Here is a 574,444-nt window from a genome sequence, read left to right as displayed (position 1 = left end):
TCAGCGCCTAGCACAGTCTGGTGCTCAGCAGGTGTTTAGGAGATGGTAATTAACAAAGCAAACAAATGAAAGAGATACTCAGATTAGTACTGATGATGGAAAAGGAACATCCTCAATGTGGTACAACAGGAAAAGCATTAGATTGACAGGGAGGGAGTCAGAGCTCTAGCCCTGTGCTGTGTGACCTTGGGCATAGCTCCTACCTCTCTGAACCCAGTTCTTTGACTGGGCAATGAGGGCTTTGGCTCAGATGATGAATGCCCATGAGCCCCACTGATTCTCAAGCCCTGTGCTAACCCTGAAATCTTGAGCACCGCCTTCTCGGCCATGCTTCTCTGCTTCCTCTCCTGTATCTCATGCTAAACCAGTGGCATCACATGGTGGCTGAATGAAGACCTACCCCGTGCTGGGCACAGGACTGTTCTCTCTCCCAGGGTTGGGGAAATGGGGGTGCCCAGGCACTTTAGCAGCTGGGAGAGACTGACAGCTTTAGTGATCCCAGCTGGTGGCATCAAGTTGCTGGGTGCCCGGTCACCATGTTAATCTGCTGGTGGTGTGCCATTAATGTACCAATTGTGAGCAGACAGCCAGGATCAGACAGGCCAGCTGTCAGGCAACTGTGGGCAGCTCAGCGTGTGGTTTGAGTTTTATGGCTTAGGGCTGGCATTAGAAATTAATTAGCAGATTTAAATTTCTGGTGCTGCTTCTGACAGGTAGTTCCCAGGGGCTAGGTGACACCCGTTCTACCCAGTGACCCCAGCCCAACCAGCCTCCCTCGGCCCTGCCACCACCCAGGATGTCAGGAGGAGTCAATTCCGGCTGCAGCTTTGCCACCACCCTGCTGGGTGACCTGGCTGAGCCCCTTTCCCTCTCTGTGCTCAGCCTCCTTGCCTGGACCACAGAGAAGTTGGGCTAATACTCTCTCCATTTTCTCAAATCCAACCTCTGTGATTCTAATTTGGCACAAGAAGCCTAGAGCGTCATGGCACCCAGCAAGCCTCTCTGTCCGCACCCTATCTCCACCACCAATGGGACTGCTTTCCCCCCTGCACCCCTGGAACTTTTGCTGAGCTCCAGGATCCTCACTTCCAGAGACACCAGGCAATCTACTGGAATGACCAGAAACTGCAGGGCAGCTGTGTCACTCCCTCCACCAAACGTTCCAGGGGCTTCCCGCTGCCCTGGAAAGAAACACCCCGCCTGGGTTACAAGGCCCTGCCTGTCTGCATGACCCCTCTCACCCCCCCATCCCCATCGCTCACGGGGCTCCAGCCACAGCAGCCCTCTTGCTAGTCCTCCTAAGTGCCACCTACCTTCCTGCCGGCCACAGGTTGCTAATGTTGGCGGATCTGCTCATTTCCGCCTGGCAGATCCGCCTTACTGCTTCCCAGCTTTTCCCCCTTTCTTGTAGCTGGTCATCCTTCGGGTCTGTGCCCTGCTGTCCCTTCCTCAGAGGAGCCTGCCCTGATCCCCTGTTGGAGCTCCCTGTGCGATCCTTAGTACTCCTCACCAGAGTGGGCACCATTAACTCTTGGGGTCATTTGTCAGTTCACATCCATCTCAGCTCTGGTTATGAGTTCCCCTGGGGCAGGAGCGTGACTGTTTTATCAACCAGCTTTGTCAGAGCCTACTCGTCCCCCGAGGTTTATCCTCTCCTTCTCTCTCAAAGTGACAGACCACCGATGTTTGGCTGGCCTGTGTTCACCCAAAATGAAGACCACATTTCCCAGCCTCCCTTGCAGCTGGGTATGGCCCTGAGTCCAAGTTCTGGCCAATGGGATATGAGTGGTCATGATGTGTACGACTGTTGGCCGTGCCCTTCCTCCTTCACCTCCTCCCCAGCTTGGAAGACAGGTGTGAGGTGGGCTGCCATTTTGGACCACGCAAACAGGGGTTTCACTCCAGAAATGCCCAGCATCAGGTGGAGGGGGCTGAGCACCATACCAGGTGGAGCTTTGGTAAGGGAGAATGTATTTGTCAGGGGCCTCCAGAGAGACAGAACCAAACGGACATACATATATGAGGAAATTGATTCTAGGAATTGGCTCACATGATTATGGGAGCCAAGCAGTACCACCATCTGCCACCCACAAGCTGGAGATCCAAGGTAGCTGGTAGTGTAGTTCCAGTCCAAGTCCAGAGAACCAGGGGAGCCGATGGTGTAAGTCCCAATCCGAGTCTGAAGTCTTGAGAACCAGGAACATTCATGTCCAAGAACAGGAGAAAATGGGTGTCACACAGGGGCAAATTTGCCCTTCCTCCACCTTTTTGTTCTTTCCTGGCCCTCAGTGAATTGGGTGACGCCTGCTCGCTTTGGTGAGGGCAATCTTCTTCACTCAGTCTACTGAATCAAATACTAATCTCTTCTGGAAACACCCTCACAGACACACCCAGAACTCATGTTTTTCCAGCCCTGTGGGCATCCCTTAGCCCCATCAAGTTGACACATACAATTAACCATGACAGAGAGCTAATCTTCTGTCTTGTTTGAGCCACTGTCATCCTGGGTCTATGTCATACTAACGGTCCCACAAACCTAATTAGTACACCACTATATATGGTAGGCACTTAGTAAGTGAGGAAATGAGTGAGTGAGAAATGAATGAGCAAAGTATTGTAGAACCAATGCTTTGGGATTCAAAGAGCTTTTATGGTCTGACCTGGGAACTAATCAACACTATTCTCTTGAAACAACATGGTCCAGGTCCTCCGCAGGTGGGCTTGCGTATCCACAGACAGTGGCAGGGCTCGTTGGCTCAGAAACGGGGCTGCTTGATTCCCCTGCTCCTGACACAGCCATCAGACTCAAGGAGGCTCCTACCGTAGCTAACTGCGCCTCAACCAAGTATGGGGTGTCCCTTTTACTCAGAGTTCTGCCAATCAGAAGCCTTGTGAATGATGGCTAGGACATGCCAACCCCCTTAAATAATGAAAGCAAGACAGTTAAGCTTTATCCAAAGTTGTTTTTAGGGTAGGTTGTTTTTCAAGTGAATTCAAAGTCTTCGAAAACTGGTGATGTATGAAAGGATAAATAATAATTTGCCAAAGGGGCCTGTCGGGACAGACACTACAAAAATCTGGGGTAGGATTTGAAAATATCTCAGGCGATCTTCAAAATTCCCAGTGCTGATGCCTGAGACATCACCCTTTTGGGTAAAGTGACCATAGCATTTTTTGCAATGCAAGTGACTCTGGGAAGGGCAGCCTGTAAGCCATTTTCAGTGGTTTGTACCTCTGTGGGTGTGAGTTTAGGGGATCCCTGCAGCTGATCCAGAGCAGGTTTGAATGGAGACGGGGAGGGGGAAGGGGGCTGGAAAAAGAAATTAGGGAGGCCTGGACTGCAGGGAGACTTCTTCACAGGTCAGGGCCCTGATGCCCACTTTACAAGAGCGAAAAGGCACACAGCAGTCCATCCACCCCAGCAGGGACTTCAAGGTCTAGCCTTTTGTGGGGGGCACAGAGCAGTGACTCCGAGGCCCCCCCCTGGGGCACCATGGTCTCCATTGGGAAGGGTTACCTGTGGCCACTGAGGCCTCAAGACAAAGATCTTCCCCAGGCCACGCTGGGCAGATGTGCTCCAGCCTAACTTGCGGCTGCATGTGTCATTACATATCTGCAGAAGCCCTGAGCTCAGGGAGATTCCCATGGTATAAGTCCTTCCCAGCCTGCCAGCAATGCGGGGCAGGTGGGCCCGGCTGCAGAACCTGGGGGGACCAAAGTTCAGGCTTAGCTAGAAGATAAGTTAGCAGGTGATTATGTGCTTCATGAAAGTCTCGCTGTAAAGTCGAGGGGAGGCCCTGCCGGGGGAGTGTGGGGGTGGGGGCGATGAGGCTTGTTGTGCAGGGACTGAGCAAGCAGGGGCAGCCAGGGAAAGGAAACGAGCATCCACAGCCGAGAGTCCTTTGCTGCCTCACTCCTGGGTAACTTGAGGCAAATCACTGCTCTGAGCTCTGCTTCCCTCCCCGAAGAGGGTCTGGTCCCCATCACCCCGAAGGCTCAGCATGGCGTCGCAGGACTGCTTGTGAGCTGTGTGACCCTGCACAGCCACTGCACCTCTCTGAGCTCAGCCTTTGCAGCTGTGGAAAGGGAGGCACCACAGCTGTCTCCACAGCCTCCAGCGAGAATTAAACAGGAACAGTGACAGGCACCTGGAACAGAGAAGCTGGCTCGTTCAGTATAGCGACTAGGCCCCTCAGTCACATGCTGGGCTCCTGATGCTTCCAGCCACCGGGGTCACAGCCGGCTGAATCCTATCACTTAGTCCCTGTGGGGGTGGGGGGTGCGGGGTGGGGGGAGGGGGGCGTGTCTCTTGCAGAGGGTGCTGGGGGGCCCCAGGCCTCCATCTTGCCAGCAGCAAAGCTTTCTCAGCCTCCAGTCGGTGTCTGAAAGCTCAACCCCTCCCTCCCCCCGTCTCTATTTCTCTGGCACACACACACTCGCTCACACGCATGCACATACACAGACGCAGGCACACACCCTGCATTTCTGGCTTCTCTAGACAAATCAGAAGACTGGGCCACGCCGGGTGCCAAGCAGCTGTTGCTGAGTAGCTGCTCTTCCCTTTTGACAGGAGCATGGGCTCTGTGTCCCTCCACAGCACCCCCACCCCCCCAGGCCCCCTAGGTGACCTCTCACCTGGCCCCCTGCTCTGCCCCTCTGGGCCTCTGCAATCACAGCGTCCTCCTTGCTGCCTATGTTTGTTAGGCTCATCTTTCTGGTACCTTCTCTCTGCACCAGACTTCCCAAGCCCCACCCAGCGCGGAGCTCAGAGTTGGCCACTAATCCACTGTGATTCTTTGCGCTTTCCCCACAGCGCCCCCTGTGACCACCCCACGGGGCTGGCACCGGCTTCCGGACAATGCAGGTGCTCATCGTGGACTGAATCCTTGGGCCAAATGAAATTGAACCCGTGCCCATTTCAGGAAGGCCAGAACTAAATTTCTGGTCTCCCAGAGGGTGTGAGGCAGCAAATGGAAGCTGACCTGGCAGGAGAGGGGCATGGGACTGGCCCAGGATTGCACAGCCACGGGCGAGGAGGCTGGAGCCCTGCCTCTTCTCCCCATGGCAGTGTATTTGGTGGAGGCCCGGGGCTTCCCCGACCTCACTCCACCCACCGCAGGGACACGGGAGCAGGCCTTCCTCTCTGTCCCCCTCCCCTGTACGCATCTGCCCTCCCCTTCACCTGTAGCACCAGGGCCATTAGCACAAGGCTGCCTACCAGGCTCCTTTCCCAGCCCCCCTTGCACTTGGATGCAGCCATGTGCCCGAGTTCTAGGCAAAGGAACACAAACAGGAGTGAATTGCACCAGTTCCCATCCTGGGCCCTGAACACTCCCCACGCACACTGCTCCGTGCTCTGCCTTCTTCCCACTGACCAGGGTGGATGGCCAGGGTGGCCTTTGAGGCACCCACTTGAGGATCAGCAAGCTGCAGTCAGCTGGAATCCCTGAAGGACCCTGTAGAACCAAGCTCCTGCCAACCTAGCACCTCCATCCTTGACTGTGTGATGGGAGAGCGATACGTGTCTCAAAGCTGTAACTTTGGGGGTCTGTGTGCTCCAGCAGTTCAGCCTACCCTAACTGACACCACCTGCAAGGGTAGACTTTTAGTCTTGGGACGTATGATTGGCCAGGGCAATCAAGAATTTGGTTGTGCGAGTAGGCAGGGCATGGGGTAGAGGGCAATGTGTGGGGCACACGCAGGCGGCTGTCCCTCTGGCCGGTCCCCCTGCTGCCGCTGACAGAAGATCCTCACCAGGGACACCTGGGTGGCTCAGTCGTTAAGCGTCTGCCTTCGGCTCAGGTCATGGTCCCAGGGTCCTGGGATGGAGCCCCGCATCGGGCTCCTTGCTCTGTGGGGAGCCTGCTTCTCCCTCTCCCTCTGCCCCTGCTTCTGTTCCCTCTCTGTCTCTGTCAAATAAATAAATAAAATCTTAAAAAAAAAAAAAAAAGAAGAAGAAGAAGAAGAAGATCCTCACCAGACGGTGGGAGGCTGGCGTGAGGGCTCCGCAGCCAAAGTGTGGCCGGCCCACAGCCCCGTGGCAGGATCCCACTCTCCAACCCCATCACTCCCTGGCTCTGGTACTGCCCCCTCCCACCTTGTGGAGCCTGGGGTCTCAGCCTGTGCCCTGCTGCAGCGTAGGACCCTCCCCGAGCATCCTGCTCACTCTCCCCATCTCTCTCTCACGCATAGAACCCAACAACCCCTTATCTGCTCCCTAGCGTGGACACACACTCAGGCTGGTACCCCCCAGATCTTCCGTTAGTGACGGGTACCGACCCTGGGTTCCAGGACTCGGAATTAGGAGCTACAAGTTTTTGAGTCTCTACTATGGCCCATACATGTGACTATTAAAAATAGCAAAACCTGGGGGCACCTGGGTGGCTCAGTCGGTTGAGTGTCTGACTCTGGATTTCGGCTCAGGTCATGATCTCAGGGGTGTGAGATTGAACGCAGGGCCAGGCTCCCCACTCAGCGTGGAATCTGCTTGAGGATTCTCTCTCCTCTCCCTCTGCCCTTCCCTCCATGCTCTTGCTCACTCTTGCACTCTCTCTCTCTCTCTCTCTCTCAAATAAATAAATAAATCTTTTAAAAATACTAACGAAGTATGCCTTTCCAATCGGTCCTCTTTCTGGCTGCTTAGTTCCAGTGACTTCCTTTGTGGTGCCTGGGGCCCACCCTCCCCTCCGCTCCCCTCCCCTCCTTACTTGAGGCCTAGTGATGGCTTCTTTCTTTTGCAGGACAGATTTGAGGGCAACTGCATCCACGGAGGCACCTGCTTACCCTGGAGTCGGCCCCTCCTGGGGTGCTGACCAAGCCCCTCTACCAGTGTCTGTAGGATCCCTTCTCCAGCCCAGCCCAGCACCCCTCCCAACTCCATTCTGCCCCCTCCAGGTCCCAGAAGATCAGCCTACTTCCCTCGGTGTCGCATCTGTCTTCTGCCCAGCAAACCTCGTGTCCTCCATGCCAGGCCTGGTGATGGCCGCTGGGGACACTGAGATAAAGGACTTGGCCCTGCTTGCCTCAGGGAGCTCACCATCTCCAAGGGAGGTGGACGGGCGCACCAGACAGTGAAGCAAAGTAGGGCATGCAGAGAGTGCCGGGGCTGGGCTGTGGTGGGGGCTTGCAGCTTCTCCTCTCCTGAGCTGGTGTCTCCCCCTTCCGCTCCCCTGTGGAAAGCCAGCCGCAGGGCCTTTTCTTGTACAAGCTGTCCTAGCTAATGGCCAAGGGGCAGGTAGTACCAACTGAGCTCTGAGAAGTGAGAAAAGTTCCCCACCTTTCCAAGTTGGTCCAGCCTTGAGCCCTGGCCTATGTATCTGGCTCTCTCCAAAATACCAGCAGACTCACCAGCTGGGCTCTGTCACCTGTCTCCGGTCCTAAGGCCGGGGCTAATGCCACTCCCCTGGTTCTGCCAAGGGCAAAGACCTAGAGAGCCCTCATCTCTGTCCTGGGAGGCCGTTAGGGCCGGTGTTCCCTGTCTGGGAGCACAGGTGGGGCTGTCTGCAGATATGGCCCCATCATGGGCTGTGCAGGCGAAGCCTCCAGGCCACCTACTAGTACATACTGAGCCTGAGCCACATTCCAGGCCTCAAGCTCAGTGTTGAAAGGATTTACAGATGCCCAGAGCAGTCCCTGCCTTTGGGGAGCTTGTGGTGGGGGTGGGAGATAGAACACAGAGGTGAAGAGCTGGGCTCTAACAGGATGCTAGGAATCCTCGGGGACAAGATCTGTGAATGCCCCAAAGAGGGAAAGGACTGAGGACTGTGGGTGGAGAGGTAGTCAGGGAGGGCTTCCTGGAAGAGTGGGGAAAGTGCATGCATGACTCTGAGAAAAATGAGCTGTTCTTTGTGTATACACCTGCTGCCCCCAAGTGCTAAAACCGTCCCCTGACGCACATATGAATGTTACGCCTAAGCAGTATCTCAGGGCCGGGGGTTCAGCCTATCCCAGGGAGTAGCTGCAGGAGCTGCTCTCCATGGAGTGGCGTCTCTGGCCGCCTGGCAGTGGCTCCGAGGCCTGGCCATGGTCCTGGATGTCCCTGGGCCCCGGCCTCAGCGGCTGTCCCCTAGCTCCTGCTCTTCCTGCTCACCTACCCTCTGCACCCTCCTCTCTCTGCCTCAGGATCACCGCTGTCCCTCCGATGGTCTGTGCTGCCTGGTGGCCTCTGCGCACCGCCCACCCTCCGCGTGCCTCTCTCGGCTCTCTGGATCCTTCTCTGTGTGTTTTCATCCCAAAAACCCCGAATGAGAGCATCTGTTTGGCGGGACAGACACTGGGCTCCGGGCCATGCTCTCGAGCCAGGCTACTGACAGCTGCCCTGGGTCAAGGTTCCAAGTCTGTCTGGTCTGCCCAGCTGTGGCCAGAGCCTAGGGGTGCACGGAGGTGGCGGCCCTCAGCCGGGCGGCGCAGGCCCTGCGCATGTGGGGGGCACATGGCAGGCAGGGTCGTCCCAGCAATGCCGGGCCCTCGGGGCACCCTCGGCATGCAGCAGCCAGGCAGGAGCCCAGGCTGACCAGAGTTGTAGACATCTGTCCAGACGCTTTGCCCCGGGGCCTCAGTGGGGACCCAGGTGGCAACCTCACAGCCCTCGACAAACCGTGAGCCCAGTCCTCTGACTCAAGCCAGGAAGCCAGGCGCCACGAGCAGCCTGGCGCTCCCCAAACCTCAAGGCTTTTTGGGCAAAGGAGTGTTCTTTTCTGCCCCACCAAACACTCGTCCCCTTTTGACTTTGTCATTGTTCTTTCCAGGGAAATCTAATTTTAAAACAAAACAAACAAACAAAAAAACATGTTTTCTAACCAACAGGACACATTCATGTGCCAACAAATATTTGATTTGAAAGTAATTCTTTGCTCCATTTAAGCTTTGTTTTGAAGGGACAGGACAAAACATCATACCCAGCTGTCTAGAGTGTGTGTTTGGCCCCCGTGCAACCCTGCGTTCCTTTCAGCTCAGAAATCTGGCCCGAGGTGTCCAACTGAAACCCCATCGCGAGGGTCACATAGTTTCCAATCTGGAGGGTGAGGCCGGGCGGGCAGCAGTAAGATCTTCCCTTTAAAGAAGGAAGAACCAAAACATCCCGGTCTGCAGCATTATCAAGCCCGGATGTGTCTCCACACACAAAGCAGCTTGCAAAATAAAGCCACTTTTGAGTCCTGGCCAAGGGTGATGTTGAAAACAATGGAGCTAATAAGTAACCAGTTGCCGGATGAAATCAAACTGTTTTTGTTTGGGGGGGTCTTCTGCCTGGGGAGCAGCTCTGCCACCCCTGAGGGACCCCTTCCTTGCCCCCCTCTCCTCCTTCTCTCCAGAGACACTGTCCCCACAGGCCTGGGCTTCCAGGGTCGACCGCAGCGTCCCACAGGTGCACTCTGCCACAGTACGGGGACCGAGTCACACCCTGCCCCCACCCCTGAATAAGAAGAAAAAAATGCCAGGTCCATCCGGTGGCAAGAAACTCAAAGATGGGCAGTAACTGGGCGTCTGGCCTTCTTTGAGATCAGCGGCATATGAAGACAGCTGGGGAGAGCCAAGCACAGAGGCGGGGAGCAGGGTCACGTGTGGGCTCCAAGTGTGAAATGGATACTTGGCTACTGGCAGGCTGAGGCTTGGCACACATCTGTGGAACCCCTGTGGGCTTCGGTTTCCCCTCTGAACAGAGGAGACGATATTCGCGCCACATGAGGCATAGATGAGGTAAGTACATAACATCCCGTGGCAGAGGCTTTGGGGTAGCCCACCCCAGACCCATTCTCCCGCCTTTCTTGGTAACCCCAGCCTGGCATTCTGCAGGACACAGGGCCCACCCAGTATAAGTGCTGTGTGGAGTTTCTGGAAATTTCCTTAAAAGACTGGACTTCACCCACTTCTTTGGGTAAAGTGGGTAAGAGACTTGACCCACTTCTTTGTCTTCATGCCACTTGCTTGGCAGGTGGAGAGCATTCCTGGAGCTCCAGGGCCCTTGGAACCCCAAAGACCTGGGCTCATCCAGAGGATGGTGGAGCTCAGGTCCTCCATGACATTGAAGAGCCACCGTGCCGGTCATGGGCCTGCCTGCCTCTGGACTTTTTCCATGAGAGAGAAGTGTGTTTCTCTCTGTTTAAGGGTTCTCTGCCCTAGCTGCTGACCCTCCGCCTGGGCACAAGGCCTGGCACAGAGTATGTGGGAATGAACCACGGTCACCGGTCACAATGAACTGAACGTTTCTCCGCCAGGGATGGACATGGGCTGCTCGGCCTGCAGCGACACAGTGGGGCCTCTCGGTGGTACGGAGAAGGTCACCCACTTCTGTTTCTACACGGACAGGCAGGGGTAGGAAATGAGGGAAGGAGTGGTGGGGAGCTAGTGAGCCAGGACCCGTGGCCACTGCCCTGGGCCTGCCGAGTGTTCCCTCAGAGTCAGACCAGCTTTGCCCGAGCCACTGATGTTTCAAGGGAAGCTGGAAAACTTGTCATTTTGTAAATGCCCGTAGCTTATTCAGACTTGCTGGCAACAACCGTGCAGCTCCCGTGGTGGGAGTTACCTGGAGCACACCTGCTGTCCCCGGGGGCTGTGAGCCCGCTGCCCCCACCCCCCGCCATGTCCTGTGTGTGCGTATGTGGCCTAGAACCCGGCCACACAGGGCAGACTGCAGGCAGGGGTCACTGCCTCTTTGTCCACTTCTCTGTGCCTCTCAGGGTCCCTTGGGCTGCCCATTCTACCCCTGAGACACCCCACACACCCCTGAACCCCTCAGTAGCATCCATCTCTGCCTCTCCTACTATTTTCCTCACTCAGATTCACACTCTGACCCCCCGCCCCACCACACATGACCGACGAACAGGCCATTGCGTCTTTTCAAAACAAGGGGGGGGGGGGCATAGCAAACAAGTTGCTCCAACATCCATCTCCCCTTCTTGTTCTAGTAAATGACCCTCCAAGTTTAAGTTCAACAATGACCTCCAGGCTAAAGACCACTTTCCCCAGCTTCTTTTGCAGCAAGATGTGGCCCTAGGACTAAGTTCTAGGCACTCAGATGTGATGGGAGAAACTTCTGGGCCAGGCCCTTAAAGGCAAAAGGAGTTCCTTGCACTTCCTCTTCCTACATTCTGCCTGCAGGAATGTGGGTGTGATGGCAGGAGCTGGTGCAGCTACCTTAGACCTCAAGATGAAAGCTGTTTCTCAGGATTAACAGAGTCTGGGTCCCCTGACACCACGGAGCTGCCATAACAGTGCTTCATGCAGTGCGCCTGGGTGGCTCAGTTGCTTAAGCGTCTACTGTCAGCTCAGGTCATGATCCCAGGGTCCTGGGATCGAGTCTCACATCGGGATCCCTGCTCAGTGGGAGCCTGCTTTTCCTTTCCCTCTGCCCTACCCCCACCCCAAGCTTGTGCTTTCTCTCTCTCTGTCAGATGAATAAGTAAAATCTTTCAAAAACAAAACAAAACAAAAGAGTGCTTCATGCTTATAATCAGCCCATCACGCAAGGAGCAATAGACTTGGATCTTATAATTTCGGCATCTTTACAGCAAGCCTGCAATTTTACAGCATTACCCAGCCTGGGCTCTAACTAGCACTTGTGCTTCACTGCCATTGTCTTGTGTGGACTTTGTTCATATCAGTTACCCCCAGTCACGCTCATTCTTTCATCCATTTACTGATTTCCCGAGCATCTTCTGTGCTGGTTGTCAGGGCAAATGCAAAGAGAAGTAGCCCACAGTTCCCTGCATTCAAACAGGAGTTTATGGCTGGCTGTGGGAAGACTGATGACATTAGCAGCCTCAGACCTGCAAATGGACTCCAGGTGAGTGAGCCCATGTGCTTGCATATGCCTGTGTGTGCTTGTGTGTGCACACACATGTTCAAGGGGGTTCTGTTCTCATGGAAATGGATTCCTTTATCCATTAAGAAATGTGACGAGCACCTGCTGAGCATCAAGAGGTACTCAAGACAAGAGGTGAACAAGCTAAGGCCCTGCCCTGGAGGAGCCCCTGTCGAGTGTCACAGACATACCTGCTGAGGACCTCCCTGGCACGAGGACAAGAACCATGCAGATTCCATTATGCCCAGAGCGAGGGAGAAGCGTGAACACTCAGCCAAATATGGGAAGCTGCTAACTGGCTGGTGGGCATAAGGTGGAGACATGACATCAGACAGAACTGCCCCAACTCCAGGCTCTCCCCTTTCTAAGGTCCTGCCCAGCTGCAGGACCACTGTGGCAATTGTCCTTGCACTGAGGCTGGGTCTACATGAGCCATTCATGCTTTTCTCCCAATCCTGTTGTGATCGAGAGTCAGGATTCGGGCTCTACCAGAGGCCAGTGCACAAAAAATTATGATAACCAATATTACTCCTCAGAAGTATTTCCAGCCATTCCCGTCAGTTGATGGCTGGCTCTATGTACATCTCATTCATGTTCCCAATAACTCTATTATGAAGATATCTGATCCCCATTTTACAGATTCGAAAACTGAGACCCTTTCTGAGGTTCAGAGAAGTGGCTGATGCATGACTCGAGCCTGTGTCGTGGAGACCCCAAAGCAGGGGCAATCTTTAATCAGTCGGCAAACACCGATTGGATGACTGCTGAGTGTGGGTATCTGGGTGAGCCCTAGGAATAGAGCAGTGAGCCACACCCATGGAGGGCTATGGGTACCAGCTCAGCAGAGGTGCCGCATCCGGGATCCCAGTCTTCAATCTCCTCTCTGCTTTGGCTCAGAGTCAGGTGGTGCCAATCAGCAGCCCTGCAGACCGTTAGATCCACCATCCAACTCCCCTACTTTGTACCAGTGGGCACCCAGGTGGGTGAGAGGGCATCTTTCCCCACCTCCTTGGGGATGAAACAGAAACACCTGTGAGGGTATGTTTGCACATTAGCCATGTGGCTTTTTGTGTGTCTCCCAGGTCCACCATCACACAGAAGGACCGGGGGAGCTGTGTGTGCGCACAGCGCTCCCTGAGCTATAAATGGGGACACTCTTGATCACAGAGCCCTGGAACAGCATGGTGTTTGGGATCCAACTCTTCAGAATCTCTTATGACTCAAGAGCTGTTGAAGTGGGCGTTCTCTATCTGGTCTTGTCCTCTGCACCATCGGAAGCACAAAAGCACGCAGTTTAGTGCCTCTTCCTAAGAATTTTCCACCACTGGCTCCAGGATTTTCTCCCAAGTCACTGACACCCATCCTGTAAGTTTTGATGAGCATGCTTGGAAAAGACAACAGCCACCTGGCCTGACAAAGATTGTAAGATGCACCAGATTGCAAAGATGCCAAAATGTAAAAAAAAAAAAAAAGAAAGAAAAGAAAAGAAAAAAACAATCATCCAAGAGTGCATCAAATATGGTAAACCGAGGAAAGAGGGTTGGTGCCATCTTAAGGGGAGACCCGCCTGTCCGTGCTTGGTTCTCATGCTCCTCCCCAGGGGGAGTTGGGGCTGTGCCAAGAGAGACAGCAGTCTGAGGGGCGACTGGGGTCCGAGTACAAGATCTGGAGCCTACTGGCTGGGTGACCTTAATTGATCCTCCTTGGTCTCTATGTCCTTGTCTGTGAAATGGATCCAATCATACCCAACTCACAGGGTGATACCTGAGTAGAAAACATGTAGAAAAAATGTTTTGAGTGTGAACACTCAGCCAAATATGGGAAGCTGCTAACTGGCTGGTGGGCATAAGGTGGAGACATGACATCAGACAGAACTGCCCCAACTCCAGGCTCTCCCCTTTCTGGCAGTCTGTGTCCTTGATCCCTCTGCCACTAACAGGAGAGCCATGGTGCCCACCCTGTGGGGCTCTGAGGGTAAACGGAGGGAATAGACCCGGAGGAAGAGAACCTTCCCTGGGCGGTTGCCATTGACGTTCCTGCTAGCTCAAGGGCACGTGCCTCCTTCCTGGACCAGAGCCTCCTCCTCGGCTGGGTGAGCAGGCATGGCCATCCCGGGCTCCATGTCCCAGTCAGCAGGGCGGGCATGCAGCACCGCATGGGCCGTGGCCCCCCGCTGGGCCCCCTCGGCTTCTGGCTCCCTGCCATTGTTCCCAGTTCCTTCCAACCTTTCCCACCTCCAGCCCACCAGCTCGGTGAGCTCAAAGGCCCAAGGTCAGAGGCAGAAATCAAGACAAAACAGCTTAGCTATCTTAAATCACCCCATTGTTGTTGTGGAGGAAGTCAGTAAAACAAGGATGAGCTGTTAGGTCTGACATAGAAACACTGAGTATGGTGGCCCTTGGGGAGCCAGGCAGATCTAGGCGCTGTCCGGACACTCTGGGCCAGCCCCTTTACCTCCCCGAGGCCCGCTGCTGTGGGCTCAGTTCAGCAGCGCCTGTGATGATCGCTATTACTGTTCTTGTAGCCTCTTAGGTGTGGAAGCTGAGAGCTGCAGCCTGGGGCCCACGCTCATCTCTACAGCCACTCCTGAGCCGCCACCAGCTCATGGCTCTAGGTTCCCTTCAAACGCCTGCCTGATGCAGTGGGCTTCTCCCCCGAACTGCAGACGTACACCTCCACCTGTCGGCTGGACATCTGCCCCAACTCTCGTGTCCATCTCTATATCAACGTGTCCAGAACCCCTGCGGGTGGGCCGGGTGCGGGGGAGGCTTCTATGAGAAGAAGGGGGTCCTGGCCTCCCAGGAAGGGGAGCCCAAAGTTACTGGGGAAGGGAGGAGCCTGTGCAGGAACTGCTCATCTCACCCTAGAATGCTGAGTTGAAGCTAAAGTTCTGCAACGTTGTGTCACTGGACACCCCAGCCCCTGATTGGGCCAGGGAGGAAGGGGACCCCCTTCCCAGGTGGGGTCGGCCGGCTCTGTGCCTCCCACCCTGAGAGACCCTGGATCTCTCCACACAACAGAAAAGTGGGGAGATGGGAACCACACAGTGTTCTGGGGGAGGCCTGCAGGAGGACCAGCCCCCGTGGCACTCTGTGGCTTCTATTCCTGGGCTCCGGTGGCAAGTGAGGCTGCCTCCAGCCGGCCACAGTCCTCAGGCCTCCTCATCTCAACCCAACAACACCCGGGACCCAGGCTGCACCCCTCTTTAATGATGTTACTTGTTCCTTATTTAAAAATTACAATAGTACGGGGGCGCCTGGGTGGCTCAGTCGGTTAAGCGTCCAACTCTTGATTGCGGTTCAGGTCATGATCTCAGGGTCCTGGCATCGAGCCCCTCATCGGGCTCCCTGCTCAACGGGAGGCCTGCTTCTCCCTCTCCTACTCCCCCTGCTTGTGTTCCCTCTCTCACTGTCTCTCTCTCTCTCTGTCAAATAAATAAATAAATAGGATTTAAAAACACACACAAAGGGGACCCCACCACTCTTGTGGTTCTGCATCTTGCTTTTATTTTCACTTAATAAATTGAGAACACTTCTCAATGCCAGAACAGTCTTACTCTTGGCTGCATAGTTTCCTGCAAGCCACCACCTCCATGCCCCAGGCCAATGCAGTGGCTCTGCTTTCTTCCTGTGCTAGGACAGACCACGAAGCATCCAACAGCTTTGGCATTTTGCAAGGATAGGTTCCTAAAAGTGGGATTTCTGGGTCACAAGGAGCATGCATTTTGAATGTCTGCGCAGCCGCCCTCCCACCGCCTCCAGGAACCACACCCGTCCCACGTATGAGGCATTGGAAGCCACACACGCTTGCCAGTGGGGCATCGTCCCACCTTCAGTGTGCCCCCGATGCACACTGAACAGTGTTCCCTCAGAGGGAACCCTCAGCAGGGAGGAAGAGGGGCTGGCCCAGGGAAGAAAGCAGGAGGGCTCAGAAAAATGGGGAAACAAGAAGTGACCCCCCAGGATCCCAATGACCTCACACTTGACCGAGGGCACACAACTTCCATGGTAGGGGAGGGTCCCGCCCTCCCCACTGATGTGCACGTGTGCACACAGCACAGATAAACACATGGGTTCTGGGGCAGGGCTAAGCATTTATTCAGCTGTTCACTGGCCATGTACATTTCTTCTCTTGTAAATTCCCCAGTCCTCTCCTCTGCCCATTGTTTTTTCCTACTGGGCTTACTACTTTCTACTGTGTCTTACTATCTTGGCGCATGGAATCTCATTATATCTTATGATAGTAATCTGTTGTACATGCTTTAAATATTTTATCCCAGTCAAATATCTCTTAACTTTGTTTATCGTGTATTTTGACATGCCTAACCTCTTTCTTTTTATGTGGTCAAATCCATCAGGCTTTTCTTTTATAGCTTCTGGATTTTGTACCTCACTTGAGAAGCTTGTCGCTCCTCCCAGATCATGAAAATATTCTTCTCTCTTTTCATCCAGTGGTTTTATAGCTTTGTTTTTCCCTTTCATAGCCCTGATGCCTCTGAAATGGATTTCACAGTGTGACACTCCCTTTCTTGTGGTCGCACCTTGGTGCCCACGGATGCTCCAACTGCTCCTGCCTCCCCATTCCTTCCTTCCTTCTTTCCTTCCTTCCTTCCTTCCTTCCTTCCTTCCTTCCTTCCTTCCTTCCTTCGTTCACTGCACAAACATGTTTGGAGCCTTTACTATGTGCCAAACACTGAGGATACAGCAGAGAAGACCACAAGCCTGCTCTCAGAGAAATGACGTCTGGTGGGAGAGACAGACTGCAAAGGAAAAATGCACAGTTAGGTAACGCGAATTCAGGTCATATGGGGGGAAGTGGGATAAGGGGCTGGAGGTTAGCACAGGGATGATATTTTAAGGAATGTGGTCAGAAGAATCTTCTCTCAGAAGACAGCCAAAGCCAGAGATGCTAATGAAGTGAAGGAACAAGCCCTTGGCTGCCTGTTGCAGGCTGTTCTGGATGGAGGAACTAGCAAGTGCAAAGCCCTATGGGGGTGAGGGTGTGGGGGTGGGAGGAGTGTGCTTTGCCAGGTCAAGGAACAGCGAGCTGGCCATGTGGCTCCACATGGGGGCTGGGAGATGAGTCATGGGCTAGATTCTGGGTTCCCTGGGGAGTCCCTGGGAAGAGACAGCTTTTATTTTGTGTGTGATTGGAAGTCTTTGATGATGGCCTTGGCACATGGGGAGGAGGTGGGTGGATGGGTGGGTATGGGTGTGTGTCCCCCTTTGCTGTGGCGGGGGCGGGGGTGACCGGGCCCATGCTTCACCTCACTCCTTACCCCGCATTCTCATTCCTGTGGTCTTCATCAGTGTGCAGTGTGTACCTTGCTCTGTGCCCGGCACATGCTAGGCCTTCCGTGAGCATCTGGGAGTGACCCATGTTAACTCCAGCCCAAACCCTGTCCTGGTCCCCAGACCTGTGTCTTCAGGGACCCCTGATCTGTCCTCCAGGTACCCCACTGGAACCTCACACCCAACATGTGCCAATGTGGACTCGGTTCCTCCCTTCCCAGCCTCTAGAGAAGGCAATAAGATTGGATGCTGGTCACTGGCCATCCATGTGAGCCCTGCAGAGGGACAGTAAGCATGCCATTGCTTGGACTGGGGGACACTGAGCCACCAGAGGGTGGACACAGGCTCCACGCTGTTCCCTTGACTTGGGAGATTACGACAATGAGTCAGTCAGATGGGCATGTCACCAATGTCTTCTGTGGTCCCAAAGGGCTTGCAGAGCTGGCCCCGGACGAGAAGGGAGCCCAGGACCAAACTGAGCAGCCCAGTCCGGCAGCCTGACACCAATCACTGAGAGGCAGCAGACAGTGGGCACAGAGAGACCTCAGAGGGAACCCTCAGCAGGGAGGAAGAGGGGCTGGCCCAGGGAAGAAAGCAGGAGGGCTCAGAAAAATGGGGAAACAAGAAGTGACCCTCCAGGATCCCAATGACCTCACACTTGACCGAGGGCACACAACTTCCATGGTCGGGGAGGGTCCCGCCCTCCCCACTGATGTGCACGTGTACACACAGCACAGATAAAACACATGCACACCCCAGACACATGGCACACACTTACACTACTCAGACCATGGATACACACACACACACACACACATCACAGACATAGACACACAAACCACAGAAATAAACACACCATCCATCCACACGCAGACACACACACACCACACAGACACATACCATAAATCCCACCTGCATATATACACGCCGCAGACACAAACACACTGACCCACAGACACCACCAGGACACCCCCAGCTCCTACCCCCAACTCTGGTCTCATCTCACTGGCTTCTCCAGGGTAGGAGGCCCATGGTTCCAGGCTCACAGATGAGTGGGCAGGTGGGCCCTCAGGAGGACGGGGACACCCCCCCACCGCCACGGTGCTCTGGGCCCAGTTAGCCTTGCTGGTGTTGGAGCGCAGGAAGTCAGGTGGTCTGGAGGTTAGGGGCTGTACTGCCTGATGAGCTGGGATCCTTGCCTTGGTGAGAGCCGCTCCCAGGATCTGGGGGCTGTGGGATGGGGAGCACTTGGGTCCCTGGCTGAGCTGGTGAGTCTCTGAGTGGGTCCCTACCAGATCACGCTCTCCCTGCCACAGGACAGCCTTGTTGTCTGACCCCCCCCCCACCCCGCCCCATGTGTATGCTTTCATGCATTTTGCAGCCATAGTTCCCCTTTGGAATCCAAGATGGGGCAGACCGGGGTCATACATTAAAGGACGGCAGAGGAAGGCGGGCCAGGCATGCTGTTGAGTGGCCGACCCCACAGCAGGCGTACCATGTGAGTCTAACCTTAGGTCTGTCCTCTAGCTGCCCCACGAGAGAGCTGTTGTTACCGTCACTTTACAAGTGACAAACTGAGGCCCGTGGTAGAGAGAGACTGTACAGCTAGCCACCCACCCTGGGATCTGCCTGCTGCCCTGTCTGCACCGTGTCTCCTGACAACAGCCAGTGCCAGGCTGAGGGAGGCCGGCTGAAGAGCCGGCTGCCCCAAGCCCAGCCTGTCTCCCACTCTGCCGGGAGGCATGGCGGCCCTGCCCCGGTGCGAGCTCGCAGGGCCAGGGAAGGCATCCCGTTCTCCAGGCCTGCGTGCTGAGACTCCAGCCAGGCCTCTGCCCTCTCCTCTATGCCCCTTTCACTTCTTTATTAAGCCTTGTATAACTCATTTTTAGCAGTCGTGGGGCCAGGGAAGGAAGGGCAGAAGCAGCAGTAGAGGTAGACCGGTCAGGCCCCTCCTGGAGAACCCCGGGCTGGGAGCTCAGGACCCTGTGGAGCTGGGCAGGCACGCATGAGCCTGGCAGGTGCTGAGTGTGTGGGGAGGGAGCACGGGGACCGGAAAGGCCCAGGGCCAGGCCTCCTCCGTCTTGTCGTGCTTCCCATGGAGGGGCGGGGTGTGGGCCCTGGGCTGGTGTCCACCATCTTCCCCCGCCAGGAGGGCTGCGTGCAGGGGGGCACTCAGGCGTGAGGTGGTGACAGGGCCCCCAGGGCCAAACCATCCAAGCTCTGGCCAGCCACACAAGGGTGGGAGGGTGGGTGGGGGAAGGAAGGAGGGTGGAGGCAGGAGGGGCCCCAGCCCCGGCTGTCAGATCACAACTGCAGTAATTATATAAGCAGACACCTCGAAATGTTGGCTGTCTCCTGGCTCTCGGCCCTCTCAGGACTCCTCTCCCATGGTGGCATCCGTTCGTCCCCGAACGCAGACACACTTCGGCTTAGGTCTCTAGGACTCATTATTTGGGCAGAAGAGGATATAGGTGCCCCATCCTAACATCTAACTCAGAACCATTAAACCCTCCTCCAGACACCCGACCATGGTGTGTGGGGCTGAGGAGACCGGCTCCCCTCTTCACTCGTCAGCGTCAGCTCCACCTCAGAAGTCCCCCTCCCTCCCCATGCTAGATACAGGCTGTGTTATTCTGTGGCACACATAATGAACATAAAGCATTAGCCAGTGAGCGGCTTGCTTAATCCGTTATTTAGCTCCTGGTTTATGTCCATCCCCCACCCCCCACTCGCCTGTAAGGACCCAGAGGGCAGGGACCTTATCTGTCCTACCAAGCAGCTATCTCTTTGCTCAGCGCAAGGTGGCATCAGGTCTCTGTTGAATGAGGGCATGCATGCATGCACCTACTGGACACAGGTTCCCCAAGCACACACTGAACATGCCAGGCGCAGGGTAGCCTGGGTGAATGGAATGGGGTTCCCACCCGTGAGAAGCTCCTGGTGCAGGGTCCCCCCCGCCCCCGGTTGCTAGGCCGTCCCCACCCCAGAAACTCGGCCCTGACAAACAGCCTTCTCCCTTGCTTCCAAGCTGCCCTTTGTGCTCCAGTCCCCACCCCTCCAAGTCTGTCTTAATTCTGGTGGAACCTCTTGGGCTAGAGCCACCGGAGCACCCTCTACAGACCCCTTACCTGTAGAGCCTCTTCCTAAGGCCACAACCCTGATGCTCCTGGAAGCCCCGCCCTTCTCTGGCTGGCAGAGACCTTGGGTGAAACCAACCTTGGGATGAATGGCAGAGAGAGAGGCAGACTCCCCTGTGGCAACAGAGGTCGGGGAGCCCTGGCCTCTCAGGAGGGGGAGTACCAGGTTCAAGGCCCCCTGAGAGGGAAGGAAGACCTTGGATGGGAACGGTCATGATTGGAGCCGGCTGTGGACAGATGACCCCCACACGGGCGGGGCATTAGTATGAGGACCTCCAGCCTTCATCCCCTGGGTGGCCAGGGGTGGGGGAGGATCCTGGGCCCACCCTCCTTCTGGAGAAGGCCTTGAGGACTGCCGGAGTTCAGTGTTACCAGTACCCAAATCACCAAACCACACAGCTTTGGGGCAGCTTTAGCTTAGCTTGTTCATGGAATAGGAGGCCACCTGACCTCAATCTCTGTGGATTGCAAAGAAGTCAAAGGGGCTACAGGCACACAGAGACAGGAACTCAATCAGTGAGGATGATGCTTCAGCCGCAAAGAGCAGAAAACTTGACCCAAAATGGCAGTGAAGAAAATTTCACTTAACAGAACTTAAGAACAGCATGAAGGTTGACTAATTTCCTGATTCTGTGACATCATCACGGGCGCAGATTCCTTCTGTGTTTCAAAATTGTTTTTCCTCAGTATGTTAACTCTGTCTTCAGACTAGCTCCTCTCATGGCCTTAAGATGCCTGCCAATGTTGCAGGCATCACACACAGACACAACACCACTGAGAGAGACAGAAGCCATCTCTTCTTATTTGTTGATTTTAGTCAGTGGGAAACCTTTCCCACTAGCTCCTCCCCCAGCTCATTTCCCCTCACATCCTATTGGCCAGAATTGTGCCACATACCTGCCTCTAAACCAATCACTGACAAGGAGCATGGAAGCAACCACCTTTGGCTTAGAATAGTTAGGATTTACCCTTGAACCCCGGATGGAAGGGGCATGACCACCAGCAAATCTGTCCTACCAGTGAGGAGCAGGGCTGTTGGGGAAGCGACTGACCTCTAGGGCAGAAAGCACAATGTGGGGCCTTCAAAATCACAGTGTCCCAGGGCCTACAGACCCCAATAACACTGGGTTCAAGAAACACTGGAAATCCAGCTCTTGTCTGGCTAGGCCCTTGGCTTACACAGCAACACACACCTGTGACAACATGGGGCTACTGAATCCTGCTGAGTGGGGACCCTGGCGGGGGCGAGGGCTAAAAAAAGATGGCCCAAGGCACTTGCGGATCTGGTGTCAGACAGACTGGACACCTCATCCTCCCGGGCTGACGATATCTGACGTAGAGCACAGGGCTCCCTTCTCCTGTTTGGGCTCCATAATCATTTGTCAAAGGAGCACCCCCAGGAGGGAATAAAAATTGTCTGGGGGGGTTGACTCCGGCTCAGGAGCTAGAGCCTCTGCCTCTCTAGAAGGGCTCAGCCCCCACAGCTGTGGACCTCTCCCATGCTCCCTGTGAAGACAAGAGCTTTTCTGGATAGTCAGTGAGGGGAAAATCTCCACCCTCTGGGATGGCATCCATTTCCTGCCAAGGAATCATCTAGGTGTTTTATAGGCCAGCAGCTTCCCTGAGACTCCCGAGGCCTTCACCCCTGCCATGAGGCACGGCTGCATGGGAAGAGGCAGGAATGGGTTCCCCCCAGGGCTGTATCTCCCCACATCGTTAGCCACTATTGATGGAAAGTCAAATGACCCTTGAGTGGGAGGTGGTGTGTGGAGGAGTTTATATGCTTTTAGAGCCAGTTTTCCCCATCTTGTTGTCTGCTTCTGGCTCAAGGCTGAAACAGGGCTGGTCTTACCAATGCCTGGCTACAGTGTCATTTGATTTTTAAGAGGAGCCCAGGAAGGAAGTAGAACAGCCCCCTCGACAGGCAATGAATGTCGCCACCTTCCAAGATTTCAGGGCCAACTCCGCCAAAGGAATTGAGGAAAGCCGGAAGCCAAAACCTGTTTTAATTGTCGAATTTGTTTTTCATCTATGAGCTCGTGTGATTTGCTTCACAGCCCTGTAAGAGAGTTGACCCAGGGACTTCTAAGCCCACTGGACAGATGAGAAAACTGAGTGACTTGCCCAAGGTCCCTCTTTGGGTGAGTGGTAGAACAGATCAGAAGCCTCCAAGCCCTGGGCTGTTCGACTGCACCCGTCACGATGCTTCTGTGCGTGAGCAGGCCCTGCACTGGGAGCGGCCCGAGCTTGTCCCCTCAGATCCCCAAATGAATGCCCCACTGTAATGAGACTCTGTCCCAAGACACCAGCCTGTCCTGTCTCTTGGCTGAAGCTGGCTGATGCATTGTTGATTGCGAGGCAACACTTTAGACTTTTGCTGCTGATGCCATGGTTGAAATGTGAGATTGGGGCTAGGTTTCTAGCAGTCTGTGCAGAGGAGTAGCAGAAGTGGGAGAATCGCTTGTGCCCGGCAGAGGTGCCCCAACCTTCTCTTGTCAAAAGGGAGGCAAGACAAGGCCTGGTTGGCGACATCAAGAAGGTGAGTTAGCCTGCCTCTCTCCCTCTGTCCCTGTCCCTCCCTCTCCCTCCTTGTTTCAGCAAATGTTCACTCAGCTGTGCTTGGGCTGGGCTGGCAGGGGAGACACCCTCAAAGGCCCCAGTCTCTCCCAGTGACAATTCCCCACTGTTAAGGCCCAGCTGAAGCCCATCCCCACCCCATCCCGAGCCTCCTCTGATGACCACCACCCTCTCTTCCAGACCACAGTGGGCCAGCTCAGGCTTTTAACTCCCACCCATAGGCAGACTGGATGTCTCTCCTCATCTTCTGTCCCCCCACCCCCACCCCCCATGCTGGTGTCCACGGGAAGTCTCCTGGCCTGGGCCACAAAACCATGATCATGGTCGCCTCCCAACCACTTTCTCCACCTGTGTCTCCATCTGGGAGTCATCCATGACCCCCACCCCCCCAGCCCCAGTCACCACATCCTGTCCCTTCCCTGTCCCCACTGCAGCCCTCACCTCTGGTGGGGGTGGGGGAAGTGTTACTCCAGCAGCCTCCTTGCTGGCCTCCTGCCTCAGCCTTTCCCTCTTCCCAGTCTGCTTTTCCCCAGGAGGAAATATCATTCTAGATGCAAACCTTGCCACGTTGAAGCAGTCTGCATTGTCTCCAAGACAAAGTCCAGACCCTAGCAGACAGGAGGCTCCTCTTCTGGGGGGAAGAAGCTGTCCTGTCTCCCCAGCTTCCTTGTTCATGGTTGCTCACTCCCTCTGCCCTTGTACTTCACCTTCACAGCATCGACTTGCTCATACCTGTAATCTCCCACGCGGTGCTCTTTCCACCTCCCGCCTCGGCTCTGCTGTTCCCTCTGGCTCCTCTCCCTGCTCCCCTCTGCTCTTTAATCCAGCCAAGGCCACTCCTCCTGCAGGAAGCATTCCCAGACTACCCTCCCCCATTCTTTCTGCCCAGCCTGGGCTCGGAGACCCTGCTGTGTGCTCACCTCTCCCCTTGCACCCAGTGTACCTTGCTCTCCGTGTCTATTCCCAGGCCTGTCCACAGGAGCCATTAGATTATTCGTCGTATTGCCAAGTGTCTGGCTGAGTGCCTTGCTCTGTGTGCAGATTTGTCCAAAGCAGCCAGCCCTGAAACAGAGCCAACAGAAACCCTGGGGAGGTAATGAGGAGGCCCACTCAGGAAGTGGGGTGCAGCAACAAGCCCCGACACAGGTGCTTGGAGACCCAATTCTGCCTCTGGCTCACCGTGAGACCTCAGGCAAGTCACAAAATGTCTCTGAACCTCCATTTCTCTGCCATATGAGGAGAAGGATGAGCAAGACATTCTGCCCCCTGTCCGCATCTCCAGGTGAGGTTGTGATGACATGAAATGGTGGGGATGCGTGGAGTCACAGGCCTGTTAACATTCCCGAGCATTCCGAACAAGGTGTAGCCACAGGACACAGAGCAGGGTGTATTTCCCACTGGAAAACAAAGCAGGTGGGAATGAGGTTAGCAACTCCAACCCTGCATCTTCCCCCACGTGACAGGTGTAAGCTCCCTCAGGGTCACCAGGGCACAGTGCTCTTAGCCCAAGCAAAGAACACCTTCTCCACCACATAAGCACCCCTCCCGGCAAAACCTATCGCGCATCTCTGGTCTTCTCTCCCCCCTCCCTTGTCCTTCACTCTTGTATCCTAAGAGAACCCCTATGCCTCCTCCCCATTTTGAACCCGACCTCTCCCTTCTCTTGGAAACCTTCCCTGATCCCTGTTCAAGCTAAGCTTGAGCTCAGCCTTCCTGCTCCACGGGGTCCCTGCATTGAAGAGCTACCACCCGCCCCAAGGTCAAAGTATTAGGCAGCTATGGAGAGTGACTTCAGTCCGTGGCCACAGCTCAGGAAACTGCCCTGTCCCCCCCAACTCACATATGTGCATGCGCGCGCACGCGCACACGCACACACATGATTTCGGAGACTCGCCTTTTCTTCTAAACACAATCTCTCTAGTTTGGAGCCTCCATCTGCTGCAACCTGAGTCAGCTGGCACCCCCACTGTGTTCTGCAAACCCCTTCCAGGCCCCCAGGAACTGAGAGCAAGTCAGGGGTCCCAGGAGTTGGCTTTTAGTCCCTAGCACTCTCTTCTCCAACTGGGGTTCCTCCCCTGCCATCGAAGATTCCCATCCTGTGTCCCACTGCCTGAGATGGCCCCCCAGCTGAAAACTGAACCCACAGTAGTGTGCTCATCACTGCCCAGATCATGAATACTTGTGATGCTACTAGATGTGGAGAGAAAAATGCCTCAGCCCAACGGAAGGAGCAAAATGGGCAATGTGGCTGCTGGCTGAGACACTGGGGTGGAGGGAGAGCCCAGGCTGGTCCTCCTGTCAGCTCCCACATTCCACCTCTGCCCAGAGACAGCCCCTGGCCTGGGCACCAGGACCAAGGACCACAGCCCTGCCCCCTGGTCCCCCCAGCTCTGGCCCACCCCGGCCCGGGGTCGAGGCACGCAAACCAGGCCTCCTGAACGGTCTGTGCTGCAAGGGCCCTGGCTGGGGGAGGAAGAGGTTGCCAAGGCTGGAGCCCAAGGGAACCCCACGAGCTTAGAATTTAGAACTTGAACCCTTCAAAGTCTGAGTCCATTTAGACTCCAAAAAACACAACTTCCGTTCCTTCAACATAAACGGGGAGTAGTGGGTGGGGAGAGAGCATAAAACATCTCATAAAAAGACTTCCAGTCCTGCTGGACATCAAAGGGCTCTTAGGAGCCGCCTGCAGATGAGTTCAGGGTAAAGGAATCATCAGCATATGGATTAAATTCCCCATTCATTATGCATCCGCCTGAGCTCAGGAGAAAACCTCACACAGCAGGGCCCCAGTTCAGTGAGCTGGAAAATGCTCTGAGTCACGGAGGGACCCCAAAGGCAATCAGCCTCCCTCCACCATCCCGAATCTTCTTTCCACTGTGGAAAAACCTGCGCTGGAGGAAACTGTCAGTGCTCATTCAGACCATTGGCCCCAAATCCCCTCGGTCAGCCGTTTGCTCGGCTCCCTCCCCCCGCACCCTCCCACTGCACCCCCTCAGAGAACCGGGGTTGCCCTGAGGGGACTCGGAAGGCAGGGGTGTCCCCCCACCCCCTTCCAGCAAGACTCGGCTTCATCTTGCCCAGGCAGGGCTCCCCACTATGGAAGGACCCTGTGAGCCCCCTCCCTGAGTCCCAGGACCCCACTATAGGACAGAACAGAGCATGATCCTGCTCTGTCAATCACCCTTTCTGAGGTCCTCAGAGGAAAGAGGTACAAAGAAGCACAATAGCAAGGTAGCCCCGCCCAGGTCCCACGTCAGGAACAAAGGACTCATTCCCCAGTCTCTGGGGTGGCTCTGTAGTCAGCTCTCCCAGTTCTGCCCCTCCTGCGGGGAGAAAGCCCCTCAGCCAAGGGCGCACCCCTTTCCTCAGGGCCACCTGTCAACCACTGATGGATGACGCAGGGTACAAAGGCTGGGCCGCATCTTCAGAGCTCCCTTCAGGGTGGGTGGAGGCCTTTGAGGAGACAACCTGGCAGCCCGACCCCCTCCCTCTGCCCACTCTGTGTCTTCTTTTCCCTTCCATAGGTGTGGATCCCCAGAGCACTCCTAAGAAGCTCCCCACAGGCAAATCTCCATCTGGGTCTGCTTCCCAGGGACCCCCACCAGCAACATAGGCCAAACAGCAAACTACCAAAGAACCACTTTGTTAAAAACTGGCCTCTCGTCCAATGTCTCCATGCAGAGCTGCAGGAGAGCCGAGTGGTGAACAAAGTTTGGCCCTCGGGTAGGGGGAGGCTTCCAACCTCGCCCTAGACATGAATCCAGATCTTGCTAACCACTCACGCCCGAATCCATGCATTTGGTCCGCACACAGAGGAAATAAAACAGTCCAGGATAAGCCAGGGCCCCCTTCCTGGGTCAGGAGAGACAGAAGACCGCATGAGGAAGCGCACGGGATCCAGCCCCCGGGGGTTTTGCAGTCTGACCGGAAGAGTAACTGCTCTGCCCCTGAAGCAGGGCATGGAAGCAAGCAGGGAGGCCATGCGAAGCGGACGGCCTGCGTCCTCCCTCAGCGTCTGATTTGAAGCTGAGCCCAGGAGTCACCGACATGAAGTTCTGGTCACAACTTCAGAGATGATTATCAAGGGGACAGTCCCTTTATTCTCAGGGCCTCAGTTTTTCCATGGTAAGATGGCACTGGTCACGCCATCTTGCTTCCCTCAGGGAGCTGGCGTGTGGATGCACTGGGAGAATGTAGCGGCAAAGCTTAATGAGCCCTGAGAAGATGCACAAAGCAGAAGCCGACTCTCACATTGAGCTGTTTCCCCGTGAGCTGGTCTGGCTTTCCCTCCAGCCAGCAGAGCCAGCCTGGACACAGGTATGCGCCAAAGCTGGCCGGACCCATGAATTCAGGATTGCAAGACTCAGGGGGCACCCTTCCATTTTCTCCCAAAGGCCCAAAGGCACACAGATAGGAGGGTCAGCGTGACACGGAGTCCGGCCCAGCTGTTAGGAGATTTTGCGCGGCATTCCTCTCGATAATCATTTCATTCCTTTTGTCCTCACACCCACATCTTGCAAGTTGGTTTTCTGTGCCAGTTGTGGGTGGGCTGAGACTCCAGAAGCAAAAGGAAAAGGGAGCTACATTGTTGCTGTACACTGGGGCTCTGTGTACCTTACCTCACTGCTTCTTCCCAGCACCCGGGGCCACCCACTCCTCAAATATCCCAGACTGTTCCCTGCACCAAAGCCTCTAGCTGAGGCCAGGGGTTCAAATCCAGCCTGCAGTCCACCCACCAAGCCCTGTGCCCAGACAACTATGTTTTTCTCATTCATACAAAGATGCTCTATAGGTCGCCCCGTGCCCAGATATTTCAGCCCTCTGAGGGATGGTGTCACTTTACAGAGGGAGAAACTGAGGCTCAGGGAGGTTAAGTCCCTTGTTCAAGGTCACACTGCAGTTAGGTGATAGACCTAGGACACGACTTCAGGTGTATCTGACCCAACCCCTTACAGAGAGTGGGTGGCACAGACAGGCTGTTATCAGACCACACTGGGTCTTCATAAAGTAGTTTGGAGAAAGGTTTTCTCCACACGCTGGTTTATGCCTGACCCAGCCTTATAATTTGGGCATGCAGATAACCCCTTCCATGATGTGTCAGTTAAGAGTTCTTTGGATTTCAAGTAACAGAAAACAAACCAGCAAAAGGAAAAAAAAAAATCATCCAAAGAGTATTGAGAGGCCTGGTGGAACCTGAGGAAAGAACAGAAAATTCCAACAGGAAGACCAGAAGGACAGCATTGTCCGGCACAGCTCCAAAGACCCCAGAAGTGGGAGTTCATGGCCAGAACTCTATCATTGACTTGATTTGGTTTCCAGGCCCTCAGTTAAATTTCCCAGTTATTGAAACAGAGAGAACATGATAGGGCAGCTTTCTTCAGTCATTTCTTAGAGGCAGGATCCGCACGACAGTCTGACTGCTGGTGGCCCGTGGATCATGGCAGGTCGGAAGTGGTACATACCACCCTCACACCCAGCCAGACGGGCCGCCATGCTTCAGAGGGCCCCGCGCATTATAAACACACACACACACACACACACACACACACACACACACACACACGGAATCCAGAGCTCAGTGCTGGCAGATCACCCCCCATCACCCTAAACCTCCATCCCCACGGCTGACACCACTCAGGCCCCAGGGAAATACCTCTCTGCAACCTGTCCCATGTCCTCCAAATGAATGGTATCTGAATGTGTGAGGGTTTGCCCCTGCGCATGTCAGAGACAGATACTGCTTCCAAATGTGAGGAAGGTTTGAGCCCCAGAAACTCTTACCTAAGAGAAAACAAAATCATTTAACGCAACACGAATGCAACATATTTTAATAACAAAATAGTGTTCCCTCGTATTGTTGAGCATCCATTTTCTTTCTTCTCTTCCTGTTTCTGTTTTTTTTAAAGTTTTTATTTTAATTCCAGTTAGTTAACATACAGTGCAATATTAGTTTCAGGTGTATGCTACACTTCCTGTTTCAAATCATGATTCCAAAGGTATGTGATAATTAGCATATTTTTCACAATTGCAGAGTTGGTATTTTGCATGAATGAGAAATATTTTGCCATATTAAACAATTCATTTTGCTCTTTAGTTTGTCTATATTAGAAATCATATGATGAAGTATAACACCAATTCTTTATATTGACAGCTAGATAATCATAGAATGCCAGAATCATGGGTAATTTTCCTTTTATAAAAATATTGAATACAATTTACTTGAATTTTCCAAAAACTAAGTGAAATTTAAAATTTCATCGTTACTTAAATAATTTTGATTTACGATTTTAATTGTCGTTGATTATCATTGTATTTTGTCCCTCGATTGTAATAGATAATTTTGAGTATTTTAGAGGAAAAAAGATTTTTCTGAAAACATATAAATTAAAAATTCTTATTCTTATGTTTAGCATAATTTAGACTTTTTGATGAAAACATATTCAAATCTTATACACTTTAAATACATTTTATTTTTAATCATTTAGGTCAAGGCTGGCAAATTTTTTCTTAAAGGGCCAGATAGCAAATATTTAGGCTTGCAAGCAATAGGGTCTGTCACAACTTGACAATGCTGTTGCAACATAAAAATAGCTATAAATAAATTATAAGTAAACATATGTGGCTGTGTTCCAACAAAACTGTATTTATAAAAATTACTTGTTTGTATGCTGTTTCATGTGTAAGAAATTTTTTGGAATGATGAGTAACAAAACGTGTTCTTTGATCAGCTATGAGCAAAGATAGATTGTCAAATCTGACTATACTGTCCAGTGAATATTAATAATCAAAGAAGATCAATTCTGATTAAGTCATTGGCAAATTGCAGAAGTTAAGGATCAAAATTAGAAACTAATCCTCAGGGCACCTGGGTGGCTCAGTTGGTTAAGTGTCTGCTTTTGGCTCAGGTCATGATCCCAGGATTATAGGATCAAGCCCCGAGTTGGGCTCCCTGTTCAGTGGAGAGTCTGCTTCTCCCTCTCCCCCTGCTTATGCTCTTTCTCTCTCTCAAATAAATACATAAAATCTTAATTAAAAAAAAAGAAACTAATCCTCTTCATTACTGTGATGGAATATATTCTGTATTTTCCCTTTTCAAAAGTATTTTCCCTTTTTCAAAAACAAAAAATACACAGATGTGACTTAAAAGCATTAATTTATTACTTTTCTCTTCTTTTCCATTCCTCCAGGTCAGTTAGGTGCTAATAAAACCCCAGAAGCTTCCACTTTGTTGAAAGTTTCTCTTTAGGGTGGGTCTTGTTAAGAAGAGCCGGATGCTCTAGCTTCTCTCAAGATGGTTCCTTTCCCCTCTCCTTGTGGGAAACATGAGGGGATTTTTCTGATATTCACTGCGAGGACCTGGTAGAGCTCCTAGAGGTAAAAGTCACCACCCCTGGGGTGCCTGGGTAGCTCAGTCAGTTAAACACCTGACTCTCAATTTCGGATCAGATCCTGATCTCAGGGTCGTGAGTTCGAGCCCTGTGAGAGCTCCTCGCTCAGCAGAGAGTCTGCTTGCGATTCTCTTTGCCCGTCCCCCCCACTCGCACACCATCTCTCTCTCTCTCTCTAAAATAAAAAAAAAAAAGTCACCACCCCCATGACTGGGTCTTCCTGGAGTTTTTAACTCCACACCGAGCTTCCAGAAATTCTTCAGTATGTTTCAAATGTTCAGGTTGCCCTACCCTGGGCCATGAGATTTCAGCTCACGGGTTTCTGTTCAGGTGATTTGGATTCTCTGTGTCTGCCTATCAGTCTCTCCAGGTCTGGGGCTAGCAGTTTGCCCTGTGACCCCACTTCTCTGACAAATTTAAGAAGAGTTGTTGATTCCTCAGTTAGTTCAGCTTTTTACTAGTTAGGATAAAGTGAGGACTTCAAAGCTCCTTAAATGCCTTGCCCAGAAACCGTATGTCTGATTCTTTTCTCCTTTTTTTTTTTTTTACTGTATATTAATTTTATTTTATTATTTTTTGAGGGGGTGGAGGAGGGGCAGAGAGAGAGGGAGAGAGAGAGAATACAAAGCAGACTCTACGCCCAGCACAGAGCCCGACTCAGGGCTCGATCTCACCACCCTGAGATCATGAGCTGAGCCGAAATAGAGTCAGTTGCTTAACCGACTGAGCCGCCCAGGTGCCCCAATTTTATTTGTTATTTTAAAAATCTTTACCATCATGATTATAATAAAAGAAAATTTTCACTGTCTATGCTTTTTTTCTTTTTTTTTGGCCATTATTCTTCATTTCATTTGATGAATAATTTCTGAAAACAATCTTATTGCCTAGAGGAAGGGGATTTGAAAATGATCCACTCTGGGCCGTGGTGTCCTGGAGCCGGCATGCGCTGGCTCATGTGAGCCAATCGTGAAATTTCTTTCCAATTCTGTGTTCAGTGATGTCATGTTGATAGCTTGAAATCAGCCACAGTGGTTGTGTTTACACTGTGGGAATCTGGAAACAGGACAAACGAGGGCTCCCCCATCCCCTGCCTGAGAGGGTTTGTTGTTAAATATTTACCAGTACACCTCTGACTCTGGGTGTCAAATATGCTAGGTACACCCCTGACCTTCAGGACCTACGTAGGCCCAGTGTTGTCTATACCCCTTTTACGTAGTGATGGAATGTGGAAGGCCATGTTCAATTTTATGGTTTGGTGGAGCAGATAACACCCGGCTAATAGGAGGAAACTCAAGTTTGCATGACTATCTGACATCTTCTAGTTGGGTATACCATTTCTCCGCCAGGCCAAGATCTACTTGTCAAAAAAAGAATAGTTGTTTGCTGAACAAATCCTAGCTTTGCGTCCAAATCTTAAAGTTTCTGCTGATTCTCCAATCAATGATCTACTATAGAAACCTAGCACCATTGGACCTATTGGCTTATAAAGCCCAAAGAGCAGAGCTGCGTACATCATAGCCTGTTAATTAAGAGCTTCTCTTGCTCTGTGTCTCACCCAGGACTGGGAGTCTTCTGGCTTACTCAGTAAACGAATCAGGAAAGCTCAACCAAACATCATGTTTGGTTCTTTCTATGTTCCTTCCAAAGCCGGAAGGAGTTCACAAAGCATACCTCCTTCTGTGTAGTAGGGGATAAAGTGAGTCAGTTTCTCCTTCACTTTGGCGCAAATACCCCAATATGTCCCAGACACCCCAATCTCAGAAACTTCAGGGAGGTGGCCAAGCCCTTGTATTTTTATGGGATCTATTGCCTAGCTTGCAGCACACATAAATCTTACAGAAGCATGTAAGTACCTGTTACTTTCTACTCTCCGTGACCTGTTAGCTTGATGTCAGCAAAGCAGTAGGCTAGCATTACATCGTGTGGGGTGATGAGACAATTAGATCTAATTGTGTCATAGAGCCAGAAGACTGATGTAATCCAGAGAGCAGATCGTGAAGATATATTGCTGCCCATTTCAGGTGAAATCTAACTACTGAATTCCGGATGCCTTTATGCTTATAGGGGTTTGAAAAAAAAGAAAAGATTTGCCAACTGTGATGCCATGGGCTGTGTAAATTTATAAAGATACCTCATTTAAAATAACGGCTGAGCTTAAGTTGCCGCTTAAATAAGTTCGCAATTACCTGTGGTTATTCTCCAAGATTGCTCTGTCTTCTACATCAACTAAACAGGCAAGCTGTGTAAGAGTATGATAGAAATCACTATTGCTGCATTGTTTTCAAATGTTTGATGTTGGCAGTAATATCTGAAATTCTCCAAGGATGTAGAACTACATGGGCTAATAACTTTGATAAGGAGGTAGAATTCCAGAGGCTTCCCGTTTGGTCCTTCATTTCTATAATAGCCATTATTGCACAAAGAATCAGCAGGGAGATTTGGTCAACTCCTAAGTGTGTTCAATCAAACTATTTACTCAAAACATTGGCAAATAAACAAAGAATAAGTTCTGGTTCCCACTGCCTTCACTGAGGTGGATTTGAGTCAAAACTATCACTTCAGCCTCAGAATCCTCTAGCTGGTAGACCAGTGATGTTTGGGGCTTTCGGGCATAAGGCTTAGCTTAAAGCCAATGTTCAATAGTTCTTTCTCCAATGCAGAATTGCCTGCAAAGTGGCCCAGATCACTGTGGTAGGCCAGGAGGAAGATTCACCTTACTGCAAGGCCCTGCTTTAAGGGTAATGGGTTCTTTTCATGGGTTCTGGGTTTAGGAATCGTATCAAGTCTAGGGATTGGCGAAGAAGTCATGACTTTCTATCATGATAAGTCCGAACCAAGAACATCTTAGTAGACTACCTCTATTTCAGTCCTACGGACTCTAAAATCAAAGAGGCATAACCTAGATCCCCATGGGTCAGACCACCATCACTCCAGCCCAACCCTCTCTAACGCCACCACATCCACTGTCTCTGGTGCTCAAGCACCTTGCCTGGACCGTGCCCCTCAGCATCTTCCATCCTTGAAACCACATCATCCCTGACTTATGTCTCCGGCCTTCAGAGAACAGCCATTACAGATCTTTCCAAAGATGCTAGTACTCCCCTCACCAGAGGATTTGTGGTGAAAGGAGTGTCCTCTTGGGGGAAGAAATTAGGAGCAGATTCAGGTGTAATAAATTCACTCCAGAGCTGTCATTTTTCAAGGCATGTCTGGCCTTTCAATGTAGGTCAGTTTCCCATTGACCAGTCACAGGAAGATGAGAACTGCCTCCATTTGCCCAGGCTGCCCATTGAATTCAGCATATCCAGTGTGGGAAGGACCCCCATATTGCTAAACCCCACCTGCTCCAGAGCCAGTTGTTTTGAAAGATGCTTAGAAATAGAATTGATAAGAACATGCTGATAGACCCGAGGTGGAAAGTGAAGAAGAGAAGGAGATTTGAGAGATGACTCCCAGGATTTGTCAGGAGCAACTGGTAGAGGGCAGTGTCATTGAGTGACATGGGTTAAACCAAAGGGGGCGTGGGTTTGGGGGAAGTGCTCCCATTATTCCCACTGGGCAGAACTGGTTAAGGAAGTTAAGTGACTCTCCTAAGGTCACACAGCTAATAAGTGACAGAGGGCATCCTGAGTCTAGAACCTGGGCTCTACCACCTTGCCTCCCTTCCTGCTCTCCTGCTCCTTCCTTCCACCTCCTATTCAGGGCTGCCTGGAGCCTTCATGAGGCATTTGGAGCCTTCCACGCTGAGCACTTTGCATGCCTTTTAAAACTTAATTCTCTCAACACCTCTGTGAGGTAGATTCTATTATCCCTGATCCTACAAATGAGGGAACTGAAGCTCAGACAAGTTCATTAGCTGCTTATTGATTGCCTAAGTTGACCAAAGGACCAACATAGTGCTTATACTTTATCTTACCAGCCTATTAAGTAGATCAAAAGGGAAAGTATCTGTGGTAGTCCTTGGAAAAGTTAGCGTCCCCAGGTATTTGGGCAAAAACCAGTTTTGCTCCTCCTGTGTGGAGGAAAACTCAGCTCTTCCCTACTGTATGTCTCTTTCCCCTGGTTTCTGCTTTACCACACACAGAGCACACTTCAATTCTCTGAGACATGGTCTGGGTATCTTACAATTTACTCAATTCTGCCATTATCTACCCAGAGATAAGGTTCAGGGCTTGGTCCTACAAGACTGCCCCCCCACCTCCAACCCTCCAACACACACTTCAAATGCCAAGTGCTAGGCCAGCTTATCACATGTGCTTCTAATCTACCGGCTATAGACTGGGGGTCCCAGTGCCCCCTCCGTGGGTTCGATTCATTTGCTGGAGCAGCTCACAGAGCTCAGAAACACTTACATACTTTTACCAGTGTATTATAAAAGGATCTGATAAGGGATACAGATGAACATCCAGTTGGAAGACATAGGTAGGGCACGGCGTGTGGGAAGGGGTGCTGAGCTTCCTTGCCCTCTTCAGGCATACCGCCCTCCCAGCAACTTCACGTGTTCACCAACCCAGAAGCTCTCTGAACCTTCCACTTTGGGGATTTTATAGAGGAGTCATCACACAGGCATGATCAATCATTAACTCCATTTTCAGCCCTTCTCCCTTATCCAGAGATCCAGGGAATGGGGAGGGGGGGGGAATGCAGAAAGTTTCTAATCATGGCTTGTTCTTTCTTGTGACCAGTGCTGAACTACAAGCCCACTCAGCATCTCCTCCTATCACCCAGGAAGTTACAAGGGCTTTAGGAGCTCAGTGCCAGGCACCAGGGACAGAGGCTAATATATATTTCCTATGATCTCATACCTGGTATAATAGAAAGGTAACTGTCTATCGTACTTTCTGTTGCCGCTCTTTGCTTGGGGGCTCAGCACACCTTGGTGAATTATTATATCGAAGGGGACTTTTCCTGTCACTTAGGAATTGGTGACCAGACTCCACAATATGAACACGAGAAGGCACTAGCCTTAAAGAGAGCTGCCAATAACCGTGGCCAGACTCCCGCTGCCCGGGTTGACCCGGGAGTGAAAGCTCTGGGCCAGCTACCATCACACGCCACCTTCTGCTCAGCCCAGTCACCTGAGGAGAAGGCCGGGCAGAAGGGAAGGGGGCAGAATCCAGGAAGGGTTTGTGGTGGAATGTTTCTCCCGCCACCCCCCTGGAGAAAGAGGTTTCCCCTTGTGATGGTTGATTTTACATAGGATGCCCACAGAGCTGTTAAAACGTTATTTCTAGGTGTGTCTGTGAGGGTGTTTCCAGAAGAGATGAACACTTGAGTGGGTAGACTAAGGAAAAAGAGCACTGTCCACAATGCAGGTGTTAGGATAGAACAAGGGAGAGGAAGGGCAAATTTGCTTTTTCTGCTTGAGCTGGGACATCAGAGCTCCTGGTTCTCGGGCCTTCAAGTTTGAACCGAACTATACCTCCAGCTTCCCCGGGTCTCTGGCTTGCAGCTGGCAGATCCTGGGACTTTCTGGCTTCCATAATCATGTGAGCCAATCCCTGTAGTAAGGGAGGGAGGTGCGGGGAGAGGAACCCTCCTCGGGAGAACACCATGCATTGGGCTGAAAACCACCACATCAGCTCGCCGCCAGACACAGACTGAAGCGGGGAGGCTTCCCGTCACCAGCATGAAACCTAGGTTTAGGTTCTTGGGACAACGTCTCCCCTCTGTCCTTCTGTCCTGCCCCCATACTTGGGGAGCCATGTCCCAGAAATGGGGTGGGCGGAGGTGGGAGGAAGTAAGTGTCTAGAAGAGGCCAATCCTCTCCCCACTTCAAATCCTCCCTGTTCCGAGGTCAAATCTCAGATGCATGGAAGGTTTAAACCAGGCTGGGATCATTTATTATTTATTTATTTATTTATTTATTTATTTATTTATTTATTTATTTGAGAGAAAGAGAGAGCACAGAGTGAGAGAGAGAGAGCACGAGCAGGGGGAGGGACAGAGGGAAAGGGAGAAGCAGACTCCCCGCGGAGCAGGGAGCCCGATGCGGGGCTCAATCCCAGGACCCTGGGATCATGACCTGAGCCGAAGGCAGACGCTCAACCCACTGAGCCACCCAGGCGCCCCATAGACGGGGATCCTTTAATAACCAATAGTTATTTGATCCACTTGCCATGTTGTTCAGGATTCAGCAAAACTTGCTGGCACTCAGGCATGGGTTAGAGAGTTTAACCTCTGCGAACTGACCCTCCTCCATGAAACTCCCGCTCAGATCATCTAGAACACAGCCTGCCCAGGTGGACACTGCTTCCCATGGCCCTTTGCAGTGCCATGTCACTCCCTGTAGTGCCAGGGTCCCAACACACCCCCACAGCAACGCCTCTGAGCCGGGTCCTGCAGCCAGTGCCGAGAGGAAAGGAGGGATGCTGACTCATAGTCCCGATGACAGCACTCCTACCCCTGGTGACAGCGACCAGATGGCGAAGCCCTGTCCTGAGACCACCCGGCGCTCCCAGCCCGAACGCGCCTGTCCATCAGAGAGGAGCAGATTAGCCATGCGGGGCTGGGGTTTTGAGGCTTGCTTATTTAAGCCAGGGCTCTTGTCCTCTCAGTGGGCCCCTCGTTCATCCTTGATGGGTTTGGAGAACAGAACAAATCAGCTTACCCAAGCAGCACAGGACTAGTCAGAGGTTGATGGGTTTGGGAGGAATCTGCAGGCTCCTGTGGGCATCTGCCCAGGCCGTATGGCCGATGCCCTGGATGTCATGGCCAACACTGTGACCATAGCCACCTGTAGTCAGTGCCTGAGGATGGAAACGAGGCCTCCCACCTTTAAAACCCGGTGACGTCGGTCTGCCTGTTCATCTGCCGGGAAAGTTAGAAGCGGTCCTCAGCAGCTTCTATCCCTTCTGTCTTTAAGTTTTGTGTGGGGTGAGGGTGCAGGGGAGTACACAGACAGGCTTTCCCCCAGCTCTGCCCTATCTTCAGGCCCAGCCCTCCACTCCCTGTGGGACCCACACAGGAAAGGCCTCCAAGCCCAGGATCAGAGTGGGGATGGTACAGGAGGTCAGAGAGAGCCTGGAGCGGTCTTGGAAAGCTCCATACGAGGGACACTGAGTCCCGAAGAATGCTAAGGCTCGGGGCATCTGGGAGGGGTAGGCAGGGCACCGCGGGCACAGGAGGGAGCTCGCTGGGACCAAGGGTGAGATTCACTAATTTGGTTGCTAGAACTTCGAGGAGGTTTCCTGCGTAAGGGTTTTGTGCTATAGCTGGGGACCAGACCACGAAGGGTCAGCGTGACTGTGCCCTCCAGGGCTTTCTGTCTAAGAAAACGCAGGGGACAGAGCAGCCTGGACCATCGGAGTGGTCCCAAGCAAGCACCCGTGTAGGGTGGAGTGGTCAGATGGCTGCAGGAGGGACCTGTGTGCCTGGAAGGTTCTGGAAGAGGCCGGCCTCCTTCTCTACATTGTCCGCTGTTCTAGCCTCACCCTTTCTTTCCCTTCTAGCCAGGAATGAATTCTCCCCACTCCAAAGCTTCATTCTTTGGTGCCTTGGCCAGCACCCATCCCCTGGGCCTAATATGCTCTTCCTCATCTCTGTCTGGCCAACTCCTGCTTACCCTCAGCCTCTGTGTGAACCATCCCCTTCCCTGGGCTCCTCACCAGACTGCATGGGGGGGGGCCCTCTTCTGGTTTCTCCAGAACACCAACCTGAGTGTAACACGGATATTAGATATTAACTATGTTATCTTCACAATAACTCTATTAGGAGACATTATCATCTTCATCTTAACAGATGAGGACACTGAGGCACAGAGAGGTTAAGTAAGTTGCCCAAGATCACACAGCTACTTCCTCTAGGGCAGAGAACTACCGTCATTGTTTACAAGTCTACATCCCTTCCTGCCCAGGGGGGGTCTCCAGATGCAGGCAGGCCTTCTCTCTCCTCACCGTGCTCTTCTGGGCCAGAGTCCAAGGGATGTTTGTCCACCAAAGAGTGTGTACCTGCCCGTGAAACAAACAGCCATCCCAGAACCGCCCCCCTCCCCGTGCCAGTCATGCAGGTCACATGACATTGCTTCTCCTTCCCTGGCTGCTACCCTCCCTTCCTAGAGAGAGGGGGAGGTGACAGCAGGGCATAGGCTCCCGCAGCAAGAAAACAAACAGCGTCAACCTCACCGCCTCCCACCCGTTCTCCTCCAACCGGGATGCCCTTCTGGCTATCGGGCGTGAAGGAATTCTTCCAAGACCAGGGAGAGGCAAGAGCGATGCAGACAACAAGGGGTGACAATGGGAACATTCACCAACCCTCATAAACCATGCTCTGGATCTTTGCCCAGATGTCAGCCACCTTCACCCAGTTGTCACCAAGCCTGGACTATGCAGGCAGGTGGCCAACCCCACACTCAGGGACCAGGGAGGCTCGGTTGTCAGCGCCCGCCCCCTGCCCAGCCCACATGGCTTCCATCCTCAGAATAAGCCAGCTTCTCCTTCTCTTTCTTAGGTCCCAAGGTCTGTTTCTCACTAGGGCACCTTCCCAGATGCCTGACTTCACAGAATTCTTGCAGTTAGGCACAGGTCACAGAGCCAGACTGTCAGCATAGTTCTCCATGGGCCGAGTGCCTCTCTGCTCCCGTCTCCCTCTCTTCTCTTTACACAGGCATCAACCACCGGTGGGTGAACACACTTCATGGCTCCTCCAGCCTCTCTGCAAACACAGGCAAGCACACACAGAGCTCACTCACAAGCACAAACACACGTAGGCACAAGTAGGCACACACGGGCTTAAGAGTTCTGAGTCTCCCAGTACTTTTGATGGGTCCATTCTTCACACAGCACTCTGCACAGCAAGACTGGGGTGAGGACCTTTTGGAGACGGGCTCTCCGTTAGTCGTGGATGGCTTCCCCAGAAGCCGCTGCCTCTGTATTCTACGAACGGAAGCTCAAGGTGCCAGCAACAGTAAGGCCCATCATGGCCAGTCAGTCAGCATCAGGGTCAGCCAATCAAAATGGCTTCAACCAGTGTTGCTCGATCTTTCACAGGCATACAAAGCATGTGGGGATCTTACTAAACTGAAGGTATTCACTGAGTAGGTCTGGGTGGGACGCAAGATTTGTACATTTCCAACAAGCTCCCAGGAGATGCCAATCCTGCTGGTTTTTGGAACACACTTGGAGTAGCAAGCTTAAATAAGATAGTTTATTTCTCCCTTGTGTTCTTGAAATCCAGAAGGAGTCAGTCCAGGATTGGCGTGGCGCTTCATGGTCTCAGAGACCTCTGTTCCTTCTATCTGGTTGCTCTACCGCGTGTGATTTCCATTTCTGAGGTGATTCTCATGACCCAAGATGGCTGCTGGAGCGCGAGCTATTACACTGCATTTCATCCAGCCCCTTTCCCATAAAGAAGAAGGGGCAGAAAAAGAGCTTGCCCCTTCCCTAGAAGAACACATCAGGATTTGCACACTTCCCAATAGCCACAGTGAAGCCACATGGCCTCATCGTTGCCCATCAGTAAAGGAGGCTGGAAAACCATCTTGTTTGTCAGCTTACCATGCGCCCTGCTACAAATTGGGAGTTCTATTACCGAGAACTCAGGTAAGGAGCACTGGGAGTCAGTTAGCAATCTCCGACAGACAGCAAGCTGAGACGAAAACATAGACATTTCTCAGCCTTTGTCAGCAGAGCCGAACATGAACACAGAGCACACTTCTGGCCCCTCGGGCATCTCCCCACAACCTCTCAGTCCTCCTGAAGACAAGTCTGATAATACCAGCAGTGCACGGGCAGCCCCAGAAGCAATGGAAGCCCGGTCAGGCCTCAGGCACTGGAGGCAGACTGCCCAGGTCTCCTCCTTACTGGCTGTATCATCTTGGGTAAGTTACTTCCACGCTCTGTGCCTCAGTTTCCCCATATCTAAAATGGGCATGATGCAAGTATCTCTCTCAAAGTGTTGGTGTGGGGGTGAGATGAGCAGAGCTTGCGGGCCATCCTAGGGCTCTCTGCCAGCCCATCTTGGATCACACCCTGTGCGGCGCTGTGTGCACAGAAGTAAAGAGGAGGAGACCCAAGGCTATCCCGGAGGAGCTGACAATCCATAAGCTGAATTAATGATCTTGGACCCATGCATCGGAAGGCCAGTCATTTATTTGTAGACAATCTCAGTTTGCTAAGAAAATTTCAGGATGATTTTCTTCCAAACTGTGTGCTTTTTTTTTTTTTTTTTTTTGGAGTTAATTTAAGTCATCTCTACACCCAACGTGGGGCTCGAACTCACAACCCCAAGACAGTCGCTTGCTCCTCCAACAGAGCCAGCTGGGAACCCCTCTTCCAAACTGTCTTTTAGTGAGTTTTTGACAGAACAAGTGAATTATAATCATGCTGCAGTAGCTGTGTGATGTATCACCTTGGCCAGGTTGAACTCCCTGCCCCAGGATTCCTCCCCCCGTGCATTTCTGCTGGCGGTGGCCACAGGGGAGGTTGTCCCACGAAAGGGTGGCAGAGGAAGGGACAAGGCGGCAGTCATTCTGGGGGCATGCGCAGTAAATCCTTGCAGCGCTCCTCTGCTTACTTGCCCCCCCAGCTGCTGGGCCAGAGGTCCCTGTTAGACGGAGGTCCCCGTTAGACGGAGGCTCCCAGCTTCCACTGGATTCTTCCACCTGCAAGGTCAGAGGCAGTGAGAACAGTCAAGGGTTTCAGTCCCATCCTTGGGGGGGAGGGGGTCCTGCACGTGCTCTGGGGGTCAGGGCCTGCTCTAGAACTTCCCTTCTGACTGCTGTCCTGCGGACTTCAAGCTCCAGGATCAGACCTGGAGATGGTTAACCAGCTCCCAGCGTGTGTGTAAGCCAATTTTCTGGAATAAATATTCTATCTATGTATCTATCTATCACTTGTCTATTTCTCTAAAACCTCCCACTATTCCACTGGTCTCACTCCAGGGATCCTGTGGCTGAACCCCACACTCACTCACACACTATGAGAAATGCAGAGGAACTTTCTGGTCCCTCAGCCCCCTATTTTGCAGCTGGGAGAAGGGAGGCCCAGAAAGGTGAAATGCTGTACCTGAGGCCACCCTTCAAGCCAGCGACCAAGGAAGGACCAGAACCTGCTCTCCTCACCCCCTGCTCCTGTGCCCTTGGCACAGACATCTCCAGCCACGCTCGGGCATTCACAGAGCAGAACATTCTGGGCCCCTTCTGCCTCCCAGCTGCCAGGTCTGCGGGTGGGTTGGGGCCATATCACATGCTTAGCATCCCCTTGTTCTCCCTGTCCGTGCCCCCTGCTCCCCGCCCAGACCCCAGCCTCCTGAACACCCCGTCTGGTGCTGAAGCCTCTGTCTCTGACCAAGATGGACTGATGGGCAGTGAGGAATCTGGCAGGGTTTCTGAAGGGCCCCACCTTCTCCACTTCTGCCTTAGAGGCATCTTCAAGGTACTTTTTTCAACAAACCCTTCTGGAGACTGCCATGGGCTCGCCATTGTCCTAGTCATTGGGGATCCAGAAGCTCACGAAGCCCCAGGCCTTGCCTGCCCCCACCCACTGTGGCCAGCCATGACAGGCATTTCTAAATCCTGCAGTCCTTCCTGGCCTGGGGACTCTGGGGAAACACAAGGACCCCAGGGAGGGGGCAGCCCTCCCCAACTCACAGGTCACATCAAAGCACTCTGGAGAACAAACACTGTGCTCCTTGGTGACTGATGTGGGGAAGGCAGAAGGGGGTGGCAGTGGGGAGGGACCAGAGCGAAGTCATTTGTCCCTGTTTACTCACTCCTGAGCCAGAAACTCTCTGAACTTACTGAAAAGCTCCTGGGACTTTGTTTTCCTGAAACGATACAAAAACAGGTTGGACTTCTCCAGTGTTTACTCGAAGACTTAATGACCTAATTATGAGCCAGGTTGCCTGGCAGGATAGCAAAGGTAAAGGTGGGGCAAATGTATCTGCTTCTCACCTGGGCTCTGAGAAGTCCTGGGAGGTGGGCTTCTCCCCTCAAGACAGAAGCAACCCAGAGGAGGAGGGGGCGAGGGGAACCTGGAAGAGTCCTGGCTATGGAGTAGGACAGAGTTGGTAGAATGCTGTGTGGCTTTGAGCAGCTTACTTAACCTCTCTGAACCAGTGTCTTCACCTGCTAAGTAGAAATAGCAAGACTTCTCTTGCTGGATTTTGGAGGACTAGCAGAGGTTGCCCGATACCCAGTACCCAGGAAAAGGCAACTGCTGTTCTTAACAAAGTCCTCATTTGGTCAGGCTGTTGGGGATTCAGATGTTCTGAAGACTTAGCTATGACCCTCAGTCCCCTTCACAAATGGATTCTATCCAAGCATGTATCCTCACTGCCCACCCAGTGTCTCCTCCCAGCCTCACTTCTCCCAGACATGGATGGTACGGCCTCAAGATGGCGGGTGATGAGCTGGCAGATAGGAAATTGCCACCGACAATGTAGAAACCCTCCTAGCTGCTGGGAGAAGGTTCTCCCAATTCAGTCCTGTTGTGTCTTGACTCAGTTTCCCTCTGCTCATGTGTCCTGAACCCCCAAGGAGCCACGTTCATGCCCTGTGCCCTGATAGCTCCTGGCTGCTTCTTTATTCAATCTCCCATGGCCATCAATATTTTGCTCTTGGATTAGAAAGAAACACACACCTGAGTTGAAATCTCCAGTGGGGACGGGGAGCTATGTGGACATGCAGCTCTGCAGAACACATTTAAATGCATTTTTAGATGTTTCAAAATGAAATTCTTTAAAAATTCTCAAGAAGCTGCTGACCCCAACTTGAGACAGTCTGGAGTGGGGTCAGCAGAACCCGAGGCAATCCCACCGGACCTTCTTCCCAGCCGGTAACACCTCTTGCCCTCCACGCCCTGGGCACACAGGAGGAGCAGTGGGTGCTGGCCCAAAGCCAGTGGTGTCCGAGGTAGACTGCAAACAGCGGCGGAAACATTTACTCTTCCCTGTCTCCAAGTCCTTGCAGTGACTTTGCAGCTCTTTCCTCGGGCGGGGGTGGGGGGGGGCACGGGGGGCGCTGTCTGTTCCCCTGCCCTTGAATCCAGGCTGGCCTGATCCAGCAGAAGTGTTCTCAGAAGTGATACTGAGCCAGGCCCCCAAGGCCAATAGGCTTCCCCTCTCCTAGTGACCCCTGGTAAGTGGACTCAGAAATCAGAGCTGCTTCCCTCCGTGGGAGACAGCACCTTGGTCCTGCGTCTCACAGAGAGAGGCTGTGGCGTGGGTGCAAAGTAATGCAGAAAGTGTTCATGTCTCCTGTTCCGAGTTGGGGGAAAGGGAAACGCAGTGGCCTCCTTCCTCACTGGAGGAGAAACTCTAGCATGCTGGGAAGCTAGTGCTAACGTCCTGGCTGCAAGGACGCCCGGGACAAGAACAATGTGCCTTGTCCCCCTGCATTGTGGCTGATCCCCTGCCCCCAGCTCAGGAGCCCCCACTCTTCTGGAAGCAGCTGCTGTTAAACTGTGTCATTCTGCAGAAGGGAGATGCCAAGCCCAGAGATGCTGCGTCCTTGTCCCAAGCCACAGAGCGAGTGAAGGGCAGGCTGAGACGGTCTCCTGGTGGACCCATTCTCAACCTCTCCCCGGGAAATGCAGGCCCTGCTGCTTGTCCTGCTGCTTGCCCTGCCCCCTGCTCCTTCCTGCAAACCCAGCCCAGATCGGAGATCCTCTCTTAAAGATGAGAGTTCCTTGAGGGCTGGAGTCCTGTTGGCTTCATGTCTCTATCTTTCTGGTGTCAGGTGCTAAATCGGGGGCCAGAGGGGGAGCCAGGACAGGGTTGCGGAAGGAGCTTGTCTGACTCCCCATCACTGGTTGCCAAGTTCAAAGTCTCGTGGCACAGCACACATACCTCTCTCTGGCGGTACTTGAAGCATGCCTAGAAGTGATTATTCACATGTGTGTGCACATTTGTGCATGTGAGCGTGCGTGCATACTATCTTTGTCCGTTGGATTGAGAGCTCCTTTATTTTATTTATTTTATTTATTTATTTGAGAGAGCACAGAAGGAGAGGGAGAGGGAGAAGCAGGCTCCCCGCCAAGCAGGGATTCCGATGCGGGGCTCGATCCCAGGACCCTGGGATCATGACCTGAGCCAAAGGCAGACACTTAACAAGTGAGCCACCCAGGGGGCCCTGGATTGAGAGCTCCTTGATGGCATCAGCTCTGAGATAGATAGATAGATAGATGATAGATAGATAGATAGATAGATAGATAGATAGATAGATAGATGATAGATAGATAGATAGATAGATAGATAGATAGATAGATAATGGACAGACAGATATCAGGTGGGTGGATGGATAGGTGGGTGCGTACACGGACGGATGGATAGATAGATGGACGCAGAAAGCACAGAAGGCAGGCAGGCAGGATGCAGGGCAATGCTTGACCCCAGAAAACCAGAGCAGCCAGGAAAGACACCCTGCAGCTGCCAAGGCTCTGAGTTCGAAACTAGAGGGCCCAGTGTGTTCTTAGCCATTCGATTTCTCTGATCTTCAATTTTCATCTATAAAAAGGGAGTGGTCTGCCCCTCAGAAACAGATGAGAGGATGAGCCAAAAAGAACATGCTTCAGAGGTTCACAGAGCAGACAGACCCAGGGCCTTGAACTCAGGCAGGAACCGGGTCCAGTTCCAGCTCTGCCACATATGAAAGGCTGGACCTCAGGGATATGGCTTGACACCCCCACTCCACCGCCCCAACCACCCCCGCCACCCCTCACCACCACCACCAAGCCTCAGCTGCAAAACCAGGGGAGGAAGTTGCTCCTTGGCAGAGGTTTGAGAATACGAAACAAGTTCTGTGTTGGAAGCAGGTGCACAGCAATGATCGCTTGGCGGCTGCGGTCAATTTCCTTCTTGGAAGGCCTAGCTCCACCCCTCCCTGCAGGGTTTGGAAGATCAGAGAGACGCAGGTGGGAGCTCAGCCGCTCGGCAGTGGCCCTGCGCTCGCTGGAGAGCAGGGCGAGCGGTGAAGGCTCCGCAGACGGATGGGGGGCGCACCTTGGAGGAGGTGGGCCGGATTTGTGAGGAAAACCCATTGCTCCCCAGCTGACTCCCAGGGAAGGGGGGCTGTGGGAGGGGAGATGTTGGCAAGGCAAAAAGAAGAGAAATATGTTTAAAACAAAATAATGACAGTTCCTGGGGAGATGCCGATATCAGCTAACCTGAGGACATGCTCTCTCGGGAAGGCTCAGGGGCCTGGCCGCTGGAGACAGCTTCTGCCACACCCGGGGGGAGCGACCCGGCTTCCTCCGCGGAACTGTCTCATTAGGAACGAGGTCTCCATGACAGTGGGGAGAAAATGGGGTCTGGGGCGCTCCCCCCCCCCCACACCGGGCAGCCCAAAGCAGGCAAATTGAGCTGGGGCAGCTGGCCTCCTGGGTTCTTCTGGTCTAGTTCTAGGTTCTTCTCATTCCTGCTGGAGCCTGAGATCACTTAATTCCCTTTGCCCCACTGTCTGTCCACCTGTGAGGCCAGCTCCACACCATCCTCTCCCTGTGTTGGGAGGGATGGTCCCATCCTGCTGGCCTTCTCCGAGAAACTGGCCGCCCCTCACCCCTCCACCGGAGCTGTCGAGGCTGCCCTTCCTCGCCCCGTTCCCCAGACTGTGGGTCAGAAGCGGATGCACCAGGGAGGCTAATCCTCAGGTGACTGGCGCCCAGCAGTGGTCACTTAGATGCTCTTTTCCCTGGATCTGAATTTGGAAAGAATCTTCCACCTCTTGGAAGAGACAAAAGGCTGGGAGCAGAGGGGCTGCCCATACTTAGCAAAGGGGTGATGACTGGCGGAGGGAGGACACGTGGACTTTTCATGGTAGAGAAGAGGAAGTGGAAGAGGAAGGGGAGGAGGAAGAGAAAGAGTCCAACCCCCCCTAAAATACCCTCCACGGGACTCCAACCTCAGTCCCCACAAATCCTTGCATTAAAACCTTTCCTTGGGACGCCTGGGTGGCTCAGTCTGTTACAACTCTTGATTTCAACTCAGGTCATGCTCTTAAGGTCTTGAGATGGAGCCCTCTGTCAGGCTCTGCGCTAGGCGTGGAGCATGCTTAAAATTCTCTCCCTCTCCCTCTGCCCCTCCCCCCTGCTCAAAATCCTGTCCTTTTCAAAAAATTCATGGACTTCATTTTTTCAGCCTTTTATATTTTATTTGATTTTATTTTTTGATATTCTATTTTTTAAGTTTTTATTTAAATTCCAGTTAGTTAACATACAGTGTAAAATTAGTTTTGTGCATACAATATAGGGATCAACCTTTTGTATTTTAAAATATTCATATAGAGAGAAATATGTGTTAAAAAACAACCATACAGCATCAGCTGGGTGGCTCAGATGGTTAAGTGTCCAGCTCTTGGTTCAGCTCAGGTCATGATCTCTGGGTCGTGGGATCCACCCACATTGGGCTCCACGCTCAACGGGGAGTCTGCTGGAGATTCTCTCTCCCCCTGCCCCTTCGTCTGTCAGCATGTGCGTGTGCTCTCTCTGTCAAATAAATAAATAAATCTTGAAAAAAATATAAGCATACAATGGAACAAACTCTTAGGGACTAAATTATAGGCCAGTCTGAGAATCAGGACTGCAGCTTCCCAAAGAACTTCCCACTCACCACCTCCCTTCCCCCCGAAGTTGGCCAGTATGAGAACTTGTGGCTTTGCTTTATAATCTGTCCCAGCCAACTAAGCATGAGACCTTAACCACTGTAATTTAATTTTGCCTTTTAAACTTTGCCTTTTAAACTTTACATACATGGAATCATACCTACGTGTTCTTCTGAGTTCAGCTTCTTTCATTTAATGTAATAGTTTTTGAGATTAAATCATGTTTTGCCTGTCGTTTAGGTCATTCATTCTCCTTGCTGTTGATCACTCCACTGCATAACCACGCTTCAGTGCAAACATCTGTTCTTGGTCATGGACACTAGGATTGTTTCCAGGGGGAGACTAGTACACATAACCCTGTCCTACCACCCAATTTTCTTTAAGGGTCCTAAGTACATCTCTGATTTTTACCTCCAGTGAGTGACCTGAACATGGGGACAGAGCACCCAACTTGAAAATGGGAAAATCCAGAGAAATCTGAGCCCTTATGAAAGGCTGCGTCCTGGACTTCTCAGAGAATGGACGTTCAGAATCGTTTCACTTTCTGGGTCAGGAAATCAACGAAGAATTTTTTGAGTGGGTAGAGTCTGAAAGGAGGTAAGGACAGGCCCCGACGCATGCGCAGGAGGCCATGAAAGACAGCACCTCGGGCTCTGAGGTCAAGGCAGCCTTCCAGAAAGAATCAGTCTTTGAGAGGCTAGGAGGAAGGATTCATTTAGAGTAAGCTGGAAATTATTTAGTTTAGCCCTTTCTACAAAAACCTCTCCAAATGTCTGAGTCTTCTGGCTTCCTTGTCTCCCCAGACCAGGCGGGAACAGGGACCTCCTCCATCTCTGTCCACAGGAGCGCCTAGCTCACACTAGTCTGGACATTGAAGTCCACTGTCCGCACTTGGAGAGCAATGGGGTACCAGTAGGAGGGGACTGCGCAAGATAGGAGCTTGTCACAGAGCAGCCTCTGGGTGAAGGTGGTGGACAAAACAAGCCAGCTTACTTCGTAGAACAACACTTTCCAATGGGAGTCCTTGTAAAGGAGCGCTCGGGTTCCAAAGATGGGAATCAGATTGTGTTCCCAGGCAGTTCACAGCCTCAAAGTCTGGACTATGCTGCTGCTATGTTAGCCTTCGTGGGATGTGGTCTGCACCTCTATAGAACATGGGAAAACCCATGTGCCAAGGTGTTCCAGCAGGGCAGAGGAAAACATTCAAGAGGTTATCTGGATTTGGATCCCACTGCAGACACTGGCTTGCTGAGCGATCATTGTCCTCTTTGGGTCTCTGCTCCTCTATCTGTAAAATGGGGAGCCAGACAAGGAGACAAGGAGACCTCTAAATACCACTTATCCCCCAACATCCTATGGGTCTACACATGCTCTGGGGAGGAGAGGGCATCATAAATGAGATGTACAGCATTAAAGGACTGTTAGGACCGGGGTCAGATGTTACAACCCGAGCCTGTCAAGGAGACCCACTGTTAGCAAGGGTTTGGTTGGGAGAGCCCAAGTCAACTCCAGGCCTGTCTCTCCTCCCTGTGCATAGACCGCATTCAAGAATCGCAAATGGTTTTTGCTACTTTAAGAAAACACACACACACACACACACACACACACAGATACCAGACACCTTACCTTTCACTTTGTATGTCAAGAACATCTTTGCCAGTGAATATGGATAGCTCGAACTCATAATCCATGGAATGGACATGAAGTAGTTTATTCATCCAGTCCCCTAGGAATGTACATACAGGTTGTGTCCAGTGTTTTGCCAACAGTGGTGTGATCAACACCCCGGTATGTACATCCTCCCATACGGCAGTTTTTAACACACAGCTGAGATCATGTCACTCACCTCCTCCAAGATAAAATGCAAACTCCTTTCCTGGAGCTTCCAAGGCCTGCATGATCTGGCCCCGTGCCTTCTCTGAGCTCACCTTGGAACGCTCTCCCATGCCCACTGGTGCCAGCTCCGGTCGCAGGGCCGTGAACTGGCCAAGCCCAATTCTGCCTTGGGGGAATTACACCATCTCTTCCCTCTCCTAGAACGCTCTTCCTTGATCTTTAGTGACTTCTTCCTCGCCACTCAGAGCTCAGGTTCAATGTCACCTCCTCTGAGAGGCCTTCCTGTTCATCCAAGTGCAAGTAGCCACCCTCACTCTGTTATTATCTTATATCAATTCTCTGCATAGCCTGTCGGGGGTTGAGTTGTGTCCTCTAAAAAGATACAATGAAGTAACTCCCAGTGCCTGCGAATGTGACCTTATCTGGAAATAGTCTTTGCAGGTGCAGTCAAGTTAAGAGGAGGTCATACTGGGCTAGGATGAACCCTAATCCAATGACTGGTGCCCATATAAAAAGAGAGGAATTTGGACAAAGAGACACACAGAAAGAAGAGAATGCCCTGGGATGGCAGACTGCAGTGAGATGTCTAGAAGCCAAGGGACACCAGGGATTTCTGGCAGCCACCAGAAGCCAGGAGAGAAGCAAGGAACAGATTCTCAAACCTCAGAGCCTCCAGGAGGAACCAACGCTGCCAACACCTTGATTTTGAACTTCTGGCTTCTAGAACTTCGGGAGATATTTTATTCTATTATTTTAAGCCACTCAGCTTATGGTAATTTGTTACAGCAGCCCTAGGAAAGGAATACGCAGCCCTAATCCCCACCCAGTACATTTCTAGTTTCTCTATTTCTTTGATTCTTTGTGACCTGCCTCTCCCATTAGAACGTCAGCCCCATGAGAGCAGGTGCCTGCTCAGTCCTATTTCGGGCTATACCCTTAATGCTTGATACACTGACATTTTTTGAATGCAGGGGCGATGTGTTATTCCTGAAGGAAATAAATTCCTGTAAGTAGGATTGCAAAATTAACATGTAAGTGTATTTTAATTTTGATAGCCCAACAGATTAGGTTCCCCCAAAAGTTGTAGCTACTGCCTTCCTCGCAGCAGGCCACAGAGTGCCCATTTCCCACGTCCTAGTCAGCCCTAGAGGGTGTTAACCTTGTTCACACTTGCCATCTGGAGAGTGAACATGGGATCGCATTGCTGTTCTAACTATTATTTTCTTGATTTTTGGGAAAAGTAACCATCTTTTCATAGATTCGTGTGCTATTGGCACTTTTCTTGTGAATTGCTTTCTTTTCTGTTGGTATGTGTGGTGGGCAGAATTAATGCCCCCCTAAATTTTCCGTGTCCTAATCCCCAAAACTGTGAATGTATTAGGTCACATGGCAAAGGGGAAGTAAGGTGGTGGGCGGAATTAAGGTTGTTAATCAGCTGACCTTGAGATGGGAAGATCACCCCAGATTATCTTGGTGGCCCCAGTGTAATCACAGGGGTCCTCATAAGTGGAAAAGGGAGGCATAAGAGAGAGAGCCAGAGAGGGCAACACGGGAAGGACTCAGCCTGACACTGCTGGCTTTGAAGATGGAAGAAGGGACCAAAAGCCAAGGACATACAGACAACCTCTCGAAGCGGGAAAAGACCAGGAAAAGGACTTTCCCGAGAGCTTCTAGAAGACGCAGATCTGCCAACACTTTGATTTTAGCCCGGTGAGACTCATTTTGGACTTTTGAACTTTAGAACTGTAAGAACAAATCTGTGTTATCTTAAGCCACTAGCTTTGTGATAATTTGTTAGAGCAGCAAGAAACTAGTACACTATGTTTGAATTTTCTTGTCAATTCGTGAAACAACCACCCAGCAGGTGCACCAAAAATGAAGAAGGAGTGAAAGAACAGATGAGCTCCAGGAATCTCTTTGCATTCTATTATTCCTGCATCCCTCCCCATCCTTGTGCCCTACAAACACCTAAGCTTCAGATAATGGGGAGACCCAGGTATTGTCCCGTTCCTTGGCCCTGTCCCTCACGCTTAGCTCGGAGGTGAGGTTCATCATAAATTCCCCTGCGCCTCACTTCCTGAGTGGGTCTGGATAGGGAGCAGGACTGGAAGGAGCATCTGCACACAGCAAAATGTGAGGCTGCCGAGTTGAATGGGAGGTGAGCACAGACAAAATGGGGAGGCTTCCCGAATCCTCAAATACTCTCCAGCATGTCACAGGCTGCAGCAGGACACGCTCTCATGAGGACCAGAATGTGACTCCATTGTGTCGTTCAGCAGAACTGGAGTGGTCTGAGTCTGGATGGGAGGGAACATCACCTCCCATATGAGATTATAACCGACTGTCTTGGACTCTCCCAATCTGTTGGATTTGGGAGAATCCACATCATGAGCACCCCACGGAGGGGTCTCTGTAGCAAGGACCTTCAGCTCCGAGCCAACAACCACATGAATGAGCTTGGAAGCAAATTCTTTTGCTCCAGCTGAGCCTTGAGATGTCTGCGACTCCGTCCCCCCAGCTGGACACAACCTCAAGAGCGACCCTGAGCCAGAACCACCCAGCTAAGCCCCTCCTGAATTCCTGACCCTCAGAAACTGTGAAATAATAACGTGCATTGTTTTAAGCCATTAACTTTTGTCATGTAGCAATAGTAACAAATATTGTTGGAAATCCTTTTCCTTTGAAGTTTTGAAAGCCACATTCTAAGGCTACGGCCAGTGTTTCTGTTGGGAAATCCAAAACAGCTCTGATTCCCGATTCTGTGTGCCCAAGCCACTTCCATCTGGACGTTCTGACGTCTGGGCGGAAGTGGCTTCCCTTTAGCTTTACCCCACGTGTCTGCCTTGCTGGGTCCACATTTCCCATCCTCCCACCTCCTGGTGGGCTGCAAATTCCTTTCTTTCCATTCAGGGGAATTTTCTTGAATTATTTGATTGACAATTTCCTCGCCTCCATTTTGTCTAGCCTCCATTCCTGAAATTTCCTTTTATTAATATTTTGGGGCCCCTGGACTAGTCTTTATGTTCTTCCTCGCTATCCTCTCTCCCACCATGTTCCATTTCTGTGTTTTGTACTTTCTGAGTGATTTCTTTATCCTCTAATCCTTTAGTGAAGCTTTTTATTTTATTTTTAATCCTGTGTTCTCTTTTTTTGTTGTCTTTACTGAGGGCTCCCTTTTCAGGGCATCTCGTTCTTATGTCATGGATGCAATACCTTCTTTTATCACTCGAAGAGTATCAACACTAGAGCTTTGGGGGAATTTTTTGGTTTGTTTCTTTAAAAGGTTTCTTCTTGGGGTGCCTGGGTGGCTCAGTTGGTTAAGCATATGACTCTTGATTTCTGCCTAGGTCATGATCTCAGGGTCGTGAGACTGAGCCCCAGGCCAGGCTCTGCACTGGGTGTGGAGTCTGCTTAAGATTCTCTCTCCCTCTCCCTCTGCCCCTCCCACCTCTCTCTCTCTTTCCCTCCCCCCCCCACAAAAAAAGTTTTCTGTCTGCATAGTCTCTGTTCTGCCAGATTGTTTTCTTTATTTAATTTAATTTAACTTAATTTTATTTTATTTTACTTTAATCTCTTTCCCCTTGAGTGTTTCCTCAGATGTCTGGAATCTTGGTTTTCCTGTTGATATTTAGAAGTGAACACTGAAGAATTGACTGGAAGGTCTAAAGCTTTATTGGGTTGAATTTGTTCTCCTGAGCCTCACTTAGGCAGATAGGATCGAAGTCAAGTCCCACCTGTGTTTAAATTCCCTTCCATGAGGGAATTGTGATGAGCATGGGTGTTGTATAAGGGATGAATCTCTACATTCTACACCTGAAACTGGTATTACACTGTATGTTAACTAACTGGAATTTAAATTAAAACTTGGAAAGAAAAAAAATTAATAAAAATAAATTCACCTCTGTAAATGGGCTCCTGATGGACAGGTAGAGATAGGGGATCAAATGAAGGGCAGAGGGACAGATGAGAGCCTTCCAGGTGGGGGGCTGTCAGCCAGCCCCCAGTGGGCCTCACCAAGGCTGGGCCACCCCAGCACTCAGCCCCACCCTGACTCCACAGTCCTGACTGCCACTTCCCACCCTTCCAGCTCTCTCCCACATCTTCAGGCTAGTGCAGAACACTCGTGATGTCTCTCTTGCCTATAATGAGAAATTTCAAACTACAGAAAAGTGTAGAGAGCAAAATGGCACCCATCCATTTACCACCTCATCAGCAGTGATAATTTTTAAAAATTTGCTTCCCATCATCTTTTAAAGACATAAAACACTACAGGTATAATTGAAGGCCCATGCAATTCCCCCCCCCCCCCCCGCTTAGTCTCTTTACTCTCCCTAGACTTAACCCTTCCACCCCTAGAGGAAACCACTATCTGCATTTTGGTGTGTCCAGGATTCTATTCTTTCTACTTATGCGTGCATCTTAAGTAATAGATAAGGTGTTTCAAGGGTTACATACATGATCCAAAGCTATTTATAAATTCACTGCAATCCCTGTCAAAATGTCAACAGCCTCTTTCACAAAAATGGAAAAGCTGACCCTTGGATTCATATCCATATGAATTCCAAGGGGCCTCAGAGAGCCAAAACAATTCTTGAAAAAGAAGGTCAGAGGTCTCACACTTCCGGATTTCAAAACTTGCTACAAAGCTACAGTATTTAAAACTATGCTACGGGTATAAGTCCATCAATAGAATAGAGTAGAGAGCTCAGAAATAAACCCTCCCCTATGCGGTCAGTTGATTTTTGACAAGGTTGTCAAGACCATTCAATGGGGAAAGGACAGTCCTTTCAACAAATGGTGCTGGAAAAACTGGTATCTTCATGCAAAAGCAGCTGGACCCTTAGCTAACAACAGGCTCAAAAATTAACTGGATATAGATCAAAGACCTACACTTAAGAGCTAAAACTTTAAGTCACCGAAAAAAACACAGGTGGACACCTTGACACTGAAGTTGGCAACAATTTCATAGATTCCACACCAAAAGTACAGGCAACAAAAGAAAAAATAGATAAATTGGATTTCATCAAAATTTAGTCTAAGTTTTTACACTTGCTGGCATAAAGGTTTTAAAACCTTTCTGTGTGATTTCTTCTTTGGCCCATAGGTTATTTATAAGTGTTCTGCTTAACGTCTGAACATTTGAGGTCTAATAATCTCTCTTTTGTTCATTTCCAGTTTCATTCCACTTTGGTCAGAGATCATACCCAGCATGATTTCACCTTTTGAAATTTGTTATAACTTGCTTTATGGTTCAATACATGTTCTATTTTGGTAAATATGCTCCTGAAGAGGAGAACGTGTATTCTCCAGTTGCTGGGTGCAATGTTCTATAACTGTCTATTAAAGTCAAGGTGATTAACTCTATTGTTTATATTTTCTATATACTTACTGGTTTTTTATCTGCTTTTTCTATCAGTTGCTGAAAGAGATTTGTTAAAAATCTCAACTATGATTACAGATTTGCTTATTTGTCCTTTTAGGTCTGTCAACTTTTCTGCTTCATATTGTGCAGCTCTATTATTAGGTGCGTACAAATTTATGATCGTTATATCTTCCTGTTGAATGGGCCCTTCTATCACTATGAAATGTCTCTCCTTACCTTCCTCACTACTTCTGACTATAAAGTCTATTTTGTTTGATATTAATAGAGCCACACCTTTCATTTGGTAAGTGTTTGCATGCTGTAATTTTTACCACCATTTTACTTTCTGTTTTTGTATGTTCTCTATTTAAAGTGTCTCATAGGGGTGCCTTAATCGGTAGAGCATGTGACTCTTGATCTCAGGGTCATGAGTTTGAGCCCCATGTTGGGTGTAGAGCTTACTTAAAAAAAATTTAAAGATAAAGTGTGTCTCATAAACAGCACATGATTGTTTTCTTTTTAATCCAGCCTAAAAATATTTGTCTTTTAGTAAGAGTGGTGAGTGGAGTTTAGATCTACCATCTTGTTTCTTTTTAAAAATTTATTACACCTCCTCCTTAAGCTTTTATTTCTCCTTTGGTGTGTATTGTATTTTACATCTTCTGTTAAACTTTTAGTTGTATTTCTATTAATTTTTAGTGGTTAATTCAGATGCATCATTGACTTTTGGAGTCTACCTTAAATTGGTACCTTTACCATTTTACAAACAATAGAGGAACTTAGGCAGGTGTGTGTCCATCCTCTCTTTCGTACTACTGTCATTAAATTTTTTACTTCTACATATGCTATCAGTCCCACGAGCCATAGTTATTATAGTTGCTTCAGTCAATCCTCTTATAACCACCACATATTTGCCTCCTGGTACTGTCTATTTCATCCTGCAGTTTTGGATTTCCATTTGGGATCATTACCCTGTATTTCTCCCAGCATGAGTCTGCTGGTGATAAGTTCTTTCAGCTTTGTTAGTGTGAACCTGTCTTTACTTTGCCTTCATTTTTTTCATTGTAACCTTTTAAAGCTTTGAAAGAATCACAAAGTTATGGAAAAGTACAAAGCGTGGTACAAAGAAATGTGTTTTTTTCCTGAACCATTTGAGAGTATTTTGTCAACCCAGTATCCCTGAATGTTTTAGCATATGTTTCCTATATTTTCTGGAATAGAGTACAACCTTCAAAATCAGGCAGTTAATAATGATGCATTCTCATCTTATCCAAGACCCCATTTAAGATTTGCCAGTTGTCCCAATAATGTCTTTAGAAAAGGAATCATGCGTCAGATCAAATATTTAGTTGTCATGAGTTATCGTGCCTTTTAAGTCTCCTTCAGTCTCGACCAGCTCCTCAACCTTTCCTAACTTTGATACTTTTACAGATTACAGGTTAGATATCTTACGGAATGTCCCCCCCCCCGCCATGTGTATTTGTCTGATAGCCTGATTTGTGAGCATCACATTCAGATTATGCATGTTTGGCAGGAATGTCACAGAAGGAGTGCTGAATTCTTCTCACTGCATCTCATCAGGTGGTACCCACACTGGTGATGCATACTTTGGTCATTTGATTATGGTGGGGTCTGCCAGCCTTCTGAACCCTGTAAATTATTCTCTTCTCCCTTGTAACTAATGAGTATTTTGTGGGGAGGGACTTTAAAACTATATAAGTAGTCTTGGTCCTCGTTGAACTTTACTACTTAACTATTTATTTATGTAGATATGTGGTTTCTTATTTTATTCCAAGGATTACAGTCCAATTTATTATTTATTTTTATTTTCAGGTTGTCTCTGATTTGATCGGTGGGAGCCACTTCAAGACAGCTTCCGTATCCTTTCGACGCGTCCTCATCATTCTTTGAGCACTTCCTTGCATTTAGGCACAAGATGTTCCAGATTCATGTTATACTTTCTCTACCCCAGTGCTAGAATCAGTCGTTCTCCTAGGATCCCTGGCTTCTTTCTTAGAAACTATTATTTAGTGGAACCCCTGGGTGGCACAGTTGGTTGAGTGTCTGACTCTAGGTTTCAGCTCGGGTCATGACCTCAGGGTCGTGGGATCAAGCCCAAGTTGGGTTCTGCACTCAGCACAGAGTCTATTTGAGACTCTGTCTTCCTCTTCCCTCCTCTAAAATAAATAATCTTAAAAAAAAAAGAAGAAGAAAAAGAAACTTATTTAGAAACCAAAATTTAGGTGTTAGGCATTTTCCTTGCCAATGAGGTGTATCTTCTCTTGGCTTTGTGTGGCCAGAGCTAAAGAATATGTGTGTGTATGTGTGTAATACATATACAACATTTTAATATCTATTATATATACACATATATTATATATATGTATATGTGGATGAATCCATTCAGGTACATTCTATTCCAAACAAGCATCACAGGGTTTGTTCTAGTTTTCTCCTTTTCTAAATTTGTAACTCTCTGGCTAAACCTGAACCTCCTCTCCACAAATGGGGATGATCTCTTCACTGTGCTCAAGATCTGGCATCCCACATCTGGCTTCCCTTCCATGGAAATGCCCTTCTCATCCTATCTGGGCTCTGACATCCTGCTCTGGGCCACCATGGCTTCCTCTACTCTCCACAATCTTCATACAAACACATACACACCACACCTTGTTCTACCCCACCTAATGGGTTTAGAACTAAGTTGCTCAGGAATGGAAGAGAAGAAAATGGAAGGGAAAGAGGAACCTGAATTGCCTTTATTTTTGAAAAAAAAAATTTCACAGAATATAGAATGTTTCTACAGTTAAAAATGTCATTCCATTGCCTTCTGGATTTCATAGTTGCTATTGACAAGTCAGCCAAAACTCACTGTTGCTTCTTTGAATGTAATGTGTTCTATTTTTCCTGGCTGCTTTTAACATTATCCCACTGTCTTTTGCTTTCACCTATATGTAGTTGTCTTTGTATATCTTTAACTTGGGATTCACTGAGTTTTGTGAATCTATGAAATGATGCCTCTCTCTGATTTTGAAAACTCTTGCCCTTTATCTCTTCAAATATGCTTTTCTTATTCTTTCTTCCCCCCCTTTTCTGAGAATCCAATTATATACGTGATCGATCTGAAGACTGTCCCAATATGTGCCTTATACTCTGATCTGTTATTTTCATTATTTTCTCTCTCTGTGTTTCAGTTTGAGTATCTTCTATATACATGTCTTTGAGCTCATTCATCCTATCATCTACTGTGTTTACGGTGCTGTTAAATCCATTCAAAGAACCCTTAATTTCAAATACTAAGGTTTTTTAGTTCTTGAATCTCTATTTGAATTTTTATAGATTCTAATTCTTTGCATTAATCCTCCATCTTTTCCTTCATTTGTCCATCTTTTTCTATATATTCTTTTATTCTGTTTATCATAGTTATTTTAAAATTTTTGTCCGATAACTCCAATAGCAAAATTATCTGAGTTGTGATGGTGGGATGAATACCTCCAACCAAAATTTGGTTCAAATGTCAAGACTGATGACATCAAGCACACACCAAGAAGATATAAGAAGATTTATTACTCACATATGAGGATTTCTGGGGAGAGCCTGAAAACCTCCCAAGCAGGTCTAAAAATGGCTTGAGGGAGCAGAGAAAGGAGACTGGCTTTGAAGTCATTGGAGAGTGGGGCTAGAGGCAAGTGTTTCCATTCGTGGACCAGGGCTTGCATGGTTTAAAGTCCCTGCTGAGACTAATGGAGGGAGCACCTAGGCTTTCTTATGAGCTGGCCCAGGTCTGAAACAGAAGGGAAGAGGGAGTGGTGGGGCTTAAAAGCTGTCAGCATTCAAATATCAAAAATGGAGTCAGACTTTTTACTATAAACTGTGCTATGGACTGAAAGTTTGTTTCCCCCCTCTCCCCCGCCCCTAAATCATATGCTAAAGCCTTAACCCTCATTGTCATGGTATTTGGCAGTGGAGCCTTTGGGAGGTGATTAGATTTAGATGAAGTCATGAGGGTGTAGCCCTCATGATGGGATTAATGCCCTTACAAGAAGAAGAGATAGCAGATCTCCCTCTCTCCACCATGTGAGGACACAGCAAGAAGGTGGCCATCTGCAAGCCAAGAAGGAGACTCTCACCAGGCACTGAAGGTGCCTTGATCTTGGATTTCCTAGCCTCCAGAACTGTGAGAAATAAATGCCTGTTATTTAAGCTATCCAGTCTGTGGTATTTTATTATGGCAGCCCAGGTGACTGAGACACTCTATTGGTCTGCATCTATTACATTTTTTTCTCATGCTTTTTGGTCATGATCTCTTATCTATTCATGTGTCTTATAATTTTTTTAAATTGAATTTCAGATATTATATATAAAAGAATCATAGAACTTAAAAATCATTATTCTTCTTCTCCAGAAAGAATTCTTCTCCTATCTCCTTTTTGGCAGATAAGGGGCAAATCACCTCAATCCAATCAGAAACTGAATTGGGCTGGAGCTGGATTCCAGGGTTAGTGTACCTCTGGTTTCAGACATCACAAGGGTGAGACATGGCACGCGTTTCTTGCAGCTTCTTCCTTCTAGCAACTTTCTCTTTCTAGAGGCTTCCTTCTCACGCATGGTCCTCCTGAGTTTTTTATATTGTGAAACTGGCAATTCTTTGTCTCCTTGGCCTTGAAAGTTCTGCTCTTCTGAGTTACTGAGCTTATCTCTTTACCTCCCTTCACATGCAAGCAAAATATCTTCCAAATGTTTTAAGGTGGATACTTTCCATGTTTCTTGAAGGCTTTTTCCTCTAGTTGTATTTTTGCTTTTCTTTCTTTCTAAAAAAAATTTTTTTTAAAGATTTTATTTATTTATTTGACAGAGAGAGAGAACACAAGTAGGCAGAGCAGCAGGCAGAGAGAGAGGGAGAAGCAGGCTCCCCGCTGAGAAGGGAGCCCGAAGTGGGGCTCAATCCCAGGACCCTGGGATCGTGACCCAAGATGAAGGCAGACGCTTAACCAACTGAGCCACCCAGGCATCCCTGTATTTTGCTTTGCAAGAACTAAAAAACTGTGCCTTGATAGCCCATCCCACCAGCATCTTTTACTACCCCAGCACTCAGTGTTCTATGGGGAAAGTTTGGAGCTTTGTATTCTCTAGTCATTCAGGATAGTCCATGTAGCTGTCAAAATCCCTGATGGTTTCTCCTTCCGCTAGTGCCCAACACTCAGTCTGGACACTGACTCAGCAAATGGACTCATGGAAGAAAAGGCTTAGTAATCCCAACTCACCTAGGGAGAGTTTTTCCTTCCCACTAGGTTTGCTGCTACCTACTGCATTCTACCCAAAAGTAGAACCTCTCTGGATGCTTCATTTTCATTGCTACCTATCACAAAACTATCCTTACAAAGAAGGTGGAGAAATGCGAAAATGTGATCACAACAATAATACAATTCAGCAGATATTTTGACTAGTTGAATAGCTCCAGTGGACTACCGAAGTATTTTTCTTTCTCTATCATGCTAAGGAATTAATGCCTTCCTTCCATACAGGGAGATTTAAAATTTAAGATGATCACGGCTCAAGCAATGTTTTACTCAACAAAATAATTGTCAATACTGGTGCTTCAGCCATCTGATATGAGTTGAAGGGAGGAAAAAGGTATGTTTGGGCATGAGATCTTAATGTCACCTTTCGATCTTTCTGACTTAGCAACTACTGCCTCCATCTGTTTTTCAGGTTGGCTCAGGATCTGAAGGAACAGTAGAGTAACTGAAAGGCGGTGAGTTTGGATCAGGTAAAGGCTTCCTTTTAAATTCCTGTGTCACTTTCAGGAAGCTACTTAACCTCTCAGGTTCTGCTTTCCTCCTTTATAAAATAAGACATGCCTACCTCCTAGGGCTGTTGTAAGAATTATATTAAAGTACCCCAGACACAGGACACAATCTACACGTTGTCCTCATTGGTCTTCACTGGTCCCCAATTTACCCTTATGCAAAATTAAGATGGTGCCGACCTTCCAGAATTGTTTTGATTCTGCAGTGAAAAATGAGACCATGAAGAAGGGATGTATAAATGCAAAATGCTGTGCAAAGAGATTTGGTGTCCGTGTTAGAGATGGCTCTTTGGGTGGCTGAGCCACCAAGTGACTGGTCTCATAGCAAAGTCCAAAGGCCTTTCTGGTTAATTTTTGTTTCTAGGGCCTCTTCCCTGTCAGTGCATCCTCAAGTCCACCTGTCTTCAAAGTGTTGCAGGGTGCCATCTCCAAGTGGGAAGCCTGCTCGGAGCTGACCAAGCTGGGACCTAGTGTGCTGGTACCTCAGCGCACCCTCAGGGCCCAGGGAGCTGCCGCTGTCCACCTAATCACGAGGACATGCCCACCCAGTCCCATTAGGTTGCCACTTGGTGCAGTGCTTGGAATCACAAAACGCAGCAATCAGATCCCACCTCTGCTTGACTACCTGTGTGATCCTGGGCAAGTCCCTTAAACTTTCCGCCATCAATTTCCTCATCCATGACCCAGGGATACAATAATACCTACTGCTGGACTGTTGTAAAGACTAAAGGAAAATAACAACAGGAAGCCTGGGGTACATAGGAGATACCCATGATTGACAACTGTCACTTTGACCGGGTCCCTGGCACCTCCTGCATCCATGTGCCCAACTCTGTGCTGGCTCAGCGCCAACATTCCACTTTTCCCGGGGGCCGAATCCCTTTCCCGGGCCCACGCTCCCTAAAGATGGCACCTCCCTGCTTCCCCACCTCCCAGGCAACAGAGGGCGCCGCTCCCGGGGGGCCGGCAGAGCCAATGGGAGTGCGGGAAGGCGGTGGAGCGGCCAATGGGCACGGGGCGGGGCGGGCCAAGCGCTCCTCTCTGAATGCCTGGAGCGTCGGGGCTCCTGGCCCAGCCTGCACTTTCCCGGCCGGGCTTAGGCAGGGCGCCAGGGCTGCCAGTGGCCTCCACCCCGCTTCCCAGCCCGGAGAGCGTTAATAAATTAGGCTATTCTTAGTAGGGCCTGAAAAGGAGCCCTTTCTGTCTAATAAGAAAGACAAAGTTTTGTCAGTATCTGTTTCTCAAACCCAAACAGTACGGTTATGTGGGTCTCCGGGTTCTGCGGTGGGGGAACCCTAGCAGCCAGGGGTGCTGGGTGCCCCAAGGGGCCACTCGGCCAGGAACCAGGGGGTCTCTGCTCTGCTAGGCTTTGGAGAGGAGAACAGATCATCTCTGGGGTCGGGGCAAACAGGCGTGTGGGCCGCAGGAGCCTGCCTATGGAGGGCCCGGCTCGGGCCTCCATCGGCCCCCACCGACCTCAGGACATCTGCCCCCACCCTGCCTGGGCCCCGGCTAATTCTGGGCCCATTGGGCCACCTCTGTGCACTCTTCACCCACCGCCCCTGCTTCTGGCCTCATCTCTGCTCCTCACTCACACCCAGCCCCCACTCACCCTGTTTTCCCACCTAGCTGCTCCTTCTCATCCCTCAGGCCTCTGCTTCCCTGAGCACCCATCTGCAGGAGAGGTCTCCCTCCCCATCACTCTCCATCACATGGTCCTGCATGTCCTTCACAGTGCTTATCCCACCATGAAATCATTCATTCATCTGGTCATTGTCTACTCCCCAACCAAGGGAGGTTGTCCACTCTACCAGGGCGGAGAGCATGCCTCTGGTTCACTCGTGTACCCGCAACACAGAGTAGACCCTCAACAAATTGATGTTGATTGAGTGAATCCAAATATGGTCCTTAAATGCCCAAGACCCTTCTGGGACTATTCTTGTTGCAGACTGATGAGTCCAACCAAGGCCTTATTCTCCACACCCTCCTGGAGAAATACCCATGGTTGGTGGAAGAGGTAGAGGGGGATCCTCTACTAAACACCAGCATGAGAGAGGCTGGGGCCCAAACATGTCTGTATGCTCTCTCTCATACAAGGAAAACAGGGGAAGCTCCGGCCAACATCTCAGAATTTGGGAATTTTCTAGAGCTGTTGTGAACTAGGTGCTCAGAAATCCCTGAATATCTTATTGATATTTTGTTGAGTTGAGAGAGTCTACACCTGGCAAGATAATATAAGGAAAATGACCCTGATATATTGAGTTCCTGTACCAGGCATGTTCCCTGTCTTAGCTCAGGCTGCTGAAATGAAATACCACAGGATGGATGGCTTAAATAAGAGACATTTATTTCTCACAGTTCTGGAGGCTGGGAAGTCCCAGATCAAGGTGCTAGCAGATTCAGTTCCTGACGAGACGCACATCCTGGCTGGCAGATGGCCACTTTCTCTCTGTGTCCTCACATGGCGAAAGACAGAGAAGCAAGGTCTCTGGTGTCTTTTCTTATAAAGGCACTAATTCCATCACGGGGGCCCCACCCTCATGACCTCATTTAAACCTAATTATGTCCCACAAGCCCTACCTCCAAGTACCATCACATGGGGGGTTAGGGTTTCAACATATGAATTGGGTTGGGGGGGGACACAAGCACACAGTTCATAACCCTCCCTACATCAACTATAATCTCTACAGAAATACCACAACGTGGGTGATTAATCTCATTTAGGAGCACTCTGAGGTGCAGGGAGGCAATGGGGGAGATTTACTTGAGGTCACACAGTGAAACCAAAGGTCAGTGGCCTCCTTCTGTAGTAAGCTGCCCCCCCAAAACCTGCTAGCTAACCCCTATCACACAGAGATCACAGAACAGGCCCTGGGGTCTGGTCGGCCTGGCCACTAAATAATAAAAGTTGTTGCTAAAAAAAAAAAACTCAGAAAAATAACATCCTGGATTGGATGGAACCTTATGCCCTAAGCATCCCATTTTGGATTTGCTCATTTATTTCTCCGTCCTACAAAGATTGGTGAGTATATAGCAGTGAGTATATAGCACTGTTCAAGAGAGCATGACCCACCTCTGGCAGGGCTGACACTGGGTAGGGAGTAGACAATGAAGAAACAAACTAATAATTCCACATGGGGTCAAGTATCATAAAGGAAATATACAGAGTGGTGAGTATAGAGCAACGAGGAGGGGGGGCTCCCCTGCATATGGGTGGTCAGGAGGGCCCCTAGGAACAGGTGACAGGACAGACTCCTAGAGGGACAGAACTTGATGACTCTCAGCACAACTGCTCCTGAATTTCAGAATCACACCTGTGGAGCCTGAGACCCTCTACTCGGAAGGGGACTCCAGGTGGGCCCCACAGCACAAGGCCCAGCAAGACCCCAGCACCTGCTGCTTCTGTGCCCACAGCGCCTCCCCGACCTCCACCTTCCCTACAAGGGCCACCCCCCCACACACACACACACCTCCCCTTTGTTTCTTTATTTACTTTACCACATCTGAGGAGTTTTTAATGGGAGAAAAGGCCTAGGAATGGGGTTGTCTGAGGACAAGGAAAAGAGCCACTTGCTGTGATGAATGTTCTTGAAAAGCAATTTCTTTTTTCACAGGTAGCTCTCTGGGCTTGGGAACAAAAGTGCTTTGGCTGCCTATCAAATACTAACAGAGGCTAACTGTTTTCTCGGCACTTCTCTCTCCCCACACACGCACACGCTCACTCAAGCCTCTCCCGATGCATGACAGAACAACATCAAGTTCAAGGGCTCTGGGGGGGGGTCTCCTCTCAGGATAAAGTGGCAGCTATTTTCGTGGTGCCCAAGGACCTTCCTCTTGCCCCCTCCCCCATTCTCTGCTCATTTTTTCCCAAGCAGCGACCACACTGCAAGGACATCTTCTCTGTCCTGCTGGGAGGGGAAGGAGAGGCTCCCCAGGAAATCAGAGAGCAGGTGGGAATCCTGAAAATGCTAACGCCATCCACAGTAGCCAGGAGCTCACACGGGGTCTCCCCAAAGTTTAGCAGGAGGGGAAATAATCCTGCACCTTTGCCCCCGGGGCTCCAACCACATCCCCCACCGACCAGAGCCACCATATTCACATTGTGAGGCCTCATTTCTCGGTTGTCCTCAGTTTACCCAGGCAAGATCTTTTCCCCCTAAGGATGGACTCTCAGGCCTCATAGTGCATCTGTGGGGAACACCTCCCAGATGGTGCCGACATAGAGGCCACTGATGCTCCTAAGTCGCCAGAACCCTGCTTTTGCCAAATGATGGTTGTGCCTGGCTATCTGAGAGACTATTTTAAATCCTTGGGAAATATGACAGCTAAAGCAAAACAAGAGATTAAGTTTCCAGCTGGGCCCACGCAGAACTGGTGAAAAATTACAATGTCTGAAACTGACTGTTATAAGAGTCGGAGTTTCAGCAATAATTCCAGGAAGCCGGAAGTCTCCTGCTAGTGCACATCCTTGAAGGAAGATGGGACCGAACTCTACCTCTCTCTCCTGCTCCCCTTTAAGTTTAAGTTGACTCCTGCTTTTAAATTTATCAGAGGGACAGTCATCAGTAACAAGAGGCTGGCTGGGGGGTGACTCAGCCTGGACAGGCAAGTAGACTTCACTGTCTAATCATATTACAGGTGTGTCTGGAAACATGACTTCACTTCCGCAGCAAAGTGCTGGAATTAGGGATTTGGGTTTGTTCTTCCGAAGAGGGAGTGACATTTCTCATCTCAGTCATAGGGCAGAGGCCTCTATCCCCTACAAAAAGAACTTGAGACAAGTAGCAGGGTGTGGGCTTCCTTTTGCCCACTCTGTCAGCCCCGATTCTGGAGCTTGGACAGGTCTCTAGACTAAGGCCCCCAACTCCAAATTCTGACAGTGGCTGAAGAGGCAGGGCAGGGAACGGTCAAGCCTGTGTTCTCCTCCTTCCTTCTGGGACCGTGGTAGCCAGCCTCCAAAGACGGCCTCCAATGAGCTTCGTGTCCTTGCGACTAGCTTTTGACTAGTAGAATGTGACAGAAGCAATGCTTGTACTTCTGAGGTTAAGTCATAAAAAGCCTTGTGATTCTGCCAGGGTCTCCCAGGTTATGCACCTGGAAGTAGCCAGGCTCCGTGTAAGAAGTCTGACTTCCCCGAGACCGCCACGCTGGGAGGAAGTCTACACAGCAGGGCCACGTGGAAAGACAGCTGCCCAGCTCGTCCCCATTCTCTCAGCCACCCAGCTGGGGTACAGACAGGCTATGTTGGGTGACCTGTCCAACTGAGCCTCAGCCCTCCAGCTCAGGCCACCCTCCAACTTCAGCCACAAGAGAGACCCCAATAGAAAATGGCCCAGCTGAGCCCAGTCAACTCATGAAAGAAAACAAATGCTATAGTAAGCCAGGAAGTTTCAGAGTGCTTTGTAATGCAGCAAGAGAAAGCCAGAACAGAGATCCTGGCATGGCTAAAGAAGAGGTTTGCAAAGAATTTCCCAGTCTAGCTGACCAATGGTTCAAGCACTGGTTTTCAAACCGGCTCAGCTAAGGAATCTTCTGTCCATTGAAATCATAATCAGAACAGTGATATGCAGCAGAAATAAAAGCACAGTGGCTCTCTTTTTGATAAGGAGGGCGGCCCTAACCAATCTCTCCTTATCTCACATGCCCCTGCAGCTGCCCCTGGGAAATGAATGAGACCCCCTCCTAATCCCCAGGTGAATCCCCAGGACTCTCATTCTTATTCTCCTTTCTTTCTTTCCTAAAAACTAAAGACAAAAGCAAAACAAAACAAAAAACAAAAACAAGGAACAAAAAACAACCCACAACAGACTTTCTTCATCCACACTCCCCTGGTCCAGAGGGGATCCTGGCCACACCCTGGAGTTGTGCCCACGGTGGTCTTGATGGGCCTCCTAGACCTCTAAAGGTTACACACTCTGAGGACCTTCCTTTTCTCCGCAAGTGGGAGATGCCCCCAGGTGGCTCCAGCATCCATGTTCCCTGGCAACAGCCTGCCTTCCGTCACCAAAAGACACCAGGGTCATGGTCTGGCTGGCCCTCCTTAGATGCTAGGACACCTCTTCTGCCAAAAGACATGGTTATCAAGAGACATTGTATCACCCTCTGCTGCCAACCCACCATTTAGGTAGAAAAGAGACAAGTGTATACCACTCTATTGTCCTAATGGAGAAACTGAGGCCCAGAGAGGTTCACCCTCTCTGTAAAGCAGGAGTAGAGATCTCCACGGCCCCAGTCCAAGCCTCGCTTCCCAGCAGCATTAGCTGCTCCACCACCCCTGTGTGCATGAAGGCAGTGGCCGTAGGCCTGAAGGGAGGGTACACTTCTCCTCCAAAGCCAAGCCAAGCTGCACCCCAGCTCTTCCTGCAGACCTCACCAGGCACGGCCCCTCCCCACCTGGCTTATCCTGGCTGAAGCTGGAGCCTGAGAGTCCTTCCAGGACCAGGCGATCACCCAATAGCCAGCCCCACCCCCACCCCGAGACGGTATGTACTGCATAGATCTTGTGCCCTTTTCCGCATTATCACCAGTGCCCCCAAACTCTGTCTTCTCATCTTCTCAGGGAGAGTGAGCACTTGCCTAATAAGCACTTGACTGATCTACAAAGCCAAGGTTTGTTCCAATGGGTTTGACTTTCAACCTCCCCATGTCTCCTTGAAAAGACGAACCGCGCTTTTGTACCACAGGACATGCCCCAGGAATAGCTCACGTAGACTGCTTTCGAGAGGGGGGTTCATGAGGAAGAGGCCACAGAGAAGGCAGACATCTGAAAGGTGCCATTAAAATGATGAACGCCTTTTTCCATGGTGCCTTGGGCAAGGCGTTGAGCTTTATTACTCATCTCTTCCACGGGGAGGTCACAGTGTGAGAGTATCCTGTGCTCCTTTGGCCAGGACGCGTGCTCTGGGCCCACACTCGCATCCTTGGGAATGGAGGAGGGAAAGCAGGGCCTCAGAATGCTCTGTCTCTGGCGAGCTAACTGCATCCCCGCCCGAAAGCAGGGCTTGGGCAAAACAGACCAGGGTCCCTTGCAGGCCACTGTGGCCATGTCACAGCCACCGTACCCCCCCCACCATCACATTTCCCCCAAGCCCGCAGATTCCCATGCTCCCTTCGGCAGCACATATACGAAAATTGGAACGATACAGAGGTTAGCGTGGCCCCCAGGGCAAGGGTGACACGCAAGCCAGCAGATTCTCCCCGTGGTCTGCCACTTCCCATCAAGGGAAAAATCCCAACAGCTAAGCCAGAGTTCCGACCAATTTAGAAAGATCTGAACACACTACACGAACAACAATAACGACCGATGACCCAGTCACTGTAATGACCAAGGGCTGTGTCAGGTGCTCGACATTTCCTGCAAAGCGGTGTTGGCCATCTTGCTTGCCCAGAGACTCAGAGAGTTGGGGAAACTTGCTGCTGTGTAAGTAACAGCAGAGCTGGGATTGGAAACCATGTCTCTATGGCTCCAAAGCTCACCTGGCCCTTTCCATTAGTGACATTGCTCGTGTGATCGAGAGGGTGAGACTTTGCTGTGACAGAAACAAGAGGCTGGATTCAAGGCCTGGGAGGAACTGGGTCAGTTTGAACCAAATAACGGGGTGGCACCCTCTGCCTCCAAACCAGCATTCCCTGGCAGGCCCCAGGCAGATGTGGAGGAGGAGGAGCCTGGGCAGTCCTTGGGGAGTCCCCAGTGCCCCCTTCTGGGACCAGTGGGGGGAAGGGAATTAGGAGCTGAGGCCCTACTGTGATAGGACCATGGCCGTAGGAACTTGGTGATCCTTAGAAAAAGCCCATGAGATGGGTATTGCTTCACCCATTTCACAGATGGGGAAATAGAGGCTCAGCAGGCTCAAAGAACCCAAAAGATGTGCAGAGTCCATGCCAGACCTGTTAACTGCAAGGACTGTGTTTTCCCACTCCTACCCCACGCTGCCTCTGCATGGAAAGAGGCTGACTTTGACCCCAGCGGGACCCAATTTGCTGTTAACCAGTGCTGGGTATCAACCTCTCGAGGCATTGACCAAACAAGACCAGGTGATAGCTGGCTTGCACCTGAATCACCTTCCGGATCGTATGGTATCCCATGGGCGTGATTTTGTGATCGAAAAGAACAATTTTTAATTTTCTCAGTGTCCAGAGATGGGTTCGGCCGCTGTGCTTAAAAACTCCTTTTTCCTCTTTTCGTATGTTAAACCTCCCCTGAAATATTATAATTATCCATGTTTACACTATCAGCTAGCTTTTTAAGGTCTTTCTGTGTAAATACAGCAAAGATAAATTTCAGGCAAACTCCCGTCTGAATTATTCCAAGCCAGAAATGCTGCGGGGTCCATGTGAATAGGCTTCAACGGTACCGTGAGTCTCGAGAGGAGGAATACATTACCCCTGACCTTTCCAAGAGCAGCTCCATGGCAAGCCCCATCCACTGGGAAGCTGTCTGATTGGACGAGGCTCTCCACGTCGCCCACCCGGCTCTGTGACCCGAGGCTCGCTCCTGGAACCTGGAGGTGAGCTCGTGCTCCAAAAATGGCAGACACATGCCAGAGCCTGCTCCCGAATCTGTGCTAGATGTCTTCAGTTCGCAGCCTGGGGCCTCCTTTCGCTCACCCTGCTCTCTGCCCTGGAACAGAGCCCTGTCTGGTTGGAACCAACGGGTTGGGTTTGGCCATGGGAAGCCTCATCGGGAGATGGGAGGGAAGACATTGAGATGAGGGTATTTCTTTCTCGTGGCTTCTGTCCCAGCAGATCTCGCAGGCTAGCAATGCTCTCCACAGTCTCATTGACTCCCTCCCCTCATCCCCCCTTCTGGGTGGTCAAGGCCCCTCTGACCAGCCTCAGGCTGTAACACTAATCCTTGTGGTTTCCCTACACGCTCTCCGGGCTTCTGCGGCACCTCTGGTAGACTCTCCTTACGGTGCATTTGCCATCCCTTTCCTGACCCAGGCGGGTCTTTGCCAAGGAGCACTGCTAATAGTCATAAGAGCTAACATCTACAGAGAGACTTCTGCAGGCACTTTACCTGTGTGCCTCAGCTTCATTCTTACAGCAACTCTCAGAGGAAGGTGTCCCCACTCTTCAGATGAGGAAACCAAAGTGGCAGAGGCTAAGTAACTTATCCCATGTGCTGGCTGGTGAGTGAGGAAGCAGAGTCAGAGACAAGCACATCCTGCTCGGAAGCTCGAGCGTGTTCTGCCAAGCTGCACGGCCTCCCGGTGGAACCATGGTCACACGTGGTAGCCTCACAGGGTCCCGTCACAGCCGCCACCCCTGTTGTCAACCATTCTCATCCAAGTCCCAAAGTGATACTCCTCTAAGCACTGCTACTTCAACTCAAGATGCCTGACCACCTTGGTCTCCCAAGACAACAGTCACCATTGTGCCCCGTCAATGCCACAGTTGAGGCCCCTCACTTGACCAAAATTGCTGTCCAGCGAGGAAGCAGGACATTCTGAACCCAACCGTCTTGGCCTCCTCTCCACTTATGTTTCTGGGCCTCCCTCTCTCTCATTTGACCTTCTGGTCTTTTCCTCTCATCACAAGCCTCATACTTCTCTCTCTTCCCCTATGTTTCTCCATTTCACAAAATTGTTCATGAATTTCTGATAGATGAACAAAGAAAAGATATACCTACCTACTTTTTAGAGAATTAATAAAGACTATCAGCCAGTAGAAATAATCAGCGCAAAGTACATCAACATCAACATAATCAGCACTGGAGGAAAAAAGTATAAATGACTAACACCTATAACCTTCCTTGTGAAGTTTGGATCTGCACCATTTCCAAGAGAAATTAGAGTTGGTAAAATTAATGGCTAAACACACACACAATAACAGAAGAAAAATTATAAATGGACAAAAAACTGATCCGTGAATTAGTTGTAAAATTTTGTTATAAAAATTAACCAGAAAAGAACTTATTTTGGGGCGCCGGGGTGGCTCAGTCAGTTAAGTGTCTGTCTCTTGATTTCGGCTCAGGTCATGATCTCAGGGTCATGGGATTGGTCCCCTCAGGCTGGGCATTGAGCCTGCTTAAGATGCTCTCTCTCTCTCTCCCTCTGCCCACTGCCCCCCCACCCCTGCTCACATGCTCTCTCACTCTCTGTCTCTCTCTCTCTCAAAAAAAGAACTTATTTAACTAATATAATCTCAATAAAATAAGAAAAAAATAACAGAAATGATAATTGTACTATATAAAAACCTACAATTAAATTGGCATGGTATTTGGTCTGAAAAATAGTTTCACAATAAGATTACATCAGTGTTTTGCATAATCCCATTAAAATGTAAATACCCAAAGAGTTTATGGGTCAAAATATCCTCAGTATTAAAGGGGCAGAGTCAAAATGTCAGAGCCAAAAGGCTAAGAACATAATGCCCCATCTCACCCCCAAAGGGCCCCACGTACCTTGCATGGCCACAGCTTTGGCCTGGATCTCTACCCCAGCCCATTTCCTGCACCCTGGCCTGTTCCCCAGCCATGCCCCATCCGGTGTCTGACCTGCAGACCATTTCCGCTTCACAGCCTCCTCTCACCCTCTGCCTCCCAGTGTCTCCCAGTTTTCCTGGCCTGGACTGGTCCTCTCCTCTCTTATTGTGATTGGAGCACTCTCTTGGCCTCTTACCACCAACTGCTCAGGCCCAGGCAAGCCCCAGCGACCTCCAAGAGATGTTAGCCCAGAAATCATGGTTCCCGCCAGTCTCCCTCCCAGCCTGGCCCACTCGTCACTGCCTCCAGAAGCCTCCTGGATGTCATGCACACAAAATCCCAGAGACCCCTCCAGGGCACCAGAGCCACAGTGACAGAGCCACGAAGACTCTTCGAGAACATCAACAAAAACAAAGCTGCATGTCTTGAGTACCTACCACATGTTAGACATTCTTAAGTACATTCCATGTGTTACTTCTAAGCTTCAAATAAATCCTGCAGTGAGTATTAACCCCTTCTTTCAGAGAGATAACAGGGGCTCAGAAAGATTGAACAATTGCCTGAGACCACCCAGTTATTAAAAGATGGGGTGAAGGTGAACCCATACCTAACCGGATTCGGAAGTCCATTATCATCTCCACTTTGGTGATGGCAGACTCCTGCTGAGAACAACCAGCAAAGTGGAGAGACAGAAAGTAAACATCTGTCAGAAGGCTTCAGAGAGCTTCCAAGCAGGGAGGGCCCGGGGTGCCAAGACTGAGAATGGAGGGGAGCCCAGAGAGGTGACCCCATCGTGGGGCCACTCCCCTCCAGGAGGTCCTAAAGACACTAAGAGCATGAGTGAGATGTGGGGTCAAGCTTCACAGAGGTCTGGTACAAATATTGGAATTCTGGGCCCACGAAGGATGTCCTGGTAAACATCCCAGGCATCCCAGGCTTTGAGCCCCAAAGGACTACACCCTAAGATTATTTCCCACTCTCATTGAGTCTGAAGCCCAACATTTGTTGGGTTATGGTGATCCAGGATCGTGGGGCCCCTAGCCTCAGAGGCTGCCACAACCAAATATAAATCTTTCCTAAAAAATTATAACATCATCCATGATGAATACGCTCTAGAGATCTGCTCTACAACACTGTGCCTGTAGTCAACAGTACTGTATTGTACACTTAAAAATTTGTTAAGAAGGTAGATCTGATGTTGTGTGTTGTTACCACAATATAATAATTAAAAAAAAAATTGTAACCTCATCCAGGGTCTCAAATTAACACTGTTTAAAAGGCTGTGTCTGAGGTGGGCACCTGGGTGGCTCAGTTAAGCATCTGCTTTCGGCTCAGGTCATGATCTCAAGGTCCTGGGATTGAGCCCGCATTAGGCTCCCTGCTCAATGGGGAGCCTGCTTCCCCCTCTCTGGCTCCCCCTGCTTGCGCTCTCTCTCTCTCTCTCTCTCTGTCAAATAAATAAATAAAATATTTATAAATAAATACATAAATAAATAAATAAAATATCGTGTCTGGTGTGGAACAAAAAAAATAATGAGGTTTTGAATAGGTCAGATGACATAATCAAAAGCTAGGAGAAACAATTAAGAAAACAGACCCACAGTAGATCCAGATGGTAGTACGATCGGACACAAAGCTTAAATTTCTGTTTAATATGCTTAAGAAAATGAAAGATTACATTCAATTTTCAGCAGAGAATGCAAACTATTAAAAGTTGAAATTCTAAAACTGAAAAAAAAAAGGAAATTAAAAGCACACTGGGTAGATTTCAGAGGTAATTAAGCATAGCTGCAAAGCGGATTAGTGAACTGGAAAATACAATGGAAGAAAATACCCAGAGGAAGGCTCAATGGGTGGAACAAATGGAAAAGAGAATAAGAGAAAGGTGGGATCTGGTAAAGAAACCAGGCCGATAACTGGAATCTAAGAAGGAAAGAAGAGGGAGAACGGGGCAGAGAGCCATGTGAAGAGAGAAGAGCTGACAATTTTCCCATTTGTGTGCTCTTCCCATTTAATCCATTCCAAATAATTCAAGTTTCTGGGTTCTTTTGTCTTTGCTTTCCCCATACTATTTCTCTTTTGTTCCTAATTGGTACTTCTTGAGAATAATTATGGCTCAGATATTGACCATATGCAACATTAATAAATCAGGAGGCAACATTTTCTGGGAGCTTCTGGAAACTGTGGGAAGGGATGATCTCTCTTCTCCTGGACAGTGAAGTGTGAGAGCCAGAACCGCAGCAGCTATTTTGTAAGTATAAAAGAGTAGTCTCTGAAGAAAGGTGACACCACAGACACAGAGAAAGTGGGTCTTCTCTCATTAGATTACACAATTAAGTCATGCCTAGAACCAACAGTGCGCGCGTGCGCGCACACACACACACGCGCGCACACACACACACACACACACACACACACCCCTCCCTGTGTGATTATTGGAGGCAATAAATTCCCTTTTAAACCAGTCGAATCATGGGGTGCCTGGGTGGCTCACCCAGTTAAAACATCTGACTCTTGGTTTCAGCTCAAGTCATGATGTCAGGATCCTGGGACTGAGCCCTGCGTTAAGCTCTGCTCTGTGCACGGAGTCTCCTGGAGACTCTCGCTCTGTTCCTGCTGTTCCCCGTTCTTGCTCTCCCTCTCTCTCTAAAATAAATTTTAAAATCTTAAATAAATAAATAAATAAACAAACAAACAAACAAATCGGTTGAATCAGTCTGTAGACACTTGCAACTAAAGCTACCCTAATTGAATTAAAATTTTGGAAGTAAAACTACTTTCCAGAAAGTGTGAAACCATATCTATCCTGATGTGTATGCAAGGGTTTCTGTGTCTCCCCAACATTTAGTGTTGTCATTTTGAAATCTGCTTCTGATAGGCAAAACATTCAAACTTTATCTTTAGTTTTCATTTGCCTATCTCGGATGTCCAGTGCAATTGACTATGTTTATTAGCATTTTAATTCCTCTTATGTGCTCTTTCTTTATGGCTATGACTTACTAAGACCTTAGGTTTCCACTTTTCCCCCTTGCTTCCATTGCTCAATTTAATTCAAATAAACAAATGCTTTTTCACAAGCCTCACCAGACTAAGGGCCAGACAGTGTGCTGCATGGGGCAAGAGTCATGGAATTGAGTCATGGGGCAATAGTCTTCTGTCCTGGGGGCTGATCCTCTCGTAGTGGTGGAAAGACATGGATGCAAACATCTGGACCAAAGGCTAATGACAGGCATGCAGGAAGAGGTATGAGGCTGCATTCATTTGAAGTCTCTCACATTTTATGACAACTGAGTTATTTGTTCCTTGGAATTATTTCCACCGTGTAATCTTGGGCTTACTTTGTATTTTCTTTTTTTCTTTTTCTTATCTTTCCTTTTTTTCTTTTTTTTTTTTCCTTTTCCTATCTTCATTGTATTGACTGAGATCTCTTTGTTCCACTCTGTTCTCCTAATCCACTGGTTTGAAAGTTATACATTATATTTCTATTCTTTCAGTGCCAACCCACTACGGTTAACATGTGTATCTGGGACTGATCGGGGTCTCTATCCCTCAGCCAAATGATTCACAGAGTCCACCATCATTAAACCTCAATCAACCATTTAACACATATCACAGTATTGCTGCACACTATTTCACTTCTACCTGATTTTAAACCCTTTCCACAAATTAGGGTTTTTGTTTGTGGTTGTTGTTGTTGTTGTTGTTAGTAATGAATGCTTTTTCTAGACTTATCAACACGCTTACTATTTTCTTTGTTACTTTGATATCCCTTCCTCTGGATTCCATTTTCCTTGTTATTCAGAACAATCCTTTATGATTTCTCAAATTTGAGGCTGTGAGTAATAAACTCATTCAATCTTTGTTTGAAAACTGTCTCTCTCATCCCTATTCATGAATGATTGTTTTGATGGACATCAATGATCAGGTTGACAGAATTTTCTTCAGTTCTGCGGCGATTTTATCCCACTGTCTCCTGGAATCAGTTGTTGCTGCTGAGAAGTCTGCTGTCAGCCTAATTATCATTCTGCTTTCATTACTCTGTCTCTTTACTCTGTCTACTGTGTTCGTTGTTTTACAATGACATGTCTAGGCATCGATTTATTTCTATTTCACCTGTTTGGAACTTGATGTGCTTCTTCAGTCCTTCATAACTATTTTCTCTTTCTGGAGAGAATGCGTATCTGGACCACTTTGTCCACAAGTCTCTCAATATCAACTGTCACATTTTCCTTCTCCTTATCTCTTTTGTTGACGTTTTCTCAAACCTACCTACCAACACCCCACTTCTCTCTGCTTAAATGCTCCTCTGAGTTGTTCATGTTAATGACTACATTTGTTATTTCATGAGATGTATTTGGCTATTGTTCAAATTTCTCATTTTATTTTATGATTGTTTTTCTCATTTTATCTTTTTAAATGTTTTGATCATACTTATTTTCATCTATTTTTGTTCAATTCTAGATTATTTTATTATTTCTAACTCTCAGAATGGGAATCTTCTCTTCATTGATTCTGTTCAGGACTATTTTTAATTGTAAGGACAGAAAATCCCACAAAAAACAGACCTAAACAAAAGTAAGTCCATTGGTTCATATAACTAAAAAGTCTAGGGTTTTATTGGCTTTAGTCACAATTTGGTTCAGGGCTAAAACCTAGGGCCTAATTTCTCTCTTTTTCTATCCTTTGGACGCACTTCACCTGTGTTGGCTCTATTCTCAGGCATATGACTCCTCATGGTGTCAAGGTCTTCCATCCTCTCAGATTCAGACTGAGCCATTAAGAGAAGAACTTTTTCTGCCAAAGCTTCTACAAAAGTCCTGAGACTGATTCTGGTTGGTCAAGTTCAGGTCATGTGCCCACCTCTGTGTCAGTGACTGTGGTCATGGGAATGAAATATGCTGATTGGTTTGGCCTGGTGTGGAACCCCACCAACCAACCTCCTATGGAGGAATGGAAATCATCAGATGGGACATGAAGGAAGGAAGAAAAAAATAATGGATGCTGGGAGGCATAGTGTGTGTGAGTTTCATTAAATGTTGAAAGGCTAAATGAATTTAATCTGACTTTTATCTCATTCATAAGCCCCCCTTTTACATGTGTCCCCCCCCACACACAGCATGCACGTACATATACACGCGTATGTACATGAACATCCAGCAAGATAACTGCCCCCTCCCATGGACACACAGCTCCATCTCTTGTCTGATAGACGAGCAAGCCCGGCTCAGAAAGCTCCTTTCCCGCGGGTCCTCCCTACAGTGCAGGGGAGGATTCTCTGGCTGGATTAGACCCTAGGCCTTTCCTTGGACTCAACGTGCATGGTCATTCTGCCTGGCCGTGCCTGAGTCATGTCCCTCCCCTGCAGCCATGGCAGGGGCAACCCCACAGAGGCACACAGTCTGAGAGTACAGGAGGGATGGTCCCTAAAGGAGGTGGGGTGCTCACACCAGAAAAGGGGGACAGATATGCCAGACAGAAATAGCAACCGTCCTCTTCAAAGAAGAACCCACTGATTCCCCAGGCCAGTGGGTTCTCAGGGGACAACTCAGACTGCCAAGCCCAGATCAGCTTCCCTGTGCACCCGCCCCAACAATGTCACCATGCCACAGACACTCATAGTTTCTCTGGTATCTCCTATCCATAGATTTATTTCAAAACTTTTCTCTAATGTTAACCTATGTCATCTTATAATATGAGCAAAACTGTGACCAAAATGTGTCACCCACTCTCTAAAGTAAGACTTTCTTAGTTACCGGTGTCACTATTTCTCACTGGGGCCTCTTTGGAGATCCCTGGTCTAGAATACGATGGATTCCATCCTCCTCTGATCTAATGCCTTAATGATTCTGGACCTCAGACATGGCCCTCCCTTCTAGAGATGAGGCATCAGCATTTGATTCTGTTCTCGGGACACAGACCATCCTCAGTTCAGTGACCTGGCCCCTCACTGTGTTGTCAGACAGACTGCTTCTGATGCCGAAGTGGTGAGATTTTCGGTGATTTACTCAACCTCTCTGAGCTTCAGTTCCTCACCTGCAAGATCAATATAACGATGCTCACCTCCCAGGGTCAGGGGAGGAACCACTGGCTGGGCAGCCCAGGCACATGGCCTAGCTCAGCTTTAGGCCCCTGGATGGGAGCTCTGCCTTCTCTCTTCTCACTGACCATGGCTCCTTTTTCAAGGCCTTACTGTTCCTCAGCTACTGAACTACTCCAGACACACACTAATTGATCAGTCCTTGGCCTCTAGGTATTAACAACCACATGTCTCTGCCTTGGTATAACTGCCCATTTGACCTTTGATCCCTGACCTATGACACCTGCCCTCCCCCCCACCCCAAGATTTCACCATTGGCCCATCCCTTCCTGTGACCCCTGACCCATGAACTCCAGGTGTGGGTGCGACCCCACGGGAATGGGGTTGGGGGGAAGCAGGAGCCGATGGACAGGTGACATGGAAGAGGTGCTGGAGGTCACAGCAAGTGATGTCCCTGGTCGTTCTTCTCTTTCATCTTGAGAGAACATCTGTGGCTTCCACGTTGTCACAAAACAAACAGAAGTGAGTCTTGTGTTTCACAATCCATGCAGGTAGCTTCATGGATCTTTGACAGTTCTTTCATGTCCTTGACAGTGGCAAACTTTTTCCCCTGGGAAGTTAGGGGGCATGTGCCACACCTCCCCACCCCGGCCCCCCTCACCCTAGTGACGTTATGCTGGCACTCCCAGGCTGATGACACTCTGCAGCTACCTTTCATGTGTGGGCAGATGTCACTGCATGGGTTTCCAGGTAGCCACACAGTGTCCCTGCCGCCTCCCCTTCAGCCTCTGGAGGACCCCTCTGACTCACGGGCCCTCCGCCCACGGAGGGCTTCCTGCTCTGCCTCTCTTGGGCAATCTTCCCAGTTTTGAACTAACTTGCCTTTGCATCCACAGCCTTTCCTGGGGCCATGGGGCGGGGGGTGGCGGGGGCAGGACTGCCGGGATGGGGAGCGGGGAGTGGGATTGTCACGCTCTTGCTCTGGTTTGAACCGCTGCTCGCACATTCCCAGGTCTGCCAAGGAGGTCCTCAGACCATCCCTTGATCCAGGACTTATTTGTGTGTCTAATGCTCACTTCTTTTTTTTTTTTTTTAAAGGTGTTCTGGAGTTTTTGTTTTTTTTTTTAAGATTTTATTTATTTATTCATGAGAGACACAGAGAGAGAGAGAGCGAGAGAGAGGCAGAGGGAGAAGCAGGCTCCCAAGGAGCAGGGAGCCCGATGCGGGACTCGATCCCAGGACTCTGGGATCATGACCTGAGCCGAAGGCAGATGCTTAACCATCTGAGCCACCCAGGCACCCTCTAATGCTCACTTCTGGCCCCCCACTACCCCAATCCCTTCCCACGACCGCCCCCTCTCGAGGAACTGCTTCTGGTGACAGTCCCTTTGACAAAGCTGAGCCCCATGAGGTGAAGGGGCTGTGGCAGGAGCTGCGCTCACCTTTGCCCCATCTGTCCCCTCACCCGCTTCCGCTACACTTCCCGCCCCCCTGCTTGCAAAGCGTAGTGGAACCAGCGATAATTTGGAGCCAGAAAGGGCCCTTTCTGATAGGGCACAGACCTTAGCTGTGAAGCCCCAGCTTGGGGCTTACTCTACTTGCCCAGCCATAAAATGGGTCCGGGAAGACCTACGGCGGGCAGCCAGGGCTGGGAGGGCCGCAGGAGGAAGGGCCCGTCGGTGGGTTTCGCGCCCTTCCTGGCTGCCGGCTGTCCTCATTCCCGGGGTCAGTAGCACAGGGCAGGACCCCGGCCCCGGGCTCTGCCATGCAGCTGTCGGCAGCTGTCTCTGAGCCTTCATTCCCTCATCTGGAGAGTGAAGACATTAAGACCCACCCCCAGGTGACAGTGAGGGTTAAATGAGAAAAGCGGTACAAAGCGATGGTTGACGATAGACCCTTCCTATACTACAAGATAGCGACGGCTAGCGTGTATGACATGCCCATGGTGTGCCAGGCACATGCTACACACATGACCTTCATCTTCACTGGAAGCCACAGGACGACCCCACACGATGCCCATCCTACACATGAGGAAGCCACTGCCCAGAGAGATCAAGTACCTTCCACAAAGTCACACAGCTGGGAGGCGGTAGGGCTGGCTGTGAACCCAAGCGTTACCCCTTTCCCTCCAGGAAGAGGTCACCCCTATTTCTTGGAGGACATCCCTTTCCTTCTTAAGGGAACAGGAGGTGCTCTGGTCTCCAGAGGCTCATTATGCGCCCGTGGCTGGTCTCCCCGGTCCCCATCGCCCTCCCGGTTCCGATGGCCACCCTGACTGGGAGTTCGCCTGGGATGAGCACTCACTCCCCACTGGCAAGGCGGTTGGCTCAGGTCCTCAGGCCTCTGTTGAGCAGATCAGGGGCTGAGCGTCTGAGAAGGAGGTGTCCCAGTCAGAAGTGGGACAGGGGCCAAACAGTGGCTCTTGGCTTCCGCCTCCCCCAGACAGGTGGCTTCAGCCTTGGCCACTGCCCGGGAGCCCGCGGGAAGAGGCCGTGCGCGTCCCCAGGCTGGCCCCCGGCCCACAGGTGCTCCCGGGGGACCGCGTGGGAAGGAGGGGCAGGGAGCCGCGAGAGGGGCGCCCGCAGGCAGAGAGAAGGTGTGTGCTGTTTCCTCCTTCATCTCCGGGAACAATTCTCCTTTTGAGCTTCTTGGCGGAGGCAGTTGAGAGAGTCTTTCTCCAAGGCCTCTTCTTGACAGATTGATTTATCTGTTTCGGTAACTTGGCCTTCCTGCGAAAGGGAGGCTCCGTGCCAGGGCTGGCGTGGGGACCAACCTGGGGGTGAGTGAGGGGCCCCATTCCCCCATCCTTGCCCACAGCTGAAGGGCAGAGCCCGGGGCCGGGGTCCTGCCCTGTGCTACTGACCCCGGGAATGAGGACAGCCGGCAGCCAGGAAAGGCGCGAAACCCGCCGACGGGCCCTTCCCCCTGCGGCCCTCCCAGCCCTGGCTGCCCGCCGTCGGTCTTCCCGGACCCATTTTATGACTGGCCAAGTAGAGTAACTGATAACCAATGGCCCAAGGGTGCAGTGAGCAAGAGGCTGAGACCAGATGTGAAGGCAGAACTCTGCCTCCTTCACACTGGCCCTCCTGCACCTGAAGAAAGGACCCTGAGCCGCGATCCACTGGGGTGCTGGGGCTGGGATGCTTGAGGCCTCCCCGGACGCAGCAAAGTGCTCCCTCACTGGTTCCTGCCTCTGCTGGGCTTGTCCCCCGCAGTGCCCACAGCCGCACACTTTGACCTCTGTCCTAGCACAAGTCCCCGTTCACTTCCTGTCTCCCGATCGGACTGCCCTTTCCTCCAGGCGGGGACCCCAGGGCCTCACCCGGAGGGGGGCTCCATAAATGTTTGAAGATGGAAGGAGGGCGGGGGAGAGGTTGGGATGGGAGGGAGGGAGGGTGGGAGGGAGGAAGGAGGAAAGGAAGAGGGGCTTTGGGAGAGAGGGAGGACTGAACTCCCCGTAGGGGATGCTTGGGGGCCCCAGGGCCATCGTGAAATCCCCGTGCAGGCTGTGCCTTCAAAACCCAATTGAAATAAAGTCCAAGCTCGCCTCACTAAGAGCAGTTTCCTCCCTGGGCAGGGACACTGGAGCCAGGCAGCTGATCTTCAGCCAAATGGCACAAGGCTGGTCCTGGACCTATAGGAGCAGGGAGGACAGACCCACAAGGCTGAGGCTACCAACCGGGATCCGCAGCCTGAGCCACCCAGGCTCTGCCAGGCTGTGTGCCCTTAGGTTTGTCTCTTCTCCCCACTGAGTCTCATTTCCCATCTGTGTAGGGGTGGGGCGGTAGGGGTGGGAGTGACAGGGGGTCAACCGAAGTATCACTTGAGATTACACCTCCTGCCTTGTTTTGCTCCTCCTTGCAAATCACTGAAGGGCCTTTCGGGAGCAAGACAGGAATTCATGGGTAGAAATAAAATCCTGTTGGATCGGCGGCCGTTGCTGGTCCCGGTTGGGGTTTCCCTTTAGGTACTATTTCAGTTGCTTGAAGTGACCTCAGGAACCCACTGCTTTCTTTCCGGGAGAGGCTTCCTGCCCACTCCCAGGCCGTCTGGGGCGCGCCAGGCCTCCTGACACAGACTGTGTCCCCCTCAACCATGAGGTTGCTCAGCTAGCCGCCGGTGGCTCCAGGGTTCTGAGCTGCTCCCTCCCTCGGTGAGGGGGTCTAAATCTACCATTTAACCGTGTTTAAGTGTGTAGTTCAATGGCATTCACACGGCTGTGCAGCCATCCCCACTGTCCATCTCCAGAACCTTCTCAACTACTCGAACTGCAATTGTCCCTAACGGCCTGTGGCCCCCGTGCCCAGCTCCGGCCACCGCCATTGTACCCTCCCTGTATGGATTTGACTGCTCACCAGCGGAATCCTACAGCATTGAACTTCCTGAGACTGGCCTGTTTTCACAGAGAATAATGTCCTCAACGGGCGCCTGGGTGGCTCATCGGTTGGGTGTCTGCCTTCGGCTCAGGTCATGATCCCAGGGTCCCAGAGCGCTGGGATCGTGCCCCACGCCGGGCTCCCCGCTCATCAGGGAGTCCGCTTCTCCCTCTGCCCCTCATCCCGCTTGTGCCCTTTCTCAAATAAATAAATCAAATCTTAAAAAAAAAAAAAAGAAGAAGAAGAAGAAGAAGAATGTCCTCAAGCTTCGTCCGTGTTTCCAGCCTGTGTTTGAATTCAATTTCTTTTTAAGAATGAATGACATTCCATTGTGTGGACGTACCGCACTGGGCTTAGCCACTCATCCCTCCTCACCTTCTGTGCTTTAGAACCAGGCTGCGAGCTGGACCCTGCCCGCTGCGTGGAGCCCTCCCAGGGGCCAGCCTGCCCAGCCCTGTCCCCGTGCCGCTCCCCACCTGCCAGACCCCAGCCCGGCCCTCCTCCACCCTGGCCTTTCCCAGCAAAGGGAGACTGCTGGGGTGAGGCCCCTCCTGTGCCCTTGGCCCTGTAGGAAGTCGCTGCTGGGGGTTATTGACAGGCTTTCGTCTGCCTGTTTTCCTCTTCTCCACGAGGCCCCAGCCCACCCGGGGTCCTCCTGCTACTTTCTCCCCCCACGAGCCCTGAGTAGGATGTTGGTGCTCTGACAATTTTGTCTTCTCGGTAACACATGTGGAAGAGGGCACAGGAAAGGGCCATGCAACCCCTGAGGAATTCTAGAAGTGGACAGAGTAGCCGGCAGGGCTCCACACCCCAGAGGCCTGGACCAGCACGGCGGCCTCACACTGGGCCTCCCTCCAGTGCCGCTCCAGTGGCTAGAGGCCCAGGGCAGTGTGCTGGGACACACTGACCTTGAGTCCAGCCGAACGGGCCGGAATCCTGGCCCGCCATGTACTGACTGCCAGGCCCTGGTAAGCTCCCTCTCTCCGAACCTCACTCTTCCAGCCATGGCTCGCAGAGCCGATGTGCAGAGAAGCCAGCTGGGGCCTGCCCTGGCCGATGCTCAGCAAACACGGGTCTGCTGCAGCCTCAGGCCGGACCCAGGACCCGGGCCCAGCCAAAGTGGCCTGAGAGCAGCGGGGCCTTTGAGCCTCAGCAGAAAAGAGTAAGAAGGAAGAACAGGACCTGCACACCGCACCCCTGCAGGAGAAGTTCCCCAAAGCCAGGAACAGAGAACGGCGGAGTGCCCTAACCACCTGCCCACTCAGCCCAAGAGGGTGGTGTGTGCACAGGGGGCCCTGGCCAGGCGTGCAGAAGGGTAATCCCTGCTGGTGTTGTGCGGGGCAAATGTCCATCCGCCAACTTCCGGGGAGAAAAACCCTGATTTGTGGCATCGGTCATTTCAAGCTACTTCTGTGCCTTCACTGAACGCAGAGACATAGTCGCACACATCAAAAGGTGTCTCCCCGCCCCCCGCTCCCCAGTAAACAGGCGTAAGGAGCTGCTAGAGCCTAGACCGCAGGACAATGTAGTTGGGTGACCAGGATGCGCTGAGCCTGGAATATTGATGGCCTTTGTTTTTCATGTTTATTTAATCCCTTAATACAATTTAATTTGTAAGGACAACTCTCAGGATTCCTGCATATTTAATGACAAGTCACTACTAGCCACGCCCAGCACACCACTGCCCACCCCCCAGGTTGCTGAACGACCCCCCCCACCCCCAAACAAGGGTTTTCAGCCAGGCCTGGCCTCACCTGTGGGCACAGGAGGAAGCTGCTCTCTCCAGAGGGGTCCCCAACTCCCAAGGTGGGTGATGAGTCAGACTTGCTCTCCCTTCAGCCTCCAACAGCCCTGTCCACTGGGCACTGCCCCTGTGCCCATTGCCCAGATGGGACCCAGAGAGTCAGCCCTCAGCCTCACATACGGGGTGCTCTGGAAGGACCATGCTACCCCTGGGTTCGACTGGTGTCAAGGGTAGGTCCTGCTGAAATCTGTCCCCTGGGAGGGATCAAGGGGCAGTCAGTGAGGTCTGCCTGAGCAGTACCCAGCCCGGCTGTAGCTGACAGAGGGCAGCCCAGGCCCCAGAGCCCCACACCCATGGGATGGGAGTCTTAGGGCCATGACCCTTTGATCCTTCTCTACTTGCTAAGGTCTCACTCACCGAACGGCCTTGGAGTGTCACTTTCTCACACTAATTTCCTTACAGGGAGAGTCTGGGCCAGCCAAATTCGAATCCAGGTCCTTCGCAAAAGCTGTAAGTTATTAAGGTGGTGGTTGGGGGGAGGGGGTCAAACCAGTAGGTCACAGTGATACGCCTCAAGCCCCCACATTCTAGAAACCCATGGAACCAGCAGGTAAAATGAGTGTCTCCCTCTGGGGTGCCCTGGACACTCTCACTTTGGCTAACGTTTCCCATTTCAGACCTTCCCAGTGTTGTCCTCATGGAGCTTCCACTCTGAAGGGGAAAAAAAAATAAGGCTGGAAATGGCGTCCCGAGGCTGGGGGCTGCCTGATCAAAAGTATGTGATCAAAGAAAACACACATATCCACTTAAAAGGGGGAGGCTGATCTTGATGAAACTTAGGGCCGTTTAGAAAGTTTTGTTCTTATTTTATAGATATGTTTGACTTTTTCTATAAAAACCATTGTCTCACATAGGCGTCTGCAAAATAAAAATCAATTCTATTTGGGTTTTTAAAATGTAAGACGACCCAATCATTCTTTATTGAAAGCAATAAGTTGGAACGCCTGGGTGGCTCAGTCGTTAAGCGTCTGCCTTCGGCTCAGGCCATGGTCCCAGGGTCCTGGGACCGAGCCCCGCATTGGGCTCCCCGCTCAGCGGGAAGCCTGCTTCTCCCTCTCCCGCTCCTTCTGCCCCTCCCCGCCTCCACTGGTACTTTTGCGTGCTCTCTTGCTCCCTCAAATAAATAGATAACATCTTTTAAAAAGCGGCAATAAGTTTATAGTCCTGACATAAGCCAATCCCTTCACGTGCCAAGCACAGTCTGCATGAAACCAGATTCAGGGGAGAACAGGAGAGCACAGGGGAGTGGAGAGAAGGATTGGCCCAGGAGCACCAGGCTGGCCACCTGCATCATTGTGCCCTCACTCCCCAGGCCTGTGTGAGCACTCACCACAGGTGAGATGCAGGTCCCGCTGACGTGGGTGCAGGCATGTCCTTGGAGAGCAAGGAGGAAACCCCGTTGCCAGGCCCAGGTAAACAGAGACAAGCACAGGCAGAGGAGAGGCTGGCGTGGCCCCAACGAGACCAAGAGCGAGTTTTCTTGCGGTAACATCCCCCTCTACTGGCCGTCTGTGATATCGCAGGCAGGAATACTGAACTCGTTGCGATTTCACAACAATAACTGATAGGTAAAAAACGGGGCTCTGCTTTCGCCCTACGGATTGGGAAGGATAAAAACAAGAAACCAAACTTGAATCTGACCAAATCTCTAGACATAATTATCAACGGAAGAAAAGACGGGGACAGAGGAACCTGTTCAACGCCACGGTGGGGAAGCAACTGGCAAAATCCAGACTGTGGGAAACAAGACAAACTTCTCCGACACATAAGTTGTGCAGGAAAAGTAAAAAGGTGAAAAGAAGCACTGGACTAAAAAGGGCTTGAGAAAGAAGCCATTTCCAGGTGACAGTGTTGAGTAAAAAGAGCCAAGTGTCAAAGAGTGTCTGTAGCACACTACCTTCTGTGGACGAGAAAATCAACATGGACCTGCTCGTTTGTGCAGAGGAAACTCAAGAAGGATAAACCTGATCCTGGGAGAGCCTGGGTGGCTCTGTTGGTGAAGCATCTGCCTTCGGCTCAGGTCATAATCCCGGGGTCCTGGGATCGAGTCCCCACATCGGGCTCCCTGCTCAGCGGAGAGTCTGCTTCTCCCTCTTCCTCTGCCCCCTCTGCCCCACATGTGCTCTCTCTCTCTTGTTCTATCTCAAATAAATAAGTTTTTTTTAAAAAGGATAAAGCTGACCCTGATGAGATTGGATATGGAGCGGGTGGAGGGGCCCCTGGGTGTAAAGAATGGGTGATGGAAGGGTAGAGAGATCAAGGGAGTGCCACCTGAGTGTACCGATTTGAATAGTTCTGACTTTTAGAATCATGTTAACATTGCATTCAGTCAAAACATTTTCTAAATCGGCAGGGATGGGAGGAAACCCAAAATGGAATACAACCAGAAATAAATGAAACTAGGAGTTTCACACATGAACAATATACCTATGCTGAATGGGAGGGAGAGGGGAGCTAACCTAAGAAACTTTGGGAAACAGTATTTTTATTCTTTTTCTAAAGATTTATTTATTTATTTGAGAGAGAGAGAGAGCATGAGTGGGGCGGGAGGCAGAGGGAGAAGCAGATTCCCCTCTGAGCAGGGAGCCCGATGTGGGACTCGATCCCAGGACCCTGACCTCATGACCTGAGCCGAAATCAAGAGTCGGAAGATCAACCGACTGAACCACAGATGCCCCAACAGTATTTTTATTATATCCTGTATGACTGAGGACAGAAGGACTGGCATACATCTATTGCACCCGAGTTAGCAGGTGTGTTTTTCACTGAGATATGGGAGAGCAATGGTGAAACTAGTTTATGTGCATCCTAGAACTGAGCAAATGAGTAAATGAGCACAACCAGCACCCAAGCTTGCTTTCTACAAACCATTCCCAATAAAAGAAACCAGGGCTTCCTTAGAGAAACAGCTCATTCCAGGGCTGGGTCAGCATAAGCACAAGATGAGCCTGGAACATAGTGTGATGGCAGAGAGCAAGGAAACGCTCAAAAGATAATAAGGACATGTCAAAAAGGACATTGGGAAACCCACTTGGAAGATGCTCCCAATGGCCAAATCTGGAACACTTTAAATAGTAAACAATGATAGGAGTGGCCGGTAAGCCATAGATTAAAATAAGAATCCATGAGTTACACAGATATAGATAAATGAATAAATACATAAGTGGGGGAGAAAAGAAAATACTCCTTCACAAAAGAAATTTCAAGTGTTAAATGCAGAAGGAACGACAGAGAAAAATCACTGGTTAGTGAACACTTCAGTAGCAATCATTTCAAACAACAAAACAATGGATGCTAAAACCAGTAGGCGAAAATACGATGAGAAATAAGACATTGACAGAGTCTCCAATTATCTCCCCACGGGCACTTAATTACAAAGGGGAGACATAGTAACTTGATAGTAGAGCAACCGGGCCTTGTGTGCCCCCAAAATGACGTGCCGAAAGATGTAGCACCCCTTCTGTGGCATCCCTGCCCAAAATGCTTCACCCAGATTTAATCATGAGAGAACAGAACACAAACCCAAATTCTACAAAACAACCAGCCTGTACTCTTCCAAAAAAAGATAAAGCAAGACAGAGCAACACTTCCAGATTAAAGGAGACAATCAAAGTGGCAAAATTTAAATAAGGTCTGTGCATTAGATAATAGCATTGAAAGCAGGTTAATTTCCTGATTTTGATCATTGGCCTGTGGTTATGTAACAAGGCAATGCTCAAAGAATCTGGGTGAAGAGGATAATGGGGAATGCTTTTTTGCAACTTTCTGTAAGTCTGAAATTACTTCAAAATGAAAAGTTAAAAAAGAAAAACAGGAGACACCCAGAGGCACCTCACACTGTCACCCTGGGTGGGGAGTGGCTTCTTTGGGTCCTGACTCAAACCACAAAGGAGATTCTGCCCCCTCACGGGTAACTGGAGGGTTCAGCTGGGTGTTGGCTGGTGCTGGCGTGGCCCTGCCCCCTGTCAGAGGTGTGTACTGAAGTATTCTCGGATGAAGTGATATGATGTCTGAGATTTGCTTCAAGATGGAGGCGGGGAGTGGGTGCGGTGTGGCTGGGGGCAACGGTCGATGAGGCTGCAGGGTGACTCTTAGGGGTTCCTTATACTCCTCTGTCTACTTGGCGTAGGTTTGAAATTCTCCAGAATAAAACGTGCTTTAAAACACTGCCCAGGGCTGGCTCAGTGGGTTAAGCGTCCGACTCTTGGTTTCAGCTCAGGTCGAGATCACAGGGTCGTGGGATCCAGCCCTGCATCGGGCTCTGTGCTCAGCGGGGAACTGACTTGAGTTTCTCTCTCCCTCTACCCCTCCCCACCACTCACTCGAGCGCGCTCTCTCTCTCTCTCTCTCAAATAAATAAAAATAAAATACTGCCCAGAAGCAGTTCTCAGCCAGGCCAGGGGTAAAAAGGAGGAGGCACTTGGGGATCACTGGTATCTCTCCCTGCTGAGTTCTCAGATCCTTCCCTTCTCTGTGTCGGCAGGCCAGGTCATTTGGGACCTGTTCAGACACCAGGCCGACCCCGCTGTGCCCCCCTCGGCCTGCCCACAACCTGATTTCTGAGGTTCTCAGTGGGAAGTCCCTGCTCCCAGCAGCCTGACCCCACCCCTCAGGAGAGCCGACTGCAGACCTAGGACCATGCCACGTCTCCCCAAAGCAGGCCCTTGCCCCACCCTCTGATCCCCCTCTTGTCATTCGGAAGCACAGCGTGTTTTAACGATAGTTCACATTTGTCCTTTCTATTTGTCCTTCCTCTTACTCCAACTGGGGAGGGATACTGCAGGGTGGAAAGAAAGTGGCTTCTGGTCCGGCGGTCCCCCGATGGGGGCCCTATGGACGTTGAGTAGGGGCCATCTCTCTGTGTACGGGACCATTGTCTGTATTACGGGACGCTTAGCACTCCTGGACCCACACTCAAAAGGCCACTCATACCCCCAAGTCTGTCACCCCCACAGCGCGCCCACACCATCAAGGGCCGCCATGTTAGTCTGCCTTGGTCTCTGCCTTCCTGTCACGGGAGAGCACATGGCTGATCAGGTAAGATGCTGGAGGAGAATATCCTCCCTTTGACTCTCCCACCAAGACCAGAAAATGGTTGCCCAGGCTGAGGAGAAGATGAAGACAGAAGGACAGATGTAGAGTCCCCATTTGAGAAGCTCAAGGTGCCCATTCAGGACCCGAGGGCAGAGAAGCCCTGAGCCCACCGCTCATGGAGAGCTCCACGGAGGGACAGGCTGCGTCCTGTGCCCGCAAAGAAGCTGCTCTGTGATTTCCCTGTCCTCTCCCCCTCCAAGGGTGCCACGGAAACCACAGGGAGGCCTTGGGACGCTAAGGGGCCTGAGCACAGTGACAAGGAAGCACCACTCAGTGAGCCACAGATGGTATCCAAGACCAGATTCATTCTCCCTCACACACACACACACACGCACACGCACGCACACCCCACTCAGACTCAAGTTCACCCTCACACTTTAACTAAACTTAACGCCAATGCCAGGGACCCGTGGCCAATCAGGGGCATTCAGGTCCAGCACAGATGCAGGAAATAGAAACTCAGCCGAGTTGTGGAAAATAAAGCAGGTGACCCATCTCGCAAACCTGAATTTGTACTTATAAAAGATTAAAGAGTAAGAGAGGGTGGCAAACCATGGAATGCCTGCCATGCGGGGAGCTCTGCCCTGCAGGGTCCATCCAGCGCCTGGAGAACCAGACAAGCAGCTGGGAAATAGAGGCTGTCCACCGGGGTCCGCGTCCCACTCCCGGGCACACACACGCTCTACGCCATTGGACCATGCAGGCAGCTGCTGGTGAGTTGAAGCGTACACACTTTGATTGAGAGAAGGTAAAAGTATATAACTGAGTTTTTTACTATTTTCTCATAATATCATGCCTTTTGAGTGTCATTTAATGTGTTGGAGCAGAGGATGGCTAAAAAGTGTTGAATGGTGGGGATCTGGGAATATACTGAACTTTTAAAATTAATTCTTACTAAAACAATCCCCCCATTTTAAAGCCTCCCTACTGCAAATTTCCTGGAAGTAACTGGAACATAGACCACCGCAGATGGGCTCTCTGTACTTCATATCTACACTTAGTGCTGTGCTGGGATCATGTTGGCCCAAGCCTCAAATGCACATAAGTCACTGGATAAGGGCTTGGATTAGGTCAGATGTACAAACCCTGTCTTCCCTGGGCCTCCTCCCTCCCCACCTTCCAGGCAGCTCTTGCTTTTCTTCTGAATGAGGATCTTCCAGGGGATCGGGTGTCCCAACTGTGGCATCCGGGCGCCACCTGGTGGTCAATACACACACAGTTTGCCCCAAACCATCTGCTCTGTGCGTGCGTGCGTGCGTGCGTGCGTGTGTGTGTGTGTGTGTGTGAGAGAGAGAGAGAGAGAGAGAGAGAGAGAGAGAGAAAGAGTGAGTGTGTTGAGGAGAGAGACCACAAGGGGTGGCCCAGGAGCAGCTTGGGAGGGGGTAGCCTTTATTGTCTAGAAAACCGAGTTTCACACTTGATCTTAGCCAAAAGGCCGAGAAGCGATGGAAAACCTAGTTTCAAATCCCAGCCCTGTTATTTGCATAGTAATTGACCTTGGACAAGTCATTTAAATGCTATGAGCTTGCTTCTTGTCTGGAAGATGGGAATCCTATGCCTCCCCTTACAGTTGTTGGATGAGCGTTTGTGGCCTATAGGAGGCTGGTCATAAACTGAAGCTACCACTGATGCTACCCCTAGTCAGCAGTGATGCTTCCACAGGAGATCAGCTCTTCCACTAGCTGCCCAGCCAAGTGTCTGCTCCCCACACCCCACTCCACCACCCAGAGCAATACACAGCAGGGGTTCAGTGAACGCCTTTGGATACCCATCTTCAGCCCAGCACAATTTGTGGCTCCTGAGCTTGGTCTAATGATTTCTTTATTTATACTTTAACTGAGGGCTGCTGTCTCCATTTGGAGCTGGTTCCATGTCAAACAGCATTAAAGGAAGCTCACCAAGATAGAGGGCAGAGCCAGCCCAGGGTGAGGGGCAGGTCTGCCTGACCAGCACCTGGATCATGCCCTCAGGGGCTATCTGGGACTCTTGTAGATGCACAGGGCAAGGAGAGGAATAGGAAAGAATCAGCCAAGAGCAAAACCTGGAGGACTTGGCGGGGCTGGCCAGATGAGTCACCTCCATTTATTGGGGGGCTGGACTGGGGGTTACTGCCAAGGGGTGATCAGTAAAAATGGGCCCTGACTGCAAGTTGGGGGTAGAGTCTCCTTTCCTGGCCAGCCTCAAGGCCCCCTTTCTCACCCACAATTATTTCTCATTAAAACTGGAGGAGATGTCCAGTTATATTTGGGGGAGCAGAGGGAGGGGTTTTCCTTTGGGAAGTGAGAGTAAATTTGTTCACCAGAAAGAAGGAAGTAGCCCCATAGTACTGGCCAACCAGATTCTACAGCTCTTGCAGCTGCCGCCACCACTCAGCCCTCCACTAACTTCCCAGGAGGATGCTCTATCCAGGTCACTTTGGGGACCTCACATGGTTGCATCCTTCCACACAACACCTGGTTCCGTACCCAGCAGCTGGGAGGACGCTGCCCCAGAACAGGGGTCTGCAGCAGAGGAGGTGCCCGCAGGCCGAGATGCGGGGTGCGGGTCCCACAGGGAGGGAATCTCAGGGGAACAAGGGGGAGCTATGGCACTCTTGAGAGGCTGTAAATGATACGGTGCCAGGCACCTGCTCACGATTTCTGTTCTCATCTGCCTGGGGGATGATGCGGCGAGACCCCACAGGTAAATTTGATTGATTGCTCTGATTGATACCATGTGACTGTGGGGCTGTGGCTCTCGCAGTGTTAGACCCCATCAGTGAGAGTTACAAGTCAGCTTCTTAGTTCTGGCCCTCGGTTCCTGATCTTCAAATCTGAAGTCCAAAAAACTCCCCAAACATTCCTTTAAAAAAATCACTTGTGGGGGCGCCTGGGTGGCTCAGTTGGTTGAGGGTCCAACTCTTGGTTTCAGCTCAGGTCATGATCCCAGGGTCCTGGGATCGGGCCCCATATGGGGCTCCCTGCTCAGCGCAGAGTCTGCTTCTCCCTCTCCCTACCCCTCTCCTCGTCCCCCTGCTTGCATGCACGCATGCTCTCTCTCTCAAATAAATAAATAACATCTTTTTTAAAAAATCGTTTGGCAGCAAAACCTGCCCTGCCCCCACCTGAAGCTACATCTGGCCTCTATTGATCCACACTGTGTGAGGCCATCCATTTGGGGACAGAAATCTTGGTGAGTTTGAGGAGGGGTTCTCCCCACACCCTTCTGAGGGAGTCCAATAACAGCGTGTTGTTCAAGATCTGAACATTGGATTCCAAAGCACGGCTAGCCCCGAATTCTGGGTCAAGGATTATGGGCCTGTGGTAGAAACTGAAGGTATCTCTAGGACCCCTCAAAATTCAATTCCTAGAACTGGGAAATCCACGTACAACTTTTGACATCCTCAAAACTTCTCTGCCCTGCCTCCTCGATTCTTTTTTTTTTTAATTTCAGTCTTTTTTATTTTATTTATTTATTTGACAGAGAGAGAGCACAAACAGGGGGAGCAGCAGAGGGAGAGAGAGAAGCAGACTCCTTGCTGAGCAGGGAGCCCGATGTGGGGCTCGATCCCAGGACCCTGGGATCATGACCTGAGCCAAAGGCAGACACTTAATGATTGAGCCACCCAGGCGCCCTGCCTCCTCAACTCTTGACAGGAAGCCTTACTGATCACATAAACAGTCACTTAACATGTATGTGTATGTTATATGTAGCACATACTATATTCTTACGATAAAGTAAGCCAGAGAAAGGAAAATGTTATTAAGAAAAGCATAAGCAGGGGACACCTGGGTGGCTCAGTTGGTTAAGCAACCGACTCTTGATCTCAGGGTCCTGAGTTAGGCCCTGTGTTAGGCTCCATGCCCAGTGTGGAGCCCACTTTAAAAAAAAAAAAAAAAGCATAAGGAAGAGAAAATACATTTACAGTACTGTTCTGTATTTATTGGAATGTGGACCCATCCAGTTAAAAGCCATGTTGTTCAAGGGTCAACTCTACTTCTCCCCTCTTCTCAAATTCCTGCACTATAGTGCATTCTCATTTCTAGTTACACATTTACACAACTTTCCCCAAGTTTCAGGTCACTGTCAGAGCACGTTTCTTTAGGCTAAAGCTTTGAGGTCAGTCTTTGGCCTAAAACAGCTCAGAAGGGTCTTCCCTTTCTGTCTCTTTCCCCGTCCCAGGCTGGGCTGCCCGCTCCTCACAACCAAACGACTGCGGTCACTTCCCAGCATCCTCTGCCCTCCCCGAGGAGCCTCAGCCTGTCCTGGGTCCTGGGCCTTTCTTCTGGTCCCCTGTGTGGGCCCATGGAGCCCTCCCTCCCCAGGCCAGGCTCTTTAGATATCACAATGATAGGGCTTCAAGGAAAACAAATGATACATGAGAACAGTTGTCAAAATCTGTCAAACCCTGGTGATCTTTGCATATCACAAGACCTTTACTTGGAGAAGACAGGGAAGGGGATGGAGGCTGACCAGCAGCGTCAGACGTAGCCAGCAAGGCTGGTACCTAAGGCCGAGGCCAAGTACGGGTGCCAACCATTCGGGACTTTCGGGAGGCAGTGGGGACAAGAGGGGACGCTGCCCAGGGCTGGAGGGGGAAACAGAGGCAGCAAGTGTGGATTATGTCCCAAGAAGCTCAGTGGCCAAGAGGAAAGCAGAGAGGGTGGGAGCCGGCAGGGAACAGGCCCACAGCTGAGCAAGGTCTCTGCGGGACAGATGAGCCCTGAGCATGTTGTCTGAGGAGGAAAGGGCATGTCTCAAGTTTCCCTTGGAGGAGGTGAGAGAGGAAGCTACCTGGGCACAGCCTATAGGACAGGGAAGGACCAGGACAGACGGCAACAGCAGAAGGCCCAAGATGCAGAGCACACGGGGGTGAGCTATGTCCCACCCCGGGAGGGCCAAGTGGTGTGCAGGACCTGCCAGCGCAGAGCTGGGCAGAGGGGCCCCTGCCCTGAGTCTGTTTTGCCCCCACTGTGCACCACGTACTGGTAGGGGCTGGGGTACAAAACCACTAAGACACACACAGTCAGTGCCCTCCAGGGGACCACAGGGCTCAGTCCCAAAGAGCAGCTTGAACGCGCAGTGCTGGGGCCGTGTGACTCAGCTGGGGAGGTCAAGGAGGATGACGCAAGGCTGAGATCCAGGAAAAATCAGACGTGGCCCAGGAGATGAGCATGTCCAAGGCCCTCTGGTGAGAAGGCTGAGCACTCCTTAGACCCCCGTTTTACATTATAAGCTAGAGATCTCACTCTGCCTGCTGATTTGCTAATGTGACCAAAAGCTGCTGCCCAGGTCAGGCACACGCTGCACATCAACATGGTAAGGGCTAAGCCAGAAAGGGTCATCATTTGATAGTAGAAGGCAGTAACCAGGACTTCCCCGCATTCTGGTGATTTTACATTCTTTGACATTTTCCCACGCTGTCAGCTCCCCACCTCATCTAGGCCTGCCTCCCTGTTGGACAATTCAGTTGAAATCAGTTTCTTCTCCGTTACCTGAGATTAGCGTGCTTTATTTTGCAGGAGTTTACATGACTTTCTGGAAAAACGGAAGCATGACATAAAGGAACCCAGCTGAATTATCGAGCATGCCAAGATCACGAGCCCTTGCACAAAACAGCAAGAGGGGGAAAAAATGTTCACTTGGCACAAATTATTTCCCTACCTTCCTCCTGCAGCTAATGAACAAAACACAGCCCAGCCACACATTTATGTGGTTTCCTATTTCATCCATGTCTGTTGTGCCTCTCTCATCTTGAGCTACAAGTGAATTGTCATCTTGCTGGAAAAAAAAAAATCACTTTATAAATGTTGAATGGAAAACAGGCAGCATTTTTAAAGTGAAAATGTTTACCTTATGAATGGTGATTTTTACTCATTTGTCTGTTGACACGTGAGGAGTTCCAGAACATTCCTCCTCAAAGGAGTCACCTCTCAGCAGACAGACTGATCTGGAGGCAGCGAGTGGGGGGAGGGGGGTGGATTTCCCAGGCCTTGTGTCAGGAAAGCAGAGCAGGAACCATGACACCTGGGGACCTATGACCAAACAGAGGCAACACCGTGTGAGCCCCTGCACGGCCACACCTTCCTCCTCCCCTCCCCACTGTCGGCCCCCACACGAGGACAACACGCAGACCAGGGGCCAGGGAGAGGCTCGGGGGTTCGTTGGGTCCAGCAATCACCTTTGTCTTTGATATTCCTGAATTCCTGTCACCACCCATGACCAAGGTGGGCGCAAGTTTAGCTTTGGGCTTTGAAGGTCCAAGGCCACCGCATTTTATCAGTGGGGGGAAGGGAGGGCCAGGTGACAGTGGAGGGGACAGCAGGGTCCATCTGAGGGCCAGAGAAAGACCCAGAAGCACTGCACGTCCATTCACCAGGGCCAGTGAACAAGCAAAGCCCATTGGCTCCCCTGTCCCTTTCATCCAAGTTGATGGCAGTGCTCAGCACAGGGCCCGGCACACGGGAGCACTCCGCAGATATTGTCAAGTGGACGCGTGTCATGGCAGGGCCTGGGGGACCCAGGGCCGAGAGACAACCCCCCGCCCCCGAAGAACGTCAGACCCTGCAGCCTCTGCATCTCAAACCTCAGCTCAGATCCACTCAACAAAGAGTAAAGTGATGTCCTGGCTCATTTAGCAGCGTGGCTGGTGACACCTTCCCTGTCCCTTTTCTGCCTGTGCAGAGGCAGGAGGCAGGGTGTGAGCTTAGAGCAAGAGCTTCTGCACCGGGCTTGGTCTCCCTCCCCACTGTGTGGCTCTGAGGGGACCCCTTGCCTCCTGGGCTTCAGGCCACCCTAGCTGCCAGTGGTAGGGAGGTCTGGAACTGGCTATGGAGCCTGGAGCATAGGAGGAGCTCAAGATGGGTGGGTGCGTGGGGGTGACTCCACCAGTGACTCCATGGGCTCCCATGCACACAGAAAGCACCCCCCTTTGCACACACTGTGTCCTAAGGCCATTTTATCCTCTCTGTCCTCTCAGGCCATCTCAGTGTCCCCAGGTCCGAGGTCTGCTCCAACCCCCGGCTTTGCATGGTTCTCAGCCCAGGACACACCTCGTCAGCAACCCCCCCACCCGCCGCGCCGCCAGCCCCATGAGCTTAACCCCGTCCACACGCGAGGACACTGAGGCTCAGAGCAGTTCCTGCCCTGGCCCAGAGTTTGCCCGTTCAGAGCAGGACTCACACACACTGCCTGCAATCCCGCCGCCACTCTACGGCTCCCAGCAGCTTCCCCGAGGCCTGACCCCTGCAACGCGACACGTCTCGCTGACCAGCTTCTTCGGTCCTCCGTCTTGGCTCCCAACCCACACTCATTGCTGCCGCTTGAAGATGTCCCTTACAATGGCCCTTTTTTCTAATGACAAAAAGCAGTATGGGGTCATCTCGTGAAAAATTTTGGATAATACAAACAAAGTAAAGAAGGAAACAAAATTCACCCACTGTTACATTCCATGTCTCGTTCTATTCTTTGCAAAAGCTCCAGCCTGGGGGCTGGGGGGGGTCCCAAAGCCTTGCCCTCCAGGGAGATGGCAGCGCTGCTCCCAGCTTCTCTAGAAGCATCTGGCAACCCAGATGGACCGGCCGCCTTCCTGCCAGACCAGAGGGGCTGGGAGATCCGGCCAGAGCAAGACAATCCCTTCACCCCACTTGCCAACCCCCCACCCTTCCTCTTCTTTCCACCCCTTCCCAAAGCACTCTTGATCTCCTGATTCCTCTTGGCTTGAAACGGACCAGGCAGGACGCCTGGGTGGCTCAGTCAGTTGGGTGTCTGCCTTGGGCTCAGGTCATGATCCCAGGGTCCTGGGATCAAGCTCCGCCATGTGGCTCCTGGCTCAGCGGGAAGCCTGCTTCTCCCTCTCCCTCTGCCTGCCGCTTCCCCTGCTTGTACTCTCTCTCTCTCTCTCTGACAAATAAATAAAATCTTAAAAAAAAATTGCAAACCATTGTGGATCTACCACATGGTACAAAATACATATAAAGCTCACACATAAGGGTGATGGTGTGTCCACTCATGCCTGAGCTCAGAGGGAATTCCAACTGGTCTTATGGAGACCAGGAAGTGGGGCTTCCCTCCCCACTGCCCTTACCCGATGGGGTAGCAAGCCATCCCCCTCCCTTGCCTTCAGCCCCTTCTCCTGGCTCTCAGCCCGGGTGCTCCAGGGAAGGCACTTGGCTCAGGCTTGGCCAATGAGAGCCCTACGTCCCCTTAGACATGGTGATTGGCTCAGGGAAGGATACATGATCCAAACCAGGCCTGCCAATCAGAGGCTTCCAGACGGAGAAGTCAGGCAGCGTCAAGACCCAGACAAGCGGGCTGCTCAGAGGGCTCCGGGGTCCTAGCTGATCGTCAGTACCCTGCACCTCCTAATCAGAAACAGGGTGTTGGTGGTACTGCATGGCCACAGAGTTCTGGGGCTTTCCCCCCGGGACACAGCTTCCTCCATCCCTTTCTTTCCTGGCCCAGGTCCCTTATCTACCTGCCACCATTTATTTGGCCTTCAAGAGCATTCCCCACCTTAGTCAAGTCTCCACAGAACGTGCTTCACAGCCACCTCCACAGGCTGGCAGGGAGAGAACAGGCTCCAGCCCACGAGTGAGAGAATGTGGAGTGTGCAGAGGAGGAGGGAGAAACCCGGCCCCAAACGGTGGGAAGGTTATTGAAGAGGAATTACTTCGGTTTCCATTTTGGCCAAGTCCACAAAAGGAGAGACGCCTCATGCTTAGGGTGAGGTGCAGGAGCTCCACAAAGGCCTTGCAAAGGAGGCATCCAAAAGCAGTTTAGCAGTTTAGAGAAAGTAGAGATCAGGGAGAGGGGAAGGGGATTTCTTTGGAAACCATTGCAGGGTGGTGACCGCACCTCCCTTCACCAGGAGTGGACCGTGAGGGGCTTTAGGAGAGAGCGCGGGGAGCTGCAGTCTGGGGACAGTGGACGGGTATCTGCGTCACCTCAGGAACATGAGGGACGAGAGGCTGCTCCAGCTCAGGCCAGAAGGCAGGTGCGCTGGCTGCTGTGTTGGGCTCAGCCACACTCACACTTCGTGGGGATAAAGGCAGCTGGTGTGGAATCCCCATAGCTCTGGTCTCAGAAGGCCTCTTGGAAGGGCAAAGAGGCCTCAAGCCAAGGAACCGGACACAAGACTGGAGGCTGGGGTGTCTGGTAATGATAAGCACACCAGCACCTCCCTCTTGGGTTTCCCACTTGGAGCCAGGCCTCCTTGGAGAAAAGGCTGGTTCCAGGTCAGAAATGGAAGGTACAAAGTGAATCTGGAACATCTGGTACTGGAAACAAAGGAACTACCAAAGGCTACTTGGGGTCCTGTCAAAAGGGTCTAGGGGTTGGTATGGAGGGTTTCCACTGACCATTTGGGGCCATTTGAACATCAAAAATGGGAATGATGGTAATGGATGAGAACACATTGATCTGGCAGTCGCCACCCTACCCAAATGATGGCACTCAACATCACTGTTAGTGGGTCAGCCTGGTATCAAGTGTCTCCTGAAGCGACACACGAAGAAGGACCCCGGAGACCCACACAGTATTCTTACAAAAAACATTCACCCTAATCCTAGTCGTGGGGAAGAAAAGATCTGACAATGCAAAGTGGAGAACTTTTGGCAAAATAACTGCCCGGATGCTTCAAAAATGTCAAAGCCACAAAAGACCAAAAAAAAAAAAAAAAAATATTGTTAAGCAAACCTTTGCAACTAAAAGGGACTAAAGGTAACGTGCAAATGGAATGTGTGCTCTTGATTGCAACCTGGAACAAAAAAATCAGCTTTCAAAGATATTTGGGGACTAATTATGAAAATGTGAATATGGATTTTATATTGGATATTATTGAATTATTGTTAATTTTCTTAAGTATGATAATGACACCATGATTGTATAGGAGAACACCCTTATTCTTAGGAAGTGCCTGTTGAAGTACTTAAGGGATTTTCCAAGTTCAGGCTATAACACCATAGACTGGGTGGCTTATAGACAACAGACATTTCTTTCTCATGGTTCTGGAAGCTGGAAGTCTGAGACTAGAGGCCAGCATGGTCAGACTCCGGTGACAGCCGTTTTCCAGTTGCAGAGGGGCCAACATCTTACATGGCAGAAAGAGGGTGACAGAACCCTCAGGGCCTAACCCCCATCCCCCAAAGGGCCCCCCTCCTAATACCATCAAAGGGGACATCTGGGGTTAGGCCTTCCACAGATGAATTTTGGAGGGACACAAACATTCGGTCCATAAAACCGGTGGAATGTCACCAAGTCTGCACCTTTCCAGCCATTCTGCACACACGGATGAGTGTGTATCTGCAGATTTAGATCTATCTACCACTACATCTGTATCTATACCAGTATCCACCCCATCTATGGAGAGAGATGGAAAGAAACCAAGTATGACACAATATTAGGACCTGGTGAATACAGGTGACAGATAGAGGAGTGGTTATTGAATCACTGTTTCAACTTTTCCATGTTTTTTGTTTTGAGTTTTTTGGGGGTTTTTTCGTTTGTTTTGTTTTTTTGGTTTTTGTTTTCAAAATAAGAAGCTTTGAGCAAAGCCCATCCTTCTTCCTTTAGTTCTTAAGTAACAGTTCCCAAAGGTAATTACATTTGGTAATGTTGTCCTTGGGAACAGGGTAAGTTCATTAACAGGACATCCTGGCCATGAGGCTCTGCCCTCGTTACCTGAAAAGGGCTTTTGACCCTGAGGGGGTCTCAGGGGGACAGACCTTCTTCCTTGGGCCACATCAGGGTATGGGCTTGTAGATTCTTCCCTAGGGTCCCTCTACACACACACTCCCACTTCCTTCAGTTCTGGGGGAATCTTCTGGTCATTATTCTGACTGAGGGCACATGCATCTCACATGTGAGGCTGGTGGATCCAGCCTGACAAGCGAGTGCCCAGGGATTGTGAGTGGCCACTGTCTCCTGGTCCCCACACACTGTTCTCACCACCCACCGCTCCAGAGAAAGGGTCCTAAGAGATAGCAGAGACTTGCAGGCTCAGGTCCAAATGCTGCCTACAGGGCACTAGCCAAGAGCATCCCAGACCCCGAGATGCACCAGATGGGCTGTTCCCCTGCTAGCCCCTCTGAGAAGGTTAAGGGGGGAGCAGTTCCCACCTCTCCACAAGTGTCCGAGCCGCTCCATTTCTGTTCTGGGGCTTAAAGAGCCTAGGACCCCGTTGGGAGGCTGAGTAGAGTTTCTGTGACCTGAAAGAGAAAGCTCCAAACCAGGTAGTCAACTCCCCCACGGAGGACAAGAAGGCTCCCCTCCCAGGAACCCATTAGCCCCCAGGTCAGGGCTTGTCACTCCTCCAGACCCACCTGGCCCCTTCCCTTCTCTCTTCACTCTTCCTCCTGGTTTCTGGGCACAGAAAGCCCACTGAGGAAGCACACTCCCACGTGTTGTGGTATAGACGCAGCCTCACATTGTGTCTAGTCTGCTGGGGCACATCCTCAGGACTTGGGGGGAAGGGAAAAAGCACTGGAGGAACAATTGAAATAATTAAGTGGGTGGTGAGGGCCTGGGGACAGAGTGATGCTCTGACTCCCACTTTTTTTTATTTCTTTCTTTATTTTGGTAATCTCTACACCCAAAGTGGGCCTTGAACTCACAACCCCAAGACTAAGAGTGGCATGCTCCTCTGACTGAGCCAGCCAGGCGCCTCTAACTCCCACTTTTCGATTGTGCCTGGGAGGACCTTGAACTTGGGCCCCACCTCTGGGAATGCAGCTCAAAACTGCACCAGCAGGTGGCAGGGCAGAATCAAGAATGGAGCGCTTCCTCAGGCTGACGCGGGCGGGACCCCACTGCCGTGGGGGCAGAATGAGCCCAGCTTTACTCTCGGTGAAGTCAACGGGACTTCACAGCTCCGGGCCCTCTCTCTCCATACAGGGAAAATAACCCGGCATTTATGGCGCATCTTCAGTGTTCAGACGCTATGCCGGCCCTGGACAAGCATGAGCCATTCACACCGGGCAGCCCCGTGAGATGGCATTTTGAACCCCCATTTTGTAGCCAAGGACACTGAGGTTCCGTGGAGGCTGTGTCGCGGCTGCTGAGCCGCACAGCCAGAATCGAATGCCAGCCGTGGGCATTTAAAGTACTTAAAGCGTTTAAAGTCCTCCTGATACATTTTGTTGTCCCCCAAAAAAGCACAAAATGACGGAGGCTGCAGCCTTCCCCTTCCTGGGCCCCAGGGGATGGAGCTGGAGCCTAGCAACAAAAACCGTGCTGGAAATGTGGAAGAATAGCTAAAGCCCATATGAGGAACACACCCCCAAAGCAGTGACGAAGACTAACAATACAATAAGGTTTATGATGTATCTTACTTGGACACTTCAATTTATCTCCTCCCGATCTAACCACCCCCATGTAGCCTCCCATTTTAAGAAAGAGCAAATTGAGGTCCAGATGGGCTGAGTCCCTTGGGCAAATGCACAAAGTCTCAAACTTAGGCCATCAGCCACAGGCCCTGATTCATAGCCTTGCTGCTCTTTTACTACACACTGTATTGCTTCCCTTGGTCGGTTAAGTCAGGGTGGGCATCACTGAGTCTGAGGAGAACCTCTGCTCCATGTCCTCCAGTCAGTGAGTTCACACAGCAGGACAGGGGCCGGGCTCGGTGAGAGATGAGAAGAGACACACGGAAGGAGAGGGGCTTCCAAGAAGAACTGAAGAAATTTTGATTTATTTTCTTTTTTTTTTAAGATTTTATTTATTTATCTGAGAGAGAGAGAATGAGAGAGAGCATGAGAGGGAGGAGGGTCAGAGGGAGAAGCAGACTCCCTGCCGAGCAGGGAGCCCGAGGCGGGACTCGATCCGGGGACTCCAGGATCATGACCTGAGCCGAAGGCGGTCGCCTAACCAACTGAGCCACCCAGGCGCCCCTATTATTTCTTTTTTTTTTTTAAGAGAGAGAGAGAACGCGTGCATGCACATGAGTGGGGAGGAGGGGTTGGATGCAGAGGGAAAAACACGGGGCTTGATCCCACCATCCTGAGATCATGACCTGAGTCAAAATCAAGAGTCTGACACCTAACCAACTAAACCCCACTGAAAGAGACTGGGCACTGGCGGGCCTGGGTTTGAATTCTGACACAATCACCCACCAGCTTCGCCACTCTATTTAGTTTTCTTTTTTGTAAGACTGAGGATGATAACCATAGTTTGTGTCTCAAGAGGTTTTCCTCAGGATTAAATGTAAATAAAATGTATTAAATCACTCACACCTAGTAAGTTGGCTACTGCCAAAAAAGCAGAAAATAACAATGTTGATGAGGATGTGAAGAAATTGGAGAACTTGTGCACTGTTGGTATGAGTCTAAATTGGTGTAGCATTTATGGAAAAGAGTATGGAGGTTTCTCATTAAATGAAAAATAGAATTTCTACACGATCCACCAATTCCACTTCTGGGTATACGCCCCCAAATAAAAAGCAGGGGCTCAAAGAGATATTTGCACACCCATATTCATAGCAGCATTATTCACAGTGGCCAAAACATTGAAGCAACCCAAACTGCCCACCAACAGATGAGTGGATAAAGAAATGTGGGGTATATGTACAATAAAATATTATTCGGCTTTAAAAAGGAAGGAAATTCAGACACCTGCCACAACATGGACAAATCTTGAGGACATTATGCTACGTGAAATGAGCCACTAACAAAAAGACAAACACTGTATGATTCCACTTACATGAGATATCTAGAGCAGTCAGATTCATAAAGATGAAAACTGGAATGGTGGCTGCCAGGGACTGGGGGAGAGTCAGGGAAGGAGAGTTCATATTTACAGGGAACAGAATTTCAGTTTTGCAAGATGAAAAGAGCTCTGGAGAAGGATGGTGGTGCTGGTTGCGCACCAGTGTGAATGTGCTTGGTGCCACTGAACTGCACGATTAACAACAGTTAAGATGGGGGCACCTGGGTGGCTCAGTCGGTTAAGCATATGCCTTCGGCTCAGGTCATGATCCCAGGGTCCTGGGATCGAGTCCCGTGTGGGGCTCCCTGCTCACTGGGGACCCATGCTTCTCCCTCTCCTCCCCACTCCAGCTCTCTGTCACTCTGTCTCTCTCTCTCAAATAAATAAAATCTTTAAGAAAGAAAGAAAGAAAGAGAGGGAGAGAGAGAAATGGTTAAGATGGTAAATTTTATGTTATGTATATTTTACCACAATTTTTAAAAATTAAAAGTTTAAAATTTTGACTATGTGATGAATAAACAATAAGAGAATAAAAATAAGACAATAAAAATATATATATATATATATTTAATCAGCCTGTCGGGTGACTTGATTCAGAACTGTATGGTCTCTGGTGTGGCTGCTGACTCTTTGAGAGTCAGTAAGGTCTATAACCTGCCCTTGAGCTGGACTCCAAGTGGACTTGTGACTAGCCTGTCACAACAACAGTGTGAGACAGAAGTGACACAGATTAACTTCCAAAACCTACGTCAGAAAAGTCCATTTGGCCTCTGCCCTGTTTGCTGGGCCACCTGTGTTTGGATGCTTGAGCTTCTGAGCAGCCCCGAGGTGGCCATGCTGTGAGGAAGCTTCCGGTCCCAGACTATTCATGGGCAGACACTCTGGCCATGTCCTGGTCACAAGTGAGGTTCGGACAGCACAGGCCATCCCCTGCCGGGCCCTGTCTGAATGCCTGACAGCGTCCACAAGCCTGATAACCCACTTCCCTCGAGCTGCGAAATTTCCACGTTTCAGCTACTCTGCGGCAATAAAGTGACCAGAATGCTTGCACTTAGAACACGTTGGGAGTGGGTGTCCCTTTGAAGTAGTGGAGCAGAGAGCATACTCTTCCCTCCCCCACCCATTTCTCCTGATTCCCCCTCCAGCCTCCCTTTCTGCAGAGATACAGAAGAAGTAAATTTTTCTGAGGTGACCCCAGATTGGATTACCAAAGAACATTCTAGAATTCTGTTCTGGAAATGTCTCGGAGTTAGTGCTTGAAACTGAAGTTAGACTCACCCAACTTTCTTGGGAACGTTGTACATAAATTCAGAGTTCTGTCATCAGAGTCTTCTTTTCTCACTGATCTCTGCTCTTGTTGTGGAGATGTGATCTGTTCATTGGGCTTTTTCAGGTGAAACTCCACTGAGCAAGGACTTCTAGAAGCTCAGCTTTAAGCATCTCTCCCCTTGGCCCTCTGGAAAGTTAGGGAAAGGATCCTGGCCCTTCCCAGGAAGCTTGAAATCTCTCCAGGAGACATGGTGAGCTGCCAGACCATGGGTCACTGTGACGGTTCTGTCCTGTAGGGCATAGCCAGGAGGCAGTATTGGGAGCAGACACAGGGATTCTACTCCCTGCCCTACCACACACTGGCCTGGTCATCCTGGGGAAAGTCACTGAAGCCCCAGGCCTCCCTGCATTTGCCCCTCCTTCTGCTGTGACCCAAACCATGAAGTGACAAGCACCAACCTACTCAAAACGCCTGACAGTGCCTGACATGCATCATTCACCTGTCAGATCCGACTGTTTATAACTTGGGCTGCTGAAGGGAACAAAATAGGCCCACACCCTGCCTTCTTGAAGTTTAGGTGCCCGAGGGGCAAAGCAGATGATCGAAATCAACCAAATAAATAAGTCAATTTCAGAGGGACTTATGGCTGAGAAGCTTCCCCAGGGAAAACAGAGCAGGGAAGGAGGGGCTTGGGCACTCTGGGATGGCGGTCATGTCAGTGAGTGAGAGAAGGTGGGCTTGGCAAAGATATGAAGGAGGTAAGGAAGTTAACTATGCAGAAGTCTACAGGTATCAATATTTATCTGGCATTTTAAAATTATGATGATGGGAGGGGTGCCTGGGTGACTCAGTCGTTAAGCGTCTGCCTTCAGCACAGGTCATGATCCCAGGGTCCTGGGATTGAGCCGCACATCAGGCTCCCTGCTTGGCAGGAAGCCTGCTTCTCCCTCTCCCACTCCCCCTGCTTGTGTTCCTGCTCTCACTATCTCCCTCTCTGTCAAATAAGTAAATTAAATCTAAAAAAAAAAAAATTATGACGATGGGAGCCCCTGGCTGGCTCAGTCGGTAAAGCACGCAACTCTTGATCTCAGGGTTATAAATTTGAACCCCACATTGGGTGTAGAGATGACTTTAAAAAAAAATAAAAACTTTATTTTTTTTAAAAGATTTTATTTATTTATTGAGAGAGAGAGAGAGAATGGTAGAGAGCATGAGAGAGAGGAAGGTCAGAGGGAGAAGCAGACCCCCTGCTGAGCAGGGAGCCCGATGCGGGACTCGATCCCGGGACTCCAGGATCATGACCTGAGCCGAAGGCAGTCGCTTAACCAACTGAGCCACCCTGGCGCCCCAAAAAATAAAAACTTTAAAAAAAAGTTATGATTATGAACAGTAATAGAAACAGACTGAGCTGACCAGCCAGCTCTTCTATCAGAATCAAAGTTCTGCCCCGGGATTTAACCCTTATCCCCTCATCAGCACTGATATTTTCTTGCAAAGCTCATATATTATGGTAAGAATGAAGTGATCTCTAAATGATCTACATCTTCTCAAACTCTACACTGTGGGTGGAGCCTGAGAGGGCCTCCCATTTATGTGTCTGCTTTCCTCTGCTCCGTGGGGGCCAGAAGGTCACCTCTCCCCCTCTCCCCAGGGTCACAGAAGTGGTGGATCTGGCATGCGCCTCCTTATAGGGCTCCAGTTTGGGGAACCTTGTAGGTGTCAGCCCTTTCTGCATCTGCCTCTCCTTCCCCTGCCCCGTGGGACAGTTCTTCCCAGCCTGGCCCAGGAGTGAGAGCTCCTGAAAGCTCCTGAGGCTTCCTGGGGACAGAGTTGGGGCCAAGCTCTGCAGAGCTTTGCTGGCCTCCGGGTCTGTGCAGGCTCAGGCTGCTGCACGCGGACTGCCAAGACCCAGGGCTCCACTTAAGCTCCTGGGCCAGTGGCCCTGTCCACTCTTCGTTTGAACCCCCTCACTCAGAAGGAGGACTAGACTTTTCCCTATCTGCTATTACCGCCTCACTGTGAATGAAGCGCCCCCCACCCAGCGGGTGTGACACCCCAGAGAGGGGCAGTTTTGAGGACTTTCACACTGCACTTTTCATTAGGGTAGACACTAGCCACCTGTGGCTATTTAACTTTAACTGAAAATTAATTGAAAATAAATAAAATTTAAAATTCAGCCCTCAGTCTTATTCAGTAGGCACATATTAAGTGCCCAATAAGTCATATGTGGCTAGTGGCTATCAGACCACAAATGTGGAGCACTGCCATCACTACAGAAAGTTCTTTTGGACAACATTGCTCCCAAAGGAGTCCCTGCTCATCCTGCAGACCTAGAATGGGATGAAAGGAGGCAAAGTTCTCCTTCCCCTGCCCTGCCTTCCAGGTCCTTCTTCTCCCAGGCTCACCCTCCCTGAAAGGACAGAAGGCAGCCCTTTTTTTTTTTTTTTTTTTTTTTTTTTAAGCCAGGCTGTAATCAGCTCTTCCTAACTCAGGATTTCTCAACCTGGGTACCGTTGGCATTTGGGACCATGTGATTCTTTATCAGGGGAGGCCTGTGCATTATAGGATGTGTGGCATCATCCCTGGCTTCTACACACTTGATGCCAATAAACCCCCCTCCCCACTGTTATGCTAACCAAAAATGTCTCCAGATGTTGACAAATGTGCTCCGGGTAGGGTGGGAGGGACCACAATTGCTCTGATTGAGAACCACTGGTTTAACTACACAGACCTGTGCTAATCCTCCAAATGGAAGGCTCCTTTGGTGGGGAAGGGTGCAGATTAGACTGTTTCAGGCATTAGCATCTTCCTGGAATTAACTGCAGAGCCAGCATCGTCCTCCCTGTCCCCCATCAGGCCTTGAGGCAACGGACCTTGGTCCTGTTGGGGAGCTCTGATGGGGAAGGGGTAGCTGCAAGAAGGTTTCCACTGGGGAGGGGCTGCCAGGGAAGGGGAGAAAATGTCGACATCATAAATAACCCAGGTTACTGACCTGCTTTGCGGGCCCGTGTCCAGCCTTGACATTGACCTGGTCCTGGTGGCTGGAGCCCCCGGTGCATACGTTAGAAGGGGAAAGAATGCAGAAGAGCACCAGGCCCCCACTTATTTCCCCCTCAAGGGGTCATGCTCTGAGACGCTCAAAGTTTCTGATAAACTCTGAACACCCACCTCCCTCTGTTCCTTTGCTCAGTGGGCTGGCTCTGTGGCATCATATATCAGAACAGAGGCAGGAGAGAAACGGTTAAACGTGCACCCACAAATAATTCCCAAGTGTCCACTTTCTGCTCCTGCAGAGCCATCATCGGCTGCCACCACAACAGATGGCCATAACAGGAGCGCCTGCAGTGACCCGGCCGCCAAGCCACCATTGCCGAGCTGTGGATGAGTGAGGAATGGTTCCTTTACAGCCTAACAATTCACCGAGTTAATGACCTAACATCGCTCCTCTGGGAACTGGGCCCAAGAAATATATTTTTGCAGGTAACGGCAAATAAGAGCCAACTCGGCAAAGACTGAATAAATCTCCCTGCCCCCAGGGGAATTCACACATTTTGACAAAAGCAATCTATAAGCACTCTACTGAATCTGAAGTACCCGAGGTGGGACTGGGAATGATGATCATTGCCATGCTCAGAAAGCCTAGAGGAGGAGGGCGCCTGGGTGGCTCAGTTGGTTAAATGACTGCCTTCGGCTCAGGTCATGATCCTGGAGTCCTGGGATCGAGCCCCACATTGGGCTCCCTGCTCAGCGGGGAGTCTGCTTCTCCCTCTGACCCTCCCCCCTCTCATGCTCTTTCTATCTCTTCCTCTCTCTCAAATAAATAAATAAAATATTTTAAGAAAAAAAAAGAAAAGAAAGCCTAGAGGAGCCCAAGGGAGCCAGAAACCTGTCCCTCCCCACAGATGACTGAAAAAGGCAGAGGCTGCCCCCATTCTTCTGCTCCAAGTGGGGTGCTCCAAGCAGGAATTTAGGTGTCTTGCTGAAATTTAGAGGTCTCTGAAAGTCCAGTGTGAATTTCCCAGGTGGTGTGTGATGGGTGGAGACCGGGGAGAGCAGGAGGAATAACTTCGCTCATCTGCTTCACTGTTGAACTCCTATTCATCCTTCAGAACTCTGCTTCTGAGTCCCCTCCTCTGTGCAGCCCTCCCTGAGCCCTGGCTTTCCCCACTCCTCAGCTGAGTCACCCCTGATGCCCCAGGTTCTCCAGCCTGAAAGGTCACCCTTCCCTTTAATGCTCAAGGAGCAGTGGGCTGAGGCCTTAGGAAGACCAATCATGCCTACTTTCTCTCCTGGAGCATTTCTAAGGAGGTCTTTGTCTTCAGGCTCCATGCTTCTGGCCACAGGCACAGGATCCTCCGTGATTCCCCAAAATATGGCTGGGACCAGGAACAAACTTTTCCAGAAAGGTCTGGGAATGGTAGGAGGGGATTACATTGCAGAAGAGAAAAGCTTCCTATGGGCCAGGAGCCCTCCTGCACTGTGGGCTGCCCGCTGGACCCCCCTTGCCAGCTCACAGGGAACTCTCTGGTCCGGTCTGCTGCCCTGTGGCTGGGACCAGCCAATCATCTGGTGCCCACCTCCTTGTGAGCAAGATTCTCCACAAAGACCTGGCCCCCAGCCCTCCTTCGGCCCCATGAGGGCAATAAACTGTCTGTCTCCCGCCCTCTGATAATTGGCTCTTTTTCCTTATTACCAGGATCACCTTCTCAGAAGCAATTCTGCTCCCAGGAAGAACAACCCTTCACAGTTAGGAACAGGACAATTTAGCTCACAGGCAAAAATTCAGCTCAAAAACAGATTTCTGGCTTTAATTTTGAAGTGGTTGCCCCCAAACAAAGACCAGTTCTTTCCCAATTATGAATTAGAAGCTGTCAGAAGCTTAAAATGGGAACATCCCTGGAACCTCCTCGGCTTCAAAAATGTGGGGTCCAAGCTTATGTAGAGTACTTGGTCCCCTCTTAGGGAGTGTATTATATGCTAGTACAATTGCCTCTCAGTCCCTTTGCCAAACTCTGAGTCTCTGGAGGGCAGGACAAGAAAAACAAATGTTTACATTGTTAAAAAACAAGACTCAGGGGTGCCTGGCAGGCTCAGTCTGTGGAGCATAGAGCGTAGAGCATTGGACTCTTGATCTCAGGGTCGTGAGCTGCATTTTGGGTGCAGAGATTACTTTAAAAAAATAAAATAAAATCTTTAAAAAAAAAAAGGTCCAAAATAGAGTCACTTATGCTAAATGCCAGTCACCAAACCAAGGCTGAACTTAATTACAGTGTTGGCTCTCCCAGAAATGGAATGTTAAGCCAGTCAGGAATCGCTTGAACCAGCGCTAGTGAGGTAATCTGCACCATAGACCCCTGCCCTCCCCTCAGGGAAAATGACCTTGCAATACCCAATCTGGTTTTTTGTTTGTTTGTTTGTTTGTTCCTACTAGAACTTCCTTGCTCCTCCCTCCTTCTGCCTGTAAAAGTCTTTTGTACAGCTCCTCAGTTGTTTGATATTCTGTCTGCTAGATTGGATGCTGCCTGATTCAAATCCATTTTTGCTCAAATAAACACTACAATTTTCAGTATGCCTCAGTTTATCTTTAAACAAAGTATTTGCCAGGCACTGTTCTAAGCATGCTATACATGGTAACTCACTTTATCTTCATCACAACCCTATAAAATAGGTGCGAACACACCTCCAGTTACTGACGGGGAAACTGAGGCAAAGAGAAACTGAGTGATTCGTTGAAGCTCCCAGAGTTAGCATGGGGCCAAGATTGGGCCCGGACAGAGGCTGCACATTGAACCACTGCATTCCCCGCCCTCCAGGTTAAGCACGCTCCTGCCTTTACCTTTGCACTCCTAGAGTCTGGGACAAGCTGGCTATGGTGCAGGAGAGGGGAGCTTAGTTTTCACTGGGCCACTCTGAAAAACACCAGGTCACCGGGGTCTTTGCCAAGGGTCTCTCAACGACCCCCACAAACCTTACGCAGCACCTCTGCTGTGTGCTGGGTCAGTCTCCAGGGTGGTGGGGGAACAGGGACAGGTGGATCAGAGCAGGGGCTGACCTTCCGGCAGCGCCTCATCCAGTGAGGGGACCGATTACCTCAAGTCCTGCAGGGTGACACAGTGCCCAGGGTCTCCTGCATTCCGAGGGGCCGAGTGGGCTGCCCAGCAGGGCAGCAAGTATGGGTGGCCCAGCTGAGGAGGAGGTGAGGGGCTTGGAGGACCCCCCGGGTATTCTGAGGTCAGACACCTAGAAAGGTTTTCTAACGCCAAGCCTCTGAGAGGCTAGAGAAGGGTGAAGGGCCCCGGATGAGACCCTGGCTCCATCCTCACAGGTGCAGGACCTGGGCAACTCGGCTGCTCAGATGGACAGCTTCCTCTGCTGTTTAATGGGCATGTCACCCTCGGGTTGGACAGCTTTGAGCATGAAGGGAGCCGATGTACGTGGAGAACTAGCTTAGTTCAGGGTGTCAGATGGGTTCTGCAATGGGGTTTTGAAAAGCTCTAGCCTAGCGAATTTGGAAAGCCTTGCCATCTTTCTCTGCAGAAAGGTGAGCAGTGTGGGGTGCTAGTGAGGGGCAGCAAGTGTGATGGGCGCTGGTGCCCACTCTCCTGCCTGTTTGGTTGCTCCAGACCCCCCTCCCCTGCTCCCCCTGATTCTGCAAGGACTAACGGAGCACACAGTCCTTGGCCCTGCATTGCTAGGGGCTGGCTGCCAGAAGCTGGGCCTCCTGCCCCCATCATGCCCCCACCCCCACTCCACACTTGCCCAATTCAAGGCCACTGTCATTTAATCCTAGCCCCATCCCAGGAACAAGGGAGGAATTCAAACTATCCAGAGGAACAGAAACCCAGTGATTCTGTTACCCAGGGTTGATGCCTGGCTCCTTCCTCCAAGCCGGAGGTCAGTTGGGGCCTCATGTCCCAGTGTAAATGGAGGGAAGCTTTAATATCATAAATCAAATCCTGTTACTCTATCTATCCTTGCTACAAATTCTTCGGTGGTTTCCCATTGCTCTCAGGGTACACTTCAAAACCTAGGGGATCCAGCCCCTGCCTACCCTTGAGCATCCTCTCTCCCCACTCTGTGTTCCTTCCTACTTTGGGGCCTTTGCTGGGAACACCCCCCTCCGTGCTGCCCCCTCAAATCTCTATCTGTATAATGACTCTGCACCCCAAAGCCTAGTACAGTGCCTGACATATGGAAAGCCCTTGGTCATTATCTTACGAATGAATGGATTGTTAATGGCTGGATATGTGAATGTCGGAAATAAGACTCTGGGCTACAGCCATTGTTACTGCCAGCCACCACCAGGGGCCTCACCTGCTACACCCTGTCACCACCGGCAGATTCACACGCACGTTCTCGGGGCACCTGCCACTTCCAAAGCCACAGGAATAACAAAACGAAACAAAGAGCAAGTCAAAACCCCAGCGGGTCGATCAACAAAACAAAAGGGTTTTTCATTAACTACTAAAGGCCTCGGGTTCCTGCTCTCCTCCGCATCTCAGATGGTCCTCCGCATCTCAGATGCCCCCCCGCCCCCCCCCCCCCCGTCCCCCGCCCCAGAGGCTTTCTGGGTGCCGGAAGACCTGCGCGCCTGGGACCAGCAGGTGGGAGGGAGGAGCCCTGGGAGAAGGGCCGCCCCGGGGCTGCCTGCAGGGAGACCCTGCCCAATAGGTCTCTAGAAAGGACGTGCCAGGGCTCAGTTCCACAGGCCCTGGACACTGGTGAGGGCCCTTTCACGGGTGGTAGAAGTGAAAACAGGTACTTAGGTTCTGGAAAGCACTTTGGAATTTCTTTTCAGAATTTAAAGTGAGTATATACCATCTGACCCAGCAACTCTACCTTCATTTTTCTTTTTTTTTTTTTAACTTTATTTATTTTAGAAAGAGAGAGAGAACGAGCAGGGGTAGGAGCAGAAGGAAAGGGACAAGCAGACTCCATGCTGAGTGCCAAGCCCATTGGGGGAGCTCGATCCCAGGACCCCGAGATCATGACCTGAGCCTTTGAAATCAAGAGTCTGACGCTTAACAGACTGAGCCACCCAGGTGCCCCTCTGCCTCCGGTTTTCTTTTTTTCTTTTTTAAAGATTTTATTTATTTATTTGACACAGAGAGAGAGAGAGAACACACAAGCAGGGGCAGAGGGAGAGGGAGAAGCAGACTCCTGCTGAGCAGGGAGCCCGAGGCAGAACTCGATCCCGGGATCCTGGATCATGACCAGAGCTGAAGGCAGACACTTAACCGCCTGAGCCACCCAGGCGCCCCTACCTTCAGATTTTTATCCCAAACTATTCTTCCCCACCTGTGCAGAGATGTGTGCACAAGAATGTTCTTTGCAACACTCTGTAATGGTGAAAGTGGGAACAGCCTAGTGTCCGTCAGCAGGGGAAGCATCCAATCCCACACCATACAGTCTGACCATGGGATCGATAGTAGGAAGGTCTCAGAACAGTGGTCAAGATAAATGTTGACAAGGAAAGGCAAGTTTCAGAACAATACTTAAAATATCACCCAGTTTATGTCTAAACATATTTTGAAAGGATGGCTGATTCTAGAAAGTGAGGGACAGGGGCGCCTGGGTGACTCAGTTGGTTAAGCGACGGCCTTCGGCTCAGGTCATGATCCTGGAGTCCTGGGATCGAGTCCCTCATCTGGCTCCCTGCTCGGCGGGGAGTCTGCTTCTCCCTCTGACCCTCTTCCCTCTCGTGCTCTCTATCTCTCATTCTCTCTCTCTCAAATAAATAAAAAATCTTTAAAAAAAAAAGTGAGGGACAAGCTGATGGGCGGGGGGAGCACATAGAAGGGGACAGCTCCTAAGAGGGCCAGGCATCTGTCTCAGCTGACAGAGGAGGGAACAGGGACAATGGAGAGGAGGGTGCCTAGTCTAGAGGGTAGAGGTGTGAATGCTCGGAGGTGGGAGCCTTGCTGGGGGAGAGGGGAGTGTTGCCAAGGCCAGAGAGGAGGGCAGGCAGACAGGCACGCTGGGGTCACCTGGGACCCATGAGTCCTGCGAGCAGGAACGGGCCCCCGGAGACATTGTCAGTGGAGGAAGGAGAGGGTAAAAAGTGCAGAAGCACTTTCCCTCTGGCTGGCTGGACAGGAGAGCATGAGTTGTTAGGAAGACGGGGCAACTCCAGGTGGGTGCCAACACCCCCATCCTGCAAGGGGCACTCATTTCTGCTGAGGGTACAGTGTCTGCAACAACCCGTGGGCCTGTGGTCAGTCTGCTCTGCAGGGGCATCAGTGGGCGGACTTGGCAGTGGAAGAGAAGAAAGGCAGGCATGGAGAAAGGCAACTCAAAGGAGCAGAGGTTTGTCACTGAAATGAGGCAGATGGTGCTTTTCTCGGGGGAGGCATTTTGCAAGAGAAGCCTTCTCCTCAGGGGGCCCGATTAGCTCTTGTTCCCTGACTAAACCCAGTTCCCCCACCACTGGGGGGAGGCTTCCCCCAGCACGGACTCAGTATCAGGACATCCTGTTTTCCAGGCGAGAAAAGCAGACACTTTTTGTGCCACAAAAGTCACCAAAACAATTCATGCCCCTTAGAGTACCTCTCTGAAGACCAAAGCAGGAAATTCTAGATCAGTACGGATGGATACTGAACTTGCCCTAGAGGAAGACAATAAGATGCCACCCCTGGACATTTGCACGTCCCTAGGTAGCGGAGAAGGACGCAGAACACACTGTTGGCAACTGGTCGCCACCAGCCGTCCTGAAGGACAAAGAGGCCTTTAACACATCAGTGTTTCACAATGAGCACGTGTTACTTTTATAATCCAAACTGCAGTAAAATTTGACCTGAGCAACTGTTTCAACACTACCTTTTCTAATTCTTTGTCCATCTCTGGGACGCCCGGCCCCGGGGCCAAGCTGGAATGGCTGAGGGCATGTAGACTCTCCTAACCCCCCCGCCCCCCCCCCCCACCCAGGGCTAAGAACAGTAGTCTTCCCAGTCATGCGCTTGAACAGAATGTAGTTCATTCTCAGTTTTGTAAAGATTTTATTTATTTATTCCTTTGAGACAGAGAGCACCAGCGGGGGGAAGGGCAGAGGGAGAGGGACAAGCAGACTCCGCGCTGAGCACGGAGCCTGACACGAGGCTCGACCCCATGGCCCCCGAGATCACAACCTGAGCCGAAACCAAGAGTTGGACGCTTAACTGACTGCACCACCCAGGCGCCCCGATTCTCAGTTTTCATATACGTACTTCATATGGTTTAGGATTCGCAGGAGAACTTATGGACTAATTTCCTAGTCCAACACAAATATGAGATCATAGTCATAATAGGCAATTTCCAGAAAGGATGAACCGTGTGGCAGGCACTGGGCTAGGCGCTTTTTGTGGATTCCCTGATAACAATGGGGGGTAGGTACATGACCTACCCATTTTACAGATGAAGAAGCTAAGATGCAATGAGATATTGCCACTAAATCCTCTGAACTTATTTTAAAAAACAAATATATTTTTTAAATCCTCAAAGAGAGGCGCCTGGGTGGCTCAGTCGGGCAAGCGTCTGCCTTTGGCTCAGGTCATGATCCCAGGGTCCTGGGATCAAGTCCAGCAGAGGGCTCCCTGCTCAGCGGGGAGCCTGCTTCTCCCTCTCCCTCTGCCCCTCCCCACCCCCGCTTGTGCTCTCTCTCTCTCTCTCTCTCAAGTAAATAAATAACATCTTTAAAAAAAACCTTCAAAGAGTAGGCTATATCAACTATGATACTGATCTAATGCTGAACACATAGTATCTGTGCTGGTATCCATCAGACAGGCAAGCATTTATTTGAAAATTGCTCAGGGCAATGCAATGGTTCTCAAAGTGTGGTCCCCAGACAAGCATCACATGGTTTTCATCACTAGAGACCTTGTTGGAAATGCAGATTCTCAGGCGCCACCCCAGACTTACTGAATCAGAGACTCTGCGGTGGGGCCCGGCCAACTGTGTTTTAACAAGCCCTCCAAGGGAGTCCAATGCAGCTAAAATCTGAGAACTCCCCTGGTTCAGGCTTCCATTAATTGTCCCTGCCTGAATTCTCAGGGGATCTCTGAGAACTAGTTGATTCCTCCAAACACTTGGAGCTACAGGCTAGTTCAGTGCTTCTCAACCTTGAAGATCCACAGAATCACCTGTGGGGTTTGTTAAAACAGACTGTGGGCCCAGGCCTCAGAGACTGTGAGTCATGGGGTCTGGGGTGCGACCTGAGAATTTGCATTTCTAACAAGTTCCCAGGTGCCGCTGATGGTACCAGTCCCTGCTGGTCCGGGGATCACATCTGGAGAACGGGTGAAGTTATAAATGCCGAGGGGAACCTTGGCAAATTCAGAAGGCCTCCTTCACACGAATCCTGTTTTTACTTTTTTAATTAAGAAACTGAAGGGGGTCCTGGCTGACTCAGTCGGTAGAACATGTGACTTGCTCTCAGGATCGTGGGTTCAAGCCCCACATTGGGAGTACAGCTTACTTAAAAAAAAGAAAAGAAAAGAAAAGAAACAAACTGATATTTGTAACTGTGAGACTGCCATCTTTGTCTTTTAAAAATATTTATTTATTTTAGAGAGAGAATGTGCGAGTTAGGGGAGGAGGAGCAGAGGGAGAGAATCTCCAGCAGACTCCCCACTGAGCATGGAGCCCCACGCGGGGCTCGATCTCACGACCCTGAGATCATGACCTGAGCTGAAACCAAGAGTTGGACGCCTAACAGACTGAGCCACCTAGGGTCCCCGAGATTGCCATCTTTAAACTGAAACTGGAAGGCAATTGCAAAATAGGATTTGATATATACGTGTGCAGCAAGAAGAAATATATTTGGGGCCCAAGTGGAGGGTGGGGAGTGACCCTCCGCGGGCTCCTTTTTCCAAGAGCCCTGCATGTCCTTTGAGGTGATATTCCCTGCCCACCTCAGGCTCTCTCTGGGGGAGCAGACAGCGTCCCAGAGAGGCTGGTCTCCTGTGCAAAGGGCAGGGGGGCGATGGTTTAGGGGAGTACTTCTGGCATCTACAAACAGCCGGGAAATGACAAGTCCATAGGGGCTTTCCTCGTCATGCCCACACACAGATGGCAGCAGTAAAATGGATAAAAATGCCCCTATGGGCCTATGATGTGTTAGCCCCAGAAAGGCCACAAAGTGCCCTCCAGCGGGGCTCATCAGCGTGCTGAGGACAGAGGGTAAGTGCCTCGCTAAAATCACGCGGCAGACCCTGTGCTGAGTAGACCTGCACGTCAAGAGACGAGCCATGGGAAAGACACCAAATGAGTGCTGAAGACCTAGTAGGTGTTAGGTGCTGGGGCCCTGGTCCTCCTTTGAGGAAGATGCAGGACCACAGGTCCTGCCTGGGTTTGTACCTGACAGAGGGGACTGGCAGGCAGGGCTCTTGGGAACAATGGATTCTTGAGCTGAGCCCAGTTAGGGGAAGAGGGCCAGGAAGGGGGTGATTAACGGGGCGGGTGCCCCAACAGGAGCCCTGGTCCTGCTAGAGAGCCTTTAGCATTTCCCACAGCCTGAGAGGAGTGGGATTGCGGGGGGCAACTGGCTTTTGCACTAGTGCCGTGGGCCTGGAGTGGCACGGAGCAGGGTGGGCCCAGAGGGGGCTGGCACAAGGAGCCATAAGGCAGGGAGAGGCTGAAGGACTGGGGAACTAATTGGATGTGACGCAGAAAGGAAAAGAAAAGCACAGGATGGCAACAAAGTGCATGGGACTAGAGAGTATGATGCTAAGTGAAATAAGTCCGTCAGAGGAAGACAAATACCATATGATCTCACTCATATGTGTAATTTAAGAAACAAACAAAAAGAAACAAGCAAAGGAAGAAAAGAGAGGCAAACCAAGAAACAGACTCTTCGCTATATAGAACACACTGCTGGTTGCCAGAGAGGAGGGAGTGGGGAAGGGGGGGAAATGGGTGATGGGGAGGAAGGAGGGTGCCTGTCGTGATGAGCGCAGGGTGATGTATGGAAGCATTGACTCACTATGTTGTACACCTGAAACTCATATAACACCGAATGTTAACTATACTGGAATTAAAAATAAAAACTTAGTATTTATAAATACACACGTACATACATAAATATGTGAATAAAAAATAAAATAAAAATTTTTTAAAGCACAGGATAACTCTTGAGTCCACTCATCATTCCACGCCTACCTCCTGAGCTCCTGCTGCACCTCAGACCCTGGGTGGCAGCACTGGGTTTCTATACTGGAAGACTCTAGAACTGCAGTCTGGCCGAGAGGTATGGCTAGGGGACTCGTCTTGAAGCAAACACACTGTTTTATTTAAATTGCCTCTTTAGGGACGCCTGGGTGGCTCAGTCGGTTAGGTGTCCAACTCTTGACTTCAGCTCAGGTCATGATCTCAGGGTCCTGGGATTGAGCTCCGCGTTGGGCTCCCTGCTCAGCGTGGAGTCTGCTTAAGGATTCTCTCTCTCTCTCTCTCTCCCTCTGCCCTTCCCTCCACACTCTCACTCTCTCTCGCTCTCAAATAAATAAATCAATCTTTTTAAAATAAATACATAAATTGCCTGTTTATTTGGGGCTGGGGGGGAGTGTGCATGATGGAGATAACAGAGGTTTAGACTCTCAGAAACTATCCCAAGCAGGTCCTATACTAGGTCTTAGGGATTCTAAGAAGATTAAAATGTCCCCGCCCTGAAGGGCCTCACCGTTTAGTGAGAGAGACACACCAAGAGATCATTAAAATGTAAGTATGTCAAAGAGACACACACATGATGGCATGGAAGTCTTGGATGGCATGGAGGGCTATCTAACCCACGGGAGGATGAAAGTGATCAAGGAAGGCTTCCTGGAGGATGTGACACTGGAGGTTTTTTTTACAGCTTTCTGCCTTAGGCATCCGGGGGTGGGGCTTGGCTGATGGTGGGCCATTTACTGAGGTGGAGAATGCCAAAAGAAGAGCAGAATGGGGAAGAAAGGTGTCAAGTTCAGTTTTGGACAGCTTGAATCTGAGGTTCCTCTGCAACCCCAAGGATTGATGCCCCCAGTAGATATTGGATACATGGGTCTGTGATGCTATCATTCCCATTTTCTAGATGGGAAAGTTAAGGCACAGACTGATAAGTACCCTAGCAACAGTGACACAGCTGGTTAATACAGAGTTGAGCTTAAAAACCCAAGCCAAATGGTGCCCAAGGCTGAGCAGCTGTCCTGTGGCCCCTGCGGGGACAGCACTTGACTTGTACTTACTGGCCTAATTAGCTCTGTGCCAATCGGTCCAGAAAGGCCTTTCTGAGTGTCTCTGAAGATGATCAACAGAAAAGAGGATTTAATTGATAGGAACCAGAGGGCAAAAAAATTACTTCTATTAGAATGAGCTCAACACTCTCTCGTCTGATTTCCTTTCTGATGATGAGATAAGACGGAAAAATGGCAGAATTTCAAGTTACACCCAAACTACCAGGAATCCTTCCTAGTCTCCAGTACCCACAGGCTGCCCATTTAGCCCCAAGCCTGCCTTGGCCCCCCACAGCGTCCCTCCACCCTGCCCTCCCACCAGTACTCCACCCTCGGGGACCTCCCCAGCCTCACCCTCCAGGACTCGAGCCAGCAGGATCTCAGAGAAAGGCCTTCCAAACAGCTACACCCAGAAATGGTGAACTGAAAGCTTTGAGACATCCTGTCCTGCTCCAGCAACATGCGTGTTTTGAGGAGAGGGAAACTGAGGCCTGTGTTAGGGGGAGTTAAGTTTGGCACAGCCAAGTCTCCATGCTATTACGGGCCTTGCTCTTTCTCAGGGCATCAGCCCTCCGTATCAAAGCAGGACAGATACATCACGTATGCCAATAAACAGAGCCATGTGATGTGGCCAGGAGAAGGGATGAGGGTCCAGGAGGCAGGGAGCAGAACAAGCAAGGACCTTGGACGAGTCAGGTGGATGAACTCTTGTAGACTTAATTATTCCCCTCTTGATAAACATTTAGCTCCCCCAAATTAACATTAAATTTTTAACAAAACCCCAAATTTCTTTTTCTAATGAGTTTGCCAGAAGATTCTTCTTCTCCATTTTTCTCAGGGATCTCTGGCTTTATTAAACAATGAGACTTCTAGGGGACCCTGTGTGGGGCTGGCATGGTGGCCACTCACCCCTTCTCTTCAACAGGAGACTGGCTTCTCTGCAGGAAGTTTGTGTGAGCTCTTGCTTGGCACACGTGCAAACCACCGGGCCCCGATCCTGCCCCAGTGAGAGTGTGGGGACCACCCAGCTGTCTCCCCATCAGCCAGAAGAGGAGAATGGGTAAAGGAGGGTGTCGAAGGGGCCATTGCCTTGGCAGCTGGAGCCGATTTCCCACCCTGATGTCCTGTCCCTGACAACACACAGAATCACCCTGCACATCCCCAGATCTTGGTTCAGAGGGTGGGCTCTGGCCTTCAACCGGCCCCTGCCCCCCCCAGTTTCTATGTGCTCACTCTTAACATTTTCCTGCCTGATGGAACCAACCTGCCCTCCTTCCCCCTGTCCCCTAGTTTGGGTTCCCAACCCTAGACAAAGACTGAAAGGCAAATACTTTATTTGGCCAGTCTAGAAAATACCACCATGGGGAAGAATGTGTTTGTTAGGGTTGCAATAACAGTACCACAAACTGGGGCGGAGGGGAATGGGGGGCTTAAACAACAGAAATTTATCATCTCACAGTTCTGGAGGCTGGAAGTCCAAAATCAAGGTGTCGGCAAGGTTGGTTCCTTCTGAGGGTGAGCTTCTGGCAATTTCCTGGCCACACGTGGCATCGTTTGGTTTGTAGAAGGCTCGCTCTGGACTCTGCCTTCACCTTCATCTAGGATTCTCCCTGCGTGCATGTGTCTGTGTCCACACTTCTCTTTTTATAAAGACACAGTCACGTTGGATTAGCGCCCACCCTACTGACCTCATCTTAAGTAATTACGTCTGCAGCAACCCTATTTCCAAATAAGGTCCCATTCTGAGGTACTGGGGGTGAAGATTTCAACCTCTGAGTTTTGGGGGGGACACGATACAGCTTCTAACAGGGGTCGAGAAGCGAGACAGGGAGGGAAGGAAACCAGTACGGAGCATATTCTCCAGCGGACTTCCACTCTACAGCCAGAATCCTGTAGGGAGCTCTGGGATTCTACCCGATCCCGACGTGCACGGGCCCTGGGGATACTTATCCACCTGCTCCTCTTTGTCAGCGCTGGAGGGGCTGCTCCCATGGGACATACTTCCCTGGGACTCCCAGCTGGTGTATGAGCAGGGTAGTCCTAGTGTCCAGACAGACCCTGAGGCCAAAAGACAGAGGTGCTGGTGACGGAAAATCAGGCCCAGGCTGGATGCACAAAATGGGAAGGGTGAGGGTATGTAGGTGGGGCGCCAACAGGTCAGCCTCCAACTTTCAAAGCCTTCCTGGTCACTTGAGTCTGTGAGCACAGCTTGGCAGTCTGGACCTTTACACTGGACTTCAGTGATGATGCGTCCATCTGGGTCCTCACTAGTCCTGTCCAGATCTGATCAATATTCGGTCTGCTATGGCCAGAGCTGGTGCTCCAATTTCTTGAGGGATGCTGTGTCCACAGAGCACCCTATGGTGCAGGACAGAGTGGTGGGACCCAGCTGCTGGAGTGTTGGGATTTACAGAAGATAAGGGCGGGGGATGGGGCGCACGGTAGCGAAGGCTGACCCAGGCTGCCTCAGGCCTCAGTCTACATGGTAGCATGACCAAGATGGCTCCCCAGACTTCCCCATTCCTCAGCTGCCATCCTGGCCAAGCCTGCAGGGTGCCTCGTGAAGACAGGCAGGGGCAGGCCTAGGAGGGTCTAAAATTCCGCCAGCCCCATCTTTCAGATGAGGGCCCCCAGGCAGCAGGCAGCAGACCAGGAACCAGGCCCCTGGGTGCTACCATCTCAGCATCAGCCTGTGCTTGCTGTATGCCCACCAGCCTAGGAAGAGGTGGGGAAACTGAGGCAACTCAGGATCTCAGAGAGAGGCCACACGCCAGAGATCATCCAGGGCAACCTGTTCGTCCCAGACATGGAAAGGGGCCCAGGGAGAGAAGTGAATTTCTCTCATCCTAATAATGACTTCATAATGATTTTATTATTGCTATAATTAAAAATAAAACAGTCAAGGGGTGCCTGGGTGGCTCAGTCGGTTAAGCGTCTGCCTTCAGCTCAGGTCGTGATCCCGGGGTCCTGGGATTGAGCCCCGCATGGGTCTCCCTGCTCCGCGGGAAGCCTGCTTCTTCCTCTTCCGCTCCCCCTGCTTGTGTTCCCTCTCTTGCTGTCTCTCTGTCAAAAAATAAATAAAATCTTTCAAAAAAATAATAAAAAAAAATAAAACAGTCAATATAATATACCAGGCATTGATGTATTAAAGGCTCAGAAAATTTCTGATTTTTATCATCATAACAACCCTTTGAGGTAGGTACTATTTACTATCTCTGTTTGACAGATGGGGAAACTGAGGCTCAGAGAAGACACTCGCCCAAGTATGGCTCTGAGCTTGTGAGGGCACTTCGCTCTGAGGAAGGGGCTTGAGCTCCTACCTAGGCCACCTCAGGATGAGGTGCTCAGCTTGGGCAGGGTGGGGAGCCCCAAACCACACAGGCCTCACACATTCCACCTTGGCTCAGTCCCAGCGACAGGAACAGACAGGGAGCACCCCAGGGCCTGTCTGCGCTCCATCAAAGGGTGAGAAGCCGCCCGCGCCGGTGCTCAGAAACCAGGCACGCAGAACAGTAGGGTCCCAGCCAGGGAGGCCCCAAAGGTGCCCCGCTGAAAGCCACCTCACCTCCCCAGACCCACCAGGGGCCTACCCTTCCACAAGGTGCCCCAGCAGAGGGGCTGAGAGGCGGGCACGATGAGGCAGGAGGGACTCAGGAGTTCTGTGTGCCCTCCCCAAGCTTCCACGTGCTCCCCCCACTCCACGTTCAGGCTGCCAGCAAACCATGCAGCAGTCTGGAAACATCCCGGAGCAAACGCTGACCTCTCCTTGAAGGGCAGGTGCAGCGAACGCAAAGCACAGCCAGCCGACCCCAGGCAGAGCCTGCTGGCAGCTCTGGGACAAGGAGGCCTTGGGCTCGTTCCCCTGAATATGCCCCTGCCCTCACCCCCAACCGCAGTAGCCCATTGGATGAAGGAGGATGGGAGTCCTGTGCTCTTCAATTATTTATTTCTTTTAGTTTTATCTTTCCCATTTTATTTGTATTTTTTAAAAGATTTTATCTAGTTATTTGAGAGAGAGAGAAAGATTGAGAGAATGAGTGGGAGGAGGGGCAGAAGGAGAAGCAGACTCCCCTCGGAGCAGGGAGCCGGACCTGATACTCGATCCCAGGACCCTGAGATTGTGACCTGAGCCAAAGGCAGATGCCCAACCGACTGAGCCACCCAGGCACCCATATTTCCTGTTTTATTGAGATATAATTGATACAGAACATTGTATTAGCTTCAGGCACAAAACCTGATGAGATTTGTATATATTGTGACATGATCACCACCACGAGTGTAGTTAGCATCCATCACCTCATGGAGTTATAATCTTTTTTCTTGTGATGAGAACTGTTAAGATCCACTGTCTCTCTTTTTTTAAGATTTTATTAATTTATTCATGAGAGACAGAGAGTGGGGGAAGCAGAGGGAGAGGGAGAAGCAGACTCCCTGCTGAACAGGAAGCCCGATGCGGGGCTCGATCCCAGGACTCTGGGATCATGACCTGAGCCGAAGGCAGATGCTTGACTGACTGAGCCACCCAGGCTCCCCAAGATCCACTCTCTTATCAACTTTCAAATACATAATACAGAATTGTGAACTCTAGTCACCATACGGTATATCCTCAGCACTTATAACTGCAAGTTTGTATCTTTGGATCACTTTCACCCACGTTGCCCACCCCCCACCCCTCACGGAAAGCCACCCATCTACTCTCTTTCTAGGAGTTTGTTTTTTTCGATCCACATTAAGTGAGATCATACAGTATTTGTCTTTTTCTGTCTGACTTATTTCACTTAGCATCATCCCTTCAAGGTCTGTCCATGTTGTTGCAAATGTCAGAATTTGCTTTTTTTATGCCTGAAATGATATTCCATATATATATATATATATATATATATATATCTCCCATATTGGCTTTATCCCTCATCCATCAATGTGTACTTACATTGTTTCTCTGTCTTGGCTATGGTAAATAATGCAGCTGTGAACATGGAGGCACAGGTATCTTTTCAAGATAGGGATTTTGCTTCCTTCAGGTATATACCCAGAAGTGGGATTGCGGGATCATACGGTAGTTCTACTTTTAATTTTTTGAGGAAGCTCGGTGGGATCCTGTACTTTGCAGTGGGGAAAAAACTCTTCCCTCTGCAAAATTCAGGGCCAGTAAAGTACACATGCCAAACAGAGCTTCCAAGCTGGAAGGGGTTACGAGGTCACCGCTGTCCCCCATGGAAGAACAAGCCCAAGAACCAAGGGCTCACCAAGGGCACAGAGACCCCTGATGGTAGAGCCGGGCCTAACCACCATGGTCTCCCCACAGCCTGTGCTCTGTTCTTGCCTGTATTTAGTTTCTACAGCTGCCGTAACAAATCATCACAAATTTAGTGGCTTAAAAATGCTGTCAACAAGGCTGTGTCCTGTTCTGGAGGCTCTGGGAGAGAATCTGCTCTCTGCTTACTCAGGTTGTTGGAAGGATTTCATTCTTGGTGGTTTCAGGACCAAAGTCCCTGTTTTCTTGCTGACTGCAAACGGTGAACAGTCTCTTGCTTCTAGAGGCCACTGTACTCCTTGCCTCATGGCAAACGTCCTCTGTCTTCATAGCCAGCAGTGGTGCCCAGAATCCTTCCCAGATGCATCTCTCTGACCCCATCATCAGCACCCTCTTCCACTTTTAAGGACTCATGTGATTAGGTGGGGCCCACCCGGATAATCCAGAATAATCTCCCCATCTCAAGGTTCTTGACTTAATCACATCTGCAAAGCCTTTTTCGCCATGTGAGGCAATATCATCACACGTTTCAAGGATTAAGGCGTAGATATCTTTGGGGGCCATTGTTTTGCTTACCATATTGCCCTGCTCAACTTCCTTCCTTCCTTCCTTCCTTTCTTTTTTTTTGTGATTTTTTTAATTTTAGTGTAGCTGCCACACAATGTTGCATTAGTTTCAGGTGTACGACATAGTGATTCAACTTCTCTAGATATTGTGCTGTGCTCCCACAAGTGAGGTTGCCATCTGTCCCCATGCAACTCTATCACAATACCATTGACTATATTCCCTATGCTGTGTCTTTTATTCTGTGACTTTATCATTCCACAACTAGAAGGCTGTATCTCCCACCCCCCTTTGTGCCCTGTTCACTTCCGAAACAACCGAAACAGAGTCGATGGCCAGCTTTGCCAAGCAGCTTTGTGCAGCCCCAGGGGAGACATCGCAGGATTCATCATGGAAACCACCACCCTGCTACCCCACCCAGGCTCTGCCTACAGGAAGCTCCCTGCCCTCTGCCAGTCGGCTGGCTGTGATCCAGCAAGTGGGCTTTTCCATCAGGAAAGAACCACACGAATGTTAAAGAAAGTTTGGAAAATACAAAAAAAGTACAAGAACAAAAAGCCCCAGCCCCCCTCCCCCAAAAGACACTGTTACTATGTCACTGAATTTCTTTCAAATCTTTCATTCTCTGCATGGGTTGAGTTTGAAGACTAGCATTATAATCATACTACACAAATAAAATTTCATTTTGCTTTTTTCTTAGAGTATTGTTAGACGTATCTTTGCCAAATTGAAATAAATTATTTGTTAAACCCATTTTGATGGACATCATTTGCATAAAGCTTTACCCAGATTGGAGATACATTTCCTAGAAGGACTATTGGATCTAAGAGCATGAACCCACTTTAAACTTCTTATATCCTACATGGAGGGTGACTGCCTATCTCGGTTCTTCTGGGACAGTTTCTATTCCCACCTGTTGTCCTGACATCATTATGGAAAGCACTCCCTTCCACTCTGGTTCCAGTGTGGGGAATAAATCATATGGCTACCCCATCCACAGGCTTTGGGGCAATGATGGGGGCAGCTGGGGACTGTGGTCCTTTCTAAAGGGCGGGTGCTTTTTTTTTTAGGATTTTATTTATTTATTTGACAGAGAAAGGGGAAGGAGAGCACAAGCTGGGGGAGCAGCAGAGGGAGAGGGAGAAGCAGGGACCCCAATGCGGGGCTCGATCCCGGGACCCTAGGATCATGACCTGAGCTGAAGGCAGATGCTTAACCGGCTGAGACACCCAGGTGCCCCAGGGCAGGCCTAGTGTTGCTAGAACCTCTGGATTTTTCAGGGGAATGCAGAAAACTCCTTATACATATTGCCTTATATCATACTATGTCATATCATATTGAATACCCTCATTTTTTAAATATTGTCAAGAAATTAAAAGTAAAAGACAACTGTTTCCGGTGCCCAGGCCTAGCCAACCCCATCTGTGGCCCAGGTTCAGCCTGTGACCTTCGAACCAACCCAATCCACTTGTGTGTCACAGATGGGGAAAACTGAAGCCTGGAGGGGCAGGGGCTTCTCTGATCGTGGAGGGAATTGGCAGCAGGGCTCTATTGACCCCACACCCAGTGCCCTCCCCTCAACACCACCCCCTCTCTATCAAAGGCATCCAAAGGAAGGGAGGGGGAGAGTTGGACCCGAATGGGGACAGGCGCATGGAGTATAGGTTGCCCATTTCGCTCTGCACAAGGGAGGTCCTACGTCCCCATTTTTCCTAACGAAGAGCCTCCGGTTTGGAAGGATGAAGGGATTGGCTTCTGTTAGCCAAATGAACTGCTCAAGAGCACAGACCTCCCTAGAAGGTGGCTCAGGGCCTCCCCAGGGAGGGAAAGCTCCCCTCCGCACACCCCCTGGGAAGGTGCTGAGTGCAGGACAGAAGCCCATCAGGGACTTACATGCAGCTCTGGATGTCCCGTAAATCTTTCTGTTCCAGGCACTATGTCTCCGGTTCCTTCAACTTTTGGCCATGGGTCAGGGTTGGGGGCCTTTCTCTTGCAGGTCAATCTTGGGACACTTTCTCCTTTGTTACTTTATTCTTGGAATGCAGCCCCTTGCTGAGCGCAAGGACCCTGGCGGGATGAGAGATGAGCCAGGGATGCGCACAAACATTTTATAGTCGGCAGTTCCGCGTTTATGTTTGTATGCCTTGTGTTTATGACCAGCACACTAGTCTTATTTATCTAGACTTTCCTTTGTGAGGAATTGAGTTGACCTAAGGGCGACCAAAAGCAAAGGTGGTCTGTAGTCATGGCAGACACCATGGTGATGGGCCACTGCTCTGGACCACAGCCATCAGCTTTTGTGATAGCATGTAAAAGTTTGGGCTGAATTGAGCACTCTCAGATTTTTCTTTTGTTTCTCTCTCTTTCTTCCACAAGCATTGCTGTTAAGCTATAGCTCTCCATTCTTTCCTAATAAGATGGGTTTTATGGTGGCACCTGGGGGGCTCAGTCAGAAGAGCATGTGAGGGGCACCCGGGTGGCTCAGTCGGTTAATCATCTGCCTTCCACTCAGGTCATGATCCCAGGGTCCTGGGATCGAGCCCTGCATCAGGCTCCCTGCTCAGCGGGGGGGTCTGCTTCTCCCTCTCCCTTTGCCCCTCTCCCCCACTTGTGCTCTCTCTCTCTCTCAAATAGATAAATAAAATCTTAAAAAAAAAAAAAGAAGAGCATGTGACTCTTGATGTCAGGGCCGTGAGTTTGAGCCTCCCATTGGGTGTAGAGATGACTAAATGAAATAAATAAACTTAAAAAAATAAACATAAAAAAAGATGGGCATTGTGAAGCTCAAAATCTTAGGTATATTTTGCCAGTTTCTTCTCATGCTTCGAGGTTGATGTCTTATCTTTTCAAATCTTGATTCTGCATCTCAAGCACTAGGTTCCAGCTTTGTGTCATCCCCACTCCCAGTTCCGATCACAGCCGTGCTGTGTCTTTGTGTAAATCCCTAACAAAACTGCAGTCAGGCAGGGCTGAAGACAGAGTCCGGTGGCACTCTGCTTCGCTCCCAAAGCAGGAATTCCCAGCCAGCACTCACCACCCACCACTGTCAAAGCACCCCCAGCTACAAATCCACCAACGAGTCTCTCTGGTCCTTCTCTCCACCAGGCGTGAGAACTCTGCTTACCACCATCGCTCCATCCTGGACCTGCACCATGCTTTTCACCAAGGTCAGTCGCCGTCGGAGTCCACTTTTTCCTGGTTTGCTGAAACAGACAGCATTTCCCCCGGACATATATTCTGTTTTCTGGTCCTTTCTCCGTGGCTTCACTCCTCCTAGAGAGCAGCAGGGTGCAAGTCTGCATTCACTCAATGCAGGTTCTTACAATACTGTGCGCTGTAACTTACCTGGACTTGGGAACCAGATCTTCTCCAACCTGGTTCGATTCTCAGCCACATGGGTCAATGTCCTCTTAACCATATTTTTTCAGGCCCCTTCCGGGTGAAGTTCATCACTGTTCTTTAAAACTCTGTGACATCAGAATCAGATCATTCCACCCATCATGGAGTAGGCACTGGGGTCCATCCAGGAAAGAAAGATACAAGGTAAATGATACAATGTCCCTGCCGGCAGGAGCTGCTGGCCCTGGAACTGCCTCTATTCCTTCCTTATTATTATTAATAATTATTATTAATGTTGTCATCCTCAGCATACTATAATAAAGCACTATTCCCTGACTTTGGAATTTCAAACTAGGGTCATTGCCTATGAACCCACTATACCAAACACAGCCCACCTGTGAAGAAAGGAAGTTTTCCACATCAGGGTGGAGCAAGATGCAACAGGGCTGGATGCATTAAACATTGCAGCCAAAGGAAGTAGAGAGCTGGAGAGGCCTGTGTTCAGGATTGAGGGGGCTGGTCAGGGTTTACTCAGCATGCATGGAGAGCCTCCCGGAGTGGTAAGTGTTGTCCTCCCAGCTAGAGACCTGAGCTGAAAGCTAACTTGCTTTCTGAGATCAAGTGGGGCAGTGGAGTGGGGGAGGGTGGGAACAGAGCCCCTGGATATCAGTAGCACAGTGTTGCTATAATCACTTCGAAGAGATGGGGACTGCCTCACTTTGTCGCGCGGAGTCAGGGAAGGCATCACAGAGGAGGGGAAGAGCAAGCAAGGTTCTGATGGATGCAGAGGAGCTCTGTACTAGACAAGGTGGTGAAGGGCTTTCCAGAGAAAGGCAGCACATCCTCAAAGGTGTGGGGACAAAGAACCCCCAGTGTGCTGCAAGAGAGAGCTTGGACTCCATTCTGAAGTGCCTTGCATGCCCCGCTAGAGCGCTTGGAGCAGGGGAGTGACACTGGCAGGTGGCCGTTTAGGAGGCTGCAGTGGGGGAGGGGTGGTACCACTGTCAGGGAAGCCAGCAGGGGGCTCGGCAGACCCTCAGCTGTGTGTGTTCTTTACTCAAACCCCGACTCGTTCTCATTGCTTCTTTCCCCCCCCCGGAATTAAAAAAAAAAACCTTTTTATTATTGAAAATATCAAACATTTCAAGCATAGGGAGAACAAGGAGAAACCCCCATGAATTCAACAATGATCAGTTCCTGGCTGATCTTGTCTTACCTCTATCCCCACCCACTCCCTCCAACCCAGCTCCTTTGGGAGCCAATCCCAGACATTATATCATTTCACCTATAATGATTTCAGTATGTATCTCTAAAAAATAAGGACTCTTAAGAAAATAACCTCAATATATTATCAGATCTCAAGAATCAGTAGTAATTACTTAATATCAACGACTCTCCCGTCAGGGTTCAAACTCCCTGTACTGTCTTATGCCTTTTTTCCCTTTCAATTTTATATTGTTCAAATGAGGACTCCAACAAAGGTCCTCACTGCAAGTGGTTGTTACGTCTCTTAAATCTTTTATAATTTACAGTTCTCTCTCCAATGTTTGGTCCCCCCTCATAATTTTTTTTAAGATTTTATTTATTTCCTTTGACAGAAGAGAAAGAGCACACAGAGAGAGAGTGGTAGGCAGAAGGAGAGGGAGAAGCAGGTTTCCCACTGAGCAGAGAGCCCAATGTGGGGCTCGATCCCAGGATCCTGGGATCATGGCTTGAGCTGAAGGCAGACGCTTAACGACTGAGCCACCCAGGCGCCTCTCCCACCCTCAAAATTTATTTGTTGAAAGAATTGTGCTGGTTCCCCTGTAGTGTCTCACTGTCTGGATTGAAACTCTCTGGTGAAGTTTAGCCTGGACCTCTGTCCCCTAAATTTCTGCTAAATAGTAGTTAGATTCAGAAGTTTGATTAGATACAGGTTTGAGGTTTGTTCATTTTTTGTTTTTTTTTTTAACAAGAATTATAGTGTCACCATCTACTTCTATCAGGAGACACATGGCACCCACTATTGGGATGTCTCTCTTTGTGGCATTAGCTGTCCAAACCATCACTTCATTAAGAAGTACAAAATGAGATAATTCTGATTCTGTCATTTTTTTTCTTTTTTTTTTAAGTAATCTCTATGCTCAACACACGGCTCAAACTCACAACCCAGAAATCAAGAATCCCATGCTCTACCAGCTGAGCCAGCCAGGTACCCCCTGCCATTTCTTCTTTCTTTCTTTCTTTTTAGAGATTTTATTTATTTATTTGTTTGAGAAAGAGAGAGAGAATGCACGAACAGGGGGAGGGGCAGAGGGAGAAGCAGGCTCCCTGCTGAGCAGGGACTTGATCCCAGGACTCTGGGATCATGACCTGAGCCAAAGGCAGACGATTAACCTACTGAGCCACCCAGGCACCCCTTCTTCTTTATTTATCAGCTGGAATGCTTCTAAAAAGAGAAACTCACCTCCATCACTCTTTGGTTACTCTGAGGTACAGTTAGGATAGGAAAAGCAGAACAAACACTTGTTTTCTTTTCCCCCGTCATTTTCCATGTATCAACATAACAATAGCATCCTTTAAGGTAACCCTTATGCAACAGAAATAAAATGCCAGCCATAAATGTAATTTAAAATTTTCTAGCTGCCCCATGAAAAAAGGAAAAAAAAACAGATAAGATTAATTTTAATAACATATTTTATATAACCCAATATTTTCAAAGTATTACATTTCAACATGTAATCAACATAAAAAAATTCATGAGACACTTTACATCATGTTTTTGGTAGACTGTCTTTGAAATCCAGTGTGTATTTTATCCTCTGTTAAATTTTCATCTTAAACACTACTCGACCTGCAATCAGATTTCCCAAATTTATAGTGGAAAATGTTGATTCACAAACCCAAGTTGGTCCAAACACACTTAAAAGCTTTTCAATAGCTGAATTAAGTATCAGATTTCAAACTTAAAATTTCATAAATCTTAAACTTTTGTCCCTCAGTTGGACTAGACACATTTGAAGTGCTCAGTACCCCGGGATGGCTAGTAGTTACTGTAATAGACAGCACAGCTTCAAGGAAACCAATGAGGTAGGTTTTTTTTCAAGTATATTTATATATGCATGGATTTAAACATATTGATGTGTTTTAACCCATTGCTGTTATTATTCTTACTGAAACTCACATGTTGCCTATTTGGCCAGGAAGCTTCTTTATTTGGTTGAGTCCTTTGACGCAACTTTAGGTGGCTTTGACAGTGGCCTTGCTTTCTATAGGTATGATATGTTTCCTCTTATTATGGTTCCTCCCAGACATTTTCTTCCCAAGACCTGGAATCAACCACTCTCCAAATGGCTCTAGTTCTTTATGGTGGGAAATGAGATTTAGAAATCAAGTCTAGTCCCTTGGGCTGCTCATTGCTATTGGATTGGTCATTGTTTTCAGGACTTTCCAATGGGCATAGCTAGAAAACATGATTTTAAAAAAAGCAATAATTTACATTATAAAACAAATTTTCATATGAATTCATAATTCATAACATGAATTCATAATATTTCCAACTCAAATTCAGAACCATAGATTTTACTTAAACTTATTAATATTATGTTTGTATTGGGGCACCTGGCTGGTTCAGTCGGAAAAGCAAGCGACTCTTGATCTTGGGGTTGTGAGTTCGAGCCCCACATTGGGTGCAAAGATTACTTAAATAAAAAAAAATTTAATATTACACTTATATCTCCTTTCTTCCATGCTGAAAAATTTCAGTTGTCAATGCCAACATAATTATTCATTGGCATTATTTCTTGCTATATAAAGTATCTCAAAGCAGTATCAGCACTCCTCTAATATGATTACTGAAAATAATGTGTTTTTTTCCCCCCTAGTTCTTTTTGTCCTAAAGGTCTATCCCTCCTTGGTTGTGCAAATTATTGTTTTCAGGTCATATGGAATATTCTGTCTCTTTGTAGCTACTAACTGGACACATATTTACCTTCATTTGTTACATTTTACTTTCAGTTATAGGGACTACTTTTTTTTTTAAGATTTTATTTATTTGACACAGAGAGAGAGACAGTGAGAGAGGGAACCCAAGCAGGGGGAGTGGGAGAGGGAGAAGCAGGTTTCCCACCGAGCAGGGAGCCCGATGTGGGGCTCGATCCCAGGACCCTGAGATCATGACCTGAGCCGAAGGCAGACGCTTAACGATTGAGCCACCCAGCCGCCCCAGGACTACTTTTTATTTTATTTATTTATTTATTTATTTATTTATTTATTTATTTTATTTTTTAAGTTTTTTTTTTTAAGATTATTTATTTATTTATTTGAGAGAGAGAATGAGATAGAGAGCATGAGAGGGGAGAGGGTCAGAGGGAGAAGCAGACTCCCTGCCGAGCAGGGAGCCCGATGCGGGACTCGATCCCGGGACTCCTGGATCATGACCTGAGCCGAAGGCAGTCGCTTAACCAACTGAGCCACCCAGGCGCCCTCGGAACTACTTTTTAAAAGGGAATTTTGTTCTATAATAATGTAATATACTTTCATGGTTCCAATGTCAAGCCTAAAATCCAAGGTGTTTAAAAGAAGTCTAGCTTTCATCCCTGTCCCCTCCATTTTACTCCCCCCTTCTCCTGCTAGATAATTTTAGAACATTTTTATGGTTTGTCTACTTAAAAATATAAACAAATCTTATATACGTGTCTGTGTACACATGGTGTCTCACTCTTTTCAAGATCAACAGTAGTATACCATGTACACTTTGCCTCACATAATTTCTTCCACTTATGGATGTATATAATAGCTTAAGAAATATGCCTCCTCTTTCTTATAGCTTCTTTTTTTTTAAGATTTTATTTATTTATTTGAGAGAGCAGGAGTGGAGGGGGTGGATAGGGGCAGAGGGAGAAGCAGACTCTCCGCTGAGCAGGGAGCCCAACGTGGGACACGGGGCTCAATCCCAGGACCCCAGGATCATGACCTAAGCTGAAAGCAGCTGCTGAAACCTCTGAGTCACCCAGGTGCCCCCTTTCTTACAGCTTCTTATAGCTAATATTCCATTAGGAGGATGTACTTTAGTTCATTCAATCTGATCTGACATGAAGATATTTGGGTTGTTGCCAGTTTTTTTTGATGTTATAAATAGTGCTGCCATTCTGTCTTCTGCATATGCCTTCTTGTATTGTGTCTGGGATAGATACGTGGCAGTGAGATGGGCAGGTCAAAGGGGTAAATGTACATGCGATTTTGCTAGATAGTCCACATTTCCCTCCTTAGAGGTTGTCCATTTTGCATTCCCACCAGCAATCTATGAGAGAGTGCCTGGTTTCCCTGGAGCCAGAATATGTTGTCCAGTTTTGGGGTTTTGTCAGTCTGTTAGGTGAAAATTGGTATCTTGGTCTCGTGTTAATTTCTAGTTATCCCGCTACAACTTCTTAAAAAGTCCATCTCTCACCCCCTCGTTCATGGCGCCACGTTAGTCAAAATTGAATTTTCCATACCCAGCTAGGTCTATTTCTGGATTTTGTATTCTATTCCACTGGTCCATCTTTTTATTCATTCATCAATACCAAATTATTTCAGTTATAGAGGCTTTAGGTTTAAATATCTGACAGAGCTGCCTACTCCCCCCGCTCCCTCCAATTGCTTTTCCTTTTCAGGGTTTTTCCTGGCCCTTCTTGGTTCTTTCTCCATCTAAATGAACTTTAAAATTGTTAATTTATCTAGCCCTGTTTTCCCTCTACCCCAAGAAAACACCATATTTTTATCTGAATTGCAACAATTTATACATTAACTTAGGAAGAATGAACTCCTTTATGTGTTGAATCATCCTAACCAAGAACACATATCTTTCTATATTTTCACATCTAATTATATTGATTCTGGTTGTGTTTTGTTTTTTCTCACACAAGTTTTGGGCATTTCTTTTAATATTTAAACCTAGACAGATTTTACTTTCTTCTTTGCTATCATAATTGGGGTCTTCTGTTCCATCTTATTTTCCAACTGCTTTTGCTTATTTATATGAAAATCTTTGACTTGTATGTTAATTTGGTAGGGGGGCGGGGAGAGGCTTGCTGTCCAATACACCCTTGTGGGCTAGCCTCAGCTACTGGACAACTCCAGCCTTTGTGAAGCAGTTTCCTGCTTCTGCTATGCTGACACCTTTCACCACACAGCCTGACAGGGGACAGTCCCCATGCCATCTCTTCCCACCTTCAATTTATTCAAAGGCTGTGGGAACTTGCATCTCCCGGATGACTTCTGGCAAAATGAGGCTCACCACGTAAACCAGGTACAAAACAAACTCCTGACACTGAGCGTTTACAAAGACAAGGTGAGGGGTGCCTGGCTGGTTCGGTCAGTAGAACATGGGACTCTTCATCTCGGGGTTGTAAGTTTGAGCCCCACGATGGGTGTAGAGATTACTTAAAAATAAAATCTTTAAAAAAACAAAAGAAGACAAGTTGAAACGTTAATAAAATAATGGATAACAGAGGAGGTGTTGAAGGAGAGAAATGACCTATACACAAGTTTAAATGTTCCTTTAATGAAGTCCACAAGGGGCTCCCACATTATCTTCTTTCTGAGGCAGACCATGAATAGAATGGAGGGAGGCCGAAGAAGTGGATATAGTAGAAGCTGGTCATCTCCCACAGTCTCTCCACTCTTTCCCGGTGACTCCCACGAGAGGCGACTCGAGTTAAGCTAACTATGATACATTGAGGGCACGGAGAGCCTATCCTTGAGATCACTGTGTAAGTCAGTCTGGTATCGTATAATAATTTCATCACATTTTAATTATGTGTCTTTGAGAATTTTTTAAAAAAATTGTCTTGAGGGGCACCTGGGTGGCTTAGCTGGTTAAGCATCCGACTCTTGATTTTGGCTCGGGTCTTGATCGCAGGGTTGTGAGTTCAAGTCTGCATTGGCCCCATGTTGGGCGTGGAGCCTACCTAAAAAAAAAAAGGAGGAAGAAAAAATGGTCTTGAAATAATGGCTTTCATTATTATGTGCTTAGTGACAACTATTGATATTTCTTAGTCACTAGCCGCTGGGAGACAATGCGATCTTTTTCAGTTTGGTTAAGAAACCCACAACGTATCTTGAGAAAAGTTCTTGAGAGGGCTGGCCCTGAGGGAGAAAAACATCTTGACAAACATCCATTGGATCTCTAAGCCCTGCTGATTTTGCTGCCTTCTCTCTCCTTCTCAGGCTGGACTCTTCCTCCTTCCTTTTCTGATCTACCCTGCACATGGCAACCTCCTCTATAACCCTCACTACTCTGAGCTGACACAGGGGCCTGGCGGGGGGGGGGGGGCACCACCCAGCCAGGGACTAGCTGGTGGAAGGTGAGGACTGTATCTCATTCATATCCTTTATCTCTAAAGTGCATGGTAATAGTAGGAGCTCACACAGGAGGGATGAATGAATGTATGAATGAATGAGTGTATGTATGTATGAATGAATGAAAGCATGGATGAATCCATTAGCCAAAGAGTTTTGGTCCTTCTGCACTTGAATCTCTCCCAGCTGGGCCCTCTAGGGCAGCTCTGAAAGAGAAAAGGGTTTCATTGGTTGCTTCTGTGGGGAGGGGTTCCTAACATCTTCCAACCTTGCACAAATCCCGTGTGTGTGTCTCTATATCATCTTCCCAACAATGTTGTCTGGAAGAGGGTTGAAGATTTGCACTGAAAATCAGATATATGTGTTCGTCTTTGTCCTGCCTGGCACGACCCCCCCCCGCCCCGTGCACCTGTCCTTGAATAGTTCCACAGGTACCATCCTGATGTTTCCCACTCCTAGATGAGCTTATTCTGTGGAAAAAATCTACTAAATTCACTCAGTGGTAACGAGTGTCCTATAGAAACATTTTGTTTTGGGTGTCCCAAGTATATTTGCATTGTAATAAAAGACACAGCCTTAAGTTTTAGGAGTGACTCCGGACTTCACAGCGTAACTGGTCCCAGAGCCTGTGGGAGGTATACTGGGAGGGACGGGGGCACTGAGGGTCATCTCAGGACTCCTGAAAGAATAACACATCATCAATCCGCTTTGGGGACTGACACTTACTGCCGTCCTCCTTAGCCACTAACCACTGTTTGTTCCACTGTCCTCTCCTCTCTGCCACAGCTCCACCACTCACACCTCACTACGCCATTTTGTGTCTTTCCTTTTTTTTTTTTTTAAGATGTTATTTTATTTTTAAGTTATCTCTCCACCCAACGTGGGGATCGAACTTACAACCCTGAGATCAAGAGTCACGTGCTCCAAGTACTGAGCCAGCCAGGCACCCATCTTTGTGTTCTTCTACTGTGGCCACATTTGTGTCTGTCTCGATGAGAGTGTAGATTCCTTGGGGTTAGAGATTGGGTCTCTCCTTTCTGGTGTTCCAAAGTGCTTGCTACCAGGGGCTTTGTAGCCAAGCCAGGAAACAATACACCTGGTAGGCTACCTCAGAGCCTTTTCCCAGTCTTCTGTCTCCGCTTAGTTTTGTGTGGCATACTTTATTTCCAAAAATAACCACAGCACCATTTCTGTCCCCATATGCTCTTTAGAATCTTGCCATTCCCCATCAAGAGGTAGAGTCTATTTTCTTGCCCCCTGAACCTAGGTAGAACTTTGTCTCCATGAACAGAATGCAGCCAAGTGATGCTGTGGCTTCCAAAGCTTCTAAAAAGCTCCTCTTTGGTCTGCCTGGCATCCCCGCTTTATGTAACTGTCCCCCCAGAATTACCATCTTTATGTTTCTTACTTCTTCTATAGAAGCCCGCTCTTTGGAAGTCTTTCACCTGGCTATCTCTTCATAAGCTCACCCTTGAAACCTAGTTACCACCACGCTATGAGGAAGCCCAAAGTAGTCTGAGAGACCACGTGGAGAGGTCCAGACAGAAAGGAACCAACACCCCCCCCACCCCAAGCCAGTAGCCAGCATCGAGTGCCAGCCATGTGAGTAGGCAAGTCTTCAGATGATCCCAGTGCCAGGCTTGAGGTCTTCTAGCTGAGGCCCCAACACTGGGGCAGAGACAAACCTTCCTTCTTATACTCTGTCCAAAATCCTGACCCACAGAATCTTCATGTGTAGTAAATGGTTGGTTTCTCCCACTGTGTTTGGGTCAATTTTTTACACAACCCTAAGTAACTAGAACACTGCAATAATGGACTAGCACTTCTCTTTGGGACTGGACTTTATCACTCAGGCTCCTTGTACAGAAAGAGAAAAGGAAGCATTGACACGCTGTGATCTCTTCCCTCTCCCAGTTAACCCGCCCTCATTCCTTCTACTTTCTCCCCAGCTTTATTAAAGTGTAACTGGCATATAAAAGTTGCACATAGGGGTGCCTTTGTGGCTCAGTCGTTAAGCGTCTGCCCTCGGCTCAGGTCATGATCCCAGGGTCCTGGGATCGAGCCCTGCATCGGGCTCCCTGCTCAGTGGGGAGCCTGCTTCTCCTTCTACCTCTCCCCCTCCACTCATGCTCTCTCTCTCACTCACTCTTTATTTCAAATAAATAAAATCTTTAAAAAAATAAATTAAAAAATAAAAGTTGCACATAATATATAAATAGAGTGAGCTTGGATATATGCATTTATTTGTGTTACCATCCCCACAATCCAGGTAATAAATATATCCTTCACTTCTACAAGTTTCCTTGTGTCCCTTTTTTTTGGCGGGGGAGGGGGTAAGAACACTTCACATGGGACTTAACCTCTTCAATTTTTGAGACTGTAATTTTTGACTACAGGTGCTATGCTGTACAGCAGATCTCTGGTACTTGTCCTTCTCGTATAACTGGAACTTTATACCCGTTGAACTTCCCAAAGCCCCCATCCTCATCAGCTGGTGAACACCCTTTTATTATCTACTCCATACCTCTTAATAGATGAATCGAACAGTATTTGCCCTTCTCTGACTGACTTATTTCACTTTCCATAATTTCCTCCAGGTGGATCTCTGTGGTCACAAATGGCAGATTTCCTTCTTTTTTAAGGTCGACTAGTATTTCACGGCCTGTATATTCCAAGTTTTCTTTCTCCCTTCATCTGACGATGTGCTTTGGGGTTGTTTCTAGATCTTGGTTATCATGAATAATGCTGTAATGAACACGAGAGTGCAGATAGCTTCTCGAGACCCCAATTTCAGTATTTTGGGATATCTACTCAGAAGCAGGACTGCAGGATCATATTCTCAGGTTTTCTGAGGAACCGCCATACTGTTTTCCATAATGGTTACACCATCTTGCATTCCCATCCGTGCCAACAACAACGCACGAGGGTTCCGATTTCTCAACAACCTCACCGACCTTTGTTATCGCTTGTCTTTTGGACACTAACCATTCTAACACATGCGATGTGATAGCTCACTGTGGTTTTGATTTCCATTTCCCTGATGCTGAGTGAGGTGGAGCACATTTTCATGTCCTGTTGACCAGCTGAATGTCTTCTTTGGAGAAATGTCTATTTCGGTCCTCTGCGCATTTCTTCACTTGGGTCATCTGTGTTTTGTTATTGAGTTTTAGGAGTTGCTTACATATTTTGGAAATTAACTCTCTGTCAGATAGATCGTTTGCAAATATTTTCTTCCATTCTACAGGAGGCTGTTTCATTCTGTTGTTTCTTTTGCCATGCAGCTTTTTGGTGTAAGGTAGTTCTACTTTTCTGTGTATGCTTTTGTTGCCCTTCATCCCTTCTTCATATTGGTGCAGCTTCATTTCCTCAGAAATGCCCTCCCATACCACCTCCCATGCTAGCTCAGGTCGCCAAGCACCAGCTTAGCACCCTTTACATTTTTTTCTTCACCCAGTTTCTGATCATCCATTTGTTTGTGGTTATTAATGAAACATTAAGCTCATAAGGGGAAGGTACTCCCCAGTTTGGCTCACAGTGATGTTAGGCCACTTAGCACATCACCGGGCACAAAGAAAGTTGCCAACTGAATGAGCTGGGACTTGCCCACAGTCCTACATTAAGTATTAGATCTGAAACCAGAACTTGGTGTCCTAATGCTCAGATGGAGGCTTTCTCTGCTATGCCATTTGCCTCCACTCCAAACCTTGTTGCTTTTTTCAGTGCCAAAACTTCTGACCATCTACAGATTAAGGCATGGTGTCTATAGCCTCTCCTCAAACCAAAAACATTCCATCTTCATCTCAACAGCCACCTTCTTGCCAAAATAAGCCAGGAAAGGTTATGGGAGTGCCTGGATTCCAGCAGGAATTGAGCTGGTCTGAGAAGAAAAACAAGAGAAAAAGGAAATATCCCAAATTGTTGATTTGTTTAAATGTCTCCACAAACTTAACAACACAAGGAAACCAACAGAGACAAACTTATAATGAAGTAATCAGCAGATGAAGCTAATATTCCAGTAACATGACTTGATTCCCCACATTTCATGGGGTAGATATGAATAGGGTCATTAAAATATGGCCATTGAGGGGAGGGAGAGTTTACTTTTTCTGTCTCCTTGGAGTCTGTGTTCTGAAAGCTCAGCAGGAATTTAAACAAATAGCATGGAGGAATGAATGGTGAATCCAATCATATTTAAAGAAAAAGCCCCTCTCAAACTTTTCTTCCCTTTAATAAATGCATTGGCTTCTGCAAGTTTTGCTTTTTAAAAACCCTGTGGGTTTTTTTCCCCCATCTGGAGAACCTATTTGTGAAAAACAAAATCAGCATCAAATTGTTCTAATATTGTTCTGCACATTTTTTCTCTAGGTCAGGAAGAAATTATTAACTTCTCTCATATAAGTGAATGTAAGGAGAAAGGAAGGAAGGTAGGGTGATAGGGAATGGGGACCATAATGTCCCTTCCCTCTTTGATTAAAACGTGAAAAATAGAGTTAGGGAAATTGTCAATGGTATCTGGAAAGAGCTACTGACTGAAAGGGATTGTATCAGTAAAATGGGTTTGTGAAGGTCACACCCCCAAGGGGAGTGTAGAATTGCCTTTCTGAGCCCTTGTTTCTCCTGCATTCCAGACAAGATTCAACAGTAGGAAGGGAGACTGAAGGGAGAGATGCTCCCACTCCTCTTAACTGGGCCAATTTAGTTGAACTAATGGTACAACCCACTGAAATTCACGCAAGATGGCGGTTCAGCGCTCTGACCTTGGACAAGTTACTTAAATTCTGTAAACCTCAGTCTTCCCACCTGTAAAATGGAGAACCAAACTCAGAGTTTGGTAGGTTAAATAATATAAAGGAATTACTACGTGTCACCTAGCACATAGTGTTTCACAAATGTTAGGAAGAAACATCAAAAAATCCCCCAATGAGGCACTCTTTGGGTGAGAACCCTCAGCACAGAGAGAATGGTGGCCCCCAAGGAGTTGGGGGACACTTTAACCCGCTGCTCCCATGCTCCTGAAACCAGGCAGCTCAGTTCTGGGGATTGGTGTGGCTCGAGGGCCCGGAGCTAGTCACCCAGTTTGCTTAAGCAAGTTCTTTCACACACACCCCCATATATACTTTGGCCCAAAATTCAGTGAGGTTTTTTTCTTCCTTCCTCCTCTGTTGTTGGGTTCTGATTACTTCCATCTGGCTGTGGCAGCTAGAGTGGAGTCTCTAAAAAAAAAACAACAAAAAAAAACACAAAAACAAACAAAACAAACAAAAACCCTCCCTACAAAACACACATGCACCAAACCTAGAAGGCTTCTCGCTTCTCGCCTGCATGCGCTCAGATGGCGACTCGTGTGAGCCACGGCGCGGGGCGCGATCAGGACCCCCGGCACCTGCACGCGCTGCAGGCTGGAAGAGGGTCCGCGCGGAGCCAGCCGCCGCCCCCCCCCCCCCCGTTTGCCTCCAGTTCCCGGCTTCCGCTCCGGCGCCCGGAGAAGCGGGCGCACTGGGAACTGCGACCCGGGCATCTCCCGGCGGAGGGGGAAAAGGGAGGTGGGGAGGGCGGGTGATTTTAGAGATTGAAAACAGAGCAGTCCCTGCGCCTCAGCTCCGGAGCTCATCTGACTTGAGTTAGCGACCCCCCACTCACCCACCCACCCCGGCGCCTTAAAAAAAAAAAAAAGTGTTGGAAACTGGCGCGTTCTTTCGTTCCCTGCTCGAACTTTGTTCGTAGGTGTGCTTTCTCTCCCCGGCGCTGGGGAGGAGGGTCCTTGGCCGCCCCCTCCCAGCGCCCCCTCCCCCCACGCGTTCCCCGGTTCCCCCCGGGGGCGGGTGAGCGCGGCGCGGGCGGGGGCGCGGCGCCCGGGTGTGCTGCAGCCGTGCGCGCGGGGGCGCTGCGCCGTCCGGGCGGCGCTGATGGATTGCAGGAGTGCCGGAGCTCGCCAGCCGAGGCAGCACGGCTCCGCGGACTTTTTTTCAAACTCCCATCAATGAGACTTCGAGGAGGAGCGGGAGGCGGCGGCGGCGGCGGACGCGCAGGAAGGCGAGGAGGAGCCGGGGGAGCCGGAGGAGCCGGAGGAGCCGGAGGAGCCGGAGGAAGGAGCGCGGGCCGCGCGGCGCGCGGAAGCCTAGGGAAGCTGCCGGCTCACCGGCGGTAGGGGCTCCTGGGCCCCCGCCCGCCTCCCGGTCCCCTCCCCTGCCTGGCCCGCCCCGCCCCGGCCTGACCGAGCCCCGGGTCGCCGCGCCAGCCAAGTTGGGATGGGGTCCCGAAGCCACCGCCCGGCGACCCAGAGGCCACCTGCGTGCTAGAGGCAAACTTTTGTCTCCCTCGGTAAAGTTGCATTGGCCTTCTTTTGCTTGCTTTGCGTTGCGAAGTGCCCCCTACCCCGGCCGAGTCCGGGCCGACCGGGATGCTGCGCCGATTCGGAGGGTCCCTCGGCCGGGTACCCGCGCCACGGCACGGGGATCGGGGCACCAGGCTTGGGGGGCCGGGGGCTGGCGAGGCGGCCCCGCCTCGGGCTCTGACCAAACCGTGCAGGGACGATAGAGGGGTCCGGGGCTAAGAACTCGTGACCGGGGGGGGGGGGGCGATTTTGCATCCCCCTTACTACCTGGGGGAAGAACCTGTCCTCTCCGGGTGCACAGCCTGGCCGGCCCCCACCCCGTCTTCACCGCGCCCTAGCTCCGGGCTGTTTTTGGGGAGGTGGTGGGTAACACCTCAGCCTGGGATGCTGCGAAGCTCTAGAGGTGGGCAGTGAGAGCGTGTCTTAGGGGAGTGTGCTGTGTGTGGAGGGGCTGCAGCCAGCCACTTGTGAACTTCTAACTGCACTTCTCCGCTCTACCCGTCGCGGAGCCCTGCCTTTCTTTCTTCCTCGCTCCTTCCTCCCCGTCTTTGGGCCCTGCTGCCCCCCCTCCCCCTCGGTCAGGCTCTCCTCTTCGGCCTCCCTCCTTGCTTCTTTCCTCCAACTCCTCCTCCTCCTCCTCCCCTGCCCTCCGCCCCAAGAGCCGCTTGACTTCTCGAAGGGATCCGCACGTAATCCCTGGCCCGGTCCTCGGGTCCCCCCAGCCCTCACTTTCATCCCCGCCCCCACTCATCATCTCCCCCCACCCCCCAAGGGCCAATCTCTCAACAAGTATATTTGCTGAGGAATTTGAAAAATCCACTACTGCAACTTGATCTGTGTGTGATGGATGGGGAGAGGCGCGTAGAGAGTTGGGCGCCAATCCTATTAAGGGTTTAGAGAGGGGAGCGTTTTTCCCGGACGGGGGCGGGGGCGGGGGGGGTAGGGAGGGGTGGAGGAAGGGAGCGTGTGCGTGTGTGTGTGTGTGTGTGTATGAGTGTGAGTGCGCCCACCGCGTTGGGGAGCTGGAAGTCCACCCTACTCGGCGCCTTTTCAGCCCGGCAGTAATTGCTGTCATTTCCTAGGAAACCCGACTTTTACCGCGCGAGGAGCTCGGGAAGGAGCCCGCGCGCTTCACCCCGGGTGACTGGCTGCGGAGGCGCTTGCGGGCCTGGAGCCCCCTCCCCCCACCCCGTTTCTAGGGTGCCTCTCTCTCTCCCCGCTCCCCTCTCTTCTGTATAATTTTTTATATGGCTCTCTGGGTAGATCCCCGCTGGAAAAGTAGATCCTTCCCAAGTCTGGTGCCGGGCCCTGGGGGGTGTTTTATGCGCTGCTCGGCCCTCCCGCCCGAGCATCCCGCTGGGTGCACGGCCTATGGCGCGGGCTTTGCAGCCCGGTGGCCCCGGCCGAGTCCTGGGCCCCCGCCCCGCCGCCCTCGCCGGGCGTGTGAAGGTTTAATCCCGACAGCTTCAGATAAAGGGAGCAGTTGTAAAACGCTCATATGCTGTTTGCAGACGAGGCTCTGGGGGATGTTGGAGAATTTGAAAGTAAACGTTTCCCTCGCAAGCGGCATAAAATAGTGTTTAAACAAATATTGTATTGGCATGCTCAGGGGGCTCCGTGCCAAAAAGTAAAGTAAATAAACTGTGAAATCCAAAATATACAGCGGGGGAAAGCGGAGGAACAGGCGGACTTGTCGCAAGTCCCTCTGATGAATTCTGTTTGTTCAGGCCACCTCACCTACGAGCCCCCTCCCCGCCCATTTCCTTACCTTAGCTGGGAGTTTCCTTCCCTTAGCTTCCCAGTGTCTGGGGCCAGGCCTCCCTGGGCCTGGGAGGGCTTTGCAGTGGCTCCGTTGGGAGGGAATTCATTGTGTGGCTACCTGGGCTTGTCTCCCCCCCCCCCCCCCAGGGGAGGGGAGGGTACCCTGGCCACGCTTGGCTGCTTTTAATTTTGATGTTCTTTATTTAGGCTTTTCCCAGCTTCTGGTCTGCCCTGGGGCAGCAGGTCTAGAATGTAGAAGGTATACTTGCAGATGCGTACCTCCAGGCCTCCCTCCCTGCTGGTGTCTCTGACCTCACTCCTTGCTCCTCTTCGTTCAGCTTTCTTGCTTTCGTTTTCCTGGACTTTCTGCTTCTCCCTCCCATGGCTGAAGGTTACAGGAAATCGTGGAGATGTTCTCTCCCGGATTTAAATTCCATTCAAACCCAAACAGAAGGAAGGTTGTCACTTGTCTGAGAGTTGCAAAGTTAAGTTAATGTTTTGTAATCTTTAGGATGGTTTTGTGTTTCCCTGCTGCTTAGAGAAATCCGCTAATTTCAGGAGGTTATTTAGTGGTTCCGGGGGGATTTACACTAATGCGGGAAGATTCCCACGGAGGTGAGGAGCCCACCTGCCCAGGAGATAGCCCTCGGGTGAACCGGCCAGCTCTCCGTCTGGCATCCGAGAGACTTTGGTCAGAGCAGTCTGTTTTCAAAGTCAGTGGGTGAGGCTGAGAGGGAGGAACCCCCCCCCCCATACCAGGGCTGGAGAGGAACAGGGTGGGACCAGTAAAGATGTTTTTATCCTCCGTGGGAATTGTTCCGAGGGGAATTTGCAGTGTTCAGACTTCTCCAGCAGAACCCCCCCCCCCCCCCCCCCCCCCCCCCGCCTCCTCTCCAGCTCGTACTAACCCTGGCCTGGCCGTGGCCTTGGAGGGAACTTTGGACTTGGCCCACCTTGAAGCGTGTGTGGAATTAGATGAGGCCCTTGCGGAGTGCCACTCCACTTTCTCAGGGGTGCTCCAGCCCACTTGTGGGGTGGGGGGGAGCGTCGGACAGAGGAAATTCTTCTAGTAGCCTGGTCGGAAGAGGGGGCCACAAGTGCCGCTGGTCAGCGCCTGGCTGGGGGGTTCTTGGAGGCTGTGTACTGTAGCTGGCTTGTTTGCACTGCCGACTGAAAAATACACAAATACTTCATGCTTTTTGTACTCCCACAAGTGCCCTGTACACAGTGCAGTCCGTAGGGCTGGATTAGCAAATCAGGGGATTCAGCAGGCCGGCAGACAAAATTGGATATTTGTCTAATAAACACCCTTCTTCCATCGGGGCCTCCCTCGGCCACCCCGGGGCTGGTGGGGGGGGGGTCTTTGCCCCACAGATGCCAGCAATTCCCTCTAAATGAGACCAGGAGGTTGTCGTGTGCACTCTGAAAGCCCGTGTGACCCCTACGCACCCTGCTGGCTTGTTAACGCTCCGAGCAGAGCCCTGCATCCTTGTGTACCCTAGGGGTAGGGCAGCTTGCCTTTTCTTGGGAAAGTGTGTGTTCAGCAGGGCTTACTTTCATCTGAGTGACGCTCCCTTGTGATGCTGGCTTGAGGGAGATGGAGCAAACCCGTCTTGCTTCTTTAGGCTGGGGTGGGGGGAGGGTCCTACCTGTGTCAGGGCCCATTCCCGGCTGCATGGGTGGGTGGGGGGGTGACCAGGCCAGGTGCGCCTCGCTGTGGACAGCTGCAGCTGTTCCCCCCTGGGCCAGGGTGTTTTGAAAGGGAACCCCAGGGAAGCAGTCCCCCCACCCCTTTCTTCTTTTCAGTAAGTGTCAGAGGCACGGACAAATGAAACACGTGAAGAATGCCAAAGAGAGAAACTATTCTCAGATTCCAGAAAATTCGGAGGCGGAATAGGGGTTTGTACCGACCACCGGAATATGCAGCAATTTCCAGTGAACGAGGCTCACTGGAGTCTAAAGACCTCCGGGAGGGGAGCTACTCTGTAATTGTTTCCTCAGGCTTGTTTAAAAGACCCTAAGGGAAGGGGACATTGGTGTTTGGTAGTGTCCATTGGAAAAGGGCAGGAGCTTTGTGGTTTTCAAATAAACACAGGACACCAGACTCGAGATTACTCATTTTCTCTAAAATTAATTTGAGTGTTTGCTCTGGAATATAGGATTCAAAAAAAACCAAATCATTGTTCATTGTTTTTAGATTTCGAGGGTGACAAAAGCATCCTTAACCTACAAAACTATGTTGAAAACTCTGAAAAAAATGCACCAACAAGAACAGTATATTTTCTTTGGATTTAATAGCTTATGTCTCCCAAGTCCTTCACGAACAAAAGCATCCTCAATAATCCTGTTTGTGTTCTAATTCTGGTTTCTTTAAAAACATGCAAGTGGGGGAACATAACTCAGTTAAGATGTGACCAAAGAGTACATATTAAACCATTTTTGAGATTTTCTTGATTTAAATTGAATAAGTCAGTGTGGTTTTGTGTGTGTGCATGTGTGTTGTTAAAAAAAAAAAAAACGTTGCTGGGAAGTGTGTTTTAACTGTGAGTGCCCGGTTTCATGCATTAGCATAAGAAAAAAGTTTTAGTGCATTTACTATTGTCTTGAATGAAGAGTTTCAGCAAAGGGAAGGAAAGCCCCAAAAGGGTGATGGTCCATTGAGATTCGTCAGCAGCCCCCAGCTCGTCATCTGCCGCTGAAATCTGTGATCGGATATCACTTTTATCTCGCTTTTCCATTCTCTGGCCTTTTTCACACGTTCACTTTTGTCAAGGTTTATTGATTGTTTTCTTCTCTGCAAATCTGTGGAAAATTTAATGAACCAAAAACAGCAGTGAAATAAAGGGGACTTTTTATTCATTAGCACGGGATTGATTTCCCCCCTTGGGCCGAGGGCCCCTGGCCTCCTGCAAGTGAGGCGGGGGAGGAGGGCGGGTGGCCCTGCTTCAGGCTGAGGCGGGGCTCCCCAGGCCTGTGGCCTCACCACTGACCAGCACTGGGGAGCCTGGGACTCCTGTCCCAACTGAACATTCAACGCTTGGAGGGGATGGCTGTTCCTGGTCAGCCTGAGTCTACCACGCTGCAGACCCCAGCCTCAGTCTCCCAAGATTTCTGGCTCAGGGCGCTTTGGGCAGGGGGCGGCTGGTCATGGGATATTTGTATTCCCCAACCTTACAAACCAGTTGAGTGCCTGCCTAGGCCTTCCTGGGGACACAGTTAAGTATCTCTCTTCCTCCAGCCCGGCTCTCAAACCTGTAATTAAGCAAAGCTCCTGGTGTGATTACACTTTGCTGACTCGGCTGGGTTTGGAACCGCTTCCCTCTACGAAATAGATGAACTCTTGCTCTTTCCAGAGGCTTCTTGGGCAGCCTCTGGTACAGTTCTACAGCACATGTCTGTCTCTCCCTGCCCTACTCTTCTTTCTCCCGTGCTCGCTCTCCTCTTTGTCTCCTTTCTATCTTTCTCCCCGCTCTTTCTGCTCCCTCCCCCACCTTTTTGCTTTAACATCTCTCTTCCCCCATTTCTTCTTTTGCAGCTTTCTTTCTCCCCCTCTCTCTTTTCTCCGTCTCCCAGCCTCTTTGTCTCTCTGCCGTCTCCTTTCCCTTCTTTTCCCTTCTCTCTCTCTGCTTCCCCCTCCCGTCCGGGTCCCCCCCCCCCAACCCCGCCCCCTCCACTTGCCGCGCGGCCGAGGGCTGGCCCGGGAGGCGGCGCGCCCAGGCCGCGGGGACCGTGCCCGCGTCCGGGGGACATTCGGTGCCCCGACTGCCCGCGCGCCGGCCGCGCCGCCTTCCTCCCACCTGCCCGCCGGCCTGGTTTGCGGCACCCGAACAATGGCCACATTGTCCCGGCGGCGCACCGGCCGCCTCCGGCGAGTGGCGGCAGGCCGGACGGTGCTCATGGCGAGTCGGGAAGAAAGCCAGCGGGCCAGATCCCAATGGGCCCGCGCCGCCGCCTTTGTCGCAGGGCAAGAGCCCCAGAGCGCGCGGGCCCTGCGGCTCCGCACCTGGGAGGCGAGCCGTTGCCCAAAGCTGTGGCCCAGGCCCAACCTCCCTCCCGCTCCCGATGGGCCCGTCGCCCTCCCCTTCCCGGGGAAAGGGGCTCGAGGGCAGTTCAGTTTGCAGAGTGGGTTGAGATCATTTCCCCAGAGCCAGGAGACAGAGGGACCATGTTACCCAACTTCTGGTGGCGTCAGAAACTTTTTCTGCAAGGCATCTGGGAGACTGACTACACGTAGGGAAGCATCCCGTTGCCCTGTCCCCACCCCAAAGGCAGGAACAGAGTGGTGGTCTCTCAGAATAGTCCGCAACCCTCCCCCCATTCGTCTTGACCCTTACGGATGCAAGACCTCTTAGTTCAGAAAAAGAAAGATCTCTGAATGCTTAGGATGTTAAAAGAGCATCAGTCTCGAGGTCCAAGCAGATGCTTAGCAATGCTTCTTTGTGCGGTGGACAATGCAATAAGTCAGCCCGACTTTTGAGCCACATTTATAAGGAACTGTAAGGGCCGCTCAAGTACACTTGTGCTAAGTTGAATTGATTGAAATTTAATGGCGGTTAGTGGCGATGAATGGTAATGATTTTCCAGCGTATCTTTGGCATACTTGACATTAATAACCGGAGAGTGTGTGTCTATGCTCACCGAGAGCCTGCCACACACGTGAGGCATAGCATTATTCATTTCCTTCGCCTCCTTCCTCTGCTCAAATCTTTTTCCTCCTCACCATAATTCAGTTGTTCGGATGATTTAAAAAAAAGGGGGGGGGAAAGAAGGAAAAAGAAAAATCTTTCTCCATTGAGCGTGTACGTCATGTCAACATAATTTTGAGCTCATGATTTTTTTCAATTCCTACATAAATCAGCTTCTAATATACAGAATGTGATGAATTTGTTTTAGCTGCCATCATGAATTAATGTTATGCAAATAGAAGCTTTGCAGGTGAAATGATTTACTAAATAATTTCAACTTCTAATATTTAAACTCATTCATTATGTTGGGAGTTAAAAAAAAAAGAGTCCATATTTTTAAACCTGAGATGGGGAGATTAATATGTAAGTATTTGCAGTGTAAGGCAGACCTTGATGGCCAGAAAATAGCTCTTAATTTGTTGATTCTTTCTTTGAGAATCTGCAATTCACCTAGCAGTGGCTCAAGAAGAAGGGGATAGAAGTCTTACCGAGTTTCTTCTGGGGGAGGACGGAAATGCATTTAAATAAATCCAACATGACTAGGAAGGTAACATATCCCATGGGATTTAACTAGCTCTGCTTTGGGAACCAAGAGGGGCTTTCCTTTTGAACTGCTCTTGAAAGAGGAATATGACCCAAGCCAGGTGGAGAAGGGTGAAGGGCCTTTGATGTTCCCTGCCCCCATCTTTGTCACTTGCTAGTTAAGACCATTTTTTAAAAAATTTTTTATTGTTGAAGTATACATGACATACAATGTTTTATTGGTTTCAAGTATACAACACAGTGATTCGACAACTCTATACTAGTTAAGACCATCTTAAGACCAAGTCATTGGTACCTGCCAAAGAAGATGGCAGAGGTATAGAAAATTAGACAGAGGACCCCCCACCCCCCATCTCCCATTCCACCCCCCCACCCCCCGGCCATAACTGCTAGGAATCTTTTCTTTTATACATCATCTTTCAGGCTGTTTTCCTCTGGAAAGAGCTGAGGAAGAGAGTTATTGAGATGGATGAGTGCATATGAAGAAAAATTAGCCCAAACACTTGGGGTTACCTTGAGGGAGAGGAAGAGCGGTCTCTCAAGAGCTGGTTGACCCCGTGCAAGTTGCTTTGACTCTGGAAGGAGGGCTGTGGCAAAGGTGAGCTCAGATTCTTTGGCTTCAGAATCCTGGGAGCCAGGACACCCCGTCTCTCACCACCCATCCTAAGAATCAGACAGCAGGGAGGGTGGGAAGACCGGAATCTGGAGAAAGTGGGGGGTCTCTGTCACTGCCTCTGCTTCTGGGGAGTGTGTAGTGAGGTGCTGCTCAAGGACTATGCCCCACTTTCCCACCAGTCACTGTCCCTAGCCCACGGCAGAGCTCGGGCACCTCTGGGATATGGTCAAAGCGTGAGCATAGAGGGGGGTGGACTTGGGGACATTGGAAGGTGGTGGGAGCGGCGGGGGCGGGGCACATGGCTGGGAGAGCCTTTTCAGACTTTCTTGAAGGCTACAGACAAGCTGAAGGAGGGATGACACATAAATATTTCTTGGATCTCTGAAGATAAGGATAGAGTTTTGACTTCTTCAAAAATTGAGGTCATCGTGGTCCGATGACAGGTTGAAGGCACATCACTCAGACATTTCCGCAGACAGGGATGGGTTGTGCTGTGGCGATACATTATGTGTCCAAGCTGTGACAGTGTATTTAGGGCTGGCCCTCGCTGTCTGTGGAGATCAAGGTGAAGGGACGTGTCTGGTGTCCCCAGACTGAGTGTGTGTATGCATTGCCTTGTTTGTGTAGGGAAAGGAGAAATCAGGCTCCACCGTTACACAGCGAGGAATTTTTGGGTTTGAATGTAATTCAGATGTTTTCATCTATGGAAAACGTGTATAATATAGTCTGTTGTTCGCACATGTGATATAGTATGTCAAATTACTCTTCCCGTTCAGTGTGAATGCGGGATGTGTGATATGTATATATATTTATTCTGAAATACATATATATCAGTAAGTCTCTTAACTATCAGATCCTTTTAAGAATGAGATTTTTTTTTTTTCTCCTAAGATGCACTTCTACAAAAAAGAAATAGCATAAGAGAATGAAGTCAGAACTGGAAATGAGTTTAGAGGTAAATCTGAGAATAAGGCCTCAGGTACCGTTAAGGGGGGTTCCTGAGACTCCTGGATGAGGTTCAGATTCAGGTGGGAGGCTTGTTAAATATGCAGATTTTCAGGCCCCAGGGAGTACGTAGTGAATGAGAGAGAATTCTTGCGGAGAGGGGTCCTGAGATCTGCATTTTATGGAGGATTTTTAGGGTGAGGTGATGGGGATCAATGATTTCTTTCTGTGATGGCCCCGGTTCCTTGGTGACTTTTGAATTGAGAAAGGGATAGCATTGGCATCTGTAAGTCTGGTTGGACAACCCGGGATGGGTCTCAGCAGATTGTTAAGACTTTTAGTTTCCTGATCAGCTCGTGCTGGACTGGAGTTTGGGGCAGGATGGCCTAAAATTGAGCTGTTCTGCTCCAGAACATCACAGAGTGGTGTGGAGTCTAAGGCAGAGGCTCTGTTTCATGGAACAGTGACAGTCACCTATTTTGCTGTGAAAGATAGCTTTTAGCCCCCAGGAGAAACTAGAGCTTAGTGAGCTTATTAAGTGTATAGTTCTGGCCTGAGGGTCGCTAGGATGACTCCTTTTTTTAAAGATTTTATTTATTTCAGATAGAGCAAGAGAGAGAACACAAGCAGGGCAGAGGCACAGAGGAGGAGGGAGAAGCAGGCTCCTTGCTGAGCAGGGAGCCTGATGTGGGGCTTGATCCCGGGACTTCGGGATCATGACCTGAGCCAAAGGCAGACGCTTAACCGACTGAGCCACCCTGACTCTTTTTTTTTCCCGTGTAAGAACCCTCCTGTGCATCATGACAGCTAATGTCTCAGTGCTCATGGGTGAAGTGGCCTGAAGTTGGACCCACTTGGGGCCCAGTTCGGTGTTTCATGGTTTGAGCAGACATTCTGGAAGTTCCACTCACACTGCGGTTTGGCTGAAAGGCCTACCTTGTGGGTGTCTGTGGCTTCCGAAGGAAGGTAGGACAGAGATAGTCTGGCAGGAGTGGGCGTGCAGAGAGGAGCCGGTGGTGGCTGCCCTGCCCGGAGGGGAGGACGGGCTGTGGAGCGAGTCTCCCACCTCCGCCCTGCTCACATGCGCCCGTGAGGTCAGCCTGCCGCCCGAGCGCGCCGCAGTGCCGCCTGGCACCCTGCCCCCGGGCCCAGCGCCCGGTCCCCGCACCCTGGCCCTGGCCTCAGCGTCTTTCAGGAACATCCTGTCTCACTACGACTTGAGTCGTCTTCAGAGGACGAAGGCAAAAAAGAGCCTGGAAGGAGTCTGGTGAGTGCGGGGCAGCTGATCATCAGGACAGGCCTGGTTTCTCTCAGGCCCTTGCTTTTCAGCTCAGAGTGGGCGTCCTGGCGCTGCCTCACTGGTGTGTTTTAGTATTCAATGGGGCTCCACGTGGGAGCCCAGCAGGGGCCTCGCTCACGGTCAGGCTCCCGGGACTGGTGGCCTTTCCTGTCACTAAGGCCCCGCTGGCCTTGGAAACTCGGGCCCTCACAGGCCTCTGGCTCTGGCGTGGGCCAGCTTCTGGGCACTTTGTGGTCTGTAGTGTCCTGCACTGCAGACTGGTAGCTTTGTGTGGATACTTCAAGTGCACCTGGGCAAGGACTCCAAGAGAGCCTGAGCAAAGAAAACTTTGACGCATCTGAACTTGGGACGTGTGGACTCCTCCTCATCCATTAGGCAGTTGGGTCAGACAGAGGCCATTGGGAGGCATTTGGCGGGTCTGAAGGTGCCGTATTGTTTCCTGGCCACGTTTGCTCAGCTCCTCTGAGTGGTCCACACTCCCGAGGGCGGGCTGTAGAGGAGGGTGAGGGCACGCCCTTCCACGGCTCCCCTGGCCCTGGGCGCCCCGTGGGTAGTGGGATGTGGGCTGGTGGCATCAACCTCTCCTCTGGGGCTCTGCGGTGCAACACCCGGCTGCCAAACCCTCCAGATCCAGCCCTCAGTCCCAGGCCCTGCAGGCCCCTCAGGCCCCCAACACTCCACCCAGTTGTCTTACTAGGAAGGGCTGAGCCCCCATGCTGTAGTGTGGTGCTTCTTCAGTTGCCATCCCCGGCCATCTTCAAGGGGCCCACCTTGATTGGGTAGTCAGTGGCAGGCAGAAAAGCCAGAGGCAGCTTAAGGCCAGTGGCACCTTTGGAATCTGGCTTGGAAGCCTGGGTGTGCTGAGCTGGAGGGTCCTGACTGACCGCCTCCCCCGCCAGGACCCCCACCACCCACCTGTGGTATGAGTCCTGTTCTTGCTTTCGATGATTTCAGCTGTGAGAGCCAAGCTCCTAGACCAGTGCTCAGTGACGGGCATCTACTAGCCAGCTTCACGGAGCCGGCTGCCTGAGTGAGCACTCGTGTCTCCCGCCATGCCCAGCCCCTGGCCCAGCCAGGCAGACAGAGCAGCGCGTGGGGCAGGCCTGGGTCTCACCCACAGCCCTGCCAAGCCCAGCTCACCCTGTGGGTACCTCAGGTTGTTTACGAGTGCCCTCGGCCCTGTTGATCTCTCTGTTTCTGTTTCTTTGGGTCTCCCTTTATTTAGGCTTAAATCCTTTTCTTTGCATGGCTAGGGGCTCCGTATTCAAGGTCTGGGCTTTGATTTAGCACTTGGGGATTCAAGCAAAGCCTTCTCTTCTAATGTAAGAATATTAAAAACAGCAACAAAATAGTTTCCCCACAAGATCTTAAAACTAAGACATGGTTTTTTTTTTTTACAAAAAAACCCTTGTGATCTAGGGAACATCATTAAGAGGGAAATTTCATTAAGTATCCTTCCAGTCCCTTTCTATTGTCTTGTATGAAATAATATTTTTGCTTTGTATTTTCTTACAAAATTGAAGTTACATTGTGTACAGTCACGTAACTTGATTCACTCAACATTATATTTAGACATGTTTCCATGTTTATTAATGAGTAATTTCTATTTATGTGGGGTTTTTTTGGCAACGTAATACTCCTTTGTCTCTATCATATTTTTACTTTACTCTCTTTACATGGTTGGATATTTACATTGTTTCTAATTTATTATTTATTTTTAAAATTATTTTAAAATTAAGGCTCCCCACTGAGCCTGATGTGGGGCTTGATCCCAGGACTCTGAGATCATGACCTGAGCCTAAGGCAGATGCTTAACTGACTGAGCCACCCAGGTGCCCCTTGACTGTTTCTAGTTTTTGTGATTATAGATAATGCTGGAATAGATGTCTCTGATGTAAATGTTTGCCTGAAATTCTGATCATTACTTTAGAATAGATTCTGAAAAGTGGTCCAGCTTGGCCAAGGTATTTGGACAGCTATGAAGCCGTCATTAGGCCTTAGTGGATTTCCAGTGGTACCTTCCTAGCTTTTGGGGAGAGATTGAAGATGTTGGCTTGAGGTTTTCAGAAGAACTATGTACAAATCAAGGTAAAACAGCTAATTGAGTGCCTCTGCATGCCCAGAAACATGCAGGTCACTTGCAGACTATGATCTCATTTTGTAGATGGGTAAACTGAGTCTTGGAGATACTGGATAATCTCTGTGTTTACCTGGCCGTTGGGAGGCAGAACCCTGAGCAGAGTGAGATTTATTCTCCTGAGGCGTAGGGCGATTTTCCCCCAGGGGTCGTTTGGTTGTCACAGCGTGTGCGTGTGTGTGTGTGTGTGTGTGTGTGTGTGTGTGTGTGTGTGTGTGTGTGTGTGTGTGTGTGTGTGTGTGTGTGTGTGTGTGTGTGTGTTACTGGTATCTAGTAAGTGGAGGCCCGGGATGCTGCTTAACCTCTTGCAATGCACAACTGCAGCCCCCACAACAAAGAATGATCCAACCCCTTGCAATGCACAACTGCAGCCCCCACAACAAAGAATGATCCAACCCCAAATGTTACCAATGCTACAGTCGGGAAACCCTGGGGGAGATGTCACCAGCTAGGCTTTCCTCCCTGACCCACACACCAGGCGGCAGGCGCCTTTTCACACCTCACTCTCACACCGGCCTGGAGATCTTCAAGCCTCCTTTCTGTGCCTTGAATTGGAAACAGTGGGGCCGCTGCCATCACGAGGAATTCCTGGAGCAATCCATCAGTCAATCAGCTAGCACTTACTGGAACATCTGTTATGTGCCTCGGACTTATTAAGCTCACACCGGAAGTACACACCTTGCTAACTTGGTTAAGTGCCTCCGGCCTCTGAGATCCCGCGAGTGTTCTCAAGTGCACATCTTCTTCTGAGAGTCTCCATGCCTAGCGGGGAGGCTACTTTAGGAAAGTCATGAATTGGCCAGCGTGACCTCAAAAGACAGCTACAGTGGAATGTTGCCAGGAGCAGGGATTGCCCTCAACCGTTGTCGGAGAGAAACCGGCTAGGTCTGTTTTTCCGGCCCCAGGCTGGTAGGTTTCTCACTTCACGATGAATTTTGGTACCAGGCTCTTCCTGGCAGCTAAGAGTCAGGGACTGCGGGGTCCTGGGTCAGAATAATGGGAGATCCTGGGGTGGGGGCCTTTTGGCAGTGGCTCATGTATTCAACCAAACAGTGGTGCCTGAGCAGTCCTGGAAGGCTTCTTCCAGGAGAGGTCCAGACTGGGTCTGGGGACTTTGCCATTGGAGGGGCAGGGGAAGGAAGGACAGTCCAGGCAGAGCAACTCAGGCGAATGATGGACAGAACATGGCATTTCTGGAACCTACATGGGGTCAGTGTTACTTGGAGGGTGAGGTGTAGGGAAGGGCTCTGGCAGTCTGCAGAGGGCCTCTTTATGAGAGTGTGGGGATGCTTTGAAGGGGTGGCTCTGTGATCCTAAGGATGGCCCTTGTTGTTACCCGTGGGTTAACTTCAGGTCATGAGGCATAAGCTCACAGGAACCCAGGTTCTTTTGGGGGATGGGACATTGGGCAGCAAAGTGATTCTCTGCCTCTTGGGTTTGGGCTGACTCAGTTTCTCCAGTTTTTTCTCTGCCGGGGAGGCCAGGCACAACAGTGGAAAAGAGGGAATTCCCAGCAAATATGCACATACCTCTTCTCATTCTAGTAACCTTTGCCCAACTGTAGGCAAGAGCTTTGCCTATTCCTGACCTGACCTATTACCTTCCTCCCTGAAGATAACTCCACTTACAGGGTCACCTCTTGGTGACCCTGATGGCTGGTGGAAAAAGGAAGAGAAGGTGAATCTGGTTCTCAGAACACTTTTCACTATGATCCTCAGGAACACTTTCAGTGCTTTAAGGGTAGTAGTGGTTATCCATCCACCCATTCATCCTCCATCCACCCATCCATCCATCCACCCATCCATCCTCCCTCCCTCCATCACTCATCCATCCATCCATCTTCCCTCCTTCACCCATGCATCCTTCCTCATCCACCCATTATTCGCCATCCATCCATCCATCCTCCATCCATTGACTACAAGGATGTTAAAAGCTTTTGTTTTTGGTCCTTGGTGTATCTCTCCTCTCCTATCCACGAAGCCAATAACTCAAGGGTCACCTCCTTTGTGGAGTCTTTCCTGCATCAGACCTAGGCTCCCACTTGTCTCTGGAGTTTCCCTTGCTTGTAACACTCATTAATATTGTCTTGCAGTTGTCTGTTTATTTGTTTAGTAAATGTTTGTTGATAAATCAATTCTGGGAGATTTTCCAGTGGGAGAGAATGGCATTTGTTCAGTGTTGTTCGACACCTCTCTCAGGAAATATAAGTCAACCAAGCCGTCTCCAGATTGGTGACCTTGCTTTGAGAGAGTAAGAGGAATTGTTATAAAATGATTAGTTTGTAATATAGCAGAATTGCATTTTTATATAATTTAAAAACGTGTTGTATAGTTCATTTGGGCTCCACACGTAATTTCTTTGTACAGTATTTTTACACCCATTTGAGGGATGTTTGGTGGGAGGCAGGTGGTTTTGGTGGAGAAGTTCTTGGAGATGTGGTGCGGTAGCCAGGGTTCTAGCCTGGCTTTGCCTGAAGTTAACGAAAGACCCCCTTGGGCAGACACGCCTCCCCTAGTTTATCCCTTGTCAGTCAAATAAGGCGGTTGGGATAGATCTAGCCATGATATTCGGTGCCTGGGGTCACAGTTTCTCTATTCCAGCGATTAGAAAGGGTTGCATTTGGGGTTTGTAAACTCACAGATGGTCACTTCACTGATATACTTGAGGAAGGAAGCAGCCCTTGACCTTAGCATTGCCACCAGAAGTGCTCTCATCTTTAAACACTCTTACACCGTCTCAAGATGGAAAAGCCGTAATGTATGGTGATTAACATAACAATAAAAAAGATGGAAAAGTCTTCGAGACCATGTACTGCTTTAGCAAACACCACCACGAGGTGTGGGACAGGCACTTGGGGCCTGCTGGGATGACAGCCCGATCTGTATGGGAGGAAATTTCGTTTGCATTTTATAGGTGCTACGGAGGCTTTCTGGTTTCACTGGAGTCATCCAAGTTCCCAAAGGAAGAACAGTCAGGGTCATGGCTCCTCTCTCCTCCCTAGGGTTGGTTTCCCATCCACAGGGGGCTCTGCCATAATCTGTGGAAGGAGGAAGGGCACAGCCTTTGTCTCGACAGAGACCCCCTCTGCCTGGGAGGCCCCTCCGTGGCAGCCTGGACAGTTGGAAATGTGGCCCCACTGTCAGTCCCGGCCTGCCTGCTCCATTTCCCGCTCCGACCGCCCCTAAAGGACGTCTGTCCACTTGTTGTCCTTTCTGTGGCCCCCAGTTCTCTGAGGGAGGACCGTGTGTGTTTTCCCTGCGCTCGTTCCTTCCCGGGCTGGCCTCCACCCCCTTGTTATGGGCCAATCCGGGCCCTCTGTGTTTCATGTGACCCAGCTTACCATCTCTTTGGCACCCTGGCTTGGAAGGGGACTGTGCAAATGGCTGTAGCATGGCCATGGGGAAGGGATGGGCAGATTAGCCCTCAATTTGGAAGGTTCGGTGGAGCAGGGGGTTGAGACCAGGTGCTGGAGATAGACTTCACGTCCCAGTTCTGTGCCTCTGTTTTCTCATCCGTCAATAGTTGTGGACCCATGTCCTCGGGGTATAGTGAGGATAAAAGAGTTCATAGATAGGTAGCTTGTCCCTGGTGCATAGTAATAAATCTTGTTATTATTAATAAGGCAGCCCAAGTGGGCACCATGTATTTGGCAACTATATCATGTAGCAACTCATTTAGGCTCCAGTCAACCCAAATCCTGATTCTGATTTAGTGTGGGCTGCTGGTTTAAGCCCGAGCCCCCATCCTGCTGGGTTTTACTGAAAAACATCTTGGTGGGAGCAGACCCGGTGCTTACTAGCCCCTGCACCTCTGGCCAGGAAAGGGATCCGTTTGTTGGCAGGGATATTTTTTAAGAGGTGCCTGATTTTGTCCTGTCTCAGACCCACAAGGCACCGACGAGACATTACCTTTAGGCTGCCAGTGGCTGCCCTAGGCCAGAGGCCAGTCACCTTTGCCCTGCTGTGCTCTGGAGCTTTCCATAGTGGGTCTTCCAGCCACATTCCTCCAGAAGCCGGGATAGTGACCATGCACTTCAACTCATGGACCTGTTCAAGGGCAGGTGGTTGTGGGTGGAGAAGAGACAGCTTCCTGAGGCTTGTGCGAGGCTCCCACAAAGTAGCCCCCTATGGCTGCTCAGGGGCTTCTGCTGGACAAGACAGCTGGAGTGAGGCTCCCTTGCCTAAAGTTGTCCTGTCTCCATTCTCACCTCAACTTAGGCATCATGGTGGCCCAAATATTGAAACAACAGATTTGCTGTCTTGGATTAAAAAAATTTTTTTGTCTACTTAATTCTAATCTTTGTTAATATCCCCCCCCCCAGTATTTTACAGATTCAAATTCAAGATTGTATAGTTTATAATTTGCATCCTGCAATTTTTACTTAATACTTTTTGGTAAGCATTTGCTGTAGGCTCTGTCAAAATATGTTTGTTGTTGCTTCTTCTATTTTGGACATAAAGGTTATTTTTTTCATGATCATAACTAATTCTTCTAAAAACACCTTTATCTATAAATGCTTTAAGATTATTAGTGTATTTAGCTTCCTTTTTTTAAAAACCCAAAACATTCCATTTGTAAGCTAGTTAAGAAAAAAGATTTAAAAAGAAGAAAGTAAAAGCCACAGAGACCTGAGGACCACATTCCCCATGCTCTTTGTGGAGAACCCCCTTAGCACCTCAGTCCCTTCTAGACCTTTTCTATTTATGTTTACTAGTATTTTCTACACTCACAGGATCACATCTCATAGATTGTTTTGTAATTTACTTTTGTTGATTGCGACCACATTCACTGTGTGTTTTCCCACAGATGTAAATCTTTGACTGTAACTGATCGCATTCTTTGGATAAATTTCCAGAGGTAGAATTCCCTATCAAAGGTGAGGTCATGTTTAAACTCTACTCATATTTCTAGGCAAGTGGTTAAAAAGAAGTTAACTGGCCCAGGGGAGGGCAGCCTAGAAAGCTCTTTTTTTTTTTCTTCTCACTCTGTTACAAACTTAATACAAATAAAAAAGTTTAAACATTCAGAAATGGATAATGCAGAATAAGAAGTTCCCCCCTAAATCCTACTACCTAGAAATAACTACCAACCACGGGTATGCATGTGTTTTTCAACTGACATAGACCAATAATTTATTGTCATTACTTAGTTTTTACCCAAATGAGATCATATTACCAATAGTGTTCAGCAGCTTACTTTCTTTGTGTTTACTTAGCAATATGTCTTGATGTTCTTTCCACATCTGTCCATATAGATCAACCTCACTTATTTTTCACTTACCTGTAATTTTTATGTATCCTTACTTATTTAGTGAATAGTCACATACCCACATGCTTAACAATTTCAAAAGGCATAAAGGGTTATATATACTTTTATGGGAAGTCTTGTTGGCACTGCTGTGGCCCACATAGTCCTCCCAGGGCCAATCACTGATGCTAGTTTTTGTGTGTACCCTTCCAGATATAAACAAGTAGCATTAAAATGAATAGGTAACCTTTTCCCCCTTCTGTGCCGCAATGGAAGCATAGTATGAAACCTGTATTATAACCTGCCTTTTTCACTCACCATTCCATGTGAGCCCATAAAGAGCTTCTTCTTCATTCTTATACGTGGGACATGCACCATGTATGGTTGGTTCTATCAGAGTTGCCTTTTTTTTTAGTCTAGTCCCTACTGATGGACACTTGCCACTCTAAACAGAGTTGCATTGAACAACCTTATGTCATTTCACGTACATGAGCATATCTTTGTAGAAAACCTCCTAGAAATGAAATTTCTGGGCAGAAGTGTGGGATTTTTTTTTTTTTTTGGCAATATTGGTAGATATTGCCAGATCACTTTCCATGGAGGTTTATACTCCCACCAGCAACTTATAAGAGCGCCTGTTTGTCCATATCCACGCCAACAGTGTTGTTATCAACCCTTTTGATCTTTCTCAATCTGATAGCTCAGTGGAGCTTTTTTTAAAATGTGAAATTTAATAAGTTTTGACTTATGCATGCCAGCTATCACCACGATCAAGATAGGGAACGTATCCATCATCCCCAGAAGTTTCCTCCTGTCCTTCCGTAATCTGTTCCTCCTGCCTCTTCACCTTCCCTAGGCCACCACTGCTCTGCTTTCTGTCACTATAGATTAGTTTGCATTTTCTAGAGTTAAAGGGAACCAAACAGGTTGTGCTTTTTTTTTTTTCCTGTCTGCCTTCTTTCACTCAGCACAGTTATCATGAGATTCATCCATGGTGTGCTTATCCATAGCCCCTATCCTTTTATTGCTGGCTGAGTAGTATTCGATCATGTGGGTATACCACAATCTGTCTGTCCAAGCGCCTCTTGATGGACATTTGGGTTGTTTCCAGTTTGGGGCTATTACGCACAAGGCTGCTGTGAACATTTCTGTAGGAGTCATTGTGTGGGTGTGGGCGACCTTGTCTCGGGGAAATATTGAGAAGTGGAATGACTGGCTGATAGGGTAGGTGTGTCTGGGTTATGAGGTTGATATATTTGACTTTTTAGGAAACTGTAAAACTGTTTAACTGAGAGGATTGTACTATTTTATATTCCCACCAGCAGTATAGGAGAGTCTCAGTTCTGTCACGTCCTTGCCAACACTTGGAACGGTTAATCTTTTGAATTTTAGCTACTTTGACTTTAATTTAATCATTGTAGTTTTAATTTGCATTTTCCTAATGAATGATGTTATGCTGCTTTTGGCATGTTTTATTGCCATCGGCATATACTCTCTGGTGTAGTGTCTGAGCAACTCTTGTTCCATCTCTGTCTTTTTCTTTTTTTTTCTTAACCTTGGTTTGTTTGTTTTTTAATTATTCAGTTTTGAGAGTTCTTTATATATTCTTGATACAAGTCTTTTATCAATTATATGCTTTGCAAATTTAAAAAAACAGTGTCTGTTATAGAATTAAAAAATTTTAATTTTGAGGAAATCCACTTCATCAGTTTTTCTTTTTATAGCTCATGCTTTTGGTATTGGGCCTGAGAAATCTTTGCCTCAACTGAGGTCACAAAGATTTTTTCTCTCATGTTTTCTTTTTAGGAGTGTTAAAGTTTTAGGTTTTACATTTAGGTCTGTGATATATATTGCGTTAATATGTTAACATCAGTATATAGTACAAAGTATGGATCAAAGTTATTTATTTATTTACTTATTTGCACTAGTTGTTCCAGGGCCATATTTTATTTATTTATTTATTTATTTTAAGATTTTATTTATTTATTTGACAGAGAGAGACACAGCGAGAGAGGGAGCACAAGCAGGGGGAGTGGGAGAGGGAGAAGCAGGCTTCCTGCTGAGCAGGGAGCCCAATGTGGGGCTCGATCCCAGGACCCTGGGACCATGACCTGAGCCGAAGGCAGACGCTCAGCGACTGAACCACCCAGGCGCCCTCCAGGGCCATATTTTAAAAGATTATTCTTTCTGCACCAAGTTGCCTTTGCACCTTTATTTAAAAAATGTTTCCCATATACACGTGGGCCTATTTCTGGACTTTCTAGTTCATTCTTTTGATCTATTTTTCTTTGTTAACACCAACATCATACTTCCTTGATTACTAAGCTTAATTGTAAGTCTTGAGACCAGGTAGTGTTAGCCTCCAAATTTATTCTTTTTTTAAAAGTTGCTTTGGCTATTTTTAGATCTTTTGCATTTTTATATGAATTTTAGAATCAGCTTGCAAATTTTTCCAAAAATCCTACTTTTACGATCTTGATTGAGATTGTGAGGAATATAGATAAATTTGGAGGGAAATGACAGCCTAATAATGTTGAGTAATCTGGCCCATGAACAGGGTGTATGTCCCTCTATTTTTTAAGTCTACTTTAAATTCTCTCAGCAGTGTCTTAGAGCTTTTAATGTACAGGTATTGTACATCTTTTCAGATAGATCCTGAGTGATTTTATGTTTTTTGAAGCTATTATAAGTGGTATTTTAAAATTCCAATCTGCTAGCATTTCAAAATTTGATTTTTGTGACTACTGTTTAGTAGATTCTATCTGATTTTGTACATAAATGATCACATCTGAGAATAAAGACAGTTTTATTTTTTTTCTTTGCAATCTGGATGCCTTTTATTTATTCATTCTGCCTTATTTATCCTGGCTGTGGAGTCTCCAGGACAGTGTGGACAACATGTGGTGAGAGCAGGCATGCTTGTCTTGTTCTCCATGTTGGATAGGAGAATATGGTGAATCCCAGTAATTGGGCTTTCAGATGTTAAACCAGTACTTTCTGGTTTCACTTCATGTATTTTTTTTTTTTTAAGATTTTATTTATTTATTTGACAGAGAGAGACACAGCGAGAGAGGGAACACAAGCAGGGGGAGTGGGAGAGGGAGAAGCAGGCTTCCCACCGAGCAGGGAGCCCGATGCGGGGCTCGATCCCAGGACCCTGGGATCATGACCTGAGCCAAAGGCAGATGCTTAATGACTGAGCCACCCAGGCGCCCCTTCATGTATTTTTTTTTTTAATTTTAAGTGATTTCGGGGCACCTGGATGGCTCAGTTGGTTAAGCATCTGCCTTCGGCTCAGGTCATGATCTCAGGGGTGCTGGGATCAAGCCCTGCATCAGGCTCTTTGCTCAGTGGAGAGTCTGTTTTTCCCTCTCCCTCTGTGCTCTCTTTCTTGCTCTCTCTAACTCTCTCTCAAGCAAATAAATAACATCTTTAAAAAAATAAATTTAAGTGATCTCCACACCCAAACATAGGGCTTGCTCGACCTCACAACCCTGAGATTAAGAGTTGCACACTTTACCTACTGAGCCCACCAGGTGCCCCTTCATGTATTTTGAAGTTGTGTTGTTAGGTGCATAAACATTGAGGATTGTTCTATCTTGAACTCGCTCCTTTGTCATTATGAAATGACTTTCTTGATCTCAGGTAATCATCTTTGTTCCAGTTGCTTTTAAGATTTTGCTTTTGTAGTTTTCATTACATTTCGAACATTCTTAGCCATTATTTCTTCAAATATTTCTTCTTACCCCTCTCTCCTTTGGGGACTCCAATTACACATACATTAGGCAGCTTGAAGTTGTCCCTCAGCTTTTCTTCTTTTTTAAAGATTTTATTTTTAAGTAATCTCTATACCCAACATGGCTATCAAGGATTGCATGTTCTACAGACTGAGACAGCTAGGCACCCCTCACATACTCTTTTCTTTTGTAATTCTTTTTGCCCCTGGTTTTCATATTTGATAGTTTCTATTGACATTTCTTCAAGTTCACGAGTCTTTTTTCTGAGGTGTCTAATCTGCCAGTAACCCCATGCAGTGTATTTTACATCTCTAGAAGTTTGATTAGGTTTTTTTTATGTCTTTGGTGTCTCCACTTGAATTTTTTTTTTTAAGATTTTATTTATTTATTTGAGAGAGAGAGTGTGAGCGATGGGTGCCAGGGATAGAGGGAGAAGCAGACTCCCCAGTGAGCAGGGAAGCCCGATGTGGGGCTCAATCCCAGGATCCTGGGATCATGACCCAAGCCAAAGACAGACGCCCAACCAACTGAGCCACCCAGGTGCCCCTCCACTTGACTTTTTGAACATGTGGCATATGGTCATAATAACTGTTTTAAGGCTCTAGTCTACAAATTCTAAATCCCTGTCTGCTCTGGCACGGTTTGGATTAATTGATCATGTTCCTTATTATGGGTTGTCTCTTCCTGCTTTCTTTGGCATGCCTGGTAATCTTTGATGGATGCTAGATATTGTAAATTGTCTCTTGTGGCACGTTGAAAATTTTTGTTTTCCTATAAATATTCTCAAGCTTTCTCTGGGGCATGGCTGATTTCCTTGGAAGGTTTAATCTTGCTGTTAAGATTCGTGAGATGGGCCCGGAGCCCAGGGTAATTATTCCTCACTGTTGTGGCAACAACCTCTGACTTCTTTTCCCAATGCCCTTGACTTTGGAGGTTCTGCAGTCTGGCTGGTGGGCCCAGTCCCTGGCCCTGTGGTTGCTGCAGCACTGTTCTCTCTCATCCTTCTGGCTGGTTCTTTCCTTGGCTCTGGGAAAAGAACTCCATGTCCCTGTATTCTGCAGTTTCCCTGGGGGGAGCCCTGCAGATCTGCAATGTTCTCTCTCTCTGTTCGGCTCTCCCGTCTTGGCATTCTGTCACGCACACTCTACCTGCCCTGGTCTCCCTGGACTTCGGCCCCATCTCTGCAGCTCAGGGAAACTGCCAGGTTCTGCTTGGGTTTGCCTCCCTGCCCTGCCTCCAGCCTCCCCAGCCCGTTTGTTTCTGTCTCTCAGGGACTACTGTCCCTTTGATGCCTGTCCTTCAGTGTCTTAAAAATCACTGTTTCAAATGTTTTGTCTGGTTATTTGGTGGTTTTGGGTGGGAACCTACAACTAGTCCCTGTGATTCCATCTTGGCTGGGAGCAGAAAGCTGAGTTTGTATTTTTCTCCCTCGAAGGACCTTTCCCATTCACAATGGTGCAGAGAATTCTGCAGCACAGATAGTCCTTTTCCTGCACGTGCTCACGATCTGCCGGGACAGTCTGGCTTGTCCAGAGGGTGGCCTGGTGCTGAGAGAGGCAGGGGCACCGCACCAGTCCTCCTGGCCGGGCCGCCCTGAGGGAGCGCGGCCTCCGAGAACGTTTGTGTGGGCCGGAGTTTTGTGTGTTACTCCTAGCACCACACACAGTCTCGGCGGCCTGTCCAAGGGCTGTGTGCACAGCTGAGCGTGGGAGCCGCGTCAGGGCAGAAAACCCCAGAGTGCTTGGGCTTGCCAGCAAAGGCACTCGTTCAAGATGTTGTCATGGGGAGAAAGGGGAAAACGGAAGTGGGAAGGGCCTGGTGTGAATCACGCTGGCTGGGAGGCCTGGCTCCCCCTGGACTGGGCCTCTCAGGCCTGGATGCAGGGCCCCGGGCTTTGTCTCACCCTTCCCTGTGATGGAGTGCTGGTTCCTAGGCACAGATGTTTGGCCTGGGCCTCCGGCCTGCCTGTGTGTTCAGGCGATGGGAAGCCGGCGTGAGGCCCAAGGCCCAGGCCCAGGGCTCCTTTAATGTCTGCACTCAGCTGCAGCAGTGGAAAATATCTGCTGGGTCTACAGCCTCGGGAACGGTGGCTGGATGAGGCCGTAAATCATCCAGCAGTCCCGGAGAGCCGCCTCTGCCCTTCTTGGCCTGGGGAGAGGGCCGTGGGCAGGCCCTGGGGAGCCTACCGTCCAAAGGCCGGGCCAGGCCGGCCGTGGCCTCCCTGTGGTGCCACCAACCCAGAGGGAGAGGCAGAGTGAGGGTATCAGGACTTAGAATCCAGTACCCCCGTTGTACAGAAGGGGAGGCCAAGGCCGTGTGGTGGCAGTGGCTTGTCCGGGGACACACAGCCTGATCCTCCAAAGCGGAGGCTACCTCTGGCCTCCCCTCCTCCTTAGGAGAAAGGGGGAAGTAAGGGGGGCACAGAGACTGGGGGCCGGGCCCTTTCTGTGCCCTATCTCATGTGATTCTCCCTGTACCCTGCCGCACTGGCAGGTTTCCCTCTTGACTACCAGACGTGCCGCTGGTTGTGTGAGGCCGCTTGGCCAGCAAGTGCAGTGACAGAGCTGGACAGTCCAGCCCGTGTGCCCTCAGGTGAGAGACCCTGAGGGGGCCCTTGGATGAGTGAGGGGACTCGGTCCTTGGGCTGAGGTCTCCGAGGTGCTCCCGTGGCATTCCTTTCTGGGCAAAGATGGGTCAGTGTCTGAAGGGCGGGGTGAGACACGCTAGGTGTGTAACTTGGAGGAAAGTCCTTGCCTCTTCCGGGCCTGTTGCTGCATCTGTCCCGTGAAGGGGGTGTGCTGGATCCTCCCGGGGCCAATACCCACTCTAGAAATTCTTGGAGGCTCCCTTTGCCCTGGGGTTTGGGCTGTCCTTGGGATGCCAACTGCGGAGGGGCCCCTAAGGGGGCTCTGAGGAGGGTCTGGGGCTTCCCAGAGGGCGTGCCTTTGAGGGGATGCCTGAGGGTCTGACTCTTCCCAGGACTGGAGGGACTCCCACTGGAGATGGCGTGGGACCCCTTCCCCAGGGCCCGGAGTGGCCTCTGGATGTTGTGTTGGGAGATTCTGGGTTCTCCCTTTTGGCACTCGCGTGGGAGGGCTTGTCTTCAAGTTATTCTGGGGAGGTGACGGCATTTCAGTCATCACCTGAGCTCCTCGGTGACTTGTCCCTGTGAGCCCCACCAGCAGCCGCCTGCCTCCCATCTGAGCCAGGGATGACCCCCGGCCTCCTGCCTGGGTCCGCTCTCGCACCACAGCAGTCAGTCTTTCCTTCTGGGCAGCTCTCAGACCTCACCCCTGTCTCTTTCTGCTCTGTTCTCATGCCCTGAAGTTCTGTTTGCCTCCTTGTTAAAAACCAAAACAAAACCGCCATAATGTTTCCAGGTCCTTCTGGAACCCTGCCCTTCTGTTCCTCTTCATTAGACATACTTTTCTCTAAATCCTGTCCTGGGAAGTTCTGACCCGGAATGCCCTGTTGTGCAATCCGACAGGCGCTGGGAAGTCTGTCGAGACGGGCCTTGTCCTGCTCTGGGAGAGCAGGGTGGGAGGGGGAGCGGACGGCCCAGACTGGGCTGCACCTCAGCTTCGCTGCAGCCAGTGCTGTTGCCATTTTTTCCCCACCTCATTGCTGGTTTGGATCTGGGTGTAATTCCACTGGTTTTCAAAAGGGAGGAGAATGGGGTGGCAGGAGAAAGGCAGGTCGCCAAGGAGAAAGCTCACCTGTGTCGCAGACTTCACCGGCCTCTTGGAGGCTGGCGTCTGGGCCAGATGAGAAAGCTTCTTCGGGAACTGACCTGGGGAGGGAGGCTATCAGCTGGGCTGGGGCTGTGGGTGGAGGAAAGAACCAGGGAGACAGCCTTGGGCTTGCGGGGGGGATCCTGGATTCTCGGAGTGGGGCATCGGGACCGGGGGTCCTCAGCACTAGGCACTTTGTCCCTGGCCATGCTGCCCCAGCCGGACGCTGCTCCCCTCCCCTGCCTTTCCCCCTCCTCAGATGGGCTCTAGTCTGGGCAAGAAGAGATTGCAGCCAGAACCCAGTGGAAGGGTGGAGACAGAGAGGCACTGCCTCCTCTCCTTCCCTTGCTCTTCCATCTTCCCGCCTGCGCCCCTTTCCCCAGTTTTCTTTTTTTTTTTTTTAAGATTTTTTATTTATTTATTTGAGAGAGAATGAGAGATAGAGAGCATGCGAGGGAAGAGGGTCAGAGGGAGAAGCAGACTCCCCGCTGAGCAGGGAGCCCGATGCGGGACTCGATCCCGGGACTCCAGGATCATGACCTGAGCCGAAGGCAGTTGCTTAACCAACTGAGCCACCCAGGCGCCCCCTTTCCCCAGTTTTCACCGACAAACTCCGTGTGGGCCACATGCCATGCCCTCCCTGGGGTGGTGTCCCTGCCTTGCAGAGGGCTGACCCGTGCTGGGTGCGCCAGAGCCTGTATAGCTGTTGGCCCCCTTCTGAACAGTGATGTGGGTACCAAGCTGGCTGGAGAGCCTTCGGGGTGGCGCCTCCACTCTACGGTCTCTGGAAGGTTCAGGACAGTCTGGGTAGCACATTCAGCCCAGTGTCTGCCCCATGGGGGCATCCGTCCTGCTCCAGTCTCCTCAAAGGGGACATGTACATGTTGGGCGCGGGGTGACCCCAGGTCTGGGCAGGGATCCTCATCACTGACCAGGCCCGTGCTCCCTCTGGCTCTGGAGCTTGAGTTGACTCTAATGTTTTTTTCTAAAACTTGGGGCTTTTAGGGACCATAGTCTCTGCCTCTTTATCCTTGGGGCATAGAAGGGAGCCTTAGAGGAAGCGCCGGCCACGTCTGAGGTCTTTACCGTCACCTCTGTTGGTCCACTACCCATCAGCCCTCTTGCTGGCATACCTGACCTCCGTGTATCGCCGTCACCACGGGGCACTGCAGGTGAGGGAGGCAAAGGAGCACGCCCAGGGCCGTGCAGGGATGGGCAGGACGGTCAGCGCTCTGCCTTCCCAGGGATGCCCTGCCCTCGCCAAGGCTCTGTGGTGTCTCGTGCCCAGGACAGCCATCTTGGTGTGTGGGGGGGCGGGCGCTCGGTTGAAGGAGTGATGGCAGGGGGCACCCCTGTCGGCCAGGAGGCTCTCCACCTTGGCCTGGACTGTGGTACCCTCCCTCAGCCAGAGAGCATGGCCTCCGGAAAAGTTGGTTTCTCCTCTCCTGAAGGAGTAAATTAGAAAATTAGTTAAAACATTGGAGTAAATCAGGCCCCGGTGCTGTTTCTGCAAGCATAGTTGATGGCAGAGACTCAGGTAATTAGAGGTGTGCACAGGGGTACCCCCGTTGGCTGTGTCAGCCTGGTGCCACACGTTGTTGGAGGCAGTTGTCACCTGCACCTGGGACCCTGCTGAGAGCGTGTAGCCCACGCTGGCGGCAGCCGTGGCCTCGAAGAAGGGTTGTGTGGGTTAGGCTGCTCCATGTGGAGGGGTCCAGCCCTGGGAGGCCGATGGCCCAGAGGCTGGCCAGTTCAAGGGGTACAGAGGGTGCGCGAGACTTTACCTGCATTTGTCACGGAGTGATCTGGGCGGCTCCTGTGGATGGGAGTGTTCTAGAGATGGAGAATTGGAGGTGCCGTGTCTAGGAGGAGCCTGCCCGAGGCCACGCAGCGATTAGCTGGGATTTGAACCTAGGCCTGCTGGTGCCAGAGGGTTGGCTCTTTCCCCCTCACCATGGTCTCCGGCTGAGTGATAGAGATGGGGGTGAGGAGAACCACAAGAAGGGAGCAGGTGAAGAATCATGTGAGGGTCTCAGGAAAGCAGCAGCCCCAACACCTTACAGTGGGTGAGGAGCATATTCTCATCTGTGAGTGACTCAGCCACTGTCTTCCGACCTGTCTGTCCCTCCTCCTCTTTTTCTCCTTTCTCTGTCTCCATTCATCTGTCCATCTGTCCATCCATCCAATGAACATTGATTGAGCACCACTGGGAGCCAGCACTGTGCTGGGTTTTGGGAACATGACATCGAGTAAGATCTGGTTCTTACCCTCACAGAGCCCCCAAGTGGGGGAAGATGGACACAGGAACCGACCCTCAAGGGTATCAAGGGTCACACTGTGCTGGAGGGGGCACAGGGAATGGGGGAGACTTCTCCCTAACATGGACACAGAAGCTTCCCTGTGAGGGGCTGTGGAGGGCCTGTGGCTTGTTAAACTCCGCACAAGACTCAGGCCTCCCCCAGCTCCCTTCTTGGCCCTGTCTCTCCCCAAAAGGGGAAGGCATGCTGAGAAGCAGAGCCCAGCTCCTCTTTAGACCATGGTTCCTCCATCTGGGAGATAAAGGTGTGGGGCTCGAGACACCCCAGGGCTCTCCCTCTGACATGAAGTCCTAAGCTGAGGGTCTTGGGCCTGGGGGGCTTCCAGGAGGAAAGGCTTCTTTATCTGGGGATTGGGGGGGGGGGGTCTTGAGGCTAAGGTTAAGGTTTGATCGGATGGAAAGAGGGGCAGGGCATTTCAGATGGCACACTGCCTAGGCAGAGCTTTGGAAGGTTCTGGCGCCTGGCATTGAAGGCCTCAGGCCCTGGCCATGCCCCTTCTCTGGCTTCATTAGCCATTGGCACCAACCTCCTGCTCCACCTAGACTGGCCTTGGGTTCCATGAATGTACCCCCAAGCCCCTACCCCGTCACAGGCCCAGTTGGCCACACCTTCCTTGTGCCTCCCTGGCCCCGGAAGACAGACCCCTGTTTGGCCATTGTCACTATTTTGATTGATTGACTGGGTCTCAGATCTCTGTGTCTTCTTCACTTGGCACTGGTATCCATGGGCCATCATCAACAGATGCTGAAGGAAGGGAGAGAGGGATGGAGGGAGGGAAGACGTGTTTGTTGGGTTGAGGGAACTTGAAGGCCTGGGAGGACCCACTGTGCCTGGGCTGCCAGCAGACTTTACCAGTCTGAGGGGTAAAGTCTGAGGGGAATTAAAAGAACTGTCTCTTGGTGAGGATGTAATTTATGAAGGCCCTGAGCAGGGGCTCTGTGCCGCAAGGCCTGGCACCCAGTGGGAGCTCAGGGGTCTTGCCACCGTTGGGCCCCCGGGGAGAGCTCTCCAGGAAAGCACGGGGAGGGGCCAGCGTGCAATCCCCGCAGACGGAGGGGACTGCCTTCTAATTATAGCCCTGTGGGCCGAACGACAAGGAGCCACGCTCTGTGGGCCGGGCCTGGCGTGTGCCATCTTGTCCCCCGGAGGAGGCTCTCATGGACTTTTGGGACCGCCTTTGCTAAAGGAGCAGAGCATGGGTTTGGCATGTCAGCAACGTGTCTGTGCAGTGGGGCCGTGGAGAGCAAGTTGGGGCCAAAATCCAAAATCATTTTAAAAGGTTTGGGGGCAGGTTCTGCTGTAGGAGTGGGTTCTGTCAACAAGAGGGCCTTTTATGTGTTTCCAAGCCGGCCGTCTGGCCAGTGCTTTGCAAACCAATGTCTCCTTGTCCCGGGAGATAATCTCACCATGCTGTGAGGACATCTTGCTCTACACAAGATTTCCTCTTGTTGCTCTACACAACACTTTCGTACCTGATCCCAGGAAAAGCCACACCAGTGATGTGGACCCTCCCTGTTTCCCGGAACTTTTGTGCTGGGCAGAAGTCACCTGGGTGTGCCCACCATCATCGGGGCTTCGGGGAACACAGTCCTCTGTGCCCCTTTGGCACTGGGCCCAGACAGGGGTGCCGACGAGGTGCCAGAGCTGATGTGTGGTCTATGGTGCCGGGCTTTGGTGTCAGCTAGGCAGGGCAGAGCCTTTGGCCGAGGGCTGCAGTGAACCCCATTCATGCTGGACGCCGTCCCTGGAGCCACCCAAGGACATGCTGGGGAGGGGGTGTCCCAGGCGCAGGAGACTGGCCAGAGGAGAGCCAGGAAAGGACAACACCTCCCAGGTTGTCCAGAGCACGCTTCTTGACAAGATTCTTGGATGTGTCCCCTGCAGTTGGCTAATAGCACCAGATACGCTACAGCTGTTTATGAGAATGTTTAATTTTTTTTTTTTTAAGAACTGATGGCTTCTAGGTTAACTTCTTCACGATGTCACCCTCACTCACTTGTACCCCGGACCCCGAGTGGGAGTGAGGGACTGGATCACAGCTGGGCGTCGGGCTGTGGGCCATCATCGGGGTGAGCCCAACTCAGCATACTTGTGCCCACTGTGGTCGGAGGGAGAAAGGCAGGAACGTTCCCCAGAGTTTGCTTCCTGCAACTCCGCTTTGTACAAGCTCCTGCAGGCCGAGAGGGCCAGTGCCCAAGGGAGCATAGGATAAGCCACTTTGTGGATTTCTGGGTTCTTCACAGTGCGTGATGTTATTTTGAAGGTTCTGGTAAGTCCTGCACTAAAGAAACTCAGTTAATGCAGACTCAGCATTTCTCAAACTCCCGGAGTGTGGAGCCATTGTTAACCAAAGAGCGTTTGTTTAGCTGTTTCTCCCATAAAAGGCTTCAAAGTTAGCTCTGGTTTGGTTGCTTTTGTGTCTGTTGAGGAAATGAAGAGCTGTAACATTTATTCATTTGTTCATGCAGCAGATGCCTGGGGGTGGTAGCTGACCTTCCACCATCCGATGCGTAGTGAGCAGTGCCTTGCTTCTAGGCACTTGGTTCCTGCCTGCAACAAGGTCTGTGTCTTCCCTTGAACCTCCCTCCTCCTTTGGGACTGAGGGCTCCGATCTCCCCGTCTCACTCTCTCTCCAGCCATCTCAGCCTGGGACCACTGGGCCTCTCCTGGGTGCCCTCAGGTCCAAGTCCCCATTCGTACCCTGAACCCGGTCCTGGAGGCCACTGGAGAAGGTCGAAAGTGACCTTAGAGTGGCCTGTACCTTTTTTCTTGCCCCTTCCCTGAATAGCCCATCGCTGACTTTGGGGGTGGTCTTTCATGCGAGGCATTGAACTGTCGTGCCTCATGGCCTTGCCTTTGAGTGAGGCCAGTCCCAATGGCTGGGATGAGGTTTTGGGGTGTGTCGGGGGGCATGTACATTGTGCCTTTAGAAAGCTTCAGAATTGAGGTGCCTGGGTGGCTCAGTCTGTTAAGTGGCCGACTCTGGATTTCGGCTCAGGTCTCAATCTCGGGGCGGTGAGATTGAGCCCTGTGTCGGGCTCCCCAATCAGCGGGGAGTCAGCTTGAGGATTCTCCCTCTGCTCCCCCGCCCCATGCCCACACTCTCTCTCAAATAAGTAAGTAAATCTTTAAAAAAAAAAAAAAAAAGGAAAGCTTCAGAATTTGCAGGTTTCATGTGTGTAGTAGGGCTTGGCAATTCAGTAACATGCGGTCCTCTTGGCAATAAAAATGGACTTTCCTCTAGTGTACCAATAATACTGCACACTTCTCTTTGCATACAATACCGCACGTTTCTACCTGTCAAGACTCCTCATGCTTGGAGACGCAGTGTCAATGCTGCCTCCTCCAGGAAGCCTTCCCTGACAGCCCAGGCAGGCTCCTATATAATAGTGCCTGCCAACCTCTGTATCTCCCCATTCCAGGTAATCTGTGAGGCCACCACAGAGCCTCTTGCAGCTGCCAGGGCCTGCACTCCGGGGTGGGCCAGGTTTGCTCACTGCCTGCGGTCTGTGTGGGGCCACACGTCTTCTTGGATCCAGCGTGACCGAGGCGCAAGTGAAGGGAGCGCATGAGGGTGGGTGGCCCTTCCCCTTTCCCTGTCTCAGTCACCTCCCAGCCTTTCCCTCCTCCCTGCCCTGCCTCTGTTTGGGCTCCTTGCCTGGAGGTCAGTCTCTGGGTCTAGTCTTCCAGCAGCCTGGGGGCTTCTTGGGGCAGGACAATAGCATCACAGCTTCTGAATCTGGTAGCAGCCAGTGGTCCTGGGAGTGGAGGGTTGGTTGGGGCAGCAGAAAGCAGAGGAGAGAGGACAGGGAAGGATTAGAGCCCCTGCCTCCAGGCTCAGTTCAGTGTTCGTTCATCTCAGGCATCACCTCCTCCAGGAAGTCTTTCCTGCTCTCACTCTCCGGGCTTCCAAAGTGCCCCCCATGCTCTGTCCACTGCTGCATCTTCATTTTCTGCATTCCCCACTGTCTTCCTTGTTGCTTTTCGGCCTCCATCAGTGTGCTGTGAGCATCTGGAGTCCTCGGTCCATGTGGTGTATCCACTGTGTCCTGAGCATTGGTGCCAGGCACACAGTAGGTGCTTGGTAAATGTGAACAAATGGGTGGTTAAGGGGAGGGTTGGCTGCAGGAGCCAAATGTGGCAGCAGGGCCAAGGCAGTCATGGGAACCAGAGTCGGGAGAGAAGCCAACGTGGGATGGAGGGAACATTGAGGCTTCGAGGGAGAGGGCCTGGGATGGCCTTGGGGCCTACTGCAGTGTGCGGGGCTGGCTGGGCAGTGGGCCGGGAGGACCCATCGGGGCAGGGAGGGGTGGGCCTGAGTCTTTCCCCTTGTCCGTGCTGCCTGGGAAAACTCAGAGCTGTCTTCCCTCCATTAGGACCCAGTAGGGCTTGTCTGGGGAACAGGCTCTGGGGAGACGAGAGATTCTGCAGGACGACATGGGTCCTGCGGGTCCAGCAAAACTCCGGCTCCCATTAAGTCAGTGTGGAGATGAGACCAAGTTCATCAGGTGTCTTTGAGACCCACGTCCCCTGTGCTTTTGAACTTCACTGCTTGGTTCCCTTTTGGCGTGTGCCGGCCAGTGTGGGCCCAAGGAGACCCAGGACTGCTGTAGGACGTGTGGATGGGGAGAGAGAATTTGGAATTTAAACAGCAGTAGGAAAAATACTCCTGGAATCCAGACAGCATTTGTCACAGTGATAACGCCTGTTTTCCAAACAAAAGTCCCTCTGTGGACAAGGTCTCGGGGATGTCTGGGTTTCCTGCCCAGCTCCTCTCTCGCGTGGCGGGTCGCTGTTTCCTTACATCACGGCGCAGAGGGTCAGAGGGTCACGCCGGCAAGGCTCGGGCTGGGATGACTTATTCCTGCTGTCCCTCAGCACGTCTGGAGCCGGCTGGCCCTCCCTGACCCTCCAGCCTTCAGTCCAGCTATGGTGCCTCAGTCTGGACACAGCAGTCGCCCCAGGAAACGCAGCAGGGGCACGTCACTTCCCGCCCCCCCCACCCTGGGCCTGCCCTTGTGAGCCTTGGCGGAGACAGGCCCACATGATGGGGATGCGGAGGCCCTCGCTCCCCTCAGCCTCGGAGCTCAGGCTCCTCACCTGGGGAGGAGTGTGGGTCCTGGACCACCTCCCAGTCAGTCTAGGGAAGATTTAGGGAGGAGCCCTGGGGCAGGAGGGCAGGGAAGCTGCCCTCAGCAAAGAAAAGACAACGGTCAGGAGGGACTCCACCTCAGCAGTGGGAGAGAAAGTCCCAACCCCTGGGGTGTGCAGTTCTATGTTCATCATAAGTATGAGAAAGCCAGGGAGGCGAGGAGGTTGGGGAGGAGTGTCTTTATTCTCACCCCGGCCTGGTGGGATCAAAGGCTCCTGAAGACATTTGTTCCTCAGTGTCCACACCTGTAAAATGGGGATGTGATCACCGCAGAGTGATTTTTATGATTCTCTTGGATAACAGGGCATGACAGAGTTGGCATCTAACGAACCTAATGGCCATCATCATTATATTATTATATGGATAGATTCTAAAAAGTTCCAGTGACATTTCTGGGGCTGGTTCTAGGCAAGGCCTTACTCACGGGAACTGGCTGTGTGGGACCGGTTTCCAGGTGTGGAGTGTTCACCCGGCCATGAGAAGGTAGTGGAGCTGGAAGGAGCCAGGGTGGGAAGAACGTCACACCGAGGTGTCACGCCTAGGAACGTGCTCAGCTGGCGTTCACTTCTCCTCACCTGTCCGGTGGGCGTAAGCCTGCCCTCTGTGGGAGGTTTTGCAAGAATGAGATGCAGAACTGGCTGAAGGCCTGATAGACATCCAGCAAGCTCTAGCTAAGGGCTGAGCATCTTTTCCTTTCCTCGGCCGCGGGTGCTGGGCTTGCCACCTCCAGGCAGTGGCCCTGGGCTCTGTGGGAGCTGCTTCCTTGGCTGGGCGGCTAGGCCTGGCTGCTTGGGAGCAAACTTCCTCCCTCCGAGGGGTCAAGCCTGGGCCCCTGAGGAGGTGGCCGAGGCGCGTGGGTCTGAGCTTACCCAAGTTTGAGCAGAGTATGAGGCCAGGTCCTCGGGTGCGCTGAGCAGAGCATGGGGCGCAGAGGGGGGCTGTGTCAGCCTGCGCCCAGCTGCTGTCTGCTGCCGGGGGCCCTGCACGTTCAGCGGAGATGTTTTTATCCTCGGTCGGCCTCTACGGAGCCAGGCCCCCCCCTCCCTGTCTGCTGCTGGTGAGGGGGTCAAACAATTTACGGGTCTCCTCATTTCCAAACCAACTGGGAAATTAAGTCGTATCTCCATCAGAGTGCTATTAGTAATTTTCAAGAAAGAAGTAATTGAAAAGAAACTTTTTAATACCCTCACCAAATTGGCATGGGGGTGCGGGAGCCCCGGTAGCTTCTCCCCATCTTCCCCCTTTGCCCTCTGCCCCTCCCCCTGCTGGCCTTCACTCCAGCACCTCCAGCCGGTCCCCGCCCCTGGCCCCAGTCACCCGCCCTGTGCTCGGGCTCCACCACTTGGCTTTAGCCCTGGCTCCTGCCCGGCGAGCTGCGTGACCCTCAAGTCCTCTGGTTCTTCATCAGGAGAAGGAGGTTGTCACCGGGGCCTTGGGAGGCTTGAGGGGAGGGGATCTGTAGGAAGTGCTGGCCCAGGTTGGACACATCAGAGGGCTCGATGCTTGGTGGCTGAGACTCTCCCAGTGACGTTGGCACCACTGCCCAGAGGCCTCCCACGGGCATGTGCCAAGCCCGGCACCTGCAGCTTCCCTCTGCCCTCAGTGGGAGGCCTGGCTCTGGGAGGAGGCAGGGGCTCTCTGGAAAGGTGGTCAGAACATCTGACACATGGGCAATATACCCAGGGAGCTAAACAGGTGTCTCCATTCTCCGGGCTCTTCATTCAATCCGGAAATTGGAGGGCTTCTCCTAGGCTGGCGGGCCTTATTCCTGTGGCTTCTCAGTGACTCAGAGATGTAATGAAGTTCCTCACTGGGAAATGATCCAACAGCACGACACTCGGTGACAGGAAGTAGCTCTTCCCTCCCCCAGAGGCCGCCGCCTGCCCCCAGGATCCACTCTGACTTTGGAGACCCCCCCTTCTTGGCACTCAGCTGGGTGTCTGGCGCTGGCCCCCACCCGCAGGGTTGATTCACTGAACGGATGGATCCAGAGATGGAGGAAGGAAGGAAAATCAGGAGACACTCTTGGGCCTTTGGACATTCACTTGGCACTATGGGCTTCTTCAGTAACATGGGTAAAAGCAAACATTTCCCTGGCTTGTAGGCAAGCCCAGGGCCATCACTGGACAACCAGCGCTGCCTGAGTCCAGTGGGTTCTCTCTGCTGCAGAGCGGAAGATTCCAGGCTTCCCTGGCTGCCCGGGGCCTGCAGGTACCCTCAGAACCTCGTGACCCGGTGCAGTTAGCCCCCTCTGGGAAGTCATCTCTGCACAAAGCTCCCTCCAGGCCTTAGAGTCCTGGCCCAGCCCTCCAGCTGCTGGGGGACACTTGGAGCCCGACTCGGGTGGCTCAGGTTTAACACCAGGGTCTGCTGCTGCTGAGGCAAATGTACTGTGTGGACTCTGAGGTCTGGAGCTCCCCTTCTGGGAAACGATTTCCCCGTTACAGAAGGCAAGCTCAGGGACCTGTCTGCCTGTGTCAAGCATGTACATGTTGTGCTGCTGAGTGAGAGCCTGTGTGTGTGTGTTTGGTGTGTGTTTGTATGTGGCTGTGTATTTGTGAATGGAGGGGTGTGTGTTATGTGTGTTCGTACGGACCTGTGTTGGTGTGTGAGCGCATTTCTGACTGCATGTGTTTTGAGGGTATGGTTCTGCATGTTGGGGAGTGATGTCTGATTGTGCATGGGTTTGGAGTATGTGAGAGTGTGCAGAAGTTTGCACATACACACTGTATGTGTGCGCGTGCACATGCTCAGCCTCTACAAGTGCACATGGCTGGACAGGGGCTGGCTGACAGGTGGGTGTCTGCACTTCCTGCCCCTTCACTTTGGCCCTGCAGAAGGAGGGGACTGCCCGTTGCACACTGATTCCAAACCAGCATGGTCAGGGTGCCTGGTGGTGGTGGGTCTTAGAAACCTAGGAGGGTGAGGTGCTCAGGACTTGGCTGGAAGCCTTGAGAGCTTGGCCTTTGATATTTGATCCTCCTTGGGGCCTGACAGAAGCAGCATTGCTAGGGTCCATGAATCCTTGGGGCCCTGTAACCCTGAGATGGAGGGTGAAAACATTTCATGAAGCCTTTCCAACTCAAACAGGCTCCGCTCCGCAGGCTGTAGCCCCTTGAGTGGTGGGACGCCAGGCACCATTCATTGTGTATTCTGGTTGGAGCCAAATTCACATAGAGTAGTTTGGCGCCCCCTGGAGGTGTGCAACTTTGTGGTCCCGTATAAGGCTCTCCACCCTCAGCTTCCATGTTCCCGCCACACCCCCAAACACCCGCTGATGAGGTTCTAGATGGTCACCTGCTGCTTCCAACCTCTTCATCTCCAGGCCTTTGGCTGGCTAGCTCCTCCTGCTGGAATGTTTCCCTTTCTATCACTATCCCGCCATCACCCCGCCCTTCCCTGCCTTGGGTCCCCCTGGGCACAGCTCCAGTGTTGGTGATGGTTTTCCTGTCTGTCTTCCCAGCTGGACCACAGTGCACTGAGGATGGGGAGCAGTCCTTGTCTGGGTCCGGCTGGGTGCCCGGTGCAGACATAAAAGCACTCAGGGGTGACTGGGTGATACAGAAAGTGGTCTGCACCGGGGACGTCAGTGCTGGAGGATGGCCACGTGCTGCCTGCTCTCTGATGGCCAGGTGATTTGAGACAGGATTATAGGAGGTGGCACCTGGGTGCAAATTCTGGTCTGCCCCTTCCCTGCTCAGTGGTCTTGGGCAAGGCAGTAAGCCTCTGAGGTCCTCGGATTCTCGTCTCGAAAATAGGGCTGGGAGTCCTCAGATGGTTGTATGGGTCAGGAAAGGCCACCCACGGGACGCACTCAGCAATGTACTGGGCACCTGGCAGGCCTTCCCTAATATTACTACTAGTCGTAGTCATGGTGCTAAAAGCTGGGGCTCAGCCACGCACGCTGGCTGGCTCCACCTGCCTGATGGGCTGCAGGGATGGCATGGAAAGAGGCCTCCTCTGTAAGCCCACCACACGTGTCCACACCCCTTAGACTCCCACCTGCTGCGTCTGAGTTAATCTTTGGAGCCCAGACACTGGTTATGACATCCATCTCTGTCCCGCTGGCCCAGCCCAGGCCCAGGGCCTACCAGGAATCCCCATGTTGCCCAGCCACACGTGGCTCCACGGCACCGAATCAGTCTTTTGAAAACCATGGCTAAGCGAACACAAAAGGGCAGCCGCCTGATCCTGATCAGGCCACCACTGAGGGACTCTGCATGAGCCCTGGCTCCATCGGCTCTTAAGCCTGTCCCTGAGTGCTCCAAACGAGAAGGCGGGCTGGTCCAGAGGATGGTGGCCAGCAGCCTTGGGTCCAAAGCTCGGGGTAGGGTGTCTGGTCCTGCACTGCCCTTCCCTGCATCCCTCGGCCAATCAGTGAATATTCAGTGGGCGCCTCCTGTGTTCAGCATTTGCCGTGGGAGAAGACTGCACTTGGGACAGACTCTGGCTTTGCCTCTTACCAGCTCCGGGACCTCGGGTAAAATGGCCCCAGATTTCTGAAGCTGGGCTTCTACCTTTGTAAAATGACCAGGTGATGCCTGGTGGTTTCCAGGGGGCCCTTTCTCTTTCTCAAAGACGTCTGCAGTGTCCTTGAGACAGTAAGACATGTGCTGTCAGCAGCCATGTGCTCTGGAAGAGCAATTCGAGTGAGTGTGGCTCAGACCACCCTTCTGGCTGGGAGGCTGGGAGGCTGGGAGGCTGAGAGGCTTTGGGCAGGTGCCCGGGGCAGATCTTCTGCCCATCTGAATGGTAAGCTGCCCGATGCAGACCTTCTATGCTTTCAGCTGCTCAGCCACATGCTGTCTTCTTCCTTCCAGAGGGGCTGCAGGGTTTGCTGGGCCCGGCCTCCTCAAAGTTAGAAAGAGGGAGGGAGCTGGCATAGGAGTGGGCCATGTGGCCCTGCTCCCCTCTGTCCCTGTCACCTCCCCAAGGAGAGCCCCCACCTTGCTTGTGAACTGCACACTCGTAATTTTTGCTTCCAGTGCTTGGATTTGTACACCTGTCTCCTGCCTGGTCTCCCTCCTGCCTAGTCACCCTTGTTTCCAGAGTGATCCATGTCACATGTGGTCGTGACACTCGCTTGCTTAGACTCTGTATGACCCACACACACAGGTGGAGATTGGGTTTCTCTTCCGTGCCAGGCAGTTTGATGGGGAGAGGCAGTCTGATGTCTTGTATGAGAAGGATCCCAAGGGCTACTGGAAAAAGTGCTATGATTGATTGGTAATGTCTGTCGTGGATCAGGAAGGGCGTTGATGATGTTGGTCTTGTGCAAACCCTAGTACGGGATAATATTCAAATTTTTTTTTTTTTTGAGAGAGAGAGCGAGCGAGTGAGTGTACGAGTTGGGGGAAGGGGGCAAAGGAAGAGGGAAAGACAGAATCCCAAGCAGGCTCCATGCTCAGCACAGAGCCCTACCCGGGACTTGATCTCACAATGCTGAGATCATGACCTGAGCCGAAATCAGGAGTCAACCGACTGAGCCACCCAGGTGCCCAGTGTTCAGATTTTTTCATAACACCCAAGGCCTCCTTTCCCTGGGAGATCTCCCTTCTCTTCCCCAGCTCCCAGAGACTCCGGTCCTATTCTGCAAGTAATTACTGGTCTCCTTGATTTTTGCTCCCACTAAGCAAAGCCTTCTGAGGTACAGACCACATTAATTTTGTTAACCGCAGGAGATGGTGTGGCATGTAGCACCTAGCGTGCACTCAGTAAATGGCAGAGTGAATATTTTATTGGAAAAATTTCATTCTGGGTCCCCAAGAACACCCAGAGTGGCCAGTTGCAGGCTGAGCTGTAGGAAGGAGCCATGCTGGGTCCCCCAAGGCCCAGCCACAGGGTCAGAGGCTCCCAGTTCTGGGTACCTGATACCTGGCATGTGGTGGGAAGGAGAGAGTAATATCTTATGCTGTGGACAAATGGTGTAGAGCATATTTTTAAAAATTATAAACAAACTGGGGTGCCTGGGTGGCTCAGTCAGTTAAACATCTGACTCGGTTTTGGCTCAGGTCATGATCTCAGGGCTCTGAAATTGAGCTCTGCTTCAGGCTCCATGCTCAGCGGGGAGTCTGAGATTCTCTCCCTCTGCTCCCCCCCAAATCACGTGCACATGCTCTCCCCCTCAAATAAATAAGTCTTTAAAAAATTATAAACAAACAAAAATTATATGTTATAAACCATAATTATAAACAAATGCTCAAAGTGGTAATGTGGAAAGTTCAGGAGAGTGTAGATGTAGAAAACAACCCCTCGATGGTGCCATTATCCAGCAACGAGTGGTGACAGGTGCATTTCCTTCTAGGACCCCTCCTCCAGTGTTCCACCCTGGTGAAGACACCTCCATGCTTTTGCCAGTTTGTATCCTGGATTGTATCACTTGATATTTTAACATAAGCCCTTTCCATGGTATTAAATAAGTCTGTAAATATTATTTTCAGTGACTAACGTTTCCCCCGTTCGCACGTGCTGTGATTACTTAACCGGCGCGTCTTTGGGACCTTTTGGAGTTGTTTTCAGTCTTTTGCTGTTCTGCATTTTCCAGTGACAAACAACTTTGTAGGTAACAGCTGTTGAGGTCCCTCTGAGGAGCAGATTACTCGAAGTGGAATGAGTGGGTCAGAGTGGAAATGTTGTTTTGGCCTGAATAGAGTTGTTTTTTGTTTTTTTTTTAAGATTTTGTTTTTTATTTTATTTTATTTTATTTTATTTTATTATTTTATTTTATTTTAGAGAGAGAGCATGCATGCAAGTGGGTGGAGGGGGTTGGGAGCGGCAGAGGGAGAGGGAGAGAGAGAATCTTAAGCAGGCTCCACGCCCAGTGCAGAGCCTGATGTGGGGCTCAGTGTCACGACCCTGAGATCATGACCTGAGCCGAAACCAAGAGTCAGATGTTTAACAGAGGCCACACAGGCACCCTCAAAGATTTTATTTTTAAGTAATCTCTACATCCAACGTGGGGCTCGAACTTACAACCCCGAGATCAAGAGGCGCACACTCTATCGACTGAGCCAGACAGGCGCCCCCTGAATAAAGCTTTTTAGGGTAATTTTGGGGAAAAGGTGAGAGATGGTCTTAGAGTGTTTTTCTGTAGAGTCAGTTACACTGTAAGAATATTGGTGCGCCAGGCGCCTGGGTGGTCATGATCCAGGATCCTGGGATCGAGCCCCGCATCGGGCTCCCTGCTCAGCGGGGAGCCTGCTTCTCCCTCTCCCACTCCCCCTGCTTGTGTTCCCTCTCTGTGTCAAAAAAATACATAAAATCTTAAAAAAAAAAAAGAATATTGGTGTGCCTGGAGCTTTTTTTTGAGTGAGAGAGAGAGAGAGAGGGAGAGAGAGAGAGAGAGAGAGAGCACGCGTGTGCATGGGGGAGGAGCAGAGGCAGAGGGAGAGAGAGAATCTTAGGCCGGCCCGATCTCACCACTCTGAGATCATGACCGGAGCCACAATCAAGAGGCAGATGCTCAACCGACTGAGGCGCCCAGGCGCCCCGAGACTGCTTTCTTGAGAAGGAGAGACAGGGTCTGCAGCTTGGGTGGGGGCGAGTCCCATGTGTTATGTGTGGCATCCCGTCACCTGTCGTGGCAGCTCGGGCAGTTGGGGCAGGGTGCTGCTTGTCAGGTAGGAGAGTTGGCGTGTCTTATTCAGGCTGCTCAGCCTGACACGCTGGCCCGTTTCTGTGTCCGGCTTCCGGGTGCTGCACCAGCCCCCCACTGCTGTCTGCCACCACACTCACCCCTGGCAGGGTGCTCCCTGTGCCAGGTGGTGGTTGGTTGGCACTAAAGGGAGGCGACGGGCACCACTCACCCATTGTGCATCCTCTAGGGGCCTCCCAGGCTTAGCACCTGCCTTCAGGTAGCTCCCAGTTGGCTTAGGGTGGGGGGCAGCGGCTACATCAGCAGAACCGCATGCGCTGGGCTGTAACCGCTGTGATGCAGGTGGGGCTTTGGGGCTCAGTGTGGGGCTTCTGCCTCCGTGGAGCAAGAGACACATTGGAAGACCCCGGGGGGCTTGCTGGGGCTGGGCTCCTAACCAGAGGTGCCTCACCTTCCTTCCTTCCTTCCTGGCCTCCTCCCTCCTTGCCAGCCTCCGTGATAACGATCTGGTGATTTCCAAGAGCATCATAAGCTCTGTTGACGTTGGGTGGGGGGCCAAGTGCTCCCCTGCTGTCTGCCCAGCTCCTCACCCCGAGCCAGCCTGTACCGGGCCCTCAGGGGACAAGTCTGAAAGACAGGAGCGAAAGACCGCTGGTGGGGAAACGGGCAGCCGTTGGGTGCCTTGGAGATAAAGACCAGGACTTTATTATTTTTTAATAACTACTCTATTGACATATACTTCATATACCATAAAATTCGCCCTTTTCAAGTGTACAACTCACAGAGTTGTACAACCATCACCACAATCTAATCTTTAGAACATCTTCATCCCCTCGAAATGAAATCCCATGCCCACTTAGCAGTCTACTTTCTAAAATGACAACCTCTATAATGTTTTATATTTACAGGAATTTTTGGATGAATGGTGAAATATCGATAACCCTTAGGTTAGGCATACTCTGTTTTAAAAACTCAGGACATAGGAAATTAAACACCCCCTCCTTGACTCTCTTAGGAGTCTAGAACACTAGACCGCCTCCTTGCATGGCAAGAGCAGCTAGCTGGAGGGGAGCAGCGGCTGCCTGCTTTCTGCAGTGGGTATGATGCTCCGGTCGGCCCTGGTGCTCCTCAGTGCTCCCTACTTCCTCCGGCCTGGCCCGCTCCTCTGCATGGCCAGTAGAGATGGGATTTGGCAGTCCTTGCCTTGAACCTTTGCTTCCTCCAGTGGGTGGCACGTTGTCAGCTACCTTGTGACCTTTCCACCCCAGACCCTGTTCTGTTACCCGGCCCACTGCCCACAGGCAGGGCTCCCTTGAGAGCTCATGCCAGGCTGAAAATCTCTTTTCCCAACGGTGGGTCTATATGGGTGGCAGTTCGAGGAACCACCGTCCAGGCCAGCTCTGCACCCGAAACGCTGTCCCTTGTGGGGCCTGGCAGGCAGCGGTCCGTAACACCTCGCTGCCATCCTGCCGCGCCACCTCCCCTCCCCTTCCGTGACAGGTCTTGTGCACCACTCTCATTCAAGCTTTGTGTAGACGTGAGCCCGCTCACCATCTCCAGGCATGGAACCTGCTGCGATCGAAACTGTGGCAATTAAGTTTTAATTGAGATGCACGCTGCTTAAGCAGACACAAGACAGCTACAGCTCTTGCTAATTAATTTTCTTCTGAAATGACAACATTTAATAATTATGTTCCGTGACGCTCACGTTATTTATATACTTTCCCTCTCCCGGAACTGTTTAGTGGTTTCCACGCAGAGGTGGCTGGTGGTGGTCTCCTGCATGCCTACTGTGACAGCTTCAGGCGTGAGTTGTGCCCCGCAGCAGGGCAGGAGTGCAGTGCCTGGTGCTTGTGGGGAGCACACTGCTGTCTGCCTGGGGGAGTGCCCCCCCTTGCTCCCCTGTAGCCTCACCTGCCTCTCCAGTTAACAGATCTGATCCTCGGAGGCAGGAGAGCAAAGGGATTGAGAGCTCGGGATCTGGACTATCCCATAGACTGGGATTTTAAGTGTGAACTTGAGCAGGTTGCCTCTCTCTACTTATCTGTAAAATGGGCATAGTAGCACCTCCCTCTGGGGAGGCTGCGAGGCTGGATAGCAGAGCTCGTGTATGCAGTCAGCCCAGTGTGGGTCCAGGGAGCCCAGAGTGCGGCTGTGGCCGAGACGGAGACATGCCAGCCCGTGGAATAGCGGACCTGACCCTTTTCCGGGGCTCCTGTCACTTTGCCTTCCATGGCCCCTGGCTCTGTCCCCTTGTCTCACATTCTCGCCCAGGAAGGTATTGATTCCTGCTCAGCTCTGCCCAGGGGCTAGGACTGTCCTGTTAGCAAGACAGGGTTCCAGCAGACCCTCTGAGAGGGGCTGGGGCTCAACTGGGTGCCAGATTTCCCTCATCAGCAGCTCCTGAACCCAGGCCACCCCCATGAGATGCCTGGGAAGGTGAGGGATGGCATGGGGGTGGGGCAGAAGCAGTAGCATTGCGCACCTGCTGGGCACTGGTCTTGACATACATTGACACATTTAATCTTCCCGACGGGGGTTATGTTATGCTCCATTTCCAGGTGAGGGAAACAGGCTCCGAAAGGTTGGGTTACACAGCTTGTAAGATGTACCATTAGCTTTGGAATCCAGTTCTGTCTGCCTGCTAGCCTGACGCCTTCCACTCTGTTACATTTCAAGGGGAGGACTGCTGGAGACCAGGAAGGCCTGTAGCCTCAGGCTTTGGGAGGGGAGGCTGGGCAGGGTCAGGGCCCCCTGCTGTTGACAAGGTCAGACCAGGTGCACAGGAGTGGGGGTCAAGGTTTCTAGAACCCAGGACTGTGGTCCAGGACAATTTCTGCGGCAGCGGGTCATGGAGATGCTGGTGAAAGCCAGGCCCTGTTCCCGGGAAACATCCCATGGGCCGTGTGCAGGCATGTGTCCCAGGCTTGGGGCTCTCCCGTCTGCCTCCCAGGCACCTGCTGTGCTGGAGTGTTGGCCATGTTCTTGCCCCTTTCTGGGTGGGAGAGGCCCTCAAGTGCCTGTGGCTGTGTCCTGGGGGCTCACCTGACAGGTTGGATGGTGATATGGTGATGAGGCCTGAGGGTCTTGGGATTGGGCGGTCAAGCCCTGCTCTAGACCCCAACCCACCTTTCATTTCCTTGTCTCCCGAACTATCCCAAGCCCTGGATATGCTGTGACGGGAGGGCTTGGGCTAGGAGTAGGCAGCGAGTTCTGGTCTGGCACTGCTGTGCAGCATTGGGAAAAGTGTCTTCCCCTGTCCGGGCTTCAGGTCCTTATCTGTAAGATGAGGGGTTTGGTGAGAGGCTCCACAGGTTCTCTTCAGTTGGAAAATACTGTGCAGTGAGCTGGGAGTGTGATGTTGAAGACAGAGGGAATCATGGGGCATGATGAAAGGAGTTGTGAGCTGAGATGTGTTCTAGGATGGGAGAGAGACCCGTGCATTCGTTCCCTCAGAAAACCTGAAGGAGGCGTCCTCTGTGAGCCTGCCCGCCGAGCGGTCTTTGCTGAGAGTTCAGAAGTGACCAAACCCGGGGTGGCATTCTGGGAAGGTTGGCCGCCTGTCAGGTTCCCAGATGTGCCGCTGCCTGCTCACTTCCCAGGGAAGGCTGACGGGAGTGGGGACAGCCCTGGCCTGCCCGCTTGCCCCAGCGTGTTTGGTGGCTGGAACAGGTGGGTATTTTTCCTTCCAGTTCCCAGCAGACTTCTGGCCCTCCTTAGGCCCTGGGCCTGCTCCCCTGCGCTAGACAGGCTTGCGTGGGGCAGGAGAAGGGAGTCTGGTGTTGTGAGCACCCAGTGCATCTTGGCTGGAAGCTGGTTCTGTGGATGGAGACCCTGGACTTAACACTGGTCTCTGGTCCCCCGAGTCCAGCCCACCTCTGTGTGAGCTGAGGGAAGGGTCCAGCCAGTTGGGGCCTTTGGAGGGGACTGGCGGCCTAGGGGACTGTGTCAGGAGCGCTGAGCAAGAGGTTCTCCCTCTGCCCCTGAACCAGCGCCTCTCCCACCCGGGCAGCCCATCCTGTCACAGCCAGGGAGTGTCCCTTTCCAGAAGGACCTTGCCCTGCCACCTCCCCCACAGCGAGCAGAAGCACTGTTGGCAGGGAGGGCCCACGTGTCCAGCCCTGGGGGTAGCACTATCAGTGGGGTGTGTGTGTGTGTGTGTGTGTGTGTGTGTGTGTGTGTGTGTGTGTGTGTGTGAATGAGCATCTCCCAAAGTGTGGCTTTGAGAGGGGCTGGGAGGCAGCCAGGGGTCTGGTGTGCGGTGCCTCCCGGGGATCAGCAGACCTGCACCCTGCACAGCCCGGGGCGGGGGGATGGGGCAGAAATGCCAGGGAGTACAGCAGCTGCTGGAGATACCACTTGGGATTCTGGGTGGCCGTTTCCTCCACGTTGGTGCCCTGTTTGGGGGAGCAGTGGTGAGTGCGTCTGGTTGTAGACTGGGGCATCTGAGCCCAGCGTGGACAGGGTGGAGAGGTTGGAGACTCTTGGGGGGGTGCAGAAGCTGCTGGGGGTGTTGGGGGGCAGGCAGCTTTCACCGGGTGGGGGCATAGCTTGGCCAGGTGCAAGCTGGTGGCATTGAACATGAGGTTGGCTGCACGCAGTGGCTAGCGTGGTTCTGATGGCACCCACGGGTTGGGAGGAGGGAAGGTCTCTAAGTGCCCAGTGCAAACAGAGCCGCGTGGCCGCCTAATTGATGGGTTCTCCTCCTGCAACCTCGAGGCCTCCTGGGCCAGACTTTCCTCACTGAGTGAAGGATCCCTGTGATGGTCTTCAAAGCCCAGTGCTGGCGAGAGGTGCCCTGGCCTCCCCGCTCCCAGCCTTCTCCTTGGGTCGTGAGGCGCTCCTTTCTTTGGCAGCCCTGGGCTCCCTGGCCTGCCCCGCTGTCTCTCAGGACCCACGGTCACCTCCTTGCTGTGTCCCACCTCTCCTATGACTCAATCTGCGCCCCTCATTGGTCCCGATTCAATCTCTAGCTCATGCCACGCCCGCGCAGCCAGAGAAAATAATTAGGGGAGCAAAGTGGGCTGTCTGCCAGGTTCCCAGGGCAGGTGACGTTGGGGCTGGGCTGAGCCCTGGTCTTGGGAGGGTGGTGACAGGCCTGTGAACGGCGTTGGCTAGGAGCCCTGCCTAGGTTCTGGGGCATCTGAGGTAAGGCAAGTGGGAGACTCTGATTCTGTGCGTGGCCAGAGGAGTGAGACCAGGGTGGGGGAGGCATTACTTCTGTGCCCTGGCTATGGAAAGTGCTGACAGACAGATGGACATGCCTCCGTCCTGTGACGTCAGCACGATGATCCCTTCATGCTACAAATCCGGGAACTATGGCTCGGGGAGGTTGAGCAGTTTTCTCAAGGTCCTATCTGGAAAGGTTGCTGGCCCCATCGTCTCCCAAGACAAGCTGTGGCCTGTGACATCCCTCTGGCAGCGGGTCTTACACAGGGGAGTGTGGGAGACCCTGGCCAGGGCCGAGCACGGGGCCAGGCCTCCCCCAGCCCGTCCCTGGCCTGCCAGGCCCCTGTGGGTAGCCTTGAACACGGCGGGCGTGGAGCAGGGTGGTGCCTGGTAGAGAAGAGCTGCAAAGTCCAAATATCAGACTTGGAGTAGGAACTGGGATGGACCAGCCTGGCCTGGGAGATCCAGAGTCATTTTCCGGAGGGCCCGGGTCCAGTGTGTCTTCCATTCTCCCTGCCAGCAAGAGGATTTAGCCTCCTGTGGCTGGCTCAGTATGGGTCACGGTCGCCATTTGCTGGGTGCTGTTTTGGCATAGCAAGTCTGCAATCTAGCTCACCGTTTACCAGGGGAAGCTGGCGGCCAGGGAAGTTAAGTAGCTCCCCCAAGGGCAACACAGCAAATAGGGGCAGGGCAGGGGCTTGGCTCCGAGGTGGCCTGACCCTAAGCCTTGCTCCTGACCATGGGGCCGTCCTGCCTCTCCAGGTCACGACCTGCTGTCTTGTGCTCTGGTTCCTTTCCAAACGCAGGTCTGGGCTGTCTCGGGGCAGAGAAGGTACATATGTGTGCATGTGTGTGTTTGCAGGCAAGAATGCATGTGTGTTGGTGTTGTGGGTGTGTTTGTGCCCAGGCAAATGGGGAAGGAAAACAACACCCATCTGTTTTTTCAGCTCAGTAGACATCACTGCATGATGAAGGAATGTGGATTCGGCAAAACATTTCTTTCTTCGTAGTTTGTAAATACCTTTGGGTTTTGCAGTTATCAGAAAGGCATCTCTCACTCTGGTCTTACTTAGCAGTTACCACAGAAAAGGGAATCCTGTTGTGAATGCATGCAGACACACATGCACGCAGATGCACAGATGCGTGTGAATACACGTGCACACACTCATGCATGAGCACGACCACACGCGTGCACACACGCCCTTTAGCAGCCTGAAAGCGGACTCTCCGTGAATTCGGATGAGGCAGGCGTGTTCAGACCAAGGTGTAATTGCTGCATTCTGGCTAGGGGGTTGGAGGCCGCTGGCCGACCGCATGCAGCCTAACATTCTTTGTTTCTGATAAGCGGAGACCACCGTCTGTACTGACAGGCGGGGCCCCGGCTGTCTGTCCCACTGCCGGGCGGGAAGGAAGGAGGGCAGGGAGGGTGGTGGGGGAGGAGAAGAGAAAAACAGGAATGAAAGAGAATAAGATAAGGCAGAGGGAGACAGATGGACAGACGGACAGACGACAGCTCAAGGCAGACCCTGCGAAGTCTTTGCAGGGCCTGGGGGTGGCTGCCATCCACTCAACTTTCCCAGCAGGTCCCAGCAGGCAAGTGGCGTGGGGTCTGAGGGGACGACGAGTGGGGAGGTCCGGTGCCCCGTGGAGTGGATTGTGTCACTCAGCCACAGACAGGAAGCTGCCACGTGGTGAGGGGAAGCCTCCTGCCAAGCTTCCCCCTGCTGGTGAACCGCAGTGCCAGGCCCGGGAGCCTCGTCGGCCTGACCCTAGTCAAGCTGTCCCATCCCAGGAGGACGATGCTGTTCCCTTGGTCCAGGTCCCCATGGCCCTCTCTGAAGGTCCCTCGCAGCTGAGCCTCTCCCACGTGGCTCTGGAGGGAGCAGCGAGCCTCTAGCACCCGGAGTGTAGATGACCCTGCCCTTCCTTCAGCAGGAGTCGTGGTGACGGTGACATTTGCTGGGGGGCCTGCCTTCCGGCCCACCCTGGCTGCTGGATACCTCCCGCAAGGTTCAGAACCTGCAAGGTTAGGGGCTTGGCCCAGGAGAGGTGAAGTGTAGGGGTCTTGTGGGGGACCCAAGGGCCATCTGGAATGCGCCATTGGTTGGCCAGATGCTGAGGAGCGTTTGTACCGTGATGCAAAGCCTTGCTGTGTAAACTCATGTTGACCCGACCGCGACCTGCCGCCCTTGCTGTGAGTGCTGCTGTGTGCAGGGCCGGGCTCTGGGGTGGCAGTCTCCGGGGCTCCTCTTTCTGCCCCCAGGCTTGGCCCTCACACCCGGAGACGTGCCAGGGACGGACCTGGCCGCCGGGGCCCCGGCTCTCCTGGTCCTTCCCCAGCTCCCGCAGGCTCGAGGGGGCTTATCTCTCAGCCCTCTGATTTCCATGGGCTTCCAGCAGCACCAGCCCATCTCCCCACCCCTGCTCTGCTCGGCCGCTGCTTCCCTTCATTCGGGACCTCGGTTCCGGCATGCAGACCCCAGCTGCAGGGGGGCCTGGAAGTCATTCACTCAGACTCTCACACTTGCACACGGAACCGGCCCAGACAGGGAAGTGAATTCCGACAGAAAGGGTTACAGAGCCTGTGTCCCCCTCCCAGCGAAGTCCTGTGTCAAGCTCTCTGGAGGGTTTCTGGCCTTTTCTCGGAGGTTAGTGCCTCGACCCGTGCCCCACTCCCCCCGTGGCTGGCGAGCTGACGGTCCACCGCAGCCGTGGCCTCCCCCTTGTCCCGGGGCCTGGAGTTGGCTTGCCATCTGCCCCGATGCACCTGAGTCCTGAGGGTTGTCGGTGATTCCCTCACGCCTCTCTTGTGCTCCCCACTGGCCCTTGGCACGACCCTCTCTTTGCCACGATTTCTCCGTCCGCCAAAGGAGACACCGGCTGTGCCCATTTCTGGGGCTGTTCGGGAGAGGAGAGAAAAACAGAAGCAAGTGCCCCCAGCTGCTGCCGTCTGGCCCGGCCCTCCCTGGCCTCCCTGCCATCTCTAGGGGGGTCATTCTCATGAGTGGGGAGAACGTGGGCAAATGGCCTCTGACAAGGTGGGTGTACTGGCTCCCAAGGAGAACAGGGCTGGAGCCAACCCTGATTGCACCGGCCCTGGCTCGGTGTCTCTGGGCAGTCTACTGCTGTTCTCTCTGGGCCTCAGTTTACTGGCCTTTAAAATGGGGTCATTAAAGAACCCTCCTCATGGGATGTCAAAGTGCAGGAGAGGTAGAAGTGGGTTGCTGTGTGGGGGACTCCAGTATGGGAAGGGGCTCAACGGGTGTTAGTATCCCCACCTCTGTTTTCCTAGGGATATCTCAAAGATATCCCCATTTTAACTTGGAACCAGGAAAATGGAACTCAGACCCTGGGTGGGGGGGACATACTGGGGAGCACAGGGAAGGCTTGGCCTCCTGGAAGGAACATCCATGCTTGCATGAGGGGGTGGGGGTTTGAGGTGGGATGTCACCCGGGTATGCTGCTGGATCCTTCGGCACAGTTTCTTAGCCATGAGGTGGGATAGTTGCATCTCCCTGGCAGGTGCCCAGGAGCCGTGGATGGATGGGCCCTGGGGTGCTGTCGGTTTTCTTGGTGGGGGCTCTCCTTTTACCCTCAATGATCCTATCATCCCACGGGGAGTAAGAATGCAGGCTGTGACCTCATTATTCTTCTTGGGACCCCCTCATCGGGTCTGGGAGAGGTGATAAGTCATGGCCAGTCCCCCTTGGAGGGAGGAAGTAGGTGTTTATAAGAGAGGCTCCTGCCTTCTCTTCCCCAAATCATCCCCGCTTTGCCTTTTCCCAGTCTTTTGCTTTCTTTCTAGGCCCTTCCACGTCCAGCACTCTATGGCTATTCTCTCTCCGGGAGGCAAGGAGGAGGTGCTGGAGGGAGAGGTGGGCAGGGGTCTCTAGGGTCCGCTTCCGCTTCAGGGGGGGCTCAGCACCTCCCCTGGTGCACCCCAGGCGTCATGGGGCCTCAGCCGCAGGCAAGGGTGGCTCCGTGGGGCTGGCTCTGGTGTTCTGAACAAGCAACAGGAGAAATGAAGCAGCTAGCACAATTCTCGTCCTTTACACACTCTTTGGGGCTGACTGGCGTGGACCTTTGGTGGGAGGGTACATAAAGAGGGAGTAGCTATCTTTCCATGTTGTGGGGAGACAGATTCTGAGAGTTTTTTCCAAATATATATATTTTTTGGTTAGTTAGCATTTTTTTCTAGTAATCTCTACACCCTGTGTAGGGCTCGAACTCACAACCCCGAGATTATGAGTCAGATGCCCCACAGCTGAGCTACCCAGGTGCCCCCCGGAATATTTTTGATAAATTAATTGGGTGCTCCCCAGTATTTGGGGCTGGCCTGGGGCACGGCCTCCGAGTTGCTGCCTCATCAGGAGAGAATCCTTCAGCCCAGTTTCCTGGCCTCCAAGGGAAGGGTCCTCACTTAGGACGAGGCCGCAGGCGCCCTGGTGGATGCCGGGCCCCATGGGGGCTGTGGAGAGCGGCCTGGCCCCCAGGCTGTGCGTCCAGTTCCTCACTTCCCTCACTCCTGGTTTCTCCTCTGTGAGCCGGCGTGGTGACACTTCAGAGTGCATCTGGGAATGCAGCTTGCTCTGGTGGATGCCGCAGGGGGTCTGCTCTGCGGGCAGGGGAGCTGGGCCTGCAGACCTGCCTCCTCTGCCCTTGGGAGTCGGGAGTCGGAGCTCTGCAGGTAGCAGCCCCCATTCTGAAGCCCCGGAGCCTCCCCAAGGAACTGGCCCAGGATGTCATCTGAGATTTCTCCTGTACCTTTTTTCCTCATGGTCAGAAGTAAGGCTACATTTGTAGCTTCCCCTACTATATTCTCTATAGTTATGAGTAAACAGTATTTTAAGGGAAAAGCAGTATAACCATGATATTAAAGAACATTTTTGAAAACGCAGCATTACCCCAAATCCCGTCATCCTAACACAAATTTTTTTTCTATCTGTTGTCTCCCCTTGTACATACGGTTGATTCTCCTAGTTGCACTTAGAGGATGCATTCAACTTTGTTTTATTTCCATCTACCATATGATCTTAAACATTTCTGTATTTTTTTAAAAGATTTTATTTATTTGAGAGAGAGAGAGAGAGAGAGAGAGAAAACACATGAACAGGGGGCGGGGCAGAGGCAGGGGGAGGAGCAGGCTACCCGCTGAGCAGGGAGTCCCATGCAGGACTGGGTCCCAGGACCCTGGGATCGCAACCTGGGCCGAAGGCAGACACTCAACCGACTGAGCCACCCAGGCGCCCCATTTCTGAATTTCTATGTCTTTATAACAATGACCTAAAATAGCTGCAGCACTTTTCCACTGTGTTGCTGTAATACCAACATATTCAAAATGATTTCTTTCCTGTGAGCTCGGAGGATGCGGCCAGGGTTTTGCAGGCATAGGTAACCCTGCCTCGCACACCTTGTACATCCCTTATTCATGACAGTGTCGGTGAGGCAGGCCAGGGACTTCGCAGATGGTTTCTGGCAGGGGGTGGACTTCCAGCCTTCACTGGCATAGCTGTAGTCCTGCTCTCTGGTATATTCTAAAATCAGATACCATGGAGCAGGTATCCTTTGGTGTAAGTGCCTCCTGTGTGTGAGGCGCCGTGCTCGGTGCTTTGTGGTCATGAAGTCATTCATAACAGCCCTGGAACATCCCATTCCTGGTTCCGTTTTCCATCAAGGGGTCCTGAGATGAGAGGAAACTGGGTCATTTGCCCATAGCTTCTAGCAAGAGGCCGACCCAGGCTTCAGATCCAAGGCTTCATTGCACTGCTTCTCCTTACAGCATAAGGTAGTGAGCTCCCCATCTACGGGGACTATTCAAACAGAGGTTGGAAGACAGAATGTCTAGAATAGTCTAGATAAGAGTTTCTCAATCTCGGCATCATAGACATTTTGACCAGATAATTCTCTGTTGTTGGGAGCTGTCCTGCCATTGTAGGATGTCTAGGAGTGTCCCTGGCCTCTACCCACTCACTGCTAGTAGGGCAATATAGAAACAATAACATACGTCTGTAGACATTGCAAAGTGTCCCCTGGGACGCACATTCGCTCCCAGTTGCTCACTGCTGCTGTAGGGGATTCCTGAGTAGGATGGGAGCTTGACTACTGGATCCCTGGGACCTCTGTGAGGCTCCCTGTTGGGCAGGATCCTTTGGCCGACTGTGTCTCCATCAGTGGGTGGCTGGTTGGAAGGATTGGGCATGGTGCCATCGTGGAAGGGAATCCTGGGGTCCAGGCTAAGGGGAAGACCTGACTGCCTCTTCCATGTGCAGACCCCACAGTCACCAGATGTGCCCTGGGGCGGGGAACCCGGCTCCCCATTTAACAACTGTGGATGACAGTCCCATGACCGAGGGCCACCTCAACCTGTGACCCCTCTGCTTCTGGCCAGTTTAGGAGACTCCCCTCCTCGGAGGAAATTGGCTGTCACTGTGGCCTCTCACGTGGGTTGGGGACATCCTTGAGCATCTTCCCAGGGACAGCCCTGGTCGGGGAGCCCACCCACGGCACCCCAACTTGCAGATCAGGCCTGCGGGGACAGGGCTGGCAAGGAGACTGTGATTTTGCAGTGCTGCGTGTAGACTTGGGCTTTAAAGAGTGCTCTCATTTCCTCTCCGGAAGCCTTCAAAAGGCCCGGGGAACAAAAGGGGCTTGATTGAGTGTGCCTTGGAGAGCTTCATCGAAAGAAGGGAAAAGAACAAGCAGCCCACAACTACAAAGCCACTTAATTTTGCATATGGTGTCATGCCAAGAAACGCTGAAGTGCAGGAACAAGCAGAGAGACATGTTCCTTTTATCAGGAGGGTGTGGACTGGCAGTGAGAGCCAAGGACAGCCGTCAGCAAAACAGTGCTGGGTTTTGGCACCCCGTCCCCACAGTTTCTCCCCTTACCCCCCTCCCTCTGGCTCCCTCCAGCCCTCTCTGTTCTGTCCCCCTCTGCTTAAAGAAATGAACTTTTTGTATCCCAAGCACTTAAGGCCTGACCTTATTCCAGGGCGGTTTGCATTTTAATAGGCTGTGCTTGAAAGTGAAAAAGCATCAAAGAAGTGACTCTCTAATGGTGTAATTTTCAAGAGTGAGTAAGGGTGGTGGTTTTTATTTATTTATTTATTTGGCCAGTGAATTCTGTCTGGCACCTTCTAAGCTACAAGCAACCAGCTGGGCTGCATCTTTCAGTCAGGCTCTCTGGGGTCCGTTAAATTACCATGACCAGCTGTCTGCTGTGGGGGACGGTTTAGGAGACAGCTGACTTCAGAACACTGGGGTCACTATGACAGCTCTCACTGCACGTTTTTGGGACACTATGTGCCAGGTGATGTGTCAGGGGCTGGGAGTGAAAGCCAAAGAGCCAAACCACCCAGGGGTAGGATGGTGAAGCAGTGAGTTGAAAGGTCTCCCTGAATGCGGTGCCGTGGGATGGCCAGGCTGACAGGGGCTCTGCGGGAGCGCTCTGCCAGTCTCGGGCAGGAGGGCCGGGAAATACTTCCTGGGGGACGTGACACTGGCCTTAGCCTTAAAGGTATAAGCCGGAGTTAATTGGGCAGGGGTGTTTTGGGGAAGGGAAGAGCATGAGCTCAGAAGCCTGACAGGCACTGGTGATCACAGATTTCTGGGGTCATGTAAAGGGTGAGGTCCAAGTTGGTGGGAATGAGGTCCAGGAGACAGGGAGGGCTGAGGCCTTGGGGGTTTTGTGTGCCCTGATGTGCAGTTTCCCTTAGGCAGTTGGAGCCACCATGGGTGAATGCTCACCTATTTGGACATCGACCTTCAGGACTCAGCCACAGGGCCTCTTGCTCGCCCTGCATCCTGCTAACTGCCCAGACACTGTCTTCTTTATCTGCTGTAGTCCTCTCCCTTTTAGTAGACCATCCTGGATCTGACTTGTCCTCCCTTAGAAAATGTGTATTCACTCCTTCCTCCAGGAAGCCTTCCCTGACTTCCCTCAGGCTAGCCAAGGCTCCCTGAAGCCCCTTGAGTTTAATCCCTCTACCAGAAAGCTTGTTCTTGTTGTCACTATCTCTTTCCCTTTTTTTTTTTTTTGAAGATTTTATTTATTTATTTGAGAGACAGTGAGAGAGAGAGAGAGTACATGAGAGGGGGGAGGGTCAGAGGGAGAAGCAGACTCCCCGCTGAGCAGGGAGCCCGACGCGGGACTTGATCCCGGGACTCCAAGATCATGACCTGAGCCGAAGGCAGTCGATCAACCAACTGAGCCACCCAGGCGCCCCATTATCTCTTTCCCTTGATGACTGTCTCCCTGCTTGGGCTGGGAGCTCTGGGAGAGTAGTACTGTGTTTAATTCACCTCTGTAGTCACAGTCACAGCCCCATGCATGGCACACAGTAGGCCCTCAGGAACAGGTGCCACATGCATGAAGAATCTCATGCTTGTGCCCAGTTATGGAGCCCTTAGAACTTCCCTGGCCTCCTGGAGAGGGCGGGTGCTCAGGCTGCAGCCGACACACACAGGGCTGGAATGGGTGTCCGTTTGCTGGGCCTCGGGGCCCAGACACCTGGTATAGGTCGGGATGTGTGACTGCCAGGAGACAGGAAGGTGTGTGAGAGCTAAGGGGCTCCTGGGAATGCAAGAGGAAGTGGGAGGCCTGGGAGAAGTTGGAGTTGGGCAGGGCTGAGGGGGCAGCCTAGCAGGTGGGCCTGGGATGCCCTCCTTCCACCTCAGGCACGAAGCTGCCAGCCAAAAAGGCAGGCCACTCCTGTTGGCTTCACTCCTTGGGGTGGTGCTGGCCGTTCGTTCCTGGCAGAGCCTGGGGAAAGCCGGTGGCTGAGCCTGGAAGAGGCACAGACAGAAAAGCCGAGTGAGGGCATCGCCTGGGAGGTGTGGGGAGGGCCGTGGCTGGGCAAGTCAGAGCAGAGTGCTGCACAGACCGAACCAAGAGATGCCAGGCCACCCACCGGCCTGGTTCTCCCCAGAGCCTCGAGAGGCAGGGGAGCTACTCTGGATCTGCAGCCAGCCCTCCCTGCCCCTGCCCTGCGCCCTACCCCAGGCCCAGCACCACCTACTCAGGAATGGAAAGGGTGACCTCTAGCTTCAGAGATGGTTGGTGTTCAGCAATATGGTGGCTGGTTCTTGGATGCAGGTGGCTCGGGCCCGTTTGATTGGATCCTGTCTATACTCCCCACATGCCAGAGTTCCTGTTTCCTCCCAGTTGCAGCATGACATGCACTCCTGGGGGGTGCCCGGCGATCCTCTAGAGGCTGTGATCCGGGTGATGACAGGAAGAATGTGGGAAAGCTGCCTGCACCATGTCACTGACCCCAAAATGCACCCCCTAACCTGCAATTCCACTGCAGAGAAAATAGCCCCTTTGAGTGCGTAATGGCTCAAAAAGCATGTTTTAAGCAGAAAGCACTTGATTTTTTACTTGTCTTGAAAATGGCATGTGCCTACACACAGTAGGTGCTCAGTAATTTATAGACTTGAGTGCAAAGCACTATGCATAGCAGTCTTTGTGCTCAAGGAGTTTGTACCTTCCCCCCCGCCCCATTGGTTGTCACATGACCCTTTATTGAGCTCTTTTCCTCTGTAGTTCTTCACTAGCTGGCCACTCCAGCTACTGTTGACGTCATCTGTGACGGCATGAGGGTGGTGGCCATCCACACTGCAGCACACAGACCGGGCAGTCCCCGGGAATGCTTTGGTGGTTCCAGAGAGTTCTCAGGCTGAAGAGCGGTGCTGAGTCTGTTGGGCATGGTTGACAGACTCGTCAAAAGTGGTATTTTCACTGTGCTTCTTGTTTTTCTGCTTCTTTCTGTCCCTTGGCGGTTCCTTGAGGGCTCTGACAATCAGGGCAGAGGCAGCAGGGAACCCTTCAGCCTGGGCCTGTCTCTTCCGAATGGTCAGTTTTTCACGGTCATCCTCAGACGCTTCCAATCACCGGTTGCCTTGACGACGCCATCACCAACCTTTTTGGGAAACAGCCCCAGGGGGCCGATCCTCGGGGCCAGGACAGGTGTGACACCGACTTTGTCACCGGTGCACCTCAGGTACACGACTTTGATCACGTTGGGGTCAAACTTAGGTGGCGTGGTGGAGGCGGCTGGTGTCGATGAGCCCGGATTCAGGATGACCAAAGACCGTTGCACTTTCGCCTCCTCCAGGCCGAAAGCCAAAAAGCTCAAGGAGTTTATACTTCGAGGGAAGGGGTGCATTTATAGGCCAGTAGCAATTTTGCCCCGAAGACCTTCCCAGCAGTGCAGGACACCAGTGCCTGTGGCAGATGTGACAAGTTTTTTCCAGCACCTGCCCCTGACCTGAGCCGACCCTTTGTTTGCCCTCCATCTGACCCTCAGCCCCTCACCCCCAGAATGCTGATGGGTCCCGGGAGCAGCCCTGACCTCGTGGGGATCGAGGCCTGAGGGGAGGCCAAGAGAGGAGAGGGCATTCTCCGCAGGGATTCGGTGCCAGAGAGCATTTATGTACTGAGTCAGGATCAAACGTGGAGGAGTCTGCCTCTGGGGCGAGCATAAAGGGAAGCAGAGGCGGAAACAGGTACTGAAAACACAGTGATACAGAGCTTGACCTCAGGGGGCGTGACTTTGGGCTGACCCCTAACCTGGGTGGTATGGGGCTCAGCCGGAGGGGCTTTGGGGAAATAGCACTGCAGGCCCCGGAGATCCCAAGGTGGGGGCCTGGGTGGGGATTTGTACCTTATCCCGTAGGCACCTCCCGCCTTTTAGGTTCTTTTTTTTCTTCCTTAGCTCCCCCTCCTTCGGGGATTTACTGCACTGGCTGGGCCTCTGTCCTTGCCTTCCCTCCCCGAGTCTTGGGTGAAGGGGGCCCTCGCTGCCCATGATGAGCCTGTTCCCGGTCCTGCCCTCTAGAGCCCTGGGCCCCGGCAGAGGCCTTCTCCCCTGCCGGCAGCCTGCCCAGGGCGGTCTGTTTTCCCCCCTTAGGGCAGAGGCGAAGCTTGTTTTTCTTCCCGGCTCAGGAATTGCGCCTCAGAAACACACAATGCAGCTGTTAAAATATCTGGGTCTGGCTGGGCGGCCGCACAGCGGGCCCCTTGTTCGCCTCAGACGGCGGCCTCCTCGCGGGAGCCGAGTTGGGAGCATGCTTCTGCTGGCGCTGTGCTGGCGGGGGGCGTGAGGCAGAGACCCCGGTACTCTGGAGCTTCTGAGGCTTTGGGGGGTTCTCCACGGAGGGCGGGGGCGGACGGCAGGCCTTTGCCGTCAAGCAGGATGGCATGTTTACAAGAATGAGGCACAGGCCCTTGGGCGGGGAGAGGGAGAGGAAGGGGCTGGGACGGGGCTGCCTTGTCCAATCTTGGACAGGCCTCTTGTTGGTGCCTTGGCCCCCTCGCACTGCCCGGGACAGGTCTTCCTGTCCCAGGTGGGCAGGCTCACCCGGGCTGCCGTGATCACGCAGCGCACACTTGAGCCCAGGCACGCCTGGGCTTTTAATCCTTACCATGATGGAGGTGCTGTTGTCAGCCCCATTTTACAGATGAGAAAACTGAGGCACAGGGAGAAGTTTCTTCTTGTCTGTAGCTCTAGGTGGAGCTGGGATTCTAATGTGGCCACCTTTCTCCGGGGTCTGCACTCAGCGTGCTCCCTCTGAGTCTGCTGGCTGCTGAGAGGACCAGGGAGTGATGTAAACGTTTCAGAAGTGGCACAGGGAGGTCATGGTTGGTCCGAATAGGACCCTGGGTGGGAGTTCATAGGGCAGGCTTCCTGGGTTTGAAAGCATGGCTTCCGTGGGTAGGGCAGAGAGGAAAGAATGTTCCGGGCAGGAAAGCATGGAGATGATGTAAGGGCAGGGGGCATGGACGGGGCCTGGTGTTTTCAGGGAATATACCCCGGTGCAAGCGAATGGCCGTTCCGATGCCATCTGAAGTGTCAGTCATGAAGTAGCTCTTACCCATATCCTCCCAGAAAGAAAAAAAACAAAAAACAAAAAACGGGAGGCCTCTTGCCCAGCTCCAGTCCTGATACCCATCTCCCCTTATCTGAGGCTGGCTTCCACAGCAGAGGCCTTCATTTCCCATCGGGGCCCTCCCTGGTTGCTGTTCCGGCCCAGCAAGTCAGTGAATTAGGGTTAATGATCTGTTTTCCGGCACCAGCAAGCGCAGGGCCTGGGCAAATTAGGGAGCTTTCGTACTTGGAAAAATCAATTCGAGGAGTGATGAAGAAGCAGGTGCACCTGCTAGGAGAGAGATTTTTGCATGGTGCCGGACCCTGGCCACAGTGGGAGAGTGAGGGCTTTGCCCCCTGCTTTTCAGGCCTCTGGTCTGAAGCTCCTGGAAGCAGCTGGGACTGTGGGAGCCAGGCTGGCTGGGTCGCATGGCCAAAGTGTGTTCAAGACCCAGGAAGTGAGGAAGTTCCTTCTTCCTAAACCCATCTCCCTCTGACCTGCCCTTCCCAGAGACCCTGTCGGGGCCCGCAACTCCCCCCCCCCCGCCAACGTGGTCTGTCCCCTGCTCCTTTCTCCCTGTAAGAGTGCACTCCTTTCTTTTCCTCTCTGCCCGCAGTGTGCCAGGGGTCATGCCCATGGCATTCCCTACCCCTGTTGTGCCCTTCCTTCTCTCCTCTGCAGGCCAAGTTCAAGGCCTTTCACTCCCTGTCGTGAAGCCACAGGGCAGATGGGTGGTCATCTGGAAGCCGCCTCTGACGTCCCCAGTCCGGAGCCCTCACTCCCTGAGCTTCCATGGCCATGAAGTCTCTGCTTCTGATTTGACTTTTAGCATATACTGACTGACACGTCAGTGAACTCTAAACTGTGGTTTATGCTTTTTGACACCTCTTCGGTATTCCTCCCGTATGACCGGCATCTACATATTCAGTAAATTTGGTTGTGGTCGAACATGTGTGGGCCTCAGAATCCAGCGGACCTGCATTGAAACAGTAGAGCTGCTCCATGTTAGTGCTTTAACTTTGGGCAGGTTACTTACCCTCTCTGGGCCTCTCTGGGCCTCTGTTTCATTGTAAAGCAAGGATCGTGATATTGGTGTCACATGGTGTGGGCACCTGCAGGTGCTTGAGGCTTCTGATCTTTTCTTTGTCTGGTAATGAGGCTCCCAGTATGAGGGACCCTGCTGGGCAGAGCAGGGGCCCAAGGAGCGACGGAGACATTTGAGGGACTCTTCTTTCTCTGGGTCACAGAGGAATGAGAGCCCCACATTGTATATCACGGGGCAGGGAGTGTCAGACGAATGCTTTATTTTTTTCCAGATGTGTCTCCCTTTGTTGTCCTTACGGCGCTGCGGGCAGCAGGCCAGGCAGCGGGCCATGTGCCAAGCCCACATAGAGACAGAGGTGTCTGTGCTGGCTAAGGAGCGGCTGCCCTAGCCAGCATCCTGCACACACTGATACATGTAAGGTTCCTCTTCACCTTGGGAGGGACCGTACAACCTCTCACTGTCCATGGGTCAGGGAGCTGGGACCCCATGGTCCGGCCTCTTATCCCGTATCTGAGCCGGCCAGGGTCTCCAGGGTCTTCCATAGGCTCTGATTTCCCATCTCAGGATTGCCCTCCCCCAGGGGACTGTGGGAACCCCTGCCAGAGGGGCTGGCCCAGACAGGAGTGTGTGGTTCTCCTCCCATGTCAGGTCACTGGAAGAGGGAGGAGCCGGGGGGACAGGGCAGTGACGTGGCTCTGGTGGTGGAAAGTCCGTCATATCTCCTCCAGCCCTGCAGACCCTCCAGGTCTGGAGCCCCTTGTCTGGGTTTTGCTGGAGACGGTTTGCTGCTGGGCCCTAGTGGGGCTGTTTCACATAGGCGTTGATCCCACACACAGAGACAAGGCAGGTGGACAGAGAAGCAGCTGAAGCCTGAGGTCCCGCAGAGAGGTGCATGTACTCATTAGCCCCACCTGTCACCCTGGGCCCCCGCAGGCAGGTGACCTTTTCTTGGAGGCAGGTGCCTGCCTGCCCAGGTTCTCCCGCCTGGCCAGCCCTCAGTGGGGACCCGGCGTTGGTGGGCTTGCCGCCGTGATGTGTTAACAACCACGCCGGGAATGTTGACTGTCCTCTCAACCACCCAGGGAGGCTCCGTGTTACAGGGGAGGAAACAGAGCCTCAGAGAGGGGCAGTAACATGGCCAAAGACACACAGCTGATATGGACTGCACTGGTCCAAGCATAAGCACATTTCACACTGGAAGAATAAAATGGATACGTTTTATAAAATGGAATTCTTTTATCCCCTGGGATGAAGGGCAAGCAGAGTTCCCCAGCTTGGTGTAATCCTGGGGAACCCTCACCTCATCCACTTCCTCTTCCCCCGCAGGGTGGAGGAGTAAGCGTCAGTTTTGCTCCAGGTGAGGCAGTGGGGCTGCGTGGAAGCATATATCTGCTCCCTCATGCCTCTGACCTGGAGAGTCAGACCCCCCGATTCCTGTTTATGTGGCTGGCCTCTGCACCGTGGTGTTGGACTGGTAGCCCCTCGGTCGGGAGCACCCAGTAGAATGTCCACTTTCCAGATGGCAGTGCTAAGGTGCTGGGAGATGAAATGATGGGTGCCTGGCCACTCGGCAGATACAGGACGCGTCCTCAGGACCCTGGGGCCACAACCGGGGAGGGGAGGAGTCTGCTGCTCTCTTCTTCATGATAACTAGCTTATAATGATCATTAACTTTAATCTGTGGTGCACTGACAATGTGTTTTTCACCTTAGGAAATTTCACCTATTTTATCTCATTCGATCTGAAAAACGAGTCTGATCAAGGCAGGGCGGGTGTTTATTATCTCTGGCTGTATTTGTGTGTGTGTGTCGGTCTGTATCTTTGCACATACACGATCGTGTGTGAGTGTGTGCACGTGGCGTGTGCCTCTGCATGTAACTCTGTGTATGTGAGTACACGTATGTGTGATATGTGATCGTGTATGCACGCGTGACCGGGTATACGTGCACGTGCATGGCATGGTGTGTTGTGTGTGTGTGCATGCACATGTTTGTGACTGTGTATGTGGTCGCGCGTGTTGTGTGCGCTCTGTGTGTGCCCATGCGTGTCTACACGTGTGGGGCCGGGGCACGCATGCCGCTCGGCTGAGATCAGAGGAGGTGAGAACACCACGGCCCCGAGGAGGCTGCGAGGACCTGGAGACGAGGTTTCATCTCTCTCCTGGAGAACGATTTCGCCTGGGGAAGACGCTCTAATTCCTGTGACTCACTCGTTAGAGGAGTTCAAAGCAGCCAGGTGGCGGGAGGGTGTCTGGGATTGCAGGTTTCGGAGTGATTCGCTCATTCTGCTCTGATTATTAATTCATTCTTCAAACCAGTCCTTTCACTCAGAGTTCTTAACCTTTTCTGTGCCGTGGACCCCTCCTCAGAATGATGCTATAGACGCACAGGGTAAAAACGCATAGGATTACGAGAGAAACCGGGTGTATTGAACACAATGATCAAATGTTAAAGGCACTGATTGGTGCTGTAGGAATGCGTGTGCTTCTATGTTGGCTCAGGTTGAAAGGTCACTCGGGGTCTAACAGTGACCTTAAGCGGGATGCCATGGGGAGCACAGGTGAGGCTCTGTGCCGTGGTGTGAACGCATCTGTGACTTACGCCTTGGCAGGCTCAGAGGCACGGTGGCTTGTCCATGTTCAGGCCCGAGGGAACACCAGTTTCCAGTTCCAACTTAGCCAAGAGAAAACGTGTTTTGTTTTGTTTTTTTCCTTTGTGTTATGCAGCCTTGCATTCGCTGGAACTTGTGAATTACTTGGAATAATTTGTAAATGATCAGGAAGTGACCTTGTAAAGTGGCATCCCGTGAAGGTTTTCCTAAACCTGCCTGTGTATCACAAATCCCCGTGGGACATTTTTAAAAATGGTGATATTTTGTCCCTGACTCTCTGCCTGGACCTCTGGAATCCGAATCTCCAGGAGAAGGTCCAGGAATATCTGCGGGGGCTCTTGGTGCTGCCAGGACCTTCTGGAGGGCCGGTGACTCTGGGGTCTCCTAATGAAGACAGGCTCCTCCTGGCTCCTGGTGCGGTGCTCCCCCTTCCCTGAGCAGAACCTGGGGAGTGCATTTGCATCTCCTCTCGGGAGTTGTCTGGACATGCTTAAGCAGTGTGAGTTCCCTAGGTGAAGTGGGGGTGTTGCCTCTCCTCCCCCCGTGAGTGCTGTGTTCCCAGCCCCTCCTGTTCTGGAGTCTTTGGAGGAGCCTGTGGGGAATATTTCAGCACAGACCCTCACAACCCCCAACCGAGGTCTGGGACCCCGGAGCCCGGCACCCCCCCTTACTGCCCCCAGCTGGCCTCTGGGGGCTCAGGTGAGGCTGCTGACAAGGCTGAGGCGGCTGCCTCGGAGGAGCTTCGGGGAGTGAAAGTGCCTGCCTGGGACCCTGGGCGCCTGGTGTTTATCCAGAAATTGTGCTAATCCCACTAATTCCCATGCTTTACGCAGCCTCTCCGCTCTGTCTCCCGCCTTCCTCCTCTGGCAGGCGAGGGAAGTGGTGGGCAGCGGCTGATCTGCAGGAGACCGGGCCTGTGGAACGGTGGGTACTGCACGGACCCCCCTCCAACCCCCTCACCCCCCAGCTGGGCCAACTCCCCACGGGCATCCATGGGACCCCAGTGCTTCTGGGTGCACACCTGTTCCTCAGGTCACAGAAAGCAGTCTGCGTAGCGGGACTCTGATGAATACCCTTCCTCCCCGCACTCCATTCGCCCAGGTCCTGTGGTGGCATACCTTGACGCTTCGGGCGGCATGACTGCCCTAGGACCTGGCTCTGGACCTGGCCCTTTTCCCTCCGTAGAAAGTGGCCTGAGGGCAGCTCACTTCCTCCCTTGTAAGGATCGGGTTGATGACACCGCTCTGACAACATCACAGGGAGGGGTGCTGGTGTGAAGGAGCCGCGGCTACTGTTCTGCAAGAAAACCCCCAGCCTTTTCCTGCTCGTCTTTCCAGTCTCCTCCTGTCCCTTCACAGAAATTGTCACAGTCTCTTGAACCTCTTTCTTTCCTTGGCATCCCTGATACGAAAGTCTGAGGGTTTGGACTTGTTGGCCTCAGTTTCCCCATCTGCATTTGGAAAGGGTTGGATCCATGCCTCAGGAGTCTGCCAGCCCCTCACTGGGGCTGGGACTGGGGTTTGGTCATATGTGCTGACCCTGTGGGTGTCTTGAGTCCTGCGCTGGTTTCTGGTCCACCGAGCCCTGTGCCTTCCAGATGGGGGCCTGGCTCCCTGGGCACACCTTACCCCTCGGCAAGGATTCTGGACATCTGTTCAGCTGGGCCCGGGGACCTAGGGGTGCAAAGTCCCAGCCCTGCCCTGGAGGAGATCACAGTCAAGCAGGAAGCCAGGTGGGGGTGTCGCAGGTTATGACCATGCTGTGTAAGAGGTGCCACGGTGGTGGGGGAGTATCTAAACCCAGGGCAAGGGCACCCATTTCACTTAGGGGATGTGCAGAGCCTAGCCATCTCCAGCCTAGTGCAGTGTGAAGCGTGAAGCTGATTGTCAATAAAGAATTACTGAGGGGAGCTTGGGTGGCTCAGTCGGTGGGGCAGCCGACTCTTGGTTTCGGCTCAGGTCGTCATCGTGGGGTCCTGGGATCCAGCCCTGAGTGGTGTTGGCCTCGGTGCTCAGCGGGGAGTATGCTCAAGGATTCTCCCTCTCCCTTTGCCTCTCCCCCTGCTCGTGCTATTTCTTTCTCTCTCTCAAATGGATAAATGGATCTTAAAAAAAATAAATAGGAATTACCGGATAAAGAGTTAGTGAATGAATGTACAACTGCCCTACCCCAGACGGCTCCAGCAGACAGGGGCCCCTGCCTCATCATGGTGTTTGCAGGCAGCTCGAACAGAGCCTCAGCTTTTGCCTGCCCTTGATGGGTGGTCTCCTTCCACCAATCTTGCTACCTGGGAGACAGCACTAGAGTAGGAGCCATGCCCAATCCTGCTTCTGGGATTGCCTGGGCTCCTGGCACGGTGCTCCCCATACCTGCAGGGCTCACCAGTTAGTAACCTTATGCCTGCCAAGGGATTCCAGGGTAAATCCCTTAGCCCTGTGGGATCCTAACATGAGGGACAGCTCACTGTGGTGCTTGAGAGTCCGGCTTTGGGGCAGATAGCCTGGACTCAAGTCCTGGCACAGACACCACTAAGTGTGTGTCTTTGGGCAAGTTACTCAACTTCTCTGAGCGTCTCTTTCTTCCTTTCTTTTTCTTTTTTCTTTCTTTCTCTTTCTTTCTTTCTTTCTTTCTTTCTTTCTTTCTTTCTTTCTTTCTTTCTTTCTTTCTTTCTTTCTTTCTCTTTCTTCTTTCTTTTTTCTTTCTTTTTCTTTCTTTCTTTTTTCTTCTTTCTTTCTCTTTTTTCTTTCTTCTTCTTTCTTTCTTTCTTTCTTTCTTTCTTTCTTTCTTTCTTTCTTTCTTTCTTTCTTTCTTTCTTTCTTTCTGTCTTTTTTTCTTTCTCTTCCTTCCTTCCTTCCTTCCTCTTTCTTTCTTTCTTTCTTTTTTCTTTCTTTCTTTCTTCCTTCCTTCCTTCCTTCCTTCCTTCCCCTCTTTCTTTTTCAAAAAAAGATGTTATTTATTTGAGAGAGAGAGGGCACAAGTGCAGGGGGAGGGGCAGAGGGAGAAGCAGACTCCCCGCTGAGTGGGGCTCCATCCCAGGACCCCGAGATCATGACCCGAGCCGAAGGCAGCCGCTTAACTGACTGAGCCACCTAGGCGCCCCTAAGCGTTGGTTTCTTTCTATGTAAAATGTTGTGAGGATTAAATGAGATCACTCCCGTAAGGTGTTTGGCACCCAGTAAATGCTTATTAAAGTTTTGTTGTTCCAAGTGTTATTTTTATTTTTCTCCTTACTTCCAAATTTGAGGTGGGTTTCAACATCGGGCCTGAATTCCTTTACCTGAGTTTCTTGGGAGGAAAACGCAGGCTGTTCACGAAATCACTTGAATTTCAAAGAGCCATGGTTTCCCTGCCGCAAAGGTCTCTTTTCTTTGCCAGACATTCCTGAGCAGTTGGTCTGTACTAGCTTGACCTGGAGATGACGGTGAATTCAATATGGGGGTGCCGGCTTAGTACAGAGCAGCCTGCTCGAGAGGCCCCTCTGGGTGAGATGTTTTGAGAAAGTGATGGCAATCCCAGCCCATCAGATGTTGAAGGAAAATGGGGAGGAAGGAGATGACCGCAAAGGTGCAGCTCAGGTGGCCGCGAAGGCAGGGCAGGCATGAGCCAGGGTGCATTGCTGGTGAGCCGTCCACCTAGGCAGAACCTTAAAGAACAGATTACATACACAAATAGGCTGGAGGCCAAAGGAAAGCCCATAATTCACCAAAATCTGCAGGGAGGTTTCTCTGTCCCCCAACTGCCTTGGGTTTCCTTGATAGGGAGTTTCGAAAGATTGTGGAAGTGGGACAGGCTGGTGTATGCAGATGGAACCAGGGGGTCCAGGACTCGGGCTGTTTGCTTGGCAGGCCAATGGGACTGTGCACCGTCCATGATGCCTCACATCATCGTCCTTGGCCCTTCCCATTTTCTACTTAGAAAGACACGAGAGTTTTGTGTGGGTTTAACAAGATGAAATTCTGGACCTGCAGATGTGAATTTGACCTTGAGGCCCCTGGGGATGGGGCTGACCGCTACCTTTGGTTTCTGCCCTGCTGTGACCCGTGGGCTCCCTTCTCACGGGCCGGCAAACTGGCCCACCTGCTTTCTGACACAGAAACCATGGAGGACTTCTGGACGCTCCGGTTGTCCCGTCGTTTTTTGCTTCTTCTATGGAACTTGCAAATTAGTCGGATTCCCCGACTAAATTGTTTGTGCCTCTGTTTCTCCCACTTCCACTCGTACCCTGACCCCCCACCCGCGCCCTGTCACCACATGCAACCGAAGCTGGTCAGCCCTCAGGCCTCACCGTCTCCAGCTCTTGGTGGCTTGGGAAGGAGCTGATTGTTCCCCTTCTTCAAGGCGTTTCACTCCTGCCTTGGCTTCTGGCACCCCAACACTCTCCTGGTGGTTTTTTTCCTTCTCCTTCCCCCACTGGCCATCCCTGCTTACTCTCCTTGGCTGGTTTCCTCTCTGTTTCCTGAAAATGTTGGAATGCCCCTGTCTCAGATCTGGAACTTTCTCTTCTTCGCTTCCACCCTCTCTTTTGGAGATCTTGCCCAGTGGCTGCCATATTCCTGTCTCCATCCTCTACGTCTCCCCTGAGCTCTGAACTTACATTTCCAACAGTCTCTGCGTGGCTTAATAAGCATTTCCAACTTAACATGGCCCGGACTGAGCTCCTGATTTCTGCCCAAACCTGCTTCTCACCCGCTGGGCTCCATCCCAGCCAGTGGCACCACCGTTCATTCACCCAGGTCCTCAGCCAAAAATAAGAGCCATCTTTGACACTACTACTCTTCTTTTAAGAAGATTGGCTTTCCCATTTCTATTCTGTAACTTGATACAAATAACCGGTTATTAGCAGTATCTGTGAGGGATGAGGCATATTGGTGAGAGGCTCCCTTGTGACCCAGCACTCAGCTGCAGACGGAGCTCAGTTACCTGTGCCCTGCATCCCCCAGGGCTCTCCCTCTTTCCACCACACCCCACGTCCAAGCCCTAGAAGGTGTGTGATCTCTGCATTCCACCACCACCCCCTTAACCCAGACCACCATCATGTCTCCCTGGGTCATTCCGGTAGTGCCCCCTTCCCCCCCCGGACCGGCTCTCACACAACAGCAGAGTGACCCTGATACACTGTGAGACCTGTCGTGTCCCTCTTCCGCTTAGAGCGCTCTAGGACCTGTACTCACCTTGCTGTTCTTCAAACGAGCCAGCCTCCGCCCACCCAGGTCCGTGGCTCGTGCCTCTGCCCTCTGGCTGTCACGGGCTCCCTCAGAGTTTCACGTGGCACCCCATTCCATCCTCAGAGAGGCAAGGCAGCGGCCCCTCAGCCCCTCCCACCCCACTCTGTCCTACCACTTGGCTTTCTCTTTTTATGCTACTTCTCGCTAACTGAAACTACATATTTATTTCTCCCACTCTTCTATATGATCCCTTTCCCAAGTCGAGTGTAAACTCTGTGGACTATAACTTCAACACCAGGCGGAATGCCTGATACATAATAGGGGCTTAGAAATGTGTTGACCGAGTTTGCACCAGTGAGTAAATGATGAAAATCTGTTGAATGAATGAATGAATGAATGAATGAATGCACACGTGCACAAATAAATGAGAGGTGGATCCTTGTGAGTAGGGAAGGAACAGGAAAATGAGGGCTTTCCTTTGAGGACCACTAAGTCCTTGTTACTGTATTTATCTTTATTTTCCTGTGGTCCCGAGCTGGAGGCCGTTACTTCGGACTTCATTTCTCGAAAGTGGTCCTTGCTCCTCCCCACTATGGGCGGGAACTTGGGGCTCAGATTTTAAAAATCTGGGGTAGGGGGCAACGACTGTGCTGGGCTGGCGTCCGTGAGGTCATTCCCAAGACCAGATGAGTCTCAGAACTAATAATTCTCAAAATTAATTAAACCCTCCTTCCCAATTAGAAGAGTATTAAGTTGGCTGCTTCGGTGGCGGGTGGCGGCCGGGAATCTGGGTCGGCGGATCCCGGCTGGATCCAGGGGGCAGTCCGTGTTGGTGAGCGTCTTTGTCTTTTCCTCCAGGGCTGTCACCCAGGACTATGAGCAGCTAAGATGGAGACGTCAGCCTCAGTCACCAGCACGGAAAAGAAAGACGCCAAAAGTGGGAGCCTGGAGGGTACCACTTTCCCCGACCCGGACAGGAAGGCCTCGGCTCTCGCAGTGGCCACGGCAGTAGCTGCCCACGGAGGTACTTTGTGTTCTGCACGCTTGGCGGGCAGCAGGGGTGTTTTTCATTAGCCCGTTAGGATTTAATTAGACTGGTGGCCGATGTCATCAGGCAGGCATGCTGGGTTTATGGGGGGCGAAGAGGAAGGTGCCCCCCCCACTCCCGGGGATCCCAGGCCCCGTGATGTTTGCCGGCAGGTTTCTCAGGGGGTCTGGCCGCCCTCAATCTGCCGGGCGGCCCCGGGTGCGTTCGCTTGGCACATTCGAGATGTGCCAGAGACACGGCTCCTGGCCTCTGGCCCGCCAAGGACTATTTTGGAAAGTAATTGTCTCCTGATCCCTTCTGGCTGTAATTAGCGGGTCAGGTACAGAATTTAGTATCCTTAGGTGAATTTCTGGCCAACTTAATTATAACAGAAGGACTACACGAGCCACAGCCTCTCATTTACTGCCCCGAAGAGAAATAGTCTCTGGTTTCCACTGGTCCGTGCCAGCATCCCGTCGGGAAAGTTTGGCGGGAAGGCGAGACCTCCCCTTGTGTGCGCGCAGTCCATCTGGAGGCCGCAGAACTATTTCTGTCTCTGAGGAGTGGAGAGCCTTAGATTGCTTTTCTTGCCCTTTTTATTCAAGTGCATTTAGTCATGGCCTGTTGCTCCCGCCGCTCAGGCACATCTCGGAGAGCAGCAGGGGCAGATTCGCCCTCACGGGGGCCGGGCGTGCAAGCGTGGGTGGGGCCTCTCACACTTGGATGCGCTCACACACGCAGCCGGGCTTGCAAGGTGGGCGGGCGCGGCCGAGTTTCTGCATTTCCCACCGGAACTCAGGTGATGCTCCTGCTCTTGGCCCATGGCCGGCCGGCGGACAGGGCGCAGCTGGGGACTGGAGCCCAGGGAATCAGGCAGACCCTCGGAGGGGGAGGAGGGAGTTGGTGTTTCCAAGAGTGAACGGGAGGACCTCTGGGTTGTTGTTACTACATTTATTTTTATTCCCCCACCCCGTGATTCTCAGTTGGAGGTCATCATCAGGGCCATGTGGCCCAAGGCAGGAGAGGGAGATCCGAGACCAACCTTCTTGCTCCCATGGGGAGGCGGGCGTTTGGCCTCCTTACCTGGGTGATGCCCCTCGACCCCTGTCCCTCTTGGAGATGAGCTCTCCAGGCCCTCCCTGTGTGACCAGCTGGGGCGGAGGAAGGAGCTGAAGCCCAGGGTGGACTCCCCACACAGGGGAGGGCAGGGAGGAGCGGGGAGGGGAGGGGACGAGTGGGAGTCTGGAGGTAGCTGGGAGGCCCTGTGGCCTGGTCCCAGGGCTGGCTCATCCTGGGCCTGGCTATGTCGGCATGTTGATCTGTTCCTTCTCCAGGGCTGACCCTGTGCTGTGGACACTGCTCAGGCTGTCCCTCTCGGCCTGACGGCCAGACATGGGTCTCTGTGGCCTGAGGGAGCTATGGCAAGCCTGGGCCTCCGTGCCTCTCTGGCCTGCCCCTGGGCCCTCTGCTCTCCCTGCCTCGGCCTGGGTCAGCCTCTCCCGAGCCATGAGTGGATCATGAACTGCTACGCAGTGAGATTTACTGCCATGCCGCAGTAGCAGAGAACAGACCTAGGCAGTAATTAGACAGCGATTAGGCTGTAATTGGGGGAAGCCCCTCTAGCGTCAAACCTGATTGTCACCAATGCGCAGTAACAACTAATGCTGGAGGGGATCTCCATCTGCGGAAACCCTCCTACCCATCTGGGTAGGAGGCTGGGGTGGCAGGCACGTCTGCTTGGGGTGCGGTAGCTCCACGGAGGCATCCAACACTGCTCTACCCCACCCGCACCCTCACTCTAGGATGCTGACCCTGCCCACCCCTGCAGGGCCCCATCCCCTCATTCCCTGACCCCAGAGGAGCACTTGGCCGATGCGGTTCCAGCAGAGGGTGGATGCGACCTGTCTTTGGAATGAGTCTTGAATCAGGCGCAGAGGGTACGGGGAGCCTCCTCACCACCCCCCCCCACCCCCCACCCCTTGTCTGCACAGCTTATGGTGAAAGGCCCTCCAGGAGTCAGGCAGGAGTAGTTGCTCTTGCACGGGGGCAAGGCCAGGGGTATCTTGGAATGGGGGCGCCGGTGCTGGTGGGCCATGACACTGTGTTCCATGGATGGGGTGGGGGAGGCCCAATGGTGCAGCCCGGAGGGGGCTGGCCTGGGTCCTAATTGCAGCCACATCCCCAGGGCTGTGCCCTTTTCCATTCTGGGCCCTGTTTTCCCAGATGTCATCCAAAGTCTTCATGATCTCATGACAATCTTCTGTCATTGAACACTAGTTTTTGGTGGAAGGAAATGAAATCTTTCTGCCTAAAGAGGTATGCTCATTCTTAGAACCAAAGCCATACAATCCCAGTGGTGGGATTGAAGCCCCTGGAACCGGGAGGTGAGGCAAGAGGATCGGATCGAGCGGTCAGAAGGTGGCCTGGAATATAGGCCCCCCCTCGCCCCCCGCCGCCGACACACATCTGGACACCTTGCAGCCCTGCCAGTTTGTAGGATCTGGTCCCTTTGTCATTGCTGCTGGTTGCTCACCACAGTGCTCCTGACGTCCTCAGACAAGACTCAGCCATCCCTGGACCAACGTGTGATAAGCCACAAACACTAAGCTTGTGCGTTCCAGGAGAAGAGATCGATTAATCAAACTATGGAACATTTGTTGAATAGAACATTATGTAGCCACTGGAAATGTTTATCAAGACTTTATAATAATGTGGCAGAGGGGATGTGCCTATGTTCTAACAGTAGCTGAAAAAAGCAGAATACAAATCATATCTTACCTCTGTCACAACTTTTAGATTACCTGGAAGTACCATTAGCAGTGGTCGCCTAAATGGGACTCAGGGTGATGGATGATGCATCCAGGAAGCTCATCCCTTTGGTTCTTAAGGACCTTCAGCCTTCTAGAACCTTCTATTAGAATGTAACTTCTCTGAGAACAGGGGTGTGCTGGAGCCAGCCCCTGCTAATTTGGGTGAGTGGAGTGTAGACATCTTCCAGTTCTGCTGCCCTTGACCTTATGTTGGTAACTAGAAGCTGGCCACAGGGTGGGTAGTTAAGGCAGGAAAATTGGCAAACGCTATAAATCAGGGTGGTCCGCTCCTGCTGTCTTCTGCCAGAGCCTGTTGTCGAACATCTCCCAGCCCACGGAGCTGCTTGGTAGGAGGCTGGGGTGGCAGGCACGTCTATTCGTGAGTGCTTGGAGCCTCTCCATTTTGTAAATGAGACTGAGACGAGGTAAGGAAGGGACTTGCCCAAGGTCACCCACTGCTTTAACAGAGAACAGGGTCTGAGGCTCCATCTTGTCCCTGTCACATGGTGAGCGTCTTTTTTTGGTATTTGCTTTTAGATGGTGATTTTAGACTGTTGGTGAGTGATTTGGGCCTTAAAGGCCAGCCCACTGATACTTGATGGTAACTGTCCAGTCTCTGCACCAGGCACAGCAAGTCACTCGTCTGTCCAACAGGCTGACGGCACCTTCTCACTTCCAGATGGCCAGTTCTTTGAGACCTGGGGCCATGAGTTACTTGCAGAGGGACCTGAAAAGTCACCTGGCCTGCCTGGCCCCTGTTGCTTGACCTCCCTTAGGTGTCACGAGGCCGGACCTGCTGGGGGCTGGGCGTTTCCCCTCGGAGTCGCTACCTCTTGGAGACCGTGTGTGCACAGCAGAGCAGGGCGGTGTCTGAGCAGCACTGTGGTCAGACTGGCGGCAGGTTCAGTGAATCACCTGTCTGGCGGGAGGAGACGGCAGAGGCCCAGGCCGGTGGGTCCCTTCCCAGCCTCTTGAGCTGTGGTGCTAACACTTGGGAGGCCATAAATCTTTTAAAAACACATTTTGGCCCAGAGCTTTTTTTCCCCTTTAATTTTTGAAATGGCGTAATTTTAAAGGCAATTTGATTCAGATGTTTTTCATTGCTTTTCACTGAAACTGCCTAAATGCTGTCGTATTTTCCTCTGCAACAGTGGGTTTTCTTTCCAAAAATATTTCTGAACCTGTCTGTGTGCCTTAGCTGAGCACCAGGGACCCAGCTCCTCCAGGCCTCTGGGGCTGGGACGATTGGAAAGTCTGGAGCCATAAAACTTGGAACCAAGTCTTGGTCAGAGCTTTGCTCAGTCCTTGAGGTCAGAGTGCCAGACGGGCTTTAGAAACCCCGTGAGGCGCCCACAGTGACAGCACCTTACTGTCGTGGAGCGCCCTCTATGTGCTGGGCCCGGGCCCTCCCCCTGTGGTCTCCCACCAGCAGCTGCAGCAGCATCCCTGGGAGTTGGGCCCCCCCACCCCAAGGCTTCCAAGAGCACTCCTTCCGGGAGTGGGGCCCAGGAAGTTGCGGGGATTCTGATGCCCTCGTAAGTGTTGGGCCCTCCGCGTTCTAGCTGCATGAGGCAGGGCGAGACTTGCCATACCTAAAGTGGGAATCACATGCAGAGCTGCTAGGGGACAATTACGGGAGATAGCATGTGCTCAGGCTGGCCTGGCACAGGACACCTCGCGGGGGGGTGGCTGCCCCCGCTGCCGCTCTTCTCCCAGGCGGTCCAGAGAAGCAGTAAGAAACAGCTCAGACTCTGGAGCCACATCACAGGGGGGTTAGGCCCCAATCTGCTGACCTTGGGCACGTCCGAGCCTCCATTTCTACATCTGCAAAATGGACACAGTAATGATCCCTACCTCACAGTGTCGTAAGAATTACTTGAGGCGGCAATGTAAAGTGGCAGGCTCTAAGTTAGCTCTGTGTGAGGCCCAGGTTAAGTCTCTGCTTTATGAACCATTGCTAGTTTTCCTTTTCCAGGCCCTGGAGGCTCTGCCTGGCTTAGAAAGTCTTCCCTTCACTGGTGACTCTTGCTGGTTGACTTGTTGAGGCTGGACAGGGGTAGGAAGACCAGATTTCTGCTGTCTTCCTCCTCGAGAGTGGTGGAGGGAGCCCTGGGCTGGAGATCGGACCTGAGTCGCTGTCCTGCTTTGTTTCACTACCGCAGGCTGTCCTGGGTAGGTGACCTGAGTGGGTCCCTGGCCTTGCTCACTCAGCCTTCACTCCTGTACGCCAGAGGGTGGGATCAGACCAGAGGTTGCCGAACGCATCAGCAGCCCCTGAGACAGCTGTAATAAATGCAGATCCCCAGGCCATCCCCCAGCCGGGGCCTGGGCGTGGGTATGTTTACACGGGTTGCAGTTGGTCCAAGGCAGGGAGTGCATCCCTGGAGGGGGCGCGCTAACTGGGTGCAGCTGGTTTGTACTGGCCGGGCGGTGACCTGCTTGTCCACCAGGCTTGAGTACTGGGTGACTCTCGGCACTTGGCTCCTTGGTTCGGGGGGCTTCTGTGCCCCCACTGCCCTGGCCACCCCATCATTTTGTCTGCTGGCCCTGCTGGCTTCTCCAAAAGTTTCTTCCAGGCACGTTTTTACGCAGTGGTGAGGCATCCCTGTCAGTCTTGGAATACTGCGTAAATACCAGGGTCTGTAAACGAGTCAGGTGGTGAGCATTCTCGCTGAGGTGCCAGAGTGAGGAAATGTACCCAAGTCCGCTGGACCTTACTGTGCCCTGTCACTGATAAATGCCTCTGAGTCCCCGGTGTCTTTGCCCTCCCTCCGTCTCTGGGCCATCCCCCTAGGATGCCCTCTGGGCAGGGCATTGTTCACCCCCAGCAAGGCAGACACCCAATAAATGAATGGGCAGGGAGGGGAGTCTGACACTGTCATGCCAGTGGGCTGGTGTGGCCTGCTGCCCCTGAGGTTCCCAAGGGCCAGGGTCAGTCGGGCCCCGGCTCCCCTCCTGAGGCCCTCTGCAGCTTGCCAAGCGGACCAGCCTCCCTGGCCTACCCGAATGGCTCCTCTGGGGCCGCACACTTTCGCCCTGAGCTAGAGGATGCGCTCAGGTGTGACTAAGTGGGCAATTATTCTTATTTAAGTGATTTTCAGGACGGCTGTTGTCGCTGCTACTGAGTTTGTTTTAATGGCCCGGCCACATGGAACAGCCAGTTCCCATCAGGCTTTATCTAAGAGCAGAGCTCAGTCCTCCCCGACAGCTCCGCGCACTCAGGAAACGGGATGCAGTGCGACCACCCGGGTGTTTTCCGGGGTGGAAGTGGGGGGCTCTGAATGACTTAACGACGCCCGGGCCGGTGAGGTCTCAAGTGCCAGGGCTGTGCTGGAGGGTCGGGGCACGTGGGGCCGAGGGGAGGGTTGGAGACTCCTTGCGGCCCACAGGGAATATGGTAGGAAGGACCTGGGCTATTCCTAGCTCCCCACTGTTAGCTGTGTGCTCTGGAGCAAGCCAGCTCACTTTTCTCAAGTGCATAGAGTGGAGATGGTCATGGGCACTACACCTGGCTCTGGGGAGCTGAAATGGGCGAGTGTTTAGAGAGTGGCCATCAGAGGGTCTGTGTAGTGATGAAGTAAACGTTAGCGACACGAATCTGAATGCCCATTCCTCTTGCGTTTTGTGGTCTCATGCCACCCTGAGACCTCATGCTCTGAAGGCCTTTCTGAACGTCACTCAAAATAGCTGCCATCCAGGGGCGCCTGGGTGGCTCAGTCGGTGGAGCATCCGACTCTTGGTTTCGGCTCATGTCGGGATCTCGGGGTCGGGAGATCAAGCCCCGGGTCAGGAGATCGAGCCCCACATCGGGCTCCGTGCTCAGTGGCGAGTCTGCTGGAGATTCTTTCTCTCCCTCTCTGAAAATAAATAAATTACAAACAAACAAACCAGCTGCCATCCAAATCGGAGCAGATGCCCCATTGGCCCCAACACAGCAGCCCCTGCCCCACCTCGGCTCAGCGTTCAAGGCCCAGCCCCGGGTCTGTGCCCTGGGAGCCTTCCGCCGGGCCACCTGGCCTCTCCCCGTTGGTTACAGAGGCCGGAGCACACACATTTCCACTTCAGATCTGCCTTGTGTGTTTCTGTCTGGCTCATGTGAGCTGGTGAGCTCTGCCCACAGGGAATAGAAGCCCCCGAGGGCCGTCCTGGTGGCTCAGGCTCGTTTCCTCCCCTTCCCCTTCCGCCTGGCAGACATGGCCTCGCATCTTGTGGTTCGTTGTGCATGTTTAACTGTTGCAGAGTTACAGAACGGGGAGAAGCCTGAGAGATCATCTAGTTCAAATCTGTTCATTTTACAGATGTGGAAGCCAAGGTCCAGAGACCTGAGGCACCCAGGGTCATGCGATGACACCCCTGGGACCGGAAACCGATTGGGCAGGAATTGCCCGTGGGATGGGACACAGCTGCTCCTGGCCCTGCCCCTGTCCTGTCCCAAACCCCAGCTTCCCAAATTGATGGTGTTTATGTTGGAAACATTTTTCTGACGTTTGGTTCTGTCAAAACTAATTTTAGCATTTCTAAAGCTTGGTAAAAAATACAGTCTCATTACTTTGATGTCAGTGCATAGTTTACTATTAGTATATTCTGGGGTTTATCATTTTAGTCATGTTTAACACGGCTGCACCAGGCATGCACTATTAAATCTGGCTTATTTTACATTCCTGTCCGGAATTATTTATTTGTAACAATTTCCTCTCTATCAAAAGACACAGCTAATGCTGTGTTTTAATGTGTTATTTACACACAAAATAACCTATTTACAACTCAGTGTGCGCCGGAGGGAGAATGGATGGGCCCCAGTTTCCTGCGTTCTGTTATATCAGAGTTTAACAATCTGGTTTGCTAATAGAACCATTTATCATTGGTGTGGGGAGATAATTTATTTTATGTTTGTGGCCAGGTCTTACCGCCTCTGATCTTGGGAACATTTTGAAGATAATGAAGTCAGGCCTGGTGTTCGGGGTGGAAGCGGGGTTCCCGAAAGAGGAAGGAGACCCTTGGCCTACCAGAGGTGGCCTGGGTGCCTCTGCGTTCCCTGAGCTTGTGAGTGCATCCTGCAGATGGTTCCGGAACACCAGTCTGAGATGGGGTGATGCGGAAACCCTGTTTCTGCCCTTCAGGAGCTCCCAGTTGAAGGCATCGGGGGACAGAGAACAGAGCACTATGGCTCTCACCTCCCTCTGGGGACACTCGGGAGATGGTGACAGATCCTGCCCAGGAAGCTTCATGGGGAGGCAGCATCGGACCTGGGCATTGAAGGATGTGCAGGGTTTCACCAGGTGAAAAGAGGCAAGGGTGGGCGGGAGGGGCAGCAGAATGGCCTGGTGGGAGTGCAGGGGCTTGGCGAGGCAGCATTTGGCTTATGTAGCTCTAGGGTGGGCCTGAGAGGGGCTCCTGCCTCAGTGGCCGGTGGGGTATCTAGACTCTCCCCTCGCCCCCAAGCCTCAGGGAACCAGTCACAGAGGTTTAAGGCAGACCCCTGCCACGTCAGAGTCTCAGTGTCCACTCGAGAGGGCTACCTGCAGTGAGAGAGGTCTTGGGTGGAGAGACCAGACACAAGGAGTGCAGGGAGGGGTCCCTGGGTCTGGCGGCCAGGTATGGCAGGGATGGACAGTGGCATCTGGGACCAGTGGAACGAGGGAAGGACTGCTCGGGAGTGAGGCCTGGGGGGTGTCTGGGGCTCCTGCGTGGATGCGTGGCCACTCGACCACACAGGCTGAGGTCCTGTGGCTCTGTTGGAGCCTCTTTAAGTCCACATTGATGGGCTAGGAGGCCAAACAGTGCCTCTGAATGAACTCCTGCCCTCGAAGAAGCCTGTGCCAGCACCAGAGGGGGCAGGTAGGAGTGAGGGAGGGGAGGCATCTGAGAAGCCGGAGCCCTAGTCTTTGTCCCCGGGAGCTGTGGTCCCATGGAGAAACCACGCGCCCCCACTCGTGAGACAGCTGTGGCTGTTACCTGAGGCCTGGAGTGATCAAAATACTTCAGGGAAGGAGTGGGACATGAAAAGGCTCTGATGTCTGAGTAAGGCCCTGGTAAGTCCACGGCCTGTAGCCGTGTGGCCTCTCTGACCCAGGGGCCTACAGGGAGCAGCTGCACACTCAGATCACATGGTTGGGGAGAGGTTACCACAGTGGCGCTCTGGAGTGTGGCAGGGCTTAGGGCAAGCCACGGGGAATGGCGCATGGAACAACCAGCTCCGGGGTGGCCAGCATGATCTGGGGGCCGAGGCTCAGAGTTGGACGGACAAGGTTCCAATCCTTGCTCTGCCACATCCTGGTTGCGTATCCTTTGCTGATCTGAACCCCAGTGTCTTCACCTTAAAAGTGGACAAAATACTCTCTTTTGAGGGCTAGGATTACAGATAAGCAACGTGAGGTGCTAGGATAGTACCTGGCATATGGTGAGCCTTCTGTATCTAGTAGTGGGTGCTTCCAGTATTATTGCTATTGCTGTTATTTTGATTATTCTAGAACTATCTCTGAGAGTAGCACATAGGCATCCAATAAATATTTGAGAGTGAGTGAATGAATGAATGAATGAATGCACAGGTATCTGAGCAGAATCTTCACAAGGAATAGCCGCTTGCCCATGATGTACAAGGGGGATCGGCCTTCTAGCCCGAGGAGCGGCATGTGCAAAGGCCCTGGGAGCTGAGAATGGCCTTGTCAGCCCCTTGGGGAAGGAAGGACTCCCTTTGCTCTTCAGCCCCCCAGCACAAGCTGCTGTCCTGGGACTGGGAAGCCCCGTGATACCGTATTCAGAGGCCCCTCCTGGGTCTGTGTTCTGTGGAGGCTGGAGGGCCAACCCAGGCCAGCTCTGGGTGCACGTGGCTTGTTTAGACCCTGCTCCAGGTTCAGCTGGTCTCTCCTCTTGGGTAGGCAGGGAGGAGGAGGCTGGAGGGGCTCTGTCTTGAGACACTGCCCTTGGCTCTGACCCTGAGACTGGCCTGGCTGGCCCTGCTCCCCATGGGCATGGGTTGCCAGCTCGTGTTTGTGGGGACCGGAGAGTCTGAAACCTTCACACCAGGTAGCAAGGCCTCTGGTCTGAGGAGGGCCATTTCTGTGTCTGGTTTCCATCCCATTTTGAGTAGTGACCTTTGAGAGGAGTGTTTGGGTTTTGTGTGGGGTTGGGCAGAGGACACCAGGTGTAGGCTTGACAGCTTCCTCAATCCCTGCCATCGTGGACTTTCCTTCATTTCCACGATGGCAGTGCCCGAAATTCACCCGTTAGCTGTCACCTTGCCTGCAGGTTTGTGCAGAGGCTGTGTTGTTCTAGATGCCTCTGTGTGGCCTGGGTTACCAGGCCCCAGGCCCCTGCCCAGTGACACCGTGAGGGCACTGGCGTCCCTGGGGCTACGCACGGGAGAAGGGTCAGAAAGGGAGGAGCCAATTGCCCAAGACACACATTGCTCCCTCTGCAAGTTCTGAGGCTGGACGCAGGTGGGACCTTTGTCCCATTTGTGGTCCCCAGAGTCGACACACTGGTCACATCTCCCCTGGCTCTGTTGGTGACAGGGAAGGCAACAGGTGAGGCCCGCAAGCAGGGGTTCACGTCCAGGTACGAACACGGGCTGCTCTCACCTCCCTCTGTGAAATGAGGGTGATGAAGCCCCTCTGGCCAGCAGCGTAGGGCATGAAGGTCTGCCGCCCATGTGGGTGACAGACTCCTGGCGTCACCTGCCCGAGACGGCCTGGCAGCTCCTGGCCGTATTGTCAGCGACCAGAGCAGTGCAGGACTCCCCAGCCGCCCATAGCAGCGCCAACGTGCCAGGCCCTAGCTTCCCCAGCTCCAGGCCCTGGATGGGATGGAGAAGAGGAGGAAGAGAGGAAGACAGCGATCCACACTTAGGGACGGACCCAAGAGAACTGGAAACATAGCCCACACCCAAACCTGTATACACATGTTCACAGCGACGCGATTCAGAATAGCCCCTGAACGGAAATAACCCAGAAGTCCATTAGCTGGCTAATGGATGAACAAAATGCAGGATGTTTGCATATGGAACATTATTCAGCCATAAAAAGGAACACAGTACGGAATTGTGCTTCAACATGTATGAACCTCGATGACATTATGCTCCGTGAAAGCAGGCAGACACAGAGGGCCGTATATCATAGGACTCCGTTTATGTGAACCGTCCCAAACAGGCAAATCTATAGAGGCGGGAAGTAGAGGGGAGGAGGGAATCGGAGTGACTGCTAATGCATGTGGAGTTCTTTTTTGGGTGATGAAATGTTCTGGAATTAGATTGTGGTGATGGTTGCACAACCCTGTGAATATAGTAAAAACCACTGAATTGTATACTTTCGAAGGGTGAATTTTATGGTATGTGAATTATATCTCCATTTTAAAAAGGAAAGAGGGAGGGAGGAAGGAAGGGGGAAGGAATGGAGGGAGGGAAGAGGGGAGGGAGGAAGTTAGGACGAGGGGCCGTCCTGGCCGAGGCCTGCAACCCCAGCGTGAGTCCTCAGGCTGCATGAGCCACACTGTCCCTCAGGGGACGACCCGGTTCCCTGGCCAATGAGCAGCCTCCTTAGCCAATTCTATAGGCTCCAGAAACTCTAAAAATAATTGGAGTGGAAGGAGGGTGTTTAATGACAAAGTAAATAATTACATTAAGGGTGTGAGTTTGGAGGGAGCAGAGTAAATCACTTTAGAAAGAGCACAAGCCTCCAGCTAACTTCCAGTCCTTTATCACCAGATCCCGTCCTCCCTCGGACTCTGAATAATTAATTGTGGCAGGCATTGTGGGCCCAGCCGCAGCAGGGGCTGCTGGGGTCAGGCAGGGCCGGGAGAGATGGCCAGCCGGCAAGCCATGGTGCCCCACCAGCCCCACCTGCTACTCCAGGTCCCTGTCCCACTGGAAATCAGATGTTTTGCTGGGAAGGGCCAGGGCTCAGGGGTCGGTGATGCCCCTCAGCTGAAGAGGGCCAGATTTTTCTGTGCTTCTGAGAAGGAAGAGCTTCAGGGGGCCATGTGGCCCACTGAGGCCCAAAGAGGGAATGGTTAGCTAAGGCCACACAGTGAGCAGGTGACAGGTCTGGTAAGAAGCAGATCTGGGACACCCAAGCCAGGAAGCTCTACCAGCCCTGGGGCGGGCACCCGGATTGGGTGGGCCCTAGACAATCAGTGGTGTCCCCAGCCCATGAGGGATGATACAGGCCCTTTTCAGAGCAGTGTCGGCAGAAGGGGGTGCCAGGCAGGTTGTGGCTCCTGGGAAGTGGCATAGCTGGCCAGGGTTGGCACCATGAAGGGTGTGGTTGTCTGGTGCACCCTCCTACCTTCTCTGTCCTGGCCCAGAGGCCCCAGTTTGCTCCTTCCCTCCACTGTCCTCTCTCCCTCGACCCTGTGGCCTCACCCTGTCCTCAGCGAGTCCCAACCCATGGCTCTGGGGGCCCCTTTTCCTCTCCCCAAGCTTCTGCCCATCCTCAGGTCGGCTCTCAGCCAGAGGCTGTGGAGGTTGGGCAGGCAGCCAGACTTAATTTAGCTAAGCCCCAAGAGGGACATTTGTGATGTGTGAGGCTCTGGGAAGACAGCTGTACTTTGGCCAGGAAGGATGGCTCTTCTCTGATGGAAACCGCGTCAGGATGCTCAATTGCAAGGGACAGAAACCCACTCAGACCTTCCGAAACTGCATGGATCTCGTGGCCTCCCTAACTGGGCAGCCATAACCAGCTGAATTCGAGATTCCGATGATGCCTTTGGGACACTGTCTCCTTTTCGCCATGCTCTTGGTCAGCTTGCCCCTTGGTTGGCACGCAGGCAGCCTCTCCTCACAGGGTGGCGAGAGCTGCTGTGGGGGAATGTGGGCCTGGCACCCTGAGCTCTCATGGGGCAGGTCTCCTTCTAGGTGACTCTAGTAAAAGTCCAGGGCCTCTTCTCATTGCCCTGCCTTGGATCCCTTGCACCCTGTGACCCAGTCCCTGTGACCAGGCTATGTGCTCTTATGGACACCTGCTGGTATGGGGAGGGTCCGCCTCCCTGACCAGTAGGGACCATGCATGGGAGAATGGGCCCCATGTGATGCTGGGTAGGCCAAATAAAAATGTCCCCTTCACTTCAGCTAGTTGGCAGGAGGGGGGGGACACTTTGGGGGCTCTGGGTGCCCATAGACACTCGCCAGTGAATGGAGTTAGAACTCTGGCTCTTCAGAAGCAGGGAGCACTCCTCTGGTCCTCCCTTCCCTGGACCTCCTCCTCTGGGTTGCATTTGGAGTGCCCAGGTCTCTCTCCCTTCCCTCCTTGTCCTTTTGAGCTCCCTATGGGGGAACATGGAACATGAAGTGTTTTGAGAAGTACCAGGGGAGAGCCTTAGAGAAGTGACAGAAAGTTCCAGAGGTAGTGCCACTAAGGAGGGTTTCCTAAATAAGGAGAGACATATGGGAGAGGGCCCTGAGAAGGGACATGAACACTGGAAAGGGATGCAGGGTAGGGACCAGAGCACCTGCTTGAGAGGAGGCTTCACACAAAGGGGTAGGAGGAGAGATGCAGTTGGAAAGGGAGTTTTGAACGGCTGTGGGGAGCCTTGGACACACTGCAGGGGAATTTGGACTGTGGGCAGTAGGGAGCCATGAAAAGGCTTGGAGCAGGGGAGGGACATCTGGAATAAACTCACTCTTCTGCTAGTTTGACTTGCATCCTGTGACTTGAAGCATTCCATCCCCACCAACGAAATGCAGATGATTCCTGCGGGATTGCTCTGCTTTTCAGATGTTCCTCCCACCCTCCCCGCTTCCCTCTCTGCCACCCTGCCTCTCTTCCACCTTTACACGAATGTTTTTTGGGGCTTCGCATGTGCTGAGCAGCGTTCTAGCCACTAGAGGCCCTGGACTTTTGCTAGTCACCTGGAAGGAGACTCTTCTCCACGTGAGCCGTGTCAGACCCACGCTCACACACAGCAGCTCTGAGCAGGCAATACACAGTCCATTTCTTCTGGAACTGCGACAGGAAGTACCCGGAGAAGTGACCACGTTGTGAAGAATGTCGTCTGGGTTCTCCGGCGGGGAGACAGGGCTGGCCTGTGTTTCCCAGGGCTGTGAAAACCGCTGCCTCTGTCAGATGTACTGGGGAGGTAGAGTGGAAACCACTTGCTGGGGGAGGAGAGGCTGATGATCTGGCCCTGGTCATCTCCATGCCACGGGGCAGGGCATCTCCCTGCCATCCCTGTGTGGGGAAGTCGGGATGCAACAGGTGCAGCTGGGGTGCAGCCCGTGGGGCGAGACACCGGGGCTGTGCGCGCTGTGGGCGCAGGGGCAGCTCCTTGGTCTGTCGCATGGGGCGGGCATACCCTCCCTGGTGGGGCTGAGCTCAGGACTGAGGCAGAGGCCCCGCCACAGAGCTGTCCTCGTGGGGGCTCTGGAAGGACCGACTCAGTACCAGCCTGGGGGACCCCTTCTCTCTGTTTCTGGGCCATCACCCCAGAGTGGGCCTCTGGGGCATTTCCAGCTCTTGGGGAGACCGTGGGGGAGTCCATCCTGGGGACATCACCCTTCCTAGTCCTTCAGGCTGTTGGGATCCCCTTTCCCCTGGCCCCATCCTTGACATGCAGTCTCTGTCCTCTCTCCCTGTCTCTGGAACGTTCCCTCCTGGGCCGTCCCACTCAGGTCTGGCCCAGCCAGGCGCTCTCCTCACCCCGGACCCGTCTGTGCATCCCGTCTTCCACTCTTGCACAGCGATTAGGGTGAGCATCCCCTGTCGGGGGGAGGCCGAAAGCCGTGGCCATTGTTCTTGCCGTAGATTGCTGGGCCTGAGTGAAGGTGTGGGAACACGTGGCCTTGTTCTGTTGGGGTCTCTGAACTCAGAGACACACGGGCCCCCGTTCCTTGGCAGCCCCCACCCCCCGGGAGCACTGGGAGGTCCTGAGGAGGCTGCCACCAGTCCGTGTGCGACATCTGGGAGTGTTCGGAAGTATGCTCGGCGTGCCGCGGAATGGAAGGCTCTGCCCCTCTGTCCTGTCGGTGCCTTCGAGTCACTAACGCTGACCAAATGTCCTGGCAGGGCCGTGGGTGGTCAGACATAGTTTCTGTGCATGTATCCCCAAGGAGGAATCAGAAGCTTCTGGGATCTTAAAAAAACAAAACAAAATGAAACGAAAAACAGAGTCAGCGTTTCCCTCTGCCCCGATTCTAGGAACTTCATTGCTTTGGGGCTGTGGAGAGGGCAAGAGCGGCCTTTGAACGTTTTTCCCAGAGGAGGTGGGGGTGGAGTGGGGACCACGGGGAGACGTGGCCCGCATGTCCTTGAGCTCCCCCATCCCAGAACTGGCCCACCAGCTGCATACGTGGAACAGCCTGACCCACTCAGCGGGGTTGGGTCTTGGGACGGAGAGAACCAAGCCCAGGGTCAGACTGAGACTCTTGGTCCTGCTTTTGCAAGAACTTCTCGGCTGGGTGGCTGCCTGGGGCAGATAGGCACCCCCTTCCCAAGTGTGCTGGCTCATTCCCTTGTCCGTGGTCTTGTGTGCACGGATGCATCTGGGTCCTTCATCCTCAGGTGCCCCCTCCTCACCCTGGCGCCCACGGTGCCTTGCGTCTCTTGAGGACAGCCTCCTCCTCACCAGATCACCAGGCTGTGCCAGCCCCCCGGGGCCACCCCGTCCTGAGCAGAGAGTCACCCCCAGCCTCCCCGGCCCTCAGACTGTGCCCCTGATTTGAGGTTCCTTGCACACAGGACATCCTACTTACAATGCTTAGAGGCTCTACAGTGAGGATTCTAGCACACATGTTCTATTTGAAGGGGTAAGGAGGGTCGGGGGAGGGGAGGCAGGAGAGGGAAGGCACCATAGCAAGCCAGCTACTACCAAGAACTCCTGCACTTTCACCCCAGGGGGAGACTCCAGGAGCCCGTGTGATCCATCCTGCCCAAGGGGCAAGAGAGCCAAGGTCTGAACACCACCAACCCCTGTCAGCCCTTGCTTGAGGGCTGCTCTGGCGCTTCCGGCCTGTTCAGTTGTCCAGCAAAGGGGGCTTTGGAAGCAGAGAAAATCCGCAGTTAGTCACCGGTGGTAGTGACTGGAAGTTGGGCGTGTGTGCACCGAAGTAGGAAGGGCGTGAGGGCATGAGCATCTGTTCTATGGAGACTGAGGTGGTGGATGCTTAAAGGGCGTACTTTCTGGGGGTTTAGGCATCCTTTTCTGTGTCCCTCTCTGGGTGTCAGTGTCCTACAAGGGGTACTTCCAAGGCCGAGGCAAACAACTTGACTGTTGTAAGACCTGAGCGCCTCCGTGGGAATGAGTTTATCAGATGCTGTGTTGAGAGAGTAGGTTTGATGGGGGAAGAGCACAGGAGGAAGGGAAAGGGGCTGCTGCTTAGAGAAAGGGCCAGAAACGTGCCCGAGGGACCCAAAGACGCCCCCGCCCTGCTGTGTCACCAGAGATAAGAGCCCCGTGTCCTGCCTTCTCGAGGACTGTCAGTGCCGGAAGTCCTGAGAACCAGGGACGGTTCTCCTAGCCTGGCCTTCTGGAATGGAGGAGACCCCAGACCCCAAGCCCCAGGAGTGAGCCTGATTTATAACCAGTCACTAAAAATATATACAGTGGAATGAAAGCTTCTGTTACTGAGCAGGCTCTCTCCGGCCGTTGTAAAGATAAGTAACGGCAGTTATAAGGCCACTTAAACCCTTACCTTTGGGGTATAGAGGGGTCTCTGCAGACAGTAAGTCTCTATCGGGAAGTGTTTACTCATAAAAAGCACAGCGAAGCCTGGGAGAGAAGGCATCTCAGCCATCGGGCCTTCCACCTTTGTGGAGCCGGGCCCCTTTGTAACGGGAGTCACAAATCACTGTGGCCCAAAGTTGGGGGTGGGACAGAGTTAAACCTGATGGCCGCCCCCCGGGCCACCACCATCCACCCCAGTTCCCGTCCCCCATCGGTGGAGGGGACCGTCGTGGTGGGCGGTGGCTCCCCGGCACCACAGGCCGAGTACGAGTCCGAGCACCGGGCACATGTGGCCCCCACCTGCCTCTCGGGTCACACAGGGCCCCTCGCCTTTGTGTGGCTCTCCCTCTGCCTGGGATGCCCTCCTCTGCTCTCCTACTGGGTTGGCTCCTGCCGGTACCTTCAGGGGCATTGACACCTGTTCCCCGAGACACCCACCGCCATCCCAGTTCCAGTCCGGATAGGGGAGCAGAGCCACTGTGAGCGACACGGGACAAGGGTTGTGATGCCACCGGCCGCATCCAGCTGGGACATCTGGCTGGGGGAGCCCTGAAATCTCCCGAGGGCTGCGGCCTCTGCATCTGGTGCTGGGCCAAAGTCAGCGTAGGTCAGTGGGGTCTGCAGTGGGAAGGAAGGCCAGGTGTGACATGGGAGAGACTGTGGACAAACAGGAACCGGTGGGGACAGTCGGAGTGTATGTTTGTCTCCCTCTGCTAGCTCCCAACCTCACGCTGGACGGAATACGGGGGAGCGGTGGTAGGACCCTCTGCGGGAGCTATGCTTGCTCTAGGAGCTCCATGGGAGTTGGAGCCGTGGGGGCTGGAGCGGTCGGCTCTGCCCGCCTTGCTGGGCGAGCCACAGATTGGCCATGCAGGGCAGAGGCTGAGGGTGGCCCGCCTGCCGCCCTGCATAGAGGTTTCCCAGACTGTCTAGTCCCTTCAAAATTACCGAGGACCCCAAAGAACTTCTCTTTATGTGCGCTATCTCTATCAATATTTACGTTACTAGAAATTTAAGGTGAGAACATTTTTAAATGTTTTCATTTTTAATCCATTTAAAAATAACACCGGTAAGCCCCTCATTTTTATCAACAATAACTATTCTCCAAAATAAGAAAGTTAGGGAGAAGAATGGGATTGTGCTTTTGTAAATCTCTTTCATGTGTGGCTTAAGGGAAGGCAGCTGGATCCTCCTATCTGCTTCAGCGTTTGTGTATCTGTTGCAATATGTTGTTTGGCTTGAAATATGCGGAGAGGATCTGGCTTCCCATAAAACATACTTAGAAAAGGGAGGGATGTTTTAAAAGACTTTTCAGCTTGTAGATATTCTTCAGATTGTAGATATTCTTCTTTGATACTATGTGGAACCTTGACACAGGGTTGTTTCTTAAAGTTACTTGCAACAGGAAATCCCAAACACTATCAAAGACTTTTCCGTTTTCTGTTTGTTAAGATCTACTGGTCTGTCTTGCACTTTGAATGGCTTTTTTTTTTTTTTTTTTTTTTTTACCCTGGCATTATTTTGTGTCATCGTTTGGAAATACTGGCTTCTGTCTTTGGGAACCATTGGCTCACGGAGTGGACAGCACTGTGAAAGAATGAGGGAGAAAGACTGATCACGGCTTGGTGTGTAATGAAAACACTGTGACTGTCCCCCTTGCCTTGAAAGAGGACCATGCTTCACCCCATCCTTCCTCCAGACCTTGAGGATTTCAGCTGTGGTCAACCCGAACCTGGAACCACACCAGGAAGGGAGTTCTTGGCAATGACGTGTCTGCTTAACCACATTGCCATGGTACAAAGCCACCCCAACACCTCCACGGGGGTCTGTCCCTGAAGCCCCCTCACCCCTTGGTCCCACCTGCCCTCTGGCTGCATTTTCTCTCTTCCCCTTCCTTGACGGAGCTGTCTCTGCTCTCTGTCTACAAGCCGCACCCCTCAGGACCGTGCCTGTCCCTTCATCCTGATGGCTTCGTGAGGTCCCCATGCTGCTCGGTCCCCGTGCTGCTGAGTCCCCATGCTGCTTGGTCCAGTGGGTAGTCTTCATGCCTCCTTTTATGGACTCACCAGTGCTTGGTCTCACGCCCCCGGTCCTCTCCTTCCCTGGTTTATGGACGCCATTCTTCCCTGCGTGGTCAACTGCCCCCGCCCTTCTCCCGTGGCCCAGAGTCCCAGGGGTCTGTCCTCCACCACAGGCCACCTCCATTTCACTGTGGGGTCCCACCTTGTTAGCTGTCTCTGCCCCATGACTCTCACACTCAGACCCACTTATCCAATGGCCTGCCTGTCATCGGACTGCTGGATGCATAATGGTTCCCTCTCACCCACCTCCAGACCCACAGCCCCCCCGCCCCAACCTCCAAGTGGACAGCATCATCAGCCCCCCACTTATATATGACAGAAACTTAAGGGCCCTGTGTCCCCACAAGGTCCAAGATTCAGGGTGCCACGGGACCTACGATGGATGCACCTTCCTTTTTTTTTACGATGAGATTTTTAATTTTTATTTTTTATTTAAATTCAGTTATTTAACACTATAGTGTATTATTAGTTTCAGAGGTAGAGGTCAGTGGTTCATCAGTTGTAATGACACGCAGTGCTCATTATATCCCATTAATGCCCTCCTTCATGCCCATCACCCAGTCACCCCATCCTCCCCACTCCCTTCCCCGCCAGCAGCCCTCAGTTTGTGTACTAGAGTTAAGAGTCCCTTATGGTTTGTCTCCCTCTCTGGTTTCGTCTTGTCTCATTTTTCCCTCCCTTCCCCTATGATCCTCTGTCTCGTTTCTTAATTTCCACATATGAGTGAAACCATATGATAATTGTCTTTCTCTGATTGACTTATTTCACTTAGCATAATATCCTCTAGTTCTAGCCATGTCGTTGCAAATGGCATTCCTTTTGATGGCTGCATAATATTTCATTGTGTATATATACCACACCTTCTTTATCCATTCATCTGTCGATGGACATCTTGGCTCTTTCCATAGTTTGGCTATTGTGGACATCGCTGCTATAAACATTGGGGTGCAGGTGCCCCTTCGGATCCCTACATTTGTATCTTTGGGGTAAATGCCCAGCAGTGCAGTTGCTGGTTCATAGGGTAACTCTATTTTCAACTTCTTGAGGAACCTTCATTTTGATTTCCAGAGTGACTGCACCAGCTTGCATTCCCACCAACGGTGTAAGAGGGTTCCCCTTTCTCCATGGATGCACCTTCCTAAAGCCTTCGTGCCCCCCTGTTATACACGAGACCCAGAGGTGACCCCCATGGGGTCACCATGAGCAAGGAGGGGGGACTAGAATCTGACGGAGTTCTGGGTTCAAACCCATGCTCCTCGCCTGCCCTGTGCCTCCTCAGGTATCCTGCCCTTGATTCAAATGACCCCTTGAGAGGTCAGAGCTGCTTTGCCCTAGGACCCAACCCCTTGCAAAAAGGTGGTAGTAAGAGCCAGAAAAACTGCAAAGAGCCCCAGCATCCATCCCTTTGGGGGTGGCAGTGCCTTCTAAGCCTGGGATGGTGGTGGGGGTTGACAGCACCTTCCCTGGGACTGACAGGTCTGAGCCTGACCGGAGAGTTAGTTGCCATTTGGTACATCCAGGACTAGTTTTTGTTTTTGTTTTTTTTCCCTTCTATCCAAGAAGAAATCTCTAAGAAGAAAACAGATCTGCCTCCCTAAGCAGTCCTTGGGGAGGAGCATGTAGGGGCCATAGGCCCAAAGCAGAGATAAGGGTGTGTGCTGACCTTTTCAGCTGGCTAGGCCCTCTACCCCTGCTGGATGTGTCAGGCGTTTAGTGCAAAGCCAAGAGCTGGGCCAGGTCCTGGCACTGCTATCTGCTTCCAGAGTTGGGGCTCTGCAGATAGGAGCAGGAGAGTCTCCTGCTGCAAGACCAACATGATCTGTTAACATGCACGCCCGGCTCTCCTTGCTCCCCCTGCTCCCTCCCCGCACCCCCAACCCAAGCACAAAGCACTTCTGAGCCTCCTGAGTTTGTCTGGCTCCCAGCAAGTCTCTGCAGGGGACCTCTCCCACCCCACCCCCATATTTTCCTCTAGGCCCTCTGCCTCTAAATCCCAAGGCTCCTTCTGGGCCAAATTGAATTAGTCAATTCTGTTTAATTCAAAAAGCATTTGGATGTTTATGGAAGGCCTACTGGTTAGCATGTTGCCAAGGCCACCCGGCTATTAAGTGGTTCAGCCAGGACTTGAACTTGAGTCTGTCTGAGCCCTGAGTGTAGGCGCCTCTTCCTTCGTGGTGCTGCCTCCTCCGCCGTCTTCTGCTGATAACTTGCTTATCTGGAGTAGCCAGAACTCCCTGCCTTCTTTAACTTATACCCACTTCCAGTTGATGTGCTGGGAAGACCTGTACGTCCGTTAGAATTGTTTCTAAGCCAAGAATCCAGGGGCACCGGGGAAGGGCTCAAGAGGCTCTTCTATGGACGAATTATACACTGCTTGGTGCAGGGCCTCTGAGGTGGAGGATTGGGGCCCAGGGGCTGCTTGTCCCTTTCTGGGCTACAGTTGGTAGAGATTGCCTAGCTGGTGAGTGACCTCCAGGGGGGTGAGATTTGCACCACACTTTGAAAGTACCAATAGTAGATGATGCTGAGTCATAGAATGCGGGTCATCGAGACTGCTTTTGTAGTGCCTGTCCACCCCTTCTTTTTTTCTGCCTCTGCCATTCTTCTACCAGCTGTCCTGATGGCAGGGACATAGACTCCTTTGCCATGAGACTTGGTCTCAAGAATAGTAAATCTTAGGGACTCTGAGACCAGCCTTTTCTTCATCCAGTTGCAAGTACTGACCGGTCATTGTGCCAGTCGCCGTGCAAATACCTCACCATCCAAGCCCCCAGGAACCCACCAGCCAGGAGGAGGGACTGACAGGCACGTGGTTAGGGTCTCAGTATGGTTAAAGACTTTGAGAGAGGCCTGCTGTAGGTGCTTCTTCCTGTCCCCAAGAGAGGAGAGACAGGGAAGGCTTCCTGGAGGAGGCATGCCTGGGGCTTGTGTCTTGTGGGATGAATAGGAGTTCGTTAGGCAGAAAAATGCGGCATCGAGACGAGAACTTGAGCATAAGCAGAGGGAAGGGTGGCGGCTGAGATGCTGTGAATCTTAGCAGTGCTGAATGTTTTGCTGGAGGAAACCTCCTCCAGCAGCTTCTCCTGAAGCATCCCACCCTTGAAAGACTGGGGTTGACAGAGGCAGGCGAAAGAAAGATCTAGGCCGGTCCCTTATGCCTTCTGTCTGATTTCCTCAGCTGAGTTTACTACGTTCCCTCTGGCTCCCTGAGAATCAGGACAGTGGAATGCGGGTGGGTTTTGGAAGTTTCTCTTTCTCTTACCCACTCTCTACCCAGGCGCAGGAGGGAGCGCCTGCTCTCTCCTCTCGTGTGAGCTCTCGGCTGTTACCCTCATAGTTGCTGAATTCACAGTGGCCCAGCTCTGGGGCCCTGGGTAAGGGGGACTGTGAGCTTTCCTTCCAGTTGGACGCCCTGGAAGCCCGAGAGGGTTAAACCACCAAGCCAGCTGGTGAGCATTAGTCCCCTTCTCCAGGCGCTAACGTCAGAGGCTGAGCAGGAGACGAGGAGCTGGTGGCAAGAGGAGGCAGAGGGCTGCCTCGAGGCTCTCCCGGGTGGGCTCCCCACCCCGGCAACCCCCAGGTAGGCCGGCTGTGGACACGGGGGCCTCAGGAGGACACGCGGAGAAGGCCCCCCCGCCCCGGGCCAGCAGGCGGACATGAAGGGTGTGAGGGCCCGTGTCTCTCTCTGTGAGAGTTCTTGTGCAGTGGCAGAAACTTCAGTGGAAAGGAAAGGGTGTGCGTTCTGGGGAGGGGCGCTCTCCTTATGGGGGTGGGGTGGGGACTGACTTCCTTAAACAGCTGCTCGAGTGTCCCGTCAGCAGAGCGGCAGGCAGGATGGGCCTCCCTGTAGCTTCTGGAGCCCCAAGGAGCTGCTCCGTCCTAGCCCTGCACACCTCAGGGCTGTGTGCAGCCCTGAGTGGCCAGGGGAGCCACTCGCCGAGGTGGCTTCAGTACATGTTTACTCGGTCTGCCTGGGGCCAAGAGGCCTCTCAAAGGGGTTGCCATATGCCGACTCAGTGACTAGTGTGTGGCCTCCCCGTGGTTTCAGACGCCTCGCCAAGACCCGGGAGCACCCCGCCTCCCCCTGGGGAAATGGGAAAAGTGTGTGCGCTCCTTCCTAACTGGCAGCCTGTCTTGGTGTGGCCTGCCCAGCCTGCTGCTGCCTGGATGTGACAGGGATGCATTTCCCGGGGGCGTCTGTGCAGGGGAAGTTCTGCGGGTTGCATGGCTTGCAGAGGTGCGGCCGGCCCAGTGGTTAACTGGCTCCTGGACTTCGGGGATCGCATTTACTAGGCCTGGTATGTGATGTATTTTCCTATTTTGACTGCATGTGGGGAGAAAAATATCCAAATTAGGTGTGGGCCTGTGGCTCAGCCAAGCGGCATCATGAGTGGCCTTCTACCGTGGGAGAAACTAGTAGATCCGACAGGCGTTTCGGGTGACCGGGTGGGAATCTCAGCATGGCCTGGGCCATCACACCCACAGAGGAGCACTCGGTGGGGTGTCCAGCGGCTGGGCCCGTCCGACCGCCAGCCTCACTGTGGTGGGATCAGCCTGGACGCCGGGCTGAGGGCCGGACATGATGAGGAGGAGGGGAAAGTCCGGGTAGTTCTGGAGGGGATGTGCACGCTCATCTGACCCCAGGCAGTCTGGCCCATCCCCGCCCCAACTCTTCCTCCTTCATTAAGTGGAGGGAAGGCTGACTTAGACTATTAACAGCTACTTGGGAAAGGCCCTTTTTCTGCTTTACCCCAATTGTCCCTTTACAAGGCTACTTCAATCTGCGCCGTGACTCCCAGAGGGAGATGCAATTCCATTTTACCGGTGGGGAAGCTGAGGTACTTCCTGTCTGGTGACCTGTCCAGGACTGCCCAGCTGGACAGCAGAGGCGCCCCTAGGTGCCCGGTGGCTCTTCTTGGGCTTCGGCTCCACAGGGCAGGTGAGAGAATGGCCTCAGGGAATCGAGCTGCTGGTTGACCTGGCTTTGCTGTATCCCACCCCTTCAGCCTGGAGAGGCGGCTGCTGTGGCTAAGGCCCAGCTTAGTTCATATTCCCACTCCGCCCCTGACCAGCTGGATGGGACGTGGAGCAAGTGGTGTTGCCTCTCTGGGCCTCAGTGTGGTGGGTGAGGGTAGCCTTCCAGAATGCCACTGGGCCCCGCACGTGCCATGGATGCAGCACCCTGCATACAGTAGGTGCTCTAGAACCGCAGGATTGTGGCTACGGTTCAAGGCACATGGACAAAATGGCCCTTTGGAAGCATGTTGGTATGCTTTTGGGTAGGCCTCAGGACTTCAGAACCCTTGTGTCCTCCCAACGCCTGAACCTCGTTTCTATCATGAGGAACCACCCCCCCCCCCGCCCCCGTGCACACTTGGATGAATTGGATGAATGCAGCAAAGCACAGGGAACATTCTCACATTCTTCTCTGCTTCCACGTCACATCATTTCCATGTTAGCTTGTCTTTCCAGTTCTTTCTTTCTAGGCAAAAATTTCTTTTTCAGTGTTAGGTTCAAATGAGGCAATTAAAGAGCAAAACCCAAACAAAACAAGAGAAGCAACTCCCTGGGCTTTTAGAATTCAGAGCTTCCGAAGAAATGGTACTAATGCAACCAAAATGGCTAATTTCCTGTTTGGCTTTATTTTTAATACACTCCAAACCCATCTTCCGCCTCTCACCCTCCCTCTTCTGCAGGTACCCCCACATTTGCCCCTTTCCCCAGAGGGCATCTCCATGGAGTGGTCTAGGAGTGGCAGGTCGAAAGGGTGTTGTGGGAGCCACCTGGCCAGGTGTACTCAGTCCGCAGTGAGAGGCAGGTGAAGGGCGGGCAGGTGGTCCTCCCAGGAGGGACCCCCGCCTGCCCCCGCTGGCGGCTTTGTGTTTCCAAGGTGAGGCAGCTTTTGACATGAGGCAGGCTGCACACCATCTTCGGTATGCCGTTTGGTCCCTGGACTTAATGAGTTCTGCAGGGACGCTCCGCTGTAGCTAAAGATCATTTACCTGAATTGCTTTTTAATTTCTGCCGGGGGAAGCTGCCCCTGGCGCGGTGTAATTACATTATAATTTACAGCAATCCCAAATCTATAAATTTAGCCATACTGTGGGGGGAAGGGACGGGAGCTGTGTGGGGGCTGGAGGAGAGTGGAGCCCCCCGTCATTAAATTAACCTCCATCTCTGGGTGCAGTTTCCAGTCACTGGACAAGCGGGAAGAGGTAGAGAGGGACACCTCTTGCCCAGTAGATGCTGACGTTTGCTTTAACACCAAGGAGTGTTTGGTCATGAGCTGGCTTCCGGAAGAGACTCGTGTGTAACCTAAATCCCCTCTGATCTGCCGGCTTGTAGCAGTTTTGCTGTGGGACTTGGGGAGCACACCAAAGTGGGTGGCCTGGGGACGGCAGCGTAACACCTGGCATTGGGAGGCAGGGCACAGAACGCTTCACGGATTCTCTTACCGGAAGGCCTCCCTTCCCTGCTCCCTGTCACCCCCTACCACCTCTGTGGGCTCTGGAGAGGAGACACAGGCCCCAGGACAGAGCCTAGGGAGTGTCGGGGGTTAACTGGCTGGCTGGGAGCTTGGTGAGTGCATGGAAGCAGAGCCCCACGGGATTCTTACAGGCAGGGAGGGAGAGGGCCGTGCCGGTGGTGCAGGCTGAGGAGGACCTTCCTCTCCGGACCCACCTTGTCAAGACCCACCGTCTGCCCCCACGTGAGGATTTACACATGCAGTGGCCCTTCGCTTTCCACGTTGCTATAGAATTCGCCCCGTTCCTATGAAAACCACATACAGGTGAAAACATCCCTATCTTCTGTGCACCAAGGCAGTTAGTTAACTAATGGAATTCTGTGGTAAATTAACTTTATAATAATAAAGAAAAAATAGGCTTTTCTGATTTATATAGGCTATAGAAATCTAAATCTTCACATCTTGGGTGATTTATATTGGGATGACTTTTTATATGTATATATCACAGTGGGAGGCCATAATGTAGCAAAACCAGTAGTGGGACTTGGGTTCAGAGAGGTTAACTCATTTACCCCAAGTCCCATAGCTCGTGGCGGGGGGGGGGGGGGGGGGGGGGGCTGGGTAAGGCATGTGAATAAGGACGCTGAGAATGTGAACACCTCCGTTTACTCTCAGGCGGTCATGCAGGAGAGGTGACTCTCTGGCCAGAAGGAGGGAGGGATAGGGGAGTGAGAAATAATCTGTCTTTTTCTGGAGCCCAGAGGCACAGTGATGGAGGCAGTGAGTAAATGTGAATCTTGATTGTTATCGGCTCCCTCAAAGGTGGGTGTTTGGGGAGGTGTCTCTGGCCGCAGCCCACCCCCGAAGCTATAGAGCCCCTCTCTCACACGTATGGCTGTCCCCCGAGGAAGCCGGTGGTCCCAGGCTGCCCTCTGAGCTTTGGCTCTCACACCCGTGTGTGCTGGGGCTCCCAGATGTCAAAACTGTGTCTCCAGAGCGAGGCTCCAAAATGCTGGCCTCTGGCCAGTTCCCCTCACTCTCTCTCCGCCTGCCCCCGCCCCCTGGCCTACACCAGCACCTCCCAAACTAGCTCTGAGGAGGTGTTAGAGGTGATCCTTGAGAATTTAAGCCCGCCCCGGGGGACCTTGCTGGGTGAAGTAAGATGTCCCCACAGCATGACGTCTGAACCACAGTGACACATCACGACTTGAACTCCCTTGTGAGCCGCGCCTCCCGAGAGAGATGTCCGCACAGCATTTCTCGTGGTGGAGTCCATAAGCCTCTCGCACCACCTGCGTGTGATTTAGGGGTTCGGGAAGAATTTCAGCCACTGCTTAGTGTCTGAAAGAGTTTATTCCCTTTAGAAAGAATCTGTTCATCGCTCAGGTTTTAGAAACAAAGGATAAAGCCCAAGGCCTGGCCCTGTCCCCCCTGTGCAGCCACTCACATTAGACACCTCTTACCTGAGAAGAGCCGTGCGGTTACTTCAGCCCTGAGGCATCCATCCCCATCTGTTGCCTGCCTCCTCCAGGAAGGCTTCCTTGATTATAGCCCTCCACCACACGCCCTTCTCTGGTGCTTCCCGCCGTCCTCAGAGCTTCGTGTGTCCCCGTCTGGTGAGTCTCCTCCATTAGCCAGAGCTCAGCCAGGCAGAGCGTGGGCTGTGTGCTGTCCACTGGGCCTAGCCCTGGCTGGCCCCAGGCGGAGGCTCACAGGGATGCCTCCTTCCTGTGTCTGCTGGTTCACAGACGTCCCCACACGAGCCTCAGCAGCTCAGGGCGTTGCACTCCAGCTGTGGCCCAGCAGTGTCTGGCGACAGACAGGATGCCGGGGGTGAGAACCCCACCGGCCTTCGCTGCTGGGCATGACCGGAGGTGGCTGCCGTTGTTATGACAGAGCAGAGCCTCGGGCCGAGGCCAGGCTCTGTCCAGAGACAGCTGTGGTGCTTGCAGCCAGCCCAGCGGGGCGGGGTGGGGCGGGGCAGGAGGGAGCGCGGTGGCCGGCATGCACCTGCGGGCACCCAACTAAGCAAACTCAGCTCGTACGGGAGAGAGGGACAGACGGGGGCAGAGGGGAACCGTGCATGAGGTTGAAGCAGTGCCCCTGCCCGCCCTTGCTTGGCTGGCTTGGCGTGGAGGTCGGGTGAGCCCCGGCTGCTCTCAGGTCATGTTCATTTCTGCTTCCTGTGTCATGAGTTCTCGAGCCAGAGTTTTAATCCCAGCTCCTGCTGGCTCCGCACCTGGAGTTGTCACGCACGGGCCTCTGAACGCAGCCAGCTCTCTCTGTTGCTTCTTGGCTGGGTGTGGGAGGCTGCGGGAGCAACGTGGATCTTCACACAGAGGCGCCTGTGAAGTGGACTCGTGAAAGAGCGAGCCTGCCTCCCCGTGGGGCCTCCCTTGAGGTGTGCAAGGGTGGATTTGGATATTTGGGTTTTGTTTTTTTTTTTAATCTTATGTACAGACTTTAGTCTCTAACCCCCTGCAAAAGATGAGAATCCCCTGTATTCCCATTTTACAGGTTAGGGACCGGAGACCCAGAGAGAGCATCTGCCCCAGCTCACACAGGTGGGAGAGGTGGAGCTGGACCCAGGTCGGTCGGATTTCAAAGCTTGGAGCCTCTCCACCACACGTGACCCAGGACAGTGATTTGAGAATCAGGCAGATGAGTCTCTCTGTAATTATTGTCCCCAGTGATACCCTTTGGAACCCACTTCAGATGAACCCAGGCAGCGTTCCCCAGTTTCTTCTGTCCTCCCTTCAAATGCTGGGCACCTTCTTCACTAGGATTTCCCTTCGGGCTACATCTCTCCACACTTCAGTCTCATGAGCCATGGGCTCCCTCCCAGGACAAGTGGGGCTCCCACCATCTTGCTTTCTCGTTGTGAGTCCACGAGGGACCATTGTGTCCCCAGCTCCTAGAACAGCCCCTGTCTCTGTACGTGTCAAATGGTTGTTGAGTGAATCAGTGATCACATGCATGCTTTGGGGGCTCATCTGGAGCCAACCCAGAAATGCAAACCTGTGGCAGACTTGTCCTGGCCCCATTGCCACCATCTTTCAAGATGGAGTGGCCCAATGCAAGTTTTTGCTGATACTTCTTCCTAGGTAGTGAAACCAGTTCACGTGAACTGCGTCCTCTGCTTGCAAGGTGGTAATGAAGAGTCAGTGGGAACTCACACCCACTAGGATGTCCACTATCAAAGAAACACAAACCGTAGCAAGTATTGGTGAGGATGTGGAAACTGGAGCCCTTGCGCACTGCAGGCGGAAATGCAAAATGGCACAGCCACTACAGGAAATGGTATGGCGGTTCCTCAAAAACACGGAATAACCATATGATCCTGCAATCCCACTTCGGGTTATTTACCCAAAAGAATGGAAAGCAGTGTCTTGAAGAGTTATTTGTACACCTGTGTTCACAGCAGCGTTATTCATAGGAGCCAAAAGGTAGAAGCAAACCAAGCATCCACCAACGGATGAATGGATAAGCAAAATGTGGTGCATACACACAATGGCTTATTATTCATCCTTAGAAAGGAAGGAAATTCTGACACATGGTACCACGTGAATGGACCTTGAGGACGTTATGCTCCGTGAAGCCAGTCGCAAAAAGACAAATACTGTATGATTGCCCTCGTATGGGGTACCCAGAGTAGTCAAATTCAGAGACAGGAAGTAGAATGGTGGTGGCTGGGGGCTAGGGCAGGGGAACCGGTGAGTTATTGTTCAAAGGGGACAGACTTTCATTTGAGGAGGGTGAGAAGGTTCTGGAGATGGACGGTGGCGATGGCTGCCCAACCATGTCAATGTGCTGAATGCCACTGAACTACACGCTTAAATATGGTTAAGATGGCAAATTCTGTGTTGTGTAAATTTTACCACCATTTTCCAAAATTCAGTAATTTTTTTAAAACTCAGTGGGGAGCAGGTCCAAAGACCCCAGGACTTTCCAAGCTGAGAAGGACCTTGGGGGCCTGGTCTGACCACTCCCTTGTTTCACAGAAGAGGTGAGCCTGTGGGGACGCAGCCCCGGGCTTCTCCGAGGAAGACTTCCCTTGGCCCCGAGGCCCCTGTTCCCCGAGGCGGCCACCGTGAGGACAGCGTCTTGTCTGAACCCCTTGCCCCCAGGGCTCCACACGTTGGGTCTTTCAACCCCAGACAGATGCTGAGGGTGGGACCCTGCGGAAAATATGTTGGTTTGAGAAATTCAAGTCTGATTTTTTTTTTTCCTTCTCTGTGAAAAGAATGAAAATCCAGCATAAGCCTATTACGGGCGGGCTGAGGTTATTTTGGGAAGCAGCAATTAAAGGTTTTATACTTTTTCTCTCCCTTTTGCCCTTGCAGCTCATACAGGTCTGTGAAGCTATTAAACCTTCACCCAGCCCACAGCCCAGAGGAGTCTGCCCTGCCCCATTTCTCCTCCAGTTCCATGCCTTGGGAAAGAAAAGAAAGTTAAATTCATATTAATTACAGCTAAATCCGCTCAGTAAGCACTTGCTGAATATGCTCCGAGATGAGGTTTAAGCTCTCCTCCAAACAAAATGGTAAAATGAAAGGAATAATTTATTTGCCGACTATAATTTATTTGCCAAACTATAATTTGCCACGTTATTCCACTTCTCTTGTTGCTAAAATGGATTCTCTGCCGAGGCCGTGGCTTCCAGCTCCTAAAAAATCATTGCCTATGGTCACTATTCCTTCCCTTAGCCTCCCTCAAATGTCTGCCTCGCCCCCCCCAACCCAGGCTGAGGCCGGGCCCAGGGCTCTCAGGGGAAGCATGCAGCCCGCACTCCTGCACCCTCACACCCACACACACCCCTCACATGTGCACCGTCACCCACACTTATACACACATGCACATGCGACAGTCACACACACACACGCTTACCATAGTCACACACACTATCACATACACTCACACTCAGATATTGACACACCATAGTGACACCATCGTGTGCACGCACACCCACACTCACATCCCTCACACACAGTCACACGCACTTATACACACATGCACACACACTGATGGTCAGAGACCTGTGCGCATGTGCATGTGCACATACCCACACTCATAATCACACACAGCCACACATGTGTATGTCTTTGGAGCACAGAATGCTTCAAAGCAGGTTAATAGCTCAGTAAACTGTCTCTTTCTCTGTGTTTTACAGCGTGGGCACGTTGTGGGAATCTGAGTGTATTTCTGACCCAGTTTGTGTCTTTATGAGGCCAATTTACTCAAAGGTGGTTTCGTGATTAGGACCACAGACCCAGGAGTTGGACAGAGCTAGGGTTGAGCCTCAGTCTGGCCACTTACCAGCTTTGTGGCCTGCAGCTTGTAGAATGAGCCCCAGCCTAAGTGGGGATAACAAAGTGTTGCTCCCATGGGTGCGTATGAGGAGGAAACCAGATGGTGCACAGTACCTGTTTTCCAGGAGCCTCTTATCTGCATTGGCCGATACTGCCAAGTTGTCACATCCCCAAAATGCTGGAGGTCCCCTCCCTTGCCGAGTTGCCTCTGTGGCTGGGGCTGTGCACCAGGCCAGGGGTGGAGGAGAACATGCCCCTTCCGGGGGGGGGGGGTTGGTTGTGTGAGGGAATTGTGTGGGTTGGAGATCCTGCCAGCTAATCAGGATTCCTTTCCTCTGGGGTCTCCTTCCTGGGGGCTTGAGGTGCGGGGCCGAGTTCCTGTGAGTACCCTTGAGTAAGCACTGTGCTGGGCATCCAGATGGAAGGGGGGTTGTGGGGTGATTGGTGCATGTCTTAGGGAAGTTGCGAGGTGTGTGTGTGTGCCTGTGTGCACACATGCTTGCTTGCAGGAGGCAGATTTTGAGTGGAAGTCTCTGGGTGACAATGAAGGCAGGTTTGGAGGTCAGTGTTTGCTGTTATCTGGACGGGAGTCTGGTGGTGGTGGGCAGTGGTGACTTTTCCAACTGGCGCCCAGACCCTGGCAGGTCCCAAGTCCGTCTCCATCCTCAGCCAGAGTGCCTGCCGTCCTGGAGGGTAAGCGTCAGGTGGGACCTCTGTGCGGCCATAAGTCTTATGTCCCTCCTTGTTGCCGTGTTTGTTTTAGCAGCTCAGCCCCCTCTGCCCTCGGAGGGTGCCACCCTGCTCTCTGCCCACGTGCTGTGCCTGAGCCCCCAGAAGCCCTCAGCCCTTGAGTGTTGGTTAAGCAGGGAGAAGGCTGGGCTCTCCAGCAAGCTGCGGGTTTGCTGAGTGTGTGCACATGTTTGGGCTCATGCAGCCATGTATACAAAGACACACACACACACACACACACACACACACACACACACACACACACGGCACCTGTCAGCCCCCAACCCCATCCATACGGAGGGTGGCACAGTGGTGGTGCACGGGTCCCCATGTGATGGCACTGGCAGCCCAGGGCGGCCCTACCAAGGGAGGCCGACAGAGCTCAGGACAGAGTGGGACAGTGGGCTTGTCTTCTGGGGCTCCTGAAGGAGAGGCCGGTGCCACGGGCCTCAGAGTGGGCATGCAGGCAGTGGGTGAGCTCCCCCTCCAGGACCATCCTGGCCAGGCCAGCCTGTCTCTGTCCCCCGTTCTCTGTCTCTGCACACTGAGGTCCATCCTGGCTGGCGGTGGGCCCCCGTCTCCATGCCTGGGCCTCCCTCTGCCGGGCCTCTGGAGCAGACTTGAAGTTCCCCAGAGGCCGTCAGTCGGGACCCGTGGGAATTGTTCCAATCGGGCAGTTGGCTGGCGCTCCTCCAAGGAAGACTCTCATGGTACAGTGACCTCTGCGGTGTGGGGACAGGTGTCCGGGGCGGCCATAGGGCCTGCCAGGATGCCGACCTAGGCCAGGGGAGCACCGGGGTTTTCCAGGGTGGAAAGGCTCAGCTGAGAGTTCTTTTATTCCTTTTTTTTTTTTTTTTTTTGGTTGGGAGATGTTGAGCAGAATATTAGTTTCTGTTCTGAGAACATCTTTAGTGTGCACCTATAAGCACAGAACCTGGGAAAACTGCTTACGTATATTGTCTCTGATTGTCACAGCCCCTTGGGGTACATTGTCATTGTCCCATTTCAGACTGGCGGCGAGAGGGTTGGCAGGGGAGGTGGTGCGTGTGCTCTGGGGGCTGGGAGCACGGACTTGAATCCCACTCAGACACTTGCTACATCCGTGAACTTCTCCGAGCCAGTGTCAGCATGTGTACGTGGGGTTCCCTGTGATTCCTACCTGACAGGGCTGCTGTGGGATTAAATGAGGCCATGCTCATAAAGTTCCTGCTTGTAGCGAGATGAGCAAAATGGGAAGATCATGAATATTAGTGCCCAAAGTCGGCCTAAGTGGCCCATGAGATGGGCCTGTGCTGGGCTGCACCTGCCCTAGTACCTAGGAGATTTACCACATATAGAAACCACAGTGAGGTCTTGGTTGGTTCTCTCAACCAGCCATAAAAAACCAGGAACACAGTGTGCTCTTTGCTTGGTGATGGGGAATCAGCGTGAGTCGGTGAGGCCCTAGTCCGTGCCCACCTAGTCCAGGGTGGGATACTAGTCCCACAGGGTACTTGGGACTCCAAGGTGTGGTCTCCTCCAAGTGGCTGATGGAGCCCTCGTGCCAGGGGCAGTCAGCTCTGTGAGCACTGGGAAGGCAGACCAGGTGCCTTCTCCAGCAGGGCACTCAGGGACAGACAGCGGTGTCCAAGCAGAAACTTGGCTCTCTGGGGATGGCTTCTGTGTCTGCCCTTGCAGGGGCGCCTTCTGGTTCTAGCCTGGTTTGAGCAGTTCTTGGACCCCGGGGCCACCACCCTTGCCCTTGGGGTGCACCTGGCTTGTGACTCAGTTGGAATATGTTTAGGCAGTTGGAAAGTTAATGACTTTCTGAAGAGAGCCAGAGCTAAGCTGGAGGACAGTTCTGCCCTTTCTGGCTGTGTGACTTGGGCCGGTCAGTTCAGCCTGAGTCCCAGGCTGCTGCGCCCTGGGGAGGTCATGTGGGCTGTGTTCGGTAGTAGAAGGCCAGGAGGAAGGGTCCTCCACAGGGTGGCAGCTGGCAGATTAGAGGCTCCTGAAGCTCTGTGTCCTCACCCTCTAGAAAGACAAGGCTCTCCTCCCTAAGGCATGGTGATGTGCTGGTGTATGCTCAGGAACCAGGTCCCAGGAGAGACCACCTCTGTTGTACCCTTGCTGTGTGACCTTGGGCAAGTCATCATACCTCCACAGACCTGTGTCCCCATCTGCAGAACCAGAGAGTCAGGCTGCTTCTGCAGGGCTGTCTTCGGAATTTGACTGGAAGCCTCATCTCCCCCACCCTGGATAAGCAGGTCCCCTTATGTGCGCTGCTCTCCTTGGAGTCTTGCCAAGACGTCCAACAGCTGCCTCCCACCTCAGAGGTTACCTCCCCTCACCCTGCTTGCTGGTCCCCAACGGGGAGCTCAGGACCTCCAAGGCCCCTGGGCTAAGAGGATCCTTCCGCTCCCCAAACCTCCTCACGGGCAGTTAGGACACATGCAGGCCATTTAGGGACACTCAACATTTGAATTTAAGATTCTTTCAGCAGAATCCACAAACCAAGGTTTAAAATTCAGTTGGAAACCAATCCCCAGGCCTTTCAAAATCATGTCAGTGCTGTTCTTACAACTCAGGAGTAGCACATAGAGAGTCTGTAGTTGGCTTGTCTGGCTTGGCTGAAGTCAACAGTGTGTTGGCCGGTTTCAAAGTGACCCATGAATGCTGCCGCACAGCGTGGGGGTGTTCACGCCCCACCCCATCATGCCCCGATCCTCTGCATCATGTACAATCATGTTTTAAAATGTAGATGTTATTATTATTCAGGTATGGTGAGGCCAACAGATGGGAAACGATTGTCACTAAAGAGATAGTTTGTTACTCACAAATTGGAAGAGGAAGGGTACGCCACACCATATGGGGTGTGCCCGTCGTCCAGGAGGCAGGAGCGAGGGGAAAATGTGGGCAGGAGCCTTGACTGTGGTTTTTGTGGGAAGGAACGGGCGAGGCAAGGTAAGCAGGTTTCGGATTGGCTACTCCGAAGAATTTCAGCAGGCTCTGGGGTGCAGGGCTCTATCTCCCCTTCTGCTACCTGGCCTCGGGATGATCAGGGCAGAGGAATATGCCAGATAGAGAAGGTGGTGGAGTCTGGGCTCTGCATTGGTTGGTTTGCATATGAAAGGCACTCCCCTGCTAGTCCTTTGCTATCTTTTAAGAATTGACTAGCTCTAAAAACAAATAATAAAGAATTGATTAGCTCTCCAAGGAGCAATCTCTCCTGCAGTGAGGACCCAGATGCCAGAGCATCAAGAACACAGAAAATAGGGCGCCTGGGTGGCGCAGTTGGTTAAGAGACTGCCTTCGGCTCAGGTCGTGATCCCCCGGAGTCCCGGGATCGAGTCCCGCATCGGGCTCCCTGTTCTGCAGGGAGTCTGCTTCTCCCTCTAACCCTACCCCCTCTTGTGCTCTCTCTCTCTCTCTCTCTCTCTCTCACATAAATAAAAAAAAAAAAAAAATCTTAAAAAAAAAAGAACACAGAAAATAAGAAAAAACAGTTAATACAGAGAATCAGGAGTCATGAGATAGGGGTCTAGATCCCTGCAGGCCCTTTCGCTCACAGACCTTTTTCTGGCCCCCTTGGCATGCAGTTCCGGTGACTCTGTCCCTGGCTGTGCAGTCATTGCTACCAGGCATGCAAGGCATCATCAGCTTGCTGCAGGGGCTCCCTGTGCCAGGCCTTTTCCCGGCGGCGGCCTGCTTTCCAGGGCTGGGAGAGCATGTGCAAGTGAGGAGCTTGCTGTGCACTCCTCGTATGGGCCTTTCGGTGACTCTGTGTCCCAGGTTTTCGTGGGTAGTCCCGCACCGGTTTTCAGCTCATTTTCCTCTGGTCACCTGTGTGCTTGGCTGCTGTCGTGACCAGGCCGACGTTTTGCAACAAACGTTCTAATTCTGGTGGAGTGGTTGTGGGTTATGATCAACCTACCGCACCAATGAGAAACAAATCTCTTTGAAGAGGGGAAGGTTGGAGGCCAGGATTTGGGGGCAGCGGGGGTGAGTTGATGGTGGTCTTTTAACTGCAGGTGGCTATGGCAGAGTGAAAGGGTCCCACCCGGAGTCAGAATTGGAAGGCCAGGTGCCAGTGGTAGTTGTGACATGTGCTAGCGAGGTGACCCTGGGAAAGTGACTTAGAGGGTCAGTTTCCCCATCAGTAATGGGGATGTTGTTCCCAACCACACAGAGGAAACCAAGGAACGTGCCTGGTGTGTGGTGGATCCAGTGTGCCTCCATCAGCCACGTGGAATGAGACCACACCTTGGAACCCCGAGTACCCTGCATCCCCGGTATGGACACACCCCCTTCTCCGGGCAGCCCTGAGGCTTCCCTGGTCAGCAACAGCCAAACGCTGGGCTGCTCCACGAAAGCACCCTCCCCTTTCATGTGTGTTGTCCATGCCTCTGAGATCGGAGAGCAGGTACTGTACCCATTGATCAGACAAAGAAGATGAGGCAGGAAAGGAGAGTGAAGGCAGGATCTCACAGAGCTGCCCGGGAGCTGACTGACCACAGCCACATGAGGCTGTGGCCGGAGCCAGTCAGATGTCGTGTTAGAGAACTGTTGACTCAGGAATTGTTGCAACACTCAGATGGCTCTTCTGGGTAGGCCTGCCTGCTGGGCCTTCCCGCTGCCGACCCCAAGAGCTGTCAACCAAGGCCTCCCTGGCCCCAGCTAGGCAGGTTCCAGGCCGTCTTGACTTACCGTGTACTGGGGCTCTGCAAACATCTTATCTTGGCTCGTCTGGTCTTTGGAAAAGACAGGCAAATATAAATATATAAAATGTATGTATATGTTTTAAGCACACAAAAATGGTGTAACCAATACCCATACAGCTTACCCATACATTTTTTTTAGAAGATTTTATTTAATTAATTATTTGATAGAGACCACGAGAGGGGGTAGGAGCAGAGGGAGAAGCAGGCTCCCCACTGAGCAAGGAGCCCGATGTGGGGCTCCATCCCAGACCCCGAGATCATGACTTGGGCCGAAGGCAGATGCTTAACCGACTGAGCCACCCAGGTGCCATTTAAATGATTTTTTTTACTACAAAGACTGTCACGTGTCAGTTTCCCTTCTATAGATGTAGGCTGTTCCTGGCTCCTCAGCTCTGTTCCACCGGCTGGTGAATTTCCCTATATGCTTGCACACTGTCTTAGTTACTGTAGTTTCATATGTATTTTTTTGAGATTTTATTTATTTATTTGACACAGAGCGAGGGAGGGAACACAAGCAGGGGGAGTGGGAGAGGGAGAAGCAGGCTCCCCACGGAGCAGGGAGCCCGATGCGGGGCTCGATCCCAGGACCCTGGGATCATGACCTGAGCCAAAGGCAGACGTTTAACGACTGAGCCACATTATAGCTTCATGTTAAGGGTAATACCTCATAGGGCAAATCCCTTCCTTTGTTCCTTTTTCAAAAACGTCTGGCCTTTGCTTTACCATGAGAATTGTTGGATACATTTTTTATCCAAAATTTCCCTGTTGGAATTTTGACTGGACTTGAATTGATTAATTTGGGGGAAGATTGCCATCTTTGTCCTATTGAATTTTCCCCACCTATGATCATGATCTTTTCTTAATGCCTCTTTTATGTCTTTTAATTGAGTTTTATAATTTATATCATAAAGCTTTTACACATTTTCTGTTAAATTTACTCTGAGTTCCCTGCAGTTCTGTTGCTGTTGTAAATGGTAAATATATATATATGTATATAAATGACAGTTTCTAATTCTTGACTACTGGTTTCATCAGTCTTGATGATATCTTATTAAATGTATCCACTAGATTTTATAGCTATTTTATGTAATCATGTCCTTTACAAATTATGAAAGTTTTCTTCTCTTTCCAAATCTTGTATCTTTTATTTCCCTTTTGCATCTTGCCGCTGTGATGTCTTGAACATCACTGTCCAGTGGAAATACGATGTCAGCCTCTTGTGTGATTTAAACATCTCTGGTGGCCACGTTTTAAAAAGTAAAACGAAATAGGTGGGATTAATTTTTTTTTTAAAGATTGTATTTATTTATTTATTTGTCAGAGAGAGAGAGCACACAAGCAGGGGAAGATGCAGGCTCCCCGCTGAGCAGGGAGCCCAACACGGAACTCGATCCCAGGACTCTGGGATCATGACCTGAGCTGAAGGCAGACACTTAACTGACTGAGCCACCCAGGCGCCCCGGGATTAATTTCAATAACATAGTTTAGTTAGCCCAGTATATCTAAATAGTATCATGTCAACATGCAATCAATATATAAAAGATGATTGAGATCATTGATATTCCTGTTTCATCTAGTCTTCAAAATTCGGTGTGTATTTTACACTTCGAGCACACCTCAGTTTAGACCAGCCCCATTTTGGTGTTGAGTGGTTACCGTGCTAACTGCACAGACTTAGTCTTCAATTCAGTTTTGAACCGAAGTTCTGTGAATGGGTCTCCTTTTCATGTTCCTGACTTGAAAGGGAATAATCCTGAAGTCTTAACAGAATAATCAGGTTTAATGGTGTTTGGTAGATTTCCTGTAACAGGTTTAAAATTCCTTTTTCTTCCTATTTTGTTAAGGGTCCCTTGTTGTGAATGGTTGTGATTTTTATCAATGCTTTTTTGCAAGTAATGAGATAATCATAAAATTTCTTCTTTATCCTCTTATTGGGATGGTTTTTATATTAGCACATTTCTCTTATGTTAACATCATTGATTCTGGGGATAAACAATGTAAACCTGAGTTTACATTGTTGGATTTAATTGGTAATATTTTCACGGACGTTTGAGTCCATATTCAACAGTGAGTTCAGCCTATAAATTTACTTTCCTTCTGTCCCTGTTTAGTTGAATTAAGTATCCACCAAATGAGCTTCATAACATGTGTTAAGGAATACTTCTCTCAAATAGTCAAATATTTGTATATGTTAGGGATTATCTTGCAATATTTGTATATGTCAACATATTTGTATAGGTTCACATTTGTGTATGTCAAATATATGTTAAGGATCATCTTCAGATTTTTGTGTATATTAAGAATTACCCATTCCTTGGAGGTTTGGAAAAATCCAAACTATAAAACTGCCTCAGCCTGGTTTTGTTTGTTAGAGTTGGTTTTTTTTCTTTTTCAGCTACTAATTAATTCAGTTTGTTTAACAGTTAGAGGTATTTCCAATTTTCTACTTCTTTTTGAGTTGTCGTTCATTAAATCGATCAATTTCTGTCTCCTTAGGAATGTGTCTGTTTCTCCTGTTATCAAATGTATTGACAGTGTGTGTACTTAGGGTCTTTTCTTTATTCCTGATGATGTTTATGTCTGCCTTCTCCGTGTTTTGATCGGCCTTAACAGAGGTTAAGTGGCTTTCTTAGTCTTTCGGGTTGCTTGAGTCCTTCTTGTTGCTTTGTTTCCTTTCTCATAGATTTCTTGCCCTATCCTGTATCCTTACTCTTCTTTGAGGTTTACATCGGTATTATTTTCCCAGTTCCGTGAGTTGGGCACCTGGATGATTGATTCCCACCTTTCCACTTTTCTCCTGTCCCTAGCTTAAGCATACATCCACGTCCTGCTTCCAGTACGTGCCAAGAGTCCTGATATGTAGCACTTTTATTATTTTTAAAATCTTAGTTTCTCTTCAGTTTTGGAAAATCTTTCATTATCTTTTTCAGTTGTGCTTTTCCCCCTCATTGCTATTCTCTTCCTTCTGGAACTTTCTTCATGCAACTTTCTCAACCTATCCTCCATGTCTTCTTCAACTCTTTTTATATTATCCATCTTTTCCATCTTTCTGTTACGCATTCACTCATCTTCTCTTAAGCTGACTTTGATGTTCTTGGTGGTATCTGCTGACTCTTGCTCATGGAGGGGTGTGTGTGTGTGTGTGTGTGTGTGTGCATTTTGTGATTTTGGATTGTGACTAGAGGTGTATCTCTAAGAATCCAGTGTGGCTGGAATTGAGGTTCTCTCCCTCCACGATGGTTTTCTTTATGACTCTGCCAGGTTCTTCAGGCCTAACACAGGCATGGGAACGGGTTCATATTCTTTTCATAGCGTGGAAGTTCCTGGAGCCCGCAGAGACAATAAACTCAAGCCCTCACCCAGTGAGAAGGCAGGCAGGTGGTTACAAACACAGTAGGGGATTTCTAGAGATCCTTCACCCACTTCCCAAGCAGAAGTATAAGCACCCAGGCATTCTTGTTGGGTCCCTGTGCTGGTGGGCATTGAAGGGTGTCCGTCCTTTTCCCAAAGCTGTAGCCTTGGGTGGTCTTGACTGCACATGGGGGTCTCAGTTCCCACTTCTCATCCTTTACGGGCTCCAGGTCTCCCATCCTCCCCCTAGTGACCTAGTGGTCACTAGAACAGGACCACTAGGTGACAGAGATGCTGCCCATCCCCTCAGCATCGGTTTACCTCCTCCTGCTTCGGTCTTCGGATTCCCTCTTGGTTTTCTGCCCCCGGGTGGTCCTTCTTTTCTTGCCAGCTCATATGTGAACCTAAATAGGTATTCTATTTATCGAGCAAGGAGAACTTTTAGCTCACCTTGTCAAGTCACTACGCTGTTGTTTTTATATGCAAAATTAAAGGTAGAAAATGAGGTCGATGGGGAAAGAAACCCATATTTTGGGAAAGAGCTGTAATTATTATCCACTCCAGGCAGAAGACCCGTGAAGTGGTCGGTTTTCAAGAGAGGAAATCCTTGGCATCTGCCTCATTCCCAAATCCACTGGCTAAGTCACTGACTGACTAAGCCTTCTTGGACAGGGACCAAGGCTCCTACACACCACACCAAGGCCCAGTGTTTGGGGTTATGATGGGGCCTGGTGAAGAGCAGGGAGGGCCCGTATCATCTAATTTCAACCTCTTGCTGGGCCGCCCTTGTTGCTGCTTGCTCAGACATCCTTGTGGGTCACTTGACCGTTCTGTGAGTGCATCCTCCTCTACAAACGAATATCTTGGTGACAGTGATCCCCCAACCCTGAACCAACCCTGAATTCAGGGGCCTAAGGTGAACTGAAGTTGGGCATGGTGATTTCGTGATTATTACTTCCTGGCTTTCCTCTCTGTCTTCATTCATTCAGACAGTATTTACTGAGCATCTGCTGTGTGCAGGCGCTGTTCTAGGCACTGTTTGAAACGTTTCTTCATTACCTTTGCTCTGCCAGGTGCTAGGAAGCCAGAGGAGGACTGGACTTGCCTCCCGGCCTGTCCAGGATGTGGTGGGGAGGAGGGGCCATCCCCAGCAGGAAGTGTGCTAAGGGGGTAGGGGGTGGGGGAGTGGTCTCCAAGGCCTGCGGTGGGGAGGAGGTTAGTGACAGATCCAATCAGGAGGGAGTGTGTGTGTGTAATCTGTGGTGGCGACACCGCTGGTGGGGCCTGGGGAAGATAAATGTAACCCCTTCGTTCTTGCTTCATTTCACCCTTTTATCAGTGACGGAGGGATTTGGTTTTCTGTGATTTATTCATTTTATCAATGCAAGCAGCATAGCTTTCATGATTCAAATTGCAGTAGTTACGGAAGTGAAAAAAATCTCCTTCCCAGACCTGTCTTCCCGCCAGCCAACTGGTTTCACTCCCTGGTGGCAACCGAATGTCACCGGCTTCTTCCATATCCTTTGCAAGATATTTCAGATGTAGACACGTAAAAAATATATGTATTTGTGAATATTTATCTGTGTGTGCGTTTCTATAAATTTATACACAGGCATACGTATATATGTTTTTTAATGCAATCGTCGGCATCTTGCTATTTTGGCTTTTGACAATGCATCTTGGAAATTGGTCCATATCAGGCCTGGGACGCTTCTTCATTTGTTTTTACGACTGTTTGGTATTCCATTATAGGGACGGATCATAATTTAATGAGTCCCCCTCTGATGGATATTTAGATTTCCAGTCTTCTGCTATTTTCAAACAATGCTGCAAGAAGTCGTCCTGTGCTTGAGTTATTTCACACATTTGAGAACGTATTTGTAGGGTACAGAACACAGCTTACAGGGAGCTCCTAGGATGGGAGGTAGTAATTGTCCGGGTTGCGGGCTGCCTGGCATGGGGCGGGTGGGCCTCTGCCTCTTGGGCTTCCTATGGGCTGAACCTATAGTTACAGAGATTTTCCTGAGACCCTCTCCCCAGACGTGCGATGTACAGTTTCTGACTGAGTGAATGGAAATACTTATACTTCAGAGAAATTACAGGCAAGAGAAGGCCTGGGAAATAGTTTTGTTCGCTTCACAGATCATCTGCAAAGGAATTCAGAGAAGGGTTTTCTAATTGTTTTCGAAATGAACACGTTCTGTGAGAGCTGCTTCCTTAGACTTCAGTGGTCGAGGTGGAAATCAGGTTGAGGAATCATTCACCATGTTGTAAAGGTTGGCTCACCAAATTAAAGATGGTAAATATGACACTAAGGTAACGTGAGTGTTATCTAACACAGGACAAGACTTTTTCATTATAAGCTGCTGCATGTTCCAGGGCATACCTTTATTTATTTATCTTTACTTTTATTTTTGTAAGATTTTATTTATTTATTTATTCATTCATTTATTTCACACACACACACACACACACACACACACAGCACAAGCAGAGGGGGCAGCAGAGTGAGAGGGAGAAGCAGACTCCCCACTGAGCAGGGAGCCCAACACGGGGCTTGATCCCAGCACCCCAAGATCATGACCTGAGCTGAAGGCAGACCCTTAACCGACTGAGCACCCAGACGCCCCTCTTTATTTTTTTAAAAAAGATTTTTGGGGGGAACCTGGGTGGCTCAGTCAGTGAAGCGTCTGCCTTTGGCTCAAGTCATGATCCTGGAGTTCTGGGATCGAGTCCCGTATCGGGCTCCCTGCTCAGTGGGGAGTCTGCTTCTCCCTGTGACCCTCCCCGCCTCGTGCTCTCTTTCTCTCTCTCAAATAAATAAATAAAATCTTTAAAAAAATATTTTTATTTATTTATTTATTTATTTATTTATTTATTTATTTAGAGAGAAAAAGAGCGCAAGCCAGGAGAGAGGCAGAGGGAGAAGGAGAGAGACCCCCAAGCAGACTCCCCGCTGAGCATGGAGCCTGATGTGGGGCTCGATCCCATGACCCCGAGATCATGACCTGAGCCAAAACCAAGAGTCAGACGCTTGACCTACTGAGCCACCAGGGACCTCTAGAGCACACCTTTAAATAAAGGTGTGGAGTTTGTTCTTATATTCCAGTACACAGTGACACGGAACGATTGTATTTATTGAGCTAGTGTTAATGGGCCAGCCCGATCCTCCCCCAGCTCTTGGCTGGGACGCTGTCCTTCAGTCTCCCAACAGCCCTGTTTTCATCCCCACTTTGCTGACATACACCTGTGGCTCTGGGGGTATGTAACTTGCCCAGGGTCCCACGGGCACCACTCATGCCCAGGCTTCTGGCCCACAGTGCTGCACTATGGAGAGCTGAGCTCCTCACTGTGACTCCCCAGGCATGCACAGAGCCCACGCATCAGGACCAACCCGAGATGCCAGGTGGTGGGTCTTGACTGGGATCTGTCTATACTTCTACTGTTTATACTTATTCCTGATCCATACTGTGTTGTCCGTAAACGTAATTCCAAACAGGGCATGGGAAGTGCTACTTAAGGACATTAGCCCCCCCGGCCATTTCATTTTGAAAAGGAAGATGAATCCCCCGTCCCCAGTTAGGGTCAGCATAGTGAAATGACAGGGGAGCCGTGGTTCTGCGGGTCCCTTGCTCGTGGCACTAGGGTTTCAGAGAGCTTTGGAGCAGGAAGGAGCATCCCGTCTCTACGAAAGCCTCCGGTGTGATCTCGGGCTGGGTCTGTCTCCAGCTGTGACGTGTGGTGCAGTCCTATCTGATGTCACAGAAGAGCCCCGAGTAACCCCTGGCTGGGTGTGACTGTCATTTCCCCTGTTCTAAATCAGCAGTCAGCGTGCTTGTCCTGTCAAGGGCCAGATAGTAACTATTACGGTCTTGGCAGGCCGTGCATGTGGTCTCACGATGGCTCACCTCTGCTGGTGAAGTGTGAGAGCACATAGACGGCATGTGCATGATCAAGCAGGTTTGTGTTCCAATAACACACCAGGGGCGGTAGATTTGGCCCTCGGGCTGGAGTTTGCTAACCCCTGCCCTGATTGACAAACGACAATATACTGAATCTCCCTAAGCTACTTGAATCCCGCCCCACTTGGGTACAATCTTCATTTCCTGTGTCTTCGTGGTGGGTGTGCAGGGAGGTGTGGAGGGTCTCCACCCTCCCTGCCCCAGAACTTCACTACCAAGTGCAGTGGGAGAGTGCCTGCTGGGGAATCAGATGACCTGCCTCTGACTGTGTAGCCTGGAGCAGCCATTGTTGCTCTGAGCCACTTTCCCCATCTGTGAAATGGGACGTTTGACTGATTTCTCAAAGGTTCCTCACAGCTCCAAAATGTTCTGATTTTAGTTAGAAAGGAATTGAATATTCTCTGCCCTGGAGGTTGTGCCTGCAGTTTGTCTTTGGTCACCAAAACAAAGGAGATAAGATAATTTGGTGTTACAATCTGTACCTCAAGAGGAATTTACCCTCCGGGCCACCCCATCTTAGCAGACCGTTAAGCCTGCAGGAGCCCATTGGATTGGGACAGTCGTTGGTGTCTCCTTGGCCCACATACATAGTGTCTTTTTTTTTTTTTTTAAGATTTTATTTATTTATTTGACAGAGAGAGCACAAGCAGGGGGAGGGGCAGAAGGAGAGGGAGAAGCAGGCTCCCCGCTGAGTGGGGAGCTGGATGTGAGGCTCGATCCCAGGACCCTGGGATCAAGACCTGAGCTGAAGGCAGACGCTTAACCGACTGAGCCACCCAGGTGCCCCTTGGCCCACATGGTGTCCTGAACGGTTGCCTTCTGCCTGTGAGTTTCTGGGTGATCCCACATGCTATTCCCTCTCTCACTTCCCACCTGGAATTACCCCCTGCAGACACGGGCAAGGGAGGAACAAGTGAGAAAAAATAGGGAGTACAAAGAGCACGGGCTTTATTTTTCGCCGTTGTCTGTCTTTTGGTTGTTCTGCGGGAAGCTCTACCGTCCTGGGAGGAAACACGCTCACTTCCACTCAAGAGGCTAGAAGAATCAGGCCCAGGAATGCCTGGCGGCCACCCAGGCCCCAACCTCATGCCGGTGCTCACGCACTGCGATGCCAGCTGGCCTGTGAGGCTGTCTCGTTCTCAGGCCCCCCACCCAGCCCTGGGTGGCCCGGGATGGGCGGAGTGCTCCCTGAGAGAGCTGGAAAGGGACTCGCGTGGCGGACGGGGGCCCCAGTCGGCTTCTTGTGCTGACTTAGCCCATTCCACCACTAATGAACTCAGGGCCTCGATTGGACTTTGGGAGCTTCGGCTTCCTGATTGGAGTCATGGGCTGGATAATACCTGCAGGACCCCCCGGGTTTCCATGGTGTAAATCATCCACCTTGTAAACATTCATTATTTATTAGGTTCCAGGCTCGGCACCAGGGTTTCTATGACAGTATGATAGATATTATCACTAAGGTTGCCCTAATCGCCAGACAATGGGCTAAATATGACACAGATTAGCTCATTGGACCTTCACAGTGACCCTCTCCGTCTTCCAGGTGGGAAAACCGAGGCTTAGCGATAACTATCTAAGGTCACACAGCCGGTTGAAGACAGAGCCAGGATCTGGGCCTGGCTGACTTCCAGAGGGTGTCATTGGGAGACTCGGTGTTTTTCCCAGGTCAGCTGGGGGTGGCGTTGTTGCGGCCCGAAGCACAGACTAGACCTGCCTGTGTTTTGTCATTTCAAGAGTGTGCACGTTTTAGATTCTCCCCAGTCAGTGATTTGCTCTCTTGCCGTGGATTCACCTCCCTTCTGCCTTCCTGAAAGCCCCTCAGCCCTGGGTCATTCCTCTGGGTCTCTGGATGGAGCTAGTTACGCTAGGGTTCTGGGCTCTGGACCCTTGGTACCACAGCCATCAGCAGAGAGAAAGGTTGCGTTCTGGGCCCCCAGTTTCTGGCTGCTCAGCAGAGAGGCTCTGAAGAGGTTTTGTAGAGACCTGACTGGCTGGGTCTGGGGGAGCCCCGGCATCTGCACTGTTGGGAGAAAGCACTTTCTAAGGGGCTCCCTGCGGCTGCTGGGTGCCTGGCCTCCAGGTGGCTTGGTGGCCACCGAGTGGGTTCTAGGTGACAGCACGGGTTCTTGCTCTGCAAAGGGCGGTGAGTGAGGGGTCAGCGCCTCCGCTGGGCCGTGCTCTACCACCCCCGGTCTTGCCAAGGCACCTATCCTGCCCAGAGGCAGGAACAGCAGGAATGTTGGACCCCCTGAAGAGTTTGGGCCTTGCAAAGCCATGGACCATGCAAACAGAAGGGTCAAGGCTTGATCCCCGGCCCCCACTCCCTTCAAAGCCAGTGAGTGTGGGAGAGTCAGTTCACCTCTCTGCAATGCTTTTCCTCCCCTGTATCTCAGAGTTGCCCCGCAGATGGAGGGAGGGACAGTGGCCCACGCCGCCAGTCCAGGCCGTGGATGGAGCTGGTGCTCCAGAAGTGTTGGTCCCCAGCTCTGATCCACGAGCCTAGGCCTTGGAGCAGCCGTGGGTTGTGCTGTGTCCCTACAGCTCCTCACCAAGTCCTGACCCATGGCAAGGGCTCGGCCCACTCCTGTTCACTTGTGGTGGTTACTCTGTTCTTGCTGTCCACACTCCGGGGGGGGGCGGTGCTCTGGGCCCGAAATGGGAAGGGCAGATAGGGTGACCAGCCATCGTGGTTTACCCGAGACTGAGGGGGTTCCTGGGATAATTCTGGGCCAACCGGGATGAGTTGGCCCCCCCAGCACAGGCTGGCCCTGGGGTCGAGCAGGAACAGGGTTGGCCTCTCTTAGGCCCAGCTGGCATGGTGCTGAGGGCCCACAACGCAGGTAGGGGCCCACAAGAAATGTCTTAGCTTTCTTTAAAAAGACAAGAAAGTAAATGAGTAAGATCCAGCCCAGCATAAGATCCAGCCCTGGCTTATATTCATCTTTAAACCAAGGCATTTGGAAAATAGAAATGTGAATGTGTTTTGTGGAGGAAGGGGCCCACAAAGGCAAAAGGGCTTAGAGCCACGACTGTCCCAGTGCAGCTGTGGGGAAGACCGCTGCACCCCACCCCCCAGGACCCCCTGGCCTCCAGGTCTCTCTGAGCATCAGGAGGAGGAGGACGCAGCCAAGGAGAAGGGGGCACAAGGGCACCAGGCACCTGGGGCAGCGGGGTCCCCCTGAGGTTCACGGTGTTGTAAGGGAAGCGATGCCTGTGTTTCGGGGCCTTCCAAGCCCCAGAACTTGGATGGGAGGTTGATGGTGGGGTGGCATGTCAGTGTTGAAAACCGCCGCTCGCCCTCCCGGACTGAGCCAGGAGATTCTGGTCCTCAGATGCTCCTGTGTCGGCTGCGTGGGGGGCAGGGGTGGAGGTCCCTGTTTGGAGCCAGGGAATTGATTTAATCCAGCTGAGGCCAGGACCCAGCATGGAGGCTCAGAATGCAGCTGGGTCTCCGCCAACTCCCCTTCCCCCATCACATGTGGCTCCAAAGCCCAGAAAGGGGGAGACCCGCCAGGGGGTACAGCAGATGTCGCCATCCCTGCACGGCGCTTCTTGTTTATCTTTTATTAATGGCAGGTGCTTAGGCGGGGGCAAGGCTTGGAGCAGGCCCTAGGAGCGGGCTAGGCAGCAGCTTTCTTCAGAAGCCAGGGGGAAGAGGGAGAGGACATGAATAATACAGGCTGCATCTTGATGGAGCCTGCTGGGCAGCACCGCACAGCACACCTGAGCAAGGCTTTGGCGCTCCTGGCCCCTGAACTTGGGAGGAAAGCTTTTCTTGGCTCTAGGATGGGACTCACTGAGTCCCCTGATGGAACAGACCTGGAGGGGGAGGCCCCAGTCCCGGCCTGTGGCTTGCACCAGCTAGGACTTGGCGCTCCCCCAGAATTTTTATTCTGTGATGTCTCGAGTTACGGAGCCCCACCCCTTATATCATCAGAAAGGGGACTGGTGTCCAGGACTAGAAGGGTCACATGGCGAGGTAGCAGCCGGGTGGTACCCGGCCCCCTGTCTCTGGTCTCCCCAGCCTTTCATTTTAGTTTGGGCGGAGGCAAGGTATTCAGGACAGAGAGGAGAACTTAGGTCTGTTTTTCATTTTTCATCCTATTCTTGGCAAATTTGCAGAGGGATCTGGCAGGAAGGGGACGTTGGAGAGGAAAGAGTAGAAGGAGAAAGAAGTCTACTTGGCTCCTTTGCCTTTTCTGCTAAAAATGGTGGCAGTTCTGCATTTCCACTAAAAATAGCTAGTCCTCTGTCAAGGCCACCCACACCGATGATCTAGAGACTGGGGAAAATGAGATGGGGGCCTTGGGCCACACCTTCTGTGGAGAAGTCTGAAAGCTCACTGATGGGCGTCATTGAAAGAGAGGGAGGGGGAGAGGGGAAGGGTCTGAGTGCTGCGTCTGAAGAACTGAGCCTCATGTTTGCCTTTGTGTGCTGAGGACAGGGCTGGATTCTTCATCAGACATTACTCTAGGTTGCTTTAAGAGAAAATGAGCGACAGGCTCAGTAGGTTGAGTGGCTGACTCCTGATTTTGGCTCTGGTTATGATCTCAGGGCCATGAGATCGAAACCTCAGACTCCATGTTCAGTGTGGACTCTGCTTGAAGATTCTCTCCCTCAGCCCCTCCCCCCATACTCTTGCATGTGCTTTCTCTCTCTCTAAAATAAATAAATAAGTCTTTTAAAAAAGAGTAAATGAGTGACAGATGAATGGATAAACAAAATATGTTAAAAACACACAACGCAATATTATTCCGTCTTAAAAAGGGAGGAAATTCTGACACCTGCCACGACAGGGATGGACCTTGAGGACATTGTGCAGAGTGAAATAAGCCAGTTTGTCACAAAAAGAGCTATTGTGTGAGTCTACTTATATGAGTTACCTAAAATAGCCATTCATGGAGACAGAAAGTGGCGTGGTGGTTGGCCAAGGACTGGGAGGATGGGGGAATGGGGAGTTAGTGCTTCATGGGAATGGTGTTTCCGCTCAGGAAGATGGATGGCAGTGATGGTTTGCACAAGAATGTGAGTGTACTTATTACTGGGCTGTATCCTTAAAAGTAGCTCAGATGGTAAATGTTATGCATATTTTATAGCCATTAAAAAAAAGTTTAAATAGGAGTTGACTCCCCTCTTCCTCTTCACTCCCCTTTGTAGAATGACTAGGAGAGGGTGTTTATCTTTCATGCCAGTAGTGATGATGATAATAATTGGATTCTTCTGCAGAGAAACAAACCAGAGTCTCTTTGGTCACTAGGACAGACCATGTGGATGTTGGGCCAGAGCCAAGCCTCATGCACTTTGGAAGGTAGGGATCTCCCAGTGGAATAGCTAAGGCTTCCACTAGACAAGCCCCGCTCAGGTATGCAGAACTTCCGGAGAGGATTTTCGTCTCTTATCTTTAAATATGAATGGGCATTCAAAGTTTTACTGACATCTGAAGGAAGTGTACTATATGGAAGAACAAGGTCAACATGGACAATGGGGCAAGTATAGTCCCAGAAGAAACCAGATTCCAGAAGAGATGAAAGTGTGAGTGAAAAAATAGCCCTCTCATTGGTATCCTCAGATAGATCTGAGGAAGCATTACATTCATAAAACAAGAGCAGAATGCTACAAAATAAGAAAAGAAAAAACCAGCTTTAGATTAAAAATACGATGGCAGAAATAAGAAGTTCATTAAAAGGATGAAAGATGACTCATGGAAATACCATGGAACGAAGAATCAAAAGGCAAAGGCAAAGAGAAATATGAGAGGAAAGTGGAGGAAGCTAGAATATTAATGCCGGTGATTGACCGTGTAACTAAATGGAAGTTCCAAAAACTGAAATAGGAAACAGATGAGAGAAAAATGATAAAATAATTAATACAAGAGGGGCGCCTGCGTGGCTCAGCTGGTTAAGTGTCTGACTCTTGATTTCAGTTTAGGTCATGATCTCAGGGTCCTGAGATGGAGCCTCAAGTCCGGCTCCACAGTCGGCACAGAGTCTGCTTGAGATTCACTCTCCCTCTGCCCCTTCCCTTCTCACATTTGCTCACGCACCCTCTCTCTCTCTTTCTCTAAAATAATAAAAAAAAATACAAGAAATTTGTCTATATCTGAAGGACAAAAATCCTCACATAAAAATAATCTTCAGTGTGCCTCGCTCTTAAAAGAAATTCCCATTTAAACATATTTTTGTGAAATTTCAGAAAACCAAGGATAAAGAAATGTACCTAAACATTTTGAGAGAATGGAAAAACAAACACAAACCCAGGTCATGTACCCAGGCAGGAGGATTACACTCTACACCTGTCTTCATCAGCAAGAGGCTGTGTGGGAAGACAGTGATGGCACTGGCAGGTATGAGGGAAATACCATGGTCATGATCTCAGGGCCATAAGATCGAGCCCCACTATTGATCAGACTGTCAGCCTGATTGTCACTCGGGGCTGAGGGACATTTTCAGCCATACAGGAAGGACTCAGAACCTTTTCCTTCCACATATCCTTCTTAGACATTTACTTAAGGGTCCTATGATGCAAAGGAGGGGGGTGAATGAAGGGAGGGAAGACTGAGGACCCCAGGAGGGAGAACCCCAGAGGGTCTTGATGGCAAGGCCCCACCTCCTGAATCAGTGCAGAGGGCCCTGAGGATGGGAGAGCCAGGGGGCACAGGGGAGAGGCTTCAGCAGAGAGTCTACACCTCTGCCAGGGCTGAAGGTCATGTCATCACTACACTGGGAGGAAGTGGTGCCCTTACACACAATCCTGTGCATGGCAGGGGAGGCTCAAGTGAACGGAGTCATCCTCCATATAAATAACTCATCAGTCAGAAACATTGTGCTCATAGGATTAAAGCATCAAAACACACTGTTTTAATAGATCCCTTGTATAGATCAGATAGGCGCCAGAGGAGCTAAAAGTAGAAAAAGTTTTAAAACATAAAACATGGTTGCCCCTGGAGCACAGGGAGGGGGACTGTGCCTTTTTTAGAGGCCCTTCTGTGCTATTTGATTTCTTAAAAAGCATAGGCAGAATTGCTTAGTCTTTTTTAAAGCCACACACACACACACACACACACACACACACACACACACACACACACACACACACACACACACACGTGCGCGCGCGCGCCGTGAAAATTAACATGAAACAGTGTGAATGAACCTCAGCTTGCTAGGGGAACTTGCTGACTCGGGGAAGTCCAGGATGGGCTGTGAAGTCCCTGGTTTGAACACCGTCAGGGAATCAAAGGTCTGGCGAGGCTCATCCGAAGAGAGGAATTTTCTTTCTTCCTCCCTCCCTCCCTCCCTCCCTCCTTCCTTCCTTCCTTCCTTCGTTTTTTAAGATTTTATTTATTTATTTGAGAGAGAGAGAGCGAGAGCGTGAGCATGGGCAAGGGGGAGGGGCAGAGGGTGAGGGAGAAGCTGACTCCCCGCTGAGCAGGGAGCCCAGTGGGGCTCGATCCCAGGACCCTGGGATCATGACCTGAGCCAAAGGCAGACATTTAACTGACTGAGCCGCCCAGGTGCGCCCCCAAGTGAGGAATTCTCAATTGTTACTTTGTCCTGGTTGGGTTCATTTTGGAGGGAAACAAATAGGCAAAAACACAGATAGCACAGGTCCGATGTGAGTCCAGAGCCAGTGAAATGGCAGTGGCCTTGCTCTTGGACAGGCCCGGTGGGCACTGTGTCCTGCGGTGTGTGCCCCAGTCTCCTTCGAAATGCAGCCTTGCCCAGGAGGCCTCCTCAGGGGTTCTTTAAGAACCTAGGAGGACCCCCAGATGGGTCAGGCCTGTTCCTCACCCTGGGGGCCCATCTTACACTGAGCTAAGGGTGAGTCAAGGCGAAGCGAGAGGCCCCACCTTGGGCATCTTCACCCAGTCCCTGAGTAAGGAGGAGGGCAGCGAATGCCCCCCTGGCCAAGGCAGTGGCTAAGCCACTGTTGTCCCTGCTTCCATGCAACCCGCTTGCCTGTAGTGGGAAGTAGACACGCTCCCGGGGAACGCACAGGAGACAATTTCAGCAGGAGGGGCTTAGCAGGGAAATAAACAGAGTAAGGTGTGGGAGAGAGACACCCGCCTCTGAGGAGGTGACATCTGAGAGCAGAAAGCTGTGATGGAGCAAGATTTAGGAAGCAGAATCCCACCGGAGATGGGCAACACCGAGCAGAGCCCCACGGGATGTCCAGTGGGAGGGGCAGGCTGGCCAGAGTGGAGGAGCATCCTTCCCCTCTTGGGGAAATACGCCGATCCGTTTCAGAGTGAGCGAAGACTGGGAAGGCAGGTCAGAGGGCGCCCGAGGAGCCTTGCACTCCAATGGAAAGAGGGAGAAGCCCCAGGCGCAGAGCGAGGGTATAAAGCCGCACAGGGAGTCCTGGCAGCTCTGGGACTAGCGCCTGCTCCCCCTGGAGCCTAGATGACATTCACCTGTTTGGAGGGCCCTGGTGGCAAACACTGAGCTTGGATGCCTGGAGGGTGTCGTGACAGAGGAGGACAGACTGCAGTGTGTGAAATCATCCCTACTTTGCCTCGGCCGATGCAAAGCAGAGATGGACACACAAGAACCTTTTCCCATGCCGCGAGCATCCTCCTGGGCCTCGTTCATGGGACCAGCTCTGCACTGGGCCTGGCTGGGGCCGCTTCAGGCCAGAGGAGGTACCGGAACCTTACCTCACCTCGGGGCTGGCAGGCCCTGCCTTCCAGGAGCCACCCCTGGCTCCACCGTGGGCGCCCCAACCTCAGATGACATGCCGTGTGGGCACCAAAGAAGCCAATGCAGGACCGAGGGACAAGTGCATTTCTGAGGGATGGCATGGGGAGCCGGTACCAGCCTCCCAGAGGCAGGGCCACCCGTACACACAAAGGAAACAGCTTCTCTGTGGTTGGTTTGAGGAAAGTTTCTCTTGCCCGCGGACACCTCCTGGCCTCCCCAGCCCACTTGGGGCTGAAGCCTGGAATTCCACCATTACGGGTTCATTCCTTTGGCTTGGGATACCGATGTCCCCTCGAAAAGAGGACCCTTGAGCCATCACTGGTACCGAGGACCCCATAGGCCGTGGCAGACCAGCACTCCTTGTGCCCTTGCGTGTCATGCCTTGTGTCCACCCGCCCTCTGCAGGCAGACGGACGCAGGCAGGGATTGTGAGCATATGACGGGGACTGTGAGAGGGAAGTGACCAGGGGTGGAGGCAGCTGGGAGTGGATAGTGCGCAGGCTGACAGCCTTCTAGCCCAGCCTCCCCCTCCACCTCGCTCTGTGTCCTTGGGCAACTTGCAAACCCCTTATTCTCTCTGTGCCCCCGCGCGTGATCACTCAAGAGTGTGATGGCCCCTGCTTTTGCAAGGTGGTTGAGGGGTCAGCACCAGCTGTCCCACAGAGAGTGCCCAGTAACGGTGATGATTTGCTGTTCTTGTGGGGTTAAGGACAGGCTTTCTGGAGGGGAGGTACCCGTTAAGCCGAGGCTGAAAGAATGGCCGGGTGACTTGAGGCATAGGGGCTGCCTGGTTTGATCCAGGACAGAAGCAGCCGATCTGAGTTGGGAAGAATTGAGCTGCTGTCTGGCTGACAGGGACTGAGGCCTGGAGAGGGAGGAGGGAAGGCATAAGTGTGGTGGGGGTGGGGGGCAGGGCAGAGGTCCTACAAGGAGAGGCGGGCCCATGGAGTAGGAACTTGTGACTCAGTTTCCTCATTGGGCCTGGGGAGAAAAGCCCCCTGTAGCCTGGCTGAAGGCACTCTCCTGGGCCTGGTTAGAGGGCGGGCCTGGACCCCAGTACTGTGCTAGCTGGGGGGGGTGTGCTCTGTTTTTTCTTAGTTTGTCGAGCCTCTAGGCCCTTGTCTATCAAGGGAAAGAAAAGAGGAAAAGCTATAAGATGCCATTGTCACATTTTTTCTACATTTTCCAATAAACGTTTCCCTTTTGCTTTTCCAAGTGGTTGAAATTGGAAGAGAGAGGAACCTCTTCCCTGCATGCGTGTACCAAGCTCCTCTCCACACAGTCCCGGGGGGAAGGGTCTCCCTTCTGGGCCATACGCTGGGATTCTTCCCTCCTGGCACCCGTGAGGGATGCTGGGTGGCACGGTCACAGGTGAGGCTGGCTCGGGGTAGGGTCCGGGGAGCTGCAGGTGCACGATGCTGGTGGTGGTGGTGGTGATAGGGATGTGTGGCCCCCCCAGGGTGGGTCAGTGTGGCCGTGACAGCAAAGACACATGGGCACTTCCTGCCCATGATGGCCCGTGGGGTTCCCTGGGCCTCTTTCTGCCTACCCCTTCATTTAGCCAGCATTTATCCAGTGCCTACTGTGTACTGGAGACTACAGTGGGGGCGTAAGACAGATCCCTGGTCTTGGATTGCTCACAGTCTGGTAGAAAAAAACCCCAGCCAGCTATGTCGACAGTTACAGTGCAGGGATAAGAGCAAAGGGAGCTAAAAGAGTAGCCCAGGGCGTGGAGCGTGGAGTCAAGGAGGGCTTCCTGGAGAAGGCAGAGCTGGAGTTGAGTCTCAGAGGGTGAAAAGGAGTTTCCCAAAGCATGGGAGCGTTCTAGGCAAAGGGGACAGCAGGTTCGAAGGCCCGGGCACGGCAAGCATCTCTGAGAGTTCTGCATGAGGCCTCATCCTCCAGGTGCTGCTGGGGTACCAGCTCCAGGAAGGGCTCCCTGGCAGCTCCTGAGGGCCAGGAGGACCTGTCATATTTGCTGCACAGTTCTGCTTCAGAGGAGTTCCCAGTCCGTACTGAGCATCTGGCTGTCTCCTCCCCCCCAGGCTGTGACAAGCAGATGAAACCAGGGTCCCTGAGCCACCTTGGGTGTCCTGATGATCTACAGCTGTGTAAGGGTCTCCACTATGTCTGTTCTGAGTTTTTCCATTTTTTTGCGTTGAGACACATCCGAGGACAAGAAGAAACCAGGAGGAAGGTGTATCTACCAGAAATGACTTTTTGAATGCCTGCCGTTTGCTTAGCCACGGGGGGTTCTCAGATTTTAGTGTGCCATAGAATCACCCAGAAGGCTTGTTAGAACCCAGGTTTCGGGCGCCTGGGTGGCTCAGTCAGTTAAGCTTCTACCTTCAGCTCAGGTCATGATCCCCGGGGTCCTGGGATCGAGCCTGGCATTGGGCTCCCTATGCGGTGGGGAGCCTGCTTCTCCCTCTCCGTCTGCCCCTCCTGCTTCCCCTCTTGTGCTCTCTCTCTCTCTGTCGAATGAATAAATAAAATCTTAAAAAAAAAAAAAAAACACCTAGGTTTCTTGGGTCCGCCCTGAATTTCTGATTCAGGAGGCTTGGAATGGGGCTTGAAATTCGCATGTCTGAGAAGTCCCAGACGATGCTGGTGCTGTGGGCCTAGGACCACACTTGGAGACCCCCTGGCTTAGCCCGATGCTGGGCAGTCCGGGCCCTGGAAGGGCCAGGCCCCCGTCGTGGACTGGGAGAAGCAATGCTCACAGTCCACCTTGGAGCCACTGGAGCACGACCCTGATGCCCTCGTACCAGAGGTTTATTGATGCCAGAATTTTTAAAACATAACAAATCAGGAGAGGAAAACATGGAACCCATCAGAGAGGCAAACTCTCAAGGAGAAACAGTTCACAGCCAACCAGGGAAGGTCCTATAGGAAGGAATTCGTGCAGACCCTGCTTTTGTAAGAAAACGGGTCTCTGGGAGCTCCTGGAGAGGTCGGTGGGTCCAGGCTGCCCGTGGAGGCAGCTCTCAGCCTGCTCTGTTGTGGCTGTTCTCACCCTTGGAGTCATCATCAAAGCCACTGAGGGAGCCACTCAAGGAAATTGGTCACAGCCACACTTTGCTTCTTACCCAGATCGTCAGCAAGTGTTCTAGGCAAGGGCTATGATCCAATGCTTGCAGGTTTACGGGACAGATAAGGGGGGGAGCGAAAGGCACTCTCAGAGTGCCATTCTTTTCCCATCCAGGCAGCACCCAGGGAAGGCACGGAGCCTCCGGGGCAGACTGAGATGATAAAAATACTGTGAGCTAATATTTCTTAGCGTTCCAGGCATGGTTGTGTTTTACATGCATTTGCATGTGTAATCCCTCCCCCTCTCCCGCCCTACCCCCTGCCCGTGCACGCAGTACTGGAAAATAGTGTCATGATCACCGTTGGGCAATTAAAGAAAGAGAGACCAGAGGGGTTTTGTGACTGGCTTGTGGGTCCAGCAGTAAGTGGTAGCGCCAGGCTTCCAACCCTGGCAGTCTGACCCCAGCCTCCAGCTCTTACCCTCTGGGCTGGACCACCTCTCCTCTCATTAAGGCATGCGTCCGTTCTATTAAGTTCATTAAGGAGACTCAATTATGTTATTTAGAGCAATAACTGCTCCCATTTGTGCACCGCCTACTTTAACCTGCCTCATCCCAGGTGCTCTTGACACTAGGGGAGTCACTGTGTTCATCTCCATTTTTCCAAAGAGGGCAATCCAGGCTCGGGGAGGTGGGTTACTTAAGCAGGGCTGGGTCGTTTGAACTCAGCCCTGGGCTGCTGACTTCAGAGCCTGGGCTCCCCGTGTCATCCCTCCCTTCTTTCATCCCATTCTGGATGAGAAGTGGCTGCCTTGGCTTCCTCAGGGCACCTGCCTCAAACATCACCCATGGTTCCACCTTTCCAGCTTCTTCTTGCCAGGCCCCAGGTCAGGATTTGGGCCACCCATTATGGTGGGTTTTGGAAAGCTGCTCCTGGGCCAGAAGGCGTGATGGCCCATGGTCAGTAAGGTGGGCCGGGGAGGGATTTGGACAGTCAGGAGCCTCACTCTGAAATGGACCTACTGCCTCCCTGGATCTCTGCTGCCCTCAGGCTGTGCAGTGCTTGGGCCCAGCTGCTGTGCAAGGGAACTGGCCCGTAGGACACCCCCACGGCACCAAGAATCCCAGGAGCCTTTGAGCTCCAGGGTACTGAGGTCCTGAGCCCTGGGCCATTATACCTGCCTGTCCCCCATGCTCCCATTAATCTGCACCACCAGTGTTTTCCCAGGATGCTTCTGTTGGCTGTCTCGGTGCATTCCTCAGGGGCATCTGAAGCAGTCTCGTGTGGCTGGAATGGGGATAAAACCCCAGCCAGAGAGGCCTCTGATGGGTAACTTGGACCGTTGGTGGACCTGGCTTATTTTCAGGCCTAGAGGGAGTAGGCTCTCTTTGAGTTGAACTGGGCCCAGGGGCCCTTGGATTTCTATCAAGGTGGGAGCTGCCTAGGCAGGCCGAGGTAATAAAGGTGTGGGCTGAGGGCTTGTGGGAGATGGGGTGGGGGAAGGCTGAGAGGAAAAGCTCATCCCTCCATGCTTTTTGGCAATGCTAGTCTGAAGACCAAGGGAAAACTTGGTGAGGCACTCCAAGACATGCAGGGCTGTGAGTCTTTGAAGACACTGTCCATTCTCTGTGGGCACTGTGGAAGATTGAGAAGATTTGAGCTAAGATGGCTGTGGAAGAGAGGAAAAAGGAGTGAGGTGAGGAAGAAAGGGGAAGCCAGAAGAGGAAATGCCCTGACTGTAGAGCTTCTACCGACCCTCCCATCCATCCATCTACTCAAACATCCATCTATCCATCCAACCACCCATCTATCTACCTACCCACCCTCCCATCCATCCATCTACTCAAACATCCATCTATCCATCCAACCACCCATCTATCTACCTACCCACCCTCCCATCCATCCATCTACTCAAACATCCATCTATCCATCCAACCACCCATCTATCTACCTACCCACCCTCCCATCCATCCATCTACTCAAACATCCATCTATCCATCCAACCATCCATCTATCTACCTACCCACCCCCCTACCCATCCATCTACTCAAACATCCATCTATCCATCCAACCATCCATCTATCTACCTACCCACCCCCCTACCCATCCATCTACTCAAACATCCATCTATCCATCCAACCATCCATCTATCTGCCTACCCACCCCCCTACCCATCCATCTACTCAAACATCCATCTATCCATCCAACCATCCATCTATCTACCTACCCACCCCCCTACCCATCCATCTACTCAAACATCCATCTATCCATCCAACCATCCATCTATCTACCTACCCACCCCCCTACCCATCCATCTACTCAAACATCCATCTATCCATCCAACCATCCATCTATCTACCTACCCACCCCCCTACCCATCCATCTACTCAAACATCCATCTATCCATCCAACCATCCATCTATCTACCTACCCACCCCCCTACCCATCCATCTACTCAAACATCCATCTATCCATCCAACCATCCATCTATCTACCTACCCACCCCCCTACCCATCCATCTACTCAAACATCCATCTATCCATCCAACCATCCATCTATCTACCTACCCACCCCCCTACCCATCCATCTACTCAAACATCCATCTATCCATCCAACCATCCATCTATCTACCTACCCACCCCCCTATCCATCCATCTACTCAAACATCCATCTATACATCCAAACATCCATCTTTCTACCCACCAACCCATCACCCATCCACCCATCCACCCACCCATCCACCCATCCTTCTATCCATCCACCTGTCCACCCATCCATCCAACATTTTTTATCAATCACCTACTGTGTTCCAGCCATTTCCATCCAGGCCACACCATCTCAATGCAGTCCCCCGTGGACAACTGCACCCTATTGTTTTTTAATCTCTTTTCAGCACACCCAGCCTGCTCATGACTCTTGCCCTTGCAAACCCTCCTTACCATTTTCTTATGATTCGACTTCTCTTCATGACTCACTCTGAGCTTCTAAGCCTCCTTCACTGAGAGCCATGGTTGGTTGCTTCTAGTTCTCTTGCACCTCTCTTAGAGCTCTCCTTGGAGGAGGGCCGACGGAAGGCTTACTGTAGACACCTGAACTCTTTGAGATTGGATTGCCTGGCGTTTGTCTGCAGTGGTTGAACTAGGAAGGGAATTCACACTTGGTGAGCACCTGCCGAGTGCTCAGGGTGGGGGAGGAGGGGTGCAGAGCATGTTGCTGTGGAAAGAGCCCAAATTTTGGAGCCAAGCAAAAGTGGCACTGACTCCTGGGGCTGACAACTTTGGACAAGTCACTTAGCCTCCCTGAGACTCAATGTCCTTATTTGTCAAGAAACAAGATATAAAACAACCTGTGCAGTTAAATGTATGTGTAGGCATTCCACAAGGTACCTGGCACGTGGTTGGTGAGTGATGCCCCCCTCCTCCCCTGTGTCCGTAGATTGGCCTCCTTTGACACCCCCCACCTCCACCTTGTCGAGTTGGAATGGGCAGAGCCTGATGAAGCTTCCTGAGGACATAGGACTTCCGGGGCCAGGACCAAGCTGTGAAAAGCAATGGGCAGTCTTTGCTTCTGTGACCATTGCCCTCTCCTGGCCCCACCCTTGTCTTGTTGAATCCTGCCATCTTCCCTCTTGGGCTCTGTCGTCCCTAGGGTGGGACAGGGCAAGAGACAAGCTGCTGAGTTACTGGAGGGCAGGGCAGCTCGGATTCAGCCTGGCATCTTGCTGGGGGCTCTCTGTGCACCCTGGTGGCCAGTGGGTTGGTTCTCAATACCCAAAGATGTGGTGGAGGTGAGCTGGGCTGAGAAGGCATAAGGAAGGGAGGGCAGGAGGCTCAGCCCTGGGGAAGGCATGCAGTGTTGGGGGCCGCGGGCATTTAATCAACCGAATACCCTCTGCCCCCTCCCTGACTCCATTTATTAGCTATTAAATAATTATCTCATTTGGAAAGTGTTTCTTAACGCAGAGCAGACCCCACCTCCCGAGGCATGGGTTTTGCAATGGATTGTCTCCTGCATGTTCCGGGCTCAGGCAGGACCAGAGCATTCTTGCCCTGGCTCTGCCTCTGCACGAGGCTTGGGCCTGCGCCAGGCTCTGCCAAGGCACAGCAGAGTGGGGTGTCGCTTCCCCATGCCCCAAGATACCCTGGCTAATAGCTTCATTACTGGGCCGTTCTTCCTCACTCTTCTAAAGGAGAAGGCCTGAGGCTGGGTCTCCCGAGGGACTTGCTATTTTCTGGGACCCTTCCCCTGGGTCCCCCGAACATCTGGCAATGTCAGAGATGGGAGGGACCTTTGTCCCTTTCTCTAGGTGAGGCCATTCAGGCCCCACCCTGAGGTCTGACTGAGTTGGTGGCAGCAGCAGAAGCCTGGGCCTCCTGCCTCAGAGTCCGGAGCGCTCTCTGCTCCATCCTTCCCTCATCTTGCGTGTCACTGGCACGGAAATGTGACCTCTTGCCCTCTCGTAGGAAGGGGCCATTTCTTGAAACAAGAGCCGGGAGCTGTGTTGGATGAGTGAATGAGTGATGAGTAAGACAGCTAAGCCTCACAACAGCTAAGCCTCACAACAACGGTGCAGATGATCCCCCTTTATTGTTACTAAAAAGTTGCACATACTTCCTAGAACATGTGCAAACAGTACCAAAGCCCAGACAGAAATGCAAGCCCTGCCCCACCCTGCCTGCCCCTGCAGGTCGCCCTGGCGGCCGGCTGTGGCACATAGAGTGGGTTAGCGAGGACCAGGCGTTCGGAGAGTGTCGCGCCCATCCTCCAGGCAGGAGTCAGTGGCAGTGGTCCAGGGCGGTGTCCAGATGGAGCTCCTGATTTACAGGTGAGAGTGAGGCTGGCAAGGTCCACCGTTGGCGGGAATTTCTGTCTCCTTCAACACCACGAGATGCTCCAGGGCATGGTTTTGTTACCAGTGCCACCAAAGAGCTGTGTGAATGTTGGCACTTCACACCCTGCCTTGCTTAGCCTGGACAGTGGGGCTCCTCATCTTTGCCTTGCCTTTATCACAGGCCCTGAGCTTCACAAAAGCCCCCGGCCCAGGCCCTGGAGCTGCCTGACACTGCCGCTGACACTGTCATTTATAGAAGCTCAAAAGGCTCCCCTGGGACTCAGCCCACTGTCAGGATTCTGGGAGTGGAGCTCAGCGGCAGTCACCGTGGTCAGGAGTGGTCACAGGACGCTTTGGACGGATAGCCCGGTTTGAAGGATGAACAGCCAAGGATGAATGTGGCGGGACCACATTTCAGGTAGCCAGTGGGTCAGAGGTGTGTAAGGGGCCTGAGTGTAACCCCTTGGTCTTGGAAGACAGTCTTATGAGAAAGGCAACCAGGGCTCATCCTGGAGCCTGGGCTCTGGCTGCATTGTTAATAGGGAGCCCTGGTGGACTCTAGAGTAGTAGAAACACAGCACCAGTGGGAGCCACATGGGAGTAAAGATGGAGTCAGGCTCCGTAACTCGGCTCCCCGAGGCCCTGGACGAATTCCCCACTTCTAGTCCTGTAGGGTTTAATGTACCTGCTCCTAGGATGGTTCTGACAGTTGGGGCTGATTCATTATAGCCCCTGATACAACCTCCACACGCAGGACGCACACCGTGGTGGTGGTGCTGGTGTAACGGACTCCAGCAAGGCCGGGCCACTAGGCCCTTACAGTCTAGGAGCCCCAAGACCCGTGCTCCCAGAATGACAGCTGTCATTGATGGTACAGCAGTGGGGTGATGGATGATGGGCTCAGGCTCTTAAATACATGATCTCATTTCATCTTATCTACATGAGAGGCTTCATCACCCATGGTGCAAATGAGAAACCTCAGGTTCCTGATGTCCCTGAGGTCACTAGCCGGTGAGTGACAGAGTCTGAATGCCATCCCAGGGCTGTCTGTGGTCAAGGCCACCAGCCTCCAACATTGCCTGTAAAACACCACAGTGGACATAGGACCCTATATGTAGTGAATGTGGAAGTGAGTATAGGACAATGAACGCACTAGCAGGTCTATGGGAGAAGCCTGGGAGGCTTCCCGGAGGTGGCATCTGCACATTACCCTTACCAGGGGCCTGGCTTCCCTGTGATTCAGCTGTTGGTGAAAGGAGCTGAGGAGGGGGTCTTGGTGCCAAGCCTAGGGCTGGGGACCAGCCACCAGGTAGCCATCTAGGCTCCTGTCAAGTCCTTTTGCTCACTTACTTCCTTTTTTTTTTTTTAAGATTTATTTATTCCTTTGTGAGAGAGAAAGAGAGTGAGCACTTGTGAGCAGGGGGAGGGGCAGAGGGAGAGAAACCCAAGCGGACTCCATGCTGAGCGCAGAGCCCGATGCAGGGCTCAATCTCAGGACCCAGAGATTATGACCTGAGCCGAAACCAAGAGTCGGACGCTCAACCGACTTGAGCCACCCAGGTGCCCTTCACTTACTTGTTTTTTAAGACAAAAAAGTGGTTTAGTCTCCCAAGTCTGGTTGGGTCTCAGGCCCCCTTGGGTAAATGATGTGGTGGATTTTGGAGCCATGGCAGGATTAGCTCTCCACAGCCTTGCTGACCTTGGGGAAACTGGGGCCCACCGAGCTGAGCCCCTTTGTTAATGCAGATGAAAAAGGCACTAACCTGCTGGCCCTGGGCCGCCCACCGTGGAAAGGTGACTTGCCTGCCTGCATGGTATGTGCCAAGACACTCACTAGCTGACCCGTGCACCCCACAGACTCATTACCACTGGCCCACAGAGGAATTGGAGAGCGAGGCAGGGGTTGTGTCTGCAGGCTCTGGCAGCTCGATGGATTTCAATGAGATGATCGCTTGTCATTTTTTATTAATGAGCGACTGCCTGATTCATTATACATCTGAGGGGCGCGCCACCCCAGATGGGGAGGAGGAACACAGCGATGCGCGGCCGCCACGGAAGGGGTGACGTGGCCCCGTGTGCTGGTTGTTTCTTCCTCTTCTTCCCCAAGGGGAACAAGTAACAAAAGGTGCCCGGCTTAGGCAGGCAAGCCGGCAGCGACTGGCTTGTGATGGCAAAGGGAAGCCGTCCCCAGTGGCCCTTAGCTCAGGGGCCACGGCACTTGCGGGATTCTCTCTGGTCACTTTCCCCCATCCATCTCCAACACCTCCGCCCTTTTCTTTGGCTCTTCAAAACCTCTTGCTTACAACGGTGCCTTGCGGCATGAGCCCGTAGAATCTGGGTCCCCAGAGTCCACGGCTCTCCATGAAGGGGAGCCACAGAGGCAGCCAATGTCTGTGGTCTCAGAGGAGGTCTCATGGGAGACCTGGAAGGAGCCCGGGCCCCAGAGGCGTTTACTCAATGTCCGTGGGATGAATAAATGCCCAAGTCGGAGATGCCACCTCACAGAAGGACGCGATTTACCCGGCACTCTACCAGTGCACCATCTGCGTGCCAGGCCTCGTGCCAGGTGCGGGGGACACGGGCGTCCTCACTCTCCGGGACCTCCCAGCGGTCCTGGGCCGTGTCTGCCCTGCCACGGAGCTGGCCCAGTGATTTCAGCACTCCTGTTACTGTGTTTGGGGTGGGGGGTGGGGTTGCACTGGCAAGAGCTTTGAGCTGTGATGGGTCTGCTGTGAGCACTTAAGTGGGCAGGTGGGCAGGCGGGCCAAGCCCTCTGTTCTCAGGTCTTTGAGGAGCGGCATACTGCCTTATTCCTCATCGCTTCACCAGTGCCCGTGCTGAGCAGGCGCGCCACAATTATGAATGAACGAGGGGGTTGATGACGGGGTGTGGGCCCTGGCTCAGAGAGGGCAGTGGACTCAGGCCGTCTTGGAGCTGGGAAGGTGAATTGTGTTTGTGCTCTCTGCTGGCAGCCCGTGTCGCCCCATCCATCCCCACGCAGTGGAGAGGCCACCCCCCCACCCCCACCCCCCGCTGTCTGTGGGCATGACATGTGAGAGAGCTCCAGGAGGCCGTCCTGTGGCTGGTTGTCAGCTCTGCCACTTGCCAGAGTGAGCTTTGGTTTGCATCGGGGCTAACAGTTACCGGCTTCCTCGCTTTGTAAAGTGATGGGAGCCCCATAAGCAGCCTTTGCTGTGGCTGGGCCTTTGGAGGACCTGGCTTAGACTGCTCACAACTTGGCCTTCTTATAGGTGAGGGCTCTTCCAGCATCAGGTCAGCAAGCCAAGGAGAAGACATCGTGCCCGTTAGTGTGTTGAGAGGGGCCTTCGGAAGACCCTGGAAACGCAAGGCTTGCTTTGAGTTCCCCTGAGAAGAGCTGTCACAGATACTTCTCTGGCAGGCCCCAGCTGCTTCTGTGTATCCCTGACCCGCCTAGGCTCCAGCCAGCACCCATGTGGCCCCCTGGCCTAGGACTATCTAACCCATCGGTGCCTGCCCCTTCCCCCACCCCAAGATTACACAACCCACTGTGGAATCCACCCAATCCAGCTTTGCTTTTTATGATGAGCTTCTGCTTTGCTTCAAGCACTGGGACTCAACATAAATAACACACCAGTCTTTATTCTGTTCTAATCAAACGCTCAATGGCTTTCAGTCTGCTTAATTGCTAGTATTGTATTTTCAAAATAGAGGTTTTAACTGCAAATATGTAGTATTTTAGCCCCATTCTGGGTTACCTCTGCAGTGGCAGGCTAACCTGGAAACCTACCCGTGATATGTTATTTTATAGGAGGAAAAAAGCATTGCAATTTCAAATCATCGATTTACAACAGGCTGAATTTTGAGAACGCAGCCCATTTATGAGCAGGAACTGCCTGTGTTCAGAATAAAATAAAGGGTCTGATATGCCACGTGCCTCTAAGGCATGTAAGCCATACCGAGGGTGAGGCCAGGCTGGCCCAGCCAGGAAAGCGGGAAGAGGGACCAGGGCAGGAGGGAGGGTTGTGCCGGGCCTGCAGGCATCTTAGGGTGAGTGAAGAGGCCAGTTGGGCGACAGAATGACCCTATATAGGGGGTGTCTGAAGAAGTGGAGAGATTTCCACAGCTGGGGACAGGATTTGGACATCACGTACTGGGTTGTGGTGAGCCCAGGTTCTAGGGCGTGGAGAACTGGTGTCCCCATGAGAGCCTGTTGGAGGAGGCTCTGTGAGGGTAGAGCGGGGACAGGAGGTCAGTTGAGGACCCTCCTGTGGGGCCTGCACATACGGGAGGGCTGGGGGGTCGAGGGGGAGGTTAGTTCTGGGGAATGCTATCGTGGAGGTTGTGCCCAACCGGAGAGAGCACAGAGGTTGGCTGTGGCCAGACTATGCTTCCCACTTGCTGTCTCTGCCGTGGGCTCACTTGGGCATCTTGAAATGACCCTCTGGGCTTGTGAGTCCTGCTGTGTGGAGAGCTGAGTGTGTCTGCATGTCTGAGGGAGAGGAATGGGAGGTAGGCTGCCTGGAGGTGTCTCTCCCCCTCTCTTACTGGAGACAGGCATTAAAACACAGCGTGCCTTTTGGTCCCTCTGGGGCACCACAAATCACAGAAGGGGATTTCTTTAAACTCCCCCAGAACCTGGCCAAAGAGAACCAGCTGAGAGTCATGGCTGCGTGTGGAAGGCCTGACCGGAAGGGGCACACACCTAGGGAAGGAGCGTCTCTGGAGATGGTTGGGGGTGCCGGCCAGGAGCAGCCTCTTCCATCCAGTGATACCCCACTCTGGGGCCCTGAACATTCTCCTGACAAAACTGAGGCGAAGGGTGACCATGTCAGGGATTCTGCCCCTTCAGGCCCCCCTCACTTCTGTCTTGGGAGTGGTATCAGGAGTGGGCGCTGGGAGGCGGGGAAGGGATAGATGCAACCTGAGCTTCTAGAATGCCGGAAAGTGCGATGGAGTACTTTTGGAGGCTCCCGAATGACCACATGCCCTAAATCGAGAGGCATCTCGCTGGAGGAACGTGCAAATAGCAGCTAGCTCGGCCGGTTCTTAACTGTTTCCATATGCCCCCTGCCCCCACCCACACAGTTGCTACCAGACTCTTGTTGGAAGGGTCAGGATTCTGCGGTGTCCTCACCACCAAGAGGGAAGTGTGCACCCTGGGCAAGGGTTCCAGCGAGACAGGGACGAAGGCTCTGTTCCACTAGCCTCCCGCCTCCCTGGGCCCTTTGCTCCCCCGAGACAGAGGCAAAGTTTGGGTCACTTCCCTTGTTTTCCTTTTGTGGGCTTTGCGGTGCCATCTGAGGCATTACCACCCAAGAAGGGGTCTGCTTTTCAGTTTTGCTGACCCAGGAGGTTTGGGGATGAGCTCTTTGTGTAATCGACCGAAGCAAACCTCTGACCCCTTTGCAACTCCAGAGTAGTGTCTGCTTTGGCCATCTCCTCCCCAGCTTTCCCGTCCCGGGACGCAGCCTTGACTCAGCCCGGATGAAGTGTGTTGGGCTCTCACATAGCGCCGGCCTGGGATCCAGAGGCCTGGGTGCCACCCAGGCCCGGCTCTTGCAGCCCCTTCTAGGCGTGGGGCCTGGCCCTGTGCCTGTCGCTCACGCCCACGGTCGCCCAGGCAGGGCAGACCTCCTCCCTAGACCCAGCACCCCCTCTTTAAAGGAGGAATAATGCTGAGGGGCAGGCCTGCTGAGTCCAGCCCGATGCCCTGTGCCCGAGGGCAGAACTGCATGGACTTGGAGCACTTTGGTATTTATGGGACTGACTCCTTGTTCCTTATGCTGAGGGATGCGCCAGTGCATTCAAAATCTGTGGGAGGCCATTGATGCCTCGGCTGCTTTCTGGCTTAGAAGTGGGTCCCCTAAGCCCCACCGCCTCAGTAGGAAACTGGTCTTGCTTTCAGGCCCTCAGATTATACTCCTGAAGGTGTGTGTGGGAGGGCACAGAGCGTCAGGGAGCTGTGAAGAGGACTGGGGCCAGGATGGGTCTAGGCATGGAAAGGGGGTGGTTGATTCTAGAGCTTTCCTCTTACAGGTCAGACTTGTCCTGGAGTAGATCTCAAGCATCTTGTATTCACGTTAATTACTTAAGGCAGAGCCTCCCTTTTGGAGGACAGAATGGCTGCTCTCATATTCTTGATGCCTTGAGATCCAATGGGAAGAAAGAGTACAGGATGTCACGGGGTGGGGGGGGCGGCAAGTGGTAAAGATGACAATGATATGGACCCTTCCCCACCCTAGTATTCCTCTTCTCACTCTCATAGCAGAAAACACACTATCCTACTGGCTCAGCACCTGGCAAGAGGGGGTGGAGGAGGAGGTTGGAGACTGAGCGGGATCGGCTGTCCTGGCACACCTCCCCTGATGAATCCATAAGCCACAAAGTCTAGCAGTGAAGGTTCCAACCTTGTTTGATGGGCACTCCTGTCCCCGCGTACTTGCCACGTCCTCTCCTCCCTGTGCAAGGGAAAGGAAGGGTGGGGAGTGATTTTCCGCAGCCTGAAAAGGATTGCACATTCAAAAGACCGGAACTCAATTAGTGAGAGTTCGGCTTGTTGGGGATGGGGTCAGATCCTCTTGGGACCCCTGCACGGGGGCGGGGGGGCCGCCCCTGGCTCTGTGGCTCTCAGTGTCTACGGGGGAGCTGTAGGGAACCAGGTTACCTTCCAGAAGGGGCAGGGGATAGTGTGGTGGGGGGGACGACAGCAGTCACGTCTTTCTCACAGCCTCACTGTGGTCCTTGGGCAAGCCATCCCCCCCTTCTGTGGGCCTTGGTTTCCCCTTACCCAGCAAGCGCTGTAATCCAGATGTCCCTAAGGTCCCGCCCTGCTCCCGCTCCCCCTCCGGGGGTGGCAGAACTGTGAGCTCCAGGCACCGAGGCACCCAGGCTTTGGACCGTCGCCCCGGGACAGCCCCTCCCCGGAGAGGAGGAGCAGGTGGGCAGCTTCTCCGGCTGCCGCCAGATCCCCCAGCGTTTGCATTAGCGAACGTTCCCAAACCCTCCGCCGGCCCGGTCATAAATGATTCATGGGCCCCACCTCCCTCCCGCCCGCCCCCCTCCCTCCCGGCGGCGGCCACTTGATGTTCCCTCCCGCTGCTCCATCCCGCGCCTCCCTGCGGCCTCCAGACCCGTGCCCTCCCGGCACTGCTGCCCCATCAGGCGGGTCCCTCCTCCCTCCGGGCCACACAGGGTAAGTTGAAGGAGAAAGGTGGCTTTCCTGCGACGGTTCAAGTGGAAATGAGGAGGCGGCCGCTCTTGTTTGCACAGGCCAGGCCTGCGCTTTCGGCTCTTTTGGCTCGCGGTGCCTTGTCCCAGTCTGCTGTGCTGCAAGTTTGAAGCTGGAGAGGTGGTGGGGGGGTGGCTCGCCAGGGAGGGGGCGCTGCGTGGCGGGAGCCAGGAGCTGGTGCCCCCAGCGGGGAGGGCAGGGGAGGAGGGCGGGAGGACCCGAGGCTGTAAGGACCGCCGGGGAGGAAAGTTAAGTGACTCCAGCTGCCAGATGGGGATGGACGAGGTCGCGGGTAGGGTGGTGGGAGAATTCACATCATCAGCCCCAGCATTTCTTGCCCTGGCTCCGCGCTCCTGGCAGACGCTCGGGGGTGCCAGCCAGAACTTTGAACTGGGAGTTTCTTCTGAGATGTGGCAAAGCCGAGCTTCTGAGAGCTCAGTCTTTACCACTTCAATTCCCGGTGGTCTTAGCAGCCGGGAGGACTCGCAGACAAGATTCTTTATTGTCTGCGGAGCCTCAGCTCTGAGAAACCCGTGTGTGTTAAAACTGAGCTTCCCTGGGGAAGATGCTGTTTTCGCATGAGGAATGAATTTGGGGAAAGTTGAGTGTAGGAGAGAAGGAAACAGTCATATTCAAAAAGAATGGTCTAGAGACTTGGCAAAATCTGGAAGACACTTTTTTTTTTTTTTTAAATCATAAATCATAACTCCCTCCCCCTCCTCCTTTTTTTTAACATCCTGTAGCATCTTCATTCTTGGGGCTTCCCAAAAGCCCTTACCCTGGCCCGGCCTTCAGGGCCCCAGGGAGGAGGACCTCAGGGGTTCTAGAAGTGGGGGGACTTGTTCCAGTGGGGGTGGTACTGTCCCTAAGGCAAGACAAACTCACACTCTCAGGGAAGGACAGTCAGGGACAGAGGCCCCCCTCAGCCCCGGTCCTTGTTGGGGCTGGTTCCTGGGACATTTGTGTTTTCCTTTTGCCAGTTGGAAACAAAGTCAGGTAAGGTGGCGAGGCCTTCCTGGTGGCTGCCTCAGGGGGAACCCGGGACAGATCAAATCAGAGAGCCACTGTGCTTAAGGAGAAATGGCGGCAAACGCTCAGGTAGTGGGGTTGAAGGGAAACAACAGCTGTTGTCCTTCCCTGGATTCTAGAAGGGAAGCCATTCCCCACCGAGGAAGCAGCATGTGGGCATCCTCTGGGGGTGGGGGAGGAGAAGTCAGGATCCTGGGACCGGTGAGGGGCAGGGAGACAGGCCGAGATAAGAAGAGAGAGGAGATGGCATGTCGGCGTGTCGTAGGCCGTGAGGGCTGGGGGACCGATCCTCAGAGCAACAAGAAGGATATGACCAGGTGGTAGTGTAGGAACACCCCTCTAGCTGCCTTGTTGAGAGAGGACTGGAGGGACACGGCAGAAGGCCATGGAGGGGGACCATGACAGGGCCTGGTAGAGATGACAGTGGCCCATATTGGAGAGGGGGGAGGGTGGGAGAAGTGCTTCCTCTTCGGTCAGGCCCTTGGAGAGACCTGGGGAGGGCTGTGGTCAGGGGGCTGGGCCCTGGGACTGAGGCTGCCCCAGCATTTGAGTACAAAGTGCCATTCGGTATAATGGACACAGCTCAGTCTTGGCCATTTGTGGTTTTTAAACAAATCATGATCCCCACCTTCCAAACAATTTAGGGTTTTTTTTCTAGCCAGCAACATCACAAACTTTTGAAGCATGAAATGAATTTTGCTGGCCCCCGCCAATAGGATCCTTTCCCTAGATAATGGATTTTATGAAATGGCTATAATCCTCCCAGGTAATGAGTGAAAGCTACACTCTCCATTTGGACCTAGCATTCCTCTTCCTGATTTATGATATATTGGTTAAAATAGTAAACTGATAGCACTCCCGAAACAGTCATCAATCACCAACCAGTGTTGCTTAAACCGTAGCAAGGTTTCCAGAAGTGAGATGCTGGAAACCAGCGAAGGAACAATTTGGCAAACCCAAAAGCATAAAGCACCGTGAAATCAAATCTGGATTTGTATTTTGAAGTCAGAGGAATGGAGCAGCTAAAGAAGGAAGGAAACGCAAGCAAGCCTATTCCCGGAGGTCAAAGGACAACCCCCCTCCCCCCACCACCGCCACCTGCATTCCACCCTGCAGGGCCCCATGGGCTCTCTCTGCTTGGTTTAAGATTTTGGTTCTCCTTCTAAGGTTTTGGAAAATTTTCCAAATCCTAAAATGTGTAAGTATGTTGGGCTAATAATAAGTAATATTGAGGGTTTTGTTTTGTTTTGTTTTGTTTTTAGTAATATTGAGTTTTATAGCAAAGTCTATCAAAAGTGTCAGTGGCACCTGGGTGTGTCAGCTGGGATTGGATTGCAAAAGCAACAAGTATTAGCTGGTGCTGGAGAGATTCCTGCTCTTAAGGAAATCTTGAGGTTTGCAGCACTGTTTGCCTGGAGTGGCCTCCGTCCTAATGAGTGATTTTAGAGCTGTAGATTACTCGTATTCGTTGGGTGAAAGAACGCATGAATGATGAGGACTCCAGGGATGGTGTGTAGTGTCTAGGCTACTCCCCCATTCTACAGGCAAGGAAACTGAGTTCTGTAAGAGGGAGCAGCTGGGCTTGGGTCCCGCGGGATCGGAGTGGGACCCTGGCCACCGGGAGATTCGCAATGACGTCCACCAGAACTTGAACTTCACAGGTGACTCTGACTCACTCCTCTGTCAGCTTAGTGCTAGGTTATCACAGGAGGGTCGGGTGAAGGTCGGCAGCCCTGCACACCTCTGCCCTGCCCCGGGTGCTGCTGAGATGACCCGCTTACCTTGACTCCTCCAAGCAGTATGCCACGTGCCTGCTCTAGACCCCGTTCCTGCCAGAGAGCCGTCCCCAGCTCCCGGAGCCCCACAGCCAGGGTCGGACTGCGGCCTCTGCCATCTCTAGAGTGTGATTTTCCACAAGCCATACAATCCACTTGATGATCACGTCCCTCCACTGTCACACCAGAGACTCCTACAGAGTCTGACAGATAGCAAGAAGGGGCTGCTCAGGATCTGGGACACAGCTGTCAACCCCGTCCTTGAGATTAGGATTCCCGAATTGAGAAGGCAAATCCTTCCCCAAGGAACTTGGAGAAACAGATTGGAAAGAAGGATCGTGGCCATATCAGTCACAAGCTAACAGGAGAACAAGGCAGCTCTTTCCTTAGCCCTTAGTTCTTTCCTCCAGGCCCTGGCCCCTGGGCTTCACCACTAACTCAGGTGACAGCTCCTATGGGAAGCCGACCCCGGCATCCACAGCCAAGGCTGGTCGGTGCTCCCAAGGCTCCCCATCAGAGCCTTTCTTATTCCAAGGTCATGGCTTTCTTCTCAAAGATAGAGTCCCCCTGCATATCCCAAGTCTGAGCTGAGCTGGGCACGATGGGCACTCCCTAAGCCTTTGCTCCCTGGACACACAGCATGGGCTGGCTCCTTGGAAGGGGGCGTGAGCCTTTCACTCCAGGGATCCTTCCAGAGCTGGAGAGCCCGGCTCCTGGAGCCCGCACATGCCCAGGCCTCCCGCATGCTCCTTCTCCCCAGTGCCATTCTGCACCCAGCCAGCCACACCCGCCCAGGACAGAAACTTTTCTTTCCTTCCCTGCACCTGGGCTATCAGAAGGTGAGTGCTAATCAGGGGCTGATATGTGCTCTTATAGGTGCAGGTTTGCAAAGGACGTCTTTTGTTCTTGTTAGAGTAGCTAACCTCTAAATCTATTTAATACCCCTTCCCTGGTTGTCCATCATTATGACACATGATTTTCCAAAGGATTTACTATTAGTTAGCAGCACGGGGCTTTCTCCCTGGGGTAGCAGCTACTTGCAGTGAAGAAAATGCATGTTCAATGTAGCAATTTGTCTTTTTTTATATATTTATTATAAGAGTAAATGAGTTATTGTTGGAGACTTCAATATTATTGCAAATTAGGTGCTGCACATGGAGCTGGGCCCATTTATTATGTTTCTCAACTCCCACAGCAAGCACACCGGTTCAGGAATCAGCTTCCAGGGTGAGCTCGGGGGGACAGCATTGCCCAGTGCCAGACGCAGAGGAGACAGGGAGCCTCCTGTGCAGGCAGGAAGGGAAGCACCGTTTGTCATTGTGGCAGGTGGTCATCAGTGGGTAGACTTGACTGCTGGGGTCAGCAGGCCGGAGGAGGTGGTAATACACCTGACCTGAAGCTGTGATACCCGCCCCCATGACCTCCTCCCAGCCCATAGCTGTGGTCACGGAGGTGAGGTTGGGGACCTGTGCCTAGAGTAATGCCTCAGCCATGACCTTGCATCTGGAACAATGGCTGGGTTCTGATCTGCGGTGATCTCTTTCCCCCCAAAAGAGAGTGGTGGCTGGAGTCAGACTCCCCTAGGGGCCATGCACCCTGATAGACCCCCTGCTAGGGTGCTATGACTGCTTGCTCCTGTCCATTAGTCACCTGCTCGGTCCAGGGGTGGGCATAGGGGTGCAGGATGCAGGTAAGAGAGTTGGGTCCTTGCCAGCCAGAGGTGAAGTGCACATGGCAGGGTGAGCAGGCCATGTGCTATCGGTGCCAAGGAACAGCGGACGCAGGCCCTGGCACACAGCCATTCCCTGAGGCTGGAGGACCTGCAGGGAAGACCGGCCCCCTAGGCCAGTGGTCAGGAGCACGGGCTTCTGGTGGCCGACCAGCCCAGATTGGAGTCTTGGTTTTGCGTCATCTGCTATCTGCATGACCGTGGACAAGATGCTGAGCCTTGCTCTGACCTTCAGTTTCTCTTCTGTAAAATGAGGCTGATAATCCACAGCTATCGTTGGGGTGAAATAAACCTGCATCCCTGAAACGTGCAGCCCAGTGCCTAGCCCATAAGAAGGGCTTAGAGGTGTTACTTGTTCAGTGACTACTCTGTGGGCTTTTCAGAACATGATAGACTAAACTTGAAACATTAATACTGCACTCCTTCTGATTGCAGTAGTAACATAGGTGAATGACAGACAAGAAGTACCACCCAGAGAAAGTTGCTCACCGTCTTCTGTGTCCGTATGTTCTATACAAAGGCCCATGTCCTTTTTTACAGAATGAGATTCTATTTGTTACTGCAGACCAATGCATCCTGCCCACTTAAGACCTCTTGTCGTTCAAGTTCTTGTATAACTACCATTCTCAAATCCCTTGGTCTTGGGACCTCTATACACTCTTAAAAATTATGGAAAACTTCAGGGGCGCCTGGGTGGCACTGTTGGTTGGGTTTGGGCTCTGGTCGCGAGCTCGGGGTCATGGGGTCGAGCCCCTCGTTGGGCTCCGCACTCAGTGCAGTGTCTGCTTAAGACTCTCTCTCCCTCTTCCTCTGCCCCTCCCCGCCTCTCTAAAATAAATAAATAAAATCTTTTTAAAAAAATTATTGACATCTCCAAGAGCTTTCCTGGGGAGCAGGGAATTTATATCTCTTGATATTGATTTATTGGTATTTAGAAATTAAAACTGAGAAATTTAAATGATATGTAAAGTCAATTTGAGAATAATAGTAATAAACCCATTTCACATTACTGAAAATAACACATAGCACATTATGAAAAATATTTTCCCCAACAACAAAAGCATTATAAGAATGTCATTGTGTCTTAGTTTTAAACACCTCTTTACTGTCTGGCCTAGTGAAAGAAACATTTGTTCTGTTCCCTGGTAGCCTCACCATCCAAATAACATCTTAGTATAAAGATAGTTTTGACTTTGTGGACCTCCTGAAAGGGTCTTGGGGATCTTCGGGGGTCCCCAGATTACACTTTGGTCCCCTCTTTAATGCCTACAGGGTGTTTTTGGACATTTCTGCCTGAGGCTGGGCTGTGAACATCCCTCCAGGGTCCAGGCTCCCTGGGCCCCTCATCTGACCAGACCCCCGCCCAGAGAGGCTGTACCAACCAGTGCATCTCCCTCCCCCTCACTGTAACACGAGATGCACAACCTGTTTGCAGGCTGGGTGGTCACTGAGAGCATTTTCATACCTCCCCACAGGCACCTTTGGGTAGCCTGCCCGGGGTCCTCGGCTGCCCCAGCACCTTGCCCAGGTCACACAGACCTCTTTGTCCCAAGGTTGCTCCACAGAAGAAGGGGCTGTTGCCCCGAGGATTGGCCTAACCCACCCTGCGGCCCACTGCCTGCAGACCCCGACCACGAGGGGAGCATCCCTCTCCTGCGTGTCCCCACTCCAGAGGGCTCCAGGCTGCGGGCCGCCATCCCTACTGGCACCCTGAGGGCTAGAGTAACTGTGTGCAACCCTCAGTGCCTCCTTCCCCGAACCGCCCCTCAAGCCAACAGAGCCCAGCTTGTGCGGCTCCATGGGTCTGTGCAACGGCCCGTTTGCCTTGGCTTCTTTGGCCTCGTTTCTCAACTGGCTCACCAGCTCTTTTCAGAAACTGGCTGGGGCGTTTTGAAACTTTATTTTCCAAAGAGAAAAATTCCTGGACCTGTAGCAAGGAGAAAAAAAAAAGTTATAATAATAAACGAAAGAACCAGTAGCCAGAGTAGAAATAGTGAGAGTTTGAAAATATTGAAAGTCACCAGAGTGTATAGCTCACCCGTCAGGGGAAAGGGCTAATGACGGGGGGCTGGGAGCTGGGCCCCCCACCCTCGTATGTGCATGTGTGTGTGCACTTGCACGTGTGTGTGTGTGTGTGTGTGTGTGTGTGTGTGTGTGTGTGTGTGTGTGTATAGCCCAGGCTGAGCCGGCTTCTTCCTGCGTCAGCGTTTGGGGAAAGACGGATGTGCCCGGAAGCAGGCCTCACTCCTGTCTGTGTAAGCAGGGCCCACGTTGAACGTCTGCGGGTGGCATCTATCATCCATGACCTGTAGCATTGTGCTTGTTGTTTATGGTCTCTTGGCATGCATTGTTTTCTCGAGGCTGAAATATAGCACGCTAATGAGGTATCTCTCTCCTCGGGAGGATGCAGGCAGCTCGGAAAGATGCCTCGGCGGCGTGCTGACTAGCTGGTCAACAGCCACACGCTGTGGCAGCAGCTGTCTTTGCAAAGAAGAAAGAGGAGCGAGAGGTGCTAGGAGACACCCCAGCTAGGGCCTAGGGGTTTGGTGCTCGGGAGCCTGCGGCTCCTGTGCAGGGTCTGCCCTGGAGGTGACTTTCTTGGAGATATTTGTAGTTGCCGGGGCTGTTGGCCCCAAGGCCGGTCATCACGAGGAGGCATGGGGCTCACGGGGGTCAGGCTGACCTGGGTTTGGGTCCCAGCTTCTCCGCTTTTGTCCTGATGCTCTCTCCACTCTCAGGGCCTGTTTCCTCCTCCCTACAGTGGGGGAGGTGAGACCCACCATAGTGGGTACTATGAGACTTGGTGTAACTGGCAACAGGCAGGCTGCTGGTGGTGACTGTGCCTGGCGTGGTGGCTTAACTTGGTGCGCGCAGGCTCCCCTCCGAAGCTGGGACCTGGGCACAGGCAGGAGCCATACACGTCAGCATACGGCGTGTGAGCAGGGTAGAAGCAGAGTCAGTATCTCTCCCTGACAGGCCCAGGGTGGACTCAGGAGCCTGGAAAAGTGGACCGAATCTGGAGGGAAGGCTTGAGGAACAACCTCAGGCTGGACATCTTGGCCTGGGGACTCGAGCTCTGGGTGTGAGAAGGGCCCAGTGCTGCCTGCTCGTAGGGAGGGTATATGGAGAAGGAGCTAAGGGACCAAAGTTCCTTTTGTGGGGACATGGCCCACGCAGAAAAGGGGATGCACTTGGAAGCACTTTGAAAACCGTTTTCAAGAGAGAATGTTTCCTTGGACCAGAAGAGATGGGATGGAGGCAGCAGGTCCCGGGTGGACCGCCCCCTACTTGTAGCAACAACTACAGTAATAATAGCTCCTGTTTATTGACCGCTAGCTATGGCTCAGGCCCTCTTCAGACACTGTCTTTCCTTTCCTCACAACCCTACGTGGGTTATTACCTCTCAGTTCTGTGCCATCAGTCACGATCCACATCCCAGGAGGATTCTAACGGCATTCTCCGAGCTGATTGTAAAATTCACATGGAGGAGAACTTAACTGCAAAGAGCCACGATTGCTTTGCGGAAGAAGACAGTAATCAGGGGTGAGGGTAGAAGGCCTGCCCTACCAGACGTTAAACCATGTTATAAAGCTGGAGGGATTACAGCAGAGCATTGGGTCAGAAATAGATAAAAGTACAACTGGGAATTTAGTTTTGTTTTTTTTTTTATTAAGGTTTTATTTATTTATCTGAGAGAGAGAGCACACACTGGGTTGGGGGAGGAGTAGAGGGGGAGGGGAGGGGGAAGAATCTCAAGCAGACTCCACGCTGAGCACTGAGCTCGCAGCCTGTCACGGGACTCGATCCCACAACCCTGAGATCATGACCTCAGCCGAAACCAAGAGTCAGCCGCTCAACCATAGGAGCCACCTAGGCACCCCAAATTTAGTTTGTTTTTAACTGTCCTACAGGCAGTATTAAGACAATATGTTATAGAGAGAAAATATTTAAACCCATACTTCATATGCTTTATAAAAAAAAGTAGGTTGAAAATGGATTCAAGAACTGATTTTTTTTTTAAATCCAACTTAGGAAAGGGGCGCTCCTTCAATCACCCCAGCGCTTTGGTTACCACGGGAATTCCTAAGCAAGACACGGTGTGAAAGCCACACAGGAATAGATGGACACATATTCAGCTATACCAGAATTGCATACTTTTCTTCTGACCTTTTTCTTCTGAAAAGTTTCAAATGTTGAACAGAGCCGAGGACATTTTACATGGAAATTCCCGGCTCCTCATTCTGTCATTAACATCCCCCAATCCCTGTTCCGATCTGTCCGTGCCTCTCAGTCCCTGGTCCCTCCGATTTTTGATACATCCCAAAGTAGACCATGGCCGTCGGTGAAATTGTAAACTTCTGTATGAAAAAGATGCCGTCAACAAAGTTCAGACAGGTAAGAGACTGGGAGAGAGTGTGTCCCGTGTCTGTAACACAACGGGAGGACAGAAACCTTGATGAAACAAAGACAAAGACTGCCCCATTAAAAAAAAAAATAGAGGGCGCCTGGGTGGCTCAGTTGGTTAAGCGACTGCCTTCGGCTCAGGTCATGATCCTGGAGTCCCTGGATCGAGTCCCGCATCGGGCTCCCTGCTCGGCAGGGAGTCTGCTTCTCCCTCTGACCCTCCCCCCCATGTGCTTTCTCTCTCTCTCATTCTCTCTCTCAAAAATAAATAAATAAAAAATCTTTAAAAAAATAAAATAAAATAAAATAAATAGATAAAATACGGGAACAGCTAATTAATAGAAGATAAACATAAGGAAATGTAATTTAAATAGGAGAAAAAAGCCCCTCGGGGCGCACGTGGGTGGCTCAGCCCGTTAAGCGTCCGACCCTTGATTTCGTCTCAGGTCCTGATCTCGGGGTCCCGGGATCAAGCCCCAGGTCGGGCTCTGCGCTCAGTGGGGAGTCTGCTGGAGATTCTCTCCCCCTCCCTCCGCTCTCTCTTTCAAATAAATAAATTAATTTAAAAAAGGAAAAGAAAAAAGCCCCTCAACCTTCCGAGTGTTTACGGAGTAGTCGTCAAATTGGCAAAGACTTAAAAGTTTAATGAAGAGCAGGATGAGTAGAAGTGGACCTTCTCCTGGATTGCGGTGGAGCGTCAGGTGCTCGGTCCTTCCAGAGGCCATTTGACAGCGTGTAATAAAAACTAGAACCCCTTGATCCAGCAGTTTCCCTTCTCAGGATCTAGCCGGGAGGAACAGTTGCACACGTGCCCAGGGGGACATGCGTGGAAAGGTCCCTTATAGTGTTGTTGGTAACAACAAAAAATTGGGAACAACCTGAAAATCCAGAAATGGTTAAGCAAACTATGGCATTTCCACTTTGAGGAATAGCACGCAGCAGTTAAAAGTGAATTAAATCTGTTTGTTCCGACATGGGACCATCACCAAGAAGCATTGTGAAGTGAAGCTATGACTCATGCAATGAAGCGTACGGAAGCTTGTAAAAATGACAGCCAACGTTTATTGGGTCCTTGCTGTTTCAGACTCTTTGTGTCTGTTACCTCTGTTCCTCAGCGTAAGTCTCTGTAGCGCTGTTATCCCCATTCTACAGATGAGGAAGGTGAGGCGAGCCTCGCCAGGATCCACGCAAGCTCCACCTTGCTCCAAAGCTGTTGCTCCTTACAACATGTTCCCTTTGTCCAGACACAAAGCAAAATCGTACCTGCGCACCGTAATTGCTCAGACTTGATTCCCTCTCCGCTCCTGGTTTTCAGACATTGCGCTTCATTTAAATTGTAGATTGAAAAGAAGGCGCCCTTGCAGATCAAACAAACTGCTTAGTGGCAAGCCGGGAGGAGAAGGGAGGGAAAAGGTCAGAGGCAATAATGCTTTGCAAAGAGGTGAGTGAGTGTTCGGGGCTGCTCCTCCTTCCTGGGGGACTGGCTGGAGGTTACCCAGGATGCCTCGCTCTCTGTGCATTTCTCCAGCAGAAAACACACTCCTCGGGGCAGTGTAATGGGAGGCTCTCCCCAGTGTCCTGCTGGGCATGCTCTGACCTGAGGGGTTCACAGAACAGCAAACTGGGGCAAAGCCTCGATCAAACAGCCACGCCTCCCCCTAAAGCTCCCCAGGACACTATCCTGCTACAAAGACACACAAGATCTCATCTCAGCAGAAGGAACGTCCCTTCCTGCGGTTTGAAGCATTCACCAGAGCGGGGCTGGCAGGGCTTGTCTTCTGAGGGTTTATAGCTGGCTGCGGAGGAGTGGGGTGGAGGAGGGATGCAGGCGAGCCGGAGGGCAGAGGGAGCACCTTCTCAGGAATGGCCTTTCTCCGTGGGGCCTGTGTGTGTCAGGTCTGGCCGGCAAGCAGGGAAGAGCAAGGCTCTGCTGGCTCCAGCTGAGGTGGGCTCTGGAAAGCCCCTGAGGTCAGTCTGGGGTGGGCCAGTGTCCGGGGGCAGGCCCCTGGGGTCCTGGCCAGTGTAGACCCACTCAGTGAAGTCTTGTGCTCTAGGGCCCTGTTTGCGTGGCCCCGTCCATGGCCTTACATTTACTGGTAGATTCGTTGCAGAGCCCCCTCCCAAACCGTACAAGCTTCAGGGCCCGTGGAACCCGAACCTGCCATTCATACAGCGAGCCGTAGTATGTCGGGAGCAAGAGGTCTGAGAAGGCCTGGAGGGGCTCGGGCATGTGGCCTGGGACCCTGGGCCCCGGGTATACAGGTGATGCACCTGCCCAAGGTGTGACCCCGCCCCCACCCACAGTGTGACCGTGGCAGTTGCTTCCCCAGCAGGCCCAGCATGGGAGGCCTGCTCCTGAACACTGCCAGGCCCGAGCGGGGGCCCACTGACCCCTCGTCCGTACTGTGTCAGCAGGAACTTTCCAAGGTTACACGGCAGACCTGCTGGACAAATCCTGCATCGCGTCCAGTCTTCAGGGCCTTGCACACAGACACTTGAGAAATTCTTTAAGTAAACTATTCGGATGAGGCTTAAAAATGACCATGCATCCTTCAAAAAAGCTATTAGGATATAGTATGCACACAGTAAAGGACACATCTTAAATATACAGCTTGGTGAAGTTTCAGCGTTGGAACACACTTGTGGGAACCAGCACCCAGATGAAGAAACAGACCATGGTCTGCATCCCAGAGCCCCTCGTGCCCACTCCCAGTCTCACCCCCCCGGGGGCAGCCGCAGTCCTGACCTCTGATAGCATCCCTTGGCTTTGCTTGCGTTTGTGCTTTATATAAATGGAATTATGCAGCGTATGCACTTTTGTGTCTGGCTTCTTTCTTATGTTTGGGGGATTGGTTCATGTTGTTACATCATGTCGTGGTGTGTGTATTCTCATTGCTGAATATTCCTTTTTTGTGAATATAGCACAATACATGATCTGTTTCAGTGTCAATGAACATTTGGGTTGTTTCCCGTTTGGGACTGTTCTGTGCTGCTTGTGAACATCCTTGTGCAGTCTTGGTGAACATAGGCGCGCATTTCTGCTTGGGACTTACCCAGGAGTGAGACCGCGGGATCTTAGGTATGTGTGTGGTCAGCCGTCATAAATACAGCTTGTTGTCCAAAGGCGCCTCGGTTTTGATACTGGAATTTGTTACTAAAAGGTTGTTTGTTTAATTTTTTTTTTTAATTCTTCTATATTAACATCTAGGAAGACTGTTCAGGTTGAGATAATACGTTAAAATGTTGGCTGAGCCTGGGTCTCTGTTGGGAAGTGAAAGAATTATAACTCCAGAAAAATAGACGGAGGGGGGGAATGTTCACTTAGAAACTGACTCACTCACCTATTCGTTCTTCCTTCAACCACAAATATTCACTGTGGGCTGCTCCCGCCAGGGGCTGGATGAGAAGGAAAGAAAGAATCCTTTTCCCCTTATGATATTACACTCAAGTGTATTAGTTACTTTTTGTGGCCAATAATGGCTCTAATGAAGGAAGACCGTCTCTTTATACAAATAATTAAGACCAAGGAATGCTGCATAAACAGAATCATGGGTGTAGTAAAGTCACTTTATAGTGTTTAAAGACTTGGCTGAATAAAGGGGAAAGTTTAAATAAATTAATCTCCGTGGAACGAGACAGCATGAGTGCGCTAAAATGATATTTATGAAGAATCTTAATGACATGGGACAATGTAAAAAACTAAATGCGGAATACAGAATTATCCACATGGTATGAAACTGAGTTTTAAAACTCCTGTGCTAGAGCAAAAAGAGAAAAAAGCAAGCTTGGTTGAGTTTTTCTGGTTTTCAGAATCTTTTTTCTGCTTGAAGCCCTCCAAGCTGCCGACTTCTGGTGCAGGGATTTCACTTGTTAAAGCTTCTGTGTGCCCCTGTGCCCAGCCCCGTGCCCTCCCATGGCCGGCTTGGGCTTGGGCAAGAGGCCTTTAGCTGGACGCTGCCCTGCCTGGAGGAGCTCACAGAGAAAAGAGGGAAATGGCAAAAGATCTGGTTTTAGGGAGAGCCGAGAAGGGCCAGAGGGTCAGCTGCAGCCGGGACCGGAGGGGCTGTGGACCCCGCCTGGGAGCTCAACAGTTGGCCCGGGAGGGAGAGGGTGTGGTCAAGTTTGCCTGGTTCTCACGCTGGTGGGGAGGGAGAAGCCTGTTAGGACCCTGTGGCAGGCTCTCTGCAGGCCAGAGATGACCCGTGATCCAGGGTGATCCAGGGTGATCCAGGGTGATCCAGGGTGATCCAGGGTGAATGGGGTTCCCAGCAATATGTGGGGAGAGCCAGCATTAGTCAGCTGGCCTCAGTAGGCTGGAAGGTCCTCTCTGAGGACGTCCATGTCCACTAGCTGGCCTCTGGCTGCAGCCCTGCCAAGGGCTCCCCGTCTGCGAGATTATCAGGCGGCAGTCACTTAACAGCCTGGGCTGTCACCCTGCAGTAACCCATAATTACTACTTAGGAGTTTGCGGACGAAAACCAGTAGATTCCAATTCAGTGTGTTAAACTCTGTTTGCACGCGCCCACACTAATGAGGCGCTTTTAACCCACCAGAGCCACCCGGCCACGTGAGGGGGACCCTTCAGCCAGAGGAGCAAACCAATAATTTTTTTCAGCAGCTAGCTCTGCTTCCACAGGCGGCCGTTTTTCAGCATTTAGGATTTTACGGGCCACTTAAAATGCCCAGATGGAGAAATGCGTGTGCATTTTCCCATGTCTGCATATCGTGCGGGAGATGGGGGGGTGGGAATACATTGGAGCACCCAGAGATCCCGCTCCAGCTCCCCGCACCCCATCTGCGTGCACGGCATGGAACAGACGGGATGATCCTGGCTTTTCCACCTTCATGCCGTTGGGGGTCCCTTGAGGGGCAGGGGAAAGGGCTTTCTTTAAGGACGCTGAGTGCGAGGGATGGGAAGGCAGAATATGTTTCTCTCCACAAACAGGCAGTGCTGAGTGAATTCCAGCTCGGAGTCCACTGCCTGCATCCTTGGTATCCTCACCATGTTTTTACGTGAATTTCTAGCACCCAGCCACAGGGGCTATGCTAGGTGGGAATTTTAATTAGAGACCTGGCCAAACGTTAATTGCTTTCCATGCAGATTTAAAGCAAGGGGCCTCTTTGATTCCCCCCCTAATCTTTTCCGGACTGGGTGGGGCCTTCTTATCTGGGTCCGGCTCCACATTTCTCCTGGGCGCCTGGCATTCTCTGTAAGTCCTTCCCGCCCTCCTAAAATCGATCCCTGGGCCCCCCAGCTCTGCCCTCAGAAGGGGAACTCAGGTCACATAGGTGGTGATTCACAAACAAACACGAACCTTGTTATGCTCCGCTAAGAGGCAAAGCCTTTGGTTTCCCCATCCAGGCCATGGAACACGTCAGATGCGGGTGGGGGGTGGGGTGGGGGGATGGAGAATAAGCCAGAAAACAGCAGGTCCATTAGGTCAATGGAGAGATGTTTGCATGTGAGAGAAATCATAAATGGCCAAATTATGTCTTTCTCAAGCAGAATTTGATATGTACTGATTTTGAAAAGGAAAATTTGGGTACTGGAGATGAAGTTGAGCACAATTTCATGTTAAATCACTGTTTTTGGCTATCGGGTGGTTCCACAAAAGACCCAGCACAGGTTCTACTTGGCTTCCTGGACCGAGATACTGATATTTCTACCCCAGGGAGCAAAACGTGAAACTAATCTTTTTTTTAAACCAACCTTAAAAGACAGCACCTGATGATGGGAAAAGCTACTTGTGTTACCGTGGTAACGTGACCACTCAGAGCCTCAGTTTCTGCATCTGTAAAATGGCGCCAAGGCATCAGTGTGTAGGATGTTTAGTAGGATTATCTGAGCAAGTGCCTGTGTTGGGTGTACAGAGGTCCTACTGGTGGTGTCACTTCCTCACTCAAGACCTTGAATGTGATGCTTTCGGGAAAAGCAGCCCAAATTCAGAACTTCTGGCCCTACTCCCCAGTGCCCTGTTGGAGTTACCCATGCCACACTCGGAAGACTTGAGGCTGGGACAGTGTCCAGCTTGTGGAAGTCCCAGCCCTCTCTGCTTCCCGGAGCCCTCCTGGAAGGGAGGAGGGGAGAGGGTGGAGGGGGGACAGGTGCAGCTGGTGTCGTGGCAACGTGTAGTCACGAGGGAGAGCCCGGAGCCCCCAGTGACCCAACACCCAGACACAGCTTTGCTCAAATGTTCTAGCTCTTCCTGCTTAGTTTTGGGAGATTATGTTTCTAGGAATTTATCTATTTTTTTCTAGGTTGTCCCATGTGTTGGCAAGTAGTTTTTTATGATAATCTTACAATAGTTTGTATTTCTGTGCTGATGGTTATTTCTCCTCTTTCATTTATGATTTTTGTTTATTTGAATCCTTTCTCCGTTTTTGATGAGTCTGGCTAGAGGTGTATCAATATTGATCTTTTCAAAGAACTAGCTCCTGGTTTCATTGATCTGTTCTACTGTTTCTTTTAGTTTCTCTATCATTTATTTCTGCTCTAATCTATTATTTCCTTTCTTCTGCTGGTTTGGGGTTCTGTTATTCTTTTTCCAGCTCCTTTAGGTATAAGGTTAAGCTGTGTATTTGAGGTTTTTTTTTTTTTTTTTTGCTTCTTAAGATAGGCCTGTATTGTTACATTCTTCCCTCTTAGGGCTGCCTTTGCTGCATCCCATAGGTTTTGGACTGTTGTTTTTTCATTTTTGTTTCCATGTACTTGTTATTTTTTTTAGTAGGCTCCACGCCCAACTCAGGGCTTGAACTTGCGACCATGAGATTAAGGGTCCCATGCTCTAATGAGAGAGCCAGCCAGGCGCCCCTGTTTCCATGTACTTTTTGATTTCTTCTTTGATTTCTTGGTTAACCCATTCATTGTTTGGTAGCATGTTATTTCACCTCCATGTATGTGTGGCCTTTCCAGATTTTTTCTTGTGGTTGATTTCTTTTATTTATTGATTTATTTTTAAGATTTTATTTGTTTATTTGAGAGAGAGAGAGAGCACAAAGGGAGAGTGAGAGGGAGAAGCAGACTCTGTGCTGAGCAGGGAGCCCGATGTGGGACTCGATTCCCAGGACCCTGAGATTATGACCTGAGCTGAAGGCAGACGCTTAACTGACTGAGCCACCCAGGCGCCCCTCTTGTGGTTGATTTCTAAGAGCCCAAGTGTCCACTGGTACATGAATGGATAAAGAAAAGGTAGCATATACAGAACATAGAATATCTAGAATATCTAGTAAGTATACAATGGAATATTATTCAGCCATAAATAAGAATGAAAATCTTGCCATTTGCAGCAACGTGGATGAGCTAGAGAGTATAATATTAAGTGAAATAAGTCAGTCAGAGAAATGCAGATACCATACAATTGCACTCATATGTGGAATTTAAGAAACAAAACAGATGAGCGAAGGGAAGAGAGAGGCAAACCAGGAAACAGACTCTTAACTCTAGAGGACACACTGCTGATTACCAGAGGGAAGGTGGGTGGGGGGAGAGGGGGGAAATAGGTGATGGGGATTAAGGAGGGCACTTGCTGTAATGAGCACTGGGTGTTGTATAGAAGTGTTGAATCACCATATTATATCCCTGAAACTAATATCACACAGTATGTTAACTAAATGGAATTAAAAAATGAAATAACATAAAAAAAGACAGCCTGCCCGGGGCCAGGTCCTTGGGGATAAAATGTCATAAGGGACCAGGAAGGCCCTACAGATTGATCTCAGACTGCGCCACTGTTCACGTACAGAGTGGGGGACGTATAGCTTAGAAATAAAATAATTCAGTTTATTTCAGGGGTTTTACTTGACCATGAGTTTACAGTGGGTCTTTCGATGGATGTGGCTGCCCACAGTGAGTCTGACCCTGGGGCCTTCTCACCTCTCCAAGGAGGAAGGGGGGCAGCTCCAGACTTCATTCCAGGAGCCACACTTCCGGAGGAGCCCCAGACGGGGTAGGGAGGTGAGCAGAGTCAGGCATCCCAGGGTGGGAGCTCCCGGTAGGCCCTAAGACACCTTGAGAGGAAGGGGTCCAGGCACCAAAGGAGGAAGCCAGGAGAATGATGCTCAGGTGCAAAGCACCTGACTGGGGACGAGGGGGGCCCAGGCTCCATTCCAGTCTCACCTGTGAAAGGCAGGTGTCCCTGAAAGTCCCTCTGGAGCTCTGTGAACCTGTGACATACAGCCAGAGGGAAGAAGAGAAAGCCAGAGAGGGGGTAGGGGCTCCAGTCACAGTGCAGAGCCCCCCCCCCCGCCCCCCCCCCGCCCAGGGGAGGCCTGGCCCCTCTTGCCTGTCTGTCATCTCCCTTGGTCTTCTGCTCCCTTCGGGGAGATTGCGATCCCACCGCCTTTTGAGACATTCCCTTGTGGGTCTTACTGACACTCTGCTTCGTTCTAGACCCTTTCTCACCTCTGGCACTGAGACACCTGGTCTGGCCTCACACCTGGGCTCACATCTGGCCCTCACTGGCTTTTTATTTCTTTTTCTTCTTTTTTTCTTTTTAAAGTCAGAGTTATTGAGGTATAACTGACATACGGAAAATTGACATTTTTGAGCTTTATAGTTCTGTAAACTTCAACACGTGTGCAGTGTGTAGTCACCACTACAGTCAACATCTAGAATAGTCCCCTCTCCCCAAAATGTTCAGCCTGTCCCCTTGCTTTCGCTCTCCTACCTCTCACCGACAGCCCCCCAGAGCAACCTCTGTTATGTCCTGTGTCCCTGAAGTTTTGCCTCTTGTAGAATATCATTCCTACAAATGGCATCATAAAGCTTGTTGAGCTGGGGCTTCTGAGGGAGCAAGAACGGGTCCCTCCGATCCCCACGAGGGGTTGCATCTGCTTTAATGACAAAGCTCACACCCTTGTCAGGACGAGAAGGTAAGCTTGAATGTCAGCCTGTAAAGGAAGTTGTAATGTTTGCAGATAATTGCTGAGCATTTGCCACTCCTTAAATCCCCACACCAGTGGTAGGAGGGTAGGTATCATCATGATCCCATTTAACAGATCTCGGAAACAGTGGCTCAGAGAGATTCGGTAATTCACTAACGTTGCCCAGCTGAGATTTGAACCCGGTTCTGTCATCTTCACTGTCTGTGTGGTTCTTGAGCTGTGTCTTGGCCAGATGCTACCTACTCGTGACAGGTAAGGCTCTGGCACCCGGTGGTGGGGGTAGAAGGAGGAGCCTAGACCTGCGTCTCCAGTCCCTTTCTCTCTGGGTGGTGGGCGGGGGGTTCCTTCCAGGTAAATTGTCTGTGCTCAGGCCCTCCCTAGGAGATGGACATGCTTCCGTAGGCCACCCCTGTGTTCCGTGTTGTATGTTTGCAAGGCCGCCACCTGAGGCCCGGGGTTGGGGGCATGCCAGGGAACACGGGCAGCTCACAGGAGGCAGCCGGCCAGGGCTTTGGGGAGAGTGAGGCCGTTCACACAGATGGTGTGGCAGAAAGAGAGAGGCCAACAGGGCAGAGCGCCGCATGTACTGGCCAAGGGGAAGGCTCAGGTAAAGGACAATATCGCAGTCCTGGGACCAAGTGCCACTAAACCTTATGGGTAATGGGTTTTTCATCCCCTGGGTAATAGGAGACACCAAAAAATGAGGACATTACTTAGTGAGTCCCTCACCTCTCTGGCCCCATTCGGCAGACTCGGAGGAAGGACATTGCCCAGCATCGAGCCGTGTGTGGATTTAATGGGGTTTCCAGCTAAACCTTCCATCAAATTTATGGCTGCGCCTGTCTCCTGACCTTCCCCCTCTCACACATTCTTTTCGGAAATGAAGCTGTGTGCAGGCTGTGAGGTGTCACTTCCCCCACGTGGGAGATATACAGCTATGGGCCCGGGGGGAGATGCTGGATTTAATCAGGCTGGGTCCCCCCCCCACCCCACCCCGTTCACCCGCCCCGAAGCCGAGTGACATTAGAATAGCCATCGGGGTCCATCTGGAGTGGACAGCGCAGAGTCAGGAGTATTTATCCCTCCAGCCACACGGCCGGGCCCAAACCTGTCCCACTGCCCTGGAGTGAGGCCCAACGTCTGCTCACCCCACCGGGCCAGAAAAGAGGAGTTGCTGCACCCTTTTCTTCCTCCTTTCCCCAACCTCTCTCCCTGTTGCTGCCCCCAGCCCACGCTCACTTTGCCTTTCTCCAGTTCCCATGCTGCTCCTCAGGTCCCTCTCTGCCCATTTCTGGCTCACCCCTGAATGCCCCATCCCACCTCTGCCCATCCAAATCTAACTGCCCTTCAAGGTCCCGCTTAAACATCACCACCTCCAGGAAGCCTTCCCAGATTCCCCTTTCCCTAGCGGGAAAGATCTCCCTTCTGGGAACTGTGAGAGCACCAAAGGTCAAAGCCACAGGTGCGGGCCCCTCGAAGCCTGCTGCCTCTTAGAGTCTGTGGCTCCAAGTGGACTGGGCCTCAAGGGCAAGCCTGTGTATGTATATCCAGTTGCTGCTGGGCCTGGTCTACAGAAGGCACCCATGATTATGGACAGTGCCATTGTCATTGCCATAGCGCTGTGTCATCAGACCCCAGCCTCAAAGAGACTGCCAATCCCATTGGGCTTTGTGAATGCCCCCCATTGCGAACGGGGCAGGCTCGCGTCTCAAAGACAGCCCCGCCTCACAGCCGGGAAGCCAGCGTCTGGGTTCTAGAATAGCCGCTCCCCTGCAGGTAGCACGTCTGCGCTGGAGCTGCTCCAGCCTCAGAACCCCACCCAGACCTTCTGACCGGGTAGGCAGTAGTATCTCCTGCCCCCCTGCGTTTCCTCCGGGTGTAACATGCGTTTTCCCGGCCCTTCCTGTTCTAACCCCGTGTTTGTCTGACCGGCTGCCTCCGAGGGCTGGGTGGAGGCCATAGCAACAGGCAGCTGATCCAGCGCCCACTTAGACAGGCAGAGCACGCGAGGCGGCTGCTGGCCCAGGAGGACGTCGAGCAGGTGGGCAGAGTGACTCAGGCTTGCGGCCTCGGGGGAAGATTAAAAATAACGGTGTCTCTGCTCCCTGGAAGCCGAGGGCCTCTGCTTTGCGCTGGAGGCGGAAGAGTCTGGTGGCACAGAACTCCACTTGGTCATGCATGTGAGGGAGGGAGGGGGGCCATTGTCATTAGCATTCAGGTAATCGTCACTCTCACGTAGGAGCACGAGCTAAAACTGTACTCTTCTGTCTCTGTAACTCTAAGACAATGAAAACGGGAACCAGTCCTGTTTGCTTGAGTCCCTATTGTATGCCGGATCTTTTTTTTCTTTTTCTTCTTTTTTTTTTAAGTAATCTCTACCCCCAGCACGGGGCTCGAACTGCCAGATCTTTTTAATATACCGATCAGTACGTGCTCCTCAGACCGACCTCGTGAGGCAGGGATTCCTCGTCCCATTTTGCCAAAGAGTTTATGAAGGGGAGGGATGTGATCAGACCTGTATTCTGGGAAGCTTGTGCTGGCCTTCCTGACGGGGGCACAAAAGTGGGGCGGGGGCCAGGCGTGGCGGGGCCAGGAGGCTGCTCAGGAGGCCGCGGAGTCTGACCCAAGAGAGACGGAGGCCTCAGCCACATCTCGAGGCCAGGGAGGAATCCAGGAGGACCCTGGCCGAGTGGATAATGGTGCCTTCACCTCCCAGATGAGGGGACCCTGCAAGAGAGGGGATGCGGGGAGGAAATGCCGAGCTCTGTCTCTGTTGGACTCGTCCCATCCCAGAGGCACGGGATTGTACGGCGCTCAGAAGAGAGGTCTGGTCTGGGCCAAGACGCGGCTCCAGAAACACGTGGAGATAGATACATGTGCGCGACACACCCATGTTTTTTTCGCTGTGGGAGTCAGTGACCTTCCAGAAAGAGGCCTGGCCTCCCAGACGAGCCTCAGAAGCTGGCCCCAGTGGATTCCTGTGGTCACTGAAAACAGGTGGCTGGATGCCCTGTCTGCAAACTCCCGCATCGCACTCGGTAGACAGTCCCAGCCACAGAGACAGTGTGAGGGGGCATCCCATTCTGGGAATAGACAGCTCAGGGGCGCCCCGGGAACGCTCCCCGACAGTGACCCTGAACTGGTGCTCACCAGATCAGGTCGATTCCAGCCAGAGCCTTTAACCTGTGATTATCACCCTCTCCAAGTGGTCTTTTCCTTGCCGGGCTGGGTGTGGGATTTCCAAAAGCCTTGTAATCAACGGTAGCAAGAGCTATGCATAGCCAGCTCTCTGCGCTGACGAAGCCCGGGAAGGCCACTGTTTGAGGTTAGCTTTGAGTCAACTTGTGCCATGTACTTGGGAGCATTTCAAAGGAGGCGGGTGCACACACAAATCATTATGAGGCTAATCAGAAGTTTGGGTATTTAGTGGGCTGTGTACACAGCAATCATTGTTGCAAGGGCCCTTCTCCCACAGAGGCCATTATTCCGGAGCAGGGTGCTGTTTGCCTGGTTTTGTCTGGGCCACAATTTGCATTCACTTGATGGATTGTCAGGGTCGGGGGTCTCCTCCTTGGGAAGCCGTGGAGTGGCTGCTGAGCAAACCCTTAAGAGGAAGAAGAGCGCTAATACCAGCGTTTGCCCAGGTCCTTGAGAGGCCCAGGATCCTAGCGCAGTGCTAGATCAATATGACAGGCGGCAAGAAGCTTTGGATATGCATTCACAGACCCCTTTTATTGCTCACTCGGACAGGGACCCGGGAAGTCCACTCCAAGGCAGGGAGCAGCCTGGCGGCTGCGGCTTAAGCACAATCAGTACGACCTGGCCCGCGGGCGCTTGGTCATTTGCCAGCTACAGTGGCCCGCGCTCGGTTCAAATTTGCCAAAGCGATTTGGAGTGGCCTTCCTCCAGTCCCTCCCTGATGGGCCCCCTTAAGCCCCTGCCCCATCACCTGCCTTCGTTCTGTCTGGCTGGATGCTGAAGAGAAACTTCCAAAGGAAGAGTGTGGGACGTGGGGTGGGAGGGAGGAGGGGTGTTGATCCACTGCGGGGAAGGCCCCCCCACCCCGTCGCCGGGGTAAACACTTTCAGCTGCCAAAATTCCCTGCAATCCAGTGCTGTGGCTGTCTTTTTTGGCGAGGTGGGAGATGCTTTTGGTTTTATTTTTGGTGTTTTTCTGGGACATTGGTGGTGCCTGGCCACTGCATTTGCTCTCCCGATGGGACGGCATTGACGAGCCCTGGGAGCTAGACCCAAGGTCCTGGATTCTCGGTTTGGAACAGCATTACCATCACTTTTATCTTCTTATTTTCCATTGCTTTATTTTTCCTCTTGAGACAGAGACGACCCTGTGCTGTGATCCAGGGGAAGGTGGGCAGCAGTCAGAGACACACAGACCACGGGGCCACACTCCCCTGAGAAGCCCGCTGTTCACTGTAGACGTGTGCCTGCCATTGGGGTTTGGTTTGGGTGTGTGGAGGGTAGTGAGTTGTTGTTTTTTTTTAATTAAAATCTATATTCAAAACCATCATGGATTTCCTCTTGTCACCGTCAGAACTATGACATACAGGTTGATGACAGTCACTGATACCCGTCTTTCTCAAATGGGCCTCTATTCAGAATTGCCACTTGGAGGAGGTCTAGTCAGGGCCAGGGGTCACAGCTGGGGCCGGGCTTCCCTGAGAGGTGCCCGAGGTGACCCAGACAAGCCAGCCTTGGCCGAGACCCCCATAGCAGATCCTTTTCTTGAAGAGAACCCAACAGTTCATGGGCTTGTTGGTTGGCAGGTGCCTTCACATTCCACCTTCTCTCCATTTCCAGTTGAATGGAGGTAAAGGATGCCAGCCCAGCACCAGTTGGGGACCAAGTGTCCCTTCTGCCAAGTTGGGGGAGGTACAGTGAAGAGGGCGCATGCTAGGTGGCTGGGAAGACTTGGTCCAGGAAAGAGACGTTCCCTGGGTGAGGTCAGTAGATCAGGTGCCCTAGGACCTCACGGGGAACAGAACCTGCATTTTTTTTTAAAGATTTTATTTATTTATTTGACAGAGAGAGATACAGCGAGAGAGGGAACACAAGCAGGGGGAGTGGGAGAGGGAGAAGCAGGCTTCCCCCTGAGCAGGGAGCCCGATGTGGGTCTCGATCCCAGGACCTTGGGATCATGACCTGAGCCGAAGGCAGACGCTTAATGACTGAGCCACCCAGGCGTCCCCAGAACCTGCATTTTATACCTGGTCCTCGGGAAGCAGGGACTTGGGGGCCACAGAGAAAACAGATTTTTTATTTCAGCATTTTCCAAGTCCTGCCCATCATAAAAGGCTGTTGAAAAAGGTCAGTTGGAAGGCACTTCGGGCTAGTTAAGCATGTCAAGATGTTCTAAGGAACCAGTCCTCAGAAAGTGGGTGGGAGGCACACGGCTCAGCAGGTGAACAGGGAGAAAGGGTACTTCCCATCTCAGAGAGTGCAAGCTCCTTCACCCTAGGAAAGGATGAGAAATCGCAACACGATATGGATATAAAATGAAATGAAAAACTTTCAGAAAACAGCCTTCACAATCTGGGGCCAGGCACAGGATCTTGACACCAAAACCATGATCCACAAAAGGAAAAATTGGTGAAATTAGACCTCACCAAAATTACAAGAGTGTGTTTTTCAAAAGACCCTTAATTAAGAGAGTGAAACGACAGGCTACAGGCTGGGAGAAAGTATATGCAAACCACATATCTGATAAAGGACTAGCACCTAGAATATATAAAGAGTTGTCAAAACTCAACAGTAAAAACAGAAACGGTCCAATTCAAAAGTGAGCAAAAGATAGAGAAGAATGTCACCAAATTGGGGCGCCTGGCTGGCTCAGTCAGTTAAGCATCCAACTCTTGATCTTGGCTCAGGTCGTGATCTCAGGGTCGTGAGATGGAACCCCACATCGGGCTCCACGCTCAGCATGGAGCCTGCCTGAGATAATCCCCGACGCCCCCTGGCTCATATGCTCTCTCAAAAAAAAAAAAAAAATATCACCAAAGAGAATGCATACAGATGGCAGACAAGCACATGAAAAGATGCTCACTTTCACTGGCCATTAAAGGAATGCAAGCTAAGTCCATGATGAGAAACCACTACACGCCTGTCAGGACAGTTAAGATATGACGTTGGTGACCCCATTCTTCCTGATGGCTTTGCAGGGAGGGGCAGAGCTCAGGTGCCTCCCACGGGGAAACTGGCTCCCATCCCTGAGCTGCTGGGAGTGGAGGGGGCCGTCCTTGCTGTCTTGACCAGAAGAGCCCCGCTCCTTTCTCTCTCCTTGTGACCAGCCCCTCCTCTGTGTACGTTGACTCCACTTGGAAAGTAGCAGAAAGGGACTTTGCCCACTTGGCAGTCCTCAGGTGCTGAGAATAGAAACCTTGGAGATTTGGGAGAAACCGGACCGACAAGAGTCCTGGAATAGAGACCCCTCTTTCCACTGCACCCCCACGCGTGACCAGCGCCAGACTCTACTGAAGTACAGTGGGCGAAGCCGCCTCCCCTGCTGGTCCCGTCACCTCCTTGGGCTGCTTAACTGAGCACTCTGAATAGGCGGTCATTAAAAGTATTGTCTTATTGTCCCCTCCCTGCCTCCCAAGTGAGGGTTAAAGGAAAAGGAGGGGAGGTAAGATCTGGTCTCTTTGTTCAAGTCACAGGCATGTCTTTTCCTTGTTTTGACCCTTTGACGGATCTCCCGGGTCACAAGGAGAGGTTTATTTCAGGAGAGGTTTGTGCAGGTGGTGGGCTAGAGCTTACTCCCCTACCCCCACCTCGGGTCTGGGAGGGCTGAGATCTGAGCCGTGGAACCACGTGGTCCATGGTCCACTCAGCAATGGTTTTGCTAGGGAGGAGAGTCAGGGAGGCCTTGGGGAGGGCACAGGCCTCTATTTGCCCCTCAAGAAAGCGGGTGCATAAAGCCCGCTCTATGCCGCACAACTAGAAAAGGGCCCCAATAAGGGGAGAGTTCTAGTGTTCATCTGCCAGCTAGGCACTGTCACGGTGAGCTGCAGAAGACCTTGTACCCCGTGCTTACTGCTGCCTCCTGACCACTTCGGTGGGTCCTGGCCCCCTCTTGTCTGTGCATGAGGGCTTTCTCTTGCTGTTGCCAGGGTTCCAGCAAAGTAACCCCCCAAATTGACAACCTTACTTAACAAATGGCATTGCAGAATTGGTGTATTCATACCCCAGCTCCCTCCCCATTGGTTGGGTCTACAGTGGCCCCCAGGGTGTACCTGCAGTGTTAAGCCTACTTGCCCAGAGTGGTAGGGAGTATGCTACTGGTTAGCCTCCTGCCCTTGCTTGCCCCTGGTGCCCTACAGGTGGTCTGTCGCCTCCAAAATAAACCCCTTGCCCTCACATCCTTCTTGCCCAGTCTGCCTCTGGGACACCCAGACCAAATGGGGTTGATGCCACTTCCCTGGCAGAAACCGTGAACTTGAAGTCAGGTGAGATAGGCCCTCACTAACAGTGGAACACGCCTGTCTCCCGTGCCTCAGTCTCCTCGTGTGCAAAGTAAGGACGATGACCCCTGCCTAGCTAAGCCGGTGCCCCCTCCCCCACCCCCAGCATGGATAGTTATTAGTTTTCTGACTAAGGTGTCTTAGAGCGGTAATCTTAGAGATTTCGTTAGCCCTACCTGTCCCCAAGTCGTTTAGAGGGAGGCCGGGTTGCCATGGCAGGTGGGGGCTTCTGTTACATGTTTCTCTTCTGGTTTTCTTCTTGCTGATGGACAGAAACAGGGAGAGCAGGGTGGGCTCAAGGTGAATAACCAAACCCCTCTCCCCAAGAAAGCGAGCGTTGTTTTCAACTCTCTGCCCCTTGGCTCCCCTCCCCCACCTGGGGCATGTGTGTGGCACTAGGACAATTAGGATTCTTGCTGGGCGCCCACAGCCCGCCCTCCCCCCCCCGCCCCCAGCCTGTCTTGAAGGATCTTCTGAGAACTGGTTCCTTTCTGGGAGCGTTTATAAGAGATTTCTCATGGCTCAGTTCCCCTATAGAAAAGTGGGAATTGTAAGTCTTACGTAGCTCAAGAAAGTAAAGGGAGTGAGTCAGAGCCAGACAAGAATAAGTTAACAGTATTCATGGCAGTGTCTTGGGAGGAATTACCAAAACAGAAAGAAAAGCTAAACACAAAACCAACCAAACAGAAAAAAGGGAAACTTGAAGCAGACTAAGAAAAGACGGACAGGAGACAGCCAAACTCCCTGGCTGGGCCGTTGAACAAGAAGGCAGGCAGTTTTCTGGCTCTCTGGATGCATTCTGCCTCCTTCGCCGGGGCCTTTGTGGGACCCGTCTGGGGGAATATTTAGCAAAGCTGTTTATTTTGCATAAACCCGAGTAATGGCCGAGCCTGAGGGAAGAAGAATTGTGTGGGCTGACAGCAGCGTGATTTAATGGCCAGCCACCTGACCCCCTGCACCTCTCAGCCTCCCCCACAGAATACAATCACATTCCTCTGCAGCCTGCTGCATGTTAATCACCTAGGAAGGCTGAGCCTGAGGGAGGCCCATTGTGGGGACAGAAATCTTGAAAGTGGGGGCTGGGGTCCTCCTGGGTCTTTGTGGTGACCTGCACTGAGTTTGGGGTGCTCATTCATGTTTCCTTTCTTTTTATACCACTTAACTGAAAAACCCAACTTGCTGGCAAAGGTGTGAGTTTTATTCTTGAGCCTTCCTGATTTTTCCCCAGCATTTGCCGATCTCCCGAATCTGGGCACTTTCAGAATGCAAAATTCGCTTGTTTATTTTTTACCGAAGTTTTGGTGGCAGGTGCCAGCCCGCTTAGAAAAGAGAGCTTCCTGGGGCCCACGTGACTGCTGGGGTGACACAGGGGCTGGGTTTTAATGGTGCCCTGGACGACTTCAACCTCTAGCTCTCGGAAGCGCCTGGTCTGTTCCCTCCCGTCTATTCTGTTCCCCTTCATGCTGTGTCAAAACTTAGTCAACCCTTACTGCTAGAGCGCAGGGACTCTGGGCTCCAGGCACATCGATTTCGGTGCTTCTCAATCTGTGCTCTGGTAAGGATTGGACGGGGAAGAATCGCAGCATTGGCCAGGGAACGAGAAAGGAGAGAAGGCGCGTGGGGGACTCAGCTTCAACCCCACACGCAAATCAATCTGCACTCCCCCAGTTTGCTGCTTTCCTCCAGAAGAGGCACAACTTGCCTGCTTTCTGGCGCCTCAGTGGGCACCTCCCTGAAAGTGAGGCAAGGGCTCCCCAAGTCGGGGCTTTGGCCACGAGTCTGTGGACACCCACCCCCCCCCACCCCCGCCCCAGGCTGGCCCGAGCTCCCTCTGCTATGAGGCCAGGAGCTTCTGCCTCCTGGGAAACAAGGGAGGAAAGGACAATAGAGACCACAAAAAACCCCAAGAAAACTGAAAAATGCAAACCTGGCTGGAAATATGGAACAGTAAAGTTTTGCTTGGACTTGACACTGAATGAGCTTCTGGAAGAAAAGGGCAAACGTTAGGAGGAGAAGATGGGGAGGTTAAGCGTTTTCTTTTTGGAGGTAGGGTAACAACGTGATCGATAAGAAGTACACATTTCTCACATAAGTTGCTCAAGTTCCACGAGAGAGGATGGGTCTCGTGGAAGCCGTGGGTCTGGGCGATGGGGACGTGCTTCTACTTCGTGGTCTTCCCCAGCCACTTACCCCTTCCTTTCCTCTTTTTAAAATGTGGGGGGGGCATCTGGCTGTCTCAGTCTGTAGAGCATGGGACTCTTGATCTCAGGGTTGTGAGTTCGAGCCCCACGTTGGGTGTAGAAATTACCTAAAAATAAAATCTTTAGGGGCACCTGCGTGGCTCAGTGGGTTAAACATCCTACTCTCCATTTTGGCTCAGGTCATGATCTCAATGTCCTGAGTTGGAACCCCATGTAGGACTCCGCTCTTAGCGGGGAACCTGCTTGGGATTCTCTCTCTCCCTCTTCTTCTGCCCCTCCCTCCACTCCACCGGCCCATGCACACACACTCACTCTCTCTCTCTTTAAAATAAATAAGTAAATCTTTTGAAAAGATTTTTTTTTTAATCTTAAAAAAATAAGTAAAATGAAGGATTCACTCCCACTCTGGGTGCTTAGGTTTTCTGACTCTGACCCTTGATATTTGCAAAGGGCTCTGAAGTCCTGTGCGCCCTGTTCACTGTGGGCGCACACACAGTGAACATCGGGAGGGTGAACTGTGTGCAGGTTCCAGGATTGTGGTTCCTAGCAAGCAAAGAGCGACACTGTCTAATTTTTCCTGTCCCTCATCTCTCCTTCCCTGAGGCTGGACAAAGTAGTTCTCGCTGATGTACTTCTCAGCATTGGGTAGAGCTTCAGATTTCTCCCTCCCTTCCTGCCTTCCTCCTCCCCAGCCTCCCTCTCTGGCCTCTCCTGAGGACACAGCCTGGAGGCAGCCTCCACCCCCATAGTCCCAGACCTCAGGAAGCCGAGGTTGATGGGGAGAGTCTATAGGATGTCACAGGGACATGGGGTCCAAAGGGAACCCTGGACCCCATATCTTCCCTACCTAAGATGGGGTGAGGTCAGGCAGGGCGCAGGCAGAGGAGGGACGGAGTCTCGACCCATGAGCGTTAGCCAGGCTGACCACGTTGGGCTGGGCTGTGTATGTACAGAGACACGAGGGAGGTGGCCTTCCTTCTGAAGAACAAGATCAAAACTCTTAAGGCAGGTGATGCCAGTGCCCGATCACAGCAGTCCACGTTTCCAGGGAAAAATTGCACCACTACCAATTGGCATTTTGTTATAAAGGTGGGAGTATTAACAGGTCTCTGCTTCCTTTGAAACTCATACATACAAAACTCTTTTGAAGCCTTGTTCCTTTTTCTCTCTTTCTTAAGGAATCCCCAGCTTGGGGATTCATCACTCAAGAGTCACAAGAATGAACTCTTTTGGAGAGGTTTGTTTATTCGTTTTTATCCTATGCGGTTCTAGAGGTGGCCTCCAAAAAAATGCATGCCGTTTAATAGGGTCAACTAAAAAAGAGACCAGAGTAAAGAAAAAGGTGAGCATAAAATAAAAATTAACAAGTCAAATTGAGAACCAGTGCTTGTGGGGGGTGGGGGCTGGGGAGGAAGGTATACCCCATTCCCTCCCAGATGGCCTGTGTCAATGATTGGGGGGGCACTAGGGTGAGAGAGAGTCTCCGCCCTCATCCTGTGGGCAGAGGCCCCAGAAATGCTCTGGGAGAACAGGACTCTCCTCCTGAGGTTACCCCAAATATGGGTGCTCTCCCCACAAACACCTCTCCCGTTGAGACCCCATCATGTATCAATAACATACAAATACATCCAGACTTCCTGATCTTTCTGTGTCAGCCTCAGAGGGAGGGAACTCCCAGAGTTTATTTCTGGGGACGGGAAATAGGGCTTCATCTTTTGGGTCCTAAATCTGTCTTTCCGTCTGGAATTTGTGTGGGCTCTGCTCCCTCGTTCTGCCCAGATTCCTCCTGGCTGGAGTGAGCCACGTCTTCTCTCTCAGCCTTGCCATCGCATGCTGAGGGAGCTCAATGCTCCCTCTTGCCTAATAAGAAGTAAAAATACAGTTTAAAAATATAATAAGGTCCATCAAAATGTTATTTTTGTGAGGAAGGCATCCAAACTGTGGGCACAGGATTTCAGCAGGGAGGGTTTCTGTTGGGTTCCCAGTCTCCTCGTGAAAGACACCTGCTCGGGATTTTGGGAGCCTTTCTTGGAGGAGCTTCTGGCTTCCCTTTTCTGCAGGAAACAGTCCTCCCCAGCCTCAGATCCTGAGGGCGCTGTATATTACCTGCTCAGACACCCACGCATTCCCATAACTCTATTTTGGAAAACCAAAACAAAACAAAGAACAAGGGAAATTTGCTGTCTCAGGCTTTGCCGTTCACATCTGTGATCTCAGGCAGATGACATCCTGGGGTCTCAGTTTCCCCTGTCGGGACGATGAGTGGGTTTGACTGATAATCTCTTAGGGCGAACTGATGAAGTCCTTGATCCGATACATATATAACTCGATCATCTCTTTCAGGTCCTGAAATGTTATGAGACTATTTTCACCCCGTTTCACAAAATTGTCTGATAATTCACCCATCGGAGCAATATTATATTGTGCATTCGACGTCACCACCGTGTCCAGTCGGACTGCTGTTGGTGACCACCAGTCTTTGGGGATTTTACCTTTCCAGCTTCCACCACTCAGAGGAGTAAATGCAGGAGTATATTCCCTGTGAGGACCCCTTTCCCTGCTGTCTTTTCTTATGGTTCTTGTGTAATGCAGTTCCCACCCACGCCCCCCCCTCCTTCCAAATTACAGTAAAATGCAATGGCATTATGCACTGCTATGGTAGATTTAAACAAACCAAATGATTGTCATAAAAAAAAAAAATCATACCAGTCTTGTGAATTTGGGATTATATTTTCCCCAGACATTTGCTGTGTTTACAGAGAAAAATAAATATCTCTGTAAGCGTATGTTGTATTTACAGTGAAAAATAAAGATCTAAATAAATATCAAGCTTTGAAAATTGGAGCACTCACAGAAGTCAATGCAAATGGATGTAAGCAAGGGTTTCCCTAACTCAGGGGCGCGCGTTCCCATATTCGCTCTTAACTGTGGTGTGTTTGTCTTTCTCTCCCCAACCGCCACCCCCCCCCCCCCGCCCCATGGAGCCCGGAGCCCGGCTGTAGGGAAGGGAAATGAACATTTATGGGGCGTCCACTGTGGGCTCGACACTTTACACAGAGAGCTTCGTTTTATCACCACCCGACCCTGGGTGGTAAGAATTATTACTGCCAGTTTTAGGTGAGGACGCTGAGACTCAGAGAGGTAAAGTCATTTGGGTCAGATGACACAGTGATCGGTCGGCGTAGCTGGATCTTTCCCTGGCCCAAGCTGAAAGCCCCAGGCCCGGGGCCAATGCACCCATGCATGCCAGCACAGCATTTTTTTAAACCCAGAACCAGGCCGTTGTGAGCTCCTGGCACCTTCAGACACAGGGCCAACTGAAGGGTGTGTGTGAGAAGGGCAAGAGTTGCTGTCTTGCTCCCTCAGGCCCAGGACGCCTGGCTGCTCACACATTTACACCTCTCCACCAAACACCGGGGCCTTAGCTGGAGCCCCGTCCAGACCAGACGGCAAGCCTCCCGTACCCCGCCAGGATGGCTCTCTCCTTGGGCTCATTGTGAGCAGAGCTGCAGCTGGGCCTCATTTGTGCATTTGAGTTTTACAAGCCGGCGTCTCGGTGGGAGATGGGTTTTGCAGAGCCCTGTAATCTCGAAGAAACACGGTAGGAGAGGAGGGAGAACACGTTTCTCACTTTCGGCGTTTGCTTCTGAGGGCTTCCTTTTTTGGACATGTGTTCTGTGTGTGTGTCACACACACACACACTGCACACACATCCCACACCCCACTCCATAGCCCCACAACTCCCCAGGCTGCAGCTGTGGAAGAACAGCCCCCCGTCCCCGAGTGTGCCTCTGGCTGGGCCGGTGCAGGCTCATCCCCCCCTCAAGGGGTCCAGGAGGCCTCGCTGGCCATGGGGACATCTTGCGGTGGACTGAGAGCGAGTGTGTGAGCCCCAGCAGAGACGGGTGGCTGGGCGCTGGTGGCCCGAGGACCCACTTTCTGCTCAGGCCCGGACTGGACCAGTCGGTAACGGGCCTCCGCCTCCCATCTTAGATACCCCTCTCTTGTGGCCGCCCGAGGGTTAAATGAGGTACTGGATGAAAATATGCTTTAGAGACGAGGTCTGCACAGTGAGTACAAATGCAGGCTGTTTTTCGTACGGGTATCCAACCCAGGTGTGGGCTTGTAGTAAATTCTAAGTGGCTTTGTGAGGGGACAGTGGCCTTTTGTGGGAGTGTGCACTGTGGCTCTCTAGCACCTTAGCGTCACCGGAAAGCCTTTTCTCGTTCCTTCTTTAACAGAAAATATCCCTTAAACCAGTGCTTCTCAAACTAACCGCCCCAGGATCTGGCTTAAATTCAGTGTCTGAATCCATAGGCTGGGGTGGGCCCAGGACACTTTCGTTCTCAATACATACCAGGTGAGCCAAGGCCGCTGGTGCTTCCGCCACACTTTGAGTAGCAAAACCCAGGACAGGCAATTTCCAGATCTGAAGGACACTTCCATTTGGTGAACCCAGTTGTCACGTTCTCCATGAACTCTGAAAGCAACCGACCAACGAGCTGGGTGACCCTGCGCCCAGGAACTGAGCAATCCACTGCCTCGGTTTCCCCTCTGTATAGTAGGGACAATAAACCCAATAAAGTCCCATGAGGGTCACGTGGATTCAACAACATGGTGGACAATGCCTATTTCCTTCCAGGCTCTGGATACACATCATCTGCTGTCCTTCCTCCGACTGCCTTTTCCTTTCACAGCCCCCAGGTGGGAAATAGCCAAGGGATGTGTCTGGCGACAGTGGTTGTTTCAAAGAAGTGGAAGTCAGCACCGTTGGGCGGTTTGCTTGGGCTGGTAGAGGAGGTCAGGGCAGGGGGTACCCCACGTCTGCTGCTCCCCAGTTCAGGCTCAGCATCATGCCTTTGTAAGGATGAGGAAAGACCCAGCAGAGCATCTGTCTGGTCACTCACATTCTTTTGGACTTTTCAAGAATTTGAAATGACTCGTATTTTTCTTTTTTAGGTAAAAAGGGAAAACAGGACCTTTTTGCCTGATGGGTAGAAATCTGAGCTTTGGGGGTTTGTATCAGCACGAGTCCTTTCTCACACACCCACACACTTACCTCATCCCCCACTCCAATCTATAAACATTTTTTAAAATGTGTATTTTCTTTCAAAATAAAGCCATTTAAGTTTTACCAAAATGAGCTGCTGACATGAAATTCCCATTTGGCAAACCTCTGTCATCCGTGTTTTACTGAGTGTGGACTATTGTAAATTAAGTGAAGTCGGTGTGTGTGTGTGTGTTTTTTTCTTCCCTTCAAACGGTTATGGAACTGGAGCTGCTCCTAAGTAAAAGATAAATTACGGCCGGATGTAAAGAGGCATCATTTAAAAAGTGTCAGGATACAATTGGGTTCTTAAAAACCATGCAGAGCTGCTAAATTCACATGAAAATTGAATGGTGCGGGATTGCCCGGGGTGACAGCGTCCTTGGCATTGATTTATCCCATCTGTTTGGCCAACCCATTACTTCGGGGCTCTGGTGGAGAGGTGGCGCCCACCGGAGAGGGTCCCCACATCCCCCGTGCCCGGCTAGGCCTCTCGTGAGCGCAAGGAAAGCAGAGGTCTGCAAGAGAAAGACAGTGCGCATTGAACCCGACTTCACAAAGGAGGCATCGACAGTGAGCAAGCCCTTTCTCTTACCATTTCTGGTAAAATCCTGGCAGTATGGTCTTGAAGGTTGACTTTAGACTTAATTTAACCACTCCCCTCTTGCTGAACCTCTAGGTTGCCTACCATCATTTGGTCTTATGGGGTCTGCTGTGATCAAAATCTCAGCCCCAACACCTGTCACCACTTAGGTGTTTACCCTGGAATAGAGCAAAAGGTTAGGTCATGGATTCCGAGGGTGTGATTCTTGTGATGCAGAACCAAGTTCTTTCTAACAGTGATTTCCAGCAGGATGCCACATAATGCCATTTCCAGCACCGAGTATTCTCATTAAAAAACATTTCTTGCTAATTTTTTCAGGTGGAAAATGGTATTATTTAACTTGCAGGAAATCAAGACTTTTTTGTCCCTTTTTTTTTTTTTTTTTAAAGAATCGCCTTGCTTTAAGGAAGCACTGGGGATTGTGGAGCCCCAATTTGGCTGTTTCTTGCCAGAATCAGCTCATGTCAGCTCATGGGAGCCATTCTCCATATTGGCCAAGGACAGGTTCAGTGATCGCCAATTGGCAGCTTGAAATCAGTCGCAGTGAGAACATTTACACCATGGAAATTGGCAAATGCTCTAAGCCAGGGCTCCTGCCTCTGCCCAAGAATTGGTGGTCAACATTTATCAGCACACTACTGCAGCCATTTAACACTTGCTTATAGAGAGCTTGCCGAGAAAACACATGATTTATAAGCAGAGCCCACAATCTAATTAGGAGTAGTGCTGGTTAATCGCAGTTGTCACTCTGTGATCAAGGGCTGTATCTTTGCAGGACTGCTAGTCCCTAAGTGGGAGGGGACATGTTTCCTGCAGGCTTGAGTATTTGAGGAAGGCTTTGAGGAAGAATTAGAGCTTAAGCCAGGAATCTGAGGGTATGCAAAATCAGGAAGGCGTGAAGGCTGGGAGGCAGGGTGTGTTTGTGGGGCTGTGGGGAGGCCCTCATTTCTTGTCACGGGTGATGACTAAAATGGAAATTCGAGCTGGTGCCATGAACCTGGGCTATGACATTAGTCAGAGCCCCCTGGTCCCACCCACAGGGGTCTGTGCTGCCCACCCCGGCTCTCTCTCTTGGTGAAGGGCAGTGGTGGCAGGATGCCTTGCACCTCTAGTTCCTGGCATCTGGTTCCCATTTCTTCAGAGGTTGGAGTTCACCCTCAGCAATCTGTGGCACGCATGCATTTCAAAGGAAATGCTTAATTGGTCCCCAATGCTGGATTTGTTTTGGTTTTTTTTGGTTTTTTGGTTTTGGTTTTTTTTTTTTTTTTTTTTGCATCTCCCAAGGAGAAATGTGTTTTGTTGTCTTGATGGATGGGGGAAGATAGGCGGAGCTTGTGAGTATATTTGGAAGTTGCAAAAGTTGTTCATTTTGAGACTCTGTGTGTAATAAATGGTTCAAGGGGGGCCAGACAGCCAGAGGGGAAATATTCAAGGTTTGGCTTGGTTTGGTTTGGTTTGGTTTGGTTTGGTTTGGTTTGGTTTGGTTTGGTTTGGTTTGGTTTGGTTTAAAAAGGCAATTCCGACAGTTGCCTTCAACTGTTCACTGGCCCTTTGGTAGTGGGTGCTGGCTGCTGGTGACCCACCCCCTCAGGGGCCTCAGTGAGACAGCTGGGGTCTCAGTTCTGCCACATCATCCCCAGAATCTTCTGCCTAGAACCTTGGACCGTGGCACAGCCTGAAAAGACGGGTCGGCTGAGGATGTGTGAGACGAATGAGCCCGCCTCAGAGTCAGACTCAGCCCTTGCTGGTCCTTTGTCGCCTGCCTGTCTCCCTCTCTGCAGCGGGCGCTGTTTGGGGCATGACAGAGCCTCCAGCCCCACTCGAGGTGCGCAGAGACCTGCGCACAGACACCGACAGAGCTGGCTGTAATGGCCAAGTGAAGATGAGCCTTCCAAGACCCCACGACCCTCCCTACTCCTTGCCTCCGGCCGCTCTGCTCCTCTTTCCCATGCTTCCTCATCCCAAAGGACCCAGAGGGATTATGACAAAAGAACCTGCGGGAGAGGGCTGGCAGGAGATGCTCCCGGGGAGACAGAAGTCTGACTGGGGGCGCTCCCAGGGGCCAGAGAAGTCAGGGGCTGCCAAGGCAGGTGTGCGGGTAGGGCTGCTGGGAGGTGAGGTTGGGGAGAGGGGTGGCAGGTGGTGGGAGAGCATTGGTGGGGGGAAGCTGCCCTCCTCAGCTCATCTCAGTCCTAGGAGCTGTGAGGACAGCTATGAACAATGGGCCCGGCTCTGCTGGTGGTGCCACAGCGGCCAGGAGGACAGATGGAGGCCCTGCTTGCCTTGAGTTCTGGAAAGTTCTAGGATCTTCCAGGAAGTGAGCATTTCGGGAACACCAAACGCCATCCTTACCTGTAGGACACTGGGGTGGTGGGATGAGCTTCCTGTAGGTAGGAGCCATTCATTGATTCATTCATTCACTTGTTCTTCTTCATTCCTTGAACGCTAAACTTTGCCTGCTGTGAGGCAGCTCTGGACCATTCTTCCACCCAGATGTTCATTCAAACATGACTCATTCAGATGGAAAGGGTGAGACCTGGGCTCAGCGGGTGTGCTGGTTCCTGGCTTTCTGTGTGACCTCATGACCTCTGGGTTTGGTTCCCTCACCAACAGATAGAGAGACACACACGTCTGCCTGGCTCCTCCTGGGTGCGGGACAGGGTGTCCATGTAAGCATGCGTGAGCCATGGCGTGGCTGCCAAGGAAAGATCAGGCTGTGACCCAGGGCTTGCCTTCCCAGAGGAAGTGAAGCTGTTCTCCACACCGCCGCCCAGTGGAATCCCCAGGGGAGCTTTTACAAGGCTGATGTCCTGGAGTCCACCCCAGAGATTCTCTCAGTCGGTCAGAGCTGGGCTGGGTATTGGCCTTTTCATTCCCTGGTGTTTCTAGTATGCTGCCAGGGCCTGTGATCCTCTGAGGTTGAGAAACAGGGGTTTGGGGAGTGGGGGTGATGCCATCCCCGCATCTGGCTCTCTGCCTGGGCCTCTGGCCCTGTGGGGAGATTGGAAGGTCAGCCGTGGCGTGGGGCAGGGAGGTAGGAGGACGGAGAGCTTCTGAGCTGCAGGCTTTCCCTCAGCCATTAAAAGTTTATCGTTGCCATGGACAGTGATTGAAAAAGGCTTTTTGCAGGACTGAAATGTGAGCAATGAAACTTGCCAGTTGATACCGACACAGGGCACTTATCTCATAAAAATATCCTCCGTGTCAAAAGGTTTCAGTAAATGTGCCTGGAAGTATTAGCAGTCATTTCTGCCAGCCTCTGGCTCCCCCGGGGCCTGCATGAGGGGCTGTAAAAGGGGGCTCTTAGTTCCCTCAAAAGAGGAGGGAGGAGGGAAGGAAGGAAGGAGAAAGGGAGGGGGAGCTCCACCCCGGCCTCCTATTACTGGTCCCTTAACGCGGCACCCCACAGTTTAAGCCGGTGGGTGCCTGTCCCCTGTGCATCCGCTCGCTGCCAACGTGGAGGGTGGGAGTGCTGCTTACAGGAGGGGCAGCTGTGTTGACAGCCAGCTCGGGCACGAGGTTACATTCCTGTGAGCTCATTGGCTGCTCCCAGTGACCCTACGAGGGAAGGAAGTTACCTAGAAGGACACTGAGGCCCAAAGAGGTCGTGTGACTCACTCAGGGTCACACAGCTAGTAAGGGGCAGAGTCGGGAGGAGCGCCCAAAGCTGTCCCGTTTCAGGACCCCCAGAGTCTGGGTGAGTTCTCGCTCTGGGAGCTGGATTGCCGTCGGAGGCCCAGGCTGATCTGGGGAGGCCTCGATCTTTGGCACTGTGTCTGCTCCAGCGCCTGGGCTTGGGGCATGGTTGAGGCCAAGGAAAGATTTCATGCCTGTATCTGGAAGCCTCTTTGGTGTGGGAACACAGGTTTTCAAGTCACGCTCAGGCTTCTGTTGCCCCTTTTATTGCACGGGAGACCCAACAGAGAGCTGAACACACAGTAGGTGCTTGTGAATTGGGTGCTGGCTGCCTCCCCGAGGTCCCCGGGGACTGCTGAGGGCGTGGGCTGCACCGCCACATGTACCGCCCCAAGTTTCTACGCAGGCGCTCAGTATACCCAGCTCACCCTGCCTCCTGCCCTTTGCTGGGCTCTGGTGACCTACTGAGCTCCCTCTTGGCCTGAGTGGAGTCATGTCTCCCAGTCTCCAGCTCCCTCTCTCTCTTTACACACTGGTCTTGTACAGCTCATCCTCGCTCAGGGCTCCGCTCCCCAGATCAACCCCCCCCTTAAGGACTGTCCCCCAGCTCTGGCCTCCTCTGTACTACTAGTCCCTGGATGTGGCCACCTGAAGTTCCACGGCATCTGAGGTCAGAAACCACCCATTTTCAGGTCCTCCCAACAGCCTTTGTCTCCTGGGTCTCGTCTCCTAGTTGTGGACACCATCACCCACTTCAACCCCAAGTTAGCACCCCACCTGGGATGCTCAACCGGACCAGCTTCTCTCCTCATTCATCCCACATCAACTCGGCACCCAGTCCCACGGGCCTCGCAGCCCACATTGGTCATGACCCATTCCCTCTCTGCCACCACTGCGGGGGAGGCCCCCCTCCCCTTGCCCCCCTTCCTTCCCTCTGGCATCACCCACACACCACCCGCTGTGTGCCCTAGTAGTGTAAAATGCAAACCTGAACCTGTTGCTCCCTGGCCTAGAACCTCTTTGTGTCTCCCCACCACCAGCAGGCTAAAGTCTGATATCCTTAATGTGTAAGAAGGGGCACGCTCTGGCCCCTTCCCTTCCCCGCTGCCCCCACACTGTGCCCTGACAACACAGAGCGCTCCCGCTGTTCCTCTTTTTAAATTGAAGTACGGCTGACACACCATATTATATTAGTTTCAGGCATGCAGCTTAGTGATTCGACCGTTACATACATTACAAAACGCTCACCACGGTTAAGTGTCGTCACCATCTATCTCCATACAACGTTAGGATGATATTATTGGCTCTGTCCTCTATGCTGTACTTTTCATCCCTGTGACTTATTTAACTTATAACTAGTGGTTTGTGTCTTTTGATCCCCTTCACTTATGTGGCCTGTCACCCCACCCTCCTCCCCTCTGGCAAGCTTCTGTGCCTTCCTGGTCCTTTCCTCTGCCCACCTGTCACCTGTTGACCTGTATGTCTCCTGCTGCCTGAGAGAGCCTTGAGAGGGGGACAGGATATTTTCCTTCCTGCATCTCCAGAGCAGAGCCCGGGCCCAGGCCCTGAATGCATAGACTGTAGTCTATGGAGAAGTAGTACGTACTGTAGTACGGAGAAGACAGAACTGGGATCTTGGTGACTCCCAGCAACTCGGAGCAGGAGTGGCCTCTCCTGGGAAGATCCCATAGCACTGACTTGCACAGAACCATGGGGAGTGCGTTTTCTGCAGCCAGGGACGACGGCTTCTCCACGTTTCCAGCCAGCCACGCTGTAATAAGAAAGCAGTCACCACGGATAGACAGCCTGGGAAGGTGATTAAGCCTCAGGCTCTAGAATCACAGATGAGGGTTCAAATCCTTCCCTGCCGGTTATTCTCTGTATGATCTTGGATAAGTTACATACACTTCGAGACTCGGTGTCCTCAACTGTAGAATGAGGTCGTGATAGGGCCCCCCCCCCGCCCCCCTCTATGGTTGATGTGAAGAGCAAATAAATATGAATATCAAGTGCACAGAATTATGCCTGGCATCAGCACTCAAAAAATGTTTGTCATTTTATGTCATTCTATAGATACTCTTTTTCTTTTCTCTTCCAAAGTTTTATTTAAATTCTAGTTAGTTAATGTATAGTGTAATGTTGGTTTCAGGAATAGAATTTAGTGATTCATCACTTACATATAACACCCGGTGTTCATCCCAACAAGTACCCTCCTTAATACCCATCACCCGTCTAGCCCATCCCCCACCCACCTCCTTCCATCACCCCTCAGTTTGTTCTCTATCATTAAGAGTCTCTGTGGTTTGCTTCCCTCTGTCTCCTTCTCTTTTTTTCCCGTTCCCACATGTTTATCTGTTTTGTTTCCTAAATTCCATATATGAGTGAGATCATTTGGTATTTGTCTTTCTCTGCCTGACTTATTTCTCTTAGCATAATACACTCTAGCTCCCGCCACATCTTTGCAAATGGCAAGATTTTATTCTTTTTGATGGCCGAGTAGTTTTCCAGTGTGTGTGTGTGTGTGTGTGTGTGTGTGTGTGTGTGTGTGTGTGTGTGACATCTTCTTTATCCATTCATCTGTCAATGGACATTTGGGCTCTCTCCATAGTCTGGAGCTGATAATGCTGCTATAAACATCAGGGTGCATGTACCCCTTCAAATCTGTATTTTTGTATCCTTTGGGTAAATACCTAGCAGTGAAACTGCTAGATCATAGGGTAGTTCTATTTTTAACTTTTTGAGGAACCTCCATACCATTTTCCAGAGTGGCTGCCCCAGTTTGCATTCCCACCAACAGTGTAAGAGGGTTTCCCATTCAATAGATACTCTTAAGGAGCGCCTGGCTGGCTCAGTTGGAAGAGCGTGCGATTCTTGATCTTGGGCTTGTGAGTTCGAGCCCCATGTCAGGTGTAGAGATTACTTAAATAAAACAAAACAATACTCTTGAGTTTTTACCACTGGGCTGCTGAGCGTGGAAAAACAATATTACTAGCGTGAACAATATGCACAAGGAGGCTCAACCCCCTCGCGGGCATTTATTGCTCTTCTTTCATGTTCTTGGGATGGGAGGTAGCTAGATGGCTGGCTCGTATTCAGGTGGGCTGCTGCACAGGGCATTAAACCTGCCCCACGGCACAGTGAGGTGAGCAGAGACTGATCACAGTGGGACATCATCCAGTGGTGATAAGGGTGGTCCTTCAAGCTCTGGTCTGATGGTCTGTCCACTCAGCTTCAGCTTGACTTCAGCCTGAACAGGGCTGGGCGTGGGAGCAGGGGTGCCCAGGGCCAGCCAGAACATGGAGCATGGACATGGGGTTCCGTGTGACTTGTCCATGTGCAGTTGGGTAGAATAAGGAAGTGACATTCCAGCTTCCTTCTGGTTGGCAGCACTGTGGGAGCACCTTTCCAGAGCCCTTGTGTGTCAGGGCCCGTATCTTTGGAGTATATGGTCTACTCCACCCTGCAGGCTTGTGCTCTGTAGATTGTTCACTCAGCGTCCCTCCCCGACCTCAGAAAGAGAAAGGAAGCCAGGGCCCTGGGTTCAGACTCCGCATGTTCCAGAACTGTGGGGCAGGAGGGCCCTGTGGCCCATCTAGAATGTGGAAGAAGGCCCTGTTTCTGCTTCCCAGGAGGGAAGGCTCCCCTACCCAGATCTGGCCCACGCTTGGCATCTGCCCTGAAGCTGTGGTTAGGGGGAAACCAATGTTATGGGAACAGTTCCTGGCTCTGGCTAGTGTCACTCCAGCCCAGAGGCCGATTCAGGGTGGGTGGCTTGGTTTGGGAATCTTCTTTTGCCCGGAAAGGAAGGGGAATCAGTTCCTGGGTAGGGCACTGGTGGGGCAGACTGTCTGCAGAAGTGAGGTGCAGGTGGACAGGGGTTTCAGATGTGTGCCAAAGTTCCCCTCCCCCTCTGCCCTTAAGGTGTGTCTCTGACCCATTGTGGGGAGTCGAGGTGCACTGTCGTCCGTGGCTTGTGCTGAAGATCTAACCCCCAAGAGAGTGGCTACAAGAGTCCCCCAGCTCTGGGACCCTGAGTCCCCAGAAGCTAGAGGATTACGGCATGATCATTATCATTCCTTCTCGAGAGTGAATGCACCCTTCACCTTTTGACCCACAGGGAGATCACCTGGAGGCGCCTCCCAGATTCAGGGAGCCCACCTGATGCTCCCAGCCTGGCTGGGCCCTGGTGGCCTCTTCCCAAATGTGGCCCTACCATCGCCCACTTTAAGCTCTGCTCCCCCTCCCCAGCTGTCCTTCCAGGAGTCACTCCCTCTGGCCGGCCTGCCCCAACCACATGCGGCTCTGTCTGTTTCTGTGACTTGTCTCTTCCAAAGTGCCATCAGGAGGGGAAGAGTATGAACAACTGAAGAGCCCTGGAGAGGGGACATGGATGTCACGGCCCCAAATCTGGGAACCGAATGCTCGGAGGCATACAAGTACAAACATCCACGTATGGTGGGGCTGCTATTAGGTTGTGCAAGCCACCTCATTTAAACCCACTTTACACACGGGGATCCCCGCTCGTCCCAGGTCACCAGGGGGTCCCGCAACCTTAGGAGAGGCAGAGCTTTATGAAATAACTCATGACTTTAATGACAGCAGCTTCTCCACGTGGGGCATGAAGAGGGTGTGCATGGGCACCGGTCTAGTCGTATGTGGGTCTGCCCATCCCATTTCCCTCTGGGTCCTCTCAGGACCACTGATGATATATGTGCAGCTTTCCTACACTGGAGTTCTTCCTCCAGCTCCCCTGTCCCAATCCCGACCCCCCACAGAGCATCTGGTCACCCTTGCCAGTGAGCCTCTGCCCATCCCCGAAGTTTGTCATGCTAACATGCAGCTTGGGGTCCCCCAGTGGCCAGGGGCCCAAGGTACGGTGACTACGGGGCCCTCAGCCACCCTGGCCTCCCTCGGCAGGGCTTCCTGGGGCTTCTCATCCTAAACAAGGGCTGCGTTTTAATTTATGCAAATGGGGGAGGGATGGTGGCGGGGAGTCACAGACATCCATCACCCCATTTCCCGGCACCAGTCATTCATCAGTGGGGCCTTAAAGATAATACACTTTTTGTTTAAGGCAATTACTTAATCTTGACAAACTCGTGTGTTAAGCAGGGCTATTAGTGGGGCCCATCATTAATCAGTACAAAAGCAGGTGGGTGCTTTTTCTGAACTGCAATCGCTCTTGGGGACCCAGGGTGGGCCCTTTGCCATCCTGACTGCCCTAATTACACAAGCAGCATGCTAACAATGAGCATGCTGTGTGTGTTGTGGGGGCACCGAGCCACGGGCAGGAAAGGGGCCCATTTTTAACGCCAGTCAGCACGTTTTCCGAGCCAGGCAGAATGATCCATGGGGGTTATTAGCAGGCACCAGGAGCACAGCTGGGGAAAACAGATAAAACCCCTCCCTCGGGTCCCTCCCCGACTTGCCTCCAACTTTACGGATCCCTGGGCAGTATTTAAAAGCTGTGGCGTGAAATAGCCCTTCTGTTTGGGGGTTTGCGTTCGTTTTTGGGAAGGTCGAAAACAAAGTGGAAATACCAAGTCCAGCCGTATGTCTACTGGAGTTCGTTGGCTCTGGGACTTCTCCTTACCCCGTCCCATGTGCTTCTCCCTCGCCCATCACATACCTGTGGCTCCAGTCTCTCTGAAGCCCTCTCCCAGGCTGCCTTGCAGGGGGCGCTGGGCACCCAGGACAGGAGCCTAGCCTCCTCCTTGGCCTCCCATACTATCTTCATCATCCTAAAGAAGCTCTCACTGCCCTGTCCCACCTGTAGGAACGTGTCTTCAACTCCCATGGATGTCTGGGAGGCCCAGCTCTGACACTGATTAGCCATGTGACTGCCCCCGGCCAGTTCGAAGAACTTCTGTGCCTCAGTTTCCTCATCTGCAAAATGGGGATCATCATCATCATCATCATCATCATCACACACTCCTCAGCAAGTGCTATGAGGCTTAAATCACATGCCCAGGAAAGCTCCAGCATATGGGAAGGCTGATGACTTTGCTGGGAGAAGCACTTCTGTTTGTAGTCCGAGGAGTGTCCCAGCTGCTGAACTGAGTACTCTTTGTACGTCTATCAGCTTCTACTGCCCTATACTACTCTGTGCACTAGGATTTTCTCTCCTAGTCCTCAGTGAGTTTGTACAGAATGTGGGCCACTCCTACCCACCCCTCATAGCCGCAGGGTCTCTTTTCCAGCACTCAAAAAAGATTCACCCACTTACGCATTCACACTCACTCGGCACATATTCCTCGCTCCCGCAGTGCCAAGCACTGGACTCTGGCTTGGAGGAAACAGAGCAGAGGGCATATCTCCTGCCTAATTTGGAGAGGGGGCAGAAGAAAAGTCCAGGAAGCATCACAGATGAGGCCAGCATGATAAGAAGGGGAGGGGCTGGCTGCGGAGGGGCTTTCCAGGCAGGGTGAGCACTGGCAGTGGGCTGGGAGATGTGAAACAGTGGGAGCTTTTGCTGTCCATCTGATCCTGGGGGGCAGTCTGTGGGGCAGGATCAGGAGAGCGCTAGGGCCAGGCTGGGCTTTGCACTCCATTCTGCAGGCTGCGGGAGGAGCCGGGAGCCGCCCGTTGAACAGTCGGATCCCTCCTCCGGGTCCCCGTTGCTGGGGTGGAACTGGATCCACAGAGCAGGGCCGCTGCCCACGGCACCTTGCATGGGATGAATGGGCCAGGCTGCCCTTGGTTTGTGGAAGGGCAGCTCCGGTTTCTCCGGGCCCGGGACACATTGTGTGTGGGAGTTTGCCCCCAGATTTTAAACCCTGTTTATTTTAAAGGAAGTAGACTCCATCTGCTTCTAATTCACACACTTAGCTCATCAAAATATTGTTTTGCAAGAGGTTTTTTTGATGTCCAGGAAGCCTTTGGAGTTTTTTTTTCCCCCTCTCTCTCCCTCGTCTGTCTTACAATCTTACTCTAGGAAACAAGATTCTGGGCCCTGCTCAGGGCTGGTGGGGTAGGTCTTGGGACCGTGTTTTCTGTGCCTCAGTTTCTCCACCAGCATAATAGGGAGAAATGGGAAATGGGTTTTTCCCAGGGGTTCTGTGGACTGACCACTAGTCCCGCCAGGTGGATCTCCAGTGTCCCCAGTTAAGGGAACTGCTGTTTCCAGCAGCAGCAGGGCGCAGCCATGGGCTGGAGTGTGGGGAAATGGCTTGGGCTGGGACCTCTCTTGAAGAATTGCATGGAGCCCGTGCTGCTCAGGGAGCCAGGCTTCTGGGAGTCTTACATGGCTTGGCTCATGTTTCCCCAGGGCCCTGCCCCACCTGACACCCTGCATGCGCTTTGCTTCCTGGGGGACTCTCTTTTTTGTCAGAACGTCTTAGGAGCCCACACACCCACCGCCTTGTTCGAGGACGCCTGCCCAAGCCTGCGGGGAAGGCGATGGGCAGCGATCCAGGGCAGAATTCAGCGCTGCTGCCCTGCTCTCTTCTGCCCTCGTGGGTCAAGGGCGTGGAAGGACAGCCCTGGGAGCCCTTGTCAGTTAGATGGATGGAAGCGAGGGAAGGGAGGGAGGGAGGGAGGAAGGAAGGATAGAAAGAAGGGAGGGAGGGAGGGAAGAAGGAAGGAAGGCAGACTGTTAATGGTTATTTAAGTGACCAAATAGAGGTTTTGCAGGGAGATAAGCTTCAGAAGGAAAGAAGGGCTTTTGGAAAGACACTCTTCGCCATACTTTAGGTATCAGTAAGACTTGTATTAACCTAGACTAGAATTCTACGTAAAGAGCCAAAGTTTAACTGATAAGACAGCCACTAGCCACATGTGGCTGCTGGGCACTTCAAATGTAGCTGGCTCGAATTGAGATGTGCTGCAAATATAAACTACACAACCAATTTTGAGGAAGCAATACAAAAGAAAAAATATCAAACATCTCATGAATGATTTTATTTTGGTTATATGTCAACAGGATACTATTTTTGATATCCTGGGCCAATGAAATTGGATGATTAAAAATATTACCTGTATCTTTTTAGTTTTTTTTTTTTTCCACGTGGCTACTGGCAAATGTAAAATACCATATGTGCCTTGCAACGTTATGTCACCTGGCCAGAGCTGCATTTGAAGGGGGGCTACTTAGAGAAGAAACCAGTGGTAGCGATTGTCTTAAAGAAGAGAATCCCCTTGAGTAACATAATCCCTGGGACCAGACCGACAAGGGGCTCCCGAGAAGTGGTCCTTGAGAGACCTGCTTCGGCGAAGCATTTGTAATTGGCTGTCGAATGCAGAGAAGGAATTAAGTGTAGCCCGTGTGCTCGGAGGTGCCTGACCGCTGTGCTCACCGCAGATTCCGCTGCACGGTTTTGAATCTCACAGACTGGCTTTGGCAAGCCCCAGCTCAGAGCACTGAGAAAGGGGTGTCCTAGCTAGCCCGGGAAAGTGTCACCAGGGCAAGGTGGAGACTGAGTGCCGAGGTCCCTTGAGCACCACAGTGGAGTGACCACGGACTCTTGTGGTGCTCTTGGGAGGACAAGAAGCACCGGACTGGGGAAGCCTTTTGCAAGAGCTCTGCAGAAAAGGGACCAGATGCTGGTGAAGGAGGCAGGGTGGCAGGTGACACCCGGGGGACCCAGGTGGAGCAGGAGACACCCTCCTGAAAGTCTAAATGGCCATCCTCCCTGACCCCCATGACAAATGGACTTTTTAGACAATGACGGGACGGCTGCTGGTGCAGGTTTGCAAGTGAGTCTGTGAAGGGTGACGCGACATGGGGGGATGTCCGCGCAGGTAAACCTGAGCAGTGCTGGGTCCACACGGGCGTGTTGACATCCGGCCCGGGACACAGGCACCAGCTTGTGGGTGTCACTCACTCCCCAAGCCCCTGGGCTGGATCCGTGCTTTTGGCAGGGTCCCTTTCAGGTCTTCAGGGAACACTTTCAGGGCCACGGTCTCCCAGGCCTCAAAGCTGACATAGATTTTAGGGTCTCGCCGACTGCTTTCTTTGGAACAGATCCTGTGGCCAGGACAGTTTTCACACTTAATCAGGCTTGACCTTCTCTGAGGTCTCTTTTGGTTCTAAGATTCTCTAGTGTGAGACCCCACTCATGCACCCCGACAGGTGGGCGATCCGTCCCATTCCGTGCGATGGCAGGACTCTCCCCTTACTGAAGGGGCAGGAGGTCCGTGGAGTTGGCCACACGGGCCCTGGCACACACTCTGGATGCATGGTATTTCGTTCCTGCCTCCCAGCCTCCTTCAGATGGGCGTCCTGTCACTACCCTCGTTGTACGGATAAGGGCACCAAGGTGCAGCTGCCGTGTCGGCTGCAGCCTCTGGCTCGTGTGGCCTGTTCCCCCATCTTACTGTCACCATCCCGGGAATCTCAGTCAGGGCAAGCGGCTCTCATAAGAATACCATGCACGGGAGGGCTTCAACCACAGACTTTTAGTTCTCTGGGAAGTCTGAGATCACGGCACCAGCGCATTCGGTGTCTGGTGATGTCCGCCTTCTTCTCTGTGTCCTCACATGGCGGAGGCCTTTTATGAGGGCACAGATCCCATTCACAAGGGCTCCACCCTCTTGACCTAAACACCTCCCACAGGCCCCACCTCCAAACCATCTCATCAGGCATTACGATTTCAACCTACGAATGTGGGGGAGACATAAACATTCAGTCTGCAGCGGGGGGCAGACCCCAGGACTGCCCCGGCTCCCATGCTGTGAGGGCCACGTGGCGTTTGGCCCGGCACCCTGCTAGCCCTTGGAGTGTGCACCCCACCCCAGAGAGCGGCCTCCGGGCACTGCCCTGCATGGAAGGTGGGGGGGGGGGCGGGCTGGCCCCGGACCCAGCCCAGGGCTTCCCCTCTTTCCAGCAGTGATTTTGTCACATTTTGTCAAGCAACACCTTGTCGGACAGGCCAGCCCGCGGCTCTGGGGTGGGCGGTGTGCCCTGGTGGGTCTGGCCCGGGGCCCTGATCCTGGCGAGCTCCATGTGGGGGCAGGTCTGACTGCATGAGCAGCAGTGGGCCTCAGCCTGCCGGACACCAGCCAGCTAGTGGTGTTGGAATTTCCTGTCTCATTTTAACTCCCCCCACCCCGCTCCCCCCAAGTGAGACAGAAACGCTTTTTAATTGCATGCTGCGGAGAGTGCCATTCAGGATATTATTATTCTTATTAAGTGCTTCCTGTGGGGTGGTGCCTGGGCATCAGGAGGGGCCTCTTGGAGGCAGCTTGTCTTGGGGCTTATTATTGGGAATAATAGTGCCATTTGCATAAATCCCGGAAGTGGACTTGCCTGGCTGCTGGGAATGAGGCTTTCCTGGACTCTTCCACAGTTTCACACCCCCTAGCTCTGATGCTTTGGCCACTCCTTTGTTCCCACTGGGAGAGGGCTTGGCCATCTGAGTCCACACGTCTGAGGGGCTGGCCTTTGAAACTGTCCAAGTTTCCAAGTGAACTGAGGCCACCCCAAGCGAAGGGAGGAACGCACATATACCATCTCCCGTGGCTTCTCCCAGCCCTGGCGTGCACCTCCACTGCATTCCTCATGCTCAAACCCTTTGCCACCGCCACTGGTAAATGGGCTGGCGTGGTGGTCACCAGGATTTGACCATCACACCCAAGGCTGTCTCAATCATCAGTCATGCTGAGCTTCTCCAGATGCGGACATTCACCAGCTAGTACAATGCAGAACAGGCATGAATATGAGAAATAATTTCCTCTTACTTCCCAGTGCAAGTGGGAACTCTGGAAGTATAAAAAGTTAAGGTAGGCCAGTGGTTTTTCAAGTGTGGTCCCAGCTAAGCTGTGTGAGCATCACCTGGGCACTTGTTATAAATGTCAATTCCCAGGCCCTGAGCTCTGGGGAGGGAACCTAGCAACAATGTTCGAACAAACCCCCCTACCAGTGATTCTTGGGTCTGAGAGGCACTGATGTTGGTACCTAGTAGGTGTTCCATAGTGGGCCTCTTGTTATGGGTCACACATCATCTAGGGTCTCCAGGAGGACCCTAGAAAGAGGCGTTCCTAATCCTGTATATACAGGAGAGGTCACAGGGCTTGACTAGGAGTCATGTTCTGCACAGCTCTGTGCCCTGAGCACAACTGAGTCCTCTGGACTCCGTCCACACTGCCTCTGAGCCTGAAGAATCTGTCATCTTCCCCCTCCTTCCAGCTCCCCCAGTCTTCGCCACTAGGGCCCAGTTCCAAAATCGCCTCTTCCAGGGAGGCTGCCTGGCTCCTCTAGGTGCCCTGACTCTGAGGCCATTCTGGCATTCTGGAGCCTGCTGAATCACAGGGGGTCCAGCCTCCAGCTCTGCGGATGGCCCCTGCAGAGTGCCCTGGTGCACGCCTGACAGGCAGGGATTGTGCTGCTGGACCCTTCTGCATTGGCTTTGTGGGGGAAGCCTTAGGTAGGCTGGTGGGCCGAGAGAGTGCCCTCCATCCTCTGGGCTGTGTAGGCCAGGGATTGAGAGCTTTGCCCGGAATCCTTACAGATTCTGCAGAAGGCTGAAGAGCTGGACCTGCTGGGGCCCGAAGCCTGTGCAGATCAAGTCCACATCAGAGGGGAGGCATGTGTCTGAGCTGCATGGTGTCCCAAAGCCCCCCCCCCCCTGCAGCGAGGGGAAGGGTCATGCCATCTCTTCTTAGGAGCTGGTGTTACCATTTCTGGTATTTCCTAGGAAGCCGTTAGCTCCAGAATCCCTGAGAAGTGGGCCCAGGATCTCCACAGGAATGGGAGAGAATGTACTAGTCCTGCCCTGTGGGATTTGTGACGAGCCCAGCTTCAATGGCTAAAACGTAGACTGTAGCCGTGCAGGCAGCCAGCTAGCATCCAGCATCTGCTGAAGGGTGGCTAATCACCCGGGGCCAGCTGCACAGAAAATGAGGGTGTCAATCATTGTCCCTTCCCTGCACGATTAACATTTTTCATTTTGTAGAGCATCTTCGCATTTCTGTTCACGGAAGGGTTAAACAGTTCAACTGACCAAGTTAGGTCTTTAGGGTGGAACCAAGAGTAGCATCCTCTCTCTCTCTATTGGGATGGGAGAGGCCTCCCCAAAGGTGCACTTGTCCAGGCCATCAATGCCCCCTTGCTTCCTAGTGGGGGAAAGGTAGGTTTGGTTTAAGGAAATGGGATCATACAAGGGGTCCCATCTTCGGAACCGCCACCCTCCCGTACATGGGAGGTGTCACCTGCCTGGGACGCGATCACACCTGCTCCTGCCTTGGGCTTCCCCGGGGGCTGACTTACCGCTGCAGGGCAGGGTGATGGGGCTAAAGGCAGATGAGGAGGGGATGCCTTTTTTTAAAACCCACCTTTAAGACAAATTTCCCAGTGCTGTTCACTGAACTCATCAGGCCACCTGCAGGCCCCCTCGCCTGTTTTTTGGTTTTGCCAGCACCAGACAGACACTAGGGACAGAAGGGTGGGAAACAGTGGAGTCGGGAGTAGAAGTCTGAGTCTCAAGCAAATGTACCGTGTGGAAATCGGGGTACAGTCAGCAGGGATCCGTTTGTGGAAGACCTTTTTGGCAATGTTCCTGAGCCCATGACCCATCCTCTCTGCCCGTCCCCACTCTGTCATGCAGTGAATCGGGGAGCATCAGGTCCTATGGGATGCGCATCGAGCAGTGGATGCCACATCTGAGTGCCTGCCTGATGCATCTCGGCGTCCCTTACACCAAGGAGTAGGGCCCTTGCTCGAATTTCCTCTGAGACTCACAGTGGTGAGGGAGGGAAGTGCCACTTACTGATATTTTGCTCTGTGCCACACTACAAACATGCAGTATAACAGCGAGGGTTGGTGTCGTTCCCATTTTACAGATGAAGACACTGAAGCCCAGAGTGCTTGTCACTTGTTAGCAGATGACAAAACCGGGGTTCACACCCAAGTCTGTTGGGACTTATGGCTCACGTGCTTCTTACCCCATCCCAAGCTCCGTAGACCATGGGGACATGTCATCCCCCTTAAGACTGTCGTTTGACTGATGTGCAGCTCAGGAACAATCTGGATTTCAGTCTGACTGTAAAGTACACCGTGCTGGTCTTCAAGCCTGCTCATGTGCCCATTTCTCTTTCCTCCACGTGAGCACCTTCCTTCTCCAAAGATGCAGGTGTCTCCAGCTGCCTGGGTCCCTCCATTAAAGGGAAAGCGACCTGGTGAGTCATCTGCACTTTAGTGTGCATTTGTTTCTGTGACTTTCCCAAGGTCTGTTTGCTTTTAAGAAAATGAATGAAACCGTGACACTGGATATTACAATGCAAGGAATTGTAAGGGAAAGGAATGAAATCCATTAATCTTTAACCAGGAATCCCAAGGAGAGTCCCCCATGGTGCAAGAGAAATTGGAGGCCAAGGAGCCCTTTCCTGGCCCCCTAGAGGCATGCCAAATTGGAATGCCTCCATTTCAGCTTATTAGAGGCGGCCTGGAGCCATCAGGGCGTCTGTGATATAGCCGTGGGGCACGGGCCAGCTGCCCAAGAAGGCTATGGGGATCCACACCCTGCCCTGGCCCCTGGCCTCCCTCTCAGGGCCCTGGGGACCGCAATGACATGTGTTTCTGCCTCGCCGTAACTCGGACCTGTGTTGTGCTAGGACCAGGTCTCCTTCCAGAGACACCTCAGTCAGCACCAGCGCAATGCAGCCCTTCGTGCAGAAACCTTTTGCGTCTCTGGTCCCAGGCCCAGAGCATGCTGGCCCATGTATGTGCTCTGAGCTAATTGCCTTCTGTGGTCTTAATGGAAATGACCACAGGAAATGAAGACCATGCTAATCTCTAGGGAGCGGACAGCCCAGAGGGCCGGGTGTCCCTAATGCGTCCAGTCTGTTCTGGAAGATGGCTACTTTCACCTCGCCAGCCCCTTTGGCTCTGGGTCAGCCTCTCCGGCCCTCTCTGAGCTCAGTCCTCAGGGCAGCGACTCCGTGTTGTAGCAACACATGACTTCATCCGAGGAGAATTCCTCAGGCTGCTGACGCAGCTGCCCGGTCATGTTTCGATGACCCAGTTTTCCCGATTCTGTGTCTGAACCCTCTGCTGACCCCTCCCCATCCTCTCTGGCAGAAATTCACCAGAGTCACTATTAATGGGACATTAACTAGACTAACACAGGGGGTCCTCTGTGCTGCCTCCTGTTAGACCAAGGACAACGCCAAGGCCAGTGAACCCTCACCCCTGGGACCACCAGGCAAGGAGCATCTGGCTTTTAAACCTTAGCACAGAAAGATTCTGGGTTTAAAAATAAAAGTCCGGGCCCCACCGTCCTCAGCTTCCCAGACTGGTCGTCTTTCTGTGTAGGATCAAAAACAAATGTGCATTTTCTTCAGAGGGGCAGGGGTGATCCATAGAAAATTCCCAGCTTAGGGTTTCTTCCCTAGAAACTTAAAAAGAGAGCCATTTCTTTGAAATGACATATGGGATGTGTGTGTGTGTGTGTATGTGTTTTTCCCCCAAACCCCTTGCCGGAAGGACATGATTTAGTTTGGATTTTTTTTTTTAACTTAAAAAAAGAGCCCACAATGAAAACAATGTGTGGAAGGATTTCATTCAATATGTCACTTGAAGGCAGCTCTTGTTCTTTATGTGTATTTTCGTGTTCCTTGGGTGCTGCTGACGGCCTTTGGACGGGGTGATTTCTTGCCAGAGTCCAAAGGGGAATTTCTCCCCCTGCAGCCAGGCGGAAGGGCTCTGAGCAAAGCGTTCACTTCTGAAAGAGGGGCACGCGGGGACGGTCCATGCTGGTCTGAAAGGGTCCTGAGACCTCAGATGGGCCAGATCAACCTTCACGCTTTGAATGGCCTGGGGTGCACAGTTGGCCCCAGAGACAGCTGGTGGGGACTCAGGGATAATCGGGCTGGTGGGCTGCGTGCATCCAGAAGGGTCACTGGTCCCTAGTAGTGAGTTGTATGGATAGAGCCACAGTGATGCAGTCATACCTGTACCCCAGAGTTCCTATGCCCTGCTCAGGGATCCCTCCTATGACCTCAACGTGTCACTGGCTGGGACAAGCATGGCTCTTTCTCCGGGGAACAAGTGACCATTCACAAACAGCAAGACTGTCCTAGTAGGAAGGAACTTAAAGCCCATTTAATTCCCATTGTACAGACGGGTAAGGTAACGCCCAGAGAGGAGACACGATTTCCCCAACGTCCCATGGCCTGGCCTGCAGCTCTGAGTTAAGAGAAATCCTCTTCCCCTGGTAGTCTCCACAGCCTGCACCCCAGCGATCAGGCAGAAAGGGGGGCGTGGCCTAAGCTGCAGCAGGACTCAGGGTGGCTGTGTGTCTTAATGCCTCTTCCCAGAAGCCCCAGGTTCCTCCTTCCCCATCTCTCTCTTTCTCTCTCTGTCTCTCTCTCTCACACACACGTACGCACATAACACATGCACATGTGCACACCGCACATACACGGCCCCCGGCTTCAGCCTTGGTATCACCTGCATTTCATGCTCGCCTGGTAAACGACCATGAGCATGTCCTTCCTGCAGATTTTATAGCTCTTGAGACCTGGGTGAAGTTGCATTAACCCTGAGAAAAGCACTCCTAGCTGGTGAGGTCGAGGGGAAGGTCTGGGCCCTGCGGGCATTTAGGGGACTGCCTTCCGCTTCTGCAGGGGGCAAGAGGAGGGAAGAAAAGCACACGTGGGTGCTGCGGGACAGCCAGTGCGAGGACTAGGAATTCTGGGGTGAATGCCCCATGGGGTGCTGTGAAGAGCCAGGAACTGATACCTGCAAAATGCTAGGAGTGGGTCCAGTGCTGCATGAGCATTTGTTAAATATAATACATACTCAAGGTGAGACCAGGAGGGCCCCAGGGATCACCTTTGCACCCACGGACTGCCTCTGAGGATTCGTTTTGGCTGGGCAGAGGGAAAAGCCCATGACCAGCTGTCCTGGACCTTGGATTCTCCTCCAGGTTCTGGTGTTTTTCAGCTTTGTGACTTTGGGCTGAAATCACCCATAGCCTCCATTTCCTCATCTGTGAAATAGGCACAGTAACACCTACCCTGGCTGCCTCGGGGGCGGGGGGGTTTGGGTATGCAGGAAAACATTCAGAAACACACAAAGGCAAACTATTTTTATTTTATTAATAATACTATAATCTGGTCTGCCTGGCCACATTAAAAAAAAAATACCCAAAGGCCCTTTCCTAAACACCTGGGGAGCTGGACACGGCTTCCCTGCTGATTCCCCTGGGGGCATCTTGTCACTGCCACCGGAGTCACACCCAGCCTCACCTCTCAGAGGACATGGGCAGACCTAAGGGGATGGGGTGGTCATTCCAGCAATCACCAGCTCCGCAAGTGAGGGCCCAACCAGAGGGACGGGACAACATGGCTGCTATATCGTGTGTCCCCTTGGAGCCCAAGATTTGTGGAATCTGTGTTTGGCAAACTGATTTAATCAGGGTGAGAAGATTCGTTTTTTGTTGTTGTTGTTCTCAGTACTCATGGAAGGTGCCAGTTTTGTGGAACTATGAAGATAAATTTGAGTATGTGAAAATTAAGGTTAAAATTTCAGGGGGAAAATTTTCTTTTAAGAATTCATGGTGGCTCAGTCAGTGGAGTGTGAGACTCTTGATCTTGGGGTTGTGAGTCTGAGCTCCACGTCGGGTGTCGAGATTAGTTAAAAATAAAAAAAATTTTTTTTCTTTTTAAGAGAGGGAGTATGCACGAGCAGGAGTGGGGAGGGGCAGAGGGAGAGAGAGAATCTTAAGCAGACTCCACATGCACTGTGGAGCCCAATGAGGGGCTCCATCTCACGACCCTGAGATCATGACCTGAGCTGAAATCAAGAGTCGGATGCTTAACCAACTGAGCCACCCAGGTGCCCGCAAAATTTTTTTAAAAATCTTAGAAAGAAAAGAATTCATGGTGTTCAACCCAAGTATCTGTTGACAAGTGGATGGATACCAGACCAGGAATACATCCATACAGTGGAATGTCATTCAGCCTTAAAAAGGAACTTCTGACACATACTATACCAGGTGAACCTTGGGGACATTATGTTAAGTGACATGAGCTAGACGGAAAAGGACAAATATCGTACGATTCCACTCATATGAGGTATGTAGAATAGTCAGATGCATGGCAACAGAAAGGTGAATGGTGGTTGCCGGGGGGCCAGGAGAGAAGAGGAATGGGGAATTCGTGTTTAATGGGGACGAGTTCTGGAAGATGGAAAAGTTCTGGAAATGGATGGTGGTTGCCCCCCAATTTGAGTGTATTAATGCCACTGAGCCATACACTTAAAAATGGTTCAAATGGTAAATTTTATGTTACATATACTTGACCACAATAAAAAAAAAGAATTCATAGTGCTTATAGGACAGTCCCAGGACCTGTTTTCAGGGAAACCGGTAGCAGAATTATGTGTCTGCATCCCTTACCGTAGGCTGGGCAGTCAGCTGACCTGTACGCACGAGAAACAAACCCATCCCCATCTCTTGCGAGGATTCTGCAATTCAGATTCCACACGCACGCCTGCTGGCCCGTGGCCTTCAACCCCAATAAGAGTTGACTGAGAAATCTCCACTTCTTAGCCCTTTTCCCGGTCTAACTACTTTTTAAAGAGGCTTGTTTTCCTAAAGCCTGTAATTATGTTTGCCTCCAGGGGACCCAGGGATTTTTTTTTTTTTTTTTTAAATAAGCAAAGAGCATCCTACAATTATCATGATGATTTGTTGAGGGCAGGCCAAGTGCAGACGGGAGGCTGACATGACTGGAAGCGAGGCTCACGTGCTGGCGTCTGCATCTTGGAGGCACCCTCCAGCTCACTTGGGGGTCAGTCATTAATACGAAGAGCTGGAGAATTAACAGACCCAATAGAACGGGGTAGGCGGCTCGGCGGGGTTGGGCTTTCCTGAGGCGGGCTGCGCCGGGAGCGGGCTCTGGCTTCACAGATGGTTCTAGGTAAATATTTCCAGCCAGGGTGACTGCAGCACCCGGAGCCACACGTAGCCCAGGCCGAGATGGGCAGCAGTCTGCCGGCTCTGTCAGCCCTGATTTGCGGCTGAGCCTGTAATCTCCCCGAGTTCAAAGAGCACTTAGCTGCTTGTCTTTGTCAAGAGCGCGGTTGGGGATCTTTTATGTGAAAGATGTAGGATCCTCGGGCTGCCTTTGATTATTTATTCATCCCCCTCCGTGGGTGTGTGATAGCCAGGGCACCGCGCGGAGCCCCCTGTCCTGGCTACTCGGGCTCTGAAATTCACTGAGCTTTAAAGCCCTTTGAAAATTGCTTTTGGAGGGAGGGGAAAAGTTTTTGAAGGCCTGTTTCTCTCTCCCACTCCACAGTGCCGCAGCACCTTTTGCCACCGCTCCATGCTCCCTTACCGATTGACATGAGACACCAGGAGGGAAGGTACCATTATGAGCCCCACTCTGTCCACGGCATGCACGGGTAAGTTCTGCCCTCCGCCCACCGGCCCGGCGTGTGGTCACCTGCTGCGGGGGAGGCCGGCAGCCTCAGCCACTTGTCCTGCTTCTGTCTGTCTTTCTGGTGTTCCTCATCTGCACTGTCCTAAGCCAGCAGTCCTCCTTGCCACCAGGAGTGCGCTGACCCAGGACCCCGGGTGAATGTGTAGGTGGGACGTGAACACCCAGCTCCCTCTGGTTACCTGAGAAGGAAGCCCTGCTCGGCTCGCACATCCCCACTGCCAACGCTGAGGGCTGTCCCTGTGTATTCATAGCACCTTGGGGCTCTGTGTGCACCCATGCAGTGGGGATTTCTTCCAGGCCAAAAGTCCTATACAAGTACGGTGACCTTAGGGGCACCCGGGTGGCTCAGTTGGTTAAGCATCTGCCTTTGGCTCAGGTCATGATCCCAGGGTCCTGGGATCGAGTCCCGCTTCGGGTTCCCTGCTCAGCGGGGAGCCTGCTCCTCTCTCTCCCTCTGCCCTTCTCCCCGCTCGTGCTACCTCTCTCACTTGCTCTATCTCAAATAAATAAATAAAGTTAAAAAAAAATAAGTATGGTGACCTTAGTTATACATTGTCACGGTATATTATACCAAATTATATTATATATAATTCATAGCGCCCTTTTTACGTGTCCCAGTTTAGGCACTATACTATAGAATCACCATCCTGATAAGGACAAGGTCCGTGTTACACTCTGGGGCCTCCTCCCTTGAGGCCCCCACGTAGAAGGATGTGTGCCAGTGCCGGCTCACTAAGCTGAATCTTGTCCCTCTTCGTTCTCACCGAAGGCCTCGAAGCCTGTAGCTAATGTCACTTTTCTTGGTCTTTATGACCTTAAGACTGGGCCCCGTGCTACCCCATCCATTCTGCTTCCATAGGAGAGGCTGAAACTTTTGCCCTACCCCCACATCTTTGCCGCTCCCCACACCAGCTTGGAGGAAACCTACTGCAAAGGATCGACCGGGCCCAGGGCCCCTCTGGACCCAGCCACCTCATCTGTCCATGCCAAGTTGCCGTTCAGGGTTCTAACACACACATTCCAAGAGGAATGCTCCTGTTGGGGCACCGGGGTCCCCCACACTGAGTGGGGCCCCTTCCCCGGAATGATCTGTTTTCCCACCTTCCCCCCAGCAGGCTCTGAGCTTCCCTCTCCTTGCTGCCTTGCCAGTGGCTGACACAGAATAGGTCCATGATCAGTGTTTGCTAAGTGAGAGCGCTCTCCACCTTTTGAAGACAAACCCTACTTCCTGCCTCTCCCAGCTCCTGGCTGAGCACTCCCTATGTTCAAAGCCAGCACTGTGCCTGATGAGGAGGCTGGTGACTGAGAAGGTCCCAGCCTCCAGGCAACCCCTGTTTCTGGGCACCCATTGCTGCCTCCCCAAGGCAGAGAAAATCGGGGACTTTTTTTTTTTAAAAAGCATCTTTCACTTTGAAATAATTTCAGACATGGAAAACAGTTGCAAAAATAGCACCAAGATTTCCATGATCCCCTCCGCTGGGCTCCCCCAGGGGTCACATCCTACGTGACCGAAGACTGATACAGGGTCATTAAGTGACTTGTAAATTGTATCCACATTTCCTCAGTTGCCCCACTCATGTCTGTTTTTCCCCTGTTCGGGATGCGGCCTTTGCATTTCGTGGTCAAACCTCCTTTAATCCAGGCTCATGGCTGGATTAGTTTCTCTTGTCTTTCATGACCTTGACCTTCTCGAAGAGGACAGGCCAGTACAAAATGTATAGGTGTCCTCGATTGGGGACACTTGCCTGAATTTGCCTCATGATGAAATTCAGAATAAGCATTTTGAGGAATAATACCATAAAGGTGGCGCTGTGTCCTTCCTAGTGTGTTATGTCAGGAGACACACACAATGACAATAGTTCTCATCACTGGAGAGGTTCATCTTTCTCATCGCTGCAGCTCAGTTAGCTAAGGTGAGGTCTGCAGGGTTTCTCCATTTTAAAGTTGGTCCCTTTGTCACTAATAAGTATCTTAGGGGAGGGGCTGAGACTTCGGCAATATGTAAATATCCTGTGTTTTATCAAATTTTTACCTCCTTTCACATCCATCAGATGGTTCTCGACAGAAACCATATTATTAGTGTTTTCCAAATGGTGATTTTTTTGTTTCCATCATTCTTTCTGCATTTTTTGCCTGGAATTCTCCTGTAAGGAATGGTCCCTTCTCCCCACCCCCATGTCTTCCTTTCTTTGATTATTTATTTATACCAAATAAATGCATGGACAGGCGTATTATTCTGAGTTATACTCTATTGTCGTCACTATTTGTGTGTGGTTGAAATGGTCCCAGATTTGCGCATTGGGAGGCCCCGCAAGTTGTCTCTCGGGGCCTTTCAAATGTTGGAAACTTCTCATCTCATGTCAGTGTCTGTCGCTGGTTCTCCCTTGAAGAGGGTCTGCTGCTGGCACCCTGTGCCCACCTGGTAGGTGATGGGGCCCTTTCAGGCCTCTGCCAGGCTCCCAGACCCTCCAGCTGCAGGGCCTGAGACCACAGTGGGGGGGTGCACGTGCTTGGAGCTAGTGGATCACCCGAAAATGGCTCAGTTGGCGGCATCTGAGCCCTGAAGGAGAATCAAGGAGCTGAGTCCCAGTTTGGGAGGGGATTAGAATTGCTGACTTTCTGCTCCTGAGAAATGCTGGGCTGGTTCAGTGACAGAGATCCTGGGCACAGCACACCCGCAGGGAAGGGCCCCCTGGAAGGGGCCGGGTGCTGGTCAGAGACGTGGCCGGTGCTGATCTCTCCCTGGAGGCACAGTCCACACAGGATGGCATCACTGTGAGGTGACTGTCTTGGCTCACGTGTCCCCACATGCCTAGCGATCACCACAGAGCTAAAGTAGACCCCACCATTGATGACTGCCATTTCTCCTAATCGTTCCCACCTACTGACCAGGCTCTGTTGTACGGACTTCACGTACCTCATCTCCCTTAACCCTCTCACAACCCTGTGAGATGGGCATTTTGTATCATTCCATTTTACAGAGGAAGGAACTGAGGCAGCAAGGAGAGGTGAAATATTAACCACCGGGGTTGCCTGCTTACAGAGTGGGAGGGTTAGAAATCTAATTACAACCCCCTGAGCCCAGGCCTCTCCCTTGGGAGCACATGGATGACCACCGGTCCCCTGGGAGCCTGTGAGGAATGCAGATTCTCCAGCCGCAGGCCCAGTTGATGAGTCAGCAACACCGGGGTGGGGCTCATGTTTGGGATGCTGCTGCAGGCAAGGCCCTGGCATTGGATAGGGGGCCCTCGGTGCTGTCCCCACCTTGGGCTGGTGGAGAGCTAGGAGGCAGTCCCTGAGTCTTCTCCAGGCTGTGCTACTCACCAGCCCTGGGTTGGACACGAGTCATGTCCCCTCTCTGGGCCTGCTTCCTTCCTGGCCAGTGAGGGATGGGGTATAGGCAGAGCACCCGGAGAAATAGAAAGCCTTCATGGCAGACAGCCGGGAAGTCTGGCCAGGCGAGTGGGCCTGTGGAAATGGCCTTGTCACTCACTGGCCCAGATGACTCTTGAACCCGACTTGATGCCTGAAGGGCGGTGTATCAGTCTCCTCTCGCTGCTGTAACAGATTCCCCTGTGGTTTAAAATGATACTTAACTCTCACACGGTTCAGGAGGGCAGAAGTCTGAAATAAGTCAAGGTGTTGGCAGGGTGTTGGTTCCTTCTGGAGACTCTATTTCCTTGACTTCCCTAGTTTCTGGAGGCCACTTGTGTGCCTCAGCCGGGAACCCATGCCTCTGGTCACGTAGGCTTCTTCCCACCGCACGCCCCCCCCCCCCCCCACCACCTGCTTCTGGGCTCGAATCCTTCTTCCTCTTTCGTAATGCTTTTCTCCCTCTGCCTCTCTTCTAAAGGGCCGGCGATGGCTTTGAGGGTCCACCCAGATAATCCAAGATAATCTTCCTGTCTCAGGATCCTCAACTCCATCACATCTGCAAAGTCCTTTTTCCCCTAGAAGGTTACGGTCCCGGATTCCAGGGATTCAGGCAGGGACAGCTCTGGGGCTTATTCGGGATCACCAAGCCCCAGTGGCCAGCGTGACATCACCCAGTAGAATACAACAAAGGGTGTCAACAGCGTGTGCAGGGCCTGGGGCAGCCGGGCTCTGCTGGGAGGCAGGTGTGCCTTGTTGACGGCCTCGTGAGCGCAGGTGCTGGGCTTCAGAGAGGCACACCGACTTGCCCCGTGTCATCCCCGCAAGGCGGGCGTGCAGGCCTCCCCTCCCCAGCCAGGGCCGGCCTGTCTGGGTTAACACCCAAGTGGTGATGGGCCGCAGTGCTGTGTTCCCAGAGCCCCGCGCCCTGCCGGGGTGGGCTCCCAGGGGCTCCCCATTAGCCTCAGGATGGTCGGTCCCCACCTGGCCACAGGGGGACATGGCGAGTGCTTCGGGACCCTTTCACCCTTCCCCCTCCGTGCCTCAGATGGGAAACAGGGCAAGGCCTCTAAGAAAACAACGGCCCCGTGGCTCTGGCTTGTGTGATTAATGCGAGAGGAGCCCAGTGGAGTGCCCAATCCGTCAAGCCCCTACTGTAGCCCACGCCTCCTCTGCGCCGCCTAATGTGTCTAATTACACAAACGTTGCGCAGCAAATGAGGTGCGGTGTCATCTCTTGTCAGCCCGAGCGGGAGCCTTGGTTTACCGCTCCGCGCCGGGGCCACCGCCCATTGGCTCTCGTGGTCCTCACGGCCCAGGGATTGGGCGCCTTGTGCACAAGGGCTCCGCGTGCGGTGCTCCACCGTGAGCTGGTTGTGCTCGCCACTGGAGCCGTAGGAGTGATCTGTCACCAGCCCTGACCCGCTAGCTGGCCTGGAACCCTGGCTCAGAACTTGGGAGAGCTTACCAACCTGAATGAATAAACCTCAGTTTTTCCATCTGTAATCGGGTGTCGTGACAGTACCTACCCCATCTGTGGAGTTACTTTGAGGATTCAATGGGATCATATAAATAAAGCAGTGAGATTAGTTTGGAAACATTGAGTAGATGTTAACAATGATGATTCTGACGGTTGCTATTTGCTTATGAGGGCGGGGGTCACGGCAGGCCCAGGCACCTTGTGGCAGAGGCAGGCCATGGCATGACCTTTGAAGAAGATTCTTTCTTGTGGCTGTGACATAAGAAGGTGGAAAACAGGACAGAAGGAGTACCACTGGGGATAGAGAGAGGAGGGGTCTTTTTTCTCCCAGTTGAAGAATTTGGACTTTATCCTCTCGGCAACCAGGAGTAAGAGGGAGTGGTCAGATTTGGTTCCAGGACACCTGTAGGAGCAGTTAGGGGAGGGGTAGGAGAAGTGGGGGGAACACGGCAAAGGTCCCAGGGTCCAGGTGACGGCCCTCCCCTCCCACAGGCAGCCACACAGGGAAGAGTGGGGCATGGGGTGCAGCAGGTGGAAACTCAGCCAGCACGCAGAGCCGGCTTCTTCATGGATGCCCCGCCCCCATCCTGACAGCCACCTTCCCGTGTCTCCTAGAAGTACAAACCCACAGCAGGGTTTGCATAGCTCGCTAATGCTCAGGTGGTTCTAGAAGAGTAGATGGCACTGCCCGTGGACTCCTGGGGCAGCATTTCTTATGTGTAAACCACACATGTTGGAGAGATAAATGGGTAGAGGTGTCGTTCTTGTTGGTCAGGCGGGGTTCTCTTGTGACCACCCCCAACCCCATGAGGTTATGATCCTGAGGGTCCAAGAGTCCATTCTCAAGGGCGAGAAGAGAAGGCCAGCCAGGGGATGGGGGCAAACACTCCCTGCAGACTTTCCATAGCCTTGCAACTGCTGTGGGAAAGGGGACCTCTTTGGATCCCTTGCTGGCCCCTGCCCCTAGGAAACAGGATTGCCGGGTGTTGTGGGGACAAAGGCTGAGGCATGGCACTGTGGGGCCCCCAGCTGGAGCTCTCCATTTGCCCCGTGCATGCAGTCACACAAGCAGGAGTATGGGCTGCCCTGAACCAGGATTAACCCATGTCCTATTGGGGAAGGTAGAAGTTCAGGTTCCTGGTTCAGGAGGCTGGGCTTGCCCTTCGATTCCCCGTGTTGCTTATGGGGTCCTTCTCATCCCAGCTTTGCCCTGGGGCTTCAGAGCAGACCAGTTCCAGCTGCTTCCCACCCAGAGGGGTTACCGAGACCATCTCGTGCTGCTGTTCTCAAACCTGGCTGCCAATCTGAACTCGGCTGTGTCTTAAAGATGCATGTTCTTCGGTCCAGTCCCAGAAGTTCTGGCTCTTTCAGGCTAGAGTGAGGACTGAGTATCTGCTTGTTTACCTACAGGCCAGAGTCTGGGGACCACCGCAGGCCACCCTGCTTATTTTATACCCAAGAAAATAGGCCCGGAGGTGTTTGTTGCCTTGCCAGAGTCATCAAATCAGCAGGCTGTAGGGCTTTTTCTCTCAATGATAACGACTTCGAAGTATGGGGTGTTAAAAATCCCCTGGTTCCTTTTTATCACCCATTCACAGATGCAGTGCCCACAAGTTGACCTAAAGCTGTCCATATTCTCAGCTTGTGAAAGGGGATGAGCATATGGAACGAAGACAGCTGCAACGTCTCAGCCACAGGAAGGACAGTTCCCTTCTCTCTCCTCTTGCCTGGTTCCATACCTGACCTCTGACCTCCATGACCCGCACCACCTGCCTAGGCTCTAGAGCTGACCACCACGAGTCGCTCCCCTGCAGATCACTTGATCTTGAGCTGTAGTTGGTGAGCAGGGTTCCAGCGGTCATGGCCCAAGGCCACCCTGAGAGACAAGGAGAGAGGAGAAGGGGGTCCTGCTGGGGACAGATGGCTCTGGGGCTTAGCTATCAATTCATGCAAAATCAACATGCTGGCCCAGGTACTTTAAGAAAAGAGGAAACGCCAGCTGGTGGGTGCGAGGACCTCCGCCTTCCACCATCATCTGCACACTTTGTCGCGCGTGCAAATTACCCAGAGTCCCCTGGGAGAGCCGTTAAGGATGTCTGAAGCCACCCCGTCCTGGTGACTGCATATTAATGGGGATGTTTAGCCCCTCTGTTGGTGCGCTTCACTTAAGAAAGTAGTGCTGTTGCTGGCTGAGCTCCTGAACTTTCTAATCTGGAGGGATTTGAAGATGGCTTTTCCCAAGGTCAGTGTTAAATAAAAACTGCACCTGCTCGTCGTGAGATTAATAAACACACAGCCTGCGTCGTCCTGGGTCCCTGAGAGCCCTGTCCTCAGCCAGTCACCGAGGAGCAGGAAGATAGTAATATTTTCTTCTTTATTCTTGGCACCACACAATTAGGTTCATGGTTCAGAGAGGACTGGCTTTGTGTTTCACAAAGAACATTCTCTTCCCTCAGCAAATATGCGCACTTCTGTTCAGAGATCCATGGAAGAAAGAGCGGGCTGAAGGGCCTCTCTGCCTGGCTTCTGGGCTGAGATGCTGGGTGGGCCCAGGGCTGCCCACCAGAGGCCTTGTTCTCCTCCTCACTGGAGTCCGAGTTGGCCTTTTATCTCCAGTGAGTGCTCCTTTAAACCTGCTGTAGCCGACCAGTTCTTCAGAGCCGCTAGAGAGCGGGGAGACACGGAGCCCAGAGAACTCTGGGACTAGGGAGTTTGTAGGGCAGCTGGCCTTCCTCCCTTAGCTGTCTGAGGACTGGGTGGCAAATAGGTGTGGAGCCTCGGCTCATGGTGATGTAAGCGTGCCTTTGAGACCCCTGTGGGCAGCCGGATGCTGGGGCCAGGCTAACTGAGGTACAGTCCCAGCAGCCCGGGGCCAGCCCTCTGGATTATACCACGTAACCCTCATCAGCCCCCTATGAGGAAGGCAGCATCGTCACTCCCACTTGCTAAGAGGAGAAACTGAGGCACAGTGCGGTTGCCTGCTTTCGCTAGCGACATCCTCCTAGTAAGTAGCAAAGCTGTGACTGGAACCCAGGCAGTTTAACCCTAGAGGGCCCCTCTCCGCACTGACGCCTGTGCTAAGGACTCTCCCGGCTCCGAGGTCTTCAGATTCCCAGCTCCGGGAACGTGCTCTGCGGTGTGGGACAGACAGCTCATTTATAATGGAATCTGGCCTGTAAAAGTTTAATGAGGAGCGTGTCTGATAAGCCGGCCCGCTCTTTGATCCGTGCTGAACGCCAGCCCCTCGCAGAAGAGGAACTGCCTGGCTCTGGGCTTTGGAGAGAGCCCATGTGGTCAGCCTAGAGCAGCAGGGGCCCCGGGAGTGAAGCAAATCTTGATGTGCAGAAATGAGGCGGGTCTGCAGTGGGGGAGGGCATGCAAAGCAGGTGTGGGGAGGGGCTTCCTGGTGGAAAAGTCCTGCAAAGTTGAGAGGTGGTCTTTCTGGTTCTTCTCCCGTCCCGCTGGGCCCCCATCACCTTGCATAGCCCGTCCCACACCCCCAGGATGTGGGCAGAGTGGGGTAGGGCCAGGGTTCAAATCCTACCTATGCTTTTTATACCCTCTATGTTTGGGCTGACAGTTTAACCTCCCATGAGCCTTGGCTTCCCCACCTCTAAAATGGGGATACAAGAGTAACCCATGGGGTGGTTTTGAGGGTAAGGTGAGGGAGTATGTATAAAGCACGTAGAACAGCCCCTGCTACGTAGCGAGCACTGGACAGTGATTTGCTCTTTTCACCCTTGTGTCGAGACCAGAAGTAAACCCACATTTCATTCCAGGCACCCTGGTGGGTGCTGGGCAAATGGAGTCATATCCAGTGCCCCCCAACACCCTATGAGGTAGGTGATATTCTCCCCATTTCATACAGCAGAAAACTCGAGGTTCCCAGAATTTAAGAACTTCCCAAGATCACTCAGTAAGTGAGAACTGACCCTTAATCCTGAGCTTTTCTCTGTGCCGTGATTGTCCTTGGAGAGGAAGTGGCATCTCCTTGTAAGTCTTAGGGCTACAGGCGGTTATCCCTGCCGGCAGACAAGGGAACGGAACAATGATCAATCCAAAGGAAATAATCACTAAGAGTAAATTTTCAGTTATGGGATAGATTGGCCTTTGAGGTGGGGTCCTCTCCCAGTGCGCATGTCTGGGGTGTCCACTCTGGGTGGAAGCTGATGCCAGGGCCCAGAATGCATTCATTCAGCCCAGTTCCTGACTGCTGGATTTACCGTGTCCCAGGGGCTGTTGCTGGAGGTCACTCCTACCGGCCTTAGTCAACACCTGTTGGGATTCTTGAGCGGTGCCCTGCCCCCAAGGCTTGCTGCAGTTAGCACTGCTGCGTCGCTTACTTGCCCTGGTGCCCACGGAGATGAAGAAATACGTTGGGCACCGTGGGAGCCCCTTCTCCCATTCTCTCCTGCCGGAGCTGCGTTTCTGACACATGAACTTGACCTGCCCTGCCCAAGCAAGTCAAGTTTAGCTGTTGCTTAACTCAGGTGGGGAAGTTCTTAGTGCTTATTCCTCTGACGTCAACCACCCCGTGCCTAGGAGGGGCCAGCCTCAGGCCAGGTGTTGGGGATCCAGGCCCAAGGAGGCCCAGCTTTGCTGCCCACACATATCTTATGGTCTTGGAGGGGAAGGAGGAGAAATGGGGCAGTTACAGAGTGGTGTGCTAGAAAGGGGGGGCGGGGAAGCCCGGGACACTAGGAAGCCAGGAATGGGAAACGTTTACCAGGAGGAAGGCATGGGAGGCCTGTCTCTCCCGATCCCACCCCTAGCCCCAGCCTGCCGTGGGGCTCCATGGTCTTCTTGGGGTTACCCCTGTTCCAATGCGGGGCCTCCACTCCCAGGCCGACACAGATGCCAGTATGAAGAGGAGCCCTTTCCATTGTACCCACTAATGGACTCAAAAGTTTGGTAAAAATCAGCCGCACACCCACCTCTAAGAAGACTTTTATCTAAACTATTTGAGATTATCCATCTCGTTTTGACAGGCATCCAGGAAAGGAAATTCCACAACCACTTTGGCAGGAGAGGCCAGAGTTGAAGAATTCTCACTGTGGAGGAGTTTCCCTGTGTGTAGCCCGCCCCCCCCCCCCACCCCTGCCTGGACTTTTCTCATGGCTTAAACCCAGACCCCGAGGGCAGTGTAATGAAACCCCTCCTTTTCCTGAAGGCTCCTCCTGCCCCAAGACCACATGTCTCATTCCTTCCATGGCTCCGGGTCCACCCCCTTTGCATTTGCCCTGTGATAGGACAGTCCCCATAGAGCTGTGACTTTCTGGAAGCTTCAGCTCAGCTATGCTCAGCCAAGGTTGGCTGTTCTTACAGACAAAGGCCTCCCATCCCCAGAGGTTAACCCACACCACAGGTCACTTGGAGAGGGCCTAATCTAGGCCTGGTTCCCCCAGGGCCTCTTCCTTGGGGCCAGCTGTGTTCCTGCCTCACCACCCCCCAACACATGGCTCACATCCAAGGTCTCTCCCCAACCCCAGCACTGTGCAAGTCATCACTTTGCTAGGAAAAAAAGTCTCCTTGATAACTTCCCTCTTGTCTTTTATGCTTTTTTAGTTTTTATACTTGAAAAAGCCCATAACCTTCCTATCCTTCTGTTCCAAAGGGACAAAAATGTGATAAAGGGTGGGCAATTGAATTAACCCCTCTTGCCTGTGTGGCTAGATCTTAACCAAGTCCATGTGTATGGCCTCCTTTGTAGGCGCAGTTTTATAACCTAATTTCCCTACCAAAACATCAGTGTTTACTTAGTAAGAAATCTGCTCTTTGTCAGCTGAAAACAGTGATTTCTTTATTATGGCTCTGCGTAGGGAGTGACAGCTGAAAGTTGGCGCTCGGCTAGGTCTGCTGGAGTGTGCGGGTCTGTAATGGGAACGGGGTGAGCGGAGGGTCGAATGGACTGCCTGTGTATAAAGACGTGTGTCGGCCGCAGAGCAGGCCTGTCGGACGGGCTGGGGCTGGCCAGCAGGGAGCCTGGGCAGCAGACGGATGGAGAAGCCAAGAGGAGCCCACTGGGTGGCAGGGAGACAACCACTGAGCCCCCAAAGGCTTCCCAGCAGCCCACACAAGTTCACGACCAGCCCCACGGTCGCTCTGCTCCCCACCACAGAGCCCCCAGTCCACTCAGCCAACTTCGAACCAGAAGCCAGCCCTCCTGGCTTAAAGCTTTTAAGCTTTAGGCTTATTTACTATTGAAGACACACAAAAGGAAGAGCGGAAGCATGGTTAAGTTATAGAGAGTAATGATATCATACACTGTCATTCCCTGCCTGGCCTAAGGACTGGGGACATGCCGGCACGTTTGGGGTCTCCACGGTCCTGCCCCAGGGGCTCCCCCTCCTGCCGCGCTCTGGGATTTGGAGTTTCTCATCCTCTTGCGTTCCATGACAGTTCCACCTTATGTCTGACTCCCCTAACAACACATTGTTTAGTTTTGCTCTGTGGGCTGGGTATAAACAGAATCATTGCAAGCGGATTCGTTGGGAAACTACTTTCATGGGTCAAATTATGTTCCAGAGATTCAGCCGTCAATGCCTGAGACTCTTATTCATGAATTCTCACTACTCTGGGGCAGTCTGTATTGACAGGCATCTGGGATGTGCCTGTGTTTTGGCGATTTTTTTGTTTTGTTTTGGCGATTTTGAACATTATTGCAGCGAATGCTCTCGTACCGTCCTCCAGGCCCCCTGGACAGCTGGCTGTTCCTTAGAGTAAATGCGTGTCCAGGAGTGAAATCGCTGAGTCATGGGTTATTCACATTTTACCCCCAGATGTTGGCAGACTTTTGCTTGGCTGGTTTTGCCACCAGCAGGGCTTGAGGGCTCAGCTCACTCCACATCCTTGTTACCAGGGTAATGTCAGCAACGTTTAAATGGTTGCCTCAATTTTGGTATCTCCTGTGATTTGGATTTTCTATTTCCCTGATTACTGATGAGGCTGAGCATCCTTTCCTGTGTTTATTGGCCAGTAATGTTTCCTGCTTGCAAAGTGCCTTTGGAGTTATTTTGCTCCTTTCTGTTTGGAGTTGCCTTTTTCATATTGATGTGAACAAGCTTTTTATATATGAAGGCCACTCATTCCATAATTAGTTATCTGTGTTGCAGATATCTTGTCTCAGTTTGTGTTTGTTTTCTTCACCCCCACAGTGAAGTGTCTGGATGAAGAGAAATTCCTTGTATAACCCAGGTCAGGTTATCAACATTTCCTTAAGGTTTTTCCCACACATTCCTCTCCCATCAGCTGTGTGGTCTGCCTTTCAGCTCCTGGACTCTGGTAGCTATTCCCCGATATGACCTGCTCTTTGTTCAGCTGTCCTCCTGCCTCGGAACACCAGGCCTGCACCACTCACTGCCTCCTTTCCATTTCTCTATAAGAGTTGAGACCCAGTTTCAGATGCCACCTCCTGCAGGAAGCCTTCTCAGATTGCCCCAACAGAGTGAATGAATTCTTTCCCTCCCACCCTTCTTTCTGCTCTGGTACCTTGTATACTCTTTGTAGGCTACAGTTAGTGTCCACTCTCCTCCATGACCCCAGAGGTCCCAGACCCATGATTCTGTCAAGGCACTGAGGTGAACCGTAGGCTCAGGGGGCTGTGATTTCCTGAACTCATGGCTGGATCTGGGGTGCTCCCCCAGGATCATCACCCTAACAGCTTGTCATCACCACAGCTTCGTGGCAATTGATGCACTCTGCTGGGATCAGTGCGTGTATGGGTTTAAGTGAGCCCTAGGAAAGTCAGAGTTGACCCAGACACACCTGGCGCAGCACTTGTCAGTTGAGTTTTTGAATTCCTAGGTGTGGGGTGCTGGCTGAGTCTTCCTCAGACCCCCAGCTCCCCCACCTGATTCCCTCAGGGCCCACGCTCAGTGAACGTTGGCCGACCAAGGGAATAATGCTTGAACACACAAACAAATCAGTGAATGGCTGGATGCTGTGGTCCCAGGCCCTGTTTACAGTGAGCCTTTTTGCTGATTTACAGAGCCTCCCCACGTGGGCAGAGTGCAGCCCAGATGCATAGGAACATGCCGATGGTCGCAAAAAAAAAGTGAATTGGGCTCTGATTCGAGAGGCGCGGTTCTCCGGTGCTTTCCAAAAGAATTCAGTGTACATCTCTTTCTAGTTGCAAACCCCCTTGGTGCATGTTGAAAGGGGCTTGATTTCTGGAACTTTTAAAATTAATATATGGAAGGCGTGGTGAGCAAGCTTGCCAACGTACAGTTTCACATACCGCAAACCAACCAAACAAACAGAAAACTGAAAAACAAAACCCAAACCAACACAAAACCCTTGCTGAAGAGATTGAACTCCGCCCAGAGGAGATCCTTGGAGCTCTATCCGCTAGTAGGCCTAGGGCAGCGGGCGCTGACCTTGCCCTTCAGGGATGCCCTGGAGAAAACAGACACATGCTTGCCCTGCTCAGCCAGGCCTGGTGCTAAGGAGCCCCAGTTTGAGGAGGACAGTAGCTCAGAGCAGGAAGGCCAGCTTTGGGGTATTTATTTCCCCTCTAGCTGATCAGCAGGCTCAAGGCCAACTGCCTAGTGTTTCTGAGAAAGTGGGTGCCTGGCCCCGAGCAGCTGGGCAACAGCAGAGGGGTCACCGCCTCCCCACTCTGAGCCCTCTGACTCCACCCATGGCCCTGTGATCCTGGTGGGTGGTAGCCTCTCAGCCCAAAGGCAGGATGAGGGCATGTGAGCCAGCAGTCCCTGGGGCAGGAGGGGTTGGCGTGTCAGGGCCGTGTGCAGGGCGCGTTCAGCTATGGGGAGCCAATGACCGTGTAATCCGGGCAGCAGGGGGGAAGGCACGCTCCAGAGCTCTGCGAGCATGCTCAGAAGCCCTCCCAGCATGGAGGGGACTCCCCCCTTCCCTGCCAGCTTGCCACTGGTGGAGCACCTCCCGGGGGCTAGGCCACTCCAAGGAATGACACACAGGCCCTGCTCCCTAAGAGTTGACCATCTCAGAAGAAAGGCAACTGTAATAATGATGGTGATGTCAGTCCCTCCCAAGGGCCTCCTCCACACCAGCACAATATGCTGTGCATACTGGATTAGCTCCCAGCAAGTTGCCACGAGCTCGGTGGCTCAAAACAACAGGAATATATTCCCTCACAGTTCTGGAGATCAGGAGTCTAAAATCAGTACTGTTGGGTCAATACTGCAGAGGTTGCTTCCTCTGCAGTGTCTAGGGGGGAAGCCATTGCTTGCCCCTGCCAGCATTCCTTGGCTTGTGGCCACATCCCTCCAGCCTGCGTCCCCATGGTTACACAGCCTCCTCCTCTTCTGTGTCCCTCTGCCTCTCTTTTGTAAGGACACTTGCTCTGGCGTTTAGGACCCCGCCGATAATCCATAATCTCCTCATTTCAGCATTCTTACCTTAATCACATCTGCCAAGTATTTTCTTTTTTCCTAATATAGTAGAGTTAACAAGGGATCAGGGAGGACATGGATGCATCTTTGAGAGGTCAAGGTCAGCCTGCCAGACTTGCCTCCCCTCTGCTTCCCACTATAAGAGCACCATTGCCATTGCTTTTTGTAGCTAAGCTCACAGGTTCAGAGAGGCGTGTGAATTGCTCCAAGCCACAGAGCTAGGAGTGAGCTGAGCTGGAACCCAGGCATTCTGCTGCAGTGCCTGCCTGCTGGACATACTCACTGCTTCATTCGTTCATTCTTTCAGTCATTCGTGCAGTGGCGGCACGTGGAGCATGCTCTCTGAGCACCTGGTGGGCACGGGAGCAGGTGCGGGGAGAGCAAGTGAGCAGGAGCTGTGGACCCAGAGCTTGCTCCCTGGCTGTCCGTTCAAGGGGGAGACAGGCCCCGAGTGAGCTCCTCATGGCAGGTGCCCCGTGCTCAGCCAGGATGGATGGGCTCAGGGTCCAAGGAAGGAGCCGTCCTCCTTAGGCGTGTCTCATGGGAGCCCCGACCTCCACGTGGGGTTGGGAGGCTTCTGGAGCAACCCTCTGAGGGAGATGTTGAGGGTTAGCTGGGGACAGGGACAGAACCTGACCGGAGGAGCGGGTGTGGCACCTGCCCAGAACCGGAGCGGAAGCCATGAGGTGGCATACAGTGTGTGAGAGAGGCAGATGCATGACTACACAGGATCTCTCCTAGTGCCACTGAGGCCTTCGGTCACCCCAAGAAGCAGGTCCGAGCTGGAGTTTGTAGGCCTGCAGCCCTGAGTGACTGGAGCCCCCCTTTCTCATCCTCAGCAAAGGCCCCTAGAGCAGGCCATGATAACACGGGGTCCCAGGCTCAGTCCAGCTGTGCCACCGAGCTCACCATCGCTGTGCCCTTGCTGCTTTGGGTCTCAGTAGTGCTGTCTGTGAAATGGGATGCAAAGTGTCCATTCCTGCCCGTTTCCGGCCCGACTGACCTGCACAGAAGGTCTTGGAACAAAGCCATCAGGAGCCTCTCTGGGTTGCCAAGGGTCCTTCCTTCTGGCTCCTGGCCCCCGAGGTGGGAGAGTCTGCCCCAGTGGCTCATGCTGAGTCTGGATGAGTCAGCACCCCTCAGCTCTGCATTGTTCTGCCTCTACAAACAGCACCATGGGTGGGGTACCGGGGCCCCATTTCTGCACTTCCTCCCCGCCTCTCGCCACAGTAAGGAGCGCATTGGTTCCTGCCCCTGCGCCCTGGCTCAGGCTGCACTGGGGGTCAGATGCCCTCCCTGCTCCTCCTGTCAAGCAGAGTCTTACCTTTCCAGCCCTGCGGGAGCCATACACCCTCAAAGGCCACATCCCCATCCTACCAGCTCCCCGGGATGGCGCCCATAGCCGAGGGTGCAGGCATGCTGGCTCGGGCCCAGCCATTTTGGTGCTGAGCCACATGTGGCCGTGTGAGGTTCTCATGGCCATGGCTTTGCCTTTCATCTGCGTCCAGAAATCTTGAGCCAGCATTTGAGGAAGGGGCCAGGACCTGATGTTGAAAGATTGGGCTGGGTCCACTCCACACTCTGCAAGTCTTCCCTTTGCTTATCCATTAAATCTGGAAAGGACATGGGGAGCACCAGGTGGGCATCTACCGGGCACCCGGGGCTGCACTCCGCACGGAGCCCATGCCGTCCCACCACCACCCTCAGGCAGGCTCCACCGCCCCATCCCGCAGGCCAGGATGCAGAGGCTCCAAGCAGAGAGCACCGCCGTAAGTGACAGAGCCATCATTCAGACCCAGGAAGCCCAGGCTCCGGCTGCAGGTGTGAGCGGCCCCCTTCGGCCTGTACCCCACCCCAGCTAGGGTGGGCAGGAGGGCCAGCGGAGGGGATGTCCGCAAAGGACACCGAGCTGACCCTGTCGAGGGCAGAGACAGCGGAGGCAGAAGCTTGCCTTTGGGTGAAACGCGGGCGATGTCCAAGCGCCGTGCCTGCCCTGGTTGGGGCAAAAAGGCCAGCTTCCGTTCCTTGCTGCCACTTAGAGCTCTGCAGCCTTGGGCAAGTCTCGCTTACAGCCTTGCACCGCCGTTTCCCTCTGCACTGAAACCTGCCTTGCAGAGTTGCGTGTGCTGCATGCCGTCAGCGTCCAGTGGAGGCTGACCACCCCGGGGGCCGCAGCTTCCCCACCGAAGCGGCGCGTGAACCCGGAACAGCCACCGGCCAGTGAGGTCGCCGCTGGCTCGGCCCATTCTCTCTGTCCTCTCTCCCCCTGCCTACCATCCTGGTCTTTGGGCCTGGCCCTGAAATCTTGCCCAGGGGCTGGGCCAGGCCCCCCTCCCGATAGGGAAGCGAGGGGAAAAGGGTCGAGGAAAGACGCTGCTCTGGAGAGGCCCTTTCGTGGCCCTGCCTGCAGCCTTCGGGGAGGAGGACGCTGGCCCGGCCATGCGACAGCGCCCGTATTGGGAGGAAGCGCGGGAGCCCTCGACTGCCCAGGAAGCTGGGCCCCGCCACAGGCCACTGCTGTTCGTCCCCAACGTGTGTGCACGTGCACACGCGCGCACACACCTGCACACGTGGAGACGGGTGGCCATTCCTCTTACCCAGAGCCCCCTGCTTCTGCCTCACGCCCACACGTGGAAGGGCCCCCACAGCTGCCCTCAGCAGCCTCAGCGGCCCCGGGCAGGTCATCTGGACCCTCTCCTTCAGTCCTGTGGGCGGGGACATGGGCAGGCCCCAGGAACGATGGCTCCGATCTGCCTTGCAGAATGCTGGGCCCTGGATCGCTCTGGGCAGGGAGGGGCTGTGTTTGTTAAGGTTTGCCTTGGCAGTTGCCTATGATAGAAAAACTCAGCTCAAACAAACAAGTGTATTGGCTCAGATGACTGAAAAGGCCAACGCAACTAGCTTCTGGTGAAGCTGGGTCTGTACTAGGGCTCAATTCAAGAACTGGAGCCCACATCTTCCAGCTCTGACACTCTGTGTATCATCTTCAGTCTTGGCCTCTTCCCTTATGGTCCCCGGAAGCTCCAGGCTTGCATCCTACCTGCATAGCAACTTGTGTGGACAGAGAACCCTTCTTCCCCAAAGAGTCCAGCCAAAGCTGCTGTCTCAGGCATATACCCATCTATGAAATGATCACAGTACCCAGGAACATGGAATGCGCTGATCAGCTGGGCTCAGGTCACATGGTCCCTAGCCCCTGGAGAAGAAGAAATGAAGTGGGTCCAATATAGACCCAGCCCCAAGTGCTCTGCTCCCCCATCCAGGCATAGCCTTTGCACACATATATCCTTATACAGCAGCCTTTCTTTGTGCATGCTGCTTTCCTTTCTTAGTGTCATGCAGTTTCACACAAACTCCTATTGATCCTTCAGAACCCAGCCCAAATGTCACCTCCTCTGAGAAGCCTTCCTTTATGCTTACATGCAGAGTTAGATCATTTTTTTTCCTCTGCCGGGACCTTTATCAAACTGTCCGATGCTTACCTGACCTGTGGGTCTGCCTCTTACTTCTGGGCTCCGAGCTCCATATAGGTCCTGGGCCCAGAGCAAGTGCCCAGGACGACTTTGTCAGGAATATGAACCAACAGACCAAGGATGGTAGAATCAGGCTCAGATGAGCTCAGAGTCGGACCTCAGGGGAGAAAGCAATGCATAAGGGTAACGAACAAGGGAAGCTGTCGGTAGCAAGGCTGGCTTGGCCAGTCCAGTTGATGGCAGCCGGCAGGTGTGTGAGTGTGCATGCATGATACGCCAGAGGAGAACGTGAGCATCTATTAAAATGAACTCACGCAGTTGTCCCCTCCTCTCACCCTCAAGGCTACCTCCTCGAGTCTCTGCCCAGTTGCCAGAATTCAAGGCCAGGACAGGCCACGGCCGAGACCTGGGTTGGGCACCCACGGCCTATGGTGTGGACAGGCAAGAAGAACGGGAAGGGGTACCTGGGGATCAGCCTGAAGTGCTGGCTCAGATTTCAGCAGCAGACATCTTTCCTGGGGTCAGCTGACCAGCACCGGCAGCACCCAGCATGCATGGAACTTTCAGCTGGGCCCTAGGATGGGCCCAAGCGGAGCCCTGTTCCCAGAAGGACCTGTCTTGAACGTTGGCAGAGTTCGTGTGATGGTCGGGGCTCCTGGGGAGCTCCCTGCTCCCCCACGTGTATTAACGATGCTTGGAATTCTGCCATTTTAGATTCATTCCTTTTGCTTGGTTTGGTCTGTCAAAATGATAACCTCTTGGAACATTTGTGCCCCCTGGATCCTTATCAGTCATTGACAACACAGTGGGAGGGAGAGCTTCCAACTCCCTCCTGAGGGCTGGATTGGCTTATGTGCGGTGATGGAGCAGGAGTGGAAAGGAAGACAGAAAAGGAAGCTGAAACAGAGTGGGGAGAAAGCTGTTCTGCTCTCAGGTGTTGCCCTTGCCTGACCCTGCACCCCCGCCGAGCCCTGCTCATAGGAAACCACAGTCATCAGGAGCACCCATTTCTCTGCCCGGGGGCATGGGGGCAGGCACAGCATAGGCTGGGGCCCAGACCCACCTGGGTCGGTGGTGGTCCCACTACCTTCTAAGTGCTCTTGGGCAAAGAGGGACCTAGCCTCACAGGCTGTGTCCTCATCTGTAAAATGGGCATGAAGCACCTTCTTGGTGACTTTTTTATTGAGATTAGCCTTCCCGGAGGAGGTGTCTGGATAGTCATCCACGGCTGTGTTGGCTGAAGCTCCTGTTGTCCTGGGTACTCGGTGTCCAGGTCAGTAGATACTCCACCCCCGAGTTGACTTGTTGTAGAGAAGGGAAGGGAAGGGGGTTAATGCTCGCTAACTCCTTGCATGTGCCCCACCCCGGGAGGCACCAGAGAGGGGCAGCATGCTGACCGAGGCCACCCAGCTTAGGTGGGAAAGATCAGGGTTCGCGGGAGAACCGGTGCTTTCGAAGGCACAGGCGGTGCCCAGATGCCAGCCCTGCCCCACTGCTTCTGGGCCCTGGGTCCCCCCCATATGGCCTCCAGAATCCAGGCCTGCTCTGCTTGTGAAAGAAGAGCATTTGGTTGTGCCTCCATGACAGACTCTGCCGGCCTCGCTGCCACAGCTCCCAGGCCTAGCAGTGACAGCATTCGTGGCACTGGGAAGAGCAAGGGGCTGTTCTGTGTACTCTTAATCAACCCTGGGAGCTGGCCTGTCTCACCAGCGAACCCTATCGAACCTGCTTTGGTCAGGAGGCGGTGGCCTTTCCCAGCTCCGTGCCCAGGGAAGCAGGGAGGCTTTCGCACTGTTCTCTGTGGGGGTGGGGCAGCCCCTGGGATGAGGGGAGCACCAGCCGGGGAATGAGGCAGACTCCGGTTGAGTCTTGGCCTGTGTCTCTCTCTGGCCACACAGCCTGGAGGGGCGACTTCCCTCTCTGGACCCTGAGTCCTCCTGGGAGATTGTTGGTGTCAGAGTTTTCACAAATCTTCCAGATGGACACACAGCCCATGCTTCCTTGGTGGCCAGCTGGGCGCCCCTGCCGGGAGCTCCGGAGGCTCCCCTCTGAGCCCAGGGTCTGAGACGGGGCCCGGGGTGCGCTGGAAGAATGAGCTCCCTGTTCCCCTGGTGACCTGTGTTGGGAAGAGAGCCGCAGAGTTCACTGTCCCCTGAAGGGTGATAACTGAGGTATGAAGACAAACGTCCCAGTTCCTCCATGTGGGGACCTCCAGGCCCAACTGCTAGGTTGGGTTGGAGTCCAGCCCCGGCCAGGGCAGCCCCCGTGGTGGTGTGCTTGGTTGCCATGACAACACGTCTCCAGCCTCCTGCTTTGGATACTCATCTGGCCAGTGGAAAGGGTATGTCCCCTTGGACATACCAGGGCTTCTGTGTGCCCTAAATATGTTCCTTTAACTCCCCATGTAGTCACTGGTTTGTCTCAGGAGGCTCAGCTGTTATCAATGTGCCCTACAGGGAGACCCTGGTGCCAGACAAGCTTGGGCAGGCCGCTTAGGGCCCCTGGCTTCAGTGACCACAACCCTGGCCAGTGTCCTGTAGGCCCTGGGAACCCGCCCTGCCTCAAGGGTTCAGGGGACGACTAAGGGGTCTGAGGACAAGAGGTGCCTCATGCTGTTCTCCAGAACAATCTGTGTTACTGAAGTATGCTCAGCCTCCTGGAAGTTTTACCTTCAACCCCAGATCTGTGCCCAGGAGTCAAACAGACTCCCTGCCCCACAGGCCCAGCCCATGGGTGTTATTCTCCGAGTATTGTCTTCATAGAACACCTGTCCTGTTGCAGGAACACGAGTGTCCATCCTGCCCCGGTCAGCATGCCCGAGGCAGCGAGACAGACCCTTGGTGAGTAGGTGAATTAGTCTGGTTCTGTTCCCCCTCACCTACCCTGAGACACATAGCGCCCCTGCCTAGAGCGAAGCCGTCCCTGAAGCCCCTTGCCCTGAATGCAGTTCCCTCTCAGGTGGGCTGGCCTTGGAAGGCAGCCTGTGAGTGAGAGCAGCTTGGGGCTATGATGCATGACTTATCCCAAAGACTCCCTTCTGCCAAGCTCAGTGGCCGGAAACAGACGTGTGGCCATCACTGCTTTTGAAAATCCCTCTGAGGGATTCTAGTTCACTACCTGCCAGGTGGTAGCGTGTAGAGGTACCTCAGACAGAACCCAGTTACCTGGGAGATGGACCCGTCAACCTCAGACCAGAAGCAGGCACCTCCCAGAGGTAGCAGGGAGGAAGGCGCCGAGAGCTTGTGCCAGGACAAGGGGCTTTAGGGAAGGTGTCACCAAAGCCGCTCCCTCCCCTGGGCTTACAGGGCGGAGAAGGGGTTTGCCTGACAAGGTAGAGGACGCGGGAAGGCCCTCGAGCCCAAGACTCCGCGTGTGCAAAAGCACAGCAGTGTGGAAGAGCGGCGTGGCCGGCTTGTTGGATCTGCAAGCCCATTGCAATCACATCTGCAAAAGCGAGAAAGAAATGTAGCAGAATGCTCACATCCTCTGAGCGGAGAGTTTGTGAAACCCAGATGTAGAGACATCTGGATGTCACCTGTTTGGGTTCTGGCATGCCCCGTGTGGTGGGCACGTGTTTCGAGCACTCTCCCACATAAGCAGTAATGCTCTCTGGTTCCTCCAGCTGGTGGACAAACCATCCCCGCTCTGAAGTAGTCTAACGCTGCCCTTGCCCACATCCAAGGTCACTCCCGTGGGGCGGTGTGGAGGGCCTCCCGAGCACATCTGGGTTTTGCCCACCAAGTATGTCGCTAATGCTGTAATAAGAGCTCTGGGCTATTAACGGACCGCTGTGTCTCATGCACCATTTGGGGGACTTTCCTCCTCAAGGAAGCCCCAGGAAAAAGGCACTATTATCTCCGTTTTACAGTTGAAGAAACTGAGACTCGCAGAGGTTAAATGGCCTGCTCAGCGTGACTGAGCTGGTAATGGCTGAGATCCTAATGCAGGTTTGTCTGAAACTCCTTTCTTGGCACTACATCGGATCACAGAGAGACCCCGTTTTCTGAAAAATGAAAATTATATCTTGGTGAATCTGGTCCCCAGTGACTTAGCTGTGGTTTCATAGCTACGTCTCCTCTAAAGCCTGATTTTTCTCTGATGGGCAGGTTTGGGGGTAGATGACCTCAGAATACTCTGGCGCTAACATGCTAACAGCTGCTTGGAGACTCCGAGTGGGCAGGCCTAGTGTAAAGGCCCCATCGTTGTGCTGACTGGAGCCGGTGCCCCCTTGAAGGCTGAGCAGGGCACATGGGGGTGGGCCGCAGCCGTGCCGGCTCGGGCCACAGGGACCAGGCCAGGTGCATGCCTGACCACTGGTGGGCATCTGAGAAGGCAGGCTCTGTTAGCATCAAAAGGAATTCCATGTAAGGAGAGCTAAAGGGATATTCTAGAATTTTAGTTACAGCTCATCATTTGAGAGCTCTTCTTGAATCCTGCTCTGTTCCTTCCCAGCCAGTCCACAGCGGCGACTGTCCAACTAAACCCCCAATTCTCTACTTTCGAGGCCTCTCCCGACCCCTCTCATTCTCTCCATTCTGTTAGGAGTACGAGCTCTTTGCATCTGGCCCTGGTACTAGTGTTTTCTGTTTTTCATTCATGTAGAAGGCATGCCTCTGTTCATTTAACAAAGATTTGTGTCGCTGCCATTTGTCCAGCTTGCGCCGACCCTGGGAAAGCTCGGCACATGCATGTGGCCCACTGAGCCCGTGGTCCCGCAAGTCCGACCGTGTGTGCCGAACACTTCATCGCCAACACCAGACCAGCGGGCGGCCCCAGCAGCCTGTAGGCGCCTTCAGCCTGCGTGCACTGGCTAACGTATGAGAATTCAGACGCATGAAGGGTGCCCGCGTCCACTGCTCAGCAGGGCTCCCCGAACGCACGTCCTTCTGCAACAGGCCATGCCTTCTGACCCCGCTCCTTTGTCTCTGCAGGCCTCCTGCCCTGAGTGGCAGCCCTGTTATCTCCGACATCTCATTGATCCGGCTTTCCCCACACCCCGCCGGCCCTGGGGAGTCCCCCTTCAACGCCCCCCACCCATACGTGAGCCCCCACATGGAGCATTACCTCCGTGCCATGCACAGCAGCCCCACGCTCCCCGCGATCTCTGCAGCCCGGGGTCTCAGCCCCGCTGATGGTGAGTAGAGCTTGGGGTGCTGGGGGAATCGTGCCGCTAACTTTAACACTGTTGACTCCCCAGCCCCCCGTCCCCCGGGATAGTGAGCAAGTTGACATTCATCCCCACCACCCTGAACAACGGGTTTTTCCATAAATGAATGGGGAGAGCCAAGAGGATCCGCAGAACATTGGTTTTTGTGCTCATTAAAGAGCTGTTCGGAAGCACCCTTTTGCATGCAAATTATATATAATAATAACGATAAGGTATGTTTATTCATGTAGGCCTTAGCTTAGGTGAGAATTCTTTGGTCGCAATAAACCCAAATCTGCTTCTGGTTAAGTAAAGGGGGTGTTGGATCGAGGTGTCGCCTGGGCCCCCAGAGCAGCGGGAAGGCAGAGCCGGGCTGGTTTCTGCCTGCATCTGCTTTATGTGCCCCTTGTAGGTCAATACGTGGCCTCCAAATGGCACCCCAAGGCTCCACGGATGAGCACCGGGGGCTCACTTGTGTCTCTCGGCTCAGATGCTTGAGAGAGAATTGATTGGCCCAGCTCAAAGATCAGATGGTCACCCCAATCCAGTTAATTTGCGACAAGAAAGGGCAGGTCACTTAATACAAATAGGGTTTTCAGGTCTAAAATTTAATACGTCAAAAAAAATTTAATACTTCCAGCCCCATCCCCACTCACTGATACACACATGCGAACATACTCGCACTGGACGGTAGTGAGTGCATTCGGGAGCTGGCCGTGCCCATCCTGTCTTCCCGGGAAATGCTCCCACCCCACCGTCCCATGCCACCCCCCACGGTGCCCTATAGCCACTTTCTAGTGCAATGTTCAAAAGCAGCCAGGGGGCACCTTCTCAATCTGTCCACTGAAATTGTGCCTCTTGGTCCAGGCACTTCTAGAAGACATTTGCACTCCTGAGCCCATGGGCAGAGGCTCCAGGAAACATGATCCAAGTGGGTCCCTTGTCACCACCTCCGGTCCTCACCAGGGGGAATGTGCCCTCCCCCACTTCGTGGCTATGACCAGGAGCTGGAGCCGAGTCCTGGACCTGAGAGGCTCAGGTTGGAGTTTCACAAGGAAAAGGACTCTGGCCTCCGAATGGACAGAAAATCTCCCTGAGGCATCGGGCTCGTCGTCCTGAAATCTGTGTGGGTTTTCTGAGTGGCCTTGGCTGAGTGAGGGTGCCCTGAAGGGTCACGCCGCCTCCACACTGAGCCACCGACTCCGGAAAGTGGGCCTGGGTTTCTGCACGTCATCTCCTGATGACCCAGCCAGCGTCGGACTGGCCCAAAGTGTGTGGATGCAGGCCAGGATCCACATACTGTCCTGGCCTTGAAGCTCGCACGTGGTGTCGTGGGCTGGAGGCTGCCTTCCCCCCGGGAGAGATGTGTCCACGCCCTAATCCCCCGAACCTGAGAATGTGGCCTCGTTTGAAAAAAGAAGGCCTTTGCAGATGTGATTTAGTTGGGGATTTTGAAGTGAGGAGATCATCCGGAAATGTCCGCACGGGCCTTAAATACAACAATAAGTGTCCTCACAAGAGACATAGAGGAGAGAACTGTGCAAAGATAAGAGTGATGTGGCCATAGGCCGAGGAAGCTGGCAACCCCCAGCCGCTGGAAGGAGCACAGGACCGATGATCCCCTAGAGCCTCTGGAGGGAGCTTGGCCCTGTGATACCTTGATGCCGTATGTGTGGCCCCCAGACTGTGAGAGAATGAAATTCTGTTGTTTGAACAGCAGCTGGCTCCACGTCTGTCCTCACTCGTCATAGCAGCCCAAGGAAACTGATACGCATGATGACGGGGTTCCTACGTGGGACGTGGCAGTCCTCCCGAGGCGGGGGTCAAGGGCCCTGAGAGATGTCTCTAGAAAAGACAAGGACACTGTAGTTTGAGCTGACAGCGGCGTAGCCCGTGAAGAGCTAAGCGGTGAGACCGGGCTGCCCTTGAAGAAGAGACTTCCATTCGTGGAGCACTGATTCTATGCCTGATTTCTGCAGAAACATCGCTCGGGCTCCTCTCTCCACCACAGTATCCTAGCCCCAGCCCCTTGACATAGCGGACACGGGTTCAGCACCAGAGGGCACTTGGCTAATTTGCAAGGCCCTGACCTTTGCAGGGGATGGACCTGATACCTGATACCCGGAGTCCTCGCTGGCCCCGAACCAAGCCCCCAGGTGGCTAGAGACGGCATGTCAGGCTCAGGCCACAGCTGTGCCAGCCCCAGCTCCCTGCCCACATGAGGCCCAGAAAGTTCCTCAGCCATCAGAGGCCGTGTCTGCCAGACCGTTGTGTACTCTGAGGACAAACGGGCCCTCCAGGGAAGGCTTCAGGGAGCAGGGGGACAGGAGGGCATTTCAGGCATGGACAGGGCAGGCAGGGTGGGGCATCACCCTGGCTGCAGGCCAGGCCTCTCTCTAGCGGATGCGGCAGGAGAAGGGGAAGGGCAAGGGGAGGAGAAGGAGAGGGGTGGCTGCTCGCATTGACTGGCTTCTCTCTGCCCAGCGCGTGTGAGATCTTTGCTATTTGCCAAGACTAATAGCAGAGAGCGCCAGAGTCCTCATCTGCCAGTGGGGGATGGTAATGGTGGCCCTCTGCTCACAGTGTGTGGGGATAGTGACCCTGAGAATGAATGTGAGTCCCTCGCCCAGCAAGTGCTCAGCATGATGCTGGCTGTCACTCTCATTTCTCATAGAAACTTGAGTAGTGAGTATTATTCCCCCCATTTTATGGATGGAAAACTGAGCCCCTTCCCAATTTTGCACCACTGGTAAAAGCCAGGCCTCTGATGGGTTTGCTGGGTTCCAAGCCCCACCCTCGAGTGCCAGGCCTCCTCCGGGGGCCCCGGAGTTCATCCTCCCTGCCTCCTGGCCGAGCCTGGGCAGGGGCAGGGCCGGGTGCAGGGTTGGAGGCGGACAGCCCCGGGTTCTGCAGCTGCAGGCCAGGCCGGGAGCTTTATCTGGCCAGGTCCCCACGATCTCGCCTTGAATGCTCAGGCCAAACTGACCTGGCCCAACTGTCGACCACCACCCCGCCTTTGTTTGCGTCTTCTTTTCCTTTGAAGACTCTGCTGGCCTGTGGACCCTGTCGGCCTGCAGCTCTGGGCTCCTGCGTGCAGCTCTGGGCTCCTGCGGGGCCTGGAGGAGGAGGAGGGAGCGCTTGTTTACAGCTTTGAGGAAACGGAGGCCTGTGGGCTCTGGCTCCCCGTCAGCAGGAGCACTCCCCCCACGTTGTCTGCTCAGTGGGGGGAGGGGACCCAGGGGCAGAGGACCGACCAGCAGGCACTGGGGGGGTGGGGGTGGAGGGAGTACACAACTCAGGCCATGTGCGTGTTTCTCTCTTTTTTTTGGCCACATCCTGACGGCTTCTCTCTCTTTCCCTCCCTCCTGCGCACAGTGGCCCACGAGCACCTCAAGGAGAGGGGACTGTTTGGCCTCCCCCCTCCAGGCACCAACCCCTCAGACTATTACCACCAGATGACCCTTATGGCGGGCCACCCTGCACCCTACGGGGACCTGCTGATGCAGAGTGGGGGTGCCGCCAGTGCACCCCATCTCCACGACTACCTCAATCCAGTGGATGGTGAGTGCTGGGCCCGGGTGGGGCCAGGGAGCGGGACGGGAGATGGGGGCTGAGGAGGGAGCTTGCTGCTCCTTTCGGGGGTGAGGAGCCCGAAGGGGGGATCTGGGATCCCTGCCATGACTGCTGTCCACAGGGGACCGAGTCTGAGCAACTCCCACAAATACTTAGTGAGTCATCACAGGCCAGGACGCGTTTTAGCAATTGCAGATTAGGGAACAAAACACGCTCATCTCTGCCTTCATGGAACTTACAGCACAATAGGGAGAGATAAACAAAGCCAAGAATGGGGTAGGAAACCCCAGGTGGAGTGGGGGTGCAGTCGTGAATGAAGAAATTGAGAAATCCTCCCTGGGAAAATGATATTCAAGCAAAGAATTGAAGGAGGTGAGCAGTACAGAAATATGCGGGAAGAAGGATCCAGGCAGGGGAAATAGCAAGTGCAAAGGGCCTGAGGCAGCAGTGTGCCCTCTGAGCTCCAGAAAAACCCAGGAGGCCAGCGTGCCCAGCACGCAGTGAGTGAGGGACAGGAGTAGGGTGCGGCCAGAATTCCAGGGCTGGTCGTGCAGGCTGGTCGGGGCTTGGTAGGATTTTGTTTGGCTCGAGCATGATGGGGGCCCTGGAGGGGGTTGGACAGAGGAGTAATGAGGTCTGACTTATTGTTAAAAGGAATCCCACCGTGTCTGCTGATCTGAGAGTAGGTTTAGGGGCAAGGCGGAAGCAGGAGGTCCAGTTAGTAGAGGTGGGGAGAAGTGATCACGTTTTAGATAGAGCCACAAGATTTGTTCCCAGACCGGATGAAGAGCTAGGAAGAAAGAAAGGCATCAGGGACAACACCAGGGGCTTGGGCCTGAGCAAGCAGAGGATGGTTGTCAGTGATGGAGCTGGAGGCTGCAGGCAGGGCCCGGGGGCAGGCGGGAGATCCAATGTTCTGGGTAGATAAAGTTCTTGTTGCCCATAATATACCAAGGCTTCCCCTCCCACCAGATACTACCCTTATTTCACAGGGGTGCCTGTGGCCCCCTGACCATGAGCCCCTGGGGACAGCATGGAGCCCCCCCCACCTTGGAGGAGGGAGGAGGGGAGGAAAGGTTAAGTGCCCGCCTCCCCCAGTTAGCGCCACTCCACCTGCTGTTGCTGGAGCCCGGCCCAGAGATACCCAGGGATCCAGGCCAGGCGGTGGAGCTAGGACCCCAGCAAGGAGCGGGCAGGAGGCTTCGGCAGATTTATCCTCCATCCCTGCCTGGGAGGGCTTTCCCACTCCCTGATGGTAGGGAGCCCTCGGGCCTGTGCTGGAGCAGGGGGGCCGGCGGGGGGGGCGACGGGCTCCAGAGGGAAGTCCCAATGCCTGCCAGGTGACATGGCTCAGGGTGGGCCCCTGCGCCCCTCAGCCTCCTTCCGTGTCCCCCAGGACTTCCTGTCCACCTCAGCCCCGGCAGCTCCACCTTACTGGCTAGGGCGGAGCCAAGCCCCTCCCTTCCTCGGGCCTGGCTGAGATTTTCTCCTCTGGGACATCTCCCCAGAAGCCTTCTCCCTCCTCTCCCCTCCTCTGGATCCTTCTTGTCTGTCCGCCCTACTCACCTCGCACGTCCAAGAGCCACCTCGCGTGGTTCCTGAACCCCGCTGAGACTTCTCTTCCTCTCCCCCACGGGGGAAGAGCACTGGGGTCCTCCCAACACCGGCTCTCATCCCATGTCACCCTCGTCATGCCCCGAGGGCTGCCGTCGGAATCTGATTCCCTGGTCTGTCCTGCCCCTGTGCCTTCCCCAGGATGGAGTTCAGTCCAGGGCCACACACAAGTGTGGGGTGTGAGAGAAGGCCTGGCCCCCTGAGCACATGCCCTCCTCCTCTCAACAGCCCCCTGCTGCTCCCCATAGGGAGTGGGGTGAGGTGTCAGCGGCTGGTGAAGCTGTGTGTATATGCCACTCGTCCAAATTAGAAACCAGACAACGAGTACCATATAGTGCTCAAATAGCCACGTCCGAATGTTGCACCCTCCCACGCAGGGCCTGCCCCACAAGGCCTCCGGGTGGCCGGCACCAGGCCGGCGGAACAGTGGGCAGACACAGAGAAACCACAGTCCAGGGGTCTGGTCAGGCAGGTGTCTCCCGAAGGCAGGAGAGGCCGAGTGAGCAGACGTGAGCCCCTGCTGTGTGCATGTGTCAGAACCATCTCTATCTTGTGCCTTTCCATACATTCTCTTCCGTGACTCCCCTCAGCCACTTTCTGAGGCTGGAATTCCTATCTCTACTCTCAGAGGAGCAAACGGGGGGCACGTGAGTTGCCCAGACTGTGAGTTGGGGCTTCAAGCCCCGCAGCACCACACGTCTGACGCCCCGAGAGCCGTGACCTCAGGGGAGGGCCTGCAGGACCAGTTGCGTTCCAGCTCAGCCCAGAGCAGCCGCGCCGGAGCGGGGGTGCCCCGAGGGGTGGCCGTGGGAAGGGAGTTTGGGTAGTGAGCCTCAGGCACGTCTAGGCCAGTGTCACCTCTTCACGCGTCCCCACTGTGGGAGCTGGCTCAAGGTGGTGGGGACACTGGATGGGGTCCGGACAGCGATTCCCAGCCCCGCGTGCTGGTTGAACTAGACACACTGTTGAGTAAGATCAATGCCTGGCGCGCAGTAGCCACTCATCAGTACTCGTTCCATTCTCTTTCCTCGAGTAGTCTTTTCCTTCTTCCGCATCTTCCCATCCAGCAGGACTTTTGTCTCTGTCCACCCCGTGCTTAACCCAGCGCCATGACTCCTCCTGGCCACCGCCCCATGCCTCCCATTGGTCCCAGCCCCAGGTCTGCCACATCTGACTTGTCAACCCGCCACCCTCCCAGGCTTCCTGTGATTTGCCGCCCTCCCCGCACTGCCGTTCAGCTCAGGCTCCCTCAGCCTCCAAGCTGCCTAGCAGGGATCCTGCATCCCCTCCACCATTCTGCGCCCCCATGGCTTCCAACACCTTCAGGGCAAGATTCAGGCTTTATAACATGGCTTAAGTGGCCTTCCCCTCCAGCCTTGTCTCCCCCGCCTTGCACACCACCTCCCACCGCCCCGCTCGATCTGCAGCAACCTGGACAATGGCCTGGCACCTTCTGCCTGCAATGCCGCTCCCTCCAGCCTTGCCCAGCTCGGCCCTGCACCCAAATCCAGCCCCAGCTCAACCACATCCACTCTTGAGTGCTCACGCTCCGGTCCTTTCCTCCCGCTGGGTGCTGCTTCCGTGTTAACAAACGGGAGAGCCCTCCACGTCCTGGAGCTTGGCTGCCAAGGAGCAGGCCTCCGTGTTTGCAGAGTGACTGAGTGAGTGAGTGGTACTTATTAAAAACCTTAGGATGGAAAGGTGCAAACTGATTGGGGAAGATACTGTGCTGGGGCAAGCAGCTGCTGGCTTGCAGGGAGCCCGGGAGGTGGCTGGGAACACGGCCGCTTTGTTCTCAGGGGTGCTCAGCATTTGGCACCATCTGGGGCTGAGCCGGAGCAACGGGAGATGAGCTCACCAGTGGGCGTGAGAGCGTCCAGCTCACGTCGGACTCATCACACCCACCCACGATCCTTTCTCCACCTCTCCTCTCGGGAACGTGATTGGCTCCAGGGTGCAGAGGGAAGCGTCCATCGTAGGCCCGAGCAAGCAGATCAGTTTCGAAGGCTGAGGCATGGGGTGGGGCTAGGGGATTTTTCTGAACCCTGAAGGATTTCAGGGAGAGATGATTCTTTTCTTTTGGTCCCAGTCACTTATGATCCAAGCAAATCAAGAGTAGTCCAACATGATATCCTGTATGTGTCATTAGTTAATACAGTTTTTCTTTTCAAACCGGTTTGAACTACTACCAGAAGGTTTGCTTCTGCTTTTACAAATGTTTTAGGCATTTCTGTTCGGCTCTGATGCCCACGTGGATGTGCGGTTCACGTGCCTCCCTAAGAGACTCCAGTGCTCATAGCCCAGGCCTGCCTCTGGGCTGTCCCCAGCCTCTCCCCTCCTGTAAACTAGGGAGCAGGGAGAACCCACCAGCCCTGGTGCTTTCTGCTCGTCCCATCTGCCTGGGTCTGGGGAGAGACCTTCCCATCGAGTTTCTTTTTGCTCAGACTCTCCCAGAGAGACTTGTGCAAGCTCAGAGCCCACCTGTGGAAGGGTCCTGAGACTCTCTGAGGACAAGTGTGTTCATGTTAGGAAGCCTCCCATAAACATGGCTATGACATGTAAGCTCTGTGCAGGTGTAGGGGCCCTCAGCGTGTGGGAAGTTGAGGAGACTAGCCCTTCCTTCTCTGTGTGTTTCTCTCTCTTCCTCCCTCTCTCATTCATTCTGAAGGTATTTCTTGAGCACATCCTATGTGCCAGGCATGGTTCTAGGTGCTAGGGATGCAGCGATGCATAGCATGCCAAGTCATGCGCTCAGGGTGCTCCTTGGCAGGACAAAGAATATCGATCCCCAGGCCACCCCAGCCTCCTTTCTCAGCTCCTTCCCTTCACGTTCCAAGAGGGAAGAACTTTCCAGAGGCTTTGAATGTCAAGCTGGGGTGTGGAGGCCAGGTCTGCCGGACTGTGTGAGCGACCTGCAGAGAAGGTGCAGGAAGGCCACCTGGGTCCACACCCACCAGGGCAGGTGTCCCCTGCCTGCTCGCTGACAAACCACCACCACCGTTTTTACCTGAGCCAAGTGCCATTGGCACGATTCTTTATTTAATAATACATTTTTAATACGCTCACGTTTGGGGGTTAAATAAATAGATCTTAAAATAGAACTGGTACTTTTTTTCTCATATGGGAAACCTGATCATATATGAGGAAGACATCCACGTCCCTGTCTCCATCAGGCCTAAAATAACCTCGTCTGGGTCGAGTACACATCCTACGTTGAGGAAAACCCCCACGGGGGTGGGGGAGAGTCCGGGGGAGAGAGAGGACTCTGATGGGGCTCTAGCTGGAGTGCAGATGCAAGCCCTGCCCTCCTCCCAGGGCACGGGGCCGGGCCGTGGGCAGGACCCAGGGCATCTCCCGTGTCCCTCCCTTGCCGTGGGCTTCCCAGCCTCCCGGTGGTCGATGAAGGCCCGCTGCCTCCTGTTTTTAAAGGAGGCTGATTGATAACAGGAAGAGTAGGAAGTGAGGCCGCTCAGGGAGGTAATGGATAACCGGTCAGGGAGTCCAAGGCCATCACTCTGCCTCCCGGTTCTCTGGAGGGCGGGGGATTTGCTGGCTGTCACCAGGGCCTTAAAATGGAATCTTCTTGTTTTATGCGGTTGAATATTGGTGATTTAACAGCAGAATGGTAGCTGCCACAGCCTCACCCCCCCTTCCTCCCACCACATTGAGAAGATTGAAATGTTTCCGATTGAAATGTTGTCTGTTTACAGCCCATATTTCCTCCGAGCTGTATATTTTATTGTCATATTGACACTAATTTGACTTGGATGTCACCTCCGTTCTGACGCCCGTTCTTTATGCCGCCTGTGGGTCCAAGGGGGTTTTCAGAAACCAATTACATTGATCACACCACATAGAGGCAGCAGGAGCTGCTGGAGGGACTGTCAAAGGCCTCAGTCGGGCAGGGAGGCCGTGCCCAGCCTGCAGATGGGAGGGAGACTGAGGCAGAGGAGACCAGGCCGCAGGGCCCAGAGGGGTAGGACCGCCGTGTGGGTGCAGGCCCAGGCTGAACGGTGTACATGGCTCGTCTGGTGAGCCTGCACACACAGTCCTGAGAGACCAGCATTATGAAGTCACTCTACAGGCCTGGAACCTGTGGCCCTGCGCCCGAAGTTTCTTTGTCTGCATCACAGAACTAGGAAATGGTCAGCCTCTGGACTCCAAAGCCTAGGTGTTCTCACTTCCCCCGTAAGAGGGGGTGAGGGGGCTGTGGACAGCTCAGTGTAAGGCAGGTTAAGGTCCTCTAGCTGGGTTTCCTTAGAGCATTTCCTCAGCTGAGTCCAGAAGATAGTGGTTGGGGCAGGGACATGCAGGAATGCTCCGGAACCAGTGAGGATTCAGAGCCCACGAGCCAGGCCACAAGGCTGGGTCCTGCTGTCCCCAGGGGAGGTGTGTCCCAGCCCCATGCTCAGGACAGCATCTGGCCCAGAAAAGTCTCCTGGGGTGTAGGGCTGGGGCTCAGCTCTCTCCATTGCGGGTGCCACACCTGCGCTGACCAGGCCCTGTGGAGACTGGTCCCTGCATCTCTCCTGCTGCCCTCAGCCCTGGTTCCTGGGTCCTCGGGATGTCCACCGGGAGTTTGGGTGGTATGCTGCTCACTAGCCGTAGCAGTAGCCAAAGGACCTGAGGTGGGTCCTTTGGGCCCATCTTCCAGGTGAGGAACCGGCTCAGGGAGGTCCAGTGACTCGCCCAAGGCCACCCAGTTCGGAGCAGTCAGGCACGGTCAGAACGTGGTCTGCCGGCCCAGGGCCTGTTCTCAAATCTCCCGCCTTTCCCGGCTGCCCCCGGGAAAGCAGCAATGTCCCTGGGCACTCTGGACTTAGCTAAGGCAACCCCAGGCACCTAGCGAACACGGCCTAGTACTGTGACTACTACTTTTATCACTCCCCTGGACAGTGAGCTTCACAGAAGACCAGGGCTGAGGGTCCTTCCTGCTTGCAGCCTCCGTAGTGACCAGCCCTACTCCTGGCACGCTTTCAACACTGACAGGGGCCTGATGGGGGAATGGACTAACACACGAACGAGCAAAAGAAAGACCTAGTGGATGAAACAGGGTCCAGATGCCAACGGCAACAGGAGTGGGTCGTATCGGGCGGCGTCTGCCCAGGTGAAGGCCGGCTGGTGTCCGGTCACTTGGCGGCTGACAGAAATCAGCACAGATTCATCCACAGATGAATGGATGCCATGACTCTGCCTTTCTCCAGTCATAAATCACCGGAGAAGCCACAGGAAACGAGTGCCAGGATTTTCTTTCTGTTTAGTAATTTATCAAGGGAAGAGGCACATTAATAAACATATTTCCCTTGAGGGGTGGGTATAACAGAGATGAATATCACTGTCAGATTTGGCCTGTTTCCTCTTGTTAGGGGCACAGGAGAGGGTGGGTATCCAAATATTAGCCACAAAATCTTTTTTAAAAAATGTCTTACACAGACAAGTGTATTTCTTCTTTTATATGACGTTAGATCTTCCCCCACCTCATATTTCTCCATTTGCCACTCAGTCTGTAAGTAATTGGAATCTTTGGGAAGATTCACTTTTGCATCTTTGATTTTCCTTCGAAGTGAGGATTGACAAGGAGTGAACTCAATAAATAAGAACAGAGAAGCCTAAAGGAGCCCGAGTAAATGGACAGATGACTGAATGCTTTAGTCGTGGGTGTGCTGCTGTGTGGCCCAATCGTGTTTTCTAGACGTGCTGTCCTTTACTGCAGCATTAGCATTAGGCTAACCCTGCCCATCGAAACCATGCTCCTAGCCCCTAAAGAAGCTACGTGAACTCTCAGTTTCATTTTAGAAGGTCCGCTGGGTTTTAGGCACTTCCGTGGTCTCCGGGTGGTCCTCCCAATAACCCAGCAAGCCAAGCTGCACTGCCCCCACTGTACGGATGGGCAAAGAGAGGCTCAGGGGGCTGAGTCCTGGGCTCCAATGCAATCACTAAGTGTCGGGTTCGGTGTGGCTGGCTAGCGCAGCTGTGCGTCCCCACATGGTGTGTATGTGTGTCTATCCAGCCCAGCCCCCAACCCTCCAGGACATCCTTCCCCAAAAGATGCCTCACCTCCCCACCCTGGGCAGAGGCGGTGTGCTGAGTGGTCTGGCGGCCAACTACCTGACCTCCAGTCCATTTTTGTACTTTCCCTGGCTGCACGACCTTGGGCAAGCCACTTGTTTTGTCATTCATAAAATGAGAGTAATAACAGCCCCTTCCTTCTAGGGCAATTTTACACGATTTTATACTTCAGAGATTAAACAAGTTAATACACTTGAGTGCTTAGAACAGTATCTAGCACCTTCCAGGCGGTCCATAAATATTGACTCTCTGTGGCTGTGATTCTGCTCTCCCTCACCACAGCATGCCTGTGCGGGTGGCTCAGCTGTTACCATCTCGCACGTGGGCTCACCGCTGAGCCCGCTGTCTGTGCGTGCGTGCATGTGGAGTGAGGGGGGAAGGACGCCAGGCCCTCGTGCCTGAAGGCCGGAGAGCCAGAAGCCATCAGAAAACCACACCAGCAGATGCGGGCTTGCCGATGGGACACCTGTTTGGATTGGGCCGGGGGAACCTTCCCAACAGAGGCTGTCAGGATGCTTTCCCTGGGAAGGTGGTAACCCGCTGAGGTCTGAGCACAGAGAGGAGGGAAGAGCACCTCAGGCAGAGGAATCTGCATGTGCAAAAGCCCTATGTGGAAAGGCAGGTGACCTGAGGGGGAAGCTGGAATGTGGCTGGAGCAGAGCCTGGGACGTGGGCAGGATGAAGCTGAAGAGGCGGGGGCAGGGGACACCCACAGAGCTGCCAAGAAGCCACCCTGAGGATTTGGGCCTTTTTCCTAATAGCGCTGGGGAGCTCTGGAGAAGGGGGCACAGGGACACGATTCGATTCCCACATTAAAGAGCTCTCTCAGGCTGCAGTGAGGAATGTGCCATCCACATAGCAATTAGCTAAGGGCTCAAGGAGGACCAGGGTTAGTGGTGGGCTGGAGGGAGTTGGGAAAGGGTGGGAGGAAGGGGACCTGTCGGCAGCTTTGGGGGCAGACTCAGTCGGGAAGGAGGGGAGGATGCGGAGGCATCAGGCCAACTCCCGCGTTCCCTGGTTCCCGCTCTGCTGCTGTGTGGGTGATGGGTACCCCCTGAGCTCAGCCCTGCAGGATACCCCTAGTGAGCTGGAGCTACCTTTCAGACAGATTCTGGGGCCTCATCTGTCCTCTGCACAGCCTCGGAGGGTGTTTATCCCAGTGGCCCAGGAGGAAAGGGGCTTCCCGGGCTTGCCAGCCAAGGGCGAACGGCTGGGTGGGCGCCAGGCATGGGTGTCCCCAGGGCCCAGCAGTGGAGGGGTTGGGGTGGTGGGGGAGTGCCAGGGCGTGAGGTGGTGGGGCCGGAGCTCTGCTAAAGCTTCTGCAGGTGGTAGTCACAGGCTGTGCCCTCACACAGGCTGAACATGCCCTGAGCCTTCTCAGGGGCGGGTCAGCACTGGGGATGGGGGCTCAGAGATCCACAGGCCATCAGCCCTGCCCTTGGTGCCCCCACAGCTGTGGGGACAAGGCACCAACACACCAACCCTGCAGCCAGGGTAGCCTGCTGCCTTCCTGGAGGAGGGGGACCTGTGAGGTCCGAGTAGGTCTGAGCAGACAGAAGGGAAGAAGGACCGCATAAGCCTAGGAACAGCCAAGCCCTGGATACTAGAGCTGTATCCAGACAACCCCTCCAGCCCAAAGGGAACCAGGAGGCCCCTGAAGGGGCACAGAAAGAGGTGTCAGTACCAGGTATCCAGAAACACAGGACCATGGCCGTGCATTTGGGCGCCCCGGCCGTGCATTTGGGCGCCCCTGCCGTGGGGCAGGTGCTGCTCACACACATCACCTACTCTCCTCCTCACCACAGCCGGAGGTTGGAACCAGGAGACCCCTTCACGGAAAAGAAACCAGGACTCAGGGAGGGTCTAGACAGAGCAGAAACCAGCATGTGGGACTTGCCCCGTTATGCTGTCAGACCATTTCTAGGCCACTGTTTGTCCAGAGGAAAGACCCAGAACCCTGACTGGGGGCGGGGACTGTGTGAAGGAGCAGTCTGGAACCATGGAGTGTGACCCCAGGATGAAGGCAGCCCCATCCAGGGCAGGCTGTCCCCCCTTCTCGCAGTTCTGTATGGGTGAGGGGTGAGAGCTTCCGCAAGGGGGTGGTATGCCTGCACATCATGAGTGCTGAAGGTGACAGGTTTCCGAAGCCTCGGGCGACTCCTGGAGCCCAGCATAGGGGCTGCCCTCGGGGTGGGTCTGGAAAGGTGCCGGCCACGCCGTTTCTTGACTTGGTGCTAGTGTCACAAGTGGGTTCGCTTCATGAGAGGCCACCAAGCTGTTCGACGCTTATGGTTTGTGTACTTTGCTGCCATGCCTTGGGCGTTGCTGAGTCCAGCCCTTCTCTCTGCAAAACTGATAGTAAAGGCGCTAATTTATGTTCAGTGAGCATATTCCCTCACCCAAGCACTGACCTGCGTTTCTCCCAACCTCACCACACCGTGTGCGGGTCCATTCCATTCTGCAGAGAAGCCAACTGAGTTTGAGACAGGCTAGGTCCCTTGCCCAAGAGCCCCCGGCAGTTCTCATTAGACCATCCTCAAAGGCTCTCCCCGCCGTCCCCCACCACCCAGTGCCGCTCCCCTGATTCTATGCCCCTACAAGCACAGTGACGCTTGGGGTTGGCTGTCCCCACAGTGTCGCGTTTCTCCAGCCCACGGGTGACACCCCGCCTGAGCCGCAAGCGGGCACTGTCTATCTCCCCACTCTCGGATGCCAGCCTGGACCTGCAGCGGATGATCCGGACGTCCCCCAACTCGCTGGTGGCCTACATCAACAACTCCCGGAGCAGCTCAGCGGCCAGTGGCTCCTACGGGCACCTGTCGGCAGGCACCCTCAGGTGAGCCCCGGCCGCCAGCGGGAGGCAGGCTGGGGGCCCCGTGGGGAGGGGCCATGCTTTCATCCCAAGGAGAAAGACAGGACCTGTTGCTGCATTTGTGAATCAGTGCGCTTGCAACTGGTTCAGGAATTCAAAACCGATAACGAGGACTTTGAAATGCGCTGACGTTTGAGTCTGGCTCCATGTGCTCCTTCAGCCCCCCGACACACTTTCTGGTGTGAAAAGTGACGCTTAGCAGCCCTGGCATGAAAGATTCCATCATGGAACCAAAGGTGGCTTTCTTAGTATTTCAGCAGGTGTTGTGGAGCAGCCACGGCTGTTGGTCGGCACTGAGGACCGCGCGAGGCCTGACACTGACCTGGGTCCCTCCAGGTCTTGGGCTGGCCGCAGGCCTCCCTCTGTGGTCACGGCATGGCACACCCAAACCTCATGGACACCATTCACCCTTGTGTCCATCCCCCCCACCCCCACCGTGCAGCCCAAGGCTGCTTTAGGACTCAGACCCAACCACCTTGACTGAATTCATGTCAAGGTGGCTCGCTCACAAGGCCATTGGCAGGAGCCTTATTTCTCGTGACGGGGGCCTCTCTGTAAGGCTGCTTGAGCGTCCTCCCGCCATGGCAGCTGGCTCCCCTCCCCCGCCCCCAGAGTGAGTGATGCAGGAGAAAGCAAGGAGGAAGCCACAAGCCACCCGTGTATGGCTTAGGGTCAGAGGTCACCCTTATTCCTTAGTATCCTGTTCTGGAAAGAGTGGCCCATACGCCGACGATAGGAAGGGGCCTGGAACCCCAGTGGAAGTGGAAGAAGAGAAGGGACCACGTGAGCCCGAGGGCCCAGGACACCTTTCCTGGACAAGGGGGCATCAAGACCGGCCTCAGGGGCCCAGGGGGGTTCAGATAGTCCAGGAGTGATGGTGCAGGGGTGCCTCTCAGGCGTCAGAGTGGTGACGGGCCAGGGTGTGAGGATGAGAGGCCTGGCTCCTCCTGGGGGCCGGCCTGCTGGAGTGAAGGCTGCATCATGGGGCAGGGCCCGGGGGTGAGCCCAGAAGGGGAGGCCTGAGGTGGCAGGCAGTGGGGAACCACTGCTGGCTCTTGAGCAAGGTAAAGCCCTGCTGGCAGTGAGATGAGCCACACTCCCCTCCCAGGCCCTGGCAGGGTGCTCTCTGCCCCCACCTCCGTCCCTGATTTGTCTGCTCTTCTTTGCAGCCCCGCCTTCACCTTCCCCCACCCCATCAACCCGGTGGCCTACCAGCAGATCCTGAGCCAGCAGAGGGGCCTGGGCTCGGCCTTCGGACACACTCCACCCTTGATCCAGCCCTCACCCACCTTCCTGACCCAGCAGCCCATGCCCCTCGCCTCTATCAATGCCACGCCCACCCAGCTCAGCAGCAGCAGCAACTGTCCGAGCGACAACACCCAGGTAGATGGGTGCAGGGTGCACAGGGTGGGTCACCGGGCTCTTGGGACCCCACGAGGGCTGATCGTTGCCCTCTCCCACCGGGAACTTGTGGAAGGACTCTGGGCACAGGTCTAGCTGGTGAGATGTCTGCTGGGCAGAGGCCATGGGATCAAAAGGGCTGGATGCTGGGTCAGGAGACCGGGGCTGGGTCCTGACACCCTCACCTTTCCTTGGCAAGTAGCCAGCCAGTAAGTTCCACAGGCACCTGTCTAATCAACATAATGAGTAGACCACAGAAAGTCTAGAAGTCAGAGCCTGGCAGACAGAGTACTCTATACAGTTTAGTCTTAAAGCTCAAGTTTACAGAAGACCATCCTATTTGACCTTTCCAGCAGGCCTTTGGTGTGGCGGGGCATGCTGGTATGGTGCCTGTACACAGTAGATGCCATTAGTATTTGGTGAGGGGAGCCCCATTTTGCAGATGAGGAAATGGAATTATAGAGACATTATTGGAGAATGGAGAGGCATAGTCTTTGGAATCAGTCCTACTGTGTTTTGGACCCTGACTCGCCGAAAGCTCTTCCAGCCTGGGCTAATGCATGTGCCAAGTGGGGCCTGCCGCCTAATTGGCTCATTGTGCGCATACATGAGCTCATGTGCACAGAGCCCCGTGTAGACCCGGATCCTGGTTAACATTCACGATGACAGTTCTTGAGGTAGAGGGATTGTCCAGGCCAGCCACCTGGCAGGGCACAGCCCAGATGTGACCACGTGCTGGGAGGAAGGCAGGACTCCCCCCTGTCCAGAAAAGCCCCTCTTCCAGGACGCCCTCTCTCTCCACCCCAGGACTCCAGGCGGCCACCTAGGGCCTGCCCCCAGACAGCGGCTGTCAGCTCTTGTCACCACCTGACACTGTGGCTCTAGCCCCTTTCTCCCGAGGAACTAGGCCCTTCTTTCCCGCTCCCTGGGCTGGCCAGGCCCTGTTCTCCACAGACCCCGAGCTGCCCCTGCTCTCATGCTTCAGAGGGCTGAGTAGTTGAGGCTGTTGGAACAGGAGTGATGGTGCCCAGCATCTCCCAGAGAGAGTTTCTTTTCCATTCCCATGGAGGTGGGGGGTTGGAAGACCAAGCTCTGGGCTCTCTCTGGCTGTGCCCCTGGCCAGAGGACCAAGTACGGGGAGCCAGCTTCTGAAACTTCAAACACCAGTGTTGGCCGAGTCTTTGTGGGTTGGATCCCAGAGGTAAAGCCCAAACAGAACTTGGCATGTCCTCGCCCTGCCCCTGTGTGATGGGCTCTCCTACACTCCTCCTCCAGAACAAGCCGAGCAGCGAGTCGGCTGTGAGCAGCACCGTCAACCCCATCGTCATTCATAAGCGCAGCAAGGTCAAGACAGAGGCCGAGGGCTTGCGGCCAGCCTCCCCATTGACCCTGACGCAGGTAACCTGCTGGCTGTCCTGGCCACCCTCCAGCTGGGTCAGCGGACCTGGGACCTCAGCCCTGGTGGCAAATGGATGAATGGACAGCTGCCTGCATGAATGAGTGAACCAGAGTGGGTGGGTACACCGTGAGCTCAGGGAGGACCAGAGCTGTGTCCCTGGCACCCCATATATCACATGCTCATCAAACATGGGTTGCGTGAAAGAATGGATGGATGCATGGATTGGATGGATGGATGGATTGGATGGGTGAGTGGATGGATGGGTGGGTGGATGGTTGGATTGGATGGGTGAGTGGATGGATGGATGGATGGATGGATGGATGGATGGATGGATGGATTGGATGGGTGAGTGGATGGATGGGTGGATGGATGGATGGATTGGATGGGTGAGTGGATGGATGGGTGGATGGATGGATGGATTGGATGGGTGAGTGGATGGATGGATGGGTGGATGGATGGATGGATGGATGGATTGGATGGGTGAGTGGATGGATGGATTGGATGGGTGAGTGGATGGATGGATGGATGGATGGATGGATGGATGGATGGATTAGATGGGTAAGTGGATGGATGGATGGGTGGATGGATGGATGGATTGGATGGGTGAGTGGATGGATGGATTGGATGGGTGAGTGGATGGATGGATGGATGGATGGATGGATGGATGGATTGGATGGGTAAGTGGATGGATGGATGGGTGGATGGATGGATGGATTGGATGGGTGAGTGGTTGGATGGGTGAGTGGATGGATGGATGGATTGGATGGGTGAGTGGATGGATGGATGGGTGGATGGATGGATGGATTGGATGGGTGAGTGGATGGATGGATGGATGGATGGATGGATTGGATGGGTGAGTGGATGGATGGATGCATGGATGGATGGATGAATTGGATGGGTGAGTGGATGGATGGATGGATGGATGGATGGATTGGATGGGTGAGTGGATGGATGGGTGGATGGATGGAAGGATGGATGGATTGGATGGGTGAGTGGATGGATGGGTGGATGGATGGATGGATTGGATGGGTGAGTGGATGGATGGGTGGATGGATTGGATGGGTGAGTGGATGGATGGATGGATTGGTTGGATGGGTGGGTGGATGGATGGATGGATGGATTGGATGGGTGAGTGGATGGCTGGCTGGATGGATTGGATGGGTGAGTGGATGGATAGTTGGATGGATGGATGTCTGGGGCTGCAGCCATCTCCACCCAGCAACTCACACAAGCCCCGGTCACACTTCCTTACTTGTGGCCCCTGTCCCGTTGCCCCCTCTTCCCGGAATTCCACCCCCCACCCGATCCCCCTCACTGCCACTGCACCCTTTCCTGATCCTCCTGGGCTCCTGCTCAGAGCCCACCCTAGCACCTGCACTGCACTCTAAGCTTTGGAGAGGGCAGCCCTTGGGAGAAGTGCCTGATTTGGCTCCACATCACCAGGGTTTGCACAGGGACTGGTGCCAAGTCGTTATGAAATTATATTTTCTTTCTTTATTAAGATTTTATTTATTTATTTGAGAGAGAGAAGGCACATGCATCCGGGGGGGGGGCGGCGGGTAGGGAGGGAGAGGGAGAGAATCTCAGGCAGACCCCACGCAGAGCACAGAGGCTGATGCAGGACTCAATCTCCTGACCCAGAGATCATGACCTGATCGACTGAGCCACCCAGGTGCCCCAAAATAATATTTCCTAATGACTCAATGCACATTTGAGGGAGTGAGTGGCGTGGTGAAGAGGGAAGGAAAGGAGGATGATTCTTGGCAGAAAGGTGAGGAATGGAGCAACCCAGAGCCCGGGACTGGTCTGTTGTGGGGCAGAAACCCCTGTGTAGGTCCCTTTGGAGATCCTGCCCCTTACTCCGACACTCTGAGACAGCAGAGAGAGACAGGCCCTGTTCTTGGAGCAAAGGCCTGTCATGGGAAGGGCTTGGTGTAAGTGCTGAACCCACCGGTGAGCCTCCCGCCCCCTGGCCTCTTACCGTGGCATGGTCTCCATCTGTTACTCCAGAATCACCAGCTTTGACACCAAGGATGCAGGGGACCTCCTGTCCCCATCTCCAGGACATCTGCCAGACCATCCTTTATCAAACCTGTAAACCATCGGGCATGCTCTGGGCACTTAATTTTTATGAAATATTGGGTCCTGTTATTGTCAGGCAAACAGAGAAGCTGGTGACAAATTCTTATCCCCTCGCTGACGCCAAAGCATCTCGGCATGATGCATGGTTTCCATGAGGTCGGCCATCATCGGGGGCCGTTGAAATTGATGAGGACGGCACATATCCAGGGGAGATAAACGTGCTGTAGCAGCGAGGACAGGCGCTGAGCCCCCGGGAACCCCTGCCTTACCCCTCTAACTCAGAAAGGCAGCACAAAGCCCTCCTTCCTGCCCGCCCTGGCTCCTCAAACGTGTCAGTGGAAAGAAAGCCCTTTATCACGAGAGGTTGTCACCGTGTCGCTCAGTGTCCTGATTCAGTGACCTGGCTCATTTGCAAGGTGGACACTTCCCCTTGGCAGGCAGTGCAGCATAATGAATCTCCACTCTGCTTAAGCCCTCCAAACTGTGGGCGAGGATGATGCCCAGCTCCATCTGGAGGCCTGAGTGTACCCATGGCCCCTGCACCGTCTTGCACTCACATGTCCATCTGGCAGCTCGTTCGAGAGTCTTCTTGGAAAAGGGTGGGACATGCGGCTTATGAAATAAGAAGTCTGTTTGCAGTTTTTCTGACCATGCAGAGCAGGTGTAGGAGGGCCACGACCCTGCAGACCTCCCATAGCTAAAGGTCCCGGGCAGGGGCGCTCCTGCAACTTCCTTGTAACGTGGACCCCGCGCCGGCCCATGAACTTAGGAAACCACACGTCATCGTTTGCCTTTTCAAGGCAAGTGCATTAATTGAATAGCACTCTGAGAAGCAATCAGAAGCTCCTCTGAGAGGAGCCCTTTGCAGCTCCAGTGGACAGTTAGTTAGGGCCCTGAGTCTGCGGCCAGCCAGGGGAGCCGTGAGGCCGATTTCCCCATGCCCAGAAATGGACTCAGCAGTAGTAATGAGGCTAATGGGCGAGCTGCAGCCTCCGCTTCGCAGTCTCTGGAGCAGGTGGGGGCTGGGGCTCCTGATTGTGGGGGAGGTTTCCCCCTTAGTCTGAGCTGTAAACGTTTTCCCCAGGGGCTCTTCTGAAAGGCAGACTATTCCTGCTGTTTGATAGATAGTGTGAAATGGAAAGCAACTAACATCTGCCTCTTTGCCTGGCTTTGCTCTGAGCCTGCCTAGCGAGCCAGCGGAACACTGGGGAGGTCCTCACTGGGCCTTCGTCCCAGCCTGGCACATCTGTGCCTCCCCTTCTCCCCCCAACTCTCAGCCTGCCCCCTGTGTCCCTTGCCAAGAGGCCGCCCCTGACCAGCTCCGCGTCAGCATCAGCTGGGGTGGGGCTCCCTGTGGGACAGATGCTCAGTCTCTGGCTCTTCTGACAGTGACAGGCTTTGTGCTCTCTGAAAGGAATTCCAGGCACCTGTGATCGGGGGAAAGCCTATCTTGGGGGCCTTTCCTCTGCTGCCTTGAATGGGGCACACGTGGGCCCCATCCTGATGGGGCGACTAGAGTGCAGATCTAGGCTGTCACGAAGTCACTATGCTCTGCAGAGAGCAAGGTGGCCTCTCCCTAAACCCGTTTTCCTGGCTGTGGTGCACGAATACAAACGCCCACGCATCTTAGGCTGTCGCGGGAGAATTTGCCGCAGGACGTTCACTCCACCCTGAGCCTGACTCGGGGCATGCTGTGTGTCCCTGGGAGGAGGGGGCCACGTGAGAGTCAGTGGTCTGAAGGGCCAAGCCAGACGCATGTTGGCTGTTCTCGTGCCTCCGTGCAGGACCCGACCTCGTACACACTCGAAATAAAAACGCCCCCACCCTGATCCCCTGGGGCCCACCCCGGCTTCCCCCCGGAGGAAGCCAAACCCAAGAAGCAAAAGTCCCTGCCCTCTTTTCTCCTGTTCTTCTTGCCAAGTCAGTTGACCCAGGATATGATGGGACACTTTGGTGATGACAAGCCAGCAGGAGAGAGGAAGGAGGGGCCCCAGGACAGCTGTGTGGACAGGAGAGGGCTGGGTGGGAGGCAGCTGAGGAAAGCGGCTAAGTGCATACATGTACATATGCGTGCACGCATGTACGTGTCCTTACGTGTGTGCGCATGTGCGTGCATGCATGCGTGTGGCCCTTGGCACAGACTGCCTGGGGCCAATAGTGACCTTTGGTCAGGGGCAGGTGGCTGAAGATGGCTCACCTTGGGTGTGCTCTGCTCCCCCCCCCCCCCCAGGAGCAGCTCGCTGAGCTCAAGGAAGACCTGGACAGGGATGACTGTAAGCAGGAGGCCGAGGTGATCATCTACGAGACCAACTGCCACTGGGAAGACTGCACCAAGGAGTACGACACGCAGGAACAGCTAGTGCATGTAAGCTTCCGAGCCCCAGCAGCCTGCCCCGGCGGGCAGAGCTTCCAGGCCCTCTGCTGGAGAGAAGGGCCTGGACGAGGCAGCTCCTGGAGATGCCTGAGCCACAGCCTCTGGAAGTGGGAGGTGTAATTATTTATGTGGGCCCCACCTGCTTCTAAAAGGGTCCTTACAAATGCATATGTCCTAAAAGAGATTAACACAAAAATAAGTAAATGAGAAAATTCAGAAGAAAGGAACAGTAAGATGAAGCCAGGAGTAGAATGTATTTTAAAAAATAAAGTGCTCTGGACTATAAGTCATATAAACATCCTTTTTTCGAGCTTCCTAGCAGCCAGTGCAAAGAGGGTAATAAGACCAGTTAAACCAGCCAGCATCTGCAAGATCATAACAAGCCTGACCCTGAGACCCTGAAGAAGTTCCTTCCATGGAGGGAGGAATTAGTAGTTTCCTCTGGGAGACCATTCCCAGAGACCCAGTACACACAAGGGCCGATGGGGTGTTGGTACCATATCAGGAGGGGGGCTGCTTAAATGTGCCTGGATGCTGACAGGCCATGGGACCTGGGTGCGCCTTTCATGTCATGTCCCTTGGTCCCCACTCTGAAGTCTTCTATAACAGCATTCACATGACGGCAGTGAGGGGGTAACCCGCAGTGGGAAGAGCAGAGGCTTCAAAGCTGGCTACATCACAGCTAGCCAGGTGGTTCCGAACAAGTCACTTAACCCCCATGAGCCTCAGTTCTTTTTTTCTCCTGTAATGGCAGGTGAAACCTACCTCGCGAGTGTGTGAAGGTTATAGATGGAATGCCCACATAAGTGTGTAGCAGGTGGCATTTCATACGTGGTGGTTCCCTCCCACCTCTTCCTCCCTGTTCCCCACACCAGCCTGAGCGAATCTCTCTTCTGCATCCAGAAGAGAAATTGACTTCAAGAATAACCCTCCCAGCCACCCCCACCCCTGCACACAAACACACACACAATTCTTGGGGACTAAGAGTCTGTAGAGATGAGCCCCACACCAGACTAGCAGCTTGATCGCTGGGTAGGGTAGATACACACACTGTTCCCATCCAGAAGCCACCCCAAAGGAGCTTGCTTCTCCCCAGCCCTGTGCACTCAGCAGTTAGGACACCACCCACTCCCTCCGGTCATGAGAGTTACTCTCAAATATTGGAGGTTTCTTTTGCTCTGGGGATCTGCCCCCCTCCCGCCCCGATTCTCACGTAGGAGACCAGGATTTCCCAGCAAACCTGTTGCCACTGACATAGCACTGGTGGAGCAGCACTGCTGTAATCCCTCCTGGAAATTGAGCATAATTTTTCAACCTGTACCACGTCTTTGGGTGGAGGAGTCCAAGATGGAGAAGGGGCCACGGGGGCTGTGAGTTGTAGGACGGATCAGATGAGATGAAAGGTGAGAGAGGACGGCACGCGGGGCCGGGAGGGGGCCGGCAGAGAGTGGAGATGCAGACATGAGAGGTGTGCTCGGTGATGAGCGAGCCGGGCCGCCAAGAGCAGGGAGGGAACTCCTCCAGTAAAGGCATCAGGGGCAGGAGGCTTTAGCTGCAGGCTTCTGCCTGTGCCCAGGACTGTCCCTGCAGGGTGCAGGGGAGCGCTGCTGCCTGGCCCCAGAAAGAGAAGGCCCCTATGAGAAGAGAGCCAGCCCCTCGGCCCAGCTGTGTCTTTCTCTCCGCTCCCTGGGAAGATGGATGGTGGCAGGCACACAGGCGAGCCGGAGCCCCCAGTCGATTATTAACAATTTGTTGCTAAGTAAACCAATAAGAAAAAAATGAAAGGCATTGTCAGGAAGCATTTTTATCATTTGAAAGGCTTTAAAAATGGAAAGTGAGGCTAATATGATAAGATTTCCCTGGAAGTTCAAAGCGCTGTAGATTTTACTCGCTCCAACACTGGCATTTGTATGCACGACAGCTGGGCCCATTTCTCGGGGCGTGTGGGCCTGGCGGCTTGCTGTCCCTCTGGGTCGGGCTCTCCAACAGCCCTGCAGCTTACAAAGATCAACAGCGGAACCGTCCAGTAGAAAGACACCGCCAGCCACAAAGGCCCACCACGCATGTAACTTGACATTAACCTGGGAGCACGTTTTAAAAAAAGAGTAAAAGGAAACAGGTGAAATTCATTTGAAAAATAGATTTTATTTCACCCAATATATCTGAAAGGTGATCGTTTTGACGTGTAATCAACATAAAGCAGAATTATTGGGATATTTGACATCCTTTTTTTTTTTTTTTTTTTTATTGTCCCTCTTGGAAACAGCCCATCCCAGTTGGGACCAGCCACATTTCAAGGGCTCAAATCCACAAGGGGCGAATGGCTACTGCGTTGGAGGTGGTGGTGGGTGGGAGGCGGGAAAGCAAGAAGACGAGCGGAGAACAGAGAGAAGAGAGGCGGTGGGGCTGGAGAGAACAGGCAGCCAAGACCTGAGTGTCCCACCCTCCCGTCCCCCTTGGGGGAAGCAAGCCCAGCCTGATCCGCACACAGCACACGACCTTGAACCAAGAGGGAGGTGGAAGGGGAAGGATGGGACCTTGATGGGGCACAGGGAGGCTCCCCGGTGGCCTTTAGAGAGAAGCCCGAGAGGGAGAGGAAACACCCAAGGTCCAGTATACTTTTTCAGTCCACTGTGTGAGTGACTAATACCACCTGTTTTCACTCCTCCAGATAGATAAGCAACCTCAAAGCCTAAGGACATAAAAGTCTGGAGGCCCCACACATACCCACACATCCTAAGCTCAGAGCTAGTAATACCCCTGCTCCAGTGAGTGTTGCAGCCTTCAGTGAAATAATCAAAGCAAGTGACTAAAATCCAAAGGGTCTACCCAGGGCAGCTTGCTCTGTTCCCTTTCTGTCAAAGGGCCTGTTGCTCCATATCAAGGGAGAAACTACTCAAGGCGACACACATGTGATGAGCCTGAGGCAGAAGCTGGAAGGTATGAGGGCGGGGACCGGGGAAAAGAAGAAAGTCAGTGTCCCATTCCCAGGCCAGGGCAGTGCTGCCTGGGATGCATCCTGAGGACCCCTCCTCCATGAAAGGCTTCTTGTCCTTGCCCTTCCCAGCTTCGCCTGAGGTGGCCCCGCTGGCCCTGGGATGCAGGGCTCCCCGGGCCATGCCTCGAGATCAGTCGTGCTGTCTTTGGCTGACCTGCTTTCCCTTCCTGGGCCATTGTGTGCCAGGGGACAGCCTCAAACAGTGCCCAGAGCCCAGCATCAAGGTCAGAATCGAGCTCCGCCTACCCTTGCTGCCTGGGCCCTGCCCAGGCCACCTATCGATCTGGGCCTCGGTGAAAAGGGGTGGAGCCATCACCTCATAGGCTGCTGTCAAAAGTAGAGATGAGGATGCTTTTATGTTTCCATTATGGTAAAAAGTGTTATTCAGGAATTCCTGGGACAATAGGGGCAAGCTTGGGAGAAGCTTCCCATGCACCAACCATGTGCATGTCAGCCTCGCTACAGTTCATTAGTGCCTACTCTTTGCAGCCCAGGAGCATCATCATCCCGACCAGAGCCCGGAGCCCAGCCTGGGGTGAGCGGGATGCCCTTGCCCATCACGGATGGTCACTTTGATCATTGTCTAATTGGGGAATGCCGCTGAGATGAATAGCACACAGTAGATCTGCAGTTAGTGGCAGCTAACGAGAGCTGTTGAGGAGGTGTGGCCTGGCACACAGGCGGTGGTCTTGTCGGGCGAGGGGGGTCTGCACGTCGGAGGAGGGGTCCTCAGGGGCGGGTGGCCGGGCTCACGGCCGTCCATGTGCTTCTTCCCGGCAGCACATCAACAATGAGCACATCCACGGGGAGAAGAAGGAGTTTGTGTGCCGTTGGCAGGCCTGCACGCGCGAGCAGAAGCCCTTCAAGGCGCAGTACATGCTGGTGGTGCACATGCGCCGGCACACGGGCGAGAAGCCGCACAAGTGCACGGTGAGTGGAGCTTCCCGTGCCCCACACTCCCCCCGTGTTGTCCGGAGCTTCCGGTGCGGCCCTTTCCCCCTTCTGGGTCTCCGGAGGACAGCCGCGCCCGTGGCTGATGTGGGCTGTGATGGGCGTGGCTGGCCATGGGGAAACGTGGGTTGAACAGGCCACAGCAGCATCTCGGGGACCCACCTCCAAAATGTGTTGTCGTCTGTGCTCCTGCCCTGGGCCTTCTGTCCCGTGGGGGATTCTTGAGTCCCCCCATCTGTCTGTTCCCCAGAGCTCTGATGGACTCGGACGGTGCGTGCATCTCGGTAACTGCAGTGGGGATGTGCTGGTGGCTCTGTAGTTGTGTCTGTGTGTCCATGAGCCCCACGGTACAGCTATACCCCTGCAGTTCCCTCGGCTGGCAGACCCCAGACACAGGTGCCAGCCCAGTAGCACCCCCTAGCCTGCCCCTCCCAGCCCCTCTACACACAGAGAGAAAAGCTTCGCTGACCAGTCAGAGCTGGAGCAACATCCCTTTGGTTGAATTTCTTTATTTTTTGTATTTCTTTTTTAATTTTTATTTTATTTAAGATTTTATTTATTGCAGAGAGAGAGAGAATGGGCAGGGAGAAGGGGCAGAGGGAGAAGCCTACTCTCTGCAGAGCAGGGAGCCCGATACAGGGCTCCACCCCAGGACCCTGGCATCATGACCCGAGCCGAAGGCAGACGCTTAACCAACTGAGCCACCCAGGTGGCCTGAATTTCTTTTTTTAACGTAGACACAAAAATAAGACCTTTTAGACAGTTTCCCTTGAGATGTCAACAGAATCTGTGGCTGTGATTGGCAAGACCTTTTTTTAACACACAACTGCTCCCTCTTTAAAAGGGCCACTGCTGGACCAGTGATGCACTGATGTGGTTGCAGCTAAAGCCTCTGGGAACTCTCCGTGAATTACCTTATTTTATAATTCTGAGATAGACATTTTGTTCTCATTTTAGTATCTCTCAAATCAGGCTGTCTTAAAATTGGTGTGACCGGGATTCAACGAAATATGCTACCTTTGTCGGCAAGTTTTTTTTAATTGAGATAAAATTCACATGCTGTAAAGTTCACCGTTTAAAAAATGTACAAGTCAGTGATTTTCAATATGTTCACTAAATTGTGCAACCATCACCAATAGCTAATTTCAGAACATTGTCATCACCCCCAAAAGAAACCCCAGACCTGTTTGCAATCACTCCCTGCCCTCTTCCCCCCTACTCCCTAACACTAACTCCCTAACTAATCTGCTTCCCTGTCTCTATGAATTCCAGATAATTCGTTCAAACAGAATCACGTGATGGACAGCGTTTGTGTTTGGCTTTGTTCACTCAGCATGTTTTCAAGGTTCATCCATGTCATAGCATCTATCGATACCTTGTTTCTGCTTGTGGCTAAGCAACAGTCCATTGTATGGATAGATCTTACTATTTTTATCCATTTACCCAGTTGATGGATATTTGCATTGCTTTCGCTTTTTGGCTATTATGAAAAATGCTGCTCTGGACATTAGTGTACAAGTTTTCAATTCTCTTGTGTTTGTACCTAGAGTAGAATTGCTGGGTCCTATGGTAACTCTGTGTTCAACTTTTTGAGGACCAGCCAGACTGCTTTCCAAAAAGGCTGCACCATTTTACATTCCCACCAGCAATATGTGAGGGTTCTGATTTCTCCACGTCCTTGCTAACACTTGCTAACTTGTCTTTTGATGACAGTCATCTTAGGGGATGTGAAGTCACATCTCATTGTGGTTTTGATTAGCGATTCCCTAATGACTGATGATGTTGAACATCTTTTCATGAGTTTAGTAATCATTTGTATACCTTCTTTGGAGAAAGGTCTACTCAAGTATTTTGCCCATTTTTTAAATTGAGTTACTTGTCTCTACTGTTGGGTTGTAGTAATTCTAAACCCTTATCAGATATATGACTTCCCAGTAGTTTCTCCCATTCTGTGGGTTTCTTTTCATTTTCTTGATAGTTTCCTTTGAAGCATCAAAGTCTTTAATTTTGATGAAGTCCAACTTTTTAACTGCTGGTGCTTTTGGTATCATATCTAAGAAACCATTGCTTAATCTATGGTCACAAAAATTTACCCCTATGTTTTCTTCTGTGAGTTTTATAGTTTATAAATATATAATCTTATACACACACACACACACACACACACACACACACACACACACACACATATGGTTTTATAGGGTAGCTCTACCATTTAGGTCTTGAATCCATTTTGAGTCCATTGGGTATACAGTGTGAGGTAGGGGTCCAGCTTCATTCTTTTTGCATGTCGCTGTCCTAGTTGTTCTGATGCATTTGTTGAAGAGACTGTTCTTTCCCCATTGAATGGCCTTAACATCGTTATTGAAAATCACCTGACCCTAATATATGAGTTTATTTCTAAACTCTCACTTCTAGTCCATTGATCTCTATGTCTGTCGTTATGGTAGCACCACACACAGTCTTGATTCCTGTAGTTTTATAGTAAATTTTGAAATTGGGAGTGTCAGTTCTTCAAATTTGTCCTCCTCTTGCAAGATTATTTTGGCTCTTCTGGGTCCTTTGCAGCAAGTTATTTTTGTAACATTCTGAGTTATAGCAAACCATAGCCCTATGGTACGAGCTGTGAGTTGAAGAAACAGATCAATGTACCAGATATACTCAGACTGGTCAGGAAAAAAGGGGAGGATGCAAACAGTGTGCCAGTTTCTACTGGGGTCACTCTGAGGGCAATTTTCATAGGAACATTAGATGCTATTGCAGTATCTTGGGAATAGGTTTAGATCCTCCTACAGTGATCCATCCTTCCCTCCTCTCTCCCTCCTTCTCTGCCACTCTTTCTTGCTCCCTCCTTCCTTCCTTTCCAAAAATGCTTCTTGAGTGCCAAAAAAAATTTTTTCATCTGATATTAAATACTAGGAACACAAAAATGAACATGATCCAGAAGGTACCTGTTCTCTTGGAGCTTGTTTCCTATGGGAAGGCCAGATAACAAAATGATGAAGATTATGAAGTGTGGTAGGAAGTATAAAGCAAAAAAGGTAGTCTTATGATTAAGAAGATCAGAGAAATTCTTTTAGAGGAACTACCTTAAGACATTGAGAGGGAATGAGCCAGGCCAGAATCCGGCTAGGGTTCTAGCCAGAGAGTACTATGTGTGCAGAGGCTCCATGCGGGGAAGAACTTAGTGGGGCCATGGAACTGAAAGGCGACCAGCATGACCAGAGCGAAGGTGAGGCCAGTTCACTCAAGGATTTGGAGAACACTGGATTGGATTGGATTGGATTGGATTGGATTGGATTGGATTGAAGTAGGCTCCATGTCCAGCATGGAGCCCAATATGGGGCTTGAACTCACAACCCTGAGATCAAGACCTGACTGAGATCAAGAGTTGGCCATTTAACCAACTGAGCCACCCAGATGCCCCTGGATTTTATTCTCAGCACGTTTTAATGCACACAAACATTCTAATCAAGGAGTAGCCCTGGAAACAGTTAAAAGAGTATTTTCAAAAAGTTTTTAATGATACGGGAAGATTCTCACCATGTACCATTGATTTTAACAAACAGAATATGTAACTAAATACATGATATATTCCCAGTTTGGGTTTTTAAACATTTGGGATGAACTACAAAGTCCCCAGAGAGAGACTTACCTGGATGTTGGCAGAGGCTGTCCCTGGGCAGCTGATGGTTTTCATTTCTCTTTTTGCACTTTTCCATCCTTTCCAAGTTTTTTAGAGTGGTCTTATGTTGTTTTATAGTCAGAAAGCAAGGTGGACATTATTGTTGAAACACACACTCCTGGGTGCACCTGCGGGGTGCAGCGGACGGGGGTTCTGGGGAGGAGGCAGCCGGGGCAGCCCCTGAGTTCGGGTTCCCCGTGTTGGATCTGGGGCACTCTCACTGACCGAACCCACCTTTTCCCAGTTCGAGGGCTGCTCGAAGGCCTACTCTCGCCTGGAGAACCTGAAGACTCACCTGCGGTCCCACACTGGGGAGAAACCATACGTGTGTGAGCATGAGGGTTGCAACAAGGCCTTCTCCAATGCCTCAGACCGCGCCAAGCATCAGAACCGCACCCACTCCAACGAGGTACCCGGCCAGGGTGTGCACAGCGCATGCACGTGGGGCCCCATCGACATGTGCATAAATGCATCACCCCATGGCTTCTAGTAGGCCGTCAGGTACCTAGGTGCCTGATGCCCTTCGCCCCCTCCGCAGCCTACTATCTGAGCTCAGCACGCATCGGCAGGCCCCTGCCCCTCCACCCCGCGCAGCTGGCAACGACATGCTGTAACCGCTACTGCTGTCTGAGTGACCGGAGCTGTCAGCCCCCCACTGATAGGGCACAGAGCAGCCTTTGTCTCCCTAGGTAGCCAGAGCCCCTGGCAGGGCTGACAGAGCCCAGGGAGAGAAGTCTGCTGTATCTGCCTCCCAGTCCAGGCCCAGACATTCAACTGCTTTTGCTCGGGTAGACTCAGGAAGGAACGTTTCTAAAAGCTTAGCTACATTTTAGATCCCAAGAGGATTTCCTGGTAGGAAATCAGAGGAATTCCCAAAGGAATCTAAGTCCTTCAGGGTCTCTACAGACAAGAGCTAGCCTTGGAGAGGGGTGTGTTTATGTATGTGTGTGGATGTTTCCGTGTATGTGGATGTATGTGTGTATGTATTTTTTTTTCAGCTTGGTGGTTTCCTCTTTATTGATGTGCCTCCTACCCTCCGCCCCCCACAATTTCAGTCCCTTCCATCTACCCCCAAAAAAGAAGGTAGTGAAAGGAAGGGAATGTTGGCGTTCTGAGCCCCTTGGGCAGTTAGAAAGGGAACAGAAACCAAAACAATCACTGGATGTGACAGAGATTGACAATTGAGAAGTCTAAAGCAGAGTGGGAAAGGTGGTAAGAGCAAGGGGAGAAAGGAGAGGTCCAAGAGGCCACCTCCCCCATGAGCCCTCCTGCTTAGAGGGGCTGGAGGAGAGCCTCAAACATTAGGAAGTGCAGGTCCTATAGAAGGGATGTGGTGGTTGAGCCCCGAGGAGGAGTAGGTCAAGGAAGGGGGGGGCCACCTCTCTCTTTGTAGAACAGGAGCCCCCACCTCAGGGGGAGCAGCTTCACAGACCGTAGACACTTTCCTCACTGTAGGTGATGGATAGAAAGAAGTCCTCTATATGGTGTTCCTGGTATAGCTGACCCACTGTGGCACTGGTGGGTGGAATGACATTGTTGACAAAGAAAAACAAGGCATCCTCAGCTTGGAGATGAATGCGTTTCCGGATCAAGAAGTAGAACTGACCAACTGTGAGATCAGAAGGCACCAGATCTTTCTTTTTGTCCAGGTCTCCTATCTGAGCTTTGGGAGCCTTTTCTACTGTCACCGGAACCTGGCCCGGGTATTTCTTTCAGATCTTCTCGCCCTCAGAGCGGCATTTCTCAAACGGATGCCCCTCTTTATACATGAACTTCATCCTCCCGGGAACCAGGCTGGACCGGGGCTGGGCTGAGGGAACCTGGGGTGGGGAACCAGGACAGGCGGTGGCGACGGTGCTAACGTGTGGGTGGACTCAGCGGAGTGATCCCGGGACTTGCGCCCAGTATGTGCGGTTGTATTATGTGGGTCTGTGTGGATGCATATTTGTAGGATGTGTGTTATGCACTTGTGCACATGTACATGTGTATATGCATGTGTGCGTGTATGGTGTGTCTGCGTGGACATGTGTTATGTGTGAACATGTGTGGAGGGGTACAGGGGAGTGTGTCTACATGTAGATGTGGGGTATGTGTGTGTGTGTGTGTGTGTGTGTGTGTGTGTGTGTGTGTGTGAACTCAGGACTGAGGTTCAGAAACCCTGGGTTTTCGTCCCATTCCTAAGTGGCTTTGAACCAGTTTCTTTGCCTCTGTGAACCTGTTTTTCCTCATCAGAGAGATCAGGGTGTTAATGCTGTCTCATGGGTATTACAAAGTAATACACTCCTACTGATATCAAAAATCCCAGTGCCCTGGTCCCTGCGGAGGCGGCATTACAATCACACCAAGCTCTGGGTCCCTACCACCTCCAGAGTCTCTGATCTATGTCCCCAGCTTGTGATGAGGGCTTCCTCAGCCATGTGCTGACCCACATGAAGAGATGGCAGATCAGACCAGTGGGGCTGAGCTCCTGCAGGCCCTGGAGCTGGCATGCCTCCATCCAGGGTGCCCTGAGGTCCAGCACCTTCTGACTATGCCAGCCAAAGGACGTGGCATGGCTTTGGGAGAATGTGGAGTGCCCCCACTCAGAGTCTCCTAACATAGGCTTGCTCCTCTCCCCAGAAACCCTATATCTGCAAGATCCCAGGCTGCACCAAGCGATACACGGACCCCAGCTCTCTCCGGAAGCACGTGAAAACAGTACACGGCCCGGATGCTCACGTCACCAAGAAGCAGCGCAATGACGTGCACCTCCGCGCCGCCCTGCTCAAGGAGAACGGGGACAATGAAGCCAGCGCCGAGCCCGGCGGCCGGGGCTCCGAGGAGAGTGCCGAGGCCAGCAGCACCAGCCAGGCCATGGAGGACTGCCTACACGTCAAAGCCATCAAGACCGAGAGCTCCGGGGTAAGCAGAGCTGGGCAGTGGAGGCCCCAGTGCATGCCTCCCAACCCCCAGGAGATCAAGCCCAGCAGCATGAGGGCCCAGAGCCCCAACTGCAGCTGGGGGCTCTGCCTCGGTGTCCCCCCGCAAGCGCACGATGATGTCTTCCTCTCTCCAGCTCGACTTCCCTCCCTTCACGACCTTGGGCCTCTCATAGAACCTGTCTTGTGCCAGGTCCCATTCTTCTGGGCAGGGCCATGGGCCGCGGGGATGCCTGCCCCCACGCGGTCAGTCTGTGGGTGGTTCCTGGGGTCTGCCTTTCCAACCAGCACGCGAGCGCTAGTGTTGGTCCCCTCCCCTCTGTCCTGTCTCTGCGTCCTTGCCCCTTGGCCTCCACTCCTTTTGTTCTAACCACCTGTTCTTTGTCTCCGCCTCTTTTTCTCGACTGTACCTCCCCTAAGGATAGACGGTACTGAGGTGAGCAGAGAAGCCCGGCCGGGGTGTGGGCGGGCTGGCACGCTGAGGGCGGGCTGGGGTGCTGGTCCAGGCCTGCTGCCTGGGTGCAGACTGACGTGTCAGTCCAGACCCCTTGGGAGCCCGGTAAAGTGGGTTTGGATCAGTAGGCACCAGGCACTGCAGGCGGAACCCCTGGGACAGATACAGGCTGGTGGGGCAGGAGTGAAGCTGGCAGATACAGGAGCGAACTGTGGGGACCAAGCCTCCACGAGGGACAGGGCTGAGTGGAGGCGTGAGTTCAGGGCACAGAGGAGGGAAGGACCAGCCGACGGAGGGTCGGTGCCAACGTGAGAAATGCAGGTCATGCCACGGCAGAAGGAAGCATTGGCACTGAAAATTCCAGAAAAGTCTAGAAGTTGGGGGCATGTGGCCTGGGAAGGAGCCCACAGGGGCTGTATCTGAAGTGAGCCTCAGCCACACTCAGATCCCAGGTCCCAGTCGAGGCAGCCCAGGTTGTGTGGAGTCCTGCATTGTACACACGAGCCATGAACTCTCTGCCTCCCTCCGTTTCGACCCAGAATGGGGACGGGTTTGGGGTGGCCCTTCAGGCAAGGGCTTGCATCCAGCAGGTCCACCCTCCCTGGTCTTCCTGGCCTTTCTGACAACCTGCCTCTGGCCTGTTGAGAAGGCACCAGGTCAGCAGATCTCCACTGTGTCTTGCTTCATTACATGGCACGTCCCTGTTGTTGGGAATGTTGAGCCGCCCTCTTTGATGTCAACTTCATGCAGCCGTGGCTGCCTCTGTGGGGCACAGACTCAAAGTGTCCCCGCACGCTGAAAGGGAGCTCTGGCCCAGACGCTGGCTGGGGGAACTGAGTGGCAGGAAGCAGCGTAATGTGGGGCTGTCCGTTCCCCGGGCACCTTCTGCCTTACCGGAGGCTTTCCATCTAGCCACTGACACTGTCCCAGAGGCAGCTCAGGTGCATCTTCTAGTTGGGGAAACTGAGGTTCAGAGAAGTGAGGTGACTGGGCCACCTGCTGTAGATAGTGATGCTCAGAAGCTCCTCTGCATGGCAGCCTCCTTCCCGAGTGTGCAAGGGCATAGCGTGTGTGCGGGCAGGGGCACAGGCCCAGGGGGTTTCTCGCACCCTCTGACCCTGTGCCTTCTCACCACACCCCCCTGTAGCTGTGTCAGTCCAGCCCCGGGGCCCAGTCGTCCTGCAGCAGTGAGCCCTCTCCCCTGGGCAGTGCCCCCAACAATGACAGTGGCGTGGAGATGCCGGGGACAGGGCCCGGGAGCCTGGGAGACCTGACGGCTCTGGATGACACGCCCCCGGGGGCCGACGCCTCAGCCCTGGCCGCTCCCTCTGCTGGTGGCCTGCAGCTGCGCAAACATATGACCGCCATGCACCGGTTGGAGCAGCTCAAGAAGGAGAAGCTCAAGTCACTCAAGGATTCCTGCTCTTGGGCCGGGCCGGCTCCGCACACCCGGAGCACCAAGCTGCCTCCCCTCCCGGGAAGTGGTGAGTGGAGAGCCCGGGCGTGCAGGCAGGGGCGGGACAGGGCCTGGGGCAAGCACCCACTAGGTTCACCTCTATTGAGCGCCATGTGCCGTCTCACCGGTTGCCCACAATAGGATAGATCTTCCCAGCCCATTGCATAGATAAGGAAAATGAGGCTTAGAGAGGTCAAAGTGCCCCACTCAGCTCAGTGGCAGAGCTGAGTGAGACTCCGCCCAGGCCCAGGTGGCTCCAAGCCCGTGCTTTTTCAGCTACACCATGCCTCAGCTCTGGGCGCTGTGGCAAAGGCCCTAGGGAGGAGAGCACTATAATCCCAGTCCCTGTGGTTAGAAGGCCATGCCAAGAGATGCACACTGGCCCGGGGGAGGAGCCGGGGAGTGAGGACAGAGCTCGGGCTGGAGCTGGGCAGAGGAGGGAGACAGCACATCAGCTGGGGAAGAACAGGGAGGACTTTATGCACGAGACAGCCTCGGGACATGCTGGCCAGGCCTTGAGCTGCATGGTGTCCTCAGGAGCATTTCCTGAGTGCCGACTCGGGGCCGGGCAGTGAGCTGGGCCCACAGCCCTTGTGGTGGACACTGAGATGCACCACCCAGGTCTCCCTCGAAGGGAGGCTTTGTTGCCCCAGCTGTTGCGGGAATTGCAGGCACATGGCCTTCCACTCTCCGCCTCATACAGAAATCGCCTGGGTTGCAGACAGCTGCCTTACCCGAGGTCACCCCTTCCCGGGGTGGCCCCCATCCGGTGACTGATCACGGCAGGAGTGTAAGGCCATTCAAGGCCCAGAGCTCCCTGTGACATCAGCTGTCGTGGGGTCTGCGTGGCCGCACACTTCTCTGCCCGCCCCTCCCCGCATTCTGGCGCCTACACTCCCTTCCATGCATGTGCATCTCAGGGGGCTGCCTATAAACCCAGCCCCTGGGGAGCCAGCCTGGCCACAGCCAGGCCCAGATGGTGAAGGTGCAGGGAGGCAGTGGCCAGGGCCCTCCCGGGCTCTCAATAACCGCCTCTTGTGGAGAGGCACATTTTATCTACAGCTGGAGAAACTAAGGTTCCGACAGAATGAGAATTCAAGGCCCGCCAAGCAATGGCAGCTAAAATTGGAATCAGGCCTCCCGACTCCCACTGGGCCATCATTTATTCACTTGCTGTCCCCCCTTCCCTCCTTTCATTTAGAAGTCACTAGTTGAGCGCCTGCTGTGTGCCGGGCCTGGTAGGAGGGTCCAGCAGCCGCAGGCTCAGCTCGGTCAAAGGCAGAGCAGCCGCGCCCTGTCCGCGGCCGCTGACCCCTCTCCTCTCCCGCAGGCTCCATCCTGGAAAACCTCGGCGGCTGCGGTGGGGGCGGCGGGCCGGCGGGGCTACTGCCCAACCCGCGGCTGTCCGAGCTGTCTGCGAGCGAGGTCACCATGCTGAGCCACCTGCAGGAGCGCCGCGACAGCTCCACCAGCACGGTCAGCTCCGCCTACACCGTGAGCCGCCGCTCCTCCGGCATCTCCCCCTACTTCTCCAGCCGCCGCTCCAGCGAGGCGTCGCCCCTGGGCGCCGGCCGCCCCCACAACGCCAGCTCGGCCGACTCCTACGATCCGATCTCCACCGACGCGTCGCGGCGCTCGAGCGAGGCCAGCCAGTGCAGCGGCGGCGGCAGCGGCGGCGGCGGCGGCGCGGGGCCGCTCAGCCTCACGCCGGCGCAGCAGTACAGCCTGCGGGCCAAGTACGCCGCGGCCACCGGCGGGCCGCCCCCGACCCCGCTGCCCGGCTTGGAGCGCGCGAGCCTGCGGACCAGGCTGGCGCCGCCCGTCCCCTGCCCCCGCCCGCTGGGGCCGCGGCGGGGCAGCGACGGGCCGGCCCACGGCCACGCGGGGCCAGCGCCCGCCTTCCCCCACGAGGCGCCTGGCGGCGGGGCGCGGCGGGCCAGCGACCCGGTGAGGCGGCCCGACGCCCTGGCCGCCCCGCGGGTGCAGCGCTTCCACAGCGCCCACGACGTGAACCCGACCCCGCTGCCGCCCTGCGCCGACAGGCGAGGCCTCCGCCTGCCCGGCCTCGCGAGCGCCGACGGCGGCCTGGCCCGCGGCGCCTACTCGCCCCGGCCTCCCAGCATCAGCGAACACGTGGCCATGGAGGCCTTGGCGGCGGGGGCGGACGGCGCGGGGCCTGAGATCGGCCTCGTGCTGCCCGACGACGACCTCGTGCTGCCCGACGACGTGGTGCAGTACATCAAGGCTCACGCCGGCGGGACCCTGGACGACAGCCCCCCGCAGGCCTATCCCCCGGAAAGCACCTGCTTCTCTGAGAACCCCAAACTGCCCAGCCCGGGGCTGCACGGCCAGCGCAGGATGGTGGCTGCGGACTCCAACGTGGGCCCTGCCGCCCCGGTGCTGGGAGGCTGCCCGCTGGGCTACGCGGCTCCCCCCAGCCTGAACAAAAACAGCATGCCGGTGCAGTGGAATGAGGTGAGCTCCGGCACCATGGACACCCTGGCCAGCCAGGGGAAGCCTTTGCCCTTTCCGCAGGGCAACCTGGCTGTGGCACAGCAGAAGCCGGCCTTCGGCCAGTACCCAGGCTATAGTCCGCAAGGTCTGCCGCTGAGCCCCGGGGCCCTGGACACCGCCCAGCAGGCACACTTTCAGCCCTGCGGGGGCGGCCCCTCCATGCCTCGGGTAAATTATATGCAGCAGCTGCGGCAGCCTGGGACAGGTGGGCAGTGTCCCAATATGACAACCACCGGGAGCCCCCACACCAACTATGGGCAAGCCCACCCCCAGCTGAGCCCCAGTACCATGGGTGGGGCCCTGAACCAGTACCCCCCATCCTGCAGCAACATGGCAGCCAAGCCAGTCCACCTGGGGCTCCCCCAGCAAATGGAAGTTGCTCCCGAAGCCACCATGATGGGAGGCAACCGCAGGGAACTCGGAATCCCCAATACCGCGGTGGCTGGGATGCCACCCCTTCACTCTACCCAGAGCTACCCACAGCAGAGCCATCACCTGGTGACCCCCATGAGCCAGGAGGGCTACCGCCAGGGCCCCAACCTTCTGCCTTCCCAGCCACCCGGCTTCATGGAGCCCCAGCAGGGCGCCATGGGGGTGGCTGGATCCAGCTTTGGCCTAGTGCAACCCCGGCCACCTGCTGAGCCCAGTCCTGCTGGCTGCCACCGAGGGGTGCGGGCTGGGCTACAGCTGGCCTATGCCAGGGCCACCAGCCACGCCATGGCTGCTGTGTCGGCCAACCAGGAGATGGCAGATGGGCCCAAAGGAGCGATGGGCAACATGGTGTCCCGGCCTCCTCAGCCACCCCCACAGGACACGGCCGGGGCCCAGGACCACAGCATGCTCTACTACTACGGCCAGATCCACATGTACGAACAGAACGGAGGCCTGGAGAACCACGTGGGCTGCCAGGTCATGCGGCCCCAGCCACCGCAGCCACAGGCCTGCCCAGACAGCATCCAGCCCCAGCCCTTGCCCTCGCCCGGGGTCAACCAGGTGTCCAGTACTGTGGACTCCCAGCTCCTGGAGGCCCCCCAGATAGATTTCGATGCCATCATGGATGATGGCGATCACTCGAGCCTGCTCTCGGGTGCCCTAAGTCCCAGCCTCCTCCACAGCCTCTCCCAGAGCTCTTCCTGCCTCACCACCCCCCGGAACTCCCTGACTCTGCCCTCCATCCCCACGGGCATCAGCAACATGGCTGTTGGGGACATGAGCTCCATGCTCACCAGCCTGGCCGAGGAGAGCAAGTTCCTGAACATGATGACCTAAGGCCCCAGCTCCTGGCCCTCAGTGGACTCGGAGGAAGCATCATTTCCCAGAGCGTGGGGCTTCCGTCAATTTTGTCTTTTTCCAAAAAAGTATTAACTAGGTCTGAGGGAGTGTTGCCAGTGGTCAGTTCAGACTACAAATGCTTTAAGGGCAGGTTTGTGTGCATCCTGTCTGGTCTTCTTTTGGGTTATTTTTCAGAACACTGAAAAAAGTCTCAATGGGAAAGGCAAGGTAGAAATGAAAAACTCGTTTGCACAGTGCTTCCCAGGCTTTGGTGTTTATAGGACCAAGTTGTTCTAGCGTCTTCACCTCTGTCATTTGGCTAATGAGGGATCCCGTTGGCCAAGGGCTTTCCAAGTACACGAGGAAAGAAGGTAGAGGGAACCACATTTGGGTTTGAATCTGAAAGCCATACTGGATATTCCAATCCAGGAAAATAAGCTTCTCATTCCCGTACCTGCGAGGTAAAAGAATTCTTCTATGAAGCTTACTTCTTGAGGCCTCTAACATCCCCCATGCTGCAGAGGAAGAAAAAAGATTTTTACCTGGATGATTTGGAAGCACATCCTGATTCCAGGTTTGGTAGCGCCGGCACGTCTGCCCCCACAAAGCCGAGTTTGCCACTGGCAGGCTGTCCAAATGCATATGAATGGATAAAGTATGGAAGGATTGCCAGAGAAGAAAAGAAAAATTGTAGTCCTTGGGGCAAGCCCAGAAGCTGCCCTGACTTCTCCAGACCGTGTTTACAGTGCTCATGCATGTCGAATGTAGCCTTTCCTGGAAAGAACACTTAACTTCTAAATACCTCGGGGCTGCTGGAGCTGCTGTGGGTTAGGGATGGACCCAGGTGAGCCAAAGCCTGGCACGGGGCCTCGAGAAATTGGGAGAGCACCAGGGACCCAGCCTCAGGCCCCCCTGGAGACCACCCGTAAGAAGAGGAAGTCGTATGTTTACCCAATCCTGTTTCTCCAGTGCACTGTCCACCCACTTTACCATGGAAAAGCCCAGGACTTGACAGCAGCCTCTGCCCGGGCTACCCCCGGGCTGTGTTGTCTGCTCACCCGCAGTCCAGTGGTCTGGGCCGAGACACAGCATGCAGTCCCGGGACCTTCTGGATTCCCTTCCCTTGGTCCTCCTGCTCATTCTGCAAAGTACGATGACCTGCATGGTGTTTTTGGTGGGGGTGGGAGGGTGACAGGGTTGATTCTTGGGACTCTTGAGGGACCATCACTGAATTTTCCTGTTCGGTGTGACCCAGCCCCACCCGGAAATGGAATTTGGAACTGGCATCAGAAGACATCGCTCCTGAACGTACTGTCGGGTGACTTGATGCCTCCTCCCCACCACACACACGTACACACACCGCACACATTCCCAGCGTTGAATTTGTGGTGACCTTGCCAAAACCAACCGCACCACGAGCCTGATACTGTGACCCTGGCCTCAACCAGGACAGGGCCAAAACCTTACCTGGGCCCTCCGCATCCCAGAACATCAGATGCTTTGTTAGGGTCCAAAGACAAAGCCAATGCCAGATAACAGCCCTGGGACGCCTCCGAGGGTCTGGGCTCTGTGGTGGTTTTCATTCGTTCCCTGCGCTAGGATTTCGCCAGCCATTCCCAGCCTTTGTATAGTCTGTACAGAAGGCGTCATCCCTGGAAATACTGTAGGTGAATCAGCCAGCCAAATTTATATCTCCAAAATATTTAGCTTTTTCTACATGCTATGAATTGAGATGACACGCTCAACTTGTAAATAAGTCTTTTTGTACATTAAAAAAGTAATTTTTTCATAATTTATTTTGTCTATCTGCTTCAATCCTTGACAGTAGTTAATGAGAACCTGAGCAGTAAATTTGGTGCATTTGAACAGAAACTAGGCTGTATTTTTTCACAACAGTGTCAAAATTGACTGTCCCGCCTTCGCCGGGAAATGTTTAATGCTGAGGCATTTACTGGCTGTTTTGTTTGTTGTCTCTGGGGGCGAGGGGCAGGCAGGGTTTGACGATTTACGGTGAATATCCGGTGGTTGTTCCTGGCGAGCCGATCTGAACATCTAAGTTGGTTTGTCGAGAACCTTGTGTACCAGACCCAGGTATATCCCCAAGCACTCCTCGGGTCAGGATCCCCTCTCTGATGGGTAATTTGATGAACGCTCTTAAGTCAGGGTGGAGGTCAGGGGAGAAGATGGACCCCTGTGCTCTGGTGCTGGCAAAAGGAGAAAGGACAGCCAGATGGAGCTGCCTGATCCCCAGCAGCCAGCCTGGGGCGGAGGGGCCCACGGGGAGCGGCCATGAGCTGTAACTCTGAGCCCTAGGAGGTGGCCCTGGCAAGCACACAGGGAGCGCCCAGGTCTAACAAGCCAGCAGTCAGTCATTAGCAGTGATGAGGCCACTACACGGAACCTCGGGGCCAGTGAGTAGGACACACAGACTGAGATGGTTTCTGGCACAGGAGAACAGAGGGGAGGGCCTGAGACTGTGTTGGAGGGGCTAGAAGTCCCTTTCTGTAGGGCCAGGCACCCTGGGCCCCTGAACCCCTTCCTCTCCATGAGAAAAACCTTGGCACCTGCCTCAGAGTGTCCGGGGCCAAAGCCATGGAGAAGGCATTCGGCTCTGCAGCGGGTGACCAAGTGCACTGAGGCACGTAAGAAACCCCCAGGGAAAACAACTTAGCAGCAGGTTTCCTTTCCGCAGGGCACCCCAAAAGTCTTCCCTGTGTGTCTGGCCATAGTTTCCTGCTGGAAAGACTTACAGCTGGAGTCACACTTCGGGGCCTCACTCCTCAGCGAGGAAGACTCACTTAGCTGATGGCACCCTCAGGAGGAGGAACCGAGCCTAGCTGCCGGCGCCCTATGTCTGCCGCCTTCAAAGCTTATCTTCAGGCGTTGTTCCTCCTCTGCCTCACCACATGGTAAGTCTCTGGAAGCAGCTCTGCCCTGCTTTGGGGGCAGAGGGAGGCCACAAATTTTTCAGTGCTCCCTGAGACTTGATGAGTCACGGTATTAAGAAGCCCATCCTGGCCCCATGGCCCCATCAGCTAACCACGGCCACAGTCGTGCTGCGTACCAATATCCACGAAGCTTCAGCACGATAAACCTCTACTGAACTTCTGAATCTGGGCCAACTGAGGGTTGGCTGATCCAGGTTGGGCTGGGCGGGGCATCTCTGGGGGCCGCTAATCCGGTCAGCTGGGCTGGAGCAGTGACTCTCCTCTTGCTCCCACGGCCGGGATGCTGGCCTGGCCATTGCCTTCTCACAGTGACAGCTCAAGCACAAGAGAAAAAAGCAGAAAAATGAGGTCCTCTTTAGGTGTCCACTCAAAACCATGGAACACCTCATTCTTCTGGCCAAAGCAACTCACGTGGCCAAACCCATCATCGGTGATGTTGGAAAGTGCTTTCCTCCTATGGAAGGGAGAGGGAGAGAGTAAATATTTCTCAACGATCTATAATCCACCACAGTCTGCCCTCATAAAGACTGCGATGCATGTCCCTCCCACGTGTAGAATATACTCACCCCAGACCCCCAGAAGTCTGTGCACTCGATTGTCAGGCTCAAAGCCAAGGATCTTGTGATCAACACCTGTTGTGGATGGGGCTTTTCTTGACCCAGAGACTTAGGAACTAGAAAGAAGCTCTCAGCCCACCATGCGTATGTGCATCACAACATACAGCGGTGGCACAGAGTTAGATTCGCTGTGGTTACCACTCCCATCTGGGTCATTGGGCCACTGTATCTGAAACCCTGCTGAGCAAGTGGAATTTCCTTGAATGGCTCCCCAGTCCATTGTGCTCCATGGCCCTGGCTTCCTCCACTGGGGCGATCTTCCCTTTGACTCAACCCTTCAGCTTCTGGAGAGGGCATTGAGAAGCATGCCCTCCGTGAAGGTGCAGTAACTCTTCAACCTCTTTCTGCCTGCAGGAAGTTAGGAGCCTGCGGTCCTTTACGTTTCCAGCCCCTTCCATCTCCTTTAGGCCATGCATTTGCCCACTCAGCTCTCTCAAACGTTGTGGGTTTTCTGCATATTTGATTCCAGTCCACTCTGTGCCAAAAGCCTCACCCACATCCCTTCAGTGACACGCCTCGTCCTATGTTTGGTGACTGGGACCTCACACCATACTATGTGGGGCCATGCCCTGACTGAAAGACTATTCTAGAACCACCTTATTCCTTTCCAGGACTGTAAAAACAAAGAGCATTAGAATTAAGGGCACATCCTTGACTTTGTCTTTACTCTGAGGCTGTCCTTCACTGGAACTGCCAGGATTCTGTATCTGCCCCCACCCCCAAGCCAAATCTGAAGCTGAAGGTCTCTTAGTGGCTGGAGAGACTGTAGATGAAAAATAACTTCATTTTTCAAATCCTGCTTTAAACTGGCCAGTGCCGTTCTGAACCCATCTTTCACTTGTAGTACCTTATCATTTACAGCTCAAAAAAGCTCATGTTTACAGTCTTCTGCCTGGAAACCAGCCTTCCAAATTCCACAAATTCATAGGAACGTTTTCTCCCTCCCAAACTAGCATAGGCAATAATCTTACCAAATATCTCTTCACCACATGGCACCCAGGTCACCATTTTTCTGGCCATTTTTCCAACCTCTTCTAAATTTCCGCACTGTCCAGTTCCAAACCTACACTACATATTTTTGGACTTGGTTACAGCAGTCTCCCATTTATGTACCAATTTCTGAATAAGCTAACCATGGCCCAAAAATCCTGTCTAACAAAACCCACAAAAGCCCCGAAGCATAAAACAAGCAGTCACTTAGCTAAGAAGTCTGCGCATCAGCCCAGGGGGATTTACCTCGGCTGGGCTCACCGACGCAGCTCAGCTCCACTCCTGGGCCCCCTCCCCTGGAGCCAGAGCCTTGCTTGGACATCTACTGGCGATGGCACAAGTACCCAAGGGCAAACAAAAATGTAGGAGGCCTCTTAAGGTCTTGGCTTGGAACAGGAAGCAAGTCACATGACTGAGCCCCGAATCAGTGGAAGAGGGAAGAATATGCCTCCTGTAGAATAACAGCAGGCAGGTATCCTAACAATAACCCAACCTATCATGTCTCACTAGCTCTGATCATAACAAGATTTAACACCGTAGCCTCCATCTGTCTCCTGAGTCTGTATCTCAGTTGGTTCTAAACTCAAAAAGGGAAGACAGTGGGGTCATCAGCTGGAACTTTGTAACCAATGATGTGCCAAAGCCAGCTCTGGAGCCTCTTAAGTGCATCTCTCCCCAGCTCTGCCGCTGACTTCATATTGATAACTTAAAGTTGGCTGTGTTGGGAGAATTTACGCCATGGAGATCAGCAAACACTACAACTTTGGGCTTCCCCATCCTGTCCCCCAGAGAGACATTATTAAACATTTGCCAGTGTATCTGTTAGCATACTCAAGTACTGTGAGTTGTCAATAGCCTGATATGTCCTGGGGTCTTTTCTAAGTATATACGGCAACAAAACCCATTTCGTGGCGACTGTATGAGTCCAGAGTGCCATGAGCATGGTTACCTTGGTCATCTAGTTTAGTGGCTTTCAAACCTTAAAAGTCATGCAAACACTGGGGCACCTGGGTGGCTCAGTTGGTTAAGTGTCTGCCTTGGGCTCAGGTCCTGATCTCCGGGTCCTGGGATGGAGCCCCGCGTCGGGCTCCCTGCTCAGAGGGGGTCTGCTTCTCCCTCTCCCTCCTCCTCCACCCGTGCTTGTGCTCTCTCGCTCTCTTTCTCTAACTCAAATAAATAAAATCTTTAAAAAAAAAGTCAAGCAAACATTGTTCACTTGAAATTGGCTGTGTAAAGCAAAGGACACAGTTAAAAGTGGAGTTCATCCGGCCGAAGTTGGGAACAGGAGATCCAGAACCCACACACATTCCACATCTCCCCTCCCAGCATCCCCTGCACCCAACCAGCAGCAGCATAGCTGTGGGTCCACAGAGTAGAGTTTGGAAACCAAATATCGAGCTCGGGACCAAATTAGCTGAGGCCCAGAAAAGTTGTGAGCAAGTTATAAAAGAATTTAAACCCCTGTTTCTAGAATCCCAGAAGCCAGTTGGGTGCCCCTGCCGTCTGTGAGCTCTTCGAGGGCAGGCGCTATGCCCAATCTACCTGGTCTCCTGTGTCCAGCACATGGAAACCCATTCTGCTGAGTTTGTTTCCAAATTAGGTGGTTCTAGAAAGCTTCATGGAGGAGGGGGAAGTGAGGAAAGCTTTGAGAGGTGGGAGGAGTTGGATCTTGAGTGGCCCTTTCAGAACGTATTTATTTATTTATTTTAAAGAGCATTTTTAAAAAAAAATATTTATCTATTTGAGAGAGAGAGAGACAGAGAGAGACAGAGGGAGGGGCAGAGGGAGAGGGGAGAGGAAATCCCAAGCAGACTCCACACTGCATGTGGAGCTAGATGCAGGGCTCGATCCCAGGACGCTGAGATCACAACCTGAGCCAAAACCAAGAGTCGGATGCTTAACCAGCTGAGTCACCCCAGCGCCCCCAGAATGTTTTTAAGCATAAGGCCACATCCACAGAAGTCTACAAGAGAATTCTGAACACAGAGATGAAGCTATGGAAACAAAGGCTGTCCCTAAGAGGTTTTAGGTTTTGTTTTTTATTTTCTGGGTGGGGGTGGTGGGAAGAGGCAAGAAGAGACAGAAAAGGGAGAGGAAGAAGGCTGCAATCTGGCAGGCTGGAGGCTAAGCCTGTACCAAAGATCTGGGGGCAGAGTCTCATGGTAGAACCAATATCTGCCCTGTTACTGTGAGCTGAGGGTCTCTGACGGGCCCTTCCAGCTCCAAAATGCACTCCACTAGCCTTCCAGAAAATGTATCAATCACTAAAGCGTGTTTCCTTTGGGTGCAAGCATTGAGGTCCACTGAAAAAGATGCTAAAGTTGAGCAGGACCTTCAAACCTAATGAATAAAGGAATGAGCCCACAGGAACATCCTAAGCCCTTTCCCAACTCTTTCTGGAACCACCTGGCAATTTCCTGCAACTGGGTGGCCATGGAAGACCCACCTGTGTGGTTGCACACTGGCTTTCTTCCATACCTAAGACCCTTGTTTCTTAACTAGTTCATTTCCAGAAATAGTCTCTGACTCAGGGGTCCTCCGAGGTTCCTGAAAGGTCTTCAGCTTCTTCTTCTTCATCTTCTTCTCCTCCTCCCCGCCCTCCTCTTGCTCTTTCTCCCCCTCCTTTTTTCTTCTTTTTTTACTCTTTCCTTCTCTCTATCTCTCTGTGTCTCTGTCTCTAGCTCTCTCTCAGCTGGTGGACCTGACAGAGAACAAGTGGGTGAGCCTGATGTGAGTTTGGATCTATCACCGCTGCATGGAGCGTCTGTGCAGTGATGTCACACAGAGGAAAGAGTGACCAGCTTCCGGAGGGGGGCAGGCGGGGGCAAAGAAAATCCACATGGTTTAAATGGAAAATAGGACCTGATCCAGGTGTTGAAGATGAACAGGGGGTTGTCTGAGGGGATCGGAGATTTCTCAACAGAAACCACGGAGACCAGAAGTAAATGGAATATTTTTTAAATGTGGAGAAAAAAGAACTGTCAACCCAGAACTCTGTATCCATGAAAACCTCCTTCAGGGATGAAGATAGACGAGATACTTTCAGATAAATAGACACTCTCAAATGGAGAAAAATGACGAGAATTCGCTGCCAGCACATCTGTTCTAAAGGCAGAAAGGAAACGATATCAGAAGAAAATTTGGAGCATCGGGAATGAAGGAAGAGCAACAGAAATGGTAAGTATCTGGGTAAATATAGTAGACTATTCTTCCCTCTGGAGTTCTTTAAACGTGTTTAATAGTCGAAAGCAGAGAGCGCAACACTGTTTGACGGGGCTTCCAATGTATGTAGCCGTCATGAGACAAATGTGTCACAAAGGTGGGGGGATGGCTAAGGGATCTGTATGGAGGTAAAGAACATTCCACTTGAAGTGCTGAAGTACTGAGTCTAAACAGACTGGGGAAAGTTCAGCATGTATGGTGTGATTCTTCGTGTGATCAGTAAACAGAACTCTACAAAGGGAGGTCTGCCAAACCATAATAGAGAAATTGAAATGGAATGCTAAGAAGAATGTTCAAATAGCCCAGAGGAAGTCAGGAAAGGGAAAACAAGAACAATAACACACACACACACACACACACACACACAGAGAACAGAATAAAATGGTAGAACTAAGTCCAAACATATCAATAATTACATAAAATGAAAATGGCCCAAAGGCATCCCTTAAAAGACAGAATACAGTTAGAGCACTTCCTCTACTTGATTTTAAGACTTACTATAAAGCTGCCATAATCAAGACAGTGTGGTGTTGGTGACAGGGAAGACACAGATCAATGGAATGGAACAGAGAGGGGGTCGGCAAACAAGGGCCCAAAGGCCAAATCTGGCCCGTGGTCTATTTTTGTAAGACCCTGCAAGCTAACAATAGTTCTTACATCTTGAAAGAGTTATTTTTTTAGAAAGGGATATGAGACAGAGACGATAGAGCCCACAAATCCTAAAACATTTACTATGTGGCCCTTGGCAGAAAGGGTGTGCCAATCCCTGGCACAGAGAATCCAGAAGTAAACCCACAGAAATATGACCAATTGATTTTTGACAAAAGAGCAAAGGCATTCCAATGGAGAAAGAATAGCCTTTTCAATCAATGGTGTTGAAACAATCGGATACCTACAGACAAAAACAACCTAAAAACACCGCGACCAGAACCTCACACCTCATACAAAAATTACTTCAAAATAGACCATATATCTAATATATAATATAAAACCATAAAGGATAAAATCTTGTGATTTTGAGCTTAGTCAATGAGTGCTTATGGGGGCACCTGGGTGGCTCAGTTGGTTAAGCTCTGCCTTCAGCTCAGGTCAGGATCCCAGGGTCCTGGGACCCAGGCCCACATCAGGCTCCCTGTTCAGTGGGGAGCCTGCTTCTCCCCCTGCCCCTCACCCCCGCTCATGCTCTCTCTCGGACAAATAAATAAATAAACAAATAAATAAATAAAATCTTTATTTAAAAAAAGAGTACAAATGCACAACATTAAAACCATGACCCATAAAAGAAAAAACTGAGAAATTATACTTCATCAAAATGAAAACTGTGTTCTCTGCAAAAGACCCTGTTAAGAAAATGAAAAGACTAACCACAGACTGGAAGAAATAATTTTTCATTACATATCCAACAAAAGGCTTTTAGCCAGAATATATAAAGCATGCTCAAAACTCAACAATAAGAAAACAAACAACCCAATTTAAAAATGGGCCAAAGACTTGAACAGAGATTTCACGAAAAAGATACATGGAGGGCAAATAGGCATATGAAAACTCCATTCAACATCATTATCCATCCATTAGGGCAGTACAAATTTATTTTTTTTAAGATTTTATTTATTTATTTGACAGACACGGACAAGCAGGGGGGAGCAGCAGAGGGAGAGGGAAAAGCAGACTCCCTCCTGAGTGGAGGGCCTGATGAGGACTCAATCCCAGTTCCCTGAGGTCATGACCCGAGCCAAAGGCAGCCGCTTAACCGATTGAGCCACCCAGGTGCACCAGGGCAGTACAAATTTAAATGCAACTAGATATAACCACTCGATGATTAGAATGGCTAAAATGTTAAAATACCAAGTTCTGGCAAAGATACCATGCAACTTGGAACTCATGCACTGCTAGTGGGAACACAGAATGGTCCAGGCTCTCTAAAAGAACAGACTGGTCGTCTCTTACAAAGTTAAGCATGGAGTTACCAGCAAGCCTTCTCCTGGATAAATTACCCTCGAGAAATGAAAATATATGTTCACCCAAAACCCTACACACAAATATTTATGGAAGTTCTATTCATAATCATCAAAAGCTGCAAACCCAAATGTTCGTAAGCGGATGAACGGATAAACAAACTGTGGTACATCCATCCTCCGGAATCCGTGACACAAAGGTAGGAACGAGTGATACATGCAACACCTTGAGTGAGTCTCAAGGGCATTCTGCTGAGTCTCGAAAGGTTCCATACTGAATAATCCAGAATAATCCATTTTGTATCAAAAGCTATCGTGCTGCAGAGCAGACCAGTGACTGCCAGGGGTTGGGGTAGTGAAAGGATGTCGTTACAAAGGAGAGTGCAAGGATTTTTTTTTTTTTATTTTGGAATCAGGAAGCTCTTTTGATTGTGGTGGTGATGACACAAGTATATACAGGTGTTAAAACTCATATAACTGTATACCAGAAAGAAACAGGGGGAGCAGAGATAGAGAGGGAGGGAGGGAAAGGGGGAAGGAGGGAGGGAGGGAGGGACGGAGGGAGGTAACCTGGTTCTTCAAAAAGTTGGGAGCTACTACTTTATATTTCATTCCCAGACTAGATCTGAAGGGGCTGTTTGGACCAAAGTCAGAGAGGCCAACTGGGAGGCTATCACCTTGGAGACAGAATAGGAAAGGTGGGACAGAGGGTAGGAAATAGAGGTAGGACAGAGACGCTGCCCTCAAAAAGTTGGTGAGCTTGCAGTGGAGATCCATCCAGTTGGGTGATGACTAAGACAACCATTCTGGCTGCCCGTCTGGGTGCCAAACAGGAGCCAGAGATATTAAGTGCAACGAGAACCTCTAGGGCTGGGAGACACACACATCCATCCTTATGGGGATGGACGAAGGCCGGTCTCCCTCTGGTTCCTCCTCTGGAGGCTTCTAGCCCCATCTATCCATGTGATACTAACAATGTGGCCTGTTCTGGGCAGCATGCTCAAGGGCACATAGGCAAGGATTGTTCCAAAGGACCCCAGAATCCAGCTGGAGCTCCACAGCTACCTGCCCCTTTGCCCAGCCTCAGTGTCTGTGGCTGTCAGTGTTTACAGTGCTCACAGATGCCTTCCAGAAACTGAAGCCTCTAGATCTTCTCTCTTAGCAGCTCAATGGGAAAAAAACACTAAAACGCCTTGGCCCTTACTCCCCACCCAAGCGGGTGGCACACACCACTGGCTCTCTTTCCCTTCTAGCAGAACCCTGATTTTGTTGGGGCCACAGTGTGCCTATTGGATCCTCACACTGCAGCCCTCTCTTCCCTGCTCAAAGGGTGTCCTATTACTTACCTTTTGTGGGGCCTCCTTCCAGACCCAGAGCCAGCCTTCTGCTCTTCTCCAATATACAGTGAAGATAAATCTTCACTCCCCTTTGGACCTCCAGACTGCCTATGGGAAGACATAAGAGGCCATGAACCCCAATTTCCTCATCCATTAGATAGGTTTGATAAATTTCCCATCTCCAAAATTGTTTTGAGGATTAAATGAGACACACGTTGAAAACACCTGGCCCTTGGTGGGTGTTCAACAAGCATCACCTCCTCCACCACACCCCAGGGATGTCACCATCACGGAAATAGTCCTTTGGCTACTAGGCTTGCCGCAAAACCCCCCTGGAAAAGAATACACTCACCATTGTGAGAACTCATTTAATCAGTGACTTCTGTGCTAAGAATAAGTCTGAGGGGTACTTATGAGGTGTGGTGGTTTTGAGGTCCCAACTAAGCGAAGCTTCACTACACTTCCCAGCATTCCTTGTCCTGGGGGGTCTCTGGTTAGGATGGGTCACAAGAGAGATCGGTGTGGGAGATCCGGCAGGTGGAAGGGTAGGGAAGCGGTAGGCTTTTCATGGTACATTAGCGGCGTCGGCCACCCACCCCTGCCCCTGCAGCCACTCACCGCCCCGGGGACCGTCTCTAACCTCCCCCACACGAGGGCCAGGCCTGTGACATTCCTGAGCTATGCAGCCTGGGCTAGGTGAGCCTGCTCCACATGTGGGGGGCCTGGGCTGAAGGGGCAGCAGTGACCCAGGGGAGACTCTTTCTGGGGCAATGGCCAAAGCTCAGGAGGACAAATGGGAGTTGGCAAGGTCTCTGAAGGCCTGGACTCGGAATTGGCATACTGTCACTTGTGCCCCATTATTCCATGGGCCAAGGCAAGTTCCATGGCCAGACCCAACATCAAAAGGGCAAGGAAATTCACTTTGGCCCCAAGGAGGCCAAATCAGGGCATGGAGGCCAGGCGGGATGAAGAACTGGGGCCAGTGAAAGAGATTCTGTCAGCCACCCGCAGTGTTTTCCTCAAGCACTGTGACAGGCACTTCCAGTTGGCTGAGCCCTGTAATCCTCACGACGACCCTACAAGATAGGTTTACTATCATCGCTAGTGAAGTGAAATCACTTAGCCAAGAGTGCACAGCCACTGAGTGGCCAAAAGAGATTCAAATGCAGACAGCATGAGCCCAGGCCCTCACTTCACTGTGACGAGACAGTGGTTCGCAAAATGGGGCTCCACGGCGTGTGGGGGAACCGGCACGATCGAAGAATTGTTCAAAGAGAAGGACAATGGCAGCTGTCAGCATCGTGAAGAAGGGGAACACACCCTGGGAGACGACACAGTGGGCAGACCTGGCCAGAGAGGTCGGGGAAGACCTGTCCAAGAAAGCAGCGACTGAGCCTCCTCAAGCGGCAAGAAAAAGTATTCCAGGCAAAAGGGAGAGCATGTGTAAAGGCCCTGAGGTAGGAGGGAGGGAGCGTGGCTCAGAGCGGGACTGGAGAAAGGCTGGTGTGGCTGGATGAGGGTGAGCTGTGACAAGCCTGAAGGGGTCAGGAGGGAGGTCCACCGTGCCAGGCTCTCGCAGGTAAGGGTGAGACTTCACCTTTCTCCTGAGATCTCAGACAGCATGAGCGAGGTTTTTGCAAGGGCATGTCATGAGAGACTCACGTGTGGGATGCCTTGTCTAGCTGCAGGATGGAAAAGGCCGGCAGCATGTACAAGGGAACACCAGGAGCCCAGGCCCAGGCCGCTGGAGGTGACCAGGGAGGGATGGTGGCAGAAATGGACAGTGGCAGGTGCATTCAAGAGTGACCTAGGAGGTGAAACCAGTAGGACTTAGCAAAGGTTTCCATGTGAGCAGTGAGAGAAAGGGAGGTGGTAGGAAGTGGTCCCTGACCCCAACGTGGGGAGATTCAGGTGAGGGCCGGTGTGACGGGGTGGGGACAGTGTGGGCAGGGTGGGGTGAGCTCATTGTGAGCTCAGATTTGCACAAGTTGAGTTTGATGTGTTTTGAGGCATCCAGGAAGAGAGACATGGGGAGCCCAGAACAAGCTGGGGACATGACATTGGTTTGTGGGCCCGCTGCGAGGAGATATGGGAGCCAAGGAGCAGGTCACCTGGGGCATGGTGGGGCCCCAGAAAGAAGGGGAGAAGCCCAGGAATCAAAGGCCAGAGCCAGGAGGGTGAGGCTGCCGGGGACTCCCGAAAGAACAGCAAGGCGCAGAGGAGAAAGAACAGATTGTGGAGTGCCCCCGAATCCCAGGAAAGGGCGTTTCCAGGAGTGGGGGCCCCCCACAGTGAATGCTCCTGCTTGTCTGGACTGGACCTCCTGCTGTCATCCTGGGCCCCTGGCTTTCTCTAGAATTCCACATCCAGCCTGGTCAGGAAATCCTTCTGACTGTAACTTCAGAGAATATCCAGAATGTGTTCACTTTTCACCAGAAACCCGCTGTGCTGTGCTGGAGGCCACTGGCACCAGCTTGCAAGGAATCTGCCAGCCTGTTGTCAGACCACCGGCGGTGTGACTCTACCACGAAGGGAGTGTTTCTCGATGAAACGATCTGACCCGGGCTTTCTGTGCTCCCTGCTGGAGAGCTGGGTTCCCAGGACTCGGTGCCACTGCCATATTCCGGTCTTATCCCAAGCCTTTCTGCTGGCCCACCTGCTCCCACCCTTGTCTCCTATAACCTAGTCTCACTCCCTAGTTGGAACAAACTTTCAGATCATGTTGCTTCTCCACTTAGCACTGACCCTGTGCCCCTCCTAGCCAACCAAGTCTTGTGGCCCCCAAAGCTCCTTTGGGTCTCATTGTCTTTTCTCCCCCATCACCCCATCTACCCTGACTTCCTTGCCGTTCCACATATACAACCAATACACTCTGCCTCAGGGCCTTTGCACTGGCCATTCCCACTGCCTGAATGCTCTTCCTGAGATAGAAACGCAATTCACGCCTTATGGAGATAAGGCCTTTGCTGTCCTCACTTCCCTATTTAAAATGAAAAACCCACCTCCTTACCTGCTTTGTTCTTTCCTCTAGGGCACAAGTGAGCTTGCACTCGCTGTGTAGTTTATACTTGCTGAATGAGCTCATGGGTGACAGGAGCAGAAGCTGGGTTGGGGATGAGCAAGGAGAGTGGGAGGTGGGAAATGAAGAAAGCAGTTAGAGACAACTCTTTCCAGAAGTTTGCCAGTGGAGGGAAAGGGAACGAGAGAACAATAGCTGGAGAGGGTTGGTTTGGGATATATGATATATATTTTTTAATGGATAAGACAACTATGTTGGAAGGTTGAGAGGATCCAGTTGAGAGGAGGAAACCAAATAAACAAAGTGGGAGGACCTGAGTGTATGGTGGGAGCCCAGGTGGGGGGTGGGCAGCAGGGCAGGGAGGTCTGGCCTGAGACAGCAGAATGGACAACGTCCCTGTTGGGACAAAGGGAGGACACAGGAGAGCAGCAGATGGAGCTAGGCTTGTGGATTTGGCAGTGGGCAGAATAAAGACCTGTCTTTCCCTCGTCCTAGGAGTGGAGGCCGTCTACTCGGAGAAGCATGATCAGAGGCTCAAGAAAAGGGCAGAAGGGTTGGGACATTAGTCACGAGGGAGTGAGTTGTCCCTGAGGACCCTCTGCGGGCGATCCCCGGTTACTGGGGAACCATCGGCCTTGGGAGTCTTGTTCCAGCAGGGCTGCGCTGCTCGGGGGTCTGGACAGAAAAAATCGAGTGGGGGTCATCCACCTCGGCAGTGGCCAAGATGGTCTGACGATGGGCCGAGCAGCAGGGCATTCGTGGCAGCAGCGAGTCTTACAGAAATGAGCCCCAGCTACACATTGTAGGGGGGATGCCGAAGACCCCAAGATGTCACTTTCCTCTGACTTGGGCATTTTGGATTCCCGCTCCAGCTTGGGATCTGGGGACAGTGCCTCTTTCAAGGGGCTGCTTCTCTCCCTGAAAGCCATGGCTCCAGGGGCAGGAGGAATGATGTCTAACTGCAGTGCTTTACAAGGGGGCGGCGGGGGGGGAGGACCCATTAGGCCTGCTGCCTTGGTCCCCGCAGGGCGGCCAACTGCTGGAGCGCGAGGTAATTCCCCCGCGCCCTTTATTGCCTCCGCTCTGTGGGAGTGACACCGGGCCCCGCTTTATGAGCTGGCAGCCCGGCTTCTACGAGTAGACCTGCTGTCAATAAGAGCTGTGTTTTATATCACGGGTGGGACGATTTATGGGCCGCCCCAGCACTCGGCAGACAGCCATTTGGCCAGGGAAGAAAATGACCTAACCCTTAAGAAATTTGGAAGCCAGAAAACAGTGGGGGGGGGGGCGGGGAGGGGTAGTGCCCGTGTGTTTGTGTGTCTGCATGGTGTGTGTTCACACACACATGTGTAGCCATATTTGCTCATATCTGCTCAACGTCAGCAGCCTGACTTACTGGGTATTGAAACACAGGAACAACTCTGTTCAATACGTTGGTTATAAAAATGAAATGAAATAAAATGACTCATTTCCTTCTGGATGGGCCCTTTGCATCACACATTGACAAGGAGGTTTTGGGGAGAGAGAGAGGCAGGTCACCAGGAGGTGGTTGGCTCCCTCAAAGCAACCTTTCTCCCTAGGTAGGTCTAGCTTTCAGTAGAGAGCATATGGTAAAGTCTCCCATGAAAGAATTTGCCGTATTTTAGTGAGATCCCCAATTAGGTCTGTCTTCCCGCTAGACTATAAGGTCTTAGAAAGCAGGCCATGCATGTCTCCTTTGGCTTTGCATTCTTAACTCCTTTCATTGTACCTGACACCATAGTTTAATCAATGGCGATTGAATTCCTGCTTGAATAAGTGAGGGTTACCTACCTGGGCACTGAAGTGGTCTGCCAACAGTGACCTTCTCATTTGACTGTGAGCCTCTTGCTGGTAAGTGCCCTGTCTTTAACACATTGGAGGCACTCAACAAAGTGTATTGGACTGGGATGGACTAAGCAAACCACAGAACCGGGGCGGGGCGTTGCTGGGGGTGTGGAGAGGGTGGGGGTGGATTAGATGCCTATCCAGTTAAATGGATCCCCCCATCTCAGACAGTGTTGAAAACAGGAATGGGTGATAGCCTCAGGGCCATTCCTTCATGATTTTGTTGCTTGTTTTTCATCCCACTGAGCTTTGAATGGTAGAGGGTCCCAGGCTCATTGCCCAGCCTTTTCCTTTGCTTCTCTCCCTTGGTGTGCCCCAGCCACCTCCAGGCTTTAAATACCATCTATGCACCAGTGACTCTAAATGTATACATTACTCATGAACTCTGGATTCCTTTTTTTTTATAATGTTATGTTAATCACCATACATTACATCATTAGTTTTTGATGTAGTGTTCCATGATTCATTGTTTGCGTATAACACCCAGTGCTCCATGCAGAACGTGCCTTCTTTAATACCCATCACCAGGCTAACCCATCCCCTCTAGAACCCTCAGTTTGTTTTTCAGAGTCCATCATCTCTCATGGTTCTTCTCCCCCTCCAATTTCCCCCCTTCATTCTTCCCCTCCTGCTATCTTTTTTTTTAACATATAATGTATTATTTATTCCAGAGGTACAGATCTGTGATTCCACAGTCTTGCACAATTCACAGCACTCACCATAGCACATACCCTCCCCAATGTCTATCACCCAGCCACCCCATCCCTCCCACCCCCCCACCACTCCAGCAACCCTCAGTTTGTTTCCTGAGATTAAGAATTCCTCATATCAGTGAGGTCATATGACACATGTCTTTCTCTGATTGACTTATTTCGCTCGCATAACACTCTCCAGTTCCAACCACGTCGTTGCAAATGGCAAGACTTCATTCCTTTTGATGGCTGCATAATATTCCATTGTGTATATATATATATATATATATATATACCACATCTTCTTTATCCATTCATCTGTCGATGGACATCTTGGCTCTTTCCACAGTTTGAACTCTGTATTCTTATGTTCAACTGCCGGCCTGGCATTCCCTTGAAAGTCTCATAGGTACCTGGAATGTAATATTCATCTCCAAACTTCCTTCTCCCCCAGTGTTCCTCATCTCAGTAAGTGGCACCACCAGTTACCAGCTGCCTAAGGTGAGAACCCAAGAGCCATCTAAGATGGTTAATTTTATCTGTCAACATGACTGGGACACAAGATGCCCAGACATTTGTTTAAACATTGTCTTAGTGTGTCCGTGAGGGTATTCCTGGATTAGATTAACATTTGAATCAGTAGATTAAGTAGAGCAGATTGTAGTCCCCACTGTGGTGGGCCTCATCTAATTTCAATAGAACAAAAATGTGCTATAAGGGAAATTTTGCTCTCTCTACCTGCCTGCCTATCTCTGAGCTGGGAAAATGGTTGGCTCTGCCTTCAAACTCAGACTCAGACTCTACCTACACCACTGTTTCCAGTGGGTCTCTGGCTTGCTGACTGCAGATATTGGAACTTCATATATATACATGAAAATATATATTTCTCTCTTTTTGCCTACATTTATTAATGGAATTCATTGTAAAGGAGAGCTGCCTCTTTGTCTTACTTATTTATTTATTTATTTATTTGTTTGTTTGTTTGTTTTTATATATCAGTATGGGCATGTGGATTTTATTTTATTCTTTGCGTTAAAATCTAGTACCATAATTTATTTTCTTGCTCAAATTTTTCTGGCTTTGATCACTGTGGGCTCCTGGATGTTGGCTCTTATGGATTTTTTTTCCAGTTTTACTGAGCTAAAATTGACATATAGCATTGTATCAGTTTTATGTGTACAACATGATGATTTGATATGTGTGTATATTATTAAATGATTACAATAATAAGTTTAGCTAGCTAGCAGCTATCATCTCACAATTTTTTCTTATGATGAGAATTTTAAGATCTACTTTCTTAGCAACTTTCAAATATACAATACAGTATTGTTTTTTGAGTTTCTTTTAAAGATTTATTAATTTATTAATTTATTTTAGAGAGAGAGAGAGTGAGCACGTGCACATGCATGACTAGAGGGAGGAGCAGAGGTAGAATATCTTCAAGCAGATTCCCTGCTGAGTGGTAAGCCAGCACAGGGCTCAACACGGGGCTTGATCTCATGACCTGTGAGATCATGACCTGAGCTGAAACCAAGAGCCTGATGCTCAAATGACTGAGCCACCCAGGAGCCCCTCAAATATATAATACGGTATTGTTAACTTTAGACACCATGCTGTGTGTGTGTGTATCAGTGTGTGTGTGCGTGTGTATGTATATATATATATATATATATATATATATATATATATATATCAGTTTCTTTATCCATTGATGGACTCTTAAGGGTTTTTTTCATATCTTGACTATTGTGAATAATGCTGCAATTAAGATGGGGGTACATAGATCTTTTTGAGACAGTGATTTCATTTCCTTTGGATAAATATCCAGAAGTGAAATTGCTGGATCATATGATAGTTCTATTTTTTAATTTTTTGTAGAACTGTCATGCTATTTTTCATAGTAGCTGCACCAATTTACATTCCCACCAACACTGCACAAGGGTTCCCTTTTCTCCACATCCTCACCAACACTTGTTATTTCTTCTCTTTTTAATTACGGGCTCTATTTGCATTTCCCTGATGATGAGTGACGTTGTATACCTTTTCATGTATCTGTTGGCCATCTGTATGTCCTTTTTTGGGAAAAGTGTCTATTGAGTTCCTCTGCCCATTTTTATTGGATTTTTTGTTTTTTTGCTATTGAGTTGTATGAGTTCTTTTTATGTTTTGTAGCTTAACTTCTTATCGGATATATGGTTTGCAAATAATTTCTCCCATTCTGCCAGCTGTCTTTTCATTCTGTTTATGGTTTTTCTAAAACTAAAAGCAGAGGCTTTTTGGTTTGGTATAATCCCACTTGTTGATTTTTGTTTTTGTTAATTTTGCTTTTGATATCATTTCAAAAAATCATTGCTAAGACTAATGTCAACGAGCTTACCACCTATGTTTTCTCCTAGGAGTTTTACAATCTCAGGTCTTATATTCAAGTCTTCCATCCATTTTGAGTTGATTTTTGTTTAGGGTGTGAAATAAGGATCCAGTTTCACATTTTGCCTGTGGCTGTCCAGTTTTCCCAGCACCATTTATTGAAGAGACTATTCCTTCCCTCTTGTATATTCTTGGTAACTTTATTGTAAATTGATTGACCACAAATGTGTGGGTTGATTTCTGGGCTCTTATTCTGTTCCATTTATCCATGTGTCTGTTTTTATGCCAATACCATACTGTTTTGATTACTAGAGCCTAGTGATACAGTTTGAAATGAGGAAGCATGATACCTCCAGCTTTGTCCTTTCTCAAGATTGGTTCATATATTAGGGTATTTTGTAGTTCCATAAAAATTAAGATTGTTTTTTCTATTTTTGTGAAAAATGCCATTAGAATTTTGATAGGTATTACATTAGATCTATAGATTGCTTTGGGTAGTCTGGACATTTTAGCAATACTAATTCTTCCAATCCATGAGTAAGAAATATCTTTCCATTTATTTGTATCTTCTTCAATTTTTTTCATCAATGTCTCACAGTTTTCAGTGAGTGTGTAGATCTTTCACCTCCTCGGTTAAATTTATTTCTAGGTACCTTATTCTTTTTGATACAATTTTAAATGTGATTATTTTCTTTATTTCTCCTTTTTATAGTTCATTATGATGTATAAAATTGATTTTTGTATATTGATTTTGTATCCTGAAACTTTACTGAGTTTATTTATTAGTTCCAATGCTTTTTTTGGTGGAGTCTTTAGGGTTTTCTATAAATAATGTCATGTCATCTGCAAATAGAGACAGTTTTACTTGTTCCTTTCCAATTTAAATGCCTTTTATTTCCTTTTCTTGCCTAATTGTTCTGGCCATGAGTTACAGTACTATGTTGAATGAAAGTGGTGAGAGTGGACATCCTTGTTTTTTATCCTGATCTTAGAGGAAAAGCTCTCAGCTTTTCACCATTGAGTATGATGTTAGCTGTGGGCTTGTCATATATGGTCTTTATCATGCTGAGGCACAACCCTCTATAACAGGTTTGTTGAGAGTTTTTATCATGAATGAATGTTGAATTTTATCAATACTTTTTCTGCAGCCATTGAGACCATAATATGATTTTTATCCTCAATTTTGTTAATGTGGTATATGATATTGATTGATTTGCAGATGTTGAACCATCCTTGCATTCCTGGAATAAATTCCACTTGTCCATGCTGTATGATCCTTTTAGTGTATTGTTGAATTTGGTTTGCTAGTATTTTGTTAAGGATTTTTGCATCTATGTTCATCAGGAATATTGGCTCATAATTTTCTTTTCTTGTAGTTTCTTTGTCTGGTTTTGATATCAGGGTAATGCTGGCCTTGCGAAATGAGTTTTAAAGTGTTACCTCCTCTTTTTTGGGGGGGAAGAATGAGAGAAGGATAGATATTAATTCTTCTTTAAATAGTTGGTAGAATTCACCATTGAAACCATCTGGTCCTGGGATTTTCTTTGGTGGGATGTTGTTGATTTCTGGTTCAATTTCCTTGCTAGTAATTGGTCTGTTCATATTTTCTATTTCTTCATTATCAGTCTTCATAGGTTGTATGTTTCTAGTAATTTATGTTTCTTCTAGGTTGTCCAAGCTGTTGGCTGGTAATTGTTCATAGTAGTCTCATAATCCTTTGTAATTTTTTTAAAGATTTATATTTATTTGAGAGAGAGAGAGTCCATGCTCACACATACGTGTGGGGAGGGGAGAGGGAGAAAATCCCCAAACAGACTCCCCACTGAACACAGCCTGATATGGGGCTTGATCCCATGACCAATGAGATTATAACCTGAGCCAAAACCAAGAGTTGGACACTCAACCGACTGAGCCACCCAGGCACCTCAATCCCTTGTATTTTTGCAGTATCAGTTGTAATGTTTCCTGGTTCATTTCTGATTTTATATATTTGATGCCTCTCTCTTTTTTCTCGTTAAGTCTAGCCAATGGTCTGTCTATTTTATCTTTCAAAAAGAAAAAAACAGCTCTTAATTTCATTGTCCTTTTCTACTGTCTTTTTAGTATCTAATTTATTTTTGCTCCATTTTTTATCTCCTTGCTTCTACTAACTTTGGGTTTATCTTGTTCTTCCTTTTCTAGTTCTTTGAGGAGTTCAGTTAGGTTGGAGTAAAGTTAGGTTGTTTATTTGGGATCGTATTTCTTTTTTTTTAAAGATTTTATTTATTTGACAGAGAGAGACACAGTGAGAGAGCGAACACAAGCAGGGGGAGTGGGAGAGGGAGAAGCAGGCTTCCCGCCGAGCAGGGAGCTCGATGCGGGGCTCCATCCAAGGACGCTGGGATCATGACCTGAGCCCAAGACAGACGCTTAAAGACTGAGGCATCCAGGCACCCTGAGATCGTATTTCTTAATACAGGTGTGTATCCTGTAAACTTCCCCCTTAGAACCTCTGCATCCCATAATCTTTGGTATATTGTATTTCCATTTTTATTTATATCAGGATTTTTTTAAATTTCTCTTTTGATTTCTTCTTTGACCCACTGGTATTCAACAGCATGTCACTTAATCTCCACATATTTGTGAATTTTCTAGTGTTCTTCTTGTAATAGATTTTTAGTTTTATACCACTGTAGGTAGGAAATACACTTGCTACACTTTCAATCTTCTTAAATTTATTAAGACTTGTTTTGTGGCCTAATGTATAATCTCTCTTAGAGAATGTTCCATGTGCACTTGAGAAAACTGTATTCTGCTGCTTCTGGATGGAAAGTTCTGTAAATGTCTGTTAAGTCCTTCTGATTTAATGTGTAGTTTCAGTTCAATGTTTCCTTATTGATTTTCTGTCTAGATAGTTTCTCCATTGTTGAAAGTGGGGTATTAAAGGCTCCTCCTACTATTATACTGCTATCTGTTCAGGTCTGTAAATATTTGCTTTATATGTTTAGGTCCTTCTATGTTAGGTGCATAAATACTTACAAATGTTATATCATCTTGTTGGAGCAACCCCTTTACCATCATATAATGACCTTCTTTGTCTCTTACTATAGTCTGTCCTAAAGTCTATTTTGTCTGATATAAGTATAGCTATGCTGCTTTTTTTTTTGTTTCCAAGTGCATAAATATCTTTTTCCATTCTTCACTTTCAGTGTGTGTGTGTGTGTGTGTGTGTGTGTGTGTGTGTGTGTGTCCTTAAAGTAAATCTTTTGTAGGCAGCTTATATTTGGTTCTTTGTGTTTTTTTATCCATTCAAACTATTTTATGTTTTTTGATTAGAGAATTTAGTCCATTTACATTTAAAGTAATTATTGATAGGTATGAACTTATGATTTTATTAACTGTTTTCTGACTGTCTTATAATTCCTTTGTTCCTGTCTTCTCCTGCTGTCTTCCTTTGTGATTTGATGATTTTTTGTAGTGGTATGCTTAAATTCTTTTCTCAATTATTTGTGTATCTACGATAGGTTTTTGCTTTGTGGTTACCATAAGGTTTATATAAAACATCTTACATTTACAACAGTCTATTTTAAGCTGATAACAAGTTAAACACAAATGAATTTTAAAGCTCTGCATTTTTACTCTCCTTTCCCACATACTATGTTCTTGAAGTCACAGTTACATCTTTTGTCCTATATATCCATTAGCAAGTTATTGTAGTTATTTTTACTACTTTTGTCTTTTAACCTTTACACTAGATTTATAAATAATTACCCATCACCATTACAGCCTTAGAGTATTCTGACTTTAACTATATATTTACCTTTACTAATGATATTCATACTTTCATATGTTTCCCTGTTACCAATTAGTGCTATTTCATATCAGCTTGAAGAAGTCCCTTTAAAGATTTTATTTATTTATTTGAGAGAGAGAGAATGAGAGATAGAGAGCATGAGAGGGAAGAGGGTCAGAGGGAGAAGCAGGCTCCCCGCTGAGCAGGGAGCCCAATGTGGGACTCGATCCCAGGACTCCAGGATCATGACCTGAGCCGAAGGCAGTCGCTTAACCAACTGAGCCACCCAGACGCCCGAAGAAGTCCCTTTAACATTTTTTGTAATATTGGCCTAGTGGTGATCAACTCTTTCAACATTTGCTTGTCTGGAAAATTTTTTATCTCTCTTTCAATTTTGAAGGACAACTTTGTGAAGTAGATTTTTCTAGGTTGGCAGAATACCAAGAAGATCACCTGTATGACTATGGCTGGATGTATACTCAGAAAAGATCTGAGAAAACCCTAAGCTTTCCACCTCTGGCTCCATACAAGCAGGAAGTGGAAGCTAAGACAGACTGGTAAATAGCCTGGAAGTGTCTCTATACAAAGCCAATCTTAGAGACTGTGAAAGTAGTCTTTTTTTTTTCTTTTTCTTTTATTTCTTTGCTCCAAGAATTAAAACAAACAAACAAACAAAAAAAACTAACAAAAACTGTCAAAATACTAGTTGACCACTAAACTAATGGAACACAGACTTCAGGGATCACCAATGACAAACAATATAGACCTTACGAAAATAGTTTTGAAAAGTCACCAAACAAGCACACACAACAACCTGATGAGCAACAACAAACCCTGGGGGAGAGAATGAGATTCTGATTTCCAGAGTGGCCAACAAATCTTTACTTTTCAACCAAGACTTATGAGGCATGCAAATAATAAGAAAATTATAGTGCATTTGTGGAAAAAAATTAATAGAAACTGTCTATCAGGAGGCAGAGGCATTGGATTCACTAGACAAAGATTTCAAATAAATTATCTTAAACATGTTCAAAGAACTAAAGGAAATCAGGAGAATCATATCTCACTAAATAAAGAATATAGATAAGGAGACAAACATAGCAGGAATCAAATAGAAATTTAGGAGCAGAAAAGTACAATAACTGAAATGAAAAATTGAGTGGTGCAGTCTGCAACAGCAGATTTGAGCAAGCAGATGAAAGAATCAATGAATTGAAAGATACGTCAATTGAGATTATCCAGGTGAAAAGCAGGGGAAAAAAAAGAGTGAAGGAAAATGAACAGAGCCTAGGAGACCTGTGGGGTACAATCAGTTATACAAATATATGCATAATTGGAGTCCCAAAGGGAAGGAAAAGAACAAACTGGGAAGAAAGAACATTTGAATGATTAAATAATGGCCAAGAACTTTGATTTGATAAAAGATAGCAGTCTACACATTCAAGACACTCAACAAATTCCAAGCAGAATAAATTCAGAGACCCATGTTGAAAGACAATGTAGTCAAACTGTTGAAAGACAAATACAAAGAAAGCATCTTGAAAGCAGAAAGAGGTAACTGATTATCACTTACAAGGGGTCCATAAAAAATAATTAACAAGTTTTCTCATCAGAAACTTGTGTTGGCCAGAATATGACATAAAGTGCTGAGAGAGAGAAAATAAGCCAACCAAGAATTCTATATCCAGCAAAACTAACCTTAAAGAATGACTACAATGGGATGAAACTAGAAATAAATAAAGTAGAAAAATGGAAAGTTCACAAGTATGTGGAAATTAAACACACTCTTAAACAACCAATGAGTCAAAAAATAAATCACAAATGAAATAAGAAAACACTTTGGACGAATGAAAATGAAAAAAAAACATACCAAGTCATATTAGATGTATGAAAGTAGCGAGGAGATGAATTTATAACTATAAATGCATACATTTAAAAAAGAAAAATGATTCCAAACCAATAACCTAAATTTACACCCTAAGGAACTATAGAAAGAAGCAAGGCTAAACTCAAAGCCACTAGAAAGAAGCCAAGAATGAAGATTAGAGCAGACATAAATGAAATAGGGAAGAGTAAAACAATAGAGAAAATTAAAGAAACCAGAAGTTGTTTCATTAAAAAGATCTACAAAATTGGGAGGAGGAGGAGCAAGATGGCAGAGGAGTAGGAGACCTGGATTTCGTCTGGTCTCAGGAATTCAGCTGGATAGGGATCAAACCATTCTGAACACCTACGAACAGGAGATCGAAGAAAAGAATAGCAACAACTCTCTGAACAGAAAAGCGATCACTTTCTGGAAGGTAGGATGTACAGAGAAGTGAATCCAAGGCGATATTCGGGAGGATAGATGACGGGGGAGGGGGCCTCTGCCAGCCGCTTCTGGCAAGTGATAGAGCAGTGGCACAAAATCGGAACTTTTAGAAGTCAGCTCCGCTGAGGGACGCCACTCCAGTGGCTAAGCTGGGGGTGAAACCCTCGCAGGACTGTGTGGTCTCAGGAGACCCTCAGGGTCACAGAAAGACCGGGGGTGCCTGAGTGCAGCAGAGTTCCCAGGTAGCAGAGCGGGAAAGCCGGCTGCAGAGACGGAGCCAAGGTGAGGGCTCTCAGCTCGGGGTTGCCATAAACTGTGATGGGTGACACAGTCGGGCCACTGCTCCTCCAGTAGGGACCCAACAAGCGGCAGATCTGGGGAGACTCCCCTTCCTCCCCCAGGAGCAGTGGCATGGGAGCGCACCACAGGGATCTGCTGGGTTTGGAGACTCCACACCGAGTCGGGTGCCAGAGATAGAAACGCTGGGTCACAGGCCGGGTGAGCACGGAGTGCAGCCGGAGACCAGGGAGACGGGAGTGATTGACTGCTTTTCTCTGGGGGCGCACTGATGAGCAGGGCCCTGAGTTCTTGGCTCCTCCAGGGCGGAGATTGGGAGGCTGCCATTTTCACTCTCATCCTCCAAAGCTGTATGGAAAGCCTGCAGGGAACAAAAGGTCCAGAGAGCAAACCCGAGCAGATTATTTAGCTGGACCCAGCAAGGTCGGGGCAATTCCGCCTCCAGCAAAGACATTTGGGAACCACGGCAACAGGACCCTCCCCCAGAAGATCAGCACGAACAGCCAGCAAGCCAGGACCAAGTCTACCGATCAATGAGAATGGGAGAACTCCAGCGCTAGGAGAATAATGCATAGAATTCATGGGTTTTTTTCCCCATGATTCTTTAGTCTTTCAAAGTTAATTTTTTTAACTTTCTTTTTCTTTTGAATTTTTCTTTTTCCCTTTTTCAACCAACAACTTATCAATCCCTTTTTTAAAAAATCTTTTTTATTTTTCATTTTTAGAGTCATATTCTATCCCTTCATAGTAGTTAACCTTATTTTTGGTACATATATATAAGTTGTTCTCTCTTTAAAATTTTGGGATACAGTTTCTTCTAACAGATCAAAATATACTCTAAATCTCTAGTGTATGGCTTTGTTCTAGCCTCCCGCCTGATCACATTCTCTCCTTTTTTTTAAAAAAAATCCTCTTCTTAATGAAGTCCTCTGATCAAGTGTGAGCAGACATCGAGCGGAGTGCAGACACTGGGGTTGCCTTATTCACAGCTGTGTCCTCAGAATTTACCTCAGTGCCTGGCACACAACTGATATGCAGTAAATATTTTTTTAAATGGAAAATAAATAAATAAATAAATAAAAATCCTCTTCTTTCTTTTTTCAACCAACTTCTTATCTTATCAGTTCCTGTTAAAAAATCTTTTATAATTTTCATCTTTACAGTCATATTCCATCCCTGCATTGTATTAGCCCTTATTTTTGTACATATATTTTTTTCTTTAAAATTTTGGGAGGCACTTTCTTCTAACAGACCAAAATACACCTAAAATCTAGTGTGTGGCACTGATCTATGCACCAGCCTGATCATATTTGATCATATTCTGGTTTTTTGTTTTTGTTTGTTTGTTTGTTTGTTTTTATCTTTATCTTTTTTTTTTTCTTTTTTTTTTCTTTCCCTTTCTTTTCCCCCGGTTTTGGGTCTCTTCTGATTTGTTTAGTGTATATTTTCTGGGGATGTTGTTACCCTGTTAGCATTTTGTTCTCTCATTCATCTATTCTCCTCTGGACAAAATGACAAGACAGAAAAAATCACCTCAAATAAAAGAATAAGAGGCAGTACCGACTGCCAGGTACCTAATCAATACAGACATTAGTACGATGTCAGAACTAGAGTTCAGAAAGATGATTTTAAAGATACTAGCTGGGCTTGAAAAAAGCATGGAAGACATTAGAGAAACCCTTTCTGGAGAAATAAAAGAACTAAAATCTAACCAAGTCGAAATCAAAAAGGCTATTAATGAAGTGCAATAAAAAATGGAGGCTCTAATTGCTAGGATAAATGAGGCAGAAGAGAGAATCAGTGATATAGAAGACCAAATGATGGAAAATAAAGAAGCTGAGAAAAAGAGAGATAAACAACTACTGGATCATGAGGGCAGAATTCGAGAGAGAAGTGATACCATAAGACAAAATAATATTAGAACAATTGGGATCCCAGAAGAAGAAGAAAGAGAGAGAGGGGCAGAATGTATGTTGGAGCAAATTATAGCAGAGAACTTCCCTAATTTGGGGAAGGAAACAGGCATCAAAATCCAGGAGGCACAGAGAGCTCCCTTCAAAATCAACAAAAATAGGTCAACACCCCAACATCTAATAGTAAAACTTATGAGTCTCAGAGACAAAGAGAAAATCCTGAAAGCAGCTCGGGACAAGAGATCTGTAACCTACAATGGTAGAAATATTAAATTGGCAACAGACCTATCCATAAAGACCTGGCAGGCCAGAAAGGACTGGCATGATATATTCAGAGCACTAAATGAGAAAAATATGCAGCCAAGAATACTATATCCAGCTAGGCTGTCACTGAAAATGGAAAGAGAGATTAAAAAGCTTCCAGGACAAACAAAAACTAAAGGAATTTGCAAACACGAAACCAGCCCTACAAGAAATACTAAATGGGGTCCTCTAAGCAAAGAAAGAGCCTAAAAGTAACATAGACCAGAAAGGAGCAAAGACAATATACAGTAACAGTCACCTTACAGGCAATACAATGGCACTAAATTCATATCTTTCGATAGTTACCCTGAATGGAAATGGGCTAAATGCCCCAATCAAAAGACACAGGCTATCAGATCGGATAAAAAAACAAGACCCATCGATATGCTGTCTGCAAGAGACTCATTTTAGACCCAAAGACACCCCCAGATTGAAAGTGAGGGTGTGGAAAACCATTTACCATGCTAATGGACATCAAAAGAAAGCTGAGGTGGCAATCCTTATATCAGACAAATTAGATTTTAAACCAAAGACTGTAATAAGAGATGAGGAAGGACACTATATACTACTTAAAGGAGCTATCCAACAAGAAGATCTAACAATTGTAAATATCTATGCCCCTAACATGGGAGCAGCCAGTTATATAAGCCAATTAATAACAAAAGCAAAGAAACACATCAACAACAACACAATAATAGTGGGGGACTTTAACACCCCCCACACTGAAATGGACAGATCGTCTAAGCAAAAGATCAGCAAGGAAATAAAGACTTTAAATGACACACTGGACCAAATGGACTTCACAGATCTATTCAGAACATTCCATCCCAAAGCAACGGAATACACATTCTTCTCTAGTGCCCATGGAACGTTCATCCAACGTCACAAATCAGGTCTCACCCAGTACCAAAAGATTGGGATCATTCCCTGCATATTTTCAGACCACAATGCTTTGAAACAAGAACTCAAACACAAGATGAAAGTCGGAAAGAATTCAAATACATGGAGGCTAACGAGCATCCTACTAAAGAATGAATGGGCCAACCAGGAAATTGAAGGATCAAAAAAATTCATGGAAACAAATGAAAATGAAAACACAACTGTTCAAAATCTTTGGGATACAGCAAATGCAGTCCTGAGAGGAAAGTATAGAGCAATACAAGGCTTTCTCAAGAAACAAGAAAGGTCTCAAGTACACAACCTAACCCTACACCTAAAGGAGCTGGAGAAAGAACAGCAAATAAAGCCTAAACCCAGCAGGAGAAGAGAAATAATAAAGATCAGAGCAGAAGTCAATGAAATAGAAACCAAAAGAACAGTAGAACAGATCAACGAAACTAGGAGCTGGTTCTTTGAAAGAATTAACAAGATTGATAAACCCCTGGCCAGACTTATCAAAAAGAAAAGAGAAATGACCCAAATAAATAAAGTCATGAATGAAAGAGGAGAGATCGCAACCAACACCAAAGAAATACAATTATAAGAACATATTATAAGCAATGATATGCCAGCAAATTAGATTATCTGGAAGAAATGGATGCATTCCTAGAGATGTATCAACTACCAAAACTGAAACAAGAAGAAATAGAAAACCTGAACACCCCTATAACCACTAAAGGAAATTGAAGCAGTGATCAAAAATCTCCCAACAAACCAAAGCCCAGGGCCAGATGGCTTCCCAGGGAATTCTTCCAAACATTTAAAGAAGAATTAATACCTATTCTTCTGAAACTTTTCCAAAAAAATAGAAATGGAAGGAAAACTTCCAAACTCGTTTTATGAGGCCACCATTACCTGGATCCCAAAACCAGACAGACCCCATCAAAAAGGAGAATTACAGACCAATATCCTTGATGAACATGGATGCAAAAATTCTCACCAAAATACTAGCCAATAGGATCCAACAGTACATTAAAAGGATTATTCACCATGACCAAGTGGGATTTATCCCTGAGCTGCAAGGTTGGTTCAAAATCTGCAAATCAATCAATGTGATACAATACATTAATAAAAGAAAAGAACAAGAACCATATGATCCTCTCAATAGATGCAAAAAAAGCATTTGACAAAGTCCAGCATCCTTTCTTGATCAAAACTCTTCAGAGTATAGGGATAAAGAGTACATACCTAATATCATAAAAGCCACCTATGAAAAACCCACAGCAAATGTCATTCTCAATGGGTAAAACCTGAGAGCTTTCCCACTAAGGTCAGGAACATGGCAGGGATGTCCACTATCACCACTGCTATTCAACATAGTATTAGAAGTCCTAGCCACAGCAATCAGACAACAGAAATAAATAAAAGGCATCCAAATTGGCAAAAAAGAAGTCGAACTCTCACTCTTCACAGGTGATGTGATACTTTATGCGGAAAACCCAAAAGACTCCACCCTAAAATTGCTAGAACTCATACAGGAATTCAGTAAAGTGGCAGGATATAAGATCAATGCACAGAAATCAGTGGCATTCCTATACACCAACAACAAGACAGAAGAGAGAGAAATTAAGGAGTCGATCCCATTTACAATTGCACCCAAAAACCATAAGATACCTAGGAATAAATCTAACCAGAGAGGCGAAGGATCTGTACTCAGAAAACTATAAAATACTCATGAAAGAAATTGAGGAAGACCCAAAGAAATGGAAACACTTTCCATGGTCATGGATTGGAAGAACAAATATTGTGAAGATGTCAATGCTACCTAGAGCAATCTACACATTCAATGCAATCCCTATCAAAATACCATCCACTTTTTTCAAAGAAATGGAACAAACAATCCTAAAATTTGTATGGAACCAGAAGAGACCCAGAATAGCCAGAGGAATGTTGAAAAAGAAAAGCAAAGCTGGTGGCATCACAATTCCGGACTTCAAGCTCTATTACAAAGCTGTCATCATCCAGACAGTATGGGACTGGCACAAAAACAGACACATCGATCAATGGAACAGAATAGAGAGCCCAGAAATGGACCCTCAACTCTATGGGCAACTAATCTTCGACAAAGCAGGAAAGAATGTCCAATGGAAAAAAGACGGTCTCTTCAACAAATGGTGTTGGGAAAATTGGACAGCCACATGCAGAAGAATGAAACTGGACCATTTCCTTACACCACACACAAAAATAGACTCCAAATAGTTGAAAGACCTCAATGTGAGACAGGAGTCCATCAAAATCCTAAAGGAGAACACAGGCAGCAACCTCTTCGACCTCAGCCACAGCAACTTCTTCCTAGAAACATCACCAAAGGCAAGGGTAGCAAGGGCAAAAATGAACTATTGGAACTTCCTCAAGATAAAAAGCTTTTGCACAGCAAAAGAAACAGTCAACAAAACCAAAAGACAACTGACAGAATGGGAGAAGATATTTGTAAATGACATATCAGATAAAGGGCTAGTATCCAAAATCTATAAAGAACTTCTTAAACTCAACACCCAAAGATCAAATGATCCAATCCAGAACTGGGCAGAAGACATGAGCAGACATTTTTCCAAAGAAGACATCCAAATGGCCAACAGACACATGAAAAAGTGCTCAACATCGCTCAGCATCAGGGAAATCCAAATCAAAGCCTCAATGAGATACCACCTCACACCAACAAGTCAAGAAACGACAGATGTTGGCGGGGATGCGAAGAAAGGAGAACCCTCCTACACTGTTGGTGGGAATGCAAGCTGGTGCAACCACTCTGGAAAACAGTATGAAGGTTCCTCAAAAAGTTGAAAATAGAGCTACCATACGATCCAGCAATTGCACAACTGGGTACTTACCCCAAAGATACAAATGTAGGGATCCGAAGGGGTACATGCACTCCAATGTTTATAGCAGCAATGTCCACAATAGCCAAACTATGGAAAGAGCCAAGATGTCCATCAACAGATGAATGGATAAAGAAGAGGTGGTATATATACACAATGGAATATTATGCAGCCATCAAAAGGAATGAGATCTTGCCGTTTGCAATGACATGGATGGAATTGGAGGGTATTATGCTGAGTGAAATAAGTCAGTCAGAGAAAGACATGTATCATATGACCTCACTGATATGAAGAATTCTTAATCTCAGGAAAGAAACTGAGGGTTGCTGGAGTGGTTGGGGGGGTGGGAGGGATGGGGTGGCTGAGTGATAGTCATTGGGGAGGGTATGTGCTATGGTGAGCCTGTGAATTGTATAAGACTGCTGAATCACAGACCTGTACCTGTGAAACAAATAATACATTATATGTTAAAAAAAAAAAAAAGAAGATAGCAGGAAGGGAAGAATGAAGGGGGGGAAATTGGAGGGGGAGACGAATCATGAGAGACTATGGACTCTGAGAAACAAACTGAGGGTTCTAGAGGGGAGGGAGGTGGGGGGATGAGTTAGTCTGGTGATGGGTATTAAAGGGGGCACATACTGCATGGAGCACTGGGTGTTTTATGCAAACAAGGAAGCATGGAACACTACATCAAAAACAAATGATGTAATGTATGGTGATTAACATAACATAATAATTTAAAAAAAAGAAGAAGAAGACATCCAAATGGCCAACAGACACATGAAAAAGTGCTCAACATCACTCAGCATCAGGGAAATACAAGTCAAAACCAAAATGAGACACCACCTCACACCAGTCAGAATGGCTAAAATTAACAAGTCAGGAAACAACAGATGTTGGCAAGGATGTGAAGAAAGGGGAACCCTCCTACACTGTTGGTGGGAATGCAAGCTGGTGCGGCCACTCTGGAAAACAGTATGGGGTTTCCTTAAAAAGTTAAAAATAGAGCTACCCTATGTCCCAGCAATTGCACTACTGGGTATTTACCCCAAAGATACAAATGTCGTGATCCGAAGGGGCATGTGCACCCCAATGTTTATAGCAGCAATGTCCACAATAGCCAAACTATAGAAAGAGCCTAGATGTCCATTGACAGATGAGTGGATAAAGAAGATGTGGTATATATATACACAATGGAATATTATGCAGCCATCAAAAGAAATGAAATCTTGCCATTTGCAATGATGTGGTTGGAACTAGAGGGTATTATGCTAAGCGAAATAAGTCAATCAGAAAAAGACTATCATATGATCTCACTGATATGAGGAATTTGAAAAACAAGACAGAGGATCATAGGGGAAGGGAGGGACAAATGAAAGAAGACGAACCCAGAGAGGGAGACAAACCATGAGACTCTTAATCTCAGGAAACAAACTGAGAGTTGCTGGAGTAGAGGGGGGTTGGGAGGGATGGGGTGGCTGGGTGATGGACATTGGGGAGGGTATGTGCTGTGGTGAGTGCTGTGAATTGTGTAAGACTGATGAATCATAGACCTGTACCCCTGAAACAAATAATACATCATATGTTAATAAAAATAAATAAATTATATTTAAAAAATCTACAAAATTGAAAAACCTTTAGTTAGACTGACTATGGAAAAAAAAAAACCTCAAATTACTTAAATTTAGAATGGAAGTCGGGGGGAGTGGAGGGTGGAAAATCTGATCCTGTAATTCACATGGAATTCCAAAGATCCTTAAGCAGACAAAAACAGTCTTGAAAAAGAAAAACAAAGTTGGAAAACTCATATTTCCCAATACCAAAACATTACAAAGCTACAGTCATCAGAACATTGCAGTGCTAGCAGAAGGATAGAGATATAGATCAATGGAATATAACTGAAAGTCCATAAACAAACTCCTACATCTATGATCAATTGATTTTTGATAAGGGTGCCAAGAGACTATTCAATGAGGAAAGAGTCTCTTCAACAAATGGCAGTGGGACACCTGGATATCCACGTGCAAAAGAGTAAAATTGGACTCCTACCTCCAAACACAAGCAAAACCTGATTCAAAATGAATCAGACCTACATGTGAAAGCTAAGACTGGAGAACTCTTAGAAGAACACATACAGATGAATGACCTTGGATTTGACAATGAGTTCTTAGATAGGACACAGAAGCACACAGAAACAGAACAGAAACAACCGAACAGAAGTACACATGGAAACAACAAAATGGATAAATTGAACTTCATCAAAATTTTAACACTTTTATGCTTCAAAAGACAGTAGTAAGAAAGTTTAGGGGCTCTTGGCTGGCTTAGTTGGTGGAGTGTGTGACTCTTGATCTTGGGGTCATGAGTTGGGACTCTACACTGGGTGTAAAGATTACTTAAATAAACAATCTTTAAAAAAGAAAGAAAGAAAGAATTTTTAAAGAAATTTTAAATTTCTCCCCCAAAATGGGAGAAAATATTTACATATATCTGATAGAAGTTATATCCAGAAGATATCCAGAACATATGAACTCTTATAACTCAACAGAAGGACAAGAACACATTTTTTTAATGGGCCACTAACTTGAACAGACATTTTCCTAAAGATCTACAAATGGCCAACAAGTATGTGAAAAGGTGTTCAATGTCATTAGTCACTAGGCAAATGCAAATCAAAACTACAATGAGATACCACTTCAGACCCACTAGGATGACCAAAGTCAAGCAGATGGGCAATAACAAGTGTTGGTGAGGATGTGAAGAAATTGAAACCCTTTTACACTGTTAGTGGGAATACAAAGTGGTGCAGCCCTTGTGGAAAACAGTTTGGTGGTTCTGTTGAGCAGAGAGTTATCATATGACCCAGCAATTCCACTCCTAGGTATATAGACAAAAGAATTGAAGACAGGCATTCAAATAGAAACTTATTGGGGTGCCTGGGTGGCTCAGTCGGTTAAGCATCTGTCTTTGGCTCCGGTCATGATCCCGGAGTCCCGGGATGGAGCCCCGAGTCGGGTTCCCTGCTCAGCAGGGGGTCTGCTTCTCCCTCTGCCTCTGCCCCTCCCCCCTCCACTCATGCTCTCCCACCTTCTCTTTCTCTCAAAAAATAAATAAAATGTTAAAAAAAAAAACAAATAGAAACTTATCCCTGAATGTTCACAGCAGCTGAAAGGTAGAAACAAGCCAAATGTCCATCTACTGGGGAGTGTGTAAAGGAAGTTGGTATATCCATACGATAGAATACTATTCACCCATAAAAAGAAAGGAAGTATTGATACATGCTATAACATGGATGAACCTTGAAATCATTGTGTTAGGTGAAAGAAACCAGACACAAAAGGTCAGATATTATGTAGCTTCATTTATATAAAGTATTCAGAACAGGTAGGCCCAGAGACAGAAAGAATATTCATGGTTGCCAGGTGCTAGTGGCAGGGAGGATGGAGTGTGATTGCTTAATGGGTATGGTTTTCTTTCTGGGTGATGAAAGTATCTGGAACTACGGTGATGGTGGCATGACAGTGTAGATTCACTAAATGACACTGAAGAGTATACTCGAAAATAGTTAATTTTATGTTATGTGACTTTTACCTCAATAGAAAAAAAAAAGGCTCATCGTTCCCAACTCATACCTGTGGGATCTAAATCCCTGGGGGTGGAGCCCAGGAGTTGGAATTCTTGGAAAACCGCCAAGGTGATTCTGATGGCAGCTGGGTCTGAGGTGTGCTTCCTGGGAGGGCCAGCTGGGGCCCGGAGCATGGTGGGAAGAACAGGAGGTCAATTTGGGAAGACCAGTGCAGCCAGCATGTGGAAGGAGCTGGATTCTCCTCTTTCTTTAGTCCTGCCCTGGCTTCTCTTTGTTTTAGAAAATCAGATCCTCCTCCTTTCTGGTAACTGGAGTCCCTGGAGGCTCCTGTCACTCCTCGAGAGGTTACTTCTTTCCCCAGGCTGTGATTATAGAAGCTGACTTCTCTTGACTGCACACCTGCCATGGGCTCTTGCATGTGTTAGTTCTTATCTCACCCCACAAATCTGAAAGGGAGCTATTACCAGCTGAGAAATAGGAGCTCAGTGATGGCCAGCATTTACCTAAGGTCACCCGGGCAGAGTGGAGAAACCAGGTCTGCCTTATGCCGAAAGGCAAGCCCGCAAGGTCTCCCATCAGGCCCTGACCTTCTGCTTCTCTCACACCTCAACCGGCCGGGGTTTGGAGCTGATTTCCTGGGGAGTGGCTATTTCTGTTCCCAGACAGAGAAACTGAGGCACAGAAAGGTTCCCCTGGTTTTTGCAAGGTCACTCAGTGAGCCCAGGCTGCCTGGCAGGGGGTGGGGGGTGCTGAGTGCTGGCTTCTGAAAGCCTCTGTGGGACTTGCCAAGCGGTTTGACTCCTGGCAGGTCATCTGTGACACCTCCGTCTCTATACAACGAAACCACTTCTGATATAATCATGTAACGGGAAAATATTGATAACCAGAAAAGAACACTGATAGTGAAAGTTTCCTCTTATTGAAAATTACAGGGGCACCTCGGTGGCTCAGTCAGTTAAGCGTCCATCTCTTGGTTTCAGTTCAAGTCATGATCGCATGAGCTGTGAGATCGAGCCCAGCAATGGGCTCCTCACTCAGTGGGGAGTCTGCGAGCCCAGCAATGGGCTCCTCACTCAGTGGGGAGTCTGCTCGAGACTCTCTCTCCCCTTCTCCCTCTGTCCCTCCTCCCGCTCCTGCTCTCTCTCTCTCTCAAAATAAATAAATCTTTCTTTTAAAAAAAGAAAATTACATATGCACACACATGCACACGCATGCACACACATGCACAGGCACATAATGATTCAGGTAAAGAAAATTTCAAAAAACTTGAAAAGAAATAAAATATTACAGTATTTCAAAGAAAAAAATCAACTGTTTATTTAGCATTTTTTTTAAAGATTTTTATTTATTTGAGACAGAGAGAATGAAAGAGAGAGAGAGCACATGAGGGGGGGAGGGTCAGAGAGAGAAGCAGACTCCTTGCCGAGCAGGGAGCCTGATGTGGGACTCGATCCCGGGACTCCAGGATCATGACCTGAGCCGAAGGCAGTCGCTTAACCAACTGAGCCACCCCGGCGCCCTATTTAGCATTTTTTATATCCACCTCGCAGTTTGAACTTTGATTCTTTAGTCTCAGGCTGAGGTAACAATATTTTCCATAAATAATTGTCTTAACTCAGGGGTGGCTTTTAATAGAATAAAAACATCCGCAAAGGGTACGACTTAGATATTTACAGACTCAAACAGTGACATACTGTTTTATTTCCCTGATTTATTATTTAGCTTTAAAATGACCAATGAAGGGTGAAAATATAAATTTACGTTTTCAAGGTCTTATTCAAATTCTGCCAATTTTTTTTCACATATGAACTAAAAGCTGTACTCACTGACCAAAAACATTTCATTTCCCTGCACTATATCAATGCTTTGGATTTTGGATCCTAAGTAGCACTTCACGTTCCAAGATTTGGTTTCTACAGTCAGGTGCTTGAGCAGTTCACCCCAGCAGGAGCTGGGCTGACCTTGAATCATGGGAGCTTACCTTTGCAAGGCAACTCCTATAGCTGAGTCCAAGTGCCAGGGGCTGACTGTGTGATGGGGTCCTCAAATCCTCTTCCATGTAGAAACCGATGCTTATTAAAGCATAAGGAATAAAAGTGTGCTCATTTGAAGCTTACATGTCTAGCATGACCTCATTTCAGACTCAACAACCTTTTAGGCAGCGGGGTGCAGCAGGTCAGTGTCCGTTCCCCCACGCACCAGGTAATAAAGAGGCCCTTGTAAGGACTAGAAGGTTCTCCGAGGACAAGTGGGGGCACCTCGGGGCATTTGGAACCCACAGTGGTGGTGTTTCGAGAGCCTCTTGGCCTCCTGCCTCCTCTTCCGACTGGTCCGTTCTCTCCCCTGCTTCGCTCCGGGCCCCATCCCCTGCCTGCCAGCAGCCAGCCTGTGTTCCCTGCATGGCCCCAGCATGGCCTTCTCCCTCTCAGGGTCCCCTGCTAACCGGCACCTTCTCTTGCTTCAAAACCCCAGAGAAACAATTCAGCTGAGAGTTGCCTCTGCTCAGTCTGCACCACGTGGCCAGGCCATTGCCCTGGTAGGGGTTCCAAGGGCCACGCTGGACATAACTGCCCTGTCTAAGGCAGGGATGTCCTATTATGATGTAGAGACATAGAGAGGTTCAGTAACTTGCACCTGGGCCCGCTGAAAGTGCCTCCCAGCGTTGCCCCAATCCCCCACCCCGACCTATGCCCCTGCAATCCCCACACCGCCCCCCTCCCCGGCCGGGAAACGAGTCCCCTGGAGGTTGGCAGCGTGTGGCTTCCTGGTGCCCGGTGCTGGCTCCCTCTGGGTGATGTATGCCCTTGTGGTGAGACTTAATAAGCTATTTGAGGTTGTCAAGGGAAACCACCCGGGCGTAAATATTAACTCTGTTGGGCAAAATACCTGGAGTGAGATTTTATTTCTGCTGGGCATTATTATGGGTATTGATTTGAGAATCTGAAAATTCAATAAAACAGATTAAACCACCCAAAGAATGAGCGCGGACCACCGGCCTGTGTCAGGGTGAGGCAGGAAGGCGCGGTGGGTGGGAACAGACACAGCAGGGCTGTGGCAGGCGCAGAAGGCCCTCAGGGACAGGAGCGGGGCCCAGCTCAGTGGGGACCTCCCCACCCCCACCCCCGGGGCTGCCCGCTGGCTCTTTGGCCCTGTGCTACCCAGTCCCCCTCCTGCCCCTGGTGCTGAGGACACAGGTGACTAGAACACCATCCCTCCCTCTCTAGGACACCTGGCCTGGCTCTGCAGGAAGCCAGCGACATGGGAAAATGAAAGCAGGAGAGTTTGGGATTTTAGATGAAAAGAGACCAGAGAGATCCAGCAACCAAAAGTCAACCTCGCCTGAATCCTGGTTCAAAAGAAAAAAACAAAAACAGGCAAACAAACAAAAATCAGCTATAAAGGTCAGTCCTGGGACAACCGGTGATAGTTGAACACGCACTGGGTCTTAGAAGATATTAGAGAATGATTCTTCACTTTTTAGGTGTGATAATGGTTTTGTAGGAAAATGTCCTTAATTCTTGGGAGACACATCTACAGATGCTTTTGGTGGTCACAACTGTGTTGCTACTGGTATCCGTCAGGAAGAGGCCAAGGATGCTACCGAACATCATGCAACACAAAGGACAGGCCCCCACCCCACAGCAAAGAAGCCTCTGGGGCAAAAGGCCAATGGTGCCAAAGTTGAGAAACTTGCCTTTTACTGATGGTAAAAAATAAACAAAAGAAAGAAGTAAGTCGGGGGTGGGAGAAAGAGCCTCTTGCTTATAGTCGGCCACTGAGTGACAACTGGTAGCTTGGGGAGGGTCCCGGCGATGGAAAATCATCAGTGTGCAACTCTCAGGGCTATGATGGGTTCGGGTAAGAATCATCGATGGATGCTAAATCGGAGGGGCAGGGAATGTTGATGAGGAGCAGGAAATTTGCATGGTCGAGAGGGCCCCCCATAGACTGCTTCTTGGTTGCCAGGGGGTAGAAAACCCATAAAGTAGAGAACTCGGGCCACATCTGGGGTTGATCAAAATGTCACCACGAGGTACAAAGGGCCAGCATGCGCCCACAGCTCTGACATCCTAAGAAGAACACACCGTGTTGTGGTCCAGTCGGAGTCCCATGACCTGCCCCTCGCAGAAAAGGAGCAACATCCTATTTTTTTTAAAAGGCCTGTAGTTTTTTCAAAAATGTCAACTTCATAAAAGGCAAAAATAAACGCTGAGGAGATCCTCCAGATGAAATAAGATACCAAGACATGACCACCAAATGTCATCCTAGACTGGATCCCACACTGTAGGAAGAATAAATCTATAAAGGATATTCCTGGATCACTGGGCAAAGTTGAATGTGACCGCAAAGTATTGCATCTATTTAAGAATTCTTGATGTTGCTAATTATACTATAGTCGTAAAAGAGAAAGTTCCTTCTTAGGAACTCTACCCTGAGGTATTTAAAGATAAAGGGGCAATGATGTATGCAATTTACTTTGAAATGGTTCAGAAGAAAAGCCTGTGTGTGTACTACTCACTACACACACACATACACTCACACACACATGCTGTGGCAGGCTGAATAATGACCCCCCAGAGCATCCATGTCTTAATCCCTGAAACCTATGGATGTTATCTTCTATGGTAAAAAAAAAAAAAAAAAAAAAAAAGGCTTTGCAAATGTGATTCAGTTAATGACTTTGTGAGACGAGAAGTTTGTCCTGAATTATCTGGGTGGGCCCTAATGTAGTCAGAAGGGTCCTTATGGGAGGGAGGCAAGAGGTCAGAATGAGTAGCAGGAGATGTGACCACACACCCAAGAGGTTGACATGAGGAAGGGGCTTCCAGAAGCTGGAAGAGGCCAGGAAATGGATTTTCTCCTGGAACCTCCAGAAGGAACCAGCCCTGCTGACACCTTGATTTTCAGTGAAACTGATTTGGGGCTTCTAGCCTTCAGAACTATAAGGGAAGAAATGTATGTTGTTTTAAGCCACCAAGTTTGTGGTAATTTGTTATAGTGGCCATGGGAAAGGAACATATACATATGTGCCCACGTGCGTGTGTGTGTGTGTGTGTGTGTGTGTACACATCTATAAGCTGACCCTTGAATAACACGAATAACATGGGGGTTGGGGCACAAAATTCGCCCCCACCGCTGCACAGTTCAAAATCTGTATTCAACTTCAGATCCCCCCAAGAACTTACCTCAGAACCTACTGTTGTCTGGAAGCCATACCAATAACATAAACAGCTGATGAACACATATTTTGTATGTTATATGTATTATATGCTGTAGTCTTATAATAAAGCAAACCAGACAAAAGAAGATGTCATTAAGAAAATCATAAGGGGAAAAAATCATAAGGAAGAGAAAATATATTTACAGCAAATGGGTGTGTTTATTGAGAAAATCCACTTGTAAATGGACCCATTCAGTATAATCCTGTATTGTTCAAGGATCAACTATACACACACACACATAAACATATGTCCACCCACACAGTAAATCCTCATTGTCACAGATTCTGTATTTGCGAATTCGCCTACTCACTGAAATGTGTTTGTAACCCCAAAATCAACACTCAGCCTGGTTTTTGCAGTCACTTGCAGACATATGAAGAGTGGTGGGAAATGCGAGTCACCAAGGTGCACGGTCCAGCTGAGATCAAACAAGGTCAACCTCTACTTTCTTGTTTCAACTCTTCCACTATAAACTAGTGTCTTTTTTTTTAAGATTTTATTTATTTATTTGACAGAGAGAGAGACAGCGAGGGAGGGAACACAAGCAGGGGGAGTGGGAGAGGGAGAAGCAGGCCTCCTGAGGAGCAGGGAGCCCGATGCGGGGCTTGATCCCAGGACCCTGGGATCATGACCTGAGCTGAAGGCAGACGCCCAACAACTGAGCCACCCAGGCACCCCGTAAACTAGTGTCTTTTTTAATCTACTATTTAATGCTATGTTTTTCACATTTTTGTGCTTTTTGTTTGTGATTTTGCTGCTTAAAATGGCCTTTATTTTTCTTAAAGATTTTACTTTTTATTTGACAGAGAGAGCAGGAAAGCACAAGCAGGGGGAGCGGCAGAGGGAGAGGGAGAAGCAGGCTCCATGCTGAGCAGGGAACCCGATGCGGGGCTCGATCCCAGGCCCCTGGGATCATGACCTGAGCAGAAGGCAGCCGCTTAACCAACTGAGTCACCCAGGCGCCCCTGAAGATGGCCTTTAAATGTAATTCTGCAGTGCCGTCTACACTCGCAACTGCAAGAAAGCTTACAGGGAAAACACATGTGTTAGGTTGGCCGTATCCAGTCATAAGCTGCAGGGCTGTTGCCACGAGTTCAGTGTTAATGAATCAATGATGTATATCAAATAAGGAATCTTTAAACAGAAACAGAAAACAAGGTGATGTGTTGATTAGTTGAATAAAACATGACCAGAGGCTGGAGGGAACCTCACCTGGTATTTCCCCAGGAGCAATGCTTCAGTGTTCACTAATTCAGCGTTCACGACCACTTTATAGAATAAAATTATTGGGTATAATGAAAATTGACGATAGGTAGATGATAGATAGATGATAGATAGATAGATAGATAGATAGATAGATAGATAGATAGATAGATGATAGATAGATAGATGATAGATAGATAGATAGATAGATAGATGATAGATAGATGATAGATAGATAGATGATAGATAGATAGATAAAGGAAAGGAGAGAGGGAAGGAGGGAGGGAGGGGGAGGGAAGGGGCGGGAAGGAAGGAAGGTCACAAGTGATAAAGCAAATGGGGCAAATGTTATCAAAGGGTGAATCTGGTTTAATAGTATATAGGTGCTCTTTGTATTATTCTTGCAACTTTTTAGTAAGTTTGAAATGATTTCTGGATAAAATGTTCAAAGAAAGAGTAGCTGTGTCAAATGTCTGCGTCCAAATGTGTCAGGTGAAGTCAGCGCAGCACGCCCTGCTCTACAAGGTGGTGTGTTAGGGAAAGCCCCGTGGTGGCGCCAGGGCAGGCTCCCCAGAGGAGCCGGCCCCTGGGAAAAGGCAAAGTGGCCTCCACTGCGGCCACACTGTGGGTGGGTCAGCAACCACAGGTGAGAAGTTAAGAATCAGGGCACGGAGGTTCCCGATGGAGCAGAGCTGCACCTGTGCTCATGAACGCCATGGGCGGAGGATCAGCCCAGCAGGATCCTGTCCCCCGGGGCAGGAGAAGCAGGAGCTAGCTCAGCCAGCATCACCCTCCTTCTGAGGTCCCATCTAACTAAAGGGCTCCATCGGCCACCCAATTGCCCCAGCAGGAAACATACCCCCGAGCCCTGTGCCCTCCTGCTCCCTGCCCCAAACACAAGCCCCACAGTCCCTCATTCTCTGCATGTGCTGACATGTTTGCTTTCCTAATCTCATCTCAAATACAACATGTGCAGAAGCGGATCCTCAGCGGCCCCCCCCACCCCTGAACTGGCTCTGTCCCCGTTTCCCTCATTGAAGTCTGTGCCCAAAAGTTTGGAATAGTTCTCTGGCCTCTGGGTTTTTTGTGTTGTGTTTGTTATATTGCTTTGTTCGTTTTCTGGTGAAATTAACTTATAGTAAAATGCACAGATCATAGGTGTTAAAATTAATATATATATTAATATTTATTTATTTAAGTCATCTCTATACCCACCATGGAGCTTAAACTTATAACTCCAAGATCAAGAGTCCCATGTTCTTCCGACTGAGCCAGCCAGGTGCCCCAAATTTGATATATTTTAACACATGTATACACCTGTATAACCAACATCTCAGTCAAGAAATAGTTTCATCACTCCCTTAAGATCTTTCATCTTTCCTTCCCGCACCTCTCTGATTTTCAAATGTTAAACCAATATTTATGTTAATGCATTCCTATGGTAAATTAAACTTAATCATGATTACTACCTTTTTATATATGATGAAATTTGCTTTGCTAATGTTTTGTTAAGTATTGTGGTCAATTGAAGAATGGTCCCCAAAGATATCCATGTTCTAAACCCTGGAACCTGTGAATGTTAGCTGATGTGACAAAAAGGGACTTTGAAGATGTGATTGAATTAAAGGTTTTGACCTGGGGAGATTATCCTGGATTATCTGGATGAGCCCTAAATGTAATCACATGGGTTCTTATAAGAGGGAGGCAGAGGGAGATTTCACCTCAGAAGAGAAGGTGATGGATGTCACCATGAAGCAAGATGCTACATGGCTGGGTGGCTTTGAACATGGAGGAAGAGGCAAGAAAGGTGGTCTCGAAGCTGGAAAAGAAAAGGACATAGATTCTCCCCTAGAACTCAAGGGAGTTTGGCCCTGCTATTGCCTTGATTTCATTCAACCCAGTGAAACTGATTTCTTACTTCTGACTTCCAAGATTGTAAGAGAATAAAGGTGTATTGTTTTAAGCCACCAAGTCTGTGGTGATTTGCCACAGCAGCAATAAGAAACAAAGACAAGAATTTTTTCTCAAAGATTTTATTTTTTTTAAGTACTCTCTATACCCAACATGGGGCTTGAACTCACAACTCCCAGATCAAGAGTCACATGCTACTGACTAAGCCAGCCAGGTGCCCTGCAAATAAAAGAATTTCTGTGTCTAAATTCATAAGAAATGCTGGTCTCTAATTTCTTTTTCCTTCGTGCCTTTGTCAGATGTTATATCAGGGTTATTCTGGCTTCATAAAACAAATTAGAAAGTATTTCCTGTTCCTCTATTTTCTGAGTGTGTATCAAATTAGTATTGTTTCTTTCTTAATTGCCTGGTAGAATTCACCAGTGAAACCATCTTGACCTGGAGGGGTTTTTTGCGTGTGTGTGTGTGTGTGTGTGTGTGAAACAATTCTCAAAGTATGAATATACTTTATAATATATGCAGGGCTCTTCAGATTTTCTATTTCTTAATGAGTCAGTTTTTTTAAAGATTTATTTATTTATTTTAGAGAGAGAGAGAGAGAGAGAGCACTCGAGCTCAAGAGCAGGGGGAGGGAGAGAATTCTCAAGCAGACTCTCATGCTGAGCTTGGAGCCTGTCTCGGGGCTTGATCCCAAGACCCCGAGATCGTGACCTGAGCTGAAATCAAAAGTCAGAGGCTCAACTGACTGAGCCACCCAGACAACCCTTAATGAGTCAGTTTTGATAAGACATGTCTTCCAAGGAATTTGTCCATTTTATCTAAGTTGTCAAATTTATTGCCATAAAGTTCATAATATTTCCTTTTTTATCCTTTTAATGTCGGTAGGGTATGCAGTGTTATTTCCTTTTTCCTTTCTCACAGTGGCAATTTCTATTTGCTTTCTTTCTCCCCTTGACCATTTTTGCTAGCAGCTTATCAACTGTATTTATCTGGTCAAAGAATCAACTTTTTTTCTTAGCTTCTCAGGTGAGAACTTCATTCATTGATTTTAAACTTTTCTTTTTTCTAATATATGTTTCTATGTTTTTCATAGAAATTCCCCAGGGGCACCTGGGTGGTACAGCTGGTTAAGTGTCTGACTCTTGGTTTCAGCTCAGGTGGTGATCTCAGGGTTGTGAGATCGAACCCCACTTTGAGCCTTCTGTGGGGCTCTGCACTCAGCCCAGAGTCGGCTTAGGACTCTCTCTTCCTCTCCCTCCAAGCCCCCCCCCCCCACTGACTGTCTGTTTCTCTGTCTCTCTCCCTTCCTCCTTCCCTCTCTCAAATAAATAAATAAATAAATAAATAAATAAATCTTTTAAAAAAAGAAATTTCCCTTTAAGTACCGGTGTAGCTGCATCCCACACATTTTGATGTCTTTGTTCAGTTAAAAATGTTAGATTTCCCTCATGACTTTTTCCTTGACCCACAGGCTATTGGTTATTTACAGGTATGTTAAAAATCCAAAACTTGAGTGATTTTCTATGGTTTTTTGCTTTTTGTGTTTTGGGTTTTTTGTTCGTTTGTTTGCAAATTCTATTGTTGTCAGAAAACATAATCTATAAGATTTTAATCTTTTGAAATTAATTGAGACTTATTTCATGGTCTAGCAAATGGGTCTCCCTTAGTGAACATTTCATATGCACTTAGGAAGAACATATATTTTGCAGACTGCTCAGGCTCGAATCCAGGTCTGCTACTTATGAGTTGCGTGAGTGAAACATATAACTTCTCTGAGCCTCATTTTCTCCAAATATAAAATGGGAAGAAATGATGATATTACTGATCTAAAAAGGTTGCAGTGAGAATGAACTAGAAAGCCTTGAGCACACTGCTGTTCTCCACTTCCTCCTCTTCTTCTCATGGTTGTCATTACTGTTATGACCATAATCATTATTGTTACTACTGTTATTACATAGTTGCCATCATCTTTCATTGAACTTCTGAGTTGCTATTATACCCTGTCCCCAGGAAAGGAGTTGCCGGTGGATTATTTTACAGTCAATTACGGAATTGTTCTTGCCACGATGATTAGTCTTACCCTCATAATTAATTCGGGTGCTTATGTTTATCCAGAGGGTATTGTGGAAGGCGGCACCAGCCCCATCTAATTCTTGGAGCCACAGCGCTGTGCCTGGTACAAAGAGGTAAGGTTTGCTGAGCTGCCCAGCCTTCTCGGGACACCTGGTGTTTAATAACACAACCTTCTCATTCCTGAGTTCTGTGATTTGGTACTTTTGGCATGGCCTAGAGGGCGTTGCTGTGGCTAATGATCTCCGGGAGGGCACCCAGATGGGAGGTCTGGAGCCCTTGCATATTAGAAGGCGGCTTTCCTTTCCCTTCGTTTGTGCCAGGTGATCTTCTGTGACATCTCAGGCTGTGAACCTTCTCTTCCAAAATTGCTTATCCATGGCTCCGTTGCCTTCTGGCATTTGAAGGAACGGAAGAGAAATCTGAGGCTCGACCTAGCCTCGTTCCTTGAGAGGTAACTCCTATTTTTCTGCCTAGTGGCTTGAGAATTTTCCTCTTCATAATGTAACTCCAAAAGTTTTGCAAGGTATGAGTATAAACATCTTTCCTGATTGATTGGTTTTCACTTTTGAATGATTTTTTTGGGGGGGATCCACATACACACTCTTTGGCTGGGAAATTCTGAGACTATATTTGATCCCTACTTTTGTACTTTCATTCATCCAAAAACTATTGAGAACCTATGTTCCAGGTGCTGGGAATACAGCAGTGAATAAGATAAAATTCCTGCCTCCAGGAGCTTACAGATTGTGGGAGGAACAGTCAATAAGCAAGTGAAAACAACGAACAAGGGCTCCAGGCAGTGTGCAGCATTTGGCAGGGCTGTGGAGAATAATAAAGCAGCGAGAGGAGGTGAGGAGGATGCAGGTGGGCAGGGAAGGTCTGACTTGGGGGGGATTTCAGCAGAAGCTCCTTTGTTAGGAATATCTATTCTACTTCACGATGAAATTGGCTCAGTTCTCTGCCCTCAACATGCAGTTTACTAATTTTTTATCACTTGCATCGATTTTCCCCCGTTTTTCAACAATCTGGGAGAACTTGCCAAGTTGGTCCTCCACACCATCAATTCCATTGCTCTCCCTGTCCCCTGTGCTGCCCTGGGAAGGTCTGTAATTCGCCTTCCACCACACCTTGACCTTGGTCACAGCCCCTCCCCACTTCCAGGTTTCCTATTCTTGTCTTGTGGAGGCCATGGCCCCTTGCATCATCTTGAGACTGCCAGACAGTGTGCTGAGATTGTATCCTGACTCTTGCAATGAACCACTTTCGGGAGCCTTCTTCTTCTGGGTCTTCAGAATGATTTTGACTTTCCCTCGCTCTGCAGTATTTTTCCATTGGTCCTATAAAGGAGTCTGCCTTTCTCAGCTCGCCCTTGAATGTGGGTTATGAAGTCCCTCTGTGTCCCCTTCAGTGATGGCCCCTGGCAGGATGGAACACTGCCCTTGCCCCACCGTGTTGGATGCGCTGCAGGGCTGGTAAATCCCCCCAGGGCTGACTGGCTGGTGCAGGTGAGGGACATGGTGCCCAGACCTAGCCCTGGGAGCTCAGGCAGCAGGACAGCTCTGTCTAGAGACTCTCTGCTGCCTCACACAGTCACACCAAACAGATGGCGCCCCTGGAAACTCCCAATGGCCAGAAAGCTCTGCCTCCAGGATTCCTATCTCTGCCCTGAAGCTAGGACTTGACTGGTGGGAGAGAACTCAGAGGGGCAGATAATTGCACAAAACCACAGACTGTTCTGCCTTGAAGTTTCTCTTCCCGGAGCCCCCAGAAGCCCCACAGCTGGAGAGGTTATTTATATTAACCTCCTATTTAGAAATTAAGCTCTGATTTGGAAATTAAGGATTGTAATTTAGCATTAACCCAGATGTCAAGATATAATGAGACACTCTGTGGGGGAAATTGAATTCCATATTGCCAAAGACCCATTTTATTTATAATAACCAGCCACTCACATCATGCCAATATTGATGGATCATATGTTTAAAATTTTGATAGCTCATTCATTTCTATAATTACATTTATTTTGAATTAAATAAGTCTCGCACACCCTTGATATACAAAGAGACAAAATTAATTTGTGGATCAGAATTAACCTGCCATTCAACCCCCGGAACTGTCCTTTCTGGAAGCCCTTGGAGAACTACATTCTGCCATTTCACAGAAGATGATTTGCATATGAACCTCTTTTAACCTGGAAGGGCCTTCATCCTTGGGCTAGGAGGGAAGTGTCATTGCAAAGGGGACTGGGTGGGGGTGGCCTTGCCCATCACTGGGCTCAGATACAAAGATGGGGACGCTGGCCAACAGAGCTCATCTGCTCCGAAAACAGCAGAAGCCTTCACAGAGCGCTGCCTGGTGTCACAAGGCAAGGAGTGAGCATCGTCCCCAACCCACTAGTTTTTGATGAGTGACCTTGAGCAGGATTCATACAACTGCCCTTTTCTGAGCAGGGTGATAGGAAGACCCACTACTTCCTGCCTGCCCACACCCCTTGCCCGGCCACCACTGGCTTGACCAAGAGTGGAGTCATGGACACATGGGGCCCATCAGATGGGCATGGAGACCCTGAACCACTGGATGTGTGGGTGGTGTTGAGGGATTCAAAAAAGGGTTGACTGCATTTTTTTAAATAAAGATAAGGCTGTCAACAAAGAAATATTTGGGGGTGGGGGGACAGGAGAGACGGCCTTGGATCTGGGGGGAACTAAGAGCAGGAACTTAAAATGATTCTGCTGTGCAGCCAAGACTGAGAGGAGTGAAACCCACAGGGCCTCTTGTGACAGATGGAATGTGGGAAAGAGTGGCAGGGAAGGACCCACGAGTTTCCATGGGCAGGTTAGCTGTGAGAGCAAGTCCATGGGACCTGCCAGGGGTCTCAGGCGCAAAACCACAGAGCGGTGCCCGGGAGATGGAGTGAGGGCTCAGCTCTATTGCAGGACTATAGTGGGGGGGGGGGCTCAGATTGGAAGGAACGCAGGATAGGACATGGCACGTCTTGGTCCTATTCAGGTTCAAGCCAGATGAACTCTGAGAAGTGGAAACATCCTCACTCAGAACATTTGCTTAACATCCCCTCCCTCCCAAAACTCAACCTGGTCCCCGGGGTTGGGTGTGCTGTCTGAATTGATGAAGTTTTAGACCCACAGTGGCTAAGAAATTACTGATTTTGACTCAGGAAGTAACTAGGATCTGTCGAACAGAACTGGGGGCTCAGCATCAGAAATTAAGTGATACCAAAAATGGAGATTCGCTTTTATGTACTTGAATCTGTGAGCATGACACTTAGCCCCTGGAACCTGTGTTTCAGGATAATGAGGGACCTCAGACAGCACTTGAGAACAACATGCAGCGGGGGAATGCTCCGCGGGGCACAGGACTGCGGTCAAAACGTTGGAGTTGGCCCATGGCAAACAGAACCGGTGCCATCTTTTTGGTGGACCAAGGTGTTAGCAGTTCTGGGAGCCGTTCTCAGCTCAGGCTGAGAAGAAAAAGGTTCCTGGCCGGGTGGTCCCCCCAATGGGGGATGACCAGGAGTTAGGGGCTACAGAGAAGAAAGGCACGCCCTTATGTTAAAGTTCGGGCAATAGCGTTTGTAAAGTTCTCTTCTGAGGGATGCCTGGCGGCTCACACTGAGCTGTTGTCCTTTGTGGGGCTCTAGAATGGAAAGGAGTGAGCAAAATCTAAGGCCAGTCCCTGGGGACTCCCAGTGACAAATATGAAAAATTTTAAACCACCTTGGGACGCTGAGCCCCTACAGGAATCAGAATTGGGGGGGGGGGGGAAGGGTACTGACGTTCCTTCATTAGCTCATGTGATCTCCACAATAATCCAGTGATATTGGAGGGATCATTCTGGTTTTACAGACAATGGAACCCATTCAACGGGGCATCATTAACCTGCCTAAGGTTATACAGTTAATAAGTAGCAGAGGCAAAGTGACATCCCATCCCTCCTGCCCTTCCCAGACATTCCAGACCTCTTTAAACCACCTAAATTCTAAGAAAGAAAATTTCAGAAAACCGAATTTTAAAATCTCTTGATTACATCCCACGGACTTCAAAGAGAAATCTGTGTATACATCAGCACAGATAAAGCCTCTGCCGGCGACAGGCAAACGCCCAGCTATTTTGGCATGTTTCTGCAGCACCTGGAACCCCACTCTCTGCACCTTTCCTCCCCCAAAGTTGCCTGCTCTTGGTATTGTATAAATATTTCAGAGCAGTCAGACCTGCTGAAGGAAGAGGAAAAGAGCTTCCGTTCTTGTGTCCCCCAGCGCCAGGTCTGGGACACAGGGGATGGGGTGCTGGGGACCTCTCACCTGGCACACTGTCTCAGCGGGCGATTGATCTGGGGTTCCCGCCCATCTTCCGGGTGGCTCAGCCTAGGTTGTGGTAGTCCATCCGGGCTGAACCATGCTGGCTTACTTACCTGCTAAGCACTTGTGGCTGTTACTTAGAGATACCATTTAAAATTCAGTGCTCATGGAGGGCTCCATGCACTATAGACTCTGGGTAAAGGTTGCCTATGAATTCCAGAGGGAAAGAAGCAGTAGAATCTAGGATGTCTTGCCCATGGGAGTCAAACAGAGAGCCCTGGGTGGGGCCAGGGGACCATGTGTTCTGACCCTGACCTGCCTCCTGACCACCTTGTATCAGATGGGGCCACCATAGTTCGAGCAGCAGACTCCCCAGGAGCCGTGAGCACTTAGGGGAAGTGGAGGGAGGCACCAGGTTTGGGGGCTGCAGATCCTGTGTCTATCGGGGTCACCCAGACCCAGGGCTTTGGCCAATTCAACAGGGAAACAGCTGTTGTTTCAAACAATTAGATGACAAAAGTCATCCCCCATTTCTTGCAGTATCAACTACTCAGTGTGATAAAAACCAGGCATCAAAAATGACCCTCCCTGGATGGAAGCAACCAGAACAGTTTTGGGGGCCCAGATTCTCACAAGGGATAGAAGGAGAGCCCTGTCCCCATAGCACAGGCCTGGGGAGGCGGAGTTCCTGGGAATGATGAAACAACAAAGCTCATGACATGGAACTTATCACAAGCAACTTGTCCTTGGTTCTAGCACCTTCCCCAAAGGCAGTACTTTGGGAAAGAGGTGTCAGTGAGGGTACTTTTAGCTATGAATTAGAGAAACTCCAGCTCCACCTAGGTGAGATTCGTTGGCCCCTACCCCAAATCTGATGGCTTAAAATAACAGAAGTATATTCTTTCACAGATTGGAGGCTAGAAGTCCGCTCGAGGTGTCAGAAGGGATATGCTCCCTCTGAGACTCTCCCTTCTGTGCCTCTTCCTGCTTTGGCCGCTCCTGGCAACCCTTGGCTTGTAGCTGAGTCTTTTCAATCTCTGCCTCCTCCATCTTCCCCGTGTGATGTTTTCTTATAAGGACATCAGTAATATTGGATTTAGGGCCCCCTCTGATCTAATATGACCTCATCTTAACTGATTTCGTCTATGAAAACCCTATTTCCCAACAACATTCTGAGGTTTCAGGTGAACAGGAACTGGGGCGGGATCAGGGGAGACACTGTTGGTCCCGCTCGGGTTGCCTGCCCTTTGAGATACAAGACAGGTGTAATAGCAAATGGGTGACATCCAGGTCTCTTTCCCAACTATGGAACAAAAGCTCTAGGGTGGATTTGGGGGTGCTCTCCTCAAGTCCCCTGGGATCCCCTTCACTGATTCTCCATGTCCTTCCTTTTAACTGCCTATACCTAACACGCTTTGTAGAGCTTTGACCTTGAATCACTGGAGAGGCTCAGCCAAAGAATTGGAGGCGCTAGAGAGTAGACATTCCCCAGGGGTTGGGGGGGGTTCTTTGCCAAAAGTTTCCTAGTGTGAGTTTTGGAAACCCAGCTCCCTTGCTTCAGGTGAAGTGTGATCTGTACTCTCAAGCTCCCCTGTTGAACCAGCTCCCTTCTGCAGTACCTTACCTGAAATCTCGACCTTGCATGGCTTCCCGATTCCCTCACTGATCTCCCCTGGGAGAGCTTCCTTAATATGCCCCCTGCACGGGAATCCCCATTTCAGAGTCTGTGTCTGGGTAGGGTTGCCAGTTTCAGCAAATAAAGATACAGTTAATAATACTAATAACAATAAAATAAATATTAGTAGTAAGTAAAATAAAAATACATAAAAGCTCCGTTAAATTTGAATTTCACCGAACAGCAAATCCTTTTTAGTGTAAGTATGCCCCATGAAATATTGGGGACATACTTATACTTAAAAATGATTTGCTGTCTACCTGAAACTTAAGTTTAATTAGGTGTCTTGTATTTGGCAACCCAACTTCTGGGGAAATGTAATTTAAGCAAACTTAGCTGTGATTGGAACAACTTAGAATATGATTTTGATTCCAAACCAAATCACTGTGACAAGAGGGATAGGACAGCAAGGATTCACTTTGACCAGTGTGGGTCCAACCCTGTATCTGGGGGTAACATTAAGTCCACCCAAACTTTGGGGCTGATTGTTCCACATGTGGGAGGGAGGTGTGGATGTTGGGGAAGCAACCACAGAAACTACTACTAAATATAAGTAACTAGAGTTGGTTCTCATTATTCGAGGTAGTGATGGTCTGTAATAATGTCATAGTGAACACTGAATTATTGAACATGGAACCATTGCTCCCAGGAGAGAAGACAGGATAGTGTTCCTGTGCGTCTCTCGTCCCAACATTTTGTCAACCAGTCAATGAATAACTTTGTTCTATGAGTGCTTCTCTTTAAAGACACCTTGGCTAATATCTCCCGTCGATTCATTTACACCTCACAGCCCATAGACCCGTAACTCACAACTGCACGAAGCTTATCTAACACATGAATTTTCTCTGAATCATGGCATTCCTGTGCCCTGGAGCACCAAACAGCACATCAGCATCTCATGGCAAGGCCATTTTAAACAGTGAAATCACCAACAAAAAGCACAAAAACGTGGGAAATGTGGCACTAAATAGATCACAGAAAGGACACTTGTCTACAGGATGGGAGTTGGAGCAAGAAGGCAAAGTCACCTTGTTCAACTTCAATTGGGAACATGCGCATTGAGTGACTCAAATTTTTGCCACTCTGCACATGTCTACAAAAGACTACGAAAGCACTGTACTGATTTTGGGGTTAGAAATAAATTTTAGTTGAGTTCACAAATACAGGATCCACGAATACTGGGGATGGACTGTCTGCAAAGATCCACTAATGCCCATGTTTGCAGAGCTACCAGCGAGGGTTTCAAGTTGACTCAGATTACGTTTATCTTTCAGAGAATCCCCTACTACAAAAATTGAGGAGCTGGCTAGATAAACACAGAGCTTGGACAAATAGCCCCATGCAAGGAACTCTGTTTGCATAGCTATGAACATGCAACCTTTGCTTGCTATGTAACGAGCGCAGCTAGCCATGTATTTACAGTGTGAACACAAATAACTTAGTACAAGCCACCATATTTGCCCAGCTATTTAGTACCGGTGTGATGTGAAATTCCTGAACTCAGCCCCATGGCTGAGTTAATCTGTAAATAGAGCTGCTTGCTCTTTAAAGCAAGGGAAAAGCCATGCACTAAGCCACTTGACACATTGCTCCTACTATTTACACAGCCAAATGCTATCAGCTCTTCTCACACATCCAAGGTCCTGGCAAGACTGTTTCACCAAGTGCCGTTATTTTAAGTGTTGGGAAGGGATCATCCACTAAAGCTTTTATTCATCTCTTGAAAAGAGATAAATTTTCTTTCAGATTGACAGTTTGCCCCAAACAATCAAAACATCAAAAAAGTTTTTCTTGGCGAGAGCTGGTGGTCTCCTCCCCAAAAGGCTCCAGTTGGCTCTCCCTCTATTTTCCCAGGCGCCAGAAGGATAGGTTGGCTGACTGGGATGGCCGGGGGGTAGCATGATCTGATAGTTTCATGGCAGGCCTCACACAATATGGTATTCATAGTTTTTCATTTCCCCCAATTTTTAATTTTAATTAATTTCATTATTTTAAAATCAATTTTATCTTTTACCAAAATCATATCAGCACACAGTTTTTGAAATCAGCTATTACTTAAAGGCTTATACAGTGGTCTTCTAACCCCCTTCCCACCTCCTGCAAGGCAAGTGTTTTTGTTTCTTGACACTTACTGTCTCTTCTGGTGTTGGCAGCCTTATTGTTAAACTAGGTGCTTCCACCTAGTTTCTTGATTGACCCATTTTAACATTAATTGTTGATTTCCTGTTAGAATAGCTAAGTTTTAGCTCTCTCCCACACCCTCTACACATCCCCTCCCCATCTCCTCAATATAATGATATATTATTCCTGGTTAGGTTAATGGTAGTTATTTATATCATGATAGTCCTGTAAATATTGTTTGTTACTGAGCAACAATTTTGTTTCCTTTCTTGAACACCTTTTATTTTTCTTTAATAATTATTTTTTACTAGCTTATTTTTCTATGATTTATTCCTGTTTCGGTTTTTTATTTTTTCATATACCCCACAGGCCTGTCATATCCCATTAAACATATTTCTTTTCAAACTTCAAGCCCAGTTCTAACATTGCCTTTCTAGCTGGACCAGACATCCTCCAGGTGTCCTCTCAGCTGTCATCCTGGGACACCCCCTTCCCATCGCCCCCCGGTTTTGTAGAGCTTATGGCCTCCTCATTCTTAGTCTAGACTCTTCTTTTGCCAAAGTACATATTCTGGTTGTTTCCTTTGAAACAGTGGCTGGGAACTGAATTTTATGAGGACTTCAGGGCTGACAATAATTCTGTTCTACCTTCATGTCTAAATGATCATTTAGCTGGGTATAGAATTCTAGGTTGAAAATAAATCTCTTTCAGAATGTTGAAGCCACCACTCCATTTTCTTCTAGGATAAGGTGTTGCACTGAGCAGCCCAATGCAGGTCACATTCCTGGGTGTTTGACCTGGGGTTTTTAATCTGGAAGTTCCAAGAATCTTCTCTCTTGTCCTTAAGGATCATGAATTCCCTCATTTCATTGTCCAGGTGAGAAGCCACGGTCCCAGAGAAGAAGACTTGCCATGCCATGCCCCAGCCTGGATTAATGCAGACTTCCTCCCAACATGTGTTCTGCACCACCCTGATGCTCCTTGAGCACCTTCTGCCTCAGTCTCACCTGCTGGCATTTTGCAGCCAGGGCTCCAGCCTTGGGGACACAATCTTGCCACCTCGGAATCTATTTTATAGAACATGAAGCCAAGTCAGTAGGCCCATTCCAAAATACGAGGAGCATGAAAGCAATGTCAGCAGAAGGGTGAAGGTACTGGAAACTGAGCCCCAGGCTGGGCCTGACCTGAGCCTCCCCAGGGCTGGGAAAGCTGGCCCACCACTGTGCAGCCTCTGTGCTCTCAGCATAGCCAGGCTGGATTATAGTCCCCAGAATGCCTTTCTAGTATGCTTCTGATTACATTGGGCCACCAAGGGAAATTCTCTCAGAGATTGGATGGCGACAGTAGCCATTTTGTAGCATTCACACACCTTTTCCCAATTATTCCATTACACACCCATCTAGGTGCTGCTGTGAAAGGGTTTTGTACATGTGATTAAAGTCCCAAGACAGTTGACTTTGATTGTTGACCTTAAAAGGGAGATTTTCTTAGGTGGGTCTGACTTAATCAGGATATATATATATATATATATATATATATATATATATATATCTCCCACAGTTCTGCTTCTTGAGCCCTGATGATAATTCAGTGAAGGATCAGTGAAGGATCCTCATTCCCCTGCAAGCTAGGGTACTGTTGTGCTCATGACTTCAGTGTATGGCTTGGTTCTCAGGGGAACCCCAGGTGGGGTGCCTCTCTGGGGCTAGGTTCAGCAATGGCCCAGGGCAGTGGTTCCTTTTTTTTTCCCCCCTAGGGCAGTGGTTCTTAAACTGTGGTCACAGCCTATTGGCACCAGCATCACCTGAGAACATGTAAGAAATGCAAATTCTCCACCCATTTCCAGAAACTCAAGTTTGAAAACTATCATTCCTGAGGAAACCCGGATGTCCTGCCCTCTGTTGATCTTTGTTCAGGTACTCAGGGAAAAGAAGCATACTGAGCCCACATGGGAGGAGCCAACTGGACTGGCCAGGCTAGATACACTCTCAGACCCTCCTTCTGATCTGGGAAATAGCCCCGGGATCTACTCCTTAGAGCCACAAATTTTAAATGGAGCTCTGGCTCTGGAGTTCAAACTTGACCCTGGCTCTTCCAGTGTGAGCAGGTACATCTGATAGTTCTCAGAGTGAGACCGACCCCATGGCATCATGATCTGACCAGCCTCCCCAGCTTCTCACCCGCCCACCCTGCTCCAGTCATGTTGTCCAGCTTCGATTCCAGCTCACCCAGAGCGCTTCTCCCAGGGGTCTTTGCACACGCTGCCCTTCTGCCTGGGGGCACCCCATTCCACTCCCTTCACCTGGGCACTTCTGCTTGTTCTTCCCTCCCAGCCCAATCGCACCCTTCCAGGCTGTTCTTCATGATGGATTCTCACACCATCCTGTGCATTGTCATAGCATTCACCACAGTGTGAAATTATACATTTATTATATGCACTCATATTCTTATATCTATTAGCAGCCATCTTCCCCATTGAGTCTAACCATGAGGATGGAGACAGTATCCACTGGCTCACTAGAACTCCCCCGTGCCCCGTGCAGTCCCTGCCACCTTAGGATGCATTTCTTGATAAAAGTATGCTAAACAAATAAATGTCCCTAGCTGAGGGACTCAACATGTCTGAGATTCATTTTTTTTCAGAGGGAACTGGGGCTGACAACATCCACCCTGCGAGGCTACTTATGAGGATTGAATGAGATAGTCCCAGGCCCTGTGGGTGGCCTGCAGTGGGTGCTCAAGAGGGATAGCAGGTGTTGCTGGTGGCGGAACCTCAACTAAGGTCCACCACAGACTAGAGGTGCCCTCTCCTCCGTGCCTGCTTCTCAGCTCCCCAAATTGTCTGTGTTTCCATTTGTCTCCGCCACTCGTCCATAAGTCTCTCTTGCTCAGGATCTGTTCCTTCCTCATTCCTCCATCCCATCTCAGGTTGTGGGGCTGCCACAGAGGGACCTTCACTGTCTTAGGAGGGGGTTCCTAGAAGCAGGCCTTAGGATGTGGGCTCCTGAGCAGGGATTTATTGAGGAAACGCTCCCAGGAGAAACCAGCAGGGAAGCCAGACAATTGTCAGAGGGCAGGGAAGGAGACTGAGCCAGGGAGGAGCTTCAGCCTGATCCCGTGGGAACCCTGGAGTGTAAACTTGGCCTCAGACCTGTCCCAGCCCGAGGCCACAGATCTGGCCTTTCATTCCATCCGTTGGTTAAGGGTGTGAGGGCTGGATAGGGGGTCAGCTCCCAGGCAATTTGATTCTCTGCCCTGGAGCCGAGGGACTCCAGGGGGCTGAAAACAGGCAGTCCATCCAAGAAGAGCTGCAGGTGCAGGTTGTAAATACAAAAGTACATGGCAGGGGTGGGGGTGGGTCCTTCACGGTAAAAGGACTCTGAGAGGGGCCTGGTAGAGCACTGTCTCTCCTGCCGTACTCAGCAAAATTTCCTCACACTTCCCTGAATGTTTGCCTTGAACACAGAAGGGGTTTCTTGAAGAGTGCAGAGGGTCGGCTCTATTTCTGATGCTTCTGTCAGTGTGGCCCACAGAAGAGCAAACCCTGCAGGGGCAGCGAGTCAGCCTGGAGCCCTGGCAACCTCCAGGGGTGCCAACTGCAAACTCAGCTTGCCCCGAGGCCCAACTTGGCTTCTGGGGGCTTCAGGGGCCCTGGCAGGTGCATGGGGAGAAGGGCTAAGGCCAGCCTCTCCACTCCCCCACAGCCTGAGAAGTGACCACCACTGCTTAGGTTGGAGAAAACTTGGCAGACCCTCCTTCAAGGAGAGGGTGGAAAAAGCCAGATGGAAAATCCTGACTTGGGCAATTAATACGAGCAGCAGGAAAATCCCTAAATTGGTTCCATAACAACAAATCTCTGTTCCCAGGTCCACGGGAAGGCAGAAAAAATGCATCTCACGTGAGGGAAAATTGAAGTGTGCCCAAAAGTTCATCAATGCTTTTCTGTCTTTCCTCGCCAGGTTCCCAGCTAAAGTTGTTAGAACATGTCTCCCTGTTTAAGCGAGGTAATTTGATGCGGGCAATAATAATCATAAATATTCATGGTTTTGCCTTAACATTAAGATAACATCTGTTTCCAAACATCTGCAATCTGTTTTCAATGCTTCAGTAAAATGTAAATTAGCTATAACTAATACAATAAAGCACTAATGGGGATAATGATAATGAAAGACGCCCATTAAGGCGGGAGTCCAGCTCCATCTCCAATGGCCAGTTTCTGGAGTTCCCCAGAATTTTGCTTTCAAACTTCTTTCAAATGAAAGGGGCTTTGAAAAGTCTCTGCTGGCCCCCTGGTTTGCTCCCTAAACCAGGAAGCATGTCCTTGGCCAGGGTCCTTTCTGTGCCTCACCCTTCTTTGGAGGATGCACACAGATCTTTCTAGAAGGCACGTCCACCTGGGCAGGTCCCATGCATGGAACCCTCCACTTCCTGCAGAACAAGGTCCAACCTGTTGGCCTGCAGGCCAGACTTGCCACCTCCCGCAGCCCCAGCATGTCCACAGCCCTCAGTTTATCCAAGTCCCCCCAATATCCCCTCCCTTTTTTTCCCTCTACTGCTTGGTTATTGGCACTGTACAGAGAGCCCCCACAGCGCTGAAGGAAAAGGCCAAGTGACCAATTACAAAACGGACTGGGGAGATGAACAGGACATTCACAGAAGAAATACTAATAGCCGAGAATTTCACACTCACCAGTCATAATTAAAAGCAAATGGAAACAATGATGAACAATAAATAATACTATGATCAGATGGCTAGGTGAAATAACTAAGTTGCAAAAACAATTTGTGTAACATGATCCCACTCTGACTTAAAAATATGTATACATATTGGGAAAAACTCCCAGGAAAATATGGATGCAAATGCATCTCTTAAGAGACTCGACTGTTCACCAGAGTTACTTTGAGATACAAAACTGGACAAGGCGCCTCTGTTTTGTTGCTTGCATTTGTTACAAGGAATATGCATTGTATTGTATTTTTAAAAGCACACCCACTTACTCATTCTAAAAGGCAAAATAGCAACTTGTTAGTGGGCCAGTCTGGAGGATATCCTCTTAACCAAGTTATCAAAATGAACGTGACCTTCAATGGGACAGGTTTGACATTGCGTGCCTCCTGATATGATGCACTTGGAAGAACACAGCATCCCTGCTTGTGGTGTTCCTGACAAAATGCCGAACTGTGGAGAAGCATCAGACATCTGGTTAAGGAAAATTCCACAAAATAACTAGCCTGTGCTTTTCAGAGATGATAATGTCACGAGATGCGTCACTGTCCCAGGTTACACTGAAGAGATGAGACATAAGATCCTGGATTTTCATTTGCTTTATTTTTTAAATTTTTTTAAAGATTTTATTTATTTATTTGAGAGAGAGTACAAGTGGGGGAAGGGGCAGAGAGAGAGGGAGAAGTGGACTCCCTGCTGAGTAGAGACCCAGATGTGGGGCTCAATCCCAAGACCCCGGGATCAGAACCTGAGTCGAAGGCAGACATTTAACCGACTGAGCCACCCGGGCACCCCTTCATTTGCTTTAATGGACATTTTTGGGGCCATTGGTGAAATCTGAGTAACTTCTATAGATTATTTAATAATATTCTGTCTGTGTTAATTTCCTGATTTTGATAACGGTTCTATGATTCTGCAAAAAAAAAAAATTCTTGTTTTTAGAAATCCACATGATGCATTTCATTGGAGAGAGAGAACTTTAGCCTTAATGCTATGGCAGAGAACAGCTGTAGACATGCAAGGCCACCCAACTGGCAAGGTACACACATGGTGGACAGAGTGGAGCAGGCTTGATTATTATTCCTTCACCTGGTGAAAGTCTGAGGAAGAGGAGTGAGGAGGAGCCCTCAGAAGGTAGGAGGCAGGACTGTGGGAAGTGAGGAGAGAGCAGGGAGAGGGGGGTTGCTGAGAGAGGACCCACCCCAGCCCCCAGGAGTTCCAAAGTCTAAACTTCAGAGCTTGGAGCGGCTTTGGCTTTGGTTCAGTCATTCAGACATGCACTGAGAATATGCTTCAGGGAAAGGCCCATGGAAGCACCCAGAACAGGCAGAGGAGGGATAGTCCTGGCCTGAGCAGAACGGAGAAATACTGACCCTCAGCAAGGAACTCCTCCCCGTGGATCACCACCCAGCCCTGGCCTCACCTGCGCCCCCTGCAGGTGGCTAGAGATACTACTCATAAGCCGAGAGAAAAAATGTCTCCCGGCTCCCCCCCCGCCCCCCCCGCCCCGGCTCCCCTCACTCCCCACAGTGCACAAACAGGGTGTCACACAGGCAGGAGTAGAGGAGACATCTGGGTACAAGAACATCAACAGTGTGAGTGAAGGGTCCCATCGTGTCTGGGAAACAATAGTGCCTGGAAAAAGTAGTTGATTTTGTTGTAGGATTGTTTAGAAGGCTCTGTGGCACTGGAGCTAGAGTTTCCCAGGGAGAGAGGAGAAATACTCCTTTCTCTTCCTTCCCTGCTAGGAAAAAAGACTGTCATCCACCTAGCCCGCTCTGCCAAAGTGGGCTTCCTCCCTGCTCCTAGGGCTAAGCCCCACGGGAGATGCCCGAGCTCAGGCCCTCAGGCCAGCCTGCATGTATTGGGGAGGGCTCCTCCCCCTGCGACAGTTACTGGGGGGCGGTGCACAGGACTGGGCCAGTCATGCACCGAGGGCAAGGTGGGAGTCTCTCTTCCAGCCCGGCTGCTGTCCAGGAGAGCCTCCTGCCCCAGAAACACTGCTATACCTTACTGGGAAGCACTGGGGCACAGGGAATCGGCAATCCGGGGCCCTGGACCCACAGAGAGCTCTCTGTTACACATATGCCGACTTTTCCTGACTGGATCTAGCTTTGGAACAATGGGGATTTAAAAAATGAACACAGGGGCGCCTGGGTGGCTCAGATGGTTAAGCGTCTGCCTTCGGCTCAGGTCAGGAACCCAGGGTCCTGGGATCGAGTCCCGCATCCGGCTCCCTGCTCCTTGGGAGCCTGCTTCTCTTTCTCTCACCGCCCCCCCCCCACCCCCGTCGCTCATGGATAAATAAATAAATAAAATCTTTAAAAAAATAAAAAAAAATGAACACATAACCAGTTAACTCATCTGACAGCTAGGTGATGAGGATGGCAAAAGACCATAGCTTCCCAGAATGTCAGAATGGCCTCGAGTGCCATCTTCCCACCCATAGAAGGTCAGGTGGGTGGCTCACTTGGTTCCCAAGTGCAGGATCTGAGAGTCATTCCCCAGTCATGGAATCTTCCATGCGGGGTTACCCACAGGTTGGTGCTTCTTCTTCTTTTTCTTAAGATTTATTTATTTATTTGAGAGAAAGAGTGTGCGAGTGGAGGGAGGGGCAGATGGAAAGGGTGAGGGGAAGCAGACTCCCTGCTGAGTACGGAACCTGATGCAGGGCTCTGTCTCTGGGAAGGGAGATCATGACCTGAGCCGAAACCAAGAGTCAGTCACTCAACCAACAGAGGCACCCAGGCGCCCCTGGTCGGTGCTTCTGGGTCACCTGGGAGCCCCCAGGCCACTGGACCTGACTGCCCAGTGCTGGGACCTATCCTCAGCAAGCGTGACTTGGACAGGTGTGGTGGTGAGAGGCATGCTGGGCCACGGACCGGCCTTCCCTTTGGCAGGACAGCTGGGGGTATGAACACCTGGAGCCATTTTTAGGTGCAGGGCAGGGCTCACCTATCAGCTTTCCATTTTAACCTTGTGGGGGAACTCAGACCCCCTGAGCACAATGTTACCTGAGAACCACATGTGTTGGGCCCACAGACCACTCTGCAAATGGTTAAACTTAGTTCCAGCTTTCTCCACTGGAAATTCTGTTTCCCACTGTGGACATCCTTTCTTAGCCTCCCCTTGGGGCGCCATAAGTCATATCTGCAAGAAGGACTGAGCAGGCAGGAAATGGAAGCCACTTAGACCCTCATTCTGGGGCTTTCCCCTCCTTTGGTCCTGTCCCTACACCTCTTTGAAGGGCTTGCACCCTGATCCCTGGCACTAGGGAGCCTGGGGGCTGAGGGCCGTTGGCCAGCCAAGTTCTTCTAAGTGACAACTGGAGTGAGGGGTGGTCTTGGCTTTGGCCCAGCCGCTGAGCCATTCCAGGCAAGTTCTTTTTTTTTTTTTTAAGGTTTTATTTATTTATTTGACAGAAAGAGAGAAGGAACACAGCAGGGGGAGTGGGAGAGGGAGAAGCAGACTCTCTGCTGAGCAGGGAGCCCGATGTGGGGCTCAATCCCAGGATCCTGGGCTCATAACCTGAGCCGAAGGCAGATGCTTAATGACAGCCACCCAGGCGCCCCTGGGCAAGTTCTTGATCCTTTCAGCCTCACGTTCCTCATGGGCTCCCATGGGTTAAGTTGTCATGGTGCCCAGCAGTCTCTGGCACATTCTGGAAGCTCAACAATCCCTTATGTACCCCTTATCTCACCTCCTGTTCTGGCCAAGATTCCCCAAAGCAGTAATGATGATGCAAGGAGGGACAACTCTTTTCCTCAATTTCAGTGGTTAGTAAAGGAAAATATGCTTGCATTTTGTCCAGCATTGCATGTTTGAATTTTAAATGATTTCATTCATTATTAAAACTTAAGTCACTAAGGACAGTTTTTTTTACTTTTAAAAAAATTTTTTTAAAGATGTTATTTATTTGACAGAGGGAGAGAGAGCACAAGTAGGCAGAGAGGCAGGCAGAGGGAGAGGAAGAAGCAGGCTCCCTGCTGAGCAGAGAGCCCAATGGGAGGTTCAATCCCGGGACCCTGAGATCACGACCTGAGCCGAAGGCAGACACTTAACCGACTGAGCCACCCAGGCGTCCCAAGGACAGTTTTTTTAAATGGCGGAAAGAAGTGCTTTAGTGAATGCTCCCCGTGGGAATTACCAGCATGTCATGAGGTGTATAGACCTGTTAGTTATGTTACCTGCGTGTCTCATGAAGTCAGCGTTTGGTTCCTTTTCAGGTATGATGTGTGTGAGCGAAATAGCACCTGACTCTCCGACATCTAAACTTAATTTCTGTTTAGAGCCCCTATTCCGCTGTTGGTGTAAATATGAGTTCAGTCCATTCAGAACCCCTGTCCCTTTCCTGGAGCACAGAGTCACCGCCAGCCCACTCTGGCCTCAGCGGGGACATCCTAATTCTGGCTGCCATTGGGTTGCCGGGCTGGCCTGGGAATGCCCATTCCATAGCTACTTCCTTGTCCCTCTCCAACAACAAGAAACACCACAGCTCCCTTGTCTCCTGGGCTCAAGAAAGCTCTGTGAGCTCATGCCAGACCCATCTGCCCATGCAGACCTCCTGAGTAGCCATTTCCCTGTGGCATTGTCACCTCCCTGGAGCTCTGCCTGGGAAAGGAAACTGGGTGATCATTAGCTCTGATCCCCAAATGCTTCTAGTTTTTCCATGCATGAGACAGGGTTGTACTTCTCTGCCCCCTTGAAACCAAGGGTGGCTTGTGACTTCCCGTGGCCTGTGACTTGCTGGCTAAATATTGTCCTGTCATGTACGCAGGCCCTGTACGTCATCAGGGTTGCATAAAGTAAATCCTTTGTCATCTTTTGTTGGCTTCATACAAGCCCAGCTGTGGCTTGCCCAGATGGTCTCTGTTCCGGCTAAGCCACACCACTCCCTCTTGCTTGATTTCTTCTCCCAGCATTCCAGCCTTCTGAACCCTTGTGCCTTCTTCAGGCTCAGGATCTACCTACTTGTTTGGAAAACCCAGATGAGCTACTTCTTTGGCTTCTGCTTCCCCTCCTGGGGTGCACCCCTGTCCCTTCCTTCTGCTTTCGTTCCAACATCCCAGCCACTCCCAAGGGAGAGGCCTATCCTGCCACCCCTGTCTCAGGAATGTCACCCCTTCTTCAGGGCCCCCCTAACCCCACTGTTTTCTCCCTGTGGGCCTATCTAAACACAGGGCAGTGTGTTCCTGGGTGCATTTCCTGTTCTGTGGTGTTCTGGTTGTCATTCCTGGAGACCCAGGCTGGAACCCCCCTCTCTCCCATCAAGTGACTTTGTAAATCTTTAATTCCCTGTATGAAATCCCTTTCTGCTTAAAATACCTAGTGTGTTTTCTGTTCCCTGCACTAAACCATCTCAGTAAGGAGCCAGAGAACAGCTGAAACAGGCAAATTCTAAATCAGAATGACCGTCTGGGTATCTCGAGAATATAAGTTGCCCGTGACCCCAGTGATTTGTCCTGGGAGTAGTGGCTCCTGGCCTCGATTGCCACTGCTCTGCAGAGCTGGCCTGACAGACACCTGCCTTCATTTTATGTAATGGTTTTACAGCTCTTCAGAATTCTGGAACCCCAGAATACAGGGGTCAAGGAGCCCAGGCAACGTCAAACACTGTAGCTGGCTAAAACAATGGTTTCATTTTGTTTTGTTTTGTTTTGTTTTTACCAAGGCTACATTCAAAGCAGTAGTTGCAAGGGCAAAAGTTATGTCCAAAACGTGATGTCAAAAGTACACGAAATCGGCCACATAAAATTATGAAACACAAGTCACAGTTATATTGGTGCTGCCGGAGTAGAAAACACGACAATGTTTTTCATCAAGATGGAAAAACTGCACGAAGACTACGGGTGCGGTGATGGATGGTCTCCTTTCCACCTGTGACCCCGGCAGGCGCTCCCCAGCACAGCTTGTTGGCTGTCGTCCACACTGCATGGTTTTGCCTGCCCTGCCTTACATGCACTTTACTCTCCTTCCAGGATTCAGTGATTCCAGGACAGAGAATTCTCTTTTCTCCCCAAGGAGTAGCAATTATTTGGAAATCATGTCCCGGTAAGCGCACTTGTATCCCTGTGGCGATCTCCCTAGAGTAATGATTTCCAAGAACCTCTGTCCATCTCTCTCTCCCACTTTTCTGCTGAATATTTAGTGGACACTGTTGTGGGTTATAAAGTGAATCCTTCCCCCAGAAAAAGGTATGTTGGAGTCTGCTAACCCCCAGTACTTCCAAATGTGACCTTATTTGGAAATAGAGTCATTGCAGGTGTGATTCGTTAGGATGAAGGCCCCTGGGAGTAGGAGTAGGGTGGGCCCGAATCTAATATGACAAGTGTCACAAGAAGGTGGCCACGTGAAGACAGGCACACAGGCAGAAGGCCAAGGTAAGGACAGAGATTAGAGGGATGCGACTATAAGCCAAGGAATCTCAAAGCTTGACGGCAACCTCCAGAAGCTAGGAAGACATAAGAAAGTGCCCCCCTTAGCTTTCAGAGAGAGCACGGCCCTGCCAACACCTTGATTTTGGACTTCCAGTCTCCAGAAGTATGGGACAATAAATTTCTGCTGTTTTACACCACCTAGTTTATGACACTTGCTATGGCAGCCTGGGTAAACTAATATAGGCACCCACCATGCACCAAGCAATAGTCTAGGAGCTGGGGTGACAATGGGGAAGGAGGTGGCATGGTCTCCGTCCTCCAGGAACTCATGGCCTCTCCTGCCTTCCCACCTGTGTCAGGGCTTCCTTCTTCCCGTCTTCCCACCGCCCCTTTCTTCAACCCCTCCGGGGGAAGGATGGGTAGCCGTTTTCAGTGTCCCAGGGTCAAGAAACCAACCAACAAGCCAATCGTCACTGCTGATTTAGGACCAGGGGCCACAGTCCCTGGCTCATTAGCTATGAGCAGGATATTTTAGTCATGCTCTGGTTCTAATCAAGGTTCCTAGTTTTATATGTGGGGAAACTGAGGCCTGGGAAGCTGAAGTGTCCTGCCTAAGAACAAGTTAGTCAGTGCTGGAACTAAAGTTAGTGCTGAGGTGCCCAGATTCCCAGTCTTGATGTCCCGACCCTGCTGAGGCCCAGGGAGAGCTGAAAGCAACACCTCCATCTTCCCAGGGAGCATCTGTCCTTGGTCAATGGCTCTCTCTCCAGAGGGCCCTGTTTCCAGAGCAGTGTCTCATGGGTGACAAGCCCTGCGTTCTTCCTATGCCCACACATCTGGACCCCACCAGCCCTTGCTAGCAGCCCCCATCCACTGGTGCTCCCTGACACCCACTCTAAGACGTGTCCCTCCGGGCTGGACATCCACACACTGAGCCAGGTGGGTCCCGCCTGGAATTCCGTGGAGGCCTGGGCTGGGCTGGGAAGCCCGAGTCAGCCAGAGCACACAGCTGTGCACCCGGGTGATGTATGGGTGCGCTCGTTCATGCCGCAGACAGCCTGGCTCGGACGCATGCATTCAGTACATCAGCACCTCCTGGCTTGTGTGGGGTCGCAGGCCCTTTAAGAATCTCATGAAAGTTTTAAATCCTCCCTTATGAAAGTTAACATTCAGATATACACAGAGAACCCTGCAAGCGATTTTTCATGGGGGCTTGCTAGCCACTGAAGCCCACTTATGTCCTCTTCAGAGGTCCATAGAATCCAGGTTAGGACCACAGGTGTGCGATTACAGATCTGTGCACAACACGTCAACAGACACATTCACGTATAAAATATGTGGTATGCATTCTCTGTGGCTTACCTTATTCATGAATACTTAGAGCTGGATATCTCTAACATTATGTATGTTGAGTGAAATGAAGAGAACACAGGCTTTGGAGGTCCACAGACCAGGGATAAAATTTCACTTTGCTTCTGTCTGAGCTGTATCACCTTGGGCACGTGAATTTGCTTCTCTGAGCCTCAGTTTCCCTAAAGTGTAAAATGTGGGTACGCATGAAGTTGAGAAATAAATTTAAAATGTCTAGTAAAAGAATAGCCAGCAATTTGAAAACTATCAAAGAAGTCCATTATATAGTGAACCCTTTCTCTCTCCCACTCTATCTATATATAATATACCATATACATCTTAAGAGATATTCTCCCAAATGCTACCGTTGCAGAGATTTGGGTGGAACTATGGATGATTGAATGTATTTTTTTGTATTCAACAGAGAACATGTATTCTTTTGGTATACAAAAGGAAAAAAAAGAAATGTTATTATTTTTTCAAATCAAGTGCCTAAGACAGTGTTTGTCAGAGAGTAGATGGCCAATAAATAACGCGGATAACTACACTGATGTGTTGCATGAAATGTGCTTCCATATCATATAAAGTATATTATTAAAGAATCACTGGTATTCATTCGTTCATAAAGTATCCGCGGAGTACCTACGATGTGCATCCAAGGCATTGTCCTGGATCCGGGGGAGGTGGTGGGAAGGCAATGAGGCCAGGCAGGTAACTGCTGTACCCCACACAAAGTGCCAGGTGCCCGGACAAGACTCCAAGATTGCTTGGAGAGGGTGCGTGTGTGCAGGGGGGTGAGGGAGAGGAGACGGAGCGTTGCATAGACAAGTGCCATTTCAGTGGATCTTGAAGGCAGGATGGGGAGGGGAGATTTCCAAGAAGGAGATGGAAGGAAAGAGGAGGTCCCAGAGGGACGAATGGAGAGAGGAGCCAGCAACAAGCAAAACCCTCGGACCTGGGGACACAGAAGGTGGGGGGGGATGGACCACAGGCCGTGAGTTCCAGGTTAACACATTTTGACTTCATTGGACAGAAGATGGGAGTCACTGAGCTGCCTCTTGAGCAAAGAAGTGGTCTAATCAGAGCTGTAGTTTATGTTTTCAAGTTATGACGACAGTCATTTGCAAGTAGCAGAAACTGGACAGCAGTGGCTCAACTACATAGGGCTTTTCTTTTCTTTTCTTTTTCTCCATATAACATGGAGTCTGGAGGTCGATATTCTAGATCTGGCCCCCTAGGCTCTACTATGTTATGGATGAGGCAGGTGCCTTCTACCTTTCTGCTCTACCATCCCCGGAGTGTGGCTTTCATTCTGAGATTGTCTCATGGTCATAAAATGGCTGCTACACCCCCCCAGCCTCATGCCCACATTCGAGGCAGGCTGCGGGGGCTGGGGGTGGTGGGCAGGAGAAAAAGGAGGAAAATGTGGAGGAGGAGGTGGAAGGAAGGGAAGAAGGAGGAAGTGGATCCTATTCATATGAAAATCTATAGGAGGGAAATCTATAGAGACAGAAAGTATTTTAGTGGCTGTCAGGGGCTGGGTGGTTATTGGAGACATAAAAGGATGATCGCTAAGGATACAGGGTTTCCTTCTGAGGTGATGAAATGTTCTAAAATTGACTGTGGTGATGGGTGTACATATCTGTGTATATACTAAAAACCACTGCACTGAATATACACTTTAAGTGGATGGTGTGTACGGGGTGGGAATCTCCGTAAAGCCCCTCCATACTGCCTCTCCTAGAAGGTGGCGTAGACATGGAGAACAGACTCAGACCCTTCCTGAGAGCCAAAGTGGGGAGCCAACAGGAGGCCCCTTGGGAATGGGGAAAGGATGGTGCAGAGAGATGGAGAGGACCAGATGGGTCTGAGGACACCGAGGCAACCGCAGACCCTAGAGGGCATTCAGGTCCAGGTCCGTGCCAGGCAGGCTACAGCATCATCTTTCAGGTGACATCTAGACAGACAGATGCCTGACTGAGCCCTGCTTCCACCTGCCTCAATTCATGCTCTCAATGGCCCTGAGCAGCCCGTCATTCATTAACTTGTTCACACGTCTGCTCATTTAGTCCCTGATTCATTCGCCTAGCAAATACCCACTTGCCATCTCCTTGGTCCTTCCAAGAGTCCCATCTCCCAGCCACACAGATGCCCTCTTTCTCACGGCTTCATTCACTCATTCCACAGATGTTCAGTGAGCGCCTACTAGGTGTCAGGCACGGTGACAGGTGCTACGGCACAGGTGGATGGGACGGACGAAATCCCTGCCCTCTCGGGAATGGACAGACTCTTTTTTTGTTTTTTTAAAGTGAATTTGCTTTTGGAAGCTGTCTTTTTCTTTTTAAGATTTTATTTATTTATTTGACAGAGAGAGACACAGCGAGAGCAGGAACACAAGCAGGGGGAGTGGGAGAGGGAGAAGCAGGCTTCCCGCCGAGCAAGGAGCCTGATGCGGGGCTCGATCCCAGGATGCTGGGATCATGACCTGAGCAGAAGGCAGATGCTTAACAACTGAGCCACCCAGGCGCCCCACGGGCAGACTCTCTTGAAGAAAAAGAAATTCTAGTATCTTACATTATATTTATTATAATTTTTCTTAAATAGGAGCACATAAAACTAGGTATAAACTCCTTATGCTTATAGTTCTTATGGACCTATAGAACCCAAAGGAATTACCGATGTAGTGTGAATAAAACAATAAAAACCAATAACAATATAAATGCTTTTCTGCACCTAGATTCAGACTTGTGGTGTAAGTGTGAGCCCTGTGAAGTCAGTCTTCCACATTTTCTGCCTAAAATCCTGCTCATGATGTCAATTGGGAAGAAAGCTTGAGAAGCGCCAAGGTCTGAGGACTCACGGGGACTGTGTCTCCGAGCTGGGGGAGACCCTGACCACGTGGAGGAACTGGGCTTCATGGCTGGCTGTGGGGAGAAGCTACCACATCAGGCCCAGAAGCTGAGTGTGTGAATGACAGGGTGGGGACGAGCCTTTGGCATGGCTGGGCAGGGGGTGGTCTGGCTGCAGGAGGAGAGCCTGACAGCCTGATTTGGGGGAGCTTGGGCCTTGCCCCTCAGGCAACGTGGAGTCCCCAGAGGGCTATGATCACATTTCTGTTCATCAGGGCCACACCGGCCACCGTGTGGATGGCAGATGGGAAGACAGACAAAGAAGGTTAGTGCCATGGTAGGACGTCCAGGTGGGAGGTCACGGACGCCGGGCTGAGCCCAGGAGCCTGGGCTGGAGACCAATCTGGCCATCAGCAGTGGTGGCCAGGAGCGGCCAGGATGGACCTCAGCTTGGGCATGGGAGAAAACAGGGGAGGCTTCAGGGAATTGATGCAAAGGGGGTCCTGACAAGAGAAGGGCCTGGAGGGCCAGTTGCCCCAAAGTGGAGGAGAGGAGCAAGAGAACCTTGGTGGGGTCTCAAAAGGAGGACGCTCAAGGGCTGGGCTGGGTGCTCGGCAGTCATCAGTGCTCCCCGGGGCTCCCTGGCCCTTGACAACCCCGTGAGCAGCCCTTGCTTCCTGGTCAGGAGCCCTGGGACGAGGAGTGGCCAGGGCAGTCCCCAGCGTCAGGGATGGGCCCAGGGCCCAGAGGAAACAGATGCCCACCTTCCTAGACCTACTTTTCATCCCAGCGCCACCATAAATTGCCTGGAGCAGCCCCCACTCCCCCCACCCAGCTGCTGTTTTGCAGTCGGGGTGTATCAGTCATGATAAGACATTACTTAAAGCAGTGGTGACGGGGCCTAATCAGTCTTGTGAAATATAGACTTCTCCCCGCACGGCGGGCAGGGCCGACATTAATACACATTTATGCAAAGCAAGAGCTGTGGCTGTCGGGGGCTAATCTTTACAAGTATGATAAATGATGTTTATTTTCCATGATGGAACGAAACACCCCAGCCGACAGTAATTGTAATAAAAAGGACAGATCAACTTCTATAAAGTGATTGAATTACCCTTCGATTGCATTAATGTCCACACTCGGTTGTGTCACTGGCTTCCTCGAGGTTCCGAGGACAGTGAGCAGGACAATTTCCCCTTCAGGTCAATGTCTGCCCTTCACCCGGGCTGCTGGGGCCCAGGGGCTGCCCACTGGCAGTGTGGGGTTGGTCTCTTCCAGCCCAGAAGTTTATCTCCCAGCACGGGAGGAAGTTGAGCTGGGGGAAGCACGGGGACAAGTATCAGCCTGGGAAGCCTGCGAGCGGCCAGGATGGAGTGACCCTGCATGGCTAGCCTTTGGAGCAGAAAGCAAGGTGTTACATCCAATTGCTCCCATGGCCCCGAGGGGCTATTACTATTCTGTCTTTGCAGGTGAGGAGGTAGGGGCTCAGAAAGGTTAAGTGGCTTGGCCAACGTCACATAGCTGGTGTGTGTCAAAAATGGTGTCCAGGGCGCCTGGGTGGCTCAGATGGTTAAGCGTCTGCCTTCGGCTCAGGTCATGATCCCAGGGTCCTGGGATTGAGTCCCGCATCGTGCTCCCTGCTCCTTGGGAGCCTGCTTCTCCCTGTGCCTCTCTCTCTCTCTCTCTCTCTCTCTCTCATGAATAAATAAATAAAATCTTGAAAAAAAAATGGTGTCCATGCCCAGTCCCCACGGGACTGCTACTGAAGTGTCTGAGGGGATCCCTTGCTCCAGATCTTCCTCTGATGTGTGACCAGCTACCTGACCAGCTCCACAGTGACCCAGAGGACTGGAGTGGCAGGTGGCTCCACTTTCCGGGGAAGAGTCTGGACACCAGGGGGCCTAGACCAGAGATGCTGGGTACCATCTTCCAACATCACAGCCTAGGGAAATGTACGGTGTTAGCGGGCAGTTGGGTTGGAATCTCTCTCGAGACCTCAGTCTTCTCATCTATAAAATGGGGATAAGAAGAGCACCCACCTCACAGAGTTGGTGGCCAGTTCAGTGAGAACAGGGTCTCATGAAGTCTCAGCTGGGTCGTCCCCTAGACTCAGCTATCTCTTGGGAGGTCCCATGACCCTATGGGGATGAGGGCTGTCAGTAACCTCAAGGAGGGGAAAATGGCATTCCTGACCTATGATCCAAGGGATCGTTTAATAAAGTACCTAGGCTCTTCTCACTCACTTGCCTAAAACCTCCAATGGCCTCTATTGAATTCAGAATAAAACGCCTGATCCTTAACCCACACAGGTTTGTCCCCAGGTATATTCAACATCATTCAAGCTACCCCAATGGCGATTGCCTAGGAGCCCATTAAACAGCAGTTTGTCCTGATTGAGCCCGGTTCTGGATGCTCCTCACTTACTCCTCAGCACAGCCTATTATAAGTAGGTTAACTGAGGCTTGCGGAGAGCAGAGCACTTACTGGTTGCCCTGGAGCTAGTTAGGGACAGAACTATACCAAGGAATCTAGCTCGGATGCGTGTTGCAACATAGACGAATCCCGAAACCATGATGCCAAGTGAAAGCAGCCAGACACAAAAGGCCACCCGTTGTATGATTCCATTTATATAAGATATCCAGAACAGGCAAATGCACGCACGGAGCCAGGAAGTATTGACTGGTGGTTGCCGGGCTGGGGAAGGGGGAACAAGGAGGAACTGCTTCCTAAGTACGTCTCTTCCTCTGTACTTCCTTCCTTCCTTCTTCCTTCCTTTAGGGGTGATGAAGCTGTTTGGGGACTAGAGAGAGGTGGTGGTTACAAAACATGGTGAGCTCACCAGTGTCACTAAATTGTACACTTCATTTTTTTTTTAAGCTTTTATTTATTTGAGAGAGAGGGAGAGACAGAGACAGAGCATGTGCAGGGGGGACGGGCAGAGGGAGAGGGAGAAGCAGACTCCCCCTCTGAGCAGGGAGCCGGACGCGGGGCTCTATCCTGGGACCCTGACATCATGACCTGAGCCAACCGACCTGAGATCATGACCTGAGCTTAACCAACTAAGATAACCGGGCACCCCTAAATTGTACACTTTAATTGCTAATTTTATGTTATATGAGTTCCACCTCAATTACAAAAAAAGCCCCACAGCTTGCTGGGCACTACCCCCAGTCTCTGATTCAGGAGGTCTGGAGTGGGGAGCAGAAGTACCATTTCTTTTTTTTCTTTAAGGCAGTCTGTCACATGCGGAGCCTCATTTGGACGTGTCTGAAGTCTTGGAAGCTTGACCACCCTACGTTCTCCTACAGATGGACCTGGAGAGCTTGTTTGGAGGTTCTAGCAGGGGAGGGCAGCTACTGTATACCCTTGACCGAAGAACGGTCCTCCTCTATCGGGGAAGGCCAGCAATGGAGCGTGCAGCTTTGGGAGGGACTCGCGTGGAGCCGTGAGGGAGGAAGGACACCTGCCTAGCCAGCCGGATCATGGAATCAACCCTGGCCATCAGTGGGGTGACAGATGTCACGGTCAGACTGCCCTCACATCCCAGAAGTACCGTTTCTAACAAGCTCCCAGGTGCTGCTGATTCCTGGACCACCCTTGGAGAACGGCCCAGGAGGTAATGCAGAGCCTCTGGGCTCCCCGGGGGGCCTGGGTGAGCCTCAGACTGGGGCCATTTACTAGCAGGACTAAAGGATAGTCTGTTCATGGAGGTCATCGTCCACTTCCTGTGGATCGTTTCAGGCTGCTATTTATTCCCCTTTCAAGTTTTCAATTCATATCCAGGCTCCGAGTTTTTACTTGTTTTGAATATCCCTCATATTTTAGCTAAAAAACAACCGTCTTCCATATGAGTGTTTTAAAAACAGGATTGCTTGTTTGTAGCTCTGGTTTGGGATATGCTCCTCTCTGCTGGGACGTCAGTGGGAGGCAGGAAGGTGCTAGAAAGAGAGAGATGGAGTGAGGGCCAGGGAGCATGTGTGAGTTGGGAGCCCAGCCAGGTGGCAGAGCCCTGGACCCCCGACTCTCTCCCTGCGTCAGCCCCACTGGCCTCATCCCAGCTCCCAGCTTCAATCCCGGGGACTCTCTGGGTGATGCCACAGAACCCCACGCCCTCTGCCTGGAGACCCCTCGGCCAGCATCGTCCTCAAACCTGGGCCTGCCCAGGCTTCCCCTCTACCTTTTGTGTAAGTCAGGCAGTCAGAGGGCATCCCCAACTCTGCCTTTTCCAGAACCTCCCTAGCCAGCCCACTGCCACTGTGGGCAAGGTTAGTGCGAACAAATTTCTTTTCTTTTTTTTTTTAAAGATTTTATTTATTTATTTGAGAGAGAGAGAATGGTAGAGAGAGAGCATGAGAAGGAGGAAGGTCAGAGGGAGAAGCAGACTCCCTGCTGAGCAGGGAGCCCGATGTGGGACTCGATCCCGGGACTCGAGGATCATGACCTGAGCCGAAGGCAGTCGCTTAACCAACTGAGCCACCCAGGCGCCCAGTGCAGACAAATTTCTTAACGTACCCCCCTTACCTCTCACCAGGACAGAGGTAAGAGAGTCCCGACTTGTCCTCTGCACCTGTCTTGCCCTCCTATGGTTCTCTACCCCGCCGCCAGCAAATCCGATCAGGCTTCCCTTGTACCTACCGTAACGGCCAAATTCCTACAACATCCTCTGGGAGTCCACTGCCACCCTGCTTCCCATCAATCTGGCCTTCAGGTCAGCTGTCTCCAGCTGGACCCAGGGCCTCGGCCCAGACAGTCTCCTTTCCCTGGAACGTCCCTTCCCAGTCCCGCTGCCCTCGATCAGGGTAACCCTACACATCCCCCAGCCATTACTTCAAAAGTCACTTTGTCAGGGACAACCTTCCCTGACCCAGACAGGGACAGGCCCCTGCCACACTTTCCCAGAACACAGACACACTCCGCCCTTGCACTTGTCCTGGTCCATAATTACACTTTGATTTGTGTGTTTGTTTAACGTCTAGCCCTCTTTCCACCCTGGAAGGCTCACATGGGTCGAGACGGTGAGCGGTTTGCTTGCTGTTGCATCAGCCCCTGGCCTGGTGTGGACACGGAGCAAATGCTCAGAAAATGCCCATGGGATACATGAATGATGAACTCCTTGCTGTCTTCTGGGAGGACAGGGGCTTTGCCACAGATATTGAGTGTTTGAAAATGTTTCTGGTGCCTGAGTGTTTGCTACATGTGGGTATGCACGTGTGTGTGTGTGTGTGTGTGTGTGTGTGTCCACACACGTGGACACTTCCCCTGCCCCCTGGGTGGAGATGAGCCAGCAGGGGCAAGCCTCCTAGGCATCTGGTTCTGGATGCATGATCCTGTGGAGGAGAGAGATAGGGAGGATTCTTCTCGTTCCTGCATTCCAAGGGGGAGGGCCCTCTGTTTACCTGGGACTCAAAAGACCAACCAGCCAGCCAGCCAGTCTCGAAGACGTTTTCATCTTCATTGCGAGCTACCTGCACCCAGAACAAACCCTCACCAGACTCTTGCCCTCCACCTCTTGGGTGGGAAAAGGGAAGACTCAAGGCTTCCCCTCTTTGAGGACTGGAAGGACCAGAAGAGACCTCCCAAGTGAAGGGGGAGCCCTACCCCTCATCCTACTAGCCTCCTGTCGTCAGACCGGCCTGCAGATCACCTTCAAAGACCATGCAGACCCAGACATTCTACAGAAAGCCAGGCTGCTCTGCCCCCGCCCATGTTGCTGCCCCAGGAACATCGCCAGCCTTCTGCCATAGCAGTGCCCCTTGGGCTCTGGCCATCTCCAAGAGTGGTGCAAAGCCTTTGGCCCCATCTCTGTTGTGGGTAAAGGCCATGTGTAGCTAATGTCTTCAGGAAGGGGAGCATCAGTGACCACCCTTGAACCTGCTAATTCTAGGAGCTAAATTTCACTCCTGCTAGCATTTAGCCAAAGGGAAGATTTTAAGACGTTAACATTCTGGGGGCGCCTGGGTGGCTCAGTCGTTAAGCGTCTGCCTTCGGCTCAGATCGTGAGCCCAGGATCCTGGGATCGAGCCCCACATCGGGCTCCCTGCTCCGCGGGAAGCCTGCTTCTCCCTCTCCCACTCCCCCTGCTTGTGTTCCCTCTCTCACTGTCTCTCTCTCTGTCAAATAAATGAATAAGATCTTAAAAAAAAAAAAAAGACGTTAACATTCTGTTTATTCCTGAAAGTCCTTCTCCGAGCATCCTATCCATCACATAGATTCATTCAACAAACCCATAATCAGGGGACCTGATGCCTGGCACTGAGCCCTTGGCCTCAAAGAGACAAACAAGAACCGGACAATGAGAAGTCCATCCAAGAGGCCATGAGAGGGAGCCCAAGGCGGGGCGTCTGTCCCTGCCACCAGAGGCTGTTAGGAAAGGCGTCCAGAGGAGAGTACATGGAGCTAAGTTTTGGGGGGCTGAGAAGGGCTGGCCGGGTGAAAAGGTGGGCGACAAGGAAAGGTATTCCCAGGGGAAGAACATGGACCCGAAGGCCTAGAGGCGGGCTTGCTCGTGGCTTTCCGGAGTAGAGGTGGTAGCAGTGTTTGGTTCCTGATTACACCTCCTCCAAGCTGCCCCCCAAAGCCCTTGAACTCCCAGGAAGCACCAGCAGATGTTCGTTAGTAGGCGGGGAGCCGGGGGACTGGTGCCATTTGCCAGGGCGGCGTGTTCGGAATAAATCTCAGGCGATGCTGTAGGGGCCCGGCCGGTGCTCCTGGTCCCGAGCCAGTTTGGGGGCTAGGGGGTGGGGGGCAGGGGGAAAGGAGCCTAATAGGTTGTTCCTAATTATTATTATTACTTTTTATTAGGAGGCCCGGCTGCCCAGACCATACGGACGTGTGCCCCTACCTCTGCTGGAGCATCATTAGGGGAACATATTTGGGTGAGACTAATGAGGTTGGCTGAGGTAAGGACCGGAAATCAATGAGGGGTGCTGCTGGCTGGTGCCAAGAGGGTTCAGGCCACACTTTTCTTTTGTGGCAGCATATTGCTGCTAGCTGAGGTTCTTGCTAATGTGCCCCAGCCAGCTCTGGGCTTTGGGCTCTGAAATGCTACAATTTATTATGATTATCAGGGCCATGATGTAGGGAGGCTGTTTAGAATTTCCACCCCGATAATGAGGAAGGCAGGCGATGCCATTCTCGGGGGCCATTTGCCCTCAGCAGCGCTGGAAGAGGGTAGCCCTGGCCCCGTGGTACCTGCAGATATCCCCCGTGGAATGCTGGTGGGAACCATGGTGGGGTTTGCAAATGCCTTCTCCCTTCTCCGTGTGGCTGGATCTCTGTCCAAACAAGGCCTCATCCAGCCCAGTCCAGCCCATCCAGAGAAAAGAAACTTCTGTTCCTAATGAAGACTTGCACAGCTATAGAACAAAACCACTACCCTCACTTGAAAACTCTGCTCTGCCCCCACCTCCTCCAGGAAGTCTTCCCTGAGCTATGCCCCCGTTAACATCCATCCTCTGTTTGGAGTACCTATATGGAGGGTGGCCCTTGTCCTACTCCGTATCACTTACTTGTCACGTTATCAGCTTCTCTGAACAAGAGCATGGTGGTGTGAGAATAAGCAGCACATTGAGGGTCTCTCCATGAGAACTTCTCTGTGGAGCTGAGCAGGGAACCCTCCAGTGGGCTAGAGTCTTCCCGTGTCTCCCAGATCCACTCAGCCCTGCTCCCTCCGATGGACTCTCTCACCATCCAGCTTTATTTGGCTTCGCGCAATGGGAAGCCCAGGTGTGTGATGTGAGGAAGGGAGAAGGAGGCCGGGGTGCTTATTCCCCACTGACCCTCTTCATTGGGGGTTGCTTCAGGTCATGATTCAATGCAACTCTCCCCTTTGGGGTTCCTGGCTTCTTTAGTCAGAGGATGTAGCAGCTCCTCTGTTGTGAGTCCTAGAGTATGAGCTAGCTTTGGGCTACCTCTCAACTTCCCACGCCTGTGTAGCTAGCCCCGCTATTAACCCTCCTTGCTCATCCCCATGTGAGCATGCCAATGCATCCCCTGTGGCTGGACAGTAGGATGGGGTGGACAGGAGAGAGACGCAGACATTTAGGTGAGGAGTGGATTATGCGAGACAGCCAACTTCCATCCGTTGTTGGTCTTGCCTGACACAGTGTCCTGAAGAGAACTCCGAAGCCACCTCCTGGATTAGCAGAGGGAAAGCTCTGTGATCGATTAGTAATGCCTGCTGTGGGAGCAAGGGTTGGAGTGGTGGTGTGTGTGCTCTGTCCCCTACCACCCCAGGACTGATCCCAGACAGCTTTGAGCTGCAGGAAAAGGGCATCGGACTGTATCCTACAAGCTTTGGTGGGAGGGAAGTTAAGGGTCATCAAAGTCATTTTGAACAGAGAAGCACAGTCCCAGGATTTTTCTCTCCTGTGGCGTGGCATTATGGGCAGTGGACCAAAGGGAGGCCAACAAGGAGGCCACTGCCATGGACCCGAGCAGGTGAGAAAAAGGGAAATGCAGAGCATGGAGAGGCAGGGAGAGGTTTGGGAGGGGAAGAGAGACTTTGAGGGCAAATTCTTAGGACTTGGTGGCTTCTAGCTATGAGGGTTGACAAGGAAAAAGATTGGGATGAATCCTGTAACCAGGATATTGGGAGGGTGTAGGTGCCATAATAGGAAGAAGAGAACACAAGGAGAAGCTGGATGGGGAAGAGGTGGGAGGGAGAAATCAGGAAAGTATAAGACGTCCTTATTGTCTTAGAAGGAACCTTAAGCCCTAAACCCACTTTGACAAATGGGGGCTGGGGTAGGCTGATGGGCACCACACAGGCTCCAGTCCCCTCAGCTGGCCAGTATTGAGGCACCTCTAATTGGAAACATGGCAGTGGCACCATCTGGCCTCCAGGAGTGAGTGGCAGCTGGGGGAGGGGGCGGCAGCTGGTCAGGAAGGGGTGAGGGGTGTGCACATGCCACACAGTTGCCTTGGGTCTCTGCCTCGGGGCCAGTGCAGAAGCCACCCTGGGAGCCCCGTCCCTCCAGTGACACCACTCTGGCCTTGTCCCCTTACGCCTGATCTCCCCAGGGCGAGTTTTCCTGATTGGGTTATTTCTTCTTCTAATTTTAAAATTCACATCTGCTCATTGTAGAAAATTAGAAAACCACAGCGCCCTGTTAAGAAGAAAAGAAAAACCAGTAGAACTCCACCTGCAGAGAGAGTTGCTGGTAAGAGTTGGTATATTCCCTCCAGACAGTTCTTTTTTCCTTTTCTTTTCTGCTTTTCTTTTTTCAGTATGTATGATGGGGAAACCCCTCTGCCTGCCACCTTGGGTCTGCAGGAAACAGCATGTCACTTTGGGCTGTCACTCAGCCCAACGTAGATTCTGAGCTGTCAAGCCCTGAGTCACCTGTCACTTAATGTTTGTCCACATAAGTGACCCCAGAGAGTCACCGGATCTGCATGTGCGTCTCTCTTGGATGTGGGGATCTCCATGGGTTTGGAAACTGGCACCTTTAGGAACATTCCTTAGAGGTTCCCTGATGTGACCACTGATGTCTGCGGCCTTCCCTGGGGCCTCTGGATCCCCTGACCTCCCCCCGTCCAGGCCCAGAATCTCCCCCTTGTCTGAGAGGAGCCCCTCCCAAACCCCACTTCTCCCTGCCACATGTTCTACCCTGTTCCCTCCTGATGGCCTCGGAAGGGCCCTGAAATCCAGAGGCTAAGTAAATCACCGGTAATCAGAAGCTAGTTCCTCTTACCCAAGGGGCAGGGGGGCTGAGGCAGAAATCCTCCCAGGAGGTGAAGGAAGATATTCGGGCACAGAAAGAGAAAATGAAAAACACCATAAATAAGTCTTCATCATAAAGCCATCCAAGCCAGTTGTGTCCTAACAAAAGCAGACACATGGACTTCTCACACAAAATCGGGATTATAATGTAGCTCCACGGCTTCTTAGTTTTTCACTCAGCATTACACTGTGGGCATTTTCTCACGTCATTTGAAAATGTGATTTTTGATGCCAGCTCCTAAGGTTAATTTAGTAAATGAACTGGAACCAGAGGGCTTTGTGGGTTAAAGATCCGTCACGGATGCGTGCAGACTTGCATCAATCACCCATCTCCTTTTTGCTCCTCCCCAATCTCAGCCCCGGCCCTGCCACTCCCTCACTCAAGAAGCTACTATGGTTCCCTATTTTTATCACATCAAGTCTAAACTCTGGCACCATGACCAACAAGCCCCTTCTTTCCTCTGCTCCCCATCCTTCTCTCTGTGACTCAATGCCCCAAACACTCAACCCTGTCTCCTCTGTCTAGCAACTTCTTCCCCCTACCCCCAATGCTGCTCATCTGGGGCCATCAATCCTCCACCCCCTCCAGACACCCCAGGGCTCTCTCTGCTGAGGATGCAAAGTGCTGCCATCCTTGGGGAAATGATGAGTTCTTAGGGGAATAAGGTCCTTTGCTCTCCCTGAGCCTTGAGCCCAGGCCCCTCAGGGGGTGGGTGGGCTTGGGTCTGACGAAGGAGTCCGTGAAACTGGCATCTCTCCCAGGAAGGGCGGTGGCCGCTGCCGGCCTCAGGTGACCGACCTGGCCCTGCAGAGGACTCTTTTGCTATCCAGTGCCAGCCAGGAGCCAGGCCCAAGCACCATCTGCCCCGAGGGTCCTGGGTTGGCAGAATGTGAAGCTTGGCCTCAGGGTCTGACTTCTCACCTCAAAGGAGCACCTGCCACAGTGTGGGGAATTCTGAGGAAAGGCCCAGGCCCCGCTGCAGACCTGGGCGGGTACCTGCTTCCTCCCCTCCCCCGTTTCCCCAAGATGTGCCACCCCTCGCCAGCAAGAAGGAAAGGGAGGCGAAGTCACCCTCACCTCATGCTGAGCACCCCCAGTCCCAAAAGCTCACTAAATCTTTCACCAAAATTGTTCTTTCTGCTCTGGCTCAGCTGGGGTTCAAGGTCAGCCCTGGAACCTTCCCAGAGTCTCAGTGTGGTTCTGAAAGCCAAAGTTAAAGCTACAGTGAATGTCTCCAAGCGGCTTTTCCGAAGCCTGTTTGAAATTGGATCCCGAGAGAATGGTTTCTAATCCAATAGAAGGGTCCCACAGAACCGGGAGGGGTGGGGACACGAGGTCCTGCACCAGCTCACCAGCGCCCCCTGGTGAGAGCCGACTTGTCCTGCGCAGCATCAGTGGCCTGCGGTGGGTGCATGTCAGTGGCAGGGGGTGCGGTCTGGCTCCCGGCGCCCACGGGCTTCCCAGCCCCGGCCCTCAATTTCATCCCAGAGGCTGCGAAGCCCTCCACCCACTTCCAGCCGTTCACCCATGCTCTGCACCTCACAGAGGAGAAAACGAGGCCCGGCAGGGGCCCAGGTCACAGTGGACACTTCCAGAGGGGACCCTGCTGTTGTGTCACTTGACCCTCACCCCAGCCTGAGGGAGACAAGGGCTCTGACAAGGGCCTTGCCAGAGACATACAGCTGGAGAGGTTCAAGGCACCAGCGGCTGGACTGTGCAACTTCAGGAGTTCTGGGATTTAACCGAGCAGCCAAGGATGAAACAGAGCCTGGGTATCAAGTGAGAGAGTGGCGGAGCATTCAGGGCCGGCTTCCTGGAGGAGGGTGGCGGATCTGCGCTTGACAGGATGGGAAACACTGGGACCTGGACAAGAAACCATGGGGAATATTCTGGCGGGGGGACCAAGAAGCCATGCCTGAGAAATAAATTTGCTTCTCCAGCTTGAGAAAACACAATGGTTCTGCAAAGAAAGTCCCGGGTCGAAGTTTTTCTTTTTAAAAATATAATAGTATATTATTCTTAACCCATTTTTGTTGGGGTTCCCAAGACACCCTCCTCAGGTTAGACGATTCACTGGTAGAACTCAGCATACCCAGGCTAAGATTTTTTTATTTGACGGCCAAAGGGTCCAGAACAAATCAACAAAAGGAGAAGGTGCATGGGGTGAGGTCCAGAGGAAACCAGACAGGCTTCCTAGAACCTCTCCTGGATGTGCTTACTTCCCCCTGCAGCAAATTACGACACCGTATTTGACATGCTGTCCACCAGGGAAGCTCTGTAGAGTCTCAGTGCTGGGGTTTTTTTACCGGGCCCTGCTCATGCGGGCACCTCCACCTGGCGCATCCCCAAATTCCAGCCTCCCCAGAAAGAGGAAAGCAGGTGTTCCACATAAGCCACGTTGTTGTACAAACAGCCTAGGCACAGTGAGCCCCTCTCATCACTTAGGGAGTCGTGGGAACCCCCAGGCCACAGGTTTCTAACAATCGATTCTTACTCTCATACTACTCCAGACTCTGTGCCATTAGATACAGAGCAAACCCCTCACCCTCGCTTCCCTAATTCCCCCCTCTGTCTTGCTGGCTATTCCCTTTGGATCTCTTTGCTGGTTCCTCCTGCCTCCTTGACCCCTAAATGTTGGGGAGCCCTGGGCTCAACCTCCCCACCCCCTCCCATCGCTCTCTCATCCATCCTGGGGACTTTAAATACCATCCGTCCTATGAGCAGACGATGCTTTCCCGTCGGCCCTCCCCGCACCCCACGTGGATGTCAAATTGGCATCTGGAACCTAACATGACTTTGTTACCACCCCCACACCTCTCCCCCCAACCAGATTCCCATCTCCATCTGCAGAATCACCGCCAACCCAGATAGCAAGCCATATGCTGGGGCTGTCCTGGCTCAGCCCTCTTCCCTCACATCGGTGCCGCTAGCAGGACCTGTCACCATTACCTCAACCTGTGTCCTTCTGTGCCGGCTCGCGTCACCCCTGGGTCCCAGCCACTGCCTCTGGCCCAGAGCAGCCATCCTGATCTTTCTGATCCATCTGCCTGTGCTCCTGTCCCCTGACAGAGCATGGTCTGCACAATGGCCAAGGGGGCTCTCCAAAACGGGCGTCATCGCCGTGTCCCTTCTAGCATCTTTCTCCAGCCACAAGGCTGGTGGGACCCAGCCCCACCTGCCTCCCTGGAGTCCCCTTTACTGGTCTCCCCTTGCTCGTTCTGCTTCGGCCAGCCAGGCCTTCTGCAAGCACCAAGCTCATCCGACCCCAGCTCTTCGGCCTTTGTGGTTTCGTTTCTCTGAAGATGTCTACACCAGCTTTCCCCTGCGGCTGTGGGAGCAGGCTGGCCTAAGCGGGGCTATGGCTGCTGTGTCTGGGGCTCAGAGCCCGCAGGGCAGGCCCCGGGGAATGGAAGATGGCTTGAGCAGGGGCAGCAAGCACACGCAGGACTGGACATGCCGAGCTGGAGTCCAAGAGGGAGGACCTGACCTCGAGTCCATGGGTCCCTGCCTCTGAGCCTACATCTTTGACGATGGCGTGACCTGCCAGAGAAGCAGGTGTCTTCTTCATGGAGCTAACCACACACTCAAACCAGGAGTCAAGAAGGCTCAAGAAGGGTCTGGCTGCCCCGGCACTAAATCCCTCCTCTGCAGATCAGCCACAATCGTGAGTGCCCTGCACTGCCTTCTGCGTGTCCAACGTACACACCTGCTTCTCACCTTCCACCTTCTCACTGTGTGCAATCTCTCTCTTGGGGCCCACGAGAATCGGAACTATGCAGCGAAGGGACTTCCAGAAACTGCGGTGTTAGCTTGGCTAAGAGGACTGCGTACAAATCCGTCTCCCCACCCCAGAACCTGACATTGTGCGTCGCCGTGAGGCTGCGTCAGAGCTGCGGGCATGGGTCCTGTCTCCAGGGAACCCATCATCCCTGGAAAGAAGGACAAGTCAAGAGACTAGTAAAACACCACTTCATACACACTTTAGAAACTGTGGACAAGAGCCCCTGGGGACCTGAGGGGGAGGACTTGTCTCTGGAAGGAGGGAAGCCTGGAATGGCCCCCAGGGAGGGACATCTGAGCTGGACGCCAGGAAATTCAGAGGGAGGCTGACTGTGCAGGGCCAATGCCCTGGGGGAGGGGACAGCCAAGGCAATGCTCAGGATCTACACTTCTGGGCATTGGATGGATGGGTCGGAGGGTGCTCCCCTCGAAAGGGCAGAAGGAGGGTGGGCAAGGGGCAGGCTTTGGTGTGTGATTGGCCCGGGAGATTGCCCCAGGGGTGATCCTTGACCTCGCGGAGCCTCACATTCCTATCTGGAAAATGGGGTTGGGAAATACAAATACTGCTCTGTGCCCAACCCCCCCACCCCAAAATGAGGCATGTCTAAAATTGATGCTGTCTTAGATCCTGAAAAATCCGAGAGGAAGATGACATTTCCTGTTCTTCCAGCAGGCACAGCCTCCCTTGAACTTGGAAGTCACCTCGCAGTACAGAGAGGGTGGGGCCCAAGGTCTACGGAGACACAAACAGGGCCTTCCTTCCGGGGTCTCCTCCGACCCCTATTCCAGTCCTGCCTACAGTACTTCATTCCCCACGAGGACCCGCAGCCGGCTCCTGCCATCTGCCATGATTTATAGAAAAGAGGCCATGATTAATCAGCCAGTCAGCACCCAGTGCAGCCACTTTCTTTCATTTACCTGCCCCCTGACCCCCAACACAGTCCCAGGCAGCGCTGGGCAAGTGTATTAATCATGCACATTAAAAATATTTGAAGGAGGAGCTGGGCCTGGAGCAGAGTCTCCTTTAATGGACTCGGTTTCAGCAGAGGGTGAGTATGCTAATTAGCAGATAAAACAAACTGGCTGTTTGAAATGCAAATGAGCTGGTGGAAGTGCTTCTGGTCCCTTCCTTCCTCGCTGCCAGTTTGGAAGGCTAAATCTTACTTCTCCCAGCCACTTCCCGCCATCGATTTCTAACCAAAAAGGATAGTGATGAATTCTAACGCTGAGGGCTGCTCGGTCTTGCTTCCTCCCTGCCCTTCCTCCTCTGTGAGGATCGAGGAGGACAGAAGTCTCCCATCCGCCTGTGTTTGGAGAAACCCAAGCCAGGAAAGGAGCCCCCCCAGCCCCCACCCAGGCCCTCCTCTGCTTTCCCTCTGTCTTGGCCTGGATCTGGGTTTCCCCACTCCTCTCCTGCCTGCCTTCCTGCCTAGTTAAACCCTCTCCATTCTGCAAAAGCTGCCGGCGCCAGCCTCCCAGGCGCAAATCTGAACATTTCCCAGCCTCCAGGCTTTCCAGGTGACTTCAGCCACCCCTCCTGCCCACCACCAAGCCTAGACTCTGCCTCCAGTCTGGCCTCCCCCTGCCCACTCCACCCCAGCCCGACCCTGGCATGCCGTGCCCCCCCTCTCGTGTTCCTGCCCACCCCCCACTGCTGCTCGTCCTCAGGACTTAGGGCAAGCGTCACCACCTCTCAGATCTCCTCCTTTTGCCTTTGCGGTCCCAGGATATGGCATCTGCCTTGAGCACAGCAAAACACCTCTATGTTCATGTATCTGTCGCCCCGGGCTGGGTGCTCCTTGGCACGGAAGTTTTTCCCTCCCCACCACGCCCCGCGCCGGCTGGCACAAAAAGCTGGCATTTAGTAAAACCATATTGGGAGGTCCATGAGCCCGTTTTATCCACAGACAGTCCCCGGAGAAGCACACAGGCTCCTGCAGACAGACACCTGGACCGAGTCCCCCCCGGGCCCCCCCGCCAGCCCATCAGGCAGGTCCCACTACAAGTGTCTGTTCTCCTGGAAGACAGGAGAAGCGGTTCTGCACCCCAAGACGCCATCCAGACACAGCTTGTGCACGTGCCCTGCTCTGCCTCCGGGGCAGCACAGGTGCCCTGCCTGGCTCCCTCCCACCCCCTGTTTCTCCTCAACACTCTCAAACCCCAGCCGCTCAGAATCTGGCCTCCACCTCCCCAGGTACAGCTGAAGGATGCCCTGTAAGAATACGAGGGTGTGAAATATTATCTTCCGTTACCCACCCCCCCCAAGTCTAAATTCTCCCCGCTCTGCCCAGTTGGCTGGGGTTCTCACTCTTCCTCAGCTCCTTGTCAAACTGTGTCTCAGGTTGGAGTGTCCGGGAAGCAGACACTAAGAGGAAGGGAGGGCACAGAAGTTTGGGGGGGGCGGTAAGGGGAGGGCTCTCGCCTATGAAAGGAGGGGGAAGACGCAGGGTGGACAGAGGAGCTTCAGACTGGGATGTAAGACCCCCCAGCCTGTGCCTGCCCAGCAGTGGGTGCCAGAGCAAAGCGTGCCCAGCACAGGAGACCTGCCTTGGGGGACAGGGCCAGGCCCTGATGATGCTCAGTCAGTCATTGCTGGGGCCACCCCAGAGCAGTGTGACTTCGGCTCAAAAACTGACAGAGCTAACATCTGTCAGGTAGACACGCTGCTCATGGGTGAGCAGCAGTCCTTTCTCGAGGGGGGTGTGAGCAGCGACTCTTCCTGGGCCTTAACCTTGGCTCCCCTGAGAGCAGATCCGGAGACAACAGCTGGTGCAGGCAGCAGGGAAGAAAGCTGGAAGGTAAGGAGAGCCAATGCCAGAATCATCAATGATTATCAATTATCAGCCAACGAACTATCAAGTTGACCACCCACAGTGACCGGCACTTCGGTCTGAGACGTCCCGAAGAGCATCGTGAGATGCATCTCAGAACCAATGCCTGGGCATGAAGGAGGGAGGACCCATCCAGCCACTTCTGCCCCCACCGGACAAGGGTGGCCCTGCGGGTATTAACTCCCCCCACGCTTCGAGGGGGTTCAAGCTCGGATGCTGAGCAGTTTCGCCAACACCTCCTACCCCGTGTGGACTAAAGGCACGGACAACACTAGATGTTGTCCGGCTGTACCCGTGTAAAGGTGGCCAGAGCAGCATGGCCCTGGTCACCGCAGCCAATGGGGATGGTGGAAAGCAGGTTGACTAGGGCTGGGAGCAGCGAGAGTTTGTTCTGAGACCCTGTTAAATTTGAGGGGTTTCTATAAACATCCAAGAGAAGAAGTCCCATAAGGACAGATATTTACTCATCTCTAGTCCAAGGAGACACTGGCCTGGAGACATAAATCTGGGAGCCGTCAGTTCATGGACCACATGAAAAGCCACCGACTGCATGAGCGGACGTGAAAAGCTCACCGGAGGGGAGAAAAGAGATACATCCGAACTGAGCCCTAAAAGAACTCCCTCAAGCTGGGAGATGAGGAGGACCAGCAGAGGAGACCAGACGGTGCTGCCAGCAGGTAGGAGGGAAGTGGGGGAACGGCAGACCCTGTGGTGGGGGTACAGGGGGAGGGTCTTAGATAGGGGTCCAGACAGCACAGCCACTTTAACGGCAGCAAAAGTGGAGGATCTGGCCAGCCAGGTGACCTTTGGTAGTGGCGAATCTGTTTCCCTCCAATTGCTTTCTTCTCGGTGTCCTGAGAAACAAAGCCACAAGTGGAGAATTTGGAGAAGGTGGAGGCTGGTGGGGGTTTGAGGAGACCGTGAAGATGAGAAAATCTGCAGAACAAGGTGACTGGTGGATGCTTTGGGGTTTTTCTTTCAATCAACCTGAGTGTGTGCGTGTGTGTGCATGCATGTGCGTGTGTCTATCCCAGGGTGTCTCACTCATTTGGGCCCCCACAGGGTGTATGTGTGTCTGGATGAGAAGCCTGGGGTAGAAGGTTATTCCCAGGTTGGGGGTCAGGGTGCAGGTAGGGTAGTATAATGAGGCTGAGGGGTGCAGTTTCGTACGGTAGAGAGAATCTAGGGAGACATCCGGTCCTGGCTGTGCTGCTCACTGAGACAAGTCAACTCTTTGTGCCTCAGTTTCCTCACCTGTAAAAGGCATGTGCTGGGCTAGGTGGGTCTGTTTTCATCTTTGCATGTCTAGGAGACCAAATGCTCGAATGCTGTCCTAGCTTTGATCATAAACGGTGCTGACGGCAACTGTTCTGGAGCTATTCCCCCAAGCAGCTTCCAGAGAAACCAGAATCCTTCAGAGATTGTGGGAGGTTGGCAGGGAGTGATTGTGGCTGCAAAGCTCCAACTTACTCGGACTGGCAAGAAGGCGCCACCAAGCACCAAGGTGGTGGTTTCCTTGCCTCCTCACTGAAAAGCTCCCCCAGCTCCAGAAGGCAGCACACCCACGGGTTAACTGCTCATTCTCCCCAGAATGGGGGCGTTTGTCTGATTAATTCCAATATTGGAAAAGATGACTTGGGCCTGCGCACTGCATTTGTCCCCTTGCAGCTCACAAGTCCGGTGGGATAACCATCCGGGTGCTGTTTGTCGAGCGTCAGCACGACACAGTGCTGGGCACACAGGAAGTGTTCAGTGCCCGATCACACAACCACTGAACGCGGGCAAGGTGCCTGGGGGGTGATGCTGAGTACCTCCCTGCTTTCTCTCTCTCTCTCTCCCCTCCCTTTCTCTGGTCTGTTCAAGTACATTTTGCCCCATCGCTCTGATGAATGGCCAGGTCCCTCGTGTGGAAGGAGGGGCATTTTCAGGTCACTGCAGGGAGCTGTGTGAGTCTTGTTCTGCCTGACACCTTTATTAATCGCTGGGCCGGGAAGATACACAGCTTGTTAATTAAATTTGCAGATGTTGCTAAATTGGGAGGTGTTCTGCTTGTTCAGTCCCAGGAAGATAGAATGGTCCTGCACTGGGCCTTGGAAAGGTCAGCTCGGGTGGGGCCAGGAAATGGGCGGCTAAACTGCGTGCGTAATAGTAATAATAGTGGTCAGCATTTGCTGACTACGGACGCTGTGCCAGGCACTGCGGGAGCCAGGAACTGGGGGTCTGGTTTCCATCTACTCACATGCTGGGGGCCTTGAGCAAGCCTCTTTCCTTCTGCCGGTCTCGATTTGCCCATCTCTGCAAGACGGGCTCCCTCCCAGCTGGGGCATTTGTGCCTAGGGTGTGCGGCCCTCACTAAGTCGAGGGAGAGGCGTCATGTCCCAGTGCAGGGGGTGGTCAGCACCCACTAGCCCAGGACAAAGCTGCCTGAGAGAGCCTCTGGTGGGAAGTGGCAGCAGGGCACCTGAATCTTGGTGTGGGAACCTGGGGATCTGCTAGGTTTGGGGAGGGTTGCAGACTGGGGGTCCTACAGCTGTTGGTAGGAGAGTGAAGGTCTAGTGGGACTAGGAGATGGGGAGAGGTCTTGGGGGGTGTCTGATAGTTCTCAGGAAACTGGAGTCTATGGAGTCCAGAAGGGTCTAAAGATAGCAGGCAGTTGGTTGGGGTTTGTAGAGTCTAGGGGTCTGAGGATGTGGGGAGTGAGGAGGGCCTAAGAGGCATTGAGGCAGGGTCTGAGGATCAGGGTTTGGGAATGCTGGAGGTGCTGGGTGATGTGAGAAACAAAGGCAGAAGAAAAATTATTAAATTTCCTTACTACCTACAGCCATTGACAAGTCCTTGAAACAGGCAGAGTGACATTCCTCTAGGGACTCAACTGCCTCGATGTTAATACTTTGCTAAGGGCAAAAGGCAATCCTAGCCTGACCCCCACCACCACCCCACCAGGATCTCGTAAATCTACTTTAACGTATAAAAATTCCTTTGGAAACTTCCTTTATCTCTAAACCCCCCAAGCATATGACCCACCGATATACATCTGAAGGGTCTCATGCCTAAGGTTTTATTAGACGGTAATAAATGACCTTTTCCCAATAATAGCTAGCCCCCTCAAGGTCCTGGAAACCTTGCAAAATTCCTGAGAGACTTACCCTATCCCTAACCCCCTCCCATCTTGAAAGCACATAAGGGGCCACTCCTCATGACCCCGGTGCATCTCTTTCTACCCACGGGTCCTGTCTCCATGCTTTAATAAAATCACCTTTTTGCACCAAAGACGTCTCAAGAATTCTTTCTTGGCTGTCAGCTTCGAACCCTAATAACGTCTTTCCTACATCACTAGGGGTCTGGAAGATGTGAGTCTGAGGATTCGGGGGGCGGGGTTAGAAGTTATGGATCCCCAGGCTGTCTGAGGGTGAGAGTCTTAAAGGTCTGGGCTCTGGGGTGGTTTGAGATTTGGGAATCTAGCGTTTGCGAAGCCAAAGGGTCTGAGGGGTCTGGAACTTAGGGATGTGGGATTCTGGGATATGGGGATCTGAGGTGTCAGATAGTCTTGGGGGTCCTGGGAAGTCTGAGCTCTGGCAGAACTCGAAAGTCTGGAGGTCTGGCGTGAAGACGGGCTGGAGTGGAAAGCTGAGTGTGGCCCGATACCGCCACCTAGTGCACCTGCCTCCACATTACAGTCAGGAAGGCCGCGGAGGGAACCAGAGCTTCTCGAATCCTCCCGGAATCTCCTCCCCAGTCAAGGCCTGGAACCTCCCAGGAGCTTAGAGCACATCCGGCAGGGAGGAGGCAAGCGAGTAGATCTGTGGGTTTACAAACAGGCAGTGTCATGCCCTCCTCAGCGGTGGGGAGTGTGTCCGTCTGGCTCACCGCTGTGACCCCAGCGCACAGAACAGCGCCCGGCGCACATGTAGCAGGCATGCAATACGCGTCTGTTGGGCCCGGAAAACGGCATTTTAAAAGCAGTTCACCTGACAAGGGCAACGGTAGCAGCACACACCTGCACGTGTGCACACAGACACACACGTGTCCCCCAGCAGCTGACATTGTCGAACGCTCTTACATCACCCAAAGCAGCCGTGTGACGCAGGTGCAGGAGGTTGAAACTCCAAAGAGGGTGTCGTGCACCCAGGGGAACTTCGGGAAGTATAGCTCTGCACGGTTCAGTGCGTGCGGCGGCCACTTGCCAAGGCCACCTGCGGAGCCCTTGAGCTATGGCTGGTCCACACAGAGACGAGCTCCAGGGGTAAGACACACCGGATTCCAAGGACTTAGTATAAACAATGAAAAAGATTTCATGAACAACGGTTAATGTTGCTCGCATGTTGAAATGATCATATTTTGGATACGCTCAGCTAAATAACATATGTTACTGAAGCTAATTTTACAAGTTCCTTTGTACTTTTTTTTTAAAAGATTTTATTTATTCATCTGAGGCACAGAGATAGAGAGAGAGAGAGAGAGCGTGAGCAGGGAGAGAGGCAGAGGGAGAGGGAGAAGCAGGCTCCTTGCTGAGCCAGGAGCCCGATGTGGGACTAGATCCCAGGACTCTGGGATCATGACCTGAGCCGAAGGCAGACGCTTAACCATCTGAGCCACCCAGGCGTCCCTCCTTTGTACTTTTGAAACTACGACTGCTAGAAAGTGGTGTGACATTTATAGCTGGCATCCTATTTGGTCTGGACAGCACTGGTTGAGAGGGAATCACCGGTCACCAATGGCTCAAACTCAAGGTCTCTCCAGGTGGGTGGATGGGGGTGCAAATGGCTCCAGGGACCAGGTGTAAAGTGCCTCACGAGGGGCCTGGTACTAACAGGTGAGTAATAAAGATCTACCTCTGCCTCAGTTTCTCTCCCTCTCTCCTAACCTGGGCCTTGAGGACAGGTAGAGCGATGGATAAGGGCAAGTCACTCCAGGCAAAGATGTGGGAATGTGTATGACCTTCCTCAGGGAGGGGACACTTCCCTTAGGTGAGGAGTGATGCTGGCCATCCAGGAGGGTGGGGCAGTAGGGGTGAAAGACACCTCGAGGCCTTGAGGCCTGGGGAGAGAGGTCTGTATTCAGGGCAAGTGATAGTCGTGAGCTCGAGCTGCATCACAGAGGGGCCACGTCGTTGGTGCTTGGGGCCTCCATGCTTAACCCTGCAGCGTGGTTGAATCAGGGTCCCCGCTCCCACTGCTAGGTCCAGAGTGTGAGCCCTGCGCTCCAGGGAGGGGTTGAAATGTCTGCTTGCATTGTGGCCCTAACATTCTGCCTTGATTAAGAACTGCCGAAGAGGTAATGCCACTACCTTGTCCCAGGGTGTTTGCATCCAGTTGAGTTCAGAGCCTGTGGCCCCGAGCTCGGCTCACATGAATGTGACAAGTGTTAGTTCAAGTACTACTTCCTGAATCTCTCTCCCCTACACAGGACCTGGGCCTCTGCCCCCCAAACACCGGAATGAAGGCAAACCTCGATCCTGTCTCGGAACAGTTCACGGGCCAGGGGAGGAGACGGGAGAGACCTGCAAGCAAGGGCCATCCTGCTGTGTGATCTGGGCTGTGAGAGGGTCGCACTTAGGCCACATGGAGGAGAGCGGGGTGGAACTGAGGGCACCTGAGGGTGACATTTCCTCTTAGGAGAGGCAACACCAGAGCAAGAATGTGCAATCAGAGAGAGGCTGGGAGGCAACAGCGTGAGCAGGGACTCACTTGGAGTCACACAGCCTGCAGAGCGGTGCTGGGAGTCTGGCCAGCCCTGAGCATGAGGTGGGGAGAGGCAAGGGGCAGGAGATGAAGCTGGGGGGAGGCAGTGGGGGATGGGGAGATGTGACTGGAGAGTTCCTTTTTTAAAAAAATATTTTATTTATTTATGTGAGAAAGAGAGAAAGCAAACACAAGCAGGAGGAGGGGCAGAGGAAAGGGAGAAGCAGGCTCCCCGTTGAGCAGGGAGCCCGATGCGGGACTCAAGCCCAGGACCCTGGGTCATGACCTGAGCCGAAGGCAGCCGCTTAACCGACTGAGCCACCTAGGTGCCCCCAGACAGTTCCTTTAGAAAGAGTCCCAGTGGCTGGGCAGGAAATGGCCATACCAGGGAGGCAGGATGCAGGGCCAGCCCAGGGAGGCTGTGGCATTTGTCTGGGGAGAGATGACAAGGTCTTTAATAACAGTAATAACTCGAGGTTTTTGAGTGCTTATTGTGTGCAGTGTATTAACTCATTTAATGCTTTCAGCCACCCCATATTGTTGTATCAGAAGCACAGCGAGATTAAGTGACGTGTCCAAAGTCACCAGCTCGTGGAGCAGGGTTTGGCCACAGCCTTAATCCCCCTGTCTCCTGAGGTGTGAAGAGGAAGGGACACTGGGGGTCCCCTGCAGTTGCCCTGTGGCCCTCCAGCATCTGCATCCTAGACTTCTCTTCTCTTCATCACGCCTGCCACCTCTAAATTTCCTACCAGGGGATCAAATCCTCAGCCTTGTACTCAGAGGCATGCTTAGAAGGACCCGCTCTCTGTGGGTGCCCAAAGCCCCCCTCTCCCGCTCCTCCTGGACTGACAGGGAAGGCCGTATTTCATAGAGCAGTGAGGCCAGCAGCCATCTCTCTGTCACACAGGACAGACTGGGGATGGCGGATGATTAAATTTCTATGGGTGTAAAGTGTAAAATGCAAGTTAATTTCCTCCAGGAAAGGAAATCCTTGACACTTCAGCCAGATGATGAGTAGGGCTCTAAATCCCAGCGAGGAGGGAGGCAGGGAGGGTGAGCTATGACCCGCGCGGCAGGGAGCGTGCTGGGGGAGAGTTATTGCTGCCTCAGCACCTGGTCGTGGCCCAAGACAGACTTTCCAAAAGGTGGGACACGTGGGGAGGACCACAGACAGGAGATGTTGCTGTCAGAGACCCCCACGCTTCACCCCCGCTTTTTTCCGGCTAACAACAGCTGTCGTTGGCATGGCCTCTACAAGATGGAGTGACTTAGCCAGGGTGCTATGTGGGCTCCAGATGACGCACAGGAAGCAACTGGATTTTCCAGTATGTAAGAAGCACGAGGGCATAACAGCCCACTGATTTTACATGAAAATATTTGGGGGGAATAACATTGATTTTAAGAACTTGTGAACGTGCACATATTGCAAATGTTTTAAAAATTGTTCAGAGGAAAATACAATATTTTCTTCGTGCAGATATGGTGTACAAAATTCTTTTTTTTAAGATTTTATTTATTTATTTGAGGGAGAGAGAGAGAACGAGAAGTGGGGAGGGGCAGAGGGGGAGAGAGAGAGAGAGAGAGAAGCAGACTCCCTACTGGGCAGGAAGCCCTAGAGCTCTATCCCAGGACACTGAGATGGTGACCTGAGCCGAAGGCAGTGGCTTAACCGACTGAACTACCCTGGCACCCCGCTGTACAGAATTCTTAGGTCCAGTAAGAAAGCACAGCTTTTTGATACACATACAATTGTTCAGATCTTGTTCAGGTTTTGGAACAAGACCACGTGAAATGTTCATCTTTACAGTTGCTATGCCCTGCCGCTAGAGGGCAGCAGCGTGCCCAGGCCTTCCGTCCATAGTGTGGGTGCCAGGATTTGGGGGAGATTTTGGAAGGGAGGCCAAGAGAGTAATGCATCATGGATACCACCCAAGATGGTAGCACGTGTTCTTCTGTGCTACAGGACCTTCAATATTTCATTTAAGCATCATCATAAGCTCAGGAGGAGGGGATTTGGAGGCTCAGAGAAGTTAAGTAGTTTGCCTAGAGTTGCTTAGCCAGTAAATGACAGAGCTGGGATTTGGCCCTGTGTCTGTCTGACTCCGAGGCTGCAGCTCTTCATTGCCCAGGGCACTCTGCCCCCAGGGTCAAGGTCAGAGCAAAGATCTCTGGATCCCTGGTCTTTCTGCAATGCAGTCTTTTACTGTAATTTAATGCAACTGTGCATTTCATCTCTCCTCTTGCCACCACCCTGATCCCAGGACCCAGCTTGGCAGCATCAGCAAGATCTCTGAGGAAAACAGAAGCCAAAGCAAGTTGTGGAGAGCAAATGCAATTCTATCTTTTCTCCTTTTAGCAAACCAGCCAGAACTCTGTTGACAGTGCCACTGGCCTGTGGGCAAGGGGTTCTCAGGCTGCACTGCAGGCTGCTCAGGGTGGATCCCTTGTCCTGCTCTAGCAGCACCAAAGGGCCACTTGCTGGTGGGATTGAGATGAGAGCAGACCACAGTTCCCCCCCACACACAAAATAAGGAAATGATGTCAGGGTGGAGGGAATTATTTTTCAAGCCCCCTTATTCGAGTTTCTTGGTGCGTCCCCAGTTTCTGTTAAAAGCAGCCTCCACCCTCCGGCTGAGTGGCCTGAGGAGAGAAGCCAGAACGGGGGCATAGGCAGAGCTGGGGGAAGGTGTGTTCTGAGCGAAACACAGTTCACACAAGGGCGAACCTGGGAAGGAGCATGGATGGAAGAGAATGAGGAGGAGCCAGGAGGGAAGAAAAGCTCCCTGCGGGAGAGATGACAGCCACGTCTTAGGAACATGCCTTCTGGCAGGTGCCGTCCTGACCACCTCTCCCCAACATTTGGGATGGATTATCCCCATTTTACAGATAAGAGTACTGAGACTCAGGAGGACGAGTCTCCAGGTCACACAGCCGGCAAACGCCCAAGGTGGGGTTCACACCCAGGTCCGGGTGAGGGCCCGGTCGGTGCCAGTGCCCCTGCCGCCTCTGGGATGGCCCGACTCCCACAGACATGCTGGCAGCAGGCCTGCTGGCATCCTGGCTGTGTCTGGCCGGTCGTGGCCTCTGGATCCAGCACTTCATTTCTCTGACGGGCACGGTCCTCCCCAGAGAAACGGGAGGAACAGTGTGCCTGCTCCGGGGCACTGGGCTTGTGAAGATGAGATAGCCCGGGCAGCAAGTGTCCCACGTATGGGACACTTGTCACACACGCAGTCCCGGCCCCTCCCCTGGAGGTTCGGACTCCACGGCTGGGGCCGGCCTGGAAACCAGAATTTCAGTATCCCCAGGCAGCTCTCTGATTAGACATCTGGGTCTGGGATAGAAGTAAAGTGTGAGGGGGACCACCCCATCTTCCAACACAGTAATGTCCACGGGGACATCTCAATAGGATGTCAGCCCCCACGGCCACATGGGGGCTTGTGCTCCAGCCCACCAAGGCACCCCAACTGAGGTCCGCTGTGGGTTCCTATGTCAGCGGATCACGGCTGACCACTCTCTCAGGTAAGCACCACACAGGAGGGATAGACTGGGACATACACGTGGGGTGGGGACAGAGAGCCACTGCCTCTCACTTCTCCTCTCCTACCTGTCAGGCTATGGTCCTCAACCAACCTAGGGCATGATGCTCTCTCTCCCTTTAGGGTCAGTTCTTTCCAGAAAATTCCTCAGCCCTTTATCTTAACTGATCTTTGGTGAGCATTTTAAACACTCCAGAACATCTCCAAACCTGAGGAGGAAGGAGACACCTAAAGCTGATGCTGGGTCTCCCGTTTCAAACCTCTCTCTCTCCCACTCCATCATCAGACCATCTGAACTGCCTCCTGCCAGGATGGGAGCTGCAGGGCCGGAACTGGCCACCCAGGCCACCAGGGCTCTAATTAGTCTGCTCTGAGGCTGGGGCCTGGGGCAAGGGGCTTGAGTGAGAGCTCTCCACAGTGGTGAGGGGTTCAGTGAAGTTTGGCCATTAAGACCAGGGCTGAATCGTGACTTTCATGAACCCCAGTTAATTTAAATAGCAAACATTGGGGCACCTGGGTGGCTCAGTTGGTTAAGCGTCTTACCCTTGATTTCAGCTCAGGTCATGATGTCAGGGTCATGAGATGGAGTCCTGTGTCAGCTACTCGCTGGGGGTGGAACCTGCTTAAGATTCTCTCTCTGCCTCTAGCCTCTCCCCACTCTCACAAGCTCTTTCTCTCCCTTTCTAAGAAGAAAGAAAGAAAGAAAAAGATAGAAAGAAAGAGGAAAGAAAGAAAGAAAGAAAGAAAGAAAGAAAGAAAGAAAGAAAGAAAGAAAGAAAGAAAGAAAGAAAGAAAGAAAAGGAAAAAAGAAAAAGAAAGAAAGAAAGAAGAAAGAAAGAAAACATTGTATTTTAAGACTGCATTGGTAGAAATGCAAATAGAATCCAGGTTGGATTCACTAGTATATATTCATTATTATTACCTTTTTTACTCTGATTTAAAATACATTAAACTTAAAACATTTTCAGGGGCCCCTAGAAGTGCCGTGACCCTAAGCCTGTGTACGCAGTGGAGATGTCAGCCAGCCAGAACCCAAGTGGCAATGGGCAAGGACCCGAGGTGTGACGAGTCTGTTTGGGTCCTTGGGCACCTGGCTGGGGCCACAGCCCGGCTGTGTGGCAGGTACAGCCTGGGTGCATTTCTTAGCCTCTCACTTTGTGAAATGGGTTCATTATGGCCACTAGATAGGTTAGGATGGAGGTGACGGGAGGGGTTGAGTCACAGGTGGGCTCAGTGACTCCTACGACCCTTCCCGGCCCCCTGCGGAGGAAGAAAGTGAGCTGATGGCAGGAATGTTCTTTCCCTGCAGGACCTGGCAAGCTTGGGTGAGTGAGGTGGCTCTGGACAGGGGGGACAGGCATGTACCAGGGACCTGTTAGAGCTCCCACCGGGAACTGGCAGTGCTGTGCCCTCTGCAGATGTGCGGCCAGTTGTTTGCTCCTCCTGGCCACCCCTCAGTGGCCCCCAGGGGCTCCCTGGAGTCTGCCCAGCTCTCGGTCAGATTTCAGGCTGCTGTAGCTTCATCCATCATGCCACTCCAGGACACGGGCTCTCGGGGCTGCTCAGGCCAGAGGCCCCAGGTCAGGCTCATGCGGGAGGGAGGCTGAGATGGGCCTCAAGTGCTGCCTCCACAGGGATGGCATTTGGTCCAAGCAGACCAGGCTCAGGGACCTGTTTACATCGGGGTTCTTCGTGCCCAGGCCAGGAGTCGTCTGCCCCTCACCTGGAGCCTGGAGTCTGGGCAGCACCACACTGACTGTCCTATTGAGAAGGCAGAAACTGGGAAGGGGATCCTGCCAGAGGCTGCAGTCCTTCTGAGGAGGAGCAGCTGCTGTAGCAACAGGAGCCTGTCCCTGGGAGCTTGGGGCTCAGGGATGGGGCTCTGGCTGGGAGGGGCTCTGCAGGCCTGCATGGAGGGGGTGCCTGGGGTGGGTGTGGCAGGGTCACTGGCCTTAGCCAGCTTACGTCCGGGCAAAAGCTGAGGACAGAATAAACCAGCTCGTTAGAAACCAGGAATCAAGGAAAGCAAAGCTGGCAGCTTCACAATTCCGGACTTCCAGCTCTATTACAAAGCTGTCATCATCAAGACAGTATGGTACTGGCACAAAAACAGACACACAGATCAATGGAACAGAATAGAGAGCCCAGAAATGGACCCTCAACTCTATGGGCAACGAATCTTTGACAAAGCAGGAAAGAATGTCCAATGGAAAAAAGACAGTCTCTTCAACAAATGGTGTTGGGAAAACTGGACAGCCACATGCAGAAGAATGAAACTGGACCATTTCCTTACACCACACACATAAATAGACTCCAAATGCTTGAAAGACCTAAACGTGAGACAGGAGTCCATCAAAATCCTAAAGGAGAACACAGGTAGCAACCTCTTCGACCTCAGCCACAGCAACTTCTTCCTAGAAACATCGCCAAAGGCAAGGGAAGCAAGGGCAAAAATGAACTATTGGGATTTCATCAAGATAAAAAGCTTTTGCACAGCAAAAGAAACCGTTCACAAAACCAACAGACAGCCGACAGAATGGGAGAAAACATTTGCAAATGACATATCAGATAAAGGGCTAGTATCCACAATCTATAAAGAACTTATCAAACTCGACACCCAAAGAACAAATAATCCAATCAAGAAGTGGGCAGAAGACATGAACAGACATTTTTCCAAAGAAGACATCCAAATGGCCAACAGACACATGAAAAAGTGCTCAACATCGCTCGGCATCAGGGAAATCCAAATCAAAACCTCAATGAGATACTACCTCACACCAGTCAGAATGGTGAAAATTAACAAGTCAGGAAATGACAGATGTTGGCGGGGATGCGGAGAAAGGGGAACCCTCCTACACTGTTGGTGGGAATGCAAGCTGGTGCAACCACTCTGGAAAACAGTATGGAGGTTCCTGAAACAGTTGAAAATAGAGCTTCCATACGATCCAGCAATTGCACTACTGGGTATTTACCCCAAAGATACAAATGTAGGGATCCGAAGGGGCACGTACACCCCAATGTTTATAGCAGCAATGTCCACAATAGCCAAACTGTGGAAAGAGCCAAGATGTCCATCGACAGATGAATGGATAAAGAAGAGGTGGTATATATACACAATGGAATATTATGCAGCCATCAAAAGGAATGAGATCTTACCATTTGCAACGATGTGGATGGAACTGGAGGATGTTATGCTGAGTGAAATAAGTCAATCAGAGAAAGACATGTATCATATGACCTCACTGATATGAGGAATTCTTAATCTCAGGAAACAAACTGAATGTTGCTGGAGTGGTGGGGGTGGGAGGGATGGGGTGGCTGGGTGATAGACACTGGGGAGGGTATGTGCTATGGTGAGTGCTGTGAATTGTGCAAGACTGTTGAATCACAGATCTGTACTTCTGAAACAAATAATGCAATATATGTTAAGAAAAAAAAGAAGAAGAAGATAGCAGGAGGGGAAGAATGAAGGGGAGTAAGTCGGAGGGGGAGACGAACCATGAGAGATGATGGACTCTGAAAAACAAACTGAGGTTTCTAGAGGGGAGGGGTGTGGGGGGATGGGTTAGCCTGGTGATGGGTATTAAAGAGGTCACATTCTGCATAGAGCACTGGGTGTTATGCACAAACAATGAATCATGGAACACTACATCAAAAACTAATGATGTAATGTATGGTGATTAACATAACAATAAAAAATTTAAAAAAAAGAAACCAGGAATCAAACAGTGGGCCTCAGACAGCCAATAAACCGATGATAATAATACTAATAATAATAGTTACTGTTTATGCATCATGCACTATGTGCCAGATATGTATCAGGCCCTTGGTACATTTTCTCTCGTTTGGTCCTGATAATAATGACTCGATGAGCAGGAGGCTCGTTAGTGTGCCCAACGTCAGACAACTTGCACATGGCAAAGTCAGGGTTCTAGCGAGGCTGCTGGCACCCCTGTCCCTAACCACTGCCCCCCATAGCCTCTGGATCTCTGGAGACAGAGGGAAGGAAGCAGGGAGACGGGATGGAAGAGAGAAGGGGAAGAACAGGAGAGAGAGTAGCAGTGGCTTCAGGAGGAGGAGGTTTCCCATCACCAGATGCTGTAGTAGAACCTGGGGGGCAGGGACTGAGAAGCAGTGGGTGTCTGTGACCCCAGGGATGACCATCTCAGTCATCCCTGATCAGCCTCCAGCTCAGGGTTGAGGGATCCTGGTGGGAGCGGGAGGGAGATGCTCACACCAACATCCTGCTCAACTCCCGGGGAGACAACACGGAGGGGAGGAGGCAGACCTGGCCCTGGATTCTCCTGGCTGCCCCCCACCCCCTTCTGCAGTGCCACCAGTGCTGGCACCCTATCCACAGGCCAGAGAATGAAGGTGGACCCGTATGGAACACCACACTCAAAAATTAACCCCAAATGGGTCAAAGACCTAAAACCAGAAAACCTTGCGAAGAAAACATATGGTGAAAGCTTCACGACATTGCTCTTGGCGATGACCTCTTGGAGATGACACCAAAGGCACAGGCAACACAAGAAAAAATAAACAAATTGGAATTCATGAAAATTTTAAAAGTGTATACATCAAAAGACAAGAGCAACAGAATGAAAATGTGACCCACAGAATGGGAGAAACTATTTGCAAGTCATGTATCTAATAAGGGATTAATGTCCTGAGGATATAAAGAATTCCCAAACTCAACAACAACAACAACAACAAATAATTTAAAAGTGGGCAAAACACTTGAACAGACATTTCGCCAAAGAAGACATAGGAATGGCCAACAGACACATGGAGGGATGCTCAGCATCACTCATCATCAGGGAAATGCAAACCCAAACCACAATGAGGTACCACCTCACACCCACTAGGATGGCTACCAGTAAAAGATAAAACAGAGAATCACTAGTATTGGTGAGAATCTGGGGAAATTGGATCTCTTGTGCACTGTTAGTGGGAATGCAAACTGGTACAGCCGCTGTGGAAAACAGTTTGGAGGGTCGTCAAATAATTAAAGGTAGAACTACACATGATCCAGCACTCGCACTTCTGGTATGTGTCCAAAAGCACGGGAAGCAGGGGCTCAAAGAGGTATTTGCACACCTGTGTTCACAGCAGTGTTATTCACAGGAGCCAAAAGGTGGAAGCAGCCCAAGCTTCCAACAACAGATGAGTGGATAAGTGAAATACGGTGTATATGTATAATGGAATATTATTCAACCTTAAAAAGGAAAGAAAATCAGACACGTGCCACAACATGGTTGCAACTTGAGGACATTATGGTAAGTGAAATGAGCCAGACGTAATAAAACAAATACTGTATGCCTGCACTTATAGGAGGTACTTAGAGTGGTCAGAATTGTGGAGACAGAAGTCAAATGGTGGCTGCCAGGGTCTGGGAGAGGAAGGATGGGGAGTTATTATGTAATGGGGCAGAGTGTCAGTTTCATAAGATAAAAAGCTCTGGAGATGGATGGTGGGGGATGAATGTACAACATTATAAATGTATTTAATACCAATGAACTGTATTCTTAAAAATGGTTAAGATGGGGGATGCTTGGTGGCGCTATCCGTTAAGCATCCCACTCTTGATTTTGGTTCAGGTTATGACCTCAGGGTGTGAGATCGAGCCTCGAGTCTGGCTCCACACTGGGCGAGGAGCCTGCTTAAGATTGTCTCTCTCCCTCTCCCTCTGCACCCTCCCCCAACCCGCTCTCACTCTCTCTCTAAATAAATAAAAAAAGGTTAAGATGGTCAATTTTGCCACAATAAAAAGAATTGGAAGGAAAAAAATCAAGTCACGATGTCTAAAAGCTCTGAGGGTGATAAAGGGACAGACCACTTCCCACTCAATACTGAACAGTGACCAGAAGGCGGGAGCGTAAGCACAGACAAGTGAATGCATAGCAGAAGAGGAATCCCAACCAGAGGATCCCCAGGGAACAGAGAGTAAAGGAGAAATCAGATAAATAGTCCTTCATATTAAAGACAACATAGTTTCTTAGGAAAAAAAAAAGTTTCAAGTAGATATGAAAGAGATTAGGGCAGAGATGCAAAGCTACGTCAGCAGGAGGGAAAACCAGAGTACCTCAGGAAAGAATCGAAAGAAAAATAAAACTAAAGAGATAAAAACCTGGGCGCCTGGGTGGCTCTTCAGCTAAGTGTCTGCCTTTGGCTCAGGTCATGATCTCAGGGTCCTGGGACTGAGCCCCGCATCGAACTCCCTGCTCAGTGGGGAATCTGCTTCTTTCTCCCTCTCCCTCTGCCCCTCCTCCTGCTCCTGCTCTCTCTCTCTCTCTCTCAAATAAATAAAATATTTTTTTAAAAAAGAGATGAATCAAAAATGAATTCCAGAACAGAGAGGCTTTGGTAGACACATTGTGGTATGTAGTAAATAATTTAACTTTGCCTCAAAAGAGGTGATCAGTAAGCTGGATATCCCGCCTGATAGGAGTGTCCTTGTCAGCCCAGGAGTCTTGGGGAACACTGGACAGTCTAACAATGTGACTTCAGGGGAGAATGGCCACAGCTGATGGTCACAGGGGTCTCATCAGCAGTGTGGTGGGGGAACGGTGTTTGGGGCACACCGGGAGCGGGGCTGGACAGGACCCTGAGAGAGGCCACGTAGGCGATCGGTCACTCCTACATAATGGAGCCCCAGTAAAAACTGAACCCCGAGGCTGGGGAGCCGCCTTGGTTGTCAGTAGTCCTGAGCATCGTCACATGTCGCTGCTGGGGAGGCAAGGCGTCCTGACTCCACAGGGAGAGGACAGCAGAAGTCCCACTTGCATTGCCTCCCAACTCTGCCCGAGTTGCTCCGTTCCTTGGCGGATGCTCGTCTGTGCCCATGCATACAACACGAGCCTAACAGCTTTCTGCGAGTTTAGAGTCTTTCTGGCAAATTATCAAGCCTGACGATGGCTTGGGGGAACGCCCCCCCAAACTTATCACTGGTGTGGGAAGGGAGGCTGGTCCCCTGTGTGGACTGTGATCCCCCATCAACACAGTCGTTCTAACTGTGTAACTCTGAGAGTAGCCAATGTTTATCCGCTTCCGTACCAAATTAGGGCTTGCCTTTGGGGCAAAAATCCCAAAGCACATACCCAGACATGACGACTGACATAAAAGAAATGTGATTTTAAGTGCCTACCTGAATGTGTGAGAAAGCCGGGGAACCCCCAAGGACCCAAAATGAAGAGGTGGCTGAAAGCAGCGTGGTCGGGGATCGTTGAAGCTGTGGGCTGCGCTGGCGGCATCTGGAAATTCCTGAAACCCACAGGCACTGGTTCTCGCAGCCACTCAGCAGAGAGAAGGCCAGGCCCTGGGCCCCTAGGGACAAGATGCAGTGTCAGCACTGAAACCTCTGGGAAATGCTAGAATCCTTGAGGAGCTATGCCCTCAGTGAAAGGTGAGGTGGAAAAGAAAACGGTCTGTCCTGGCCCCCACTTTGTGTAAAGGAGACAGAAAGTGAGGGGAAGGAGGAGGGATTTTGGCTCTCCCCCACCCCCTGAAAATTTAGACACAGAAACCCATCCTCCATGGATTTTGGGTCTGAGTTTCCACTCCCCAAACAATATCTAAGCTGAGAATTATTTTAGTGTGTTTCCAAGACAACAGCTATCCAGAGACTCCTTCTAGAAAGGAGCACAAGCCTCTGCAGAAGATTCACCCCCAATCCAGGCCTCTTGGGGTTCCCCAGACCCACGTCAGCCAAATAGGACCTCCCAATGAAAAGTGGCCAAAGCATGAAGAAATGATCGATTGGGAGCAAGTGTCTGCAGAAACAGCAACTGATGGGATTACCCCAATCACACAGGTCGAAACACAGAATGATCGGGAACAGAACAAAAAGCCGTGTGTTTGAAATGTTTATGGAAACAAAAGGAGAACGTCGAAAACACAATCAGGGAACGCAAAATGATCAAAAGTGCCCAGATTTCACAACTAACAACAACATCTCAAAATGAAAATATAATTATTAAATTTTTAAAAGTCAGACATGCTTTAAACATCAGATGGGACACGGCTGCAGAAGAATTAGTGAATTAGGGGAGTAGGGGTGGAAGGAATTACCCATAGTGCAGCTCAGAGAGACAAACAGATGGAAAGTGAGTCAGAATTCCTCTGGGGGCCCCCACTGGGAAAAGAGTGGGGTCCTGTAGAAGGACAGTGTGGAGAGTGGAGCTGGGAGAGTTGGGCAGTGCTCCCTCCACCCCAGCGAGGCCCTCTCCCTCCATCTTTGAGAGGGAGTAGGCGATAACTGGGAGGAAGGGAGACTGGTCTCTGTGATCTGAAGCTCACATTTCCCCTTAAAATCCTTGGCATGTCTATCACCCAGGAATTTCCCTAATTTAGCTAAGCCTTTCTGGAAGAGATTTTGTTTCCAGTCTGTTCCATGTGGACAAATCACTTCCCCTTCTCGGACGTGTCGGTACAATACCGGGTCTCTAAGGCACTGCCAACTCCAATATTCTATTATCTTATGACATTCTGAGATAATAGACCCTGGATGTGCCCTACTAGCTTGACCTCTGTACTCAGAGTGAGTCAGAGATCGAGGGATGCTTAGAAGGGGCTCTGCTGAATTCTTTCTATCCAAAATGCCACCACAGAGTCTGAAATTCCACCATTAGAGAATCACTTCTTTGAAGATAAACACTTAGATTCTAACAAAAAAAAAAAAAGTTTGTTCTCCAATAGCTTGGGGAAAAGATAGATAATAATTAGTGCCAGTACCAATCATAACGTCTTGGTGTGAGTTATTTTAGCAGATTCTTTTCAACAAAACCATATCGTCTAAGATGGATTTGATGGTGCGAGGAAAGAGGGAGATGTGGTGCGTCAGCCACACTTCGGGAGGGTGAGCAGCCTGGCCCAGTGCTGTGGCGCAGGAGAGGCAAGGTTGGAGGGGAAGTGTTTTATAGCCTCTCACGACCTGGCCTTGCCGGTCCTCCCACCACCCCCCCACCTCTGGCTCTGAACATCCCAGCCTGGCCAGCAGGTGGCAGTACAGGGTTGAAAATGAACATCTCTGTGGGCTTTCCTAGGTCTGGGTTCAGCTGGCTTCTTTTTAGGGTGACCTGTGTTCATTTTGGAGAGTGGGACCAAAGGCACTAGGCCGTCCGATGTGAGACATGCTGCATATGCCTTTGTAACTGACCTTCAGCTCCTGGGAGGTGGACACAATAGAGGGCCTGGATGCCAGATTGCAGCGTCCTGTAGGAAGCGGGCACACAGATGGTGTCCTGCCTGACTTGGGGGAGGGTCATTTTGAGGATGAAAGGAGATCGTAGGGGCATACGTGTTCTATAGGCTTCTTGGGGCTGCACCTGCTGAGGCAGAGGCTGGAGGGCATTACAGAGGGCCGGACAGCTCCAGATGGGGGGTAACGGAGGCTGAGGTGGAAGGAAGGGGTGGCTCGACAGCAGGGAGCACTGTGAGGCAGGTGTAGCCCCAAGAACTCAGCTTACTGGGCGGAAGGGTGCAGGAGGGACAACTTACACTGGGGAACCAGGCTGAGGCTGGCTAACTCTCTAAGCCTCATTTCTGAGATCTGCCACGTGGTTGTGATCCCTCTGTGGACAGTCCTCTCCGCATCCTCTTTGGGTGGCATGTTAATGCCTTGCGCCACCTCCACATCCCATACTCCTGGCTCTGGAGCTATACACTTGCTTCCAACTGCCCCAGGCTCGAAGCAAGTGCATCTTTCTGAGGACACCTTCCCTTCTTCCCCAGGAAGCCTGCAGAGGCACAAGCCTGAGGCCAGCACACTGGGCGGGCTGGCTGGCTGGACTCCACCAAAGGGGGTATCAGCCACGTTTTCCCTTATGGCATTAAAAATCCCCTCCCCTTGGGGCGCCTGGGTGGCTTAGTCATTAAGCGTCTGTCTTCAGCTCAGGTCATGGTCCCAGGGTCCTGGGATCGAGCCCCGCATCGGGCTCCCTGCTCCGCGGGAAGCCTGCTTCTCCCTCTCCCACTCCCCCTGCTTGTGTTCCTGCTCTCACTCTCTCTCTCTCTGTGAAACAAATAAATAAAATCTTAAAAAAAAAAAAAATCCCCTCCCCTTGCCCCACCTTGAGGAATTATGTCTGTGATTTCATGCAGTGTCTTCCAGACACAACTCCTCATGGGGATCTCTGGGCGGCTTGTTAAACATTCATATTCCAGGGCCCTTCCTGGATGGGCTGAGGTGCTCACTCTGGAGAAGGGGTGGGCATCAGTGTGTCTAGAAGGCCCCAGAGCCAGGAGATGAGGCAGAGGTAGAGCCCACAGCCTTTGGGGAGGCTTTCTGGGCCCCATAATTTAACGGGAGGGAATCTAACAGGACAAAGGAAGGTGGGTGTCGGTGAACTCAGTCCTATGGCTCCTTGCACCTCTGGACATTCTCACTCTTCACCTCTGATGCCCTCCCTGACTTTTCCCGTGGCCTGGGAGGAAATCGAAGCTTGCTACCCTCTGGGATTGCTGCTAACCCCTGTGGTCAGGTTGCTTGCCCGGAGCCCTTTTTCTGACCCAAAGAGTGACTGTGGTATGCAGAATCGCCCCCAAAGATGTCCATGCCCTAATCCCCAGAACCTGGAATATGTTACCTTCCACAGCCACGGGGACTCTGCAGGTATGATTGAACTAGGGGTCTCAAGATGGAGATGATCCTGGATTATCCTGGAGGTCCGTTGTCACCACAAAGGCCCTGATGAATGGGGGGAGCAGGGGGGGCAGATTCAGGGAGAGAGACAGGGACAGAGACAGAGGGGAGTTGAAGGTGTCACGCCGCTGGCTTTGAAGATTCAAGAAGGAGTCCAGAGGCAAGGAATGCTCATGGTTGTAGAAGCTGGACAAGGCAAAAAAAAAAAAAAAAAATGGGTGCTGCCCCCGAGCCTCCAAGAGGAGCCCCACCCTGCAGACGCCTTGACTGAGCCCAGAGGGATTTCTGCTGGAAAGAATTTTAAGAGAACACATTTTCGGTGTCTTAAGCCGGTAGGTTCGTGGTGATATGCCGCAGCACCATAGTCAACTAAGATAATGACCTAATTGGGAGAGTTGCTCTCAGCGCGGCACCTGCCCAGACCTAAGAGCCGCACCTTAGAAGCTGCAGGCTTCCCACGCATGTGACATCCAGCAAGTCCCCATTCTCTCCGAGTGCCCCTTTCCCCAGCTGAACAACGGGGGTGGTGGTTGCACCAATGTGACACCCTACATGCAGAAGGCTGCCTCAGAGAATGCCTTTTGCTTCCAACCCCATTTTGTCCACATGGCACCCAAGCTCCCTGGGCTCTCTGGACACAGTTTGAGAAGACAGACTTCCCCAAGATCCCAGACCCCATTCCTATCCTCGGTGCTGAGGCACATGGCGGCACTTTGGGGGAGCGGTCCTTTGATTTCCCATCCTGGCAGCCCGTGTGTGGACTTGTCCACTCTGTCCCCCAAATCCTGGGCGCTCCAGGTTCGCTCTGAAGGAAGTGTTCATCCCAGCATCACCGTGGTGGTTTCCAGTATTGGCTGCAGTGGTGAGTCCGTGGCAGGCAATGTTCTGCGACTTGTTTGAATCGCTTCCTGGTCGCAGGGCCAATTTCACTTCCAAGAAACCTCTGAACAGAGGAGAGGGTGAGTGTGTTCCAAGAGGCTTCCCTGGATGGGGAGGGCGCTGGGGTGGTCAGCGAGGCTTGGCCCTTCTGCTACAGGGCAGCCTCAGGAGGGAAGGGTGTGGGCAGAGGGGCCAGCTGGAGAGGGGCTGGCACCCGGGACAGCCATGGGGGACCTGGGGGCCCGGCCAGGGGCGGCCGATGTCCCATCACCACCCCTCAGCAGGTCTGCCCCTTCCTCTGGCGTGTCTGGCGTGTCTAAGGCGCATCATTCGTAATCCAATCAACAGACCAGCAGCCTTGATAAAAGCCCCTCTTTGAAATCAGGCTGATCAGGTTCAAACCCAGACTGTGTCATTTATCAGTGAGATCAGGCCAGGGACTTAAACTCTCTGAGCCTGGGTCCTCATTACAGTCTCTTGTAAACCCACGCAAATCCCTGTTTCCCTTCCCGAGAGGAACTGGAAATTTAGACCTGCCCTTTCTGAAAGCGCTTCTGATCTCAGAGATGCACGCAGGGTAGACGGGCTCATTCTCGGAGACCCCCGCAGCCAGGCGTCCTCTGGTTCTGTCTACAGGCGGGACTGGGGACGGCATCACTGTAAGCTCAGGGCACATGACAGTGAGCGGAGGCTCCTTTGAACTTCTCTTGGGAACCTCTCCGCCTGGCTCCTGGCACCCTCTGCTGGCTGTGTTAGGAAAGAAGCCGCTGCTGGGGGTTTAGGATCAAGGCTTGACTGGGGCATTGCCCAGCAGTCCTTACTCAGGACAGAACCCTGAGGTGACAGGGGTAAGAAATAGGGATCTACACTCCACTGGTACCCGCAGTGTCCCGTCCCACAGAGCAGGGGTCCTGGCCCCTCAGATTCCCTTGCTTTCTCTCCCCGTCATCTCTGGCAGCGTGTTAACCCGGATTCCAGAAGAGCACCTACTGGGAGGAGGATATGTGGCAGAGGGTGGGGGCCTGCCCCTCCCCCGCTCCAATCTCAGTGTCCTGTAATCAGTCAGCTTAGCCTTTTGGGGCCCAGTGTAACCAGGGCGGCTCCTGCTCAGAGGGAATTGATTTGAAAATCAAATTGGTGGGGCCAGAACATTCCATTCTTGAGCTGAGCGGTTTCCAACCAGGGCATGCAAATGAGCTGTCTGTAGCATAATGGCCCTTGGAGGGATGGCCTGGGGCACTGCCGGGTGAGATGGAATGGGCCTTGGCAGGAACACCGACCTGACATTTCCTAGCTGCTGTAAGAAGTGACGATGACCAGGACCCTTCTGCTCGACCAGAAGGGAGCAAGCCTTTATGGAGCCCTGACTGGGTACTGAGCACCTTCCTGTACTTTTATGTCACTTACTCTTGCTGATCAGACTGTGACAACGATGTCATTTAATGTTCTCTTTTACAGTTGAGTAAGTGAGGCTCAGAGAGGTTCAGGTAATGGTCCAAGGCTACCCTGCTCTGGTCAAAGCCCAGGATGTCTGCCCCCCACAAGTGTTCCACTGTCCTGCCTGCTTCTGCCTGTCCCAGCCATCCTGCTACATCTCACTTCTAACCCTCCCAGATGTCCCTCTCTCTTCCTTGATCCTAATCTCGCTGGTTCTCAAAGTCACCCCGAGTCCCCAGTTCCTGCCCAGCAAACCTCCCTGATGGATGAGCGTGGCTGAGAGGCCTCCTAGCTCTCCATCTATACAAATTCAGCTCACTCTGCAGCCTTGCCCCCTGCGAACTGTGCCCTCACTTCCCCCTGAGTCCCATCTGAGAGATGCATCGATACGGGGCTTGTGAGACAGTCACCAGGGGCAAAGCACCCTGCCCCGGACGACATATTGCAAACACTGTCACCTTCTCCCGAGGAGGGGGAGGAGCAGGGCAGTGTGCTATGATGAGAAACTCTCGTCCCTCTACCCAGTCTTGAGCTAGAGCATTCATGTGTGTTCCTAAGCAGCTGTGATGTGCTCTATGCCCCAGCGTCAGGCAGTGCTAGGGAGGCTAAGCTGATCCTACCTCCGCGGGCTCACACACAGCAGCCTATTCTCACGGAGAGGCCCTGCAGACTCCAGGGGCAGGCTTTATAGGCATTTCTCTGGCCCTAGCAGCCCTGTGGCACTTTGGGTCCATGGGAAGGGAGGCCCTTTCAAGGGGAGAAGCTCCGTTTTCTAACAAATTTACAGCATAGGCTTTTTCCTCCTTTTGTGCCCACACCTTGCGGGGCACAGGCCTGTCCCCTTGGCAGTGCTCTCAGCCAGGCTTCAGCCAGCCCTAAGGCAATAATCAAGAATTATTATCTCGGAACAAAGCTGTTCACCACTGCTTTATTTGCCGGTCCAGGAAAGGGGGAGCTGCCTGTCACGAGGAGGGGAGGGGAGCGCTAAAGCCAGAGATGTCACTGTGCATTCAGGGGCACTGCAGGCAGAAGGGTTCACAGCAGGTGCATGAGGGTGTGGGCATCCGGGAGGGTGGGGGTGTGCTTGGACCAGGGTGCCGCTGGATGTGGTGTGGGGTTGCTGTCCAGGAGCACCAGCCTGGGTTACCCAAAGCAGAACAGAAACAACTCGAGGATGCACTAAGAACTAGAGCGCAGCAGTCTGCTCATCCGGGCTCTGGTTTCTCTAGGTTCTGCTGAATTCATTCTGTATCTTTGACAATGCAGAGCAGAAGGGTAGGACGTCTTGCTGACTCTGGGCCTCCAGACACAGAGGTGGACATGTGGTGTGATGGAGAAGGAATCAGCTCTGGGAACCAGCAGAGATCAGGACGAAGTTGGGGAGGCTGGCCTTGGCCCTGCTGGTCACTGTGGCTGCCCATGGCCATGACCATTGTTTTCTTTCTGCATCTCGATTTCCCAGGCTGGCAAGTTTGACCTCATGGTCTTTAAGGTTTATGCCAGCTATAAAGTTCTGTGATTCAGGGAATCACTGAGAAGCAGCTAGAATATGATAAGATTTAACCAGGGGCCTCAACCCATGTCATGGGGATTAAAAAATCTGGTATCTTCCATGGAGACATCCCAAATCCTGTGCTCCAGAGAAAGCCAAACAATTACACCCTCTGGCCAGAGGTTTTTCCATATCGTATCGTGGAAGCTGGCAATAGACTCCGTACCCAAAAGCAAGTGAACGGTTTGTGGGTGGACCGGCCTTGTTGGATCTCTGACAGATAGTCAGAGCCCGAGCCTCCCGCAATGTTGGTAGGTGAGAAGCAGGGCTGGGGGGTGAGGGCAAGGTCTTCAGGTTCAGGGAGTTGCCCGGGGCTCGAAGACCAAGAATAATCACATCTCTGATCATTCCAGGAAAACTTAGCATGATGGAGTCTTCTATTTTTAGTGAAAAAAATGTAACAAAAATGTGTAATGGAGGTAGCTTTAGCCAAGATACAATTAGAACAGCTGGGCCACCTTCAAAGCCCTTGATCGTTTTGAGGCTATTCTGCATGTCAGGTATTTGCATGTTGTGTTGAAAGTCCTTTTGTGACACCTTCTCCTACCAACCCTGTCCTGCAGAAGCCTGTCCGTGGCAAAACACACACACACCCCAAAATGCAGGAAGCCCTGAATTACCTTGGTTGAATATTCTAAATCACTCTGATCTCCTTTTTATTTAAATTACCCAAATGATTAAATTAGCTATGGGAAATTTATTAATTCCTTGGCAAGTGAAAGACGAAGAAAATTACCCATGGGGACTAATAACATTTGCAAAAAAACATCCTAAAACGATGTTTTGGCAATAATTAGGGATAAGGGACAATGAGCCCACTGATCAAGATTTGGAATATGCTCTTTGCATTCTTTGATGCAAGAAGGAGACGGTCTCTTTCCTCTTTCCTTTTGATCTTCTTTTTCCAAAAGTAATTGTAAGATAAACTCATATTAGCAACTTCAGGAGTATCTTTATCATTCAGTGTGTCCATGTGCGTGTGCACATGGCGACATGAGTGGATGTGTGCATGTGTTTAAACTTCATCCTGATTCCAAGTCATGGCCCATTAATAATGTCTGACTGCAAAACTAAGGAGCCACTAAATATTACTATTTATAAGTAATCTGTTGCCCAAGGCATCGAGCTACTTAATGAAGCCTTGAATTAATGTGTAACTTAAGAAATAGATCATTCTACAAATATAGGCTACCAGAAGCACAATTTAAGCAGTTCTATTTACTTCACTACTTGGATGGGTGCAAGAGAAAGCACATAAATAAAATGTATTGAGCCAGGCATTGTGCAAATGGTTTTGCGTGCATAATCTCTGTGGGTTGTCATAATGACCCAGTAAAAGAGACACTACCACTATTCCCCCATTTTACAGATAAAGAAACTGAGGCTTAGAAAGGTTTATGTAACTAGTCTACAGTCACGCAGTGGGATTTAAATTTGAGTGCCTATGACTCTTACAACTGGATAACGCATCCCTGGGGTAGAAAGAGTGAGACAAAGAGCTGGTGTATATCCTAGGATGTCAGTTGATTTGCCTAAATGCAAGGATGGAATTTGTTTGCTTGAGGGGCTGATATTGACTGGTTGGAGAACACAGTGATCAAGGTGGAACTGGGGAGAACTTTGCAGGTGGCAAAGGGCTTAGCAGACAGCAGCGGGGACACCAGGTGCCCAGCAAGCTGCCACTGATGACTGAGTTTTCTCTTTTTATTTTCTTTTTTAAAAGATTTATTTATTTATTTTAGAGAGAGAGATCTCAGGGGGGAGACAGAGAGGGAGAGAGAGTCTTAAGCAGACTCTACGTTCAGCATGGAGCCTGACTCCCGGCTCGATCTCACAACTTTGAGATCATGACCTGAGCCGAAACCACGAGTCAAATGCTTAACCAACTGTACCCCCAGGCACCGCTGACGACTGAGCTTTCTAAAATCTTGAGGCCTGGTAGCTGGGGTGACCTATTCACTAACCAGCTGTGATGTGAGGAAAGCCCAGTTCTTGGGGAATGTGTGTTTCTAGAGGATGTCCAAGCTAGACATGTAAAAATGTCTTGGATTTTTATCCAGGGAGATCCTCCCAGGTTCAGCGGACCTGAGAACAGGGTTCCTTGGTGAAGCTGACCGCTGTGCTGACCTCCATGCAGGGAGAGCTGAGCCCCACCCCGCAGTCACTCCCATAGTCTGGTTGGCACCGAGAGAAGCTCTGTTCTGTGAGCCTCACTTGCTTCCTGGCTGTATGTGCAGCTCAAGAGTGAATTCTGCCCAACTGTCTCCCTTAAGTGCCCAGCTCTTGGACGTGTGTCAAGAGGATGTCTGAGAGGCCACATCAGGGGTTGTGGGTGGATAATGGAGTGTCAAGGACAAGCTTTTGGATGGGTGGGCAGGAGGCCGGTTTACCGTTCAGGATGCTCTGGTCTCTGCGCCTCATTCTTCTGGAGATCCCAGACTCATCCAGGAGAGCTGGCATGCGGCTTAGAGACACAACCCCCCCCCCACCCACCCAGGAGAGTGGGCCCACGGTCATATCTATCCACTGGCTCATGCGCCTGGTTGGTGACAGAGCAGACTAAAGTTCGGCTTTCTTAATTCGTGTGATCCTTCTTCCCCTCTTCAACGCATTTAGCCAAGCACTTGCATGTGGTCAGCACCATCCTTTTATTTTGTGAGGCTGAAAGCTGAAGTCAAGCATCCCCCAAGATAGAGGAGTTCCATCAGCAGAGGATTCAGAAAAGACCCTTGTTTATTTAGGACCAGGCTGCAGACTGACTTCTGGAATCTGGAGCACCTGTAGCCTCAAGTCTGGAGTTAAAGAGGACACCCAGGTCAAAGGGGTTGGCTTTCTGATGGGGGTGCCCCACCCTGTGCCTCTCAGCTGCAGAGGGCTACTTGGGGCCTGGTGAGGACTCTGGGAACTGTCCAGCTAACAGTGTGCTGAACCGCAGGGGCAGCCACCCCACCTCAGTGAGCTGGGCCAGAGGATCGCCTGCGGCTAGTGAGTCCGACACAGAACTGGAGAAGGAGTGAGAGAAGGGGGGCCTTGGAAGAGAGACGCTTGGGGGCCTTGGAAGAGAGACGCTGCCCATCCCCACATCTGATCTGTAAGCATTTGCATTCCTGGTGGCTGGTTAATTAAAAATAAGCCCAAGGGCCTAAGGAGGCCCACAGTGGGTTGGGAACCTCTTGCTACAGACAGACTCCAGGTTTCAGACTAAAGTAATGTAAAAGGGATAGATTGCTCGAGCACCTTCTCTTATAGATGTGAACTTGGAGGCTCTGAAAGGGACAGTGACAAACTCATGGTCACAAAACTAGTTGCAGGGGCCCGATCTTGCCCCTACCATACCATTCTCTTCCGAAAGTTGTATGTGCTTTAGACCCAGATATTTTACTATCAGCTTCTAGGGGAGAGTCTTTCCGTATCACTATCTGATCTTAATAATGTCATTATTTCATATGTACCAACACCTGTTTTAAGTGCTTCACATTTATTTTCTAATGTTTTTAATGCTCTCAAAAATCCTATGAGGCAGAAATTATCATCATCCCCATTTCCCAGAGGACAAAACGGAGGCACAGGTCAGTGAAGAGATGTCCCCACAGTTGGCCGTGGTAGGGTGGGACCCAGGCACAGTCCTCTTAACTTAGGTCCACTCAAGTAACCACTGACTCCAGAGCCACCCTTGGCCACGGCTCTGTGCGGCCTCTTCAAAATTCTGCTTGAAGGCCCATGGTGAGCCCTTGTGTTTTCATATTTGCAGAGAGTAAAAAGAATGAAGAAAAAATTTGGGCAAGGGATGTCGGTGGAAGGTCTCAAGTGTTCACCCAGAAAGAGTTTCTCTTCGGATCTTCTCAGTAAGAGAGCACTGAAGGACCGATATTACCCATCGTGCGTGGAACGACTAGCATAGCTCAGTACACTCGAGACCTTTGGGGGCCGGTCTCTCTTGGCTTCAAGTCTCCTGCCCCTTACCCCCACAGCGAGGGATTGCCAAGTGCAACTCCACTGGCTGCCCAACCCAGAAGAATGCTTCCGTGTTAGCAGAGGCTTTCAGGAAAGCGAAAGACGCTCCTCTTTGCCTATGGATGAAAATTGGCCATGTATTAATAACTGTCGCCGTGTGGGGGCCTGGGTGGCTCAGTTGGTGAAGCGTCTGCCTTCGGCTCAGGTCATGATCCTGGGATCCTGGGATTCTCTACTTTCCACTATGTTTTAAATTTACCATAATAAAAGGTTTTCTTGAAATATAATAAAACATGCCTTGTCCTCAGGAAAATGCCAAGGAGTCAGCTAGAGCTTGGGAATAGAAAGGTCTGCACAATGGGCAACTGGGGAAGCTGAATCAGGGAGTGTCAGTTAGGATGCTTTCTCATGCAAGGTAGCAAGAGTCCTCCTAACTTAGGTCCACTCAAGTAACCACTGCACTCCATTTCCCCCCAACATCATGCTGCTGGATGCCCCCTGCATACGGAATGCAGGTAGCTAATTAGCTACCCCCTTGGGGTCAGCAAACTGTGTCCTGAAGGCCAAATTTGGCCTGCCACCTGTTTTTGTAAGTAAAGTTTTCTTGAAATACAGCCATGCTTATTCATGTACATATTGTCTACGGCTGTTTTGTCATTACAGTGGCAGAGTTAAGAAATTGTTATAGAGACCATATGGCCCACAAACGACAAAAATATTTGCTTTGTGACCCCTACGGAAAAAGTTTCCTAGTCTGTTCTAGAACACCATGTATTTCTGCCCTTATCAGCTGGCTTGTATGCTTGCCAATTAGTTGTATCTGTCTCCAAACTTATTTGTGTTAGTTATATTTATTGTTGTAAGTGTATGATTTAATGAAATAATGTACAGATCAATGAGCTCAAACCGACTGAGCCAACCAGGCACCCCAGATCAATGAAATAGGAATGTAGAAAGAAAGTGTTATTACTATAAAAATTAGATGAAAGGCGTTGGAAGGACACAATACATGCAAGTCACTAAAAACAATTGCTATTAAATCGAATCTGGGCAAGAGAGTTGTACAAAGCTGGGTTAGGGGCATTTCACAAATCTAGAATAATTTTGCATTCAAAGAGCTTTGCAAACACCTTTAAAGATCACTCCAAGGACACTGGAACTGGAAATTGCAGACAATGTTCTATCCACGTGGTTTATGTGTGAAAGCCCACCCACATCGAAGAAAAGTCTTAGCCCTATATCAAAATATTGGAAAATAAAAATACGTCTGTGTTTCAAAAGTAGAATAAAAAGTTTAAGGAATACACACATGCATGTGATTTTTGAAATATGTTTTGTGGCTCTCTACTTGAACCAACTTTTTCAAAATGGTCCAATCATTATTCCCAATAGCATCGGATCCAACAGTTCATCCTATAACAGAAAACCCATCCTCAGGTTGCTTTAAAAGAAGAGGTCTTCTTCATATCATTCTGTCACTTCCACCTCACCCTTGTTTCCTCTTCTAGTCTGGAGTTGTCTGCCCCTGAGGAAGCAGAGTGGGGAAGGAAGGGTTTCCTTGCAGAGATGTGGGCCTTGGTGTTCCCTAGGTTCCAAGGAACTGGGACAGAGGTGGCAGGTTGTGGAGGTGGCTGGAGTGGACAGAAGATTAGTTACACTGAGCAAACAGTTAATGGCTTGAGCAATTAAGTAAATACATTGAGGATATGGGAGCAGGAGCCAGTTTCTCACTATCTGAGTTACAAACGTGGGAATAGGGAAGGATGGAAAGAACACTGAAGGGTTGGAGTGGAACTGGAAATATGAGATGAACTCTCAGGCTTTTCAATACATTTACCAGATAGATGTAGAAATAGTTAGAGATATGTGCACATGGGCATATTGATGTCTGCCTGTGTTCAACAAGAGAACGAAGCAGGAGTGACACTTGGATAGCAGTGAGCACACCCAGCAGACAACCTTCAGAACACAACCTATAGACTCCAATAGGAATCCATGACACCATGTTGATACAAGTAAATAAATGCATACATGAATAAATTGGGGTGGGGACCAGTCTTCCTTAGGAGAAAATGAAATTAATGGAAGTAGAAGGGACGATAGAAATAATCACCACCTGGCAACCATCATAGGATGTGGAGCAACAGGAACTCATTCGTTACTGGTGGGAAAACAAAATGGCACAGCTACTTTGGAAGACAGTTTGGTGGTTTCTTACAAAACTAAATGTACTCTTACCATATGAACCAGCAATCACACTCTTTGGTTTTACTCAAGTGAGTTGAAAAGTTAAGTCCACACAAAAATCTGCACGTGGATGTTTATCGCAGCTTTATCCATACTTGCCGAAGCTTGGAAGCCAACAAGATGTCTTTCAGGATGTGAATAAACTGTGGCACATCCAGACAATGGAATATTACTCAAAGCTCAAAAGAAATGAGCTACCCAATGTCCACAATAGCCAAACTGTGGAAAGAGCCAAGATGTCCATTGACAGATGAATGGATAAAGAAGATGTGGTATATATACACAATGGAATATTATGCAGCCATCAAAAGGAATGAGATCTTGCCATTTGCAACGACGTGGATGGAACTGGAGGGTGTTATGCTGAGTGAAATAAGTCAATCAGAGAAAGACATGTATCATATGACCTCACTGATATGAGGAATTCTTAATCTCAGGAAACAAACAAATTTGCTGGTGGGGGGGTGGGAGGGATGGGGTGGCTGGGTGATAGACATTGGGGAGGGTATGTGTTATGGTGAGCGCTGTGAATTGTGCAAGACTGTTGAATCACAGATCTGTACCTCTGAAACAAATAATGCAATATATGTTAAGAAAAAAAAGAAGATAGCAGGAGGGGAAGAGTGAAGGGGAGTAAGTCGGAGGGGGAGACGAACCATGAAAGACGATGGACTCTGAAAAACAAACTGAGGGTTCTAGAGGGGAGGGGGCTGGGGGATGGGTTAGCCTGGTGATGGGTATTAAAGAGGGCACGTTCTGCGTGGAGCACTGGGTGTTATGCACAAACAATGAATCATGGAACACTACATCCAAAACTAATGATGTAATGTATGGTGATTAACATAACAATAAAAAATTAAGAAAAAAAATGAGCTACCAAAATCATGGAGGAAACTTAAATGCATATTTCTAAATGAAAGAAGCCAAACTGAAAAGGCTACATAGACTACTATTTCAAGGATATAACATTCTGGAAAGGCAAAACAATGAGGACAGTAAAAAATCAGCGGTTAACAGGAGTTAAGAGGGAGGAAGGGATGAATGGGGAGGGATAAATAGGTAGAGCACAGAGGATTCTGAGGGCAGTGAAAATACTCTGTGTGATAATATAATGGTGGAGACATATCATAATGCATAAACATTTATCCAAACCCAGAGAATGTGCAACACCAAGAGTGAACCTAATGTAAACTATGGACTCTGGGTGATAATGATGTGTCATTGTAGGCTCACTGATTGTAACAAATGTACCATGCTGATGCCCAGATGTTGATATTGGGGGACGCTGTGCATTTGGGGGTTGGGTATATACAGGCTATCCGTACTTTCCACTCAATTTTGCTGTGAACCTAAAACTCTTCTAAAAACAAAATCTAATATATGTAGAATATATATAACACCAAAAAACTATTGAAAAGATAGTCAAAGATCTTTCAAATAGTCAAATGGCCTCATAAGACAGCAGAATCAGGCAGCTCTAGTCAAGTTCAACCAAACTTTCAAGGACGATACAATCCCTGTGTCATATATACTGTTCCACAACTTAACAAGAATCAAGATCTTCCTGCCTCTTTTATGATCCTGACATGCATGTATCTGTAATTAAATATTAGCATAGTGAATTACATACTGAATTAAAAGGAAAAAATGCAGTGGAATGCCTGGGTGGCTCAGTCAGTTAAGTGTCTGCCTTTGGTTCAGGTCATGATCCCAGGGTCCTGGGATTAAGTCCCACATTGGGTTCCCTGCTCAGCAGACAGTCTGCTTCTCCTTCTGCTTGCCACTCCCCCTGCTTGTGCATGTTCTCTCTCTCTCTCTGACAAATAAATAAATAAAATCTTTGTTTTAAAAAAAGGAAAAAATGCTTCATAACCAATAGAATTTTCCCCAGAAATGCAAGGAATATGCAAGCTTGGTATAAATGAAACCCTAAAACCAGACTGAAGAACCTAAAAGACCTGAATAAATGGAGAGACTTCAATGTTGTAGAATCAGAAGACCCAATTGGGTAATGATATCATTTCTTCCCAAATTGATCCATACATTTATAAATGTAATTCTAGTCAAAAGACAAACAGGATTCTCAGTGATTCAAAGATTATGCTTTTAAAGTTCATCTGAATCAGAAATGCATGAGGATGAGGTGCCTGGTTGGCTCAGTCGGAGGAGCATGGAACTCTTGATCTCAGAGTCGTGACTTCGAGCCCCGCATTGGGTGTAATAAACAAATAAAACTTTTTAAAAAAGAAATGCATAAGGATAACAAAGTCAATTTGGAAAAAAAAGTAATCAAGAGGTATGTGAACCACCATTTATCAAAACATATTAAAGATAAGTAACTAAAATACTGAGGTGTGGGTGTAGGAACAGTCAAGCCATTCAGTCATTTCTGAGTGGAGCGCAGAAATAAACCCGATTATTAAAATATTCATTCATCCAACAAATGTTTATTGAATACATATTATGTGTCAGTGCTGCTCTTGAGGCAAGTGGTGCAAGAATAAACAAAACAGATAGTATCTTTGCCTTCTTGTTGGGGGACATGAACAATGAATGAATGGCCAGTGGAGATGGGTGCAGCTGGAACCAGGATGGCGGCAGTGGAGGTGGCAGGAAGTGGTCAGATCCTGGATGTATTTTGAAGGTAGAGCCAGCAGGATATGCTCATTGGTGTTGATGTACAGTCTATGAGAGAGAAGAATCAAGAATGAGACCGAGGTTTGTGGATCAGACACTAGAAGAGCAGAGTGCCCATCCGCTGAGATGGGGGATATTTGGGAGGAATGGGAGGGAGCTCATGAGTTTGCTTCTGGCCCCTGGATGGAGATGCTCAACCATCATCCAAAAGAATATGTCCAATAGGTAGTTGGGTAAATGGACGTAGAATTAGATGAAAGTGTTGGGCTACAGATATTAATGTGGATGTCAGTCAGCATATAAATAGTATATTGAAACCCAGAGGATGGAGGATCGTGGAGAGGGTGTAGACAGAGATGAGAAAGACAGAGCCCCGGGCTGTCCCATCACAAGCAGATGGGAAGATGAGGGGTAATGAGTGAAGGACACTGGGAAGGAGTAGCCAGTGGGGTGGGAGGAAAACCAGGAGGGTGAAGTGTCCCGGGAGCAAAAGAAATATTTCAAGAAGGAGGGAGAAGTTATGACCATGGAATTTAGCCTAGTGTTTGTGGTCTACACACAAACATGCCTGGGAGGGACCCACAGCAAATGCCACATAGTGGGAGAGAGTGGAAAACTATGGGTAAGGATTAGCTTTATACATAGCATCCCATATCTTTTATTGAACAGAAAAAAAGAGCTCTGGAGCAAATATGGTTAAAATTATATTTACTGGGGCGCCTGGGTGGCTCAGCCAGTTAAGCATCTGCCTTCAGCTCAGGTCATGATCCCAGGGTCCTGGGATGGAGCCCCACATTGGGGTCCCTCTCAGCAGGGAGGCTGCTTCTCTCTCTGCCTCTGTCTCTCTCTCAAATAAATAAGTAAAATCTTTAAAAATAAAATAAAATTGTATTTACTTACTATAGATCTTGGTATTGGATTCATGAGTGTCTGTTATATTTTTTCTTTAAAAAAATATCTTTAAAATGTTACATAATAAAAAAAGAAGAAAAGCCATTTATAAGTAAATATGTGAAATATATCTACATAAAATATTTTTTAGAACGATGTCCGAGACCCTAGTAAATGGTTGTCACTTGTAGGCCGGCATGCATTATTATGACTTTCATGGGCCCTAGGAAAAATAACAAAAAATATGTTTTATAATTGCCTTGGTGTAAAGATAAATATGATCCAGGTTGGACTCATTATTACATGTTCATTATTATCATCTTTTCTTCTGACTGTAAAAGAAATCACAATTAAAATATTCCCAGGAGCGCCTGGGTGGCTCAGTCAGTGAAGTATCTGTTTTCAGCTCAGGTCATGATCCCAGGGTCCTGGGGTTGAACCCCGCATCGGGCTCCCTGCTCAGCGGGAAGCCTGCTTCTCCCTCTCCCTCTGCTGCTCCCCCTGCTTGTGCTCACTCTCTCTCTCTCTCAAATGAGTAAATAAAAAATCTTCAAAAAAATTAAAAATAAAACCATGTAGGTTTGTCCCTTTTCTTTTTTTCTTTTATTTATTTTAAAGATTTTTATTTATTCGCGGGAGAGACAGAGAGAGAACAAGCAGGGGGAGAGGCAGAGGGAGAGGGAGAAGCAGACTCCCTGCTGAGCAAGGAGCCCGATGCAGGACTCGATCCCAGGACCCCGGGATCATGACCTGAGCCGAAGGCAGACGCTTAACCATCTGAGCCACCCAGGCGCCCAGTTTGTCCCTTTTCTAAAAGGAGGCAAAACCTACACACAAATAAGTAAAGGATCACTAGCATGATACAAGTTCAGGCAAGGGGAGAAGGAGACAGTTCACAGCAGACTCCGTACAAATGGCCAGGAGCTATGAAAAGACGCTCAACTCTACCATAATCAGGGAAATGCAAATCGTACCCAAAAAAGTTTGTAACTGGCAAAAAAGGAAAAATACTGATGCTCTCCGGTGCTGACATGAGGATAAGAGGCCTTCTCACAAGGTGATGGGAGTGGTCATTGGTCTTTCAGGAGAGCAATTTATCGGTGTTTAGCCACACAAGCAATGCAAAGACTCCTTGGCCAAGCATGTTGATTCCAAGATATGTAACATATAGAAATACTCTCATGTATGAAAAAAGATGCATGCACAAGTAGATGCATTGCAGCATTGTTTAACTGAAAAATTAGAAACAACCTAAATGTCCCTAAACAAGGGACTTGACAAATTATGTATATATCCTGCAAAAAATGTTAGTCATTAAAATAATAAGATCAATATGCAGCAGACAGGAAGTCTACTATATCATGTAAAAGTCAGTTGCAGAGCAGTAAGTATGAGCCTTGTAGATGTGGGGGGGGGGGGCGGCAGGGTGGAGGGTGGGGTTGATAGAAGCCATCTGGAAGGATCCACACTTAACTCTGGACAATGCTTATTCTGGAAGGGGGTTTGGTGGGAAGGTAGGGGGGTGATGAAAAAGGATTTTTACTCTATATTTTGTATACATTCATAGGGCTTAATTTTTTTTTTACAAAGAAAACCTGTTTATATAATACTTATATTGTCTTTTAAACACTTGAAAAATCAATAGGTGGTTGCTGGATGAGACTGGAGATAGTTCTTGCTGATCGGGCTGGGGGGCTGAGGGTCTGGGAGAAGCCAGATCTGTGGGGGCTGGGGGCAGCTTCAGTTTGGGATCACAGAGCTTCAGGGTTTCAGAGCTGGAAAGTTCTGGGGTCCCTCGCCTGTGCAGAAATGCAACTAAAATACATGGGCCACAGCCTCTTGAGCCACACCTGTGCCAGACAGTTTCATAGACAAAGGGGGTGGTTTCATTCCATTTTCAAGATGAAGGCCCTGGGCACCTGGGTGGCTCAGTCGTTAAGCGTCTGCCTTCAGCTCAGGTCATGATCCCAGGGTCCTGGGATCGAGCCCCGCATCGAGCTCCCTGCTCCGCGGGAAGCCTGCTTCTCCCTCTCCCACTCCCCCTGCTTGTGTTCCTGCTCTCGCTGTCTCTCTCTGTCAAATAAATAAATAAACTCTTAAAAAAAAATAAAAAAGATGAAGGCCCTGAGGCTCAGAGAGCTAACCCAGGGGGGAAGCATCAGAGTCAGCTTGGAGCCGGGGGTCCCAGGCTGGGCGGAGAAAGGGCTGCAAATCCTCCCAGGACGGTGGCGTAGCCAAGCTCCAGATCTGCAAGGCTGGAGCCTGGAAACACCAGGACACCCAACGTAGCACAGAACTCGTGGCAACAAGGCACGGGCCAGGGGCGATTTGGGCACTCGTGTCTAATATTTGGGGGGAGGTGTGTGGGTTTCCCGGGGTCACGTTTGTCCTCAAGGCCTGATGATGATTTGGGGCGTGTCAGTGTTGGGGTGCATGTGTGGGGTGAGTGGGTAAGGGTAGGGGACCCTGTAATGCGAACCTAAAGGGGCCAAAGGACAAAAGGGGGGAAAGTCAAAGAGAGCCGCAGGCTAGGCTGGCCTATGAGTCCCACCACCCATGGTCCTGGGAAAGCAGCCCATGTCCTGGCCAGATCCCCGCCAAGGGCACAGCCTCAGTCTGGCGCCCCTCCCTCCCAGAATTCTGTCCCAGTGAGGCAGCTGAGGCATCCCTGGGCATCAGCAGCTCTGGGGAGTCCTCAGCCAAGCTGGCACCCAAATCTGGGACTCCTCTTCCATCGTGGCTCCCACCTTCCCCTGCATGAGCTGGTGTCGTTGCTGGGCTGCTGGGCAGGAGCGGACGCTGTGGAGTCAGGGCACCCGGGCCCAAATCTGCTTCACTTACCAGTGGGACCTCAGTTTCCTCACCTGTGACATGGAATTAATAGTAGGCTGCCCCGTAGGCTGGAATGGGGTTGAGCAAGTTTATAGTCACACAGAGTTTAGCACCTTGGTGCTTAATAAATGTGTGCCCCAATTATCCCTCCAGGATGGGACTGGGTAGGGCCATCCCAGATATGTGGTCTGAAGCTCCAGGCTCACCCGGTCATCTGCAGAATGAGGCCCCCACCTCTCCAGGTGGTTGAGGATGGGGAACCAGGTCCTCAAACAGTCTGCACACTGGGGGTCAGGAACAGACCCAGCCACTGGTACAGAAGCCCATGGGCCCTGGGCAGGCCACCTTCCTGGTGGCATCCTTTTCCTTGAATGGGGCAGCAGACCCAGAGAAGCCCACACAAGAGTGGGTGGGAACAGAGGACCTTTGAGGGTGAGAGACTCTGGTGCATCTTCCTCATCAGCGCAGCCTCAGCCTGGTGAGCAAGGACCTCAGGACCCCTACTCAGAGGCTTCCAGTCTTGCCTGGATGGACATGGGGCAAGGTCACCTGGTGCTGGGGGTTACTGAGTCTCACGGTCATGGCACCGGGAAGTTGAGATCACAAATCCATGCGTCTTTCCTGCCAGGACGGCAGCCTCTGGTGAGCTTAGCTCTTGGTTTCCTGGCCTCTGTTAAACTCTGAACTTGGGCTGCCTTGATGGTCAAGTCAAGGCCCTGAGGCAGAGTGGCAGAGTTTAAGGTCTCTCTCTCTTTCTCTCTCTCTCTCTCCCTCCGTGTCTCTGTGTATGTGTGTGTGTGTGTCTCTCTCAGAGAAATTGGGGGGAAAATGAATGCAGGTCTTAACACAAAGTGAGAAGGACAAATTCTCTTAACCAACTGAAAAGACAACAGAGAGAGATACCCCTCAGCCTCTACAATGCCCACCACCCAGCCTTTGGCCTGCAGGGTAACAGAATTTGGGGACGTCACACAGCCACTTTGCAGGGCCGGGCTAAAATCTACACCTCAATTCTGAGCTGAGGTCGAAGTCCTTCCTAACCTCCACCATGCATGTCTTTGTCACACGGACTTATGTCTCCCCATCATCACCCCCGCTGGGCTGGGGACTGGTGGAGGACAAGGGCTGGGCTTACAGAGCCCTCTCCTTCGTGGCAAGCATGGTATCAGGGATGCAGTGGGTGCTCAGCAAATACCCATCCAATGAACCCAGAGCTCTGGGTGGGGGGGGTGGGCCCAGCCTCAGACCCCCTCAATCTCACATCCTGTGACATGAAACACAGTCACTTCTTAACTCTCTGCACTAATGGAGGCCATGGGGGCATGGACAGAGTCATCTTTAGACTTATCTCTAAATGTGCAGGGCAATGAGTTTATGGCAACAGATTTGTCTTTATCATTACGCTGATAATGACCATGAGTTGCAATTCCAGGCTAGAGGAGACTAGCTATACTAGATAATAGCTAGCCAAGGATGAAAGATCTATAGGAGGAACATCCACATGCATTTAAGAAGGGATTGAACATGAAGGCAAATTTTATTTTAAAGATTTTATTTATTTATTTTTATTTATTTATTTGAGAGAGAGAGAAAGAGCAAGCACAAACGGGGGGTGGGGAGGAAGGGGCAGAGGGAAAGGGAGAAGCAGACTCCCTGCTGAGCAAGGAGCCCACCATGGGGCTGGATCCCAGGACCCTGAGATCATGACCCAAGCCGAAGGCAGATGCTTAACCGAATGAGCCGCCCAGGTGCCCCCAAAGGCAAATTTTGATTGCCCCAAACAGGGAGAGAAGTTTCGTTTAGTAAGGTCAACGCTCATGTGGGTTGCCACAAGTGAACTCAATTTGAATCGTATCAGTGAACCTTTGTTGTACTGCTGCGAGTCACTCAGGATTTTGAGGATTACCAGAGGAGGGAACCTCCCTGACCTGATATGAACAAGAATGAGAACGGAGATTTCCCCTTTCCCAGTTCGTGTGAGTTGCAACATCACCCAAATGGGGCTTGTTTCTAGGTTAAAGAGAAGTAGGTCCTGGAACCATCTCGTTTCATTGTTATTAAATTGCTTACTGCAGTCATATCTGTAGGTCTCTAAGAAGGCATAGTCTCGGCCCCCATCTCCCTGCTAGTTCTCCCCAGGACAGCCCCTTTCCGGTTTCACTTCCTTGAGTGGGTCCCTCCTGCGCCGGGTTCCCTCCATTTGCGCCCCACCTCCCCAGGGTCTGTCTCTACCTTCTACCCTGCTCTTTGCTCCAGGAGGCTAACCAGGCTGACCTCTGGGGTCTGCAGCCACAGTCCCCAAGTGCTCTGGCTTCAGGGGGGCCTGGCCAATTGGGGGCCCCATAGGACTATGGAGGCAGAGAACAGAGAGGTGGGTGATTACTTGCCTGCCAGGCCTGGGTGGAGATGGAGGCTGCCTTGTTATATGGCCCCAGGTTCTATCAGTGGGGCTGGCGCCTCCCGCCTTCACTGTCCCCTTAGTGCTGCCTGCACCTCTGCCCACAGACCTGTCAGAGCCTCTTTGAGCTAACCCTTGTGGGGGGCTCCTCTGTTTTGGCCAGCCCCTGGCTGGCCCACCTCCACACCTCTGCATAATCTCTGGCTAGACTTAGTATGACTTGACCCTCCTCCTTGTTCCCAACCTGGCCCCACCTCCCACCCCCTCATGGCCTAATCTGATGCTTAAAATGCCCACTTTTGCTGGAGACATCAGAAGGCAGCTCTTTCAGAGGCAAATACTATCTGGACCTCTTACCAATCGGTGCTGTGGAAAAAGTCAGATCCGAATTTGAATCCTGTGTGACTTTGGGCAAGTCACTTAACCTCTCTGAGTCTTGGTTTTCTCCTTTGTAAAATGCAAATACTAATACTGCCTTCTTGGATTGTCATGAAGATTAAATGGTTTGGCAGCCAGCCTGGCAACGGCAGATGACAGAAGTGGAACTCTGAGGCGTATGGCACCTCAGTGACCCCTCCTGACCGCCCCGGGAGAGGAGAGCCACTATGCTCCTCATTTTACAAAGAAGATGAGTCCAGAGCACGTGCACACAGCAGAGAGAGCCCCCGCTGGACTAGAAGTCAGATCCCTCAACACCGGGCCAGGGACCTTTTGGATACAGCAAAGGCCTCTTCCAGAGCCTTTATAATGCTTTCGACACTTGCAGGTGAAATGATAGGATGTCTGGGGTTGACTTTAAAATACTCCGAACAACACAATTGGTGTGAAGAGGAAGAGATGAAATAAGCAGACTGTTGGTAAATGCTGAAGCTGGTGGCAGGCACATGGGTTCCGTATGTGATTCTTTCCACCTGCGGCTGCACTTGAACCTGTCCATAATGAAACATTGACATGCTTTCCAATCATCTTTAATGACTGATGAAAACACTCATGATCAAATGATCAGTGAGAAAAGCAAAATGCAGAATTGTGTGTGTGTATGTGTGTGTGTGTGTGTGTGCACTCGTGCGTGTCTACCCACACAGGTGTGGAAAGATCTGGAATGAAATGACACTGTTAATTCAACAATACTTGTCCCTGGGTGATGGACTGATCATATTTATTTCCTTCTCTTACTCTCTGTATTTTCCAAGGTTTCTAAAGTGAGCATGTATTACTTGTACAATCAGAAAAGGGGTTGATGTTAAAAGGTTTTTTTTTTTTAAGATTTTATTTATTTATTCATGAGAGACAGAGAGAGAAGCAGAGGGAGAAGCAGGCTCCCAAGGAGCAGGGAGCCCGATGAGAGACTCGATCCCAGGACCCTGGGATCATGACATGAGCTGAAGGCGGACGCTTAACCATCTGAGCCACCCAGGCGCCCCCAATGTTAAAAGGTTTAAAGTGTGATTTTGCTAAACCAAGCAGCTGGGGCAGGAGATGCTGGGAGCATGGAGCAGGGAGGGGACAGGGAGGCTGGGGGTCCTGGCAGCAGCTCGGTGGGGCCTGGTCCAGGCAGGATGGTGATGAGGAGAAGGACAGGTGTGTCTCTTTCCACGGAGAGGAGAGGCAGTAAGACGGGTACCACGGTGCCTATAGGTCTCTCCAGATCCTCTCCCGCTGGTGGGGGCCATTTCCAGGAAGCCCAGAGCATGTGAGCCCAGCCACCCTACATGCCCTCAGCCCGGCCCTGCCCAGCTACCTTGGCCCTGTTTCAAAGGCTAGGTGCCAGGGGAGGTGAGCCAGGTGTCAGAGGCCCAGCCTGCATCTGGGGGAGGGTGGAGAGAGGCATGTAGTCCAGCTTCTCTGGGCTGGGATCTGGTTTCACCACCTGACCATGGCGGGCTCCAGGGCCGGAGAGTGTGGCAGGCCGTGCCAACCAGGCCTGGCCAGTGCAGCACCATGCCCTTGCCCAGGCTGGGCGGGCAGACACATCTACCACCTCGTTGCTGAGGACCCACCATGTGCGAGCTGCGTCCCACTGGAGAAGTAGGGATTTCTGTGCCCAATTTACAGACAAGGGAGTAGAGGCTATGAGCACCACCTCCCTGGTAAAAATCCTGCAACGCTGCCTCATTGTCCTCAGGCTGGGTCCGAGCCCCTTTCCTCGAGTGCTGCCACTACCCACATCCCGTGTTCCTGCCACAGTGAAGTAGTCAGAGCCTCTCCCCTCACTGTGCACCCCATTGTCTCTAGCCCTGTGCTTAGGGTTTCCCTTTACTGTGTTGGCCCTCCCCTCATTCCCATATCATTATGTCTCTGTGGCAATGCTGCCTCCTCCAGCAAGCCTCCCCTGATAGGCTCCAGCCGTTGGGGCCACTCCCATTAAACCAGTGTTGCTCCGTGCGCAGCTCTGATTGTGCTGTGTTGTAAGCATACTTTAATGCCACTACCCCCTCCTGCCCCTGACCGTGGACTCCCTGAGGGCAGGGTAGGAGTCGGGGCCATCACACAGAAACCTTCCTCCAGAGACCCCCCAGGGGTGAGGGCTTAGTGAACCTGCGCAACTGTGTACAGTGTCCCTGGCCTGGGTCCTTCTCATCTCTGGGCCCAGCACAGCGATCTCTGTGAGTGAATGAATGAGTGGGTGGGTGAGTGAAAGAGTTGCCCAGGGTCTCCCAGTGATAATGGCACAGCCAGTTTGATCCCTGGCTTGAGGGACTCCAGCTCTCATGCTTGGCACGCTTGCTGGAGAAGTGGAGACCTTGGAGGCGTGTCCAGGAGCTAAGCCCTGCCCAAGGTGGGCCCCCGACTACGGCAAACTCCTGGGCCTCCTGGGGGTGAGCCTCCAGGCGGGCGGGCTGTGCTGCTGGACAAGGAGCCGGACAGTCTGGCTAAGGCTGACGCCCACATGGCAGTGAGTCCCCGGCCAGGCCAGGCTCAGGGAAGCCAGACTCACAAAGCCCAGACCTGGCTCCTGAGGGCACGTGGAAGCTGATAATCTGGGACCAACCCATCCTCAGGCACCTCGGGAACCCTCAGTCAGGAGATGGCTTGGACCTCAGAGCGGGGCTCTCGTCTCCTCCCCAGGAAGGAGACAAAACTGCGCTGGGTGCTGGAGTACGAAGGGTGAGCCTACCCCCTGCCCTCAGGGTGCTCATAGCCTAGATCTTTTCATAATCCCCGAGGCAGGTGGCTCTAGACTCCAGCGTGGCACTGGTTCTCCCACAGAGGGTGTAGAGACGATGGACGCACAGGGCAGGAGGTTGGGGTGCAGCACATGGACCAGAGCAGCAGCGAGTGACTACTTTCCAGAAACTGTGTTCACTCCAAGGTCATTCCTAGAGGCAGAGCTGTTAATAGAAAGATAGAGCTGAGCTTTGGAGCGACACAGAGCCGGGATCAAATCCTGGCTCTACCACTTTATGGCCGTGTGACATCTGCAGTTTACTTAGCTCCCGAGAGCCCCACGGTCTATAAAATGGGGGTGCTGGTAAGGTCCTCCGGTGCACACCACGACATGGGGGAGTCTCCAGTGATGCTGAATGACTAAGGCAGGCCAAAAAGAGCACACACTACGTGAATCCATTCACATGCAAGGGTAGAAAATGCAAACCAATCCACAGGGAAGAGAAAGCCAATCAGTAGTTGCCGGGGGATGGGGTTTGAGATGGCAGGGATCATGAAAAGATCACAAGGAAACTTAGGGAGGTGGAGGACATGTTCATTATCTTGCGTGTAGTGATTGGCTCCATGAGGGTATCTGTATGTTAAAACTTCAGCTGTATGCTTTAAATCTGTGCAGTTCAGTGTATGTCAATTATACCCAATAAAGCTGTTTAAAAAAAAAAAGGAAGAATCCCCCCCACCTCAAAAAATTTTTTAAATCTCAGTATCTCCAGGGCGCTTGAGTGGTTCAGTCGGTTAAGCATCTGCCTTTGACTCAGATCATGATCCCAGGGTCCTGGGATCAAGCCACGTGTTGGGATCTTTGCTCAGCGGGAAGCCTGCTTCTCCCTTCCCCCCCACCCCTCCCCTGTTCATGCTCACTTTCTCTCTCTCTCTCTCTCTCTCAAATAAATAAATAAAATCTTTTTTTTTAAAATCTCAACATCCTCGTACTGGGAAGCGTGCCATGAGGCTTAGTGGCTCTTGCAGAGTGCCTTGTTCCTGTCTGAATCTAGCATGTTCCATGTTAGTTCCTTGCTCATCCTTACAGCATCAAGATATTATTCCCTGATTGATCTACCTGGTTCCAACAAGGCTCTAAGCCAATGGCCAGGACTGGCCTCTAAATGGAGCCTACACCACAGGGTTAGGCTCATCTGGAGGGGAGCCCAGGGTGGCCCCTAACTTGACCTGGGGTCCCAAAAACCAAGGTGATGTCCAGTTTGCTCTGTTTGGAACCCCCATCAGCACCTTGCTCATCCGGTGGCCCTCAGTGGCCAACAGGAGGAAGGACACGTTTCAGAGCTCACTGCTTATGCTCCCTGGCTGTTCAAATGTTGATGAACTTGGTGCACCACAGGCTTTTCCAATCTTTCGTGCACCTATAAGCAAGCCTCCTTGTCAGATTTAGATGACTGTCTTTTCAGTTCTGCTTCATTTTTAGCCAATTATCCCTATTTTGAGCTGTAGTTGTAGAAAGTTCGAAACAAAAATGTCCACCAACATGGATTTGATTTAAGGAATTAGATTGCATTTCGAACATTAGGGTATTTCAGTGTGGGGTGATATGTGCGTGCGTGCATGTGCATGCTTATGCGCCACAGGGTGTGAACAATAATTTCTCTGGGCAGCTTCAACTTGACTATCCTTCATGCTGTTCTTGCTAGTTGGTATTTTCTGTTCTCAGAAATGATTGTGGACTACTCCAGTATCGAGAGAAAGGTAATGAGAGAAACCGTGAAAGAAGATAGGGGCGCCTGAGTGGCTCAGTTGGTTACGTGTCTGATTCCTGATTTCAGCTCAGGTCATGATGTCAGTGTCATGAGATTGAGCCCCACGTGGGGCTCCAGTGTGGGTGTGGAGCCTGCTTAAGATTCTCTCTCTCTCCCTCTCCCTCTGCCCCTCCTCCACTCCTCAAAAAAAAAAAAAAGTACATACCACCACACCTGTCCAGCCATTGTCTTTTTTCTGAACTGAGGGTGCCCCCAGCATCCAAATGGCCCCTGGGCTCCAGGCTGGCCCCCTCCCTCCTATTCTTTACCCTGAGTGACCCTCACAAAATGCAAATGTCTGATCATGTCTTTGTTCTGCTATAATATTCTCACTGGGCAACTCTGCCCACAGAACCAAGTCTGGTCCCCCTTGAGTGGCAGACAAGCCTTTTCATAGACCATCCCTTCCCATTCCCAAGCTCCAGATCTCACCACCCCCTGCCCAGGATCTGACTAGTAACCTTCCAGACTCTTTCTGCCACCAGGCCTTTTGTGCACGGGGCTTCCTTTGCTGAAGCTACCTTCCTGCCCTTGCATTTGCTCTCCTTCTGTCCTCCGCAACCAGCTCCTGATCCTGCAGGTCTTAGGCAAGGCCTCCCTTCTGTCACGAGGCCACACCCAGCCCTGGGTGCTCCCACGGCCACTGCCGCCCATCCATCTGGGCAGGTGTAACCCTGGCCTCTCACATGTGCCTCCTGGTCTGGGCTGTGAGAGTCCTACCTGTCCTTCCGCGTGCTGCCACTCCTCAAACCTTGTACAAGGCCTGCCCTAGAGACAAGGTTCATCGAACTGTTGTTGGTAAATTAGCAACAAATTCCTAGAACGCATTAGCCTGAATCCTCTCCAAGTCCTTTTTCTCAACCCTTGGCCCCTGGGGATCTTGCCTTCCTCTGAACTTTTATGGAAACTACTGAAAAGCTGCTTATTTGAACCTTGTCCTACACTACCTGACATTCTTTATTTCTTCGTTGGTTCTTTAATATTTGCCTTTATCCTCCTACATCCCTTAAGGGTTGGGTATCACCTATAGTAATTTTTAAAGATAAATCTTAACACCTGGGCACGTCAAAGGATACTAATCAAAAAAAGCAAAAAGACAACTCAAAGGATAGGAAAAAAATATTTGCAAATCATATTTCTGATAGATTCTACTATCTGGCATACATAAAGAACCTTAAAATTCAATAGTAAAAAGACAATGCAGGGCGCCTGGGTGGCTCAGTTGTTAAGCGTCCGCCTTCGGCTCAGGTCATGATCCCGGGGTCCTGGGACCGAGTCCCACGTCGGGCTCCCTGCTCGGCGGGAAGCCTGCTTCTCCCTCTCCCACTCCCCCTGCTTGTGTTCCCTCTCTCACTGTCTCTCTCTCTCTGTTAAAAAATAAATAAAAAATCTTTAAAAAAAAGACAATGCAAATAAAAATGGGCAAAGAATTTGAACAGACATTCCTCCAAAGAGGTTATTCAAATGGCCAACAAGTACATAAAAATATGTTCAACATCATTTAGTTATTAGGAGATGCAATTCAAAGCGATGAGATACCACTTCACACCCACTAGGATGACTTTAATCAAAGAGGTGGACAAAGCACGTGCCGTCAAGAACGTGGAGAAATGAGAAATTCTGTACATTATTGGTGGGAATATAAAATGGTACTGCCATTGTAGAAAAAATTTGGTGGCTCCTCAAAAGTTAAATATACAATTACCATATGACCCAGAAATTCCATGCATGTGTATGTACCCAGCAGAAATGATAACATGTTCAAATCAAAATGTACATAAATGCTCATGGTGCCATTATTTATAACAGTCAAAAGGTGGAAAGAACACAAGTGTCCATCGACTGATGAACAGATAAACAAAATGTGGTGTATCCATGCAAGGAAATGCGATAAAAAGGAAGTACTTACACATGCTACAACATGGATGGGCCTTGAAAGCAGCAACAGACGTGAGACACAAAAGGCCACACACCATGTAATCACATTTTTTTTAAGATTTATTTATTTATTTATTTGAGAGAGAGCATGAGCAGGGGTGAGGGATAGAGGGAGACACAGACTCCCCGCTGAGCAGGGAGCCTGATGCGGGACTCAATCCCAGGACCCTGGGATCATGACCTGAGCCGAAGGCAGACGCTTAACTGACTGAGCCACCCAGGCACCCTATGTTCATGTTCTTATAGCGAGAAGACCTTTGTCAAGAAAGCACACCAAGCAAAAGCCACAGAGAAAAAGATGGCCACATTTCACCACATCAAAACTGAAATTTCTAGGGGTGCCTGGGTGGCCTACTTGGTTAAGCATCTGACTCTTGATTTCAGCTCAGGTCATGAGTTCATGGGTCCTGGGATGGAGCCCCTCCTTGGGCTCTGCACTCAGCGCAGAGTCTGCTTGTCCCTCTCCTTCTGCTCTGCAACCCCTGCCCCCCATGCTCACACTCTCTCTCTTAAAGTGAATATATAAAATCTTTTAAATAATTGAAATTTCTGGGTGAAGGGGGTCAAAAGATACAAATTTCCAGTTACAAAATAAATAAGTCATGGGGATGCAATATACAGCATGGTGGCTATAATTAATAACACTGCAATGCATCTTTAAAAGTAACCGGAAGAGTAGATGTTGAAAGTTCTCAACTTGAGAAAAAAATTATAACCATGTATGGTAACAGATGTTAACTAGATCTATTGTGGTGATCATTTTGCAATATTTACAAATATTGAATCATTACATTGTACACCCGAAGCTAATATAATGTTATGTCAATTATACTTAAAAAAAAAAAACCTGAAGTTTCTGTGTGCCAAAAAACCACCATACCCAAAGTTTAATAGATTATAAAAAATATCTGGGGCACCTGGGTAGCTCAGTAGGTTAAGCGTCTGCCTTCAGCTCCGGTCATGATCTCAGTGTCCTGGGATCGAGCCCCGCATCGGGCTCCCTGCTCAGCGGGGGTCTGCTTTTCCCTCTCCCTATGCCCCTCCCCCTGCTTGTGTGCTCTCTCTTTCTCCCTCTCTCTCTCTCTCTCTCTCTAATAAATAAATAAATAAAATCTTTAAAAAAATTTTTAAAAACTAGGGGGAAGGGACACCTGGGTGGCTCAGTTGGTTAAGCATCTGACTCTTGATTTTGGCTCAGGTCATGATCTCAGGGTCCTGGGATCGAGCTCCAGGTGGGGCTCCGCACTCAGTGTGGAGTCCTTGGGATTCTCTCTCCCTACCCTTCTGCCCCTCCCCCCTCACTCACGCATGCTCTCTCTACATAAATAAATAACAAATAAATTTAAAAAAAGACTAGGGGGAATTAGTTTATTTATAGAATTAATACCCAGAATATGTGAAAAACTCCTATAAATCCACAACAATAACAGAAGACCACCAACCCAATAAAAAATGGACAATGACTATGAAGCACAATGAGCAAAATAGGAAAACATTTGACAAGAGACTCATCCTCACTAACAACCAGGAAAGGGAAAATGAACACCGCAACGCAATATTATATCTCTGGCATGAGATGGGCAGAAATTAGGAAGTGTGAGGACCTCAAGCAGGAAGAACATGTAGAAATGGGCGTTCTCATGCCCTGTGTGTGGGGCATGTAAACAGATAGAACCACCCTGGGAGGCAATTTGGCGAGATGCTTTTCAAATTTTAAATCTCACATGACCTAACTATACCACTTCTTGATGCATACCTGTAAGAAACATTTTTTTCACTCATGCAGAGAGACATATACACACTTGCTTATGACAGTGTTGTTTATAACAGCAAAAGCAGGGGACACAACCTGAATGTCACAGGTAGGGGACTGGCCTAATTGTGATAAAACCATACAATGAAAGAACACACTGCATTGAAAACACTGAGGTAGCTCCTCTCACTTGACAAGGGTGGGGCTCCGAGACATACTGTTAGATAAAAAGCAAGTCACGTAGGGACGCCTCTGTGATTACACCACTTGTGAAAACATGCAGCTGACCATGACAAACTATGCACTTTCTCAGACGTGTATTTGTGTCAACACAGTGGTTGCCCCCAGGTAGGAGTGGGATTAGAACAATGACCAGAGAGGAACAAAGACGTGATTTTCCCTCTTTACCATTTCATGTTTTTTTCAAGTAGAATGTATTGATACGCTACTTGTAAAATTTAAAAATATAAATTAGAAAAACAAATGAACACCAGGAAAATATAAATGAGAGTAGGAAGACAGGGCTGGGGGTGGGGATAAGAAATAGAAACACAAAACCTCAGGTTACAGTGCTCTATAAAATTATCATAGTTGAAACTGATATTTTGTTCTGAGTTTCCTGGTGGCCCAGGGGAAAGTGGAGATGTGACCTGACACATCCCTGACTGTCAGAAAGGAGAAAACGACCGGGCATGGTTAGAAATTTTCCCATAGGGTAGGCTTTAGCTTTCTCACTCAACTAACACTGAGTACCATAAGTTTAGCCTTTTGTTACCTGCCATGCCTGGTGGGGGCTGAGCACCGGCGGGGGCTAGGCACCCCCCAGCGTGCCGTGCCTGTTTGTCAAGGATTATGACAACTCTGGTGAGTGAGGGATACATCTAGGGGATACCATAAGCCCTGTGGGCTGAAGCAGAACTCCAAAATTCTGGGACCTACTGCTGGCTACATCACTCAGATCCCGACACCAGAGGCATAACTCAGACCCCCTGGTCCAAACAAAACCCTTCCAGCCCCTCCCTCCTCTCAATGGTAATTTAGATAAATCCCACATAAGCTGCTTAAACAGGCTTGGGGTCATGTTTGCATTTCCATATCAGCGGTACAAAGCTCAGAGAGGTGAAGCAACTTCCCCGATGTTGCACAGTTGGCTGGCACCAGAGTGAAGACTATGAACCGAGTGTCTTGACTCTTTCTACTGTCCAATCCAAGCCGATATTCCAGATTGGACTATAAACTAAGCATGTAAGACATCTTATGTTCAAGTGTGTCTTTCCCTTCCCACTCTTCACGTGGCAGGCAAAGTATTTATTCCAGATGGAGGTTTTCAGATTGAGAGCGGAATTGACTTTCAGAAATGACCAAAAACATCCCAAACCAAATCTGGTAAATGGCATGGACAATCACTCATCGCTTGCTGTTTATTTTGACCCTGCTCTCATCGCAAATGGATCCAAGGTGATTTTTAAAAGGTGTGCCAACAAGAAAATATGAAGGAAGTAAATGGCAAAAGGGGCAAATGAAAGTTTAAGCTGAAACAGAGCACATGCAGTCATAAAAGTCACGTACCATAGTGCCAGACGTGGGCTACAAATGTAATCCCGAGCTTCCTAGTGGCCAAAGCAACGAGGGAAAACGGTCAGCTTCAAGGTGCTCAGATTCCACAAGATATAAACAAGTCAATTGTCCAGAGGCACAGGCTTTCCTGACTTTGAAATCTGAAGGCAATTTCTCTTACAGTTCCAAATACACTGGGTCTCAATGGGCTGAGGGGACACTGTCCCAACAACACCCTTACAACAGTGAGGTTTCTGAGGCTCCTTTTGAAACAGCCTCCTCAAAGCATTCGGTTGGCATCGCACCGAAATGTAATTCAGTCAACTCACCCACCAAGGGCGGGGGTCAGTCTGGGCAACACAGTTTGTCACGAACAAGGTGTGGCGCTAAACAAACTAGCTCATGGACAGATGCAGACATCCGTTCCCAAAGAAAACCCAGGCACGTTGCTGACAGTGAGTGTGACAGATGCCGCTGGAGGCAGCCCTGTCCTACCCATGGAGGAGGGGCCGCATGTATTTGGATGAGATGATTCTACTGTGTTTCTTAAAAAAAAAAGAGTCTTATTTTATGATGCTGGGTCTTGCGTCTGAAGGAGTGCCTCTCATGGTTGCTGTCCTCTGAGGAACTGTAGGCTGTGTTCAGCAGGAGCCTGAAGCCCTGAAAACCCCAGGTCTGCAAGGCCAGCAGACCGGGCATGAACCCTCGCTCTGCGACTTTGTGGCTTGGCCAAGTGACAGCGCCACTTTGAACCCCAGTCTCCTCCTCTGCAGAATGCAGACTGGGAGCAAAAATTCTTGCTATGCGGGTTGGCTGGAAGGCTTAGAGATAGATAGAGCTGCAGAGTGCTGGTTCATCATGGGCACCAAGCGTCTTTCCGTCCTGGAAGAACAAGAGATGGCGATGTGGATCCGAAAGGATCCTGGCTCATGTCCCTGGCATGGATACAGGACACTCTCCCTGAACCAGATCCTAAACTCAGTCCTTAGGATTGTCCGAGTCCTCCAGGGCCCCCACCAGGAACCAGCTCCTTCAGACCTGCTGGGTTCTGAGCGGTCAGGGGCCTGCCTGCCCAGACCGACAGGCCTGGGAAAGAATTTTAATTAAAGAGCATTAACATTTTTCTCCCACTTCTTGAGGATTTGCTTTGAGAGTTGGAGGAATGTTATCTCTAATAAGAAAGTAGGGCCCCCAAATGAATGGAGCCCCCTTGCTTGGAGGGATCTCTGTTAAATGCTAAGCTTGCACATGCATACCCGGCCAGCCCCTGCACCCCACTTCCAAGCAGAAGACATTAGAGCCTTTGGCTCAGGTTCCCCAAGAGCTGTCTGCCCCTTGATGCCTCCGTGAGCTAGAGCTGGAAAATCCCAGTGCCTAGGTCTGTCTGCAGGGCTATGGCTAGGTAGCCACACATTTGTTTGACTTCTGAGATTCCTGATTATAGCTGACCTGCTGGCTAATACTCAGGGTCCTTACTAAAGGTCTGTACTACCCTTGCCCCCATTTTATAGATGAGGAACCTGAGGCATGCCCGCAGCCCAGGACTCAAGCCCAGGCAAGTGGCTGGAGGCCCCTGGGCTGCCCTGGGCACTCACACTGGTGATGGGTCCTGGGCGGCGCACTTACATGGACATGAGTGGGTCACAGCCATCGAGTGGATGAGCTGGACTCAAGACCCTGTCTGCCCCATCCCAGAACTCAGGCCCTCTGTCCCCCTGGCCTGCTGGTATGGAGAGTTGCACCTCCCAGTGTGGTAGGTGCTACCTTATGTGACTCTTTACATTTAAATTAAGTGAAATCAAATCTAATTAATTAATTAAGGTAAATCGAATTAAAATTCCAGTTCTGCAGCTGTACCAGCTACATTGCCAGAACTCTGTAGCTACATCTGGCTGCCCCATCGGACAGTGGAGATACAAAACATTGCCATCGTTGTAGAAAGTTCTGTTGGATAGCACTGGCTAAAGTGTTAGGTCTTTCCACTTGCTGGAGGAGGTTGGCGGGCTCAGTGACCAAGCTACTGGGGATTAGGGGAAGGAAACACACCTCCAGATGCATCCACAGGTCTGGGCCTCCCCAGCGGCTACCTTCCTGCCCTGAGCCAGGCTCACCCCCTTAGCCTATGCTTGTCCTCCTGCCCCCAGAGAGGTCGGAGGTGAACAACCGGTTCCAGCCATACAAGATCAGCAGTTTCCAGTCAAGCAGGTCTGGGCTGGGCCTCCTGTTTACAGAGCTCAGCGGCCCCTGTGGCCTCATGGTCAGTCGGGCCTCCACTTTCGAGAGGCAGCCAGACACCCCAGCCCACCACCTCAACTCCATCTGCCCATCTGGGACCCTCCTTCCTCTTCCCGGCCAGAGATAGGCAGCTGATAACAAGGCCCCACCCAGACAGCATCTGCATTTGCCTGTGTGATGGCCAGGCAGAGGCCTCTGCTTCTGTAAAGGCCTCCACATCCCGTGTGCATGTGTGTGCATGCATGTGTGGGCATGCATGCGTGCGTGTGCACATCTGTGTCTATGTGCACGTCCATGCTTGTGTGTACGCATCTGTGTGCGCTGGCAAGTGCATTCGCGCACATGCACAGGTGCGTGTTCCTGTGTGTGTACTGTCCCGGGCTGAGGCTGTGGGGGCCGAGGACCCTCCCTGTCCTCCCCAACATACACCGATGGCAGGGTGAGCATGTGCATTCCCAGCCCAGCCCGGCTAGCAAGGGCTGGTTCTGGGCCTTTAAAAACTTCATGGAAGAACCTCCAGCAAGTGAAGGAGGGTAATCCTGAACCCAGGTCCAGCTTGGCCACTTATGAAGGCTTAGTTTTCTGTCCTATAAAATAAGGACAGTAAAGGTGCCTACCGCACAGCACCACAATTTGGTCTAAAGCTCTCAGCGCGGTGCCCGGCACACGGCACGTGCTCAGTAACTCTTAGCTGTGTTGTCTTCTAAGATAATAACCACAGCCGAAGACCTGCCATCATTAACGCCTACTGTGAATTAGAGTTCTGCTGCGCACTTTACGCACCTTACCTCCTTGGATGAGCCCGGCACCGTGAGAGGTGACCCATCGTTACTCCCATCAGGCCTACGAGGAGCAGGAATCCGGGGAGGAGTTCACCCTCAGCTCGGCCGCTCCCGCTTCCCCGAAAGCATCGGAGGCCAAGCGGGAAGGGCGAGCCCTGAGAGAGAAGAAATATGATGGGTGACTGCCAAGGCCCCAGACCGGAGGACAGCATACTCAGGTGGGAGCACCATGGAGCACCTACTGTGTGCCAGGAGCCCTGGCCTCCCTGCAGGGGTGGAGGAAAGATTAAGATCCCTAGAGACTGGCCCGGGAAGGTCACTGCTGAGTAGAGAAGACAGCGGGAGCCGGCCAGGACCATCAGCTGTAGGGAGAGGCATCTCTCCGCGGACGGTGGAGGCTGAGAGCAAGGGCACCTGCCCAGCCTGCCGTGGAAGAGCGAGGAGGAGCGGGAAGACCAGGACTGGGCAGAAGGAGTGCATTTCTACGACTTGAGGGCTCCCACTGCCCTTCCTCTGGAAACAATTCCCTACCTATCTGCCCCCCAGGACCCAAATTCCACTGCTTGAGACTCATCCATGCCTTCAGGGTGGGGAAGTCTGTCTCCAAAGGTACCTGTCTCTCTACAGGATTGGAGCCACCCACAAGGGGCAAAGCCTTGGGGAGCTGTGACCCATTCTGTCAGCAGAGAAATGGACCCCAAGAGCGTGGCACGCTGTACGGATACATTTTGATGAGGGAAAATGGGGGGCCCTGCCGGAGCGGGGGCGCTGATCCTGGGAGAAGGCCGTGATGCCCCCGCTGGACAGCCGCCTCGGGCAGACACGCTGAGGACGGGCGGGCAAGCCTGGCAGGCCTACAGGTGAGCACAATGACTTCATTTTCAGATTGTTTTTATTTAAACACGGAAAATTGAAGAGAGACAAAAGAAGTTTGTTTTGGCAACTTGACTTTCAGCTTCGGGACTGTGGGACCCAGGGTTTTCCCCCAGCATTTTGTTCCCCTGCCCTGGGTCCCAGGCATTGCTGTGTATGCGTGGGGAGGGTGCAAGGAGGGGGCAGGGGCAGGTGAGACTGGGTGCAGGGGAGGGTGAAGTCACATGGCCACTTGTTTTGCCTACAAGACACCAAATAACTGGGGTGGCTGATTTGTTACTGGTGGACTGAAATATTGCTTTGGTTTTTTTTTTTTTTTTTTCCTTCCTTTTGTTTGCTGTGACTCCTGGTGTAAAAACAGCCCTTCGAGCCCAGGCTCTGCCATCCCTGAGTGGTGTGGCCTTAAGCAGTGAGTGTCCCTCTCTGAGCTTCATCGCATAGCATCTGTACAATGAGGTCTGCGTTCCATACCCTCAGCCTGTCACTGCAGGATCCTGGGGTCTTTGTCCCACACCTTCCCAGGCTCAGCCCACCTCTACGCCCTGAGCAGGTGGTGCTCTCACCTAACACGCCTTCTCTCCCACCTCCTCACCTTCAGTGAATGCATTTCCCAAGGCTTATCACGAGTCCTCCCTCCCTCAGAGAGCTGGCTGAACCCCTCTGGCCATTCGCCATCCTGACAACTCTATTGCTTAGTGCCACATTTTGCAAAGAGCAAAGGGGAGGATTTGAACCCTGCCCTGTCTCTCACCTGCTGTTGGCTCTCAGGCGAGTCACTTGCCCTCTCTTCACATCTATCCCTTCATCTGAGGACTGGAGGAATCGTCGTCGCCATGAAGTGGTGTGATGAATCTCCAGGCTGGTCTGGTACAGCCTGGTATACCATCAACGTGTCAAGGTCAGCTCCTGTGAGCATCTTCACACACCTGCCCATCATTGCCGTGATGGGCCTGCTCCACCCCATACTCCGTCCCACACTCAGCGTCCCGCATGGACGCTCCTGGAGCAGCAACCATGTCTCCTCATGGCTCTGGATCAATGAGAATTCTTCTTTCGTTTTTTAATTGCTTATATTTTTTAATAATTTCTACACCCAGTGTGGGACTTGAATTCACGACCCCGAGATCAAGAACCACATGCTCTTCCAACTGAGCCAGCCAGACGCCCCCAAAGAAAATACTTGAGAAGGCCCAGAGCCTTTTCCAAAGGCTGCAAGAACATCTGGGCCAGGACGTGGGTGAGGCAAGCCGAGGGCCCTGGGCACAGCATTTAGGGAGGCACCCACTCCAGGTTCATGCAAGCACAAGGTGGGCCTCACTTGTCCCGCTTGAGTCCCCGTCCTGCATTTAGGACCAGAACAAGGAGATGCAGCCATCTGTCCTGGTTGTTCACTCTGGCTCTGTTGCGGGAGGAATGGAGGTTCCCCAGGGAAATGGGGGTGGATGTGCCAGAGCCCCCTTTCTCCCTCTGCTCATGTATCCATCAGCTGGACTGGTGGACCTTTGAGAGCAGGCCCTGCGTAGTCTGTTCTCCAAAACTGGAGCAGAGCCTGAATGCAGTAGGCGCTCAATAAACAGAGGCTGAGCCAATGCATGGATGAATACACACTCGACTATTCTGGTATCCAGCAGTCCATCCATCTCCCCATCCCTGCAGAGCCCATGGCAGAAGTGCCCGACCACGTGCAGAGCGCTGTGCTGGGAACCCACAGAGAGCACAGGTAGCCCCTCACAGTCCTCTAGATCCTGTGTGACAGTGTGTGTGTGTGTGTGTGTGTGTGTGTGCGCGCGCGCATGTGTCTTGACCCCCCTCCTCCACTACCCTGCAGAAAGGTGACCTGACAGCCCGGGGCCCTGCCATTGGCCAGCCCAGCAGATGCCAGCAGGGAACGGGCAAGGTCACATCTTACACAGTGGAATTTCTCCATAAATCAGGAGTTCCCCGACGGTGGGGCCTGGACAGAGCCTGTTCTTTATCTGTCCTGAGCATCTGTGAGGAAGGCCTTTGTGTGACTGAACAGGCTTCAGCCTCCCGGGACTAAAGGTCCGTGGTAGGGAATCCTGGCTGGTCCCCATGGACTGGGGGGTACTGTGATGGCCTTATGCCGGCCTGACCCCCCGTCAGCCTTCGCCACTGGGAACTCAGTCTCAGCAAAGCCACGCGGAGGCTGCCTGCAGGGCAGAGGCCCACCTCAGCCTGCAGTTGGGCTGCATGTCCACCCTTGGAATCCCCTATGGTGATGAAGCAGACGACTGGCAGATGGGCAGCACAAAGCTGTATAATAATAACAAATTATAGCACCAGCTACATTACACTATGAGATAGGCACTGGGCTGAGTTCCACCTACACTGGATCTCATTCAATCCAAACATATCCATACAAGGCAGGTACTATTCTCACCTCCATTTTACAGATGAAGAGACTGAGGTTCAGAGTGAAATTCACCCTCTCCGAGTCTCACTTCCTCACCTGAGAAGAGAAACTACGATACCTTTCCAGAGGGGCTAGTGCAAGAGTCCAGGAGGATCGCACAGCAGTTTTAAATGCACTTAGCTCAGCATCCACAGTCACAAAGCCAAACTAAGTCAAGGGGTTATAAGCAATGAGTGCCTAATCTGTGCCAGTCAGCTGGCAGCCCTCCCTTGTACCCTACGAAGTAGGTACTGCTACCATCACCGGGTCCAGAGGAGGGAACTGAGGCTCGGAGGCACTGAGTAGTGTCCCTCGCATAACTAGCAAGTGGCCTGCCAGGATTCAGACCGGCATTAACTTCTGTGGCTGTGTTGCTATTTACTGTTAGAGTTACAGGGTGGGGATGGGGCATGCAGCATCGGGAAGCAGGTAGCTCTGAGTTCAAACCCCAACCCTACCGCTGACTACCTGCAGGATTGCAAGCAGGGGTGGGGGAAAGCTCTCTGAGCCTCAGTATCCTCATCTGCCAAGTGGGGCTCAGATATGCCCCCCAGGAGGGCTGTGAGGACTGAGTGAAACAACAGGGCAGGGTGCCCAACACAGGGTCCGTAACACTGGCACACTGAATCTATCAGCACAAAGGCCCCTGGTGTGGAGCAGGAACCCATTAGGGGGCTTAACTGAATGGCGTTTACTTTTTCTCAGATGGCAAGAGGTCCAGAGGCGAGCAATCCAGGGCCAAAACGGTGACCCCACGCACCATTGGGATGCACTTTCCCCCTCCACCATCCTTAACGTGTAGCCTTCTCCCTCCTGCTGGGAGAATAGCTGCTCCACCCCCTCCGGACGTGGCAGGTGGGGACAGGTGGAGGAAGTAATGGGTGTGTGTACCAGCCGGCCAGATCCCTTGGGTCAGGGACATGGGACTTTACCCAGATGCCCCACCAGCACACCTCCACTTACAACTGGCCAGACCTAAGTCACGTGCTCACTCCTAGCTGCAAGGATGTCTGGGAAGGGGAGGAGGCCCCAGACGGAAGCCAGGTTCTGATGGAGAGGAGGAGGGAGAACAGGCGTGGGGGCACGAGCTATCCAGACAGCCCAGATACCCAGCCGGTGCAGCCCCCCTGCCCTCCCTTCCAGGGCAGCTCTCTCTGTCCTTCTGTAACCTGCATTCTCACACCCACAGATCAGGTTCTCCTCTGGCAGGAGCCTAGTGGTCATTATGAACATCTGGACTTGGCCGTCTCGGTTGGCCTTGCTTTTCATTCAGAAAATACCTGCTTTCCCAGAATCCAAACACGTGGAAAATCCAAATGGCCAGAACACACTTCCTTTCACAGGACGTTCCAACTGTCATATAATTTTGTTTGATTTTTCGGAAATGCCAAGGACATGTCCCCAGGTGCTGGGATCCTGGTTCCGTTATCTCCCGACACTGTGGTCCACAGTGAAATCTTGTAGATCTGAGGATGTACAAAGCTCGAGGAGCCTTCTGGATAACCACAAAAGCTTATGATTAGCGTCATTATAGCAGTAAGACTAGGCTTCTTGGCTCTTCCCACAGCCCTTTCAAAGTCACCATCTTGAGACCTGGGAGTCTGAGAGGTGCAGGGCTTCAGAGGACCAGGCTAGACTCGGGCATTTCATCCAACCTCAAGAGGTTTATTTCAAAGAAACCAAGGCTCAGAGAGGCGAACCCACTTTTCTACAGCTATTTTGTTAGAGAATGTCGGAGTCAGGATTCAAACCCAGGTCGGCAACAAAACACCGCACTTACCTCTGTCCAAAAAAGCTCCAGAGCATCTGGATCAACCTTCCCATTGGACACATGGGGAAACTGAGGCCCACAGGTGGGAGGTGACTTAGCCAGACAGAGCCTGCTTGATGAAAATTGGCAAAGAGCTTTGATAGGTTTCTCTTGATTTTAATAATCTTAGTTGATTTTTTAAAAGAAAGGAGAGGAAGAAGGAAGTGGTGAGGTGAAGGTAAGTTCTGGATCTTACATCATATTGCCACAATGGAAAGGAAAAACTGCTTTTCTTCTGCCTGGATTGTACTTCTCCCAAACCTTCACATGCTCACTTCTCCACTTCCTGGTATTCACCTCCTGAAATGGCTGCCCTTTCCAAGTCAGTCCCTGTTTATTTTCTTCCTAGCACCTATAACGAAAATGTTTATACTATATACTTATGTGTTTATATGTTCATCATTTTCTCTCACACTAAGATATGAGCTTCACGAGGAGTTCCATTTTCTGCTCTATCTCCAGGGCCTAGAACAGTGCCTGGCCCACAGGAGACCCTCTAAAAATATTTGTCAAGGGAAAGAATGGAATTTTATCAACCCAGTGAAAATCCTGTGCCTTTACCAGAATAATTGGTGGCCACCACAGTGATGTCTGCAGTTCACTAAGTCCCCCTGTACTGGTGATTGGTTTTATTTTTTTTTTTAAGATTTTATTTATTTATTTGATACAGAAAGAGAGAGCACAAGCAGGGGGAGCTGCAGGCATAGGGAGAGGGAGAAGCGGGCTCCCCACCAAGCAGGGAGCCCGATGCGGAACTCGATCCCAGGACCCTGGGATCATGACCTGAGCTGAAGGCAGATGATTAACCATCTGAGCCACCCAGGTGCCCCTGGTGATTGGTTTTAAAAGAGAAATTGCACAAAATATTTAGCTGCAAATATATAGATGTAACTCAACTGTCTTGATGCGGATTATTTCTATCATTTGAAATTAAATTTCCACACTTCAGACATTTTTTCTAAGAACTGTCGTGATAGAATGGGCTCTACAGGCCCCTCTCTCTACATCAGGAGTGACTTGGCAAAGTCACTGGAGACATTTTTGGTTGTCTCAGCTGTGGAAGGAGTACTACCGGCAGCTAAGAGGTAGAGGCCAGAGATGCTGCCAAATGTCCTACAATGCACCAGGCAGCTCCACAACAAAGAATGGTCTGGCCCCAGATGTCAAAAGTACAGCAGTTAAGAAACCCTCTTCTACATAAACTTATGACAGTCTTACTGAATCTTTGGTGAAAAGAGTAAGACTCAGACATCTTCGTGAATAAGTGCATGAAAATTTATTTGGCCTTGGCTCTGTGCCAAGAACTGTGCCAGGTATTGGGGAAGATACTCAAAAAATAAAAATAAAATACAATCACATCCAACCCTTACCCTTGAGAAGTTCACCAACTCCCTATTTGGCCAGAGATCTGAAGTCTGATCTTCCTGCTTCTGCTTTAGCTTTCTGTCTGGGTGAGGAAGTCATGTTTTGCTTTTTGGATGAAGAAGCCCCAACATTTTCCTTTAAAATGATTTCTACATGCATTATTCATGAGCTCTCTTCCACATCCATCATCATGTCTACGCCATCTTGAAAAATGGCGGACACGATGGTAATAGCTATTACCAATAGCTCAGTGTAGCTATTGTGCCTGGTATCATCTTTCCCAATTTTCCACACCTTCCGTGTCCATTCTCTTTGCCATTTGACCTGCAGTTGCTCCCACCATAGAGACGATATATTCCTCTGCCTTGCTGATGGTGGATTTTGCCAACTGCTTTGGCCAATGGCTTGTTAACATACAGGATGCAAGCAGCGGTTTTCGATGTGTCTATGAAATTGAGCTTATGCTCTAGCACTTTTGAAATTGCCATGAAGGGCCGGTCCAAAAACAATGGGAGACGTGGAGAAGACCAAAATCCAACCGTCAGCTTAGAGCCAAGTCCCGCCAGCTTAACAGCCTGGGGCAAAGCCGTAGCCAAGCTCAGCCTACGTCAGCTAAACCCTAATCAACTACAGAACTGTGGCCATGAGAGTAAATGCTTGTTGTTGTAAGCCACTAAGTTCTGTGTTTTTGTTTTTGGCTTACACAAGATAGAAGTTAATTTTTGTCACAGAAGTCTAAGGATGGGCAGTATGGGGCTGATGTGACAGTTTCATGATGCCATCCGGAACCCACATTCCCGTGTTTCTGTCTTCAACACTTGTTTATATTCTTAAAATCATTTCATGGTCAAAAAAAGGTGCTGGAGATACAGCCAACAAATCTGCATTCCAGACAGAAGGAGGAAAAGAAAAAGGTCATGCCTTATTTCTGCTAAGGAAGACTTTCCAGAGCCCCGTGTGACATTTAGGCTTGCATTTCATTAGCCAGAACTTACTCTATGTCTATAACTAACTGCTAGGGAGACTGGGGAATGTGGCCTTTCACTTGAGCTTCGACGTCTTCATCTATAAAAGGGGTATGATAACACCTACCTTGATGCTTGTTGGGGGGACCAGAAGTCAGGTATTATTCTGGTAATAACAGTGGCTTAACATTGGAAAAGCTAAGCATTATAATACTTAAATCCTTCAACAACTTCACTGTCATTCTATTTTTTACTATGAGAAAGCTGAAAATTAGAGAGTTAGTAAATAATCTAGTTCAAGTTTGAACCCAGGTGGTTCGACTCCAGAGCCCTGTTGCTCACCTGCATTTCCATACTGCCTACAAAAACTGGGAGCTACTGATTGACAGATAAAAAATAACTTCACAGTACACACCTCTGAGAATAGCTAAAACACAACAAAACAAAGCAACCAAGTGCTGGCAAAGATGCAGAGAAATGAAGACTCTCCTACACTACTGGTGGGAATGCAAAATGGAATACCCACCATGGACAACAGTTTGGCAGTTTCTTAAAAAGTTAGACATACACTTACCACATGACCCAGTGGTCCTACTCATTACCCTAGAGAGATGAAAACTATGTTCGCCCAAAAACCTGGACTCTATTCACAATCGCCAAATCCTGGAAACAACCAGATGCCCTTCAACTGGTGAATGACCAACTGTGGCACAGCTACATAATGGAATGAACACTACTCAGCAGGAAAAGGGGAAAAACTGCTGATAAGTGCAGAAACATGGTGAATCTGAAATGCATTATGCTTAGAAAGATAAAAGAAGGCTACATACCAGATGACTTCATTTATATGGCATTCTGGAAAAGGTGAAGTTATAGGGTCCGAAATCAGATGGGTTATTAGGACTACGCTGCGGGAAGGGTTTGACCACAGAGAGGCATGAGAAAACTTTTTGGGGATGACAAAAAGGTTCTATATCTCGATTGTGGCGGCGGCGGTTACATGAAACTTAACGAAACTGCGCACAAAAACGGGGCAAACTTTATTCAGTTACTCCTCAATTAAAAAATAAAAACTTCACACATATGGTCTCATTCAAATACCCCCAGAGACCTCGTGAGTAGTAACTGTGTTGTTTTAATTCGAGAGGTAAGGAAACAGATGGTCAGAGGGATTGAGGCTAGGATCGCTCAGTGGGCCACGGGGTCAGGTCCTCAGGCTCCCAGTATGGAGCTCACCGGGTCTCGGTAATTGGCGGCAGCCATTGTCTTTAAGCACTGTACCAAGGCTGGCGGAAGATGCCCCAATCTACAGGGCAGGCCCCAGCCTCCGGGAAGCTCCTGCCAGACCCTGCCTGAGCCCAGGCTGTCTGACCTGCCAGTTCAGACACGGTCCAGAATATGGACTGACGACCCCACTTAGGGCCCCAGTGGTGGGACCTGCCACTCCTGAGACCCGCCGGCCATAGCTGTCCTCTGTGGTTGGTGAGAGGTGATTGCCCATCGGAGTGTCTGTCCTCTGGCTCTCTGAACACTAGGACAAAGCTTGTTTTGTTCAGCATTCCTAAGCCCGGGGCGGGACGGTCCCTTTAAACATTCAATGTAGTGGCAACAAGGGACCTGCATAAGCAGAGTAAATTCCACATTCCTCCACCCCTGAGAGGAGAGCCCCCAAAGTCAGGCCCAGATGGCAGAATGAAATGGAAACGGAAAGGGCTCTGGGTCAGAAAGCAAACAACAGCAGTCCTACGAAATGTCACCAGCAAAAACAGTTTGGAATGGCTATAAATGTATGAAAACGCTTTAAGGAGCAGGATGACAATGCATCAAGTTCTAGGTGTGTTCAGGGGTGGTGCATGGCACAGGTTTGGGAACCACGGACCTGAGGCATCTCAGCTCTACCCTCACCCGCTCTGAGCTGGGCATGTGGACTGGCCTTTGGAGTGGCTCCGAGGAGTGTGTGAGACAGCACGTGTGGGGTGTTCAGCAAAAACCCATTTATTGAACAGACATTTATGAGGTCTACCACGTGCCAGGTGCTTGTCTAGGGGTGTCCATGAGTTAGTGAACAAAACACACTGGAGTTTACGTTGTAATGGGGAGAGCAAGTCAATGGAACCAATCAATCAAATAAATGTCAATTGCCTTCAGATGCTGGGAAGGGCAAAAGGAAAATGGTGTTCTTAGACAACGTGGCCCAGGAAGGCTTTCCAGAGTCGAGGCTGAGGCAGAGCTGAGAATGCAGCACAGGATCCCCACGTGTGGCCATGTGTGCAATCATATCCCAGGCCGGGGGAACAGGAGGTGGGGAGGTTGGGGTGTGCTTGGCATGTTTGAGGATCCTCACAGGGAACAGTGAAGCTGGAGCTGAGAGGTGGGGGAGATGAAGTCAGAGATCGTCATGGACCTTATACGCCATGGGAGGGTTTTGGATTTGATGCCAAGAAAGCTGGGAAGATGCCGAGGGTTCTGGCTGCTGGCGGCGGGGAGAAGAGGCGCTGAGCAGAGCTTCTGACATGAGCACTACTGATGCCTTGGGCCGGATGAGTCTTTGTAGGGGGCCCCCCTGTGCATTCTGTGATGTTTAGACTCATCCCAGGCCTCTGCCACCAGATGCCAGAAGCACCTTTTCCCCCCAGTTGTGACAACCAAAAATGTTTGCAGACATTGCCCAGTATCCCCTGGGGGGCAGAGCACCTGGTTGAGAGGCACTGCAGTGAAGGGACGTGGGGGAAGCGGAGCGCAGGGAAGAGAATCTCATCATCCCGGCAGGAGATGGGCAAGCTTGCATGAGGTTGGGAGCTGGGGACGTAGTAACAAGTGGTTGATGTTTAGGGATTTGATGTCAGACAGGAGGGCGCAGTATACCACCTTCATCTAACCTTTTTAAGTTATGTCTAAATATAACCTAAGAGACTAAGAATTGGGGACATTTTGCAATTGTGCAGAAGAGGAGTTGTGTGTTTGTATGTGTATAAAAAAGTTTAAAAGGAGGGGAGCCTGGGTGCCTCCGTCGGTTAAGCGTCTGACTCTTGATTTCGGCTCAGGTCATGATCTCAAGGTCATGATCCTAACGTGGTGAGATCAAGCCCAGTGTCAGGCTCCCCACACAATGGGTAGTCTGCTTCTCCTCTCTCCCTCCCCCTACTCGTGCACGTGCTCTCTCGTGCTCTCTCTCTCTCCCCACCCCTCAAATAAATAAATAAATCTTTAAAAAATAAAGTTTAAGAGGAAACTCAACAAACTATTACCAATGTTGTCTTTGGAGGGAGGACCGAATGAAAGGGAGACTAGGTATGACCTTCAGCTCTATTTAAAATTTCACTTTATATACAGATCTTCCTCTTACGATAGGGTTATGTCCCGATAAACTCATTCTAAACTGAAATTGATCTAAGTTGAAAATACTTTTAATCCACCTCACCTTCTAACCCCCATGGCTCAGCCTTGCCTACCTCATGTGTGCTCATAACACTTACACAAGCCCACAGTCGGGCAAAGACATCTAACACAAAGCCTATTTTTAATACAGTGTAGACTCTCTCGTGTAATTTAATGACTACTGTACCGGAAGTGAAAATCAGAATGGCTTTCTGCGTGAAATGGTTGTAAGTGCATTGGTTGTTGGCCCTCGTGATTGCGTAGCTGCCCAGCATCACGACAGAGCGTCATCGTGCATATAGCCAGCCTAAAATAAGATCATAGTTCAAGCTTCGAGGTACAGCTTCTATTGAATGAGTACCACTTTTGCACCATGATAAAATCGAAAAAATCGTAGGTCAAACCATTATAAGTTGTGAACCATTTGTGTATACACACACCTATATATATGCTAAGTAAAAACCATTTCTAAATGATATCTTATATGACTCCATTTATATACCATTTTCAAGATGGCAAAATGACTGTGATGGAGAGCAGTGTAATGGCTGCCAGGGGTGAGGGATGCAGAAGGAGAGGAGGGGAGGCAGACGGTGCGGGCCATGCAGATGGAATAGCTCTGGATCTTGGCGGTGGGGGTCCCATGAACCTATAGTTGTGGCAAAATTGTATAGATACAGTCACACACATGCATGCACCATAGGTAAAAATCGTGCGATCTGACAGATTGGTGAAGTTATGACCCATGTCGATTTCCTGACTTTGCAGACATTCGACACTTTATGTGAGATGTTGCCATTAGGGGAAATCGGGTGAAGGGTACACAGATGTCTCTGTACTAGTTTTGCAATTTCCTATGCATCTATGATTATTTCAAAATAAAAACGATGTTTTAAAGGGCAATGGGAAAGGTCTTTTAAGACAAGGTCTTGTCTTGTCAATTGGAGTGAGCTTCCAGAGGACAGGGCCTCACAGCAAAGCCTCACCCAGGGGCTGGTCAGTGCTTGAGAAGAGCTCCCCTGATTTCGGGGACAGAGTGGCATGCAGACGTCCTCAGTAAACACAGCTGGAATGGGAGACAACGGTGGGGCATATGGAGAGGATTGGATGAAATGAAAGATATGGGTCTGAAGATGTCTGAAATATGCATGTAATCTGCTACATGCATTTCTGTTTCAATAGAAATAGAATAGATTTCTGGTGCTGGGTACTCAGTTCTGGTCTGAACAGCACTGGTGAATGAGAGTGGGATACAGAGCCATGATAAAGGAAGACAATGACCAGCATGTCCCCACAGGGGCCAGGCGCCATGCAGCTGGGGTGGGCATGGGAGCAGCTAGAACTCCCAGATGATGAGCAAGGACACTGGCAGACGTCAGGGTCGTGTATGTGGTCCATTCATGGCCTGACCAAGGGCTCTGCACTCAACTCTTTCCCCTGCTCAGGAACCAACATGCAATACTGAGTCATAGAAGAGAGGGGGCCGGCAGTCGGGATGACCGTGGCCGAGCCCTTGGGGTTGCGCTAATGGTACGCTCTCCCAAGGTGGCAGGAAGTCTGGGAGTAGAGCCAGTCTCATGTTCTGGGGAGGCAAACAGGAAAGGGGGAACACTACACCAAGGACACAAGGAGAGCAGAGTTGCACGCCCTGGCCACTCTTTGGGTGCCAAGAGGCCTGGAGCTCTTCTGCCAGGGAAGGGACCAGAAGGCACTGTCAGCAGCACCCCCCAGCTCACAGCCCCCTGCAGGGGCAGACAGCACTGGGCATTCGGCCATCCCCAAGCCACGGTCAAGGCATTAACAGCTGACCTGTGGCTTCTCTGAGTTTCCTGACCTCCAGGGAGATTGCATTTTCAGTCATCTTAAGGGAAGTAAGTGTGCCTGGGCCATGGAGAGAGCTGCCATCACCACCGTCCCAGGACAGCCTTCCCCAAGGCTGCCTCGCCTCCTGTGCCCATTGCCACTGGCACCAGCTCCATCCGGGTTCTGCCACTTCTCCCCAGCGTGCTCCCCAGGGCCTGCGTGCAAGGTGGGCTAACTCAGGAACAGCGGGGACTGCCAGCAGCTCTAAGCACCTTTGTTTCCACCGGCATTTATAGCACTGACCCTATGCCAGGCTGTGTCCGAGTCTGAGCACGCAGGCTGTCACTGGACCCTCACGCCATCCCTGTGAGGCAGGTACCAGTGCACACATGAGGACCCCACGTGACCTGCACATCTTCCTGCAACCGGAGGGGAAGGGCAGGATTCTAGCACAGGCTTGTCAAATTCCAGCATCCGTCCCTGCTCTAGCCAGGCCCACCCCCTGCCCCACGCCATGGTTCTGAGGGGGACTGTGGTAACACCAGAGCTCTGAGGAATCCGCGGCTGGGAATGATTCCCGTGTCCCCACACTCATGGAGAATGAAGCCCTTCCCATCCCTCCAGGTAAGGCTCAATCCCACCTCCTCCAGGAAGACTTCCATGACTTTCCTAGCTCAGGTGACCTCATCCTGCTCTCCATGCTTCCACAACACGCACTTCTCTGACCCCTTCACCTAATGCTTTATCCCCCTCATCAGAGAGGCTGGATGGGGTGAGGATGAGGGCAGCCCCCCAGGGCCGGACTGCCTGACTTCCAATGGGAGAATATTTAAGACATCTAAGCACAGAGTTTGGAGGGAGTCGGGGGTGGGGGGATGATTCAATAAACACCAGGCATTAAGCATCATTCCAAATAAATGAATAAACAAACATATAGACATATGTACATAAAATTTCTTCAACATAAATATATATGTTTGTATGTGTCCATATATATGTGTATATACAGTATTAATAGCGTACTGTATATTAACAAAAAAGCAGGCATTACCTCTGAAAATAACTTTGTGTGGGATCATGTGTAACTTCTTCATGCCACTCTGTATTTTCCAAATTAGTAAACCAATGATGTTACTTTCATGTTGGGAGAGGGAAGAGAAATGAAGTAAAGAAGCATTAGCAAAGTAAAGCAATGTAATGTCTGAAGCAAACAAGGGCTTCCGTAAGAAACGCAGGCACGTTCATGGAGCACCTCCCACGTGCTCCTGCACCCAGGAGGTGCCAGGGACCCAGACAAAAATAGGACCTGGCCCCTACCCAGGGAGCCTGGGTACAGAGGAATACCCGGCCTGACCAGTCTCCAAGTAACTATTCCTGGAAGCACACGGCGTGCAAGGTGTTCTGAGAGCGCCAAGAGGTGCAAAGGTTTGTAAAATGCAGCTCTCGCGCTGAACCCATTCGCAATTGAATAACATCATAAGACTACTTCTGCCAACCCTCCAAACAGCCCAGAACCCTAACCAGGGAACAGGAACCTGTCAGCCGCTCTGTCTCCAGCTCCCCGGCCTCATAGCAGCCCTGGGCTCTCACTGATTAAAACTTTCCTAGGTGCCGATTAGCCGAACACACTGCTGAGCCCTTAGCACTTTCCCCTTGAGCCTTCGGAAACAGCGTTCCCCCCTTTTACAGGTGGTGCCACTGAGGCTGAGAGAGTTCGTGAGGCTAGAGCTGGGACTGAAAAGCATGTGGCTGTTGCCGGACCAGTCCAACGATGCCTTCAGCCACACAGGTACAGGCCTCACATTCTGACCAGCTCGCCCCACCCCGGGCCTACTGGCAACCCTAAGAAAAGAATGGAGATACAGCCCCCTCTTTTGCCTTTTTGCCTTCTCTTTCTCCTCCAGAAATGTGTTTTCTTTCCCTCTGGGAATGGAGTCTTGCTACTCCCTGTTCCTGCCTGTTTCTTAATCTTTCTTTAAAAGGATTCTTGAGTTAATTAGCAGCCCTGATGTGGCTCTGCCAGGAAAGCAACACGAGGTGTGTGTGTGTGTGTGTGTGTGTGTGTGTGTGTGTGTGTGTGTGTGTGTGTGTGTGTGTGTGTGTGTTTGAAGACCAGAGAGAAAAGGAGCAAAGCGTAAGTGGTTTTAGAGTCCAACGTAAGACTCTAGAAAGTCCCTTGGGAACAAGGAAAACTGGATCACATTTGTTTTCTTGGTCCTCGAACATAGTAAGTGGAAGGAGAGATCAAGGAGAAAATTTTGACTTTACTATACTCTCTCCTATTGATCAAGAACCATCCATAGCTTCCTATTACCTGCTTATGAAAGATAAGTAAGCCAGGCATCTGTTTCTTCTACCCACTCACCCCAGTTCTTCCTCCCAGCTTCCCCAAGAGAGCCCCTCTGCAGGCACAGACGCACACCCACACAGCTTAGGTGTTATCTCCTTGTACTGGGAATTCTCAAAAATGTCAGCAGTGACCCACCACCCTGTCCTCTTGGTTTTCACCATTGCCTGTCACAGCACTTTTATTCAAGCCTACTACCCGCCAAGGCCACTGTCTTGAGTTCTTCCCCCACCACTCCGAATCCTTAGAGTTATGTTTCCCAAACTGTGGTCCATGGAGAACCCATACCAGAATCCCTTGGGATGGCCAAGGAGAATAAAATGCAAATTCCTGGGCCCTAGCCTAGACCTATTACAGCAGGCTCTCTGGAGGTGAGCCTAAGAAAAAAGAGGATGCTAAATGTATGTGAGTGTGTGTGTGTATGTTTGCTTATATACAGAAAATAATGAAAAGAAAAATCATACTTTTAGGAATCATCGTCCATAGTGGAGGGAGGGAGGGAATAAGATGAAAGAGACATGAGAAGTCAGCCTTCGAACATCCCTTGTCTTCAGGTTTGAGTATGAAACCATCAAAAATGCTTTCCATGGGGCACCTGGGTGGTTTAGTTGGTTAAGCATCTGACTTCGGCTCAGGCCATGATCTCAGGGTCCTGGGATCAAGCCCTGTGTCGGGCTCCACACTGAATGGGAAGTCTGCTTGACCCTCTCCCCCTGCCCCTCCCCATGCTTGTGCTCTCTCTCTCTCTCTTATAAATAAAATCTTTAAAAAAAAGAAAATCTTCTTTATGAAAAAATGCATTTTAATGATTAAAAAAATTGAATAAATAAAAAAATCCCCAAAATTAAAATTAATGAACCTAATTTGTATTTAGCTGGTGACATAACCACACAGAGAGAAACTACTTCAAATGATATTAAAGCTTAGTAATATAACACACGTTCTTAGTGGGATATAACCTAAAGGCAAAAAGAAATGCCTCCCCCCAAAATCCTAAATCAATTTTGGTGATCATAATGGTGTTATTCTTCTGAGCCCAATTGTGTGTGTAATAAAACGTAAATCAAATGAGTAACTATGCTGGAGTTCCCAAAGCTGAGATTTTCAGCATGGTTAAAAGAAATCACAGAGTGAGACCAATGAAGTATTATGACTCTGGTGGAATTTGAATTGGAAATATCAGTATGAACTTATGATGTATCTTATCTTTTTTTTAAGTATATATTTTTTAGTTTTGTCCACTAAAAAGACCTGGAAACTTGAATAGTCCAGTACAATGAGCACCCCTAGATCCTGACTGTGGTGTCTAAATACCACTTCCCACTAAAAGGAACCAGGATTCCTTGTTGAAATGGACAATTCTGAGTCAAGAGATGTACAATGAGCTTGGAACATCCTTTCGTATAGACACAGTAAGCTACCAAAGATTAATAGAGTATATCAAGAGGACTCAGGAGCCCATTCCAGTAACTTCCATTGGCCAAAGATGGTATAATTGGGGCATCAAGAAAGACAATAACTACCATGAATTGAAAGAAGTCAAATATGTTTAAATCAACGGGATCGTAATAATATTAAGCACACATACATGCACGCAAACTCGATGGTTATTTCTAGAAGAAGCTGGGGAACCAAATCATGGTAACTGATACGTCGAGGGGAAGCATCAAGCGTTTATCCTGCCTCTACAACCAAGAGCTCAAAGTCACCACACAGTTGATGAGGGGACTCTTCTCTTTATAGAAGCAATCCACCTAAAAAATAAAGAAGGAATGACAGAATTCAAACATCACTCCTTCGCAATCTAGTGAATTAGTAGATCTAGGCAATGAATATCATTAGCTGCCAACATGACAAGATACCCAAACGTCCTGTGCCTTGCGATAGAAGAAACCAGTACTGATGAGGCAGCCATGCCAAAAATCCTAGTCAACCCAAAAGATCTCACTATCAATTTCAAGCAAATACTGGAGACAGAAGAATACACTACCTGATACATGAGGATGAAAATAGAATGATCACAGTGTAGGAAACTCTATAGTATCAGTCATATCTGATTTCTTCAACAAAATATTTGAAGAAAATGAAAGATAAAGGAAGAACTTATGAATCAAAAGAAACTTAAGTGAAAGATCAATCTTAATATAAGGCCTCTAATTGGATCCCAATGTAAAGAACACACTTAAAAATTTTATATGACAATCAGGGAAATGCAAACATAGACTAGAAGTTTGATTGTATTGAAAAATTGTTCTTAGTCTTTTTAAGGTGATAATAGCATTGTGTTTATTATTTTTTGCAAGAGCCCCTTTTAATGGGTACCTGCTAAAATATTTACAGATGAAGTGGTATGATGTGTAATGTTTGCTTCCAAAATATAGGAAAAGGTTTTTCAAACATATAGAAAACTACAGAGAACATAAATATAAGTTCCACCTTCAACAATTAAAAAGAGAGGTAGACAAACCGTAGGAGACTTTTAACCACAGGAAACAAACTGAGGGTTGCTGGACGGGAGGGGAGCGGGTGGGGGGATGGGGTAACTGGGTGATGGGCATTAAGGAGGGCATTTGATGGAATGAGCACTGGGTGTTATATGCAATGGATGAATCACTAAATTCTACCTCTGAAACTAACAATACACTATATGTTCATTAAAAATTAATTTAAATTTAAAAAGTTTTTTAAATACAATCTTTTCTTTTTATACCCCTACCCCTTCAGACTAGTTAGTCCCAGATGATTGTTTGTGTGTTTTCCTGGCATTTGTGGACTATAACAAATCCCTTCAGCAAGCTGTTCAGTTAATGATTGAGCTTGGAGCCTGGCCCAGGGGTCCTGGATTATGATCAGAGGCCAGCAGGCAGGGGGAGGGGTGGAGTAAGGCCTGTTCCCCTATAGGGCAACTGGCTACTGTTGCCAGGGGTCTTGTCTATAGGACAGGGCTTCCTTAGCCAGCCTCCCTGACCAAGAATGTTGCAGAATACATGCCACTCCCATCCCCAACCCCTCCAGACCCCAGAGCCTGCATCAGCCTGGGTGGCGTGGCCCCAGCATAGAGGACAGACAGGTGCACCCTGAGCATGCTTTTACTGAACCCCCTTCTTTCTCTCTCCCCTGAGCCCAAGCAGGTGCTTGAATGCTTAAGTATCCTGAAGTATTTTATGGTGAGTGTAGCAAAATGAAGGAGTCAATGGTCTTATTAATTTGTTGGGAAACCAGAGCCACTGTATGCAGGACCAAAGCCAGGAGAGTACCTCCAGAAAGAGACAGGAAGGCTGCAAAGACCTCTGCACACCTCCCTGCTTCCCCAGCCGCTGTGCGGAAATTCTCCCATCCCCTGTTCTCCCTTCTGGGTGGAGCACTCCCTCTCACAGCGTTCAGACTTAATACACAGGCACCCGTGGCAGGAGCAGTGGTTTACTGAGTAACTGCTGTCTCCTCGGCACGGGTTACATGGTTTATGAGACTTCTCACCTAGCCATTTACTTATCACAGCATCTCTATTAGGTAGATGCTATTGTTAGCTCCATTTCACGGATGAAACCCTGAACTTCTTTAAGAAGTTAGGGCATCCCGTGGGCAAGAGGCAGGGCTAGCTTCAGACCTCCAGTTCTGGCTCCAGAGAGGATATGCCCATGGTTTTCAAACTAGGTCCTGTGGATCCCTAGGGGTTCCAGAGAGGACAGAGTGGAGAAGACAGGCAGTGTGGGAGAGCTCTGGGTTCCTGCCCTGCTTCAGCTGCCAAATGCCTGCTTGTTCGGCTTCCTTTCCTGGAGTTTCACAAAGATTTCTTATGAGGGGCGCCTGGGTGGCTCAGTCCATTAAGTGTCTGCCTTCAGCTCAGGTCATGATCTCAGGGTCCTGGGATCGAGCCCCGCATTGGGCTCTGTGCTTGGCGGGGAGTTTGCTTCTCCCTCTCCCTCTGCTACTTGCTCTCTCTCTCTCTCTAAAATAAAATAAATAAAATCTTTAAAAATACATATATTTCTTCTGAGCCAAGGTCTTCTTCCTAAATATCTTGGGTCAACCTCTCATCTGGCCTAACCTCCGAAGTGACTCAGGGAGGGGGGAGGGGGCCTGACCTGGGAACACCCTGCCCCCAGTGCCAGAGCCCTGGTCCTGCCTCGGTCTTCCTTCAGTGAGCCCCCCAAAAGTCCCAAGGACTGGAAACACGCCCCGTTGTGTTGGACATTCACCGAACTCCCAGGCCACCCGCAGAATGCCTGTACCCAGTGACCTAGTGCAGGAAAGGTAGGTATGTCTCCAAACAGAGACATAGGTCAGGTCTGGGGATAAAGCAGGGGGCTCTCTCTGCTCTATGCAGTGGCCAGCAGGTAGGCTGGAAAAGTTTCTCTACCTACGGAGGAAATCTTGGTACCTGCCACCCGGGTCTTCTGTCTCCATAAATATCTGGCACTAAGCACCAAGTCCAGCACATGCCAGGAGCCCTACAACTATGTGCCAAATTGCTCTGAGGAGCACTCACATTTCCTAGCACACCCTGTGTGTGCTAAGCCTGGGCTAGAGGCTTTTACCCACATAGGTCCTATGAACTGTAGACCAGAAGTGTTAGATGGTCATTCTCATGGTCCCTTTCAGATCAGAATTTTATCATCATGAAATGTTAGGAGGGTATGTGCTGCTCACAAGGCAGGCCCCAGCTGTACACAAACACAGACTCATGAGGCATGAGCAGTAGTGGTCAAGGATGGAAAACTTCATAAATGCAAAGCTCTGAGGAAGTTTGCCAGGAAATCACACTTTTAGCAGACGGACGCTGGGTGAAGTTTCCTCTGCTGGGCTGTGCACGCGAGTGCCCACAGCTGCGCAAAGCCTTAGTGTGGAGAATTTGTAGTCAGCGAGGCCACATACTGACGATTCTGAGAGATTAATTCAAGACAGTGAGTGTTGCTGAGTGCTTACCATGTACAAGATTCTGCGGAGGACAGCGGTCCGTTCCAGACAGAAAACAAACATCAAAGCAAGGAGCCAAAGCACTACAGAAGCTGGTTCCAAAGAACAACAGAGACAGTGCAGAGATAAAGCAGGTGATAGGATGGAGGACAGTCTGGTGGGGTGCACCTTAGAGGGCTGACTGGGGAGGGTCTCTGAGGAGGTGGCGAGTGAGCAGAGAAGAAAATGACATGGGGAGATCAAGCGCACCCAGCTTGGAAGACGAGCAGCCCAGGCAGAGAAAGAGCAAAAGCAAAGGCCCTGAGGTAGAGGTGAGCTTTGGCACGTGCAAGAGGAAGAAGCTGTGCACGTGCACAACCAGGGTGCCGCAGTGGGTGAGGGAGAGAGTGAGAGGAGATGTGCTCAGGAGGCAGCCCAGATCATGAAGGGCCTCGTCTCCCACTGTGGGACATTCGGGTCACATTCTGAGTGCCGTGGGAGGCCACTGAAGCAGTGGAGGGCCATGGTCTGATTGACACTTTAGATCTGCTCCACTCATGGCTAGTGAGCACCTGACACGTGGCTGGTCCACAGTGCGATATGCTGCCAGTATAAAATACATGTTAGATTTCAGAGGCTTAGCAAGAATGAAGATGTCTCATTACATATTTTTATACTGATTACATGTGAAGTTAACAATGCTTTGGATATATTAGGTTAAAAAAATATACTACTAATATTATTTACACGTTTTCTTTACCTTTTTGAGTGCCTCTTGAAAACCTTAGGGGGGGGCGGAGCAAGATGGCGGAGGAGTAGGAGACCTAGATTTCGTCTGGTCTCAGGAATTCAGCTGAATAGGGATCAAACCATTCTGAACACCTACGAACTCAACAGGAGATCGAACAGGAGAGTAGCAACAACTCTCTGAACAGAGAAGCGACCACTTACTGGAAGGTAGGGCGTGCGGAGAAGTGAATCCGAGGCGATATTCGGGAGGAGAGACGGCGGGGGAGGGGCCTCCGTCGGCCGCTTCTGGCAAGTGCTAGAGCCGCGGAGCACAAAATCGGACCTTTTAGAAGTTGGCTCGGCGGAGGGACGTCGCTGCAGTGGCTAAGCGGGGGGTGGAATCCTCCCGGGACAGTGTGGTCTCAGGACCCTTGGGGGTCACAGAGAGACCGGGGGTGCCTGAGTGCGCCAGAGCTCCCAGGTATCAGAGCGGGAAAGCCGGCTGCAGAGACGGAGCAGAGTCGCGGGCTCTCAGCTCAGGGTTGCCATAAACTGTGATCTGCGGCCCAGTCGGGGCACGGCTCCCCCATCAGGGACCCAACAAGCAGCAGATCCGGGGAGACTCCCCTTCCTTCCCGGGGAGGAGCGGTGCGGGAACGCACTGCAGGGATCTGCTGGGTTTGGAGACTCCGCGCGGGGTCGGGTGCCAGAGATAGCAACGCTCGATCACAGGCCGGGTGAGCACGGAGTGCGGCCGGAGACCGGGGACACGGAAGTGCCTGCTTTTCTCTGGGGGCACACTGAGGAGCGGGGCCCCGAGTTCTCAGCTCCTCCGGGTGGAGATTGGGAGGCCACCATTTTTGCCCTGGTCCTCCAAGGCTGTACGGAGAGCTTGCAGGGAACAAAAGCTCCTGAGAGCAAACCCGAGCAGCTTGCTTAGCCCGGACTGACAAGGGCGGGGCAATTCCGCCTCCGGCAAAGACATGTGGAAACCACAGCAACAGGCCCCTCCCCCAGAAGATCAGCACAAACAGCCAGCAAGCCAAGACCAAGTTGATCAGTCAAGGAGAATGGGAGAACTCCAGCACTAGGGAAATACTGCACATAGATTCATGGCTTTTTTTTTTTTTTTACCATGATTCATTATTTCATCAAAGTTAATTCTTGTTGACTGTTTTTTTTATTTTTCTTTTTCCCTTTTTCAACCATCTTATCAATCCCTTTTTAAAAAAAAACAAAACATTTTTTATTTTTCATTTTTAGAGTCATATTTTATCCCTTCATAGTAGTTACCCCTATTTTTGGCATATATATATATATAAGTTGTTCTCTCTTTAAAATTTTGAGGTACAGTTTCTTCTAACAGATCAAAATATACCCTAAATCACTAGTGTATGGCTTTGTTCTAGTCTCCTGCCTGATCACATTCTCTCCCTTTTTCCTTTTTTTTTTTCTTAAATCTTCTTTCTTTTTTCAAACAACTTATTTTACCAAGTCCTTTTATAAAATCTTTTATAATTTTCATCTTTACAGTCATCTTCCATCCCTTCACTGTATCAACCCTTATTTTGTACATATATGTCTTTCTTCCTTTAAAATTTTAGGAGGCACTTTTTTCTAACAGACCAAAATACGCCCAAAATCTAGTGTGTGGCACTGATCTATGCACTAGCCTGATCATATTTGATCATATTCTGCTTTTTTTGTATTGTTTTGTTTTTGTTTTTATCTTTTTTTTTCTTTTTCTCTTTCTTTTTTCTTTCTTTCCCTTTCTTTTCCCCTGGTTTCAGGTCCTTTCTGATTTGTATACAGTATATTTGCTGGGGACATTGTAAACCTGTTAGCATTTTGTTCTCTCATTCATCTATTCTCCTCTGGACAAAATGACAAGACGAAAGAAATCACCTCAGCAAAGAGAACAAGAGGTAATACCGTCAGCCAGGGACCTACTCAATATGGACATTAGTACGATGTCAGACCTAGAGTTCAGAATCATGACTTTAAAGATACTAGCTGGGCTTGAAAAAAGCGTGGAAGTTATTAGAGAAACCCTTTCTGGAGAAATAAAAGAACTAAAATCTAACCAAATCGAAATCAAAAAGGCTATTGATGAGGTGCAATCAAAAATGGGGGCACTAAATGCTAGGATAAATGAGGCAGAAGAGAGAATCAGCGATATAGAAGACCAAATGATGGAAAGTAAAGAGGCTGAGAAAAAGAGAGAGAAACAACTACAGGATCACGAGGGCAGAATTCGAGAGATAAGTGATACGATAAGACGAAACAACATTAGAATAATTGGGATCCCAGAAGAAGAAGAGAGAGAGAGGGGGGCAGAAGGTATATTGGAGCAAATTATAGCAGAGAACTTCCCTAATGTGAGGAAGGAAACAGGCATTAAAATCCAGGAGGCACAGAGAACCCCTCTCAAAATCAATAATAATAGGTCAACACCCTGACATCTAATAGTAAAACTTACGAGTCTCAGAGACAAAGAGAAAATCCTGAAAGCAGCTCGGGAGAAGAGATATGTAACCTACAATGGTAGAAACATTAGATGACCTATCCACAGAGACCTGGCAGGCCAGAAAGGACTGGCAAGATATCTTCAGAGCACTAAACGAGAAAAATATGCAGCCAAAAATACTATATCCAGCTAGGCTATCACTGAAAACAGAAGGAGAGATAAAAAGCTTCCAGAACAAACAAAAACTAAAGGAATTTGCAAACATGAAACCAGCCCTCCAAGAAATATTGAGAGGGGTCCTCTAAGCAAAGAGAGAACCTAAAAGCAGCAAAGAGCAGAAACGAACACAGACAACAGACAGTTAACAGTCACCTTACAGGTAATACAATGGCACTAAATTCATACCTTTCAATAGTTGCCCTGAATGTAAATGGGCTAAATGCCCCAATCAAAAGACACAAGCTATCAGATTGGATTAAAAAACAAGACCCATCAATATGCTGTCTGCAAGAGACTCATTTTAGACCCAAAGACACCCCCAGATTGAAAGTGAGGGGGTGGAAAACCATTTACCATGCTAATGGACACCAAAAGAAAGCTGGGGTGGCAATCCTTATATCAGACAAACTAGATTTTAAAACAAAGACTGTAATAAGAGATGAGGAAGGACACTATATCCTACTTAAAGGGTCTATCCAACAAGAAGATCTAACAATTGTAAATATCTATGCCCCGAACATGGGAGCAGCCAATTATATAAGGCAATTAATAACAAAAGCAAAGAAACACATTGACAACAATACAATAATAGTGGGGGACTTTAACACCCCCCTGACTGAAATGGACAGATCATCTAAGCAAAAGATCAACAAGGAAATAAAGACTTTAAATGACACACTGGACCAAATGGACTTCACAGACATATTCAGAACATTCCATCCCAAAGCAACGGAATACACATTCTTCTCTAGTGCCCATGGAACATTCTCCAGAATTGATCACATCCTAGGTCACAAATCAGGTCTCAATCGGTACCAAAAGATTGGGATCATTCCCTGCATATTTTCAGACCACAATGCTTTGAAACTAGAACTCAACCACAAGACGAAAGTCGGAAAGAACTCAAATACATGGAGGCTAAAGAGCATCCTACTAAAGAATGAATGGGTCAACCAAGAAATTAAAGAAGAATTAAAAAAATTCATGGAAACCAATGAAAATGAAAACACAACTGTTCAAAATCTTTGGGATACAGCAAAGGCAGTCCTGAGAGGAAAATATATAGCAATACAAGCCTTTCTCAAGAAACAAAAAAGGTCTCAAATACACAACCTAACCCTACACCTAAAGGAGCTGGAGAAAGAACAGCAAATAAAGCCTAAACCCAGCAGGAGAAGAGAAATCATAAAGATCAGAGCAGAAATCAATGAACTAGAAACCAAAAGAACAGTAGAACAGATCAACGAAACTAGGAGCTGGTTCTTTGAAAGAATTAACAAGATTGATAAACCCCTGGCCAGACTAATCAAAAAGAAAAGAGAAATGACCCAAATCAACAAAATCATGAATGAAAGAGGAGAGATCACAACCAACACCAAAGAAATACAAACAATTATAAGAACATATTATGAGCAACTCTATGCCAGCAAATTAGATAACCTGGAAGAAATGGGTGCATTCCTAGAGATGTATCAACTACCAAAATTGAACCAGGAAGAAATAGAAAACCTGAACAGACCTATAACCACTAAGGAAATTGAAACAGTCATCAAAAATCTCCCAAGAAACAAAAGCCCAGGGCAAGATGGCTTCCCAGGGGAATTCTATCAGACATTTCAAGAAGAATTAATACCTATTCTCCTGAAACTGTTACAAAAAATAGAAATGGAAGGGAAACTTCCAAACTCATTTTATGAGGCCAGCATTACCTTGATCCCAAAACCAGACAAAGACCCCGTCAAAAAAGAGAATTACAGACCAATATCCTTGATGAACATGGATGCAAAAATTCTCACCAAAATACTAGCCAATAGGATCCAACAGTACATTAAAAGGATTATTCACCATGACCAAGTAGGATTTATTCCTGGGCTGCAAGGCTGGTCAAACATCCGCAAATCAATCAACGTGATGCAATACATTAACAAAAGAAAGAGCAAGAATCATATGATACTCTCAATAGATGCAGAAAAAGTATTTGACAAAGTACAACATCCTTTCTTGATCAAAACTCTTCAGAGTATAGGGATAGAGGGTACATACCTCAATATCATAAAAGCCATCTATGAAAAACCTACAGCGAATATCATTCTCAATGGGGAAAGGCTGAGAGCTTTTCCCCTAAGGTCAGGAACGCGGCAGGGATGTCCACTCTCACCACTGCTATTCAACATAGTATTAGAAGTCCTAGCCACAGCAATCAGACAACAAAAAGAAATCAAAGGCATCCAAATCGGGAAAGAGGAAGTCAAACTCTCAGTCTTTGCAGATGATATGATACTGTATGTGGAAAACCCAAAAGACTCCACCCCAAAACTGCTAGAACTCATACAGGAATTCAGTCAAGTAGCAGGATATAAAATCAATGCACAGAAATCAGTGGCATTCCTATACACCAACAACAAGACAAAAGAGAGACAAATCAAGGAGTCTATCCCATTTACAATTGCACCCAAAACCATTAGATAGCTAGGAATAAATCTAACCAAAGAGGCAAAGGATCTGTACTCAGAAAACTATAAAATACTCATGAAAGAAATTGAAGAAGACACAAAGAAATGGAAAAACGTTCCATGCTCATGGATTGGGAGAATCAACATTGTGAAGATGTCAATGCTACCTAAAGCAATCTACACATTCAATGCAATCCCCATCAAAATACCATCCACTTTTTTCAAAGAAATGGAACAAATAATCCTAAAATTTGTATGGAACCAGAAGAGACCCAGAATAGCCAGAGGAATACTGAAAAAGAAAAGCAAAGCTGGCGGCATCACAATTCCGGACTTCCAGCTCTATTACAAAGCTGTCATCATCAAGACAGTATGGTACTAGCACAAAAACAGACACATAGATCAATGGAACAGAATCAAGAGCCCAGAAATGGACCCTCAACTCTATGGTCAACTTATTTTTGACAAAGCAGGAAAGAATGTCCAATGGCAAAAAGACAGTCTCTTCAACAAATGGTGTTGGGAAAATTGGACAGCCACATGCAGAAGAATAAAACTGGACCATTTCCTTACACCACACACAAAAATAGACTCCAAATGGTTGAAAGACCTAAACGTGAGACAGGAGTCCATCAAAATCCTAAAGGAGAACACAGGTAGCAACCTTTTCGACCTTAGCCGCAGCAACTTCTTCCTAGAAACATCGCCAAAGGCAAGGGAAGCCAGGGCAAAAATGAACTATTGGGATTTCCTCAAGATAAAAAGCTTTTGCACAGCAAAAGAAACAATCCACAAAACCAAAAGACAACCGACAGAATGGGAGAAAATATTTGCAAATGACATATCAGATAAAGGGCTAGTATCCAAAATCTATAAAGAACTTATCAAACTAAACACCCAAAGAACAAATAATCCAATCAAGAAATGGGCAGAAGACATGAACAGACATTTCTCCAAAGAAGACATCCAAATGGCCAACAGGCACATGAAAAAGTGCTCAACATCGCTCGGCATCAGGGAAATCCAAATCAAAACCTCAATGAGATACCACCTCACACCAGTCAGAATGGCTAAAATTAACAAGTCAGGGAATGACAGATGTTGGCGGGGATGTGGAGAAAGGGGAACCCTCCTACACTGTTGGTGGGAATGCAAGCTGGTGCAACCACTCTGGAAAACAGTATGGAGGTTCCTCAAACAGTTGAAATTAGAGCTACCGTTCGATCCAGCAATTGCACTACTGGGTATTTACCCCAAAGATACAAATGTAGGGACCCGAAGGGGTACGTGTACCCCAATGTTTATAGCAGCAATGTCCACAATAGCCAAACTGTGGAAAGAGCCAAGATGCCCATCGACAGATGAATGGATAAAGAAGGTGTGGTATATATACACAATGGAATATTATGCAGCCATCAAAAGGAATGAGATCTTGCCATTTGCAACGACGTGGATGGAACTGGAGGGTGTTATGCTGAGTGAAATAAGTCAATCAGAGAAAGACATGTATCACATGACCTCACTGATATGAGGAATTCTTAATCTCAGGAAACAAACTGAGTGTTACTGGAGTGGTTGGGGGTGGGAGGGATGGGGTGGCTGGGTGATAGACATTGGGGAGGGTATGTGCTACGGTGAGCGCTGTGAATTGTGCAAGACTGTTGAATCACAGATCTGTACTTCTGAAACAAATAACGCAACATATTTTAAGAAAAAAGAAAAAGAAGAAGATAACAGGAGAGGAAGAAAAGGGGAGTATGTCAGAGGGGGAGACGAACCATGAGAGATGATGGACTCTGAAAAACAAACTGAGGGTTCTAGAGGGGAGGGGGGTAGGGGGATGGGTTAGCCTGGTGATGGGTATTGAGGAGGGCACGTTCTGCATGGAGCACTGGGTGTTATGAACAAACAATGAATCATGGAACACTGCACCAAAAACTAATGATGTAATATATGGTGATGAACATAACAATAAAAAATTTAAAAAAAAAACTAGAAATAGAAGCGATTTGAAACAAGCATGAAAGAAAGGAGCAGCGGGTCAAGGGGGGTTTTTTTCCAGTCCTCTGCGTGGGTTACTTTTTAAAGAATAAAAGGGTAATGCTTTTAATCGCCTCAAAAAAAAAAAAAAAGAAAACCTTAAATGGCACGCATGGCTCATGTTCCATGTGTCTTTGCCTTCATGGGCCTGGTGGGGAGCCCCTGGAATGACGTGGGCCTGGGGGGGTTGGAGTCTGGGGTGCTGACGCCCCTGTCTGAATCACTACCCCTCCGGCATGATTCCCCCTTTCTTTTCTTCCTTTATTGGCCCCTGATCACCTTAAACGGTCTATCATGCAATTATGGCTCATTCATTGATCTTATTTATCATTTTTTCTCCCCCCTAGAACGTGAGACCCACAAGGGTGGGGATTTTCGCCTGCTTTGTTCTCTGCGGAATCCCCCATGCTTAGAACAACGCCGACACACAGCGGGTACTCGGCAAATGTGTTGAATGAATGAAAGAGTGAGTGAATGAATGAATGAAAGGTGCTAGAAATCTCAACGTGGCAACTTTGTGGAGCCTAAAAGTGGGGTAGTGGGGGCACCTGGGGGAGTAGAATTGTCCCTTTTGTCATGGGGCAAGATGTGCCCTGAGAACCCAATTTCATTATGGCCACATCCATGGAGTTTTCTTTTTAAAACATCATTTTGCCTAACTCCTCTAAATCTACAGGATTAGCTCCCAGGTGGGAAAATCACAGGCAGAAGTCAAGTGGAGGGTGAAATTTAAGTTTGAAAAAGAAAGTCCTTGGACTTCTTCCAAGTGTCCCCAGCCCAGGGGCAGACCCCTCCACAGAGCCCCATGGGGGGATTCTAGGATCCCCACTTTTCAAGCTGGGGACGCTGAGAGCTCGGAGAGGGGCAAGGGCTTAACTGGGGCCACACGGTGAGGACGGAAGCCTGCTGGGGCCACAGGCACGGTCCGGAAACTTCTTTCCCCCTCCTCTCCTGGACGTCAGGTGCCTGGGCTCTGCTCCATCACCGATGGCTGGCTGAGTGACCACGTACTGAGCGCCATCTTCCCTGCATATTATCCTCCCATGGAAAGTGACAAGATGGCACCAGCTTCTTCCCCAGGTCCCTCAAATCCTAAAGCAAAAGCAATCAGCATGTGATGGCTATCCTAGCACAGAGGACAACCTGGCTTGGGGTCAGTCCGATCAATGCTGGGCTGCTACAAAGGGGCTAGATGACCTCTCTGTGCCTCAGTTTCCTGGTCTGCCAAAAGGAGCCCATAAGACCTATTCTTTAGGACTGTTGTCGTGGTTGAGTACAATATTGTACGTGTGAGATGGCTAGGACACGGCCTGACAACAGCAAGAGTGGTGACCTCAATCCTAACCATTATTATTCATGTCTTTATTCTTACTATTGCAGGTGGCAGGGGAGCAAGGTCAAAGGGCAGAAACTGAAAACTCTTGTGTACATTCCCCCCCCCACACCCACTTCTAGCATGGGGTCCCCACAATCCCCAGAGCCTCTCCCCAGCTGGCTGGGTCCCTAGTCGTTTTTTCCAATGCTAGGGTCTGAGAGCTGGCTCTAGGAATCTTGTTTGTGAGCACAATATTGCCCTTTGTTGTTCAAATAAACCTGCCTGATTTGGTGAGGAGACAGAGGGAGGGGTGGGATGGCGGGTGCAGAGAGAGAAATGTGGGAAGCAGAAAGTGACCGAGGACAGGGTCCGGCGAGACAGGGAAAGTCAAGGAGGGGAGGAGAGCAGAGAGGCAGAAGGACAGAGGGTGGGCGGCAGAGAGGCTGCCGGGCTGGCGAAAGACAGAAGGAAGAGAACAAAGACTGGGAGGCAGGGAGATGGACCCTGGGCAGACCCGGAGCGAGCCGGAGGGAGGGGTGAGAACAGCAAGTCGGGGCAGCGCCCGCTTCACGCCAGGCCAGTTTGGTCCAGCCAGGCCCCACAGGCCCCTCGGCTCTACCAGAGCTGTCCATTGATGGCCTAGTGAGCCCGAGGGAAATGAGCCTTGAACCCGTTATTCTGGGTAGGAACAAACACCCTTTCGGGCAGCCTGCTCTCTGAAGGTGGCCCTGGGTGGGGTGGGGGGTGGCAGCTTCATAGGGGCTCTGTGTGTAGGGCTGGGTCCCCAGCCAGGTCTAGGGCCCCAGGGAGCCTCTGTGGTTGAAGACATGGAGGCTCAGGCCCGGGGTGCGGCAAAGAAGGTACCCAAGTCAACACTGGGTGGGAGCCTCCAGGGGAGCTGTCAGGACCAGGCTGGAGGATGAAGGGATGGCCCCTCATTCCCCCACTAGTGCCCAACTGTGGCCCACTGCCCTGACTCCAGAACATGACTCTTTTCCTTATTATACTCAAATAGTAGGGCCAGGGCTCTGTCGGTACAGAATCACCAAAGACAACACGTTAGCCCAAAAGAAACATGGGCACTTCTCTCTTGAGCAGCACCCAAGGTACCTGAGGAACAGCCTCCACACCCCCATTCTCTCTGCTCTACTTTCCAAGGCCTTCTGCAAGGTGTCTGTGAATTTCTCCAAGGTTTGCCCTCTCGAGGGCCGCTTCTGGCCCCAAACGCCTGTCCCACGGTTCTGTTTTGTGACCAGCACCCATCTCCTGCTCCGTTACATGCCTGAGGACCCCGAGAGCAGGTGTCACAGAGAGAGACTCTAGGTGGCGAGGAGGGCCAAAGGACCCAGAGAGGAAGCTGCTTCGTGGGGCTTAGCACGGTTCTTAAGAGCCCACCAGTCCCTTCTCCACCTGGAGAATACCCCTGCATCTCCAGCCCATGCTGGCCTCGGGCTGGTGCCACCCAGGCCCCTCCTGGCTCTCCACTGTCAAGCCCAGGTGGAGGTTCCAGCCCCCCTGAGCCCCTCTCCTTGCAGTGCCCTCCCAGCCCCTGCTCCGGTCGCAGCCCAGCAGGAGATACTGCCCTTTAAGCCCAGCCCACCCCTCTTGCAAAGAGGCTGGGGTTTTAAATAGCAAAACCCTCCTTCCACACAAGAATCCCCACTCTGGCGGGGTCCACAGGCCTGACTCCATAACAGGGCAGCTCACTCAGAGACGGCGAGCCCCTGAGGCGGGAGCCCGCCTGCTCACCTGCAGATTCTGAGTCGGAGTTTGGCACATCTGTCCGTGCTGTGGAGAAATCGCCGGTAGAGGCCTGTCATCAACGCAGCCCCAACCCCATACCTGGGGCCTTGGGTCTTGTCGGATCCTGTCCTTCCTGATCCTGCAGCCAGAGCAGAGTCCCTCCCTCACATGTGACCTTCGGTGGCTCCCCAGTGTTCTTGGGAAGGAGCCGGACCTCTCCACTTTCCGAACGTGCCCTGATCTCGCAGCACCTGAGGCTTTTGCAGATGTGGTTGGTTCCCTTTGCCGGGAGCAGCCTTTCCCCATCTCCTTCACCGGCTTCCTCCCATGCACATAGGCACTACCTCCCTGACAACACCCCTTGCCCAGCATCGCCCCAAGTCTCTCCCACTCCTCCTGAATGGCTCGGGTTGTTAAGTGCAGTGACCCCGAGCCTGGACCTGAGAGTCCTTGAGGGGCTCATAGAATCTCACAGGGTCATCTTTTCATTCTAAAAAGCAAGAAGTCAGAACCAAACATATTGTACATGATTCTGTTTCCCCCCGACTCTTTATTTTCTCCGTGTTTCCCCTTACATTTTGGGAGTCTACCCGGGGTCAGAAATGCCTGGGTGGAATCTGGTTCTGACTCTTCCCAGGGAGGAAGTTTCAGGCAAATTCTTTAGCTCCTCGGTCTCGCAGGGCTCTCAGTCTCCTCACATGGGAAATGAGGAGAAGCCGTTCTCACAGGTGCCGGGAGGTACGAGGAGTGTGTGCATAGCACGTGGCACTGTGCTGGACACTTACAAGGTGCTTGATCAATGGGGCCCTAATCATCTATCTTGACTTTGATATAACAATAACAATATAACAGCTTTGGCCTGCAGCCATCTTACGTACACAAAACACAATGGAAGGCACTGGAATTTGCCAGTTGGCAAGAACCCCCTGTTCTCTGTGTCAGGTGGGAAGGAGAGACCAGGGGGAAGGAGAACAAGGCAGGGGGAGGGAGTCCGGTTACTTGAGTTCCACCCAGGCAAAAGATGCCGCGAAAGCAGCCGCTGGGACTCAGGGACCAGACAGAAGGTTCTGGTGCAATCTCCTTCTCCAACATCCATCCAAGTGGCCCAGCAGGAGCTGACAGCAGCCCATCCAAGTCCCTGCCTTGAAAGGCTCCCCCGCTTTTCCATGAAAGCTGCCTTGTCTCCTCTCCTGCCCCTTCCAGGCCCAGGCCTCATCTGGAGTTCCGACCCTGGCTTCTCTGGAGGACCTTTTACCTCTTGGCCCAGATGGACTCTCTCTCTCCGTCTCCCTGTCTCTCTCTCTCTCTCTCTCTCTCTCTCTCTCTCTCTCTCACACACACACACACACACACACACACACACACACACACACTCCCTAATTCACCCATGGACAATTACTGAGCTCCTGCCAGGACATGCTCCTAGGGAAGACCAAGCCCATCCTCAAGGTACTCGCTCTGTGGCAGGAGATGACCCCAGAAGCTGACGCTGGAGAAAGCACATGGCATACCCATGCCCAGCTGCAAAAGAAGTGCCTATGGGGACACCAACCCCGGTGGAGAGGAGGAAGTCTCCCGAAGGAGGGCAATGCTGAGCCGAGTCTTAGCACAGGAGTTCTCAGGGGTGAGCAAAGTGGGAAGAGCATACAGGTGGAGGGGACCACTCCAGCAAGCACAGAGGAGGGACAGAGCATGGTGGGGGTAGGTGGATGGTGGAGTACAGGGTCCTGGAAAGTAAAGACAGGCAGGCAGTGGAGAGAGCGGGCGGGAGAGGAGAACTTGGCCTCCTGTATGAGGTCTGGGGGCCGTATCAGAACATGGGGACTCTCTCCAAGAAGTAGGAGGAGCCTCTGTGGGTTAACAGCAGGGGGTGGGCTTCCCTTCCATGTTCTTTTTAGAAAGAACACTTTGGAGCACCTGGGTGGCTCAGTCGGTTAAGCATCCGACTCTTGATTCCGGCTCAGGTCATGATCTCAGGGCGGTGAGATCCAGCCCCATGCCAGGCTCCTTGCTGGGGCACAGAGTCTGCTTAAGATTCTCTCTCTCCCCCTCTCCCTCTGTCCCTCCCTCCCACTCAGGCACGCTCTCTCTCTCCCTCTCTAAAAGAACAACAACAACAAAGAAGACCACTTTGGCCACCAAGCATGAAGGAAAATTCAAGAAGGTCAGCTGCATTCCACAAGCAGCGAGGTACTGCTCATGCAGACGCAGCATCAGCACTGGAAACACAAAAATGAATTCTCCCCTGGACTTCTTCTGCTTCTTAAATATGCATTAACAATTCCATGTGCCCTGGACCCCCAGTCCCCGCAAGCATTTTCTCTTCTCAGCTTGATGCACCTGCCCGTGTTCACCGCCTCTTGGGGAAGACAAACCTGTCCACGGCTGTCGTACAGTTGTGAATGGACGTTCTGAAGTCATGCACCAGGGGAGGTGTGTGCCAACGAGCACATCCAAGGAAAGTATCACTGACCCAACCAAAACGGGGTCCATCGAAAGGAAACAGGTAAGGAAATCCTGTGAGTCTCTATTATGCTGGGAGTCCAAAGTAAAATCCCTGCCCAGAAACATGTTCTAGTCTACTTGCAAATATATGTATAACTGTTTATCTATAAGTATATACAATATATAATTGTTTACTTATAATTATATATAATATGAAATGTTTATCTAAATTAAATATAGGGGCACCTGGGTGGCTCAGTCATTAAGCGTCTGCCTTCGGCTCAGGTCATGATCCCAGGGTCCTGGGATCGAGCCCCGCATCGGGCTCCCTGCTCAGCGGGAAGCCTGCTTCTCCCTCTCCCACTCCCCCTGCTTGTGTTTCCTCTCTCGCTGTGTCTCTCTATCAAATAAAATTTTTAAAAAAATAAAAAATAAATTAAATATATATAATTTTTAAGCTGCATGATTCCATTTATATAAAATTCTAAGAAATTCAAACTAAAATGTAGAGACAGAAAACAGATTATTAGTCACTGGGGGACAAGGATGGGCAGGGAGAGGGTATGCAAGAGATTATAAAGGGGCACGGGGACACTACTTGGGGGGGTATGTTTATTGTCACCATGGTGGTAATGATTCCATGGGTGTCTACATATGTCAAAATTTATCAAATTGCAGACTCTAAATATGTGCAGATTATTGTATGTCAATTATTCCCTCAATAGAGCTGTTAATCAGGAAAGCCTTTACCATAGGAAAGGGACACACGGGGAGCTTCTGGGATACAGAGAAGTTCTAGTCCTTGACATGAGTGGAGGTTACACGGAAGTTCTTTTCATTATGACTCATTAAGCCGAAGATGATACTTTTTATGTTTTATCCACCTTTTCTTTTTTTTTTAAGATTTTATTTATTTATTTGCCAGAGAGAGAGAGAGAGAGAAAGAGAACGAGTGGAGGGAGGGGCAGAGGGAGAAGCAGGCTCCCCACTGAGCAGGGAGCTCGATGCAGGGTTTGCTCCCAGGACCCTGGGATCATGACCTGAGCCAAAGGTAGACGCCCAACTGACTGAGACACCCAGGCGGCCCTAAATCTCATACTCTAGCAATCAACCTCCATTTCTCCATCCCCACCCCACTCCCAGCCCTAAGCAACCACTGATCTACTTTCTGTTTCCCTGTTCTGGACATGTTATATGAGTGGAATTGCGTAGTGTGTGGTATTTAGGAACTGGCATCTTTCATTTAACACAATGTTTTTATGCTTCATTCATTGGAGCACGAATCAGCACTTTGTTCCTTTTTCTGGCTGATCAATATGCCATTGTATGGATATACAACATTTTGTTTATCTGTTCATCAGTTGATGGGCATTTGGGTTGTTTCCACTTTTGGCTACTGTGACCAGTCCTGCTATAAACATTCATGTACAAGTTTTTTCTTTTTTTTAAAGATTTTATTTATTCATCTGAGAGAGAGAGAGCATGCGAGCAGGGGGAGGAGCAAAAGGAGGACAAGTAGACTCCGAGCTGAGCGCAGAGCCCAACGTGGGGCTCAAGCCCAGGACCCTGAGATCACGACCTGAGCTGAAATCCAGAGTCCGACGTTCAACTGACTGAGTCACCCAGGCGCCCCACGAGGTTTTTTTTCTTTTTTATGCAGATATGTTCTCCTTTCTCTTGGGTATATACCTAGGAGTAAAATTGCAAGGTTGTACGGTAATTCTATGTTTAATTGTTTGAGGAACTACCAGAATGTTTTCCAAAGTGGAGGTACCATTTTACATTCCCACCGAGAATGTAATAGGGCTCCAGTTTCTCCATATCCTTGCTAACACTTGTTATTATCTAACGTTTAATCCTAGCTACCCTAGTGGTTGTGAGGTGGTATTTCATTGTGGCTTGGATTTGCATTTCCCTGATGACTAATGATGTTGAGCATTTTTTCATGTGCTTATTGGCCATTGCTATATCTTCCTTGGACAAATGTCTATGAAAATCTTTTGTCCATTTTTTAAATTGGGTTTTGTCTTTTTATTATTGAGTTGTAAGAGTCCTTTATTCTAGATACAAGTCCCTTATTAGATATAAATGTTTTATAACTATTTTCTCTGATTTTGTAAGCTGTCTTTCCACTTTTTTTGGTGGTGCTTTCTAAATTTTTATGAAGTCCAATTCATTTACATTTTTCTTCATTGCATGTGGTTTTGGTGTCATATCCAGAATCCTTTGCCAAATCCAAGTTTATTAAAATTTACACTTTTGCTTTCTTCTAAGTGTTTTTGTAGTTTTAGGCCTTACATTTAGGTCTTTCATCCATTTTGAGTTAATTTTCATATATGCTGTGAGGTTGGGGTCCAACTTCTTTCTTTTGCATGTGGATATCGTTTATCCCAGCACCATTTGTTAAAAATACTATTCTTCCCTCATTGAGTGGTCTTGGCACTAATGATGAAAATCGGTTGGCCATAGATGTATGGCTTTATTTCTGGACTCTCAAATCTATTCTACCAATGTATATATCCAGTCTTGTGCCGGCACCACCACATCTTGATTACCATTGCTTTGTTGTGAAGTTTTGAAATAAAGAAGTGTTCCTTTTGCCTTGTTATTCTTCTTCAAGATTGGGCTACTCCAAGTGACTTTACTTTCCATATGAATATTAGGATCAGGTCATCAGTTTCTACAAAAAAGTCAGCTGAGACTCTGGTGGGGACTGTGCTGAATCCTTAGATCAGTTTGGCATGTGTTGCCATCTAACAATGGTCAGTCTTTCAGTCCCTGAATCGGGGATGTTTTCCAATTATTTAGATATTCTTTCATTTCTTTCAATAATGTTTTTGTAGTTTTCAGTATGAGTTTTTTACTTCTTTTGTTAAGTTTATTCCAAAGTATTTTATACTTTTTGATTCTATGAAAATGGAATTGTTTTCTTTTTTTAAGATTTTATTTATTTATTTATTTGAGAGAGAAAGAGAGAGAGAGAGAGAGAGAGAGAGTGCATGAGCCAGGGGAGGCAGAGAAGCAGACTCCCCACTGAGCAGGGCACCCAACTCGGGGCTCCATCCCAGGACTCTGGGATCATGACCTGAGCCAAAGGCAGACACTTAACCGAATGAGCCACCCTGGCATCCCCAAAATGGTATTGTTTTCTTAATTTTATTTTCAGATTTTTTTTTGCAAATGTATAGTGATACAATTGATTTTTATATATTGATCTGTTATCCTGCAACCTTGTAGAACTCATTTATTAGTTTAATAGATTTTTCAAGGATTCTTTAGAATCTTCTGTATATAAGATCACATCATCTGCAAATATAATTTTACTTCTTCCTTTGCAATCTGGATGCCTCTCATTTCTTTTTCTTACTAAATTGCCCTGGCTAAAACCTCCAGAACTATGTCGAGTAGAAGTAGAGACAGCAGATATTTTTGTCTTGTTTCTGATCTTAGAGGGAAAGCATCCACTCTTTCACCAGTAAGTATGATGTTAACTGTAGGGTTTTTTGTAGATGCCCTTTACTACGAGGTTGAAGAAATTCCCTTCTATTTAGAGTCTATTGAATGCTTTTATCATGATGTTTACAATTGTTATACCTTCTTGATGATTTGACTCTTTTATCATTTAAAGTGTCCCTCTTCCTCTCTAGTAACATTTTGTTGTTTTTTATTTTTTTGTTGTTGTTATGTTAATCACCATATATTACATCATTAGTTTTTTTTAATTTTTTATTGTTATGTTAATCACCATATATTACATCATTAGTTTTTGATGCAGTGTTCCATGATTCATTGTTTGTGCATAACACCCAGTGCTCCATGCAGAACGTGCCCTCCTCAATACCCATCACCAGGCTAACCCATCCCCCCACCCTCCTCCACTCTAGAACCCTCAGTTTGTTTTTCAGAGTCCATCATCTCTCATGGTTCGTCTCCCCCTCTGACTTACTCCCCTTCATTCTTCCTCTCCTGTTATCTTCTTCTTTTTCTTTTTTCTTAAAATATGTTGCGTTATTTGTTTCAGAAGTACAGATCTGTGATTCAACAGTCTTGCACAATTCACAGCGCTCACCATGGCACATACCCTCCCCAATGTCTATCACCCAGCCACCCCATCCCTCCCACCCCCCACCACTCCAGCAACCCTCAGTTTGTTTCCTGAGATTAAGAATTCCTCATATCAGTGAGGTCATATGATACATGTCTTTCTCTGATTGACTTATTTCACTAAGCATAACACCCTCCAGTTCCAACCACGTTGTTGCAAATGGCAAGATCTCATTCCTTTTGATGGCTGCATAATATTCCATTGTGTATATATACCACCTCTTCTTTATCCATTCATCTGTCGATGGACATCTTGGCTCCTTCCACAGTTTGGCTATTGTGGACATTGCTGCTACAAACATTGGGGTGCACGTACCCCTTCAGGTCCCTACATTTGTATCTTTGTGGTAAATACCCAGTAGTGCAATTGCTGGATCGAATGGTAGCTCTATTTTCAACTGTTTGAGGAACCTCCATACTGTTTTCCAGAGTGGCCGCACCAGCTTGCATTCCCACCAACAGTGTAGGAGGGTTCCCCTTTCTCCGCTTCCCCGCCACCATCTGTCGTTCCCTGACTTGTTAATTTTAGCCATTCTGACTGGTGTGAGGTGGTATCTCATTGAGGTTTTGATCTGGATTTCCCTGATGCCGAGCGATGTTGAGCACTTTTTCATGTGCCTGTTGGCCATTTGGATGTCTTCTTTGGAAAAATGTCTGTTCATGTCTTCTGCCCATTTCTTTTTTGTTGTTGTTTTAAAGCCTCTTTTCTCTGATAACAATAGAGCCACTTTAGCTTTCTTATGGATGCTATTTGCATGATATATGTTTTTCAGTCCTTTCACTTTAAATTTATCTCTACCTTTGAATATTACATGTGCCTCCTGTAAGACAGCATATAGGTACATCATTCTTTTTAATCCATCCTGACAATCTCTGCTTTTTATTGAATTATTTAATCATTCCCATTTACTGTATTATTGAGATAGCTGGATTTATGTCTGCTACTGTCACTTCTTGTTTTCTACATTTCATACAATGTCTGTTCTTCTCTTCCTCCTTTACTGCTTTCTTTTACATCAAGTCTTGTTTAATGCAGCATTTGATTTTCTTTAATGTTTTATTTTCACAATTTTTGAGGGTTTTTTTAAAAGTGGTTGTTCTGGGAGCACCTGGGTGGCTCAGTCGGTTGAGCATCTGACTCTTGATTTCGGCTCAGGTCATGATCACAGGGAGATCAAGTCCAGCATCAGACTCTACGCTCAGCGTGGGTTAGCTTGAGACTCTCTCTCCCTCTGCTCCTCCCCACTCTCTCCAAAATAAATAAATAAATCTTTTAAAAAGTGGTTGTTCTGCAGTTTGCTATATATATCTTAACTATCCTAATCAATTACCTATTTATACGAGATTATTCCAGTGATATGTAGAAATATTACTTCATTATAGCTCTATTTTCTTTCTGCTTTTTTTGGTATTATTGTTAAACATATTATATGTATTATGTTACTGAGCCAATGATATGTTATTATTAGCTTACCATCTGTAGCCATTTCCTGCGCCCAGTGCAGCTTCTCAGATATTTTCCGATGCTCCAACCCACTTCCTTTATGCTATTTTGGTAAAAATATTACATTTCTATATGTTATAGACCCAACAATACATTCGGTGCATGTTACTTTATAAAATTGCTCTTTAAATCCACTAGAAAAAGAAAGAAGATATGCATTTTCACCATCTTTTTAAATTACATAATTATATTTACCAGTGTTCTTTTTGTCATGTGTGGATTCAAATTATCGTCTGAGGTCACTTGCCTTCAAACTCAAGAACTTCCTTTAGTATTTCTTGAAAGGAGGGTCTGGCGGCAACAGGTTCCCTCAATTTTTTTTTTATCTTGAAAAATCTTTATTTTGATTTCAATTTTGAAAAATAGATTTTGTGGAAATAGGATTCTTGGTTGACAGTTTTCTCTTGGAACATTTTTAATGTTATCCCAAAGCCTTTTGGCCACCTTTGTTTCTGCTAAGGAGTCAGCAATTAGTCTTACGGGGGCTGTCTTGTAAATAATGAGCCTTTTTTTTTCTCTTGCTGCTTCCAAGATTGTTTCTTTGTGTTGGCTTTCAACATTTTACTATGATTTGTCTGTTTATGTATTTCTTTGCCTTTATATTGTGTGATGGTCTTTGGGCTCCCTGGATGTTTAGGTTCTTGTTCTTCAATAAATTTGGGGATTTTTCAGGCTATTTCTTCAAATGCTTTTTTCTGCTCATTTCTCACTCATATCTACTTCAGTTCCATTACACATATGTTGGTGTCCCATGTTTCCACGAGGCTCTCTTTACCTTTCTTTATTCTTTTTATTCTGTTCCTCCACTTGCATAATCTCTATTGATATAGTTCCAAGTTTGCATATTCTTTCTTTTGCCAGTTCAAATCTACTGTTGAGCCCTGTGATGAATTTTTAAGTTGTTATTGTACTTTCAGTTCCATAATTTCCATTTTGTTCCTTTTTATCATTTTATCTCTTTATTGATATCCTCTATTTGATGCAACATTGTATCATCATACCTTCCTTTACTTCCTTCATCATGGTTTCCTTTAGTTCTATGAACATGTTTATAATGACTACTTTAAAGTCTTTTTCAAATAAATCTGACATCTGGTCTCTCTCACAAGTAGCTTTTGTACCCTGCTTATTTTCCAGTATATGGGCCATACTTTTTTATTTCTTTTCATGCCTTGTAATTTTTTGTTGGAAACTAGACATTTTATTTATTTTTTTAAAGATTTATTTATTTATTTAAGAGAGAGAGTACAAGCAGGGGGAGGGACAGGGGGAGAGGGAGAGAGAGAGAGAATCTCAATCAGACTCTGTGCTGAGCTCAGAGCCCAACTCAGGGCTCGATCTCATGACCCTGAGATCATGACCTGAGCTGAAACCAAGAATCATATGTTTGACTGACTGAGCCACCCAGGCGCTCCAGAAACTGGACATTTTAGATAACATATGATAGCAATTCTGGGTACTGCTCTGCCCCCTCCCTCTTCTCCGGCTCGTTATTGTTATTTGCTTGTTTATTTGTGTAATGACTGACTGGATTATTTTAGTGAAGTTTATTTCCCTCTCACAGTGTGCAGCCTTTAGTGCTGGCCCTCAGGGAGGTTCAGCTTTGGTTATGCCCACAGTCATCCTGAGATGACACTGGTTTAGGTATGGCTTTCTTCCTCTCTTTCCTTGACCATAGCCAGCTTTTAAGCTCCATTCATTGCTCTACAGTTTTCAACAATACCCTGGAGGCATAAATTGCTCTACAAGTTAGTCCAATCAAACTCTTCTGCTTTTGAAGAAACTGTGTCCAAGGTCAATGTTTGATTTTTGTTCTGATGCCAAGACTCCTCTTATTCCCTGCTTCTCTCCCACAAATAGCCAGCCTACAGATTAGCCTGTATCTTGAATCTCCTCTCAACTGCCCTTCACCACAATTTCCATTGTTCTTGAAAGTATTATTAGGCTCAAACTTTTTCATTCTCTGTTGCAGATGAAGTCAGTTTTTCTGGAAAGAGATAAGGCACTATTTGTTTTATGGCCTGCTTCTACCACCAGACAAAATCTGAACCAGGGCTCCGGAGCTGTGGGTAGGGATAATGGCAAGCTTCTCTCTCAGTGACACTCCTGCTGTAGCAGCTGAGCATCCTGTGGGTGATGGTGGGGAAACAACCTGAGGTCCGGTCAGCTTGCCTCTCCTGGTGAGGAATCTCGACCTCACAAGCTGGGGCATGGGTGATCAGAGACCCAGTGTTCTTGGCACACCATGCCCAAGGTAGATCCTCCATTCCATGAGTAGGGGGGAAAGGCAGCCCCAACCTCTCAGTCAGACTCACTGAGGACTTAGCTTCAGCAACAATGGATGAGAAATGCTGACGTCCTGCTCCGCTCAGCAAGAAAAACTTCTGGCTGGATGCTGTGAAGAGGGAGCCCAGGCCCAAGAGGAGTCTCCATCACACTGAGCCAGGATGGGGGAGGGAGGGAGGGAGCAGTCTTGGTTCAAATACCACAGATTCTCACTTTCTTATGATAGAGTTTTCACCAACATTTATAAACGGTATGGAGTTTTCAGAGATGTTTCCATTATTTGTTGTTTACCCTGAGAACCATTTTCTGAGGCTTTCAATGTTTTGTTGTGTTTGGGGTTTCTTTCAATAGTTGTCACCAGTTTCACTCGGGAGCAGGTTGGCAAAGCTCTTCACACTGTCATGCTTGAAGTTGATCCATATTTCAAGTTTTTGAATTTTGACCTTTTTTGAATGTATATTTAGGTATATATTATGGTGGAAGTATTGAATGCTTTAGGAAAGCTATTATCTAAAAGAGATGCACTAAGCATTCAGATTCATGAATGTTCTTATTATTTTCCACCTTCATACCAGTCAGTGGAGGTTTGAGTTGCAGTATACAAACGCTTTTATCTGGCCTTATAAATAAATTTTGTGTACCTTCCCACTTGTTTTAGAAGTTGAGATCAGTTTCTATTTTGTTCACAGGCTCATCTGTATTCCAATTGCTTTGAGAAGATTAAAAAAAACTATAGTTAAGCTATATCTCTGTAAGCCTCATTGGTGGCCCATACATCATAGAGCCGTCATCTGTCCGTTTATTCTGGTGACATTCTGTTTATAGCTACATTTGGGTGGGCAGCTACTGGGAATATTGCATCACTTACTTTATTTTATTTTACCTTATTTTATTTTATTGTATTTTATTTATATAGCTTTGCCCTTCCCTGTAGTCATTATGTATGATATCTCTGTCATCCCTATGGGTGCATTATTATATTTATCTTACGCATTGATCTTGTCTCAGGAGGTTCATTTCTTTTCCATAGGTGACAAATTGTCTTTCTGCCTTCTGCACCTCATCCAGAAATTTTTCCATTTAGTTGCTTTAAAATATTTTCTCCTGGTGTGCAACATCTAGTAAAGACCCTGTATATTTACTCTTTCTGTTCTTCCTTCCTTCCTGATATGCCAAGGTTCTGTATTTTATCGTTTCCTCTCCCTTTCAGGACTTTCTTTGGCCATTCTTTTAGTGTAGATCTGCAGGTGACAAATTATCAGTTTTCCTTCACCCAACTTCATCCAAGAATGTCTCAATTTTTCCCTTTACTTCTGAAGGATATATCCAGATTTCTTTCTTTTTTTTTTTTTAAGATTTTATCTATCCATTTGAGAGAGAGAGAGAGAGAGCATGAGCGTGAGTGGGGTGGAGGGTGCAGAGGGAGCAAGAAAGAAGCAGACTCCCCACTGAGCAGGGAGCCCGATGCAGGGCTTGATCCCAGGACCCCGTGATCATGACCTGAGCCGAAGGCAGATGTTTAACTGACTGAGCCACCTGGGCACCCCACGCTGGAGGTAGAATTCTAAGTGGACAGTTCTTTTCTTTCAGTATTTGAAAAATGTTATATCACTTCCTTCGGACCTCCATTTTTTTTTCTTTTTATTATTGAAGAACGTTAATATACTCCATGTTTTTTTTAATGAGAAATTCACTGTTATTTGAATTTTTTTTTTAATAAATGTAGTGTTTCCCTCTCACTAGTTTTAAGATATTTTTTCTTTAGTTTGCTGGAGTTTGATCACGTGTCTTTGCATGGGCTTCTTTGATTTTATCCTCTTTGTTTCACTTAGCTGCTTTAATCTGCGAATTTATGTATCTTGCCAAATTTGGTAGAATTCCAGCTGCTATTTATTTTGTTATTTTGTCAGCCCCACACTGTTTTGCCTTTTCTTGGGAACTATGATCACATGACAGTTTGGTTTTTTGTTTGTTTTTTTGTTTTTGTTCTTTTATAGTTTTACAGGTCCCCGAGGCTCAGTTCTTTCTTTTTCTTTTTCTTTTTTCAGTCTAATTTCTCTCGGTTACTCAGACTGAGTGATTTCGGTTGTTCCATCTTCAAGTTTACTGGCTCTTTCCTCTGTTCTCTCCATTTTGCTGTTAAACTAATCCTGTGGGTTTTTTAGTTCAGTTATTTTATTTTTCACTTCTGGTTGTTCTTCATCTCTTCTATATCTTTGTTGAGATTTTTTTTTCCTTTGCCGAGACCTTATTTTTTTTATTTCTTTTAAGTGTGTTTATAATTGCTTGTTGAAGCATTTTGTTGTTGTTGTTGTTGGCTGTTTTTAAATCCCTCTTCAGATAATTCCAACATCTCTCTCATCTCAATATTGTTATCTGTTGATCATCTTTTTTTCATTTGAGGTGAGATTTTCCTGGGTTTTGAAATAATAAGTGATATTTTATTGTACTCTTAGCATTTGGGTTATTTGCAATGAGAGTCTGGTTCTTATTTAAATTTTCTGTTTTAGATGACTTCCTCCAGTGGAGAAAGGGTCAGGGGAAGTGTACCACACCATTACTGGCAGGTGGGGCAGAAGTCCAACTTCCCCACTCTGTCTCCATTGCCACCCTAGATAGGAGGGGAGCCATGTTACTGCTAAATGTATAGGAAGCCTCTTCTGACACCACCCTGACTGGGAAGGGAGGGGCAGGTCATTACTGCTCCGCACATGGTTGGCATGGCCTTTGCTGACAGAGATGGGGAGGGGCACACAGTTTTTTCTCTGGTATTTGACTGGAGTTGGATGGTTGTTGTCTAAAGTTTTCTCCGTTGCTAGACTGCCTCTTTCCTTGTCCTCAAGCTAGATAGAACAGGCTTTTGTTGGGGCCTTCTTTGTCTGTGCTTCTTAGCATTTTGGGTTGCTGGCTCTGCCAGCACCCAGTCCAGGGCACATTAGGCAAATAAACGAACAACAAATCTGGGAACTCATCCACTGTCCTTCTTTGGGTCCCAAGGTCCCTGGCCAGTATACCTTCTTTTCTCCACCTTTCAGAATCTTCTTCAGTTTGTTTTATGTTAATGCCCAAAGTTTTTAACTGTCCTGAGTGGGAGGAATATGAAGAAGTGTCTAATTGGGAGTGTATTCCATGGGCAAGACAACATCTTTCTTGCCTTGTCCTAGACATTCTGCATAATGAAGTGTTTTCCATTCCCCTTTCTCGCCTTGCACTTTGATACATTCCTTGTTTCACTGGTATTCAGAGACACTGATGGTTGGAACCAAAGACAGAGGGATTTGTTTGCAGTTTGTTTAAAAAAAAAAAATGGTCCCTGCACCTAAACACCTCAGCCTTTCAGTACTACTGAGTTTCCTGGGAGAAAACAAATCCCAAAACCACATGAGTGGTGACTCCATTACACACACTATCTCCTATTTGTCCAAGACACTGTGCAGATCCAAAAATCATCCCCCTGCTTGAAGTGGGGAGGGTATGCAGAAAAGCCTGATGGTGTGATTAAAGCTTGAAGAAAATGGGCCAATGAAAAGATTTCCTTTAGCACCCTCATCCACATCTTTGGCCAAGTCAGCCTTCAGTCGGTAGAGGCCTTCAGACCATCTGGCACTGAGAAGCAGTGATGCCTTTCATGAGCATCTCTCCAGCTTAGCCTCTGAACTCCAGCTGGCCCAGGTGGGCAGTCTGCCAAGTAGGCCTGGAGTCTGCTCCAGTGCCCCCTCAGTGCCCCGTTCCTTGTCTCAGCGGGCCCCAGTGTAAAGAAGAGAGAGTTTGCTTTGGCCTCGTGCTGGCTGTGGTGTAAAACCCCATGAGAGCACTTACCAGCCAATATGACTTTGGCCACATTCTCAACTCAACCTCTCTTACTCCCTCTATAAAATGGGAATAACAGAAGCTAACTTGTGAAATTGTTGAAGGAATAGAAACGATATGTGAAGTTTCTGGCATGTAATTTCTTTTTGATATATGTCAGCTATTATTATCATAGGGAATTCCAGCATAAATAAAAGTCCTCCAGGGGTGCCTGTCTGCCTCAGTCCAAAGAGCATGAGACTCTTGATCTCAGGGTTGTGAGTTCGAGCCCCTTGTTAGGCATAGAGATTACTTTAAAAAGAATGAATGAATGAATAAATAAATAAATAAATAAATAAATAAATAAATAAATAAAAGTCCTCCAATGTAAATATTTTAGACACCATGAGAAGTGCGTGTATGTGTGTGTGTAGATGGATGATTATATTTCCCAGTTAAAAGGGTACCTGAAGTACATTTTGTATACAACTACTAAATTCACATAGGCCATATTCCTGAGTTATTATTACCCCACCACCAACAACCCCCAAGTTATATTGTCCTTGTTTTTTCCACATTCCATATTTAAGATGCTTAAAATTTCTTATGCCAAAGGAACATTCTTATCTCAAGGCCAAGCACAGAGACACAGGTGCATGTTAAAAGGACTTCAAGCTGAGGGTAAACTCTAATGGAGTATAGTTCTCAGCTAATCATGGATTAAAGGGTGAGGGGGCAGGATTATCATATAAATAAGACTTCTTTTGGTTATGATCAAGGTAATACCACTTTTTCCATTCACTTTTCTTAGGTGAGCTGTAAGGTTCCTGGGTATTATCATTCTGACGAAACAGTTAATCTAGGTTTAAATGCCCATGGTACCTGGAGTCTATGTCATTTGCTCTTAAGAAGATTGAATAATTCAGGCACCTCCACAAGTCCAGGGATGGCAAATAGGTTTTATCCCACATGCCAATTCCCATTGATTTGGAATGGCTGCCTGGAGACAGATCCTAATCCAGGCCTAACTGGGGGAAAAAAAAAAAAAGAGCGGTAATTGATTAGCCATGTCTACAATGGACAAAAAAATGGGTGAGTACTGAGTGTGCTAGGTATTTGCAATCCCTGCATACACCAGAGCAGGGCTTGGCAAACCTAAAATAGTAAACATTTTAGGTTTGTAAGGTAAGTACAATCTCTGTCACATATTCTTCTACCTCCTCCTTCTCTTTTTCTTCCTCTTCTTTTTTTAAACATTCATTTTACTTACTTTTTTAAAGATTTATTTACTTATTTGGGAGAGAGAGAGAATTGCAGTGGGGAGGAACAGAGGGAGAGGGAGGAGAGGAAGGAAGAATCTTTAAGCATTCTCCGCACTGAGTGTAGAGCCCAACCCGGGGCTCGATCTCACGACCCTGAGATCACAACCTGAGCAGAAACCAAGAGTCAGACGCTTAACTGACTGAACCACTCAAGTGCCCTCTAAACACTTACTTTAAAGCACAAAAACTGTTCTAGCTTGTGGGACATACAAAAACAGACCATGTGCTAGAGTGGGCTCACGGGCTACAGTTTGCCAATCTCTATATTAGAGGCTCAAACATTGTACTATGACTCCTTTCCCTCACCATGCAAATATAACGATCTTTCTAGCGCATATTCTGGTCAGAATTGTTTTCCATGGAAACTTATAATCCAGTGGAAACAATATAAATATCTACTACCTAGCTTATTTTTTAATAAAATAGCAATTCTTTTAAAAAGTGATATAAATATTAAGGAACTGATGTCAACAAGAAAAAGATAAGTTTATAGAGCAAGTCTTAAAGAAATGTAGCATTGATACACCAATACCATTCAGTCGATCTAAACTTTTATCAATTTCTCTATTTATGAATTTTGTATGTATCTTTCTTTGATGTAAAAAAACAAACCCCTCCAAACTGTATACTTCTTCACTCATTCTTGCTTTGAGCTTGTGCACTGTTGACTGTGGTCGGCTTCTGTCTGTTTTGGTTGTAGCTTTATAGCTCTTTTGGGGGTCTTGGTGGCAGCAGTTTGCTGAAATGAGATGTCGCTTGAAAATCCCCATTTAGCTCAAAGATTTTTTTTTTTTTATCGCTTCTAAATTCTTCCAAAAAGAAGCTGTCTTCCTGGGTTTTTTCCTCCCCTGACTCATAATTAGAATAGAGAAAAGGTTTGGGGATAGTCCACAATTACAATTCTTCATGACTCATTTTCCAATCACTATAATGAAAATAATATAAATATGTAACTGATATTGATATAAATGATTCCTCAGCTGAGCAAATTATTTGGTAGAGAACATTCGCACTTTTTCCTGTCTGATCTGCTTCCTGTTCACCCTTAACCCTGACTTGTGCTCCGACTCTGAGCTACATAGAAGGATATCTCTGGTGAGGTATCTCCAAGCAGTGCTATTTACCCCCCAAAATTTCTGCCCCAAACTGTAGGTCAAACTTTTTTGCTCTTCAGTCCTGAACTATAAATAGGCCTTTCCAGTTTTCTTAAACAAGTGATTTCTGGAAATTAGAGCCAAATCATGGAGGCCCTCAAATGTACAGTGAAGAGAGTGCACTTTATCTAAAGGCAGTGGGTTGTTTGGGGTTTTTTTTAGTGTTGGGTTGTCTGAGTTCTTTATATATCTTGGATATTAATCCTTTATCAGATAAATCATTTGCAAATATCTTCTCCCACTCAGTCAGCTGGTTGTCTTTTAATTTTGTTAATAATTTCCTTTGCTGTGCAAAAGTGGGGTTTTTTGGTGTAGTTTATTTTTGCTTTCGCTTCCCTTGCCCGAGGAGACATATCTAGAAAAATGTCACTATGGCCGATGTCAAGGGGATTACGGCCTATGTTTTCTTCTAGGATTTTTATGGTTTCAGGTCTCCCATTTAGGTCTTTAATCCATTGCAAGTTTATTTTCTTTTAAGATTTTATTATTTATTTGAGAGAGAATGAAAGTGAGAGAGATCACAGAGGGAGAGGGAGAAGCAGACGCTCCACTGAGCAGAGAGTCCGACGCGGGGCTCGATCCCAGGATCCCGGGACCATGACCCAAGCTGAAAGCAGATGCTTAACCAACTGAGCCACCCAGGTGCCCCCATTGCAAGTTTATTTTTGTGTATGGTGTCAGAGAGTGATCCAGTGTCATTCTTTTGCATGTACTGGTCCAGGTTCCTCAGCACCATTCTAGATAGTAGACTGTCTTTTCCCCATCATATATTCTTGCCTCCTTTGTCTTCATTAATTATATGGTCAGTGTAAATGTATATAAATGTAGCCATTTTATAAAATGTAGCCATTTTAACAGGTGAGCAGTAGTAACTCATTGTGGTTTTCATTTGTATTCCCCTAATGGCCAGTGATGTTGAGTATTTTTTCACTTGATCATTAGCCATTCATGTATCTTTTTTGGTGAAGTGTCTATTCAAATCTTATGCCTATCTTTTTTAATTGGGTTGTTTGTTTTCTTATTATAGTGTTTCTCAATATAGTTATATAATTTTCAATATATAGATAATACCTTATATATTCTAGGTACAAGTTTTTTATTAAATATATGTTTTTGCAAAGATTTTTCTCCCTGTCTATGGCTTGTCTTTTCATTCTCTGGAAATGTCTTACAAAGAGCAGAACTTCCTAATTTTAGTGAAGTCCAATATATTAATTTGGTGGTGGTGTTTTTTTTTTTTTTTTGTCATGGATCATACTTCTGGGGTCATAGCAAAGAAATCTTCATTTAATCCAATGTCACCAAGACTTTCTTTTATGATTTCTTCTAGAAGTTTTATAGTTTTAACAATTTTGTGTTTGGGTTTGTGATCCATCTTAAGCTCATTTCAAATTTGGTTTAGGAATATGACTCACCCTGAGTGAATTTTTATGTATAGTGAGAGGTATGAATCAAACTCTATTTTTTCCCCTATGGGTATCTCATTGTTGTAGCACCACTTGAGGAAAAAA

General features: G+C 50.8%; 1 protein-coding gene, 1 long non-coding RNA gene and 1 pseudogene across 2 annotated transcripts; 1 reads left to right on the top strand and 2 right to left on the bottom strand.

Moving 5' to 3' along the window:
* Window positions 1-119,601: 119,601 nt before the first annotated feature.
* On the bottom strand, window positions 119,602-125,857 carry LOC113919434. The gene is made up of 3 exons (XR_003519005.1): window positions 125,762-125,857; window positions 125,541-125,689; window positions 119,602-119,661 (listed from the first exon to the last, which is right to left on the bottom strand). It is a non-coding gene; the product is annotated as an uncharacterized LOC113919434 (long non-coding RNA).
* A 13,278-nt stretch (window positions 125,858-139,135) lies between these two features.
* GLI2 (GLI family zinc finger 2) lies at window positions 139,136-390,315 on the top strand. The gene is made up of 15 exons (XM_035726928.1): window positions 139,136-139,396; window positions 205,891-206,056; window positions 218,047-218,061; window positions 327,913-328,018; window positions 350,683-350,885; window positions 354,273-354,458; window positions 364,788-364,989; window positions 366,195-366,408; window positions 367,702-367,824; window positions 372,138-372,272; window positions 376,060-376,209; window positions 380,160-380,324; window positions 382,535-382,816; window positions 384,435-384,771; window positions 386,074-390,315. The coding sequence occupies exons 2-15, from the start codon at window positions 205,921-205,923 to the stop codon at window positions 388,524-388,526; spliced, it is 4,707 nt and encodes a 1,568-aa protein (XP_035582821.1). The 5' UTR covers window positions 139,136-139,396; window positions 205,891-205,920; the 3' UTR covers window positions 388,527-390,315.
* Window positions 381,340-381,693, bottom strand: LOC113920981 (annotated as a pseudogene).
* Window positions 390,316-574,444: the final 184,129 nt, after the last annotated feature.

This window comes from Zalophus californianus, chromosome 3 (genome assembly GCF_009762305.2).
Source record: "Zalophus californianus isolate mZalCal1 chromosome 3, mZalCal1.pri.v2, whole genome shotgun sequence".
NCBI lineage: Eukaryota > Metazoa > Chordata > Mammalia > Carnivora > Otariidae > Zalophus > Zalophus californianus.
The sequence above is the reverse complement of the archived record's forward strand: the minus strand, read 5'-3'. Positions and strand labels throughout refer to the sequence as shown.

Bases quoted from the DNA above. Each gene is read 5' to 3' on its own strand.
- GLI2 (XM_035726928.1), top strand. From the start codon at position 205,921: ATGGAGACGTCAGCCTCAGTCACCAGCACGGAAAAGAAAGACGCCAAA. The intron at 367,825-372,137 runs GTAACCTGCTGG...CCCCCCCCCCAG, and splicing joins CCCCATTGACCCTGACGCAG to GAGCAGCTCGCTGAGCTCAA. The intron at 372,273-376,059 runs GTAAGCTTCCGA...TCTTCCCGGCAG, and splicing joins CGCAGGAACAGCTAGTGCAT to CACATCAACAATGAGCACAT.